At 34.9% G+C, this 504594-nt stretch overlaps 4 long non-coding RNA genes and 3 pseudogenes across 8 annotated transcripts, besides 4 other annotated features; 2 read left to right on the top strand and 5 right to left on the bottom strand.

The window, feature by feature from the left end:
* Positions 39710–40004: an enhancer, noted in NCBI's record as "tiled region #1694; HepG2 Activating non-DNase unmatched - State 24:Quies". NCBI's record gives its function as "activates a minimal TATA promoter and a strong SV40 promoter by Sharpr-MPRA in HepG2 cells {active_cell/tissue: HepG2}" and the evidence as "EXISTENCE:reporter gene assay evidence [ECO:0000049][PMID:27701403]".
* Positions 39710–40004: a silencer, noted in NCBI's record as "tiled region #1694; K562 Repressive DNase unmatched - State 13:Ctcf". NCBI's record gives its function as "represses a minimal TATA promoter and a strong SV40 promoter by Sharpr-MPRA in K562 cells {active_cell/tissue: K562}" and the evidence as "EXISTENCE:reporter gene assay evidence [ECO:0000049][PMID:27701403]".
* LOC105375146 (uncharacterized) lies at positions 76580–101996 on the bottom strand. 2 transcript variants are annotated; one of them, NR_187855.1, is made up of 5 exons: positions 101781–101996; positions 101523–101661; positions 81117–81208; positions 78507–78541; positions 76580–78134 (listed from the first exon to the last, which is right to left on the bottom strand). It is a non-coding gene; the product is annotated as an uncharacterized LOC105375146 (long non-coding RNA). The 2 variants fall into 2 exon arrangements; NR_187856.1 differs by lacking the exon at positions 78507–78541.
* Positions 101997–133389: 31393 nt separating this feature from the next.
* Positions 133390–305424, top strand: LOC105375147 (uncharacterized). Its single transcript, XR_927026.2, has 4 exons — positions 133390–133470; positions 196029–196156; positions 302883–302995; positions 305085–305424. It is a non-coding gene; the product is annotated as an uncharacterized LOC105375147 (long non-coding RNA).
* Positions 293433–441141, bottom strand: LOC105375148 (uncharacterized). Of its 3 annotated transcripts, NR_187873.1 has the most exons (9): positions 335470–336884; positions 332731–332806; positions 329939–329998; positions 327219–327260; positions 325463–325738; positions 321928–321992; positions 319644–319699; positions 302337–302390; positions 293433–293713 (listed from the first exon to the last, which is right to left on the bottom strand). It is a non-coding gene; the product is annotated as an uncharacterized LOC105375148 (long non-coding RNA). The 3 variants fall into 3 exon arrangements; NR_187874.1 differs by lacking the exon at positions 329939–329998; NR_187872.1 differs by lacking the exons at positions 325463–325738; positions 327219–327260; positions 329939–329998; positions 332731–332806; positions 335470–336884 and adding exons at positions 346037–346156; positions 440904–441141.
* Positions 295399–295599: a silencer, noted in NCBI's record as "peak6373 fragment used in MPRA reporter construct". NCBI's record gives its function as "represses an SCP1 promoter by STARR-seq MPRAs in K562 erythroleukemia cells {active_cell/tissue: K562}" and the evidence as "EXISTENCE:reporter gene assay evidence [ECO:0000049][PMID:32103011]".
* On the bottom strand, positions 334657–336873 carry CPAMD8P1 (CPAMD8 pseudogene 1; annotated as a pseudogene).
* On the top strand, positions 395758–423425 carry LOC105375145 (uncharacterized). Its single transcript, XR_927021.2, has 4 exons — positions 395758–395997; positions 396656–396737; positions 396840–396967; positions 422272–423425. It is a non-coding gene; the product is annotated as an uncharacterized LOC105375145 (long non-coding RNA).
* On the bottom strand, positions 427129–428676 carry PER3P1 (PER3 pseudogene 1; annotated as a pseudogene). The gene has a single exon (NR_002790.3). The product of NR_002790.3 is annotated as a PER3 pseudogene 1 (transcript).
* Positions 441680–441880: a silencer, noted in NCBI's record as "peak6371 fragment used in MPRA reporter construct". NCBI's record gives its function as "represses an SCP1 promoter by STARR-seq MPRAs in K562 erythroleukemia cells {active_cell/tissue: K562}" and the evidence as "EXISTENCE:reporter gene assay evidence [ECO:0000049][PMID:32103011]".
* On the bottom strand, positions 446760–448038 carry GAPDHP68 (glyceraldehyde 3 phosphate dehydrogenase pseudogene 68; annotated as a pseudogene).

Genomic DNA, 504594 nt, shown 5'->3' with positions numbered 1-504594 from the left:
AAACTCCTTGCTAGTTCTTGTTTGCTTAGCATTTATGGTCCCAAGACTGGATAAGGCCTTTGAAAGAAATTACTAGGAAGTTGAGGACACACATGATTTTCACAGCAGCAGCAATTCTCCCTTGTTTACAATACAGTTTTTAGTAACACAGATTTTTCTCTGTGTATTGTCTAATCTTTACTTCCTTCAATGAGCAGATTGACAGCCATAAAGTTACTCACAGTGAATAATGTTGGTCCTCCTCACTTCTTTACCAAGAGACTACATTCTGCAAACCGTGCAAAAGTAGGCAGTTTCTTGTTAATTCTTGTGCCTTTATCTTGGCTTATTATTTAGAACAAACTCGACCCAGGAAAGATTCTACCAATATCCCATATACTCTTTTTCTGTCATTCTAAAATAACATGTTGGGCTTCCTTCCCTGAGCATGACACCTACATTTGGAAAACAGTGTTCTGTTAGTGTTCTCTCTCAACATCTGTCTAAATGCAACATTACTTTTATTGAATTTGGCAGCCTTTCCTTGAATATTGCTATTTGGGATTATAGGTGTCTTAGAGGATAGAGTTCTCATTTCTGTTTTATTTTCTTTGCTATCCTAAGGAAATTTTTGGTGAAGGTGGCAACATGATATTTACTGGTGCCATAGTCTTTCTTATTTATTTATTTCAGATGAGTGTTTTTCAGGTCAGGGATCTGCTGAAGGCTGATTCCATTAATGGAGAGTAATTAATTAATTCATTGATTTCCCTAGAGGGGAAAACACTGCTGGGTAAGGATAAGTTGTAGGAACCTCTCAACCCTTTATGTATAAGAAGTAATTAAAACTCTTAAATAAAAACTTACACTTAATAGCAGTTCAATATAATGCCTACAGTTCAAACACTATTCTAATCTCTAGGGAATTATACTTTTTATAGAGAGTAAACTACTCAATTAATAGTACAAGTGAAAATTTGGAGTTAAGTTATTGTTTTAGGCAATTTAGAGAAGATAAAAATAACAAAGTTGTTTATTGAGCACTTACTATGTGCAATGAACTATTTTATGTTCTTTACAAAGGTGAATTTACATTCATCTTAACTTATGGGGTAGGAACGACAATTATCCTGAAATTACTGATTACAAAATTAATATTTAGTAAGGTTGTGTAACTTGTCAAAAGGAATATGTTTAAAAGTGGAAAAACAAAAGTTACAGTCAAATATTGCTAAAAACTGTATTGTAACAAAGACAAAAACAAAAATATAAATGTGTTAATTTACTCTTTCACCCATTTATATATCCAACAAATATATAATGGCACAGCAGTAAAACAAAATCAAAACAGTTTCAGTCCTTAATGAATTTATAGTTGAGTTGAGAAAATAAACATTGGTTAAACAATAGCTCTTATACATGAAAAGTAACAACTGTAATGACATTTGTAAAAGAAAAGTATATGGTCTGCTGAAGCATATAACAGAATCCAGTGCATTCTGGTAGGTTGTGGCTAATGTGAATAATTCTCCTTTGGAATGAAATGTGGAGGGTAAATATGGATTAGGTAAGTAAAGAAGTTGAAGATAAAATTCCAGTATGAGGAGCAGGAGAGCATGTGCAAAAGCCCTATTGTAGGAGCACGTCATCTGAGGAACTAAAAGTTAGCTTGTCTAGAACACAGGACAAGGAAAAGGCAATTGTGGCTGGTGTGGCCAGAGAGGCTGTAGTAATCAGATAGTAGTGTTTTGTGTTCCATATTAAGCATTTAGAATTTTGTCAGAAGAGCATGGAGGCTATTAATTTTTACATTTTTTAAATTTTAAAATATTTAGGGCCTGGTGGGGTGACTCACGCCTGTAATCCCAGCACTTTGGGAGGCCGAGGTGGGTGGATCACGAGGTCAGCAGTTTGAGACCAGCCTGACCAACTTGGTGAAACCTCGTCTCTACTAAAAATACAAAAAAATTAGCTGGGCATGGTCGTGGGCGCCTGTAATCCCAGCTACTTGGGAGGCTGAGGCAGGAGAATTGCTTGAAACCGGAAGGCAGAGGTTGCAGTGAGCCGAGATTGCACCACTGCACTCTAGCCTGGGCAATAAGAGCAAAACTCTGTCTCAAAAAAAAAAAAAAAAAAAAAAACAAAAAAACAAAAAAACATTTAATTGACCAATTAAAATTGTATATATCCAGAGGAAAAATTTAAAACATAGGATGAAATCTACAATTAACCTGATTACAATGTAAATAACTTTTTAAAGAAAGGAAGTGTTTGAACAATGTTTCATTATTCCATTGAGAGATTATAGTTTCTTGGCTTAGAAAAGAGAAAACTGGAGACATTGTTAAGATGTTAACTTAAAAAAACCTGATGATTGATGGGCTATATAGTATGATAAAAGAACGAGTTATTGATGATAACTATCAAATTTTTTGGCTGGGAAAATCTAAAGAAAGTTAGTGTCATTCAGTAAGCTAGAGAACACTAAAAGGAAGACCATTTTTCTTGTAGAAAATCAAGAGTAGATTTTGGACATAATGAGTATAAGGTATCTTTGAGATATCCAAAACGTGACTCAAGTTGGCTGTTTGATATGTAAGTCATTAACGCAAAGAATAGGTTTTAACAAGAGATACCTATATTGATGACCGTTGACACCATATTTGTAGATAAAGTATCAAGAGGGGAATTTTACAAAGAGAAGAAAAAAAAGCAAAGCACCATTTTTAAAAGCATTCCAACATTTATATATGGGAAAAAGAAGAAACCTGCAAGAAAGGACAAAACATATGACAGAGTTAAGAGAAGAACGGCCGGGCGCGGTGGTTCACGCCTGTAATCCCAGCACTTTGGGAGGCCGAGGCGGGCGGATCACGAGGTCAGGAGATCGAGACCATCCTGGCTAACACGGTGAAACCCCGTCTCTACTAAAAATACAAAAAATTAGCCGGGCGAGGTGGCGGGCGCCTGTAGTCCCAGCTACTCGGGAGGCTGAGGCAGGAGAATGGCGTGAACCCCAGGGGGCGGAGGCTGCAGTGAGCCGAGATTGCGCCACTGCACTCCAGCGTGGGCGACAGCGAGACTCCGTCTCAAAAAAAAAAAAAAAAAAAAAAAAAAAAAAGAGAAGAACAAGAATGTGTGGTGATACCAGAGAGAATGTTCAGCAATCTCTGATTTTGAGCATTAAAATTGTGGCAGTGAAACCTTTTCTTAACATTCTCTTTAAATATGGATTTCACGTTTCAAACTCACCACAGGCAACTCTTTATTTCTCTGCTTTGCTTTTTTTTTAAAAAAATCTAAAATGCTACTTAGTTTCTGTTATCTGTCTCCTTTCATCCTTAAGTTATGGTGTTCACTGCAGTAGCCCCTACATCTAGTTTAAGGCATGGCACATAGTATACCCTCCAGGAATCAATAAATAATGATGAGTAAATGAATGAATGTATGGACAGTAACAAACACCACTGAGAGGGCAAGCATATAATGCAAGGACTGACAGGTGTTAACTGAACTCAGGGTGGTAGCAGCAGTGGCCAGGCAGGAGTGGGTTGGAGAATGAGTGATAGGCAAGAAGGAAAAATCGTGAATACACACAACTGTTTTTACAAGTATTTCAATAGAGAAGAAGAAAAATAAATATGGCAGTAACTGGATAAGATGGGAACATTGGATAGAGGGAGAACTTTTTATTCTTTTAAAGTATTTTTGAAAATGGACAAAGTGTAGAACGTGTTTAAAATGCCACTGGGCAGACATGGTTGAGAGGGAGCAGTTGAATCCAAGGTAGGCAGTTGTACACAGAAAATACAGCTGAAGACCAATGAGAAGGGGTCATTAATAGATTCAGATTTTGGAGAAGGTTGATGAGATCTGAAGACTCCCAGGGAGGGAGTAGTCTTCCAAGGTGGAGGGTGCTTCTGTTCCTTCTATTGTGGAGGGAGAGGTGCAGACAAGTTGTTAAAGGGCTTGGAAGACAAGTTGATATTTTCGGTAGTAGAAGTTAGTGATTTCCTTGTGAGGTAGTAAACGAAGACTCTCTGGCATTAGGCATGTTCAAGGTGGAATATTTGGAAAGAATACTTAAAATAGAAGTTTCAAAATGTCACAGAGAGTTGAACAGAGAAATAAAATATTTTTTTGGCAGTGTGTAATGTGCATAAACAAAATAAAACAAAATACCATGGTTTGATATGTTTCCTTGATTGTTTTGGGTACACAATTTAAATAAGCTACTCTATCTCCAGCATTTCAACTGACATAACTTTCTCTGGAATTTGATCTGTCATCCTTCTAATTAGCAAAGCCCTGCAGCCGTGCTATAGAATGGCTTTGTAATATATCTTGAGCTTTAACAAGGAACTTTTTGATGTATTTCAATTATGATGTACAAAGTAACATCTTCTTAGTTAAAGAAGAAATTCCATTTTGAGGCTGTTTAAAGTGCTATTAAAGTTTATGGTTGAAAGCCTGTTAAGCCGAATCTGCCCTCTGTGTTTAGAGAAAGGGATATGGAGCACTTGGGCTGGAGGAGTGAGAAAAACAGCCATAAAATAATGCTGAGTACTACTGAGATTAGAGAGTGGAATTTAGTTATAAGGTCATGATTTCTAAGAGGGCAGATTATGTATCAGTAGATACTTAAGCATAGCTCTGTCTGCAGTGATTTTTTGATCATAAAAATCCAAAAAGAACAAAAAATTCCATTTGAAACTGAGAGAATTAAATTATGAAAATTAGATGTGATGAGTGCTCTCTGTTGTGGTAATCCTGGGAGTATACACAGGGGAAATCCCATTTTATATGTGTCTTGTAAAAAAAAACCTTACAGAAATGAAAATAAATTGGTATATGGTCCTCTTGAGAGACATACACAGGTACACACATATGTTAAATTCCCAAACAAAAATTGAGCCACAAATAATATATGTGTATCTAGCTTAAATGAAATAAATAACATGTCTTCTCTTTTCTCCAAATTAATTCTGCGTATTTCAAATAAAGTTTTAAATGAGTGCCCTGGCAGTGTGTATTTTTAGAGTTAAAGAATTACTAATGCAGACGAGATGATGTAGCTGATGATGCTCATGGTTTGATTTAAAAAATATTTGGATTGCTAGTAAGAGTGAACAAGAAAAAGAAAGATTTGTGTTACATACATAGGGAAAACTCTATATACAAAACACTAAAAACAGGTGCTCCTTACATACACACACATGCACACACACACACACCCACACATACATTATATATATATAAATATATAATATATACATACAAATAATATAAATGAATAGATATAAATATATATAAAAATATATATCACATGCATGAGTGCTCTTTACTGAATATAAGCACAAATTTATACTATCCAGTGTTACAAACACATTAATATATGCTGGTGCAAATTTTTCCTATTATCTAACGATTTACAGATTAGCACAATGCTAATATATTCTAACCAGTCTAAAGAGTTAATATGCCTAACATCATTTAGCCTCCAAAGAGTAACTGCTTATCAGTGAAATTTACATTCATTTAAAAAAAATCATGACTAATATAACTCTTGGTTTTTTCTGATAGCCTAAGAATATGTAGAATGCTTATAGTCTTCTAAAAAAATTGCATATTACTGTGATCAGTTTTTATCTCCCTTTAAACATACTTTTTTTTTTACTATTACTTGTATAAATTTTCTCAAATTTGGAGAAATATTAAAAAATTACACTAAGGATTCCTTGTTACCTCATACCTTAAGAAGAGTAATGAAAAACTCAGCCACATAAAGTATAGTATCTCTGATGTGCATGTCCTTGGGTACCAATATTAAATGTAAGGCTGTCATAGAAGGCAAAGTAATAGTTAAACTGTAAAAATTTGTACAAAGTTACTGTGCTATTCACAATTTATTGTATTTTTTAGTTTAACAGATTAAAATAAGGTAACAAAAGAAAACATTTGCTGTTGTTATATTAAAATATCTACTCCTTGAGAACTAGTTTTATGATTTATGTTCTCATGTGAGTTGTTATTGTTCACATTCTATTCATATTTTATCATATATATCCTCCAAATGATACAACAATAGCTACATAGGTTATAGAAGAAAGTCCTTCTTTTATTGAATGAGATTAATTTATTGCTATTGTGATAAGCACCCTTGGAAATTGATAATGGAGAATGGCTGCATGTGTACAAACTGTATTTCTGGATGTATAGAAGGTGATATATCAGGGACTACCACAATGTACATTTTTAAAACTTGTTTTAGAATATTCAACTCTTCAGAAAAAAAGAAAAAAATGACATGGTTGAAACTCATAAGATGTGCTAAGTATAAATACGCTGTTAGGTGTAGAGTACTGTATTACTCTGTTCTCACACTGCTAATAAAGACATACATGAGACTGGCTAATTTACAAAGAAAAAAGAGGTTTAATGGACTCATAGTTCCACATGGCTGGGGAGGCCTCACAATCATGGTGGAAAGCAAGACCTGTCTTCAATGGCAGCAGGCAAGAGAGATTGAGAGCCAAGTGAAATGGGAAACTCCTTATAAAACCATGAGATCTCTTGAGACTTATTCACTACCATGAGAACAGTATGTGGGAAACTGCACCCGATTCAATTATCTCCCACTGGGTCCCTCTCACAATATGTGGGAATTATGAGAGCTTCAATTCAGAATAAGATTTGGCACTTTGGGAGGCTGAGGCAGGTGGATCACGAGGTCAGGAGTTCAATACTAGCCTGGCCAACATGGTGCAACCCCATCTCTATTAAAAATATAAAAATTAGCTGGGTGTGGTAGCAGGTGCCTGTGGTCTCAGCTACTTGGGAGGCTGAGTCAGGAGAATCACTTGAACCCTGGAGGCGGAGGTGGCAGTGAGCTGAGATCACACCACTCCACTCCAGCATGGCGACAGAGCAAAACTCGGTCTCAAAAATAAATAAATAAAAAGATTTGGGTGGGGACAGAGCCAAGCGATATGATTCCAGCCCTGACCCCTCCCAAATCTCATATCCTCACATTTCACAACCAATCATGCTTTCCCAACAGTCCCCCAAAGTCTTAACTCATTTCAGCATTAACTCAAAAGTCCACAGTCCAAAGTCTCATCTGAAACAAATCCCTTCTGCCTATGAGCCTGTAAAATCAAAAGCAAGTTAATTACTTCCTAGATACAATGGGGGTACAGACATTGGGTAAGTACATCCATCCCAAATAAAAGAAATTGGCCAAAACACAGGGTCTACAGGCCCCATGCAAGTCCGAAATCCAGTGGGGCAGCCAAATATTAAAGCTCTGAAATGATCTCCTTTGACCCCATGTCTCACATCCAGGTCATGCTAATGCAGATGTGGGTTCCTATGGTCTTGAGCAGTTCCATTCCTGTTGGTTTGTAGGATACAGCCTCCATCCAGGCTGCTTTCCTGTGCTGGCATTGAGTGTCTGTAACTTTTCCAGTCACACGATGCAAGCTGTCGATGGACCTACCATTCTGGGATCCGGAGGACAGAGGCCCTCTTCTCACAGCTCCACTAGGCAGTGCCCCAGTGGGGACTCTATGTGGGGGCTTCAACCTCACATTTCTCTTCCACACTGCCCTAGTAGAGGTTCTCCATGAGAGGCCTGCCCCTGCAGAAAACTTCTGCCTGAACATCTAGGCATTTCCGTACATCCTCTGAAATCTAGGCAGAGGTTCCCAAACCTCAATTCTTGATTTCTGTGCACCCACAGACTCAACATCATATGGAAGCTGCGAAGGCTTGGGGCTTGCTCCCCTCTGAAGCCATGGCACAAGCTGTACCTTGGCCCCTTTACCCATGGCTACAGCAGCTGGGACACAGGGTACCAAGTCCCTAGGCTGCACACAGCAGAAGGGCTTTGGGCCTAGCCAACAAAACCATTTTTTCCCCCTAGGCCTCTGAGCCTGTGATGGGAAGGCCTGCTCCAAAGTTCTCTGGCATGCCTTGGAGACATTTTTCCCATTGTCTTGGCTATTAATATTTGGCTCCTCATTACTTAGGTAAGTTTCTTCAGCCAGCTTAAATTTCTCCTCAGAAAATAGGTTTTTCTTTTCTGTTGCATCATCAAGCTGCAAATTTTCTGAACTTTTAAGCTGTTTCCCTTTTAAAACTGATTGCCTTTAACAGCACTCAAGACAACTCTTGAATACTTTGCTGCTTAGAAATTCCTTCCACCACATACCCTAAATCATCTTCCTCAAGTTCAAAGTTTCACAAATGTCTAAGTCAGGGGCAAAATGCTGCCAGTCTCTTTGCAAAAACATAGCAAGAGTCACCTTTACTCCAGTTCCCAACAAGTTCCTCATCTCCATCTGAGACCACCTCAGCCTGGATTTCATTGTCCATATCATTATCAGCATTTTGGTCAAAGCCATTCAACAAGTCTCTAGGGAGTTCCAAACTTTCCCACATCTTCCTATCTTCTTCTGAGCCCTCCAGATGGTTTCAGCCTCTGCCTGTTACCTAGTTCCAAAGTGACTTCCACATTTTCGGGTATGTTTATAGCAGCACCCCACTCCCAGTACCAGTTTACTGTATTAGTCTGTTCTCATACTGCTAATAAAGATATACCTGAGATTGGGTAAGTTATAAAGAAAAAAAGTTTAATGGACTCACAGTTCCACATTGCAGGAGATGCCTCACAATCATGGTGGAAGGTGAAAGGCATGTCTTACATGGCAGGAGGCAAGAAAGAATGGGAGCCAAGTGAAAAGGGAAGTCCCTTACAAAACCATCAGATTTCATGAGACTTATTCACTACCATGAAAACTGCCCCCATGATTCAAGTATCTCCCACAGCACGTGGGAATTATGGGAGCTACAATTCAAGATGAGATATGGGTGGGGACACAGCCAAACTATATTAAGTTTGGGCATGTTAAACACTGGAGAAAGAGATGGAAGAAAATACATTTAATATTCATGACTAAATAAATAAATAAATATATATATATAGTATAACATATTTATGAGACATTATATATGAGGGATATATATGAGACATTAGAGACATTCAATATTCACAAGGCCTTAATTTGACCACTTACTGTGGCTACCAAGTGTAACTTCATATATCCTCTACCTCAAAGTGAAAATAAAACCCACAGCTCTTCAGCAAGCTAGAGCCATTGGTCAGACATTCTTGTTCTGTGTCACTCTGATAGAGCAAGTGTATGTCCTTGACTCAGGCAACCTTCTGTCTGTGAGCTCTTTTGCTCAGTCACAGTCTAGATCTTGTAACCACATTAATATGATGCTGCTCAGAGATAGGACATACAAATGAACATTGTACTAAAGATTCAGATAGTATGATCTTTCCATCACTTTTATCTTAAGTGTGCTAACCTTCCTTAGCTTCACCATTGTTTCCTAAACTGATTTAATACTCTGTGGGACTAGAGTACTTTAATTTGGTCTGTGAGCCCTTCTGTTTCATATACTAGTATTCAACAGTAATTTTTTAAAATTATACTTTAGGTTCTGGGATACATGTGCAGAACGTGCAGGTTTGTTACATAGGTATACATGTGTCATGGTGGTTTGCTGCACCCACCAACCCATCATCTACATTAGGTGTTTCTCCTAATGCTATCCCTACCCCAGCCCCCCACCCCGAGCAGCCCCCAGTGTGTGATGTTTCCCTCTGTGTGTCCATGTGTTCTCATTATTCAACTGCCACTTATGAATGATAACATGCAGTGTTTGGTTTTCTGTTCTTGTGTTAGTTTGCTGAGAATGATGGTTTCTAGCTTGATCCATATCCCTGCAAAGGACATGAACTCATCCTTTTATATGGCTGCGTAGTAGTCCATGGTGTATATGTGCCAATTTTCTTTATCCGGTCTATCATTGATGGGCATTTGGGTTGGTTCCAAGTCTTTGCTATTGTGAATAGTGCTGAAATAAATATTCGTGTGCATGTGTCTTTATAGTAGAATGATTTATAACCCTTTGGGTATATACCCAGTAATGGGATGGCTGGGTCAAATGGTATTTCTTGTTCTAGATCATTGAGGAATCACCACACTGTCTTCCACAATGATTGAACTAATTAACACTCCCACCAACAATGTAAAAGCATTCCTATTTCTCCACCACCTCTCCAGCATCTGTTGTTTCCTGACTTTTTAATGATCACCATTCTAACTGGCATGAGATGGTATCTCATTGTGGTTTTGATTTGCCTTTCTCTAATGACCAGTGATGATGAGCTCTTTTTCATATGTTTGTGGGCTGCATAAATCTCTTCTGTTGGGAAGTGTCTGCTCATATCCTTCACCCACTTTTTGATGTGGTTGTTTGTTTTTTTCTTGTAAATTTGTTTAAGTTCTTTGTAGATTCTGGATATTAGCCTTTTGTCAGATGGATAGATTGCAAAAATTTTCTCCCATTCTGTCAGTTGCCTGTCCTTTCTGATGATAGTTTCTTTTGCTGTGCAGAAGCTCTTGGTTTAATTAGATCCCAATTTACAATTTTGGCTTTTGTTGCCATTGCTTTTATTGTTTTGGTCATGAAGTACTTGCCCATGCCTATGTCCTGAATGGTATTGTCTAGGTTTTCCTCTAGGGTTTTTAAGGTTTTAGGTCTTATGTTTAAGTCTTTAATCCATCTTGAGTTAATTTTTTTATAAGGTGTAAAGAAGGTGTCCAGTTTCAGTTTTCTGAATATGGTTAGCCGGCTTTTTCAACTCCATTTACTGAGTAGGGAATCCTTTCCCCATTGCTTGTTTTTGTCAGGTTTGTCAAAGATCAGATGGTTGTAGATGTGTAGTGTTATTTCTGAGGCCTCTGTTCTGTTCCATTGGTCTATGTCTCTGTTTTGGTACCAGTACCATGCTGTTTTGGTTACTGTAGCATTGTAGTTTAGTTTGAAGTCAGGTAGCATGATGCCTCCAGCTCTGCTGTTTTTGCTTAGGATTGTCTTGGCTCTATGAGCTCTTTTGTGGCTCCATATGAAATTTAAAATATTTTTTGCTAATTCTGTGAAGATATTCAATGGTAGCTTGATGGGGATAGCATTGAATCATTGAATCTATAAATTACTTTGGGCAGTATGGCCATTTTCGTGATATTGATTTTTCCTATCCTTGAGCATGGAATGTTTTTCCATTTGTTTGTGTCCTCTCTTATTTCCTTGAGCAGTGGTTTGTAGTTCTCTTTGAAGAAGTCCTTCACATCTCTTGTAAGTTGTATTCCTAGGTATTTTATTCTGTTTCTAGCAATTGTGAATGGGAGTTCACTTATGATTTGGCTCTCTGTTTATCTGTTATTGGTGTATAGGAATGCTTGTAAGTTTTGCACATTGATTTTGTATCCTGAGATTTTGCTGAAGTTGTTTATCAGGTTAGGGAGATTTTGGGCTGAGATGATGGGGTTTTCTAGATATAGAATCATGTCATCTGCAAACAGAGACAATTTGACTCCCTCTCTTCCTATTTGAATATGCTTTATTTCTTCTTTTGCCTGATTGCCCTGACCAGAACTTCCAATACTATGTTGAATAGGAATGGTGAGAGAGGGCATCCTTGTCTTGTGTCAGTTTTCAAAGGGAACGCTTCCAGTTTTTGCCCATTCAGTATGATATTGGCTGTGGGTTTGTGATAAATAAATATCCTTATTTTGAGATACATTCCATCGGTATGTAGTTTATTGAGAGTTTTTAGCATGAAGGGGTGTTGAATTTTTATCAAAGGCCTTTTCTGCATCTATTGAGATAATCATGTGGTTTGTGTCATTGGTTCTGTTTATGTGGTGGATTACGTTTATTGATTTGTGTATGTTGAACCAGCCTTGCATCCCAGGAATGAAGCCAACTTGATCATGGTGTATAAGCTGTGCTGCTGGATTCAGTTTGCCGATATTTTATTGTGGATTTTGGCATCACTGTTCATCAGGGATACTGGCCTGAAATTTTCTTTTTTTGTTGTATCTCTGCCAGGTTTTGGTATCAGGATGATGCTTGCTGCATAAAATGAGTTAGGGAGGATTCCCTCTTTTTCTATTGTTTGGAATACTTTCAGAAGGAATGGTACCAGCTTTTCTTTGTACCTCTGGTAGAATTCATCTGTGAATCTGTCTGGTCCTGGACTTTTTTTGGTCAGTAGGCTGTTAATCACTGCCCCAATTTCAGAACTTGTTATTGGCCCATTGAGGGATTCGACTTCTTCCTGGTTTATTCTTGGGAGGGTGTATGTGTCCAGGAATTTATCCATTTCTTCTAGATTTTCTAGTTTATTTGCATAGAGGTATTTATAGTATTCTTTGATGGTACTTTGTATTTTTGTGGGATCAGTGGTGATTTCTTTATCATTTTTTATTGTGTCTATTTGATTCTTCTCTCTTCTTTATTAGTCTGGCTAGCAGTCTATGTATTTTGTTAATCTTTTCAAAAAACCAACTCCTGTATTCATTGATTTTTTTTTTTTGGGTGGTTTTTTCCTGTCTCTGTCTCCTTCAGTTCTGCTCTGATCTTTGTTATTTCTTGTCTTCTGCTAGTTTTTGAATTTGTTTGCTCTTGCTTTTCTAGTTCTTTTAATTGTGATTTAGGGTGTCGACTTTTGATCTTTCTCACTTTCTGATGTGGGCATTTAGTGCTATAAATTTCCCTGTAAACATTGCTTTAGTTGTTTCCCAGAGATTCTGGTATGTTGTGTCTTCGTTCTCATTGGTTTCAAAGAACTTACTTATTTCTGTCTTAATTTCGTTATTTACCCAGTAGTCATTCAGGTGCAGGTTGTTCAGCTTCCAAATAGTTGTGCAGTTTTGAATGAGTTTCTTAATCCAAAGTTCTAATTTGATTGCACTGTGGTCTCAGAGACTGTTTGTTATGATTTCCATTCTTTTGCATTTTGCTGAGGAGTGTTTTACTTCCAATTACGTGGTCAATTTTAGAATAAGTGTGATCTGGTGATGAGAGGAATGCATATTCTGTTGATTTGGGGTGGAGAGTTCTGTAGATGTCCATTTTGTCCAGAGCTGAGTTCAAGTCCTAAATATCCTTGTTAATTTTTTGTCTCATTGATCTGTCTAATATTGACAGTGGGGTGTTAAGTTCTCCCAGCATAATTGTGTGGGAGTTTAAGTTTCTTTGTACGTCTCTAAGAACTTGCTTTATGAATCTGGGTGCTCCTGTATTGAGCGCATATATATTTAGGATAGTTAGCTCTTCTTGTTGCATTGATCCCTTTACCATTATGTAATGCTCTTCTTTGTCTTTTTTGGTTGTTGGTTTAAAGTCTGTTTTATCAGAGACTAGGATTGCATCCCCTGCTCTTTTTTGCTTTCCATTTGCTTGGTAAATATTCCTCCATCCCTTTATTTTGAACCTATGTATGTCTTTGCACATGAGATGGGTCTCCTGAATACAGCACATTTATGAGTCTTGACTCTATCCAATGTGCCAGTTTCAACAGTAATTTTCGTGGTAGTACATTTGAAGCCTATCATTAAATCAAGTTAATTTCCCACACAACAGCCACCTATGTGAATGAAGCAGAGTCCATATCTCTAGAGACCTTACATTCATCCTTGAACACAGTTGAAGTTTTTAATTCACTCACCTTCAAAACTTTCCTGGTCATCAGAAATGATATCTTGCTACCCTTTATATGGCTAGTGGTGCTTTTCTAGGAGTTCACAAAAATATAATTTAATCAAAAAGCTTTTTAGTATCACAACATTTAGCAAGGTTACTTTTTCTTAAAAAAGAAAAATACCCCTGGGTATAGCCAAGGTGGCCTCTCTACTTTGCTAGAATGTAATATTTAAAAATGTATCTATCCTTGACTTGGATGGAGGTCTATGAACATCTGAAAATATGAAAAATAGTATTTTTTTCTTTGGAAGCCTGCTGGCCCAATTAGATCAACCTTCCCTATATGACACTTAAGGGAAGGAAAGGTGTCTTTAATTATCAAGTCCTCTTTTCTTTACTTATGGGACTCCTTGATGACACAATAACAAGAAGAGTTTTCTTTCAAGACTTCAGTGAAGCCCTATCACATATGAGCTGTGTCCTTGGGCAAATTATATAAAATTTTAATAATTCCTCCTTGAAAAAATTGCTAAAAATAGTAAATGGGATGTTTTATGTTGAATGTATTTATAAACTATAAATAATATGCAGTTATTATTATACTGTTCCATCAGACTGACTTTGATTAGTGGAAATGATGTTATTTTGTTGAGACCTATGGCAAGAAAACTATTGCTTTTCTCCTTGTGCTGTGCAAGATATTTCTTGATAGTTGATTAAAGCATTATGCCATTGGCCCAGTGTGGTGGCTCATACATGTAATCCCAGTGTTTTTAGAAGGTGGCATGTGAGGATCACTTGAGTCCAGGAGTTTGAATCCAGCCTGGGCAACACAGTGAGACCCCTTCTCTACAAAAAATTGGAAGATTATCTGAGCATAGTGGTTTGCACCTATCATTCCAGCTTCTTGGGAGGCTGAGGTGGGAAGATTGCTTGAGCCTAAGAGTTCAAGGTTACAGTGAGTTATGACTGCACCACTTCATTTCATCTTGCAACACAAGACTCCATCTCTTAAGAAAATAAACAAAAAACATTGACACCTATTGGTAAAGCAGAAAAATATGTATAGATCACTGATTTCCTCATTATACTGCTGTCCAAATGTGTTTGGAATGTTAGAGGGGTAATTAGCAGTGAAATATTCTCTACTTTTCTGTCACAACACATCAGAGCATATGCTTTTAAATACTCTTCATACTAAAAAAATTCTAGAATGCAAATTTCATGGCAGCAGTCTTAAACTCGGTATGCTTCTTGCATGTTACACGTCTATAATGTTGGGGCCCACACATGTTTTCTCTTTCCTTCACCACTTCCGTTTTGCTCCAACCCCTCCTTTCTTTATCTTTCCATATATTTGACATAAAAATTTGACATGGCCTAGGCTTTTAGCCACTTTAAACTCAATTGCAATTACTATCATTATGAAAAATTACTTGCCCCCTAAGGATTATGTAACAGGCTATTAGAGAAAGGAGATAAAAAAAATGCATTCTACATTTGTATCAGCTTGACTATGCTCAAGGCAAATCTCTGGTTGAATATTTTTGAGAACAGTTACCTCCTGACCTTTTGAATTTGATTTTCTTTTCCAAAAACTCAACTTAATAGTGTGGTGTGAAGTATTTTTGTATCTAATAATTTAGTAAGTAGAATTCAAGGACTTTATGTAGAATGATTAATATTCTTCTTTTAAGAAATATTCTTCATGGATTCAGCCTTCTCAACAGTGTCCCTTGCACACCAATATGATTAATTGATCCCACAGAATATAGGGAGGAAAATGGAAAATTATTGTTGGTGGACACTAATTTTATAATGTTGGGCTTTAAAATAACTCATCAAAATCACATATTCTTTAAGTCTTTTGATTTTGTTATCCAAAATTTGCATGCCTCTAAGATATCGCTGACCAGATAATGAGGAAGAAACAAATTCCAGCACCTTCTTATTTCACATGAAAAATGATTGGGACATTAGGTTTCATTCCCACAGTATAAAAAGCTTGAAAGTCACCACTCCTGTGCAAACAGCAAGAAAAAGTTGAGCAAGCTGAAAATCAACAACTTTTCTTGGACATATCAGAGAACTGAGGTTGTAGGGCAAACCACCATCCTTAAATCTGGGAAGATGGGGCAGAGAGTCACAGTTGAAATATGCTTACCTCTAACAGAAACTCTGCAGCCATAAACTAGCAGGAACAGTTAAATGGTAAGACCCGGTAACAGGCTGTTTCTCAAATGGAAAATAGTTATCTTCAGAGGATGACAGTGCTTTGCTCCAAAATTCTAAAGGTCTGCACTGTGATTCACCTATATGGCCCTGCCACTGGCCCCAAGCAGCATCCTATCTGCCACTGACACTTCAAGCACCATTGGATATGCTGAGTCATATGGCCCAGCACAGCCCTGTATTCTTTAGTTCTTTGACAGTGTCACTAATATCTGCAATCTCTCCAGATATACAGTATTACTTTTGTATTTAAAGAAAAATATGTTGCTTTTGAATTACTCTTCTAGTTACAAAGTAGTAGAACTATTCATTTTGATATTCTAATGTAAAATACTTGGTCCTATGCATTTATGAAAACTCATAGAACTTTGTAGCACAAAAATTGAGCCTTAATGTATGCAAATTAAAAAAGAAGATTAGAACTTTGGGAGGCTGAGGCGGGTGGATCACGAGGTCAGGTGTTTGAGACCAGCCTGACCAACATGCTGAAACCCCGTCTCTACTAAAAATACAAAAATTAGCCGGGCGTGGTGGCAAGTGCCTGTAATCCCAGCTACTCAGGAGGCTGAGTCAGGAGAATCGGTTGAACCTGGGAGAAGGAGGTTGCACGGAGCTGAGATTGTGCCATTGCACTCCAGCCTGGGTGACAGTGCAAGACTCTGTCTCAAAAAAAAAAAAAAAAAAAGATTAGGAGATTGAGAGTTCCAGGATGAAATGCAGAATGTGACAAATGTCACATTCTACATTTCTACAAACATAGAAAACCGTATCATTTATGGGTATGAAAGAAAAGGGACTGGCCTAAGTAACTTTGGAAATGAGTGGCATATATAAGACTAAAGACAAAAGAAACTGTGTATAAAGAGTATATTGTAGTTGATAAAGTTTTTTTCCCATGAGAGTACAGGCTAACAATTGTTATATTGCTATAAATGTATGCTAGAATTGAACAATTAAGTCAATCCATATTGTGAGCAAAGCTTTTGCCTTTTGGCGTTTGGAGTTGCAGATCATTACAGGTTGGAGGCTGAGGTGTTCCATCTGGTTATGGAATAGAGTTGGAAACATAAGACTGAACTCAAGTTTAACTTAATATAGGTACAGATAATTACATATAGAAATATTTATTGGTATGTATATATACACAGTCAAGTACTCTAGACATACACGTGTTTCCTTCCTTTGTCAGCTGAGAAAGCCTAAAAGCTACAGCACTCCAGTGATAATTAGCACATCCAGAGCTTAGTTCTTGGTTCATGGTACTGTTCTTCAATAAAGGAAACCAGAGATCCTTGGAGAAATGGCTGATTTAAGACTGTGGCAAGAAATATGCAATATGAGGCTAGATGATCTTATTGTGCTCATATATAGTTTAAACAAAACACTACCACCACGATGATGATAGTATATCAAAGTGACACAGAAGCTAACTGAAAGAGTTTCCAATGACCAATGTTGGAACAATTTGAACAGCAGAATAAAGTTATATCAGATTATAATCCAAGGCATAAAATAAAATATGGTTTGATATTTACATATATAAGTGGTTGCATAAACAATTATATAGGAGGAGAATAGACATATCTCTCAATCAGAATAATTCCAAATTGTTTATGTAGCTGACCATCCTTCAAAGTGCGATGGGTTAATTTCCCACTCCTTAAGTGTGGGAAACGTATAGTGACCTCTTTCCAAAGAATACAGTTTGGGGAGGGGAAATAAGATGAACTTTCCTGACAGCACAACCTCAGTCAAGCAACAAAGGTGAACATGAATAATGATGTGTAGTGTAAAATATTGATAGCATATTCCCTTGATATGAGGTAATGAAAATGGCACTTTACCTTTGTCATCTTCCTCCCCAAAACATAACCCCAGTATAACCATGAGAAAAACATCAGGCATTCCAAATTTAGGGACATTCTGTGGAATATTTTTTTAGTACTTCTACTCCTCAAAGCTGTCAAGCTCATCAAAAGCAAGGAAAGTCTGAGAAACAGTCACAGTCAAGAGGAGCCCAAGGGGACGTGATGGCTGAATATAACATGGTAACCTGGAAAGGATCCCAGAACAGAACAAAATTGTTAGGTAAACTCCAGGGAGAGTATAATAAAAATATTGACTTCAGGTAATAATAATGTGTCAATATTGACTCAATAATTGTAACACAATGTACCATATTAATATGAGATGATAGTGGAAGCTGGGTGTGGGGTATATGTGAACTCTCTGTACTACATTCACAATTTTCATATAAATTCATAATTTTTCTAAAATTAAAAATTACTTTAAAAGGAAAAACAATTTTTAGTACTTGAAAAATTATTTTGAGACTTTGGGGGGAGGAGGGAGTTAGTGATGGAAAAGACTGAATTAATTCCTGACAGATGTATTATATCTGTGTCTTAATTTATATGAGTAAATAATTTATATGAGTAATTTAATTTAACTTAATTTATGTAAGTAAATGAGTATATGTATACTCATATCAAATAATTTTTATTATTTATTATATATAGATGCATATATATATGCTTCACATGTTATCCTCTGGCACGGGGCATAAATATGATAACAGAACTAATCAAAGTTATTTGATTAGTTCAATATTTTGAACTAATTAAAATTATTTCCAGTGGACTCAATTGAATTGAACTATAGATGATATATATATTTTTCTTTTTATCATACTTTAAGTTCTGGGATACATGTGCAGAACGTGCAGGTTTGTTTCATAGGTATACACGTGCCTCGGTGGTTTGCTGCACCCATCAACCCGTCATCTACATTAGGTATTTCTCCTAATGCTATGCCTCCCCTAGACCCCCACCCCACAACAGGTCCTGATGTGTGATGTTCCCCTCCCTGTGTCCATGTGTTCTCATTGTTCAACTAAAAGTGCATGACTCGTAGGAAGTATGATTAACTTGTTTGATTCCTTTATTCCTTTATATGTGCCATCAAGCTTTTTTAATGGGAGGAAGTATTTTGTATAGATTATTCTGAGTTTAAGTCTTGATTCCAATGTTACTGGTCATAGGACCTTTGATAAGTTCTGTAATTTTTATGAGTCACAGATTTATCTATTGTAAAATTGTGCCTATTTTATGTTTGAGTGCTGCAGTGAGGACTGGAGATAGTGTATATAACAGCCCATTATAATGCTTGGTATAGTAGATGCTTAATACATGGGAAATTTTAATGTTTAATATTTAATATTAAAATTTCCCACATTATCATCCAACTGATTTTCATATGCTTTCCAGTTTTCCCTAGGGCTTATACTTTTATAATATTTTATTTTGAATTTCTTATTACAGTAATGAACAAGAGAGCCAGTATCCCCTTCTTCTTGAATCTTACCTTTTTAGTTGATAAAATAGACAATAAAAATAAGTGAATAAACTGGAGAATAGATTGAAAAGTGCTATACAGGGGGTGGCTAGGTAGCTATTATGGGTTGAGTATTTAGAGCAAGCCTTCCTGAAATTTAAATAACAACTAGGAGTCAGACATGCAAAAGAGAGAAGAGAAGAACTAGTCCACAAGTTCCATGTAGGAAATAAAGTTGGTGTGGCCAAGGAAAGAAGCTGGACCTCTATTTGTGAGTGGTTAAAAGGGAGAGGTGTTGGTGCAGAGGTAGCCTGGGCTTTTTAGACCAGACTAAAAAGCTTGAGGTTTTTTGTTGTTGTTGTTTTTGTTTGTTTTGCTTTACTTTTGATAAAATGAAATGCTGTTTGAGAATTTATACAGGGAAATTTTATGATAAGATTTATGTTTCTGAAATGATTATTTTGTCTGCTGTATGGTTAAGAATGCAAAAACCTTCAACTAAATTTTCACATTATATAACTCTACTTGGGGTCTTTGAAAATTTATGTTGGCTATTATGGAAGAGAGTCAGAGATTAGGGAGCAGACAGATTTAGAATTTCTATATAATCTATGCAAATGGAATTAATGTCCCATGTATTTATCTATACATATAAATATGCATATTCTTTTGGGAACCGAATACAAACTGTTTTATTCAATTTGTCAAAGTAGCTTCTGAAATTTTACTTGCTGTTAATATAAATGCTCAATTGCAAGTCTAAGTTATAATTCAGATGACATTTCTTGCATTCCAATGGAAACAGTTCATTATTATGATGATATTTGAAAATGCTATTAGTTTCTTTTTCTTGAAGCAAACAAATGTTCTTTTTACAGGTTTTAAATAATTTATAACTGTCTGGATATTACCTTCACCTCCTTCTCTTCTAACTTTTTTGTTAATGTAATTGAAAAGCTTAATTAGTGGGCATCATGTGGAATTCTAAATTTTAGCTTAAGTGGAAATTCTGTTAATTCTAGGTAGACTTGGTTAATACTCTGCAGAGTGTAACATGCAATGATTCACTTGGGGATCTTGTCAAATGTTGGTTGTGTTCAGTACTTCTGTGTTGGGGCCTGTGATTCTTCATTTCCACTAACTTTGTATGTGAAACCAAATATTCTGGTCCATGAACTAACTTTGAGTAGCAAAAGGCTAAGCTTTAGTACCAAAAAAAGTATCCTGGGCATATATTTGTTTATATATTTTTTAAATTATTTTTATTACTTAGAACTAATTCCTCAGTTCCAATCAAGACCAATGAAATTAGAATTTCTGGGTTTAAGGATGAGCATAAATATTTCTTAAAATGTTGCAGTTGACCCTAAGGTTTAGATAGTATTGAAAACCATAGTTTTGGAGCATGTCAGCTGTGAACCACACATACTTATAACATTACCTAGAGCTAAAATGATATAAGCAATAGGACTTACTGATACAGTTCTGGAAATGTGCAGAGAATTATAAAACAATCGGCTAATTTTAATCTTCCTTAATTTTGAGCAGAAACTGACAGAATAGCTATTGCACAAAATTATCCAGAGTTGCATGGCGGCTTTGTGATAATGGGGCCATTGATGAGGCAGACCATTAAATTCATTTTCACTCAAGACTAAAGCAAATATTTGAATGGAAGTTTCCAGAGGTGAAAAATGAATGCGCGAACCCATTCGTATTCATATATTGAGTTGAGTTAGTTCATTTTCTCTATAAATGGTATTTAGATAACATGTACTCAAATGACTACAAATAGAAATTATTGTTTAACAGTAAAAAAGTTCATTTTGGGAAACTTCTGAGGGTAAATGGAAAGTTATTTTAGAAATAAACACATTCTAATATAACGACTACTAATAATAACTATTTAGTGAGTATTCACTGTGTGCAGGGTTATATTATATGTGTAATAGTCTCCTCATTTTATATGAGGAGGCAGTTGAGATTCAGATAAATTAAATAACCTTTCCATGTCTGCACTGCTCGTATGTGGCAGAGATAATATTTAACTCATTTATCTGACTCCAGTGTGTGTATTTTCATGCATAGCTCATCACCTCTAGAGCTATTTGAAATGCTAACTAGTCAGTGTGTTCATTTATATGCATAATGCTCCTAGAGAATAAGTTAGAACACATAGGAAATACTTTAAAAATCACCATGAAGTATTTTTTTCAAAGTCATATATATGCCTGTGCGCACTACTAACTCTTTTCAATGACGCTTTTATTGTAGAAAGTATAAGCCTAGGTACCTACATAAGTATGGTTACACATTTTAGTCCTGGAATGCATTGAAGTTTGCTTTTTGCTTAGTGACTCTAAAAAATAGATACCTAGTTCCTTATTCTGTCAGTAATTCTAACTTCTACTCTCATATTTGACCCTGAAACTTTGCTTTAAAAGGTTGGTTTACCCATAGAGACAAAAGAGAACTTGTCTGTGGGCTGCCACCCAGATATGCCAAATATACACGTATATACATATATAGGTAATATATTATTTACAATTAAATTTTATGTCTATAATAAAATATTAAAGTAAATTATATATATTTTAACCATATTATATATATACAAGCACATATATAATTTTAAATATTTTACATAAGTGCTTTTATAAACATTTTATATAAATACATGCATAGCTTAATCATTTAAAATTATACATATATGTGTATATTTTTCTTTAAATATTTTATTACAAAAATGTTAATTATATAAAGAAGTAGCATTAATACTATAAGTATCCATGTATCTCACATCTAATTACGTAAATGGGCTACCCTCAACCAATTTTGTTTCATCTATAATTTTCTGTACTCTATTTATCTATCACTATACTCCTCAGAATATTTTAAAGAAAACCTCATCTGCACATATGTCTACAACTTACGAAGTTTTTAACACAATATCATTACAACAGCTTAAAAATGTAATGACAATTTTCAATATAATTGAATATCTATTGAATGTTCAGTAATAACCTTCCTTACTCTTTTTCTTTCCCTCCCCTCCCCTTTTTTCTCCCTTTCTCCTCCTCCTCCATCTTCTTCTGTTTCTCTTTCTCAATTTGATTATATGGATCCGGATTTTTAAAAAATAATCAAATCAAAGCATTATTATTAGGTTGCTATATTTTCTAAGTCCCTTTCGATTCATAGTTACCCATCCATCACCTGTTTTCTTTTCTTTTTTACATCCTTTGTTTTTGTTGCTAAACACACTGGAATATTTTTCCTATAAAGCTTCTTACAGCTTGGAGTTTTATAATTTTTAAATACATGCTATTCTTACACATTTTCCTTTGTCCCTTACATTTTCCGTAAGTTCCTAATTAGACCTGAAGGTTGATCAAATTTAGGGGAAACTTTTTTTCCCGAGACTACTTCTTAAAAAGATATGTAATATTTATCTATTTTTACATGATATTAAAATCTCTTGATGATAATTGTCTAGATGTAATAATTAATCAGAGGTCCCAAGATGGTGGCTTTTAAAATTTCTTATCCTTTATTGGCTGGAATACTTTTCTATAATTAAGATACTTCTCATTCTCAACTTATGTTATGTAAGTTATTCTCAACTTACTTTATGTAAGTCTAAAGTACAGTTTATATAGGAAAGATAAATTTTATTTACTAGTTTCCAAAGTAATGAGTTGATTTCCCATCACCATTCCAATTACCAATAAGGGCGTTTTTTTTTTCTTTAGCATTATGAATCCATAGAATTAAATATATTTGACTTCAATTTAGTACAGCCTACGATTGGAGCCTATTTTATTTGGCTTTTGAGCTTGCACACTCTCATCATAATCATACTGGTCATGATACCTTCTTTGCTTTCTTTCATGAAAAAATGTCTAGGCTACATTGGTGTACTGTTTTCAGGCCTTCTTAGGGAGCAGAGTTATCAGTTGTAAACACATTTTTAAAAGAAAAAATGCATCATAAGTCCATAGTGACATTTTAGAATCAAGGCTAATACCATGAAGTTTTAACCCTACATCACAGATTTCAGATGTTTCCTTTCTTCTAAGCTGAAAATATCACTTGTAAAGATCAATTTAAATGAATTTTATTTATCCCATAAATTCCCAAAATAGTTTCACAATAAAAGTAAGGTAAAAACTACCATCAATATTATTACTGAAAGTAGTTTCCAAATTAATATTTAATTTTTCTCTAGTGTATATCTCATTAGAGTTGTACAATCAAGTTACAGTATATTAGAGTCACTTAAAGTGACTGATCTTCGTGTAATATTGCCACCAATTGGATATACAATTAGTTTGTTTAATTTCCTTTTCAATTTATGGTGTTAAAATTTAAATTATGTAAAGTTCATGTTAGTAAAGTCAAATTTGCAAATCAAAGTATATTCTAATAAATCTAGCTTCTATTCCTGTCCCTTCCACTTGGTTTCTTCTAACTATATGCACATTTTTTTAAGTTTCATTTTATTTCCACATTATTTAGTATTTAGAAACATTTGTAGCCACACCCCTTTTCTTAGTAAGAAAAGGTTCGCTTCTATAAACAACATTGAAATTAGCTAGTAACCATGTCTTCCGCTACTCTCATCTCCTCACCATCTCATTGTAAAGATAGAGCAGAGTAATAAGAACATCTGTACACATTCTTTCAGGTTTGAATTAATTCATTCCACAAATACTTACAGAGCACTCCTATGTATAAAGCACATTGTTAAGGACCTGGAAAAAAAAGCTAAATAAGACTGAGATATTTTATTCCAGGTGCTTAGCAATGTGTTTTGTGTCCAGGAGTATTCTTTCTGAGGAATGTGTGCAGAACACATTTAAATAATTCTAACATTCACAAATCCTTTTTGAAAAAAATTTTAAAAGTAATAATCATAATAACAAACTACAATAGCTAAAATTTTTGCTATGCCAGTTTTTCTGATACTTTCACACAAATTACTTCATTTCACCTTGATTATTATTGTATAAACCAGGTTTTGGTTTACAAGAAAAGAAAAAAAAACTCTAGTTTCTAAAAAGAATTTCCTTAGGAAAAGTTTGTGTGAGAAGCTAATAGAGTTAATAGGAGGTTTAGAGATGATGTTTGAAAAAATAGGAAACAAGGGTATTCATGGGTTTAAGCAGTAAGAGTCAGAGTCATGATTATGTCCCTCTTCTTCCAGTGCTCATCTCCTGGCCCTCCTACATCCTCAATCCTCTCCACTGTGATGAATCTGGCCTCTAAATATCCTCTCTGCTTTGTTTTACACTCTCTAAAGTTCTGTGGTCAGCCTCTGATTTGTCACACTTTGGACATATGTTCCCTTCAGTTCATTCTCAAGTGAAGGAAGATAAAGATCTCTGTTCTTTTGGGTTAGATTGTGAGAGTGAGCAGAGAAAGGTATGGTCGTACTAAGACCATAGACTATGAAGAATTTGCATAGGAGTAAATCAAGATACCACTAGAAAAAATGGAAAAGGATACAGAAAAGTCAAAAAGTTTCAAATTGTTTCCAAGAATTAGAGGATCTATTTTGCAGATAAAGAAACTGAAGCATACAGAAATAAAGTAAATTGCTTAATGTGAGCAAACTAGGGAAGGCAGGAGCTAAATTTGAAACAAATATATACATATATTTGATTGCAAAGCCTGTGTTCTTACCGTATCTGTCACTTCCTTTATGTTTGATTAATTGAATTAAAAATATGTTTTATATTATGATTTTATTTAAATTTATTTTAGGGTAATTATATTTAATAAAATATATTCTTAAGTTAGCATTTTTTGAATATGATTTAAATCTAAATGTAGTTCATAAAATGACAATTATTGTAATTATTAGCATCACAATGCTGTGGGAAAGGGCTTTCAAATGCCACCAATTCACATAATCAAGTTTTTTATGTAATAAGCAAAATTAAAGATGGGCTTCCCGCACAGCAGAGCAGATTTCAAATCTTAGCTTTACCACCTACTACCTGTATGTCCTCATAGAAACTAATATAATTTTTTAAAAGATTATTGTCTTATCTATAAAATATTTAGAACCCAGGGATATATAACATATAAAATGAAAAATATTAACCTATATATAAAAGCCATAAAATATTATTTTAAGGAACATATGAATAACAGTTGTATTTCCCTTTCCTTTTGCAATTTTGTTAAAAGAAAAATGAAGAGTGACAATTTTTTGTGTGTGTACATATCCAAATAATAGCAGAATTATCACTTTACTTTTTTAAACATATCAGTTATGGCAAATTTATATCTCATTATTCTACTTGACACTTTGAGGAAGGTTGATATTAATGAAATAATATGTTCTTGAACTGGTTGAAAACAGGTGCTGAAATTCATAATGTTATGAAAGTCATGCAAATGAAAGGCAATCAAAAAACATTTTGTGTATTACATTTGACCCAAAGTTGTTTTTACCTATGTGGCAATTCTTAAAATGACCTCAAGAAATGGTCATGGATCTTTTAAACTCTTGGAATAGTTAAGACGACTTTCAAGTAAAGATAGAAAAGAAGGGCAAAAGTATCCATGACATGAAGCAGGAATAAGCATCCCACTGAAGATCCATGGACACTTGTCATCTCAGGCATTCTCGGGCTTCTTTGGTGAAAATGTTTACTAAAGCTTGCTTTCTATATTTATTAACCATTACTTATCATAAGGCAGTAAAAACAGAATGGCTCGATTTTCTAAGCTTCAATTTAGTCATTGAAGTAATAATAATAATAATAATAAAATCCTGACAAGTCTGGCATCATGATACATAAAACATTGAGCAGTCATCAGCCTCAAGGGAGACTGAATCTCACAAATCTGCAGTGACAAATTGTTTTATGAAAGTTTGCATCACTTCGTTCTAAAAGCAGAGACACCCTAGAGGCAAAATAGCTCTTACTGCTCCCTGAAAAGTCTCAATTTTGGACCTTATCCATTTGATGTAATCGTTTGGGGTTTTGAGATTTAGAGTGAACTGTGGAACTCTTGTTTTTCTTTGCCTGGAAAATTGACTAAATAGACATCTTGTTCAGGTGCCAGTAATGAACAGAGATTGGATTTTTGTATGAGGTAGACTGGTTTCTGAAGAAAAGTAATGGTGTTATTCCCCAAGATGGAGATGGTTGATATTGTTCTTGTCAGTGAAAGAATAACAGTAAATTCCAAGGACTAGTTCTTTTTGATGATCCGTCATTATCAACTTAGAAGTTGGGTCCCTGATTGATAGTGTATATCCTATTGTGCCTGTAAGAGAGAGATTTTTGCTTTTAAATCAGAAAGTTGTTAGAGATACTTTTTCTTTCCTTATATAATTGTAATATTTTAAAAAATATTCTTTACCTAAAAGCTGAGGATGTATAGATATAGATATATGCATACAGTGAAAAGCACCCATAATTGCATATTTTAGAAATAAAATGTTGCACTTTGGAGTATTTCCTTAACTTTTTTTCTATGCATATGTACTCAATTTTAGAAAAATGGGATCATTCTCCACTGTCACCTGTTTAATGTATTGTTGATAATTTATCTATATAGAGATTGATATAATAATTTTACTGGCTAATTTGTATTCTATAGTAAAGATGTGTCACACTTTACATTACAAAGACTTTATTGGTGAATATTTGGATTGCTTGTTTTTCACAATCACTAATGATAGCTATTTTAACATTCTAAAATAATAGCTATTTAACATGTTGTAATTGTGCTACAACATTACAATGGCTACAAATTTACTAGGCAATTGGAATTTTTCAGCTCCATTATAATCTTATGGGACAACTGTAGTGAGAATGTGCGTGTGTGTGTGTGTGTGTGTGTGCGCGCATATCCCATTGATTTTGTTTCTCTAGAGAGCAATGACTAACACATATTTTAACCCTGAGAGTAGGTCTAGAAAAACAGAATGGTAATAATAATTTTCTGAATTGATTCTGGGGTTTTTGAAATTGGCTCTCTAATCTGATTACAGTTAAAGACACTAAAGACTCTATTTCCAGTAGTAAAGAGAGCAGCAACATTCCATGGCATGATCTGGCGATAGAGATACACAAAATCTTTACTGGAGACTTCAGATTAGCAATTTATAAGAAGCAATGAGTTGAGAGACTATCTGTGTGATACTTGCAAATATTGTTTGGAAAACTAATGAATATAATTGAGGTTAGCTAGTTGCTTCTAATATCACTGGTCAAAATGGTACCAAAACAATGAGGTCAGAGATTCAAACTCATGGCCCAAGGGCTGCATAAATGATCAGTAACCTTTCATGTGTGCTCTAAAAGAAATGCTTATGTCCTGTAGACTCAGGAATTAGATTGCTAAAAATCAAGCATAGATTCTCGTCCTAGAACTGGCTGGATTATAATGCAAATTGAACTCCTAGCCTTGCAGAATGTTTACTGCTAAAATGAGGGCATTGTTTAGAAAAGAATGGAATCCTGTATGTTGAGATGAGGATGTGGGTGTAGACCATGATGAAGCTGACCACACTGAACTTCGAAATTCTGATCAGTCTTCTTTGCCAGTGTATGTGACCTCTCTATTCTAGGCAGAATTGCGTTCCTCGTTCTAGTGGAAGAGACTCTCTACCCCTAGCTGTGTAGCTCCTCTATTCTCAGTAGTTGCAGCCTCTTCACCTGAATTCTGAGAGAAATCATTCTGTATTGTGTGAGGAAGTTGTGGTGACCTCTTCTGAGGCAGTTTCCTTGGAAGGGAATGCTGATTCATTTCAGGATCCACCCGCACCACACTTCTTTATGTCTAGACCTATAACTAGACTCAAGTCCCAGTAGGGCCCCAGAGGTGAAGTACAAAGTGTGAGGAAGTGAGCTAAACACCAAAAAAACACTTGAGTTCTATAATTTATTTGCACAGACAGAAATCCAGTGAACATGTGTGGGAAGGGATGCTAGAGGAGTGAGGTAATGGTGAAAGAAGCATAAAGCTGAACCAAGCTGAATTTATTGATATGGGCCCACTAAGCAGAAATTCTGGATTTAATATTGCAGCTTGGGGAGTTAGAAAGGGCTCTCACAGTTTGGGTGGTTGACTGAAACATGGGTCAAAAGGTGGCCCACAGTGAGCAACTTATAGATGCCATGCCTTCCTTGGTTTAATGTAGAGCAAGCCATTTAATTCTTAGGGAGATTAGAATCTTAGAATGGATTTGTCATTGAAGACCTCACCCACACTGGTGAAGTCCAGAAGAGATAACTTTCACCAAAATTGTGAGAAATACATTGTGAGGGAGGACCCAGCATCCTTAAAAAGCTCTTTGATCACTGTTCTCTGTAGGACAAACCTCACAGTGGAAACTGCAGTTACCAAATTGGAAAACATAAATACAATGAGAGTAATTGGGTCTTGGGACACCAGGGGCCAAGTGTTGGCACTCAGCCTTCAAAGACAAAGTGGATATGGTCACCATAACAGACAGCAGAGATGAAGATGCAATCAGAACAGCCTGACTCACACAGACTAATCGTGTTGGCTACTTGGTCACAGTGTTTCTAAAAGTGAAATAGGAAGCCTACTAAATTCTTACTTGATTTGTATAGGGAGAAAAAATTATAGGAAACAAATCTGACCTGAATCAAAAACATAGAGTCACAGTTTGTCAATCAATTACTAGACTTGAGCTTGTTTATAGACCCAAAACCCCTTGAATAAAGGAGAGACTGGGTCCTCTTGAGGAAGAATCTGGGTACAATACCAAAAATTTATATTGTTAATCCTTCTCCCAGCTTCCTCCAAAGAGATTTACTGCCTTTTATCAGGATAACTCTATATTGGGCAAAAGGAAATAATCATACCTTTGGGAGATTACTGGGCACTGACTCTGAACTGATGCTTATTTCAGGAGACTCAAAATGTGACTGTGGTCCACTAGGCAAAGTAGAAGTTTTTGGAAGCCAGATGATCAATGGTATTTTAGCTCAGGGACATCTCATAGTAGGCCCAGTGCATCCCTAAGCCCATCCTGTGGTTATTTCCCCACTTCTGGAATGCATAATTGGAATGGAAATAGTAACTGGCACAATCCTCACACTGGTTTTTGACCTGTGGAGTAAGAGCTATTTTGGTGGGGAAGGTCAAGTAGAAAATACTACAACTGCCTTTACCTAGAAAAATAGTAAACCATAATAAACACAACATTCATGGAAGAATTTCAGAGATTATTACCACCATCAAGGATGTGAAAGATACTAGGATAATGATTTCTACTAAATCTCCACTCAGCTCTATTTGACTTGAGCAAAACCTAGATGGATCTTGGGGAATTACAGTAGAGTATCACAAGCTTAACTAGGTGGTAACTCCAACTACACCTGCTGTACCAACCGTGGTTTTATTGCTTGAGCAAATTAACACATCTTCTGGTACCTGGTATGCAGATATTGGTCTAGCAAATGCCTTTTTCTCCATCCTTGTCAATAAGGCCCACCAGAAACAGCTTTCTTTCAGCTAGCAAGGCCAGAGATACACCTTCACTGTACTGCCTTAGGGGTATATTAACTCTCCAGCCCTATTTATAATTTAGTTTGCAGGGATCTTAATCACCTTTTCCTTCCACAAGTGATCACACTGATCCATTACATTGATGACATTATGCTGATTGGACTTAGTGAACAAGAAATACCAACTACTCTAGACTTGGTAAGACGCTCACATGCCAAAGGGTGGGGAATAAATCTGACAAAAATTCACAATTTTTTAATGTCATTGAAATTTCTAGGAGTCCAATGGTGTGGGACATGTTGAAATATTCCTTCTAAGGTTAAAGGATAAGTTTCTATATCTGGACCCTTTTACAACAAAAAAGGTACAATGACTAGTAATTCCTTTTGGATTTTGGAGGTAACATATTTCTCATTCGGGTGTTACCCTAATCTATTTGCCAAATGACTCAAAAAGCTGCTAGATTTTTATGGGACCCAGAACAGGAGAAGGCTCTGCAACAGATCTAGACTGCTGTACAAGCTTCTCTGCTTCTTGGGCCATATGATCTGCAGATCCAATGGTGCTTGAAATGTCAGTGGCAGATAGGAATGCTCTTTGGAGACAATACCAGGCCCTTTTTTGTGAATAATAGCAAAGATCTTCAGAATTTTGGAGAAATACCTGGCCATTCTCCACAGAAAATGCCTCCCTTTGATAAATAGCTCCTGGCCTGCTACTGAGCAACAGTAGAGACTGAGCATTTAACCATGGGCCTCCAAGTTACCATGTGACCTGAACTGCCTATCATTAACTAGGTGTTATCTGACCCACTGAGCCATAAAGTGAGTGTACACAGCAGCACTGCATCATCAAACAGAAATGGTATATACATAATAAGGCTTGAACAGGTACAAGTATGTTACATGAAGAAGTGGCCCAAATACTCATAGTCCCCACTGCTGATATACAAGCCTTTCTCTCTCAGCTTGCATCTGTGGCCTCATGGGAAGTTTCCTATGCAGTTGACAGACAAATAGAAGCCTTGGGCCTGGTTTATAAATCTGCATAATATGCAGGCATCCCCTGAAAATGGACAGCTATAGTACTACAGTCCCTTCCTGGGACATCCTAAAGGATAGTGGTGAAGGGAACTCCTCCCAGTGAATATAAATTTAAGCAGTTCCCTTGTTACACACTTTACTTAGAAGGAGAAATATCCAGACTTATGATTATATGCAAATTCATGGACTGTGTTTAATTGTTTGGCTGGATGGTCAGGGCTTAGAAGGGATATAATAGAAAAACTGATGACAAAGAAAATTGGGAAACAAATTGGGGGACGAGGTAAGTAGATACATCTCTTTAAATGGAAAACAACATGAAGATATTTGTATCCCATGTGAATACTCACCAAAGGGTGATTTCAGATGAAGAGGATTTCAGTAATCAAGCAGATAGGATTACCTATTCTGTGGATACCAGACAGCATGTTTCCCCAGCTACTCCTGTCGTTGCCCGGTGTGTTCATGAACAAAGTGGCTATGGAAGCAGGAATAGAGATTATGCATGAGCTCAGCAACATTGACAGTCACGCACCAATGCCAAATTTCCTATGGTTACCTTTGAATGCACAACCTGTCAGCAATTGAGACCCCAGTATGGCGCCATTTTCTGGGGTATGATCAGCCTGCTCCCTGGTGGTAGGTTGATTATATCGGATTGCTTCCATCATGTAAGAGGCAATGTTTTCTTATTGAAATAGGCACTTACTCTGGACACAAATTTGCCTTCCCTGCACACAATGCTTCTGCTAAAACTACCACTCACAGACTTTCAGAATGCTGTATCCACTCTCATGATATTCCATACAGCATTACCTGATTACGGAGTTTACTTCACAGCAAAAGACTGTGGTAATGGTCTCTTCGCCATGGAATTCACTGTTTTTACCATGCACCCTCCCATCCCTCATCTTGAAGCAGCTGGTTTGATAGAACAGTGAAATGGCCTTTTGATGACCAGCTAGGTGGCTATCATTTGTCAGAATGGGACAGAGTTCTTCAGAAGACTGCATGCTTTCTGAACTATCATTCAATATTCGGTTCTGTTTCTCCGATATCCAAGATTCATGGGTCCAGGAATCAAGGCATGGTAATGGGAATGACACTACTCATTCACATTCAGTGACCTACTAGCAAAATTCTTGCTTCCTGTTCCTGTAACCTTAAGCTCTGCTGGCCAGAGGTCTTAGTTCTAGAGGCAGTAATTCTTCTACCAAGAGACACAACCAACAATGACTTCATTGAACTGGAAGTTAAGACTGCTGCCTAGCCACTTTGGGCTCCTCAAGCCTTGAATCAAGAGGTAAAGAAGGGAGTCACAGAGCTGGCTGAAGTGAGTAATTGATCCTGACAAAGGGAAATTAGACAATTACTCCACAATAAAGGTAAGGAAGAGTATATCTGGAATACAAGAGATTCATTAGGGTGTCTCTTACTATTACCGTGCCCTGTGATTAAGGTCAATGGAAAACTATAATAATCCAATCCAGGAAAAACTACTAATGCCCCAGAACCCTCAGGTATGAAGGTCTGGGTCATCCCACCAGGTAGAGAACCACTGCCAGTTGAGGTGCTTGCTGACGGCAAAAGAAATAAGTAGTAGGATAAGTAGTTATAAATACCAGCTATAAACACATGACTAGTTACAGAAACAAGGACTGTAACTGTCATGAGTATTTTCTTCTTAGTTTGTTATAAATACAGCTGTGTGTATCAAATTTATTTATTTTCTTTCCATTTTATTCCTTTATTATGTAATATAAGCTATATTGACTCTATATCACAGTATTTAAGTATTGTTAATTTTACATCATAGTATTTAAGTTATGGGATATCAAAGAGATGAATTAATAAAACTCAAAGACATTACCTCCTCTTTTGGGGAAAGAGATCATGTGTCTTCAGTTGTGTGCAGGACGGTTGTATCAAGTTAAGCAGACTTATGATTTATGATCTTGTTATTATCTTATTTGGAGAGTAACTATGGCTTAAGGAGATGTGTATGGGTGCCAAGTTAGCAAGGAGTAGACTTGTGCTGGTTAATTATATGCGTTAACTTATTGGGCCATATGATACTGAGATATCTGGTGAAACATTTCTGGTGTGTCCATGAGGGTGTTTATAGATGAGATTAGGATTTGAATCAGGGACATCGGTTTTCTCCTGCCCTTGACCTGAGATTTGCATTATCAGCTCCACTCATTATTACACCTCTGGACTTGAACTGAATGATACCACCTGCTTTCTTTGGTCTCCAGATTGCTGATTGTGGGACTTCTCAAACTTCAGAATCATGTAAGCCAATTCCTCATACTAAATCTCTTTACTCTACAGGTATAAATATACTCGTGTATGTATGTAAATCTTTCAGGAGAACACTTATTACTAACAGTAAGCAAATACACAACAAACCATTCTTAATCCTACTTCTCTCCCCATATGCAACCATATTTCCAAAAAAATTTCTGCAAAGAGTTTTCTGTTCTCCTTATTCCTCTCCTCCTCTCCTGACTCTTCGCCAATTAGTTAAACCTCTTGACAAGTTTTCAAAGGCCTATTTTGTTAGGTTTAATTTAATTTAAATTTATTTTATTTTATATGTAATATAGTGTATCCTATCTATTTTTTTCTCACAGGTTTTTGCTTGTCTTTTTAGTATTTTTTTGTTAAATAGACTGTTTAGATTTTGTTATGTTTAAATTAAATTAAACTTAATTTAATTTAAATTCTCAGTCCTGGCTTTACTTGAACAAATGGCAGACTTTGATATATTCAGTCCCACCCTTTCTTTTGGAATGCTTTATTTACTTCCCTTTCTTCCCACTTCACACCTTTACTTGTCTTTTCCCCAACTTTTAAAATTTACAGTGGCCCAGTGTTCAATTCTAGGTCCCCTCCTCTCTGCATAATTCAGATTCATATATTAACTATCTCCTGGAAAGAAAGGAGGAGACACTACTTGGGAATTTTGTTTGTTTCTTTGTTTGAGAAGGAGTCTCGCTCTGTCGCCCAGGCTGGAGTGCAGTGGCGTGATGGCGACTCACTGCAACCTCCACCTCCTGGGTTCAAGCCATTTTCCTGCCTCAGCCTCTCAAGTAGCAGGGATAGCAGGCACCTGGCACCACCCCCAGGTAATTTTTTGTATTTTTAGTAGAGATGGGTTTTCACCATGTTAGCCAGGATGGTCTCGATCTCCTGACCTCGTGATCTGCCCGCCTCGGCCTCCCAAAGTGCTGGGATTACAGGCGTGAGCCACTGCGCCTGGCCAATATTTGGGTATTTTACAGGCACCTCAAATTTAACAGATTCACAATTGAATTTCTGGTATTCTCCTATTAACCTTTTCCTGATATGAACTTTTCATCTCAGAAAATAGCAACTTCATATTGCCAGTTACTTAGGCTAACTCCAGAGCAAATTTGAACTCATCCTTGACACTTCCCTTTTGTCATACTCCACATGTAATATATTAGTTAATGCTATGACACAATCAACAGAATATACAAAGAATCTGGCTATGTATCAGAATTTCTGCTGCTACACCCTGATCTGTACCATTAGTATCTCTCACCTGGATCATTACTGTAGACTTCTATCTAGTCTCCCAATTTCTGCATTATTTTCCTGCACTCTATTCTTCACACAGCCAAAATGATCTTATCAAAATAGAAGTATATTTTTCATTCTTTTTTCTTGTTCTGTGACCTGTCTTAATATGTTCTTTTTCTCTATTGTAATTTGTTTTTATTAATTTACAGAAGTTCTTTATATAGTATATACGTATCTTTTTTCATATGTAGTATAGTGTTTCCTATATTTTATTTTTCCTATATTTTATATGTAATATAGTGTGTACTATCTTTTTTTTTCTCACAGGTTTTTGCTTGTCTTTGTTAAATAGACTATTCAGATTTTGTTATGTTTAAATTTATCATTTTTTACTGACTTATTCATTGAGGGACTTGCCTAAGAAATACTTGCTGTTCATGGAGATCATAAATATATTAACTTATATTTTCTTCTAATAATTTTTAAACAGTAATATTTCAAATTGGAGTTTTAAATAGAACTGGATCTGGAATTTAGTTTTTGAATATTTTGGTAGATAGGATGCCTTCAGCATATAAAAATTAAGTTACCACCATATCAGATACTGAATAGTTTACCCTTTCTTAACTGGTTTCTTATGCTGTATTTGACATACACTAAGTTCCCATATATGTATGTTTACAGGCACTCTTCCTTTGATTTACTTGTCTATTTCTGAGCTAATTTCAGACGTTTAAAATCAGTTGTTTAATGTTAGTCCAAAACCATCTCTTATTTTATTTTTAGGATTTGACTTGGCTAGTTTGAAATGTATTATGTATAGGAGTCAATTTGGGAAATACCGTGAAAAATTATATTGAAATTCAGATTGAAGGTCCCTTTAATTTGTATTTGAACCTGAGGCTTAATCAACATTTGTGACAGTGTGTCTTCTCATTCAGTAGCAGGGTATGTATTTCATTTTTTTGCCAAGTCTTTTTTGTTACAATATTTTATAATCCATAGTGATTTTGTACATTTTATCTTGAATTTATTCTGAGGCATTCTATAGATATTTAATCTTTGGTACTTTGGGTCAGTTTTATCATTTTTGAAGGAATCAAATTTCTTTATTTACTTTTTAACTTTTATTTTAGTTTCAGGGATACATGTGAAGATTTGTTATATAGGTAAACTCATGTTACAGGGGTTTGTTGTACACATTATTTTGTCACCCAGGTACTAACTCTAGTACCCAAAAGTTGTTTTTTCTGCTCCTCTCCAGCACCCCCCTGACAAGACCCCAATGTTTGCTGTTCCCTTTTTTGTGTCCATGAGTTCTCATCATTTAGTTCCCACTTATAAGTGAGAACATGTGGTATTTGGTTTCCTGTTTTTGTGTTAGTTTGCTAAGAATAATACCTTGCAGCTCCAGCCATATTCCTGCAAAGACATGATCTCATTCTTTTTTATGGCTGCATAATATTCCATGGTTCATATGTACCACATTTTCTTTATGCAGTCTATCACTGATGGACATTTGGGTTGATTCCATGTGTTTGCTGTTGTGAGTAAAGCTGCAATAAACATTTACATGCATGTGTCTTTAAGATAGAATGATTTATATTCCTCTGGGTATATACCTACTAATGAGATTGGTGTGTCCAATGGTAGTTCTGTTTTTGACTCTTTGAGGAATTGCCATACTGCTTTCCACAATGGTTGAACTAATTTACACTCCCACCAACAATGTATAAGTGTTCCCTTTTCTCCGCAACTCACCAGCATCTGTTATTTCTATGCAGAAGATTCAAATTGGATCCCTTCCTTAAACCATATAGAAAAATCAACTCAAGATGGATTAAAGACTTAAATGTAAAACCCAAAACTATAAAAATCCTGGAAGACAACCTAGGCAATACTATCCTGGACGTAGGAACAGGCACAGATTTCATGACTATGCCAAAAGCAGTTGCAACAAAAGCAAAAAATTGACAAATGGGACTTAATTAAACTAAAGAGCTTCTGCACAGGAAAATAAACTATCATCAGAGTGAACAATCTACAGAATGCTAGAAAACACTTGTAAACTATGCATCTGACAGAGGTCTAATATCCAGCATCCATAAGGAAGTTAAGCAAACTTACAAGAAAAAAACAAAACAAAGAAACAACCCCAGTGAAAAGTGGTCAAAGGACATGAACAGACTTTTTTCTAAAGAAGACATACATGCGGCCAACAAGGATATGAAAAAAGCTCAATATCACTGATCATTATATAAATGCAAATCACAACCACAGTGAGATGCCATCTAACACCAGTCAGAATGGCTATTATTAAAAAGGGTCCGTTCTATTTTTTAACATAACATTTATAATGGTTCTTGCTGGCGCAGAGGAAGCATTGATTTTTATGTAAACTTTTTTATTAAAGTATAACACATATAAATCCTTAAAATCATAATTGCACAGTTTATTACATTTTCACAAAATGAACACCCTAGCACCCACAGCAAGAAGTGGGTTATTACAAGAACCTCCAAAGTCCTCTTCTGCTCCCTTCCAATTACAGCTTTTCCTCTGCCCCAAATAACTACTATGTTGATTTCTAATCTATACATTAGTTTTGCCTGATTTTGAGATTTAAATAAATGGAATCACACTGTGTATTCTTTGTGTCTGTTTCTTTGGCTCAATTATTTAATAGTCATAAATGAAATGACTATGCATGTATATGTCTATTTCTGAACTTTCCTTAGTACGTTCATCTATCTTTAGGCTAACTCTGTGCTTGTTAATTTTTGTAGCTTCATAATAAGTTTTAAGATAGGGTAGGGTAGCTTCTGAACTTTTTCTTCTTCATCATTGTCTTGGTTATACCAGATACATTGCATTTTCATATACATTTTTTGTCACTGGATAGATAGCATAAGAATGTGCTAGGCTTTTGACTGGGATGGAATTAAATGTTTATGTCAAATTGTAAAAGTAAAAGTGAAATCTTAAAAATACTAGGTTTTCCAATTCATGAATATAGAATTACCCTTCATTTATCTTGTTTAATTTGTCTTACTCATGTTTAGTTATTTTCATTGTAGAGATGTTGGGCTTTTTTTGTTATATTTATTCGTAGATATTTGATGTTTTTTATTCTATTGTAAGTGGTATTTTTATTTCACCTGTCAGTTTTTTCTAGTTTATAAAAATAAAGTCACTTTCATATATGATATTTTAATTATTATTATAGTTATGAATGACTCAATGCTTTAGTTTTCCAAGATTATATTAAAAATGTAAATTCTGATATATTTGGCTTTTGAAAAGTAACTTGTTTCCAAAATAAACCTCAGAATGGTTACACTCCTAAAACTTTAAAAATGCTTGCCACATAATAGGTGATTTATAAATTATTGGTGAATGAATAATAATTCTTTTTACAACTATCAAGGATAACATAATTCATTAAATGATTCTTGAAAATAAATTCTGTGGGCTTACCGCACATATTTTGTGTAACGTTATGCTTCGTGAAACAGGCATGGTTTATTGCTTACAAATTATCCATTCTTCTCTTTTTCTTTAGTATCCATGTGCTGACTTTATTTGGAGTAGCAATGTGCATATCCCTAAGTAATAGATAATGCGTTGCTTACAACTGGAAAGGACTAAGTTCTGCACAATCAAATTTATGGTGATATCTGATGTCCTGTTAAAAGGAGTGAACTATTTCTGGGCCCTTCCTTCCCCTTCCACCATGCTTTTACTTTGAGCCTAGACTTGGTGTCCTGAGCTATACCAGTCTTTGTAACCAGAAGCCATTAAACATGAGGTGAGATGCTAGCATGCTTTTGGTGGCTAAGGGAAGTAGAAACAGATGAGGCTACTATGTCATCACTGAAAACCAGAAGGAATGCCAGCAACTGTGTATCTATGGATTTTTTCATATGTGAAGAAAAGAACCCCTCTTTGTTCAACTTTCAGTTAGTCAAGTATCTATTACTTGAAAATAAATACATTCTCAACTGATTTGCTTAGTTTGTTACCTATGTGGATAGTATGGAAACTATCTGACCAAATATAACACTTACAAATAAATTGATCCATAATACTGATAGAATCCAGAGATAACTTAATATGTAAAACTAAGTTAAATGGGAATAAACATTGAATGATGCAACATTAAAACTTAAATTGTAAATACAAATGTTCTCATTTTTAAAGATTTTCTAATAATATACAACTTATTCTATAAGGTTGAACGTGAGTTCTGTTCTTCTAAAGCTTCCTATAATAATCAAATCTTAATATTTTAAATATTAAAAAAATTTAATAACAATTATTATTGTAAATGTGTCACAGCTTGAGCTAACATAATCACTTTATGGTCCTCTTTTCCTGTGTATGTTCTACCTCTTCTTTCATATACAAATATGGCAAATAGCATGTACAAATGCCACCTCTTTTCTCTGTTGTTGCCATGGCAGACATTCCAAAATGATCATGGCACAATTTTTCTATAAACTCAGATATAGCCTATGTTCCTATACAACACAGATATCTAGGCAATTACGACCAATTCCTGAGAGTTGGAATGCTGAACATAACTTATTATCCATGACTATGCTCAAGTATAAACTCCAGAAAATTATAAAGTTTTTCAGTTTTATCTTTGTTTCTCAGATGCAATTTTTTCTCTTTTTGCATGTATCCAATTGATTGTTGGTAATGGATCAGCAGTGAAATAGCATTGCAAGGGCATCCCAACCTACAATACAGATGCTTTTGCAAGACCATGAATATATCAAAATTGCTAACACTTTAACAAAGCATATATGAAAATTTAGATAAATTGTGGTTCCCCAAATCACCTAATTTATGCTAGACTTGGAATATTAATATATTCTATGTCTCATGAATAGGTATTACTTTTCTAATCTATTACATATGCTGCTATACAGTTAGTCCAACTAAGTTTTTTTCTGATTTTTTTGTACACTCTGTACTTTACCATTTTTATGCATTTGTGCAAACTTTGTCTTCATCCTGGAATGCCTTATGTACAAATCATAGTCACCAGCCACACATCAGTTCACTTGTGCCATTTCTATATGGCTTTATGCAGCTCCTCAACAAAAATGACTCTACTTCCTATGTTTCAATGTCATTTTCTTAATATCATTATTTTAGTACACATTTTTTTCTTGACTGTCTTATGTTACTTGTATGTATCTTAATTATTTTAACTAGATTGTAAATATGCTAAGCATTCACATGCTGTCCACTCTTTATGTATGTCTCATATTATCAAGCATGATGTCTCTTGGGTACAATTGGATAGATATGTCATCTGGTGTATTAATTGCTATGCAGCAAATTATCCCAAAACTCAGGAGATTAAGATAAATATTATCTGACAATTTCTGTGAACCAGAATTCTGGGAGAGCCTTAGCTGAGTAGTTCTGACTCAAGGTCCCACATGAGGTGTATTGTGGCCACAGTTTTATCTGGAGAGTTGACTAGGGAAGGATCCACTTCCAAACTCACTTTTCTGGTTATTGACAGCGTCTGTTTTTTTCACTGGCTGTTAGCCAAGGACTTCAGTGCTTTGCCACAGTGGCCTCTTCTGGGAATGTTTGGAATGGAATATGGCTTCCCTCAGAGTGAACCATCAGAAAGCTGGGCCGGCAGTGGTAGGAGTGGGGAAGAAAGAGAGAGAGAGGGACCAAGACTGAAGCTACAGGCTTTTCATAATCAGATGTCAAAGGTGACATACTAACTACACAAAAGTTTGAATAGCAGAAAGCATGGATTATTGGGGACCATGCTAGAGGCTGGTTACCTTTCTTGAAAATTGTGATAGGTTCAATAATCATTTGTTTTGGTCCTACTACTTTCTAAAAAGGATAACCTATACTTTACAGTGTTTATCTTAAATATATTTGTGTCATAATAAAATAATGGCTGAAATATGTAAATATTAACAAATAAATTCATTTGGAAAAAATTGCAAAAAAAAATTATTAGGGCTTTTCACATTATCTCAGTCCCGTATCAGGAATGAGTTAATGTTTGACTCATCTGTGTGTGTGTGTGCGTGTGTGTGTGTGTGTGTGTGTGTGTGTGTGTTCACTACAATTTGAGGCTTATAAAACAGTAGTTGTCATTCCAAGAGATTATTATAGTAATACCGATTTCTATAGTAGTAATACAAAAATTCAAACATTTTTAATATCAAGAATAATATTAAAAAGTAATTAGAATGAATTTGTTATATGCTAAGTAAAAGCAAAAATCAATTAATTGTTTACTCCTAGCTGATACTGTACATACTACTTTATTCTTTCATATAGGGGGTTGTTTTTTCATTTATTTTTAAACAACTCCATAATATTCTTTATATATCAGTTAAGTACCTTTGTATTTAATGCAAGAAAAATTACCTTAACTTTGGGGTCTTGCTCTGTGCGTTAAATTACATTTGTAAGTGCTTCACTGAACAGTATTTTTCAAATATAATCCACATATAGTAATCGTGTTTAAAATATAATTTTTCATAGTTATGACCCATCTGCTCAATACTGATAAGAAGTTCAATAAAGCAGGCTGTAAAAATCAATGCTGTTAAATGTTTATTAATTATCTAACACATTGCTTAGCTTACTGAGCACATTTAACACCCCAATACATATTTCAAGGTACATATGGAAATTTTGCACTTAGGTTTAAAGATATATTTTAAGCATCCTTTCAGCTGCACTCTCTTAATCCAAATGTATAAGCAAGCACTTATTCCATTTAATCTGATCTTTCATTGAGGATACAATATCTCTGAAGGTAAGGCAGACAATTTCTATCTGGAGAAAAAAAATCTTAAAGCACATTTTACATTAAAAACCACTGAAGCATAATGGGCTAAGCTGCACATGGACCCAATTTCAACATCTGCCAAAATTATCAGTAAATTTAAGACTTGTTCTAATTTTCTCAGTCATTATTTTAAACTCCAGTAGTACCAGGACCTGATTTAATCAGTGAGTGAGGCATATAGCATTCAGGTCAAGTAGACACGCATACAAATATTTTTTGATTCCTTTCATTCTCATCCCTTGAAGGCCCTTTGTCACCAAGGGTAACAGTGCTTGGGTTCTAAAATTATTTCTCCTTCCAAACCATGCCATCATAAAGTGCTTTAAGATGGTAAGAAAACGAATGAAACTACTGAAGAACTAAATATGGAAACACAAAAGTAATTTATGTCCATCAGTAGCCTTATTTTTTTCATCTTTACCCCTTGATTTTTATTCCATTTCTTCCCCAGCCCCTGCATGTAACATAATGCCTTAGCATCTAATGTAATACCTAATATAATGGCTTAGCATGTAGTGACTTAAACTTAGTAGCAATCAAAACACATATTTGAAAAATGCATTGGCTTTATTGAAATATATGTTTACACTTCTAGTGTCCATCTCATGAGGTGAGAAACTCATCAGCTTCTGCTTAGTTTGTTGAAGTAGGTATGTTTTAACTTTATCATTATCTTTTTCTGTTAATATACTATGTAGCAATAACTTTGCACATGGTGATCTAAAAAAACTAGAGAAAATTTTAGTCACACAATACCTTTACAAGTCACAGGGTCTTAAGTTTTATAATTAGAGATGTAGCCCTTTGGATCTTGAAGCTTTTGAGATGTCTAAAAGTTTTGGCTGACCTGTTTTGATGTCCTAATCACCTCTGGTTTCCTGACCATTCTTCATACAGCTGTCAGGGTGATCTCTCTTTAATTTGCATATTTGATCATTTCTTTTCCAGTTTAAGACTCTTTGGTCACTCTTCCTTTGAAGAATAAAATTAAAACTCCATTGTAATATCCGCAACATTTTCATGTTCTTACCCCAACTTCTTTCGACATATTTACCTCCATGTACCTTATATTCTCTCCCCATTCATATATGTGTCCTCTGTCATCTGCCCTAAATTTCTTCTTTATTCATTGATGTCTTTAGAACTGGATCTAAGTGTCACAAATTCTGGCCAGTTGTGTAGAGGCTGCTCTTCTATTACTTTTCCACTGTAATCTGTCTCTATTGGTAAGATACGCTCATTGAACTATTCAGATTCCAAAATGGGTCTTTAGGAGCTTCTGAAGAAGTAGAGAAAGCTTCCAGGCCAATATATGGTTATACTCATCCATCTTCTCTGAAGTGTGCACACATTGGAATTTATTGATGTTATCTGATTAAATATTGGAGATCTTACATATCAAGTGGACATTATTTAAACTGTATTCATTTTTATCAGGGGCTTATTATCATCCTTCTTTTTGAAGAGAAGAGTATTAGTGTGGAATTAAAATTAATTGTCTTTCCAAACTAGGTAATTTGGAGAGGGTAGGAGCTAGTGCAGTATAAAATAAGTAAAACGAAGTAATAGAACTATCATTTGAATATTATAACATATTAGTTTATACAAAACATTAATTTTGTTTATATTTTATTTATAATATAGTGAACCACAACCATAATGCATTCTTTCTCTAATATAATTACTATAAAAAAACTTAAATTGGTAATAGAAGGCCAACTACTTGGGACAATATCCTACTGATGGATGAGTAGGAGATGATGATAAATGAATCTCATTCTGAATTCTGTCAACGAAATAAATCACTTATGTCATCAATGTTATTAATATATTAACATTCCACTCAATCGATATACCTCTGACTTGTCTTCTTGACTTTTACAGGGATGCCTGTTCATTTTATTCATATTTGTTTTGAGCTTTATAGGGCTGTAAAACTATTATTAATCGTGGTCACACTCTACATGGGAAAGTTCTTTAGCTGGCATCACTTGTTGGGGATTGGTCTTTGTTTTTTGACTGCATGGTCAGTCATCCTTGAGGTGATGAAAACATATCGTCTCTGCAAAATGGACACAGTTGCTGGAAAATATTTGCCACATTGAACAGTTTCTATTTCTTGATAGTGTGTCTGTAATATAGACATGGGAAATAGTTGGCTTACATAGCAGTAGAAATAGTCACATGTGAACAGTTGTTGTATGAAAGCAAAATGGAGGATACTGAAAGGTGGATGTTCCCTTCATAACCTACATCTGGAATGGAAACAGTTTTAAAGTGAGATAACATTTTGTTTAAACACTTATATTATGTAAATTAACTAATATACCAGATTCTAGAAATTTATGTAAGTTCAAAATGCAGAGTTTTAGGATTGCTTAAAAAAAGCTGTATTGAGGGTTTCATGCAGTACATTTTAGTGTTTCCTGTATAACCGATAGCAATAGGAATGTCAAATAATAAATATCAATCAAAACAATGATCTTAAGTTACCTAAAGGTAATGTTGATAATTTTCAGTCTTACACTTTAATTTTTAAACAAAATTTCCTACAATATTTAGTTAAAATTTTTGGTTTACATAGATGACAAACCAGGGAATGCTCTTACTTAGTATACACGATACTGTAATTTTATGTATGCATGTGTTTCTTTAGTCAGTCACTTGATAAATATTTATTCCACACTTAATATGTGCCAGGCACTTTGGATGCAACTGTACACAAGACAAAGTCACTGCATTTCACATTTTAGCAGGGGTAATTATAATTAACAAATAAATATATTTGTATATTCTCTATTTCATTAATTCTAAAATGTATTTTTTAACATGTTGATGTCTGGCTGCAGATGCATCTTATAGTCACTATTGACCAGGAAATAACAATAATGTGATTTTTATCAACTGACAGCTTGGTAAGATTGAGAAACCACTAACAACAAAACTTGCATAATGAGGGTCAACCACCTAGAAGAAAAGTTTAAAGAAAATAGTATAATTCCTTTAAAAAATTCTCCTCATCAACACTTCTAAGGACACTGCAGATGTCTTGTGTTGAAAAACACAGATGCTGATCATACTAAGTTGAAAATATAGTCAGAAATTGGATACTAAATGTGAAGAAGTTTTAAGTTTATCATCAATTTCTTTCAGTTGCAATTTCTTTTTATGAGTATGCACAAGAGTGATGTATGATTAAAATCTGAGTCTAAATTAGTTTCAAAGATCTCTTTCATTAAATATAAAATGGAATTTTGTATGATAAGAGAGAATTTTGTTAGTAAAATTGGCCGTACTTTTTCATTAGCGGTATTAGCTGTGTACTGATTTATAACAACATCAGGAATTACAGAGTTTCTTTGCTGGGCAGTTTCGGCTTGTGTTCTTTCATGAGATTGCAATCAAAATGTTTCCGGGTACTATAGTTATCTGAAAGCTTGACTGGAGTTAAATGATTTGCTTACTAGGTGGTTCACTTACATGGCTGGCAAGTTGGTGATGACTGTTGGCAGGAAGCCTCACTTCTTTCCTGCATGGGCCTCTGCATAGGCTTCATGAATATACCTGGTGGCTGACTTCCCTCAGAGGAAGCAACTCGAGAGGTTTGGACTCATTGCCAATTCTGCCAAATTCTATTAGTTAGTAGTCATCAAGACTGACCTGCATTCAAGAGGATTGAATTCGGGCTTACCTTTTGAAGGAAGGAGAGTAAGGATTTTTAAAATCTATTTTAAAACTACCATATAGTAAATAAATTAATGGGACTTCTTAGATATACTTGAGTTATAGCCTCATTGAAATATGTTAAGTGGCCGGGCATGGTGGCTTAGGCCTGTAATCTCAGCACTTTGAGAGGCCGAGGCGGGTGGATCACCTGAGGTCAGGAGTTCGAGACCAGCCGGACCAACATGGTGAAACCCCACCTCTGCCAAAAATACAAAAAATTAGCCAGGTGTGGTGGCGGGTGCCTGTAATACCAGCTACTTGGGAGGCTGAGGCAGGAGAATCACTGGAACTTGGGAAGTGGAAGTTGCAGTGAGCCGAGATCATGCCATTGCATTCCAGCCTGGGCAACAAGAGTGAAACTCCGTCTCAAACAATAAAAACAATTAAAAAAATTAAAAATTATAAAGAAATACAGTAGGTGTTAATAAATCAAACTGGCTAACAGGACAGAGAGTTACAGGGTTGTGCAATTTTAGAAATGGTCTTTTTTGAAGAGATGACATTTGAGCATAGTGAGACACTGAACAAAGTGATGATCTGTGTGAAGAGAGTTCTTAACACAGGAAAATGTCAGTGCAAAGCCCAGAAGCATCTGAGTCCCTCGGTGCACAGGAAACAACAACGAGGCCAGTAGAGCATCCTCATGTCTTTTTCTTTAGCCTGGTTTTAAAAATGGTAATAATTTTAATTAACAAATGATACAAACAAATATAGTTGTTTTTATTAACATAAAGTTAAGTGTTAATGGGAGTGATGAATCTTTCATTGGATTATTTGAGATTTTCCCTTATGACATTTTCTAATTGGTAAACGGTACTGATAAGAGCTTACTGTATTTTCTCCGGCTTTTCTGGGCACATACAATTTGAAGAATAAACAATAGTTTTACAGCACACAGTGGTGTAAGCTGTCGATAGGCACTTTTCCGTGTTTTGAAATAACTTCTTTGACCACTTTATGTGGTCAAGGATCACTTAGTGACCAAGGACCAACTTAAGTTCCTTCCTCAACTTCTGCCATATATGAATTGCTACATTGTTTTATTTATTTGTGTGAAAATTGTCTTTGTGATCTCTTTTATTCATCCAACTTAGTAGTAAATAAATGAAAATCTTTTCTCAATATCAACTTCATGCCTGGTGTGCAACAAATAGTAATTCCACAGTGAAAAGATATCTAGAACATTCATATGAAATTAGTGGTCTCTGACCAAGGGAAGGACCATGTTAGTCAATACAATAAGTGTCCCCTAAGCTCCCACAATAAAAGTGGCTGTGTCTGCTATTAAATATATGTTGGCAAGCTAATTTTCATAGCCTTCCAAGGTTATTTTCTTCCCTCAAAATCTGTGAAAGTAAAAAATTTAAACTATCCCAATTTCTATTACTATTTTCTCTTTCTCAGTTTCAAGACTCCCTTAGCATCAAGATCCAAAGTAAAATTTTTAATTACATGCATATCTTATCTATAGAGACAAATATTTATATATTTTCTTAACTCTGATTAATTGATAATTGATATGTAATAATGATGATTAACAAAGTAGACCAGTGATTTTTCAAATTATGTTTCCAAGACCAGCAGCATCAACAGCAGCAGTGAACTATTAGAAATGAAAATTATCGGGAGCCAGCCCAGACTCACTGAGTTAGAAGCTCTAGAAATGGGGCCCAGAAATCTGTATTTTAAGAAAACTTTCAGATGATTCTAATGTTTGTTAAAGTTTTAAACCCACTGAGAAAGACAACATTAGGCTTACTTTTTGCTGCTGACATTAATTCTAAGAAAAGATTCGAGGTAGCTTATCAACATTATTAAAGCTTGTAGTTGATTATGTCCAAATGACATTCAGTGTATATGAATACCAGGTCTCCATAAAAATCCAAAAAAGGAAAATAAGAAAACAAATTTATTCATTTGGAGGTTGACTCTCTTCATTCCAACTATCCTATCCCATTGCACAATGTTAAACATCATAGAAACTGAAAATGCTTCAGGTAAACCTAATGAGGGTTATTTCTGCACTGGTGGATTTGAGTGAAATATAAATCCAATCTGTCTTCAAAGAGATTTACATGTCTATAAGGCATCAACACAAAGAACAATTTATATAGACTTTTAATAAATCCTAACATCTTTTAACACTTATTTCCAAAAATTAAAAAAATGAGAGAAATTGAAAATGTTAATTTGCATATGCATTTTCTAATATACCCAAGGACACGTTTGCTAAAATTTCTAGTATTCATATCTTACTCAGACCAAGAAACTCTGTTGTTACTAGAAATTCTCCAGTGGGGGCAGTGGAGCAAAGGCTTTCAGGAACAATAAATTAAAGGTTAAGAAGCATAAACATTTGGCTTTAATTGGGTTGGGAAAAGTAAATGATGTTATCTAGAAATCTCACAACCTGATACTAGTGTTTTTTTGGAAGTCATTACTTCTATTTATCCAAATGTTTAGCAAAATAATCTGCTATTGGGACTGTGTTTCCTTTTAATTTATTTGGTAATTGTCAAGACTGGAAAGAATAGTTAACTTGTTGCCAATTTAAAGAAAATGAGTTGTCTTTCTAAAACATACTTTAGACTATGCTTTCCTAAACTTCCTAACAAATAATTAATGTTTCACTTCATAAAAATTCAATTAATAACAAAAACCTCTTTTAGGAAACATCAGAAAATTATTCCATTATTCTGTTCTTCTGTAAAAGAGATGCTACTTTAGCTATGTAAATTTCCATCCCTTGTCTGCTCTTACTTTCTATTAACTTTTATTGTTACATAAGTTCAATAGGTAAATATCACATATCCTTGGGGGAGAAAAATAAATAAATGCCTATACTCAAATCAGCTTACTATCCAATGTGGAACATAATAATAGTTGGACTTTAATTACAATGGATGAGAGAACTTTAGGGCACAATAACACAATAATCAAATGAAGTAGATGCTACATGGGACAGGGAAGGAAGTTTATGAGTGATAGTTAACATACGGAGACTACAGAAACTAGGGGAAATATATATTAGAGTGCTTCTTTTTTTTAACAATTCCAGGAAAAAAATGTCAAATTATTTTTATGTAGATATAAGAAGTTATAACTAGTTATTCTTTTGGTCAGGTTTTTATGCCTGGAGACTTTTAGTTATATCAAACAGTACAAGAAACAAAACAATTTTAAATAACTACAAATGTTTTAAATCTAATTGTGTATTTCCTGCTCTTTTGATTATAATTGATTAACATGGGAGCTTTTGTACATAGCTGTGAGATTTGCTAAATAATAGCATGTAATTACTTTTTTAATTAGAATAATACTGCCAGCATAGGTAAGTGGGTAAAGAAACATTACTTTCCTAGAAATATTAAAAATATCTGTAAGCATTCTACTTGCTCTAGAATGGACATTAAAGTAACCAAGTTGTTTGACTAATTTGCCATGTACAGTTGAGTTCTGTTGCAGGGCAGTATTAGCCTAAAACATTTTTTGACCAGAAAGAGTCATTGCTTCTCCTAATGAAAGATAGGTGAGAAGTTTTCTTGCCTTAGATATTTGGAGACACAGTTGGTATCTTTATTAAGGAAATAATTAGGATGGATAAAAATCACATATATGAAATTACCCCAAATTTAATATTTTTGAAGTTTTATATGTGAAATAATTATCTTTCTTCTCTTTACAAGTACCAATTAAAAATTAAAACATCTGAAAATATACATTAGTTTCCTTATTTTTCAAGGAATAGTAAATATACAATATAATATACCATACTTTTGAACTTTCAAATATGACACAAATGAAAACTTTTTGAACAGGATTTTTCTTATTTTATAAGACAATGGTCTCATTTAGGAAAAATTGTTATTTCTAATGAAAATACACATGTACTGAAACCTAGCAACTCAAAATTGCCAAGATACCAAATAAGATGCCTTAGCAAGATTACCGAACTTATTCTATAACTAATTACATGACATTGAATCAAAACTCACAACTAGGTGGATCATCAGTTTCTGTAGTTTGCATTTTGCTGTGATTTTTAAAAAACTGACATAATGTCTGAAGATCAAAGGACTATCAAATTCAGTTTTGGAGAGAGGTCTGTTTTTCTTTTCCAACTGGAATATCGAAATTAATTCTCATCATTGCTTGAATTGAAAAAAAATTAAAGTTTTAGGGAAGAACAAAAATTAGCTTAAGTCCATTTGTCAGTATGATTTTGAGTTCTCACTATGACAATCCTAACTTGTGAGACTGTGAATACCTCTTTAACAACAACAATAGTGATAACACCAACAGATATAAGATGTCTACAAGAGTAAATAATTACACATATCTTAAGTAGAACCACATTTTTAGAAGTATAAATATTCAAAGCAATATAATATTAAATATTATCATTTTCTGTTGTTTTATTTTACTTTTGTTTTATAATCAGCAGTAAGCTTAGTGTATGTCTGGTGTGAGGTACGTCACAAAATAGCCAATTCATTATCAGTTTGCATTAACAGAGTATTGTATTAATCCTGGAAAGTAGCAGAGAACAAAGACTCTGAATTCAAATGGCTCTACCATTAGTAGCTGTGTGACCTAGGGCAGGTTATATAACCTCTCTTAGTCACAAAGATTGGGATTAATAATATTATTTCATTAGTTTGTTGTATAGTTGCATGAAATAATGTGAGTAAATGTTTTACACAAAGTCTGGCACAAGAATTTTCTGAACTCCTAGATATAATAAAAATTACTATTTTCATTATGAAGGCGATAATTATTTGAGACTCTGTCTTATTCAGATTTCAACTGGAGAGATTATTTAACTCTTCACACACATACACACACGCACACACACATGCACCCATGTATATATCTGTATGTATTGAGAGATTTAAAAAATCCATAAATTAGGATCATAGGGAGAAATTCACTGGAAGATACTTAAAATGATTTTAAAATGTATAATTACTCAAAGATGCAGCCATAAAAAAGAATGAAAATTATGTCCTTTGCAGCAACCTGCATGCAGGTGGAGGCCATTTTCCTAATTGAATTAATATAGGAACAGAAAACCAAATACCACATGCTCTCACTGATAAATGGGAACTTAACTTTGGGTACATATAGACATAAAAATGAGAAAAACAGACAGTGGGGAATACTGTGGTGAGGGAAGAGGAGGAGGGTAAGGGCTAAAATACTACCTGTTGGGTACTGTGCTCAATACCTGGGTGATGGGATTATTTGTACCCCAAACTGCAGTGTAATGCAATATAACCGTGTATTATATTGCATCACATGGTCCCCCTTGTATTAGTCCATTCTCATGCTGCTATGAAGAAATACCCAAGCTGGGTAATTTATAAAGAAAAGAGGTTTAATTAACTCACAGTTCCACATGACTGGGGAGGCCTCACAAAACTTATGATCATGGCAGAAGTCACCTTTTCACAGGACAGCAGGAAAAGAATGAGTGTCAGCAGGGGAAATGCCAGATGCTTATTAAACCATCATATCTTGTGCAAACTCACTCACTATCATGAGAACAGCATGGGGGAACCAGCCCCATGATTCAGTTACCTCCCACTGAGTCCCTCCCATGACACAAGGGGATTATGGGGATTACAATTCAAGATGAGATTTGGGTGGGGACACACTATATCATTCTGCCCTTGGCCCCTCACAAATCTCATGTCCTTACATTTCAAAACACAATTGTGCCTTCCTGACAGTCTACCAAAGTCTTAACTCATTCCAACATTAAACCAAAAATCCAAGTTCAAAGTTTTGTCTGAGACAAGGCAAGTCCCTTCTGCCTATGAGCCTGTAAAATCAAAAGCAAGTTAGTTACTTCCTGGACACAATGGGGGTACAGGCATTGGATAAATACACCCATTCTAAATGGGAGAAATTGGCCAAAACAAAGGGGCGATGGGCCCCATGCAAGTCCAAAATCCAATAGAGCAATCATTAAACCTTAAAGTTCCAAAATGATTTCATTTGACTCAGTGTCTCACATCCAGGTCACGCTGATACAAGACTTGGGCTGGTAAGACCTTGGGCAGCTCTTCCCCTTTGGCTTTGCAGGGTACAACCCACCTCCTGGCTGATTTAATGAGTTGGCATTGAGTGTCTGCAGCTTTTCCAGGTGCATGATACAAGCTGTCGGTGGATCTACCATTCTGGGGCCTGGAGGACAGTGGCCCTCTTCTCACAGCTTCACTAGGCAGTGGCTTAGTGGGAACTCTGTGTAGAGGCTCCAATCCCACATTTTGCCTTCTCCATTGCCCTAGCAGAGGTTCTCCCTGAGGGCTCTGCCCTCGCAGCAAACTTCTGCTTGGACATCTAGGTTTATCCATACACCCTCTGAAATCTAGGCAGAGGTTCCCCAACCTCACTTCTTGACTTCTGTGCACCTGCAGGCCCAACACCCTGTGTAAGCCACCAAAGTTTGGGGCTTGCACCCTCTGAGGCAATGGCCTGAGCTGTACCTTGGCTCCTTTTAGCCATGGCCAAAGCTGAAGCAGCTGGGACGGAGGGCACCATGTTCTGAGGCTGCACAGACCAGGGAGGCCCTGACTCTGGCCCACAAAACCATTTTTCACTGCTAGGCCTCTGGGCCTGTGATGGGAGGGGCTGCCATAAAGGTGTCTGACATGCCCTGGAGACATTTTTTCCATTGTCTTGGTGATTAACATTCAGCTCCTTGTTACTTATGCAAATTTTTGCAGCAGGCTTAACTTTCTCTCCACAAAATGGGTTTTTCTTTCCTATCGCATTGTCAGGCTGCAAATTTTTCAAACTTTTATGATTTGTCACCTCTTGCATGCTTTGCTGCTTAGAAATATCTTCTGCCAGATACCCTAAATCATCTCTCTCAAGTTCTAAGTTCCGCAGATCTCTAGGGCAGGGGCAAAAAGCCACGAGTCTCTTTGGTAAAGCATAGGAAGAGTGACTTTTACTCCAGTTCTCAACAAATTTCTCATCTCCATCTGAGATCACCTCAGCCTGGACTTTATTGTTCAGAGCACTATCAGCATTTTGGTCAAAGGCATTCAACCAGTCTCTAAGAAGTTTCAAACTTTCCCACATATTTCTGTCTTCTTCTAACTCCTCCAAGCTGTTCCAGTCTCTGCCTATTACCCAGTTCCAATGTCGCTTCCACATTCTCAGGTATCTTGTAGTAATACTCTACTCCTGGCAGCAATTTACTATATTAGTTTATTCTCATGCTGCTATGAAGAAATACCTGAGACTGGGTAATTTATAAAGAAAAGAGGTTTGATTGACTCACAGTTCTGCATGGCTGGGGAGACCTCAGGAAACTCACAATCATGGTGGAAGACACCTCTTCACAGGGTGGCTGGAGAGAGAATGAGTGCTAGCAGGGGAAATGCCAGATGATCATAAAATCATCAGATCTCATGAGAACCCACTCACTGTCATGAGAACACTGTCATGGGGGTGGAAACCACCCCCATGATTCAATGATCTACAGCTAGGTCCCTCCCATGACCCATGGAGATTACGCAGGTTACTATTCAAGATGAGATTTGGTTGGGGACACAGCCAAACCATATCATCCTTGAATCTAAAATTTTTAAAAGGAATCATTCAAAGTTATAAAGGTATTTCATAAGAAATAATATTTCTATTTTCACAAAAATGTGTCCAGTCATAACCTAGAAAAGCCCTTGAAAAGCATTCCATAGAGATTCACATGCATCTTTTGTGAAATGTCATCAGATGGTCTTTAAGATCCCTTCCTGCTGAGATTGTACAATAACATGGTAGCTTTGACTAGAAAATAGATGACCTGCCCCATTTATATGTCCATCTCCCTTTGTGTTTTAGCCTCTCTCATTGCTTGTAACATTGAGACATTGAGACGATGCCTGATTTTGGCAACTGCCAACCTAGGAGTGAAATCTGGAACTAAGTAAGCATAAAGAAGAAAGTGATGATCAGTGACATATTCTTATCCCTGACTGATGGCTATCCCCCATCTTCTTGTGTTCACAAGTTTTGGATCCCTTGGGTTATAATGCGAGTTTCAGGATTTTTGTTTACATTAAAGAACACAGCCAAAGTGTGCATGACAATGCCAGTTTAGGGAAATTTAGCATCATCGATTATGCAATAATAAGCAATAGATAATGTGTTAGGATTACTAACTTTAAGCATTTGTTGTATTAATTTCTGTTGCCAAACTGAAGAAAAGTGGTTTGTGGTCTCTGGGTCTCAGTTTTCTTATGTGACATGAAATAAATTCTTCCATATAGGGTCTAAGTTTCTTTAAATCTCTAATATTCAATGAGTTCATGGTAAATTATGGGGATATAAAATCCATATTATATCAAAATTTTATATATGGTTTCCATTTACTCAAAATAACCAGGAAAGCAATAATACCAAACACTGAGTCTGCATTAATTCTAACCTATACATTATCAGTTTAATGACATGGTAATTTAGCTTTCATTTTCAGGTTTTCAATGTGGTCATTCTCAACAATGATGTTTCCAAGTATGTCTTCTGTCTTTTTAATATTTGAAGACAAATAGAAGGAATTTTTTATGGTCTTGGATATTTTGAAGTAAACCATGTAACTTAGCCATTATTTTCATATACAATAAAAGATAATAGGTATTTTTCTGACACTATTTCTGTATAATCTTATTAATTTCACTCTGTAATAAATGAAATAAAATATCTATATATTGCAATGGAACAAAGTGTTTCTCATTTTAAAATGTCTTTTAAATGTTCTTTTCTTTTTATAACAGCATTAACTCTTTTTATCATCCTAACACGCCAAGCCAATTATTCTAAAATATTGAAAGTAGGATATATATACATATATGTATATATTCTTTCTTTTTTAGATGCAATAAATGATTATATGATTATTTTAGAAAATTAAGAATGCATAGGAATCTAGAAATAAATATTAAGGGTATATTAACTGTAACTTATTGAGAAGGCTCTGTTGACCTCTTTGGATTTCTTCCACTGGAGAATATTAGATCAGGGCAGTGACATAATTTGATGTTAAGTAGATTCACTTTGGCTGTTATAGTACAATATAGGGCTAAGAGTGGAAGCAGGGAGGTCAGGTAGCAGGCTATTAAAGGAATATAGGAGAGAGAGTATATGTCTTGATAGGATGATAGTAGCAAAAGTAGACAGAAATGGTAGCTTATATTGGAGATATATTTTGAAGACAGAGTCAAAAGAATTTGATAATGGAATGCATATGGGATACAAAAAAGAAGGGAGATGAGAATTATAAACCTCAGCAAATGGGTGAACGGTGGAGCCGGATCCTGAGATGAAGAACACTAGAGAAGAGATTAATTAATCTTTACTTTGGACATAAGAAGTTTGAGATGGCTAGGCTGAGCATGGTGGCTCACGGCTGTAATCCCAGCACTTTGGGAGGCCAAGGTGGGCGGATCCCCAGAGGCCAGGAGTTCGAGACCAGCTTGTCCAACATGGCAAAACCCCGTCACTACTAAAAATACAAAAATTAGCCAGGTGTGGTGGTGCTCATCTGTAATCCCCGCTACTTGGGAGGCTGAGGCACGAGAATTGCTTGAACCTGGGAGTCAGAGTCTGCAATGAGCCGAGATTGTGCCACTGTACTCCAGCCTGGGTGACAGGGCAAGACGCCGTCTCAAGAAAAAAAAAAAAAAAAAGAAGTTTGAGATGCCTAATGAATGTACAAGTAAAGGTGTTCCTTTTTAGATAAACATTTGGAATGGAGGGGCCATGTGCAGGCTGGAGAGATAATTTTGGTGGTCTTCCATGTCTGGGTAAATTTAAAGCTATGAAAAGTATTGGCTTACTAGACAGTGAGTTTTGATAGAGAAACAAAGAGGTATGGAGGTTGCGGCTCTTCAACATCTAGAGGGAGAGGATTTGATGAAGAACGCCAAAGGAGAACACTGTAATGTAGAAGGAACACAGGGTGTAGTGTTCCAGAAGCCAAGTGAAGAAAGTATTCAACATGAGACTGCAGCTGTGACAAAGAAAACTGAAAAGCCAAGTTGCAATTCCCCTACTTCCAAGTTGGTTTTGAAACATAATTCCGAATGTTTGCAATAATAGTCCATCATTTATCTGCACAGTAGGTTAACCAATTCCGTGTAGCTGGATACTAGTTTTCATTTATTATTGCTTCTTTTGCCAATGACATGACAATAGCCTAATGTTTTTGACTGCAGAAATGAATTTTTCCATAGACAAAATATCAAATAAAATGTGTTAGAAACACAAGAAAAAGAGAAAAATAAAAATAAAATACAAAATAATGATTATATATAATATATATTTTTTAGTTTTGCCTTGATTTCAATTATTTCTCAATTGATTTCAATTATATTTTGTAGTTACACTAAGCCATCTATGATCACTAACATGTATAGAAACAAGAAATTTAATCTCTTAACAATGCATTGCTCTTGATTTCTCCCCAACTTTTAATTTTATATAAAGCATGAGATTTTAAAATTTGAATGTAGGTGTTTATATCTTCTATTTGGTTAAACCCTTGAATTTCTATATATACATTTCTGCATACAAAGTCTGCTCTATACATTTCCACTATGATGAAAACATAACTGATATTTTGTATAGATTTTAATACCTTTGCAAATAGTCATAATGACTAATTTCATCTAGTACAATTTCAGAGACAACTACATAAGTAGAAATAAATGAAGTAAGGGTTTATGTTACAAATATTGTACTTTTTTCCTTTCTTTTCTCTTATCTATCTACTTGTTTTCTTCTCTCTTTCCAATGCCACTTACATCCTACTCTTTATCTCCCTCCAAATCTGGAATTTTTGCTTTGTATTTCATCTACCACTTTTTTTCCTTCCAAGTTTTCTTTCACAATTCTTGTCATTGTGATAGGTGGCTTAAAGGATCTGAGCAGTGGCTGATGAAACCTATGAATGGGGTAGAAAACTGCCATAGCTTGGACAGGAGAATCTTCATTACTTCTAGGTGGTCTGAGGTATATGCCACCTAAGGGACCTTTGGAGTGACCAGAAGAGATACTCCTGGAAATGTAATTCACAGAATTGAGTGCTGTATAAATCTGCTCAACTCCAGTATTAATCCTTAAAGTTGCATAATTAAATTCAGGAAAACAATTGTGTAAGACTTTACCTGAAAGCTAAAAAATAATATAAACATGAGGGGAAAAGAGAAAAGCTTAAGTGACTTGAAAGGGAGAAGCACTCAAAATAAAACTAGTTTAGGTTAACTGCTACAAAAACACTTAGTGAGCAAAAGTAAAAGAAAAAAGTAAAGAAGGAACTAATGAAGGGAGGAAAGAAGGAGGAAAAAAGGAAAAAAGAAGCAAGAAAAAGGAACAAAGAAGGGGAAAGGAGGGAAGATACAAAGACATAATACCCTGAATTTGGTACCAAAAAAAAAAAAGTTTAAGATTTTAGCCATGGAAATGACAAAAAAGAAAAACATTTCTCAGTATAATTGATTTATCATTATTTCTAAGGCTGATTGTGGTATAGTAAACATTTTTTATAACTGAGATTATCTAGAGATAGTTATAAAAGACATTGTCACCTCTCATTTAGATTTACTGGTACAAGGAAAAACAACTGGATTTCTACCATTTCAGTGTAGCCTTTGCAAATACACAATTATGTTCTTTTTTTCTTCTCAAACCTGTAAAATTCTTAATATCCTAAAAGTGTTATATACATAAATTTTTAATCATTACAACATTAGTTGAATATACAGAATTTTGTTCCACTGAAAAGGCATCACATTGCAGAAATGCAGCATCACTTGGACCAGCTATTTCTGGAATGTACAGTTTTTAAATATGGAGAAAATAAAAAATAAGAGAACTGTAGCTGAAAACAAAGAGAGGTATTAAAAATATAAAATGATTTTTTAAAAAGATATATATTCTTACATTTGCATATGTATTAGATTTAAGTGTTTGAGTAGATATCAATAACTGGAACTACTCACAATTCTAATCATCTACAATAATGAAATATAAAAGAATAAGAATGCAAAAATATCACTCTAGAGAAGGAGAATTATCCATAGCTGATGAAAGAGAATTTTAACCTATTACTAAAAGAGAAAAATGTATGATAGAATGGTCATACAATCAAAGAAGAGTCTTCCACATATTCAGCAATATCTTTCTCACTGACTTTAATAGTGCAAACATGAACCAGCCAAATTTGAGAGTTGGGAAAGTAGAGAAGTGGGGTATTTTCCAGCTTCCATATTTTCTTTGCACTCAGGAATCCACATTTTATTTAGTCTGGATATTGGATTCACATGTTTTTTACTGTCATTATTTTTTTAAATGTGGAGATGTCTGTAAGTAATGGCCAAATATGCACAGGTCATCTTTTGAGTTGAAAATACACGTGGAATTTCAATGTATTCAGTGAGGCACAAGACTAAAGAATAATGCCAGGCTTTAAGAACAATTAGGTCATAAGAAGCAAATAATTGAGGCATATTTTTGGAACTGTTAACATGATCTTTCAAAGTTTTCCATGGCAATGTGAAAACACTGAAAAAAGGAGAAGACTACACCCTTAGCTCCCAGTTGTCATACAAACAATTTACATGGAGAAGGAAGGAAATGAAATGTTCTAAGAATGTGGCAGTAATGAATGCTTAGAATGGTTTATATTATTGAAAATTACAATTAGTAAAATAATATTTCTTTTTCTGCCTTAACATCTGACTGAAAATCTATTATGCTACATACTCTAAATCATAATCAAATATATTTAAATATCATGCTCATTGAGCTTCTATGGACAGATGTCCTTTTCTATGATGTTCTTTATAATTTAGTGCCCATTCAACTCCCCGTTCAATTGGTGCATAATCTTGTCTTATGGAATAAGCTACTAAGTATTCATAATCATCTTTCAAAATTTTGCTTTCCTAAACACATCTGAAATAATAATTGCTTCCATAGTTATATTGATTATTTATATAAGTTCGGAAAGCCATTTCTTTAAAGAAGGTGTCAGAGAAAATATGTAGTGTAGCATAGTATAAAATAAAATGCTACAGCTCATAACCCTATATTATTTAAAGCAAGAGTTTGCAAACAATGGTTCCGCAGGACAAATCTCTCCTGTAATCTGATTTTTTTGTAAATAAAGATTTATTGTTGGAACTCAGCCAGCCTCATTCATTGACTTAGTGTGTATGGCTTTTTTTTTTTTTTTTTTTTTTTTTTTTTTTTTTTTTTGACAGAGTCTTACTCTGTCACCTGGGCTGGAGTGCAGTGGCATGACCTTGGCTCGCTGCAACCTCTGCTTCCCAGGTTCAAGCAGTTCTCCGGCCTCAGCCTCCCAAGTAATTGGGGTCACAGGCACCCGCCATCACGCCCGGCTAATTTTTGTATTTTTAGTAGAGACAGGGTTTCACCATGTTAGTCAGGCTCGTCCCAAACTCCTGACCTCAAATAATCCACCCACCTCCGCCTCCCAAAGTACTGAGATTACAGGCATGAGCCACCAGGCTCGGCCTATGTCTACTTTTGGGCCACAACAACACAGTTGAGTAATTGTGACAGAATATAGTATCCTCAGAGCCTAAAATAGTTACTTTCTGGCCCTTTACAGAAAATATTTGCTAATTTAAAGCATTAAATACAAATAAGTTATAGGCTAAAGAATGAAAATGAGACTATATTTTCAGACATCTAAATGGTACATATTCCAGAATTCAAACACTAAATAAATTTGTGGTATATTTTTTTGTGAGTTATCAAAGCACCTTAAGGTTGTTAAACTGACCTTTTAGAATCGAAGTATCACATACAAGTAGTGAAATGCACAGGTTAAAATGAGCAGCTTCCCTGTAGTCCCAGCAGTTTGGGAGGCCGAGGTGGGCAGATCATGAGGTCAGGAGTTCAAGACCAGCCTGGCCAACATAGTGAAACCTCATCTCTACTAAAAATACAAAAAATTAGCTGGGATTGGTGGCGGGTGCCTGTAATCCCAGCTACTCGGGAGGCTGAGGCAGGAGAATCACTTGAACCTGGGAGGCAGAGGCTTACTAGCCGAGATTGTGTCCAGCCCGGACAACAATGCGAGACTCAGTCTAAAAAAAAAAAAAAAAAAAAGCAGCTTCATGTATGTTGAGGAATGCTTAACCCATACAACCCACACCTCTATGAAGTGTGGTCACCCCAGGTATTTCCCTGTGTTTTATTTCTACCAATCCCCACTTCCTACTTCCGGAGGCAATAATTTTATTAATAGTGATAGTGTTACCAAAACTTCAGGTCTAGGTCTTGTGGTTAATAGCACAGAAAGCCAGTCACTGAGGCCACAGGTATTGCTAGGGGAGAAGGCTTTACTCAGGTGCTGCAGTTGAGATGATAGGAGATCAGTCTCAAATCCATCTTCCTGACAGACTAACATTGGAGGTTTATATATCAGGGGAGGAATGTATCTATATGCCAGAAAATAGTAATTAGGAAGAGTCAACAAAATCATGAAATCATGAGAAATGAGACGCCTGGCTTCTCATTGTCTGGATGTGGGAATCTGGTGAGTTCCAGTTTCTTGATACTGTCTAGGAAGCCTGAGGGTCGGTTTCTTGAGAAAGGAACTTAGATAAGACAAATACAAGTTGCAAGCTTTAAGAGCAGATCAATTTCTATGTTTATTAAAAAAGACTATAAACATCAGTTCTATGGGACAATAGGGCCAGTCTCAATAGAGCCAATTCATCACCATAGCTTAGTTTGTCTGTACTTATAACTGAATTCACCAGGTATTATGCTAAAGTCAGAATCAGGTATTACATCTGACTTCTTTTGCTCTGCATAATATTTTTGGTACTCATCTATGTTGATTCCTTCCAAATGCCGAGGAGATTCCCCATTGTATATAACAGTTTATCTACTGATGGACATTTGGGTTGATTCCAGTTTAGGGATACTGTAAATAGAGCTGCAGTGAACATTCTTATAAAAGTCTTCTATGAATACACTTTTTATTTCTCTCAGGTAAATGTCTTGAGAAGAAATTGCTGGGTCTTGGAGTAGGCATGGATTTAAATTTATAAAAAGACTGCCAAAAAAGTTTTTCAACAGGGTTGTGCCATTTTACACTCCCACAGGACTGCACACCTGCTCCAGTTGCTTCACATCCCTGCCAACATTTGATATTGTGAATAATTTAAAAATAGAGCCATTCTAGTGAATGTGTAGTGAAATATTATTGCTATTTTAATTTGTAGTTGCAACTAATACTACTCAGCAAAATGTTTCAGGTGTTGATTGCCCATTTTATTATCTTCTTTTGCAAATTATCTCTTACAGTCTTTTGCCCAATTTTAACTAGAAGTTTGTCTTTTTATTAAGTATAAGCATTCTTTTTGTATTCTAGATACAAATCCTCTGTCAGATACTACAAACATATTTGCCTAAGCTGTGGTTTAGCTATTTATTAGCAGTGTTTCTAGTTTGTACAAGTTTTTAATTTTAATGAAGTACAATTAACAAATTTTTCATCTTATGGTTTTAAACATTTCTGTATTCTAAGAAATTTTTACTTACTCATCATGGTCATAACAAGATTTTCTTATTATTTTTTCTGGAAGGTTTATAGTTTTAACTCTTGTATCAGGTCTTTGATCCATGTTGAAATCTGTGTACAGTGTGAGTTAAGAGAAAGGGTGTTTGTGTGTGTGTGTGTGTGTTGTAGTTTTCAGCACCACTGAATTGCTTTGGTGTCTTTTTTTTAAAAAAAGACATATTCTTTATGTATTAAACCATTGATCTTAAACATTTTTTAATAATATAAGCACTCAAAGCTATGATTTGCCTCTAAGTATGATTTTGAATGTATCCCACAATTTTGGTTTTTATTTTTCAACTTTTACTTTAGGTTCAGTGACTACATGTGTAGGTTTGCTACACGGGTAAATTGTGTCACTGGGGTTTGGTATACAAATTATTTTATCACCCAAGTAGTGAGCATAGTACCCAATAGGTAGTTTTTTCAGTCTCATCCTCCTTCAACTCTCCACTCACATGTAGCCCTCAGTGTCTATTAGTCCCCTGAGATTAAAGTATGTTTCTGTAACTTACTAGTGTCTCTCTTGAAATAAAGTTAAACTACCTCACATATAATGTAATATTTATACTACCCATCTATCATACTATTTTTATTATAATATAATAATATAATATATTATAATTCTGCCTTTGCAGAAATGCCTCAATATAATTTCATTACTGTCTTAAGCAGTCCCTTGTCCTTTAATAAAGTTAAGATAAAATAAAACATATTCTGAAAAAAATCACATACTATTTCTAGTGATCCTCATTTATATAGATCAAAGTTACTATCTGGTATCACTTCACTCATGCCTGAAGAACCTTCTTTAAAATATAATACATACCTGATAATGGCAAATTTTTTAGTTTACATTCTAATAATCTTTGAATAAGTAGTGTCCATGTATTTGCAGAATAAAAGTTCACCCTGTACCTTCTTTTTAATAATTGTGTCCTGACAGTCGAGGCAGTATTAAAATATTCCTTTTCAATGTGGTACTGAGAAAGAAAATGACTTGGATAAGCTATGTTACAAATAATACTGTGGTTTGTTTAATAAAAGATCATTCTGCGTTTTCTTTTTATTGAACAATAGTAATCTAAAGCAAGGGAAATAAAGCATGAAAGATTAAAACAAGTTGACTATATGCAGACAGTATGATGGTCATTTAAAAAATATAGTCCTGTTGACTGTAGAGCTTTTGTTAAACATACCGTTTTCTTCTAGTATTTAATTGTTATCTTTTATAAGAAATAGTCATTTTTTGTGTTTTAGCTACATATAGAGAAAAACAATTTAACTTTCAGTTACTGATAGTTCTGAAAATTATGTTTCTATTTTATCATTTTTCTAAAGATATTTTTGAAGGTTTAATGATCATTGCATTTGCCATATGTAAATGAACAAACTTACACACAATTACTTTTAAAAAAAACCTAAGAATCTTGGTCTTGCAATGAATTTTTCAACTGCTTTACCCACCATGTTTATTAAAACTGTCAAACAAGGCACTCTATTTAAAGACATAGATGACTCACAAAGGCTAATGGTTAAAAATTTTTAGTCCTTGTTTAGTTATTATGTTATAAAATCTAGAACTACAAAAATAAACATTTACTTGTAGTCATAATAACTGCCAGGTTCTGCCATGGTGTCTAATCAAGTATGTAATTAACTAAAATAACAAGCTCACAAATATGTATTTGCAGCACAGTTTTTGCTGGTTAGAAGCTGTTAAAGTGCAAAGCCCCATGCTGTTGCAAATAGTATTAATATTAAATATCTTTTGGCACTTTTAACCTCTATTAAGGAAAATAAGTAAAATGCAAAAATATTAACACATTTGTGAAATTTCTCTTTCTACGAAAAAAATAGGTTTCTTTGTTCTTCCGCAGAAAATGTAGACATACTATTTTTAATAGTTTTCTTTCCTTCAGCCCCCCAGGAGTTTCAGATTATGGATATATTTAATAGATGGAACCAACCTAGAATTTCCTGATAGGCTGGATGAAGGCTGTGAAAGAAACAGACATTGGAAATGCTTCAAAGTTTCTTAAATGACCAGCTGGAAGGCTGGAATTGCTGTCAACTGAGAAAACGAATATAGTGGGTTGTGCATATTTGTGTGCGGAAGAGAGATGAAATGAGATCAAGCGGAGGGTTAAATTAGTAGTCTTGATGTGGAGAGCCTGAGTAAACAGTTAGATATACAAGTCCAAAATCTGGAGAGTTCTGGTTTGGAGATACAGATTTGAAGTTATTGGCACATACATGGCATTTAAAGAATAAGGCTTGAAGATATCACTAAAGGAAGGATCGCAGAAAAGAAGATAAACCGAAGAAAGACTATTGGAAGAAATTAGTGAGATAGGAGAAAAAACAAGGAAAATAGGACATCCTAGATGCCACCTGAACTAAGCGCATCCTAGATGCCACCTGAACTAAATGAGGAGGTAGTGAATAACACTGTCAAATGCTGTGATTTGTTAAGTTCCAAGAGGACTAAGAATTGACTATGTGGTTTATAAAAATAGGAGTAATTTGCTCCATGTGAAATTTATTCAATTTTGAAATTTTATTTTATTGTAGTAAGAACACTTAACATGAGATTTACCCTTTTTAATTTTTAAGTGTACAGTACAGTGTTTTGACTATAGATACAGTGTTTCACAGCAAATCTCTAGAACTTATTTATCTTACTTCTCTGGTGTATTGTACTTATCGATCAGTGTCTTCCTCCCCCCGCCCAACCCCTAGCAACCACCATACCATTGTTGCATTCTATAAATTTAATGAATTCAGATACTTCATATAAGTAGAGTCACGTAGTATTTGTCTTTGTGTGACTGGCTTATTTCACCTGGCATAATATCCTCGAGGTTCATTGTGGTGTTGCATATTGCAGAATTTCGTTTTTTAAGGCTTAGTAATATTATATTTTACATATTTACCACATTTTTATTAACCATTCATCTGCCCATGAACATTTAGGTTGTTTCCACATCTTGGCTGTTGTAAATAGTGCTGCAATGAGCAGGAGTATGCTAATGTTTCTTTGAGATCTTGATTTCAATTATTTTGGCTAAATATTCAGAAGTGAGATTACTGAATCATATTACATTTCTAATTTTATTTTTTTAAGAACCCCCATACTGGTTTCCATAATGAATGCATCATTTTGTAGTCCCACCAACAATGTCCAAGTGTTCGCATTTTCCACGTCTACACTGATACTTGTCTTATTATTTTTTATAATAGCCGTCCTGATTGGCGTGAGATGATATTTCATTATTACTTTGATTTGCATTTCTCTAATGATTACTAACATTAAACTTTTTTTCATATACCTGTTGGACAGCTGTATGTTTTCTTTAAAGAAATATTTATTCATTTCCTTTATTCATTTTTTATTTGAGTTATTAGTTCTTTTGTTACCAAATTGTAGAATTCTTTATGTATTTTAGAGATTAACCTCTTATTAGTTATATGGTTTGCAAACATTTTCTGACATTCCAGAAGTTGCTTTTTGTGCTATTGATTGCTATGCAGAAATGTTTTAGTTTAATATAGCCCTAATTATTTATTTATTTATTTGGTTGCCTGTGCTTTGGGTATTATATCAGTAAAACCTATCAAGACCGGTATCATGAAACTTTTTCTCTATGTTTTCTTTATTTTACAGTTTCAGATTTTACATTTGTATTTCTAATCTATTTTGAGTTGATTTTTTATATATAAAATGAGATAAGGGTTCTATTTCGTTATTTCCTATACAGATGTCTAGTTTTCCCAACACTATTTATTGTAGAGATAATTCTTCCCACATGGTGTGTTTTTGTGATCTTTGTTGACAATTACTTGACTGTATACTAATGGGTTTATATCTGGGTTCTCTATTCTTTTCCACTGATGTATTCCATCATTGTTCTTCTTTTTGTTTTTGCTTTGGCTAGGACTTCAAGCGCTATGTTGAATAAAAATGGCGGGTGAGCTTCTTTGCCTCATTTCTGGTTTTAGAGGAAAAAGCTTTTAGTTTTGCTGTATAGTTTGGATTATTGTAGCTTTGTACTACATTTTGAAATTAGAAAGTGTGATATCTCCTTTCTTTCTTCTCAAGCTTATTAGTTTTCTACTTCTGGAAGAAATTTCCTTTGGGATTTTGATAGGAATTGCAATGGATAGCTTTGGATACTTTGAACATTTTAACAATAGTAAGCCTTCTAATCCATGAACACATAATGTCTTTCTATTTGTGTGTGTATTTATTAATTCCTTTCATCAGTGTTTTGTAGTGTTCAGTATGGAAGTGTTTCACCTCCTTAGTTAGGTTTATTCCTGAGTATTTTACTCTTTTTGCTGTTACTGTAAATGTGACTGTTTTCCTAATTTACTTTTCAGATAGTTTTTTGCTAATGTGTAGAAACACAACTGATTTTTGCATGTTGACTCTAAACTCTGCAATTTTAGTGAATTAATTTATTAGTTCTTCAAATTTTTAATGGAGACATTTGGGTTTTCTATTTTTCTGTTTATAAGATCATGTCATTTTCAAACAAGGACAATTTTTCTTCTTCCTTTTTTATGCTTTTCTTACTCTGGCTGAGATTTCAAGTACTATGTTGAATAGAAGTGGTGGGAATACTTCTCATTTCTGATCTTAGAGGTAAAGCTTTCAGTTTCATCACTGAATGTAATGTTAAGCTGTGGACTTTTCAGATACAGTCTTTGTTATGTTGAAGTACTTTTCTCATATTTTGAGGTTTCATAGAGTTTTTATTTTGAAAGGGTGTTGAATTTTGTTAAATGTTTTCCTGCATCTATTGAGATGTTCACGTGATTTTTATCCTTCATTCTGTTAATATGGTGTATCATATTTATTGATTTGTATCTGTTGAACAATTCTTGAATCCCAGAGAAGAATCCCACTTGGTCATAGTGTATGATCATTTTAATTTCTGTTGGATTTGGTTTACTAACATATTCGTGAGGACTTTGTGTCTATATTTATCACAATACGGTGGACTGTAGTTTCATATCTTTGTCTAGCTGAAGTGTCAAGATAATGCTGGCCCCATAAAATTAATTTAGAAGTGCTCCTTCCTCTTCAGGTTTTTGGAAAAGTTTGAAAAATATTGCAGTGAAGTGTTTTTTAAGTGTTTGATAGAATTCACTAGAGAAACCATCTAGTCCTGGAATTTTCTTTGCTTCGGGAAGTTTTTGATTATTGTTTCAATCTCCATACTAGTAATAGATTGGTAGACTATAACTATAGATAGACTTTCTATTTCTTTATGATTTAGTATTGGTGAGTTGTGTGTTTATAGGAATTTGCCCATTTCTCCTAGGTTATCCAGTTTGTTGGGATATATTATTCATAGTAGTATCTTGTGATTCTCTGTATTGCTGGTGCATCAGTTGTAATGTCTCCACTTTGATTTCTAATTTATTTATTTATTTGAGTCTTTTATTTTTCTTGTTCTAGCTAAGGGTTTGCCAATATTGTGTATCTTTTTTAAGAAAACTCAGCGTCATTGATTTTTAAAATTGTTTTCTATGTTTCATTTCTTTTATTTAGAAAAGAAATAAAATTCCACTTGTTATTTTCTTTTGTTTCACTTTTTGTTGTTTCCTTTCTTCCTCTAACTTTGAGCTTACCTTTTTCTTCTTTTTATAGTTCCTTGGGGTATAAAGTCAGGTTGTTTACTTGAAACATATTTTTCATTTTAAGGTAGGGTTATCCCAATAAACTTCCTTCTTAGGACTGCTTTTGATGCATCCCATTAGTTTTGGTCTATTGTGTTCTCATTTTTATCTTCTTTTTTAGTTTTTGGTTTTAGTTGTTTCTCTTTTTTTTTAATTTTCTTTTTGATTTCTTCATGACAGTGATTGGTCAAGAAGATGTTGTTTACTTTCCAGATATTTGCGAATTTTCCAATCTTTCTTCTATGACTGATTTCTAGGTTTATTCTATTGTAGTGAGAAAAGATATTTTGTTAAATACTATTTTTTCCAAAGTTGTTAATACTTATTTTGTGACCTAACATGTAAGCTACTCTGGAGAATATTCTATGTGTTCTTGAGAAGGATGTGTATTTTGATGTTTTGAGTAGAATGTTCTGTGTAGTTTACTAGGTCCATTTGGTCTATAGTGTTGTTGAAGTTCTCTTTTTCCTCACTGATCTTCAGTCTGCATGTTCTGTCTATTACTGAAAGTGGTATTTTGAAGTTTTCTACTATTATTGTTGCTATAGTCTGAATGTTTCTGTTCCCTAAAATTCATGTTTAAAGCCTGGCCCTTAAGTAATATTATTAGGAGGCACTGTGTTTGAGAGGTGATTAGAATACAATGGCAGAGTTCTTATGAACTGAATCAGTGCCTTGTAAGAAGCCCCGAAGTGATCCTTTGCCTTTAACTACATGGGGCACAGCAAGAAGGTGCTTTCTATGAACCAGCAAGTAGGCCCTCACCAGACACCAAATCTGCTGATGCCTTGATTTTGAACTTTGATCCAGAACTTTGTGAAACTGGGTAAGCTACCCAGTTAATGGTATTCTCTTATGGCAGCCCAAACAGAGTAAGACAATTGTATTGCTCTATTTCTCCCTGAAGTTTTGTCAAGGTACCAACAAGTTTGGTGTCTGGTGAGTCCTACTTGAGTTAACCATTTCAAATGCATGCTACACACTCTGTACTCCTTCTCCTGCATTCTTTCTCATTTTCATTTTTTTTTTCAATTTTGGTAAGCCCAAGTCCTCACTATGGCCTACAAGGTCCTAGCAGGTCAGTTTCAACAGCCTAACTCTTTGTCTTTATAAGTTTATCTCCCATTATTTTTACCCTGTCTCTCAATAATCTAGCCACTGGCTGCCTTGTCCTTCCTTCACTACATCAGGCGCATTCTTGGCATTAGGAAATCTGTATCTATGTTTCCTGTTCAGAAATCTCTTCCCAAATAGCCATATGTCTAGTTCAATCAACTCTATTGAGTCTTTGTTCTATTGTTACATGTAATCTAGGCATCCCTCAACTATTCTTTTTAAAATTGAAACCTGCCCCTTTAAGCCCTGGCAATCCTGATTCCCTTTATATCGCTCTTTATTTTTCTATGGCTCTTAGTGCCTTCCAGAATGCTACAGAATTACCTTAATGTTTATCACCTTCCTCTGTGCTGAAGAGCTACTATTTGCAAAGATATTAGTTTTGTTTATTCACTTATCCAAACAATTAGTGTCTGGCATGCAGTAAATTATGTAGTAAATATTTTTTGGATGAATGAGTGAATGAACTAATATTTATCTGACAAACTCCCTCATGGAAACATAAACCAAAGTTTTCACTCTTGACCTCAAAGAGAAATAAATCCTTTTCATTCCTATTGATCTCTCAACTCTTCACCAAACCTAGAAGACACATTTTTTAGCATACTTTTTTTTTTTTTGCCAGAGTTATCATTAAAAAATGAAGCCTAAAACGTTCCATTCTGGTTTCAGCTTTTTACTTGATTCATTGACTGCAATAAACCACTAATTTGCCAAACTCCCATTTGTCTACATGATTTTAAAAAGTCAATAAGTTCTATATTTCCTTCAAATTTTATCACAAAATTAGTAAATTTCTGGTATAAAAATTGTATCAGTCTTGTTTGAATGTATATCCCATGTTATCAAGTATAACATTATGAATAATACATTTAAAAATACTTATTTCTATATGTGCAAACTTGTCTAATTTAAAAGATACACAGTTGATTTTTGCTTTCTATTTTTCACTTTTAAAACTGAATGTATACTTAAGATTTATAACTGGTCAAGCTTTTGCACAATGGATCTAAGTCAGTAAGAAGTAATGATACAGGAGAAAAAAGAAAGAAAAGGGATAAGAAGAAAGATAATGACGGCAGTGAAGGTAGAGAGGAAGCAATAAATGAAGGAAAAAAAATTAGCTACAAAACTAGGGATTGATTAAAGGAATTGGTGCCTGAAAGATACAGAATAATTCTTTTAAAAAAATCTTTAATTGAAATACAGTAGAATTTGCTCTTTTTGGTGTCTACTTTTTACACACACACTGATTCTTGTAACTAGTACCACAGACAAGTGGATCCTTAATATTTTTTGTAACAACATGAGGAAGTCTCTTACAATTAAAACATACATATAATAGGAGCTGCAGGAATATATTGGGTGTTACAGTTGCTCAAGTTCAAATAAAAATGGTTTCTATGTCAGAGTCATCTAAACTAGCACTTGAAATCTTAGAAACATAGATTAGTATCTTTTTAAATTATAAATATTTATATGTTACTTGAATAACTTTGTTACTTTTCAAGTGAATAAAATTCTTCTTACTTTGATAGACTTCTTTAGAGTCTTGGCACATGTTCTAAGCCTATTGGAAATGTGTTTAAGAAAATTTGGAAAAGTTCTATATTGCTTAGTAAAATAATGAAGCATTGCCTCATACTTTCAATTTTTATTTCTCTAAGCCTTTTTTATCTTCTGCCTCTAAGAATGCTCAGTTTTTAGGTCTCCATGCAGAGCTTCAATGTCACTTTCATGCTGATGATTTTTGTATATTCCCCTTCACTCACCCTAGCTAGACTTCTCTTCTTAATACAATATTCCTAGTTATTTATAGGATGTTTCTACATATGTGTTCTATTTGTATGTCATGTTTAACAAAAATCTGAAACTCATCATATCTCACTCAAACAAGCTCAAAATCTGAAAGCTTTATCCTAAGCCCTTTTATTTTCCCTTGCTTTTTATATCCAATGAGTTGTTAGGTCCTACAAGATTTATTTCTCCTGCGATTTTTAACTTCTATCCCATCTTTTCTATTTTTCAGGGCTACCACGCTGGTCAGATTTATGTAGGGTCTTATTTATACTAACTTCTTCCCCTCCTGGTTTTGTACCTTCAATTCAACCAATATATTATTGTCAAAATAATCTTTCTAAGGTATTCTTTATACTATAAGTTGTATTTAATTGTTTACTGTTGCCGATTGTATAAATTTTAAACTCCTTATCAGGTAATTAGAACTCTCTAGGTTCCCACCCAATGTATCTCTGGAATTTGGCAAAACAATATTAAAAATTTCTTTCTAGTCTACATTCCAGCATATTTAATGCTCAGAGTTCATTAGAGAAACACAAAACCCAACTTTTTTTCAATTTTACATTTTATAAATATAGAAAGCTCTCAACTTAAATTTGTAATTACCTCTTTTTTTATTTTCTGGAATAACTTACCTTCTTTATATTTTTCTAGCCAACAACATTCTTGATGAATTTCTTTATCCTTCTATTTTGTCACTTCCTAAATACAAAATAATGTGGTGACAGATTTTCTTTTTTTTTTTTTTTAAGAAACAGGGTCTCATGTGTTGCGTAGGCTGGAGTTCAGTGTTACAAACACAGCTCACTGTTCCTCACATTCCTGGGACCATAGGCTTCTGTCACCATGCCCAGCTAAGTTTTTAAAACATTTTTGTAGAGTTGGGGGGGGGGGGGTCTCAGTTTGTAGCCCAGTTTGGTCTTGAACTCCTAGGGTGGTGACAAGTTTAAACTCTGTAAAAGCATTAAAAGAAAAGCTTAAAAATGAAATGGATCATTGGAATTATTAAGCATGGGTTGGACTACTATTTGGCAGGTATCTATGAGAACTGAGGAAAGAAAGGTGGTTGAACAGACACATTTAAATTCCTTTTAACTCTAATATTTAGTGGTTCTAAAAATATACTTTTCAAGTGTTTTACCTTGTACCACTTTTCTTCAAATGGTCTGCATTCAATACTGGATACTTAATATTATTTGCCAAAAGATCTCCTTCTCCTCTTTTATTACCCTTGAAATCTTTCCTTTTTATTAACTTTATTCTATGGCTCTTCTTCCAAAGGTTTGACCATTCATGATCTAGTGACTACTGAGATGTTCCTAAAGCTAACTTCATTTTGAAGTAAAGAAATGTAAGATTTTTCTCAAATCCCATTGGTATATTGTCAAACCAAGACTATTTTCTAAAGAATTTTAAGCACTATTCTTCATCGTTTAAAAGCAAGTAGGAAAGTAGCATAAAACAGTTTGTGCATGCCTTTCAAATCATACCTCTGCCTGAAAGGTATGTAGAAGATTGCAGGAATAAAAACAGAGGCCTAAAATGGCATGTGGTAGGGCTGTCATAGCCTTCCCTGATTTTCCATTGAAATATATACTGAAACTCACACAGAAAAAATGGACAAAAAATGGACAAAACTACTGCTGTAATCTAAAGAGAATTTCTCCAAGACTAATGGAACTGAATTGAAAGAAACAATTGCATTTCAATGCATCTTGTCTTCTATGGGTCAGAATAAGCTCCTGCCTCCTTCTCTAAATCTGGTCTCTAGACTCTAGCTCAGAAGCATAAGTTACAAGAAGCATTACATGACTTGAGTTTTTCAAAATAACAAAGACATGATTCCCAGTCATCCATTTCTTCCAGCAATACTTCTCCCCCAACAACCATTCAAAAGCTGCATTTCCCAGAAACCAACTAAGCAAGATATGGAGGATGCTGATAATTAGGTATTGCGTACCACAGGTGTGTTTTCTAGAAATAGTTTTTTTTTTTTTGGACAGAAACATCATCTAGAGATCTCTTAGAGTAGTGCAGTGTTTTTCACATACTTTTCATACACTATGCATGCAGTAAAACAAATAGTAGGTAGAAAAGAAGATTTCAGGATAGACCTATAGAAATAATTAAATGAAATCTTACAAGAGTCTGAACATACGATTAAAATTCCTAACATAGCAGCCTGCTATTTGTTTTAGATGTGATAAAGGGATTGTCCAGGTTGACAGAGAAGAGACAAAAGGCTATCCAAACAAAGAGGCTACGTGATTAATATAGGTTTGGAAAGATCTCCTTCAAGGAGGACTAACATGCAATTGTATGGTGTGGGTGGCATTGCAATTAGAAAAATATGGATGCAAACCTCAGCTTTTCTACCCACATGTGTAACTGTTGAGTTATTTTAAAGATTATACAGCATTTGGCATTTATTTGGCATTTAAAAAATTGAGCTATTGTCATAATTACTATTATTCAAGAATAATTTAAAAAACAAACTATTACATATGACCTATGGAACAATTTTGCAAAAGCAAAGAGAGCATAGTTACTTAGAGAAAGAACAGATTGTCAGAAAATGGTTTAGTACAGAGACCATAATAAATTTTTTAAAAATGATTTGTCATACATAGTATGTGCCAATTAAATATGATTACTTATGAAAAAGGAACATTATGATATAAACATATATGGATCAGATTAAGAGAAATATGATTAGAAAGAAATGAATATGAGAGTTGAAAAAAATCATGACAAAATTTGAAATATAATACAAACATTAAATTATACATTTTTTTTTTTTTGAGATGGAGTTTCACTCTTTTTGCTCAGGCTGGAATGCAATGGCGCGATCTTGGCTCACTGCAACCTCCACTTCCCACGTTCAAGTGATTCTCCTGCCTAAGCCTCCTGAGTAGCTGCGGTTACAGGCACATGCCATCACGCCCAGCTAATTTTTGCATTTTTTTTAGTATAGACGGGGTTTTGCCATGTTGGCCAAGCTGGTCTCGAACTCCTGACCTCAGGTGATCCACCCGCCTTGGCCTCCCAAAATGCTGGGATTACAGGTGTGAGCCACCATGCCCAGCCTAAAGTATACATTAGAGACCACTAAAAAGATAACTTGAACTGAAGATAATAGAATAAGTGAAAGTTAAACTTTTACGTTTTGGAGAAAAAAAATTAAAAATTTAAATAATATAAAAAAAATTATCATTGTGAAGAACTGTTCCAAAAAGTCTTCTAATTTATTTAAGGAAGTAGATTGTATTATAATGAATTAACAGCATTCTCACCACTGGATGTTTAAAAGGATTGACGGTAGAATATGGGCAAGGAATTTCTTTTTTTTTTTTAATTTTCTTTTTTTTTATTATTATACTTTAAGTTTTAGGGTACATGTGCACATCGTGCAGGTTAGTTACATATGTATACATGTGCCATGCTGGTGCGCTGCACCCACTAACTCGTCATCTAGCATTAGGTATATCTCCCAATGCTATCCCTCCCCCCTACCCCCACCCCACAACAGTCCCCAGAGTGTCATGTTCCCCTTCCTGTGTCCATGTGATCTCATTGTTCAATTCCCACCTATGAGTGAGAATATGCAGTGTTTGGTTTTTTGTTCTTGCGATAGTTTACTGAGAATGATGATTTCCAGTTTCATCCATGTCCCTACAAAGGACATGAACTCATCATTTTTTATGGCTGCATAGTATTCCATGGTGTATATGTGCCACATTTTCTTAATCCAGTCTATCATTGTTGGACATTTGGGTTGGTTCCAAGTCTTTGCTATTGTGAATAATGCCACAATAAACATACGTGTGCATGTGTCTTTATAGCAGCATGATTTATAGTCCTTTGGGTATATACCCAGTAATGGGATGGCTGGGTCAAATGGTATTTCCAGTTCTAGATCCCTGAGGAATCGCCACACTGACTTCCACGATGGTTGAACTAGTTTACAGTAGGAATTTCTTCATCTTAGTTTTTCTAAAATTCCTCTTAGTAATATTCTATTGTTTTTGTAGAAGTCTTAAAAGCTTTTATTAGCTTGCTTTTTTATATTATTGTTTTGTAAATGGGCATCTTATATTATTTACCAATTGAACCTGTGTATATCAGTAGAAATGTTTGTATGTAGATATGTAATTGGTTTTTGATACTGTTCATGGTATTCTGATAGACTGACTTATTAATTTGGTATGCAACTGTGGTTCCTTTTGAATATTTAGATGTAATATCCTATCATCTAATAAAATAGCTTTTCCATGTCTTCCTTACTATTTTTAAAATTTATAATTTATGTGTATTTTATTAGTGCACTGGCTAGGACTTAAGCTACATTCTTAAATAGTGAGAAAGATGGTAAGAAGTGTCTTGTCCTGATTTCCAAGGGGAAGTTTTGAACATTTTACCATTAAATATAACGTGTGCTACACATTTTTATGGATTTCATGTATTAAATTTCAAAATTTCTTTTGTGTTTGTATTTTCTAAGAGATATTATAATGAATGATTTTTTAATTTGAGCAACACTATTTTAATGTATCTTTAGATTACCATTTTAATTATTTCCTTATATTTTATTAGAATTTACTTCATTTTTATTTTTAACCTCTTAATACACACACACACACACACACACACACATAAATACAGATAGATATATTAGAGACTGTTTTTTAAGTATGGCTTTCCCTGTCTTCCATAAGATTGATAGGTAATATTTTAAATATTATTAACTTCAACATAGTTATTAATATGCATTGTGATCCATTGTATCTCCTGAGTTATATAAATGTGTATAGCTTAATTTTCAAATATTTTATTTTTTCTAGTTAAATTTTCAGTATTTTTTTTAACCTCAATTGCATGGTAATCAGAGAACATACTCTCAGTTCAATTCCGAAACTTCGTATGTCAATATTCTGCAGTTCTTGTATGCAATGATATAGCACTTAATATACACACTATAATATCTTCATTAAGTTATATTTCTTATTAATGTTGCTTAGCTCTTCTAGTCAATTATTATTAACTTGTACCCTTTGTTCTATCAAAGAGAGATTTCCACTAACATTTAAAAATATAATTACAGAATCAGTTTTTTTCTATTTTTAGTTCTATAATCTTTTGTTTAATATATAGTAAGCTAATATTGATTTGTTGAAAACAAAATTAGAAGTATATATTTCTGTTACATTGAATCTTTTATCACTATGAAATTTTCCTCTCTTTCTTTAGGAATGCTCTTTATCTAAATGTTTCCTTTGTCTCATGTTAATACTGCCAGGTCAGTTTTATTTTAATTTGTCTTTATGTAGCATAACTTTTTTTGCATTATTTTATTATGTTTTCTGTATTTTAATTTTCTGTAAATAAAAAATAGAACTGTGATTTTAGGAAATCAAGTATAGCAACTTTGATTAGATTTTTATCCATTTATATTTAATGTAATTACTAATATAATTGGATTTAAATTTATTTTACTGAGATCTTTCTACTTTTCACCCTTGTTGTAGGTTTCTTTGTTTGCTCATTTCCTACTTTTAAAAAATGTTGTGTGTTTAACCTAAAAATTATCACATTAATCTTGACTTACCAAAGTCTAATGTTAGTTGGGGCCTTACCTTTTGTTAAGGACCTTTGAATCTTATTACCACATCATTAGTTATGTGCTACCATTGTGTTCATTAATATATTGTAAATGCCGGCAGGTGATAGAACATTTTTCTTTTCTTGCTCTTTATTTTCTTTTTTTTGCTTTTACGAAATGCAATTTTTGCACATTTTTCTTTCTTCCTATAGACTTCCCTTTAGTTTTTCCTTTTCTGTAGATTTTTCAGAGATATATTTTCTGTTTTCCTTGTCCATAAATGTACTTATCTTAATACTTAGCGAATATTTTTAATGGACATAGAATTCTAATTTAACAGCTATATTTTAGCACCTTAAAATGTCATTTCAAAAGGGTTTATCTTCTAGTCTCTATTGAACTGGTTAATAGCTTCTTAGTATTATTGACTTTTCTTTGAAGACAATCTTTAATTCTGTTGTTGCCTTTAAAATATTCTGCTTTAGTCCATTGGTTTTCAGAAATATTACTAGAATGCAATCTAAATATTACTAGAATGCATTCTAGTAATATTCTAAATATTTCTGGAATGCATTCTAGTAATATTCTAAATATTACTGGAATGCAGTTTAAATTTAAATTTAAAACATAAACAAAAGTTTTATGTTTACCTCTCTCATGTGTCTGGGGCATTGACAATCTAGAACCATCTTAATAGAATTTCAGGTATTAAGATAATTTGCAGTTGGGATAAAGTCTTGGGGAGGAGCAGTTAACTTCTAGTTTAGCCTTATTTTAAGGATATAGCCCTCTTGGGTCTCATACAAATTCACGTAATTTAATAAGGCCTCCCACATTTAAGTCGACATGTTCTTCCACCTTTGTTCCTTTAGCAGAGGAGGCTATAAATTAATGTGCTATGAATCTCTTAGGATAAGCAAACACCCCAAGGTTGAGTAAGTTCCAGATATCAAGCCCTTATCTCTGGATCTCTGTCTTCTCCTTGATCTGGGCCTAGCAATTATTTATTTTTACTCTTTTTTCTTAATAAAGAAAAGAAGTTTATTTAGTTCACATTTGTGCAGGTTGAGAAGTTCAAGAGCATGGCCCTGGCTTCTGGTGAGGGCTTTCCTGTTGCATCACAACATGGTGCAAAAAGTCAAAAGAGAGTGGACATGTGCAAAGAGGGGAAAACCTGAGGGACCGTCCTAGCTTTATAACAATCCACTCTCATGGGAATTAATCCATTTCTGCCAGAACTACTTCAGTCCTGGAGAGAAAGAACTCACTAACTACTGGGATAACAGCACCAAGCTGTCTTTTGCCTTCAAGAAGAATTTTTTCCTACAGTTTTCTAATTTTGTTCAGAAGGAGTGTTCTGAAATTTTGTAATCTGCAATTGTTGAAGGCACATATATTTGTCGATTACTAATTTAAAAAGAAATATTTATATAAAAAGAAATAATGTGTTTTCTCAAAGTCTTCATACTTTGATTTTATCTTAAAGAACCAACCAGTCTGTGGTCCAGGATTATTAAGCCATGGCTGCTCTAGCAATACCACTATTTTTATTTTATTCTACTGTATAAATGTTCAACATGGGATATCTGACACTCTATATACGCACAGATTGTCAGTTCTTTCCTGCATCCCTTTCTTGATCATCAGCTAGATTAGCGAATTAATGTATTATTTCAAATGTTCATGTCAGTTATGACTCATGTTTCAGTTTGTAATTTCATTAGCAAGCTCTTAATAGAAAGCCTCCTTTATGTGGTAAATTTAAAAAATAACTTATAGAATGTACTATAAAATAGAGAAGTAAAGTAATGATAAAATTCCATTAAGAAGCAAGATTTAAATAGGCTAGATATAGATCTTTTCTTTATTTATATCCTGCTATTTCAGTTCAATTTATTAGCAACTGATAGTAGCTGTCATTTATCACAATATAATATATAGTAGATATTTTCTGCACATTTTTCTCATTTTTTTTTCACTTAAAGTTAAGCCTTATTATTAGTTTGACTATAATAACACTTCAAAATCTAGAGAGGTGTACATGTTTTAAATCTTTTAAATTCTATCCATATTAAAAATCTACTTCCCAGGTAAGTGTAAACACCATTTTCTATCATTTACAGATAGAAAATGCCCTGTGATGTCATCACTCATCCAATTATAATAATCTTCTCCAATCTTATTGATCTTTCAGGAAGGCAGATGTCAGTATCATTGGTTAACCATCAGATATGATTTGTATTTGGACCATCTTCAAGTTGCATAAATTGTTCTTCAGAGAGAATACCTGTTATTTTAAATTTCATCCATTTAATATTATCAGTGCCAAAAAAAGAATACATTTCACAAGACGACATCACAAGACAGAGTAAAATGATTGACATTTTTCCCAGAGATATTCAAATTGTAACTGAAAAAGAAATATTTGAGCTAAATTTTGGAGATAATAATGGCAATAATACTAGTAGCTAATATTTATTGAATGGACATTTTGTTCCAGATATTATAAAACACATTTTACATATATGTGTATATAGGCATGTTTGTTTTAATGCTTGCAGGAGTAGGCATCATAATTATTGTACTTTTTGTTAATTCTGCAATGGGTCAGAGAAATTAAGTAATTTGGCAATGATGACACCACTAGTCAGACGTTAATTTGAACCACGCACAGTCTAAGTCTAGAACTTGTGTATTTAACAGTTGTGCTACAGTGTCTCCCATTATGAAAAATAAATAATTGAAGGAGGCTTAAGCTAAATAGTAGATTTTTTAGCACTGACAATTCTATTGAATTGGAGAAGATGGAACAGATATGAGAGATATTTTTGGTAAATATTGCTATTTTATGGTGACTACTTAGATAATGGGAGTGAAAAAAGAAAAGTATACATTTGGTTTGGAGACTGTGTAAGCACTGAATAATTTAACAGCTAGTGAACAATGCACCACTAACCTGCAGAGAACCATGGCCTATTGCCTCAGAGATATTCATATAAAGTTTTAGGGGTGTGTCTATAGGTTTATTTCTGAAATTTTTAATGCTTTGTGATATTATTTGAATAAAATACTAAAGGTAATAATAAACTTGTGTAAACATTATAGCCTGATCTTAGGTATGTTTTACTATTGTAAGAGATGAGTCTGGATCTTTAATTGAGTACGGTGGTACTGGAAATACAAAGGGAGTTAGCAGAAATAATTAGGGTTGGCAAGAACTTACCTGCCAAAAAGCAGGTTCAGCACAAGATGGCTATCTGGGGTGACCTTTATGTCCTCAGCCCTTATATCCTCAGTTCTTACCAGTCTGAGTAAGAATCAAATCAGGCTGATAAGCCTAATTTCATATTGACCATACCTGCCTATGCATCAACTCAGACTTCCTCAAATATCTAGACCCATTGTATACCAGTTCTTAGGGAATACCCTAGAGATACACCAAAATAAGTCTTTTTATATCTTCCTCTTTGGTCTTCTTATTGAAAGACAACTTCTTAGGTGGTGAAACTACTATCGTTTAAAACATTGAAACTGCTGTGAAACCATCTGAAAAATATAATAAAAAGTTAATGTCAAAAATGTAAAAGGAACATACAACTCAGTAAGAAAAAACCCAAATAACCCAATTTAAAATGGGAAAAAAGAATTAAATATTTATCAAAAGAAGACATACAATTGGCCAAAAAGTATATAAGAATGTGATCGACATCATTAATCATCAGGTAAATGCAAATTAAAACCACAATGAAATGTTACCTCACACTTGTTAGGATGGCTATTACCAAAAAGAGAAGCAATAGCAAGTGTTGGGGTGGGTTTGAGGAAAAGGGAACCCTGTACATGATTGGGAATGTAAATTGATACAGCTATGATTGAGAACAGTTTGGAGGTTCCTAAAAAAATTAAAAATAAAATTACCATGTGATCCAACAGTTCCATTTCTGAGTATACACCTAAAGGAAATAAAATCAGTACCTCAAAGAGATATCTGCACTCCCATCTGTATTGGAGCATTATTCATAACAGCTAAGATATAGAAGCAATATAAAATGTTATTCAGTTCTAAGAAAGGAGAGCCTACCATTTGCAATGATATGGATTAACCTGGAAAACATTATACAAAATAAGCAAGACACAGAAAATAAATACTGCATAATCTCACTTATATGCAGAATTTTAAAAAGTCAAATACAAAGAAGCAGCAAATAGTACAGTGATTACCAGGGGCAGGGAGATGAGGGAAATACAAAGATGTTAGTTAAAGGATACAAAGTTACAGTTAGGTAGGATGAATAAATCTAGAGACCTAATGTACAGCTCAATGACTATTAATAATACTGAATTGTGTACTGGAAATTTGCTAACAGAGTAGATTTCAGGTGGCCTCACCCCGCCCCCCCCCCCCCCACACACACACAAATGCAATAGGCTGTGGTATTTGAAATTCACCAGTGTTACAGTCTTTGAATAGCTCTTTTGCATAAACTTCTTTCACTTTAAACCACTCTAAGCAACAATTCATCTTTAAGATGCTCTGTCAGGCAAGCTACAGTTATATCTTTGTATGTAATGTTATAGAAAAATTTCTATAAAAAGTACTTCATAGTTTAAAAGTTTTAATGTTGTGACAATCTAATAATAGCCATTGGCTCTGGATCTGAGGTAAGCACCATTCTCAATTTATGACATATATGATGAGGGGGATTAAAAAAAAGGTGTACAAGTGAGACAAGCTGTGTCAGATCTAATGTGAGGTTCGAGGGTTTGATCGGTTTTTGTCACCTGTACAGAAAAGAATGTTTCAAAATGTTTTATAATTTATATTAGCATTATTTCATAATGATTTCCTATAAAGGACAGCAAATACATTTACAAATTCTGTTCCTCAGTTTAGATTAAAATGTTTTTAACGTTTTAAATATTACCTTTATATACTTAACTTTTAAATGTACTAAGTTTAGTAGATAATTAAGTTAAATTATATTAATCTTAATAGAATTTTGAATAACCGCACCACTGGAGACAATAAAAGTCCTCTTCCCTAACTACCCCTTATGCTCTGCCCCCAGCATCACTGCCCCCTGTGGACTAACGAAAGATAACCCTACATGATGTTCTTGACTCTGCAGTCTAGGACACTTCATCTGATGATTTAGATCCGGATGTTGTTGTATAAAAACTTCACAATTAGAACCTATTCTAATAGTATTTTAAAGTGGAAGATAACGTTAGAATTTTCAAAAAATGAGGCTAAATGTTTTTCTTAGCAACCAAACCCATATTTGGATGCAATAGATAATTCATCTTCAAAACCAGATTTGTTCTCCTGTTGACATATAAGAAACTAATTACTCAGAATAAATATAGAAAAATTATGTAAGTGAAATGAAAACATCCATATGTACTAAGGTAAAATAAATTTCTTATGCATGTGATTTTATTCATATGTCAAATTATATATGCTTTCTCAGAAACTGAAATGATGGGATGAAATGAGCGATTATTATAAAGTGATGATATGTATGTTCCTTGTTGACCAATAAGTTACTTGTTAATCTATACATCATAAGTTTATTGATTCTTAATTCAACTTGAAAACATACTATGGGCAAAAGTAGATGTACATCACTGGGAATAAAACTGAGAAAGATGTGATTACTGTCTCTCTTGACTTGCAGTCTTATTTTAAACACATTTCAAAAAGCACACAGTGGTATTTACCTAATTGCAATTTATATAAATTCCATGAACTGAAAATATGAGATGCTATGTAATCGGTAATGTGGGCTCTAACCTATTATTTTTAAATATTAACACAAAATATTGTATATATTATAACAATTTTCCATTTGCATATTGCCTATAAGTACTATATATTTCCAAACATTTCTGAATTATTTAATTTTGTTTTTATTGGGCATCCACTTTTGCAAGGGCCTTACTATTGCACATATTAATGTGCTTTTCCATTTGATACATGGACAACTCTGGTAAGCATTAAAAATATTATTCAATTATTGTATATTAAACAAGTGAGTTTTTAAAGACTAATTTTGGTGGGTTTACAGCTTTGCTATAATCTCTGACAAAAGAGATTTTATAATTAAAGTGCTGACACAATGAGTACTATAAAAGCATGAACAGCCTTGCTATAAAAATGCTTATGATTGCTTTGGCTTCCTTTGCAGAGCTTGTGCTACAGAACTGCTACAGTAGGAGCAGTTGTGGTTGCTGATAATAGCGTGCCGTACACAGGATTCTTATCTGCTCATCAGATGCTATTTTTACATTATGGTTGAAACTTTTTCCTCCTGCACTTAAAGTGGCATTCACTCTATATTTCCATTCTGGGATGATAGCTTATAATGAGCAATCTCAATTAAGCTGAACCTCAAGATGTCCAACTTTTCAATAAAGTAATAAATTAGACTTGATGGCAAGTGACTTTGACATGTACCATCACACCATATCAAACCAAAGGCATTTACAACACTTGTAATCCACTTGGAATTTGGATGGAAAACTTACCAATAGATTTTTCAGGAAATTCAAGAACTGTTGGAATTAAAGAGGTTAGGTGAAGTTTCTTCTACTGAAACTTGTTCCATTCTCCCTGTAACCTAATGAGAAAATAACAAGCACAGGCTTAAGTCTTCAGGGAGTAATGTGGCTTGAATATGAGAAGAACAGAAACAGTATAACCTGATAGTTGAGACTGAATTGAGAAAATGTAGCCTTGATTTCTAAAAGTCAAATAATTTTCACCTCAAAAACATTAGCAATACACAATTTGTTAACTTGATCACTCAGTTGTAAATTTAATAAACTAGAGGTGGCAGTGCTTATTGATTGGTTAATTTTAAGGGACTCTTTCTTTGATACAAACATTCACATTCGTCAATACTTCTCAGTTCTAGGACCCTTCTCCTTTTTTTTTTTCCAGATTGTATTTTTGTAATAGTCTTGAGTTCTCTGCAAAATGAATATGAGGATGTTGTGCATGTGTGGAAATAACATGACGTTATATATCAGCTTGAAAGTAGTCAAAGACAGAAAGTACAATGGGGACTGGAGACAGCAGTGAGTTTTTAAACAAGGCCGTTCATTGGAATTCTAGGCAAGGAAATTGTATCTGCCACCAGGCATTTACACCAGGCAAAATACCAGAAGATTATCTTCCTAAAAAAAACTTGATATGATAAGGGATTTAGAAGAATTAGGACAGTTAGTATTAGCACTGCACCTCAGAGTAAAGCCTTCTAATTTAGTATTTAGATAATTCCAGGGTAACAGGTGGCTACCTACCTACTCAGCCTAATGTAAACCCATCCACTCACCTATCTACAAGGCTCTACAAATATTCCTGTCCTCTCATTTTATGCTATTAATAAAAAATCAAATCACCAGATACTTGAGAAATGTACAAAGGAAAAGAAAAATTAGCCTACCACACAGGAAAACAGGCCCACAGAAAATTGAGCTGGTTTGGGAAATTATTAATAGAGTTTTAAGCATGTATGCATGTGTGCACATGAACATACACGGATATCCTCTCAGATTATCTGTGATATTTGATAAGATTATGCATTATATTATTTTTACATATGACTATTATATATGTATACTATATATTTATGTACATATGTATATATTATGCATGTACATAATACACATATATTAGTATATATATGCACACACCCACATATATATAATTTTTATATATATGTATGTGTGTGTATGTATATGTGTATATATATACATATACATACACATATATATGTATATATGATGTAAAACTCAGTAAAATGTTTGGAAGCTATATCCAAAGAAATGTTTTAGAATATATGATCAAAGTAGAGTCAGAAAATTTGGGGAAAAGTTATAATTTATAGAAATTTTTTTGTAGTACCAGATCTCAAGCTATTTGGTAAATATCTAAAACGAAAATAATTAAACCTATTTCTTAGCAGCTAGCAGAACAGGAATGAAAGAACAAGAGAAATAATTGCTTTTTTTATTTATTTGTATGCACATTTCATCAGTTAGCTCAGACATCTTTTCTATGGTTGTTAATTTCTCAGTATTAGCAGGGAAGTCTGACATAGATCTATTTAATTTATTGGTGATAAATTATTTATTAAAAACTCACTTTTTGGAATTGTTTTTATCATTTTATGCTCAGAACATTATGTACAAACAGACTTTATTCACCATAATGTTGATAGATTCTTTAATTACTTATCTGGAATAAGAGAGGCAGTCTTCGGCTGGGCGCGGTGGCTCACGCCTGTAATCCCAGTACTTTGGGAGGCTGAGATAGGCGGATCACGAGGTTAGAAGTTTGAGACCAGCCTGGCCAACATGGTGAAACCCTGTCTCTACTAATGATACAAAAATTAGCCAGGCATGATGGCACACGCCTCTAATCCCAGCTATTCGTGAGGCTGAGGCAGGAGAATCGCTTGAACGGGGAGGTGGAGGTTGCAGTGAGCTGAGATCAGGCCATTACACTCCAGCCTGGGCAACAGGGTGAGACCCCCATCTCAAAACAAACAAACAAACAAACAAACAAAAACGGAGAGGCAGTCTTCTAGATCATGTGTCAGCAAACTACAAACTACATCCATATACCAAATCCAGCCCGCTGCCTGTTTTTGTAAACAAAACTTTACAACACAGCATATCCGCTAATTTATGTATGGCGTATTGCTGCTTTTGTGCTACAGTGGCAGAGTTTAGTAGTTACAACAGATACCTCAGAGTCCGGAAAGCTGGAAATATGTATTATCTGGCTCTTTTCAGAAGAAGTTTGCCAATCTCTGATCTAGATTGTGGTTCTCAAAGTGTGGTTCCCAAACCAGCAACATTAGTATCAGCTGGGAACTTCTTAAAAATAAAAACTCTTGTGCCCCATGCAGAATTACTGTGTCAGAAATTTTGGAGGTAAAATCCAACAATCTGTTTAAAGTAGTCTTCTAGGTGATTCCAATGCACACTCAAACTTGATAATCACTGCTTAGGGTTAGTGTTGGTAAAATATGTCCTGTGGACTAAATCTGGCCCTTTTCATGTTCTTTGTAAGCTTTCATGCTAAAAATAGTTCTTACATGATTTTACTGGTTGAAAAAATTCAAGAAGAGAATAATGTTTTATGACTCTTCCAAATTGTATAACATTGAAATTTCAGTTGTGCATAAAGTTTTATCAGAACACAGCCACATTCATTTGCTTACATATTGTCTCTGACTCCCTTCACACTATAATGACAGAATTGAGTAGTTATAACAGATACCAAATGGCTCATGGAACTTTATATATTTGCTTATCTGGCACTCCATAACAAAAATTGCCACCTCCTGGCTTAAATCATAATCAAAGTGTATTTTATAGAACTGCTGAATTAGAAAAAAATACAGGACTTCAGAAATTAGAAATTTACACATTGAGGTGAAGTGCCTCCCCCAAGATCCTATCAAGCATCAGTGTGGACTCTAATCTGCAGGCACATCTGGGCAATGTCAAGCTGTCAGAAGCCAAGGCTCTGTTTTCATTAGGGCTCCTAGGCTCCTGAGAAGAACAGGGAAAGAACAAATTAGGTGGAGAAAAATAATAAGTAAACAAATGACCAGTAAATTTTAAACAGAGAATAACTGCAATATCAGCAGAAATTAAAACTCGTCACTTCTAACATGAGGTTCTAAAAAGTGAAAAGTGGTAACAGGTGTAAAATCGTGATCTTTACTCCACTTTCTTTTTGAAGCTTTCTTGCTTCTGTCAGGAGGCCACTGAAACACACTCCAAACCTATCTGAAATGTGTTTTTTACTGTTAGTAGGGTTATGCATAAAGAATTAATATTTTTAAAGGACATGGATTTTTAAAAGTCGAAAAGAAGGTAGAAACTAATAAATAAATGGTGTAAAATTTCCCCTAGCTTGCTAAATCCAAACTAACAAAACGTTCTAGTTAATAATTCAGAGCTCTTGAACTTAAATTCTTGAGAATTTCACATGCACCCATTGCTCATCTTGCACTTGCATGTAATGGTTGCTATGGGTGATCCAGAAATGAAACCATTCATGGCACTTAATTTAAAACTAAAACAGCTAGCAAGAATCTTTCCTCTCAGAGCATGTTGTCATAGAAGTAAATGAAAAGGTTGGGAGACTTTTCATTTGCTTCTGTGATAACATGAACTACTTGAACTAAGGAACATATTAATGTTTCCTCTGAAGCTTTCTATTATGTGTCAGGAGCCCCATTCCAGGATATCACACTGGAGGTGATGGAAAAAGACAGATGATAGAATGAAACGGTTGGTCCTAACACAAAATAATCAGGCATCTTTATATTTCCACTTTACATTATAAGAGGAAGCCTGATTAGATTCTGTGGTTTTACCTAAAAATAAACCTGGCTCAGGAGGAAGTTTTTTTTTCTATATGCAGTGGTTCTTATTATAAAAGAATTCCTTTTAAAGGCACAGGCAGATCTTCACAGGATACATATTATACTTCTCATATTAAAATCCAATAAACTCTAGAAGGGAGTTCTCACATATCATCTCATAAGTTTCAAATATAATAATAATAAAGTTTTTCTTAGAAATCTCCATTTGAGAGTCTTGAATATGACCTATCCCAAAAAAACTGTAAAAAATACAATTTTACTATTAAAAAATGCAAAACTTTATATTTAAAATTAGAATACAGACCTACTAACCACATCCTTTACACAGAGTCTGAAATAGAATCTAAAAATTATATTAAAGACTAGAAAGTAATTTTAGACTACACTTGCAAGTAGCCTCTAAATCAATGGTCTTTTGATTAATTGTGTTTTGGCTAGCTAAAAGGAAATAATGCATAAAAGAATACTATACTTTAAAGATTATAATAAAGAATTCTGCAGAAAGAAGATTAATACCCTGAATACTGGATAAATTTCACATTTGATGGCAGATTCATATAAGAAACAAAGCTATAAATGTACTAGACAAAAATATGTGTAAACACCTTAAAAATCATGGACCAAGGGAGCCTTTCCAATTATGGCTCAAAATTCAGAAGTCATAAAATTAAAGATTGAGAAATGCAACCAAATAAAAGATTTTTTAAAATATGCATAATCATAACAGCATAATGAAAACCAGAAAACAAATGCCTAACTCAAAAAGCATTCTTAATTTATATTTCAAAGAAGTTACCACTCTAAGATACAAAAGTCTTAAAAATTTATTAAAAATACATTCAATTGAAAGTACAAATAGACTAACAATAAAATAAACAGTGTAAAGAACAGATATAGAAAGGGCAAAAAATGACAGAATGCTCATTCTCTTATAATAAGAGAAATTAAAATGGAAATGTTGCAGATATTCTATTCCCTTTCTGATAAAATTGTCAAAAACTTCTAAGTTTGATTATATACCTTGTTGGTAAGAAAAATAGATAATCTTACCCAGCAAGCAGTGCTATAAATTGGTAAGACAACCTAGAACAGAGGTTTTGAATTAGAATGATTCTGTCCTCCCAGAGAAAATTTGGCAATATCTGTACATGTTTTTGATTGTCATAACTGTAGAGAGGGTTGCGACTGGCATCTAGTGGGTAAAGGCCAAGGATACTGCTCCATGCCCTACAATACATAGGATGGCTTCCATAAAAAATTATCTGGCCAATAATTAAAAAGTCGATAGTGTTGCTGTTAAGAAACTTTGCCCTAGATTTTAATTTTATAATATCGTTCAAACATTACATCACATATGTAGTACGTCTGTCACATCTAGGAATTTAACCTCCAGTGGCCAATAAATGCTATATATATATACACATATATATATTACACATATATATACATAGATATACACACATATATACACATATATACACATATATACACATATATATACACATATATATACATATATATATACACATATATATGTGTGTGTATATATATATATAAAACCACATATATATATATGGTTATTCAACAAAGCATGGTATAGTGCAGCAAAAAAAAAAAACTTGGTCAATAAGTATTAAAATATGATGCACCTATAAGCATGAGTAAAATGAATTGAGATGCTCAACATGTTTTATTAAACAACTATGTCTAAGTGAAAAATTGCTGGTAGTGATATACAATATGCTAACATTAATATTGGAAAAGAGGAAAATAAGCATTTATGTTCATATTTTTTATGGCTTTCTGTAATAAGAAAGCTCTGGGCTGGGCGTGGTGGCTCACGCCTGTAATCCCAGCACTGTGAAAGGCCAAGGTGAGCGGATCACTTGAAGTCAAGAATTGGAGACCAGCCTGGCCAACATGGTGAAACCCTGTCTCCACTAAAAATACAAATTTAGCTGGGCATGATGGCACGTTCCTGTAATCCTAGCTACTCGGGAGGCTGAGGCAGGAGAATCGCTTGAACCTGGGAGCCCAGATTGCGCCACTGCACTCCAACCTGGGCAACAAGAGCCAGACCCTGTCTCAAAAAAAAGAAAAAAGAAAAAAAAAAAGAAAGAAAAAGCTCTGGAAAGATTCAGACCACTGAAAGGAGAATGCTTGATTTCAGTTATACCACACATTCAGAACAGAAAACACTGTCACCTCTTTATGGTATGAGAGCAATGATCAATCATTTGCTGAAAAGAATAACTTAAAGGCAGAATATTGAAGGCAAATGTCTCTAAAGAACCTTTAATAAGTGGAAAAAAAACTAATAAGAAGAATAAATAACAAATGAAGAAACACATCAGATTTTTTACTGTGTTGTCAGTCTAAACAGATCAAACTTATTTTTGTGTGTTTTTTTAAAACATACTGTGGCAATGCCCAGTGGCTGTTCCATACATCTTCATTAGGGAACTGATTTTGCCAGGACAGCTGAGAAGGGAAACTCAAAATGCTATCTTGGATAACTCTAGGACATCCAAATAATGGGGGGAAAGGACAACTATGAATAATTCTACAAGATAAGAATGAAATTTTAAGTCAATGGATCTGTGAAAATTGGCAATTAAAGTACAGGCAAATCTTGTAATAGTAATTATTTTTAATATTAGCCACAATCGGTGAGAAAATAACAGACAGTGATTTTCTTCACAGTTCCAACTTCCAAGATACACTGCTATGTGGTGTTTCTTCCAAGCTTTAATAAGAAATATGATGATAAATGGCCCCTGCTAATGTTTTTAAGGCAGCCAAAATTAGAAGATAGAGTTTTTGTTAATAATTGTGTATTAGACAGAAGGAATCTTGGAGCATGCAGAGAATGACAAAGAGCTACTGTTGGTTTTAAAAGATACTGTCTAAATGACTTTTAAAAAAAAGAAACCTTGTCTTCATTATCGTCAGAACTGTAAAAGTTAATTTTCTTTCTATTCTGTTTACTTCTCCCCTAAATAAGCTGCCATGTACCTATATTTTCAGTTGCCTACTGTATCAAAATATTTACTATTTTTTTTAAAAAAAATCTACTGATGGAGACAACATGTATTTATTGTAGTAATTAAAACTTTGAGACAATAAAGTAAAAATGATGAGACATGTTAGTTGTCAAGCTATTAAGTGATAATGTGATGAAATAACTCTTTTTATAACAGGTTATATTGATATCTAGCAACGACTCTAATTGAAAAGTAATGTCATCTTAACAATTACACATGTTCTCATGAATAGACCAAATATATATTCAGTTGCAATATCTCTTAAAGGAGAGATGTTTTTGGTCCTTAATAGAGCATGTGTATTATAATATTATTAATTATTTTAAAATACTGCCAGCATCCTCTTAAATGCACTAACATGCAACTATAATCTGCTGTCTGTTTGATAGCTGAAACTAGCTTAAGTTTGAAAACTAACATTTCATTTCTTTAGATTTACTTGTAATTACTCCTGCCTAGATATTGTTCTTCCTGATTCTGTTGACAATTAAAGTACAGATGAATCTTGTAATTATTATTAACATCAGCCACAATCAGTGAGAAAATAACAGAGAGTGATCACCATAGAGGCTGTCTTTGAAACCAGGGAGAATAAGATAGTACCTCAAAGTAGACAGCCTGCAGCACATGCAGAGAGCTACTTTAAGCCACAAATCTCCATTACGTCTTTTACAAATGACAGTAGTAGCTACTCCTGAATCACCATATTACTAGAAATTGGAAAGAATGTTAAAATATTTACAAAAGCCAGGAAGATTTTCTTCTCAGGAATTATGCTACAATTCACCGAGGGTGTTAAATGTATTATTTATTTCTTCTTGGTATATTTATTGCTAGCAAAACTGGCCTACGGCCAGGATATTCCACAGGTCCTCTGTTGCTCCGGCATGCTGCCTGAGCTAGAAGTGTCTTTTTAAATATTGTTAGACAGTCTTGGTTCCCTCCGTGAAGTCTATAGACTAACACCAAGAAGCTGACATTTAACTAACAAATTTTCACTGAGATGAATGATTTGAGTCAAGTGGCATAAAATGACTTCAAAGTGCTCAGAAATTGAATCCAAGAATCAAACTATACTTAACAGCAGCCTTCTGGGTCTGCTTTATATCCATGTCAAAAGTTCAACTTCTCTTGTACGGGGGGACTTGAGACCAATGCTATGCATGATAATTTCTGTAGTCTTAATTATTCTATCAAATCTTAATGCAAATTAGAATTTTCAAGGACTAGAAAGCTCTAACATTATTAGGAGAACAAATAAATATACACACTACATACATTCTAGACACAATGCTGTATAGAATCTTGAGTCAGGTGCTTATTTATAATACTTAGTTACCGTGGTGATAGTATAATACCAAAGTTAAGGAATCAATTTATATTCTCTTAGTTTAGTCCCATTGACTTTTTAATTAAACTTCTGTTTTGAGATAATTGTAGATTCAATGCATGTAAGAAATAATAGAGAGAGATCCCATATACCCTGCACCCAGTCCTCCACAATGGTAAAATCTTGCATAACTGTAGTATAGGATGTTGGCCTTGATTCAATCCACCTATCAAACTCGAATTTCACTAGTTTTACATGCACTCTGTTCTGTACTGCCTACTACAGTCAATATAAAGAACTATTCTGTCCCCACAAGAATCTATTGTGCTGCCCCTTTATAACCACATCTATCTCCTTCCATCCACGCAATTCTCTAATACCTGGTGACCACTAATATTTTTCATCTATATAATTATTCACTTCAGGAATGTGCATAAATGGAAATGTAGAGTATATATAACCTTTTGGAACTGGCTTTTGGCTTTTGTTTTTTCTCAGCACAACTCTCTGAATATCTATCCAAGTTGTTGCAAGTACTAATAATTCCTTCTTTTCATTGTTAAGTAGTATTTCATGCTATAGATGTACTGGAAATTGTTTAACAATTTACCAGTTGGAGAACATTTTGATTTTTTTTTATTCTGTGCTATTAAAAATAGAATTGGTGTGAACACTTATGCACAGTTTGTTATGCAGACAAAATTTTTCATTTGTCTGGGATAAGTACTCAAGAATGCAGTTGCTAGGCCATATGGTAATTATGTGTTTAGGTTTATCAGAATTTGTCAAATTGATTTCCAGAGTGGGTGTATCATTATACATTCCTATCAGCAATATATAAATGATACAGCTTTTTTATGTCTTCTTCAGCATTTGGTGGTGTCACTTTTCTAAAAAAAAAAATTAGCCCTTCTGACAGGTGTGCAGTAATCTCATTGTAGCTTAAATTTGCATTTTTCTAATAGATTTTGTTGGCTTATTTCCATCTGTATGTCCTCTTCTATGAAATGACTATTCATGTGTTTTACCCTTATTTTCTAATTGAATTGTCTATAGGATTTTTGTTGTTGTCGAATGTGAGAATGCTAAACACTAGTTCTAGATACTCTTCCTTTATTGAATATGTGATATATTAGTCAATTTTCACACTGCTATAAAGAAATACCTGAGACTGGGTAATGTATAAACAAAAGAGTTTATAACTCACAGTTCTGCGTGGCTGGGAAGACCTCAGGAAATTACAATCATGGTGGAAAGTAAATAGGAAGCAAGGCACATTTTACATGGCAGCAGGTGTGAGAGAGCAAGAGAAAGAGAGCAAGCCAGCAGGGAACTGCCAAACACTTTTAAACCATCAGATCTCTGGGGAACTCACTCGCTATCATGAAAACAGCATGAGAGAAATTGCCCCCATGTTCCAATCACCTCCCACCAGGTCCCTCCATTGACATGTGGGAATTATTATTTGAGACGCAATTTGGGTGGAGACACAGAGTCAAACCATATCATTCCACCCGTGGATCCTCCCAAATCTCATGCCTTTTTCACATTTCAAAACCAATCATGACTTCCAAACAGTTCCCCAAAGTCTTAACTCATTCCAGCATTAACTCAAAAGTCCAAATCCAAATTCTCATCTGAGACAAGGGAAGTCCCTTCCACCTATAAGCCTGTAAAACCAAAAGCAAGTTAGTTACTTCCAAGATACAATGGGGGTACAGGCATTGGGTAGGTACTCCCATTTCAAATGGGAAAAATTGGCTGAAACAAAGGGGCACAGGGCCCATGCAAGTCTGAAACTCAGCAGAGCAGTCATTAAATCTTAAAGCTTCAAAATGATCTCCTTTGACTCCATGTCTTACATCCAGGGCACATTGATGAAAGGGGTGGGATCTCAAGGCCTTGGGCAGCTCTACCCCTGTGGATCTGTAGGGTGCAGCCCCCAAGGTTGCTTTCACAGACTGGCATTGAGTGCCTGTGGCTTTTCCAAGTATATGGTGCAAGCTGTCAGTGGATCTACCATTCTGGGGTCTGGAGAATTGTGGCCTTATTCTCTTAGCTCCATTAGGCAGTGCCCCAGTGAAGACTCTGTGGTGGGGCTCCAACCTCACATTTCCCTTCTGCACTGCCCTAGTAGAGGTCCTCCATGAGGGCTCCACCCCTGAAGCAGACTTCTTCTTGGACATCTGGACATTTCCTTACATCCTCTGAAATACAGGCATAGGCTCCAAAAGCTCAACTCTTATCTTCTGTGCACAGGCCCAACACCACATGTAAGCCACGAAGGTTTAGGGCTTGCACCCTCAGACTAATGTTCCAAGCTCTACCTTGTACCCCATTAGCTGTGGCTTGAGCTAGAGTGGCTGGGAGGCAGGGCACCATATCTTGAGGCTGCACAGAAGAGCAAGGGCCCTGGGCCTGGCCAACAAAACCATTTTTCCCTCTTAGCCTCTGGGCCTGTGATGGAAGGGGATGTTGTGAAGATCTCTGACATGCCCTGGAGACATTTTCCCCATTGTTTTGGCTATTAACATTTGCCTCCTCATTACTTATGCAAATTTCTGCAGCTGGCTTGAATTTCTCCCCAGAAAATAGGATTTTCATTTCTACGTGATGGTCAGGCTGCAAATTTTTCATACTTTTATTCTCTGCCTCCCTTTTAAATATAAGTTCCAGTTTCAGGTAATCTGTGAACACATGACTGAACACTTTTAGAATCAGCCAGGTTACATCTTGAATGCTTTGCTGCTTAAAAATTTCTTCTGCCAGATACCTTATATAATCTTTCTCAAGTTTAGACTTCCACAGATCTCTAGGGCAGGGGCAAAATGCCCCCAGTCTTTTTGCTAAAGCATAGCAAGAGTGATCTTTTCTCCAGTTCCCAATAAGTTACTCATTTCCATCTGAGACCACTTCAGCCTGGACTTCATTGTTCATATCACTATCAGCATTTTGGTCAAAACCATTCAATGAGTCTCTAGGAAGTTTCAAACATTCCCCCATCTTCCTATCTTCATCTGAGTCCTCCAAACTCTTCCAAACTCTGCCTGTTATCCAGTTTGAAAGTCACTTCCATATTTTTAGGTTTCTTTATAGCTCCACTCTTGGTACTGCTATGAAGTTTCACGTATTAGTTCATTTTTACACTGCTATAAAGAACTCTGAGATGGGGTAATTTATAAACAAAAAAGGCTTAATTGATTCACAGTTCCACATGGCTGGGAAGGCCCCAGAAAACTTACAATTATGGCGGAAGGGGAATGGGAAGCAAAGCAGGTCTTACATGGCAGCAAGAGAGAGAGAGACAGACAGACAGAGAGTGAAAGAGAATGCCAGGAAGAGGTGTCAAACACTTGAAACCATCAGATCTTGGGAGAGCTGACTTACTCTCATGAGAACAGCAGGGGGAAAACCACCCCCATGATCCAATAACCTCCCACCAGACCCCTTCCTCAGCCCATGAGGACTACAATTCAAGATGAGATTTGTGGGGAGACACAGAGCTAAACCACATCACATGACTTGCAAATACTTTCTCCTAATCAGTAGCTCACCTTTTTATCCTCTGCACAGAGAAAATATTTTCTTTACAGAGCAAAAGTTTTTAATTTTGATGAGGTCCAGTGTATCAATTTTTTATTGTATAGGGTATTCTTTTGGGGTCAAGTTTGAATGTTGTTAGAGCTAGATATGAAGATTTTCTCTTATAGTTTTTCTAAAAGTTTTGTAGTTTTATATGTAAGTTCATGAAATATTTTGAGTTAATGTTTGAATGTGGTGTGAGGTTTACTTCAATATTTGCTTTTATGCCTACTGCTCCATTTCCATTTAATGCTTCATTTCCATTTAATGAAATCAAATTTATGAATTGAATTCACTAAATTGATTTTAACTTTTTTGAAAAATCAGTTGGCAGTGTTTATAAGAGTCTATTTCAGGATGCTTTATTTTGTTCCATTATTCTATGTATCTGTTTTGCAACCAATATCACACTGTCTTGATTACTTACAAACTTAATAAGAGGTAGACTGGTTCCTCCTACATCACTCTCCTTGTGGAAGGTAGTTTTAGCTATTCTGGGGCCTGTACCTTTCCATAAATATTTTAGAATAAGATTTTCTATGTCTTAAAAAAAAACTTGTTGAGATTTTGATTGAAATCTTATTAATCTGCAGATCAGTGTTTCCTTTTATTTTGAGCGTACAGGCTTTGCTTACCTTTTTGCCTAATTTTAAGGCACCTTTTTCTGTTGGGTTAATAAGGTTTTTCTTTTGGGTTCTGTTGGGTCTTTTTAAGAATTACCTTAATTAGAAATTTAGGTAAGCACAAAAACTATTCTTACTGGGGAAAAATGAAATTTTTAAAAAATATATAGAAGATAAAACCCTGAAACAAAAATCTCATTGAGTAAAATAAATATTTTCAGCTAATTTTATAAATTATATTACAAATTGAAGGTCATATATTCATTAGCTCAGGCTGCCCTAAGAATATGCCATAGACTAGTGGCTTAAACAGTATAATTTTATTTTTTAACAGTACTGGAGATTGGAAGCCCAAGATTAAGGTGCCAGCATGACTGGTGTCGAGCGAGGGCTCTCCTATTAAGTTGCAGACAGTTGCGTTTTTGCTGTGTGCTTAGTGGCCTTTCTTGAGACACAGTGCTCATGGAGAGAGTGACTCTTCTTATAAGGACATCAAACCTATCAGATCAAAGCCCCATCTTTAGGACCTCATTTAACCTTGATTACTTTCTTAGAGGCCCCATCTCCAAATACAGCCACATACAAGGGTTAGGGCTTCAGCTTATGAAGGGAGAGGGTGCACAAAGATTCAGTCCGAATGAAGTAACCAAAGCTTCTGAAAATGTATAATCATTGTTATCAGTTTCATGGTGTGTGACAGGAGGTATCCTAAGTATTATAAGTAATGACTCTCCTAATCCCCTAGCTGCCTTTAAGATGTAGGGGCACTATTATTATACCCCTTTATAAAGTTAGGCCTGGTTAGTCTTTTTTTTTTTTTTTTTTGAGGTGGAGTCTTGCTCTGTCACCCAGGCAGATAGGTCACTGCAATCTCCGCCTGCCAGGTTCAAATGATTATCATGCCTCAGCTTCAGAGTAGCTGGAATTATAGGCATGAGTCACCATGCCCAGCTACTTTTTGTATTTTTTGTAGAGATGGGATTTCAACACATTGGCCAGGATGGTCTCAAAATTCTGACCTCAGGTGATCTGCCCGCCTTGGCCTCCTAAAGTGGTGGGATTACAGGCATGAGCCACCATGCCTGGTATGGATAGTCTGAATTAAGTAACTTGCTCAAGGCCACTCATATAAAGTTGGTAGAGTTTAGATTTGAATTCAGCTAATCTGTCTTCAGAGTCTGAGCTTTTAAATACTATAGCATTCCACCTCTCTGTAGCAAATTATTGGCAAGAGTGTGAAAGAAATGTTGGTTGTTACATGTACTTCAAATAATTCCTGAAAAAGAGTAAATGCTTTCAACAGAAGCGTGAAATAGGAAATATGGCAGAAGTCTTGTGATCTTTTCAGCCCACAGCAATTCTACATTTTAGTATCATTAATAAGGATGCAAAATGAGAAGGGAAACCTAGAGATGACCAGAGAGTCCATTTCTATAGGAGGAGATGAACCAAACAGACTCATTTTTCTTTTGTGGAGTTCAAAATAAACCAGTAAGTGGTAAACACACAATCTGAGTTGAACAAGAAATGAAAGCATGCCAAGGGCAACAAATCGATTTTTAATTTTTGTGTGTACAGCTTTCCTCTCCTTGGTGTCGCACTGTGATGAATGAGGTGAACAGCAGACCATCTGCAAATTACAAACCCTAGATAAATTATGAGCAGAGTAACAATGCATTAAAACCACAACTTTCTTTTCCAGTAACTGCTTTGGCCTTATTATATGGGATTTTCTGCCCAGAGACACAGAATCTGTGCCATTTAGAGGCTCCTATATGCACTTTAAACTTCAGCCTATATATATTGGTAAAGAGTTAAGTTTAGAGGCCATTTAAATGTGTTAACATTTTGCTACCTTTCCTTCTCCATTTAGCACAATAACCTTCTAACCAGCAAGAATTAGGGAGAGACTGAAGTTTCTTGTAAAATTTTTAAATAATGATTTTCCTTTAAAAAATCAAATATGTGATTGAATAACATTAAAATTATATTCCTCTCTAACATACATTTTAGTTAATTTATTACTTTTTTATTAATTATTTAGATTTTTGAATAACCAGAACACAAAACCTAAATTTATTATAAAGTATTTTACAGATAATTATTTTATTATTATAACTATCATATCATATTTTATAGGCATTTTCTTCCTTCCTTAGTTTTCTTTTTTTTAAAAAAAACTGGCTTACAGTACAGTTCCTCTCTCTACTCTTGGTAGAGCACCTGGCAAAATGCAGCGGAAATGCATTCAGAGAATCGCAGAAATTTAGATATGGAAATAACGGTATAGACCGTATAGTCTAACTTCCTCAGTATGCATGTATTTTTTTAAATAAGGGAAAAAGAAAAAGTGGAAATCTTCTCCTAGCTTACCCACTAGAGGCAGACTACATACATAATATTTTATCCATGCCATGAAAATCTATGCAGGGAAAAAATAAAACCAAAAAAAATGTAACTGTTTACTGACTTTGATAGGTGTCCATGATATATTCATAACTGACATTAAATAAATCAGCATAAAAAACAGTAAAATATGCTTTTAAAAAGTACAGAAAAATATAGGATAATGCAATTACTGTAAAAATAATTAAAATTAAAATAACTCTGTGTATATATTTATACTTCAAATGTGTATCAGTGTACACCACAAACGGCAGCATTTATTCCATGAGAAGGGCAATAGAAGGAAGAAATGAAGATACAATGTTGCTCTTTACTTAAAATTGTCCTGTGTCTACTACATATTAATCTGTAATTAATTTGAAGAACAAAACCTGGGAAAGCAGGGGGAAAAGGAGAGAAGAAAATCAAGATTAGGGAACATTAAAGCAGCTTTGTGACATGGAAAGAGAGAAGGAAAAGGGGATGTTGAGCTTCTAAATGAATAACAGTTGCCTGCCCTGCCATTCCTGTTCAGGTGGTACCCATGGAAAGCTCTGGAATAAATTTAGCTTGAGCTAGTTACACCCTGAGAAACTTCCAGTTTTATCTTCCACAGAACGTAGTGAAGCTGTCTAGTGGAAGTTCACTCCTTTGCTCTTTCATGAAATAAGCGAGAAGAGAAATGACATCAGTTTACCTCTGCTTAACATTTTTCTGTATAATTGGGTACCCCTCATAGGAATTCTAAGTCCCTATCCTGTACCCCTAAATTAGACTGATTCTTAAGGTTCTACAATTTCTCAACCTTTACTTCTTTCCATTCTAAATCCATTAGGTTAAGACCTGTGCAAATATACAATGAAATGTTGGTTTGGCAAGAATCAAAATGGATAATCTGCATCTTCTTTTCTTTTGTAGGTTTTTTAAAAATCTCATGGACGCTGGCTTTTACAAAACTTTTTTTGACAGTAGTGGAGAAGGAGTTTTGGTTCAGAATTTAAGCTGTAGATTATAGAGTAGACAACTGCTAATTACTAAGTTTATTTTCTAGGTTTACTCAGGATAAGATTGAATTCAAATTTCAGTGAACTCTTTGTTTTGGAGGTCTGCTAACAAGGGTCCACAGACCAAATCCAACTCATTCTATCACCTGCAAGCTGAGAATGGCTGACAAAATTCAAAAGAATAATAATACTTTGTGGCACATAAAAATTATGCAAACTACAAATATCAGTGCCCATAAATAAAGTTTTATTGGAACAGCAATGCTCATTCATTTACGTCTTTGGCTGCTTTCAAGCTACTGATATAACAGAAGAGTTGAGAAGTTGGGAAAGAAACAGTATAGACCACAAAGCCTAAAATAATTTCTGACTCTTTACAGAAAAAGTTATATATATATAACATAGATATTATATAATATATATTGTATAGTTTTATATATATATAACTGTTATGTATATATAACAGAGTTTGCAACTGTTATGTATATATAACAGCGTTTGTAACTGTTATGTATGTATAACAGAGTTTGCAACTGTTATGTATATATAACAGAGTTTGCAACTGTTATATATAACAGACACACACACACACACACATATATATAAACAGAGTTTACAACTTTTGAATACATATAACTATGTTATGTATATATAACAGACTGTTTTACCTCAATGGTACTTGAACATTTTTCTAACATTATTTCTTCTTTTCCATGCTTCATCCCTACTCCAAATAGAAATGTAATGACTGAGAAGGACTTTTATCTTCAAGGTTCAGAAACTCTGTCAGATGAGCAATTTCTCTGGACTACTAAACAAATGGTTGAACAATTATTACAAAATTTCAAGGCAAAAGAATACTCAGAAATGTGTTCCATTTTTCTGTCGCTTGTCAGAGTTTTTTTCCTTCAGCTGGGCATTGTCCAGTACATGCAGTTATAGACCAAGACTGATCCCTTTCCATCTGGCTGTAGGGCTCTCCCTCACTTTCACTAAGGTTTTTCCACTTGCTATTATTTTTTTCTAAGAAAAAATTCAATTCCAAATTATACTTACCCTTAATAGCAAAGACCATTCTCTATCATCATCAAAGACAGTTAATAAAAATGGACATCATAGTGACTCAGGCAGGAATGGTAACTCCCCACTCATCCTGTCCTAAGACATTTTTCTCTGTTCTTATTAGAGAAAAGCATTTCCCTCCCCAGACCTTTCTGCACCAGCCAGAAAGCAGTAACTGTGTTTGTTGGTGAGTTTAGAGGAGAACCTATATGTGTGGGCCTCAGCCTTTTGGATTCCCTGTCCACAAAGCCCACCTAGTTTATCTACTCTGCCATCATGCACTTTGCTTGAGTGGTTTCTATTGCTCTTGTAAACAATGCATAAAGTTGTCCAGGGGTGAAATTTTAGGGAGCTTGATTTAACTGTGGCATGTCAGCCACATTTATGCTTAGTAAAAATGATAATCTGATCTCCATTATTCTATCTCAGGTATTATATTTTCAGTTTGGTTTCAACCTTGGGAAGGGTAAAATGGGTCTTGGTAATTTTCTTCCCAGTCCCCAGAAACACATACATAAATATTTACTTATCACCTTATACTGTTTTTACACTCAGAAATCCACTGTCAAATATCATTTTCTACAGGAATCTTGAATTTCAAATGAATTTAATATCAAGTGTTGAAGATATAAAAGAGCTTCTAATGCATGGAGCATCCCCTCCTCCAGTTTCCTCTGTACTAGAAGAGTATTATGTATCAAGAAAAGTCAATTAAAAAAAACAAACTCATTGAGGATTCACTAGATGCAAGGCATTATGCTAGAAAATGCAGTAAACTAAAAATAAAAAATAAAATGAAACCCAAAACTAAAGTTGTGATACGAGACAATATAATAAGTGTCACAGTAAAGAATAAGATAGAACGCTATAGCATTTCAAAGGATAGTGAGGTTAGCCAAATCAGAATAGGTTTTATGTGTTGACTACTCGGATATATCGAACTAAAAGATTTTAATGGGAAGAGAATGCAGGGCGGGGAATTCTGAAAATGAAGAGCTGTATTGTAGAAAGAAGAATACACTTGAAAATATCTTCTCATATCTGTTCTTTTCTTACTGACAATCACAAATATTTTAGCTATGAAGTCTGGGCTTTTCAACAGAGTACACTCTGCTTCTTTGTTTTCTTTCCCCTACTTTTTTAAAGACAGGGTCTCACTCTGTTTGCCAGGTTGGAATGTAGTGGTGCAATCATGGCCCACTCACTGCAGCCTTAACTTCCTCGGCTCAAGTGATCCTCCCACCTCAGCCTCTTAAGTAGCTGGGATCACAGGCACCCCACACCATGCCCAGCTCATTTAAAAAAATTGTAGAGAATGGGTCGCTCTAGTTTGTCCAGCTACTCTTAAAACTCCTGGGCTCAAGTGATCCTCTCACTCGGCCTCTTAAAATGATGGGATCACAGGCGTGAGCCCCCATGCCCAGCCTGCTTCCTGATTCTTTATTCCTGTTTCCCTGAACAGGGTTTTCTATACAGTAGGAAGTCAAGTAGGATCATTTCCCTATTCCATCTGTCCTTCAGGATTGCCAAATTTGGCACAGATTAAGAGACTGTGATAGTGCCTGTCCCAATGATAGGACACGATGATGGTCATAAACAGGATATTTCACTGGGGGAGAAAAATTGAGCTACCAAACTGGATAATTAAGGGAAGCCGCTGAAACATTATCCTATAAAGTTCAGCATTTTTTTTTTTGCAGTGGGCTTGGCCTTATTAAATTGAAAATTGATGGAAACGAATGACTCTTAAAGCCTCCCTACAATCGGTGTGAGAAGCAATAGAAATCCAGGGTTTGCTGCCCTTTGGACTGGGAAAGATGGAATTCCCTGGTTCCTTGTCTTGTGTTTCGTTTCACTTCCCACATTGCCAGGAGGATCATCCTGTTTTCTCTAGTAAGAGGCAGGTCAGATAATCTTCTTTATGGTACACTGCGGGAGAGGCAAACCACTTTTTTAACACGTACTTTGATACTACATAACTGACAGTCCCTCAGTGTTCCTTTGGGGCTCCGACTCTTCAGAGGAACAGCCCACTAAATGCAAGCAAGTGTCAGATATTAACATTGAATTAAAACTGAAGGTAAAAATGGGGACACTGGCATAGTCCTGTCCATGAGCTTGACAGGAAATTTATTTTGCTGTAGCTGAAAAGTAATTAACCTCCACTGTGAGAGAATTCTATTACTAGTAGCTATTCTGCCATGCAAAGTGCACTACATGGAAATGTTACAGGCTATCAAGCAGAAACGGCAGATTTGTCTGCATTTTAAACTGAATTTCCATTACCCTATTCTCTTCTCTTCTGTATCTGTACTTCCACACCACCTTCTCTCTTGTTTTCACTGAAGCTGGAAATTGAGACACATATGAAACTTGAAAAAAGGTTTAAATCAAAAGAGTGCTTATAAGGATTTTGTAAGATGTATTCTTTTTTTCTAGTATTTGGCATTTTTAAACAAATAATGTCCTTTGATGTGCTGGAAAAAATGCAGCATTATGCAAAGATACTCAACCATGAATAATTTTATTATGATCATAGCAAAGAAAATCATAATTCAGTGAATTCTATTTATGTTTTCATCTTCAATGTTATATATACAGATATGCACATATACATATATACATAATCTTTATAAGGAATACGTTTGAGGAAATCTACATATTGTCATTTCTGCTATAATGCTTGTTTTGAAAACAAATTTGTTCCAAAGAAATTGATATATTAAGGAACAATTTGAGCATAATGCAAATTTCATGTGTGATTATGCCTGATTTTGTCAGCGAGAAACACCAAGAGAAGGCAGAAAGCTGCACATGGCTGGACTGAGCCCATCAGTAATACACAAAATGCACACAGGCACACAGTCAACTATCTCTCAGCTACCTCAGTTCATCACACATGTTATGAGCCACAAACACCCACATCTGGTGTTAGAACTTTCCTTCCAATTTCAGATAACCCCCTTCCACGACTCCACAATAACTTACATGTCACAACCCTTCCAAGAGCAGCCTCACCTCATTTCTAAGGTAAAGTTGCATATTTATTGAAGTATTTATGCATTCCTTACGCATTTAACTGTGCTACTATCTTCATTATATTACTACCAGTCTTTCATGTGTCACTGATGAAATTTCTGAGTGTTGTTCTCCTAACTTCTTTTCTCCCCTAAGCCGCTTGTTTTTTATTGCGTAATTTGGCATAGAAACACATATGCTGGATTACAGCAGAACTGACTACACTTCTCTTTTCCTTTTATTATTATGATTAATGTATGTGACTCTTGTTTCATCAATAATGAATGTTTCTGAGTTTGCTATGCATTTGTCACATAGGTACAACAATAGAGTAACAAATCATACTTTATTACACTAGAAAAGAAAGAAGATCTCTTCTCCTAGAAGGCAATTGCTAAGGAGAGGGAAACATAATTTTCGGTATTATTACTGATTTTCTGAAATAATAACAGTGGTCACCATTCATAGACACCTTACCTTGACTTGGAACAGTGCCGTGTCCTTCTTTGTGGATTCCCACACCAACATGGGCAATAGGGTAGGATTATCTTCTTTGTCTTACAAATGAGGAATCCAAGGCTAGAGAGCCCAAACAGCTTGTCCAGTGTTTCCTGAGCTATTCAGAATAGAACAGAAAACTTAGAAGAATTCCAAAGTGAAAACTCAATTCTGCTATCTCTAACATCTTTCTTATTAGCTTCAAATATATCCAAGGCTATTAGAATTTGCACTTACACATTATTGGTTTTAGTCTCCTTATTTATAAAATGAGAAAATGTAGGCTCAGGGGATCCATGCACCTTATCCTAGCTCCCCTGATCAGAACTAGAATTTAGAACCCAGGTCATCTACTCAAAGTTCGTTTCTCCTAGCCTGTTGCATTGTGTTTTAAAATGTCAGGGTGAAAAGATAATGAACTCCTGAGAGGATGTTTGGACTCATACCTACTATATGAAAATTCAGCTAATGAATTGTTTTCTTCCATTCTTAAGTAAAATAATCTACATATGTGTGAACTCCCTAAAATAAGGAGTGGAATGAGGAGCAGCTATGTCACATTTGTGCATTTCCAGAAAAAGAAATAACAAAATCCAGTTCCATATTTTTTCTTGGAACAACATCTAGATGTGGCGTATTTTATGGTAATCACTATTTATAACCTACTATTCTGGGAATTGAACTTTACAAACATGAAAGCCAACTTGTAAATTTTTTCTGACAGAGAATGACACTGAGCATTGGAAAGCAGAAAGTGTTGTACATTCTCTCTGGGATCTGTCACTGTTCATGATCATTAAAGAAGGCAGATGGGATAAACGAATTTCTGTTATTTGACCGTCACAGGGAAGTTGAGATGCAGAACAAAATCACCCCCCTTTTTTTTTTTTTTTGATCCTGAAATACCTAACTGGGCTGTCTGTTTTCACTCTAGGAAAATGCCATGAAGTGGTTGTGGTAGTGGTGGTTCAGTCTATTTTAGATACTAAAAAAGGAAAGCCTTTGCTGAAAATTACAGAGGATGTAAATTTTAAGAATTACAGGCTAATGGCTCCCTTCTTCTCCCCCTTTGCCCACGAGCCATGTGTGTGAATGACAGCTATGGATTGGCAGCATGCTGCCCTCCTTCTCAGGAAGAGATGGCTGATGGCATGTTGCAGGTATGAAATGACTTTGGTTTAATGGTGGGCTATGGGGTATTGGGATTTCTTTCTTTCTTTCTATTAAAGAAAGCAGCACTTTAAAGTTACAAGAAGCTCTAGGATTCAAGATTACTATTATTAATGATAAATGTCTAAATACTGTAGTAATAGAGGTTTTGAATTTGTAATACATTTGGGAAAGATTTCTACTTCTCTTTCCTTTAAAGAAGTTTTTGAGAAAGAATAATTAAAGTTTATAATCTACTATTGTGGAACTATTTAGAAGCCTTTTATTCTGCTTTTACAAATTCTTTTGTGTGAGAAAGAGAGAGGGAGGGAGAGAGAGAGAGAGAGATGATTTGAATTGTAATTGATCAATTTAATTGTCTCATGATTTAACACTCAGTCTTCTCCCCACCCGGCTTACAATCTGTAAAGTTTTTGCCAAGAGTTTAGTTCAAGGGCATATGGAATAAATAAAAAGTGGACTAGGATTCAAAAAAAAAAACTCTTATCAAAATAAGAATTTTTACCTATAGAATGAACTATTGACAAATATTTGAAATAAGTGGTTACTCTGCAAATGTTTATTTTTGTTGTTGTTGTTTGTTTGTTTTAACCTCGATTTGTAAATGATTTTTAGTCCTGAAAACTCCCAATTGACTCCAACTGTAATGTCCTGGGGGATCAATATGTGTGTAGTTAATTGTACACTGGGATTTTTGCCGAGATTAGCAACAGAGAGGGAAGGCCAGAGATCTAATTGGTTCTGGATCTAAAAGCTTCTATTTTACTCTTGAAGAACTAAGAGAAGAACTTTTCATTTTCTTTCAAAGGTTGCAGTGTCTCTCCCTAGTGAATAGATTTCAGATTTCAGAGAGAAATTTAAGATTATTTTTAATTTGTTAAAATCGCAGACAGAATGCAAGTCACTGATGACAAGTCACAAAGAGCAAATGTGAGGACATATGACATTTAAACTTTAAAACAGGAGCAACAGAAAGAGTTGGAAGGGAATAAAGAAGCCAATTCTCTTGAAGATTAACTCATGACCTCAGGCTTAGGTCTGGATGAAAACTGGAATAGAAGCAGTATATGCAGATGATGCGGACAGAGCTATGTAATAGCCATCTATATCAAATTTTAAAATAAAAACATAATTTTCAGGCAAAAAAAAATTATGCATTGGAATAGATAAGAAAACCATGAAGCAAATTTCTTTTCAACAAAGGTATATAGCAAGAGAAATAGATGGGAACTAATTATATAGGAAGATATCTAAGAAACAAATTTTTTAGGATAATTAGGATGAGTCTTTCTTTTCTTTCTTTTTTCTGTTTCCTTCTGGACTAAATGAAGAAAAGCAAGGGAGTCTTTTGTGAAAAATATTCAGGAAAAAGAAGAAAGATGGAAACTCACTTATGAACATCTGTTCTGCAAAGCCACCTGAAAAATAACTGGGTACTAACGTGGAATAAAATGTGCTCAGCGTGAAACTAACCATAAGTAATGTAGTAGCAGGGAGGCAGGAAGAGTGACATAAGGAACTGGCGCCCTATGGAGCATAACTTCTGACTGTCCGAATCCAAGTCACCCCCTCAGCTAATGGGAGGGGAAGTGGGGGCAGGCATTATCCAGGCAAATTGCCCGTGAAGTGGCACAAGTTGCAATTAAATCAAGATCTAGAGATGCAAAAGCCACATTAAAACAAATGAGATTACAAATTAAAGCTTAGGGGTTTTTTAACCCTTTATACAACAGATATGTTTATAACATTGAGATGGATTTTCTTTTAAAAAATGATTCCCCCTTTTAAATTAAAGGGATATTTTATTAATTATGAATATGCAATTTTGAAAATACAATGTAAAATTATGTATTATTCTTGGACTTCTCTTTTATATTAAATTCACGTATTTCTGAGATTATTTTCAACTATTGAAGAGTGTAATCAAATGTTTTAAATTTCCCACAATTCTAAAAATACTTGATTTTTGTATTGGGAATAAGATTATGCCTAAATTTTGCTATTACTCCCAAAAGACACATAATTGGAAAGCACTGATTTCCAAAGAAATTTCACAATCTCTTTTTATTCGAGACCATTTTAAAACATCTTTTGCATAGTTTCATCTTTTAAGGAAATAGGAAAGAAATGATAACTTAGTTACTTTCACAAACATAGTATCTTTTAAAACAAAAACGGCCGGGCGCCGTGGCTCACGCCTGTAATCCCAGCACTTTGGGAGGCGGAGGCAGGTGGATCATGAGATCAGGAGAGATCGAGACCATCCTGGCCAACATGGTGAAACCCTGTCTCTACTAAAAATACAAAAAATTAGCTGGGCATGGTGGCGGGCACCTGTAGTCCCAGCTATTCGGGAGGCTGAGGCAGGAGAATGGCGTGAACCCAGGAGGAGGAGCTTGCAGTGAGCCGAGATGGTGCCACTGCACTCCAGCCTGGGCGACAGAGCCAGACTCTGTCTCAAAAACAAAGCAAAACAAAACAAAAAACAAAAACAAACAAACAAAGACAGGAGAAGGTTAGGGCATCTAAAGTGGTGCATGAGAGATGTTCAAAACAGCAAGCTTTAATGTAAACTTGGAGACAATCTACATAATGCCCCTAAAAGAGAGACAAAAAGAAAAACAAACAAACAATTAAAGAATTTTGCACATAAGCAGAGATCATAGACAGGAAATAGAATACTCTTAGAAGATAAATTAGGAATACTTCATAACTATTATAGAAAATCAAAAGTTAAAATTTACTAAATCAATTTGATAGCAGGGGAAATATTTAGATTCTAACAATCAATTGTTTGTTTTTCTTTTCTTTTTTATCTTTTTGAGACGGAGTCTTGTTCTGTCGCCCATGCTGGAGTGCGGTTGTGCGATCTCGGCTCCATTCTCCTGCCTCAGCCTCCCGAGTAGCTGGGACTACAGAATTGTTTGTTTTTCAACAAATTTTTTTTAGTTCCTAGTATGTGTCAGGTAATATGTTATATACTGGAATAGAATAGTGTTCCACAAGGCAAAATTCATTTGCCTTCCCTTATGAATATTGAATCCATTAGGAAGATAGACACTAAACAGATTGTGTACCTACAACTATTTATGAAAATATATGGGAAATGCTACAAGGAAAAATGGAAGGCACAATGATAATATTTTTAGGGAGCACCTAACTGGTCCTGTAGCCCAGTTATGTTTATGCAGAGACATGAGAGGAGGCAAAAGACAATGTTACTGTATTCCACACAGCTGGACTAGCTACATCATTCTTTCAGTGCTGTTTACTTTAAACGTTTTATTTTAATTAATTATTATTATTATTTTTGGAGACAGGGTCTTGCTCTGTTGCCCAGGCTGGAGTGCAGTGGTACGATCTCAGATCACTGCAGCCTCCACCTACTGGGCTCAAATGATCCTCCCACATCAGCCCCCTAGTAGTTGGGACTACATGCCTGGCTAATTTTTGTATTTTTTGTAGAGATGGGGCTTTGCCATGTTGCACAGGCTGGTATTGAACTTCTAGACTCAAAGAATCCACCCACCTTGGCTTCCCAAGTGCTGGGATTGCGGGCATTAGCCACCATGCCTGGAAACCTTTCAAATCCATCCACCTTTTTCCTCTCCTATGGCTACTATCACATTAGTGCTTGACAAATGATTGGATATTGGGAGTGACGTGGACATGGAGAGATGAGCCAGGGGAAGTTTCAGAAGAAACGCCTTGATGAACACTGGGGCTAACCCTGTCAGATGGCATAGCCCAAGTTAATCATATTTGCAAAGGGGGTGCACCAGAGTCATCTTTTAGAGGCCTCTTTGGGTGACTTTCAAGATGGAAATATCAAAATTCAATTATAGTGATATTCAAAAAAGAAGAGGAAGGTGGGGGGACCTGTAGAAATCTCTCAGCTAATCATAGAGCCCAAAAGAGGCCACATTAGTAGCTCTTTACAACAGACACAAATGAACAGTGCCACAACATTTTAGAATATAAACTAATACATCCAACTTTTTTTAGATTAGAAAACAATTCAACTCTGCTAGATTAGAAACGGTGTTAGATGCAGTATGTTTGAAGAGAAAGAACATCAATAGGTTTTAGAGACAGGAACCCCTAAAGAGAATTCTCAATTATGTTACTTTCTAAGTATCTAAACTTAAAGTCTAACCTTAACCCAATAATTAAAGTTCTCTGAGCCTCGGTTTCCTCACCCATAAAATGAGGATAGTAATATTTATGTTCTAGGTTAGTTGTGTCAATTAATATCTATCAGAGTTCATGTACTCAATAAATGTTAATTTTCTTTGTCTTCCCCACTCAAAGCTGTTTATCAAAACTGGGTACGTAGAATTTGACTAGTGTGATTAAATATGTTAACATTCTCTTGTGGGTGATATTTGACCAGTGTCCTGCTAAAACAGATGATTCATTAAAATTACTCTCTTCAATATATTCAGATACCCCAAAGCCAAAGCAATTGTGCAGTGGTTCTGAAAAAGTTCTACAATTAAGAACAATACATAAAACAACTTGGAATAATTCTTTGTTCAGAAAACATTATGAATCAATATGATAAGCCTGGCATATGAAGAAGAAAAAGCTTTGATACTGAAAAGAATCATTAATGAAGGTACAATTTCAGCAAGATGGTAGAGTAGGAGGTCCCAGCATTGCTTTTTCCCACAAAGAACAAGAATTTGGTAGCTATTTATGAATGAAAATAACTCTGAAAGAGCTCAATGTTCACTTGAGAAAGAACAGCAACCACCCTTCTCCCTTTTCTTTCCCCAGAGCCATCCAACATGCTGCTGCTATGGGTGCTTTGGCCTAGGGACCCAGCATAGCCACTGTGCATGTGCATGCAAATGACCTGGGATTTCCCAGTGTAAGCTCTTGCCCCATTGCCATGCACCAATAGCTAACACCTGTATGTAGGCTCGTTCATGCCACTAACACCAGCCTCCATAGCTGCATGTGCAAAAGCAGCCAACTCTACCGCCTAATGTTTGCTGAAAGTCATAGCTGGTTCCTGTAGTTGAATGTGCATATACAACTCCAGTTCATGCCCTCAGAAACCTACAAACACATAGCTGGTCTGACCCCTGTTGCCAGCCTACAGTTGACTTTGCAATTGTGCACATGCATACTACCAGCCTCCAACAAAACTCACGCACCACAGTTTACTCCAGCCCCTGCCTCTAATTCTGTACCGTACCACCATGCACAAGGCTGCAGCTGGCACTCTGCTGCTACGCATGTGCTGTCAGCCAACATCTGCAGCAGAATGTGTACACACAAGTTCTGGCTCCCCTCACTTCCTGCCCCAGCACCTTGCTGCTGAACCCAAGTTGTTGCTAAGGACACTAAGAGCCCTTATGGCCACTGTGGACCTCCTACAGCCCTCACCACCAAGGATCACACAGTTGTTGACATCCCAGATTTCAGTTGTCTAACTCAATATGACACCATGTCCAGCTGGACCTGGAGTCACCACAGACCCACAAACTTGGCAACCTACACCACTAGATCTGTGGCCACAGTGTGCCCCAGAGTGACCCATTTCCCCTGGCACCAGATGAAGGCTTTTTATTACCAAAACTAATATATACTGCCTGGAAAATGTGACTACGTTTTTCAAATGAGCACCTTTTCAGGGTGACAAGTATCACAAAAAATCAGGGAAACATGACATCACTACAGGAAGAAAATAATTTTTCAATAACTGGCCTCAAAGAATTGGAGTTCCATAAATTGCCCGACAATTAGAAAGAATTGTTTAAAGAAGCTCAGTGAACTATAAGATTATCCAGAGTAAATTTTTTGATGAATTCTGGGAAAAAATACAGGAACAAACAAGAATGTCAACAAAGAGTTAGAATACAAAAGCACCCCAGAAAATTCAGAGCTACAGAATACAATGAGTAAAATAAATGCAAACAGAGAGCTTCAAGAACAGACTGTACTACGTAGAAGAAAGCATAAGTGAACTTGAAAACAAATCATTTTGTCAGAGGAGAAAAAAACAGGAAAAAATGACAAAGAATGAAAAAAGCCTACAGAATCTGTGGGATACCATTAAGCCATTAAGACAGCTAAGTTTTGCATACTAGGAGTTTCTGAAGAAGAGAGAGAAAAATAGAGACACGTGTAAAATGCTTTTTTAAAAGAAATAACGCCTTAAAAATTCCAAAGTCTGAGAAAAAATATGAATATCCAGATTCATGAAACTAAAAGATCTCCAATCAGATTCAATCCAAAGAAGAGTTCCCCAAGATACATTTTAATCAAACTGTCAAAAATCAAAGGCAAAGAAAATATTTTGTAAGCAACAATATTGAAAAAGCATATTACAGACAAGGGAACTTTGATACGGTTAAAGAAGTTTTCTCAGCAAAACTTTGCAGGACAGGAGAGACTGGAACTCAAAGAGTTGGAAAAAGCAACAAAAATTATTAAGAGTATTACAACAAACAAACTATTCTTTGAAGATGAAGGAGAGATAAAGACAGTAACAGATAAGCAAAAGCTGAGGGAGATCATCACCACTAGACTTGCCTTACAATAAATACTAAAGGGAGTTCTTTAAGCATAAACAAAAGGTGGAGAATTAGTAACATAAAACCATATGAAAGTTTAAATTCACTGGTACAGGTAAATATATAATCAACTTGAGTATACTCTACTGCTGTAGTAGTGGTGTGTAGATCACTGATAACTGATAACTAGTGTAAAAAGGTACTATAAATAACCACAGCCTACTCTTGTCGCTTGTACTTAACATTATACTGGAAGTACCAGCAGGAGTGATCAGACAAGAAAAGAAGAAAGGCATCAAAATTGGAAAAAAAGAAGTAAAATTATCCCTGTTTGTAGATCATATGATCTTTCACGTAGAAATTCTAAAGATCACACAAAAAATGTTAGAACTAATAAATGAACTCAGAAACACTGCAGGATACAAACTTAAAATACAACAATTATTTGCACTTCTTCACCTAAATAATAACTATCCAAAAAAAAATTAAGAAAGCAATCTCTTTTATAATAGCATCAAAAAGAGTAAAATATTTAACAGTACATTTAACTAAGGAGATAAAAAATTTGTACACTGCAATCTATAAAATACTGATAAAATGAAGAAGAAACAAATAAAATGATATTCAGTGCTCATGGACTGAACAAATTAATATTGTTGAAATGTTCATACTACCCAATGTAACTTATATATTTAGTTTAATACCTATCAAAATTGAAAGGACAGTTTTCACAGAAATAGAAAAAACATCTTAAAATTTGTATAATACCACAAAAGTTCCTGAATTGTCAGAGCAATCTTAAGACAAAGAATAAAACGAGAGGCACCACGCTTCCTGATTTCAAAAGATACTACGAAGCCATAGGAACCAAAATAGTATGTCTCTGGCATGAAAATGCCGACCAGTGGAACAGAATAAAGCCCAGAAATAATCCCAAGCATGTATGATCAACTAATTTTCAACAAGGGCACTATGAAAAAAAAAATGAGGAAAGAAGAATCTCTTAAATAACTGCTGAAGAGAAAACTGGTTATCCACATGCAAAAGAATGAAATTGGACCGTATGTGTAAAAATAAATTTAACATACATGACAGACCTAAACATGAGACACCTAGATGAAAATATAGGGCATATGCTTGACAACATTGATCTCAGCAATGATTTTTTATATGATCACCAAAGTACAAGCAACAAAAACAAAACTGAACAAGTAGACTACATTAAATTTAAAGGCTTTTGTACAGCAAAATTAACAATGAGCAAAACAAAAAAGCATCCCAGAGATTGAGTGAAAATATTTGTGAACCATATATCTAACAGAGTTACCTTCCAAAATATATAACAAACTCTCACAATTCAATTACAAAAAAACAAATGATTTAATTTTAAAATGGGCAAAGGAACTGACATTTTGTATGTTTTCATTTGAGAAATATCTATTCCTCAAGATTTACAAATGACAAACAGGTATTTAAAAAGGTGCTCAATTTCTGTTATCACAAGAGAAATGCAAATCAAAACAACAATGAAATATCACCTCAAATCTATTAGGATGACTATTATAAAAAAGAGAAGAGACAATAAGTGGTGGTGAGGTGGTGGAAAAATGGGGATGCTTGTACACTGTTGTTGGGTATGTAAGTTGATACAGTCATTATAGAAAATTGGGGGCTTCTTCAAAAATTAAATCTATAATTACCATGTGACCCAACAATTTCTCTTCTGTGTATAAATCCAAAGAAAATGAAATCAGTACCTTGTATTTGTGCATCTATGTTCATTGAGCCATTAATCCCCATAGCCAAGCTATGGAAAAACCTCAGTTTCTGCCACTAGATGAATGAATTAAAAAATAGTAATTTATTAAAAAATAAAATTTAGCCTTAAAAAAGGTGATTTTGCCATTTTCAACAGAATGGATAAATCTGGAAAACATTGTGCTAAGTGAAATAAGCAAGACACAGAAAGAAAACTAAAGCATGATCTCAATTATATGTAGAGTTTTAAATTAGTTAAATGTATATTATAGAAACAATCGTAAAATACTGATTTCTGGTGGTGGGAACATGGGGAAAATAGATATAAGTCAGAGTACCATGTTGCAATTATATAAAATGAATAAGTCTTATGTATTGGATGAGGACTACAGTTAATAATATTGTATTGTATACCAGAAATTTGCTAGAAAAGTAGATTTTACATGCTTCTACCATGGAAAAAATTATGTGAGATGATGGATATGTTTCTTGGCTTGACTCTAGTAATCATTCCACTATGTATATATATATTAAAACATCATGTTGTACATCTCAAATATATACAATTAGAATACATGTTTAAATAAGAAAAAGATAACATCTCAAATATATACGATTAGAATACATGTTTAAAGTAAGAAAAAGATATGGAATTTATTTTCAAACAAATATTCAGAATGAAACAGAAATTTTAAATTTTATATAACTTTTACTAATTTTTTAATATTCTACAATAAGTTATATTATTTATCATTTCATTTTCTAGGCATATAGCCACAGATAATATTTTAACTTAACCTAAATAAAAATATTAACTGGTAAAAATTACCTTTACTAAAGTAATCGAAAGATTTAAAAGTCTCTGTTGTTTGCCTGTTTTTTTATGACTTGATTCTCATGACCCTAGCATGATACAAAGTTATCTGAAATTTTCACCAGATAGATTTTTAAGAATTTTTCTGAAGGGATCAAAGTTTAACATATATAGCATTCTATAAAAGGTGTAAAGTGAACTTTGTTATCGATGTTAAATAATCATATATTGAGTAATATTGGCTTTTATCTGAAATCTAATGCTCAATAAAAATTTAGATTTCTGATAATAATTATTTTAAACAATAAGAATAATTACAGGCACAGTACTTCCACACTAAAATTCTCATAGAATATAATATTTTATGACTATAAATCAGCTAATTTTATTTGAAGCATTATATAGGAAAAAAAAGGCGATTGGACAAAATTAGTAAAGTTAGAACTTCTTGTTTATCTAATTTAATCCTTAGATTTTTCTGAGCTACAAGAACATGTTGTATTACCAGATCCTTGAAATTCACTTCAGAATCTTTGCCACAGAGATATCCTTTATTTAAGTTAAGCCAAGTGTCTTTAGTTAAATTAAGCTAAGTGTCTTAAATTAATTCACAGTCTACGTTTTTAAATTTTTGATATTTTTATTTTGTGAGCTGAGCCTTATATGTGTTGCTTTATCTTAGTGATTTTATATATGTCAGTCCACTTTTTTTTTTTACAGAAACACAAAATCTGTCCTTAATAATTTCCAAGTTTCTCAGTACAGAGAAATTACTTGTTAAGTTTCCTTTTTAAGCTTATATTTTCTGCTCTGAAGAAAAAAGAGAAACCAAAACTCTATAAAAACACTTTGAAAACATTTTGGAAGTTTCACAATGAGACCAAATTACACATTTCTGAATGAATATGAGAAACATTTACCCCACGTCTTTTTCCCTCTGTTTTAATTTTTTGTTTCTCTCTTCAGCTGCCATCCTTTTTACTGGAAAGTGCCTGTGGTTTTGTTTGTTTGTTTGTTTTGGTCATTTTGTCTCAGAGTACATTTGGTCATTGTGTATTCAGTCTCTTAGGTGACTTTTCTCTTCTTCCTCCTTCTTCCCTTCCTCCTCCTCCTCCTTCTCTTCTCCCCTCCTCCTCTTCCTCCTCCTCCCCCTCTTCCTCCCCCTCCCCCTCGTCCTCCCCGTTCCCTTCCTCCCCCTCCCCCTCCCCCTCCCCCTCCTCCTCCTCCCCCTCTTCCTTCTTCTTCTTCTTCTGCTTCTGCTTATTCTGCTGCTTCTTCTTCTTCTTCTTCTTCTTCTTCTTCTCCCTCTCCTTCTCTTTCTTTCTCCTTCTCCTCCCCCTCCTCCTTCTCCTCCTCCTCCTTGCTTCTTTTCTTCTCCTCCTCCTCCTTTTGTTGTGATACCATATATTATCTAAGCAATATGTTAAGATAACCCAGAGGAATTTTGTGCTGTCATATTTTAGGAACTAGAAATAATTTTAAACATCATTATGGATGCAGAGTAACTGCCCATATTTATGGGGTACATGTGATATTTATAGGTACAAAGCTACAGTATGTAATGACCAAATCAGGGTAATTTGGGGTATACGGGACCTCAAGCATTTATTATTTCTTTATATTAACAACATTTCACTCCTTTAGTTTTTTGAAATATGAAATGAATTATTGTTAACTGTAGTCTTCCTATTCTGTTTTTGAGCACTAGCTCTTATTCCTTTTATAACTGTACTTTTGTTCCCATTAACACTCCCCGCTTTTTTCCTCCCTCCCCACTACCCTTTCCAGCCTCTGGTAGCCATATTCTACTCTCTCCTTTCACATAAGAATGAGAATATGCAATATTTCTCTTTCTGTGTCTGGTTTATTTCAGTTAACATAATGTCCTCCAGTTCTATCCGTGTTGTTGCAAATTAGAGGATTTCATTCTATTTTTGTGACCGAATAATATTCCATTGTATGTATATCTATATATCTATATATCTATAGATATATAGATATATATATATCTATATATCTATAGATATATAGATATATATATATATCTACCACATTTTCTGTATCCATTCATTTGCTAATAAACACTTAGGTTAACTCCATATCTTGGCTATTATGAATAATCTTGTAATAAACATGAAAGTGCAGACATCCCTTCTATATACCGATTTTTTTTTTCTTTTGAATATATACCCTATAGGTGGGTTTACTGGATCATATATGGTAGTTCTGTTTTTAGATTTTTGAGAAACCTCTATACTATTCTCCGTAGTAGTTGCAGTAAAATATATTCCTACCAACTGCGTGTGAGGATTTCTTTTCCTCCACATGCTTGCCAGCATTTATTATTGCCTGTCTTTGCATGAAAGCCATCTTAGCCAGGATGATATTTTTATACAGGCATATCATGAATAATAATCGTATCAGGATAAATGGGATATCCATCCCCTCAAGTATTTATCATTTATTCATGTTAAAACATTCAAATTTTACTCTTTTATTTATTTTTAAACGTGCAATAAACTGTTGACTGTGTTAACTCTGTTCTGCTATGAAATATTAGATCTTATACGTCGTATCTAAGTACACTTTTGTACCCATTAACCATCCCCACTGATTCCGTCCCTTACTACCTTCTGGTAACTATCAGTCTACCTCTGTCTCCATGAGTTCAATTGTTTTATTTTGTAGATCCCACAAATGAATGAGAATATGTAAAGTTGTTCTTCCTGTGTCTGCCTTATTTCACTTAACATAATGTCTTCCAATTCCATTCATGTTGTTTCAAATGACAGGATTTCATTAATTTTATGACTGAATTTATGACTCCATTGTGTATATGTACCGCATTCCCTTTATCCAGTCATCTGTAGATGGACACTTAGGTTGCTTCCAAATCTTGGCTATTGTGAATCACGTAGAGAGAAAGTCAAAAAAGAAACATCAGACTTAATCTGTACATAGAAGAAATGGACCTAATAGATATTTATAGAACATTTCATCCAACAGCTACAGAGTACATGTTATTTTCTTCAGGTCATGGATGGAGTAGTCTCAAAGGCAGATCACACATTAGGACACAAAACAAGTCTCCATTTTTAAAAAATAATTATTTAAATCATATCAATTATTTTCCCCAACAACAAAGCAATAAAACTAGAATTCAATAACAGAGGCTTTGAAAACTGTACAAACACATAGATTTTAAACAATATTTTTTTCTGAATGACCACTGGGTCAATGAATAAATTAAGATGGAGGATGGGTGACAAAGGCACTCTTGTGGTCACTATAGCTGGCACTGCACAAGGTTGCACTTGAGGCCTTGCAGACCAACACAGTACTGGAGTTTGTACAAGACCTGTGTCCACTACTGCCTGGCTACCACTGATATTTATTCAAAGCCCAAGACCACTTTACTCAGCAGTGATGAATTCTTCCAGAACTATGTTTGTCCCGTCAGGGCAGTGGATTCCCTTCTGATCCAAGGTGGACCTAGAAATACCATCCAGGAGCAAAGACCTGAAATTTGGGGCTTCAGGAATCTGCTTGGTGCTTTATTTGACTGTGGCTGAGCTGGTACCCAAGTTATAAGACACAGTTTTCTTTACTCTTCCCTCTTCTTGCCCCCAGCAGAAGGAGTCTCTCCCAGAGTTACACTGTGTGGAATTGGGGGATAGGCGACACAGTTACTCCACTGGCTGCCACAACTGGTGTTGCATTGGGTAACCACCAAAGTCCACTGTCTCTGAGATGAGTGCAGCACCAGGGCTTGGCTTAGGATTGCATTCTTTGTGACCTGACTGCCATTCAAATTTATTCCAGTCCCCAGGTCATTTTCATCAGCTGGTGGTAAAGCCAGCTCAGACTTGGGTTCCTCCAGCTAAGGTGGGGAATTTCCCTCTGGCACAGGACTGGTCTAAATACTCCTTCCATGAGCATTGGCAGAACTCTACCCTCTGCAGTATTCCACTTTGACAGGGCAGCACTGAATCCCAATGCAAAGTTTCACACTCACTTCTGTCTCCCTCTCCAAAGCACACAGATTTTCTCTGTGCTGAGCTGCCTAAGGCTGGAAGAAGAGGGATACAGGCAATACAAGACTGTCCTTTCTACCTTCTGTAATTCCTTTTTCCTTGATATTATGTTGAAACCAGGTACTGTAATAGCTCACTTGATTTGGGTGGGGGGGGGCCTGTAAAGGTACTTGCTTTCATGGATTGTTTAATCTGTTGTTCCTACAGGAAGAAAATTGCTAAAGGGCTCTATTCTGCCCTCTTGTTCTATTCCTCCTCCTGCAGAAATTTTGTAAGCATCTAAGTCACTGGCCTTAAGTTTTCTTTAAAAAGTAGCATTTACAACTGTGTATGGTGGCTCAGGCCTGTAATCCCAGCACTTTGGGAGGCCGAGGCAGGCAGATCACCTGAGGTCAGGTGTTTGAGATCAGCCTGGCCAACATAGTGAAACCCCGTCTCTACTAAAGATACAAAAAATTAGCTAAGTGTGGTGGCAGGCACCTGTAATCCCAACTACTGAGGCTGTAATCCCAGCTACTGAGGCTGAGGTGGGAGAATCGCTTGAACCCAGGAGGCAGAGGTTGCAGTGAGTCAAGATCGTGCCAACGTACTCTAGCCTGGGTGACAAGAGCAAAACTCTGTCTCAAAAAATAAAAATACAGTTTTAAAAGTAGCATTTACATAGTTTAATAAGAGTTTTTTCATAAAAATTCGACATCCCAGCCTAATAACATTACAGGTAACCTTTTGTTCTGAAAAGAAGTACCTTGCAATGTCTCAACACTTAGATGAAGAAACACATTTTATCTAGATACTTTCTCCATAGAAGACCAAAGTTATTAATGGCTGAATGTTTTCCTTTTCATTCAGATATTTTGGGGTTTACACAAATAGTCAAAATCTTTCTTTTACTAGTTGAATTGTCATGTCAATACCAGCAGGAGTACACTTTGGTAGACTGTTCTTTTAAAATTGCTAAAATAGTTGATGGGCTATAAGAGGCTCATCATTAAGTCATGGATGAGTCACAAATGTCCTTTGTCCTCTCTGAGTCACCAGTCAATTATCATATTCACTTCTGCCCAATTGGGTGGGAGTCTAGGTTTTAGTTGGAACTAAGGATGCAGTGCCTACATCATAAGGCTCATTATTTGAGTGTGAAACACCTGCTGCAAGAGAATAAAAGGCCACCTTGTAACGGACCATTTAATAATTGAGTTAGGAACAAGCAAATGGTCTTTTGTTGATTCTTGATGTCGTCACTCATCTTTTGAAAGTGGCAGTGGGCACAATAAGAAGATAATTTCTTATTAGATGGAGAAGTATCAAATACAGTTTTTCAGTAGTTTTTTAGTAATTTTGTATTTTATCCGTAATACTTAAAACACAGGTCCTGTTCAGGCTTGGAATTCATGTTTTAATTTCTTGTATGGTTTATGAGTGGCAGTGCTGATTTGTAGAGATCCTCAATACTCAATGCAAGTGTTAGACTGAAGTAAAACAGTGAATCCTGATAGTGACCCATCAACAGCATTCAAAGGCATATAACCCAAGTTCACATCTCCCTGGGGAACCCTGAAGCTTCATTAAACAATTAGTATGCTTCTTTGAAATTCTCAGATGAAAAGGTAATTAATTACCTCTGTGGTCCAAGTACAATATAGTGGTTACACAGCTCTCCCTTTCTTTGAGCTATAATCTCTATCTAAAATTCTAGCTGACAACAGGCTCTGGCAGTAAGCAAAAGAGGTACTAGTGGCAAGCCAAAATTGAGAATCAGGTTTCAAGATGAATGGGGCTCAAATGGCTTTCAGAGTTAACTTGTTTTGAGCATGGTGCAATTACATCATTGCCCAACTGTGGCTCAGTCCTGAGCTAAAAAATCCTGTTATGTTGACATAGAACTCATTTTTACTAAGGAAAACTAGAAATAAGAGGGTTTGAATGCTGTGGAAGATTTAAAAAAGCACTTATTCTTCCAATCTGCACATTTAAAAAATTATTTCGATTAATGAAAATGAATGCAACAAAAACAAAATAAAACTTGGACTGTATTGGGAGAAGCCTCTTATTTACACCTTGGAGGGAATAAGCCTACTTGCTGAATTGTCAAGAACTTACAGAAAGTAGCTTATTCAGGTTCAGAAATTATATTTTATTAATGTTAGTCTTTAATTATGTTAGATTTCCTTTGCAAATATTTTCTTTCTAAAAATATAGATTTTGTCTGGCTATTAACGTAGTTGATTTATTTTTCTTGACAAAATTTCACATAATACAGTATACAGGTTGAGCATCCCTAATTAAAGAAAACCTGAAATCTGAAATGCACCCTGATCTGAAACTTTTTGAGTGCAAACATGATGCCACAAGTAGAAAAGCTCATACCTGATACATTTGTTTTCTGGTGGTTCAATGTACAAAAACTTTGTTTCATGCACAAAATTATTTATTTAAAATATTGTATAAAAGTGACTTCAGGCTATGTGTATAAGGTGAATATGAAATTATAAATGAATTCTGTTTAGAGTTGGGCCTCATCTTCAAGACATCTCAGTATGTACATGTAAATATTCTGAAAATGTACATGTAAAAATCTGAAAAAATCAGAAATATGAAACACTTCTTGTCCCAAATATTTTGGATAAAACGTGCTCAGCTTGTATTAGTATAACTTAAGGGCAGAGCCAGACCTTGTCCATCAAGATTGAGTTAAAAAATGGGCACAAAAATATAGATGGAGAGAATGAATAAGATCTAGTATTCAGTAGCACAGCAGGGCAACTATAGTTAACAATGATTCATTGTGTATTTCAAAAAACTAAAAGAGTGGAATTGAAATGTTTCTTACCCAAAGAAATGATAAATGCTTCAGGTAATGGATATCCCAATTATCCTGGTTTGATCATTCCGAATTTTGTGCCTATATTAAAGCATCACATGTACCCCATAAATATGAACAACTATTATGCATCCACAATAATTATAAAAACTCAGCACTTAATGCCTCTAAATTGACATATGTGACAAATTGACTGATGATATTAACACAGCTCAGGAAAGATTTCAAACAAATTTGTCTGTGAGTGTTTGTTGGCAGATGGCTGATTCGTAAAAGAAAAATAAGGACAAAGGAAGCCATATAAACCATTTTGCAATGGCCATAGAAGAACATGTTCATTCACAGCCTTGTGCCTTAAGGTCTTCCTCCCAGTTGCATTGCTCTGAGTGAGTGGGAAACACTAGGCTCCCAAAGCTAGCTGAGCTTGAGTAATTATATATTGAATCAGAGAGCTACTCTCTTTGGTCTGACAGTAACTTCAGTCTCACCAAGCCACCTCATAATAAATAGGGTTCCTGCTTGTCTTAGAAGGAGAATCCGCTAGTTACACTAACACAAATGTTCAATTTATTGACTATTGACATCTTTATTTCTCTTGTAATATATAAATTAACACCAGCTTTAAGCATTTGTTTCTTAGGAATTTTGTGAATGTGAATCAACCTCCACCCTGAAACACCAGCAAAATCAAGCATTAGGCTTGCAAGGCTGCCAGCAAGACTTTTGATAATGCTGAATTTTCTGCTGTTGCCTCTTCCTGGATGGCAGTGGTCTATAGTTATATACATTTCTCCCCACTTCCCCCATTAGAAATTGTGCAACAGCAAGAAAAAAATTCAAGAAAAATTTCCTGTAGATTTAGAGGAGGTTAAGATATTTCTAAATGTACATTTTTGTCATATTCATATATTAATTAAAAAACTTGAAAGTCCATGACTGGTAAAATTTTTTTTATAATTTAGCTGATGTGTACATTTAAACGGTGTCCACTTAAGGCTGTTGTGCAGCATTTGAGAATTATGTCAGTGAACTGACTAAATGTCCAAAATTCGAATCTCAGTTTCTGTTTGTTTCCCTCTTCATCTTCCAGGGAATTTTACACATTGTTCATTTGAGAAAGATAACTGGCAACAATAGCAGCAAGGCTGACAGTTAGTGTGGAGGGAGAAATTCAAAACATGTAAAAAAATTACATGATATTTTATTTAAAATTTTTATGTAATAATCATTTTCCCATGTCATTAAAATTATTTTAGACAGATTTATATAAACTGCATTTTTTTAGTATATGAATGTACCATATCTATTTCAATATTTCCCTTAGTTGGGAATGTTTTGCCCGTTTCTCACTCTTACTATTTTAATGAAGACTTAGTGGACGTATTTAAATATAAAAAACACACTTAAGGTGCAAAAGACAATTTTCTTAAAATATCTGAAATGTTTTTGTTTGGGAAAGAAAGCTGTTATCAAGTTTCTGGAAATGTTCACCAGATTAGAGGTTGTGTTCTATATTGTAGTCCATGATGTTAAATTTGACTTGGCTTACAGACCTTTCAGAAATAAATTCTGAGACTGCACTGTCCATCATAATCCCTCTTCCCATTTAAAGTGGGAGACTAGCAGTTACTCAAACAAGCAAGACACCTGTCAACACTTTGAGACTCACCTAGAAATCTGTTATATCCAGGAGTATTAAAACATTATGAAAATATATGTGGCTTTCTTTTCATGATTTTAGACAAGGACTACCATTCATTTCTCACTACTTGATGAAGAGAGTAGGTGAATTTGTATAAACATTCTTTGATGCTGAGTACAAACAACATTAAGGCGCTTTCACTGGAGTCAGATAAGTATAGTTCCAATTCTAATTCCTGAGATATTTGTTCATCTTTCTTTTAAGATGTGAAACATTCCTAGTTAAAGCTTATTTTGCCTTTCTTAGTAATCATAGTGCCTTTAATCTTGACTTTGTGTTTTAGGCTCTTTGCCAAGATGAATTTTCTGTCATTTTAAAAATTAGCATCTGGTGATAGTGAATGTCTATGTCTTTCAGAGATTATAGTGGACCAATATGTTATATGATAGTGTAAGGATTTTAAAAATTGTAAAATACTTAATATATACTTTTTATTTTATTTAGGGTATGCTGTATCTTGACATCAGGGAAAGAAAGCATGTACCCTTACACTTTGACTTGTAGTCCTCTTCTTCAAATTAGCATCTTAATAAAATATCTTTCACATTTTATATGTTGCTTTTTGACATCGAATCAAAAGCACTTTTCATTTAACTGTTTGGTTATTATCTTCCATAAGTCATTTCTCTCTCTCTCTCTCTCTCTCTCTCTCTCTATATATATATATATATATATATATAATTTTTGAAACCCAGAAAATATATAAAATATAGAATACTGAATATATAAAGCATATAAAAACATTTACTAGTTGACTTATAACACACAAGATTGAATATTTTCCATTAAGTGGAGATTTCTTCTGGTCATAATAATTTTCCTCACTTTAGCACTGCATTTAAAACCACAGATTCTGATACTAGCCAGCCTCAGTCTTATAAAGTAGAAATTGTATGACCTTAAATAAATTATACTTCTTGTACTACAGTTTCCTCATCTATAAAATATGGAGAATTATAATTACTTATGCAGCTATTAACATGATCACAAGGATATATAAATTAGTTAGCATGGTCTTAGACAAACAGATTCATTAAGAGAGCAAATATTTGCTATAATTACTGTAATATTTTCCAGGATTAGGCTTTATCAAAAATGAAAAAGGAAATATTTCATTCCCTTTTTAACTCTTAATATGTATAAATAGTTGTGATTAGGTGATCCAATGTATCAAATTATAATTATTATTACTGTTATTATTTTAGGCATATACAAATATTCTATGATTTTGTGTTATGATGCTGGAATGATATGTAAACATGTTTCAAATTAAAACATATTGTGGGTTTTCTTATTTTAAACTGGCATTTTAAAAATTACTTTAAAGCCTACCCCCAATTCTCTTCTCTAAATAGAATTGCCACGTAACAGATTCACTTACAGCTCTGGTTACCACTTAGAAACATGATTTGAATTGAGATTCCCCATGTCATTTACTAGCCTAACTCATGCCTCTCATAGAATTATATCAATCAATACTAATTGAGGGCTCAGAGTGTGCATGGCTCTGGATGAGCTATTTTAATTTAAAAGGTAGAAATGCATTAAATACCTGCAGCATTTAGCCTGAAGTAGTTTTTGATAATTAAACCTAATCAGAACAATTTCATTTATCTTTTTATGCATTTGGTCAAACTTGCTTAACGATTTATTCGTTCATTTGCTCCAAAAACTATTATTAGTGCTATTATGAGTCAAGCACTGTACTAATACCAGAGACTAGAAAGAAAATCTGATCACAACCTTTCTCTTTGGAGGCTCAAAATCTACTAGTAAATTAGTCAAGGAAACATATATTGATACCCATATGATAAGTGAGCAAAGTGCCTTTGGAACATGGAAGAAAGATCTTTCACTGCCTGAAAGAGCCAGTAAAAGCTTGCTAGATGAAGTACTTGAAGAAAAGTTAAATGACTTTATTTTGCTAGCAATAATTAATCCCATTAAAGAAATTTTTGTAAATGTAACTAAGCTAAGCAATTAAATTCAACTTTTAAGACCTTACCACTCAAACGTAATTATTGCCAACATATTAATGATTATACTTGTCAGTGAAAAAAAAAAATCTGTGTGTGTGTATGCACACCCATACCCACACAGACATACCCAGGTACACACACACACACACACACATATATATATATAAAATATATATATTTGTGGATATATATATACACATACATATATGTATACACACAAATACAGCCACAGAAACATACACCCAACTATATTTAGTATTTAATACTTCATATTCTTGCTTTATAATTTTTCTTGATCATATTTGCATGTAAAAATATCTACTTGATATGATTTTATAATGACTAGAATTCCATGATACAGATGTACCATAAATTATTTAACTGATCTTATTTTGTGGGACATTTAGATTTTTTTTCATTCTATCCTACTGTAATGATCAACCTTGCAGAATACATTTAGTACACTGCTTATTATTTTCATAAGATAAGTACTTAAAAATAGCCAAATAAAATAGTATGTGTATTTTAACCACAGTTAAGTATGGCCAGCTAGCCTATTAGACATGTAAGCCGGTTTTCAGTTTCACTACTAGCTTACAAGTTTCCAAACACATTCATTTTTCTTTTTAAACTTTTAAAACTTTGTAGAAAAGAGCTAAGGTTGTTTTAGTCTTTATTTCTTAATTACTATTGGAGAAAACAATTTACTTTTCTTTCTTTAAAACTTGCTTTTACAAATCTTAGTTTCTTTTTCTAAGGAAGTCTATTTCCCTATTGGTTTGTAAGGTCCTTCTGTGTATTAAAAGTCTAAGACTTTGCATGTACCAGAGAAGCACTGTGTATCAAATAAATTAAGGAGATATGGATTTTTTCACTGAATATCTATTCTGAAACTTTATGCTCTAAAGATGGACATAATGTTTTATATATCCACAAGATAGGAATGTTGTTAGGAGCATTTACCAAAACATATTTGATTATGGAAACCTTTATTTTTCCTATTAACAACCTCAACACTGAAGATACTGTATCCAAAGTATTGAGTACAATATATCTTTGTAACAAAGGTCAAAAATATCTCATTATATGTTAATTGTATGCTTATTATATGTTAATTAGCATGCTAAAAGACACTCCCTAACATGCCATGGCACTGTCATGCCATTACAGTTTACAAATGCTATGGCACCCTCTGGAAGTTACCCTATATGGTCTCAAATGTGGAGGAATCCTCAGTTCTGGGAAATCCCTTTCCTGGAAAACTCATGAATAATACACTCCTTGTTTGGCATATAATCAAGAAATAACTTGAGCATTGAGCAGTCCATGCCACTGCTCTGCCTATGGAGTTAGCCATTCTTTATTCCTTTACTTTCTTAACAAACTTGCTTTCACTTAAAAAAAGAAAGAAACAGCATAAGGAGTAGAGGAAGGAAAATGTGTGAAAACGAAGGAATTTTTTATCAAGATGCAAGATGCATGAACGGAGAGCTAATAGAAATAGTGTAGAGCTAGGTTTGGTCAGATGTGTATTTGAATCAAAATCAGTGTTCCCTGGGAAAGCAACAGGGTTCTACGTAAGGGATATACAATCAGAGAAAACGACAATAAAGAAAGAAAGAAAGAAAACCCATGCTGGTTTATGATGGCATCACAAGAATTTTAAATTATGTACATATGAATGTGTTCCATTGTAGTTTTTTCTTCTCTTAGAGAGTTTGCCTTTTATCGGAAAGAATCAACTAAACTTTAAGAACCTATTTGAGAAATCTCACTTTTAAATGATGTGGCATTAAATTATATTAATGGTTTGTAAGTACAGTAAGATTACTGGTATTATTAGTTAGATTTATCACAGGAACTTTAGATTCCTTTCACTGCATTTCACTGCATTATAAAATTTCCTTAAGCTGGATAAAGAACAAGGCAGAAACCATCTTCAGGATCAAGAAGCTTACACAGTAGCAGAACTGCCGTTTAAAGCTGTTATGAGTATATTTCATATAAGCAAACAGTTTCAAAACTGTTCAAATATTTATGATAAGATATTTGTTGCAATTGTCTCAAATATGAGGAAAATGTCTCTTTTTCCAAATAGCTTTGGTTAAGTGGTAGTTAGAATCTCTGAATCTTCATTGAAATTTTTCGCTGACAAGCAAATAATGTTGGCATCCTGACTTTCACTTTCCAAAAGCATACTCAATGTTGTCTACAGATAGAAAGCCAGGCATGAATTCTGGAATATTTAATCCTAATCTACTTTTATATATAATTCAAGTACTTCTGTGCAAGGGTAATCTTGACTGCTGGATTTACTGCAGGTGGGTTTGGAAGGGAACTAATTTGGGTCCAGGATTAGCTGGATATGTTAGAGAGAACAATTTGCTAGATTGCTGATTCTGATGTTAATAACCCAGATGTTAGTAAAAGCTGCCAGCTGGGAACACAATGACCAAATTCCCTGTGTATGTACTCTAATGATAATGAGTGAGTCATCTGACCACAACTAGCATTCTTGGCTTAACTATTAAGGTTATAATCTCATTGCCTCAGTTTAAGACAGAGTGTAGATATTTAACAATATGAATGCTGTTAAAAAATCCACTGTTTGCTATTTTTGTGCACTCAAAATATAATCTGCCTTTATGTTTTGATTGTTTCATCTTCATGATGAATTATGCCTAAATTATGCATACAAAGTCTAATTTTATTTCACTTCTACTCAGTATTGGAAAGTACAGAAATGTATAGTAATCTACAGACATCAGTCCACAACCGTACCCCTAACCAGCTCTTAAGAGCAATGCTTCAGGAAATCATTTGAATTAGACATAAAAGAGCCAACATTTGAAATGATAGTAAATATTCTCTCTCACCTTCGTTACATGGCTATAAGCAACTAGAAAAGTTAAGGATATAGTGAAACAAAGCTTCATCTTAAGTAAAAATGAAGATGAAACAAAGGTGACATTAATTTTTACATTAGCACTGTTTCCGTTTGTGGACGAATGAACCACATCAATGGGAATTTAGCTCAGCATGTTGGTCATTACGTACAACTGATTCAGTTCTACGGTATATAGTCTAAACGTGTGTCTCTGTCAGATGTGGCTGTTTTTATTTTTCATGGTTTGAGACAATGAGATCTATGGCTGCGGTGCCCCACATTTTTCTCCTAATGTTTTCCATCACATAGAAAAAGTCATCTGGGAAGATACTTGAAATTAAACTATTAACATCTGTGTATAATTCAAATCAGACATATAATAATAGATTTTTAAATTCTTTTTGTTGATAATGAAAGGCAAAGGGAATCTATGTAATTATATTATTTTTTTCAAACTTACTTAGAATTATGTGAATACTTTTTTCAATAGCCCACCTATATCCTTGTGAGTAAAATGTGAGGTAAACACTAAGGAGGTCACCAACTTCCCAAGTCTATTGACTTACATATGGATGAAAATAGAGAACATTTATAGTTAAGCATATTCTATAAACTCTCGCCTTTGTGCACAGCATGAAAACATTTCAGAGCTCCTCAGATTGATTAAGAGAAATGCCTCATTAAATAGCATAGAGCTCCATGCAGTATTATAAAAACAGCATGGACAGTGTTATAAAAAGTTATTTGTTAGATCAAGAAAAGAGAAATATCTGTGTAGAAACCAGAGAATTTCTGGGACCTAAAGACAGGATAGCAAAACTATTAAATTGAAGTGAATAAAATAATTTCTTTGTGCAAACACAGTATTTCAATATATAAACCAGTAATGAGTCGATGGGTGGTATAGAGTACAATATGGGAAATGTAATTATTCCTCTTGAATTTAAAGAAAATATTTAAAGCGTATTATGTTAAAATATGATGTTTACTCTGGGTTTTTGTTATCAAACTGAAGTTCCTTCCTGTTCTATTTTTTCTGAGATATTTTATTATTAATAATTAGTGATTTCCTGAATTCCTTAAAATAATTAAGTTGGTTTTCCCCTTTAATCTATTAAAACATTAATTACATTATTAAATTTTCTAAGCCCAAATAATATTTTCAGTTCAAAAATTAAATCTTATTTGGTCATATTATGTTTATGTATACATCCTGGATTTAATTTGATAGTATTTACTTGGTATTTCTGCAACTACGACACAAGTGAATTTGAGCTACATTACATTTTGCACACTAGCATTATTTTATTTTTGTGTTAAAATGAGCTGAACCTAATACATAGAGCTTAGAAGTCTTCAAATTCTGCTTTGATTCTGGACCATTTGTTGAACTTTTGGTATTGCTTACCTGTAAGTCTTTAAATTCTTGTGCTTTTTAAAAATGACTTTTAAAAAGAAAACATTGATTTTTGTAATTGTGTGTTTTATAATTATTCTTCAGCCAATTTGGCAAGGTTATTTTCCATATAATTTTCCTGGAAGTAATTTATTTCCATATTGTTATTCTTGATTCCATTAGGATATCTCAATCAGTATAGTTTCTATATTTAGATGCCATTTAAAATTCTAGCAATCTTTTTTTATACATTTATTTATTGCCTTTCAGAAACCAAGGAGGACAAAAGAAAGCAATGCATTTTTAAAGTGTTATAAGAAAATAACTGTCACCTGAGTTGCTTTTCTAGTTATAATATTCTTTAGAAATGAAAGAGAAGTAAAAATGTTCTCAAATTAAAAACAAGAAAATACTAGCCCTTATACTTGCTCTAAATTGTTAAAAAGTAGCTCTTAAATGAAAGAAAATATTAGAGTGAAACTTAGAACATCAGAAATAAAAGACATTCAAAAAAACTTGAATATCTGGCTAAATTTAAAAATATATTCTCTTCCAATTGAGTTATTTAAAATGTGTCTGTCAATTCAAAGCAAAATTTATGATTGGCTAAACAGTGTCCGTGTATATAGATGTAGTTTAGAAGAAAACTATAGCCTAAAGGAGGAGAGGGTAAAGTAAAATATAAGGTAGTAACATTTCACCATTAAAACTGAAGTAGTAAACTATTGATTATTAGTAAATTGTAAAACATTGAGAACTTTCTGTGTAGTTTCTAAAGCAATCACTAAAACAATATATTAAAATGGCATAGTTAAAATCACAATACATGTTTTAAAATAAAATATATAAAAAGTCATAATAATCCAAAAGTTTGAAAAAAAAGGGGAATAAATGGAAGAAAAAATACTAGAAGGAACAAAGAGAAAACAAGAAAACTGGTCGACCTAAATTTATGCATATCAAAAATTGCATTAAACGTAAATGGTCTAAGTGTAGCAATAAAAAGACAGAAATGGGAATGGGGCATGGAGCAGCTGTGTGCTCTACAGAAGAAACTCACTTTAACTATAATGGTATTGATATCCTAAATGTAAATTGATAAGAAAAGTTATATATTGCAAACACTAATAAAAAATAACTGAAATGGCTGTATTGATACCAGACAAATAGGCATCAGAGCAAAGAAATTAACAGAAATGAAGACAGACATTACATATGACAAAAGTATTAATTCATTGAGATGACACAACTATCCTAAATGTGTATGTACCTAACAACACAGCTTCAGAATACATGGAGCTAAAACAGATAATACTGAAAGAATAAATAAATAAAGCCAGAATTATAGTTGGAGACATTTCTAAGTAATAGAAAGAACTAGTAGAGAAAAAATCAACAACAATATAGAGGAATTTAAAATACCACCAAACAACATAGTATAATTGACATTTATAGAGCACTCCATACAGTCAAGGCAATAGCATATGAAAAGTTGCTATTGGTCAGTTAAAAATATTGGTCAGTTAAAAAACACATTTCAGCCTACTGGAGAAAACAAGTAGACTTAAGAAAAGTAGAAATATTTTTAACAAAATACAAAAAAATGCATTATATCAAAATTTGAGAGAGAGCTGAAGCAAAATGTAAAGTGAAGTTTAGAATATGAAATGTGTATATTGAAAGCAAGAAAAATCTCTAAATGGTAATCTAAACCTCTAAGAAATGTAGGAGTGAAAAGAGAAAATTAGACCCAAAGATGGTACAGGAAAAAATAATGAAGATTAGATGAGCAATTATTGAAATAGAAAATAAAGAAAAAATAGAATAAAGGCAAGTTTTACAAATGCCAAAATCAGACAAAAGTATAACAAGAAAGAAAACATAGGCATCAAAAAATATGGACACAAGCATTTTCAACAACATATTAAGTTCAACAATGCTTCAAAAAAGATAATGCAGCATGTCTCACCTGAGAATGCAAAGCTGCTAAACTGTTGAAAATCGCCTGATATACTTTACCATATATAACAAACTAAAGAAGAAAAAATTACATGATTATTATAACAGAAATAGAAAAGGGAAATACAATATCTCTTTATGAGAAAAGGTCTCAAACATTAGAAATAAAATGAAACTTTCTTAAACCCATAAAGGATCCTTACAAAAATGTCTAAAGATAATATAATATTTAATGATGAAAAACTGAATGACTTCTCCCAAGACTGATAAGAAAAAATGTCCACTTTTGCCTCTCCTATTCGATATTATACTATAACTGTATTTAGTGCAATAGGGAAACAAATGTGTACATGATATATAGATAGATAATGATTGCTATATAGTTAGATGATGATGAATATATAATCACATTCTGATAGAGATTGATAACCATATTTCCTCCATATTTGTTAAAAATTAAATTTATTAAAGATAAACTTTCAACAAAGGAAACTACAGGCTTATAAATCTCATTGATGATTTGTAAGTACTTATATAGATAGATGGATGGAGAGATAAACACTTAGAGAGAAATAAAATAATCTCAATTGTTAGCTATATTGATGGAATAAAAGCAAGAAACACATGATTATCTCAAACGGCGCAAAAAGGTATTTGAAAAATATTAGTACCCCCTCCTTATGAAAACACTAAGAAAACTGGAAATATAATTCAACTTATTCACCTAATAAAGTACATCTACAAACATCTAGATACTTTCTCCCTAGGATCAGGAACAAGATAAAAATATCCACTGTCACCATTTCTATTTTCTAGCCAGAAAATTTAGGCAATAAAATAAAATAAAATTGATATATACATTACAATGGAAATAACAAAATTATCCTTGTCTGCCAATGGCATCATGTTGTAAATAGAAAATCCTAAGGACTTAGAATTCTCTAAAATATATTAGAGCTAATAAACTGGTTCAGTAACGTGGCAGGATACAAGATCAATATACAAAAATTAATTGCAATCCATCTATTAACACAAGAATGGGGGGAGAGAGAGAGAGGTATTGGCTTATACAATTGTAAGCGTTGGCAAATCCAAAATCTGCAGGGCAGGGTGGCCAACTTCAGATTCTGGGAAAAGGTAATGGTGCAGTTCCATTATGAAGGCAGTTGGGGGCAGAATTCTTTCTTCTTTGGGAAACCTCAGGTTTTCCCTTAAGCCTTCAACTAATTGGATGAGGACCACATAAATTATGTATGGTAATCTCCTTGTTCTCAAAGATCATCCATGTAAATCTTTTTTTTTTTTTTTTTTTTTTTTTTTTTTTTTTTTTTGAGACAGAGTCTCACTCTGTCACCCAGGCTGGAGTGCAATGGTGTGGTCTCGCCTCACTGCAACCTCTGCCTCTCAGGTTCAAGCTATTCTCCCACCTCAGCCTCCTGAGTAGCTGGGACTACAGGCACGCACCACCACACTCAGCTAATTTTTGTATTTTTAGTAGAGACGGGGTTTCACTATGTTGGCCGGCTGGTCTTGAACTCCTGACCTTATGATACGGACACCTCGGCCTCCCAAAGTGCTGGGATTACAGGCGTGAGCCACTGCGCCCAGCCCATTGATGTAAATCTTAATATCATCTAAAAAATAGCTTCATAGAAATATTTAAATTAGTGTCTGGCCAAAAACTGGATTCCATGACCTAGCCAATTTAACAAAAAAATAATCATTACAATTAGCAATGGAAGTCCAAAATGAAATTAAGAAACCTATTGAATTTACAGTAGCACCAAAATAAAATAAAATTTTTAGAAATAAATTTAATAACAAATACAACACATACTCTGAAAATGATGAAACTTTACAGAAAAAATTAAATAAATGGAAAGATATTTCATAGATCAAAAGACTTAATGTTATTAAGATGATAATATTCTCCAAATTGATCTATGAATTCAACCCAACTCTTTCAGAAATGCAGTAAGCTTCTTGCAGAAATTGACCAGCTGATCCTAAGAATAGTTTTGAAATTCACGGAAACTAAATAGCCAAAATAATCTTGAAAAAGATGTTGGAGGACTGATACCCTGTAATTTTGAAACTGACTAGAAAGCAACAGTAATTGAGGCATATCAGTGGAATGTAACTGAAAATCAGAAATACACCTACACATCTATTGTCAGCTGATTTTCAGCAATGGTGCCAAGACCATTTCATGAATAAAAAATAGTTCTTTTGATACACGGTTCTAGGACAACTGGATAAACATATGGAAAACACTGAAATTAAACCTATGCATCACACTATATAAAGTTAATTCAAGATGTATCAAATACCTAAATGTAAAAGCAAAACTGTAGAAATCTTATAAAACAGCAGTAAATCTTTATTATTTTAAAGTTGAAAATAGAGTCTTATTTATGATACCACCACCACAAGCAACAAAAGAAAAAAATGATATAATTGGACTTCATAAAAATAAAAACATATTTGTTCAAAGGACACTATTAAGAAAGTGAACAAACAATCCACAAAATAGAAGAAAAAATTAAAAAATTATATACCTAACAAGGGACTTGCATCCCTAGAACATATAAGGAACTTTCACAACTCAAAAATAGCAGAAAATGACCCAATTAAAAATAGACAACCGAAATAAAAATATTTTAAAAGAAGTTGTACAGATAACCACTAAGCCCATGAAAAGATTCTCAGCATCATTAAATCATCAGGGAAATACAAATGAAAATCATATTGCAATGCTTTGTATCCACTTGAATTAATAGAATCAAAAAGATAATACCTAGTCTTGCTGAGAATGTGGAGAAATAAGAACCCCTCATACATTGCTTTCATGAATATAAAATGAGGCAGCTGCTTTGGAAAAGTCTGGAAGTTTCTCAAAAAGTTAAATATAGAGCTACTAATTTACACAGCAATTCCACTCCTAGGTGCAATTATATTCCACTTCAAGAAAAAAAATGATATATTCACACAAAAACTTGTACACAAATGTTTAGTGCAGGAATAATCATATTAGTTAAAAGATGCAATCAACCCATATATTAATGAACTAATAAATAGATAAATAAAATGCGAGATACCCATACAATGGAATATAATTTGACCTTAAAAGGAATGGAGTACTGATACATGCTACAACGTGAATAAACTTTAAAAACATTATGCTAAGCGGAAGAAGCCTGTCACAAAAGACTCGATCTTATAAGACTCCATTTATATGAGATGTCCGGAATAAGCAAATTTATAGAACTAGAACATAGATTGCTGGTTGCTTACGGATGAGAAAATACAGGATTGGGAGTGATGAGTAAAGGTTAAGGAGATTATTTGGAGGTCATGAAAATGTTTTCACATTGACTATGACAATGGTTGCTTAACTCTGTGAAGATTAACTAAAATATATTAAACTACACATCTTAAATGGGTGAACTGTATGCTATGCAAATTATATCTGAATAAAATTGTTACCAAAAAAGCTATTTAAAGAAAACATGATTGTCTTGATAGAAAATCCTGAGTAGTCTACATCAGCTAGATTCTCACTTAAAACTAATAAGTGAGTTGACGGTGTCTCGGTACACAAGGTTAATTTTATGGGTTGAGTTGTGTCCCCCTTAAAAATGTGTATGTTGAAGTCTTCACCCCCAGTACCTCAATATGTGGTCTTGTTTGGAAATAAGGCATAGAAGATATGAATTAACATGAGATCATGCCGGAATAGGATGGACTTCTCATCCTGTATCACTGATGTTCTTTTTTCAAAAAAGAAATTTTGGCACATACACAGGCGCACACACAGACAAAGAATATTATGTGAAGAGATTATGCTGATGCTTTTACAAGACAAGAAACAGCAAAATTACTATAATATCACCAGAAGCTAGAGAAGAGACACAGAACATATTTTGGTACTGGGAAGTGAGGTGCTGATAGATAAAAATACCCAAAAATGATGAAGTAACTTTGGAGTTGGGTAATGGGTAGAGACTGAAAAAGTTTTGAGGCACATGATAGAAAAAGCTTAGATTGGCTTAAAGAGACTGTTGGTAAAGTACTAACATTTGACATTAAAGGAGATTCTGGTGAATGCTCAGAAACAAAAGAGTGGAACTATATGAACAACCTCTCTCAGAGAATACATATATTATTATAAGCAGAATGGTTCTTGAAATATAAATGGTGCTTCTGGTGAAGTTTCATATAGAAATGAAGAACATATTGTACACTAATAAGAAAGGTAATCATTGTTATAAAGTGGCAGAGAACTCGAAAGAATTGTATTCTTGTTGATGGAAAGTAGAACTTTAACTGATCAACTTCAATATTTAACTGAGGAAATTTCTAAACAGATTATCAAAAGTGCAGCCTGGTCCTTCCTTTGGCCTATAAATGTGAGAAAAGAGATAAATTGAAGAGGTAATTGATAAGCAAAAGGAAAACAGAACTTGAAAATGTGGAAAACTTGTAGCCAGTCCATACTGCAAAATGTTAGAAAGCTTGCTGTGGACAGACCATCATGGGCACGGATGAACAATCAGTTGAAAAAGACATTAGTTATAGAATTTGTGGATCCAATCAACCATCTCAGCAGAAATATTGCAATTTTGAACTGAAAAGGACAGAGATGAAACAAAGGAAGGAAGATGAAATAAAGGATGAGATGAAATAAAACCCCAACTTATGGAATTTTATAGGCAGGAAATGGGTCAATGAAGATGTCTGGCTGTGGACATGTGCTATGCTTCAATAAAGGGAAAAACTGATGCTAAGGGTGGGGCCACTTCCTACGTTCTAAAGGGTGGGCTGCATATCAGGGCAGAGGGTAGGGTGGCCTCCTGAGTGGGCCAGAAAAAGAAAGCATCAAGGTAAGGGGATTATTATTATTTCTCAAGCCTTGAACTCTAGTGGAATTTCCTTGCTAGGTTTTAAATTTGTCTGGGATACATTATCCCTTTTTTTCCTTCAGAATTCTCCCCTTTGAAATGGAAACATCTATCCTATGACAATCCTACCATTGTATTTTTGGAAGCAAATAACCTTTCAGTTCCACTGACAAAGAGAAATTTTGTACCAGAATGAATACTCTCAGTTTCACCCACACTTAATTCAGATAATATTTGGATGAAATTTGGGATTTAGGGTTAATGCCATTAAGACTTCTAAGAGTGTTGGAATGGGGTGAATACATTTAGCATGTGAGAAAAGGTGAATTTTTGGGAGAAAAGGGTAAACTATTATGAATTGAGTTGTACACGCTCAAATTTTGTATGCTAAAGTCTTAGCTCCCAGTACACCAGACTGTGACCTTATTTGGAAAAAGGGTTCTTGCACATACAACTAGTTAGGATGAAGTTGTACCAGAGTATTAAACCTGTAGTGGTCCCCTAATCCAACATGAGTGAGGTCCCTACTAGAAGCAGAAACTTGGACATAGACACAGAGTTGCATAGAAGAAAGACAATATGAAGAGACACCGGGTGAACATGGCAATCTGTAAGCCAGGGAGGGAAGCCTGGAACAGATTCTTCTTTTATAGCCCTCAGAGGGAACTAACTCTGTAGAGAACTTGATTGTGAACTTCTAGTCTCCAAAACTGGAAGACAATAATTTTCTGACATTTTATCAAACCAGTTTGTGCTAATTTGTTAGGGCAGCCCTACTAAACTAATAAAATATATAAAAATCAATATAATTTCTATCTACTAGCAAGAAACTATTTGAAATTTAAATTAAATACACAGAACCATTTAAGTAGCACCAGTAAGATATAATGCTTATAAATCTAAATATGCATTTAGATATATGCCAGATGTGCATAGTGAAAATGACACAAGACTGATAAAAGAAATAAAAAAAGACCTGAATCAATAGATATTTTGTGTTCATGTATTTGAAGACTTAAGTTGCCAAATTCTCCTAAACTGATTCTAATTTCAATAATATCCCAATCAAATCATAGCAATTTTTGTAGATACTGACAAACTCATTTTCAAATTTGTTTGAAAAGGCAAAGTAATTATAAAAGAAAGACTTTTTAAAAAATTGATCAAATATGGAGGACACACACCACCTGATTTCAAAACTTAAGAAGCTAAAGTAATTTTTTAGTCTGGTTTTGGTAAAAGGGTACACACAGATGCAGCAGAATAGAATATCCATATACATGCCCACACAATGTGATCAATTAATTTTTGACAAAGATGCACAGGCAATTAGTTTGGAAAAAAAGATAATACTGTCAAAGAAGATGCTGGAAAATTTAATATCCATATGTAAAAATAAACCTTAATATATACCTCACATATTATGCAAAAACTATCTCAAAATGTATCATAGACCTAACTATAAAAGCTAAACTTTGAAGCTGTTATAAGAAAACATAGGAGAAAACATTTGGTAAAAAGTTTTTATATATGACTCTAAAATCATAATATGTTTTAAAAAAAGTTGACAAGTTGGACTTCAGCAAAATTAAAGTTAAAAGCCAAACCAGAGACTGAAGTAACATATTTGCAAATCACAATTTGACAAATGACTTTTATTAGAATATATAATAAATAACCCAATTTAATAAAAAGAAACTGAGGGTTTTAGGTTTTAGTCATTTCAACAACAACAAAAAAACAATTAGAGTGGAATTTTAAAAATTGAAAATACTAAATTATGGCACAGATGAGAAGCAACTGTAATTCTCATACACTGCTGATAGGAAGACTACTGGTACAACCACTCTAAAGAATAGTTATGCCATTTCATATGAAGTTAAATATACACTTACTGTATAATATGGCTATTTTACTTTTAGTGTTTTAGATTAAAAAATGAAAACTTATATACACAGAAACCTCTATGCAAAAGTTTGTAGCAGTTTTATTCACTGCCACCCCAAGATGGAAACAACACATATGTGCTTAAACTGGTCAGTGGCTAGAAAATCTGTGGCACATCCACACAGTGAAATGCTACTCAACTTTATAATCAAATGTTACAAATTATCGACACACACAAAACATCAGTGAATCTAAAATGAATTATGACAAATGAAACAAGTCACTCAGAATAATGCATATCATCTGACTCCATTTGTAGACATTTTGGAAAAAACAAAACTGTAGAAGAGAAAGCAGATTTGTGTTTTCTAAAGCTTAGAGGTGGAGAAAAGATTTGAATACAAATAACTAAAACTAAAGGAATTTATTTCGGATGATAGGACTGTCCTGAGTCTTGTTTGTTGTGATGTTTACATGACGCTGCATTTGTCAAATTCATAAAACTGTAGAATCAAAAGAGTGAGCTTTACTATATTAAATTAAAAACAGACAAAATAGTATTTGTCTTACAGTCTAAGTATTACCCTAGTCCAACAATAGATTCTCTGCAAAATTTAAGTATGCATTAGACAAAAAGCTTAAATTGCAAATATTGATATTCTATAGGTCTAATTCATTGACTAAAAATTTAACAAAATTTTAAACTAACAAATGAGAGTTCAAAATATGTCTAGCCTAAATATTCTAAAACACACTTTAAATTATTCTTGGGTTTGAAGAAGAAATCAGAAAGAAATTACCAAGTGCTTTGAGTGAAATGACAATGATAGTTCTAAATATTAAACCTGTGTGAAGAAGTCAAAGTAGCTTTCTGATAAATAAATTGAATTTTTTGAAATGATTGCAAATATTTGAACAAAAGCTTCTATCCAGAATTAGCCAAACTCAAACTCAAGGGTAAGGGTGCAGTCCTCTAGAATGCCAATTTTCCCCATGATTTTCACTCCAGCTGTAAGGAATTAAAGTCAAACAGAAAGTGAGAGGCAAGAGTCCATACAAGATTACCCTCACATCAGATGCCAAATGCAAATTCAGGGTTTCTCCAAATCACCCTCCGTTTTGATGATTCACTAAAAAGACTCACAGAACTTAGTGAAAGCTAATGTCACACCTACTGTAGAGGAGTGAAAGTACAAATTGTTTCTCACAAGGAATGAGTGCCACTCTTCAGTTTTTAAGCAGAGAAGGAACATGCTGGATCTGTATTTTGGACAGGTAACTGTGTCATACGTAGAGTTTGGACTGGGGAGGGAAGATGAAAGCAGGAAGACAAGTTGATTAGAGTCTGAACTAGTGGAGATAAAACAGGAATATTTGCTTGCTTACTTTTAAACATGTGATGGTATTTAAATGTAGTTTATCTGAGTTAATTTCTCTGCTTTTAAAATTAATTTTAGTTATCCTGCATTTTCCTATTAGCATAATTTGATCTAATTGCATGTTTAATGTAAATAGCTTTAATCACATAATTGGTATGTGTTAATGACATAATTTTACTGATGTAATAAAATCTTTAAAAGGCATGGGTAAACATAAGCCTATCACACAGCAGGGATGTGCTCCTTGAGGTCAGAGACTGTGGGAAATGGAAGGAAGCATATATTATCCAGTTCAACCCACTCATTTTAACAAGTGACATTTTACCAAATATTACAGAATGGTCATTTGTGTACCATCTGCTAAATCCATTAAAAAAATCTCAATACACAAAGTAGGATTAATTTGTTAAAAGATAAAAGGAACAAGGCCTTTAAGGAATGTACTAGGTGAGGAAGATTTGGGGATAAAGAATAGTTTGATGTATGGGAGGATTCTCAGCTCATTTAACTCATTCACTTATTTATTCATCTGAGATTTACCAGAAATCCAACTTTTCTAGGACTTTGTGCCCAGGTCTTGTTGACCACAGAATATTAGATCTGAAGCACTGTATTGCACTGCTTCTCATGAATAAGACCTCCTATGCAGTAATAAAAGTAGACATTGATGTGAATCATACAAAATAAAGTAGAATGTTCTATAATAGTATAGCAAAGCACTAAGTGTTATCATAAAGGAATGAATAATGAATGTTGCTTTTAGTAACTTAGGAAGACTTTGAAGAGGGAATGATAAATGAGTTTCATCTTAAATGAGGAGCAGGAATTTAACAGATAAAATAGAGGGCAAAGCCAATTCTGTCAGAAGTAGTAACTTTTTTAAAACATAAATTATTATTACAAAGCCTAGCATGCCTGCATGCTGCAAGGATTTGTGTGGAGAGCATTTAGTCTGAAGCTAGAATATAAAGGACAAAACTTGCCATACTGAAATTGAGTGCTGCTTATAGAAAATAAAAAATTGGTGAAGGCTTTTAAATCTAGAAAGTTATGTGATCAGAATTGTGTTTTAGAATGACAGTTCTGGGGAGAGCATGAGGGTGGCTTAAAGGCACAACATGAGTTACAAATCAGTAAGACTGAAGGTTTTAAAAAAATTGTTTAAACAGGTGGTTGTAGATGTATGGCATTATTTCTGAGGACTCTGTTCTGTTCCATTGGTCTATATATCTGTTTTGGTACCAGTACCATGCTGTTTTAGTTGCTGTAGCCTTGCAGTATAGTCTGAAGTCAGGTAGCGTGATGCTTCCAGCTCTGTTCTTTTTGCTTAGGATTGTCTTGGCTATATGAGCTCCTTTTTGGTTCCGTATAAAATTTAAAGTAGCTTTTTCTAATTCTGTGAAGAAAGTCAATAGTGGCTTAATGGGGATAGCATGGAATCTATAAATTACTTTGGGCAGTATGGCCATTTTCATGATATTGATTCTTCCTATCCATGAGCATGGAATGTTTTCCCATTTGTTTGTGTTCTCTCTTATTTCCTTGAGCAGTGATTTGTAGTTCTCCTTGAAGAGGTCCTTCACATCCCTTGTAGGCTGGATTCCTAGGTATTTTATTCTATTTGTAGCAATTGTGATGAGAGTTCACTCATAATTTGGCTGTTTGTCTGTTACTGGTGTATAGGAATGCTTGTGATTTTTGCACATTGATTTTGGATTCTGAGACTTTGCTGAAGTTGCTTATCAGCTCAAGGAGATTTTGGGCTGAGACAATGGGGTTTTCTAAATAGACAATCATGTCATCTGCAAACGGAGACGATTTGACTTCCTCTCTTCCTATTTGAAAACCTTTCATTTCTTTCTCCTGCTTATTGCCATGGCCAGAACTTCCAATACTATGTTAAATAGGAGTGGTGAGAGAGGACATCCTTGTCTTGTGCCAGTTTTCAAAGGGAATGATTCCAGCTTTTGCCTATTCAGTATGATAATGGCTGTGGGTTTGTCATAAACAGCTCTTATTCTTTTGAGATACGTCCATCAATACCTAGTTTATTGAGAGTTTTTAGCCTGAAGGGGTGTTGAATTTTATCGAAGGCCTTTCTGCGTCTATTGAGATAATCATGTGGTTTTTTTCATTGGTTCTGTTTATGTGATGGATTATGTTTATTGATTTGCATATGTTGAACCAGCCTTGCATCCCAGGGATGAAGCCAACTTGATTGTGTTGATTAAGCTTTTTGATGTGCTGCTGGATTTGGTTCGCCAGTTTTTAATGGAGGATTTTCTCATCGATGTTCGTCAACCTGACAAAAACAAGCAACTGGGAAAGGATTCCCTATTTAATAAATGGTGTTGGGAAAATTGGCTAGCCATATGCAGAAACCTGAAACTGGACCCCTTCCTAACATCTTATTCAAAAACTATCTCAAGATGGATTAAAGACTTAAAGTAAGACCTAAAACCATAAAAACCCTAGCAGAAAACCCAGGCAGTACCACTCAGGACATAGGCATGGGCAAAGACATCATGACTAAAACACCAATAGCAATGGTAAGAAAAGCCAAAATTGACAATTGGGATCTAATTAAACTAAAGAGTTTCTGCACAGCAAAAGAAACTACCATCAGAGTGAACAGGCAACCTACAAAATGGAAGAAAATTTTTGCAATCTATCCATCTGACAAAGGGCTAATATCCAGAATCTACAAAGAACTTAAACAAATTTACAAGACAAAAACAAACAACCTCATCAAAAAGGTGGGTGAAGGATTTGAACAGATGTTTCTCAAAAGAAGACATTTATGCACCCAACAAACATATGAAAACTCATCACTGGTTGTTAGAGAAATGCAAGTCAAAACCACAATGTTATACCATCTCACGCCAGTTAGAATGGTGATCATGAAAAAGTCAGGAAACAACAGGTGCTGGAGAGGATGTGGAGAAATAGGAATGCTTTTACACTGTTGGTGGGAGTGTAAATTAGTTCAACCATTGTGGAAGACAGTGTGGCGATTCCTCAAGGATCTAGAACCAGAAATACCATTTGACCCATCAATCTCATTACTGGGTATATACCCAAAGGATTATAAATCATTCTAATATAAAGACACATGTACATGTATGTTTATTGCAAAACTGTTCACAATAGCAAAAACTTGGAACCAACCCAAATGCCCATCAGTGATACATTGGATAAAGAAAATGTAGCACATACACACCATGGAACACTCAGCCATAAAAATGGATGAGTTCATGTCCTTTGCAGGGACATGGATGAAGCTTGAAACCATCATTCTCAGCAAACTAACACAGGAACAGAAAACCAAAGACTGAATGTTCTCACTCATAAGTGGGAGATGAACAATGAGAACACATGGACACAGGAATGGGAACATTACACACTGGGGCCTGTCAGGGGATGGGGGTCTAAGGGAGGGTTAGCATTAGGAAAAATACCTAATGTAGATGACAGGTTGATGGGTGCAGCAAATCACCACATCACATGTATATTTGTGTAACAAACCTGATGTTCTGCACATGTATCCAAGAACTTAAAGTATTTTTTTTTAAAAAAAGGAAAAACAATTGTTTAAACAAAAGATGGGTTGAACTATGGAGGTTGAAAAAAAATCAATATGTAAAATATGTGCATGTTCCAGTGATATTATAAATATCATAAATATAGAGGGAGATCAAATATAATACTAAAGATACATATAGAGATAACATTATGACTTACTAGAACAACAAGTGGGAAATAATCATGGGAAGATGCCGGAGAGAATCACTGTTAGACTGCATAGATGATAATATCAACAGCCATGCTAAGAAATAGGACAACAGGCTTAGGGGCAAAGACAGGGATTTCATCATACATCTGTTGAAAACATGAGATAACTAAGATTACATATTTATTCAGCCAGTATGATTATACTTCAGGCGTTTGCATAGCATTTTCACAATTTTTGTTAAATCTCACCATCAGTACTATAACTTGCTTAATATTTATCTTTAAATTGATTCACATTTTTACTTACATTTATTTTAAAAAGAAAACCTTCTACCTGTATCATTAATTAAAACAAACACCATCAATTGTCCCATATGAAAATAAATATTAAAATAATGCAATTAAACCATAAAGTGTAAAAAATTAATTATAAGCACAATTTTAAATGATTTTAGTAATTTATCCAAAATATTTTATGCCTGAAAATTTTTTTCTCAGTAAGAATAAAACCCTTTAAGGAGTGATATTTAACTTTGTCTTTCTTGGTTTAAAATGAAGATGAGGCTCTATGCTCACATAATAATTGTACTACTTCGTTCAGAAAGTCATGACACGGAGAAAATGTATCCATGGTAAGAAAGGGTGACATTATTAGTCAGATCGTAATTTCAGTTTTTACTAAGTACTGGGAACTCTTTGAACAGTCATGAAGGAGGCTAGAGGCAACCTGGTGCCTGTCTTCATTTTCTCCCCAGGAAAAGAGATTTCAAGAAACTTAATGAATTAAAAGATTTTCCTTTTTCTCCTCCACCATCCAGAGCTTTCAGGTTCTAGCAGACTCAGAAAGTAGCTCTGGGGCTAAGTCAAGGGCTTAAAGCATGAGTTGCCTTTGTGTTGCTTATGCTTAGTGCAACCTGAAGTGAGAGAAGTACATGGTGGTCACAGCTGTCTAAACCTTGATAACAAAGGGCACTCATTATTACATCGTAGCCCTGCCATGCAAAATCCTAACAGAATCAAGGTCACAGCTGAGGTACTAGAGGAAAAGAACCACAAGTCTGCAGATGCCTCAAGAGCCTCAGCTTAAGCCTAAAATCTTCTCCCGAATCACCAGTGATTTGGATTCCGCTTCTTAGGAAATACTGTAGTTAATAAAAGTGCAACTAGGACTAGGAGAACTGTGAAGACCTGAGCAATGTAGGCATCAGGTAGTAATTGGGATCATGGCAATGGATTGATAAAGATTTTGTATACATCTCAACATTGGACCTCTCTTGTCTCTGTGACTGAGGACCATGTATGTATGATCATGTTTAATCAGGCCAAATTTTTATTATAGCACTTATTTCATTATCTGCCATGTATCTAAATTGATTTACTATGAAAGAATTTCAGGTCTGCATACGTGTATGTGTTTATTTGTCCATGGATGGCAATTGTCATTGTTCAGCTAGAAATTAGGTCTATGAGGTAAAATGCAGGATTTGAGTCTGAGGATGAGTAGCAAGTATACATTTCTTTTTGGAATTGCAGTATTCAAATTAGTGTATCATATTTGTTTGTATTTATGTAAAATCACCTTATGCAAATATTTACCTGGACACTAGTTTTTCTTAATAATGAGGAATTTATATTGATCTCATGTAATCAAATATATTGAGAAATTTTTGAAATATAAAGAGGTGATCTTATAATTTTTTCCTTAAATTTGTCAATATGATAAATGCTAATGGGTTTTCTCATTTTGATTCCTGCCTTGTTTCTGAGATAAACTTGACTTGGGTTATCTTAAGGGGTTACCTTTAGAATGTCCTCTGGCTCTGATTTGCAAATATTTTATTTTTGCATAAATATGCATAATTTGTTTTTTCTCTTTTGTCATATTTATCAAGATTTGATATCAGTTTATAATTGCCCCGTACATTCTTTTATGTTGCAAGTGATTGAAATAGTTTAAATAGCGATGGCAATCTCTAAGTTTTGGATATTTGTTAGAATTCCTAGAAATTACCAGGAATTAGTCATTTTGGTGGTGGGCAGGCAGATCCCTTATCACTTTTTCTTTTGTCTTTTAGACATTTGGTCTCTATTGTAGTTTCCAATGAAGATGGAATTCCAAAAAGTTATCAAATTTATCAGGGCTTTCAAATTTATTTTCATAGTTTTGCACAAAGTAATTTCTTTTTTAAATCATTTTTTTGTTTTAATAGTTATTTTCCACTTTTTATTTCTTACTTTATATATTTGTGCTTTCTGTTTTCCAAAATGAGGTTACTTGAGGGTTTATTTGTAACTTTTTAAATGATTCGATAATTTATTTAATTATTATTTGGTCTATATTTTTCTTTTCTGTCATTATTTTCTTCTTTTTTCCTTATCTTTTGCTTTTTCTGCTTTTCCTTTACATTTGTGCTTAATTCATTATTTTATTTGTATTTAAGTTTTATTTATATATGTATTTAAGGTATAGAAAAATAAAATATGTATTTTATTCTTCCACACATGCACCCTTTATTTTGCTTTTATTTTTAACTCTGGATTTAAATATTGAATAGAAATGAAAAAAAAAACCAAGAATAAAATTAATTTAAAAGTTTGGAAAGAATCAGAGAAAAAGTGATAGAAGATAGGCCAGGGTGATCCAAAATGCTTCTAATTGCCTAAAAAGTAAAAAGAAAAGATGAATCTGAACCAAAATTTACGATTTATGATTGAAGACCACTTTGCTGATATTAAAGTGGACCTGATTCCTAAAAGACTTCACTATTTACCTGAGAAAACTGAGAGAAAATAATACTAAAGACAAAGCAGGAAAAAGTCACTTACAAAAGAAAACACAATCAAGTTGTGAACAGGCATGTTGACAGTAGCATATATTCAAGTCAAATTGGAACATCCAATTTAAGATAATGTGGATATTCTATTTAGAAAGGAAAACCAAGACTTTTCAGCAGTGAAACTCACAAAGAGAAGAAAACAATGATGCGAAAAAATTTGAACAGGGTAAAATTTGATACAATATAATTAAAATAAATCTTCAGATTAGAAATTAAATGACTTAGAGTATATAACTCAAATGAGGTAGAGAATAGTATACCTGTTGATATAATGTTGACTTTGGAAACATGTACATATCCATATTTTTAAAATTATATCACTACCATTAAGTTAAAAATGAAGAAAAGCTTTAAAATGAATAAAATATGGAAGCATGTATTTATTTTTATACCAAGTAAAGACACAAAAATGATTTCAAGTGACTTTTGGATAAAGCACTTTGAATGCATGGTGTTGATATATTTCAGGCTTAAAAAAAATCATTCCTCAGGACTTTTATTATTTTTCATAATTGTGAGATTTTAACTATTTTATGTGAATTCCAGGAAAGATCTGATCTATTGATATGTTAATGTTACTAGAATAATTCTCATTCAGTTTAAAAGAGACACAATTATAAAATGGAGAGGCTGGGCATGGTGGCTAAAGCCTGTAATCCCAGCACTTTTAGAGGCTGAGACAGTAGGATCACTTACTTGAGGCCAGTAATTCAAGACCAGCCTGTGCAACATAGGAAGACCCTGTCTCAAAAAAAAAAAACAAAAACAAACAAACAAACAAAAACAAAATTTAGCTAAGTGTGTTGGTATGCACATGTAGTCCTGGCTACTTGAGATAGGAGAATTGCTGGAGCCCAGGAGTTTGAGGCTGCAGTGAGTTATTATCATGTCATTGCACTCCAGTCTGAGTGATGGCCAGAACCTATCTCTAAAAGAAACAAAATTAGAAAACACAAATGGAAAAGAAATGGGAAACTCTTGTTATTAAATTAGGAACATGAAGATGTTCGTGTGAACTGTAACTTAAAATCGGAAGTATCAGTACTAATTAACATTTTTTTTTAGTATAGTCAATAAATAGGATTAGAAACAATATCCTTTCAGTATCAATGAGCAAATGTTCTGCCCAGATCTTCATTTTCCAATAGACTCTGTATGTCTAATTCATTTCCTGGTCTATGGTATAGTCTTATTAATAACTTTCAGATAATAAAAAATGATTCTGTCCCTTTAAACAAAAATCAGTCTTTTTAATACAGTAATGCCCAGTTCAATGTAATCATTAACAGTAACCTTCTAATTTTAATGCCCTTCCCCATTTGAGCTGGCCACAGGCAAAGGCAAAACTGAATAGATTATTCCGTCTCTTCAAATATTCTTATAGCCTACTTCTAGCTTCCTAATTGTAATCTCTGACATACTGATCATCTAATATTTTGGGGAAAAATAAGAGGCAGTGAGCCACGGAATTATTCTCATTTGACCTTCCAGTTGTAAACTGATGTTCACATGTGATTGTTGCATATGTGAATAAAATAACTTTCATTCTTGTGGAACTTTGTGATTTCCTTATGTACCACCCCCTAGTAGTCCATTTTCCCATCACCTCTAAACAACCAGGAGTAGATGTCCGCAGCATTTGGCTGCTGAGTTATCCTTTCTCTTCCAGATACCCTTCTTTGGAAGGACATAGGGCAACACAATCCTATTTCTTTTCCATGTGTGGTCATCATCTGACTCTCTGGTGTGCTGGTATGTGTTGTTTTAGATAGAATCTTGTCATTTAAATAAATGCCAAGTAATTATCACTTTTTTTTTCAAAAGAATTATATCTCTACCTATTTTTTGGCCTTTCCAGTCTAATTTGCAAGCTGAAACTGAACAGTCATCTAAAGGTTAAAACATCAGTTTTCAATCAACTTCTTTGTGAGTCAGTTCTAGAGGGTCTGGCATATCATTTTGAAATATGGGAGTAGGTAGTACTTAATGTCATGGGCTCTTAGACAAACTAAGCAAGAAAAAAATTTCACATAAATAGTCATACATTTTAATGTGTTCTACCATGAAATATATTATTGCACTTAAGCTAAGTAATATTTGCTATTTCAAGGTCTGATTTTTCACTCCGCCTCTTGGGAACTGATCTCTTGTACATTCGTATCATCATTTAGTAACAAGATTAAGTTGGGCTGGGCGCGGTGGCTCACGCCTGTAATCCCAGCACTTTGGGAGGCCGAGGCGGGCGGATCACGAAGTCAGGAGATCAAGAACATCCTGGCTAACACGGTGAAACCCCATCTCTACTAAAAGTACAAAAAATTAGCTGGGCATAGTGGCGGGCGCCTGTAGTCCCAGCTACTCCGGAGGCTGAGGCAGGAGAATAGCGCGAACCCGGGAGGCGGAGCTTGCAGTGAGCCGAGATCGCGCCACTGCACTCCAGCCTGGGCAACAGAGCGAGACTCCATCTCAAAAAACAAAACAAACAAAACAAACAAACAAACAAACAAAATTAAGTTGAAAAGCAGAAAACACATTTTTCACCCTTTTTACCAATGGCTATTTTGAGTTAATATCTCAGTAAATTAGTCATGAAGTCTTGATTAGTATGATGCCAAATAGAAATTACTTCTATAACTGAGGATTTGTCTTTATTACCAGAGGGAGAAGAGTGGGACTCTACTATTATTTCTTGATTTTGAGTTTTATCTCTGCTCTTATATACTTTATAGGTACCCAAGGCACTAGATTTGGAATAGCACCTTAGATTTCTAAGTAGTAATATAATTTCTTCTCCATAAACTTTCTATAGTTGCAGAATGCTTTTGGGCCCAAGGTAAGAAAATTTTATGTTGTTTTAGTGTTACCTTGTCCTTTCTTGTATCTGCTACTGATAGTGCTTGCCCCTTTAATAAGTTGCTAGGAAGAATAAGAGATGAGACTAGCACAAAATTTTGCAGGATGGCTATCAAAAATGCCATATTATAACTCCCTCCGTTGGTTCAGGGTTCAGTGGACAATATTTTACAGTACCCATTGTCATAGGAACATATGAATTACAAGTTGCTGTTCACAATCAAATTTCTGACTCTGCCTTTCCTACTTGAGTCTGACAGAAGAAAATTCTACAGTAGATTAGATTTGTGTTTACCAGAAAATCTGGTCAAATGAAGCTTAGAAAAGCTTTTTACTTTTGGATATCTACTTTAGCTACAAGGATATAAATATTACCAACATGAAGAGACTTAAACAGTAATCAAACTTCTATTCAATGACATATACGTACAAGTATTCGTAAAAGATATACTCTAATAATATTTCCCTTACACCAAGCCATCAATTATTTCTGACATCAATATCAAATATACTTAGGTTTTCTACCTAGATATTTAGACGTACCTAAGGAAATACAATTTATATTTCATGGCATAATCACGCATAAAACTACACATTAATATACAAAAGCACTGATGAATATTCCAAACAAAGAGTTCTTCTTTGTGAATGAATTAATTCAGCATTTATAGATGCTGGGAAAAACAAAATGAATAAGAACAAAGTTTTGTCAAGTAGAAGAAGACCCATATATGTCTAATATAATCCACTTCAAGCTGTGGAAATTGCAGTAATCATCGTATAAAGAAGATAATAGATATCCAGAAAAAGATATGTTAATATGAAAATAGGATTCATGAAGATTTTACAAAGAAGATAGATTTTAAGCAAAAATTGAACTTCTTTCCCGGTAAATAAGGTGCAATTTTTATTATAAACACAGGAAACAGTATGAAAATATGCTAAATAATTCAGAGAACAAGGACAAAAGAGAGTTAAAGGTGAAAGGTGACATGAAATATCATCAACATGGCCGGGCACAGTGGCTCACGCCTGTAATCTCACCACTTTGGGAGGCCAAGGCGGGCGGATCACGAGGTCAGGAGATCGAGACCATCCTGGCTAACACGGTGAAACCCCGTCTCTACTAAAAATACAAAAACAAGTAGCCGGGCATGGTGGTGGGTGCCTGTAATCCCAGCTACTTGGGAGGCTGAGGCAGGAGAATGGCGTGAACCTGGGAGGCAGAGCTTGCAGTGAGCCGAGATCGCACCACTACACTCCAGCCTGGGTGACACAGCGAGACTCCATCTCAAAAAATAAAAAAAAAATCATCAACGTAACTGATCATTATGAAAAGCAAATCAAAACCATAAAGAGATACCACTTTATACACATTAAGATGGTTATTATAAAAGACAAGTAAGCAATAAAGCAAAACAGCACATGAGTATTGGCCAGGATGTGGAGAAATTGAAATCCTTGTTCACTGCTTGTAAAAATGCAAATAGTACAGCTGCTATGAATGACAGCATGGCCCTTCCTCAAAAAATTAAAAATAGAATTGTAATATGATCTAGCAATTCCACTTTTGGGTGTCTACTAAAAAAATTAAAAACAATAATTTGAACAGATTTTCTTATGTTAGTCCTGTACAGCTGCCATAATGAAATACCATAGACTGGGTGGGTTAAACCAACAGCAATTTATTTCTCATAGTTCTAGAGGCTGGTAAGTCCAAGATTAAAGTGTTAGCCAGTTTCATTCCTGGTGATGTCTCTCTTCCTTGCTTGCACACTGCTGCATTCTCCCTGTGTGTTCAGATGTCTTTTCCTTTGTGCATTGAGAGAAAGACAAAAATCATTTAATCTCTTTCTCTTCCAAGGCCAAAAGTCCTATCAGATAAAGACCCCATCCTTTTGATCTTATTGAATCATAATTATATCCTAAAAACACTGTCTCCAAATACTGTCACATTGAAGGTTAAAGTTTCAAAATACACATTTTGTGGGTAAACAAGTCAGTCCATAGCCTTTGTATACTCAAATTCATAGCAGTACTATTTGCAATAGGTAAAATGTGGAAGCAATCTAAGTTTCTACCTTCAGATGAGTAGATAAACAAAATATATACAAAGAAACATTATTCAGCCTTAAAAAAAGGAAGAAAATTCTGAAACATACTACAGTGTGGACGAATCTTGAAGACAATAGGCTAAGTGAATAAGCCAGACACAAGGTTGATATATAGCATGATTACACTTATACAAGATACCTAGAATAGTCAAATTCATAGACTAAATCTACAGAATTTAGAATAATTTCTTACAGGGGCTGAGGGAGTGAGAATAGGGGGTTATTGTTTAATGAGAAAGGAATTTAAGTTTTTCATGATGAAAAGAATTATAGAGATGGATGGTGATGATTGTTGTAAAACTATGTGCATGTACTTAATGCCATTGAAAGTACAGTAAAAATGGTTAAAATAGGGAGAGGAGTCAGAGCATGAAGGCTGAATAGAAGCTTCCACCAACTGTCCTCCTTGAAGAAACACCAAATTGAACAACTATCCACACAAAAAATCAAAAAATATTTAGGTTCATAAGGACCAAAAAATCAGGTGAGTTATCACAGCACCTGGTTTTAACTTCATTTAACTGAGAGAGACACTGAAAAGGGTAGAAAAGATAGTCTTGAATTGCTGATGCAACTCCTTCCCCATCCCTCAGCAGTGGCCACATGGCACAGAGAGAGAATCTGTGTGCTTGAGGAAGGGAGAGTGTAGTGATTGTGGGACTTTGCATTGGAATTCCATGCTGACCTATAGCAGCAGAAAGCAACATTGAGAAGAACTCATCTGGTTCCTACAGTGGGGATATTTAGAACAGCCCTCGCCAGAGGGGAGTTGCCCATCCCAGCAGTCAGAACCTGAGTTTTGGCAAGTCTTTCCACTGTAGGCTAAAGTGTTCTGGTGTTCTAAATAAACTTGAAAGGCAGTCTAGGCCTCAAGAACTGCCATTCCTGGGAAAGCACTGGTGCTATGCTGTGTTCAGAGCCAGTGGACTTGGGAGGCAGGGAGGCATGCAACCCAATGAGACACAGCTGGGGCAGCCAAGGGAGTGCTTGCACCAGCCATCCCTCAACCTGAGGCATCACAGCTTGCAGCTTCAGGAGAGACTCCTTCCTTCTGCTTGAGGAGAGAGGAAGGAAGAGTAAAAAGGACTCTTTTCTTGAAACTTGGATACCAACTCAGCCACAGTGGTATAGAACACCAGGCAGAGTCCTAAGGTCCCCATTCCAGACTTTAGCCTCCAGACAACAATTCTAGACACACCCTGGACTAGAAGGGAATCTGCTGCATTAAAGGGAAGAACCCAGTCTTGGGATAATTGGGTCTAAATCCTGCTGACTAAAGAGCGCTTGGACCCTGAATAATCAGAAGTGGTGCCCAGGCAGCACTCATCATGGGCCCTGGGTGAGACTTGGGGACATGCTGGATTCAGGTGTGACCCAGTGCATTCTAGGCTGTGGAGGCTGTGGGGAGTGACTCCTTCTGCTTGAGTAAAGGATACAGGAGTGTAAAGGGGTCTTTGTCTTGCAGCTTAAGTACTAGGTTAGCCACAGTGGGGTAGAGCATCAAGCAGATTCTTGAGGTCCCCAGTTCAAGGACTTGGCTTTGGGATGGCTTTTCTGGACCTTCTCTGGGTGACAGGGGAGCCCGCTTCCCTGAAGGGAGAGTCTTAGGCCTGGTGGCATTCACCACAGTCTGACTGGAGAGCCCTTGGGCCTCAAATAAACATTGACAGTAGCCAGGCAGTACTGACTCTTGGCCTAGTTTGATGGTGGCCATGGGGAGAGACAACTTTGGTTGCAGAAAGGGGAGGCAAGAGTGGGAAGGTCTTTGCCTTGTGGCTTAGGTGCCAGCTCAGTAGCAGAAGAATAGAGTACCAGGTAGATCCCTAAAGTTGACTATAGGCCTTTGCTCCAAGATGGCATCTCGGGACTCACATGGGATTGGGAGGATCTCACCACTCTGAAGGGAAGGACACAAGCCTGGCTGGCTTCACCACCTGCTAATTGTAGTCCCCTAGGGCCTTGAATGAACATATGTGGTAGTGAAGTAGTAGTTACCACAGGCCTTGGATGAGATGCAATACTGTGCTAGCATCAGGTCTGACCCAGTGCATACACGGTGGTGGCCAAAGTGTGCTTATGTCACATATCCCCAAGCTTCAGGCAACTCAGCACAGAAATAAAGACTCCATTTGTTTGGGAGGAAAAAAAAAGAAGAAATACAACAAGAGTATCTGCCTGGTAATCCAGAGAATTCTTCTGGATCTTATTCAAGACCACAAAGACATAAGTCTGCAAGAGCCACAGCATTATCGGACTTCGGGTACCTTTTAATGCAGATATGGCACAATGACCAAAGACTTAGATCACATCATCCAAGTCCCTTCAAATGCATTGAAATCATTCCCAAGAAGGGTGGATACAAACAAGACTAGACTTTGAAGACTTCAATAAAGACCGAACTATTGAATGTGCAGACACCAAAGAACATCCACAAGCATCAGGACACAAGTAACTAATCATGAAGTGTCAGAGATATGTGAGCTTTCACACACAAAATTTAAAGCAGCTGTTTTGAGGAAACTCAATGAAATTTGGAACAATACATAGAAGGGATTCAGAATTCTATTCAATAAATTTAACAAAGAGCTTAAAATAATTGAAAAGAATCAAGCAGAAATTCTGGAGAAGAAAAATGCAATGACATACTGAAGAATACATCAAATTCTCTTAACAGAAGAATTAAGCAGAAGACAGGATTACTCAGCTTGAAGATAGGCTTTTAAAAATACAAAGAGACAAAAGAAAAATAATTTTAAAAAAGAAGCATGCCTACAAAATTTAGAAAAAAGCCTCAAAAAAGCAAATCTAAGAGTTATTGGCCTTAAAGGGGTGGTAGAGAATGAGATAGAGGTAGAAAGTTTATTCAAAGAGATAATAAAGAAGAACTTCCCAAACCTGGAGAAACATACTAATATTCAATTATAAGAAGGTTATGAAATACCAAACATATTTTGTCCAAAGAAGACTAACTCAAGACATTTGATACTCAAACTTCAAAAAGTCAAGGATAAACAAATGATTCTAAAAGCAGCAAGAAAAAAGAAACATAAGATACAGTGAAGTTCCAACATGTTTGGCAGCAAACTTCTCGGTGAAATACTTACAGGCTAGGAGAGAGTGACATAACATATTTAAAGAGTAGAAGAAAAAAACAAACACACAAACAAACAACTTGTATCCTACAATAGTGTATCCAGCAAAAATATCCTTCAAACAGGAAAGAGAAATACTTTTCCAGACAAAAACAAAAAAACAAAAAACAAAACAAAAAACCTGAGGCATTTTATCAACACCAGACCTTTCCTGAGAGAAATGCTAAAGGATGTTCTTTAATCTGAAAGAAAAAAAATTATTAGAAGAAATCACCTGAAGATATAAAACTTACTGGCAATAGTAAATAAATAGAAAAACGGAATATTAAAATATCATAATTTTGGTGTGTAAATTACTCATATATTGAGGAGAGAGACTAAAAGGTGAACCAACCAAAATAATAACTACAACAACTTTTCAAGACATGGACAGTACAATAAGATATAAATAGAAAAAATAAAAAGTTAAAAAGCAGGGAGACCATGTTAAAATGTAGAGTTTCTATTAGTTTACTATTTGCTTGTTTGTTTATGAAATTAGTGATAACTTGTCATCAGCTTAAAATAATGGGTTATAAGATATTATTTGCAAGCCTCATGGTAACCTGAATTAAAAATCATAGAACAGATACAAAAAAATATAAAAAGCAAGGCATTAAAACATACTACCACTGAAAATCAGCTTTACTAAAAGGAAGAAAGAAAAAAAGGAAAAGAAATAAAAGACTACAAAACAATCAGAAAACAGCAAATGGCAAGAGTCCATTACTTATTATTGATAAGTTCTTACTTCTCAATAATATTATTGAATGTAAAGAGACTAACCTCTCCATTCCAAAGAGACATAGAGTGGCTGAATGAAAAATGAAAAGGAAAGAAAAAAAGACCCAGTTATCTGTTGCCTAGTAAAAAAAAAAAAACTTCATTTGTAAAGACAAACATATACTGAAAATAAAGGGATGGAAAAATATATTTTATGCCAATGGAGACCAAAAAAGAGCAGAAGTAGCTATACTCACATAAGAAAAAATAGATTTCAAGACAACAATTATAAAAAGAGAAAAAAGGGTCACTAAAGATAAAAGGAACAATTCAACAAGAAATAAAACAATTTGAAATACATATGCACCCAACACTGGAACACCCAGTTACATAAACAAATATTATTAGAGCTAAAGAAAGAGATAGATCAAAATACAATAATGGTTGCAGACTTCAATACCCCACGTACAGCATTGAACAGACCTCCCAGATAGAAGATCAACAAAGAAACATCAGACTTAATTTTCATTATAGACCTAATGGACTTAATAGATCTCTACAGAACATTTCATCCAATGGCTGCAGAATACAAATTCTTTGGAGCCCATGGACTATTCTCAAGGATAGAATATAGGTTAGGTCATAAAACAAGCCTTAAAAATGTAAACAAATTGAGATTATATCAAGTATCTTCTCTAGCCACAATGGAATAAAACTAAAAATTAATAACAGGAATTTTGGAAACTGTACAAACAAATGGAAATTAAATGATATGCTCTGGAATGACCAGTGCGGTCAATAAATTAAAAAGGAATTAAAAACATTTAAAACAAATGATAATGAAAACATAACATACCAAAACCTCTGGGATATGATAAAACCAGTAATAAGAGGAAAGTTATAGCTGTGAGTGCTTACATTAAAAAAGTAGAAAAACTTCAAATAAACAACCTAATGATGCATTTTAGAGACCTAGGAAAGCAAGACCAAACCAAACCCAAAATTAGTAGAAAAAAGAAATAATAAAGAACAGAGCAGAAATAAATGAAATTGAACTTAAGAAAACAATACAAAAAATTGATGAAACAAAAAGTTGGCTTTCTGAAAAGATACACAAAATTGACAAAACTTTAACCTGACTGAGAAAGAAAGAGAGAAGACCCAGATAAGTAAAGTCATATGCATATGTATCTTCATCACAGCACTATTCACAATAGCAAAAAGTGGAATCAATGTAAATGCCCATCAATGGTGGAAAGAATACGAAATATGTGGTGCATGTACACCATGGAATGCTATGCAGTCATATAAAAGAGTGAGATTTTGTCCTTTGCAGCAACATAAATGGAACTGGAAGCCATTATCCTAAGTGAACTAACACAGGAACAGAAAACCAGATACCACATGTTCTTACGTATAAGTGGGAGCTAAACATTGAGTACACATGGACATGAAGAAGGAAACAATAGGCACTGGGGCCTGCTTTAAACTGGAGGGTGGGAGGAGGCAGGTAAGTGAAAAACTACCTATTGGGTACCGTGCTAATTACCTGATGATGAAATAATCTGTACACAAAACCACCACGTCATGCAATTTACCTATGTAACAAAACTTCACATGTACCCCTGAACCTAAAATAAAAGATAAAAATTGAATAAATAAATATAAACACTAAAAAAATCAGAGATGAAAAAGGATACATTACAATTGATAACCACAGAAATTCAAAAGATGATTACAGGCTACCAGAGGCAACCATATGCCAACAAATTGAAAAATTTAGAAGAAATAGACAAATTCCTAGACACATATAACCCACCAAGATTGAACCTGAAGAAATGTAAAACCGAAATAGACAACATGTAATGAGATAAAAGATATAATAAAAATCTCCCAGCAAAGAAAACTTTGAGACCTAATGGTTTCACTGCCAAATTTTACCGAACTATTAAATAAGAACTAATACCAATCCTATTCAAACTATTTTAAAAAATAAAGGAGGATGGAATACTTCCAAACTCATTCTATGAAGCCAGTATTAACCTGATACCAAAATTAGATAAAGACCCATGAAAAAAAACAAAGTTTTATGCCAGTATCTCTGATGAACATTGATTAAAAAATCCTCAACAATATGCTATCAAACTGAATTCAACAACAGACTAAAAAGTTCATTCATCATGACCAAGTGGCATTTATCCTTGGGATGCAAGAATGGCTCAACACATGTAAATCAATCAGTGAAATACATCATTTCAACAGAATGAAGCATAAAATCATATGATCATTTTAATTGATGCTGTAAAAGCATTTGATAAAATTCAACTTCCCTTCACGTCAAAAACTTGAAAAACTGGGTATACCTCAACATAATAAAAGCCAATATGAAAGACCCACAGCAGTATCACTACTGAATGGGGAAAAACTGAAAGCTTTTCCCCTAAGATCTGGAATATGACAAGGATGCCTACTTTCATCCCTGTTATTCAGCCTAGTACTGTAAGTTCTAGCTAGAACAATCAGACTAGAGAAAGAAATAAAGGACATCTATATTGGAAAAGAAGAAGTCAAATTATCCTCATTTGTACATAATATGAGAAACTGATGAACTTTACCAAAAACTATTATAACTGATAAACAAGTTCAGTAAAATTGCAGGATATAAAATCAATAATTATACAAAAATCAGTAGCATTTCTATATACCAACAGTGAACAATCAGGAAATGAAATAAAAAAGGAATTCCATTTGTAAAATCTATAAATATAAAATACAAAGAAATTAACCTAACTGAAGGAGTGAAAGATCTCTACAATAAAAGCTGTAAAACATCGATGAAATAAATTGAAGAGGACACATAAAAATGGAATAATAGTTCATGTTCAGATTGGAAAAATAAATATTGAGAAAATATCCATTGTACCCAAAGCAATCTACAGATTCAATGTGACAATACCAATCACTTTCTTCACAGAAATAGAAAAACAATTCTAAAAAAAAAAAGAAACCACAACACATCCAGAATAGCCAAAACTATCCTGAGCAAAAAGAACAAAACTGAAGGAAACGCATTACCTGATTTCAAATTATGCTAAACAACTATAGTGACCAAAACAGCATGATACTGGCATAAAAACAGACACATAGACCAATGGAACAGAATAGAGAGAACTCAGAAACAAATCCACATATCTATAGCAAACTCATTTTCTACAAATTTACCAAGAACATACAATGAGGGAAGAACAGTCTTTTCAATAAATGGTTCTGGGAAAACTGGAGATCTATATACAAAAGAATGAAACTAGACCCCTCTCTCTCATCATATACAAAAATCAAATCAAAGTCATTTAAAGACTTAAATCTAAGACCTCAAACTCTGAAACAACTGGAATAAAACATTGTAGAAACTCTACAGGACATTGGACTAGGCAAAGATATCTTAAGTAATATCCCACAAGCACAGGCAGCCAAAGAAAGATGGACAAATGGGATCACATCAAGTTAAAAAATGCTGCAGAATTTTACCAAACATTTAAAGAAGAACTAATACCAATCCTACTCAAACTATTTCAAAAAATAGAAGAGGAGGGAATTGTATCCTCTGCACAACAAAGGATACAATCAACAAAGTGAAGAGACAACCCACAGAATGGTAGAAAATATTTGCAAACTCCCCATCTGACAAGGGATTAATAACCAGAATATAAAAGGTGCTCAAACAACTTTAAGGAAAAAAAGTCTAATAATCTCATTAGAAAATGGGCAAAAGACCTGAATGGATATTTCTCAAAAGAAGACATACGCAAAAAACATAAACTCAAAAAAAAAAAAAAAAAAGGAAATCAGTATTTCAAAGAGATACTTGCACTTGTACATTTATTGCAGCTCTATTCACAATAGCCAAGATTTGGAAGCAGTTAAGAGTGTCCATCAACAGGCAAATATGTAAAGAAATTGTAGTAATATACACAATGGAGTACTATTTAGTTGTTTAAAAACAATGAGATCCTGTCATTGGCAACAACATTGATGGAGCTATGTTAAGTAAAATAAGCCAGGCACAGAAAGACAAACTTCACCTGTTCTTACCTATCTATGGAAGCTGAAAATTAAAACAATTGAACTCATAAAGATAGCAAAGTGAAGGTTACTAGAGGGTGAGAAAGGTAGTGGGGTGGGGAAATGAAGTAGGTATGGTTATTGGATACAAAAAATACATAGCATGAATAAGATCTAGTATTTGATAGCCGAATAGTGTGTCTATAGTTAACAATAATTTATTGTACATTTAAAGTAATGGAAAGAATATAATTGGATTGTTTGTAACCCAAAGAAAGGATAAATGCTTAAGGTGATGGATACCCCACTCTCCCTGATGTTATTATCACACATTATATGCCTGTGTCCAATTCTCAGGTACCTCATAAATCTGTGTACCTACTAAGTACTATGTACTTTGTACAAAAAATTAAAATTTTATAAAATGGTTTAAATGTTTAATTTTATGTTATGTATAGTTTACCACAATAAAGAAGTGAAAGATGGGCAGATGTAATACAAAGATAACTTCTAAATATTGGTCAGGCCAGATTAATGGTGGAAGGCCAAGGAAAGTGTAGCCTGATTTCCAGTTTTGACAAAAGAAAAGGTGAGACAGAGTAAACAGAATTGAAATATGCATGCATATGTGTTGAGGGTCGATTTTCCTAGAGGCAGTCAATAATGTGAAAGCTACTCTCAAAGATGGTTTTAAATTTCCTCCTTCCTTGTGGTTGCAGGCTATTTTTCTATGTGGGATAACCTTTGATAGAAAGGCCATTTAAGTTAAAAAATCTTCCGAGAATGATTTCAGCATTATCATAATATGTACTTGGAAATTTTCCATTTCATTTACGTCCCACACTATCTCCAACAAGTTTCTATTCATGCGTTTTTACCTTTCCCACACATACTTGGCGGTGAAAATTTAATTAAAACTACTTCACTCTGGTGGCAGAAGTGGTTTGTGGCTTATTCAACAGCCATTCTTTCTTCAAATGTGTTGAGATTGTAGGTTAGCAGCAATATGCACACCAAGATGTGCCCCTCTCCCAGCTTTAAGGGTAAGCCTTAACTGGGCTATGACATTATGGTTGGTTAATGCATCTTTGCCAGTGATTGATTTCAGGATGGATGTATGACCCAATTTCCACCAACGAGAATTAAAAAAAAAATGTCTGCTGGCGGATAACTTAGAAATATTTTCCTTTGTGCTAAAAAGTGAAGTAGGAGCAACAATCTCTTTTTACTCTTTTCTTCCCGTCTTTCGTGGCTGGTATGTGAGAATATGATTTCCAGAGTTGAGACAGACATGCTGCAACCATGAGAGAAGAAATTGTTAATACACTGAGGATTGGAGAGCAGAGAGATGATAAAAGAGGTAGTCATGTTAAAAATCACTAAATTGCTACTCTGGAATTGCCTAACTTTGGGCTTCTTGCAATGTGAGAAAATGAATATTCTTGTTGTCTAAGACAGTTTCATTTGAACATATTTTAATTTGATTATATCTTAACTGATAAGGTTTTTGATGTATTCATTTACTTATTTTGAAGGTGCAATCACTGTACTAAGAGAAATTTCTCCAAGGAAGAATAAAATAATGCATGTTTGTGGGCTCAGGTTGGTGGCAAAGTGCACGTAGTTACTCTAGATACTTTCAGTTAATAAATAAATATTAACAGATTAATTAGCCATCTGTAAAAGCAGTAAAAAAGGAGCAAGTCAATATTCACCTGTTTTTTGCCATTCTATCACCATTGTCTTTTCTAGATTGCACCTAATCTTGTCCGACGTTATGGGAAGTTGTCAATGTTTGAATTGATAGACACTTGAAAAAAGATGCTGGTTCTTCTAATTCATAGAACAGTTCATAGTTTGGTTTTTAAAAAATCCTTAATTAACCTTAATTTCAACTATACGAAGGAATTTCTGAAATTTATTGTTCAACCACTTAGTATTTTCTCAGGTCTTAAAAGCAGACATAATTTTCACTTACAATATTTTTTCCTCCTCAGAGAAAAGAATAAAGATGTATTATGGAGGCTGAAATTCTGTTAGTTTCCACCAGTGATTGCTATGTAGCTGCAAATAAGTGATTGCTCTTCAATAAACCAAGATGAGAATCTTAATCAATAATAAAATTTGTCAGGCGTGGCAGAATCCCAGATGCTTGCGTACTTTTTCTCATCCTTCTGCTTAAGCAAAATCATCTGGGAAATATGGTTTATTGTTTGTAGCATGAAAATATGTCTACATGCAGAGTTGTGAAAAAATAATGTGACAGAGATCTAATTTGCAGACTTGCATTCAATAACTGCCAAACAAATAAGACTTGGGGGGAAAAGCAGATACACAAAAATATCAGATCTAGGATTGGTTAGGATATTAAAAAATACCCCTGTTTGAAAATGACAGGAAAGGAAAAGCAGTCAGGTGATCTCCAACAGTTGAAAGGAAATAATGACCTGCTTCTGAAAGTGGAATAGGTTGGATAAGAACTTGAGCGGACCAGCCTAGCCAACATGATGAAACCCCATCTTTACTAAAAATAGAAAAATTAGCTGGGCATGATGGTGGGTGCCTGTAATCCCAGCTACTCGGGAGGCTGAGGCAGGTGAATTGCTTGAACCCGGGGCTTCAACCAGGGAGGCGGAGGTTGCAATGAGCCGAGATCGTGCCACTGCACTCCAGCCTGGGTGACAGAGCAAGAATCTGTCTCAAAAAAATAATAATAAATAGCATGAAGGGGTGTTGAATTTTATTGAAGGCCTTTTCTGTATCTATTGAGATAGTCATGTGGTTTTTGTCATTGGTTCTGTTTATGTGATGGATTACATTTATTGATTTGCTTATGTTGAAAGAGCCTGGCATCCCAGGGGTGAAGCCAACTTGATCGTGGTGGATAAGCTTTTTGATATGCTGCTGGATTCGGTTTGCCAGTATTTTATTGAGGATTTTTGCATTGATGTTCATCAGGGATATTGGCCTGAAATTTTCTTTTCTTTTCTTTTCCTTTTTTTTTTTTTTTTTTGTCGTTATTGTGTCTCTGCCAGGTTTCAGATGATGCTGGCCTCATAAAATGAGTTAGGGAGGATTCCCTCTTTTTCTAGTTTGGAAGAGTTTCAGAAGGAATGGTACCAGCTCCTCTTTGTATCTCTGGTAGAATCTGGCTGTGAATCCATCTGGTGCTGGACTTTTTTTGGTTGGTAGGACATTAATTACTGCCTCAATTTCAGAACTTGTTACTCGTTTATTCGGGGATTCGACTTCTTCCAGGCTTAGACTTGAGAGGGTGTATGAGTCCAGGAATTTATCCCTTTCTTCTAGACTTCCTAGTTTATTTGCGTAGAGGTGTTTTATTCTCTGATAGTAGTTTGTATTTCTGTGGGATCAGTGGTGATATCCCCTTTATAATTTTTTATTGTGTCTATTTGATTATTCTCTCTTTTCTTCTTTATTAGTCTGGTTAGGTATCAATGGAATATATCTCAAAATAGTAAGAACTATTTATGACAAACCCACAGCCAATATCATACTGAATGGGCAAAAACTGGAAGCATTCCCTTTGAAAACCGGCACAAGATAAGGATGCCCTCTCTCACCACTCCTATTCAACATAGTACTGGAAGTTCTGGCCAGGGCAATCAGGGAAGAGAAAGAAATAAAGGGTATTTAAGTAGGAAGAGAGGCAGTCAAATTGTCTCTGTTTGCAGATGACATGATTGTATATTTAGAAAACCCCATTGTCTCAGCCCCAAACCTCCTTAAGCTTATGAGCAACTTCAGCAAAGTCTCAGGATACAAAATCAATGTGCAAAAATCACAAGCATTCCTATACACCAACAACAGACAAACAGAGAGCCAAATCATGAGTGAACTCCCATTCACAATTGCTGCAAATAGAATAAAATACCTAGGAATCCAACTTACAGGGGATGGGAAGGACCTCTTTGAGGAGAACTACAAACCACTGCTCAGGGAAATAAGAGAGGACACAAGCAAATGGAAAAACATTCCATGCACATGGATAGGAAGAATAAATAACATGAAAATGGCCATACTGCCCAGAGTAATTTATAGATTCAATGCTATCTACATCAAGCTACCACTGACTTTCTTCAAGAATTGGAAAAAAAAATTATTTAAACTTCATATGGAACCAAAAAAGAGCCTGCATAGCAAAGACAATTCTGGGCAAGAAGAACAAAGCTGGAGGCATCACGCTACCTGACTTCAAACTATGCTACAAGCCTACAGTAACCAAAACAGCATGGTACTGGTACCAAAACAGATATATAGACCAATGGAACAGAACAGAGGCCTCAGAAATAACACCACACAGCTACAACATTAAATAGGGGAAAGATTCCCTATTTAATAAATGGTGCTGGGAAAACTGGCTAGCCATACGCAGAAAACTGAAACTAGACCCTCTCCTTACACCTTATACAAAAATCAACTCAAGATGGATCAAAGACTTAAACATAAGACCTAGAAACATAAAAATCATAGAAGAAAACCTGGTCAATACCATTCAGGACATAGGCATGGGCAAAGACTTCATGTCTAAAACACCAAAAGCAATGGCAACAAAAGCCAAAATTGACAAATGGGATCTAATTAAACTAAAGAGCTTCTGCACAGCAAAAGAAACTATCATCAGAGTGGACAGGCAACCAACAGAATGGGAGAAATTTTTTGCAGTCTACCCATCTGACAAAGGACTAATATCCAGAATCTACAAAGAACTTAAACAGATTTACAAGAAACAAACAAACAACCCCATCAAAAAATGGGCAAAGGATATGAACAAACACTTCTCAAAAGAAGACATTTATGCAGCCAACAGACATATGAAAAAATGCTCATCATCACCAGTCATCAGAGAAATGCAAATCAAACCCATGTTGAGATACCATCTCATGCCAGTTAGAATGGCAATCATTAAAAAGTCAGGAAACAACAGATGCTGGAGAGGTTGTGGAAAAATAGGAATGCTTTTACACTGTTGGTGGGAGTATAAATTAGTTCAACCATAGTGGAAGACAGTGTGGTGATTCCTCAACTATCTAGAACTAGAAATACAATTTGACCCAGCAATCCCATTACTGGGCATTTACCCAAAGGATTATAAATCATCCTACAATAAAGACACATGCACACGTATGTTTATTATGGCACTATTCACAATAGCTAAAGACTTGGAACTAACCTAAATGTCCATCAATGATAGACTGGATTAAGAAAATGTGGCACATATACACCATGGAATACTATGCAACCATAAAAACGGATGAGTTCATGTCCTCTGCAGGGACACGGATGAAGCTGGAAACCATCATTCTCAGTAAACTATCACAAGATCAGAAAAACAAACACTGCATGTCCTCACTCATAAGTGGGAGTTGAACAATGAGAACACATGGACATGGTGGGGGTGGGGAACATCACACACCAGGACCTGTCAAGAGGTGGGGGGGCTAGGGGAGGGATAACATTAGGAGAAATACCTAATGTAGGTTAATGGGTTGATGGGTGCAGGAAACCACCAGGGCACGTGTATACCTATTTAACAAAACTGCGTGTTTTGCACATGTAACCCAGAACTTAAAGTATAATAATAAAAAATAATATAAATAAATAAATAAAAAGAACTTGAGCAGAAACATTATTTTGTGATCTAATAGAGTAATTATATTGAACCAAAAGCAGCATATATTGACACAATAATTTGGATTGCCATCTCCTCCAACAGGTTGATAAAAATGTGTCAGTGGGTCTCAACAAGTAAAAAAAAAATAGAGGTTTTTATGTTTTTCATTCATATTAATTTCAGTAAAAGATAAAATTCAACTCATCTGAAAGTACTTTATTATTATTTTCCTTTTTGTACAAATTTATAAGGTGCATGCACAATTTTGTTACATGCATAGATAGTGTATGAGTCAGGAATTTTAGATTATCCATCACCCAGATAACTTACATTGTACCCATTCATAAATTTCTTATTATTCTTGCCTTTCCCATCCTCTCACCCATCCAAGTCTTTATTTTGTATCATTTCACTCTTTATGTTCATGTGAGCACGTTTTCAGTACCCACTTATGAGAGACAACATGTGATATTTGTGTTTCTCTGCCTGGTTTTTTTGATTAAGATATGGACCTCCAGTTACAACCTTGTTGTTTCAAAATATATGCCTTTATTTTTTATGGCTGTATAGTATTCCATTTTGTATATATACCACATTTTCTTTATCTGTTCATCTGTTAATGGACACTTAGGTTTATTCTGTACATTTGCTATTGTAAATAATGTTGTCTTAGACATATGAGTACAGGTGTTCTTTTGATATATTAATTTCTTTTCTTTTGGGTAGGTAGCCAGCAGTGGGATTGCTGGAGTGACGAGTAGTCCTATTTTTAGTTCTTTGAGAAATCACTATGTTTTCCATAGAGGCTATACTAATTTACATTATCACCAACAGGGTAAATGAGTTTCCTTCTTTCCAAACCCTGGTCAACATCTGTTATTTTTAATCTTCTTTATTTCAGCCATTCTGGCTGGGATAAGATAATATTTCATTTTGGTTTTGGTTTGCATTTCTCTGATGATTAATAATGTTAAGCATTTTTGTATACCTGTTGACCATTTGTATGTCTTATTTGAAGAAATTTCTATTCACGTTTTTTGCCCACTTTTTAATGGGATTATTAGTAATATTTTCATTATTGTTGAGGTATTTGAGTTTCTTGTTATTCATCTGTTGGATGAATAATTTGCAAATATTATCTCATATTCGAAAGGTTGTGTCTTCACTTTGTTGATTGTTTCTTTTGCTGTAAAGAAGTTTTTAAAGTTTTTAATTTAATTAAGTCCAATTAATATATTTTTGCTTTTGTTATCTGTGCTTTTGAAGCCTTACTCATAAATTATTTGCCTAGACCAATGTCCAGAAGAGTTTTCCCTAAGTTTTCTTAAGTATTTTTATAGTTTGGGGTCTTATGTTTTAAGTCTTTAATCAATCTTGAATTAATTCATGCTGAGTTGAGAGATATGAGTCAAGTTTTATTCTTCTGCATATGACAATTCAATTTTCCCAGCACCATTTATTGAAGAAGGTATCTTTCCCCAATAGGTGTTCTTGTTGGCTTCATCAGAGATCATTTTGCTGCATAATATGTGGCTTTCTTTCTCATTTCTCTATTGTGTTTGATTAGTCTATATGTTTGTTTTTATACCAGTATCATGCTGTTTTGGTTACTATAGTTTTGTAACATAATTTGAAGTCAGATAATGCGATCTCTCCAGCTTTTTTTTTTTTTTTTTTTTTTAAGCTCAGGTTGCTTTGGCAGCCTGGCCAATGTGTCAAAACCCTGTCTCTATTAAAAATACAAAAATTAGCTGTATGGACACCTGTAATCCCAGCTACTAGGTAGGCTGAGGCAGGAGGAGAATCACTTGAACCTGCAAGGCAGAGGTTGCAGTGACCAGAGATCACGCCATTGCACTCCAGCCTGGGTGACAAGAGCTAGACTCTGCCTCAAAAAAGAAAAAAAAAATTGCTTTGGCTATTCAGGTTTTTGTTTTTGGTTTCTTATTAATTTTAGGATTTTTTTTCTAATTCTGTGAAAAATGACTTTGGTATTTTGTCAGGGATTGCCCTGAATCTATAGATTTATTTGGGCAGCATGGCATCTTAATGATACTAATTCTTCCCATCCAAGAGCATGGGATATTTATTCATTTTTTTGTGCCCTCTTCAATTTCTTTCAACAGTGTTTCATAGCTTTCCTTAAAAATAAACTTTCACCTTCGTGGTTAAATATATGTCTAGGGTTTCTTTTCTTTTTTTTTTTTTGTAGCTATTGTAAGTGAAATTGCTTTCTTAATTTCTTTTTTACCTAAATTGTTATTGATGTGTAGAAATGTTACTTAATTTTGTTTTTTATTTCGTATCCTGCAACTTTACTTAATTCATTTATCAAATCTAAAAGTTTTTGGGTGGATTCTTTAGATTTTCCTACATGTAATATAACAACATCAGCAAATAGATAATTTGACTTCTTCTTTTCCAATTTAGATGGCTTTTATTTCTTTATCTTACCTGATTGCTTTTGCTAGGACTTCTAGAACTAGGTTCAATAGGAATGGTGAAAGTGGGCACCCTTATCTTCTAATAGTTCTTAGAAAAAATGCTTCCAGCTTTCCCCCATTCAGTATGTTAACTATGGTTTTGTCATGTATAGCCTTTATTATTTTGAGGTATGTCCCTTCATTGCCTATTGTCTTGAAGGTTTTATCATAACGGGATGTTGAATTTTATCACACGCTTTTTCTGCATCTATCGAGATGATTACATGATTTTTGTTCTTTATTCTGTATATGTGATATATCACATTTATTGATTTGAACATGTTGAGCCATCTTTGCATCCCTGGTATAAAACTCACTTGACCATGGTCTTATTATCTTTTTTAATTTAATTTTTAATTTCTAATTTTTGTAGGTACATAGTAGGTATATATATTTATGGATCACATATGATATTTTGATACAGCCATGCAATGTGTAATAACCACATTATGGAAAATAGGGGATTCATCCACTCAAGTACTTATCCTTTGTGTTGCAAAAAATCCAGTCAGGTGGTTTCTCTCCTTTGGGCTACAAAATCTCATTGCTCACATGGCTCAGCAGTCTGCTTTCTGAACCACTTCTGGTTCTGAGCTCTGCCGTATTCATGAATCATTCTTTGTTCAAGTAAACTCTGTTAAATTAAAAAAAAAAATCAACTGACACTATTTTAGTTATTTTAAAATGTACACTTAAATTATTATTGACTATTGTCACCCTGTTGTGCTATCAAAAGTAGGCATTATTTATTCTTTCTAGTTTTTGTACCCATTAACCATGCCTACTTTTATGCCATCCCCTACCACCACCATTACCAACCTGTAGTAATGATCCTTCTACTTTTTAACTCCATGAATTCAATGTTTTTAACTTTAGCACCCACAAATAAGTGAGAACAAGCAAACTTTGTCCTTCTGTGCCTGGTTTGTATCACTTAATGACCTCCAATTCCATCCATGTTGTTGTAAATGATAGGACCTCCTTCATTTATGGCTAAATAGTACTAATACTCCATTGCATGTAACTACCACATTTCCTTTTTCCATTCATCTGTTGATGGACACTTAGGTTGTTTACAAATCTTGGCTATTGTGAATAGTGCTGCAACAAACACGGGAGTGCAGAAATAACTTGGATATATTGATTTCCTTTCATTTGTGTATATACCCAGCTGTAGGATTGCTGGATCACCTGGCAGCTCAATTTTTAGTGTTTCGAGGAACCTCTGTACTGTTCTCAATAGAGTATACTGTACATTCCCACCAACAGTGTACAAGCATTCCTTTTTCTCCATATCTTATTGCCTCGTTTTTGGATATAAACCATTTAAATGGGGTGAGGTGATATCTCATTGTAGTTTTGATTTGTATTTATCTGATGATCAATGATGTTGAGCACCTTTCATAAGCTTGTTTGCCATTTGTGTGTCTGCTTTTGAAAAATGTCTATTCAAATCTTTTGTCCATTTTCTAATCAAATCATTACATTTATTGCTGTAGAGTTATTTGAGTACCTTATACATCTGGTTATTAATCCCTTATCCGATGGGGTGTTTGTGAGTAATGCCCATATTTTCTCTCATTCTTTTGGTTGTTTCTTCACTTTTTTGATTGTTTCCTTTGCTTTGCAAAATTTGTTTTTTTCTTTGAGACAGAGTTTTGCTCTTGTTGCCCAGGCTAGAGTGCATTGGCATGATCTTGGTTCACCGCAACCTCTGCCTCCCAGGTTCAAGCGATTCTCCTGCCTCAGCCTCCTGAGTAGCTGAGATTACAGGTGCCCACCACCATGCCTGGCTAATTTTTACTATTTTTAGTAGATATGAGATTTCACCATGTTGGCCAGGCTAGTCGCGAACCTCTGACTTCAGGTGATCCACCTGCTTCAGCCTCTGAAAGTGCTGGGATTACAAGCGTGATCCACCATGCCCAGCCAGATTTTTTTTTTTTATGTGATCTCGTTTGTCCATTTTTGCCTTGGTTGCCTGTCCTTGTGGAGTATTATTGAAGAAATTTTTGCCCAGTCCAATGTCCTGTAGAGTTTCCCCAATGTTTTATTCTATTTAATAGTAGTTTCATAGTTTGAGGTCGTAGATTTAAGTCTTTAAATCATTTTGATTTGATTTTTATATATGGTGAGTCTATTAGTTCCTTCCCTCACTGCTATAAAGAAATACCTGAGGTAAAGGAGAAGCAGAAGCAGACACTTCTTGCATGGCCTATGTGGGAGTAAGAGAGAGAGGGTGAGGGGAGGTGCCACACACTTTTAAACAACCAGATACCCTAAATCATCACTCTCAACTTCAAAGTCCCACAGATTCCTAGGGCAGGGGCACATTGCCTCCAGGTTCTTCACTAAAGCAAAACAAAGCGACCTTTGCTCTAGCTATCAATAAGCTCCTTTTCTCCATCTGAGACCTTATCAACCTGGACTTCATTGTCCATATCCCTATCAGCATTTTGGTCACAAACATTCAACAAGTCTCTAGGAAGTTCCAATTTTTCCTTCATGTGCCTTTTTTATTCTGAACCCTCCACACTCTTCCAACCTCTGCCCATTACCCAGTTACAATGTCACTTCCACATTTTCAGGTATATTTATAGCAATGCCCCAGTTCTTAGTACCAAGGGGATATGATGCTAAACCATTCATGAGAATTCCACCACCATGATCCAATCACCTTTCACTAGACCCCACCTCCAACAATGGGGATTCCAATTTGACACTGCATCTGGGTGGAGATACAAATCTAAACCATATCAGTGAGAGACTGGTCTAGTTTTATTCTTCTGCATATGTATACCCAGTTTTCCCACCACCATTATGAAAAAGACTGTGTTTTCCCCAGTGTATGTTCTTGGCACCTTTGTTGAAAATGAGTTTACTGTAGATGTGGAATTTATTTCTGGGTTCTCTATTCACATTGATCTATGTGTCTGTTTTTATGCCAGTTCCATGCTGTTTTGGTAACTATAGCTTTGTAATGTACTTTGAAGTCAGGTAATGTGCTTCCTCTAGTTTTGTTCTCTTTTCCTGGGATAGCTTTGGCTATTCTGATTCTTTTGTGGTTCCATATAAATTTTAGGATTTTTTTTTTCCTATTTCTGTGAAGAATATCATTGCTATTTTGATAGGGATTGCATTGAATCTGTAGACTGCTTTGGGCCATGTGTACGTCTTAACAATATTGATACTTGCAATCAATGAACATGGAATATTTTTCCATTTCTTGGTGTCCTCTTCAATTTCCTTCACCAGTGTTGTTTTTATTATAGAGGTCTTTCACTTATTTGGTTAATTCCTAGTTATTTAATTTTATTTGTGGCTATTGTAAAAGAGATTTCATTTTCAAAAATTTCTCTTTTAGATGGTTCACTGTCAGCATGTAGAAGTGCTACTCATTTTTATATATTGATTTTGTATCTTGCAATTTTACTCAATTTATTAGTTCTAATAGTTTATTGGTGAAGTCTAAGTTTTTTCAAAATGTAAGATCATATTATCTGCAAACAAGAATAATTTGGCTTCTTCTTTTCCAATTTGGATTTTTAAAATTTATTTCTCTTTTCTGATTGCTCTGGCTAGGACTTCCAGTACTATGTTGAATAACAGTGGTGAAAGTGGGCATCCTTGTCATGTTCCAGGTCTTAGAGGAAAGGCTTTCAGTTTTTCCCCATTTAATATTATACTTGCTGTGGGTCTCTTGCAAATGGCTTTTACTATGTAGAGGCATATTCTTTGTACATCCAGTTTATAGAAGGCTTTTATCATAAAGGGAAGTTGAATTTTATCAAAAGATTTTCATCATCAATTGAAATCATCGTATGGTTTTGTGCTTCATTCTGTTGATATGATGTATCACATTGATTAATTTGCATATATGGAAACATTATTGTATCCAAGGGATAAATCCCACTTGGTCATGATGAATGAACTTACTCAGATATTGTTCAATTAAGTTTGCTGGTGTTGTGTTGAGGACTTTTGCATCAATATTCATCAGAGATATTGGCCTGTAGTTTTCTTTTTTTGATGTGTCTTTGTCTGGTTTTGGTATCAGGGTAATACTGGCCTTATAGAATGAGATTGGAAGTATTCCCTTCTCTATTTTTTAGAATAGTTTGAGTAGGATGTTGATTCTTCATTAAATATTTGGTAAAATTCTTCAGTGAAGCTGTTAGGTCTTGGGCTTTTCTCTGCTAGGAGACTTTTTATTACAGCTTTAATCTCATTACTTGTTATTGGTATGCTCAGGTTTTGGATTTCTTCATGGTTCAAATTTGAAAGGTTGTATGTGTCTAGAAATTTGTTCATTTCTTCTAGATTTTCCACTGTATTGGCATACAGTTGTTCATACTAGCCACTAATGATCTTTTGAATTTCTGCCATATCCATGGTAGTGTCTTCTTTTTCATCTCTCATTTTATTTATTTGGATCTTCTTTCTTCTTTTCTCTGTTAGTCTGGCTAAAGGTGCATCAATTTTGTTTAATTTTTTTTTTTTAAAAACAAATTTTTGTTTAATCAATCTTTTGTATTTTTTAAAATTCAATTTTATTGACTACCGGTATGATTTTTATGATTTATTTTTTTCTACTATTTTGGGTTTGGTTTCATCTTGCTTTTCTAGCTTTTTAAAGATGGATTGTTAGGTTGTTTATTTGAAGTTTTTTTCTTTTTTGATGTAGTCACTAACTTTTGAATTTTTTTTTCTTTTTTAATGTAGGCATTAACTTCTCTCTTACTATTGCTCTTGCTGTATCCCACAGGTTTTTGTATGTTGTATTTCCTTATCATTTGTTTCAAGGGATTTTTCAATTTCCTCATTAATTTCTTCATTGACTCACTAGTCATTCAAGAGCATATTGTTTAATTTCCATGTGTTTTCATAGTTCCCAAAATTCCTTGTAATTAATTTCTAGTTTTATTCCATTGTGGTCGGAGAAGATGCTTGATATTATTTCATTTTTTTTTGAATGCTTTAAGACTTGTTTTGTGACCCAACATATGGTCTATCCTTGATAATAAACCATGTATTAAGAAAAAGAATGTGTATTCTGCAACCACTGGATGAAATTTTCTGTAGAGATCTATAAGGTCCGTTTGTTTTATAGCGCAGATTAGTTTTGATGTTAATTTGTTGATTTTCTGTGTAGGAGATCTATCTAGTGCTGAAAGTGAGGTGATTAAGTCTCTGGCTATTTTGGTATTTGGGTCTATCTCTCTTTAGCTCTAATAATATTTATTTTACACATCTGGCTCCTACAGTGATGGGTGCACATATATTTTAAATTCTTATATCCTTGTGCTGACCCCTTTATCATTATATAAAGGTAATATATTGTCTCTTGTTATAGTTTATGTCTTAAACTTTATTTTGTCTGATATGAATATAGGTACTTCTGCTCTGTTTTAGCTTCCATTGGAATTAAATATTATTTTTATCATTTTAATTTTAGTCTATATGTGTCTTTATAGTTGATTGTGTTTCTTGTAGGCAACAGATCATTGGGGCTTTGTTTCTTAATCCATTCAGTCACTTTGTCTTTTCATTGGAGAGTTTAGGTAATTTACTTTTGATATTATTTTGATAAGAAAGGAATTACTCTTGCCATTTTTGTTTTTTTTTTTAGATGGAGTCTTGCTCTGTCACCTAGGCTGGAGTGCAGTGATGCGACCTTGGCTCACTGCAAGCTCCACCTCCCAGCATTCTCCTGCCTCACCCTACCAAGTAGCTGGGACTACAGGCACCTGCCACCATGCCTGGCTAATTTTTTGTAATTTTAGTAAAGGCAGGGTTTCACCATGTTAGCCAGGATGGTCTCGATCTCCTGACCTCATGCTCTGCCCACCTTGGCCTCCCAAAGTGCTGGGATTACAGGTGTGAGCCACCACGCCTGGACTACTCTTGCCATTTGATTATCTGTTTTCTGGTTGTTCTATCTTCTTCTCTTTTGTTGTTTGTTTCTTTCCCGTCTTCTTTTTAGTGAAGGTAATTTTCTCTAGTAATGTGATTTCATTTCTTGCCTTTTATTTTTTGTGTATCTGTTCTATGTTTTTTGCTTTGAGGTTACCATGAGTCATGCAACGTCTATCTTATAACTATTATTTTAAGCTGATAACAACTTAACATCATAAGAACAGGCAAAAAACTAATAAAAAATCTCTATAACATCATTCACCCAATTTTTAACATTTGTTTTATTCTATTTCTATCTTATTGTCCTATCTATGTTTTGAAAAGTTGTACTTGTTTTTGAATGGTTCATCATTTAGTCTTTCTACTTAGGATTAGAGTAGCTTATACACCATAGTTACAATGTTATAATAGTCTGTATTTTTCTGTGTACTTACTATTATCAGTCAGTTTTGTACCTTCAGATGATTTCTTATTGCTCATTAATATCCTTTTTCTTTCTACATGAAGTATTCTCTTTAGCATTTCTTGTAGAGCAGTTCTGGTGTTCATAGAAACCCTCAGCTTTTGTTTGTCTTGGAAAGTCTTTATTTCTGTTTCATATTTGAAGGATAATGTTTTTCTCTTAATGTAAAACTATGTTTCTTCAGCACTTTAAATATGCCATTCCACTTTCTCCTGGCTTGGAAGGTTTCCACTGAAAAGTCTGCTGCCAGATGTATTGGAGCTCCATTGTATATTATTTGTTTCTTTTCTCTTGCTGCTTTTTGAATCCTTTCTTTGTTCCTGACCTTTGGGAGTTTGATTATTAAATACCTTGAGGTAGTCTTCTTTGGGTAAAATCTGCCTGGTGTTCTATTACCTTCCTGTACTTATATATTAATATCTTTCTCCAGGGTTGGGAAATTCTCTCTTATTATCTCTTTCTACCCCTATCTTTTTCTCTATATCCTCTTTCACACCAATAACTCTTAGATTTGCCCTTTTGAGGCTATTTTCTAGATTCCATAGGTATGTGTCATTATTTTTATTCTTTTCGATTTATGTCTGCTCAGACTGTGTATTTTCAAATAACCTGTCTTCAAGCTCACTAATTCAAGTCTGCAGGACAGGTGCAAAAATAATTGTGTTTTTGTTATCAAAAGTAGGTGTTAAAAGTAGTAGCAAAATATCACAATTACTTTTTCACCAACTTAATATTAAAAGACTCTGATGCATTCTTCAGTATGGCAATTGCATTTTTTTAGCTCCAGAATTTCTGCTTGATTATTTTTAATTATTTCAATCTCTTTGTTAAATTTACCTAATAGAATTCTGAAATTCCTTCTCTGTGTTTTCTTAAATTTCTTTGAGTTTCCTCAAAACAGCTATTTTGGATTCTCTGTTTGAAAGATCACATGTCTCTGTTTTTCCAAGATTAGTCCCTGGTGTCTTATTTAGTTCATTTGGTGACGTCATGTTTTCCTGATCATCTTGGTATTTGTAGATGTTCATCTGTGTCTGGCCATTGAAGATTTAGGTATCTATCGTAGTCTACACAGTCTAGGCTTATCTGCACCTGTCCTTCTTGGGAAAGGTTTTTATATATGTGAAGGGACTTGGGTGTCGTGATCTAAGCTGTGATCTAAGCTTTAGGGACACTCCAGGCCCAGTAATAATGTCATTAATGTCATTCTTGCAGACTTGTAGACATACCAACTTGATGTTTTTGGACAAAATCTGGAACAATTCTACGGATTACCAGACAGAGACTCTTGTTCTCTTCTCTTACACAAATGGAATATCTGTCTCTGTTCTGGGTCACCTGGAGGTGGGTGGCCACAGTTGTGACACAAGCACCCCTGTGACCACCACTGTTACTGTGCTGGGTCAGACCTGATGCCAGCACAGTACTGGGTCTCTCCCAAGGCCTTCTTTAACCAGTCACTGTCTAGGATCTATGTTTGCTTAAAGCCATGGGGCTCTACAATCAGCAGGAGACAAAACCAGCCAGGTTTGTTTCCTTCCCTGCAGGGCGGTAAGATCCCCCCAACCCCAGGCAGGTCCAGAGGTGCTGGCTGGAAGCCAGGGACTAGAGTCAAAAACCTTAGAAGTCTGCTGGGTGTCATACTATACTCTTGCTGAGCTGACACTCAAACCACAAGACACAATCCTTCCCACTCTTCTGTTACCCTTCCAATGGCAGAGGAGCTTCACTCAGTGGCCATTACCACCAGCTTATGGGAGTACTGCCAGGTTACTGATGAGGTGATGATGTTCCCTTAAGGCCCAAGGTCTTTTCAGTCAGTTTCTGGTGAATACTTCCTGGCTTGGGACTCACCCTTCAAGAGATTAGGCTCCTCTCTGCCCCAGGGCAGGTCCAGAAATGCCATCTAGGAATGAAGTCCTGATATTGGGGACCCGCAAGAGCCCACTTGGTACTCTAGCCCCCTTGTGGCCAAGCTGGTACCTTAGGTGCAAGGCAAAATCCCTTTTATTGTTCCCTCTTTTTTTTTTTTTCCTCAAGGAGAAAAAAAATCTCATCCCATAGCCAACACAGCTGCGAATGTGCTGAGTCTACGTTCAAGCCAACAAGTCTCAGTCCCACTCAAGGCCCTCAACATAGTACCAGGGTGTTGCCACTGGTAAGGCAGGGCCCATGGGCTCTTCAGTTAGCAGGTAATGAATTCTACCACGACTGGGTCTTTCCCTTCAAGGCAGCAGGTTCTCTTCAGTTCTAGAGTGTGTCTAGAAATGTTGTCTGTGACGTAGGGCCTGGAAAGAAAGCCTCATGACTCTCACCATTGCCCTATCCTTCTGTGACTGAGCTGGTTTTCAAGATGCAAGATACAGTCCTCCCCCTTCTTCCTTCTCCTCTTCTCAAGAGGAACAAAGGGATCTCTTCTGGAGCTGTGAGCAGTGCAGCCTGAATTTATGGGAGTGGTAATGTCAGCACTTTTTTAGCTGACCTGGCTGGTGTCTCAGTAGGTCATGTGCCCTCCCAGTCCTCTGGCTCTGGGCGCAGTTCAGCATTAGGACTTGCCTAGAAGTTGCAGTACTTGTGGCCTAGACTGCCTTTCAAGTTTATTTATAATCCTGGAGCACTTTTGCCCACAGTGGCAAGGCTTGCAGGAACTGAAGTTCCGACCTCTGGGATGGGTGATTCCACTCTGGCTAGGGCTGGTTTAAATGCTCCTTTTGTGGGCAGGTGTCAGCTGAGTTTGGTCCAGTTTTTCTTTCTGCTGTAACAGGGTAGCACTCTGTTTAATGCCTCACAATTTCTGCACTCTCCCTCTCCCTATGGCACAGAAATGCTCTCCATACCACACTGGCACTGCTGGGAGTTGGGGGAGGGGTGGCATTAGTAATTCTAAGACTGTTTTACCTGCCTCTCAGTGCCTCTTTTAGTGATATAAAGTTAAAACCAGGTATTTTGTAAGTGCTTATCTGATTTTTGGTTCTTATGAAGCTGCTTTTTTTGTAGTTGTTAAGTTCATGTCCTTGTCGGAGCAGATGATCAGTGGAGCCTTCTATTCTGCCATCTTTCTCGGCCTACCTTTTGATGAGAAGCACTTTATTATCCAGCAGTCTTATTAAGTTTATTTCTCTATTGGTTATATCTTTTCACAACATAGAACTTGTGTTTAAGTAACATTAAATTCCATTTGTTGGAGTATTACTCTGATATGTTCTTTTTAATTTTTTTTACATATATTTCTCATTTAATACTCAAATACTCAAACATTTCCTCAGATAAATATGTGTTTAAATGCTGTGGTAAGGAAATATAGTTTTTAAATTATTTTCTAAAGATTTTTAAATCTTTTCTTCTCTCCTTACCACACTACCTCGCACAGTGCTTTGTACATGTTGAAATTGGAAAATTTAAATTTGCCAGTTGCATGTTTTTTAAACTCATAAACATATAGCAAAATGTAGCTCCATGCAAGTTGTTTATTTAACCAGACTATTGCTTTAAAAGTTTTAAATATAAATAAATAAAAATTAATACATTTTGAAATTTTAAAATTTGTTAAGCACACAAATTTCATCTCCTACTATTTCAAGCTACACCCTTGAAGTCAAATTGTAGTTTTTGGAACTTGGCAACAAGTGTGAATGTCATTGACAGCTTTTAATAGCTTTTTTCTAAGATATCATTTCCTATATACTTGGTAGAGCAAAGTTAAGCATTCTGTACTGATAATCTTAAACTATTGCATTACAAGATTTCCAAAAAGAATCAAAAGTGAATCTACATATATAGTTCATGGCAATATTTTTATTTTCAAAAAGATCAATTTCTGCGTACAAAGTGAGTTTTATACCACATTAAACTTTTAGTACATTCATGAACCAAGCCTAATAGTATTGTTTGTCTTGTTTTTATTTTAGCAAACTATAATACTGATTTGTTTTATATAAGTGTTCTGTGAAATAACAGCTAAAATTATTTATCAATTTTTAACCTATGAAATAATATTAATTATCAATTTAAGCTGAAGTTTTACATTCATATTTATTGTATAATGTTGATGTCTTTCCAAACAATTTTTGTTAAGGGGATTTGAAATACATTCTTTATATTAGAGTATATTTGAGAGAACTGTATTTTAATTTAATCAAGAGTATAAATAAGAGCATCAAAGTGTAAAGGCATTAAAAAATACAAAGTGTGTGTTTTAATAAAGCCATTTATCTGTGTTGAATGTGTAGGGCTAAGGTTAAAAAATACCTTATAGCTTATTGGTCCTTGGGTTTTCCTTGGTAACATAGTTATAAACATGGATGGTTGGTTAAAATTGGAGAAAGGCAATATTAATTTTAAGAAGAGTTTTCTAACTTGCATTTGCAGTAAACCATTTCTTCATAGTGATCATAAACTTTATGCACTATCCATATAACATATAATCCCTGTTTTCATCAGCAATTATAAAATGTCATCTTTCAGGATGTGATAAACTCAGCAAGTTAAAATGCATGCAGTTCACTAAAACCTTAACTATAGCTTTAAGTAAAACATCCTATTTAATAGGTTAAAAATACATTAAAAAGGAAAAAAAAGCTACTAGATCTTTAATTTTTAATTTGCATTATTGCACAGTCAATACTCAGGAAACCTGTGAAAGCATTAGGACATGTTCTTTTGCCTTGTTGATATTATCTGACAAATACAAAATATAATGTTAAATATAAACAGAGTCTGAACAATATAGTATATCAGAACACGATATTAAAATGTATAGTATAAATATTTTATGATCTTCTTTTAAACTGTAAAAAGAGTCACCAAAGTATAATTTCTAATACAATGACAACTAGACCAGTGATAGCTATATAGTATGTCACATATCTGGCAAAGTTACTGTGAAGTTATAATAAGATGATAATTTTCAGATTTGTACCTGAACTATTAGTGCTTCCTTGAAAAACTCAACATCCTAAGGTGGTAGTTTTGTTTGATCATTTTAGAAGTGTCCCAATCAGATTAAATGACCTTGTATTTTCTTCATTCAGTACTTAATCAGTTTGTGTTATCATCAAGACCACAGATACCCATGAACATTTTTGAGGTTGAGACTTTTTATCAGATCTGTACAGAAGAGAGAGGTACACAGACTTTTTACACTTTTTGATTTGTAGTGATATGTTTTATAAATCTTTCTTATCATTTTAGATTTGCCTGAAGAGTTATAATCATATGCAAATATTCTGTGTATATTGTTTCCCCAGCCAGATATATTTATCACGCTTATCAAGCATAGAGAAGATTTGAGAAAGTTAGGAAGAAATCTGAAAATAAACTTTTAAAAACTTTAATTTATTTAACATATAACAAACATGTACTACAGTTCAAAATTATAATTTTTAATTTTTTTTGTAACAACATAAAAACCATCTAATTATAAAGGCAATTGCCTTTGCATTTTGGGAAAAAATTAGTTCTGATTTCTCAGAATCCTTCCCCTCCTGCTGTTATGCAAATAGTTCCTTAGCGGGAGTCATTGCCCAGTGAATATTATCATAAAGCATTAATGGTCTGATACAAAAATGTTCCATAGAATAGACCTATAATTTTAGAACCAGAAAAAACTTCTGAAATAATTTAGTTAAATCTCTTTATCTAACAAACAGAAAATGTAGAGTCCAGAAATATTAAATAATATACCACAACTAATTAGAGTCAGCCCAGGTTTAGAACTCAGGTCTCCTAATTTAGAGGTCAATACCTTTTTCATTAACATACAAATCTTCACTGGACAAATTATATTCGTTATTTACTTTTTCTCTCGGAAACCCCTGACTTTGTGTCAAGATTGATGTGGAAAAACTCAGCATGGTTTTATAACATGAATTGGCCTTTTAAATTAGTTTTCCAGAAACAACTCAGGATAGTTTGAGTACTATTGTAACAAGGAAAATAAAAGCCTGAAACTTAGAGATTGAAATTATAAATTAAAAGTCATCAGATTAGCCTCTCAGCCTTTATCATTGTGTAACATGCTCTTGGGCTTGGTAAATTTTTGTCTTACATGAAGTTTCCTTGAATACAATTTAACATCTAATTTGATGTTGCAGAATGCGGATACAGTTACTATGGTAGGAAATACACAGCAGTTGATAACACAGTAACATTTAAGGGTTTAAATCTGAAATTGAATGAAAGCGAGGCTGCCAAAGATCCGTTGATAAGCTCAACAGAGGAAGAAATGTGATTATCCTACCAACCAAAGCCTCCTGCTTTGAGGTGGATAAGTTTGTCCAACCTGTAAGAACAGCTTTGCTCAGTGATGCCGAGAGAAGCAAGCTGAGAATTACCAGCAGTCTCTTGAGTGGACATGGCTCACTAGTGCCTAATCCAAGGAGAAATGATTAGGCTGACTGCCCTGGTCAAGGCTGAGATTCAGAGGATTGCAGCCAAAGATAAGCTTGGGGAGAAGTGTTTAGGAGGAAGGAGCAGAAGTGGATTCCGCTCAGGTGTATAGGCAGCAGTTCAGGGCAAGATGAATCATTTTTCAGATTGTGCATATGGGAAAGAATGAGCCTAAGTAACATTTAGGAAATACAGACTATTGCCAGCGTTTCTAAAAGTAGAGATTTTCACCCATCTGGAATTTGCTTGATTACCCCTACTGAAATATGTTTCTCATAATATGAGTCTTAAGCCAGTCTGATCAGAAAAGAAGTAGGGTTCTCGAAGATTGAGGGCTGCCATTCTAGAGGTCTCATTTAGTTTACTCTAATAATCTCTGCTGAGGAATATCGATTTGCTGACATCTGAAGGAGGAAATATGTTATTTTCACTGCTTAACAGTTCTAAGATAAAATTTGAGTGAGGGAACTTACTCATGAATGCCTCCTGTTCATTCTGATTTAATCCAACAAACAGATATTGAGAAGCAACACTGCCAGGCCAGGGGCCGTGAGGACTACAGCCTGGAGGTGAAGTTAAGACAGGTGTAAGCCATCATTTGAAAAAAAAAATGTGACCTGCACATGAATTTTTATATAACATTCAAGATGAGTGGACCTTAATACAATTCTTCTCAACCTAATGGCATTTTTCTTTTTAGCCCCAACTTCCTATTTTTTATTGGCATGTCTGTATCATCTCTGAAATACAACCATTAAACATCCTAAATAGTCAGATCTGTCCTATTCCTAAATGTTATTTCATCTTGTATTTCCTACTGTGGGTGACATTTGACTCTATAAAATTGTGTATCTTCATCTGTTCCTTTCTCCCTCACTCACTCACTATTTTTGCTCTCCCTTTAACTCAAATTCTGCTCTTAAGGGCCATGGAATATTCCTTCCTAAATGGATCTGGGCCAGGATGATCATAACTTCTTCCAGTTAGAAAGGCCAAAGTATGGTGATTTCTCACTGCAGATGAATAAAATCAGTCCAATTTCCAAATGGTACATTGGCCATATTTTTATTTTTTAAGTCGCTAAGCCCTAAATGTAGCTGCCAATGATCAAGAATCATAGGGTTGAATTCATTAAAATAGAGCCAATAAAATGGACTTAAAATGTTTTACCTTCTTAACACTTCACAGATTTTGAAATGTGGCAATGTATACAGATTTATTTATCTCTATGAAAAATATTAATTTATCTCCGTCTTTAAACTTTGACTGCATTTGTTTCCAGAATACCCTTTCCTTAGTTTTGCAATTTCTTCATATTTAAGATTTTGATCAGTAACAATAAACATATCTAATTTCATGGTAAAGTTCTTTTGGTGAGAAGCAAAATCACAGTGAACACAGTTATCAAATTGCAGATTTAGGTTCTTAGGTATGAGAGGACCTATCATACAGAGAAGGAAGAGTACAAGTGATTCCATGACAAGAGAACCCACTGATTGTATCAGATTCTGCTCCACCTGTAAGCTCTAGGCTTGATAGTGTATTGGTATGCTTGCTGATGGCATAACTAGAGTGCCACTTTTGAGGCAATGCATATGGAGATGGACTACCATCCTTTAGGATGTACCATATGCACTGACTCAAAAGATTTTTATATGGAATTGTGTCTTAATAGGGAGAATATATAGGTGCAGAACAAAAAGCTTGAAGCAGGAGTGGCCCTACTTACTATTACTTCCAGTGATCCATTGTGGGGATTTGTATTAGTCTCCAAAGGAGACACACTCTCACCAGAGAACACAGCAAAAGCCCCATTGAATTATAAACTATGGCTGCCACCTGGACAAGTGGATCTTCTTATGTCCAGGGACCAGTAGGCAAAAGAAGGAATCAATGTCTTTGCAGGAAGAATTGACTCTGGCCATTAGGAAGAGGTAGAGATGTCATACAACCAGGAAAGAGAAGAATATGTGTGGAACCCAAGTGAATTACTTGGGTACCTCTTTGTACTCTTGTCCTATAGTGAATTAAATGTTCAGGTAAAGTAAACTTGCCTGATGAGGGCATGGTAACCAGGGGTTTAGTCTTCTCATGGATGTGGATCTCTCACATCACTAGGGTAAACTACTGAGCCCAGAAGAGATGATAGCTAAGAGTGAGGGAACTATGGAATGAATTGTTGAAGAGAGAGATGGTGATTTTTCAATTTTAGCTGATACTAACCACAGCAGCAATGCTAGAGTTTGTTCCACTAGTTTTCCTTTTCTAAGTTTCTCCTCACAAAAAGAAGCTCACCAGAATCCTGGGTGATCTGGTTCAGGGTGGATTGTGGTAGACATGCAGATGTGTTGTCCTGGCTCCCTCCCCTTAAAAAGGACTTGCTGCCAAACTATGGGGAGGGTAAGCAGAAGGCAGCTTCCACTCTCAGCTGTTGGTTGGAGTCTGCCTTAGCTTCAGGGAGCTGTTTTCCCAAAGTCGGCCCTTTCCTGTGGATCCTGGATCCAGTGACACAGTAAAGCAGAGATACAAAGCTACAGCCATTTGGCTTGATGGAGAGCTCTAGCTTCAGAGCTCCCCACTAGACAGCCAAAGATATGTTGCATCTCCTTCACTCATTTCTTCCTCTTCTCAATTCCAGGGCTTTGTCTTCCCAGGCATTGATATCAGATAAACATCTTTTACCCCAATCTCCATCTCCGCATTTTCTTCAGGAGAAGATAGCTTGTAACATTCTCCTTGTGCTAGTCATCCAAATTTTATAAAAGGAAATAATTGATAATTGATTCCTAATAATACCACATTTATCCCCTAAGGAGGAAATAATAGCTAGCTGAGACAAAAGTAATTAAGACTCTACTTTGCTTAGCAGGTATTATAAATACATAACCCGAGGAAAAGTAAGCCACCATTTCAGATACAACATTTGTGTTTGTTTAATTCATGTCTTAGTTTTCAGTTCTATAAGAAATAGTGTCATGAGTACAATACAGATGCTTCTTGACTTATGATGAGGTTAATAAATTATTAAATGTCTCAGGTAACTTACTGATGTTCTACTAAATATGCATCACTTTGTACCACTGTAAACTTGAAAAATCATAAATGGAAGCATCATAAGTCAGTGACCATCTGTAATTAATTTTTACTCTGAGGAACACCTTTAGAAACATAAAAGTCAGAAATTGTAGAATATTTTATGAGTGGTTAGAATAATTTTTATTGGTTGTAACTAGATTTGGAGCTATTAAAAATAGAAATCGCTTAAAGACTCTTCAGTGGCCACTCATCCTTTATAATTAATCTTACACAAGAGAAAATTTTTATTAACCTTAACTGGCTAATTAGTCACTTACCTACAGTTGGGATTTGTAACTACATGCTGATTTAATTAGAATGCCTTTTAAATGCCTTGATTTCTGTTAGCATCATTTTCTCATTTATACAAATGTATTTCTTGATAAAGATGAATTTTTATTTAGATACATTGATAGAGTCTACATCATCTTATTAGATTTCTTTCTCATATACATAGTAAAAGATTCACTGTAATATGGGTTAGTGATTAAAAATTAACAACTGTACCTCAAAATTAATTTCAGGGATAAATTAAGTTTTAAAGGTATAGGATTTGCTTTATATTATCCTTGTTTGTGTCAGGGCCACTATAATCTGAGAATTCCAGAAAACACAAATGTTTAAAAATATGTCTCCTAGTCTCCATTTTGTTGGAGAATATTATTTCATAACCATTTGTTTTCTCAAAATGTTTTCATCCATTAAAACACAAGGATTTTCCATTATTATTTCTTTAATAGTCACGGTTCAAATAATCTGCTCTAAATATGATTAAAAGTTAAACATTAGAATTTTAGTTCCAGATTTCAGTTGGCACATTTTATTTAACAGCATGCAAACATATACAAATTTAAGTTTGTAATAAAGAAAATTGTAGCAATGAGATATGTACTAGGATTCAGAAGAAAATGCATAGCATAAAGTTTACAAAACATAAACAAAGGTCATTTCTTTATTAAGAATAAAGAACATGTCAGTCTTTTGACATAAAAACAACAAAAATACTCTGGGTAAGAATTTTCTTGTTCCCTATGACACTGTAATTTATTTAAAGACATTTCCGTATTTTTCAAAGATGTTGACAGTGAATTGAAGTTATGATATTAAGAAATGTTTCCTGTTTTTCATATCAATCAGCATATGTTGCTTCTCCAAACAATTTTTGTTTGTTGCTTCAAATGTTAGAGCAAATGTAATAGTAAGTATAACATTGAATCTATGGTGGTTCATTGTACCTATATCTAATGAAAAATAAATTTTAAAAACACATTTAATTTGGACAAAGTTGTATTTTATAACCTTAAGAAAAAGAGGCATTCATAATGGCAAGATATCCTGTGTGAATAAATGAACAAATGAATGCATAAAAATAAAATTTCAATGTGTAATTTAAAAAATTCATAAATTAGTCTTGAAAAATATTGGTATATCTACAGCATAAGTTCTAAATGAAATCACCATTGACAGAATTGGGTAATTCTGTGGTGGGACTCCAAGTACATTAGAAGATGTTAAATAGCATCCTTGCCCTCTACAATCTACATGTCTATAACACTTTCCCAGTTATGAGAACCAAAGATGTCTCCAGACATTGCCAAATATCCCCAGGGAGAAGAGGACAGAAAATCCCCTACGGTTGATAAGCAGAGATCTATAGTAACTGACAAATGTATTTTAATATTTTATGCATAAATGTACCAATTATGATTTGATAGCTTAAATAAGCATTAGATTTAACATGTCAACCATTTCAGATATGGAGTAAATCATAGTCACACAATATAGCGCTGACTTTTGTACCAATAAGCAATTTCACCTTTCTGGTTGTAGTGAAGATGCTTGTAAAATATGCAATTGCTTTTTTTCTTAGATCTAGTCAGCTTCTGTCTTAGAGGCCCTTTTGAAATTGCCGTTTGTAGACATTTTCTTTAGATCCTTTACTTATTCATATTTTGAAAATAAGTTTTAAAATTTTCATTGGTTTTATATTTCCTTTTTGTGCCTTCCAGATCATCGGTAATGTGTGTTTATTTATGTATTCACTGTTACTATTTTTAATTGAATGATAGATCTACTAGAGAATTATTCCTTTGTTATTTTTTTCAAAATAAAGATTGAATGACTGAAACATCTATCATGTAGTTTGAATAATCATAGAACTTCTTTTACTTCATCTTCGCTTTTATTTAACAGAACGAAATAATATTTATTAAAATAGCATTTTATTTTAATTTTAGTAAACTTAGAGAAAACACAATAACAAACACCTATATGTCAGTTATCCAACTTTAAGAATTAATAACACATAGACAAACTTGATTCATTGATACTGTCATGCATTTCCCAAACTACCTCAATTATTTTGTCAGAATCCAGACATTTTATTACTTCTTCTGTAAATATTTTAGCATGGATATCTAAAATATTATCATACTTATAAACTAATGAATTGTCATTTTATCAGATATTCAGTAAGTGTTCAAATCTCCCTGATTGTCTCATAAGTTTAGTATTATTTATTCATTTCAGGATCCAAATAAACATGATTTCAGTTAATCTCTTAGAACTCTCTTCATTTATAAGTTCTATCTCTATCTTTATTTTTTCCTTAGAATTTATTTTTTAAGGAAAGCAGCGTATTTGTTCTATAGTTTCCCATAATCGGGATTTTGCTCACTGCATCCCCATACTACTGTTTCTCTGTTCTTCCGAAATAAATACTTTCAAGAGTATTGGGGAGGAACACTTTATAGCTGGTATTGTATATTTGCATTAGAAGATACATCCTTTCTGGAATGTCAGCAGCCATTAGTGTGGTTGCTAGTATTCATTAATTCATTATGCATCAGAAAACGCTAATATTCTAATTCAATCACTTCTTATATGTTGGAATACTTCTACAGAGCAACTTCTCCTGAACAGCTATTTGGTTACTTCGAGGTAGAATTTGTATAGAAAAGGTAGAATACATTTTTATTGTATGTACCCATTTTCAAAATAATGAGTTGCTTCTGTAGCATTCTCTACATGTAACCACCAAAACACATTATTTTCTTTAAAAATATAATGATGTCATGGATTGAAATATGCATAATATATTGCAATTCATTATCATCATCATTCTTATGGATGCTTACGCTCACCTCATCTCTACCTTTGCCCATCAGGAGCCACTTCACGTTGGCTTGTGTGTTCGTTTAACATAATCCTTGATAATGATAGTCTATGAGATCTCTATTTCTTTTTGCATATATGGTAAGATATTTCAGGCTCATCTCATATTTTTAGCTCCGAATCTAGAAGCTTACTGACCTCTTCGGGCTAAGTAAGCAACTTGTATGTTTGTTGAAAGAAAAAAACAAGGCATAGTGTTGATTAAAATTGTAGAAGAATAAACTTCCAGAAATTACATAATAAGAGCTAAATATCTTAGTAGCTTCACTGTGCAGAGATGTATAAATTCACTTTCTCCTCACTCATTAAAGATTTTACCTTCTCTACACTTTTATATTTTGTCTTCCTCCCTCCCTCCCTTTCTCTCTCCCTTCCTTCCTCCATTCCTTCCTTCCTTCGTCTCTTCCTTGCTCCCTCCCCTCTTTACTTTCTTCCCTTATTCAGAATTCCATCTAGGCTTTATTTATACATTACAAGATAATAATCTAAATTTACTTTAGTCCTCCAAATTTTCTAGTACCATTCATTGACTCTCTTTTTCTCACTATTGCTATGAAATTATATCTTAATAACATATAAAAGTTCTTTATTCTCATGTCAGTTTTGGAACTTTATATTCAATTTGATCAATTGATATTCCTTATCTGATACCATCCTTATCTTAATTTTTGAAAAAATATTTTAGTTGAATATCCAATACTACAGGTACTTTCTCATTGTTTTTGTTTTTATATATTTTATTATTTACCATTTCTCAATTTTTCCTCCAAGTAACATTTAACAGTTTTTGTTAGGTTAAAAATTGCTTTGGAACTTTAATAAATATTGGAAGTCAATTTAGAATAAAATTCAAGATGGCAACTGTAAATCACTTTAGGGATAATTAAAATCCAACAATTTGCAAGTCTTTATACATCAGCATGGTATATCTTTCCATTTATACAAATATTATTGGATGACTTAGAAAAGTATTATAATTTTCTGGTTCATTTTGAGAAAATATACATTTTCATTGCTAGTGAAGATTATAATTTATTTTCATTGTGCTTTCTAATTAGTTATTAGTATATTGAAACGCTATTTTGGCTGGGCATGGTGGCTGACGCCTGTAATCCCAACACTTTGGGAGGCTGAGGCAGGCGGATCATCTGAGGTCAGGAGTTCGAGACCAGCCTGACCAACGTGGTGAAACCCCTTCTCTACTAAAAAGACAAAAAATCAGTCAGGCATGGTGGCGCACACCTGTAATCCCGGCTACTAGGGAGGCTGAGACAGGAGAATCGCTTGAATCCAGGAGGCAGAGGTTGCAGTGAGCCGAGATCGTGCCATTGCACTCCAGCCTGGGCGACATAGCGAGACTCCATCTCAAAAAAAAAAAAAAAAAGAAAAGTTATTTTTTGTTATATTTATTTTGTAAACGACTACTGTACTTTTGGAAGAATTGTTTTCAGGATCACCCTTCCCTTAGTTTGAAAAGGACATATGGAAAGATTCATAAAATCCAGGCATAATGAAAAGATAGTAATTTTCTGATGCTTACTGAGTGTTCCGATATAATCAGATTAATAACCAACTAAACTTTTTTCCCAAGCTTGACCACAGCTCAAATAAAAAGACAGATGTCTTATGCTACTTGTATTGGTACTCTGATTTTATTTAGCTCTATATTCAACACTTTCAGAGGAGCAGTTGTTTGAAATACAATAGAGCAACTATCCATTGATTTCTAAACTGGCATTCATTCAACTATTAAATTAATAGGAATATGTTGTCAGCATGTCAGGATTCCCACTACATGGTCCATGCCTTAGTACTGAAAGAGACTTGTGACCCCAGGCAGATATGAAAGTAGGTTTACCATAATAGATCTCTCTGCCTTGTTTGACATGTAATACTAGTACATAATACACAAAGATTGGCAAGTATAAAGTTTCTAAAAATAGCTTTTAAAATATTTAATTTTCTGCGAAGTATAGACGTGCTGGAAAGCAAGGCAAATTGACTGCTAATATATTATACTTAACAATAAATCTTTTATTTGTAAATTAAAAAATGTATAAAGCTATGAGTGTAGCATATGTTTTCCAAATAATTTTCTCATACTTTGCCTCTTTGTTTTATGTACGTATGTATTTAAATTTTATCGTGTGTATTTAAGGTATGTAACATGATATAAGAAATACATATAGATAGTTAAAGGAGTTACTAACTATAGTGAAGCATACTAACATATTTATCATCTCACATAGTTACTCATTTTTTCTTTTTATAGAAAGAGCTACTGAAATCTATCCATCTGATAGGAATCCCAAACACAGTACTTTATTAACTATAGTTCTAATATTGTACGTTTGATCTCTAGACTTGTTCATCTTACGTATCTGCTACTTTGTAATCTTGAATCTACATCTCGCCCATTTTCCCGCCTCCATGCCCATTTTATCCTCTATTTTGTATATTTGAATTTTTTTAGATTCTACATGTAAATGAGATCATGCAATATTTTTCTTTCTGTGTCTGGCTTATTTCACTTAGCATAATGTCCTCTAGATTCCTTGCCTCTGAGACCTCAAGAATTCCATGTGACTAGACAGGGTAGACATAATATTAATCACTATTAATTATTCATTCAGCATATATTTATTGGATATTAATACATACTAGTTGCCATGCTCTAAACTGAACTCAAGGACTCAAGTCAGATAAGAGGCACAACTTTGCTCTTCAGAAGCTTACAATCCATTGAGAGAAATAGATAAGAAAATTTATGGTGATAACAGTGTGATAAATATTGTGAGAGGTAAGTATAGAAGAATGAGAAGATGTACCTTACCCAGAATGGAAGAGTGAGGATTCCTACTCAAAGAAATGATAGATAAGCCAAGTCTTGGCTGTTGAATAGAAAAGTCAAGTAAAGGATGAGAGAAAAAGAGGACAGCTAAGCAGTACATTTTCCTAGGAAAACAGTGTACTTATGAAAGGTTTTCACCAGGAAAATGATAGTATGACAAAATCATTTTAGACAGAATATACTCACTAATGTGTAGAAATTTTTCTGCAGCACACCAAGACGCCAACATGGCACATGTATACATATGTAACAAACCTGCACGTTGTGCACATGTACACTAGAACTTAAAGTATATATATATATAAAGAGAATCAAAAGAATATGAGCTTGTACTATAGCAGTAATTGGATATTCAAAGTCAGAAATGGATTGAAAAACATTGAAGAGATAGTAAGACTGTTTGCAGAACTAGAATGAGTGGTTGTGACCATGAGAAATTGTGATTTATTGCAGAGACTGTGCTATTTACTTAGAGATAGGTAATAGAAATCAGAGAGTAAAATTGGCAACAAGAGATGATGGGTAAAGTTGGTAAAATCAATACTGGGTGTACAAAATTTGGGCTCTGTTACTCTGAAAGTTTGTTGTCAAAAGCCTACCTACTGTCTGTAGGCAGTGTAAAGATTCCCTAAAATGTTCAGATCCTAATCCCCTAGAATCTGTCACTCTATTAAGTTAGATGGCAAAGAGAACCAAAGCTATAGATGGGATTCAGATTATGTATCACCTGACCTTAAAATAGGCAGGTTATCCTGATCCTGGGTTGTTATCCAGATGGGCCTAATTTAATCACTTAAGTCCTTAAAAGTAGTAGCGGAAGGCAGAAAGATGGATCTGAGAGATGCAATATGAGAAGGACTTGACTCCCCCTCACCTTCTTGCTAACTTTGAAGATGGAAGAAGGGGGTCACAAATGCCGGTAGCCGCTAGAAGCTGGGAAGAGCCTTCAGCTTACATGCAGCAAAAAATGGTAACCTTGGTCCTACAGCTGCAAGGTACTGAATTCTGCTAACAACCTGAAAGAGTACTAAAGATATTCTCTCCCCTAGAGCCTCCAGATAGGAACACAACCCTGCCAATACCTTTATCTTAGTCCAGTGAGACTCATGCCTACTAGGTTTTTTGATCTTCTGAATTGTAAAGTAATGAATTTGTTGTTTCAAGCCATTTTGTTTGTTGTCATTTGTTATGGAAGCATAGAAAATAAATGGACAAGAAAAGTTAACCAAAAAAAATCAGAATAAGATGTAATCACGTATACATTCACTCTCAGAACCACTTTCTTTTTGTATATGTACATATTTCATTTCAGCCATTGTCCATACACTTTTACCCATACACTTAAAATAATTTTCAGTCAAAAACTACTTATATTTTTGGAGAGGTACTTATTTTTTAGTATAAAATAAATAAGGTTCAATGGGAATGGTGTGGACCTTCCTGGAGATGCAATGTTGGCATGTGGGCAGTACAATCCCAGTGGCAGGACTGCCCAGAGAGCTTATCCAGGAAGATTTTTTTTTTGTTTGTCTCTTAGTTTTATTGGTTCATTTGTTTACGTAAGGCAATTTTTAGCAAAGAAAAGTTGGTGAATATTAACAAATATAAACAATAACTACCATGAAGTGATTACTTGTCATTTAGGAACTGGGCTATGCACTTTACATAAATAAGCTCATTTCTTCCCTCTAATATCAGATCTGGTCTTAGCCACTTTGGGGTCTGTTTTCCTTACAAGTATAGGAAAAAACCAAATTTAGAGCCGGGAAAGACATTTTTATTTGGTAAGTTTTATTTATTTATTTATTTATTATTATTATTTTACCACAATATTCTTGCATGTCCAGGGAGGATTTGAGGTGAAGTTACCCTGGATGGAATAATAATAACTCAGTTGAACCTCATTTGAGTCTAAGTTAGTCATAACTGTAGTGTGGTTCTGCACTGAAGTTCATTCTCATTGAAATGTTAACTTCAACTCTCTCCAGTTTGAGATTATTGGAGATAGAAAAGTCTTCTATGTATGTGTAATTATGGTAAATGATTATTGTAAATTGTGCCCATTTATTTTGAGTTGCAGCTTTAATATTAATGATAAACCTGTAACCTATTTTCACAAAACACTCATCTATTATTATTGTCAAAACTGCTCATTCCCTTTCAATGTTTCTGTCCTTCTGGCACTATGTTATTTTTCATCTCTTAAGTGATCTTGACAAACAGTAGGCAAGAAAAACACCTTCCAGATTCACTAAATTAAAAAAATTGGTTAGTTCCCTTTAATAATTGTGTTGTTCTGAATACATGTAATGATGAAAAATCCTCAGTTAAACATTTACTTTCCCAGGTGAACTATTCACTGTTACATTTTAAAAACAGGTACTATCTAAGCAAAATTGCAGATGGAAAATTTTTATCTGTTACAATGACTTCTTCATTAAATGGGACCTGTAAGAGTTTGTTCTTTTTTAAAAATATAAAATTTTAAAAAATGATCACTTTCGGAGCAAATAAAACAAGTACTAAAGGGGATATGTAGACAAACATTTTAAATGCAAGAGTCTGATATTTGGTAAAACAGAAAGTACTTCATTATCAGCAAAGTACGTGAATGTATCCTGAGTGCCTATAAATAGCAAAACAAATTATTGTGACCTGCTAAAACTAATGAATAAAATAAGAACATTGTAAAAATACAATATAGCAAGATAGAGCCAGGTTGCCAATATTCCAAGGCAATTGCCAGGGTCTCAAGGGCCTACGGATAGATTATTAGGGAATGCGTACTGAAAACAGGAGAAGGCACCCGACTGAAGATATCCTTATCTCCTCTTCCAGGTACATACGTTTTGCATTTTGGATTGTAATGGTTTTCTGAAACTTGAAAATCCAGGAATTACTGGTACATTTCTGCCTTTCCCACTTCACTGTTCACATGAAGCTATATTGCACAGAATTATTTATATCGAATGTTATGAGAGGTTAATAGGATGATATGTCAGAATAAAAGTGGGCTGAGGACAACTTGTGAAGTTGATTCCACACCTACAGGTACATTGAAATGACGTGAAAACCGTCATAAAAATTCTAATCCTTGGGCTTCACTGCTTACCTATTGAGTCTGAATAATATGAGCTGGTTCTTTGCAATATTTATACAATTTCCTAGGTGATTCCTATTTTTTACTCATTTTCTATTTATTTTTAGGCCACTTTAGATAAACGGCAAATGGTTCTTTTTTAGACTCTAAAGCAAGGAAGGGATATCAATAACTTCCTTCAGTAAGCTGTTTAAAAATTAACACCACTATATCTATGTATTCTAATGTGCATTTTTCATAAGAAATCTGAACTGATCTATTTTTCTGCCCTTTGTAGCTATGGAAAATAATTTACTACAATGCACCTTTTGGTGTCTTTCAAAGACTTATTTTAGGTCTACTGATTCTCCCAGACTAAAGCAGAAATGAAAACAAAAGGCAAACTAACTAGTTGAACCTTTCTATTAGGGTCTATTTTCCAAGCCATCTTTTTTACTCACTTTAGAATGTTACTCATAGAGCAAAAACACATACTGATTCTCTAGTTGAATAATTAAAATTTTTACATACACTTTTATATTTAATGTCTACATTCAGGCTTATTTCATATCTTTTAATAAGATTCAGAACAGGGCTCTATAGAGGTTATACCATGAATATCTAAACTGTTGAGCATTTTGTAGGAAGAAAAAAATAGCTGACTAAAAGAGACCCACTTGAGAAGCTTCTTCAGAAGTCATGAGGATGTGCCACACTGGAACTATTTTTAACTTTCTTGGCCTATGAATACCCCAAAATATCCTGACCTTGACGTATCACCAACATTTCATTAAAGAAACAGCATGTTAGTGAGCGGTGAAGCTGGCTGGGCTTCTGGGTCGGGTGGGGACTTGGAGAACTTTTCTGTCTAGCTAAAGGATTGTAAACACACCAATCAGCGCTCTGTATCTAGCTAAAGGTTTATAAACGCACCAATCAGCACTCTGTAAAAACGCACCAATCAGCACTCTGTAAAATGGACCAATCAGCGCTCTGTAAAATGGACCAGTCAGCAGGACATGAGCCAGGCCAAATAAGGGAATAAAAGCTGGCCACCGAGCCAGCAGCAGCAATCCGCTGGGGTCCCCTTCCACGCTGTGGAAGCGTTGTTCTTTCGCTCTTTGCAATAAATCTTGATGCTGCTCACTCTTTGGGTCTGCACTACCTTTATGAGCTGTAACACTCACCGGGAAGGTCTGCAGCTTCACTCCTGAAGTCAGCGAGAACATGAACCCACCGGGAGGAACGAGCCACCTTTAAGAGCTATAACACTCACTGCGAAGGTCTGTGGCTTCACTCCTAAAGTCAGCAAGACCACAAACCCACCAGAAGGAAGAAACTCCGGACACATCTGAACATCTGAAGGAACAAGCTCCGGACACACCATCTTTAAGAACTGTAACACTCACCAGAAGGGTCCACGACTTCATTCTTGAAGTCAGCGAGACCAAGAACCCACTGGAAGGAACCAATTCCAGATACATTAGGACCTCTGTCTAAATATGTAGAAAGAAATTTATGCTTCCAAAAGAAAAATGGGCTGGGCGCGGTGGCTCAAGCCTGTAATCCCAGGACTTTGGGAGGCCGAGGCGGGCAGATCACGAGGTCAGGAGATCCAGACCATCCTGGCTAACAGTGAAACCCCGTCTCTACTAAAAACAGAAAAAATTAGCCGGGCGTGGTGGCGGGCGCCTGTAGTCCCAGCTACTCAGGAGGCTGAGGCAGGAGAATGGCATGAACCTGGGAGGCGGAGCTTGCAGTGAGCCAAGATCGCACCACTGCACTCCAGCCTGGATGACAGAGCGAGACTCCGTCTCAAAAAGAAAAAAAAAAAGAAAAATGTATATGCACTGTTGGGAGGACACTGATTCAAGTTATCTGATTCAAGTCTTTCATTATCTCTTGAGTGATTTTTTTACTTTTTTAAGTTGTATGTCATTGACAGGCATGTAAATTCTATCCTGGCTGGTGGAGGTTCAGTTGTCTTCCTCCTACGAAGAGGAAAAACTACTTTTCTCTCATATGCATTTGCATTTTAATATTCCTGATCTATAATTGTTTCCATTTTCAGATTCTCTTTTGAACCATTGGTAACATCTGCCTGCTTCCCTCATGAGTTAAATACAATCTTTAACATATGTTCTTTTTATATGGGAGTTACAATTTAGCCTTTTTCTGAAAGTTCTCTCTTAACATACATTATCTAATGTGAATTGTGTATATTTTAAGTTTTACTGACACTAATTAGATAACTCGGTGTCAAATATCTGAAGGCTTCCATTGTCTAACTTTTAGAGGCCAACCTATAATAAATATATATTGCATATTTGATTTGCTTTGTAAAAGGACAAAAAGAAGCTTGAATTACAAATGGCACAAAGGGCATTTGTAATTAGGTTTTGATACAAGCAAATTAACTACTTGGGGATGTTATTTAGTCATGGAGTTCATTGGAATTATACTTTATTTTATGTCTACTCTTTGATCTCCTGTTTCTTGTCATGTCTCTTCAAAACGTTCACTCTGCCCCTCAAGCTCTGAACTTGAATGCCCCCTTTCATGCTTAGCAAAAAATTGCTTCTCTCTTCATAAAAAAAAAAATGCTGTTAGCTATAGTGTTTCTGATAATCGTAACAGGCTTAAATATAAGTATTATTCTTCAAATATAGATAAACAAGGGGAAATTGGGAGATGTTAACTTATTCAAAGCCTGCATGGATTCCACCACAGCTTCCATGGGCAAGAGGTTATACTAGCTGTGCAATTGTTTGCTACGGCTGCCGTAACAACCTGCCACAAACTGAGTTGCTTAAACAACAGAAATTGATTTTCTCATATTTCCAGAAACTGGAAACCAAAGAACTAGGTGTCGGCAGGTTCCCTTTCTCCTGATGCTTCTCTCCTTGGGTTGCAAGTGGCTGCCTTTCCACTGTGTCCTCATGGGGTCTTTTCTCTTGGTGATTCTCCAGTGTCTTCATATCCTTATGACAACAGTCAGATTGGATCAGAGCCCATCCTAATGGGCTCCTCTTAACTTAGTTACCTCTTTAAAGGTCCTGTCTTCTGAGGTACAGGGGTTAGAATCTCAGCATATAAATTTTGAGGGCAAATAATTCAGTCCATAGTACTCTGACTCTCCTATCCTATACCCCAGTTAAAAGCAATTAGGGTAGTCTTGTTTCTAACGGTAACACCCAAATGAAACTGCTCAGTTAGCTCTCAACAATAAAATTTTTATTTAATACTTTGTATTTTCAAAAAAATACATTTACAAAAGAGTTGAAATATAGTAGAGATGTCTCTTATACCTTATTCCCCACTTTCCTAAAGGTTGATATACCTATAGTATAATTACTAAAATAAATACTTAGTAATTTGGTAAATATTCTAATATTTGTTTGATAAATATTAAAAGAAATATTTGGAAATAGTATTACCATTGTCATAATACTATTAACTAATCTAAAGACTTTATTCAGATTTCATTCTTTTTCTCCCTAATGTTTCCTTCTTTTCCAGGATGCAAACCCCATGTCTTCAGTTTTCCTCTCCTTATAAAGACATCAGTATAGTCATATGTCACTTAATGACAGGGATACATTCTGAAAATTGCATCACGGAATGAACTTACACAAACCTAGATGGTATAGCCTCCTACACACCTAGGCTATAAGGCATAGCGTGTTGCTTCTAGGTTACAAACCTGTACAGCATGTTACTATACTGAATATTATAGGAAATTGTAACATAATTGTCAGTACTTGTGTATCTAAACATAAAAAAAGAAACAGTCAAAACATAGTATAAAAGATAAACATGGTACTCTTGTGGAGGGAACTTACCGTGAAAGGAGTTTGCAGAACTGGAAGCTGCTCTGAGTGAGTCAGTGTGTGAGTGGTGAGTGAATTAGAATGCCTAGGACACAGTTGTACACTACTGTAGACTTTATAAACACTACACACCAGCTTCACCACAAACACATGGTAATGCATTGCACTATGACTTTACGATGGCTAGGATGGCTCTAGGCAGTGGGAAATTTTCTGCTTTGTTATAATTTTATAGGCCCACCATTGCATATGCAGTCTGTTTTGGTTTGAAATGTTGTTAAGCACCATATGACTGTGATTGGATTTAATGTCTATCCTAAATCCAGGATCTCATATCAAGATACTTAATTATATCTGTTAAGACCCCATTTCAAATAATATCACATTCATAGGTACCTGGGGTTCGAAGATGGGAATAGTTTATGGGGGGATAAATCAACCTAGAGTTGCCATTGTTTGCTTTCTGGTTAATAAATACCTTGGGGGAGTCTTTTTGGGACTTTGTATCTTGTTTCTCCACAGACTTTTAACCCACTAATTTTAGTAGCCATCAACTTAATCTTCTCTGAGACAAATATTTCTATGGTGTTCTGTTGGTGATTTTCTGTTTCTTTCATTTTGCTTATAGTCATTAATCAGTATCCTTCTGCAATAAAATACTGTCTTTGCTTATTTATCTTTCTGTCATTCATCTACTTATATCTATCAATCAGCTATTTATTTATATCAGGATTGTGATTGCCTAATTTTATAAATGAAGATACAGAACACCCAGTTAGATTTTAATTTCAGCCAAGCAGCAAATAAATTTTAGTATAAGTATGTCCCATGTATATTTGAAATATACTTTCATACATTGTTTAGCTGCAATTAAAATTTGTGTGTCTTATATTTTAACTGGCAACTTCATTCAGAATAGACACATAGGTATATGTTTTACTTTATAGATTGTAATCCAATACAATCATTACTTATTTTGTTGTTTAGTTATTTCCAGTTTTGGCCAATGGGGGTTCTTTCAGATTGATTTCTACTATGCCTCCGTTATTTTGGATAACTTTTCTATTTTGGAAGCACCACAGAATGTTCTAGGCTCAACTTGTGTTTTCAGTGCTACAGCTCTGAAATCAACAGCTTCTTCAAAGGCTCTGAGCTCTTTTCATTGAAGAATGTTATTGCAGAACTAAGATCTGAGGTGGAGATGTGTTGTTTGCTATTGTGGTTTCTCTGTTGCCAGGCCCTCTCAGCAGTCAAAGCTTGAAAATATATCTAGAGAGAGAAAATTTTGACCTGTGCAGATACATACATATGGAGATTTATTTCTGAGCTGTCTATCTGTGTAGGCAGAAGAAAGGCCTCCTAAAGATGTCTACATCCTAATAACCAGACTTTTGTGAACATGTTACCATATGTGGCAAAAGAGACTTATGTGATATGTTAGGGATCTTGAGTGGGGAGGGATTATCTGGGTAGACCTAATGTAATCAAAAGGGTTTTTATAAATGAAGACAGGGGAAGGAAAGGTCAGAATTGAAGAGAAATTTGAATATGCTATGCTGATGGCTTTGAAAATGGGGGAAGGGAGCCACAAGCCAAGGAATGCAGACAGCCTTTGGAAGCTGAAACAGGCAAGCAAGTTAGATTTTCTCCTAGATCTTCTAAAAGAAAATGCAGCCCTGCAAACACCTTGATATTAACCCAGCCCTTTTGGACTTATGACCTTCAGAACTATAAAATAACAAATCATTGTTGTCATAACCTGCTACATTTATGCTAATTTCATATGGCAGTAATGGGAAACTGCTATACTATCTGTATCAATAATTTAAAACCATGAGATCGCACTGCTTCCTCCAATTTCAATCCAGCAACACAGAATTCATTCTTTTCTTCTGTCTTATTTGTAACCTCTTTCTTCAACAATGAGAAGGCTAGCTATCATTATCTACAGCATATTTATATGTTCAATTTAATATACATATAACTTAGTTCCATAATTTCTAACCCATACCTGTGTAAGAAGCACATTTGCTAATTACAGTACAGACTTGATGTGTAGTACATTTTATATTTTAGCTTTATAACCTGGAGTCAAATACTGCAAAGAAATTTCCCTTTACATTGAAAATTTGGCTGTTTGACACAAGAGGCCTAGCTTTCAGTCAGTCTCATCTTTCCTTCCTCAATAAGTTTAATCATTTTTAGCTTTTGATTGAAAGTGAGGGATGTGTGACTCTTCCTTTCATATGAACACTTAGAGGTCATGGTAGTTTTATTAATTGGCCTTATTTCAATATTTTTGTGGCTCAGGGACACAGAGACACAAAGTAAGCACATGTGGTTTTAAGAATGATGCCAATAGACTTTCTTGATCAGGGTTGTCAGAAATCTTCAATTTTGTTTTAAAAAAGAAATATCTGCCAAATACAATAAATTAACATAAAATAAAGCAAAATATAGCCTATACAGTTTGTACTGTGGGTTACGGCTGCAACATATGAATTCTGGGCAGGATACAATTCTGTTCATAAACATATCTCTGTGAACCTGGGCGTCTCAATGGTTAAATGACAGCAGAGCTCCCTTCAAATCCATGTTGAACTTGATGATGGGCAAAAAACAAACTCTTATGTTAGAAGTATTTTTAAAACATCTCATACACTGGACAGTTGATAAAGTTGCTGATAAACAATTTAAATGCTATTCTTGTAGAGTTTGCATGTCATTTGATAAACACTTATAATACAGCCCAGCAAAGAACACTAAGCAATGACAAAATTTATAATGGAAATGCACATTTCACAGTAAAAACCAGGTAATATCTGGAAATAAACTGTTTGCTCACTAATGAAGTGAAGCCTTAAAAATTAAAGAAAATTCAGAAGAAAGACGGTAAGGATGGTTGACACTTCATTGTCACTGATTACAGATGTAATGGTGAAGTTGAGATGATGATCAGAGTCTTACTTCAGACAAATCATGAGTCTCAGAGGAAGTGATGACAGAGATGTCTGTGGAAACTATTGAAGAGGAAGGCTTTGCTAAATCTTCATGGAGGTAATGGGCACTTAAGATAAAAACGTTGCAAAATGGGACTTTGACTTAATTCTCGTTAAGTGCAGTTATAAGCTTTTTATCTTGTGCTAAAACAATATCGAATTTTTTTTTAAGGAAAGCTCAGTGTCACACCGGATGCGACCCTGAGATGCCAGTCCTATGGCCAGCCACATCCACAATACAACAGCTTTTTGCTGATATTCAGTATGGTTTACAAAATGTGTGACCGTGGTACAGATGTACTTAAAATGTAGTAAGATTTACCCCAAATTTTGCTTAAAAATGGTGTATCGTGTTTTACAGAGATAAATATAAAATTTACCTCTATAAATAATGACTGAAAAACATTATAATAAAAGAAAAATGTATTATATGAAGTTTCAATATCGAAAGCCAGAAGACATTCTTTTTAGAAAACACTAGCTGGAAAGATCTTCCGATCTTCCTTGGGGTATGCCTTTATTCCCCTATTGTTGGATACTAAGCTTGTTTATATTATTTCATTATTTTCAGTAATATATCAGTGAATATATTTGAGGGGAGATTTTCCTATAATTTGAAGTATTTGTTTAATATTTCACTAGAATGGAATTATTGTGCTTTGTTAAAAAGCATTCTTAGTGTTTTTTTTTTTTTTCAAATAAGTTTAAATTTCTTTCCTGAAGCTTGTATAATGAGACATCCCGTAAGGCCTAGCAGGAAAAACTGCCAATTTCAAAATCATAAGCATTTTATACCATCCAAAAAATGTTTGGAATTTACCTTTTGGAGCTAAGGGCTTCTTTATACTGGGAAAATCACTTTATCAGGTTGTTTAATGAAACAGATTTAAAGTAAGTACCCTGTATTGTCCTTGGAAAAGTTAGAGGGGTTTGAAGGTAAACCAAATGGGCAATTTATAAATATGTTAAGTGTTGTGCTTCATGATAGAAATAGACGCAAATTTATGAAGTACTTAAGACTCTTTAGATTACATAAAACAAATTATGTTATTTTTGTTAATCTGAATTTGAGCTGTCCTATGCCAAAGAACTATTGCTTATTCTTACAAGATGTGCTACATACGGACAGAAGACTGTGAGAGGTACTGGACTACTGCAATGGGAGGTGGGTCAGTATGATGTTCTCTTCCCCCAACACAGAAGATATTACTAGGGCTAAATAGCATGTGTCTGAGACTGTAAATGTACACGTGTGATTTAACACTCTATTACTCGCACTCTTGAAAACTATACCTTCTGGCTATAGTAACTGTCCACTGTGGATCAAGGAGTCAGTTATTTCTTTTTGAGTAGAGACCAGGATTTATCCTAAAAATAATGAATATGTTTTCTGCCTACCAGCTTTGGGCAAAAATTAGATGGGTCCTGGATTAGGAAGGGTGGGAGTGGAGTATATTGGAGGGAAATAAAAGAGATTTATCCCTTCTTTGGGACTATTGGGTCAATTTTTCTAAAATCCAAGGCATTGAGTTATTTTAGAGCAGTGATTAATCAAATTAATTAAATAGGCATCCGAATCAGAGAAAGAATCTGCAAAACTCAGAACTTTCTTTTCACAACATAGAGTAAGGCATCTGTATAAGGTTTTGATGGTATCATTTTATACTAATATTAAAAGTGTATAAAGTGTTCATTTAGTTTGTCAGGTTGATTATTTTTATTAAAAAATAGAAAATAAAGCGCTGTCTATTCAACTTTAGAGTTTGAGTCTATTACTTAATGAGTTATTGTAAAAAAAATACACTCTATTTCTCACATGTAGAAAATTAAGAGTAGAATAATATTTGAAAACAATGAAAAATTAGAAGATTAATAAACTATGTCTTAAACATGTAGGGCTCAAAATTCAATTGAATGATCTCTGAGAACTTCTTTTTAAGTTACTCTATTTTAAAGACTACAGCTCACACAGTAGTCATCTGGCTCTTGGTTAATAGTGATTGTAAATGTATCTCCAGAGTCACATAATTCTAGTATTGCTATTTTAGAGTATGCAAAATGATGATTAATATTGAGGATAAAAACATTTCTGTATTGTATGATCTCATATAGTATCACTAACAGATATAGAAACTTAATATTCAATGAAAATCCAAAATGTTTTTGTCAATGCATTTCTTGATGAAGAAAGAAAATAATTTTCACTCTATACTATGATATATTTGTCTGAATGTCTGCTTTTGGAAACAAATAGAGTGAAATGACAAAATATTTAACAATGGGTTAAAACTTAGCCAAAAGATAGTGAATTTTTTTAAGTGAAGCCCTCTCCAGAGCAGGGATTCTCTGCAGTAACTAGAAGTGTTCCTGGATTTGATTCTACACAGCACCATCTTTAGAGTAATAGATCACTGAAGCACCTTTTCCTCATGATGTATATTACTCAAATGCATCATCAACCAGATCAGTGTTTCTAATGATTTATAAGTCCACTAAATCATTAGTGAGGTGCAGCAATGATATAATATTCAAAGATTGTTCCATATGAACAAGAAATATTCACTAACAAATTTTAGAATTTGCAAAACAAAATTAGACACAACAGGAAAAGAACAGTATGCTGAATACTAGTCTCATTTTTAAGAAAATATTGTGTTTGATTGTTTAGTGCTATGTAGTGTGTTATTAGTACAGCAATAGTTACTGACTAATATATTGTTTCCATTTTTATTGTCTTGGTTAATAAGCATATGATAATATTTTAAGGAATGACTATTTGAAATGATTAATAACAAATCTGAATGACTGTGTTATTTAAAAACCACAATAAAAATAATAGAGCTACAACTTCTAATGCTTCTACATCTAGAGAATGTTCATTATAAGCAGTCTTAGAGATCGGAAGTTATAATATTTTGGTGCAACATTTTTTTACATTGGAGAAAAAGCCAGTTTGATGGACTTTTAAGTCTCTTGGTCAGGGAATTCCAGTGTGGAAGCCAATGGGAAATAAAAATAGTTCCCTACTTCCCGAAAGTTGGAGCCAAAGCACTCAGAGCGAAGGCAGCAAGGGTTGCTGCTGCCAGAGTAAACTTGGCTAAAGGATTTCACAGAGCTTCCCAAAAATCTCTTTATAGGTCATCTGGGTAATCTACAAAAGCATACAAAACTACTCTTTCTTCTCAGTCCCTTTATGTCCCAAATAATCAGCTTCCTGAAATGGTGCGTGAGTTCTTACTCCCCAAACTGCACTGCAGATTCATAGACCTTTATAAAAGGTCTTTTACTAAATATTGCTCAACAAATTGATTAACTAAATAGCAAAATTGATCGATCTAGAGTTGTTTATTGACCTTTGTAATTTTCTATAAATGCTTACAATGTTTGTATAAATGTGTGCAAATGTTTATAAAAGTAGATAAAAAGACTTGGAAAAACTGAAAGTCAAAATGAAGACTATACAAAATAATCTTATGGCATTTTGTTGAGAAAAACACAGCTTGGCATATCTTCAAGTGAACAGTATTCTTTTTGACAGATTTTGTTGTTAGTTTTGAAAAGGGTCAAATGATACACTACATAGTGTAAAGAGGAAAGAAAATGGGTAATGTACATGACATGGGAAATCTGGATAAAGTTGTTGCTTTCTGCTATTGATAGTATTATTTATATTAATAGATTTTAAAAATAACATTTATTTTAGGTTCAAAGGTACATGTGCAGGTTTATTATATATGTAAATTGTGTTTCATGGGGGTTTTATGTACAGATTATTTCATCACCCAGATAATAAGCATAGTACCTATTAGGTAGAGTTTCAGTCCTCACACTCCACCCTCAAGCAGGCTCCAGTGTCTGTTGTTCCCTTCTTTTTGTCTATGTGGACTCAATGGTTAGCTCCCACATATAAATGAGAACATGTGCCATTTGGTTTCTGTTTCTGTGTTAGTTTGTTTAGCATAATGGCCTCCAGCTCCATCCATGTTGCTGCAAAGGACATGGTTTTGTTTTTAATGGCTGCATAGTATTCTATGGTGTGTATGTACCACATTGTCTTTATCTAGTCTACCATTGACAGGCATTTAGGTTGATTCCATGTCTTTGTTATTGTGAATAGTGATGCAATGAACATATACGTACGTGTTTCTTCATGGTAGAACAATTTATATTCCTTTGGGTATATGTGCAATAATGGGATTGCTGGGTTGAATGGAAGTGCTATTTTAACTTATTTGAGAAATCACTAAATTGCTTTCCACAATGGCTGAATATTAATAGATTTTTCAATGTTCTTTATAGTTATATGTAAACTGCAACAAATTGAAGTAACTGACTATCTTCTCTATGTTGAGCTGTAACTAGCATTATTAAATTTCATATTTATTAGGAAATTCAGTATTAATGATGCTATAATAGCAGTCTTAATGATGCTATGATAGAAATCACACATGGATTATAAAAGAAAGAAAATCTCTGAAATGGCCTCATAGAGAATGTGAGCTAAGTTCAGATATTTTAGATGCCTGCCAGAGGAACAGGATAGAATAATTTGAGCAAAATTTTAAAAAGCATAAAATAACCTATGTTTTGGCATTCCTAAAGTTTAGAGTGAGAGGAGGAGTAAAAAAAAAATAGTTAGGGGTTAAAAAGTGACCAGGCTATTAATACCCTTATATATTATCTACAGATGGAACGGAACTACTGAAGTTTGAAAAGAAAAAAATCCAATTTATTTTCTAAACTGTTAATTATTCTGGGAACATAATAATTGTATGTATTTATGGAATGTATGTGCTATCTTGATAAAAATCATACTGTGTAATGATCAAAACAGATTAATTAGGATATCCATCACCTCAAACGCTTATCACTTCTTTATCTTAAGAACATTCCAACTCCACTCTTTTAGTTCTTTTAGAATATACAATAAATTATTAAGTATAATTGTCCTATGGTGCTACTGAACACTAGATTTTATCCCTTCTGTCTAACTCTATTTCTGTATCTGTTAAGAATCTCTTCTTTATTTACCCCTCCCCACTACCCTTCCCAATATCTGGTAATCATCATTTACTCTCTACCTCCATGAGTTTATTTGTTTTTAGCACCCACATATGAGTGAGAACAGGCAATATTTGTCTTTCTATCCGTGTCTTATTTCACTTTACATAATGTCTTCTACTTCCATCTATATTGCTGCAAATGAAAGGATTTCATCCTTTATAGCTGAATAATAGTCCACTTTGTATATGTACACATTTTTAAATCCATTCTCCTATTAATGGACACTTAGATTCATTGTGTATCTTGGCTATTGTGAACAGTGCTGCAGTAACATAAGAGTACAACTATCTCTTCTATATCCTGATTTCCTTTCTTTTGGAAATATACCAGCAGAATTGCTGGATCACATATGGTTGACCTATTTTTAGTTTTCTGAGGAACTTCCATACTGTTCTTCATAGTGGCTGCACTGGTTTACATTCCCACCAGCAGTGTATAAATATTTCCCTTTCCCTACTTCCTTGCCAGCATCTGTTGCCTGTCTTTTTGATAAAAGCCACTTTAACTGGGGTGAAATCACGTCTCATATAGTTTTGATTTTTATGTCCTCTAAAGATTGATTTTGAGCATTTTTAATATAAATGTTGGCCATTTATATGTTTTCTTTTGAGAAATATCTATTCCAATATTTTTCTTATTTCTAATTGGGAAATTTGAAATTTGTTTTGTTTTTTGTATTGAGTTATTTGAGCTTCTTATATATTCTGGTTATTAATTCCTTGTCAGATGTGTAGTTTACAGATATTTTCTCCCTTGCTGTGGTTTATCTCTTCACTATGTTGATTGTTTTCTTTGCTGTGCAAAAGGCTTTTTGCTTGATGTGATCCCATTTGTCCATTTTTTCTTTGATTGCCTGTGATTTTGAGATCTTACTCAAGAAATCTTTGTCTAGAACAATGTTCTGAAGTTTTTTCCAAATGTTTTATTCTAGTAGTTTCATAGTTTTAGGTATTAAACTTAAATCTTTAATCCATTTTTATTTGATTTTTATGTATGGCAGGACAGATGAGTCTATTGTATTTTTCTGAATATGGATATCCAATCTTCCCAGTACCATTTATTGAAGAAAATGAACTTTTCTTAATGTATATTCTTGGCACCTTTGTCAAAAGTGAGTTGACTATAAATGTGCAGATTTATTTCTGAGTTCTCTATTCTGTTCCATTGCTCTATGTGTCTGTTTTTATGGCAGTACTATGCTGTTTTTGAGACTATAGCTTTGTAGTATAATTTGAATCAGATAATGTGATGTCTCCAGTTTTGTTCTGTTTGCTCAAGATTGCTTTGGTTTCTGGGTCTTTCGTGATTGCATTTAAATTTCAGGATATCGTTTCTATTTCTGTGAAGGATGTCACTGGTATTTTGATAGGGTTTGCATTATGAATATACATTCACAATGTATATTATTGTTTGGGGAACAATTGAACAATATAGATAAGTCCAAACCATAAACATGGAATATCTTTCCATTTTTTGGTGCCCTCTTTAATTTTTTTCATCAGTGTTTTATGGTTTTCATTGTAGGAATATTTTAGAAAGTTGTATAGGATGTCGGAAGGGTGGCAGAATTAACATTAGAAAGGCCAATTGGGGCCCTATACAGTTGGTTAAGTAAAAGATGATAATGCTCTGCTTTAACAAAGTAGCAATTAGTTTCTTATGTTGGACTTATGATTAAGGAAGTTAATGAAGTAGAAGTTTGAAGACTTGGGGCCTGTTTAGACATGTGGAGTTAAAGACAGGAAAGAATCTTAGGTGAAATATAGGTTTTGCATTTAGAATAGATGAGTTTTGCTGCTATTCACCAAGATAGGATGTGCAGGGGGAAGAACAACAAGAACAGAAAATAAGCTTACTTCTAGTTATATTTAGAGTTCCTTTGATATCCAAGAAGAGAGAAGTTCAGGAGGTTTGAGGATGACCTCAGATATAGTTAGAGATTTAAATGTCATTAAAGATGATAGCTGAATACATTTGCATAGATGGCATTGTTGTTGAGTTTATAGAAAGGAAAAGGGAGTTTATGACAGAATTCTAGGGACATCAAGACAAAGGAGATGGCCAGAGGGAGGAAAATGTCAAGAAATAAAACTAATAGGAAATATTTAAAAAATAAGATGTCCCAGAAATAGCAAAGGCAAGGTAGCTGATTTAGTTGACAGTTACCAAGAACTTGGCAATTAGAATCTCATTGGCACTTCCAGTTTCCACTGAAGGATGAAGAAAGATGGAAAATGTCGATCTCAAACTTAAAAGACAAAAGGCAGAAATCTTCAAGTTTGCAATTTTTCTGAATCCATCAGAAAGGTGAAGTCTCAAGGCAACCAACTAGACAAAAATCTGGAGACAAACAGGCACCTACAGAGAGGGGCGGGATGCACACACTTGGTTATGTGTGGCAAACACCAATAAGAAGAATTCAGCTACAGTAATTGACAAATTGATCGAGGTCAAGTATGGAGAGTATGAAGCGCCTAGGGATTGCAGATATAAAAGTTTTTAGTGCCCTGTTGTATGACTGTCCTCTATGAAACTCTTCAGAAGCTTATATGTAAGACAGAAAGGTCCTAAGAAAGCATCCCTCATGGTGCAGACCTGAGGGAGGGGAGCAGCTGCTGCAGAGGGGTCGTGAGACTGCTCAGACACTGCTTTCCTCTCCTCTCTTTGGAATAGAAATTTCAGACTGTAGGTGAAAGGGCCACCAAATTGCCACCCATACAGCACTGGCAAAAGAAAAAGAAACAACAGCAACAAAAAGCCTCTATCCTGAATGAGGGGCAGGAATGCCAGCTGGGCTCAGAGCTACAGTGACAAGAGGGGAAAGAATATTTGTGAAGGTCATATCCCTGAGACTGAGGGACAAATTATCTGCCTAAGATTTAATCAGAATTTCAGAGAACAGAACACTACCCCAATCAGCTTGCTAACAAGCATCAAGTATAAATAAGACTGTAATACTGATGAGGGAGCTTTAAGAAGCAAGCTGTCTCTGAGAAACAAGGTAAAAGATGTTCTAAATCTAAGCCTGGAACTGATATTGAGAAAGACCCTCCGCGCACCACCTCCTACCGTACACAACCCTACACACATGCTAATGTCAGTAAAATTTAGAGTCTTGCTGGGCGCGGTGGCTCACGCCTATAATCCCAGCACTTTGGGAGGCTGAGGTGGGAGAATCACGAGGTCAGCAGTTTGAGAACAGCCTGGCCAACATAGTGAAACCTCGTCTCTACTAAAAATACAAAAAATTAGCTGGATGTGGTGGTGGGTGCCTGTAATCCTAGCTACTTGGGAGGCTGAGGCAGAAGAATCACTTGAACCCGGGAGATGGAGGTTGTAGTGAGTCAAGATCGCGCCACTATACTCCAGCCCAGGTGATAGGGCGATACTCTGTCTCAAAAAAAAAAAAAAATTTAGAGTCCATAGCACACTGGGGATAATGGTAATGTTAATCAACCTCAAAACCAGCTTAAAACCTGATAAAATGAACACAACTCCACACCAAAAACCAATAGAAGGAAAAGTGTGCACAATTCCTTGCACAAATTATTTACTTCGGTCTCTACTATCTTAAACAGGTCATCTTTTATAAAAAAAAAAATCGCAAGACATATGAAATGACAAGAAAAAAACTCACTTCCAAATACAAAGCAATTAAGAGTGGATCAGACACAAATATGACATAGATTTTAGACTCATGGCAATTAAAATAATTATGATCAATATGCTGAGGGGTCCACTGGAAAGGTGGGCAACATGCAAGATCAGATGGGTAATTTCAGGAGAGCGATGGAAACTATGAGAAAGAATCATATGGAAATGACAGGAAATAAAAAGCATGGTAACATAGATAAAGAATGTTATCATGGGTTCATCAGTGGACTCAACACAACTAAGAATCAGTGAACTCAAACAGATTAATAGAAATTTTACAAGATGAAGTACAAAGGGACAGAAAAGTGAGATAAAAACAATACTAGGCATTCAAGAGTTTTGAGATAACATCAAGCAGTCTATTGTATATCTACTTGGAACCCCAGAAGAAGAGAGGGAGAAAATGTCAGAATAAATTTTAAAGAAAATAAGGGTTGAGAATTTCCCCAAAGCAATGACAAATAACAAACAATGGAAAAATGAAACTCAAAGATCACTAAGCAGAAGAAAAACTAAAACACACATGAGCATGCACATGGGCAAACACGTATACACACCCTAATATGTCATGCTCAACTTGCTGAACACAACAAAGAGAAAACTCTAAAGGTAGAGAAGAAAATAAATATTATGGGAAAAGGGAAAAGGATAAGAATTGCTATATAGTTCTTATCAGATACTAGCATACATCATTTTATTGTGCTTTGCCTTACTAAACTTTGCAGAAACTGCTTTTTTTCACGAATTAAGGGTTTGTGACAACCCTGGGTTGAACAAGTCTACAGGTAGTTTTTTTTTTTTTTAACAGCATGTGCTCACTTCGTGTCTTTGTGTCATGTTTTGGTAACTCTCATAATATTTAACATTTTTATATTATTATTATATCTGTAATAGTTGCCTGTGATCAGTAATCTTTGATGTTACTATTGTACTTGTTTTGGGTTACCACATAAGATGGCAAGCTTCATCAATAAATGTTGTATGTGCTCTGACTGCTCCACTGACTGGCGGTTTCCTGTCTTTCTCTTTCTGCTTGGGCCTCCCTATTCCTTGAGATACAACAGTATTGCAGTTGTGTCAATTAATAACCCTACAATGGCTTCTCAGTGTTCAAGCGGAAGAAAGAGTTGTAGTCTCTCACTTTCAATCAAAAGCTAAAAGTGATTAAGTGTTTTAAGGGAGGCATGTTGAAAGCAGAGATAGGCTGAAAGGTAGGCCTCTTAGGCTAGTTAGCTATGTTATGAATGCAATGGAAAGCTCTTGAAGGAAATTCAAAGTGCTACTCCAGTGAAGACATGAATAATAGGAATGTGAAACAGCCTTATTGCTGATATGAAAAAGTTTTAGTGTTTTGGATAGAAGATCAAAACCACAACATTCCCTTAAGCAAAAGCATAATCTAGAACAAAGCCTCTCTTTAAGTCTATGAAAGCTGAGAGAGGTGTGAAAGCTGCAGAAGAAAAGTTTAAAGCTAGTTGAGGTTGGTTCACAAAGTTTAAGGAAATAAACTATCTCTACAACATAAAAGTGCAAGGTGAAGTATACAGTACTGATGGAGAAGCCGCAGCAATGGAGAAGCTGCAGCAAGTTATCCATAATATCTAGCTAAGATAATTGATGAAAGTAGCTACACTCAATGACAGATTTTTACTGTAGACAAAACAGCCTTATATTGGAAGTGCTATGAAAGTGCCACCTAGGACTTTCATAGCTAAAGAGAAATCAATCCCTGGCTTCAAAGCTTCAAAGGACAGGAGGACTCTCTTGCTAGGGACTAAGGCAGCTGCTGACTTGAAGCTGAAACCAAGGCTTATTTACCATTTCTAAAGCCCTGGGACCATTAAGAGGTATGCTAAATCTACTCTGCCTGTGCTATATAAATGAGACAAGCCTGATGACAGCACATCGGTTTACAGCATAATTTAGTGGATATTTTAAGCCAAATTTTGAGACCTCCTGCTCAGGCAAAAAATGTTTCTTTCAAAATATTACTGCTCATTGAAAACGCCCCTGGTCACTCAAGAGCTCTGATGGACATGTACAAGGACATTAATGTTGCTATATCCCTGCAACACAACATCCAATCTGCAGCCCATGGATCAAGCAGTCATTTTGACTTTCAAGTCTCATTATTTATGCAATACATTTCAAAGACTATAGCTGCCATACACAGCGATTCATTTGATGGATGTGGGCAAAGTTAGCGAAAAATCTTCCGGGAAGAATTCACCATTCTATATGTGATTAAGAACATTCGTGATTCATGGGAGGATGTCAAAATAATGACAGTAACAGGAATTTTTAAGAAGGAATTTAACAGGAGTTTTTAATCCCAACCATCATGGATAACTTTGAAGCATTCAAGACTGCAGTGAAGGAATTCTGTGAGGATGTGATAGAAATAGCAAGAGAATTAGAATTTGAAATGGACCCTGAAGATGTTACAGGATTGCTGCAATCACATGATAAAACTTGAATGGATGAGAAATTGCTTCATCTAGATGACCAAAAAAAGTGACTTATTGAGATGGAACCTACTCTTGGAAAACATGTTGTGAATATTGTTGAAATGACAACAAAGCATTTAGACTGCTACATAAACTTGGTTAGTAAAGCAGCAAGCAGCAGGGTTTGAGAAGATTGATTCCAATTTTGAAAGAAGTTTTACTGTGGATATAATGCTATCAAATAGCATCACATGCTACAGAGAACTCTTTCATGAAGAGTCAATAGATGCAGCAAACATCATTATTGTCTAATTTTAAGAAATTGCCACAGCCACCTCAACCTTAGGCAACCACCTTCCTGATCAGTCAGCAGCCATCAACATGGAGGCAAGACCCTCTACTAGCAAAATCTTACAAAACTGAAGGCTCAGGTGATTGTTAGGGTTGGTTTGTTTGTTTTAGCAATAAAGTGTTTTCAGTGAAGATATGTACATTGCTGTTTTAGTTGTAATGCTATTACACACATTAAAACCATGGTAAAGTGAAAATATAATTTTTGTATGCACTGGAAAACAAACAAAAAAACTGGTTGACTCTGTTTATTCTGATATTCACTTCATTGTGGTGGCCTGGAACCAAACCCACAGTATCTCTGAGGTATGCCTCCATTTAGAGATAGATTATTTAGGGTGTTACTAATTTTAATTGTTGTCATAAGCATGAGACCCCAATCTAAAAGGATTCATTGCTTTATAAATACACTCAGAGGAAAGCCAGATGAGGACATTGAGAAGGCAACTACCTGCAAGTCAGAAAGAGAGCCCGTACCAAAACCTGAATCCCACAGGACCTTGACCTGGGACTTCCAGCTTCCAGAACTCAGAGACAAATGTTTCTGTTGTGTAAGCCATGCAGTCTGTGATATTTTGTTGTGGAAACCCTAGAATACTAATACAAATATCAACTCTAGACTGACGCTTCCAGTCACTACAACAATCAAAGGGAACTCTGGAGTGTACTATACTAGAAATGTACTCAACTTTTCCAGTGACTGCATTGCCTGGGACTAGTTACTTTTGCTCATCCAACTACAGTGGAACCTATAATGGCAGAAGAGTAGGCTATCAGTGAGAAACTTTCATGATGATCACTGTGGACAGGCATGACTCCCTACAATAATTAATAGTAATTAGTCCCATTATTTTGCCATTATTTTACAGATAACACTAATAGCAATGATATTTATAGAAAACATTTATTAAGCATTTACTGTATGGAAGATGATGTTCTAAGATTTTTCCATTAAATAGCTCATTTAATCCTCACAATAAGCACTTTTAGTAGCTACATTTACAGATTAAAAAAACAAAACTAAGACAGAGAAATAAATTATCCAATGCCATACAACTATTATATGGCAGAGTTGTGTACTCCTCCAAATTTGCACCCTTACTCTCTGATCTGTACCAGGTAGGAAACAAAACAACTAACAAAAAATACCTTTCCCTTAACTCCCTACCAAAAGCAATGATTTACACTGTTGTATCTTAAAGCACAAGGTAGAACTGTTAGTTCCTTTACTATTGTCCTTTAATCTGGTCCTTGAAACTTCATATAATTTGATATTTAGAAAATTAGATATAATTCACTTTTTGTTGCAGAGGCACTCAAGTTAAAAATTATGTGTATGCTTACATTCTTGGAGGGCATGAGCTATTACTGTTCTATATTTGGTTTTATATTCTTACATGCAAGTTTTCTAGATATAGGGTAAATACATGCTTCTTACCCTTGTTTCATATAACTTTAGTACATTGACTTATTTTCAGCACTCTCTTCTTCAATATAGCATGCGTTTTTGAAATTCACTAATTATTTTTCTTTCTTAAATGTTCCTTTTATTATAAAATTAATATCAACACTTCATGTAAATACTAAATATACAGTCAGTGTCACATATATTTTAAAATACATCGGAATAAGCATTGAAAAATGAATGAGTGTATTAGTTATTTGGTTTATACTAAGGGATGGAAATTGCTAAATTAGTAATGTATATTCAGGGTAGGTTAATAAGCATTTAGTCAAAAGACTACATTCCAGAAGTACCAGAGCAAGTGTTTTAATTCTCTTAATCCATAGAATATTGAAAGTTAAAAATGAACTTTCATTGATGAAACTAGTAGTACTCAAGATAGGTGGATTGGCTAAAATACTTTAAAAATAGCTTCTACTTTGTCGCTAATTTAAAATCAATGATTTAGAAAGCTATTCCACTCTCATCTTTGAGGATGAAACCCAGTGTTTATTAAGCAGAATCTAACAACTTCTTAAACAAAATAGATCCGTTTATAATGAAGAAGATGATGATGTCACATTGTTTTATTACAAATAATAAGTTTGTTTAAAATGTTCTTTAATGGACTACACGGTAAAAATCATGTGAACCACAGTTTCTAATCTGTTGCCATCTTTTCCTTAGCTATCTTTACTTTTAAGGGAAAAACATGTTACAGCCATTGCTAAGCTCCTACTCCCTCGTGCTTTGCCCCTCATTCCATTTTCAGACATAACCAACATTACAAAATTAATATATCATTTTTATGCAGATATAGTTATATTTTATACACATATAATTATATAGTTTTATATGTCATTTAATTTCATAAATAATATTATATATTTTATAATTGATTATTTTCTCTCATGTTTTTGCAGTAGCTCCATGTTGTTACACATAAAACTAGTTTATTCATTTTAACTATCATATTATATATATACCATATTGATTATACACCTTTCCCCTATATTTGAATAATTAACTTATTTTCATTACTTTCAAAGTTTTAAAAGTGTGAAGTGTTACAACGAACATCTTTGTTTATCTCCCTCCTTCTGTGGCACATGTTTATATGTAGAGTTTCTGGTTTTAGAAAATAATGCAACTCTAATTTGGCTAGTTATAGACAAATTGCTCTCCAAAAGCAGTTGCACTCACCTAAACTCACCTAAACTGGTAGCAATGTACCAGATCCTGTTTCCTCCCAATCTGGACAACATTTGGAATTATCAATCATTTAAACTTTTTTCAATCGAATGTGTGTGAAATGTATCTCACTGCTTTAATATGCATCTTCTTAATTACCAGTGATTCTGGTCCATATATTTTATCTGCATAGTCAAAATATAGTTAATATATGCACACACAAAGATATAGTAAATATCATATACAATTGTGTCTTTTTCATTTCACAGGTAAAGGATATATTTTCATGTTATTAAAAGCTTTTAAAATAAAATTTGATAATTTGATATAATGCACCCTATGTCTATAATCACTTTGCCACTTAGTTAACAATTACTTTATTATGGAATTTCTACATTCATTATGGCAAAAAAGGTTTTAATGTACAATTTCTGCTTCCATGAGGATGTATTAGATATATATTTCCCTATGTGTCCTGTTAAGTCCATCTAAAATCCTTGGATATTATGTATAAAACAAAATGAAGAATTCTTTAAAGGGAGGAAAGAAGAGGCAAGCTGTCTAGGGGCCATGACCCTGATGAATGATATGCTGGTGAGCTCCTGGATTTTCTTTTTGCCTCATATCTCCTAACCTGGAGCTGAAGTTTCTGGCAACTGGCAACCTGGAAACACACATAAGAGTAGACAAAGAACAACAACAACAAAAGCCTACTCTCTCTAGCTAAAGGACTAAGAACGGGGCAGCCTCACAAAATGAAGGCTTTTAGACAATAACCACTATATTCTAGATTGAAGTACCTAGACTTCCATTCACGCCAGTCTATAATGAGGCACCACAACCCATTGGCCAGTGTGGTGTCACAGAAGGCTGGGTAGAGAATAGGGACTTCCATCCCCTCTAGGTAATAATAAGACCCCATCCCGTGGTGCCAGTGGAGACCACACAGGCTGCCTAGGATTCCATCTCCACCCAGCAGTAACTAGGCACCTCTCCATTTCCTCACTAGGGTGGAGTCAGAAAACTTCATGGAGAGACTGGGCTTTCATCCCTGTCCAATAGAGGTCACCTCTGGAGCAATAGTAAAGCACTCCGGTCACTTCCCAGCGAGGAGGTATCACAGGAGATCTAGTGGGGAGTCAAAACCTCTCTTTCCCTCTGATGCTTTTAACATGTGTTATCATTAATCAGCACGTCCCTAAGAAATGTAAATGGTAATTGACAAATAGTTCTGGAACTATTATTCCACCAGTTGGTTCAAATGACAGAAGGGGTAGGGTGGCAGTGCAAGTGTTACAAATAATACCCATTTCACTTTCATGAGCTTTCTTGACTGACATGGTGACCTTGCCAGTTCAGGCAGTTTTCTTGTACACTGCATTGATGATACCCACAACAACTTATGTCTCATATTGTAAATAGTAAAATGAACCAGAGAATGATAGAGAATCCAGGAACCATATGAATGATGGAAGCTTCAGCAGATTTCAATAATCTGGGGCTAGTATCCTTAGAGCAACCTTTCCTTCAACTAAAAAATTAGCAAGTAATGTGACAATACAGCATGGCTGCATAGCAAGCATTGTGACAATCCCAGCATGGCTGCATAGCCACCACTGATTTAGCCTGGATGACTCAGAATAATCTCCCGAGCAGTGAAGCCAGATACTTTAATTAGTAGACCATCTTTTCTGTCACCAGCCACACTGCCATGGTGACCATCTTCAACAGACATACTCTTGACGTTAAATCCCCTATTGTAGCCAGTAAGAGCTACGTTGAATCAGTGCAGCATGGTGTCTGTGTTTCCCTCTCCTCTCCTCTCCTCTCCTCTCCTCCCCTCCCCTCCCCTCCCCTCCCTCCACTCCCCTCCCTTCCATGGTGTCTGTCTTCCCCTCCCCTCCCCTCCCCTCCCCTCCCCTCCCCTCTCCTCTCCTCTCCTCTCCTCTCCTCTCCTCTCCTCTCCTCACCTTTTCTTTTCTTCTTTCTCTTGCTGTGTTGCCCAGGCTGGAGTGCAGTGATACTATCACCCCACTGCAGCCTCGACCCCTTGGGCTCAGGTGATCCTCCCACATTAGCCTCCCAAGTAGCTGGCACTACAGGTGCTCACCACCATTCCTAGCTAATTTTTATATTTTGTAGAGACAGGGGCTGGGGTGGGGTGAGTGTGGTTTTGCCATGTTGCCTATGCTGGTCTTGAACTCCTGAACTCAAGGGTCCCCTCGCCCCAGCCAACCAAAGTGCTAAGATTACAGGCATGAGCAACCATGTCCGACCACATTGTGTATCTCAACAGACTTTATTTCAGTAACTTATTAAATAAAAATGGGCTTGCATTATTGATTATACTTGAATCTTTAAGTTAATTTATAAAATTAGACTTTATATATTTCACATATTTATATTTAATTTTTGTATTATATATTCTTTAATATTTTCATATATTTATCTGTCCTTTACACAAATTCACTATGTAAACGCTATCCACCTGATATTCGGGGTCTTATCAACTCAAGAAGCTCTAAAAATATTTTAAAGATTTTTATCTCTTGACAATATATTGGTAAATATTTCCTCCCTTTTTTGTTTGCCTTGTGATTCTGTTCATGTTTTGCTTTTAAGTAGGTATTTTTAATGCACAGAGATTTAAAAGGCCTATTTGGAAAATGATTTATCATGTCCTCTGTGATTTTTTTCCATCACTTTGACAGATAGGAAGTCCTCACCTATTCTGTGATAGGCAAATATTCAATTATATTTTATTTGAGACTTCTGCAGTTTTTTAAAAGATCTTATATTTTAATCCACCTAGAATTTATTTTTGCAGAAGTTAGAGATCTTGAATGATACGTTTTTCATGAGAGCTAGGCAATTAGTTCTTTGTTTCCTGACTCTGTTGTAAGGTCATATATTGTTTTCTAAATTATTGAAAACAGAAGGGTTAGTTTCTGCATTCACATTTTCTACTGCAGGTACGTACAAATGTAGATACTTTTACTAGTATCAAATTTTCATAATTTTTCTAGATGCATATGTACAGATACACGGTAGTATTTGTCCTCCTGTTTTCTCCCCAACAAAAGCTTTATTTTTAAAATTTTATTTACTTTTTTGTTTTACTTTTAAGAAGGCTACATAAACATCATAACATAATTTGACAGATTTTAATGTTTGTATACTCAATTTATCTAGCATACACAGCATGAGAATTAAATGCCTACTTAAGAAAAATAATTTCTCAAAATCTCATGAACACTGATCATTCAGGACAATAGAAGGTGAATTTCTGATAAATTGTTGAAGATCATCTACATATTCTAAATATTTATTTTAGTTAAGTAATTTAGAAAATTTATGTATTACCCAGAAAAATGATCATTTCACTGATTTTGAAATTTGTCTTGATCAAGTTTTACATAGTACTTTCTAAAATTTTTCATGCACACTTTATTCTCAAATTTATTTTGGATTTTTAATATGTACTTCTCTTTTTAATTAATTATCTTTATAAAAGTTTTGTCTGTGTTGTTAAATTTTTTCAAAATAATTAGTTTATGATTCAGTTTATCAGATCTCATTATCATGAGTTAATCTACTGAACACCCTAAGTTTAATATTTAATATTTTATTTATTAATCAATTCATATTTTATTGATAATGTGTAGTCAATGGTAATCAATGATAGTCACTTTGTAATCAATGTATATTTATATATAATTCACATATACTAATCTGTACAAATATGTAAAATATATAATCTTATTTCTAATTAAGCTGCACTTTGTATCTTATTTTAAAAAGCTGTTTATAAACTATTTACTATTTATATATTATAAATTATATACACATATAAATTAAATATTTCATCAAATTTATTAATTTGAATAAAGTCTAATGATTTTCCTCTTAGTATCAGTTGGATAAATGTCGTAATTTTTGATGCTCTGAGTTTAGTATACTTCCAAGGGTTTTAATATATTTTTTTGTGTACATAACTATCTCTTTGACATCACAGTTAATTGAGAATTTTTTTAAACATCCAATTAGTGTAATATTTTGTTTACTTCTTTTATTATTTTCTACTGCTAATACTTTGTGGTTTTGTAGATGTCTTCTTTTTCAAGAATTGGTGGTGGTTTCCTTAGTGGCATAGTATATTATACTTTTTTAAAAATATTCTAAGCCTTTTTGAAATTTTAAATACTCAGAATATGTATGCGTACGTATAAATATATATATACAAAAATTGAATTTTAATATATGAAGGAGTATTATATTAAATTATATTTTTATACTCTACTCATATTTACCGCTAAAGCAATAAGCATGTAAAAATAAGTTATGGAAACTATAAAGTCTACAAACCTTTTGAGAACTTGTCCATGTGAAAGGGTATTTTATAATATTTATATTGTGAGAAACAGAATCACATTCAAGAATTGTTAATATCGATAATTGTTTTCTTTTAAATTTTACATTATTAATGGTATGAATATCATCAATAAAATGAATTTCTTACTTTAATATAAGCCTTTAAAATTAATTTTTAAAAATAAATTTGTGCAATTCCAGTGCATGTGAATAAATATAATTCTTATACTGAAATGTGGGATTTCGTTTTGTTTGTAGGAGGGGTCCTATCACTTAACTTTTTAATTTTTTTTCCCAAATGCAGTAGTAGTTTGACTATTCAAAGAAGGACATTTCCCTTAATTTCCTTTTGGATTATCTAGCTCTCTGGGTTTAAATTTAAAGTTTAAAAGAACCATTTGATTTTAATAACTTTTATGTGTAGTGCTCCATTGAGTTTGGGCTTTAGCACATAGAACTACTTTTCCATAAGGTGATTTCTAGTAAATCCCTGTGTGTAAAAGCAAGATAAACACACATCACTGAGTTTGTTATTGCAATTAAATTATTGGATTTTTACATTTGAATATGTTTTGAGCATTGAAAAGCATGAAGAGACTGTTTTCTTATGTTGGTCATGGACACTTTTCTGACACTTAATAACTTGAAATAAGCCTGCCAATATTCTTAAATGTCTGAGAATATGAAAATGCTACATATTTAATATAGGAAAAACAAATTCAGTAAACCACTTCTGCTTAATAATAACCTGAATAAACTCTTCTACAGAATCTATTTTGTGAATCCAGCATTCTCATTTAGCATATTCTAATTTTGATTTTCCCATTAAAATATTTGCTATTTCACATACTTTGTTTTTAAAAGTTTCACTTATTTTGTTCAAACCAATGAACTAAATTTGCTCCTACTAGAATTTCCTTACTAATGACTCCCTGGTATGTTACTAAACATGACCTACATGTGCTCTGAGACAGGTATTCTTGGTCAATGTAGATTTTAGCATGACGTGTGTGCCTAAGTTATTTTATTTCTTCATGTATTTAGTCAATCACTCTCAATGTATTCACTTAGCCAAAGATTAACTTATATACTTATTCAGAAATAGTTATTCATTAATCAAACACTGATTTGTGTTAGACACCATGTTGGATGTGGAGGAATTATGAAGTTTAATTTCCCCTTGTACAATGACCATGAGGAGAGTGTAAATTTCTAAAATGATGCTGTCAGCATTTTCTCATGTGTCTTCCTCAAAACCTACATACAGCCTCCACTGCAGTCAGCACTTTGGATGAAACCAAATGCTTCATTGACTCTATTCTTACTGTAATTTGTTCAGAAAATGCGCATGCAGGGGTGTGTGTGTGTGTGTGTGTATGACGGGGGGGCGGTGATTGTAGGGAACATTTTGGTCACAGTATAGTTTTGAGTGGGTATAAAACCAGTGAATTTTCACTGACCTTAGAATTCTACCCTCCAAATGAATACAAAGAACAAATTATGGGTTCTCTATTTAAATGTTATTTAAGGATAGTAATATTATAAGAAATATATATTATATAAGAGATATAAGTATAAAAATATATTATATATAATTATATGTAATATAAAATATATAAGAAAAATTGGGAGACAGCTTCTATTTTTAAGGTTATAATTTCTGCTAGGTAGGCACTATGATAAGTACCCCTCAGAAAGGTTGCATGTAATAGGTGTTATACATATTACAAAAAATGAAACTACACACCATACTACATACAACTAATGTGGAATAATGTTGGTCTCAAAGCCTGTACCAGTTTTGGTAATGGAGAATCGTCATCTTTTTTTGTTTTTTTTTTTTTGTTTTTTTTTTGAGACGGAGTCTCTGTCTGTTGCTCAGGCTGGAGTGCAGTGGCACGATCTCTGCTCACTGCAAGCTCCGCCTCCCGGGTTCACACCATTCTCCTGCCTCAGCCTCCCAAGTAGCTGGGACTACAGGCGCTCGCCACTACGCCCAGCTAATTTTTTGTATTTTTTAGTAGAGACGGGGTTTCACAGTGTTAGCCAGGATGGTCTCCATCTCCTGACCTTGTGATCCACCCACCTTGGCCTCCCAAAGTGCTGGGATTACAGGCATGAGCCACTGCACCCAGCCTGTACAATCCTTTTTGTTTTTGTTAACTCAATTCCAGAGACACTTTAAATACCGAAACAATTTAGGTGATAATAAAATCCACAAAGAGACAAAAAGAGAAAAACTAGCGTTTGTCTATTTCGAGAATTAATTAAACTAGTCTGTTCTTATTCTTACATTTAATGGAGAGTTCGGCTGAGAATGATGTTGACATTGCACTAAAAGGAGACATAGGTTTTTAATATATTTCATAAGCTACTTTTTGTTATAATTATTATTCCAAATATAAGTACTCTCATTTATTAACTCTTTGAATTCTAAATTAAACAAATATTATATAGTGTCTTCTTCATGAGAGTGTCTGCACAAGTCACTCTGCTTAGACTTTAAGGAACTTAAAAGTCAATTAAATGGTTAATATCAGTGCCTGGATGGAGATTAAAAAAAAAAAAAAACTATGGAAAAAGGGAAGAGTAGTTACTTTGGTTTATAATGTTGATAATTTTTTTGAAAGTATCACATATTTTATAATACCAGAGCCTACTTACAAAGTTAAATAATTTAATGGTGATTTACAACTTGACATGTAACTTATATAACATGAAAAAAAATCTATGAGATAGAAATTAATGTGTTTTGTTGTTTTTTCAGGTTTTTTGTTTGTTTGTTTGTTTGTTTTGAGACAGGGTCTCATTCTGTCACCCAGGCTGGAGTGCAGTGGCACAAACATGGCTCACTGTAGCCTTGATGTCCTTGGCTCAAGTGTGCCTCCCACCTCAGCCTCCCAAGTAGCTGGGACAACAGGCATGTACCACCACACCTGGCTGCTTTGTGTATTTTTTTGGAAGAGATGGGCTTCGCCATAATGCCCAGGCTGGTCTCAAAGTCCTGGTCTCAAAAGATCCTCCTACCTCAGCTTCCCGAAGTTCTGGGACTGCAGGCGTGAGCCACCATGACTGACCTTCTATTTGGTTTTGAGGGTTTTTGTTTGTTTGTTTTGTGAGACAGAATCTCGCTCTGTCACCCAGTCTGGCATGCAGTGGCACGATCTCGGCTCACTGCAAACTCCACCTCCCAGGTTCAAATGATTCTCCTGTCTCAGCCTCCCTAGTATCTGGGATTACAGGCATGCACCGCCATGCCTGGATAATTTTTGTAGTTTTAGTAGAGACAAGGTTTCACCATGTTGGCCAGCCTGGTCTCGAACTCCTGACTTCATGTGATCCACCCAGCTTGGCCTCCCAAAGTGCTGGGATTACAGACATGAGCCACCACCTCCAGGCTGTTTTGTTGTTGTTGTTGTTGTTGTTGTTTAATTGTGCTTTAAGTTTTAGGGTACATGTGCACAACGTGCAGGTTTATTACATATGTATACATGTGCCATGTTGGTGTGCTGCACCCATTAACTCATCATTTAACATTAGGTATATCTCCTAATGCTATCCCTCCCCCCTCCCCCCACCCAGCAACAGGCCCTAGTGTGTAATGTTCCCCTTCCTGTGTCTGTGTGTTCTCATTGTTCAATTCCCACCTATGAGTGAGAACATGCATTGTTTGGTTTTCTGTCCTTGCGATAGTTTGCTGAGAATGATGGTTTCCAGCTTCATCCATGTCCCTACAAAGGACATGAACTCATCATTTTTTATGGCTGCATAGTATTCCATGGTGTATATGTGCCACATTTTCTTAATCTAGTCTATCATTGTTGGACATTTGGGTTGGTTCCAAGTCTTTGCTATTGTGAATAGTGCCACAATAAACATAGTGTGCATGTGTCTTTATAGCAGCATGTTTTATAATCTTTTGGGTATATACCCAGTAATGGGATGGCTGGGTCAAATGGTATTTCTAGTTGTAGATCCCTGAGGAATCGCCACACTGACTTCCACAATGGGTGAACTAGTTTACAGTCCCACCAACAGTGTAAAAGTGTTCCTATTTCTCCACATCCTCTCCAGCACCTGTTGTTTCCTGACTTTTTAGTGATTGCCATTCTAACTGGTGTGAGATGGTATCTCATTGTGGTTTTGATTTGCATTTCTCTGATGGCCAGTGATGATGAGCATTTTTTCATGTGTCTTTTGGCTGCATAAATGTCTTCTTTTGAGAAGTGTCTGTTCATATCCTTCGCCCACTTTTTGATGGGGTTGTTTGTTTTTTTCTTGTAAATTTGTTTGAGTTCTTTGTAGATTCTGGATATTAGCCCTTTGTCAGATGAGTAGATTGCGAAAATTTTCTCCCGTTTTGTAGGTTGCCTGTTCACTCTGATGGTAGTTTCTTTTGCTGTGCAGAAGCTCTTTAGTTTAATTAGATCCCATTTGTCAATTTTGGCTTTTGTTGCCATTGCTTTTGGTGTTTTAGACATGAAGTCCTTGCCCATGCCTATGTCCTGAATGGTATTGCCTAGGTTTTCTTCTAGGGTTTTTCTGGTTTTAGGTCTAACATTTAAGTCTTTAATCCATCTTGAATTAATTTTTGTATAAGGTGTAAGGAAGGGTTCCAGTTTCAGCTTTCTACTTTTTGAGAAAAGTGGTTTTAAGTGAAATCTTGAAAGAATAGGCATTGGAAAGACAACTATCAATTAATTAATATGTATTCAATTTCTACTATGATTTACATTATGTTAAGGATACCAGTCTACATAACTGAGAAAGCAAACATATTAGACTGCACAATCCCAGATACCTTAACTGGAAACTATTTGGAATATATATATATATATATATATATAAAATTTTATTTGTGCTAGTTATAAATAAGAAAATATACGGAAAATATCATAAAATTTTAGAAACACAAATGCAGAAAGTATGACATGGCTCTAGAATACAATGTTTTAGATGATAGGTATGTTAATTAAATTGATCTGATCACTAAATATTATGTGTACAAAATATCATTATGCTTCTCTGAATATGTAAAATTATTATTTGCCAATTAAAATTAAATTAAACTAAATTTTAAAAATAGAACCAGAAATTGAAAAAAACAAAACTGATACTATTGCCTCTTGTTTTCTAAGACTTCAGGATGTCTTTTTTTATTTTACTTTATTTTATTTCTTTCTAAAGACCATTCTTCCTTCTCTGGTGACCTCTAGCTTAATATTGATAAATTAGAATCTGTGTTCTAAATTCTAATTTAGAAGGAAAATATAATGGACATGGGTTAGATCAGGAAACCACTCATGGCTACTCATCAATGAGCTATGATTGGGGACAGGGTGAGGTTTATAGCATGTCTAGGGCTATCATTTCCTGGCCATAGGTGGACAAAGTTCTCTGAAAATGGATCATAAGTGGGGAAGTAGTCATGGATCCCCAGATTCAGAAAATATAATCATTTTTTTCTAAACTGTCCCAATTTCATAGTCTAATCATAATTTAGTTTGGATGGCACCTAAAATAATCATACTCATGAAAGCTAGGTTTTCTTTTTGTAGTGGCACCTGCTAAACTCAGTAAAATTTCTAAGCTTCTAAGATAGTTCGTGCTTTCTTTGAGAGGAGAAATAGTTTAATTGGGTGTGTGCAAGTAAAAAATAGTATAATAAGATTACAAAATAGCTGAGGGGTATAAAATATCAACGACTCTATTATGGTAATTCAAAACCTAGTGACCACAGTTGGAAGTAAACTGATATTTGGGCATTTTCTCACATGAGCTGTCAGCCACCTTAGGACATGCCATAAATCAATATGGTTATACACCTAGTGTCTTTCTTTTCTACTTTAATACATCTTGTAATCATTAGTGGTCATGTTGTGTTCTATTTGCACTTATCTAAAACCAAAACAAAACAAACTTTGATTTTCTGAGTTACAGCGTCAACAAGAAGTCCTCACATGATGTATGCTGGATCATCAGACCACCTCTAAACTCCCACAATCTAAAGCTTATGAGTCAGAATTTAAAGTTCAGTCATCAGTGTCCTCCTTAGCAATTAAGGGCCACTCAGACATTTGAGTTACAAAAATGGAAACTAAGAATCAATTTTCCATTTTCTCATCTTTTCTTTCAAAATTTAAATAATTTTATTCACTGCTAACTCCTGTAACTCTCTTTCTTGTCCTACACATCAAGGCTTGGGCATCCTCACAAACTGTTACTGTATCAGAGGTGAAAAAAAAAAAGAAAGAAAGAAAGCTCAATTCTTACTAAAGAATAAGAAGACTAGCAGCTGGAATCTTATTGTTCGTCAAAATGGTTTTATTTAAGTTCCTAACCTGCTTAAATTGGGAATAATTTGGTTGCAAAGAGCTGAAACCCACTGAGAGAAACTTAATAAAAAGGGGAATTATTATATAAACATAGGAGAATGTTGATGCATGCAAATGAAGGAAATATGGCTAAACTTTACAGCAATTGGGTATTAGAAAATTAACCTCTCTGTTGCCTTGTGTCCCTGCTTCCCTTCCTTCCAACAGCTCTGCTCCTCTATTCTCTCTACTTCTTTCTATTGCTTTCACATTCAGGCTCCTCCTTCATTCTCAGCTGTTTGTAAAAGTTTAATCACAGCCATCCCGAGGTGGTGAGCTGAGCCCACAAGATAAACTGAAAGTCTAGGTAGACACTGCAGAGCTAAATTATTTATTCTCAGTTTTTGTCCCAAATTTAAAAAAGTTTGTGTTATTAATCTAATTTGGGTCAGTATCCATAGCTGGTTCATGTAGACATGACTAGGTATGGGGGCAGAATGAGTACTGAAGTCTCCTCTTCCAGGACTTCAGACAAGTCAGATTCTCAAGGAAAATGCAATGTGATGGGAAATCATTTCCATTTCCAATATGTAACTTTCGCAGTTTTGAATGAAGTTTTAGAAAATGATTAACTGTCTGCTATATACTAGGCATCTATTTTAAGTTTTATTATGTTTATTTAACATCATTTGCACAAAAATATATGATAATGTGATAATTGAACACTTCCACCTATTGAAAGAAAAATATTGAGAATCAGATATTTTAAATAAATTCCTTAAGTGGAGCATGGTTATAGTGAATGAGGGAATAAAGTTAAATTAAAATGGACCATTTCTTGATTTTTTTTTCTTATACAAACTCAAATTTGTTGTACAATTTTTCTTCTCGTTTTTATAATTCTGGCTATATGCCATGTGTTACATACTGAATGTTTGTGTCCCTACAAATTTATATGTTGAAATCCAAACCCCTAAGTGATGGCAATAGGAGGTGAGGGTAATTAGGTTGTGAGGGTGGAGCTTTCATGAATGAGATTAGCACTCTTACAAGAAGAGACACTAGTGCTTTCTTCCTTTCTCTGTTTTCTGACATGTGAAGACACAATGAGAATACAGCCTTCTGTAAACCAGATGAGCTCTAACCAAACACTGAATCTGACAGCACCTTGACCTGAAATTTTCTAGGCTACAGAACTATGAAAAATAAATTTGTTTTCTTTAAACCACCTAGCCCAGGATATATTTGTTATAAGAGCCAGAACTAACTAAGACATCATGTCAAGGGACATTAATTATTTTTTTTCTTCTTCAGTAGTTTCTAAGATGTTTTTGTATTTTTTTCAAACATTTCTATAAAGTATTTGACATTGGCTGACATACTGGCCATTTCTTCTGCTTATTAGTTTCCACAGTTTTTTATATATATGTGATATATATATGATTATATATATTTTATACATGTATAAACATATAGATGCCTATATATCTATATATTAATATAAATATATAGATGCCTATATATTTTATATGTAAATGTAAACATATAAATATTATATGTATAACATGTATATACACACACATTTGTTTTCTTGGATCATTTGATTACTGAGCAAGTGATGAAAATAAAAGGTATATCCACTTTGTTTTGGTGCATCTCCTTATTGGTATCTGGAGAAAAGCTTTAACTTGGATTTTGATAAAGATATCAACAGTATTTGGCAACAAATATGGAGAATAACAGCACAGACTTTGAGGTTGGATAGGCATCTATGTATGATTCTGAAAAAGTTATTTAAACTCTTTAGGCTCTGAAATAGGGATATTAATATCTACCACATAGGATGGTTTTGAGAATAAAGTCAGAAAACTATGAACTGAAAAGAAATACATGATAAGTTGTAGTGATTATTAATAAAAAGGTGTGAATGTCATATGTTATATAGCCATTGCTGTGATGCACTATGCTTTTTGCCAATTCTTCACCAGGATATTATTACAGCACTAAGCCAGTACTGACAGGGGCAGTTTCTTGGTTTTACTTTTATTTGCTTTCCCTTTCTATCGTTCTTGTTTGTGATTTCAAATTGTTCTTTTGTTTCTGGTTCATGTTGTCTTTCATTTTACTGTCCAGGTTAATTCATACACTGCAGTGAGTTCTTGCCTTTTTCATATGTCATTTCTCAAAACTCTGGCCTAGTAAAGAATATTGTTCAATGTCTTTTTCAGATATATAAGTTTTATTATGTCATATTTCTCTTCCTGCATATAGTAATATAAATCCACATAAAATACAAAACGAACAAACAAATAAAAACACGAAGCACACCATTCCTAGCCACCTCCTTCAAATGGAAATGAACTCTGGTCTAGGCTACTATGAGGACATGCATACTATGAGTTTGAGTCTTTGATATTTGCTGTTCTTATTCACTGCACTGGCTGGAATCACTAATTCATCTCACAGCCTTGAGCCTTTGAGAGGCCCCCATTTTCCCTAGCCCTCCTGGACTCATGAACAAGACATAAACCAAGGTTGCTTTTCTCTTAATACAGCTGACATGGTTTAATGGTTTTCCAAAATGATGTCTCAGTGATGCTAAGGGAAAAAAAATGAAATAAAAAAGAATATAATACATTTAAAGAAATGGGTAAGTTTACATAGGGCAATTTTCTACTAATAAAAAGTTGAATTGCAATTTGACTAGGCTGTTTCAGCTCTCCAAGCATTCAGCCTCCATTTTTTTTCCCTCAAATTTGATTAGACAATTCTATCTTTAAATACCTGTTTTAAATCCTTATAAATTTCTCATTTCTTCCTTTCTTTGCCTTAGAAGGGATGGTTGGGGGTGGGTGTCCATTGGTAAACTGAAGGGAGGAAAAATATGCTTCGAAATTCTAAATCCTAAGTGGACAAGGATTTGGGACAATAAGAGAACAAAGAGTTTGGGACCTTGATAGAGAAAAGACTGCATCTTGCATACATTTTTGGGAATAGAAAAAAATGGCAAAGAGAGTCCTACTCATTTTCTTATACATGAATGAATGATTACTTTTCTAAACTGGTATTAATAAAAATAAATTTACCAATGTTGCATAAGTTTTCCTGTATGTTCTTTTGTATATTAATAGGTATTGCACAGGAGAAAATATCCATAATAAAAAAAGTTTGGAAATGCTGAATAATTTCCCGAAGTTTTAAAAACTCTATTCTGTAGTGTAAACATCCCAAAGAGTTACAGTAAGTGATATTTTCCAAAACAATTTGATGTGGAGACCCTGCTTTCGAGGAAACTCTTGGGAATATCCTTCACAAAACATACTTTGCAAAATACTGCCCAGGAATCACTTCTATGCTCACATTCAGAATGTCAGCTTCTGAGTCTTAACCAGGTTTTTCGTGGCTCAGCTACTGTGTGTCTTGAAACACATTATACTGAGCACCAGAAGATCATGCTGTGTCTCACCTTGTTTATTTTGTTGCATTTTCAATCATTTCCTCTCTAATGATTCTTTCTCCTATTATCAGTAAGCATACTCAGGTCTCCCTAAACAACTTCACCTTCATTTTAAAAAAAAAAAGGTAACAAAACCTTTTTCTTAACTCCATAGCAAACTTAAGACAGGGATTCTCAACCTAAGGTGATTTTTACCTCCCATAGGACATTTGGCAATTTGTGAAGAAATTTTGGGGTGTTACAATCCTACCTGGAGAAGGTGCTACTTGCATCATGTGGGCAGAGGCCAGGGATGTTGCTGAATATCCTGCAGCACACAGGACATCCTCCTACTGAAAACATTTATCCAGCCCAATATGTCAATAGGGCCAAGGTTGATAAACGCTGATTTTAAGGAATCATCACATCTTTTTTCTAAAGAACAAATGCCTTGAACTCATTGATTTAAACACACTCCACTCATATCTTTACCTGCTCCCTCTTTAAATCTTTGCAGTTTGATTCCCAACAAGTTTAGGAATCATAGTAGAAGGAGCATAGGCAGTGAAACCAAACAAATCTGTGGTCAAATCTCAGCCCTATTAGTTCTAGTCATGAGCAACTGAAAACATTTCCCTGGATGTCAGTTGCGCATGTAAAGTTGGGATAACTTTCTGGAAAGATTGTTTTGAGAAATATGGCCAATAATCAAGTCTAATCCATTTCTTGGAATATTTTTAAAGAACAAGAAAATTGTATTCAAAGTTATTATTCTCTTTCCACTGTCTTTTCAAATGTCATTGTTGATACATTAGTTGCCAAATCCTATAACACACTTGCAGACTTTATTCACTTATAACCTCTGTATATTTGCTTCTGATGAGCTCTCATTACTGTTGCTTTTTCTTTGTTAGATTTCTATTGGTACCATGACAAAGGACCACAAACTTCATGGCTTAAAACAATAAAAATATGTTGTCTCACTCCTTTGGAGGCCAGAAACCTAGAATGAGATCATTGGGTGTCAAGGTGTTAGCAGGGCTGTGTTCTTCCTGAAGATAGTTATAGAGATTCCACTCCCTCACCTTTTTCACATTGTAGTGACCACCTGCTTTCCTTGGTTTATGGTCCCCTTCCTCCAACTTCAAGACTTGAAAAGTCAGGCCAAGCCTTCTCATTCTGAGTCACTGTGACCTACTCTAGGCTTTCCCTTTCCACTTTGACGCACCCCGTGATTATATTGCACTGACTCGGATAATCCAGTATAATCTCTTTATCTTAAAATCAGCTGATTAGCAAATAATTTCATCTTTTACTTTAAATTCCTTTGCCATATAGGGCAACACAGTCACAGGTTCTGAGGATCAGGATCCAATATCTTTCAGAGGAGGGCATTATTTCATCTATCACATTCCTTTTCTTCCTCCCCATAGTCACAGCTTTAGTTATCACTTCTATGTGGGTGAACCCATTTCCTAACTTTTGGGACCTACTTCCCAGCTGGACAGCTCCACCTAGATGGTTCCTGAAACTCATAATGAAATTTCATCTTCAAAATAAAAGAGTCTTCCCCCCTCTAACATGTTTTTCTCTTAAAATGTCATTGCATTATGAAGCAATAAACCTCATGACATTTTTTTAATAAGCCTCCTGCTTTGTCATAAATGTTTGTTGACATTACTTGATATCCCTCACATATGTCGTCTCCTTTATTTTTTTATGCCAATCTCCCTGACTGAGGTCATTACTTCTAATTTGAACTAATAAAATTGCTTACTAACTGGTCACCTGAGCTTGTATTTACACAACTTCTATCCATTTTATGTATTGTAATCTAATCCCCAAAGACTCCCCACACTTAAAGAATTCTTATGAATTTACTTTGGCAGATAAGGCCCTCCACAACCTGGTTCAGACCCACATTGCCATCTTGTCTTCTGTTAGTTCTAAAAACATAGGTTCTCTCTAATGCTTAGAAATTCTCCTGTTTGTGGACGCGCTTTTACCCGTGCTAATATTTCCTCATTTAGTACTCTCTTTCTTCATACAACTCAAAATTAACATGTATTTGAAGTGTTACCTTTATTTCTTCAACCAAAATTATTGGGCTTCTGTCACATGCTAAGAAAAGTGTGCGATATATGATTTAAATATAAATATGACTCATTCAGCCATCAAAGAACTTACAGAACTAAGAAGAAATAACATGAATAACTAGTATCCTTGATACTAATAGCTATTTGTGAAAGAAAAGATACAGGTAAAGGACTTTGGAAGTCCAGAAAATAATGACTTGGGATATGTTCCATAAAAGTAATTTAAGTTGTGGCTTATGAAGCAGTAGAACATGGTCTACACAAATGTGTTGGGGGAGGATAAAGGAGACTATGATAGGTAAAAAGAAATAAATATGGAAAGCTACAGAAGCAAAGACTATCAAGGGATGAATGAAATAATAGAGTTTGCTTCTGTAGTGATTTTTTTAATCATATTTGTTTCAAATCCCTGATTACAAAATATTACAAATATTTTACCACTCTCTTTTTACTATCTTAAAATGAAATTCACACATAATGATATAATCTACTAACACATAATTTTTAAAAATCAATTTAATACCTAAATGGTAATAAATGCCAAAACCAAGATATTTAAAACAAGATAGCATACATTGCAATATGTAAAGGATACATGGCTACAGACACATCTGATATCTGGATACCTATAATTTAGTGTATTCTACTGGCCTCCCATTTTTCTTTAAACACTATGTCGTATCACGTCTAATATTATAAATATAAAAATTCACTTTATAGAATATAACATCCATTATACTTTTACTAATTTAAATGATAATCATATAAAAATATCAAACAGAGTTTTGATTTTTACACTCTGTATGATTATATTTGTAGCTCTTTTCAACTTTATTATTGTTAAAATGGTACATGGTATTTTGTTAATTTGATATGTGCACATAAGGCCAAACCCACACATAGAACATCAAATATGAAAAAAGATAACATATTTTAAACAAAATGCTATTGTTGATGCTTGCTTGCTGTCTGGCAGTGTAATAATTCCATATTTTCCCTGTGTCACTGTGGGTTGTTAGAAAGAGGCCGGGCATGCTTCTGTAATGCTGCAGTTACTAATTGGAAACACAGCAATACAGCTATTTATGGGACGACCAGTATTTCCAGTTTGGCAGGGACAGTTCCAGTTCATGTTCTTGTTCGGTTGTTCCATTCAATTTACCATTTGTCTGAATTATTTTACATTTTGAGTAAGGAATTGTTAAAATAATACAGAATGGTTATAATAGACCTATTCTTTTCTTCCATGTGTTTGCATGATCTTGCTTCTTAGGATTTCAAATACATGTACAGGGAAGTGAAATTCTCTCATGTGGTTAAATCTGAAACATGACAAGCAATAACTTCTTTCTCGTTTACTAATTTTTCCCAGGTGTAATAACTGGCACCCATTTCAAGGAAAATATAAAGAACACTTGCTAATAAAGCAAAGTGGTTGGTATAGGAATGGTTAGTGTGAGAACTCACTCACTCTCAGGAGAACAGCATGGGGGAAGTCTGCCCCCATGATTCAATCACCTCCCACCAGGCCCCTCCTCCAATTCGCCATGAAATTTGGGCAAAAACACAAATCCAAACCATATCACCTGTATTTTCACTATATCAAATGACTATTTAAAATTAACTTCGCTCAGTTATAAGTGAAAGTAGCTTTGTGTAACTAGGAAAAGTAAAGCCATAAGCAATAATATGTTGGTTACATTAATAGAACTTCATAAAAAGTTAAATGATACTAGTTTTAATCCAATGTCATCAGAAGCTTCAAATACAAAATTAGTCTTAATAATTCATTGTTTTTAAATCCAATTTATGAAACCAGACTGGTTTTGAAAGTTCACTCTTGAATGTTAAATATCAGACATTAGTGTGAATTCAGATAATAAATTCAATATTAAAGATTAACTTATTTATTTTGTAGTGCTCATAAGAAAATAACTTTCGTTGTCCTAGTAAAAGTAATTTTCGTAGTATAAAAACTTAAGGTTCACAAATTTTAACACATAATTCATATCAGATCCAAAAAGGTTGCATTAATACTTTTTATGGATCAAAGTAGAAGCTCATTGATAAATTGAAAATGTTTTTATATACACATTAAGAGTAACTGAACTATGAAAAATTTGAGTCAAGATTGACATTGAACACAAACAAAAAACAAAAGCCTCCTTAACCATGGAGGTATGAACTCTTTCTTTGCTGCTTATTATTAATTAGATTTTAGAAATATTTGAGCTGTCAAAGGATTGCTTTGTAAGTCACTCTAAAAATGATACTGAATCTTTTTTATAAATGAGCTATATGAATTTTGCTTCTCTTCAGTTCAAATTCAGTTAGAAATGCTTAATAAAAATAATAAATGAAACACAATAATCTAAAAACCTGCATAGTTTATAGTGAAATATAGTTATTTAAAACTAATTTGCATACAGGAAGAAACTGAAATTTAATCCCACAAGAGTAAGGTAGAAATGGAATAAACTCAATAATTAGCATTCAAACAGCATAAAAAATAATTTTTTGAGTGTTATAATTGTGTTTTAGAACAAATTGACTTGTGACAAATAGTAATAGCTTTTGATTTAGATAACATTTTTAATTGGTTAAAGTTATATTCTGTAATTGAATGAAATTTTAATAGGTCTTATATGTTGCAGCATCTACATTTGGCAAAACATTCAAAATAATGATAGAGACAAGGAATTTTTTAAAACTTTGTTTTATAAAAACACTTATTGAAGATGATATTTGGGATTTTAGCAAAAAAAGATCTTAGTAAAAATATTTGGCTGAAATATGTATGCATTTCTAGTAGGGATTAGAATTAAGAATATCCTCCAGAAACCCTCTGAGTGTACATCATACCTGAGCACCTATAAAGATAATATTTTCTCATTTGAACATACAGTCGGTCATGGAGCAAACTACATTAAAGGTATTAATAATTTTAATGCATTAAACCTAAAATGCAACTCTGAAAATAACTATAGGGAATTTTATTTTAAAAATTAAAAATAAGATCATTTTAAATTGGTTTCTTCTGAAAAATATACATGGTATTAGAAACAAACAAGAAACTGCCTGAAGTACATAAATACTTAATTTTATGTATGTAATTTTTGTCATTTAGACAATCAACTCATAATTTTTGGCATACAAGTAAATAGATATCATTATTCTTTTTAGAGATAATTTAATTTTGAATAGATATTTTATGGTCTTTCCAAGCAAATTAAATATATTTATGGCTAATAAATAATTACAATTAATAAATTAATTAAACTTAATAAAACTTAAAACATTTTCACACCCTGAAAAAATTTACACTAATTTTATTCTCAAAACTATCCCATTTTGAGAAAATAAATTTTGTGATCATTCTAGCAACAAAGGAAACTGCCACAGTTAGCTATTTCTAAGTGTGAATCACCATTCCCAGCTGTACTTTTTAAGAAAATGAGCAATATCATAAAAACAAAATATACCAAGGAATTACAAGAAGTGTTTAGAATTAATTTTTTAATGAAATCCATAAAGAAATAAAACCTCAAACTCTGATACAGTCCCACATTTCAACAAACTGCAGTCTCCCTGGAGTCCTACAGATACAGCTGAGAGAAATAACCCTGGTTTAATTGGAAGGTCTGAAGAATCCTGATTCATACCTTCTAATTCAGAAGTTGATCCTCCTTGGACTTTCATTATTTGCCTGAATTCCCTAGAAGCTATAAACATCAGAAAAGGGATGACAGCAAAGACTTGGATTACAATAATAGTTTTCAAAAATGTTTACAAAAATTTTAGGATTGAAAAGAAGATTATATCATATGTAAAGCTAACCTATTTTATCTTTTATGAATGCAGAAATTCTCGGCAGTTCAGAGACACCTGTGCCATCAAGATTCTATGAAGTTTATTTGAACTTTAATAAGTTGGGCTGGATACAACCCATTTGTTTAAAATGTTTAATAACTTATGCACTAATTGCTTATTTAAATCCACACTGACTGGCATGCTTTCTGTTACTTCTGATAAAATATAGATCACCCTGAGTATTTATGCAGAATTTTCATGTGAGTGACATTTATTATTAACACAAACTTAATTTGTTAGTGATATAAAATTTAAGAAATATCATCATGTATTCTACTAAAAGGATTAGCAGAGGTCATTAATCAAAGCAGTTCCTTTTGTTTTCAATTTTATGCCAGGTAAATGAATAAAGACAAAAAGAAAAGATTATTTGTTTAGTCTTCGGCTTTCATTAAAAAGACTTAATTTTTTAATGAACCAGATAATTTCAGAGCTTAAGCTGCTATGGTGAAGTCAGACATTTTAGAACACTTCCTTAACATTTTCATATTTTTCTGTCTCACCAAATTCATTCTTCTTAAAGGCTGTTTTGTGGATCTATTTTTAAGAAATATAAATTTTTAACTTACCTCGCTGTCCCTTTCAAGTTATAGAGAAGGGCATTAATTTAATGTGAAACAAATTGAAACTTAACTAATTTATTCTCAATAAACTAATAAAGGACAGATTCTGATCCATTAAAAATTTCTCAAACCATATTATGCAACCCGATTTTTTAGCTGTTTGGATCAGTCCTTTGCTGAATATAAGTTAGATCATTTATTATGACTCTGGGATTACAACTATAAATTAGTTGATTTATATGGCTTCACTTACCCTAAATTCCTCTCTGCCTCTCGTTTTCTGAATAACCATAGGCTAGATTTTCTCCCGTTAAATTTGAGTTTCCTAGTAATATCACTACTGCTTTCTTTGTTGATCCCTAGTAATAGTGGCAGGAAAACCCACCAACACAGAAACTACCAATCCTTATGTGCACAGCTGCTATTTGGGAATCTCTGAAATGGGGGAGCCTTTCTATATTCTGCCATGGTTGTAAAAAACAAGGTCCTATATTTGGGGACCAAATATTTTCTTTATTTTTAAAAACTTGACTTGTGACCAAGTCAAAAATGGGTTCAGAAACTTTGCTTTTGGAACTAGCAATCCAATACAAGTAATGCAGGAAAGAGTGCTCTCACTCTTATAAATACTCAGAAGAGTAGAGAATCATTTCAATTTCACTATAGGAATGATATGTATTCTGTCTAGTAATGTAGGAGAATGCGAAAAATAGAATAGAAAAAGAATAAACATTAAGACTAAAAAGTTAATTTTGTTAGAATAGAAAGTGATCTTATTTTAGATAACTGGCCTCTGTTTTGGGTACAGTGGACATGAATATATATAGAAGTGCTAGAAAAATAATCTGACATGGCATAAAAAAGGATGAATAAATATCACCTACCTTAAGACAGTTCAACTATTTCATTGTGTGATTTCTATTTCATTAATATTGTAGTTTTCTGTAAATTCATTCTTGTCATAGGCCTGGGGCTAGTAATCATTTTCATGTATAAATTGTTAGCTATTATTTTTACTTTTGTTTAATGCTGCTTAACATTGACTAGTCAGTTCATTTACAGATAATAATCTACTTTCAGAAAGCTAATATATGAGTTTCGAATCTATAAGTTTGAGGAAACAGACTATGAATTTATGAGGAACACTAACAAGGTAATATAGAACATTAACTCCTGTCTGAAAAATACAGCCCTGACATTTCCAGAGAAAAGGTGAGTTGAAGAGAGATCTTTAGTACTATTGTGTTGCCATTTCCATCAAGCCTATTAACAGGGCTATATGTTTCCTTAATTTAAAAAATACCTAGATATAAAATAGAACATCATCAAGAATATTGAAGACCTTTCCCTTATTCAAGGAACTGTGCTAAACACCTGAAGTACAAAGAGCTACGTAACTTATCCACAGCTCTCTACCAAGTAATTTAATTGCAGGATAGAACAATTGACTGATGATAAATCATGCAGCATGGCATATGGTCACTGCTGAATGATGACAGGGATTCTTGGTCACAGAGAGAAAAATGGTCCTTTACCTTGGGACAGTCATGGAAGATGTCACAGAAAAGGCAAACCTGAGCATATCTTCTTCATTGTTACCCAAAGTTCCCTATCTGTTCCAGAATCCTATCCTTAATTCCAGTCTACATTTAGAGCTCATGTCTTAGGATCTTGGCTGTGACAGTTTATCAGACCTTTTTTATGTTTGATATTGACATTGTTGAGTATTGGTCAGGTATTTTCTAGGATGTCCTTCATTGGAATTTGTGTGTTTTTCTTATAATTAGACTCAAGTAATGGGCTTTTGAGAGGAAGACCATTCCCATTACAACATATCAAGTGTATATACTATTAAGATGACTTATGTTGACCTTGATCACCTGGTTGAGGTATCATTTGCCAGGTTTCTCATATTGTGAAGTTATTCTTCTTTTTCCCCTTTTACAGACTGTATTCTTTGAAAGGAAGACACTTGTATGCAACTCACACTAAGGAGTGGGGAGTTGTACTCACTCTCCTTGAGGCTGGAGTGTTTACGTGAATTATTTGGATTATTCTGCATGTGAGATTTATCTCCTTACTCCTATTTAGTTACTGATTTAATTGTTTATTTATATCCTTATGAGCTCATAAATATTTATTTATGCTTTGGGCTATAATCTGATAATATTTTATATATTTTGTTGCTCAAATTGATTCAGCATTAGCCACCGGTAGCTCTTTAAGTTGGCTTCTGTGTCCCTTTGGGATGCCCTATAACTGAGGTACTGAGATGTTTTGTTTTGGTTTTTGTTTTTCCTGGACATTTTCCTTCTGACTTTTGATGTTCCAAGTCTTGATCCATTTCTCCAAGGAGATGTATTTCCAATTATGGCAAAATAGCATTAGAAACCAAGATCAAGTGCTGGATGTACTCATTGCTACTGAAATCTAGCTTTTTAAGAAGTAATTCTTACATGTATTTTCAAGTAAAATGAATTTCAATTTGCTTAATTTCTATATCTAGTTTTCTATAATTTCCTGTTGCTTCACTCATAGTAAGCATATTTTTCTTTATATCATTGAATATAGCATAATAATTTATGTGAAATATCTTTCCATAAATTCCTAACTCTGAGTCATTTTGTGATTCATTTGCATTGTCAGACTTTTTGTCTTGTAAAGAGGTCACATTTTTCTGGTTTTTTGTATGTTGAGTAATCTTGGATTTAATCCTGGGCATTGTAAATATTATATTGTGTAGATTTTGGATTCTTTTATATTATTCTAAAAACACTGAATCTTTTATAGGAGCAAGCAATTATTAATAATTTGGTCAGACTCAGAAAACACCATTTCTTGGGCAACAGCTCACATCTCAGGTAGGCTAATTTTCCCTTAGCTGAGTCTGTCTCACATAAGCATGATTCAAGAATCAGCCTAAGATTTGAGCAGTGTTTATCATGTGCGGCTCCTTCCACTGCTTTCATTTGCCTGTGGCTCTGGTTGACCTGAAATCTGCCCTCTATTCCATTAAGCTGAAAAATCTGTGGGCTTTCTATCAGAATTTTTGCTGTTCTATATAGTGCCACCTTTGGAATGCTTAAGGCAAAAAGCCATCAAAATGGAGCTCACTCATGTCATTCCCTTTTTATGGGTATCAACCCTTCTTCTAGAATTGACCTACTTTAGCTTTTACTACCCAATGCCCTCAATTTATTGTTATTCCACTCTTTTTCTAGTTAACATTTGTTACCTGCAGAAGAGATGACTCTGGTAGGAGCTTATTTAGCTACATTGGAAGGTGCTCCCTTTGACCATTTTAGATTCTTGTTTAAGTTCTTTAATGTTTGTTTTAGTTTGCTTTAGTTATGTTTGTTTAGTACCATCTAGATTATTTTCAATGACAAATTTGCTAAGCCATCATGTGGTTACAAATCTTGATATTGAGTCCCATTCTCTCCTCTGCTCAACACCAAGGTATTTGCCAGGCAATTTTCCTCACAATGGTTTAAGTTGAATTTATCTGTATTTCTACCATATATCATATGCATACTATTTCAAATCATAGCTTTCAGCAGTGGGGAGATTGAGTTTGTAGAAGGTACTTTCTATATATTTTCTAACTTGGACAGGTCTTGTAATTTTCTCCTATTCTTTATGCCCTCAGAGGCCCTGAAGCCAAAGTTCACATTTTACCTCTAGATGAATATTAGTTTCAGTGCTCTTTTTACTTCCAGTTTCCTGATTTTTCATATTTTGAATGTTACATATTACTCACTTCCTACATCACTGATGCTTAAACCGATAGAGTTTAACCAAATTTTTATTTGTTTATTCTAAAATGAATAGTCTGGGATCAGTCATGATACCTAATTGGCCATATTTCTGGAAAGAGAATACTCTTTGATTTCTGATTCCTGGTGCTTCAGCAAATTCTGCCCTTTGTAGTTTATTTGTTCCCCCATAGCAGACATATACATCCTGTTGTTATTAAAGATTACAATATGACTATAGTGAGAATATGACATTACTATGTATTAAATTATGATAACATGCAGTTGCCTCTGATAATAACTGGTAGGAGCTTAGATTTCTAACATCCTAAGATTACTACTAACACAATTATAAGTGATACCTAAAAATGATGTTTATCCTCTACACAAATAAACTAGAAAATCTAGAAGAAATGGATAAATTCCTGGACACATACATCCTCCCAAGACTAAACCAGGAGAAAGTCAAATCCATAAATAGACCAATAACAAGTTCTGATACTGAGGCAGTAATTAATAGCCTAGCAACCAAAAAAAGCCCAGGACCAGACGGATTCACAGCCTAATTCTACCAGAGGTACAAAGAGGAGCTGGTACCGTTCCTTCTGAAACTACTCCAAACAATAGAAAAAGAAGGACTCCTCCCTAACTCATTTTATGAGGCCAGCATCATACTGATACCAAAACTTGGCAGAGACACAACAAAAAAAGACAATTTCAGGCCAATATCCCTGATGAACATTGATGCAAAAATCCTCAGTAAAATATGGCAAACTGAATCCAGCAGCACATCAAAAAGCTTTTCCACACTGTCAAGTCGGCTTCATCCCTGGGATGCAAGGCTGGTTCAACATATGCAAATCAATAAACGTAATCCATCACAGCAACAAAACCAATGACAAAAACCTCATGATTATCTCAGTAAATGCAGAAAAGGCCTTTGACAAAATTCAACATCCTTCATGTTAAAAACTCTCAGCAAACTAAGTATTGATGAAACATATCTAAAAATAATAAGAGCTATTTATGACAAACCCATAACCAATGAATGTGCGAAAGCTGGAAGCATTCCCTTTGAAAACCAGCACAAGACAACACAGTATTGGCAGTTCTGTCCAGGGCAATCAGGCAAGAGAAAGAAATAAAGGATATTCAAATAGGAAGAGAGTAAGTCAAATTGTCTCTCTTTGCAGATGACATGATTTTTTTTTTTTTTGACAGATTCTTGCTCTGTAGCCCAGACTGGAGTGCAGTGGCATGATCTCGGCTCACTGCAACCTCCGCCTTCCAGGTTCAAGCAATTCTCCTGCCTCAGCCTTCTGAGTAGCTGGGACTATGGGACTACGGGTGCATGCTACCATGCCCAGCTAATTTTTGTATTTTTAGTAGAGACGGGGTTTCACCATGTTGGCCAGGATGGTCTCGATCTCTTGACCTCGTGATCTGCCCGCCTCAGCCTCCCAAAGTGCTGGGATTACAGGCATGAGCCACCTTGCCTGGCAGACATGACTGTATATTTAGAGAACCCCATCATCTCAGCCCCAAACTCCTTAAGCTGATAAGCAACTTCAGCAAAGTCTCAGGATACAAAATCAATGTGCAAAAATTACAAGCATTCCTATACACCAACAATAGACAAGCAGAGAGTCATCATGAATGAACTCCCATTCACAATTGCTACAAAGAGAATAAAATACTTTGGAATACAACTTACAAGGGACATGAAGGACTTCTTCAGGAGAACTACAAACCACTGCCCAAGGAAAAAAGAGAGGACACAAACAAATGGAAAAACATTCCATGCTCATGGATAGGAAGAATTAATATTGTGAAAATGGCCATGCTGCCCAAAGTAATTTATAGATTTAATGCTATTCCCATCAAGCTACCATGGACTTTTTTCACAGAAGTAGAGAAAACTACTTTAAATTTTACATGAAACCAAAAAAGAGCCCTTCTAGCAAAGACAATCCTAAGCAAAAAGAACAAAGCTGGAGGCATCATGCTACCTGACTTCAAACTATACTAAAAAGCTACAACATGGTACTGGTAGCAAAATGGATATATAGACCAATGGAACAGAACAGGGACCCCAGAAATAACACCATACATCTACAACCATCTGATCTTTGACAAACCTGACAAAAACAAGCAATGGGGAAAGGACTCCCTATTTAATAAGTGGTGCTGGGAAAACTGGCTAGCCATATGCAGAAAACAGAAACTGGACCCCTTCCTTATACTTTATACAAAAATTAACTCAAGATGGATTAAAGACTCAAATGTAAAACCCAAAACCATAAAAACCCTAGATAAAAACCTACGCAATACCATCCAGGGTATAGGCATGGGCAAAGACTTCATGACTAAAACACCAAAAGCAATTGCAACAAAAGCCAAAATTAACAAATGGGATCTAATTAACCTAAGGAGCTTCTGCACAGCAAAAGAAATTAGCATTGGAATGAACAGGCAACCTGCAGAAGGGGAGAAAATTTTTGCAATCTACCCATCTGACAAAGGTCTAATATCCTGAATATACAAGGAAGTTAAAGAAATTCATGGCCAGGCATGGTGGGTCATGCCTGTAATCCCAGCACTTTGGGAAGCTGAGGCGGGCAGATCACGAGGTCAGGAGTTCAAGACCAGCCTGGCCAACATGGCAAAACCCTGTCTCTACCAAAAATACAAAAATTAGCTGAGCATGGAGGTGCATACTTGTAATCCCAGCTACTCGGGAGGCTGAGGCAGGAAAATTGCTTAAACTGGGACCCGGGAGGCAGAGGTTGCAGTGAGCTGAGATGGTGCTACTGCACTCCAGCCTGGGCTACACAGTGAGACTCCATCTCAAAAAAAAAAAGAAAAAAGAAAAAAAAGAATTTACAAGAAAAATATAAACAACCGCATCAAAAGGTGGGCAAAGGTTATGAACAGACACGTCTCAAAAGAAGACATTTATGCAGCCAACAAACATATGTAAAAAACTCATCATCACTGGTCATTAGAGATGTGCAAATCAAAACCATAATATTATACCATCTCACGCCAGACAGAATAGTGATTATTTAAAAGTCAGGAAACAACAGATGCTGGAGAGGATGTGGAGAAATAGGAATGCTTTTACACTATTGGTGAGAGTGTAAATTAGTTCAACCATTGTGGAAGACAGTGTGGTGATTCCTCAAGGATCTAGAACCAGAAATACCATTTGACCCAGGAATCTCATTACTGAGTATATACCCTAACGATTAAAATCATTCTACTATAAAGACATGCACACCTATGTTTATTACAGCACTATTTCCAATAGCAAAGACTTGGAACCAACCCAAATGCCCATCAATGATAGACTGGATAAAGAAAATGTGGCACACATACACCGTGGAATACTACGCGTCATAAAAAAGGATGAATTCCTGTCCTTTGCAGGGACTTGGATGAAGCTGGAAGCCATCATTCTCAGCTAACTAACACAGGAATAGAAAACCAAACACTGCATATTCTCACTTATAAATGAGAGTTGAACAATGAGAACACATGGACACAGGGATGGGAACAACACACACTGGGGCCTGTTGGGGGTGAGGGATGAGGGGAGGGAGAGCCATTAGGACAAATATGTAATGCATGAGGGCCTTAAAACCTAGATGACGGGTTGATAGGTGCAGCAAACCACCATGGCACATGTATACTTATGTAAAATACCCTGCACATTCTGTACATGATCCTGGAATTTAAATAAAAGTAAAAAAATTAAAATTAAAAAAATGTAAATGAACAACAACCACAAAAAAAGTGTGTGGCCCTTGTGTCCTCAAAAAAAAAAATGAAAAAAGAAAAAGAAATTGTAACTAGTCAAGGCAATGAATACCTTAAATACTGTGACTAGGTTATTATACATTCTATGCATGTAACAAAGTATCACATGTACAAATATAAATGTAGAAATATTATGTATCAATAAAAATTTTAAAAATAAAAAAATCTTGTTTAGTCAATCAGAATAATACAAAGGAAAATCGGGCCTTGAGGCAAAAATTATATATTAAGATAAAGGGAAATTACAAATGAAGAGACATGATGCTATTTTAATATCAGAGAATAACCTGAAATGTGCCAGCTGGGTGTGTGATAGAAATGTTGAAAGTAGTTTTAAAATAGTTTGGATTAAATGTTTATATTTTTGGAAAATTTAGTAGAATCTGCAGCCTCTCATTTGTCAACAAACCAGTACTTTAAAATTACAACTATATTATGGGAAAGTAAAATTTGCATGAATTAAATACTTTATGTAATATACGTATTGACATATTTGTTCTTCTAGGAATATGCATGTTATGCTGTTGAAACAAGATTCATAGCAGTTGCTCAAAAGGATAGTTTATACTATCACAGGGAAAGAAACCATATTGAGAAAAGGAGGTATTTATAGGGTGAATGGCTTTTTATTGTGCTTTATTTTACAATCTTTTTATATCTTATATCTGAAAGATAAATTACTTTGTTCTAGCAATAATTTGTCTCTTAAAAGTAACCATATTTTATTAACCATAAACTATTAAATGATTAAATTGAGTAGCCCATAGTAAGTAGTATAAATGGTTGGGTGACCAGAAGTAAACTTTAAATCACCAGCCAAATACAGCAATGATTTTGGCAGCATTGGTGTTTTAAAACCAGAGGCATTTTCACTGAAAAGAGCTGCCATGATGCTCTGGAATAAACATGATCTCTTTTTGAAAATAGTATGAAATGCATAAGTAAGGCAGTTTTAAAGGTGATATTTTAAATTTAGGTGGTTAAAACATAGTAAAATTAGAATGAGAGACAAAATTTTAATACTCATTAATATAAAAATTCTGAAAAATGTTGAAATTACGTTGGATAAATAACATTATATCATGGAAGTAGATTCCGGATCACATGGGCAATACTTGTTCAGCATATTCAAGGTGAAGAATGATCTTCACCTGAACAAGTATCTTCACCTGAATATGCTCAACGAGTATTGCCCATTTGATCCAAATTTTTCAACTACCTGTTTGTCCAACCCATGTAAAGGAGGCATTTGTTTAGGAGCACCTGTTTTAGTACTGATGGCAGTGGCTGCTGCCATCACCCCACTTGCAGCAGGGAGGCACGCTAGGGCTGCACACTCCATGGAGTCAGTGGGAGCCCCGCCACTTCCGAGTTGGGGCAGGAACTCTCCAGGTGCGACTGCAGCCGTCCAAATCGCTGCTGCAGACCCAGGCCTCCTGCTCTACAGGCAGGAGCCCTACCCTAACTGCAGCTGTGGATCTGAGCCTCCCTGTACTCTTGACAGGGAGGCTGGGAACAGGCAGGATTTGCCTCCTGGGTGCGGCTGCAGCTACCAGACCCGCAGCTGCAGACCTGGGCCTCCTGCTTCACAGGCCAGGTAGGAAGGAACCGGGGACAAGCGGGAGCCCCACCCCTTCTGAGGTGGCAGGGTGGGAGCTCCCTGGGCACAGCTGTGGCTGCTCTCCCAGGCCTAGGACCTCTGGGTATCTCTGCAGCCTGCATCGTTGGGCTGGGAAGCCACCCCCACTCCCTTCCCTGCTGGCTCGATGATGTCTACTCGTCCGTTCCCGCTGCCTGGCCTCTCTTCTCTCTTTGCATCAGCTCCGGTCTGGGAGTGGGGTTGGGATCGAGCCCTGGGGCCATGAATGGCAGTGGGAGGCAGATAGATCCCTGGGTGGAAGGAGATGGGTCCTGGTCAGGCCCCACCTTCAGGCCAGGGAGGTCCTAAAGGCTGGGGGCCAGGCCAGTCCTTCCGACCAGAGTGGGGACTTGCAGTGCCTCTTCCGGGCCACCCATGCTTGCCCATGAACCAACTGACAGGCACTTCCTCCCCTCTGAGGTCCATAAAAGCCCAGGATCAGCCAGAGCAGAGGGTGGAGAGATGAAGGGAGATCAATTGCAGAGAGGAGCTACCCTCTCTGCTGAGAGTTTAGAGACCTGCAGAGATGTCCAATGACCTGCCTGTGGAGAGGAGTCATCCTCTCCAGGGCCTTTTCTCTGCTGAGAGCTGGAGATGATGGGATGACCTGCCAGCAGAGAGAAGCCACCCTCTCCAGGGCCTCCTTTCTGTCGAGAGCTAAACACTCAACAGGACCACCTGCCTACAGAGAGGAGTCTACTCTGAGCTGTTCTAACACTAAATAAATCTCTTCGCCTATCTTCACCCTTCGCTTGTCTGCGTACCTCAATACCTCATTCTTCCTGTATGCAGGACAAGAATTCCGGCAAAGGCGCCACTGGCCACAGAGGTTTCCAGGAAGAAAATTGACACCCCAAAGATCTCGTAACAGTACCCCACAGTGAGCTTTACAAGGAGACTTTTGATTTTTTTCTGTTTGAGCTGTTTCTGATTTACAATTACCAAAATGTGTTATTTTGACTCAGAACTCTCCATATAACTACCACCACAATAGTGCAGCAAAAAGAATACATGTCAACCTATTTTTAGTCAAGTTTATCTTCAAATATAATTAATTAAGTAATTATAATGCACATGTGACCCCTTACTTAGGCCATTGCCTTTCTAATCATGGTTTAAGTCCTATTTCTGACCTGCTCTTTTCCTTATTCACATCCCTTATGAGTTCTCAGTGATTGATTGTGGAGGTTTGCACTTTTTCTCTACATTATTTTCAGTATGAAGTTAGAACTAAAGGTGTATTACTACTAAACACACATTATGTTTCTTCTTCTACATATTTGTGCATATATGAGTTTATTGTTTCATTCCTATCTTTTCTTTCTTGTTCCATCTCACTTCCTTTTTTCTTCCTTTCTTCTTTTTATTCTTTCTTTTTTCCTTTCTTCCTGAATTTATGTATCCATTTAACACAATTTATGGCACCTACTCCATATCAAAAATATGTTAAAAGTAGGCATTTTGTTTTGAATATGGTAATATAGTTATTAACCTCACTGTTTATAGTCTACAATGCAACCAAATCAATTACAATGCAGTTTGCTAAGTGTGAAAATGGTAGGCAGTTCTAAGAGAGTATAAAAAGGGTACCCATGCCAGTGAACAGATGAGGATCAAAGATTTCTCAAAAAGTTAACATAGAATATGATTGGCTTAGATAAGCAAAGTTTGAAGACAAGAATATGAAAGGAAACTGGAGGAAATAGGCAATTTTGTTGCAAATTACATATATCACTAAAATTAAAATGGCAGGTTAAGAATGAGGATGGTGCTTTAGCGGGAACTATAATGTTATTGAAGGGAGTGGGAGATGGAGTCAGTTTAAGTCCTATGGATTTATATTCTTTTGGGGGTGTGCAAAGATGACATAGATCTGAAAAATAATTAGTTAGCCTCCTGGCTTCTAATTGAAAATGTTCAAACGGGGTTTCATAAATGAAAGCATTTCTGATGGGTTTATTTCAGGTCTGTTTTATTGTAATTCTGAGGGACTCATTCCAAATTGCCAGGAGATTTGATGAGCTAGTTCTTAGAATAAAAAATAGTTAGTATTGTCCAAAGCAGGATCCAAAAGTTAAGGCCACTCTGGAAGATTTTAGCTCTGGGATGAATTGATGCTTAGTCTTGTTTCTGCTGGATGGATGTCTGAGGCTCTCTATATTTTAATAAAATAGTTTCAAATTATTTTCCCAGCTCCATCAGGATTGATTTTATTTCAATGGGTTGGCAATAGATTATAAAATATCTTCCTTCTGTTTGTATAACTGAATGTTTTGTAAACTCTTAGTGTTAATTTACCAGTTATTACAAATCTTTCAGTTATCAAGTAAGTTATTACAAAAATCGTAATAAATTGTCTGTGAATTAAATGTAACAAGTTGTAAGAGTTTGTTGAGTATTGCATGTTTGTACCCTGCTGAAAAGTGAAGCTGCTCTAGAAACTATAATTCTTGGCAATGATGCAAAATTCGTAAGGATGCAAAATTCGTACTGATTATTGTGAGCCTGCTTCAGGAATGGCACTTTAGAGTCTTGGGTTCAGTTGTGGATTTTATTTGCTGTGTTCTTTCTATTTATTACACCTTCCGGTTTGTTTTCTTTATTATTATTAATTTATTTAGTTGTGAATTGTTTTGGTAACCTTATGTTATATAATAGAGTATATTTGCATATGTATTGTAATGCATGTTGCATTTTATAACAGTATTAAATTCTTTAGTTTTTCAAAATGTAATCTCTAAAATGCAGATAAATTGTATTTTACATAGGAATCACCCACACTATTATCACTGAAGCAAATAAGGTCATATTGCCATATTCTATCCTAACTTATGTGTTGCAGTGGCACATTAGTCGTAAGGTGTGATTGTAAGTCTGTGCTACTTAAATAATTTGCGATAATATAATTCTATGCAATTGAATTATTGGGTTATTATGAAGGTAATAAACGGCATATTATAACAATGTTTTTATTTTGTTTTTCTACAATTTTTCTATGGTTAATTTCTCATAAGTAATATAGTATATGTACATTTTACAACTCCCTTCTTTATGGATAATTTTTCTTATTCTGACACATTGTCCTTTCTATCTCTATTAGTCAGTATTCCTTCAGTTGAAAATTACACAAACTCTCTTCAGTCTGTCTCAAGCTAAAAGGATATTTGTCGGCTTATTTAGTTGAGATGCATCTTCGCAAAATGAAAGAAATAGAGAAATCAGATATCAGGGACTGAAAGGGTATTTCATTGTTACTAGTAGTCAATATCTCTAGCTCTTCCTAATCCCTGATCTTTTATGTTTGTTGATTCTCAACATGCAGCAGGAAACAGTCATTGACTCAGGTACAAACCCTTTGAATTTGTAATCCACAGATGGAAAGAGATTCTGTCTATAATTTGTAAAGTTGTGGAGAAGAACCATTAGCCTTTCTTGCACCATGTGGTCCTCTCTGTAACTGGGAGGATATGAGACCATGATTGACAGCTCCACAAGCACCACTGAGTTGGGAAGGAATTTCCAAAGGAAATAATTTGATACCAAATCATTTCTTTGTCTCAAATGATAAGTCCAACCCACCAAATATGAAGATTTGTTTCTTTAAAATTGTGCTTTGTGGTTACATGATCTATTGTAATTTAGAAGGATTTAAAGAGAAATTTATGTTTTCCTTTAGAAATAGTGTACAATAAGTACTGTTATTTTTTAAAAAATTCCAATATAAGGTGATTGAAGAGCTGAAGGGTGTGAGTTGCCTAATAAATACGAAAAAAATAAATATTATTTCTCCCAAAATATGTAGGAGGTTGTGATGGTTAATACTGAGTGTCAAGGATGGAGTTCTTTCATTGTTTGGGGGTTTTTGTAGTTGGCTGCTTAATATGATTAGACCCCCAAATGCTAAGGATTCTACTGCTGATAGTATGAAGAACACGCATAGTCCTTGGTGGAAACTGTTTAGAGAGTTATGCAAAATAAATGCTTTTGATACTCCTGATTAACCACTTGTGAGAGGCAAGAACTTTAATGTCTCTATACATAATACCTTTGACTATATGTGGAGAACTAAGGAACATAATGAAGTTGGTTGCTTGCTCCTAAGTTCACTGTAAAAGTAATGAAAGAAAATGATATACTCAGGGATTCTAACTTCTGGATTCCGAAGAAGATACTGAGCCTCAAATCTGCTAAGCTTTCCCTGAGTGAGTGTTATCTCCTGTAGAGAAAGAGCTGAAATTGTGGAAAATCAGACACAAGCGCTTATCATGCAAGTGGCTGACCATCAGTGAAAGGTGCATGCACAACCTCACCAGGTGTCCACTGTTAAAGTGAGGGCATTAATTGGCAAAGAATGGGACCCTGAAACTTAGAATGGGGATGTGTGGGAGAACCCTGATAAAGCTGGGGATACTGAGCTTGTAAACTCTGATGAAATTTCTTTCCCAGAAGAAACAGCTTCCCGATCCTCAGGATTGGCAACATCCCCTCCCAGCACACACTGCCATCAGCCTTTCCATGTTTGTCTGAGGAGATAAACCCTGCACTGCCTGAGGCAACAGTGATGGCCTCCCCTGAGGCAGTTGCCAGGCAAGATAATGTTGTTTCTCCTTAGGAGCCACCCACAACACCAACACCCCTGTTTATTTCTATGCCTATAACTAGACTAAAGTCCTGGTGGGCCCCTTGAGGTGAAGTTCAGTGTGTGACCCATGAGGAGGTGCACTGCACTTGAAAAGAGAACTGCTTGAGTTTTCTAATTTATATAAGCAGAAATCTGGAGAACAGGCGTGCGAAGTGATATTAAGAGTTTGGGATAATGGTGGAAAGAACATAGAGCTGGATCAGGCTGAATTTATTGATTTGGGCCCACTAAGCAGAGATTCTGCATTTAATCTTGGAGCCTGGGGAGTCAAAAAACGTTCTAATAGTTTATTTGCTTGGTTAGCTGAAATATGGATTAAAAGATGGCCCACTTGAGCCAGCTGGAAAATGCCTTATCTCCTTTGGTTTAATGTAGTGGAAGGGATCCAAAGGCTTAGGGAGATTGGGATGCTGGAGTGAATTAGTCATTTTAGACCTACTCATCCCAGATGGGAGGGTCCAGAAGATATACCCATGACCAATGCTTTGTGAAATAGGTTTGTGAGGGCAGCACCTGCATCTTTGAAGAGCCCTGTAATTGCTCTTCCCTGTATCTGAGATCTAATAGTGGGAACCACAGTCACTCAACTACAAAATTTAAATGCAATGGGAATACTTGGGTCCCAGGGCAGCAGGGGCCAAAGGCAGCACTAAATAGTCAAAGGCAAGGTTGGCATAGCTACTGTAATGGGCAGAAGAGGCAAAGCAGCAATCAGAATAGTCTGACCCATGTAGAGGTCTGGCATTTGCTAATTAATCACAGGTCCAGTAATCAAGGGATGGAAGTGGAAGTGGCACCACTCACCATCACCCCTAGCAAACCACTAGCAAAATTTTTGCTTCCTGTTCCCATGACTTTATGCTCTGCTGGCCTAGAGGTCTTAGTTCCAGAGGGAGGAATGCTGCCACCAGGAGACACAACAGTGATTCCATTAAACTGGAAGTTAAGATCCCTACCTGGACACTTTGGGCTCCTCTTACCTTTAAGAAAACAGGCTAATAAGGGAGTTACAGCGTTGGCTGGGGTGATTGATGCAAACTATCAAGATAAAATCAGTTTACTACTATACCATGGAGATAAGGAAGAGTATGTGTGGATACAGGAGATCCCTTGAGGTGTCTCTTAGTATTACCATGCCCTGTAGTTAAGGTCAATGGGAAACTACAACAGCCCAATCCAGGCAGGACTACAAATAGTCCAGACCCTTCAGGAATGAAGGAATGAAGGTTTGGGTCACTCCACCAAGAAAAAAACCATGACCTGCTGAGGTGCTTGCTGAAGGCAAAGGGAATACAGAATAGGTAGTAGAAGGTAGTTATCAATACCAGCTACAACCACGTGACCAGCTGCCGAAATGAGGACTGTAATTGTCATGAATATTTCCTCTTTGTTTGTTAAAAACATGTTTGTGCATGTGTACAGTTGTACTAAGAAAATATCTTCATTTTATTTCCTTTTTCCTTTATCATGTGACATAAGAATTATTGACTTCATATCAGCATTTAAGTATTGTTCACTTTATGTAATAGCATTTTGATTGGGGATTGGTGCATTTCCAGTTGTATGAAGGATAGTTGTATTATGTTAGGCATAAATATGACCATGTTATTGTCTTTATTTGAAGATTATGTACGATCTCAGGAGATGTGTATGAGTTCAAGTTGACAAGGGGTGGACTTGAGATGGTTAATACTGAGTGTGAACTTGATCGGATTGAAGGATGCAAAGTATTGATTCTGGGTGTGTCTGTGAGGGTGTTGCCAAAGGAGATTAACATTTGAGTCAGTGGGCTGGGAAAGGCAGACCCACCTTTAATATGGGTAGGCAAAACCTAATCAGCTGCCAGCACCTCCAGAATAAAAAGCAGGCAGAAGAAAGTGAAAAGACTAGACTGCTTTAGCCTCCTAGCTTACATCTTTCTCCGGTGCTGTATGCTTGCTTCCTGCCCTCGAACATCGGACTCCAAGTTCTTCAGCTTTGGGACTTGGACTGGCTTCCTTGCTCCTCAGCTTGCAGATGGCTTATTGTGGGACTTTGTGAGCATGTGAGTTAATACTCCTTAATAAACTCCCATCTATCTATCTGTCTGTCTATCTATCTATCTATCTATCTATCTATCTATCTATCTATCTATCTATGTATCTATCTCCTATTAGTTCTGTCCCTCTAGAGAACCCTGACTAATACAGAGGTTCAGTTACAGCGAGGGTTTAGTTTAGTTTGAATTAAATTTTATCAGTTTACATTTATCCACATTATCCAATTTATCTAGTACTTGTCCTATCTTTATCTTATATTTGGTTTCTCCTTAATATAAGTCACCTATTTAATATAAAGCAGTTAATGAAATGCCAAATCTATGTGTAATATTAAAGCATACTCCTTTTTTTGTGACATATGGCCCACATTTATCGCCATAGTTATATCTGAATTTACTGAACAATTCAGGAAAAACTTTAAAAAAATTACTGTTTTCATAAAATAGATTCAGAATTGGTTGCTAATATTACTTTCTGCAACTTATTCACAGACGATCTCCTCTAAAGTTCATCCTGTCCTCCCACTTATTCCTCTGTCCATAGGCCCACCTTCTTCAGAACGTCACTGTAAGAATCTCATTCAAATTCTCCCTTATCCCTCAAAGCTCATTTTGCTTCAAATTTGTTTCTCTTCACAAAACGGTGCATTCATCAGATAGAACTCATTCAATTTGGAAAAATATTTGGTGCCACAGAATGACAACTGCATCATATGCACACAAATAGGTGAGCACATGCACACCTAGGTACTTAGGAAAATTGATTATTAAAGACAGTACTCTACTGGAAACAGCCAGGCCATATATACCTTAATGCCTGCTCCTTTAGCTAACATTAAAATCAAGCAAAGAGAAGAGTCATGTTAATGATGAATAAATGCATTAATTAATTAATTGAGCTTTTATGTTACAGATTATTCTTTTAACTAGTCTTTTGTTTTAGGAGGGCAAAGGACACAGCAGGGATTTTTCATTCATCAAATTACATTTAGTTTAGACGGCTTTGTAATTCTCAGAAGGAGTAAATGGATAGTACCACAACAGATATTGGTCAATGGGAAATTAAGCTCAACACACCCAAAGTAAATTTTCCACTGTCTCTAATTCTGCTTTAGGACTCATACAACCCTAAAGAATACAACTATAAAATTATATTAATATATAAAATAAGGTCATTGAGACGAACATAAACAGTTTTAATTATATTTAACAAATAAGCCATTTCTTATCTTCCTCTCCAGAAAAATAGTACCAGCTACTGCAATATTTTAAGTAACTTACCACTGATTTCAGAGAGATGTTTATTAGCTTCCTTAGTAGCAAAGATATCATAGCATGTTCTTTTTTTCTACCTGGTCAAAAAAGAAATTGCCATGTATTTTTCTTTACCATACTTGTTTAAATTCATTTTACTGCTTCTATGTCAAGCATGAGTTGCTTAAAATTTGTATTTTGCTTTTTAAAAATCAACACATGTAGCAGCACAAAGGTTCCATAAAATATAAATATGTTGCCTTTATGCAGAAGTAAACCAGTTTGCGGCCAAATTCTGTAATACAATTTAAAAGCATATATACACATGTATAATGTGAAAACAAACACTGGTCCAATATTAAACCAAGAAGCAAACACCCTGCTTGCAAGCTGCTGGCAACTTCCTTTATAGAAATGAGAATAGGACATAGAATCCCCAGAAGAAATAAAATTCCAAGCTTCACCCCAAATTTTAGTGTAGTGCTTGCAGAAGCATTTAAGGAAAATATAGAATTCATTATTAAGTCTAGCATTTTAGAGCCCCAAATCAAATTGAAAGTAATTTGTTACATTGCAGGGCCCAAGAGAGCCTAGCCCATATGAAATACTTAACAGAAGTTCTCATTTTCCATTTATGTTGAGCAAACTAATAGTTAAGACAATGAAGGAAGGCAGAGAGCATAGTATATAAAATTGTTTTCTATAATTCTTAGGTCTGTGCTCCATACCAATGGTATTAATAAATGATTTTTTTTTTTTTTTGCTTTTTCATTTTTTTTATTTTTATGGATTTAGTGGTACAAGTGCAGTTGTGTTACATAGATATATTGTGTAGTGATGAAGTCTGAGGTTTTAGTGTACCCATAACCTGAATAGTGTACACTGCAAATTATTTTTAATAAAGAGCCCTAGTACATTGTAGAGAATTCGAAAAGGATAGGATTAAATATTTCCCCCTCTCCTCTTTCCCAAAGTTTTAGTTCCCTACACCAAAAAACAACTACTATTAGTGATTTCTTGTGTTTTCTTGTGTGTGTGTATTTATTTACATATATATGTATATATGAACATACATGTATAAATACACATATCTTTCAATGTTTTTCTTCATTGTATCAAATTGGAAGCATATAATACATATTGCAACGATTGGTTTTCTTCACTTAAAATATTTGGAGATTTTTTATGGCAGTGCATATAAAGTGACTTTCCTTTAGGCATTGTATTTCTTTATGTAAACATTCCATTAAAAATTTTTGTATTAATAGGCATTTTTATCCTATCTAAACTTTTGATATTATAAAAAAGCCCACCTGCAGTGATTTCACTTATACATATGTAATTACATTATATGTGAACATGCCAATATGACAGATTCCTAGAAGTTAAATTGAAGGGTAATGTAAGGGTATTTATCTATTTAATTTAATGTTTCAATGTTACAGCAATTTATTCCTACCAATAATATGTAACAATGCCCTGCACCCTTATCCACATGGTATATTATAAGGCTTTTTGATCTCCACCAATCCATTTTATAAAAATGGCATCTTATCATAGATTTAAGTTACATTCATTCATTATAAATACCTTCAAGCATATTTTCATTCACCTCAAATTGATATGTGATTAATAAAGTTATTATTTTGACTTCTAACACATAAATGATAAAATATCAGCACAGGTAGAATAATGATCAGTGTTGCATGAAGAGATGTCTCTATAGTTATTTTGTCTATGTGTGGAACCATGATCCGGAAGTTAGAGTTTTTGTCCACCCACCATCTTCCTTTGAGTCTTGCCTCTAGGAACTATGTGGAGCTGTGCTCAAAAGTATCCCCATTCATGAGGCTCCAGGTTAATTGGTTATAGATGCTGTTATCTCCCAGGAGCCACTGAGCATGCTCTTTGATCCACTTCTGCTCTTGAATAAGAGTTGACAGTTTTCATAATGATACTGACAGAAAGTTTGCCTTTGCTTAAAGAAATTTTTTTAGGGCAGTAGGAGTGATGAAAATTTCAAGCATGTGTTCACCACTTACTATGTGTCAGACATAACAGTAATGCAAACCTTTCAAATTCTTTTATTTGGATTTGTCAGCTGAAAGATTGGTATTCACAGTACCATCACCAAGTGATAAAAAAATGGAAAATTCAGTTAAACAGCTTTTTTGTTTCTATTTGACAGCACGCTTTTGGTATCACTTAGCGATGTCTGAGTTTCCCTGTTTAGTAATTAGGCAATGATAAGAGTAGAAATTGAACACATCAACCAGCCAGTCACAGGCATTGCAAACAATGGCCATTGTTCTCAGTACTGGAGGAGTGTCTGTGTCCCCTCCTCTTTCCTTGTGGGGAGGCCTGGGAATTCTAAAGGGAGGCTGACACCCAAGGTGAGAGGCAGTGGATGAGCTCAGGAAAGTAACATTTTCTCAAAAGTATCTCAATAATTTAAAAATGGGCTTGATATGTGCCCACTGAAAACAAATCCTACCCACTTTGGTTTTTGAGTAGGATTTTGGCATTCTAGCTCTCTAATCAAAGTCAGAATCTCTGAAGTTCTTTCTAACTTCCCTCAAATGCTTGAGAAATTTAATTCAGTCTCTGAATCCATCTATTGGGCTGCTAATACATGCATTAAGATGGAATTAACAGTACATATGAGTGAAGAACTTCGCATATGCACTGCTCTAAAGAAATATTTCATCAAATAGATAACTCATGGTAACGCATAGTCCCAACATGTCAAGGGGCCATTTTCTGCCTCCTCATTAATCACTTCACTAACACCAGATAGAGTTTAAAAAAAAAAATCTTTGACTGGGCATGGTGGCACTTTGAGAGGCCAAGGCAGGAGGATACCTTGAGCCCAGGAGTCTGTGACCAGCCTGGGCAACATAGTGAGACCTCTCTGCTAAAAATAACTTTAAAAAAATTCGCTGGGCATGGTGGTGCATGCCTGTAATCTTAGCTACTTTGGAGACTGAAGCGAGAGGATCACTTGAGCCCAGGCATTCAAGGTTGCAGTGAGCTATGATTGAACCACTGCACTTCAGTCTGGGCAACAGAGTGAGAACCTATCTCAAAAATAAATAAATAAATATAAAAATCTTAAGGATTGAAAACAAAAACCCAAAAATATATGTGGTAAAATAATACTGACAGGTAAGTATTTTTAAAATGATCCATATAAACAAGGTATTTGTTTCCATTTTTATACTCTCAAACTTACACAACAAATGTATGCTTAATTAATAATAAAGCAAGGGTAATGTGTGGTTGATAAAAGAAAAAAGTAGAAGAGAAATGTACATGACTCCCCTCACTGAGGCATCATCCACTTTTCTCCATAGTGTAGGGTCTAGATTATTCTGTAGCTGAATGAAGCATGATATGGTTTGGCTGTGTGTCCCCATCCAAATCTGATCTTCATTTGTAATCCCCACGTGTCAGGGGAGGGACCTGGTGGGAGGTGATTAGATAATGGGGGTGATTTCCCCCATGCTGTTTTGATATTTAGGGAGTTTTCACAAGAGCTGGTGGTTTTAAGTGTGGCACTTCCTAGCTCTTGCTCTCTCTTCTGCTGCCATGTAAGACGTGCCTTGTTTCCCCTTTGCCTTCCATCACAATTTTGAGTTTCTTGATGCGTCCCCAGCCATGCAGAACTGTGAATCAAACCTTCTTTCTTTATAAATTATCAGTTTCAGGTACTATCTTTATAGCAGGTTGATAATGGAATAATACAGAGCACTAATTTATTACTGTGTCAAGTAATTGGTGGATGCTGTCCTGGTTTCTGATTCATCACATTCTTAATGTTTTTTAAACACCTCAAACAGGTACATAGGATTTAATTCTTGTAATTTTATTTTATTTTTTTTGAGACAGTCTCACTCTTTCCCCCAGGCTGGAGTGAGGTGGCAGGATCTCGGCTCACTGCAAGCTCCGCCTTCCGGGTTCACACCATTCTCCTGCCTCAGCCTCCCGAGTAGCTGAGACTACAGGCGCCCGCCACTGTGCCCAGCTAATTTTTTGTATTTTTAGTAGAGACGGGGTTTCACCGTGGTCTCCTGACCACGTGATCCGCCCGCCTGGGCCTCTCAAAGTGCTGGGATTACAGGAGTGAGCCACCGCGCCCGGCCCTGTAATCTTTTAAAAATCTCAGTGAACTCCATAAAAATTCCTTTAGGTAAGAAAAGGAAAAAAATACAGAAATGTTGCTTAAAATTTTACGTTGTTATCTTTTAGCTGTTTTATTTCCTCATTCATCCTTTCTGCTATTTTCCCCCATATATTATTTTAATGTGTGACAGCAAGCATCACACATGGATTGTGGATATCTTCCAAAGCAGACTTTGTTTCACAGTTCAGTGAAGAAAGATGATAAATTATCAATTTGCCAAACAAGATGTTTATTAATTATAATTTTTAATTATAATATATTAAAATGCTGTGATGAAGTTATATGAATTCTCATTGATTACTTGAACATATTGATTGAATCAATACAATTATCGATTGCTTGCTATTAGAAGAACGTGTAAAATGAGTCAAACTCAGAATACCTTCAACAACTAACTTGAATGAAAGTAACAGGCTCGATCTATTGGCAACATTTTCTTTAGTGCATCTTCTACTCTATCCTGGCATATGGGACAAGTAAAGCTAATTACACCTAATAGTAGTTTTTCTACTCACCAAATGGCTATTACTCATTTTCTCCTCCAATTTAGAGGGACCGAATCTCTTTAAAAGCTAGTATAGGGAAGCTGGAGCACCTGAACTAATGATTCTGTGGACACAGTAAATCTGAATTCAAACTTCATTTTACTTTGTGTTGACTCTAGATCTAGTTCTCTAGATATCTTTCTTAGCTTCCCTTCTCTGGTTTCTCCCCTTAGCTATGAGCCTTAAGTTTGAGGAGAACCAAATCCTGCTCCATATTTGGTTTGAATAAAATTTTTGTTTGATTTAATGTCAGTTGCCATCATGGGGCTGTTTCTAGCTACTTCTTCCTCATTGCATTTGTATATTTTGATAGAGTTGCTGAGGTTTGTAGCATCTGGCTATACCATGTTGATCTCTCATTTGCTTTGTTTTTTTTTTTTCCGTTTTTTATTTATTTTTTATTTTTTTATTTTTTATTTTTTTATTATACTTTAAGTTTTAGGGTACATGTGCACATTGTGCAGGTTAGTTACGTATGTGTACATGTGCCGTGCTGGTGCGCTGCACCCACTAACTCGTCATCTAGCATTAGGTATATCTCCCAATGCTATCCCTCCCCCCTCCCCCCACCCCACCACAGTCCCCAGAGTGTGATATTCCCCTTCCTGTGTCCATATGATCTCATTGTTCAATTCCCACCTATGAGTGAGAATATGTGGTGTTTGGTTTTTTGTTCTTGCGATAGTTTACTGAGAATGATGATTTCCAATTTCATCCATGTCCCTACAAAGGACGTGAACTCATCATTTTTTACGGCTGCATAGTATTCCATGGTGTATATGTGCCACATTTAAAATCACAAGCATTCTTACACACCAACAACAGACAAACAGAGAGCCAAATCATGAGTGAACTCCCATTCACAATTGCTTCAAAGAGAATAAAATACCTAGGAATCCAACTTACAAGGGATGTGAAGGACCTCTTCAAGGAGAACTACAAACCACTGCTCAAAGAAATAAAAGAGGATACAAACAAATGGAAGAACATTCCATGCTCATGGGTAGGAAGAATCAATATTGTGAAAATGGCCATACTGCCCAAGGTAATTTACAGATTCAATGCCATCCCCATCAAGCTACCAATGACTTTCTTCACAGAATTGGAAAAAACTACTTTAAAGTTCATATGGAACCAAAAAAGAGCCCGCATCGCCAAGTCAATCCTAAGCCAAAAGAACAAAGCTGGAGGCATCACGCTACCTGACTTCAAACTATACTACAAGGCTACAGTAACCAAAACAGCATGGTACTGGTACCAAAACAGAGATATAGATCAATGGAACAGAACAGAGCCCTCAGAAATAACGCCGCATACCTACAACTATCTGATCTTTGACAAACCTGAGAAAAACAAGCAATGGGGAAAGGATTCCCTATTTAATAAATGGTGCTGGGAAAACTGGCTAGCCATATGTAGAAAGCTGAAACTGGATCCCTTCCTTACACCTTATACAAAAATCAATTCAAGATGGATTAAAGATTTAAACGTTAGACCTAAAACCATAAAAACCCTAGAAGAAAACCTAGGCATTACCATTCAGGACATAGGCATGGGCAAGGACTTCATGTCCAAAACACCAAAAGCAATGGCAACAAAAGACAAAATTGACAAATGGGATCTAATTAAAATAAAGAGCTTCTGCACAGCAAAAGAAACTACCATCAGAGTGAACAGGCAACCTACAAAATGGGAGAAAATTTTCGCAACCTACTCATCTGACAAAGGGCTAATATCCAGAATCTACAATGAACTCAAACAAATTTACAAGAAAAAAACAAACAATCCCATCAAAAAGTGGGCGAAGGACATGAACAGACACTTCTCAAAAGAAGACAGTTATGCAGCCAAAAAACACGTGAAAAAATGCTCATCATCACTGGCCATCAGAGAAATGCAAATCAAAACCACTATGAGATACCATCTCATTTGTTACCTACAATAATTGTGACTAAGTTAAAATGTTCCCCGTGAAGAAAACTTAATCTTTCACTGTTTGCCATGGTGACACAGCCCAACAAATAAAAATAAAATGTATGAAGTCACAAATAGAATGCTTGCAATACTGTCCTAGTTTTTGTTCACCTTCCTTCTTTATTTACATTAATAAATGTAGGTCTAAATTCTCCCTCCCAAAAGTCATAATCACCCTGCAATTTTAGACTTCAGCTCTATAGTGTTCATTCCCAAATGGTTGCCAAGTAAAACTCACCCCCATCCTTGTATTTCCCAATAATTATTAAATATTTCTTGAGAGACCTAACAGATACTTAAATTTAAATGCTTAGATCTAAATTCTACAGATTCCCTTTAAAACTATCTCAATTTTTCTGAATTTTCTATTATACAGTTAGAAAGAAGAGAAAAACAGAAAATAATGAATAAGAAGAAAGGTGATATGAATAGGAAAAAATGCTGAGACAGAATCTTAGGTAACACCAAAATTTTATAGACAATTCAGGAAACAACATATTTATGAAATAATTTGGTAATTGATAGACTGGTAGGATAATTATTGAGTGGCATCATGGAAGCCAGAAGCGAGAGTTACTTAATTTTAGTCTGTATCTCCACAAATGGTGGTGGGAGAGTTCTTAGAAAAACCCAGTCCATTTTTAAGTCAGACAATCCAGGTGGACTTGTATAAAAAGAAGCAAAATATTTTTCTATCTCAAACTGCTCTCATTCATTGTAGTTGATGAGACGGATTACAATGACAGTCAGAATGCTTATTTTCACTTATAGTCAGAACCAGTAGCCAAAGGAGTAAAGTACTGGGATTGCCCAACAAAAGTGCTATCAAATTATCATAGAGCATCACTGTATTAGGGCTAATACATAAGAGTGGAACACTTTTAGGCTGTGAAATATTTTAGTCACCTTGTTTCATCATTTGATGGCGCAAGCATTTACTTACTACTGCCATTTTAAAAAGTAAAATTGGTGAGGCATTTGCATAGCTTTCTTTTTTCTCTGTCCAACTTTCCTCATACTGCCCTATTCTTCCTGAATTGGATGTTCAATTAGGGAACAGTGGGAATTAAAGATCACTTGAGCTTTCAGTATTTGTTAGTACATGTGACGTTGGCAAGATTTCTGAGGATGGAGAGTTCCGATAATAAACAATCACAATATGACTACAAAGAACAGCTTAAGATTTAAGTGAAGCACTGCAAAACAACTAGAAATAACATTTGTGTGTGTACTGTTCATTTACAGCTTCATCTGTGCAGTGTCAGGGACAAACTAAGGTCCCAGCTGCCTTTATCCATTTAATAAATTGTGATAATTAATAGCTATTATTCATGCATTTCAGCCTTTTCACATTTAATAACAGTTCATTCCAATCAAAAATATAAAAACATGATCAGAGTGGAGTGTGCGTGGGTGTCACAATGCAAATAGTAGATTGGAAACCTGCTTATGTACTGTCATTTGATTTCTTTCCAGCAGAGTATATTTTTCATTACCTCTGGAAAATGAAATGGGAAGCATTTCTGTGTAATTTTAAGAAAGATTTGACTGGCATCATAGTCAATTGGCCTCTTTTAAAATTTTTCCTCCTGTTCATTTGTTCAGATATAATTAGAGATTCTTTGCAAAATTTCAATGTCAATCCTTATTAATCTCTAATTTCTAATCATAGGCATAAGGGGTTTAGAAACTGTATTTCACATTTTATGGCTTTGGAGAAAAAAACTGACATGCTACTGGTTCGGTAAATTCCTGAATGCATTCCTCTTCATGTTTCCCCCAGGAGACAGTGAGGATAAAATGGAGTTTGTGGGAAGTTGAAGCTGAGTTCCAGCTCTTAAAACAATTATGGCTAGATCTATTGGTGGGCGTGATAGTTCTTGGTTGTACAACTCCAGTGAGAAAGAAGATAAATGAGGCTACAGCACCTGCAAGACACAGAGGCAAGATTAGCCAAGAATTAAGAGCCTCTTCTGAGAGTCACAGACACCTCTGAAAAGCCTGGCAAGAGCTAAGTATGTGAGGGGGCAGCGAAGACTACAAGATGGGAAGGAAAAACAAATGTGCTATTTTTAGGTTGCTACTTGATGTGAAATCAAATACTGATAGTTAAGTTATAACATAAAAGGTCAATCAGGAATTCAGTGTACAAGTCTTAGCACTTACTATTGGACAATTATACATAATTTAATATCCCTAGAAGAGAAAAAAATTGGTAGTGGTTCAACAGCAAGATTTTATGCATGTACATTTATTGTGATCACTGGTTGCACTACTACAGTTTCAATAATTTTCTATGAACTTTAAGGGACATACCTTCTGTATGAGGATGATCTATGTACAAAGTATTTTGTAATCCTAATTTAAAAAATGACTTTTTTAAAGAGCAGCTTTTAGTTAACAACAAAACTGAGAAAAAAGTACAGAGAAATCCTATAGACACGTGTCCCTAAATATACATAGTCTCTATATTATCAATATCCCCAATCACAGTGGCAATTTTATTATAATTGATGAAGTTACATTGACACATTATTATTACCCAAAGTTTGTAGTTTACATTAGGCTTCACTCTTACTATTGTCCATTCCATGGGTTTTGACAAATGTAATAATGACATGCATCCACCATAATTTTCATTGATCTAAAAATTCTTTGCGCTTTGCCCTTTGACTTCTCCTTCTCCCCTAACCCCAGGCAACCATTGATCTTTTCACTGTTTCCATAATTTTGACTTTTCAAGAATGTCAGTAGTTACAATTATATAGTATGTAGCCTTTTTTAGATTGACTTCTTTCACTTAGTAATGCGAATTTAAGTTTCCTCCATGTCTTTTCATGGGTCAGTAGTTCATTTCTTTTTAGTGGTTAATGATATTTCATTATCTGGGTGTACTACTGTTTATTCATCGCCTACTGAAGGATATCTTAGTTGCTTCCAAGTTTTAACAAACTATGAATAAATATGGTCTAAACTCTCTGCAGGTTTTTGTTTGTAAATAAGTTTTAAACCTTTTAGGGTAAATATCAAGAAGTAAGATTACTGAACAATATGGTAAGAGTATTTTTAGTTTTGTAAGAAACTTCCAAACTGTCCTCAAAAATGGCTCCATCGTTTGCATTTCCATCAGCAGCAAGTGAGAATTCTTGTTGTTCCACACCCTCACCAGAATTTAGTGTTGTCAGTGTTCTGGATTTTAGCCATTCTAGTAGTAGTAGCTGATTGTCCTTTTAATTTGCAATTCCCTGATGGCATATAATGTTGAATATTTTTTCATATGCTTAATTTCCATCTGTATGTCTTCTTTGATGAGATGTTTATTCAGGTGTTTTTGCACTTTTTAAAATCAGGTTGCCTGTTTTCTTATCAAGTTTTAAACGTTCTTTATATATTTTAGATAATGGTTCTTTATAAGAGATGTCTTTTTCAACTACTTTCTCCGTCTGTGTCTTATCTTTTCATTCTCTTCAACATTGTCTTTTATAGAGAATAAGTGGGTCTTTTATTTTTTATTTGTTTTGTTTTGTTTTTCTGGAGATGAGGTCTGTGAATATTTGCAACAAACTCCTGGGGGATTGTGATGCACAATCAGGTTTGAGAACCAAGAAGAAGTTTCTAATTTAACTGAGGTCCATTTGATCAACTCTTTCTTTCATGGATAATGCCTTTGGTGTTGTATATAAAAAGTCATCGTCATACCCATGGTAATTGAGATTTTTCTCCTATGTTTTCCACTAGGAACTTTATAGCGTCATATTTTACTTTTAGGTCTATGATCTATTTTGAATTAATTTTTGTGAAGCATGTAGGGTTTGTGTCTAGATTCCATGTTTTTTTGCATATAAGTATCCAGTTTTTCCAGCACCATTTGTTGAAAAACCTATCTTTGTTCCATTGTTCTACCTGTGTTCCCTTGTCTCAGATCAGTGGATTTGATCTGAAGTGTAGAAATATTGAAATATTTATATGTCTATTGGTCTATTTGTCTATTCTTTTCCAATACCACACTGTCTTGGATACTGTTGCTTTGTAATAATTCTTGATGTTTGGTGGTGACAATCCTCAGACTTTATTGTCTTTCAGTATTGAGTAGGCCACTTGGGGTCTTTTGCCTCTTCATATAAACTTTAGAATCAATTTGTCAACATCCAACAAGTAACTTGCTAAAATTTTGTTTGCAATGGTATGAAATGTTTTTCATTTATTTAGCTCTTGTTTGATATGTTTTATCAGAATTTTATAGTTTCACTCCTACAGATCTTAGACATATTTTGTTGGATATATACCTAAGTATTTTAGTTTTTCAGTGCTAATGTAAATTATAATGTATTTTTAATTTCAAATTCCACTGGCTCATAGTTAGTATCTAGAAAATCCAATCCTAAAATTTTTGAAATCTGAATTTTATAAGATAAAACATTTATTTAATCAATTGTCTATATTATGTGTGAAAATGATCATGGTTACATACATATGGTTGCATGACAAATTATGTTTAATATAACACTCAGATAAATTTAAGGTACTCTTTCTATGAAAAGTCATTGTCATATGTATTATTATTAAAAATCAAATATTAATATTAAATGGCATCTATAAATATTATGTTAAATATTCCATTCTTATACTTCATTATTAATATCATGAAAATTTTTTTAAGTTCTGAATTTGTACAGTCTGGAGTTTGAGTCTGAGATTCACTACTTATTAACTATGTCTTCTGATTATCAACTTTATCATCTGGAGTTAAAAATGGATTATTACCTGTGGGTGGGATGTAAAGATTAAATAAGTTAAAGTATGTTAAAATCTTACAAATTTGCTTATAACATAAAAAGAGATGCAGAAAAACTAGCTGCTTTACCACCACCATTACTACCATCACTGTTACTACCACTACCGCTGCTCTAATGCTACTATTATATAGCCAAGTGTAATTTTAAAAAGCTCTGGAGGTAGAATCAGGACAACTAAAACTGCCCTAACTAGATGCGTAACTTCAGGTAAGTCAAAGAATTCTTAGCCTCCAGGATAAACTGGGTGACATAAAATTTTTTTTTCAGCCCTACAATTATATAAATATATATGAGAAATTATGATTATGCAATAATTAGAAAAAAGATTTATTGACATAAGAAGAAAATTATAGTGCAAAGAGTATGTTTGTTACTAAAATTTGAATTTCAATTAGTTATGTAGAGTGCAAAGAGAGATAAATAACTAATGACCTAAGAGGTTAGTTATTAATATACCTAAAAATTATAGAAAATACCTCAGAAACTTCCTTGAGTTGTCCTTCAATAACTATAAATTGTTTTCTATGATTTATTGTTGTTTATTATTTAGGCCTTTAATTATTTGACCTACCTCTCTCTTTAGGCTTGTCTAGACAACTTGTTTTTTTTTTTTTTTCCCCCAAAGGAAGCATGGCAATGCAGTCAGGTATTGTTTGTTTTTGAAGATAACATGGTGACAATTTTCAATTAAAGCACTAAAAATCTTAAATCTTCAACAACAGAAAAAGAGCTCCGTAAACTATAACATAATGACTTGACGAAACTCTATGCAAACATTTGGAGTTCTATTTACCAACTAGGCAGAACTTCATGTAAGAATAATCACTTCTGACCTGTTATGAGTTCATGTTAAGGGAAAACAAGGAGAATACAAAAGTTTGCAGGTTACACAAAATTACAAACATACATAGAAAAGAATATGCCCAGGAATATGGCAAATACTAATAGTATTTATGGTGGATTGTTGACTTTTTAGTGAGTATAATTTTTAATCACTAATTATTAACAAATTTACTTAATTAAATGTATTATTTTTCTGATAAAAAGTAAAATATTTTAAACTAGTCATCATGCTGTATATTGTCTCCAGTACTTTTTTGTCATATAACTAAAAGTTTGTACCCTTTCATTAATGTCTCCCTTTTCACTTTTTTAAAGATTCTACATGTGAAATCATGCAATATCTGCTATTGTGCATCTGGTTATTTCACTTAGTATAACGTCTTCAAGATTCATTCATGTTGTCAAAAAAGTCAGGGTTTTCTTCTTTTTAGGAATGAATCATATTCCATTGTGTGTTTGTGTGTATCCATGTCACATTTTTAAAATCTATTAATCTGTTGACAGGATGCAGACCACCCCCATATCTTAGCTATTGTAAATAATGCTGCAATGAACATGAGAGTGCAAATATCTCTTGGAGATGGTAATTTATTTCCTTTGGATATATTTCCAAAAGTGAGTTTGCTGGATCATGTGGTTATTTTATTTTTAAATTTTGGGGGAACCTGCATACTGTTTTCAATGATGGTTGTACAAATTATAATTCTTGCCAATAGAGCATGAGCATTCCCTTTGTTCCACATTCTTGCCAATGTTATTATCTCTTGTCTTTTGGAAAATAGCCATCTTAACATGTAAAGAGAAAGCTCATGATTTTGATTTGCATTTTCCCATGATTAGTGACGTTGAGCACATTTTTTATACCCATGTTTTCCATTTGCATGTCTTTTTTGGAAAAAGTCTGTTCAGATCCTTTCCCATTTTTTAATCGGATTATATATTTTTGCTATTTAGTTGTATGAGTTGCTTATATATTTTGGATAGTAACCTCTTATCAGATATATGGTTTACAAATATTTTCTAGCATTGCGTAGGTTGCTTTTTCCTTTGGTTGATGTTTCCTTGCTATGCAGGAACATTTTAGTTTGATGTACCCCACTTGTTTATTTTTGCTTTCATTGCCTGTGTTTTTGAAGGCCAAATCTGGAACAAAAATGCAGAGACCATTGTGAAGGACCTTTCCTCCTATATTTTTTGTAAGCGTTTAATAGTGTTAGGTCTTATGTAATTCCTCAATCCCTTTTGAATTGATTTTTATAAATGATGTAAGAGAAGGATTCACTGTCATTCTTTTGCATGTGGATATCTAGTTTTCAAAACACCATTTATTAAAAACACTAACCTTTTTCCCATTGAGTTTTCCTACTGTGTCAAAGATGAATTTATTATATATAAGTGAGTTTATTTATGGGTTCTCTCTTTTGTCCCATTGGTCTATGTATCTATTTTTATGCTAATGCCACATGGTTTTTATTACTATAATTTTGTTGTATATTTTGAAATCAGGGAGTATGAAGCCTCCACCTTTGTTCTTCCTGCTCAAAAATTGCTTTAGCTATTCCGGATTTTTTTGGGACTCTGTACACGTTTTAGGATTTTTAGTTAATTATAAAAGTATTATATATCTGAAATTTCCTAAAAAGAGTAGATCTCATGTGTGCTCACCACACACACACACACACACACACACACTCAAACACACACACATACACGATGGCAACTTATGTGAGGTGATGGCTATGTTAATTAGCTTAATTGTGGTAATTATTTCACAAAGTATACATATATCAAAACACCACATTTTATACCTCAAATATATATATTTTTGTCCTTCATACCTCAAGAAAGCTAGGAAAAATAAATGAAAAATTAAGCTTCAGTAATATTTAAAATAAAATCGATGGTGGTATATGTATAATATACAGATTTGTATATATATAGAAAATTCAAAATGTCTAATAGTTACACATTTAAAGAAAGTTTGCAAATCATGTCTCGTAAAACTGAGTGCCCATCCCTATTCCAGGTCCCAATGGTAGTGGGGAGAAGGAGGGACCCAATGAGTACTCTTTCAGGGAAGCACAACATCATTAAAGATGAAGAAGTTGCTACTCTGCATTACAAGGATATGAAATAAGCATTTAGTTTTTATAAAGTACAGATAGAGAGATCAAAAAACTCTTTGCAAATTTGAGTTTCTAATGGCGAATAAAAAATGAACCATTTAATCTACACAAAGCTTCATCTTGCCTGGGATTTATTCTCTAACAGAGGCAACAACTACAGTTTTCAAGACTTTTATTCCGTATTCCATTCTAGGAAAGAAGAAATGGAGTTCAAGCATTAACTATAGAAAGACTTGATTGAGCTGAGGCCCTGTATTTTGGTGTACATGATCTAGACAGATATTTAAGTTCTTAAGACTTTAGCATGTAAATTCTTTGTAAAAAGCAATATTTTGCAATTTAAAAACAATGCATCATTAGTCATTAGAAAAATGCAAATCAAAACGAAAATGAGATACTATTTAATACTGAATGGCTATGATCAAAAAGCCATAATAACAAATGTTGACGAGGATGTAGAAAAATTGGAACTAACACTGCTGGTGGGAATTTAAAATGGTACATTCAACTTTGGAATGCAGCTTTAGAAAAGCTTTGGAATGCCATTTAGAATGACAATTTCTCAAAAGGTTAAAAATAGAATTACCATATTACCTAAAAATTTCACTCCTGGATATATACCTGATATTTGAAAAGTTATGTCCACACTGAAAACTTCTACCTGAATCTTGATGACAGCATTATTCATAGGTGCCCAAAAGTGGAAACAACCCAAATGCCCATTAGCTGCCAAACGGCTAAACAAAAATGTAGTATATCCATACAATGAAGTATTATTCAGCAATAAAAGGTGTTAGATGCTGGATACTTGCTCCAATATGAATGGCCTTTGCAAACATCATGTTAAGCCAGTCACAAAAGACCACATATTGTTTGTTTCTATTTATATAAAATGTCAAGAATAGAAGAATCTATAGACAAAATGATTAGTGGTTCCAAAGGGCTAGGAGTTGAGGTGATTTTTTGGGGGTGGAAGGTAATAATATTTTAAAATTGAAGTGATAGTTGTGCAATCCTATGAATATACTAAACCACACTGAATTGTATTATTAATTTTTTTACCCTAAAATGTAGGTTTCTCTTATCCTTTTATTAAAATACAATATTTATACAGTAAAGTATAACTTGTTTAGTGTGCAGTCCTGTGAGTTACGGCAAATTCATAAAGTTGCATAACCACCATTACAATCAAGATATAGAACAATACCTACCTTGACATATAAAATTTCCCCCCTCGCTTTTTTTTTTTTTTTTTTGACAGAGTCTTGCTTTGTCACTCAGGCTGGAGTGCAGTGGTATGATGTCAGGTCACTGCAACCTTCACCTCTCGGGTTCAAGTGATTCTCCTGCCTCAGCCTCCAGAGTAGCTGGGATTACAGACACGTGCCACCATGCCCGGCTAATTTTTGTATTTTTAGTAGAGATGAGGTTTCACAATGTTGGCCAGGCTGGTCTTGAACTGCTGACCTCAAGTGATCCTCCTGCCTTAGCCTTTCAAAGTGCTTGGATTACAGGCATAAGCCACCATACCCAGGCCCCCATGTCCTTTTCAAGTCAACAAGTCAACAACACCTTCCTCCTCCGCACCCCTAGCAACCACTGGTCTTTGCGTTTTTGTTTTAAATCTCGTTAGTTTTATCTTTGCAAAAATGTCACATAAATCAAATAATGCACTTTCCAGCCTGCCTTCTTTCATGTAGCATAAGGAACTTGATGAGATCTATTTATGTTGTCGCATGTATCAATAGGTCATTCATTTGTTATTGATGAATATCATTCCATTGGATGGAAGTGTCTGAATTTGTATACATATTTTCCAGTTGAGGAACAGTTATTTCCAAGGTTGGCCAAATATTAATAAAGCAGATAAGAATTCACATATGGGTATTTGTATTAACATAAGCTTTCATTTCAGTTGAGTTAATGAATAGGACTGTGATTGTTGGGTCATATGGTAAATTTATGTAAACTTTTTTGTTGTTGTTGTTAACAGAGATTTGCTCTGTTGCCCAGGCTGGAGTGCAGTGGTACGATCTCAATTCACTGCACCCTCCACAGACATGCGCCACCACGCCTGGCTTATTTTGGTATTTTTTGAAGAGACAGGGTTTCATCATGTTGGCCAGGTTGGTCTCAAACTGCTGGCCTCAACTGATCCACTCGTCTTGGCCTTCCAAAGTGCTGAGAGTACAAGCTTGAGCCACCGTGACCAACCTATGTAAACCTTTGAAAGAAACTGCCAAACTGTCTTCCAAAGTAGCTGTGCCATTTTGCATTCAAACGATAGATCAAGCTTATTTGTTCAGCATCTTCCCTATAACTTGTCAGTAACGTCAGACTTTTACTTTTAAAAAATGTATATTTTGAAAAATACCAAAACCAACATATTTTTCCTTCATGTTAAACTCTTTTGTAAAAAATCATTTTTTTAATTGAAAAATCTACATGGATCACATAGCAATTTTATTTGGAGGTAAATAAATAAACAGACGTGGTGGCAGACGTTTGTAATCCCAGCTACTTGGGGGAGGCTGAGGCACAAGAGTCACTTGAACCTGGGAAGCGGAGGTTGAAGTGAGCCGAGATCGTGCCACTGTACTCCAGCTTGTGCGACAGAGCCAAACTCCGTTCAAAAAAAAAGAAAAAGGTTTACATAGATATACCATATGACCCAACAATCACAGTCCTAGACATTAACTCTTATGTTAAAAGAATTTTATTTAGAGATAAGTAAAATTTCTCAAAAAGTAGAATTTTCTTATTTAAAATAACAGAATTTTCCTTTCCTTTGCTCTGAACCACCTATTGAGCTGATCTAAAACCCATTAACTATAAAATTATTTCAGCTTCGTATCAATTAATAAAAGTATACATATACTTTTATATTAATATATATACTAATAAATATATATATGTTTTATTAGAAAATGTAGTAAGCAGACTTCTTCCAGCATTCCCTGAAACGAAACGGACTTTTTGCGTTTGCGCACCTTTTATCAGAAACTATCAAGGAGGCAAAGTTTTTTCAAAGTAAAACATAAACTCTCAGCCTCATGATAATTAGTGGTATATATTCAAGTTACACAAGGAACACAACACGCAGTTTATCCCCTGAGTCCTCCTTGGTCATGGAGCACATGAAGACCTCTGTGGCATTTACCACGCATTGACTCAGCACATTTTGATCCTGGTTTATCATGGCTTATGTAAAGTGCAGATGTAGAATTCTACTATGCTTATGAATTAGCTAGATGATTTTTAGTGCAAATCAAAATTGTTTTTATTATCGTTGACTGTAACTGCTTTGAACTAGAAAATATTTTCAATACTGGAAAAATTAGCTCTTTTCTTCTGAATGTTTTTTTTATTTTATTTATTTTATTATTATACTTTAAGTTTTAGGGTACATGTGCACAATGTACAGGTTTGTTACATATGTATACATGTGCCATGTTGGTGTGCTGCACCCATTAACTCGTCATTTAGCATTAGGTATATCTCCTAATGCTGTCCCTTCCCCCACCCCCCACCCCACAACAGTCCCCAGAGTGTGATCTTCCCCTTCCTGTAGTCCATGTGTTCTCCTTGTTCAATTCCCACCTATGAGTGAGAACATGCGATGTTTGGTCTTGTCTTTTAATTAATACAATTTGTATCTAAATATCTTGTTTATTTCTGCAATCATTTTAAATTTTATCTATTGAATATTTTAAGTAGAAAAAAGTTGTCAGTAAATTGTCTCAATATCTTCTGCCCCACACTTCCCTGTAATTGGAGAGAACCAGCAACAAAAATCCCAGTTTCCACAGCCTAACAAAAAGATCCATATTTATTTGTAATTTTGTTCAGCTTCTGTGCTTGAATCTGTATTGAAGAGAGAGGGAGAGAGAAATCTGAAAGAGAAAATATTTCTTATTTTTTAGATGCCTAGTACCAATAATTGCTCTGGAATTAAATTACAGAGAATGAGTCATAATATAAGTTAAGCCACCACAATGGCTCTCTAAGGGCTCTATCCACTAATAACATATGCTCATTCGTGTGCATTTTCAAGTGGCTTACCCAAAAGGATCTCATGACCCACCACTTCTTAGAAAATTATAGGTCAGTAATAGCCCTCACCCAAGGGGTTGCTTCCCATTTAATGTTATTACAGCCATGTTTGAGACATCACAAAAGGAGAGAAAGGATTAGTGAAGAAAGTAAAATAGAATGAGGGATGGCAAAATGGAGTAAATTGTTTTCCACTGTACATAAAATGGAGGAAGAGGAAGGACTGATTTAATCAATTCTTGAATTTACGCATGATAATATACAAACATTCAAAGTTTAAATGTATACTTGCTATGTTATAAACAAAAACAAATACAACAAAAAGGCGTTTATGTGAAAGCAACAGAACTATGTGTTTGGTCTATGATAATCATGTAAGAAAGCATCAGAATCAGAATATCTCTTCAGAATCTCATCTGATGGATACCTGAATCCAAACTGCAAATACGTACTTTTCTGCTTAGTGACTAGTTGAATGGCTTTCAAGATTGATGTGCCTTATTACTGAGTGGACAATCCTAAACCCAAAAGCACAAACAGGTGGTATTTTACTCTGCCCAAATTCAAAGCTAAGTATCAGTGTGAATCATTCTGTACTGCAGGCAGGAACACTGAGAGAGCATTTCTGTCCTCTGAATACCAAAGGTGATACTCAGGGAAAGCAGAGTTAAAGGTGAAGGCTTTACTGATAACATAGCATGTTGGATACATAAAGGGTGGGCAATACTTGAGAGTGAGTGCTTTTCAAGTAAAAACAAGAAAATGGGGAAAACAGTCAAAAAAAGAATAAATTATCAGAGAAGTGGCATGCATAGCAAAACACAAGTGTCAGACAAATGTCAAAAATATGTGGTGCTGATTGAGTCTGCCAGTGGTGAGAGATGGAGTTAACAATTACGTTGGGAACAGGTTATGTACAAAATTCTGTGTAATTATAATTAGTGTTCAGGGTATTTACTATCACTTCATTCCAATGCTTAAAACTGTTCAATGGTTCCCCCTGACTCATTTGGTTAATATGTTTTGAGTGAACATTATGGCAAGGTATAGTACTTGGTGCAGTGGTAAACAAAACAGAAGAACAGAAAGCTATGGTAATATATAAGAAAAAACTTCTAGTGAGGGTTTGAGAGGTCTATTAGATTCCTATTGATGCATAAAAATTACCCATATATTTAGCAGCTTAAATAAATTATAAATTATTTTCTCTTTTTTCAGGAGCTTGGACACATAATAACTGGGTTCTTTACTCGGGGTATCATAAGACAGAAATCAAGATGTTGGCTGGGGTTGCAGCCTCATTTGGAGTTCAGAGTCTGATAGGGTTAGGCTTTGTATCCCCACCCGAATCTCATCTTGAATTACAATCCCCATAATCCCCATGTGCCAAGGGAGAGACCAGGTGGAGGTAATTGAATCATGGGGGTAGTTTTCTCAAGCTGTTCTCCTGATAGTGAGTGAGTTCTCAGGAGACCTGATGGTTTTATAAGGGGCTCTTTCTCCTTTGCTTGCCACTTCTCCTTCCTGCTCCCTTATGGAGAAGGTGCCTTGCTTCCCGTTCGCTTTCTGCCGTGATTGTAAGTTTCCTGAGGCCTCCCAAGCCATACTAAATTGTGAATCAGTTAAATCTCTTTCCTTTATAAATTACTCAGTCTTGGGCAGTTTTTTATAGCAGCAGGAAAATGGGTTAACATGGGGCTCTTTTGCAAGCTTAATCAAAACTGCTGGCAGAATTCAGTTCTTAGTGATTGTATGACTGAGCTTTCCTGTGGTCGTCTGCAAAGACAGCTCACAATGTAACTGTTGGTTTCTTCTAGGCCAGCAGAGAGAGTTCTCTGATACTTCACCTTCTTTTAAATGTTACTCTGGCTAGGTCAAGCCCACCCAGGATAATATCCCTTTGAATTAACATAAAAACAGCTGATCAGTAACCTAATCTTGGAGTGATATTCAGTAATATTAGTAGGTCTTGCCCACACTCAAGGAATGGAGATTATATAGAATGTGGGTTATTGTGGATTATCTTTGGATTCATTATATCACTCTAAAATTTCCCTGAGGAGGTGATGTACTACTTGAGACCTAAAAGGTGGGTTGAAATAATGCAGGCAAAGAATGGCAGTAGGTTTACTGTAGCTTGGGAAACCAGTATGCATACATCTGGAGGTAGAAGAGAGCACAGAAAATCTAAAAAACTTGTAGAATCCCAGCTTAGTCTGGGGGAAGAAATATATATGATAAAAGAGTTTATAAGACCATGCATGCTGTAGCACCAATAATGCACCACCTGCTTCATTTATCACCACTTTCATGCTTGAACTCTGTACTTGAGCTACACTAAATTTCATTCTCTTCTTTCGTGGAGTCATATTAAATTTCCTTTAGTTCAAAGCACCATGCTCTCTCTTACCCCAGAGTTCCAGCGTGACTCTTTAGCAGAAGATTAACTAAACTGAAATAAGAAGGACGAACAGGAATTATCCTGATGAAATTATTGACACCAAACACAGGTTAAGTGCCTTGTTTTGTACTACCTTAGCAGACTATAATCCCACATACCATCACATACCACACTGCACTGAAATAGTCCATTTTTCTATTTTGTTTTCCCCTAACAAATGTAAGATCTGTATTCACTATTTGCTATGGTCTGTGTGCCCTTCCGGTTTCAGGTGTTGAAACTTAATCTCTATTATGGTGGTGTTAAGAGGTGGAGACTTTAGGAGGTGATTTTTCCATGAGGGCTCTGCTCTCATGAATAGATTAGTGCTTTACGAAGGGCTGGAGTGAACTAGGCTTTTTTTACTCTTCTGCTTTTCAGCCATGTGAGGACACAGTGTTTGAGTCACCATTTTGAAAGCAGAGAGATGGGGACCTCACCAGACAGGGAACCTGCTGGTGCCTTGATCTGGGACCTCTCAGGCTACAGAACTGTGAGAAACAAATTTCTGTTGTTTATAAATTAGTTAGTCTATGGTATTTTTTTATATCAGTACAGATGGACCAAGACATTATTATATCCTTGATATAATATATAATATATATTATTATATAATATATATTATATAAAATTATAATATATATTATTATATAATATATATTATATATAATTATAATATATATTATTATATAATATAGCATATATATTATATAATATAATAATAATATATAATATTATTATTATAATATAATATATTATGTATATTATAATTATATTATATCAACTAGCCTAATTTTAAATGAAGTAATAGATGCTGAATGAGGATTTTGATGATGACAACGAGGATAAGAACAAGGAGGATAAAAGAAATCAGTGCAATATTAAGAATCAACTTTTAGAAAATATCAAATTACTTAACATCAAACCATACCAATATTGTCTACTCACTGATAAACTGCAGTCAATTTCAGCAATAACTGAGTCAAAGCAAAGCTCAGTCGCAATACCTCTGGCCATCAAAAGCTGTTGATTTCATGTGTATAATGCTCTTTATGTTAAGAGCTGAAAGATTTACGTGAAGGGATAAATTCTAAAGCTGAAGGTCTGCTACACTTTGAATGTATTTAAATAAGCAAAGTGTTGTTTTAATTGGCTTGCACTTAACAAATATTGTGCATCAGTCTTTTATTAAAGCAGTTAGAAGGTTAGAATGCTGCTGAAGAGACATCCTTACCTTGAGGCTGTACATACACACAAGGAAGAATATATCATTGACTCACCTCCCGTCTCAGTAAGCTTCACTTTGGCCTCGACAGTCAATACATTGTAGTCAAGTTTCCATTCTTGGTAACGGTTTGACAACATTACACTGATTAAGTTAATAAAAGAACACTTTAAAAGTCTTCAAATAGAGATTGCTCCCCTATGAGAAATTATTATTCTTTTTTCCCCCTAAAGCTCTCAGAGTTAAAATAATTCCCAGTCGAAATGTTTTGTGATTAGGTTTAGAGACTATAATTGAGGGGGAAACTCAGAACCAATATCTGTCAGCCAGTGAGCACTTGTTCTGTGATCATGGCTAATGCAGTATATTCAAAGGCAAGTTTTAATGACAGTATGAGATAACACATCAATAGTAATTATTTTATACACTATAGAGTTGGATGTTGTTTTTCTAAATATTTCATGATCAAGAGTCATATGACCTCAGAAGTATACTTTTGTCACATAACACTGACATATCTACATAATAGATGAACTATTGGACATTGTAAAATATTTTTTATATTTTTAATTGTCTTAGTTTACTAGGGCCACCATAATAGAGTATCACAAACTGGATGTCTTTCAATGACAGAAATTTATTCTTTCACTCTCTGGAGGCTACTAGTACAAAATTAAGGTGTTGGTAGGGTTATGCTCCTTCTGAAGGCTGTAGGGAAGAACACTTCCTTGTGTCTTTCTAACTTCTCATGGATTTGGGTAGTCCTTGGCATTCATTGACTTATACCTGCATCATTCCAATCTCTATCTCTATTGTCACATGGTGTTTCTCCCATGTATGTCTTCACATGGCCTTCTATATGGATACCAGTCATTGGATTTAGGGCCCACCCTAATCCACTATGACTTCATCTTCAATAATAACATCTGCAAATACCCTACTTCCAAAGGAAGATTACATTCTGATGTTTCAGATGGACTACATTTTAGGGGAATACTATTCAACCCCACACCTTGTTGTGGATACTTTTATTTTTTCTTCATAGAGGCAGTGTAAATTTTAAATTTATTTAATATTTGCCCAAGATTTCAGCATTTCGTTATTTTTTTCTAAGTGGTATCCATTTCAATTTTATTTTCTTAATGTTCGTATTTAACTTGCATGTATTTAGTATTTAATATTTAATATGAAGAATTTATTGTGGTTATACAATAGCTTTATTGAATACAAATGTATAAAAATGTGCAATAGTAAATTTACCTCTTCTTTTTAAAAAAATTCTTCTATTCAGTTTAAATTCTTAATTTACAATCTAGATTCAGAATTTCAAAATAATATTAAATGATAATGGTGATGGTAGGCCTCCATAGTTAATCTGTGTCTCTTTCTTTTTACACACACACACACACACACACACACACACACACACACACACCCGATACATAACTTTGTGGCTCATTGAATGCCTTTCCAAAAATTACTAAGCTGACAATATAAGATTATAATTTGATTTTTCTCAGTTGATCCTGCTAGACTCTAGACTGTAAGCTTCATCAGGGCAGGATCATAATACTTGTTTCATTTAATAGTATTTCTAGTGCCTAGAATAATGCCTTCATGGAGAAAGCACACAACACAACAAACATTTGTAATCAATTAAGAACAGAGGTCACAATTTTACATATTAATAGTTTTCTTGATATTAAACAATTGTATTCCAATCTATTGTATAATAGTAAAATATTCTTTAAGTATATTATCAATTTTTACTTATTTAGAATTTTCCCATCTCTGGTTGTTAATTTCTTGTGTCTCTCATGTCAAGTTTTGATAAGTATTTTTAATGCTTCTTAGATTTTTCTATTTTTATTCCTTCTCTTTTCTTTGGAGATTTAAAATGGATACACTCTGTTTCTAATTTGATTAGTAACAAACTTGCAATTCCCAGAAATAGACACTAAACTTTCCTTCCAACTGAAAATCACTGGTGCCTATAGGGCATACAGAGAAGTAGAAATGGGGAATAACATGTTAGAGGGGAGAGAGACGTAACTGGCTTTAGCCAACTCAGAAAATAATATTGAAGCAGATCCCATTCCATTTTCATGTCATTGCTCTTTTATCACCAAGCCAGGCCCACGAGGAACAAGTGGCTCAAAGTTTTTCTTCCCTTCCTTTTTTGTAGCCATGCTGCTCTGGCTCATTTCAGAAACTTGTGCACTGTAACAAAGGATAATTTATCTCAAGATCCTGTAATGTTGAATCTTCAATCTCCAATGTCGAGATGTAGAGCGTGTTGAGTACCCCATGTGTATTTCAATGGGAAGATGGAAAATGTTAAATGATTGTTAAGCAGACTTTTATAATGTACTTAGATATTTGATATTAGAATGACACCTTAGGTAACATCTATGCTATTGTTTTATGTATGGTGTGATGAATTTGGGTACCAATAAATTTTGTTTTATTAGGAGAGAAAATATAGTTATATACATACATATCCCCCAAATCAGTTTTAGTTCAGTTATGTTATTTTAGAAATAAAGTATAAATCTGAAGAGTTCTTATATTACTTTACATGAATTTGCTATATAGAGATAAAATTTTTAAAAAATTGTTGAAATAGATTTATTTCTTCAATAGTTTCCTTTAGAGAACAATTTTCTGTCATATCATGGAGTATTACAAGATGACAAGGCCAACAATTGTGCTGGCCTGACATTTTATAATAATAGGAAATTAATATTCAGGATAATGTATATTCATTAAATGGCTATGTCTCTTGCAAATGATAGCAATGATATGGGACTAACGGGGCTAATTTCTAGTTTATTGTAAAATAGCTTTCACTTCTCCAGGCTGGAAATCTAAAGCATTTGAATAGCATTGTTTGCTATTCAGTTTTATGTTTAGCATCCTGTTAATGAGCTTATATAATAATATCCAGCAGTGGCCAAAAAAAATTTGGTGGATTTGATTTTTTTGAGGCATATCTGAAAAGTGGGAATTACATACTTACTAAAGACAAAAGACTTCCTTCATTCTCCAAGGAACATTAACTAGATCAGCATTTTCAAATCTCAACAAATGGTTATTAGATTGGATTGAATTAATCTCCTATACATTGCATAGTGGTTTGTCAACATATCCATATGGACATGTTAAAAAAATTGAAATTTTGGCAAAATCAGGCTCCCCACTTAGCTGTTTCTCAACAAGAGACAAATGTTACAGATGGGATTCATAATTACTTTCAAGGGGACACAGGATCATCTTAATGGCTACTAAAATTTGTGCTTTTACAACTCAAACTAATACCTGCAAATGTCATTTGCAATCTCTTCTGACCATATTTGGCAAACTAGAGTAATTTTAATACCAATCATTGCAATTTTGAAAATGCCGTTGCTGCATTGCATGCCTATTATTTTATTTCACTTATGTTTTAAAGACATAGCAGTTAGATTTACTCCAACAATGAAAATGAATTTTTATGCCATTTAAACTTAATAACAATTATTTGGCTATGAGTATTTAGTTTAGATATTTTTATGTGGATAATTTGATAATTGGTGGTAATTTTGTAAAGCAGTATCTTCTTCCATAAAAAGAAGGGAATTCCATTATTTCAATAGCATGGATGAACCTGGAGGACTGTTTTGAGAGTGCCCAGCTAAATTGGGTCACGGTACCAGAGAAGTTAGTGGCCCTAAAAGGAAATGCCATAAGAGGAAATGAAGGTGATATTGTTTGGATATTTGCCCCTTCCAAATCTCATGTTAGAAATGTCACTCCCAGTGTTAGAAGTGGATCTTATGTTTGGGTCATGGGGGTAGGTCCCTCTGGAATGGCTTGGTACCTTCCCTACAGCAATGAGTTCTTGTTCTGTTAGTTTACACAAGAGCTGGTTGTTATAAAGAGCCTGGTATTGGCCAGGCATGGTGGCTCACTCCAGCACTTTGGGAGGCTGAGGCACGCAGATCATGAGGTCAGGAGTTCGAGACCAGCCTGGCCAATATGGTGAAACCCCGTCTCTACTAAAAATACAAAAATTAGCCACGCATGGTGGCAAGCGCCTGTAGTCCCAGCTAGTCAAGAGGCTGAGGGCAGAAGAATTGCTTGAACCTGGGAGGCAGAGGTTGCAGTGAGCCAAGATTTTGCTACTTCACTCCAGCCTGGCGACAGGGCAAGATTCTGCCTCCAAAAAAAAAAAAAAAAAAAAAAAAAGAGCCTCGTATCTCTCTTGCTTGCTCTTTCACTGTGTGATATGCCAGCTTTCCCTCCATCTTCTGTTATGATTGTAAGCCTCCTGAGGCTTTCACCAGAAGCAGATGCTGGCATCATGCTTTCTGTACAGCCTGCAGAATCATGAGCTGAAATATAAAACTCTTTTCTTTATAAATTACCCAGTCTTGGGTATTCCTTTATAGCAACACAATGAACTAACACAGAAAATTGGTACTAAGGAGTGGAGCATTGCAATAAAGATACCTGAAAATGTGGAAGGGGCTTTGGAACTTGGTGACAGGAAGAAGTTGGAAGAATTTGCAGGACTTAGAAGACAGGAAGATGAGGGAAACTTTGGAACTTCTTAGAGACTGGTTAAATGGTTGTGACCAAAATGGAGATAGAAAATATGGACAGTGAAGGCCAGGCTGACAAGTCCTTAGATGGAAATGATGAAGTTATTGGGAAATGGAGCAAAGATCACCTGTGTCATGCCTTAGCAAAAAATTTGGCTGCATTGTGTCCATGTCCTAGGGATTTATGGAAGGCAAAACTTGAGTGATGATTTAGGATACCTGGCAGAAGAAATTTCTACGCAGCAAAGTGCTCAACAGTCTGCTAAGACAGTGCTGATGGGGAATGTGGGGTTGGATCCCCACATAGAGTCCCCACTGGGGCACTTCCTAGTGGAGCTGTGGGAAGAAGACCACCACCCTCCAGGGTCAATATTGGTTGAGCCACTAGCGGCATGCATCCTGGGCCTGGAAAAGCTGCAGGCACTCAATTCCCGCCTGTAAGAGTAGCCATAGGGACTGCACCCTGCAAAGCCACAGGGGCAGAGTTGCCCAATGCCTTGGGAGCCCACTCCTTGAACCAGTATGCTCTGGATGTGGGACATGGAGTCAAAGATGATGTTGGAGCTCTAAGGTTTAATGTATGCCCTGGTGGATTTTGGATATGTGTGGGGCCTGTTACCTTTTTCTTTTGGCCACTTTCTCCCTTTGGAATGTGAATGTTAACCCAATGCCTGTGCCATCATTGTACGTTGGAAGTAAATAACTTATTTTTGATCCTACAGGCTCATAGGTGGAAGGGACTTGCCTTGAATCTCGGATGAGACTTTGGTCTTTGGACTTTATGTCATAAAAAGTTAAGAATTTGGGGGACTGTTGGGAAGAGATTGTTGTATTTTGCAATGTTAGAAGGACGTGAGATTTGGGGAGCCAGGAGTACAATAATATGGTTTGGATATTTGTACCCTCCAAATCTCATGTTGAAATGTGACCTCCCCAGTGTTGCAGGTAGAGCCTAGTGAGAAGTGTTTGGTCATGAGGGTGGATCCCTCATGAATGGCTTGGTGCCCTCCCCACAGTAATGAGTTCTTACTCTGTTAGTTCACACAGGAGCTGGTTGTTTAAAAGAGTCTGGTGTCTCTCTCCTGCTCACTCTCTTGCCGTGTGATATGCCTGCTTTCCCTTTGTCTTCTGCCATGGCTGTAAGATTGTTGAGCCCTCACTAGAAGCACATGCTGGCAGTATAGCCTGAAGAATCATGAAATAGAACTTTATAAATTACCCAGTCTCAGGTATTCCTTTATAGAAACACAAACAGACTAACACAAAAGAGAGCTAAAAGTGAGTGTGTATAGTGAGCCTTTTAAGGAGTGCTTCTTTTACTTGGCAAACAGCCTAATATTTAGTTGTCTAACCTGTGACCAGGACCTCCCTCACATAGGCAAGGAGTTTATACTGGCAGATGCCCTTGTGACTCTAGTCTGACCCACGTCCATTCCCTCTGATGCTGGGGCAGCCTTTAATTCTTCAGATGGAAAGTGAAAATTTAATACACCACCTCAATAAAAAACAAGTTCAAAGAGTTTTTGTTTACAGATCCTGGGCAAGGAGGGCACAATGAGCTGGGAAGGCAGTGTTCAGTCCTCAGGTCAAGCAAGGAAGCAATGAAGAGTCAGACAAAGAAAGAGAGCGTGTGGCAACTGGAAGTATATAATATAAGGGAATAGGATGTGGGCCACTTAAACTGGAAAAGCTGGGAGTCCAGTCAATGAGGCAGGGGAGACTTCTCTAAGTTTTCATCTCTAGCCACCAGCTTGTGCCACTTGGGCATGGTATAGAACTGGAAACTGTATCAAGGGTCATTGAGTCCTGATTCTGGTACGAGAAAATAAAACTTGTAGTCAAAATGGATGCTGAGACAATATAAAATTATGAGAATTAACTACAAGGACATTGTGTTAATTCAAATAAGCAAGGCAGAGATAACTACCACAGGATCTTACTAATCTGTGAAATCTAAAGAAGTTGATCTCATACAAATAGAGAGTAGAATCAAGGTTACTGGGGCTGGGGTGCTTGGAGCAGAGGGTTGAGGAGATATTGGCCAAAGGATACAAAATTTCAGTTAAGAAGAATACATTCAATAGATCTACTGTGCAATACAGTAACTATAGTTAGTAATACAGTCTTGTGCCATGTTTTGGTCCGTTACAGACTACATATAGGATGATAGTATCATATGATTTAATAATGTATTTTTATTGTACCCTTTTAATGTTTACTTATGCTGAGATATGCAAATACTATTGTTCTACAATTGCCTACAGCATTCAGTACAGTAATATGCCATACAGGTTAGTAGCCTGGGAGCAATAGGTTATACCATACAACCCAAGTGTGTTGTAAGCTATACCATCTAGGTTTGTATAAGTAATTTCTGATGTTTGCACAGTGATGAAATTGCCTGAAACGCATTTCTCAGAATGTATCCCCATGGTTAAGTGACAAATGAGTGTATATTGTATTCTTGAAAAATGCTAAGGGATTGGACACGAAGTAATTTTTTGCCATAAAAATGATAACTATGTGAGATAATGCATATGAGAATTATCTAGGTTTAGTCATTCTGCAATGACTATATACTTCAAAACATCATGTCATACTAGGTGAATTTATCTGTCAATTTAAAACAAAAAAAAAATTGGAATTGCTGTATAACTTGGATTAGACCCAGAACTATAGTATAAGGAAGTTCTGACTCTGCCTGAAGGCATGCCTCATTGGGACCTGTGGGCAGAAGTAGGATTGCCAAACGCCTACACATGAGTCTTAATTAAGTGTCTTACTTAGAAAGTAACACCCTCTACCCAACTACTTTTTAAAGTATATAAAAATGTTCTTGATTTTGTAAGTGCAGCATACCTATTTTAGGTTTTCTTGTCAGGATTTACAATCATGTACTCCTTCAGCATTATCAAACACCTGATTGTGAAACATAGGGTTCATGGAGGATTGTCTGAAGGGCATGGTCCTCAGATATTCAGCTATGCCTACATGTCCTTAACCTAGAATCAATGATTTTTTATGATGTACATGTGTAGTTTTCAGACACACCCAAGTGTGAAAAGTAAAGTTTATAGAGGATTGCCTGAATGGCATGGTCTTCAGATTTTCAGCTATGCCTAGGTTTCTTTAACCTAGAATCAATGGTTTTTAGAATGTACTTGAGTAGGTTTCAGATGGCCCTTCAAGCCCCTGGATAGGGCTTGATACACTGATGAAAGCATGCATGCCAAATATTTTAAATATTTCAAGAAAAGAGTATATAACTTCAATTAGATTATCATTTGAAAGATTACTACATGTTATTCACCTGCTAACGCTTTTCAAATCTCTGTATCTATGGCCTAGATATTTCAAAAATCATTATTCGCTGTTCTGTAATCAAGTAATTGATGAAAAGAATAGGAACAGTTGAGTACTAAGATTAAAGACCAGTAGTTCCCTATATTCACAACAGAATCACTTGGGTGCTTTTTTTTAAAAGATACACCATCACATTGTGTCCTTTGCATATGGAATGAAAAAAGTATGGTGAAAACTGTTAACTGTATGTTTCAGAAAACGTTTCATGTTGTTCTTATGGACTAAGAAACATTGATTCATGCCATGAACCTAAGAACAAAATGGTACCTTGTCAATATTCAGAAAAGGGACAGCCAATAATATTATTTATATTATCATTTAGTGGTAGCCATCAAAACCCTTGATGTGCATATGATGACATTTATTAAACTTACTATGTTCTTTTGTAAGCTTCTTCTTGTTCATGTTAGTATAAACCCTTTTCATGAAGCCATGAAACCACATATTGAAAAGGCTATTTATATCTCTTCAACTCAATATAAATAGAAATGTAGACCAGAATTGGAAGCTATTAGTGACCCATTGTGCATATAAAGGTGCATCTTGTTTTTAATTTTATGGCATAAATTAGAGAACTGAATAATGGCTTCTATTAAAAATTATAGATAAAATAGAAACAGGTATATGTATGTCTGTAAATTTATACATATACTTATCTATATGGTTTTAGAACTTGGTTATATTTGTGAGATAATAGGAAAAGAAAATATCACTGTATTATCTTCTATATAAACTTACGCTCACGGGCACCTTCTATTAGAATGGCTTGTGTTTCATTCATTCCATAAAATACAGATTTTCCAACTCTGCCAATGAATCAGATTCTTTGGATGTGAAGTGTAAGAGTCTCCATGTCTAATAAGTACTTCAGATAAGTCTTCTTCTCACTCACATTTGAGTACCACTGTCCTGTTTGGCATGGAGTGTGTTAATTTTCTTGAAAGCCACATAGAATCAATGCAAGTATTTATGTCCTGATGGTTCTTAAAATCCTAATCAGAGCAATTATATTCCCTAAAAAATATCATATTTAGGTAGATACATAAAGAGGCCATTAAATTAAAACTGTGTTCTAAACTAATCTAAAGAACTAAATCATTTTATTGTTGACCACTCACTCATGCTAACATATTCTAAGCTTTATATGCTTGATATTTGAAAAGAAGACTATTTCAGCCAGGTGCAGTGGCTCACACCTGTAATCCCAGCACTTTGGGAGGCCGAGGTGGGCAGATCACCCTGAGGTCAGGAGTTCAAGACCAGCCTGGCCAACATGGCGAAATCCCATCTCTACTAAAAAATACAAAAATTAGCTGGGCATGGCGGCGCATGCCTGTAATCCCACCTACTTGGGAGGCTGAGGCAGGAGAATCGTTTGAACCCGGGAGGCAGAGGTTCCAGTGAGCTGAGACTGCACCACGGCACTCCAGCCTGGGTGACAGAGCAAGACTCCATCTCAAAAAAAAAAAAAAAAAAAGAAAAAAGACTTTTAAATTTTATTATAAACATTATCTATTGTAGGTTAAAAAACAATCAGCATTTATCAATAAAAAACATCATCTGGGTAGATCAAAGAGAGAGGTCAGTAAGGCAATTATTTAATATTAAAAGATATATACTAAGGCTCCTAAGACTCAATGTGTTCACTTGAGAGACTTGGGTTTTGGTGGCTGTTTTTTCTGCTATGAGTGAACTTGTGCAAATGAGTTTTGTATTTTTTATTAAAATGTAAAATTCAAAGTTGAGATTTTAACATTTGGATTCTTAGAAGTAGTATCATTTACATTCCAACTCAAAATTTCTATATGTTTTTCTATAAAATGAGAATAATAATTGTTTACAAATTATCTCTGGAAATGAACATAATTCATTTACAAACTAATTGCTTTTTAAAAACTTTTTCTTCTCAGAGATCCCCCATCTTTAAGAAAATAATTCATTTATTTTTAAAACTTTAAATTATTTCAAGAATAAACACCGTTTGTTATTATTCATTTTGTTTTGTTTGCATGCTTCCAAATGATATCTGCTCATTATAAGTTGTTTAAGCAATATAGAAAAATGCAAAGAAGAAAATAGCAACAAGAAATCACTAAAATTCTCTCCACCCCCAAATAAGTATTGTAACAGAAAAGTGTGTTCTGAGTAGACGTGGCCTGAGCACATGTTGATTAGTGCCTGGAGGGATTGTCTAAGATGTGATTTATTTGCAAGCTAAAATTAAGAGTGCCAGTTGGAGTTTTACTTGCTCTGTTGAGGGGAGATCACAACTGTAGATGAGCTGCCGAGGAGAGGTTTGTCTCTCTTGGAAATCAAGGGCAGAGCTCATAGGTCTGAGTAATCTGAGAGGGCAAGGCCTACTGAAGCCTGTCACTGAATAGGCCTTCAGATTTAGACAGGGAATCCAATTCTATTGATCCCAGTATGACTGGAGGATGTTACTATAGTGGATGAAATTTCTCTCAGTGTCTTTAACATAAACAAATTTACACTCCCACCAACAATGCAGCAGAGTTCCTGGGGCCAGATCCATACCAACCCCCGGTAATACAAAACTTGAAAACTTTGCTGCCCTGAAGGGTATAAATAATATCTTATTATAGTGAGATAGGCACTATAACGTATATATATATGTGTTAGAGCAATTTGCTTTTTCTAATTACTAGTGAAGTTCTATTTGAAGTGTTTCCCCTATAATCTACATATTTTGACTATTTTTCACTCTTTTTTTTAGTGAATGCTGACTTGAAAAAGGCAATAGACTATAAATAGGGCAGGCAAGTTTGACAGCTGTTCAACATCAAACCGAGTTCCATCATTCAGAGCAGACAAGCTAACAATACTGTTGAAATCAACAGTCAGGCAGTGTGCTGCTTATTTTAGGCTTGGACCTTGAGGTTCATTATGTGCTCTTTTCTTGCTTTTCTCTGTGCCTCAGGAAGCTGATGGCATGGTCTTGCATCAACTGACCTTTCCAGTTCTCTGCTTCTGTTTAGGATTTGCCAAAGAAATTCCCAAGGGCAGTTGGAAGATGGAAATACTTCTATCGCCTTGCTTTTGTAACCGTAGGTGAGGCAACAGTTTACAGTTTCTAGTATCTCTGTGTTTTCTCTGTCTTGGTGGATCCCTTAACCTCTTCCCAAACTTTATGAACCATCATTTCATTAAACCTTCTCTAAGAACCATTTTAAGTATATATCTATGTCCTGGTGGACTCTATCTGATAGAGGCAGGCATGACAGATTTCTTAAAACATATTTGGCAGAACTGTATTTCTGAATGATGCCAAAATCTGAAAAGTAATATATTCCTTATTGACAGAGGTCATTGGTAGAGCTACTGAAACTAAATTCAAAGGAAGAAAAAAAAACATGTCTTTATAAAGGATACCATTGTTGTCTTAAAGTTTTACAAGCCAGCACTATGTACTAGGGATCCAAGGTCTCCAAGTCGACTTATTTATAAGGGCAATCAGCAGAGCCTATGATTTTTTTCCTTGAACGTGGGCAATGGTCTATTTGATACATAGTGTACGGAGCACTTTTGCTACCACCTTTATATCTCAGGAATGATTTGGAATTACTCTGAATACAGGTTGCATAGGCTATGAAGTAGGAATTGTGAGGCTAGGCTCAAATGCAAAACTCCAAAATAGATGAGGTAAAATACTAAGCAACTACATTTGCTAATGGAGACTATCAACTACGCTGTATACCACAAAATGTACTGGAAAAAAAAGTGCTCACATTTTGCCACTTATAACTTTATGATAACCTTAGAAATTATGACTATATCTATTTTCCTTACAAGCAAACTGTGCCTGGGAAATTTACTTAATTTACAGTCATTCAGCAAGTGACAAAGTTAGGGTTTAAATTCAGTTCAGTCTGGTTTATTTAGTAACAGGTGCTGTGAAAAATTATGCTATTTTCCTCGAAATCAAAATAAAGTCCAAGGAAACAGCCTCCAACAGTCTTAACTTCTAAAATTTATTTCACAACTCTTTAATTCCCCTTTGCATTTTCAGTTTTGAGTAGAAGCTGTTTCAGTTATCTATCACTACCTAAGTAACTACCCTAAACTTTAATGGTTTTAAACAATTGTATTTTGCTCATGATTTCACGATTCAGGAAGTTGAGAAGGACTAGGCTGGGTGGTTAATGTCTGATCCATGTGATGTTGGCTGGGATAATTGGAGATGGAGGATGCACTTTCAAAATGACTTCTTTACTCTCATGTTTGACACCTCAGTGTTTCTTTTCCTCTCTCTGTATGGATCCTCACAAATCGTGGTCTCAGGGTATTCATGCTTATTACATGGTAGTCTCTAATAGATGAGGTATAAGGTATAAGCTGCCTGTGCTATTGAAGTTAGGCTAAGAACTGGCAAACTATTATTGCATTATTAACCAAAGCAGGTAAAAAACCAGTCCAGATTCATGAGAATAGAAAAGAGATTCTCTTTCTCAATAGGAGGAATGTCAAATAAGTTGTGGCCATCTTTAAACTGTTATCTTTCGTTTTTAACGTAAACTGAGCTTTTACTACATTCTTATCAGGTACAATGCTTCAAACTTTGAACTTTTGTTTCATTAAATTTTCTCAGCAGTCCTGTAAAGGGGTTATGAAAAAATAACAATTGGTTGAACATTAATGCTGACCTTAAATTACTGTTATGGCCCCACTAGTGTTTACAGCAAATATTTATTCTATTAACTATTAGTGTGCCTATTTTTAAATTGAGGAAGCTAAGGCTAAGCGGTGTCGAGTAACTTGACCCAAATTATACAGTTTGTAAGTGAAAGTGTTAGAAAGCATTTGATAGCAGTTCTGCCTGACTAGCACCATTGTATTTTCTAAGAATGCCCCATTACATTTTTGGAAAAATAATTCCATGAATATGCAATCTGCAAGGTCATTTTATTTTATTTTATTTTAATCTTTACTTGAGCTCTGACACATATACATTTTTCCTTTATTTTGTGTGTTATCATTTATTTTTGTGAATTAGAAAGTCCATTTTGTAGTTGTCAGTTCAGGCCCTGCAAGAAGCAACGCCAAGGCAATTTTAGATGTGCAAGATATTGGAGATCTATTAGGGAAAATGCCTGTGAAAGATAAAGAGGGAGAGGGCCAGAGTAGACATGGAGTGGCTTCAGAATATGATTCAGGTGTGCCCACTGTGAAAGAAAGAAACATAGAAAAAATTGGATATTACATTTCTTGTATCACAGTTCCAGTTACGAAAGTCAGCCAGCCTGGTGCAGAGTATTCAAGCAAGGGTTATCCACTGGAGGAGTCCCATGTCAGACAGGAATGGGCCAGCTCTAAGGTCCCTCTCCATGTTTAGGCATTGGCTAGAGACAGCCTAGGGTAAGCAGCCTTGTTGTGAGCACTGTGGTAGATCAAAAAGGAAGTAGCTGGAGACTGTCAGAAAGCTGCTCCCTGTAGTAGGTTCTCTTGCCCTCTGCAAGCCTCATGTGTTAGTTCGTTAGGGCTGCTATTGAGAGACAAGAGGCAAGAAAATTCCACGCATAAAAGGGTGGGTGCCTGGTGAAACCTCACCTTCAAACCAAAGTAGCCTGAAACCTGTGGCCCAAAGTGAGAACTTCTATTCCTGTTTGCTCATTCTCTCCCAATTGGTTCTTTCTGAATAATGCATTTTTACCAATCAAATGTTGCTTTTCCCAAAACTACCTATGGCCCACTCCACCCCTATCCTGCACCTATAAAGACACCAGACTCAGTCAGTAGAGTGGAGAGATGGCTTGACTTTGGAGAGAAGATGGCCAAACTTTGGGGAAGATGAGATGGCTTGAGTTCGGGGAAGGGACAGATGAACTTCAAGGAAAACTATCTGCCTTTCCCATTCCCTCTCCAGCTACCCTCTTCGCTGAGAGCCAGTCCACCATTCAATAAAATTCTTCACCTTCACCATCTTTCAAATGGCTGCGTGACCTCATTCTTCTTGGATGCTGGACAAGAGCTCGGGACCCACTGAGTGTGGATACCCAAAAAATGCTGTCACATCGGCCCTTTGCCCTTGATGGCAGAGGGAAACCGCCCAACAGGATGAGGCAAAGGGCCAACTGAGCTGTTAACACACAGCCGTCCACAGACAGCAGAACTAAAGGAGCATTGTAACACCCCCTCTGGGGTCTTGGGGTCTCAGGCATGCCCCTTATTTGAGCACCACCGCACGGAGCTTGCTTCTACCAGCGCCTGGAGTGTCTGGCCTGGTCCTGCACTCATTTGCTCATGGGCTCCCTCCTACAAGGGGTTGAGTGCAGCAGGCCCAGTAAACATTCATCCTTGTCACGAGTCCAACAAAAGGGCCAAGAAAAGTCCTACCTCACTATCTAGCAACAAAAATTTATTTTTCACAAATTTAGAGGCTAGAAAGGCTGCAATCAAGGTGCCAGCAGATTAGGTATCTGACAAGGACTGTTTTCCTCAAAACAGCACCTTCTCGCCATGTCCTTACATGGTAGAAAGGGTAAGGTGGCTTTCAGGGGCCTCTTTACAAGAGCACTGATCTCATTTTTGAGGGTTCAGACCTCATGACCTAATTATCTCCCAAAGGCTTCACCTCCTAAAACCATCACATTGGTGATCAGGTTTTAGCATGTGAAACGTCATGGCACTCCTACCTGTGAAAGGAGAGGGAGAATATGATGATGCTTTGGCTCATCACATGTCAATGTCAATTAAGACTTTGTGCCTAATTGTTCTGTAAATAGTCCTCTTTTCTCAATGTACAGTCACGAGGGTAAACAATGTCCCTAGGTCCCTTTGGGGAAAGGCTGGGAGGATCATTAAAATATATACTTGCTAAAATGTTGCAGGGTCCTTCCTCCTGGGCATCTGGTCACCTCTTCAGACTATGGGTTTCAAACTGAAAATTTAGATCTAGAATCTGAGGAAGGGACTGTGACTTTTAATCAAGCCTTTTCATTGTAGATGCTAAGCAGTGCCCTTGTTGGCCGACCATGGCTTTTGCCCAAGGGATGGTATAGCCTATAAATCCCCTTCATAACTCTCTGGGGATTGTTCCTCTAACCTTGCTAATATCTATCACTTTCATCCCCCTGATTTCTGGCAGTTAGGCACTGCCACCTCACCTATATTTTTCAAGGCCTCACTATGCTCATGGATATTAATGAGCCCATCTCTGCGTCCACCTCTCGTATGGTCAGGCCTAGCTGTAGTAATGCCAGTGTCTTTATACCTATGTATTCTTGATAGCTTTAAATCACTGGCAGGATTATGGCTCTCCCAGGGATTAAAATTCTTTGAGGGGCTTCTGATGTCACCTAATAAATACATTGTAGCATGATGGTATTTTTGAGCCTTTTTCTTCCTTTCACTATGTTCTCAGAAAAATGGAGGCATTGCTATTTCACTTATCATAGACTAGCATTTTCTGTAGGCTTCTTGGATGCATAGCAGCTAATTTGCCTGATCATCTATTCTTATATTCAGACCCCCTTAATCACAAAATCTCAAAATCCAATCAGAGGGCTTCTCTCTGTGCATGCTAGCTAATACTTATTGTGGCTTCAGAATGCAGCCTACTTTCTCCCTTACCAAGTCCAGCCTTTCCTCAGATGAATTAAATCCAGTTAACAGTCAAACCATCAGCACTGAAAGTGTGGACAGCTCCTTCAGGGGGAATTTAGTATCAGCAGTTGCACCTACCACCTAGTCAGCAATGCACCCATTCCCTGTGAAACAATACATCCATCCCCTCTCAGCAGCATACCTATTCCCTGGTCAACAGTGCACTCATCCACCTCGTCAGCAACGTACCCTTCCTCTTCCAGCAGTGCATCCATCCCCTATCAGCAGTTGACCCATATCCTCTCAGCAGGGCAACCATTCCCTGTCAGCAACACACCATCCATGGTCATTTGTTTACCCATTCCCTGTCAGAAGCACACCCATCCCCTCGACTTCAGTGCACCCATCCATCTGGTGAGCGATGCACTTATCCCCTTCCAGCAGTGCACCCATCCCACTTGCAGCAGTACCTCCATGCTCCCGGTTTGCAGTGCTACCATTCTTCTGATCAGCAGTGCACTCATTGTCTGTCAACAGTGTACCCAACATTTGTCAGCAGTGTACTCATCTTTTCTCAGTAGTGCACCCATCCCCATGTCAGCAGTGCACCCATCCCTTTGAAGCAGGGAACCCATCCATCTGGTCAGAAGTGAAACAACCCCCTGCCAGCTTTGTAGTCATCCTCTGTCAGCAATGGATCTCCTGAACAGAAGAGAAAGAGGAGTCAAACAATCAAGCTGAGTCTATGGGAATAGAGTCTTTTTTCTCTAGTTCAAATGCTGGGCAAGTATGAGCATGGGAGCTGCCTAATTTCACGGCACAAGAGAAAAATCACACATCCATGTCCTTCCACAGATAAGCCAATCACCTCCAGTTTAGATATGCCTAAAGTAGCTCAAGTTAGGATTCTGACTATGGCAAGTAATCAAGTTGATTAAAAGAGAGACTTTTAAAAACGTACTTAAATTTTAAAGAATTAACTAAAATCTCTGTGGATTGGGCTCTCCATCTATAAAACTCTATCTCCTAGGGTTGTTTTGAGGATGAAGTGAGTTTTTGCTGAAGGAAAATATTTTAACAGGGCCTGCATTATAAGTACTCAATACAGACTATCTATTATTGTTAGGTCCTGAGTATTTATTTATTATAATATCACAGATTTTGGAGATGAAAATAATACCATTATATATTTATTACATATATCATTTAATACAATTTTAAAAATTAAAGTACAGTTATGTAAATTTATGTCATTTGAGATAAAGAAGCAATAATGCTTTATTGCATTTTATTGTTATTTAAAGTATCTATGATAAATACCATTAATATAATAAAAAACCTCTTCAAATAATAGTGGCTCAATAAATATTTACTGAAACTATTCACAAGTCAGAATCTCAAAAATTAATGAGAAAAAACAGTCTTTATTGATCTATAAAATGTAGGAGGTATGTTTCAGTTTTTAAAAATATGGTGCAAGAAATGTTACATGAATGCAATCTTTGCATACATTTTATTACATAGGGTTATGAACTGATGTATAAGATGATAAACATAAATTGAACAGGTGCTTTTTTTCATCAATTATTATTTTGCTAATATTTTACATTAGAGGAACAAAAACACAATTCAAAACAAAATACTTTATACATCAGGTTCAAGATATTTATTATTTTCTTCTCTATATCTAAAGATAATTTGAAGTTCAAACTAATCTTAGTCTTTAAAAATACTTTACTTTAAAATAGAAAGCACCAGTTATGATTCCACATTTAACAGCATCGCCTACAAATACAGAGTCCTGACATCCAAGATAAATGAACAACAAATAGAAAGGGCTACAGAAAGGTTCAAATCCATTTGATGTGTGGACAGTTGTAAAGAATGTTGAGCTTTCTATTTTTATTTGTTTGGATCGATAGACTACAAATCAGCTTCTGGAAATATTCCTTAATGTGCCAATTAAGTAAAGAAAAACAAACCCTTTACTATATATATTTTTAGTTAATAATCATAAAAACACTCCAACACAATAATTTGTTGTAGAAAATAATAAAATGATCATACATCATTCCTAAAACTTTCTGTGGAAAGAAATAATGAAATAAGATATAATATACAAAACTTAAAATATAAAATTAGGTAAATTATTAAGGAAAAGTGTGGCAATAATGAGGATGTTTTGAGAAAGTGTCTTTTTCTTCTAAATAGTTCCACAAGGAACTCCCTCTCCCACCCACCCACCACACAGTCGCTAAGAGGCAATTGGAAACTTGTGGAAGTTTTTCAACACCACTTTATGCTAAAAACTCTCAATAAACTAGGTATTGATGGAACATATCTCAAAGTAATAAGAGCTAATTATGACAAACCCACAGCCAATATCACACTGAATGGGCAAAAGCTGGACGCATTCCCTTTGAAACGGGGCACAAAACAAAGATGCCCTTTCTCACCACTCCTATTCAACATAGTATTGGAAGTTCTGGCCAGGGCAATCAAGGCAAGAGAAAGAAATAAAGGGTATTCAAATAGGAAGACAGGAAGTCAAATTGTCTGTTTGCAGGTGACATGATTGTATATTTAGAGAACCCTATCGTCTCAGCCCCAAATATCCTTAGGCTGATAAGCAACTTCAGCAAAGTCTCAGGATACAAAATCAATGTGCAAAAATCACAAGCATTCCTATACACCAATAACAGACAAACAGAGAGCCAAATCATGAGTGAACTCCCATTCACAATTGCTACAAAGATAATTAAATACCTAGCAATCCAACTTACAAGGGATGTGAAGGATCCTTTCAAGGAGAACTACAAATCACTGCTCAAGGAAATAAGAGAGGACACAAACAAATGGAAAAACATTCCAAGCTCATGGATGAGAAGAATCAATATCGTGAAAATGGCCATAACACCCAAAGTAATTTATAGATTAAATGCTATCCTCATCAAGCTAACATTGACTTTCCTCACAGAATTAGAAAAAACTACTTTAAATTTCATATGGAACCAAAAAAGAGCCCACATAGCCAAGACAATCCTAAGCAGAAAGAACAAAGCGGAAGGCATCATGCTACCTGACTTCAAACTATACTACAAGGCTACAGTAACCAAAACATCATGGTACTGATACCAAAACAGATATATAGACCAATGGAACAGAACAGAGGCCTGAGAAATAACACCATACATCTACAACCATCTGATCTTTGACAAACCTGACAAAGATGGGGAAAGGATTCCCTATTTAATAAATGGTGGTGGGAAAAGTGGCTAGCCATATGCAGAAAACAGAAACTTGACCCCTTCCTTATACCTTACACCTTATAGAAAAATTAACTCAAGATGGAATAAGACTTAAATGTAAGACCTAGAACTATAAAAACTCTAGAAGAAAACCTAGGCAACACCTTTTAGGGCATACGCATGGGCAAAAACTTCATGACTAAAACAATAAAGCAATGGCAACAAAAGCCAAAATTGACAAATGGGATGTAATTAAAGAGCTTCTGCACAGCAAAAGAAACTGTCATCAGAGTGAACAGGCAACCCACAGAATGGGAGAAAATTTTGGCAATCTATCCATCTGACAAAGGGCTAATATCTAGAATCTACGAAGAACTCAAATAGATATACAAGAAAAAAAAAACATCAAAAGTGGGTGAAGGATATCAATAGATACTTCTCAAACGAAGTCATTTATGTGGCCAAACAAACCCACGAAAACTCATCATCATTGGTCATTAGAGAAATGCAAATCAAAACCACAGTGATATATCATCTCACACCAGTTAGAATGGCGATCATTAAAAAGTCAGGAAACAACAGATGCTGTAGAGGATGTGGAGAAATAGGAATGCTTTTACACTGTTGGTGGGACTGTAAATTAGTTCAACCATTGTGGAAGACAGGGTGGCAATTCCTCAAGGATCTAGAACCAGAAATACCATTTGACCCAGCAATCCCATCAATGGGTATATACCGAAAGGATTATAAATCATTCTACTAAAAGACACATGGACACATATGTTTATTGCAGCACTGTTCACAATAGCAAAGACTTGGAACCAACGCAAATGCCCATCAGTGAGAGACTGGGAAAAGAAAATGTGCATGGAATACTATGCAGTCATAAAAAAGGAGTTCATGTCCTTTGCAGGGACTTGGAGGAAGCTGGAAACCATCATTCTCAGCAAACTAATACAAGAACAGAAAACCAAACATCTCATGTTCTTGCTTATAAGTGGGAGTTGGACAGTGAGAACACATGGACACAGGGAGGGGAACATCACACACCAGGGCCTGTCAGGAGGTGAGGGGCTAGGGGAGGGATAGCCTCAGGAGAAATACCTAATATAGATGACAGGTTGATGGGTGCAGTAAACCACCATGGCACGTGTATACCTATGTAACAAAACTGCACGTTCTGCACATGTATCCCAGCACTTAAAGTTAAAAAAAAAAAAAGAAACTCCTGGAAGAAGTTTTTAATTGAATCATTTGTTTAGTGAAATAAGCCAAGCACAGACAGACAAATATTGCATGTTTTCACTCGTATGTAGGAGCTAAAAATGTGGATCTCATGAAGATTATAGATTGGTTGTTACCAGAGGCCAGGAAGGATGAGGAGAGGGGAAGGAAGAGAGAGGTTGATTAATAGGTAGAAGTACACCGTTAGATAGGAGAAATAAGACATAGTGTTTGGTAGATCAGCAGGGTGACTATAGTTTACAATAATTTGTTATGTATTTCAAAATAGCTGGAAGAGAATAATTCAAATGTTTCTAGAAGAAAAGGCAAATATTTAAAGTAATGGATATATAATTACACTGATTTGATCTTTGCAAATTAAGTGAATATATTAAATTATCACATGCACCCCTAAACTATGTATGTTATTATGTATGAAGAAACTGAATTTTATAATTTGTGGCATTGTTTTTAAAATTTTCACAGTACCTGATTCTGTAGGTTGGGTGTCTTCAAGTTAACCTACTTATTTGAGTGTTAAATTCAGAGGTTAAGTTCAAATATATTCAACATCCAAGCGTATACTCTTTGAAATTCCAAAAAGATATGAAAAACTAAAATTAATTAATTTGGAAATACATCTCTGTCTCCGTGTGTTCTCAACATGGACTACTGATGGTCATATGTGGAAGTTGAGCATTAAATGCCATCAATGAGGCTATTAGGATTTCAGGGTCAAGTGGCAGAATTATGCAAGGGTGAAAATGGGACTGTTTAGAGAAATGCAATACAAAAGGAATTAAAAGTGTTTTGATTCTAGCTTTAGAGATGTAAAATCAATGGCACCATTAACAAGAATGAAGAGTTGTGATTTCGCCAAGGTTAGAGCCAATAAAGGTTCAAGAACAAGCTTAAGATAAATGAGCTTAATCTCACTTTCCCCATTAGCCCTCATAACAACATGCTTCCCAAAGCCCCACTCCTCCCATCCATTACCCACCCCCACGCTACGTAAATAATAAAATATGTGCTTCGTGGACAAGCACATCTGCAAAACAAGTCCCTGAATCTCCAACTCAAATATGTTCCTGCTTGTAACTTTAACTCCCTCTTATAAAGAAACTTTGGAGGTAGCACTTTTTGGAAGAGAATGTTAAGATAATTTTTTGATGTGCTGAAGTTATTTTCAGAATCAGGACCAGTAATATTCCCCTGATGGAAATCCATGAGTGTGGAGAGTAGAAGAAAATTTGAAATGGGAATCGTGTTGGCTGACAGCTCATTTTAGAATATGATTTGAGAATGATAGCAAAATAATAACTTTTTTTTTTAGAAAAATACAAAAAGTAAGCAACACATTGATTTTGATTGGTTTCACTTAGGCTGTGTTTTTTCAGCTGACGAAACTAAATATCTCAAGGCTCCATAATGATGAAAGAGAGACAAAATGGATAACAAAAAGTGCACATTTATTTCAATATTACAGTAGTAAAACCCTGAGAAGGTGTGACGGAAGTGTCTTCCTTACATGGCAACTGCCTTCTGTCTGTTGCTGCGCCCCCTGACAATACACCCTCCTCTGTCTTTTTGAAGGCCACTCTTGATGTGTGTTTGTTTTTCTAGCAGCCTGAATACCCTCAAAAAGCTTTACTTCTGGGAAATATGATTTACGGTTGCAAGTCTTTGAGAATCCAACATTTCTAATATTGTAGAAATAGAACATTTCAAAGCAAGTTCGGCTGGCTTTTAATCTCCCCCAATGGTCTGTTACTTTTATGATTATTTAAATGGAACTCAATATTCCAAGCTCCCTTATTCTATATATCCTTTAAATCCTCAGCACCATTAATAAATAGTAAAATAACCTCCATTACAAACTATGGATGGAAACTTCAATATAAAAAAAACATGCTATGAATTAGCCGAAAGATGCCACAAAACTCATGTACTAAAATCCATGCATGTAACTCAAAGGAGAGCTTCTTTTATTCTTTATTTAATGTTACTTTGGACATGATTGTAAGTGTGTCCTAATGAATTCTAAGTACTAATCCATTTACTTCTCAATAAACCAACACAAATCCAACTCAAAGCTATCTGAATAAAACAAGAGAATATAGAATAAGTGTGAAAGTTTTTTCTATTGCAAGTAAATACACAGCTAATGTCATTATGACTTACCTAATATCTCAGCTTGTATTTGAAACAAAACGTGAGAAGGCTTTAGGTAGGCTACAGCCAGAAACATATTGTCAGCAGAACAAATTTAGAGTGGACAACTTGTTGGTGAGGGAAGATATAGAAAACTAGTATAACAATGTACACAACTGAAAATAGATACATTTTAAAAAGGTGGAATATGATTTATTTAGTATTTTACATAACTGCAAAACTCCTATGTATAACTGTATTACAGTGCAGTTTTTACGGTTGTTTATAGTGTTGACTCTAATCGTGCAGGGATTAAGTTACATCAAATATATACCATTTGAGAAAGCAGGGGAACATAGTTTCAAGAGGTTCTTTCTCAAATTTATTTCACATTCCCCCTACTCTTGGCGCTAGATGCCTTGGGCCTCCTGGGCCCGCTTTTCATGGTCTTCAATCCACTGTTTTCACTGTGCTTAAGTAAGTTTTCTCCTAACCTCAGTTGATGGCAGTGATGGATATATTTTTGTCAAAATAATTGGCTGCTTGAAAGAAAAAATTTCACTAACTAAAATTAACTGACTTGGAATACCTGCTCTTCTAGAAATGTCAGACAAAGGCCATGTTGCGGAGTAGGAGGCAAAAGACATGTTAGATGAATTTATTATGAGTTATTTTTCATTTCTTTCTAACTTTCAATAGCCAACTTCCAATGAAATTCATTAGCTTGACATAGTTCTCATTTATGTCATGTCTAATTTATACTAATAAACTAAACTGGAGAGGTAACAAATTTACTATTTCAAGCAAAATGAAGTAAACCTTAATTTAGTAATTGCTCCAGGGGAAAATATTTTTGCTCCAATGATCAGTTTAATTATCTCAGTTGTAACCCTTTCATTTATAGGATTTGCACTTTATCCTAACAGAATTGCCCAGAAATCTTAAAGAAAGTAAACCTCAAGTTTGCAAAAATTTCAGGAAGAGCAATATTTGTGATCCCTGTTATCAAGCAATTGTCTCAATACTGACACTTTTGTCTTTTGTAGACGAGGAATAAAAATGGAACAGATAGTTCACACTGCTTTTTTTATTAAAACCTTCAGTATTAAAATGTACAGTTACTTCTCATTTTTCTCAATGGCAAGTTTTTTAAGATACAGAATTCTATTTAATACCAGATACTTTTTTTAGGAGCAAGAGAAAATATCGGTGTAAAGTGAGAACAACAGTATAACAATCTGATTTTGTTGAGAGTTCATCAGGATGACTGGAAACACAGGTTGGGTCATTACTATGAGAGTTCTATGTCCACATGATGCCATCAAATCAAATTCTTTGTGGAAGTGTTTCTTTCTGTTGATATAAAGGGAAAGAGAAACAACCAAAATTTGAATCGCTGAAAACTTAATATACGTGTCAAATAAAAAAATCTAACTCAAAAAATTTGATTAAAAAACACTCCGGGTAAAATAAAGAAAGAAAGAAAGAACACTCCTGGTAATCTAGCTGTGTGTGTGTGTGTGTTTGTGTGTGTGTGTGTGTGTGTGTGTGTGTGTGTGATAAAAGCAATATTTTGAAGAGAAATTCACTATTTATAATGAATCTTTCTTCAGCCTAAACTATTCAGCTATAGAAGCAATGCAATGCAATACAATATAGCTATACAGTAACATCCTTTTTCTATAACTTGGGAACAAAAGTCACAAAAAATATTTTGTGTTTAGTTAGGACTTCCACACTGCAGAACCACTGGCATGTCAAGCTACTTCGTTTTTCCTGACAAAACCCCAGATGACCCCCACCATTTCTTCTTTTCCTGCTAGTCTGTTACTCACCTGTGCTTCCATTTTAGTACATGCAGACTGTTAAAATAAAATATTATAAACTAGATTACTTACAAACAACAGAAATTTCTCACAATTCTAGAGGCTGGGAAGTCCAAGATCAAGGCAGATTTGGTGTCTGGTTAGGGTCTGACTTTTGGCTCACGCAGGGCAACTTCTCTCACGTGGTGGAAAGGGCAACAAGCTCATTTGGGTTTCTTTAATAAGGGCATTAATCCCACTCCTGAGACCCCATCATCATGACACAACCACCTTCCCAAAATTTTACCTACTAATATTATCACCTTGGAAGGTAGGATTTCAACATATGAATTTAGAAAGGCACGAACATTCTGTACATAGCTGCTTCTGTACCTGGTGTCTTTAATCAGCAGCTGCTGCCCCCATGACCATTGATAGAGCAACTGATGCTAACTTTCTGTACTTCTGGCTACTTTTAATGATATTTCTGCTCCCATAGCCAATGTGCTATTCCATCTGGGGTTGAAGGAGAGGGCTACTAAGCCTATAAAGCTGGGGTTATTTTACTGTCAGGGTGGCCTTGGATTATTCCTGTTTCTTATGACTTTCTATTTAAAAGCATGGAAAGAATTTCTCCAATGATGAGTATGAGATTTGAAAGGCAACATCCCATGTTTTCACACAAAAGTACCTTTTCCTCTTCGACCAAGAATTGATGTTCTAGGACAGAATCCAGACAGCATTCCTCAATAAGAAAACCTTAATTTAAATTTAGAGAAATATTTGCTCTGTTAAATTATTTAGTCCCAGAGTATAGGAATCTGCTGGTCTTCTTTCAAATAGGCATAACATTCTGGCGCTTTCCTTACCTTGAAACAGCAATGTAACTTTACATTTTTTATCAGAACACTCCTGATCACCCCTCTTTGATAATTTTAAGATTTTTAAATTTTTTATATCATTCCTTTTCCATTGTAATATAAATCAGTTTGTTTCAATCAACAGGCATTCAAGTGATAAGAAAGAAGCAAGATTAGAGGCTGAATGGTTTTTTTTTTTTGTCTGTTAAGGCTGAAGGTCTCAGACTTCAATAATATTAAATAATTGTCTTGGGGGATCTTAATTGCCCAATCATTAGTGCTATTATTATTTTCCTAATTAATTAGGAAATGTTTTGGCAGTCAGATTTACTTTGCAGAGTTTTAGGAGTATTAGAGTGGCTTCCCAAATTTAGACGACAAGTTAGCAATGGAATGGAGACTGCCAACAGCTCTAATCTATCAGACTCAGCTGGTCCCTCGTTGTTTGGCCATGACTGTCATGGTGAAAGATGAACTCTCTTATACTTAGACTGTTAATATAAATGAGCTCTATTTCACGTTGAGATGTCTTGATTGAGAATTCCTGAGATGACTCAGGTCAATTTTCTGAGAGGTTACAACTAATTTAGAACTTACAAGTGAGTATAAATAGCTTAAGCTGACCGTTTTAATATGACATACTTTACTCTTGGGTTGAATTTCATTTGCTACCCTGAAACCAATTATTTTGTTTTTTGAAATCTTTCCAGATATCTTACAAAGTCCCAACTAACCAAAGCATAAATGTCTCTCCTAGTAACAGACGTTTTAGAGATATATTGAATTGCAGTGTGTAGTGCTGATCCCTTGGGCACCCCACTGGAAAATTGTGTCCTGAGAATTACCTAATTATTCCTTTTCTTTGCCTCCTATCTTTTAATCAGACTTTAAATTCTCTCTCTATGATTTCCTTGGTTTTATTAATGGGGCTGCAGGAAAAACTAAACCAAAATCCTCCTTTGCAAGTTTGAACAAATTAAACCAGTTTTTTCTTCATATGTAATTTATTTTTGATATTGTTTTTCTTTGTATGTTGATTTTTGTGTGGCAACTCACATTTTTAAAGACTCAAGATAGATTACAGAACTGAAAATTATTTTTCCCTGTTAACATTACTTTTCTGTAATTAAAAAATAATGTCCTTTTAAAAAGATTGCTTTACAATTATATATAATTTTTAATAATTTTATTATAAAATATATTAATAATTTTTATTGGGTTTTGTAAAAGAAAAATGACACTGGATAAGTTAGACAAGGAAGACTTTATTCGAGACTATTACAACCGATAAAGAAATTAAACTCGACTCTCTTGAAACAAAAGGTGGGAAGGTCTTAAGCACCTGCGTGAGCTAGTGGAAAAGTACTGTAGAGCATTGGAGAAGGGTTGGTCATTGTGATTAGGGTTGGTCCTCTGTGTTTGCTAATCAGCACTTGTTGAAGTTAGTTAGGCTCCTATCCTGTCACAGAGAAGGGAATAGGGGCTCTATCTTTTTTGATAATTTTATTATAAAAGGATGGCTCTCAGGTGAAAAGAAATCTCTGGTTTGTAAAATTGACAAGAAACTAGAAGATTTGCATCTCAAAGAGGCAGAGAAAGAACTTACAACTGCAAATTATCTAACGTAAATGCAGTAAGAAAAGGGAAGTCAGGGGCCTATTGCCAGGAAAAGGCTTTTCTAAACTTTAGTCAAGTTGAGAGGAATAACCAAGGTCATCTAGGTCAGTTCAATAATTACTAATAAAAATTATAAAATGAATTCAATATGACAAACAGTTCGTTAAATACCTGAATATTTTCAAATTAATATTTCAGTGTCAAAATATCAGGTTGCATTTTACTAATAGCTTTAAGTGTACCAATGCAGAATCTAATAATGAAGCTGAGCCCATAAAGAAGTATTAAAATTTTCTAAAATGTCTTTATATTTCAATGTATAAAAGTAAGAAAAATAATTAGTATTTTATATCAAGTCCATAAGTTAAAATTATTGACAAAGATAATTAACTTGTAACCTATTTATAAATGTGTTATCTTTAAATCTTGATTGAGTATCACGGCTTCTGATAAAATCTTAGGTTCTCTACTTTTATGCAATGTCATGACCCGTGAAGGGTCTGAGATTTTTTATGCTACCTACCTGCAAGCGAGTAAGTTAGCTTGCTATAGTTTTATGGATGTAGTGAAAGACAAGATTCCAGGACCATACACACAGGACTTTATTACCAATAGTGTGGCGGTCAGCACAAGCTTCATGTTCTCATCAGTTCTCTTGGCCTTCAAGTCCCATGGGGAGTGACATGTATATATACACATATATACCATATATGTATATAGATATGTATATATGTATATACAGTATATATACATGTATATATGTATACATATATAGTACATATGCATGTACATGTATATACATACGTACATGTATATATGCTATATATGTATTGTAGAGTATATAAATATATATAAAATATAAAAAAAATTAATATATTCATATATATACATTTTTATATTTCTACATATACATATATAATATATAAATGTAATAAGACATATATAATAAATAAAATATATATAATAAAATATACATATTTATATATTATATAATTATAAATTTATATATTTTATATATCATATATTTAGTCTATATATATATTTATATTTCAAATACAAATATATACAATCTTTGTATATATATGAAATATATAAAAAGTTGTATATATTGTATATATTTATAAATAAAATGTATAATCTTTTTATATATTTATCTATAAATGTATATAAATATATACATGTTTTATGTATATAAATATGTAAAATCTTTTTATATATTTTCTATATAAATATATAATTTACATATTTTATATATAAATATATACAATATTGATATACATTTTATATACAAATATATACATATATAAATATGTGCAAATATATACATATATGTATACATATATACTACATATGTATGCACTATATACATAGCGTATGTATATATACTATATATACATATGTATACATATATGCATGTATATATACATATATGCATGTATATATACATATACATGCATATATGTATATATTTATATGAGATGTATATGTATATATGTATACATATATACAATATATACATATATACTATATATGTATATATTGTATATATACACAACATATATGTATATATTGTATATATACAATATATAATATATACATATATGTATACACTATGTATAGTATATGTACATATACTATATATACTATGTACATATACTATATAGTATGCATATAGTATACATACTATATAGTATGCATATAGTATACATACTATATAGTATGCATATAGTATACATACTATATAGTATGCATATAGTATACATATACTATATATACATATATGTATATATGTATATATGTATATATACACATATATACATGTGTATCTATGTATACGTATATATGTATATTTACAGTATATATAGTGTATATATATACAATATATATGTATATATTGTATATACGCAATATATGTATATATTGTGTGTATATATGTATCTATTGTGTGTATATACATATATGTATCTATTGTGTGTATATACATATATGTATAAAATATGCATGTATATATACACTATATATACATGTATATATACACTATATATACATGTGTATATACACTATATATACATGTGTATATACACTATATATACATGTGTATATACACTATATATACATGTGTATATACACTATATATATACATGTATATACCTATACTATATGTATATACCTATACTATATAGTATATAACTATGCTACATATACATATATATACACTATATATAGTATATGCCTATACTACATATAGTATATATAGTATAGGCATGTACTATATATGTATATAATATACATATACAGTGCATATGTACATATACATGTACATACATATACATACATGTATATATACTACATACATACATATATACGCACATGTATGTATGAGTATACTACATACATGTACTATATACATAGTATATATACATATATATGGATATATGTATATGTATGTATGTGTACATATGTGCATACATATATATGGATATATGTATATGTATGTATACATATGTCCATACATATATCCAGATATCCATATGTATTTATATGTATGTGCATATGTATGTGTACATGTATGTATATATAGTACATACGTACATGTATGTGTACTATATATGTATATATACATACATATATAGCAGATATACATGCATGTACGTATGTATATATGTATATGTATCTACTATATATGTATACATATATACATGTATCTATACTATATATACATATATAGTTTACATATATACTATATACATGTATAGAGTATATGCATATATACTATATACATGTATAGAGTATATGCATATATACTATATACATACATGTACGTATGTACGATACATGTTCATATACACATATAAATACATATGGATATATGTATGTATATACTATGTATACATCCATGTACTATACATATACATAGATGTACATATATATGTATATAGTATAGATACATGTATGTATATAGTATAGATACATGTATTTATGTATATGTACATAAGTATGTATATATGTATATGTACATATGCACTACAGATGTATAGTATATACATATGGAGTACATATGGATACACGATATATAGTATATGTATACACTATATATAGCGTATACATGTATACATATATGTATAAATGTATAGTGTATACATATGTAGTATATATATACTGTACATATATGTATATATAGTATATATGTATACATGTATATATGTATATATTTATATATAAAATATGTAAATTGTATATATTTATATATGAAATATATAAAAAGATTGTACATATTTATATACATAAAACATGTATATATTTATATATATTTTATATAAAATATATAAAAAGATTATATATTTTATATAGAAATATATACAATATATATAACTTTTTATATATTTTATATATAAATATATAGAAAGATTGGATATATTTATATAAAATATAAAACGATTTTACATATTTATATATAAAATATATATTGTATATATTTATATTTAAAATATAAATATACATTTATATTGACTAAACATAGGATATATAAAATATAAATATATATAGTTTTTTATATATATTTTATTATATATGTCTTATTATATTTATATATTATATGTATATGTAGAAATATAAAAATATATTGTATATATAATATATAAATATATTAATTTTATATTTTATATATTTTATATGTAATATATATTATATACATTATATAGAAATATATATATTTTATACATTATATAGAAATATATATATTTTATGTATTATATAGAAATTTATATATTTGATATATTATATACAACTATCATATATAGTGTATATATTATATGGAACTATCATATATATTGTACATATTATATAGAACTATCATATATAGTATATATTATATAGAAATATATATAGTATATATTATATAGAAATATCATATATAGTATATATTATATAGAAATATATAGTATATATTATATAGAAATATCATATATTTTATATTTCTAAATAAAATATATATTATATATTTCTATATATATTATATATGGAAATATATAGAAGTATATATAACATAGATATAATATATAGATATAAATATATATAATATAGAAATATATAACTTATAGATATGTATAATCTATATATTTTACAATATATAATTATATATATTACAGAAATATATAATATATATTATATAGAAATATATAATATATATTATATAGAAATATATAATATATATTATATAGAAATATATAATATATAATATAAATATATATTATATAGAAATATATATTATATATGTTATATAGAAATATATATCATATATATTTATATATGTGTATAGTATAAATATATTTAGTGTATATATAGTATATATTATATACACTATATATACAATATATACATTATATACATATACATCTTACATATACATATATACATATTACATAATACATGTTCCATATACATACATATATTCCATATATAGTATATATACATATATACAATATATAATATATACTATATATGTAGTATATTATAACTATATAAAATATGTACTTTTTTTAACTTTAAGAAGTCAAAAGTCTATGAAATCAACAATAGGGTAAAGCACCCAAGCACGGACCAGATATCAGTATTTTTATAAAACTTACAGGTATATATAAGGTGAAGCAAAATTTGAGAGAACCCTTTCTAAGAGAAAACAAAACAAAAAAACAAAACACCTCATTATCTCTGTCTAAGGAGGCCTTAATATTACCCTCAGCATGGCTAAACTTTAGGCAGCCTTCTTTCTGATTCAAGAGTCTGACCTCCTTTTCCTTAGACTATTTACTTCATAAAACTTGTAAATGCTTTCTATGCCCTTTTCAGGTATAAATCGTTTTAAAAGCTTCTTGACAGTTTTACGACCCAACAGTGTCATTCTCAAGGACCTACTAGTGTAGCCATTTCTTTGAAACTTTAAAATGTAAATGCTAAAGGAGATACCACCTCTATCTTACAGTCTCTATGAGAGAGTAGGAATCTAAGGTGGACCCTTTGTTCCAAAGTGTGAAATTACATTCTGTCATGGAGGTAAGAGACAGCTTACTCTCTGTTGGGTAAGGCCTAAGATCTTCCTGCCCCAGCCCTTACAATCTGTTCTGCTTTTTGTTTAGTGGAGTTTTGACTGCATTTTTGTCTCTCTCCCCTATTGCATAGCCTTCAATAAAATCTTCCCTGCTTGTTTAACTTTGGTGCAATTTTTGCTTTGATTACTGTAAGAATGGGCATTAGCCAATGAAACTACTGTTTCCATACTAATTTACTGATCCTTTGCATAAAGCAGATAATAAGACCTACTTGCCCTGTAGGTTCTCAATCACAGAACATTTGAGAATCACCTGGGGGGGGACCTAAAAAAAACTCTGATATTAGACATTTCACAAAGTTATTCAGATTTCATTGTTAGTGGGTGGGATCTCACGGTGGGTAGTTTTATATTTCCCCAATTGATCATAATGTGTTCCTTGGATTGCAAAACAGTTAATTATTTTGTGCTGATGCATTAGTAAGACTGTCACAGAAAAGGAAGAATAAAAGATTCAGGAAAAACAGTTTGAAATGCAGACCTGAAATTGTGACCATTAAATACTTTTCTTTTGGATAGTAGTGTTATTATTGGATTCTATTTGTTACTAAAGGTTAGTTTTATAATTATTTTATCTAAGTTTTTACCTGGTGACGTAAGTACCACTGTAGCAGTCCGTTTCTTTTGAAGTGAGTAACAGTCTAAGAAAGAAATTGAGATGTAAAACAATAAATCGCCATTTATATCAACAATTTTAAGACCCTAATTGTCTATTTAAGAGACTAAAAAAATTGAAGTTTTGTGCATTTCTGAGGGGTTTGTTGATTACTCAAGGCTTAAACAGAGATACAAACATCATTATTTTTTATTTCTTTAGATATTATTAGTTAATAAAAGTTTTCTACAAATCACAGAAGAATTTCTATTTGTAGTTTCCAAATTACATAATAAAATTATAAATATTTTTCTGCAGAGAAAATTATACTCTGCTAAAGTGTATAGATTAAACCAGAATTTCTAAACAGTGATGGTATTGACATTTTAGGCCAGAAACTTCTATATTGTGGCAGGGGTGGTTTCGTAGATGCTGTCTTGTGCATTGTAGATGTTTAGCAGCATTCCTGGCTTCTACATACTCAATGCTTTTTTTTTTTTTTTTTTTTTTTTTTCAAAAAAATGAAATGTGATTGCAGAGAGTCCTTTCTATGGAGGAGACATTATGCTAGAATTTTCACACAGATTATTTTATTTAACTCCAAGAACTACTCCATGAAATAGGCATGATCATCACCTTCATTGTTTACAGGTAAGAAAACTAAAGTTCACAGTGGTTAAATTGCTTGTCCATAGTTGCATGTGTAGTAAGAGGGGCTAGAGAGTAGGAATTTCATATCATTTTGAGCTCTTGAGTTTGTAAGCATCGTTTTTCTTTAGAGTTATCTCCTGGTTTTCCATGATAGAAAGTCTTTCTTGGACTTTTTTTCTGGCGCAAGCATTCCTTCTCATACTTAAATTCTTCACAAATATCCTTGACTTTTCTATTAATTCTAAATTGCAGTCTATAGTCCCACAAAGTGTAAAAGTATGAAATGTTAAAATTCTTTGTTTAAAAGCATTCATTATTACTTACATTTCTAAATGAATGTAAGAAATGCAATAACTTAGCAAACAGAAAGTTCAATCAGATTTGCTCATGCAGGGGTCTTATGATATTTCAATGAAGATTGATGTCCATTCTATGGCTAAAGTGGCAGGACACAAAACATAATAGAATTGTGCAAATACAGAGAAAAAGTAATGCATTCCAAGCTATAAGAAAGTGCCTTCCTTGATTAGGTATGTTATCATACTGTGGTTCTGTTCCTGTTTATTCTTGCATTTGTTCAGAGTTATGCTTTTGAAAGAAATCAAAATATTTCACCCCAAAATATACTTATTTAACATATTTTGACATCGCTATTAAGAGGGCTTGTAAACAGAATGAGCCCTGCAAAGCTGTCTTTTGTGGGGGAGATTTGCATCTGTAGAAAATGTGCATCGATGTGGCCGGGTTTCTCTGAGGCCTTGCCTTGTGGAACCCTAACAAACATTAATTTCTGTAAGGGTTTAATGTAAGCCACATACTCTTCTGAGATTAGCATATTTTAGTACCACATTATCTCTTATACTAGTCATTGCAATGACAAGAAAATAAATAGAAAATTCAGGCCAAAAGCTATCTATCAAAAGTAATTTTTAAACTTCCACAGCAAAATTCCTACCTTTCAGGTATGTTTACAATGATGAAAAAACTATTTTCTAATTTTTAAAGTTGTATCCTTGATATAATGAGATAAAATGTGGATTTAAAACCAGTGATTAACAGTGTCTCCCCAATAACAAATAAAAGACAGCTTTCAAGATCTCAAAGAAACATTTACTACATCTTTTGAGGGTTGCTACCTGTGGGTTTCCACCTACGTAACAAAACCATCTTTGCTAGCCATGTCTCCTCTTTTTCCCTCCTGTAACCTGTTTTGCCACTATAACCTGTTTTGTCAGAGCCAAGCCTCATACATTCTGTAATCTCAGTATGGCATATATGCTTCTGAACCACACTTGAAGGTTGGGGTTATGTAATCACTCCGTGGTTCTTCCCCATATGCATGTTGATACATTTGTATGCCTTTGCTCCAATCAATCAGTCTTTTGTGAGTTGATTTTACAGCAAAATTTCAGAGGACAAACGGAAATGTTTCCATTGGTCCCTACACTTTAAATGTATACATTTTAAATTTATTACCAGTGACTATATACTTATATTTTAACAATGCTACTGCAAAGTAACAAAAATGTGAAATATTGAATGTATGGCTTAAGAGATCTACAATAAATGATTATGTGAAGTTTTGCTTTGTTTTGTATCTGTAGCTGCTTCTTGAATTACCTGTCATTTGTGATTCTTATTACCTTGCGTGTGTGTGTCAAAAAACATTTTCAACCTTAAAGCTGTGCGAGTTTGATCTACAGTTGTTTCTGATTCAGTCAACACTGAGCTTGAATATTAATTTTATGAATTTAGTTGCAAGAATAAAAGGTAGCTGGAGAGGCTGGGAGTTCAGGAGAATGCCTCAGTCTCCAGTGACTTTCACAGTAACACTAAATAAACCAAGAATCTAAGAAAACACCATGTACTTCATAGGCGGTTTCAGACTAGTTCACCGTACACTTGTTACTCAATGTTTGTTCTTAAGTATTTTTAGGTCTTTGGAGCTTTTTTAAGATGCAGAAACCTAGGTCCCATTCCAAAAATGCCACTCAAATTTTTTTTTAACCATGTCCTTGGGGATGAGACTTACTTACCATTTCTTACACCTACCAGAACACAACTCATAAGCCCTTCTTCCCATGTCTAGAGATTCTGGCTTCCCCACTGTAAGAACTGAAGATACTGCAGCTGAATTGATGTCATGAAAAGGCCTTCATTCAATTAGAGTGGGTATCTTGTGTGGTCTCTATTTAATAACTTCCACTTTTGTACATTTCAATTTCTGTACGTGCTCTGAGATAAACAGCCAGAGTCTTTAAGCAAGAGAGACAACAACTAAAAACAACAATGAAAACTTAGTTACAGCTACAGCGATATATAGGTCTTTATAAAAGTAGCAGTTCCATTGTGAAGGCGGTGATAAATGTAAAACCATAAATTCTGGAAATAGTCGTAGTAAATAGATAGAAACAAGAGTGGTTCACAGATAAGGATATGAAGCATACTCACTGTATTTTACCAAAAATGATGTTCCTATATTTTGTAGACCAGAGAGCCTTTTTAAAGGAAACAAATTCATAACCAAATACCATCTAGAATTACCTCTATTAATAAATTGTCAATGTAATATTTTAATTAAAACATATATCACGTATTTTCTTCTCTGTATAATTTTATAAAATATCTATGATAAGAAAGAAAATAATGGAATGCATTTTCTTTAACATATTATCCTACATTATACTCTTTCTAATCTCTAGAGACTTTTGCTCATTTTAAACACCTTTATATGCATGGCTCTCATGTTTTTCCAATGACATTTATAATTTACTGCATCATATTCTCTTTATTGAGTCTCTTGAACAATAGAAGTTGAAAGAAAGAAAGATAAATGCTCAGCATATTTGCTTATTTCCTATATATAACTAAAATATATTAGCATATTTATACCTAAATTGATACCAAGAAGTAACTAGGTAACATCAAAGAAGCCATGTAATTTATTTCATTAAAGTCATTTTTGATGTAGTAATCAAGGTTATGATTTCTCCAGTCCATTGGACTTGAAGTTTACTAAGTGTGGACATACAGTATAAATTATTTTACTTTTAATAAACTATAGTTTTAGCAAGGTAAAACTTGATAAAAATTTTACATAAAATATATTTTTACTTGTCACCAATAAATTATGATACTAATAGTACATGGGCTTAGACATTATCCATGTCACTCTATTATCAGTTTTTACTTATTCTAAATTAATAGGTGGAGACTTTTTTAAGGTTTTTTAAGGTTTATGATACTATATGTAGTTAATTTATTTTTAACATGTTCTTCGTCCTTATTATATTAGTTTGATAATTATCTTAAGCCCCTCAACTTTGTACAACACTTAAAATTTAAGGCATAGAGCAAATTAAAGAAATTGTATTGGTGTCAGGTCTCTATAAAGAACTTTCAAGGGGAGAAAATTTATTTGTGGAATACATTGTCTGAGGAAATCAAAGAATATTTTCAAAAATAATGAAGGCTCCAGAATTATTATTCTTTTTGCCTCTCAAACATAGAATAGAATAGAAAGTTATACAATAGAAAGTGAATAGAAGAGAGACTAAAGGGAAGGAAGAGTTGAAGGAAGGATCAAAAAGAGATGATAAGGCAAGAGGACAGATGAGAAAAGAGAACAAGATCATGGTCTCTGAATCTTCAACACTGAAGAACGGTGACCTTAAGCATGCTTCCTGTCCACTGTTAAGACTTAACCAAATATTGAGCCCACTCCTATCACTCTTGCCCTGCAGAAATCATAGATATATTTGGACGTAGCATACAGTAAAAGAAAGAAGCAACAAAAATTAACCTATACTCAGCAGTAAGGAAACTATACTTCCAGACAATCAGCACAACAAATCCAAGTTTGTTGATTGATGCATTTCTGTCAAATACAGAAAATAAAATCAGCAGCACAGCTTTCTCTTATAGGTGTACTCATTTCTGCAGTCTGTTACATTTTGTGCAGTGTCTTCTATACCATCTCTCCTCTTACGGGGTTAAACTACTTCATACCAATATGTAAGTGCTTTTGCACTAATAAAGAAATGAAATCTTGCTCTTTTTGTTCTTTGACTGTAGCGTTGGCTGTGGAAATTCTCATTCCAAGCCCCACTACAATGTTTGATTTAAAATTTATTTCTAAAGTAAATGTATTATATAATTTAATTTTCCTTACTTATTAAACATGAGAAATACTTTTGATACAAGGTGGGATAATTAATAATTTATGTCAATAGCCAGATACATGCATTTATTTTTATGCTGGAAAGTTCATCTCCACCATAGAACGGGAAGAGACCAGTTCTCTTTCCAATGTAGGGATGAAGAGACCCAGATTAAACTTTGGCTATACTTCCCTATCCTCACCTAAATATGGGGATAGCAACCAATATTTGAGGATTCTTCTGAAGGTAAAATTTAAAAAGATACAACATATTTAGAAGTGTCCTGACATATATTTGGTGCTAAACAGTTATTAATGCCTGTCTTTCTTATTAAAGAATGGCAGGAAAAACATCGATGATAAAATAAATTTCAACTGGAAAACCTAGAGAAAATAAGTAAGTTTCTATACAAATACAACTTGCCAAGACTGAATCAGAAATAAATAGAAAATCTGAACTGACCAACAACAACTAGAAAGATTTAATCAGTAATAAAATGTCTTCCAACAAAGAAAAGGCCAGGACTAGCTGGCATCACTGCTGAATTCCACCAAACATATGAAGAAGAACTAACAGCAATTATCCTACAACTTTTCCAAAAATTTTAACAGGAGGAAATTATTCCTAATGTATGCTACAAAGCCAGAATTATCCTAATATCAAAACCAGACAAAGACACAAGAACAAAAAGGGAACCTAACGGCCAATATCCTGATAAACATAGACACAAATATTTTTAACAAAATACCAGCAAACTGAATCCAACAGCACATCAAAAAGATAAGACACCATGATGAAGTGGGATGCAAACATAGTTCAACTTGTGCAAATCAATAAATACAATATATCACAACAGAATGAAGGACAAAAATTATATGATTATCTCAATAGATGCAGAAAAAAAGTTTGATAAAGTTTAAGAGCCTTTAATGATAAAAAATCTCCACAAACTTGGCATAGAAGGGACTTTCCTCAACATCATAAAGGCCATATATGACACAATCACAGCTAACATCAAAATAAATGGGGAAAAGCTGAAAGCCTTTCCTTTAAGAACTAGAACAAGAAAAAGATATCCACTTTTGTCACCATTCCTATTCAAAATAGTGCTGAAAGTTCCTGCCATGATAATCAGAGAAGAGGAAAAAAAGAGAAAGTAAATGAAAAAAAAATTCAAAAAGGAAAGGAGGAATTCAAATTGTCCCTCTTTGAAGATGACATGATCATATATTTAGAAAAACTTAAAGACTCCACTGAAAACCTCTTACATTTGATAAATAAATTCAGTGTCATTGCAGGATACAAAATCAACATACAAAAATCAGTTTTCTATAAGCCAATTAATATGATTTGGCTGTGTCCTCACCCAAATCTTACCTTGAATTGTAGTTCTCATAATCCCCATATGTTGTGGGAGGGACCTGGTGAGAGGTAATTAAATAATGGGGGAGGTTTTCCTCATGCTATTCCCGTGATAGTAAGTTCTCACAAGATTTGATGGCTTTATAAGGGAGCTTCCCCCTTCACATTCTTTTCTCTCCTGCTGTCACGTGAAGAAGGACATGTTTGCTTCCCCTTCCACCATGATTGTAAGTATTTTGAAACCTCCCCAGCTGGGCAGAACTGTGAGTCAATTAAACCTCTTTTCTTTATAAATTACCCAGTCTCAGGCAGTTCTTTATAGCAGCATGAGTACTGACTAATACACCAATAATGAAATAAATGAGAAAGAAAAAAAGGCATTCCCATTTATAATAGCTACAAAAAATTAAAATATTGTGGAACAAATTTAACCAAGGAGGTGAAAGACCTCTAAAAGGAAAAATGCAAAACGCTGATGAAAGAAATTAAAGAGAACAGAAAGAAATGGAAAGACATCTCATGCCCATGGATCAGAAGATTTAATATCATTCACATGACCACACAATCCAAATCAATCTACAGATTCAATGAAATCCCTATCAAAATATCTATGTCATTTTCACTGAAATAGAAAAAAAATTCTAAAATTTGTATGGAATTTAAAAAGAGCCTTAATAGCCAAAGCACTTTACCCTACCTGACTGCAAAATATATTACAAAGATATTGTAACCAAAATAGCATGGTATTAGTATAAAAACAGACATATAGATCAATTGAACAAAATAGTGAACCCAGAAATAAACCCATGTATTCCAAATCAACTGATTTTCAACAAATGCACCAAGAACATAGATTGGAAAAAGACACCTTCTAAAATGAATGCTATTGGAAAAACTGCATATTCATAAGCACAAGAATAAAATTAGATCCCATATCTCTCACAATATATAGAAATTAACTCAAAATCAACTAAAGATATAAATGTAAGACCTGAAACTATAAAATTCCTAAAAGAAAACATAGGGAAAAAACACCAGGACATCGGTCTAGGTAAATATTTTATGGCTAAGAACTCAAAAGCACAGCCAACTAAAACAAAAGTTGGACTATATTAAACTAAAACTCTTCTGTACAACAAAGGAAACATTAACAGAATAAAGACACAATCTGTTGAATATGAGAAAATATTTGGAAACTATTTATCCAACAAGGAACTAACATCCAGAATATACAAAGAATACAAGCAACTCAACAGCAAAAAAGCAAATCCATTAAAAAGTGGTCCAAAGGGATGAATTCGATATTTCTCAAAAGACCGATTGCCAACCGCTATATGAAAGAAAGTTCCACATTGCTAATCATCAGAGAAATGCAAATTAAAACCACAATGAAATATCATCTTATTCCAGTTAGCATGGCTATTATTTAAAAAGTTTAAACACAAACAACCAAAAAAAAAAAAAAAAAAAAAAACAATGCTGGTGAAGATGCAGAGAAAAAAAAATCTTAAACACTGTTGTTGGAAATGTAAATTAGTATAGACATTATGAAAAACAGCATGGAAGTTTCTCAAAACACAAAAAATTGAACTATCATATGGTCTAGCACTTCTGCTACTAGATATTTATTCAAAGTAGAGGAACTCAGTATGTCAAAATGATATTTTCACTCTAGTTTATTGCAGCAGTATTCACAATAGCCAAAATATGGCATCAACCTAAGTGTCCATCAACAGATAAATGAATAAAGACTATATGGTTTATATACCCATTGGAATACTACTTGGTCATAAAGAAGAATGAAATTCTGTCATTTGTAGCAACATGTATGGAACTAGAGCCCATGATGTTAAGTGAAATAAGCCAGGTACAGAAAGACGAATATTGCATGTTTTTACTCATATGTGGGAGCTAAGAAAGTTGATTTCATGAACGTAGAGAGCAGAATGATAGTTAACAGAGGCTGCAGAATGTATGTGTGTGTGTGGGTGTGTGTGATGAAGAGCTATTGGTTAATGGGCACAAGCATACTGTTGGATAAAAGGAATAAGTTTTAATGTTTGATAGCAGAGTAGAGTGACGAGAGTTAAAAACAATGTGTTGTATATTTCAAAATAGGTAGAAGGGAGGGCTTGAAATGTTCCCGACACATTGAAATTATAATTACTTGAGTACCTTAAATACCTTAAATATGCTGACTCAATCATTACACATTCTATGCATGTATCAAAATATTACGTGTATGCTCCCCTCACCAAAAGAGAAAGATAAATAGAAGAAAAAGAATTCAGCATAGTATCGTGGTACCTATATACACTTTACAAAAATCTTTTATCCACACAAGAAACAATTCTTTATATCAAATAGTCTTTTGCCTCACACATTCTTTTATAAAGGTGTATGTTTCACTCTTGCATTGAGCTCAAAGAGGAATTTTGTAGGAATTCTTGGTTTTAGTAGGAGGAAAATGCACTTTCCCATCAAGAAATATAAAAGTGCATTAAGTAGCACAACTGTCCTTTAAAATTTCAGAGGTTAAAAAGCCAAGGATGGTAAACATCTGAACTACAATTCTCTCTCCTGGAAGGTAGATTTTTACACCTTCTCTAGTGAGCCTTAAAAATAAGAATTTTTAAACCTAGAACACTCTGACCTTTTACATTAAACCCAATGGTCAAGCAATTTTTATAGATGCATTGGTTTTAATAATCATAAATCCATTAAACTCTTCAGGTATGTGCATGCACATTTAATGTGTCATTTCTCAAAGCAAAATATATTAATCATTTTAGGAAGACTGTTATAAAGGGAAGTTCACAACTAATTAAAATATGTTAATTATACAAATAAAGTTTTCATATAAATGTAGCCAGATATTAACATAATATCCCTACATTACCTAGCATTCTGTAGGGAACATTACTAATATAAAATGTTCCTATTTGCTCAATGAAAGTCTTATTAAATACATATTTCATTTTTGTAAGGGTTTAATGTAAGCCACATACTCTTTTGAGATTAGTATATTTTAGTACCACATTATCTCTTATACTAGTCATTGCAATGACAAGAAAATATATAGAAAATTCAGGCCAAAAGCTATCTATCAGAAGTAACTTTTAAAATTCCACAGCAAAAAAAACCCCTACCTTTTAGGTATGTTTACAATAACGAAAAAACTATTTTCTAACTTTTACAGTTGTATCCTTGATATAATGAGACAAAATGTGATTTAAAACCAGTGATTAACAGTACCTCCCCAATAACAAATAAAAGATAAGAAATAAAGAGGCTTATACTATAAACATGAATTTCAGACTTCCAACACGATGACTCCATAGAATACATTTGATTCACCCCCTCAGCTCCAGTGATAGGTAAAATAAAAATAGGAACAAGAAAAAATAAATAGGTTCAGAACATAAGAAATAAAATAAAACTACAAAATTGTGAGTGAGACTGAATCATGAAATCACTGCATTCTTAGCTTAAAAAAGGAAATAGATACCAGTGTTTTATTCATTCAAGGTAAGAGTTCAAAGGGATTTGACATTTGACAATAGGTCTCTGATTCACTTTTTGGAGTCAGATGCTGAGAATGGATCTCCTTACGTGTGAATAGATAATAATTAAAATAAACAATAAAAAGGAGCAAATCATCGAAAATACTATTTCCAACCATCATCATCAAGGTAGACTTATAAAAGCAGGAAGACACAGATAAAGCCATTCAACCTGAAATGATACCAAGCAATCCAGGAGTATTTTACCTGGATCTTTGATATTCTTGATTTAACCATGTCACAGGACCCCAAAAATACAACTTTAAAGCCTGTTTCTGACTGGAGAGTCTTGGGAGCAGACAACGGGCATCACAAAATGTTAGATGAAGAGGAGTAAAAGCAAAGAATTTAGAAGTGTGGAAACAATCCTCTAAACAGGTCTCTTTGTTAAAATTTTGAGATCCATGAGTTAAAAAATTGCTCACAAAGTCAGTAAAATCAATAACCAGAAAATGAATAAATTCCAGAAAAATAGCTTTGAGGAAATATGTGATAAAGACTTCAAAATATATGTTAAAATTGCTTAATGAGATAAGCAAAGGGCTATCTTCCCTTTACAAAAGACTGCACAATAGACAAAGTGAAACTAGAAAAGTAAGATATATAAGAAAATCAATTAGAAATATTGGGGAAAAATAACAACCAAAAACATTTAATAATAAAATTAACTCCGTAGTAAACACAAAGACTTAGTGACTGGGAAAAATTTACTTAGGAGATCACATAGTACGTACTTATGAATTAATTCCCAATTCAGCCATGGTTTGGGGGACTTCTTATTTATAGAAGAGCAAAGAAAAGTATATCTCACTTCTCAGAAGCCATTCAAACAAGAATAGAGTGATGTAAAATATTTAAAGTGTTCAGAGCACAAAAATTCCCCACTAATCTAGAATTCTGCACCCTGCAAAATTATCCCGCAAAAGGCAAGGAGAAAAAGAGACTTTATCACACAAACAAAAATGAAGGAATTTGGTACCAGTAGACACATCATGCAAGAAATGTTAACATAAGTTCTTTAGAGAGAAGAAAAATAATATAGGTCAGAAACGTGGATGCAATAAAGAAAGGAAGAACATTAGAGAGGGGATAAGTACAGGTAAAATAAAAACTTGTTTTTTACTCATTGTTATGTATGCTTATGTATAAGTAAAATGAATGACAGCAATGATACAAGAAATAGGAGGGAGGAATTATGATTATTTTGTTATTATAAAGTACTCTCATTCACATTAAGTGGTATAGTATTATTCAAAAGTGTACTTAGGTTACTTGTACATGTATATTGCAAACTCGGGCTACTAATTAAAATGTAAAAAAAGAACTATAACTTATCTGCTGAGAAAGGAGAGAAAATGTAACCATATAAATGCTTAATTAACACCACATAGGCAGAAAAAGGGTAGAATGAAAAATGGAGACAAAGAACAAGGACAAGAAAACTTCTTTTAAAGTAGCAAATACAGTAAATATTAATCCAACTATATCCATAGTCATTTAGAATATTAACAATCTAAATGCACCAATTAAAAGACCGAGGTTTTTCAGAATGGATCAAAAACTAAAACACAAACATACATTGTCTATAAGAAACCCACTTTAAGTATAAAGACACATATAATGACACTTATAAATTGAAAGTAAACAGATGGAGGAGAAAAACACACCATACTAACACTAATCAAAAGAAAGTGGGATAGCTATGTTGATTTCTGACAGAGCAGATTTCAAAGTGAGGAAAGTTATTAGGGATAAAGAGGGGCATTATACAATGATAAAATGATTAATTTTTCATGAAAAATAACATTTTTCATGTGTATACATCTGACAATAGAGCATCAAACTATTTAAATGATAGAACTGCATGGAGAAATAGATTAATTCAGTATCATAGTTGGAGACTTCAACATCCTTCTATCAGAAAGGGACAGATCCAGCAGGCAGAAAATTAAGGACATAGTTGAACTTAATAACACCATCAATCATCTGGATATAATGAACATCTATAATCTACTTCATTCAGTAACAGCAGAATATGCATTCTTCCCAGGCTCACTTGGAACATTCACCTAAACAGACCGCATTTGGGTAATAAGACACATCTTAATAATTTAAAAGAATAGAAATCAAACAATATTGGTTTTCAGACCACAATGAGATTGAATTAGAAATCAATACCAGAAAGACAACTGGAAAATCCCAAAATATCTAAAAATTATACAATATATACCTGTAAATAAATGAGTTAAACAAGAAATCTCAAAAGAAAATTTAAAATATTTTGAACTTAATAAAAATGAAAACACAACTTTTCAAAATTTGTGGGATGTAGCCAAACCAGTGCTTAGAGGAACATTTATAGCATTAAATAAGTAGATTAGAAAAGAAGAAAGATCTAAATCAGGAATCTACAATTTCACCTTTAGGAGACTAGCAGAAGAGTAAATGAAATCCAAAGTAAGCAGAAGAAAGGAAATAATAAAAAAGATTTCCATCAATGAAATTGAAAACAGGAAAGCAATAGAGAAAAATCAACAAAATTAAAAGCTAGTTATTTGAAAAATTGATAAAATTAATAAATCTCTTCACAAAGCCATGAAAAAAGGAGAACACAAATTATTAATATCAGAAATGAAGAAAGAACATCACTGCAGATCCCATGAACCTTAAAAGAGTAATGAAATAATACTATGACAAATAAATAGTTATAACAATTACTCTGACAGAGAAGGCGAGGAAGGATGGAATTAGGAGAAGAGCAGCAGCCAGAAACCTATATTTGGCAGAAAGAGTCCTATAGGAGATAGTCAGTTCATCCCTTGAACCCTTATGAGATGTTGTCTTGCATGCATTGCTGAAATAGGCCTATTTTTCTTTCTATACTGCTAACACTAAGAGAGCCAGCCAAGATGAGAGTAGAATAACTCAGCAGGAGTTTGAATTTGGACTCTGCCACTTTCTGCAGTGTAACCTTAATCCAAACTTCTGTTTTGTTTTGTTTTTGAGCTATATTTTTCTTTTTTTTATTATACTTTAAGTTTTAGGGTACATGTGCACAACGTGCAGGTTTGTTACATATGTATACATGTGCCATGTTGGTTGCTGCACCCATTAACTCGTCATTTACATTAGGTATATCTCCTAATGCTATCCCTCCGCCCTCCCCCCACCCCATGACAGGCCCCAGTGTGTGACGTTCCCCTTCCTGTGTCCAGGTGTTCTCATTGTTCAATTCCCACCTATGAGTGAGAACAGGCAGTGTTTGGTTTTCTGTCCTTGTGATAGTTTGCTGAGAATGATGGTTTCCAGCTTCATCCATGTCCCTACAAAGGACATGAACTCATCCTTTTTTATGGCTGCATAGTATTCCATGGTGTATATTGTGCCACATTTTCTTAATCCACTCTATCATTGATGGACATCTGGTTTGGTTCCAAGTCTTTGCTATTGTGAATAGTGCTACAATAAACATACGTGTGCATGTGCCTTTATAGCAACATGATTTATAGTCTTTTGGGTATATACCCAGTAATGGGATGGCTGGGTCAAATGGTATTTCTAGTTCTAGATCCTTGAGGAATCACCACACTGTCTTCCACAATGGTTGAACTAATTTACAGTCCCACCAACAGTGTAAAAGTGTTCCTATTTCTCCACAACCTCTCCAGCACCTGTTGTTTCCTGACCTTTTAATGATCGCCATTCTAACTGGTGTGAGATGGTATCTCATTGTGGTTTTGATTTGCATTTCTCTGATGGTCAGTGATGATGAGCATTTTTTCACGTGTCTGTTGGCCGCATAAATGTCTTCTTTTGAGAAGTGCCTGTTCATATCCTTCGCCCGCTTGTTGATGATGATGATGGGGTTGTTTGTTTTTTTCTTGTAAATTTGTTTGAGTTCCTTGTAGATTCTGGATATTAGCCCTTTGTCAGATGGGTAAGTTGCGAAAATTTTCTCCCATTTTGTAAGTTGCCTGTTCACTCTGATGGTAGTTTCTTTTGCTGTGCAGAAGCTCTTTAGTTTAAAATTAGATCCCATTTGTCAATTTTGGCTTTTGTTGCCATTGCTTTTGGTGTTTTAGACATGAAGTCCTTGCCCATGCCTATGTCCTGAATGGTATTGTCTAGCTTTTCTTCTAGGGTTTTTATGGTTTTAGGTCTAACATTTAAGTCTTTAATTAATTTTTGTATAAGGTGTAAGGAAGCGATCCAGTTTCAGCTTTCTACACATGGCTAGCCAGTTTTCCCAGCACCATTTATTAAATAGGGAATCCTTTCCCCATTTCTTGTTTTTGTCAGGTTTGTCAAAGATCAGATGGTTGTAGATGTGTGGTATTATTTCTGAGGGTTATGTTCTGTTCCATTGGTCTATATCTCTGTTTTGGTACCAGTACCATGCTGTTTTGGTTACTCTAGCCTTGTTGTATTGTTTGAACTCAGGTAGCATGATGCCTCCAGCTTTGTTCTTTTTGCTTAGGATTGTCTTGGCAATGTGGGCCCTTTTTTGGTTCCATATGAACTTTAAAGTAGTTTTTTCCAATTCTGTGAAGAAAGTCATTGGTAGCTTGATGGGAATGTCATTGAATCTATCAATTACCTTGGGCAGTATGGCCATTTTCACAATATTGATTCTTCCTATCCATGAGCTTGGAATGTTCTTCCATTTGTTTTTATCCTCTTTTATTTCATTGAGCAGTGGTTTGTAGTTCTTTAAATTGTGGTTTTATAATCAGTTGCATGTGGTTATTAGATAACTTGTATCATAGAAGTGATAAGATCAAATTAGAAAGAGATTACTTTTACAAAAGCATAGCTGGTATATAGTAAACTTCTCTGGATAAGCATGAACATTTGTCAGAAGTTTTCTTCACAACTTTTTCCATCTGAATCTAACATCAAAATCTATAAATGGGGAAGTCGTGTTCATTTTTGTGCATTATTTGTAACCATCTGAATGCAACGATATGGTTTGCTTTTACTTCTTATCCCAATGTTGCCCACACATATTGTGCTAAATACAAAGCAGTGGTGTAAGTTTGAAAATGTGGGGTTTTTTGGTATATAATAGAAAACCGCTAATTACTTTTTAGAACTAGTTTAGAGAATTAGCCAAGGAAAAGCATTAACATTTAACTGTTCTGCAACGTGTTAATGTTTTTTACTTTTAGTAGCAACACTCCTCAGATTTCTCTGTTGACAAAGCCACTTAGACTAACTTAAAATGGCCCTATGAAAATCCATCGCCTTTTCTTAAGATCCTTTCTTTTATATTTATTTACTATATTTTCTTAAGTGCACAACAAACTTATTAAGAATCTTCAATTCTTCCATTCTAAATGGAGTCAAAGGTGCTGGACTGGTCACAGTTTGGCTCAGGCCTCTTGGGAAACATCATTCATTAGTTCAAGAACAGAGGATACACAAGCCATCTTTAACTTCAAGAGGATGTCTTAGAAAAAAAAGTTATCCTTTGTTTTAATCACTTAAAGTTATTTTCTACTATTAAGGAGAGAGATATAAATAATTTTGTATTAACTTTATATAAAAATAGTTTTTAAAATATATTTTAAAATACTCAAAGGCTGAATTTTGTTGCAATGCTGCAGAAATGATACTTATAGTGAAGGATTAAATGCATCTATTAGCAAAATATCTGTGAGTAAAAAATATTACAAATAAAAAATCAGAAATTCTTAATTAACTATAAGCATAGAGCAGTATAATTTATAGTAAATATTTTTAAGAACTCACACCTAGCAGCACAAAAACACGGGACCTAGAAATGCACATTATTGTCCAACTTTGAATCACTGTCATTTTGTATTTCATACCCTGAGGAGATTTCAACATGAAATAAAAGATGACATAACATATAAAGTACTTTAGCTCTGGATACCATTATGAAACTGCCTAAACAGATAACTCCAAAACAAGCATAGTTATTACATAATTAAGTGATCATCACTTTTCTTTTCAAATTGTACAATGAAATGTCCTGTAAGAAGCGCTATATCCTAAATGTTGGACTATTCTAGCTAATCAGCAAATAATTATGCCCTGGCCTTTCGCCAAATTCATAAGTGTTCCATTGCTAATGTATTGCATATATGATGTACAGATTATTAAAGTATACTCTTATTATCCCTTCCTTTAAAACAGGCCTTGGGATACTTGATATGATAGTATATATTTGGTACATGCAGGATAAAGTCGTTTGAACACCTAATTAGGTAAAAAAGGTCAGCCAAAATATTAGTACTAAACAGTATTTGGGCAATTTGGCACCAAAAGAGAGATTGAAAAGAGCAAGTCAAACAAATGGGATCCAAATGGTGAGTTAAGATAGGCAGATACAGAGAAGTAATTTCTGGACTGTGAGCAGTTCAACACAGTTTAATATACACTGGGATTCTAGAAATTAATTGGCTAACTAAAGCAAATCAGAGCTGGGGGTAGAAATGATGACCAGTTTGGTAACTTAAACACTGCTTTTTGGCAAGTGCATAAAACTTTATTTTTTTGTGACTTTCTTCAGGAGAAAAATAAAAACAGTTTATGGAGTTGAAGCACAAAGGTAGGTAGATTGGATATACACAATCATTGCATATGGCAACAATGCTTATCAAAATATTTCTAGATTTTCTCTAATTTATGTTTATTGAAATATGACTTGTCATTGGTTGCAAAGCTACAAGAATTGGGAAAAATCAATTCTGTTAACAAATTGCTCTTAAAATTTAAATTATTGAATTCCATTTCCTTTCAGGTTTACTATTTTTACCATTGAAAATTATAGAAAAGTATATTGTTATAATTTGATATTATGTAATTTTCAATGAAAACAACTTGATAAACTCACTTCATTCACCCTAGCTAATAATGGGTCTATAGTATATATAAATCACAAACTTCTTTGTGAATTTCCTTTTTCTAGCCTCTACAAGGACATTCGTAGGTGTGCCAAAAAAAGCATTAAGCCACAGCACATCCTTGATAAATTTCACTAGCCCATCCTCTCTAAAATAAATGGAATTCAGGTTCCATTTATTGACATGAAGCAACACTACAACATGCTTTGAGTAATTTTTAGGTGTTATGTCAATTAGAAAGCTTATGGTCACTGATTATATAACTAGACGTTAACTAATTATAAAACCTTCCAATGGTAATTAAAACTCTATTATAATTAATGAAAAAATGTTAAAAGGAGTCAGTTATCTCAGCAATTGGAGTATTTTAGATAAATTAGCTCATTATACTTTTCACTAGCAGTCTAAAAAGGCTAAAAATAATCTTGTAGAAAGGTCTTATGTATTGTTTACAAATGAAAAGTGAACTAGAGAAATGAATCAAATATATGAGTAATTTAGTGCCCTTGTTCTTAAACTGTTTGAAATATTCACATATTTAGGATACTTTTCAAAATGTGTATACATTTATATACGTTTTAAATTTCATTTTCTGTATATACATGCAAACTTCTATTTGTTAATTTGATTTATATAAGTCAATATATATTTGGCTTAATCATGAAGCCTGTGCTTCCATTTACTTTTCACTTACCTGTAATTTCTCTCAGCCAGTCCCCAGGGCAACACCTTCTTTATGTGGGTAAAGTCCTTTAAAATGATATAGTTAAAAAAATTTAAAAATGACTCGGCAATAACAAAACCAAACCAATGCTCGTATAAGCACATATTTTATGAGACTGGCAGAAAGGCAACATTGACTCTGCCAGAGAAAAATTGCACAGAACCAACAAAAACAGTCAAGAAAGACTTTATTCAACACTATTGCAACAGGGGAGGGAGATTAAATTCAACTCCTTTGAAACAAAGGGCAAGAGACTTTTAAGCACTGGGGTGAGCTAGTGGAAATATACTGAAGGACACTGGAGGAAGGCTGATTAGTACGATTAGGCATTCTGTGCTTGCTAGTTGGCATTTATTGATGTTAAGCTCCTACCCTCCCATAGAGACTGGGGGATAAGGATCCTGTATTTCTTGATAATTTCATTTCAAAGAGATGCTCTGAGTTCTTTGAGAAAGACATTTCTATGTTGTAAAAATGGCAAGAAGATTTATATCTCAAAGGTGCAGGGAAACAATATATAGTTGCAATTTTTCTAAATTAAATGCTCTAGGAAAAGTGAGATAAAGGACCTATAGTCAGGAACAAATCTGTTTAAAATTTAGTTAAGCTGAAGGGAATGGCAAGACTTTTTTGGTCAACTCTGAATATTTCACAACCTTTTTGTAACTTAATATTTGAGTTTCTAACAACAGAAGAGAGCAAATTTCTTGCCTGGATGTGAACCAGCAAATTTCTGGCTAACTTACAAGCTTTATATATAAGTTTAATTTTTTTGACAATCACATAAGCATACAGGATTTCTGGGAGAAGAAAGCTGGCCTAATAAATTAACTATTATTTCAGAATGAATAATTAAACAAAAATTAACCAGAAAACATACATACACCCAGAGAGGTTTTTTTTCCTCTGTTTCTTATTTTTCCCTAGATTGGTACATGTTATAAAGAAAAATAATATTAGCATTTTCTGAAATAATACAAAATAGCAAATGGATCTTAACCTCTATAATGGTTTTCCTATCAATAAAGGTAAAGTGCAGAAAATAATCAAATTATAAAATAAATACTTCAGTGGAGAATCTGGGCCAGAATATTGTTGGCACAAATTAAGGGTGGTTTTCTTCTTCTAATATGTTTAATGTCTCTGTAATTGTTCAGTCCAATAGTTCACTTAGGATGCAATCTTTATGATGAAATATGAATGATCTTGTTTCTCATATCTTTATGTGTAAGTAGGGGTCTTTAACTGAGTGGCTTAATGTCTTTAATATTTTTTGATATTACCACGAAGAAATATTCAAAATAAGAATCAGCTTGGAAAACGCACTGTGAACCTTTCCAAGGTGGATAGTCACACAGGTAATCAATTTGATAATCAAAAATCAATTTGAAAGTCACAAATCAGACCTTTTTCCCTTAAATCAGGGCTATTCCCATTCTTTTACACTGATTTGTCCATTGATATAAAATGTGCTACTTAAATACAGCATCAGGAAATTATTTCTGAAATGAAATAATATGATCTGTACTCAAGCACAGCAAGAAAATATGATGGATATACTGTAACTACCTCTTGTGAAGGAAGGTCAGATGGAGAAATAAATGCAAAGTTGTTTGAAAAGAAAAACTACAGCAAAAAAAAAATGGCTAGCAACATTTCATTGGATGCTTCACCTAAGAACTCACAGTTTGACAGAAGAAATTGATACTTCGAAAACTCATAGCCATGTTTAAATTTAATTTTGTTGCCGAAGTTATTTGTTAAATTACAGTGAAGCTAAATGTTTAGATTTATGTCAGAATTTTTTTCTTTGCTATTGTAAAAACTGAAAATCAAAAAGAAAGTGAAATATACATTATTTCTCATGAGGGAACAGAATTATCTTGGCCATCATAATAAACAAGTTTTATTTTACACAACTTTTCTACTCTAAATATTTTAAATTGGCATTTTAGCTACTTTTAGTCCTTTCAATTAGAAAGTTATAGCCAAGTCTGTGATTCAGGTATGATTCAGTATTGGTATCCATCATAATGAAAAAAGAACGCTTTAGAATAATTCTTTAGAGGGTCCCTTTTAAAGGAAAGTTTATCCAGATAAAAACACATAGAAGATGACCAACACCAGATTGGAATGATTTAACACTTGGTGACTGAACTTGACCCCACCTTTCTCACTGAATCATCTGACTAAATGAGATATAAATGTTTTATTCAAATTAACTGTAGGTATCAGTGCAATTCAAAAATCTTACCTTATCTAAAATATCCAAGAGGACCAGAGTTGTAGTTTTTGCTCTAGCATGTCTTCCTCAAGCATCTTTATAAAAAACATTAACAAAGAATTCATAACATTATTTCCTTGAAGTTAAATCTGGAAATATAGTTGTAACAGTGATTTCCTAACTATGCCAAGTACTAGAATCACCTGAGAAATTTTTTAAATTATCAGTACCATCGTTATACTCAATACCAATTAAATCAGAATATCTGGGAGTGGAAGTGACTCATCAATTTTTTTAAACATCCCCAGGTGGATTAAATACGGAGTAAAGGATGGGAACAACTAGTTCTCCTTGAAGAGGTCCTTCACGTCCCTTGAAAGTTGGATTCCTAGGTATTTTATTCTCTTTGAAGCAATTGTGAACGGGAGTTCACACATGATTTGGCTCTCTGTTTGTCTGCTATTGGTGTATAAGAATGCTTGTGATTTTTGTACATTGATTTTGTATCCTGAGAATTTGCTGAAGTTGCTTATCAGCTTAAGGAGATTTGGGGCTGAGACAATGGGGTTTTCTAGATATACAATCATGTCATCTGCAAACAGGGACAATTTGACTTCCTCTTTTCCTAATTGAATACCCTTTATTTCCTTCTCCTGCCTAATTGCCCTGGCCAGAACTTCCAACACTATGTTGAATAGGAGTGGTGAGAGAGGGCATCCCTGTCTTGTGCCAGTTTTCAAAGGGAATGCTTCCAGTTTTTGCCCATTCAGTATGATATTGGCTGTGGGTTTGTCATAGATAGCTCTTATTATTTTGAGATACGTCCCATCAATACCTAATTTATTGAGAGTTTTTAGCATGAAGGGTTGTTGAATTTTGTCAAAGGGCTTTTCTGCATCTATTGAGATAATCATGTGGTTTTTGTCTTTGGTTCTGTTTATATGCTGGATTACATTTATTGATTTGCATATATTGAACTAGCCTTGCATCCCAGGGATGAAGCCCACTTGATCATGGTGGATAAGCTAATGGAAGACCATTCCATGCTCATGGGTAGGAAGAATCAATATCGTGAAAATGGCCATACTGCCCAAGGTAATTTATAGATTCAAAGCCATCCTTATCAAGCTACCAATGATTTTCTTCACAGAATTGGAAAAAACTACTTTAAAGTTCATATGGAACCAAAAAAGAGCCCGCATCGCCAAGTCAATCCTAAGCCAAAAGAACAAAGCTGGAGGCATCACGCTACCTGACTTCAAACTATACTACAAGGCTACAGTGACCAAAACAGCATGGTACTTGTACCAAAACAGAGATATAGATCAATGGAACAGAACAGAGCCCTCAGAAATAACACCGCATATCTACAACTATCTGATCTTTGACAAACCTGAGAAAAACAAGCAATGGGGAAAGGATTCCCTATTTAATAAATGGTGCTGGGAAAACTGGCTAGCCATATGTAGAAAGCTGAAACTGGATCCCTTCCTTACACCTTATACAAAAATTAATTCAAGATGGATTAAAGACTTAAACGTTAGACCTAAAATCATAAAAACCCTAGAAGAAAACCTAGGCATTACCATTCAGGACATAGGCATGGGCAAGGACTTCATGTCTAAAACACCAAAAGCAATGGCAACAAAAGCCAAAATTGACAAATGGGATCTAATTAAACTCAAGAGCTTCTGCACAGCAAAAGAAACTACCATCAGAGTAAACAGGCAACCTACAAAATGGGAGAAAATTTTCGCAACCTACTCATCTGACAAAGGGCTAATATCCAGAAGCTACAATGAACTCAAACAAATTTACAAGAAAAAAACAACCCCATCAAAAAGTGGGTGAAGGACATGAACAGACACTTCTCAAAAGAAGACAGTTATGCAGCCAAAAGACACGTGAAAAAATGCTCACCATCAGTGGCCATCAGAGAAATGCAAATCAAAACCACAATGAGATACCATCTCACACCAGTTAGAATGGCAATCATTAAAAAGTCAGGAAACAACAGGTGCTGGAGAGGATGTGGAGAAATAGGAACACTTTTACACTGTTGGTGGGACTGTAAACTAGTTCAACCATTGTGGAAGTCAGTGTGGCGATTCCTCAGGGATCTAGAACCAGAAATACCATTTGACCCAGCCATCCCATTACTGGGTATATACCCAAAAGACTATAAATCATGCTGCTATAAAGACACATGCACACGTATGTTTATTGCGGCACTATTCACGATAGCAAAGACTTGGAACCAACCCAAATGTCCAACAATGATAGACTGGATTAAGAAAATGTGGCACATATACACCATGGAATACTATGCAGCTATAAAAAATGATGAGTTCATGTCCTTTGTAGGGACATGGATGAAATTGGAAATCATCATTCTCAGTAAACTATTGCAAGGACAAAAAACCAAACACTGCATGTTCTCACTCATAGGTGGGAATTGAACAATGAGAACACATGGACACAGGAAGGGGAACATCACACTCTAGGGACTGTTGTGGGGTGGGGGGAGGGGGGAGGGATAGCATTAGGAGATATACCTAATGCTAAATGACAAGTTAATGGGTGCAGCACACCAGCATGGCACATGTATACATATGTAACTAACCTGCACATTGTGCACATGTACCCTAAAACTTAAAGTATAATAATAATAACATTAAAAAAAAAAGAACAAGTAAAGACTAACTTGAAAAATTAAAAAAAAAAAAAAGGATGGGAACAACTAAGTTAAAAGGTACCTCGCCTGACATCAGGAAAAAATAATAAAACTGCTAAACATCTAGTAAAAGACTGTATTTGGATGGCATAACAACCACATTTTTTGTAGCATTAAAATATAAGCCGAGTGACTAACGAATAAAGTTGCTTCTAAGGGCTTTAATGAAATAAATAAGATGGATTCAAAGTTCACTTTAACTTTGAGTTCTTGATAATTCATTTCATTTTGTCAATTTTTAGGCTAAAAACAGTGCCTAAAGGCTCTTTCATATTGGCTATGCAAAATTCCATTCAGAGTCTCCTCCAATCTGCTTTCCTTTTATGGTTAAAATCAGTCAGTAATAGCATGTTGAACTATATCATTTTGCTGTGATTTTTGTCTTGTTACATAAACCTCTCTTTAATAATATAGTGAATCTGATGCGAAGTTTGACAAATTAGAATACTGTTAGAAGAATTTAAAAATAATCAACATGATTAATTCACCATGTTTCAAAAGAGAAGACTGAAGATTCTGGTTTTCAGAATCTTGCATTTCAAAATTATTACCCATAAAAAGAGAATAACATTATCTGATTGGAATGTCAGAGAAAGCATTAATAAAAGGTGTAGTCCAAAATCAAGCATAAAGCTTAACACATTTTCTCTGGTAAATGAGAAACTTGATTGGCTGATGTATCCTAAATCACCAAACCTAAGATATCTTTCAATGTATTAAAATTTATTTTAAAGCCATGTATAAATGTCACTGTATAGTGTTTCAAGATTGTGTTTTTTTTTAATCAGTGTGTTTATCAGCATAGGTAAACTGCTAATGCTAATAACTCACCGGTTTACCAAAATACAGGATTATTTGTGGGGGCCTATCCAGTACAGGATGATAGTAGAGAGGAATGCTATGTTACTTTGCTCTGTCTTTAAGGCCTGCTTCTTTTCATCCATGGCTTCTCTATCTATACCAAGGGCTTGCTGTCTTCTGCTGGCTCCTCTGCTACCAGCTCGGAGATAAGGGAGAGAGTAAGTGTGGAGAACAGTGGAGAACTCTGATATGCAGCCATTTCCGAAATGTCAAGTTGGCTGACACCTTGTTCTTGACCTTCTTCACCTTCAGAATGATGAGAAATAAATTTGTTTAAGTCGCTCAATCTATAATATATCATAGCAGCCTGAGCAGACTAAGATAGTCATAAACCCTTCTGTCTGCTTTCTATTGGTTAGAATTCAGTCACATGACCTTGCTTCAAAAAGACTGGGAAATTAGTCTAACTTTTAAAAGACGAGAAATGTGGATTCTGTCCCTTTGATCAACAAATATCTTTTGTTCCATTTATTCTATCTATGGAACACCCAAAGCCTCTCTCCAAGGGATTCAACAGAAAGCCTAAGATCTCTAGGCAATATAACATATTGTTCGTTATTCTCTTTGATCTTGGCGGCTCTGCCCTGGAAGACATTTTTCTTCTGTTTTTAACTTATTGTCTCTGTCTTTTGTAAGGATTTTAATCCTGTATAACTTTTTCAGACTAGTTCCTATGGAAGCAAGCTTGAGTCCAAAGATTGTGTTACAGATGGAATAATAAAAGGCAATAAAATTCCCTAAAGTATTGGTAGGCTCTTAATCTATGCAGTCCAGAATATTCTCTTAGATAAATTTATTTCTTTGCTTTCTCACCTCTAAGTTTCTCTTTTTCAACTTAATGGCACACCTGGTGACTATCTAAAACTAATTGGATGTCATATCCATACCCTCAGTCTAAACATGTTCCAGGTCGGAGTTACTTTAAGTAGGAAATCTTACAAAAGGCTTTTATTTTTTATTTTTTTATTTTTTGTTTTTTTACAAAAGGCTTTTAAATCTCTCTTAAAAAATTGTTTGGAGTCCAGGTAAGTACTTCACAACCTGAATAAACCCAAGTTTCTGGGTTTTTTTTTTTTTTCCTATTCCTTTTCATTTAATGCTGCCTATTCTTTCCTAAATTTATCTTTTTAGGTAACACATTGCTCAGCATAGTAAATAACCATATCCAAAAGAGAATAACAGTTTTTAACCAACCTCATTTCTTAAAGGTAGATCCCAGTAGATACACTTTCTCTCTTCTACTGTTTAATTAAATATTTGACACTGAATAACACAGATATATAGGCGTCCATCCTGTTATATCTGTTCCTTCACCACCTACCTCCAGTCTGATAAACCAGTAATTACATGTTGGAAGTTTCAGTTGCAAAAGCAGCCTACTCAAACTGTTAATATCTTTATTAGACAAATTAAGTCACACTAACCATTGAAACAAACAACCTCAGAATGTTGAGAGTTTGTTCCTTTGTCATGCACTTCACCATCTACTGTGTGTTAGTGGTGGCAGGAAGAAATGGGGAGTTGGTTCTCTGTTCCATGTAGTCACTCAGGTACCCAGCCCCCTTCCATATTTTGATACTGTTATCATAAAGGCTCAGGGTCTTCCACTGGAGGCCTTACCTCAAACTGTCAGACAAGGAAAAGGAAAGGGAGAGAGGGGACTAGAAGAGGGGAACATCACTTTTGCTCACAGTCTCTTGTGTAGAATTCAGTCATATAGCTTTACCTAACTTCAAGAGGGTTGCACAATGATCTCCATTAGTGTTTCCTGGAAGAATAAGTGAAACACAAATATAGCTCAGCTGTATCATTCTCTCTCTCAATTATCATGTATTTCAAATGATTGTTTTATCTAAAGATAAAATAATATACAATTAGACCTATTTAATTTACTCACTAAAGCACCATGCATACAATTTATCTTGATTACCATTGGCCTGAACCTAGGTGTACCAGATAAAATACAGGATTCCCAGTTAAACCTGAATTTCAGATAAACAATAGATAGATAATTTTTAGTATATGCATTCTCCAAAATTGCGTGTGTCAAACTTATATGAAGAAATAATCATTGTTTATCCAGAATTTAAATTTTACTGAATACCTGTCTTTTTTTATTTGATTGTGTTGCTAAATCTGTCAATCCCAGCCAGAACACTTTCATTTTCATTATTAGTATTGTTAAGTATGCTCAAAGATGTCAATATGAATTATGGAAATTGTAAATATTATATGTTTTCCCTCAATTACCTTTAAACAAAAAAAAAAAACACTGCTTCAAGCCAAAAGGTATAGTCTTGACTATTATCTGCTACTTAAATCTAATTTATATATGCCTAGAATTGTTATTTTTAACTAGTCTTTAGTGTCATATGAGACTTGATGTTTTAATTAAATTTCAGTACAAACACCTTAAAATAATATTATGCTACTTTTATTTCAATATTTGTGTTCTGCTTTGTTAGGAGAAAAGTTGAAGCAAAGTGCAGATTATCAGGCTTAAGATAAATTAAGAAGCACTGGCACCTTCACTGATCTTCAAACTAAGAACTGCCCATAAAGTGGTGCTGCCGAGATTGGATTTCTCGTGCATGCTCCCTCAGTGATTTTTATATTTTAATAAGACTGTTCATTATAGTTAGCTCCTCATGTTGGAGCCATTAGATATTTGTGGGAAATAACATATCATTATCTCAGTTGCATTCTGAGCCATTTGGGATGCTTTTAAGTTAGAATGATTTTTTTCTTGTCTTAATTTTACACACACTAGTGCCTACATGCCTGTTCAGCTTATTTCTGTCTTCAGGTTCTTTGATCCTATTTTTCAACTTTATTGTGTTAAAGTGGCTGATGAACAGTGTCACTAACTGCTAGATAGGAGTAGCCTCAAATTCAGTTAATTCAAAAATGTACTGCCTTGAGAGAGGGGTTGATATTCTAAGTCCTTTATTTATTCCGTCTCTCTCTCTCACCTAAAATTCCATCAGGAAGCATTCACACACATCTCCGTATCTCTTCAAATTTAGCATTAGGGATCTAAGCATGGAAACAATGATTTTGACATTACATGACCGTAAGAACCAAGGATATTAAGAGGAATGCTTACAGCATATAAAGGCAAAAAGCAAACACAACATACACTCGACAATTAGTGAGCAATCAAACCAAACGCAGATCTAGTGCAACTGAGTAATTTTCAGCGTTGAAATGTGAACCTATAGAAGGTTCTAAGTTATATTTCTGATTTCCATGTAATAAAGTATATATTAAGTTTAGATTGGGATTTAGCAAAGCTATATAGTTATTCTTGTAACTATTCAAGTTTGGGATGGGGGGTGGATAAAGATTAACTATGCAGCAAAATCCTGTCTTCTCTCTTATTCATTATTTGTTCACCAAAAAGATCTATGATCTGAACTGTTTTAAATTTTTATTTGCTATCCCATCTGGTGTGGTGAGAACCCTCATAGAATCCAGAAGTTTTTAAACTCATACATGGTATTTTATTTCATATTCCTTCTTTATGTTTATTGTGAAGGGTAGCCTAGAATTGTTTATTCAGTAAATTAATATGTATTGCGCATATACTGTTTCCAAGTATTGAGCACTAGAAATGCATATATTAAATATAGAATTAATCTCTACCCCAAGGACTTCGCAAACAAGTACATATGTGCGTGTGTAATCATTCATTTTATTTATCACTAAATTGCCAGTGAGAGAAATTTTAGGATGTTGACTTCATACACAGTTAACATTCCCATCTTCCTCAAATTTAGATCTTGATGTAGGATTACTAAGTTCTGCAGTTGCCAAATACATTATACAACCAGAAAAACAATATTACTTTTTGAGATGAATATCATTTTATAATAATAGTCATTATGAAACTAAAAATGAAGAAAATGTCTTAATTCCAAAAGACTATCTTACAAGCAATATGTTTAGTTTTCCAATAATTGACTATATTCCTCTGATGTGGTTCATCTCACTATGGACGGTGAAAACTTTGTCATGGCTTTTGCAAAACAGTTTTATTTGGGAGCTAGTAAGAAATAAAATAGTCTGATATTTGATCTCTGTGTTTGGAGTTAAATTGTTATATGCCAATATTAAATGCAGCAAATACTTCATAGAGAAACAAAACCTTAATACAAATCTGTAGCCCTAACTATGGAAGAAGATAATGGGCCTAAACACAGATGAAGACTAGTTTCTGGAGGAAGAAATCAAGACAGAGAGTTATTTCAAAGAGATGGTCTATGGGGCTTTGGAAATTGATGTACTAGTCAGGTACGGAATCAGTATGGATCACACTTAGTTGGATGACATTTATGAAAAGTAGAAAAGAGCCCCAAACAATAACTTGTATAAACCTACATTCCATTTCTTTATTCTGCCTTATTTTTCTTCATTATATTTACTACTACCCACATTATTTGTTACCTTTATTTCACTCAAGAAATATTTATTGAAGCTCCTTAATGCTTGGCCCTGTTCTGGGACCTAGGATAAAATGAGAGAACAGAAAAAAAAAGTCTCTCCTCATGAAGCTTCCATTCTAGAGTTATGTTAGTCCCAACATAACAACAGGATATCTGTGGAAGCAGGGACCGTGGTTCTGTCTCAATCTGTTGTATATCACTACATTGGCAACCCAACCATTGCATACTACGTGCTCAATATTTTTTGTTGAATTAATAAATAGAGGGGGCCGGGCACGGTGGCTCACGCCTGTAATCCCAGCACTTTGGCAGGCCGAGTCAGGCGGATCATGAGGTCAGGAGATTGAGACCATCCTGGCTAATACGGTGAAACCCTGTCTCTACTAAGAATACAAAAAAATTGGCCAGGCACGGTGGCGGGCGCCTGTAGTCCCAGCTACTCGGGAGGCTGAGGCAGGAGAATGGCGTGAACCCGGGAGGCGGAGCTTGCAGCGAGAGGGGATCCCGCCACTGCACTCCAGCCTGGGTGACAGAGCGAGACAGAGCGAGACTCCGTCTCAAAATAAATGAATTAATGAATAAATGAATGAATAAATATATATATATAAATAGAGGGTTTTGGGTACATGGAGTAGGGGAGTGGATACTCAAGTATATTGAGAGTAGTTTACTTCTACCCCAGAGAACTGGAAGGCAAAGAGGCTAAGAAAACGATATCAAATATAATGGTAGCCCATGGAATATGTCAGAAATTCCAGCCATCTACTGCTGTTCTTTTTTGTGTTAAAAGAAATGATTTTTACCTGGGACTGTAAGTTCTAGTAATGAAAGCTGGTTAGGAAGAGCTATTGTTATCTTGTATCCCAGCTGTGCACTTAGACTGATGTTCCTATGAAAAGTGTCTATTTAAAAAATGAACATGTTTATCTTGTCTGCAGGACTATGGGAGTGAATTTACATCTAAAAACACACATTCCACTTCAAATAGCCTTTTTCAGAAAGGTCTGGGCCTAAGGTTTCTTACAAACAGAATCAGTTATTTTGGAAATATTCATCCTTCTTTACCTTGGCAAAGGTGACATTGATAAAGAGAATGAAAATGATAAATCCATAAACCCTGGTCTTTATGTGTAGGGGAAGAAAAGTGCTACAGAGAAAAGGATCACTACGATAAAATGGACAGAGATGAAAGGTGGCAAACTGATTTAAGTAAAAATTAATGGCAAAGATTTTAGAGGCAATTTAAAAATTCAGTTAACACAACTGTTTGAAGATTAAGAAGTGAGGAGACAGGGGATTCAAGTACACGGACGACTGATTATATGCCGGGCTCTATGCTAGCCATTCCACATGCACACACACATTTCACAGTCACTGAGGAGAATATAATTACTCCTCCAAAACAGTGATTAAAAAATGTGATACAGATCCTTACAATAACTTGCCTCAGGCCACATGTCTAATATGGGACAGGTAGAATTGCAATCCTGTGCAGTCAAATGACTCCTCAGCCCACATACACCATATCATATTTTGGTATGAATATAAAATATGGTTACACATCTCTGGGTCAAAGTAATTTATTGACACCTAATAAAAGGTTTCCAAGCCTGATGAAAATATTTTAAAATAAATCTTATACATAGGACTTCTATTTTCTTTGATCCTAATTTAGTAAGTCTAGAATCATTTGCAAGCCATGTGTGCAAAATATATGCAAGCCACCTCCCTAAAATTAATTAAGGCCTGTGTTTCAATCATTTTCAAAGATGTTTAAATCATCTTCTATTTTGCAAGTCAGGAGAAATTAGATTAACAAGAACTCTGCAGGACCCCAATCTATACTACTTGAAAAATTCTGAAATACTACCAGAAAAGGGGTGAAATACAGCTGGAGTGATTAAGATTAATATTCAGACACAATTCTCTGGCTGGCAAGTTGTTAAAACATTGAAGTAAAGGTCCAGAATGAATATAGAACTCCAATTCCGGAGAACTTTTCTAAACATACATTAATATGTGAGTGATAATTTTTGATGTTTTGTTTCACTAAATTATTTTTAACTTTGCCTTTTGCTTGTACTTCTATATTTAATCTACTACTGGAGACTTCACATTCTGTTTTATTAATGTTCCTATCTCTTCTCACTGCCATAACACTATGTCTAATACACTGACAAGCTGGCTAATTTCCTTTCTGGTTTCTGACCCTCGTCTCTCCATCTCCAGCTTTCTTCTCATTCTTTCCACATCACATAAGCATAAAATGGTTGCTCTGAAGTCTTGGTTTTTATCAAGTTACTCAACTGCTCTAAAAACTAATGGCTTCTCACTGCTTATAGCTATATTTGTGCAGGGCATTTGGTCAGAACAGAGAAAGCAAAAAAAGAAGTCAATGCCCAAATAACTGGGACAATGCTGGGTTAAGCAAGGCTGAAGGGGAATAGAAATTTTACTCTATGGATTCTCAGAACCTTTAAAAGGACAAAATATACAGTTATCTCTTTAGATTTTGCTGAGGGAGACTTCGTTCAAAAATACCTTCTGTATTTCCAAGAAGTAATGATGTTCCATGGGGCAACTTTGAAAAATGTTGGTTTATAAAATTTTATAATCTAGTATTCAAAATCTTACTTGTCCAGTTATACCCAACTAGACTCTGTTGATCCAATTTGTTCTTTACCATCTTGTCCTTTGAATACACTTGGTAATATCCCACTCCCTTATTCTGCATAAATAATTTAATCTGCCTAGAATGCTTATTCATTATCAATTCTGTCTTTAAATTCTTACCTTAATGCATTTTTCTTTATATAATCTCTCCAAACTGGTTCAGTTGTGCCATTCTCCTTCATAAACACTGCAGACACTTCATATATAAACATCGTAGTTATTTATGTGTTTACATCTGAGATATGTTAAATACCTTGATTTTATCAACCATGAATATTTTCTTTTTTTTATATTTATTTATTTATTTACTTAATTTCAATTTTTTGAGACAGAGTCTCGCTCTACCACCCAGGCTGGAGTGCAGTGGCGTGATCACTGTAACCTCCGCCTCCCAGTTCCAGAGCTTCTCCTGCCTTAGCCTCCCGAGTAGCTGGGATCACAGGCGCCCACCACCACACCCGGCTAATTTTTGTATTTTTAGTAGAGACGGGATTTCACCACGTTGGCCAGGCTGGTCTCGAACTCCTGACCTCAGGTGATCCACCTGTCTTGGCCTCCCAAAGTGCTGGGACTACAGGCGTGAGACACCACACCTGGCCAGAAATATTTTTTAAAGCTGAAATGAAAGGCACCCTCCAATGGGACACACATTTGAGTGGAGACCACCAGCACCCTAAGGTGTGACCCTGAAGGGCGAAGCATGCTCCCATCCCAATCCCTTTCTATCTATATCACATCATGACAACGTCCAGAGATGGGCACCTGATAGCATTAGCCCTTTGTTTTTTTTTTTTTTTTTTTTTTTTTTTTTTTTGAGACGGAGTCTCGCTCTGTCACCAGGCTGGAGTGCAGTGATGCGATCTCTGCTCACTGCAACCTCCACCTCCCGGGCTCAAGTGATTCTCCTGACCCAGCCTCCCAAGTAGCTGGGACTACAGGCAGGCACCACCACGCCCAGCTAATTATTGTGTTTTTAGTAGAGAGGGGGTTTCACCATGTTGGCCAGGATGGTCTCGATCTCTTGACCTTGTGATCCACCCACCTCAGCCTCCCAAAGTGCTGGGACTACAGGCGTGAGCCACCGCGCCCAGCCAGCATTAGCCCTTTTTTTTTTGAGACGGAGTCTCGCTCTGTCGCCCAGGCTGGAGTGCAGTGGCGCAATCTTGGCTCACTGCAAGCTCCGCCTCCCAGGTTCACGCCGTTCTCCTGCCTCAGCCTCCCGAGTAGCTGGGACTACAGGCGCCCCATTAGCCCTTTTTAAGACGGGTAAACTGGAGCTGGGCACAGTGGCTCATGCCTCCAATCCCAGCGACTAGGGAGGCTGAGGCAGGAGGATCACCTATGCAGTTCAGACCCCCTGCCACCTGGGAACACAGCCACCTCCTTCTGCTTGAAAGCTGCCAGACACACAACCAAGGTAACCAAAGCCGAGGCGGAGCTAAGAGCTACTGGCACCCACAGCTCCCAATGAGAAGGTTTTCCTCGCAGCAAAGCATGTCAATGTCATAACACATCCCATCACAAGTTCAAGTTACCCATTTGAACCTGACCATTGACATGCATAACATTCTGCTCTCCACGGCTTTGCAAATTGGAAGAATCTACTTGTGAGCTTTCACTGGGGAGAAATGAAAAAGAAAAGTTTGGAAGGCTGGGTGCAATGGCTCATGCCTGTAATCCCAACCCTTTGGGAAGCTGAAGGAGGAGGATTGCTTGAGGCCAGGAGTTTGACACCAGCCAGGGCCATGTAGTAAGACCCCATCTCTACAAAGAAATAAAGTAAAATAAAATTAGCCAGGTGTGGTGGCATGCACCTGCAGTTCCAGCTACTTGGGAGACTGAGGTGGGAGGATCACTTGAGCACAGGTGTTCGAGGCCGCAGTGAGCTACGATCACACCACTGCACTCCAGCCTGGGCCACAGAGCAAGACCCCATTTCGAAAAAAAGAAAGAAAAGCTTCCAATTCTGTTTCCAACCCATTTCTGAATCTCCAAGACTCTTATTTCTAGGCAAGAGGACCTTAGAAGGGGGCAGCGGGATCTGAGACCACCTCTCCTTACGGTGAAGGCAAACCCAGAGTCTTTGGTGATGCCCCAAGGCCACAGGAAGACGGAGGAGCGCCGGCGTCGTTGTGCCGTCAGCCCAGCCCACCAAAAAGGACCATCCTCCCTGGACACTCCAAAGGAATCAGAAACATCATAATCTTCCAGTTCCTGGAAAACCTGGGCAGGAGTCAGCCGGAACCCAGACCTGAGCAGGTAGACACTCTTATCAACTGCGGCGACGCACACACAGCTGCCCCTTGCAGCCCTGATCCGCAGGTCGACAACCTCCCCAGGTTGGGTCTCATTTGCTGAATACGTCACTGAAACCTGGTTTTCGAAGAAGGTCTCGACTGCAAACTGAAGGCTGTCGGCGACCCCTTCTCCATTCTCCCTGACATAGAAGACCAGCAGGCGACCAAGGGGGACCATGCTTGGGGTCACGGCCAGACGAAGAGAGGTCACACACACGTCGACCTCAGCTTCTGGGGCTGGTGGGGGCTCTGTCTCAGAAAGGTGTGTTAAACGAATCGGTTTCTCCAGGGCAGGGGCCGCCCGCTTGCTTCGCTGCTGGGTGATGTGGGCAGGCTGCTGGCCTGATAGCACAATATTGCCCCGTGCAGCCACCTCGTAGTACAGGGTAAAGTTGCAGGGACATGTGTACTTATCAGAAAAATAGGCTTCTTCCCCAACCTGCAGTGGGTGGGAGAGTGGCTGCAGCTGCAGGTAGCACTGGCTGGGGGAGTACCAGCTGCCAAGGGAGAGGTAGCTGGGCAGGTACTGAGCCCCCACGGGCTTCCCGTTCAGTGCCATCACCTTGGTCTCCAGCCACACGTGCTGGGCTGACGTGGGGATGGAAGGGATTTCAAACCCCACTAGTCCACCCTGGGACACAACTTCACTGGTGTAGATGTTATCCTTTGGTGTCAGCTCTGCCTTAATCTGGACCGTCACCCACTCAGCTGGGCTGCCATCGGGGTAGGATAGCTCCACCTTCCCCACGTAGGCCAGGCCCGGCTTGAACTGCTTCCTCGTGTCCTTGGAGTACCGGATGTCCACCAGCTGCCTCTGCACGGGGGTGGAGTCATCGAACGCGACCTGCTGGCTCCCGTCCACACTGGTCACCATGGCCCAGATGCTGACCCTGCCCCGGAAGTGCTCAGGGACGTCCGCTGGGATCATGTCCCTCACGCAGATGTCGAAGTCCCGGGAGCCGAGGATCTTGGATGTTCTGAGGACGGGGCGTCCCACCTCGTGGCTGTAGTACCCTACACCATTAACAGTCATGTTGATCGTTAAGGCACCAGCCACAGGTTTCCCAAAGGTATACCTGGCCCGCACAGTGCCTGTCTCACAGGCGTCCAGGTCTTGGATATACCGGGGCGGGTCAATCAGAAGCTCGAACTTGGGCAACACATACTTCTGAACTTCAAAAGACTTGTTGTACGCGTGGCCTTGCATTTCAACAAAAATGAACCATTCTCCCAACACAGGCTGGTCGGACAAGGGGAAGCTCATGTTGGTGATGCCGCAGCAGAACGGCTTCAAGTGTCTCCACTCTATCATCCGAGAGCCTCGGGGGTCCAGGATGTTGGCTTCCAGCTTCTCGTTGACAGGCCTCAGATTTGGAGAGACGGTGAAGATGCTTATGAGCACTCGGTGCTGGGGTCTGTACACAGGCTTGTCCGTCTGGATGAATACAGAAGCGCCCCGGCCGTCCACGGTCACCGAGGTCTGGTTGTGAAAGAGGAGCCCCTCCTCCGCCTGCCAGCCGCGGCCCCACACTTTCAGAAGCGCCTGGCCCCGGAGGCCCGTGGGCACCTTGAGTTTGATTGTCCCTTTATCCTGGGCCACCAGCTGAGCCTGGACCGTGACTTCCCTTGGAGAGTTAAAGATGGTCACGCTGATGACTTCCTCCACGCCCGCGCGAAAAACAGAGGGAGCTGCAATCAAGTAACCCGGGGCCTGAGGCTGTGCGGCGCGCAAGCCGTCCCGCGCCGACAGCAGCAGGAGCAGGAGCGGGAGCAACGGCCAGAGCAGGGCGCCGCTCATTTTTCGGCTCCTGGGGGGCGCCGCGCCTGGGGAGGGGGCCGGGCCAGGGCTGGGCCAGGGCCAGGGTCCGAGCGCGGCCGTCCTCGCGCCGCCGCCGGGGGCCCTTTGTTCGCAGTCCCCGCGCAGTGCGCCCGGCGCCATGCGCCCCGCTCCTCGCCCGGCCAAGCTGGGGCAGCCCCGGGCCAGCCCCCTCCCCGGACCCGCCTCGTCCAATAATATTTTCTATATTCCTTATAGTTCAGTATGTATTTTTGGCCTTCAATAACTGAAGGAAGTCAATTTCAACATATAAATTTATATCCAAAGCAAATTGTTATTATAATTGTTAGTATCAGATAAACAATATGATAATATTATGACATCATTCTAGTTAAAAAATAAGAGTATTAGTTATACCAATCAATGTTAGTTACAGAGCAAATATTTAAAAATGCTTCAAAAAAGTATCCAAGATTACTATCCCAGATTACATCCTGACAATTTTATTATGATATCTGAGATAATTTACACATACTATAGACATAGATTGTACAGAATTTGCCTACAGTGGTGGTGAATTTGGCCTAGCCAAAACAGCTTTTTCCTACATGCTAAGGAAAAGCAACTCTAGACATATGGGGTATGTATGCAAGTATTTTGCAAAAAATGTTTTATAAGGACAAAATATATACACATATACTGAAGACTAATAAGTATCACAAAATTTTTAAAATTAATAAAAGTATTTATATACCTAATATAGGTATACATAATATATGTAGTATTTAAAATATATAGATATATATATTCTAAAAATTATGTTTAAAAAGTTGGTATACAAGTTGTCTACAGTCTTATTTGCAGCTTGCTATGCAAAACAAATTTTATTAATGAAGCAGATCAACTGAAACAATTATTTGTAAATAACGTGCAATATTAACAACAAACCTGGAACAAAATTTTAGGATCCTTGAATTTTTATAATGAAGATATAATTTCTACATTTTCTTAATTGGGGCACACTGTGTTAACACTCTGTAAGGTAGTTTCTATCATTGACAAAGAACAGCAGATTTACAGAAAATCTGGAGAGCTGATGCAGGTGCGGTACACTGGTACTCAACCCCATTGTCAATTTGTTAAGTGCCATATGTTGACATGTTTGATTGTCAATGCCTTGCCTCCGTTGAAGTGAACAGAAATGACATTTAAAACTCCAAAGTAATATCTAAGTCTCTGTGTCTGTTTCTTTGTTATCATGCTCAATTTTGCTTAATCCTGCAAAATTTTCAGGTATCCATTTTGCTTTTCCATTTCATCTAAACATAATTAGTTTTCCACATCCATTTTGGCACATGATTCAGTAAGTACACATTCCAAGGCTGTATCACAAATCTCCCATAAGCCAGTGATTACAGTATCTCTAAAACATTTTGCCTATGTGACATTTATCTGTGATGTCTTCTATTTCTTATTTAACCAAATGGAAGCAGCTTGTCAAACACAAACAGCCCTATTTCTGAGATCTTTGCCCTTTCAAATAGCATCTCCAGACTCCTTTCCAATCTGTTCACACAGTAAAGGTCTCTTTTCATAATGTAGTTGTATCCCATAGGAGGCTTTTTAAAACTATGAACATACTCATTGGTGTAAGAGCTAGAATTTCATTTTCTTTTAATAATTGTCAAAGTGCTTCACAGATACATCTAATAAAAGAGATGCAGGAAATATATTGTTTGAATTTCAGATATCATGGCAAGGACAGAACTCTTACAATTAATCTGACCAACCTCAGTTTTCTCATCTATAAAATGGAAATATTAATATCTATATTACATGACTGAGTTCACTATTAAGATAATGCAGCTACAAAATCAGTGCTATTATTCCTTATATTATGGACAATGTAATGCAAATTATGTCTCATAGTAAAAACCTTATAAGAAATTGCTTTGTGTATTAGTTTGAATACAGAATTTATATAAAATAAGCACTTAGTAAATATGAATTCTGGTGGGGAGAATGGTTTTGATTAATCAACAAATATTTTATTGAACTCTTGTGGTACTCCAGGAACCATGCTAGGTGGTGAGTGTAAAATCATGGGAAAAAATCCACCCTGATGAAAATTATAGTGGAAGAGAAAGGCAAACAATAGTACACAAATAACTATGAGCTGCATATAAATGACAGCTAGTATATATTAAATATTCTCTAGAAGTGAAAAGCTATGCTAAGCATTTCAAATGCATTACCATATTTATGTTAGTGTTGTCAAATTTGAGCAAAAGGAGTTTACCCATTAATGCTGCATTTAAAGTTTTCATGCTTACAATAAAATAAAACTGTCTTTTTGTTTTAAATAAACCTGCAACAAGGCCACTTAGTGGACTAATGTCATTCACTTTGGCAATCACTAAAAATTATTGTCTGCAAGTGATATAAATATATTAGTACCATAGGTAAGTTCCTAAACTTACCTATGACCTCATGTCTATGTGTTTTGCATTATTAGCACTGCAGATCATGGATCAGATACCCTCATTATTCACTGATACCCATTTAAACCGAATAAATTACCCTTCTTTCATTAGGTAGTTTTGGTGAGAAACTGTAGTAAAAATAAATAGTAAAAAAACAAGCACTAACTTGGATTTATACTATTCCTACCCAAACTGACCATTACTCATCTAAGATCTACAACAGATCCCTTTCTGAGTGTACGAAGAAAAGGATCTTCCAAACACAGTAGAAAGAAAGTTCCTGGGAATCTAAGGATACTAGCCATGCTATAACACACATTTCAAAATTATCAAGTTTATTCGCAATACAGAAAGATAAGTTTGATTCTGTAAAGCAAGTCTGTGAAAAAATATATGTAAAAACAATGAAAAAAAGTAGAGTAAATCTACAGTCACGTGTACAGTCCATGGAATTAACCTTCATCTGAACTAAGAAGAAACTGGACGTTAAAAATTTTTTTTTCAAGAAATGGTGGCACGTGGGCTATACTTAAAACTTGGTTAACATAAGAGAGCCTTTGTCAGATGAGTAGGTTGCGAAAATTTTCTCCCATTCTGTAGGTTGCCTGTTCACTCTGATGGTAGTTTCTTTTGCTGTGCAGAAGCTCTTTAGTTTAATTAGATCCCATTTGTCAATTTTGGCTTTTGTTGACATTGCTTTTGGTGTTTTAGACATGAAGTCCTTGCCCATGCCTATGTCCTGAATGGTATTGACTAGCTTTTCTTCTAGGGTTTTTATGGTTTTAGGTCTAACATGTAAGTCTTTAATCCATCTTGAATTAATTTTTGTATAAGGTGTAAGGAAGCGATCCAGTTTCAGCTTTCTACATATGGCTAGCCAGTTTTCCCAGCACCATTTATTAAATAGGGAATCCTTTCCCCATTTCTTGTTTTTGTCAGGTTTGTCAAAGATCAGATGGTTGTAGATATGTGGCATTATTTCTGAGGGCTCTGTTCTGTTCCAATGATCTATATCTGTTTTGGTACCAGCACCATGCTGTTTTGGTTACTGTAGCCAGAATCTACAATGAACTCAAACAAATTTACAAGAAAAAAACAAACGACCCCATCAAAAAGTGGGCAAAGGACATGAACAGACACTTCTCAAAAGAAGACATTTATGCAGCCAAAAAACACATGAAAAAATGCTCATCATCACTGGCCATCAGAGTAATGCAAATCAAAACCACAATGAGATACCATCTCACACCAGTTAGAATGGCAATCATTAAACAGTCAGGAAACAACAGGTGCTGGAGAGGATGTGGAGAAATAGGAGCACTTTTACACTGTTGGTGGGACTGTAAACTAGTTCAACCATTGTGGAAGTCAGTGTGGCGATTCCTCAGGGATCTAGAACTAGAAATACCATTTGACCCAGCCATCCCATTCCTGGGTATATACCCAAAAGATTATAAATCATGCTGCTATAAAGACACATGCACACGTATGTTTACTGTGGCACTATTCACAATAGCAAAGACTTGGAACCAACCCAAATGTGCAACAACGATAGACTGGATTAAGACAATGTGGCACATATACACCATGGAATACTATGCAGCCATGAAAAATGAAGAGTTCATGTCCTTTGTAGGGACATGGATGAAACTGGAAACCATCATTCTCAGCAAACTATCGCAAGGAAGAAAAACGAAACACCACATGTTCTCACTCATAGGTGGGAATTGAACAATGTGAACACATGGTCACAGGAAGGGGAACATCACACACTGGGGCCTGTTGTGGGGTAGGGAGTGGGGGAAGGGATAGCATTTGGAGATATATCTAATGCTAAATGACGAGTTAATGGGTGCAGCACACCAACACGGCACATGTATAGATATGTAACAAACCTGCACATTGTGCACATGTACCCTAAAACTTAAAGTATAATAATAATAAAATAAAAATAAAATAAAATAAGAGAGCCTTATAAATCAGCTGTGCAGACTGAGTAAAGTCTTACTATATTAGCATCATTTAAAAGGTGCAGGTGAAAACTAAAAAGCATAATTTTATATAGTTCACCATTACAGATTCATTCTTTTGGTTTCCCAAATCTTCTTTTTAATAATTCTGAAAGGGGTGATGATGTCACTCGTAGTTTAGGAGACACTATTATCAATGTATTCCAAAAAATGACCAGAGGCACAGAATTTCTAAGATCAAGAAGAGAGAAGGAGACAGGGATTAAAGAGAAAAGAGGGAAGAAAGATAAGATTGGGGGCCTTCTGCATAACTGTTTTTTGTTTGTTTGTTTGTTTGTTTTTGTTGTTCGTTTGTTTTTTTGAGACAGAGTCTCGCTCTGTCACCCAGGCTGGAGTGCAGTGGCGCAATCCCCTCTCGCTGCAAGCTCCACCTCCCGGGATCACGCCATTCTCCTGCCTCAGCCTCCCGAGTAGCTGGGACTACAAGCGCCCGCCACCATGCCCCGCTAATTTTTTTATTTTTAGTAGAGACGCGGTTTCACAGTGTTAGCCAGAATGGTCTCGATCTCCTGACCTTGTGATCCGCCCGCCTCGGCCTCCCAAAGTGCTGGGATTACCGGCATGAGCCACCGCGCCTGGCCTACATAACTGTTCTTAAAGCCTATCATTTTCCTAAACTTTGGACACACACACACACACACACACTTACACATCTGTATTTCAATGGTGTTCAAATCCATTCACGTAGTTACTTTTTTAATGCTTGTTTGGCCATAGTAAGCCCTTTAAAGCTAGTTCTGGTATCATTTTAAACTAGCTTCACTGATATTTGAGCACTTCTTTGTTTTGTGAAACAACAAGATGTTCCAGGCTCATATTATACTTTCCAGGACTCAGATTTTGAATATGTCATTGCTCAAGATGCCCTGGTTCCTTTCACTGGAGACTGCCATTGAGAAAAAAATATTTGTGTGTTAGGTATGCTCATTACTCATAGAGTGTCATTGCTTCTGATCTCTTTCAATGGAGAATATGAAGAAATAGATACGTGCATATATACATGCATACATAGGTGGATAATGGATGACATGGACAGTTATATAATGATTTCATATTGATACTTCCACATCAATAACAATATCATAGTGTTCTTCACTTTCTTCATTACACATCTGTCTTTCTTCTCTGCAGGTTGAAACTCTGGTAACCATCAGTATCAATATATCTAACAATACTACTAAAATTCTGACACCCATTTTATTATTAAAAACAAAAAAAGCCTTGAAGATTTATTTGTAGTTGTTTTCTCTCTCTTTCTCTCTGTCTCTCATATAAAAAAAGAATACAATGTTCAAAAGTTACTTTAATTGAATCTTATTATCAGATGATTATTTTATCAATATGGCAAAAAATTTGTTTCTATTTGGGTTGAATATAAGTTTTGTTTTCATATATTTTTGATTTGATTCATTTATTAATAAATGATGTTTCAAAAGACCAAAGCATATTTTAAAAATACTCAAAAACGCCTTGCTCATGTTCTCATTTCCTTCTTCTAGCTCCCACCTATCCCTTGCAAGTTAGCATTTCACTTGGTTTCTTATTTTTTACATGAAAGTAAAAACACAAACACTTGTGTTCTTATTTTTTCTTCTTATACTAAACTTAATATTCACTTTTTTTACCTAAGCATAATGACAAAGCACCGGATCACATTTTGAAATTAGAACTACTTAAGAGATTTTAAAAATGGATTCTCACAGAGGGGTGAATTAATAACAGTAGTCTTTCTAGAAGAAACGCTTTTGGAGATGAGAAAATTTAAAGGCCTTTATCATGGAGAATAAACTTAAGTGTAGTAAGAAAGTGAAAAAAGGGTCAATCGATTTGACTTTTACTAGCATATTCAACATGTTTGGTAATCCCTTAATCCCCAACCACTGCCCAAGTCTCCTCTTTCTCTTGCTCCCTCTCCTTCTCAACTCCTCATTCTTTTCATCTTTCAAATTGTTTTTAATGGCTGAAGCCCAGCTAAGTAAGCTCAATCACTTTTGATCATCTGTTTTGGGTAAAACATCTCTCTCTTCTATGCACAAATTATATGCACTCATTGATGTATGACCTGTGCCTTTCAGCATTTACATATTATCTTTACGTTTTCAAGGAACTTTGCAATCACATGTAATGTTTACCTCCCAGTTCTTAGCAATATTAACCTCATTTTACAGTGGTGGTAACAGTCATTGAGCAGCTAAGTGACTTGACCATTCCTAAACTGTAACTCCCAGCATGCACGTCCCCAGCGTGTTGCTGAGCTCAGTGAGTCACTGCCCGAGTCTAGCCTTTATTTATTGTATCATCCCTGAGATGTGGGTAATAGTCACATGAACCTTCAAGGTGTAGTTAAAACACCCCATAAACTGACTTTTACTAGCCACTGTCTAAACCTTGACTTTCTCAAAGTTTTCTCCTTTTGGCTCTTATATGAGAAAACTATCAACAGTAATTCAAGTAAAAGTAAAATATGAAAGTAAAATGTTAAATCTAAGAAAGATATGCCTAATTGTCTTGAGATTTGTGTTAAGAACAAGCATTTAAAATATCTACCACCCTTTAGAAACATTCGAGTGAGCCTTATAAGTAGTTTATTTAGAAAACAGAGACTAGCCTGACCAATATGGAGAAACCCTGTCTCTACTAAAAAAATACAAAGTTAGCCAGGCGTGGAGGTGCGTACCTATAATCCCAGCTACTTGGGAGGCTGAGACTGGAGAATCGCTTGAACCTGGGAGGTGGAGGTTGCAGTGAGCAGAGATCGTGTCATTGCACTCCAGCCTGGGCAACAAGAGTGAAACTCTACCTCAAAAAAAAAAAAAAAAAAAAAAAAAAAAATGCAGCATTTACTCAAAGACCCATTATAGCCAAGGCCTAATCCAAGTAATTCCCTGGGCTGGAGAAACTGGACTTGGTTTTTAAGATGTCACCCATCCCTTTCAAATCAGAGTGAAATCAGAATTAAACTGATAAACTGAAGACAGCAGTGTTTATTTCATTTTGCTCAGGTTTTTAAACCTAATCCTAGATGCACACTTTTGTCTGTTGCACATTTTTATTTTCAGGCATTCTAGAAATTTCAGTCTTTGGTTTTGGAAGGAGAAAAAAGCACAGTGAAAACAAACTCATTTGACTGAATGAGTTTTCTTTTGTGACTAACTTAATGGCTTCCATTCCCAGAAGTTCCTAATGAATTATGAAGGTGTTTCTCTTAAGCATAATAGCATATTTTACTAAGGGAGACCTTATGTTCTATACACATCCCAGACATCAATTAAACCTTTGTGAACCTGGCTAGAAGTGACTACTGGGATCAAGTGAGGCAAGATATGAAGTGGCATTGTGAAGGGAGATTTTACTCTTTTCTCTTTTCTGAAGGCAACATCTATCATATTCTTTATTTTATTGTTTGATGCTTTGCTGACCCAGGGTTTAAGAATGTGTTTCTGCTCACCACCATTATACAGAAACCCAGAAGCTGAGTTCTGCTCTGTGAACAATGAGGCCTTTGTTTGCCAAAGCAGCATAGCCCAACACTTCAGAGCTTTTTAACCTTTTTCATATTGGTGATTACATTTGCAATTCATGCCAGTGGGATTATAGAGATTTTCTCTAAATCCCTGGTAGGCAAGAAAAAAACCTCTTAATTTTTCCTGAACTAGGATGACAAGCCAATTTTTCCTTCATTGTTTGTGGGTTTAAAAAATGAGCCTCATGACTAGGCATTATCCTGAAAAATCTCTGTAAATTAATAAACCTAATCTAGTCATGAGATATCTGCTCCAGTAAGGAAGAGATGCTGCATGCAGGCATATTCTTTCAGAAACTGCAGGCAGAAGGATACTTCTATTGGAGGAGAGAAAGAAGCAAAACTTCAAAATGATTTTTTTTTTTTTTTTTTTTTTTTTGAGACGGAGTCTCGCTCTGTCGCCCAGGTCGGACTGCGGACTGCAGTGGCGCAATCTCGGCTCACTGCAAGCTCCGCTTCCCGGGTTCACGCCATTCTCCTGCCTCAGCCTCCCGAGTAGCTGGGACTACAGGCGCCCGCCACTACGCCCGGCTAATTTTTTGTATTTTTAGTAGAGACGGGGTTTCACCTTGTTAGCCAGGATGGTCTCGATCTCCTGACCTCGTGATCCGCCCGCCTCGGCCTCCCAAAGTGCTGGGATTACAGGCGTGAGCCACCGCGCCCGGCCCAAAATGATTTTTACTAGGAATAATTGGCTCAGATACATAGTTACATATACAACGCAGAAAGAGACAGTGATGAAGGACTTTATAGTGTTCAGGGCAGATCACTTACACTGTTTTGGAAGTTCTCTTTGAGGAAAAATTATTACAAATTTATAAAAAGAAAAAAGCATGAAAGTAAAACATTTATTTTGTTTGAGAAAATGAATTCCAACAAATTAAAAAGCAAAAGCAAATAAAGTGGCAATATCACAAACATTACAACATTCAGAAAAATAATGTATTAATAGTATTAGTTAGCTGCCTGACATCTCTACATATTTTGGCTTCACAGCCTTTGTTTCTTCATATGTAGCAATTTTAAAATATTTTCTGTGGGGACACTAGAAAGTTAATTCAATCTAGCATGGTCGATTGAAAAAAAAAAGTGGTTAATAGTTTAGAAAACTTTCTTTTAGCTCCACAACTCTTTCCTGGTAATGACACATCTATAAATTCCTGTGCAGTGGCTTGTTTAGGCAATGATTCTTGCCCTAAGAAAAACTCTTGAAGGCTTCCATACTTTTGATTAAGTAGACATGGTTCCCAATGGCTCTTACAAAGGCTATGGGCCATTCCCTCCTGCTTTATTCTCCATGCCAATTCCATCCTTACCTTCACTGGGTTGATCCTCACAGGTCACTTCACATGGCACCTTGGCCCAGTCGTCCCTCTTGTTTTTATTCTTCTCCTTGGGATCAAAGTTGCTTGATCCCAACGATGTACCTTGAGGACCTATGGGGCAAATGTTTATTAGGGACAGGTTAGATATGGAAATCACCACTAGGGTACAGCAAGTGACACCTAGTGTGGGGCCGTGCTCTGTAGCTCTGGTTTTTGCTCCCCTCGCTTCCCCGAAGTCCCTGGAGTAGAGCATAAAAGCATCAGAAGAGGCCTGTCCAAGTGAAGGGCCCTGAAGCTTAACCTTCATTAGCTTCACAGCAAAGTATCCTATAGTAAAATTTCTGTTAACAATTTGAGATTTTAAATGTAGTCAAGTATTAAAACCTTTACTTCTTTTAACCCATAGCACATTAAACATTGTACTACTGGACTCATATCCCTTGCTGTTTGGTGGTCATTCCAATATAACACAAAATATGTTTCTTATCTGAGGCATTTTGACATAATGAACACTTTCTGGATAATTACTTTTTGAGAGTTATCCTTATAGCTGGTGTTGTTGTAATTATCAATGAAATCAGCAATGTGAACTGTGAGTCAAAAGTAATTTCCCAAGTAACTGGTAGGTTTTTGATCTGGGACTAAAATTTCTTGTAGTAAAGGGAAGAATAAAACAGTTTATCAATAATAAAGTAGAAAATAAATTACGAGGTAAACCAAAAGTCAAGTTAGCAAGAAATATGATTTTCCTGGGAGAATAGCTTTCATTTCTGCAAATATGTGAGATTAAAGGGAAAGCAACACTCACTGACTACTTGGAAGCAATGAAATTGTATTTTGTAGCTTGTCTTTATGTTCCTATAGGGTCTTTCTCTACCCTCCTCTATTCATCCCACTGTGAGAAAAAAATAAGTCATTCAATATAGAAGATTATTATTAGAGATACGTGGTAGTTGGTCTTCAACAAACTCCACCTCTTGGTATTCACACACTTGTTCAATCCGCTCCCATTTAGTGTGGGCTGGATCTGTGACTTGCCTCTAACTGATATAATATGGCAAAGATTATCTGATATTATTGTCAAGAATGGATTATACAGGATTCTGACCCCCATCTTGCTAGCAAACTCTCTCCTTTCTGTTTTTGATGAAACAAGCTGTCATTGTGTAAGGGGCTCTGTGGAGAGGCACACTGGGTAAATAACTGACAGCAGCTTTCAGGTTAGAGCCAGCAAAAACAGAAAGTCCTCAATCTGACAACCAGCAAAGAATTGAATTCTGCTACTATCCATGTTACCTTGGAAATTGATTCTTCCCCTGTCCACCTTTCAGAAGACACCTCAGCCTTGGCCAACACTTTGAATGCAGTTTTGTGGAAAACACTAAAAACAGAAAACCCAGCTAAGTTGAGCCCAAATTCCTTACCTATCAAAATTCTAAGATAATAAAGGTGTTTGTATGTGGTGTGTTTGTGTGTGGTGTGTGTGTGTGTGTGTGTGTGTGTGTGTAACTGCCAAGTTTATGGTAGTTAATAATATAGCAATAGTGATAAGTAATATAAAACATTAGAAGCCTTTGTAATATAAACACATTAAGTAAAATGAAATGTTAATATGGAGTCTTCTTTACTATTTAACTTTCCACACCATTATTTTGGTAACTTGAGTTAACATTCTTTTCTGAAGTTCTTGCTATCCAATTATTCTGACCTATTTTTGTCAGCCCTTATAAATTTCTATGTCAGCACTGTTCACTGTGTCTAGATCTGGCCATCTAACTCACCATTGTCCTCTTTGTTATCCATATGTGATCATACTGGGCACCACTCATGTTCAACATGGATATTCTAACCTCATTTCATTCATCTACAAAGATCGTTTCTGCACCCCCTAGAGTAGTCCTCTACATGGCTTCCTTTTGTCAACCAGAAACATATTAATTCAGAAGATAATATTAATGTAATTAAGAGTTAAAATTCTGGATTCAAACAGGCCTAGTGTTTAATCTTTGCTCTGACATTTTCTTATTACCTGCTATTTTGCAAATTATTTAAATACTTGAAACCTGTTATCCCCAACCATAACATGAGAACAATAAATATATGATTAGACTCTTAATAAAATTCTATAAGAATTTAATTTATTTATGGTTTAATGCATTTGCAATGTTATTTTCTGAGTTTAGTGTCTAATGGGAATATCCTCTCTTTCAATATCACTTAGCAAACTTGCTCTTCCATTCCTTTGCAACGAGTTCCTTGACTGCTTCCTATTTTTCAAATCCTTCAGCCTGCTCTTTTATTTTCTTTCCAATAGTTGGTCAACTATTACAACTGTGTTGTTACCAATAGTTTTAATTATCTAATGTTCTTAGCTTAATCGTAAGCCTTATATCAGGTCTCTTAAAATTGGCTGAAAAGATAATAAAACCATCCTGATTGGCACTTCTAAATATTTATGACTTTTAATCTCAGCTGAACCTTCAAAACTCTTTAATATACTCTCTCTTTTAAAAATGCATTAGTGCCAAAAGTAGAAATAATCTGAATACAATAAGAAAAAAATTAAAAATGTAACTGTGGTACAATGAATATTTTCTTACACAATAATGGAATTTGTTCTTGAATGCTGACATGTCATGCCCACCTATGACCCACCTTTTACCCTTTTTGCAGCTTAAAGTGTTATAAAAGGCAGTGACCCTGTAGTTTGGGGCTACTATGACCTGGCAGATTCATCATGCTAAAAAGGCAAATTGATGATCAAATTTGGAAATTGACTGTAAGAAACAGTGTGCTGGAGATATAGGAAAGAAGTGGCTCTACCATACAGACCCCTCATCACAGTCCTCACCTCACCCACTGCACTCATTTAACTGCCCAATGAACACTGGAGTTCAACGTTTTTCTGTGTTCTCCCTAGTATATGATTTTGGCTGTTCATTTCTCTTTAGGGAATTTTTAAAAGCTAAATAATAAATACAAAATGCCCCCTTCCAAAATAAAAGAGTTTAATTAAAACTTTTCTCAAATTTTTTTTTGTCGGTATGACCACTCTCTTGCTTTTGCCTCACACAATTTAGGCCCTGCCAGTCTTTAAAAGGAACATTCTAAAAGTACATCTGTTTTCCCTGGGATTTTCTATTATAACATAGCTTAGAATTCATGCAAATTTTTACTTAAAATTTGTGTTACTCAAGGTCACAAATTTCAAATTACAACTCATGGGAAGTGAGGCCTATACCCTTTGTGTGGAAAGTATTCCTCTTTCTGTACCTATCAGACTTCTACTTCATTCTATAAACTGATTTGAAGTGCTATGAACACTTTGGGTTTTCCCCTGTGGTTTCTGGTGCTTTGGGTTTCAGGCATGATACTTTCATAAAAACACAAATGTCAGCTGAACAAATATATATAAGAATGCCTGAATTCCGGGCACGATGCCTCATACCTGTAATTCCGGCACTTTGAGAGGCCGAGGTGGGTGGATGACAAGGTCAGGAATTCGAGACCAGCCTGGCCAACATAGTGAAACCCCTTCTCTATTAAAGATACAAAAAAATAGCCAGGCGTGGTGGCAGGTGCCTGTAGTCCCAGCTACTCGGGAGACTGAGGCAGGAGAATCGCTTGAACCCGGGAGGTGGAGCTTGCAGTGATCCGAGATGGCGCCACTGCACTCCAGCCTGGGCGACAGAGCGAGACTCCGTCTCAAAAAATAAATAAATAAATAAATAAATAAATAAATAAATAAATAAATAAAAAGGAATGCCTGAATTCTATCTCATTCAATTAAAGTGTACTCTTCAAGAAAATTTAATTTTAACCAACAAATTGCTGCCTAAGACCACATAGAAGCATCAGCTAAAATGGTGGTTAACAACACACATCCTGTGCGGGTGCCTGGGTTCGTTCACCAGCGCCATGACTTTGTGACCTAGGGCAGGTTATTTTTCCCTCGTTCTTCTGTTTCCTTAATGCAAAATGGGGATTACAGTAACATCTCCTTTATAAAGTAGGTTTTGAGATGAAATGAGCTAGTATTTTCAAAGTGCTTATATTCTGTGTACCTGGCACATATATAGTAAGTACTATACAAGTATTTGTTAAATAATTTTTTTAAGTTTTAAAATGTTGTATTCATGCCATCAATATTGAGAACACATTCAAGAACCAAAGTAAATTACATGGAAAATATAATTTCTTGTTTTTAAACTCTACAGTATCCAAATTAAAATCTCCATGTTATTCCTCTATGGAGATATGATCTTCCTCAAAAAAGAAACAGTTATATCGAAAATAGATTTTAATATCTCAAGAGACTAAAATCTAAGTTTTAAATAGGTAATGTTTTTAATTCATATTAATAAAAGCAAAATAATTTATACTCTTATTTAATTTTTGGTAATATATTAATTCTACATATAGTTAATTTTGGAATTAAACTCTCAAACTTAGATTTAACATCATGCTTACATCTATTTTCTTCTCATCAAAGAATAAATTATATTTCCCATTGGGATTTATCAACTTCTACTTCAGTTTCTAGGGGAAATAAGTAGAAAACAAATGACTAATAAGTAGACATAAATTATATTAAGTTGGTGCAAAAGTAATGACAAAAGCCGCAATTACTTCTGCACCAACCTAATACTATCAAATTAATTATTTATTTAAATATACTTTATTATGTTTGGGGTCAATATTAGTTTTGTTGTATGTTGCAATACTTGATTTTGATTATTCGATTCATTTCATTTTAGATAGGAATATATATTATTAAATTTCATTTGCATCAGATTTTTATATTTATTTATTTTTGTGAGTTTTATAACTTGCTAGTTACAACCTGAAAAAGAATAGAACATCTTTTAAATATATAATTTGTTCACAGATCAGTATAGATTTTTGAGCCTTGCCTATTGGATGAAGTGCTATCCAAATAGCCTTATCTGTTCTTTGGTGATTATTCTGAGCAAACTTTTTATTTTTCAGGTTATACTATGAAGAGGAGATGGGCTTTTTTTCTTGAAAAGTACTCCCAATCTGATATCTGTCTTGCAGGAAAAAAGCTGTTTTAAACCAAATCCATTGAGATCCAGTGATAAGATCCTCTTACGTGTCACTGGGGCTTGTTCTACAGAATGTAATATTAAAGGTTAGGTTTCATTCTGCTTGAGTGGAATTTCTTAACCAGGAAAACACAGGCAAAGACAGCCTGTGGAGATTTGACATGACAACCATTCTCATTTTATTGAAGTACAGCACGGACTGCAGATGTCCATTTATAGCGTATTTGAAAATCTTTAACATTCTTTGAAGCTTTTAAAAGTATATTTCTCAGGGGATTTTTTGTTGTTACAAGAAGCTTCTAACCATTTTTATGGCTGCAGGCATAATGGCACAATATCCTGTTTCCTGTTGCAGTGGGAAGTCATCAAATGCATCACAACTAAGTCTTAGTGATGATCAAAAGAAAACAGACAAATTCAGTCTTGTGATTTGCTGATGACTAGGTACTTCACTACAGACATAATTATTAGTTGAGAAAAATCTTATGTTTATAGAATGAATCACTTATTCCTCATTTTCATGATTATTACTGTGTTTAAACTTACATAGAGACTTTCCTTTTCAAAGATTCCACTTTCTACACATTGTGTGCAAAACACCTGAGTCGAGGAAAGTTGCAGTAGCAGTTTGCTTAGGTTGATTATTATTCGTCATCTTTAACCTCTTATATTATACAATGAAAGAGTTTTAAAACAACTCAACCTATTCTGTTGTTAAGAGGGTAAATAGATTTTTGAACCTTAATCATTATTCTACATACACTGACTTGGAAAATGGAAATAAAGCAAAAAATCAACTTATAAAAAGGCAATATTCTCTTTCTTCCTTGCAAAATAAAATTCTTAAAGGTTCTATACATTTGTTTTCCCAATAAAATTTCTGTTTAAGTTAGTTAAGAAAATAAGATCCCAAAACCATGATATTATTTTTGATTGCACATAATATAATGCAAGTAATTTGCCAAATGTTTTTCATGCATTGCCCAAAATGTTCACAACTGTCCTATAGTGTAGGCACTGCTATTATTGTCATTCCAAAAGGATTATCTGACGATGTAAAATACCTGAAAATACAATTTTTGTTCCTTACTGTTGCTGTGACCTGCAAAATAACAAAGGAAGTTACTTGAAGTCTCTCATCCTGAGATGTTTCCCAATAGTAAGTATAAGAAAAGACGTCTTGAAGTACAGAGCAATCATTACTGAGAGAATGGTTAAACAAATATTAATGAATTAGGCTTATCTTTGTTGCCCACTGTAAATGTAGGTACTGGAAATATAGCTGAGAGCAGATTAGAGGACTGCTTCTCATAATTTAGTGTGCACAAAAATTGGACGGCAAACTTATTAAAACACAGGTTCCTGGGTCCCACACAGAAATTCTGTTTCAGGAGATCTGGAGTGGAGCCGGGTGATCCTGACATTATTGGGCCCTGGACCACACTCTTAAGCGGTGCTGGCCAAACATCGCTGTTCTCCTGATGTCATTCTGGTGGACTCTTAAGAATTACTGTTACTACTTCATGATATGGCATATATTACCTTTACTTAATTCTCATAATGACCATATCATCATAAGACAGGGATTCACTTTTTGTCATTATTATAAATGAAGAAACTCTTTATTAAGGAAATATAGTAGCGTTCACTAATGCAAACAGCAGGAGGCTGAAGGGCCAGAGTTCAAATTTAATTTTTCTCTCAAACCAAAATTATGGCCATTGCATTATTTTCTGCCACATTTTATATTTCCTCAGACATTTTCATTTTGAGACCCAAAAGAAAACATTCTGCAGTTTTGAAATGCCCAACAAATGTTACTAGAGTCAAAGGGTTCAGGGGTTAAAAAATTTGTCACCATCTTATGACATGGTAAATCATCAAATGATTATAGGTAGTACACATATTTAAGGTTTAGGGATTTTTATTCTGTATTTGTGATTGTAATTCAATCTCATCTTTAACTTGAGATGTAAATGTGATTTGTAACTTTAAGTATCAATAGAAAGTTGCAGATTTTCAGGAATAAAAAAATAATCGCTATCATTCTCAATTGGAAAATAATTTGAAGTGTTTTCTTTGTAGTATGAGGGTCTCTGGGGCATGAACAGCTGCTTTTAATATTTTCTAACCCAATACCTATTATATTATGTGTGGAAAGTTCTATAAATGTTGACTGAGCAAGCAAATCAAATTAGAGCATATGAGCATCCCATGAACTGTAGCCTTCTCACAAATGTCCTTTGGTAGAAAGTATTTATCTAAAATTAACTCACCTTAATTTTACAATGATATTTATTTCAAACATATGTTGCTAGCATACTGCTTTCTTAATACAAGTTCTTTTTGCTTCTTTAAAAATCTGCTAGCTAACTCACAGGTAACGTAAGTATCATGAGGTGCAGCAGTTGCTAAAGCAAGTTCCTTTTTCATGAATAACAGAGTAAACAGGCTCATAAAACCCATATAAACTGCCACTTCTCAAATTTATGATTTCCCTGAGGCTGAGGCAACTAAAACTTGAGTTTTAAGGAAAAAATTGTCAGGCTTCTTTTTACTTGGTGTAAACTGACCTAACAGAAACTTTTTATTTTTTTTGGAGTGTTTTTTTGGGGATTTGTATGTGTTCCTGATGACTTTATATTGTTTTACAATGCTTTATCACATGAGGAAACTGAGGGTTTGCCCTTGGAAAAACCATTTTTCCAGCATCCTAAGCATCCATTGGTTCCTAAGTGTTTCTAAGTTAGAAATTAACGTTTCTTGTATTCCAATTCTATAACAACAGGATGATGATACCCTTTAAGCATGGATTGATCATTTCCTTAATTATTTTATGCTTCCTTAAAGTCTGAGGAAAATTTTATTGGTGGATTAGTTAAAAAATAAAAAAATATATAATGGTCCAATAAACTGAGCCAACCACTTAAAACATTTGAAATTTAAAATACATCTTTCCTAGTTTTAAACATTTAGTATTCATTGCCATCTTAATTTTTTCTTCTTCTCTAAGAAGAAATATAGAGGAGTCATCCTTAGATTTTAAAAGGTTTTGCCTGCTGTTGAACTACTTGGACTTCCAAATCATGGGCCCATTGCAAGAAAAAAAAAGTGATTACAGAAAATAATATGCTTGAAAGTCAAAGACAGGTAAGATTTTTCAAACCTATTTTTTCGTAATTAATTTTCTCTCTCTAGTAAGACAGCACCTATCCTAGTATTTTTTTCATTGCAGAATTCTAGTCACAATTGTAGCCCTTTATAGTTGTTATCTTTACAACTCAAACATAACCCTTCCAGAATATTAATCTACCCCTTTACCTGGTCTGAGAGATTATTTACTTAAAAGGATCATGTATGTATTATTTGAAAATATATTTATAACTTTTCATTATAGCTTGTTTAAAAATGCCAATGACATGGCATATTTTTCATAAATAACATTTAATCATGTTAGACATTTGTATTATGTTGACTGTCTTATAATTAATAATCATTAGATGCTTCGAGAAAATTCAGCACAATGAAAATAATATTAGGGATTATTTTTAAAAACTTGTGTTCCACTGTAGTATGTCATTACCAATTCATTTTCAAGTTAGTCCATTTGTCTTCCCTATTTTAAAGTGGTAATTTTAAGTCCCAGTAAGGGTTTGAAATAACTTATGTCTTTGTGACCCCTTATAAATATGCAAACAGATGATGATTTGCTGACCTGTCCTTCAGTGATTGCTGAGCTTCATTGTCCCAGACCAAGGCACTTAGTCCTGTTCAAGTACCTACTTTATCATCCATTAGATGCTTCGCCATCCTGGAGAGCTCATCTCCTAGGACCTATTGAATTCAGAGACAAAAATAGGTACTTTGGGTTTCATTTATATGCATGCCTTCAAAAACATTTTATTACCCCTTCAGTTCTGCCCTCCTAAATATTAGTTTATTCTTTGATTAGTTTCTTAGAGATTTTAGTGTATCTTTAATGAGGAAATCAATGAACAAACTAATGTTCATACCTGGAGTTTCAATGTTGTTTCTCTCTTTAAGCCAATTTCTCCCCAAATTTTCCTTCTGAATTAACTGGTTTATTATTTATATGTATAAGGATGGATGTACTTTGTGAAAGGATTGCTACCAGGTAGCTTGCACATTTCCTAAGCCACTGAAACTGTTCCTTTATTTGGTACCATGGTTTTGCTCCCTGGAAATAATGTCCTATTAAAAAGGCACTTGTCTGTACTTTCAGAATTCTATATTCAGGGTCAATCAATTATCCACTGGCTATGTTGATATGTTAACATTGCCATATCAAAAAGGGAGCAATTTTAATATTTCAGGCTGTTAATAGACATTTTAATTTTCAGCTATTATGAGGTAATATTTGCTTGACATTAACACCTCTCCCTACTTATAAGTTATTTGATGAGCAGCTATAGGCATTACCACTTGTGAATTCAAGAGCTTTCCAGAATAGAGGTTTACTTCTCTTGGAAGATAAGTAGCAATTTTTTAGAGATTTGTGTTAGCCATACATGTATGTGGTCGAGGTATGTTTGTATATGGAGATAGTTCACAAAAGAAAAGTTAAGGAATCATAATATATATTTTTGATTATTTTCTGAAAACACCTTCCATTCCTCTACTTAACAATAAACAGCATCCCGGTTTTCTTCTGATGAATTAACACTTCTCCATTTGGTATAGGTAAGGTGTGGAATCTGCCATCCCACTAAGAAATCTGGAGATTCCTTCTACTACATATTTATTTTCCACAGCTCAGTAACCAAGACTAAGTGACCTATCCATCAATGAGATTGTGATACAGAACTTTAAATCTTGAACTGGGTACTGCAAAGACAGAAGAAATAAATGGAATTAATTCATTCTAACTGGGTTACCCTAAATTGTCACTCAATTCATGTTACTAAGATCTTTGTGCTGATTTTCTATACTCTCTAAACCTATTTTGTATAGGCTTCTTTTTAAGCTTGGGAATACCCTATCCTGAATCTTTACATAAATTCACCCTTTCTTAGGTTTGACAGAGATGATATTTGACAGAGTTGATAGTTACAACCAGAGAACTCTAACATACACTTTGTAGCATTCTCAAGCATAATCTTATCTATTAGGAGTCATAGACAAGTAAAGCAAAGGGAAGTGAGCACTCACATTAACTCCTGTTAGAAACTACTTTCTAAAGAAAGATCTTGCTTACATTTTAATATAGGAAATTAAAAACTTGTTAATGATCAAAAGTTACATGGGCATAAAAGCCACTTTCTATGCAGCACAGTGCTTTGCATATCATAGGGGTCTAACAGAGGTTTTTTGAGTTTATAAAAGCTACTAATGTTTTTAAAAATTGAGAATTTATGGCTTTAATTGATTGAACTGGGGTTACTGACACAAAGAGTAACACCTCTGTTTCCAAACTACCTCAAATAAATTAACTATATGTCAAATGCTATTCTTGGAAAATACGAGTAGAATAGTAAATATTTGTGGGATTTGGAGTAAGCATTTGAATTTTCTGAATTTGATCACACCAACTAATGATGATAATAAGAAGGATTTACAGCCAGGCACGGTGGTTCACACTTATAATCCCAGCACTTTGGGAGGCTGAGGCGAGTGGATCACCCGAGGTCATGAGTTCAAGACCACCCTGGCCAAAATGGTGAAACCCCATCTCTACTAAAAATACAAAATTAGCCAGGTGTGGTGGTGGTCGCCTGTAATCCCAGCTACTTGGGAGGCTGAGGCAGGAGAATCGCTTGAACCTGGGAGGTGGAGGTTGCCGTGAGCTGAGATCGTGCCATTGCATTCCAGCTTGGGCAACAAGAGCGAAACTCTGTCTCAAAACAAAAAAAAAAGAAAAAGAAAAAAGGATTTACTCAATGTCTGCAAATAATGTTAAGTATAGTTATAGTGGAATATCTAGGGACAAGTTCTACAGAGAACAGTGTTTTGCCAGTGTGAAACAATTAGGATATTATTATTTTAAATATTTAATTAACTTTAGACTTCTCTCTCAATAAAAGTAAACAAACACCTCATAATGTAAACATTATCATAATTTAATTTTAATTAAAATAGATTAAAATCAGAAGTAATAAAAGAGAATTATCAAAAGTTACAAACTATTTTAAGAAATATTTGAAGAGTTTTTAAAGGATAGTAAATAAGAATACATTGTCAGCCCTCTGTCTGTGGGTTCTGCATCTGTGAATTCAACCAACAGCAAATCAAAAATATCCAGGAAAAAAACTGTGCCTGTACTGAACATGTACAGACTTTCTATGTGTCATTATTCCCTATGCAATATAGTATAACAACTATTTACGTAGCATTTCAATTGTAATAGGTATTATAAGAAATCTACTAATGGTTTAAAGTATATGGGAGGATATGCACAAGTTATATGCAAATGCTACACCATTTTATATCAAGGGACTGGAGCAAGATAGATTTTGGTATCTGCAGGATATGTTGGAACCCATTCCCCACACATACCAAGGGACGACTGTACTAATAAGAGAACAAGATCTATTAAAGACAGAATGACTTGCAGTATTGCAAATTTGTTGACACTTGGTCATATGTAAAAAAGGGTCTGCTTTTTGTCACATAACATTTTAGCTTTTAAGAATATTAGTTTAGGCAACTTGAAAGAAATAAACTGCATCTGCTTAATGGATTTGTTTTCTATTTATTTCATATTTGGGGTTCTACGGCACTAAAATGTAACTAAATTCATTTTCTAATTTCACCAAAGGATTTCAATACAGACTGGATGATATATTTATATATTTACCCTAGCAATCTCTGAAATGCATGCTTGCACTGCCTCGCATGGGGGTAGTAATTAGTTGCGTGGTAGGCAATGGCCAGGGCCACAGCTCACTGGGCAGCATAATGGTAATATCTTGTAGCTTTTCACTTTACATAAATGCTACATCCTTCCTCAGTAGATAGGCAAAGAGCAGCTCACTACTGAAAAGCAGGTCTCTAATTTTGTATACGTCAGTGAGAAAGAGAGAAAAATAAAGCTGTTACAAAAGACATTTAGCCACAGGCCTAATACATAAATAAATACGTGATTTAACATATATTGTTATATGGCTAATTTTGGCTTTCAAATTGATTCCAACTTGTGTAGGACAGCATCCTATACAGAGTGGATGCTCAATAAATAATGCAAATGACAATACACTACATCCAAATAGCACCAAATAGCTACTTATTCAATTTATTCAATAATTCTAGTGGACTCCTATGGGCAGACAGTATTATATGATGGCCTTAGTAACACTTGCCCTCTCTTATCTATTTTCAAGGAATGTTACTACAGTCAACTAATAGGGCAAGAAGAAATGTAGATGGTCAGTGGAAATTTTTGCCTTGTAAACTCTAGATCCTATGAGAATCATTTTGGTAAGCAGCAAGCACATGAATAGTTTTAGAGATAGTAAACAATAGAAGCAATTTGCTTTGATTATTCATAAAATGTCTCATTCATTCTCAAAGTATCATAAACCAAGCAATGGAAAGAGGAGGTAAACCCATTTTAGTTCAGCAGAATCATCCTAGCTCTATCCCAGATTACCCTAAACAAAGGGCTGAGAAGTGTTTACTGTAACCAATGTGCAAGCTACAAAGCGGTAAGGTTCTTTGACAGCTACCCAAGAAGAATGGAGTGGAAAGAAATGAGAAGGAGATGGGATTGTCAAAAGGCAACATGGAATATGGGTACATGTTTTCCATTTTACCTTAAGTAAAGGAAAAAATGAAAACAACAACACAGGACCTGTGGAAAATAACTTTTTTTAAAAAGAAAGATACCAAAAAGAAAGTACTTAGTAGAAGCAGCATAGGTAGATTTTATAGATTTTAAAATCTATAATATTACTTGATGCCTTTAATGGGCCTTAAGAAGAATCCCTTAGGAAATAAATGAAATAAGTAAGAAAATAACAGTCCAAAATGAAAGGACAAAAAATGACACACAAAGAAATGATCTCAAGAAGAGAGGACTGTGCAAACTAATCATATAAGATTGTAAAGTAAACAAAATGCAATCATATTTTTAAAACTTATATTAAAGACAGAAAAGTATAGGTTTGGAAACATGGAAAATTTAATCATTTACAGAAGAGATTAACTTGAATATGTGTCTTGGAAGCTAGGAAAAATTCAAATGAAAAGAATAAGGAACTGCATAATATACAAAGAAGACAGAAAATACAGATGATTAAATTAATTTTGATGTACCATTTGGTTGAATATTATGCAAATATTAAAATAATTTAAAAACAAGCATATTTATGTTAACATGTTAAACAGGCAGGGGATTATAAACTGTACATCTGTACATATATACAGTACATATGATGTATATAATACATATGATATATGATATATAATATACATAAAAATGAGAGCAAGTTAGTGGTTTATATATATTTGGGCATAAATATATAAAAACATATTTACACATAAATGGTTCAAGTGAAAAATAATAAATTACCTTGTATATACATGTTTATAATAATTATCTGTGATAGAGATTGATCTTCGTTCTCTAATTTATAATTTCCTATGCTCTCTGAAGGTTTCATAAAGCATGTAATATTTTTACAACTAGAAAGATTGCTTTTTTTAAATTTTTTATTCCCATAGGTTTTGGGGTAACAGGTGGTGTTTGGTTACATAAATAAGTTCTTTAGTGGTAATTTCTGATATCTTGGTGCATCCATCACCCGAGCAGTATACAATGTACCCAATGTGCAGTCTTTTATCCCTCACCCTCCTCCCACCCTGTCCCCCTGAGTCCCCAAAGTTCATTGTATTATTCTTATGCCTTTGTGTCCTCATAGCTTAGCTCCCGCTTATGAGTGAGAACATACAAAGTTTTGGTTTTCCATTTCTGAGTTACTTCACTTAAAATAAGCAGCTCCAATTCCATCCAGGTTGCTGCAAATGTCATTATTTCATTCCTTTTTAAGGCTGAGTAGTATTCCATTTTTTATATATAAATATATATATATACCATTCATTATATATATGCATTCCATTATATATATAATATATAATAGTAGTATTTGCATTCCATTATATATAATAATATGTAATAGTATTATTCCATTTCATATATATTATATATATAAAATACATATATAACAATTTTTTTTATTATTATACTTTAAGTTCTAGGATACATGTGCACAACGTGCAGGTTTGTTATATAGGTATACATGAGCCATGTTGGTTTGCTGCACCCATCAAGTGGACATTTACATTAGGTATATCTCCTAATGCTATCCCTCCCCAGCCCCCCACCCCACAACAGGCCCTGGTGTGTGATGTTACCCGCCCTGTGTTCATGTGTTCTCATTGTTCAACTCCCACCTATGAGTGAGAACATGTGGTGTTTGGTTTTCTGTCCTTGTGATAGTTTGCTGAGAATGATGGTTTCTAGCTTCATCCATGTCCCTGCAAAGGACAAGAACTCATCCTTTTTTATGGCTGCAGAGTATTCCATGGTGTATATGTGCCACATTTTCTTAATCCAGTCTATCATTGATGGACATTTGGGTTGGTTCCAAGTCTTTGCTATTGTGAATAGTGCCACAATAAACATACTTGTGCATGTGTCTTTATAGTAGCATGATTTATAATCCTTTAGGTATATACCCAGTAATGGGATTGCTGGGTCAAATGGTATTTCTATTTCTAGATCCTTGAGGAATCGCCACACTGTCTTCTACAATGGTTGAACTAATTTACACTCCCACAACCGTGTAAAAGTTTTCCTGTTTCTCCACATCCTCTCCAGCATCTGTTGTTTCCTGACTTTTTAATGATCGCCATTCTAACTGGCATGAGATGATATCTCATTGTGGTTTTGATTTGCATTTCTCTGACGACCAGTGATGATGAGCATTTTTTCATGTGTCTGTTGGCTGCATAAATGTCATGTTTTGAGAACTGTCTGTTCATATGCTTTGCCCACTTTTTGATGGGGTTGTTTTTGTCCTGAAAATGTAAGTTCTTTGTAGATTCTGGATTTTGGCTTTTCTTGCCATTGCTTTTGGTGTTTTAGTCATGAAGTCTTTGCCCATGCCTATATCCTGAATGGTATTGTCTAGCTTTTCTTCTAGGGCTTTTCTGGTTTTAGGTGTTACATTTAAGTCTTTAATCCATCTTGAATTAGTTTTTCTATAAGGTGTAAGGAAGGGATGCAGTTTCAGCTTTCTACATAGGGCTAGCCAGTTTTCCCAGCACCGTATATTAACTAGAGAATGCTTTCCCCATTTCTTGTTTTTGTCATGTTCGTCAAGGACCAGATGGTTGTAGATGTGTGGTGTTATTTCTGAGGCCTCTGTTTTGTTCCATTGGTCTATATATCTATATATCTGTTTTGGTACCAGTACCATGCTGTTTTGGTTACTGTAGGCTTGTAGTATAGTTTGAAGTCAGGTGGCGTGATGCCTCCAGCTTTTTTCTTTTTGTTTAGGATTGTCTTGGTTATGCAGGCTGTTTTTTGGTTCCATATAAACTTTAAAGTAGTTTTTTCCAATTCTGTGAAGTAAGTCTTTGGTAGCTTGATGGGGATGGCATTGAATCTATAAATTACCTTGGGCAGTATGGCCATTTTCACGATATTGATTCTTCCTATCCATGAGCATGGAATGTTCTTCCATTTGTTTGTGTCCTTCTTTATATGTTAATTATTTTCGTTATTCCATCTCAAAAAAAATATTTAGAGATATGGGGTCAAGCACCCGGAAAGCCCCCAAACAGAAACTATTAAAAGTGAATGTATCTAGGGAGTGGGAACTGGAGTAGGAAATGTGGGCACATGACTTACGTTTAGCATAAGCCTTCTTAGAGGTTGTCCTTTTGTCATTTTGATAAAACATATTTGAAAAGAAAGTGTATGCAGCAAGAGAATGTGAGCATTTGGACAAGAGTTTTAGTAGCATTATTCTTGAGTAACAGAGTAAAAATAAATTAATAAATTCCTTTTAATTCTGTAGCTAAGAAATCCACTGACTTCCCCAATTCATTCATGCGTTTTCTTTGGTTACCATCAAATTAAAATAGAATCTTATGTTAATCATGTTATATACTGTTGTGCTTTCCAATAAATACTGGGTGCCATAGAATATTTCCAAGCTAGAAATTCCCTTGCCTGGGATTTTGAGCCCAGGTCTTCTCACCTGGCCTCTTTCCTTCCTCATCTCCATATTAAGCACACATCATCATCCTTATTTGATGCAACTCATATTCTGATAATCCAATATTAATTGGCACTAGGTGTTTATCATACTCTCTTTTGTGTGGATTCTTTGCTAGGTGGCATTCCACCACTACTGCAATTCCAAGCACTTTGAGATGAGATCTTAAAGGACCCAACATCAATAGTCTTTTAATATAGTGGTTTTGCCAAAAGCTTTTGCAACCTGTTTAAAGTGAAAAATTTTCTACAATTTCACTAATTACCTGAGTTTAATTTAGCAACTTATTCAAAGAATGATGCCCAGATCGTACTCCAGAAGGGGAGTATAAATTATTGACAGATCACAGAATATCATTATGTACATATATGTAGTTTGTAGCTTCCTAGTTACTAATTATACTTTATTTAAAAACAGGGTTTGCCATTTATTGCTGATTACAATATACAAAAATAGCAATTATGCACATTAATGTCAGATTAATTTTTTGTTAATTATATTTAATTATAATACTATGCCCTGGTTTTCTGCACTCGGTCTTGTTTTATTTATTTATTTTTTTACTTGACTTGATTGTTTATTTGTGTAACATGTTCTGTTCCTGAATTTCAAAATTGTGGTCAGTGGTCATTTGATTTTAACTTTTTAAAAAAATTTTAACCAAAAAAAAGATAGAAGAAAGGGAATAACAAGTTTAGTGACTATTGTTGTCGTGTTTGAAAGTTTTCCTGACTATGCAAACCTTATCAGTCAAAGCTCAAGTATTCCCAAGTAGATTCTTCATTTCACATGGTTCACCTACATATGGTACCATTGCAGGACATTAGATTTTAGATGTGGGCAATGGGCCAGATCATGAAGACCCTTCTGTGACATAATAGCCATTTGGAAAGTGTAAATAACTACACGATCTGTAAGACTGAAGGCCCAGGATTTATGAGTGTATGAGTTTCCTGGTGCTATCATAACAAAGTACTATACACTGGGTGGCTTAAATAAAACAACAGAAATGTATTCTCTTACATTTCTAGGGACTTGAAGTCCAGAATTAAGGTGTCAGCAGGGCCATGCTGTCTATGAAGGCTTTGGAGGAGGATCCTTCCTCATTTCTCTCTAACTTTGGATGGTGGCTGTTATCCCTGTTGTTCCTTGGCTTGCAGTTATGCTACTACCATCCCTGCTTCTGTCCTGAGACAGCATTCTCCCTGCGCATCTGTATATTCCTTCTCCTCTGATAAGAACTCCAGTCACATTGGATTAGGGTGTACCTTAATCCAGCATGATACCTTCATTTGATTACATCTGCAAACTCTATTCCCAAATAACACTGCATTCATAGGTATGGGGTTTAAGACTTCAACTCATTTTTTTCGGGGACATAGTTCAATCCTTAACAGTTAGAAAATCATTCCCATAATCAAAGTAAGAAAAGATGAGCCAGCCATGGAAGTGACTGATATAGGTATTGATAGGAATGAATTTGAGAAATATTTATGTGCCAGAATTATCAGGAATTTGTAACATATTAAATGAGATCCATTTTTTCATCAGATTTTTACCAAGCTAGCAGGATGAATGCAATGAGGTTATTAACTAAGAATGGCAGTACAGGAAGAGAAGATGACTTGAGATTGAAAAAAAAAATAAAAATGAAGTTTTACTCATAACAAATTAAATTGGCAATATTCTCTCTACTCATGGAGCCAATTTATTAAAATATGTTGAGAAGAAAAATTTTTTAACACATAAAATTCTGTATCAGTCACAGATATTTTGGGGCCATCTCAGATTTCCTTGGCCTTCTCTACTTCCTCAGTGGGCTGAGATTCCACAACTGGGGCCAGTCAACCCTGAGAGTGTCAGACCTTCCTTTTTGGTCACTGTCATTAAACTGGGGTGACTAGCTGTATGTGCAGAGTTTATGGCTTCATTTACTACAATGGAATAAACTGTCACATCACAGAAAAGGTTATATCTGCTGTTGCTGAGAGGCAGAAAGGAACCTGATGACATCATCCAAAAGTACAGAATTCATTACCTATTGGGTGAACTTCCACCACTGTGAGAAAAGAAAAAGGGAATCAGGGAGATAAATTATTTTCCTCATCTTTCCTTGTTGATTACTGTCTCAAGTCATGATTTCCTCCTACAGCCTCTTAATAGAACTTCCCAGGTGTTGAGTAGGAATTCAACTTGATGAGGGACCCACTGTGTTTCTCCGTGGAATGAAAAGGGGCAAAAGTATGAGAAGGAAGATCAGTAAAAAAACAGTTGAGCCGGGTGCAGTGGCTCATGCCTGTAATCCCAGCACTTTGGAAGGCCGAAGTGAGCGGATCTCTTGAGGTCAGGAGTTCGAGACCACTCTGGTCAACATGGTGAAACCCCATCTCTACCAAAATACAAAAATTAGCTGGGCGTGGTGGCGTGAGCCTGTAATCCCAGCTACCAGAGAGGCTGAGGCAGGAGAATTGCTTCAGCCTGGGAGGCAGAGATTGCAGTGGGCCAAGATAGCACAACTACTCTGTATCCTGGGCGACAGAGTGAGACTCTTGTCTACAAAAATAAAAAAAAAAATGAGTAAATAAACAAAATAAAATAAACAGTTAAAATAGTCCAGGTGATAGATGATAATAGCTTAGGATAGAAGGGTGGCAGTGAAAGGAACTGTGAGAAAGGGGTACATATGGGATATGTGCTATAGGTAGAACTGACAAATTCTTTTTAATGGATTAGATGTTCAAGTTACAAACAATGATGACTTGAACAGCTGGGTGGTTACTGGATGCTAAATTCTGATGTAGATTAGGATGTAGTAAAGCAACCTGCTTTTTGTGTCTATGAATTTTCTATGTTAAAAACTACCACTAATTTTGTAGCTCAAACAACACACATTTATGAACCCACAGATTCTATGAGTCAGGAGTCTTACAGACAGCTTAACTAGGACCTCTGCAATACTGCAATCAAGGTCCTGGCTGGACTGCATTCTCATTTGGAGACTTTACTCAGAAAGAATCCATTTCCAAGCTTAATCAGATTGTTGACAGAATGTATTTCCTTGCGGCTGTGAGAGTAAGGACCATTGATTGTTTCCTGACTTCTGCTGTAGACCATGTGAGCTCCTAGAGATCTCCTAAAGTTACTAGAGGCTGCTTGTCATTCTTAGAATAATCTACAGTTCCTGGCTTTGGAGGATTTCCCAACATGATTGCTAACTTCAGCAATCCAGCAGAGAGAATATCTAGAGTAATTCTATTAAGATAAGAAGGATAAAGAAACACATCCAGTTATCTTTGCCATATTATTTTTGTTAGAAGTAAGTCACACGTCCTGTATACACTCAAAACTTGAACATCAGGAGATGGGGAATTTGGGGGATCGCCTTAGTGTCTGTCAACCACATTGCATATTAAACTCTTAAAACTAAACCATCAAATTGAATACATGGGTTTTTGAAAACAGTAGAAATGTTAAGACTGAAAATTTTAAAATATTCCAAATTAACCTCTTTATTTTTTCTAGAAGTAACTGAGGCATAAAGTACTTATTTTCACAAATTCTAACTACTAGTTAGCACCAACACTTGGTTTCAAATTAACTTTTCTTAACTTATAGCTCGGGAGGCTATGACCTTTAGAAAATTGCCTTTCAAGACCACAAAAGTACACTGATGTACAAAAATATTGGTATTCAACATCGCTAATACTTTCCTACTGATAGCATGTTTTCAGTGGCACGAAATAAGTAGCAGAATGTAAAACAGTACCTAAAATGTTGCCCAGTTATATAGCAAGGGAGCTGGATTTTAATTCTTAATTATTTTCAGCTAATTTTCCCACATCTTAAATTCTTTAAATGTTACCTTTACTTTCCTCATTTCTTGGAGATGGCCAGAAGAGGACCAAACAGATTGTGTTGTATGATAGTGCCTGAAGAACACCTAGAGAGAAATGGCCTACACAGTAGAGGAAGTGATGAGAGCATTATCCCATCTGGGATAGATTAAATTCAGGAAAGGAATTTAAGAGAGCCACATGTGGGCCAGAGAGTGAAGCAGGACAGAGAGATGTCCACTGTCTGATGCTAGCGTGGCTATTGTTGTCATACTGTTGCATCTAGGAGCATTGCTTAATATCAATTTGAAAATAATTAATAGATATTTAAAGAATCAAGCACTTGAAATTTTTTAAAATAATAAACTCTCAAATATTTTAAACATTATATCTTTAGTATTGGGGGAGATATTAGTTTTATTTGTCAGTGATGTTCAGAAATCATTTGAGAAGGAGGGTATGGTAATTTCACCTGATTCAGGAAACTCAGTTAACTGGTTTATTGCATATATCTAGGCATGAGTTGATTTGAGTTTGGATAAGTTTGGTAGTGGCAACAATGAAGATACAAGAATGAACACAACTGATATTTTACAGAATAACTGAGAAGATTTATGACACAGTAAAAGAGATAAATGAAATATTAAATAAAATATGAGTCTAAGGATTTGATTCCCTTGGTTAAATTATTGGGGCTGTCATTGACAGGAAAAGTTTTATATGTCTGATAGATATTATATATTATTTACATTTTCTATTACATGTTATCTGCCGTCTTTGACTATTCTTATAATAACAAAATATGTAAAGAGTCTTTTCAAGGAGTGACTTGATATATTGATATATAAAAAGGCTTATATTTGGTTCTTCTAGACAGAGCAGAAAGTATATGTGGGTAAAAATTGGTTGAAGCTGATACAGCCTTCACTGTTTCTATACATGTTTTATGTCTGTTTTTTCTGTTGCTAAAATAAAGTTACCATGGGAACTGAAATTCTGTACCACAGTTCTAAAGCACAGTCTGCAAGAATAAACTTTGTAAAAAAGAAAACCAAATCATCTCTGTGCTACAAATTATTTCAATATTTTGGTGCAAATATTAAAAATGAATATTTTTTCCTCAAGCAAATGAGTGGTAGATGATGATTTTCTATTTTCTGTATGAACAAAATGAAATCAATTATATATCACTACACTTGATGTTAGAGAATATATATTTTATTCAGGGTTTTATTCACTTTAGTTTACAATTCATATAGTCATTGTTTTATGTGTTTGAACACACTGCACTCTGAGTGGCATGGAGTGAAATGAGGGTTAGTAGTAACTTAATCCTGAAAGCATAGAAGACTTCAGACATGTTGATTACTGATTTCATGTTTAAGTATAATAAAACTTCCATATGTCAGGAACATTGACAACATTATAGTGTCTTTGATTACTTTAAAAATATTTTAGATAGATAATTAATTGTAAGTTTTAATTTGCTATACTTCAGGTGAATTAAACTCTCTCATCTAGAATAAATACTCAAAGGATTGTGAGTTAGCTTTGGTTCTAAACAGAACAAATCTAGAGAAATTCTATGAATTAGTACCTGTACCTCTATTTTCCACATGTAATAGAAGAATGACCTGAGGGACAGAGAGATTAAATTACTTATCCAAGATTGCAGAGATAGGGAGTTGTGAAGCTGGAATCTGAGCCTTGGTCATCTGGCTTCAGAGCCTTTGACTTTAATCACTAGAGAATATATAACCACTTTAATCCTGATCTAGTCTCAAGATTCTGTAATACATAGTTAACAAAAATAGGAGTGCATAGATGTATCATTGCTATGGTTTAAATGGAGTGAAAATATCTTCCATTTATACCCTAAATCAAATTCTAGCACTAACTCTTAGGAGTTGTTTGACTTTCAGAAAATTGCTTATTGCCTCTGGGACTTTTACAAATCTACAACACATGGATAGAAAGACAACTTGCAGTCAGCTACTGCAATGTTAAAATGTGATTTAAAAAAATGTAAAAAGAGTTAGTATACATTTACTTTAAGAATATTGACAATTGAAACTTACTATTTACCCAGCCTATGAAAAGATTCAGGTATCCAAAAGCAGATGTTGCCCTTTTAAGACCTAATGCAGTTAAGGTAGTGTAGTCCTTAAGTAGACTTAAGGTAAGTCCACTCTACCTTGGCAATATCTTAGTCCCTATCCTTCCCCTATCAAAAACTTATCTGTCGTGAGATACTTATTGTGAGATATTTGTCAAGATGGCTGACTCCAGACACCACTTCTCCTCATAAAAAGAACCAAAGTTACAGCTGAATAATCATAACTTGAATGAATGCCAAGGGGAGAGTACTGGAACTTAGCATGAAACTCACAGAAGGAAGCCAGGGCACGAAAAAGAAAGAAACAAAAAGCTGGCAGAGATTAGCTAGGAACCCCAAGGGACTTGGTATTTTGTTGAAAAGGTATGTCCGAGTGTTGTTGGCTGCCCTTGCTTCAGCGGCACACCACTGGTATCCCACCTGTTGAAGAGTGCCTCTGTTCTTGCAAACCCAAACACTGGTGTGGGCAGTGATTTGGAGACTTCTTGAGGGCATTACACCCGATTACCTGCATGAGCCAGGTCACTTACCCTCCCCCTAGACCCAAGCTGTGTGGTGGGTGCCCTACTTGGAGCACAGCCTTTGAGGGACTCTGTCTTGCCCAGGGAACCTCATCCCTTGTTTCTCCAAATCACTGGAGCCCCTGCAGATATTCCCCAGGACCAGCTTGGATTGCAGCCAACCACACAGGCCTTGCTGGACCCAAGAGAGGTGCAGGCTTCCCAGGGGTTTAACCTTCGGGGAATGGAGTGCTGCCCCTAAGGGAAGGAAGAGTGCAGTGCAGAAAGGGAGCACCCCTTGAACGACAACAACACAAAAGGGTATGCATGCTTTCTTATAGTTAAGAGTGCCTCACTTGTGGGCTGAGAGTGATGGCAGCACTTCTAGTGGAGACACAGGGGCTATGCTCAGCTCCACAAGGTAGAAGTATGATTCCATCTCAGTGGCCAGACAGCCCCAGTACTTGGGCACAGAATTGGACAGGGAGATTTCTCCTTCCCGCTTACCCAGTGCAGTGGACCCAGTTATGGCTACTCTCAGGAGACTGGTGCAGGTGCACCAGAGGATGGCCATTCTAGGGTTATTAGGGACATCTGTATACCAACTGGCAGTGTGCCCACTGGAGCCAACTTGCACAAAAGACTCCCCCTACACAGAGCAGCAGTGTTCCTGCAGCAGAGAGCAGGAGAGTAAAAAAGCTGTGTCTTTTGAGCTGAGGGAGAAGGTTCCTCACCAAAGACATTTTGGTGGTGAGCCACAGAGCAGGCATCATTCATGGCTCTTGGCTACATTGCAGCTTCAAGATAGAGCGTGATGTTTGTCTGATCTGATTGTCCCAAGCACCAGGACAGTGGTATGATGGGACAGTGGATCACATCCCTGCCTACCTAGACCATGGACTAGAAAAACTCACTTCTCCAGTGCAAAGACCTCAGCAAATTTCACCAGAAGCTCCTGCCACCACCTCTGTCTGGGTTGGTGGTTGTGCCCACCATTGTAATATCCAAGGGCAGACTTGGCAGTTCAGCTCTACCAAGTTTGTCACCCCCTCAAGGGCTGAGCAGGGAGCTCAAGTCACTCAAGTTTATTCCATGGACCAACCTGTTGCCTGCAGCAACAGAGAGTTTCTTCAGGTAAACAATGATCAAGCAATCACCCCTCTTTCCTGCAGCTTGAACTGCACTAGAGTGAATAAAACTCTCTTTTATTCTGTTTTACACCATCCTGGTGATGATGAAATCCCTTAGCATTTGCTTGTCTGGAAAGTTTTTCTCTCTTCTTTGCTTATGAAGCTTAGTTTGGCTGGCTATGAAATTCTGAGTTGAAAACTATTTTCTTTAAGAATGTTGAATATTGGCCCCCGCTCTCTTTCGGGTTGTAGGGTTTCTGCTGAGAGATCCACTGTTAGTCTAATGGGCTTCCCTTTGTAGGTGACCTGACCTTTCTCTCTGGCTGCCCTTAACATTTTTTTCCTTCATTTCAAGCTTGGAGAATCTGATGATTATGTGTCTTGGGGTTGATCTTCTTGTGGAATATCTTAGTGATGTTCTCTGTATTTCTTGAATTTGAATGTTGGCCTGTCTTGCTAGGGAAGTTCTCCTAGATGATATCCTGCAGTGTGTTTTCCAACTTGGTTCCATTCTCTCTGTGTGTTTCAGGTACTCCAATCAATCATAGGTTCAGTCTTTTAACATAGTCCCATATTTCTTGGAGGCTTTGTTCATTCCTTTTGATTCTTTTTTCTCTAATCTTGTCTGCATTCCTTATTTCAGCAAGGTGGTCTTCAAACTCTGATATCCTTTCTTCCAATTGATCCATTTGGCTATTGATACCTGTTTATGCTTCACGAAGTGATTGTGCTGTGTTTTTCAGCTCCATAAGGTCATTTATGTTCCTCTCTTAACTGGTTATTCTAGCTAGTAGCTCCTGTAACCTTTTATCAAGGTTCTTAACTTCTTTGCATTGGATTAGAACATGCCCTTTAGCTCAGTAGTTTGTTATTACCCACCTCCTGAAGACTACTTCTTTCAATTCATCCATCTCATCCTCCATCCAGTTCTGTGCCCTTGCTGGAGAGGCGTTGCGATCATTTGAAAGAGAAGAGGCATTCTGGCTTTTGGAATTTTTAGCGTTTTTTATGCTGGTTTTTCCTCATCTTCCTGGATTTATCTATCTTCGAACTCTGAGGCTGATGATCTTTGGATGGGGTTTTTGTGGGGGGATCTTTTTTGTTGATCTTGCCATTGTTATTGCCTTCTGTTTGTTAGTTTTTCTTCTAACAGTCAGGCCTCTTTTCTGCAGGTCTGCTGCAGTTTGCTGGAGGCCCACTCCAGACCCTGTTCACCGGGGTATCACCAGTGGAGACTGCAAAACAGCAAAGATTGCTGCCTGATCCTTCTCCTGGAAGCTTCTCCCTAGAGGGACACTGGCCTGATGCTAGCTGGAGCGCTCCTGTATTAGGTGTCTGTTGACCCCTGTTGGGAGATCTCTCCCAGTCAGGAGGCAAGGGGGTCAGGAATCCACTTGAGGAGGCAGTCTGTCCCTTAGCAGAGCTGGTGCACTGTGCTGGGAGAATCCCCCTTGTCAGGATCAGCCTCTCTCTTCAGAGCTGGCAGGCAGGAAAGATTAAGTATGCTGAACCTGCAACCACAGTCACCCCTCCCCCCAGGTGCTCTGTCCCAGGGAGATGAGAGTTTTGTCTGTAAGGCCCTGACTGGAGCTGCTGTATTTCCTGCAGAGATGCCCTGTCCAGTGAGGAGGAATCTAAAGAAGCAGTCTGGCCACAACCACTTTGCTGCGCTGTGGTGAATTCCGTGCACTCCAAACCTTCTAGTATCCTTAGCCCTGTCAAAGGAAAACTGCCTACTAAAGCCACAGTAAAATATACAGGAGCACTCCAGCTGGCATCAGGACAGTGTCCCTCTGGGAAGAAGCTTCCAGGAGAAGGATCAGGGAGCAATCATTGCTGTTCTGCAGTCTCCACTGGTGATACCCCGGTGAGTACACCCCGGCAAGCCACAGTAAAGGTGGTAACCCCTCCCCCCACCAAACTTGATCATCCCAGGCTGACTCCAGACTGCTGTGCTGGCAGTGAGAATTTCAAGCTAGTGGTTCTTATCTTGCTGGGCTCCATGGGAGTGGGACCCGCTGAGCAAGACTGCTTGGCTCCCTGGCTTCGGCCCCTATTCCAGGGAAGTGGACGATTCTCCCATTTCACTGGAGTTCCAGGTGCCACTGAAAAAACTCCTGCCGGTCAGTGCCTGCCCAAACAGCCACCAAGTTTTGTGCTTGAAACCCAGGGCCCTGGTGGTGTAGGCTCATGAAGGAATCTCCTGATCCACAAATTGCAAAAATCCATTGGTACTGTTGGTGGGAATGTAGATTGGTTTAATTATTGTGGAGGACAGTGTGGCAATTCCTCAGGGATGTAGAACCAGAAATAACATTTGACCCAGCAATCCAATTACTGGATATATGCCCAAAGGAATATAAATCATTCTACTATAAAGACACATGCAAACATATGTTTAATGCAGCACTATTTACAATAGCAAAGACATGGAACCAACCCAAATGCACATCAATGATAGACTAGATAAAGAAAATGTGGTACATATACACCAGGAATACTATGCAGCCATAAAAAAGAATGAGTTCATGACTTTTGCAGAGACATGGATGAAGCCGGAAGCCATCATTCTCAGCAAACTAACACAGGAACAGAAAACCAAACACCACATGTTCTCACTCATAAGTGGCAGTTGAACAATGAGAACACATGGACACAGGGAGGGGAACAACACACACCAGAGCCTGTCGGCAGGTGGTGGGCAAGGGGAGGGAGAGCATTAGGACATATGCCTAATGCATGCAGGGCTTAAAACCTAGATGACAGGTTGACAGGGACAGCAAACCACCATGGCAAGTGTATATCTATGTAACAAACCTGCACATTCTGCACATGTATCCCAGAACTTAAAATAAAAAACAAGGGCCAGGCGTGGTGGCTCATGCCTGTAATCCCAGCATTTTGGGAGGCCGAGGGGTGTGGATCATGAGGTCAGGAGATCAAGACCATCCTGGCTAACACAGTGAAACCCCGCCTCTACTGAAAATACAAAAAATTAGTCGGGCGTGGTGGCAGGCGCCTGTACTCCCAGCTACTCGGGAGGCTGAGGCAGGAGAATGGCGTGATCCTGGAAGGCAGAGCTTGCAGTGAGCCGCGATCAGGCCACTGCACTCCAGCCTGGGTGACAGAGTGAGATTCCGTCTCAAAAAAAAAAAAAAAAATTGCATCAGTGTTCTTCAGAAATAATGGCCTAAAATAAATAAATAAATAATAATACGGATTGGTTTAATGCATAGAAAAAATAAGATCCAACCATATGCTGCATACACGAAACCCACCTAACTGGTTGAAAGCAGTGCTAAGAAGGAATAGTATAGCACTAAACGCCTACATCAAAATGATAGTCAGATCACAAATTAACAAACTAATGTTGTATCTCAAGGAAGTAGAAACTAGAAAAATAACAAACCAAACCCAAGGCTAGCAGAAGAATATAAATACCAAAGATCAGTGTAGAAATAATAAATAGAGACAAAAAATTACAGAAGATCAACCAAATGAAAATGTAGTTCCTTAAAAAGATAAAATTGATGTATCACTAGATAGATCAATCAAGAAAAGAAGAGAGATGATTCCAATATGCACAATAAGAAATTAAAAAAGAGATATTACAGCCAATACCACAGAAATATGAAAGATCATCAAGAATACTATGAAGATCTCTATAGGCACAAGCTTAAAAACCTAAGGGAAATGAATACATTTCTAGAAACATACAATTTCCAAAGTTTGAGCCAGGAAGAAATAGAAATATTGAACTACCAATACCAAGTAATTAGATTGAATAAGTAATAAAAAAAATTCCCAACAAAAGCAGCCCAGGACCAGGTGTATTTACAGCTGAATTCTACCAGATGTACAAAGAACTGCTACCAATTCTTCTGAAACGGCTCCAAAAAAATCAAGGAAGAGGGAATCCTCCCCAACTCAGTCTACAAAGCCATATTACCCTGATGTCTAAGCCAGGCAATATTACATACAAAAAAGAATATTACAGACTAATATTTCTGATGAACATAGATGCAAAAGTCCTCAACGAAATACTAGCAAACTTAATCTAACAGCACATCAAAGAGATAATACACAATGATCCAGTTGGTTTTATTTAAGGGATGCAAGGATGGTTCAACAGACACAAAACAATAAATGCAATTCATCACTAAAACAGAATTAAAAACAAAAGCATATGATCACTTCAATAGATGCAGAAAAAGCATTTGATAAAATTGAGCATTTCTTTACGATAAAAAAGTAAACAAACCAGGCATCAAAGGAGTATACCTGAAAAAATAAAAGCCATGTATGATAAACTCATAGCCAACATCATACAAAATGGGGAAAATAAAGCATTCTCCCTGTGTTACTTCATTATTATGTCACTATAAAGAAATACCTGAGGCTGGGTAATTTATAAAGAAAAGAGATGTAATAGTCTCATGGTTCTGCAGGCTGTATAGGAGGCATGGTGCTGACATCTGCTTGGTTTCTTGTGAAGCCTCAGGGAGCTTTTATTCCTGGTGGAAGTTAAAGCACAAGCAGGTATATTATATGGTGAGAGAGGAAGCAAGAGAGAAAGAAAGGTCCCAGACTCCTTTAAATCACCAGATCTCACGTGAAGCAATTGCATAAGAACTCACATATCACCAAGGGGTTGGTTCTAAACCATTCAAGAGGGATCCACCCTATGAACCAGTTACCTTCCAACAGGCCTCTTCAACACTGGGAGTCACATTTTAACATGAGATTTAGAGAGGACAAATATCTAAACCCTATCACCTCCTAAGAACTGTAGCAAGACAAGGATGCTTACTTTCGTCAGTCTTATTCAACATGGTACTGAAAGTACCTTGCACCAGAGCAATCAGGCAGGAGAGCAAAATAAAAGACATCCGATTTGGAAAACAAGAAGTCAAATTATTTCTGTTTGCTGATGATGTAATCTTATATCTAGAAAACCCTAAATCCACCAAAAGACTACTAGATTTGATAAATGAATTCAGTAAATTTTCAAAATCAACATACAAAAATTCAGTTACATTTCTATACATCAATAAACAACCATGATAAGAACCAAATCAATAACTCAATTCCATATACAAAGCTACAAAATAAAATAAAATAAAATACCTATGAATACATTTTACCAAGGAGGCTAAAGGTCTTTACGAGGAAAATGACAAAACTGATGAAAGAAATAGTAGATGACACAAATTGAAAATGATCTCATAATAATGAATTGCTTATTGCTCAGTATTGTTAAAATGACCATACTGCTCAATGCAACCTGTAGACTCAATATAATTCTTATCAATATATACTGTTAATTTTCACAGAATTAGAAAAAATAATCCTAAAATCTGTATCCAAGCAAAAAAAAAAAAAAAAAAAAAAAAAAAAAAAAAAAAAAAAAGAGCCTGAATAGCCAAAGCAACTCTAAGCAAAACCAACAAAGCTACAGGCATCATATGACCTGACTCCAAATTATATTACCAGGCTTTCCTAACCAAAACAGCATGGTATTGGCATAAAAATAGGCACATACATCAATGGAACAGTATGGAGAACCTAGAAATATAGCTACAATCAACTGATCTTCAATAAAGTGGACAAAAACATACACTGAGGAAAGTACACTCTGTTCAATAAATGGTGGTGGGAAAACTGGCTAGCTGTATGCAAAAAAATTGAAACTGGACCCATAGCTCTCAACATATACAAAAATTAACTCAAGGTGGATTAAAGACCAAAGTGTATGACGTGAAACTATAAACATTCTAGAAGAAAATCTAGGAAAACATTTTTGGATACTTGTCTAGGCAAATAATTTATGCCTAAGACCTCAAAATCAAAGGCAACAAAAACAAAAATAAATAAATGGAATTTAATTAAACTAAAAAGCTTCTGCACAACAAAAAGAAATAATCAATAGAGTAAAAATACAATCTATAATATGGAAGAGAATATTTGCAAACTATGCATCCGACAATAGGCTAATATCCAGGATCTATAAGAAACTCAAACAACTCAAAAAGAAAAACAAAAATAACCCCATTAAAACATAGGCAAAGAACATGAACAGATTTTTTTCAAAAGAAGATATACAAATGGCCAGCAATGAAGGAAAACATGGTCAACATCAGTAATCATCAGAGCAATGCAAATTAAACCCATTATGACATACCATCTTACACCAGTCAGAGTGGATATTACTAAAAAGTCAAAACAACAGTTGTTGGGGAGGATGCAGAAAAAAGGAAATACTTATACACTGTTGGTGATCATGTAAATTAGTACAAACTTCTATGGGAAACAGTATGGAGATTTGTCAAAGAACTAAAAATAGAACTACTATTTGATCCAGCAATCACTACTGGGTATTTACCCTAAAGTAAAGAAATTATTATATCCAAAAGACACTTGCACTTGTATGTTTATTACAGCACAATTCATAATAGCAAAGGTCAAGAATCAACCTAAGGGTTCGTCAACAGATAATTGGATAAAAAATGTAGTGATGTAGTGTATATATTCACACATACCCACACACACATACATACACATATACATCATGGAATACAGCTTAGTAGAAATCATGTATTTTGCAGAAATATAGATGGAACTAGAGGCCATTATATTATGTGAAACAACTCAGAAATAGAAACTGAAATACCACTTGGTCTCACATAAAATTGGGAGCTAAAGAATGTGCACACATGGACATAGAGAGTGGAAAAATAGATGGTGGGCTGGTGGTGAGGTACAATGTATAGTATTTGAAAAATTGTTACACTCATAGCCCAGACCTTACCACTAAATGATTTATTCATGTAATAAAACTGCATTTGTACCCCCTAAATCTATTTTTAAAAATCAGGTTGCATCTAACAGTATTGGTAAACAAACAAACAAAAACAACTCACCTATTATGTATTCCATTTTCTATCAGCATGCTGCATGTTTGTTAAGAAATTTGACCAACAAATCCTCACTCGCTTTTTGAGGATGAAAACTTGATCAATATAAAACATGCTACATACTCAACAATCCTAAATTTCTAATCAATGAAGATAATCTGAATTCATTTTAACTGTGGTTATTTCAAATTTATGAAAATATATTAATTCAATTTGTCACTGATTAAATAGGTGTAAAGAACTTTCTACTTTGTTAGGCACTCCACCCAGCCACACTAGGTTTACGGCACTAAGGATCCAGTAGAAAACAGAGCTTACCTGTGTCATGCCAAGTAATGGCTCAAGCCATATAATGAAGGAGAATAATTCTATTTGTTAGTTTGGGAAAGGCTTACCTGAGCATTTTCCATTTAAACTAGACCTGAAATACGAGTAACAGTTGACAAGATAAAAGGTAGAGAAGATCTTTTCTGTAAAATATTTCAAAGGTATTTGCCTGAGACCAAAATGGCATAACTACAGGCAAAGACCTCTGCCACCCCTGATAACTTGGGATCATTTTGAAGTATATATCAGAAAATTTGGAAACATCTGCAAAATATCATATGTATTAACTACTTTGGATTTGCTATGTGTGAAGTAAAAGCTTTTCTTATGTAAAGAAAGGAGAAAAGTGGCCGGGCACAGTGGCTCACGCCTGTAATCCCAGCACTTTGGGAGGCCAAGGCGGGAGGATCACGAGGTCAGGAGATCGAGACCATCCTGGGTAACATGATGAAACCCCGTCCCTACTAAAAATACAAAAATTAGCTGGGTGGTATGGCTTGTGTTTGTAGCCCCAGCTACTTAGGAGGCTGAGGCAGGAGAATCGCTTGAACCCAGGAGGCGGAGGCTGCAGTGAGCTGAGATCATGCCACTGCACTCCAGCCTGGGTGACAGAGTGAGACTCGTCTCAAAAAAAAAAAAAAAAAAAAAAAGGAACAAAGTACAACACTTGGTGTAAGAATGAAAGTTAACATTTAGAGTCATTGATGGCATAGAAATTTTCACCTACTCAACCAATATTGAGCTTCCACATTTGTACTTTTGGCTTCCACATGTTATTAACCACATTTTAAGCTGGTTCCCAAAAATGCCTGTTCAAGAAGTGGTAACTATCCTGGCTAACTTTGGACTTCCCAACAAGCCAAGAAAATAAACTTCTAGAAATACAAGTAGAATTTCCCACAAAGGCCACTTCAACTTATTGTTCTTTTCCTATTCAAAGACATCTGAGCATCTGATGTGGCAAAGCGAAACTAAATTAAATTTAATATGTTCTCTTCTCATCTGGGTTTAAAATATTTGAATATATTTCCATCTCTGACAAAACATATCTCAAATTCTAATCATGGTCAGGCACACACTTCTTTAGAAATAAACAGAAAATCAGTAAATTATTACGTTGAATTCTGTTTTCTTTTGTGTTTTGCCTATTGTTAAAAAATCTACAATTGACATGTATTACCATTGCAGATGAACATAAATGTTATATTTCAAAAAACATTCCCCTTATTCTTTTAATAGATTTAATTCTTCTAATTAAAAATTTTAAATATACTAACAGTTTAAAAAAATTTCTTTCCTTTAAAAATAATTGAGTGGCTACTGGGTTTTTTCACATACAGTCCAGTCACCCCCAGGAGAGGATAATTTGGGAATGCCTGGACAATATGATTAAGTTTGCATACAACAGAATAACAAAAGGAACAATATAAGAGTGACTTACGAAAGACAGATGTTCATCTCTTTTTCACATAATAGGCACAAATAAATTTAATCATTTTCCTTATATAAATTGAATTTGGAATTAAGCAATCCAGGGCATGTATTACATATTTATCATCTTGATCCAAAATGATGGCTGGAGCACCAGCCATCATATCAAACTCCAAGGAAGAGGAAGGGAAAAAAGAATAGAGACACTGTTCTCTTTCTATAAGGATAATTCCTAGAAGTGTCCTATGCCACTTTCAGATACAATTTTACTGGCCATCCCTGACAACAACAGGGACTGGAAAATGTACTTTTGTTATAATACACTCAGTTGAAAATCAGGGTCCAAGACAGTAAGGAATATTAAAAATTAAGTAACACCAACAAGTGTGTCACTTTCTGCTTTATAAAGTCAGAGAGTTTAATACATTTTTCATGTATTTTTGTATATTAAGGCACTAAAATTAAAAGAACTAGCTTTTGCTAAAACCCCTCTACATGTCACACATTTTCATCTCTCTTAATATTTATATTGTCTTGTGAGAAACACAGCATTCTTTATTTACATATAACCGAACAGGTGAATGTAATTAATATCCAGTTTGCCTCTTCTGGAGACTGCAAGTTTAATCATGGTGGTATACTACTCCCTAACAAGATTTACTGTTGCTCCTGTTCTAGAATAGCTAAGAGCTGGCAAAGGATAACAGTGGAATAATGTTGACACATTCTTCTGTGCTTATCAGAAGAGTATGGATTTAGGAGCATTAAGAAGTCTCCTCATTTCCAGCTTCTTTTTTGGGTAGTGCTTATGAAAATAAAATACTCAAAAGCAAGCAAGACCCACCAGGAGCTAGGATTAGAAAATCATTGAGGACAACTTGTGAATTTTCATTACATTAATCAACCTAGTTGTAAAGAAGACCTCCTGCCAGAATAGTTTGTCTCAATTTGAGCTGAATAAGCTGGTTAAACTGTTACTTTAGTATAATGATCCCGAAAGTCTGAGCAAGCACAGCTGACTTTGTACTTAAGAGAACAGGCCTTTGTTAAGCTGTACTGTCCTATACATAAGATGAGTAAAATACAATTCTCACTCTTTGTGTTATCATACTGAGTCCAATCTTGGATTAATGCCTAACATATTTTATTTTATTTATTATTTTTTGAGACATAGTTTCACCTGTTGCCCAAGCTGGAGTACAGTGGCGTGATCTCAGCTCCCTGCAACCTCTGCCTCCTGGGTTCAAGTGATTCTTGTGCCTCAGCCACCTGAATAGCTGGGATGACAGGCATGTGCCACCATGCCCCGCTAATTTTGCTACTATTAGTAGAGACAGGGTTCCATCATGTTGGCCAGGCTGGTCTCGAACTCCTGACCTCAAGTGATCTGCCCACCTTGGCCTCCCAAAGTGCTAGGATTACAGGCGTGAGCCATTGCACCTGGCTAATGCCTATCATATTTTAGAAAAAAATCAAAATAAAAAGGAAAGAAGAAAATATTTTTATTTTGGGATCATACATGTATTAGTCCACTTTCAAGCTGCTGATAAAGACATACCTGAGATTAGGTAATTTACAAAAAAAAGAGGTTTAATGGAATCACAGTTCCACATGGTTTGGAAGGCCTCACAATCACGGTGGAAGGCAAAAGACAAATCTTACATGATGGCTGGGAAGACAGAAAAGAAAGGGGTTTCCCCTAATAAAACCATCAGCTCTTGTGAGACTTATTCACTACTACGAGAACAGTAATGGGGAAATTGCCCCCATGATTCAATTGTCTTCCACCGAGTCCCTCCCACAACACGTGGGGATTTTGGGAGCTACAATTCAAGATGAGATTTTGGTGGGAACACAGCCAAACCATATCAATGCATCAGAGTGTAGTCTATCCAAAGAGGCTTTTATTTCCTCTCTGCTCTTCCTTTAAGAGGGAATTCTCTTACATTCTTCACAATTGGTGTCCATCCCAACAGACAAGTGCCTGGTGGCACCTGAACACCTGAAGTAATAGCTTTTTCACTCTGACCTCTATTTTTCAATAACTAAGAAATAAAGTGAAAAATAAATGTCTAATCACCTCTTTCCCAAAGGGTAAAAATATGTTTCAATTAGAGCTGATTGCAAGTACCAATGAAATGGGAGAGTTCCCTGATTCCTTTTGCAGAATGTGCGACAGGGACGACTTTTTGGGTGCAAAAACAGAACTGCCTGTCCTCATTTAGGGCAGCAGGTCTTCAGGCTTGAGGGCGGGGCCTTTGCCAGGGAACCACCCTCTTCTACCCAAAATTTCCCTGTCTCCTGTCCATATCACCGATTCATACCTTTAAGCATGTATGGCCTATGAAAAAAATTGAGTGTTCACTTAGTACACTTCCTGTGTTTTCCATAACTACTTGTGTAACCAAATCAAGTAATAAGTTTATGTAAAACTTACATTTGTTAAAGTTCATAGGTATGTCTTTTACTTATATGTGACCTAAGGCAACTGCTTCTCAATATTAATTTTGCCCATGGTGTGAACATATCTTTTCCTAAGGCATCTATAGAGAATATAAGAAGCAGGCACAGTCCTCATCCTGGAGAAGATAAAAGGCTAATAGTACTATTTAAATGTAAGCATCAACACAACTCTAGAATAAAATAAGTGAGATATCTATACCCGTATCTACATCTATATCTATCTATCCATCCGTCTATCTAACCAGGGACAAATAGCTCCAACATTAAAACAAGCACAACCAATGGGAAACACTAACTAAAGACAGAAGAGTGAAGTGTTGGGGTTTATACTTGAGACTGACTGATTTCTAATTAATACTATGCTTGTATGTGGTTAGTACATGAGAACTACAGTGCTGAGTCATCTAATAATGATTGTCTGGCCTAACTGAAGATTTCTAAAACTTGACCTATTGTTACACTGATTGAATTGAAATTCAAACACACTGATTGAGTTGAAATACACTGACTACGTTCACCAGTGATATATTTTGTTCACAATAAATATGTCAATTCTTCCAAATTCATGCGCATTATTCCAAGAGCTCTTTTTAATGTGTATTACCAAGGACCTTTTGAAAGGAAGTGTATTTTACCTTGAACAGGACATTGAGAGATTACACATACCCAGCTACAGATGAAATATATTTTGAGGTGATCAGCAGGTGCTTGGTCTCATGTGAGATGATGTGCTTAATGGCTACAGAGACCACATGAGCTGTAAAACTTATTTAGGAATCCACTGTTTTTTCCTTTTTTTCTTAGACAATTCAGTTGCTCTGTAAGCATTCACGGAGAGCGCCTCAGGTAATTGCTTCAAATGACCAAAAGTTGTGGTCAGAACTGTTCTTAGAGTCTTTCTGATTCCCTGTACTTACAAACATGCTTAAGGGCACTTAATGAATAACCTTTTACTGATGTACCACCCTTTCATTACCACCTGGGCTTAGAAGCAAAAGCTATAAAGGTGAGAATTATTTTCTTATGGGTTCAGCCCAACCCTTCAATAGCAATGGCACTTTGTAGATGGCATCAATCAGTGGGAGGAAAATTATACCTTAGGTCATTTTAGGCAGAGTAGACCATAAAATGAAACACTATAAAATCTTTGGGTTTATAATAGCACTATGTCATAAATTCTCCCTGTGGAGAGACAGTACTGTTGCCTGCTTTACATTTGTAATGTATAGAGTGGAACAATGTGCTAAGAATATCCTAATTCAGGAATTATTCTTCCTATATTATTAAAAAATCACTTAAATGGTTGGGCACATGAATTTTGCATCTCATGGTGGGAGTCTTATAGAGAAAACACACATACAGTTCAAAAAGATTGAGCCTATTTAAAAATAAAAGCAAATTAATAAATGAACAAAAAATAAGGTTTCTCAATTTAGATAATCTAAATCATCTCTTTGTGAGGAAATAAGAAAACCATTGTGCTGGCTTAACAGTAGATATTCTTTCTCTATTTTCCTTCCATTTTTTTTCCTGCTGTTCCTTACTATGAAAGCTATTTTTTAAATTAACTAATGGAGGGATAGTTCTGTAACTGCTATGATTGGTCCATGGTTTGTCTTCACTGAAACTAATGTGGCAGGTTGGTCCTCAATGAGGCACTGTGGAGAGGCGGAGCCTAGTAGGGGGTGTTTGGGTTATGGGGGTGGGTCTCTCATGAATAGATTACTGCTGTCTCTCAAGAATGAGCACACGGGTTCTACCTCTCACAGATACGGTTCATTTCCTGTGAGAGTGGGTTTGTAGCCCTCATGTGTGCCTCTTTGTACATGCTCACTCACCTTTATGCTTTGTCATGTTGTGAAACAGCATGTGGCCCTTACCAGAGGTCAATGAGGTGCCAGCACCATGATTCTTGAACCTCTCAGTCTCCAGAATTATGAGCCATATAAACTTATTTTCTTTATAAATTACCCAGTATCAGAAGTTTTGTTACAGAAATACAAAATGGATTAAGATAGTTACCCAAGATAAATTACAAAGGGATTGTAAGACCTAACTATCAGGTAGTCATTTTAGGTAAAATATTTCAGAAGCCATCATCAAAGAGTTTGTGTGTGTGTTATTATTTTTAACTTTTATTTTAAATTCAGAATTACAAGTATAGGTTTGTTACATAGGTAAACTTCTGTCATAAGGGTTTGTTGTACAGATTATTTCATCACCCAGGTATTAAGCCTAGTGCCCATTAGTTATTTTTTTCTGATCCTCTCCCTCCACCCTCCACCCTCTGAAAGGCTCCAGTGTGTGTTGTTCCATTGTATGTGTCCATTCGTTCTCATCATTTAGTTCCCACTTATAAGTGAGAATATGTAGTATTTGATTGTGGATAAAGAAAATGTGGTATATATATACCATGGAATACTATGCAGTCATAAAAAAGAATGAGATCCTGTCCTTTGTGGGGACATGGAAGGAGCTGGAGGCCATTATCCTTAGCTAACAACCACAGGAACAGAAAAGTAATTATATTTTAAATGGACTAATGTTGGTCCTATCTAGTATGGGGAATTCTTAGTTTCCTGTTGTAAGTAATGTCTCTGACTCCTAGGTCGTTTTCTCTGAGCAATGACCTCTTCAAAGTCATGCCCCTCTGACTGATACGGCCATGGTTCTTTAACCTTGATAACCCAGAAAAGAAAACTTGGGTCATTTTTTTCTTTGTTCTTTCTTCAAATATCTTTCTTAGATAGGAGTCTATCCATCAAAATACCTCTTTTCTACCAGTGGTATTTAAATCCAGGGAAGTTTAGACAGAGTACGTGAAAGTCCCAACACCTAAGTGATTTATTTGTTCCTTCCTATAGTTGCACATACAATTCATAGTGCCTTGCCACATGTGGCTACTGAGTACATCAAAAAGTAACTTGCCAAATTTGAGATGTTCTATAAGTATACAGAAAATGTACAACATCTAATTAATAATTTATTATACTGATTACATATTAAAATGATAATTTTGACATATTGGATTAAATAAAATATATTATTACAAGTAATTTCATCTGTTTCCTTTTACTTTTAAAAATGTGGCTACTAGAATGTATAAATGGGAAGCATAATGCTGGCATATGCTGGGATTCTGGTGAAGACACAGGAAGCTTTCAATCATGGTGGAAGGTGAAGGTGGAACAGGCACATCACTTGTCAAAAGCAGAAGCAAGTGAGAAAGAGTTGGGGGAAGGGATGTGCCACACACTTTTAAATGACTAGATCTTGTGTGAACTCAGAGTGAGAGCTCACTTATCACCAAGGGGATGGCTACATGGTTCATAAGGGATCTGTCCCCATGATCCAAACACATATCAGGCCCCACATCCAGCATTGGATATTGGAATTCAACATGATATTTGGGCAGATACAAATATCCAAATTACTTAAGGGATACTCTTTATAAAGAGGAAACAAGACTGTTAATAAAAAATAGATTCAGGATCTTCTAGAGGACCTGTGCAAGAGAGGGAAGTGGATATTACACTTCATTTGATTCACTATTAATTTGTGTCTGGAAATAGCATTCACCTCTGAAATTCTGATTGTTTTTTTCTGGATTCGTAGGCATCTTTTTCCCAAGAAAGTCATCTGCAAAAATTTTCTCCTGATCCTCCACTTAACAGAGGCCTATGTTTTAATAATTATAGCAAATTGCCTTAAACTTCCACTGCCCATTTTCCCTATTTTCAGTTCCTTTTACTCTGCTGTCCAATCAAATACATTCTGTTCATCAAGTTTTTAATCACAAACTTTGGCTTTCAGACACCTACAACTATCTTGAATTGGAATTAATCAACAGGATTTTTGATAGTAAAGCAACTATCTCATTTATTTTCATCACAATTTTGATCACAATTTATAACAAATATATTAAAAGAACTATCTTAGTAATTATGTGACACTGAAAATATAAGAATATTCATTTTCAACAATTTTGAGAAAGATGTTTAGAGAAAAGCTTAGCCTCCACTTTCTAACTAAAAGTGCTAGACAGAATATAATATACATAAATGTAGTATTGTATGTGGGTGATGTGTGTTTGTAAGTGGATATATAGGTCAACTTAGGCGGCCATAAAAAACTAACATACTGTGTAGCTTAAACAATTGAATTTTATTTTCTCACCATTCTGGAAACTGTGAAGTTCAGAATTAAGATGTCAACAAAGTAGGTTTTTATTCTTAAGCCTCTTCTTTTGGCTTATAGATTGCCACCATCTCTCTGTATACTTACATGACCTCTTCTTTGTGGCTATATGGAAAGAGAAAGAGCTCTCTGGTGTCTCTCCTTATGAGGGCATTAATCCCACTATGAGGGTTCTATCTTCATGATTTCATTTTGTTAGAATAGGCAGATAGCCAGAAATGAGCAAATAGAAATCCTGGAGACTCTGACCACTGATAGTAAGTGCTGCCCACTGTCAGTCAGCAAAAAAGATGAATGGCTACACAGGCTACTTCTGGCCTTCTAACTGGGCTCCCGCTGGCCCTGAAGGGTAGCTATCAGGCACTAGCCAAGATAACTATGATAGGGACTTCCCCTGCAGATGAGCATGTGAACTCATCCTTGAAAAGGATAACTTTCATGGGCTGCTGTTGAGAGCATACACTGGTACAATGACTTCATACGCTGCTGTTGGACATGTACACTGGTACAACCACTTAGGAAAATAATTTCGGATAACTTGCTAAATTTCAATACATTATATATACCTTATAAGAAACACTTGAAAATTTGCACCAGAAGCTATTTTAAAATATTCAGGAAGCATTGTTAAGAGCAATATATGCATTAATCTTCAAATCCATTAAATATATTATTGCACTATATATATACATATATATATACATATGTATGTGTATATATGTATATATACTATTATATATTATGCAACAGTGAGAGTGTGAATAAGCAATAGATACAATGTTGAGATAAAATTACAGGAAAACACATACTTTTGGTCTAATTTATATAAAGCTCAAACCTAAAAAAAATTGAGCAAGATGTTTTTCAAACTTATACAAATTGTGGTAATCTATAAAATAGTTGGCTGCACATAAGAATCACCTGCGAGGCTTTTAAAAGCGCAGTACCTTGTACTCACCTGTGGCCAATTAAATCACAATATCAACAGATGGTATTCTGGGGTCTGTGTATTGTCTTGTAATTCTCATCTGGGTGATTTTAATATGCAGCCATATTTGGGAATCACCCTTAAAAAACAAACCAAGGCATCAGTAAAGAGGATGCTGTCTTGCTTAGGAAACTGTCTAGGTAATTCCACATAATTGGGTGGGACATGAAAAGCGTGAATATGTCAAAGAAGATTTGAGCATGTCAAGACATAAGAAAAGTAGTTTCTTAAGGAAGTGGTAAAAAGGCTCAGTCTCATACCTTCATCAGTATGACAGAAGTGATACAGCATGCATGGAAGCAGGAGCCAGGTGAAAGAACCTAAGAGATAAACCTCTGGCAATTCCTGTTCACTCGAGAGAGAGACTGAATTCTATAGAATGTGGAACTGCGATTCAGAATTAATTCATTAACATCAAGGGCCAGGCTGATATATACATTGTGTGTAATATTTTGCAAGTCTGGAAATTGACAAATACCCCTTAAAATAACACCAATTAATACTCCTCTAACTCTGACAAACTGCAGAGGTAAATTAAAGTTTATGAGAAATATTTTCAAACTCAGGAATCTAAGCCACAGAGTAAGGGAAACAGGAAGTTGGAGTCAATGTTAATATTTGCATACATATCCATTTTCCTGTATTAGATTTATTTCACTGATGTCCCTGGAAACGCCTATTAATCTTGCAAGACTGCTCGGTAATTACCACATAAAAAGCTTCTTTCTATTTTCCCATAGAGTTTAGTTTCTTTCTTCAGTTTGTCCTCAAAACATATTGTGTAATCATTTGTTTACATGTTTTCCTCTTCTACTAAACTGTTAGTAGCTCAAAGACAAAAAATACATAATTTTTATATTTGTATACCTGGTACGTATGTGGTTCTTCAAATAAGGTTGAATGAATTCATTAAATTCCATCAGTTCAAACATGTGAACTCAGTCTACAAGAAGCAAATATATTCAAACTCTTCAGAATTATAGCTAGCTCTCAACTACATTTGTTTGAATGCTTAAAATAGGAGAGAAATATTCAGAAAAATCTTTGCCATGATTTATTTATTTGTTTTTAGTTACCTTTTTGGTTATTTCCTGTCTCTCTTACAGACCTCTCTTCATAATTGGGAAAATAATGCGCTTTCCTCTTTCTTTAAGAAAATTATAATTGTCATCCATATTGTAAATGTAAGGTGCTTTTGCCATTTTCAAGGTATGATCATGTTGCACACATCTCTAGGTATCCAAATGGATCACCAGATCCAATTGGTGAAGTGGACTTGCCCCTAGTACATGCAGAATCCTGGAAAAATATTTCTTGCAGGGTTTCTATGTATATCAACACTTTGATTAAATATGTATTAAAAACATGTGGGCCTATTTGAGGCTTAGTGACTTACTGGTGAAGACTTAAAATAATGGTAGAGGAGAAGTATAGGTATTTGTTTATTCAGTCAGTTCATGTGATAATTCTTTGTAGTGTCCAGGTACAATTTCTCTATGTTGAGGTCCAGGAGCCACTTTTTCATGTCCTCTTCTTTCAAATATGTCATAACTAGTTAACTTCACATCTCCCATTTTGAAAAAGGTAGCAACACTATTATTACTCACAATGTCAGGCTCTCCACAACCTGTTTGTATTGAAACAATATAGATCTTCTTGCTACCACAGTTCCCTAATACCATTTATTTAGTGCTGGTTACATCATTACTCATGACTGCACCATCCATCATGCTGCCCAAAGAACTGGCTTCCAATGACTCTCTCAAAACATGTTACTGTACTGTTTTGACGATGACCAAAAATACAAGTCTGACCTAGAGTATTCAGGAAATTATCTGGTTAATTTGAGTACATAAAATTTGATAGCATAAAAATAGAATAATCCATCTTCCAACTATATCTTTCCTTGAATTTTTGAGGCTGTGATCACCATATTCTTAATATGTGAGATATTTTTATATATACTACCACCAGCTGGAAGGGGGTATAGGTAAGGCCTGTCTTAGTCAGTTTGGGTTTGCTAAAACAACTTTTCATAGACTGGGTAGTTTAAAATAAAAACATTTATTTCTCATAGTTCTCGAGGCTGGAAGTCTAATATCAGGGTGCCAGTATGGTTGTGTAATTGGTGAGTGCCCTTTTGCTGGTTTAGAGGGCTGTGTTCTTGATGTGTCCTCATGTGGCAAAAAGCAAAGAGAGCCTGATCTCTGACCTGTTTTTATAAGGCACTAATTAAAAGGGCATTCATCAGGCCTCCATGCCCATGGCCTATTTATTTCCCAAAGACTCCGCATCCAAATTCTATGACATTGAGGATTTGATTTCAACGTACGGCTTTTTTGGGAGACAAACACTCCGTCTATCACAGGATCTGTGGGTGGAGTGAGATTAGTGGTCCCATTCACACAAGAAACAGACTTCCCCTTTCTGTCATGGCTTAAGACTGACCCAGGAGAGCACAATGTCACCACATCACTTACAGGCAAGCAAAGACATTGCTTAAAAAGGTTCATTGGCATTATAGAACAATGAAGAAATAGAAGTGACAACCTGTGGAAGATTTGATCAAGATTTATTTTACCCTGTGATTTCTCTGCTGACGGATAGGTGCCAGTATTTGGTGAGTGGTCGGGGGAACACAGGAGTGATTATCACCTCAAATTGATATGCCACCACCAACGTGCCAGCCTGATTTCATATGGTCCCATTAGAGAAATGCCTAAGTAACTAAAGGGAATAATTCACGTGCCAGCCTGCCCTTCTAGAACCAGGACGCAAGGACCTGGACAGAGAACCCTGGAATGCTCTCATATTTGCAAATCCTGGGGCCCCTCAGGTCTTCTAGATGACCTCAGTTTTGATGGGGGTGGGGACGGAGAAACCCCATAATATAGAAACAGAGAGCAAGGCCATTGCAAGTCCCAGTGTGGGCTTGGGGTGCCCCAGCAAAGTAGTACAACCAGCCTAGATTTTCAGAGACACTGAAGCAGGATGTAGAAAGTTTTGAAGGTGACACTTCAGAGGGTAAGGACCACCTGAAGAGAGGGGTCTGTGTTTGTTGCCGATCTCAGAGCAGTATTGGCCGCAATTTTTACATCAGCTCCAATTTCCTCCTCATTACAACTTGTACCCCAATAGTCTCATCTTTCCACAATCCCTTGTCCTGTTGCAAATCATTTAAACTTCTCCTCTGCTCCCCCACCCTCCTTGCATACACACACATTCACTCATACCTTTCTTGTTCTCTCACATACTATTTCTAGAGATTCAGCCTCCTATTTCTGGCTTTCTACTGTTCATCCGTCCAAATTAAAAGAGAGGAAAAAGAAGCACACAAATTTCATATCTGCCTATACATGATTTGTTGGTCACTCAGAGAGGCAAACGACCAAGACAAAGAGAAAAAAGGCAATCGAACTGATTCTTATTCATACTAATTATAGGAAAAGAGAAAAAAATAAAGGATTTTTGACAGGCTTCTTTCTTCTTTTTGTTTATGTATGTGCGTGTTTGTTGGGAAGAGATAAGGCATGAAAGAAAAATAATATACAGGAAAAGAATTATAGAGTGTGAATAGTTAAAACCCCAGAGAAGTAATTTGTTAGAATTCATATATTTCTCTTATAAAACAGGAAACAAAAACTATTCCTTTAAAAATGTCTTTAGATTTAAAATTCCAAATATTTAAGTGAAAATACATATAATTTAATTGCATCCAAAAAACCATGATAGATAGGAAAATATAAATTATTAAATATTATCAGTAAATAAGTAGAAACATAATACGGACTCCTAAAATAAAGTTAAGCAGCAAAGGAACAAGGCAGCTGATAGTCAAGAGACAGCCAGAGTAAAGAAGCCTACTTTAACTTAATACATAAGAATTCCAATTTACAATTAGATTTAAAGATAGGAAACTCTCAGAGATTGCAGGGAACAGTCTTGATTTGATTCAGTTTTCTGCAATGAGATAGCTGACTAATGGCCACTGTAATCTGAATTAATTAACATCAATTTGTTTTTAATAAAAAGCTTCTGAAGCCCATTTTGATAATGAATACTGTCTAGAGAAAAATCAAACAGAGCTATCTGATACATGTGGAGCCACAGCTGTACATATTTGACCCCTATTTTGCACAGTTGCACCTCATTGATTTCTTCTGTTAAACTCCTGGACTGAACACTGAACAATGGTGGGAGGACTCATATATCTTCTAGAGAGACCGGGTCTATGAACTGTAACCCTGCAGTGGGGCCCAGAATATTTCTGCACCGCCAACATTGGCTGCCTGTCCCAATGACAGATAACCCAGATATTGTTCTTAAGAACAAATAACCTCAAACCTATGACCATGGAATCAGTCTTTTCGGACACAAACAGAAATAAAAGGCTTGAGACAAATCTGACATGTAATTGAGCTTCGAGTTAGTTGGCTTCAAATTTAAATCCACTCAAAGTGTGCTTATAACACAAGGAATTCCTGTATTGAAAGATAATTCAAAATAGAACAGGAAACTATTAGAGACACTGTCATGTATCTTTTCATGACTATGGAGTAAAATAGGCTACATGCATAAAGAAGAAGCTTATTTGTCAGTGTCTCCATTGAGATTTTCCCTAGACAGCAGAAAAAGTCATACATCTATTTATGTTAACTCACACTCAAAACGATTATAGTAATGATACAATTGAGCAATTTAAGTCAATTCTATCGCACTGCTTTTATAAAGAAGTTAGTGTTTCAATAACTGTGGGAAAACATCTTGCATACGTTTATCCAACTAGGATAGTAATAAAAAGACATAAGTTTCTTTATAGTTCTAGTTTTTTGTCCATTGCTTTCAATAAAGAGTGTAGTGGTGAAAATAAAATAAACCAAAAGAGTCAGAAGCCAAAGGCACTGACTTGGAAATTTAGAAATTAAAAGTATGAATTAGTGTGTTCATCATTAGGTGAATGATGTGTCCTTAGCTACTACGGAGTGCCTACCAAAAACTACAACTTGAGCTGGTAGCAGTGCCTCATGCCTATAAGCCCAGTACTTTGGGAGGCTGAGGTGGGAGAATCCTTTGCAGCCAGGAGTTTGAGATCAACCTAAGAAGTATACTGAGATGTCATCACTACAAAAAATAATTTAAAAAAAGATAGCTGGTCATGGTGGTGCATGCTCGTAGCACCGGTTACTTAGGAAGCTAGGGCAAGAGGATCACTTCAGACAAGGAATTCAAGGTGGCAGTGATCGCCCCTGCACCCTTTCCTGGGCAACAGAGCTACACCCTACCTCTAAACCAAAACCAAAACCAAACCCAAACCAAACAACACAAAACTCCTACGACTTGGTTTAGCAAAAAGCCATCTTAATACTTTATCGTCAATGCAAAAAATCAACCTCAGTTGTCTAGGAGACAGGTAGTCAGAGTTCCCCAGCTCTGCTCTCATTTTCTCACTGTTATGATGATTACATTATGAAGGTTGACACTGTCTATGATTCCTTTTATTTCTGCAATTTCTGATCTTTCATTTCAGAAAATTCCTGTTTATTATAATACAGTTTCTGCTAGCATAAGGAATTTTTAAATGTGTGTTTGTTTTTTTTTTTTAAGACGGAGTCTCACTCTGTTGCCAGGCTGGAGTGCAGTGGTGCATCTCGGCTCACTGCAATCTCTGCCTCCTGGGTTCAAGCGATTCCCCTGCCTCAGCCTCCCGAGTAGCTGGGACTACAGGTGTGCACCATCATGCCTGGCTAATTTTTTTGTGTTTTAGTAGAGACAGGGTTTTCAACATGTTGGCCAGGATGATCTCGATCTCCTGTATTTTTGTATTAGATCTTTTTTTTTTTTGAGATGGAGTCTCGCTGTGTCACCCAGGCTGGAGTGCAGTGGTGCAATCTCGGCTCACTGCAAGCTCCGCCTCCTGGGTTCACGCCATTCTCCTGCCTCAGCCTCCCGAGTGGCTGGGACTACAGGTGCCCGCCACCACACGTGGCTAATTTTTTGTATTTTTAGTAGAGATGGGGTTTCACCTTGTTAGCCAGGATGGTCTCCATCTCCTGACCTTGTGATCCCCCTGCCTCGGCCTCCCAAAGTGCTGGGATTACAGGCGTGAACCACCATGCCCGGCCTAACATTCATCTTTGAAGCTTAGTATAGTGCAAACATTTTGGAATGGTCTTAATCCTGGTTGCTGTCACTTCTATGAAGTTGAAATATCTTTTCAAAATTTTGGTCTCATCTCAAAATATTGGTGTATCTTTAGCAAATAAAAAGTGTTGGCATGCAATTGAAGTGTTATAATATTAAATTACTATTAACTACATTTTCAGAGGTAATTTTTTTCTATTAAAAACAAAGAAATACAGTTGACCCTTGAATAGCACAGGTTGAAATTGTGCAGACCTACTTATACGGGGATTTTTTTTTTTTTTAATAAACATGATACCAAGAGTGCCTGCCTCTTCTGCCTCCCCTTCCACCTCCTCCACCCATTGTGCTTGTGTGATCCCTGAGAGAACAAGCCCAACCTCCTCCTCCTCCTCCTCCTCAGCCTACTTAATGTGAAGAGGGCAAGGATTAACACCTTTGTGATGATACAACTCAACTTAGTTAATTGTGAATGTATTTTCCTTATAATTTTCTTAATAAAATTAATAAAATGAAGTATGAAAAAAGTACATAATACATACAACATACAAAATATTTGTTAACTGATTGTTTAAATTATCAGTATGTCTTCCAATCAACAGTAAGCTACTAGTAAAGATTTTGGGTAGTCAAAATTATACACAGATTTTCAACTGCATGGGGGTGGAGCTGAGGTGGCACTCTTAAGCCCTGCATTGTTCAGTGGAAAACTATGTGTCATATAAAACATTTCACAAAAAAATTGGGCTTTGTACGACCTACATTCTTGTCCCACTTCCCTCCTTGACTGTGTGAACTTGCGAAAATTAATGTGTCACAAAATCCTCAACAATCAAATGAAGAAAGCATTATTTATACTGTGGTGTTCAAAGGATCAAGTAAATATTTAAAAAATTCAAAATGTATTAAAAAGTATCCAACATAAGCAGAGAAATAAGCACTCATAGTTGATGAAAATATAATTTTTTTTAATTTATGAAGAGGATAAATTGGCAAAACATACCAAAAATGTAAAAAATATAGAATTCTACAAATAATTCCATCTCTAGGAATTTACTCTTAGGAAGAAAGTAAACATATATGTGTACTACTTATAATAAAATAATAAATATTAGTTAGAAAAATTTTCAAAAGCCCAATAATAAGGAATTGGCTAATTATAAATATTTGTCCACATATATATGACGAAATGCCATGTAGTCATTAGCAAACATGTGTTCAGAAAACATCATTAAAAAGATTAAGATAGGAAACATTAAACATTTATGGCACCACTTATATAAAATATCACTATCACTGACTGACCACTTCATATATCTCTAGTGATGTGTTAGCTCTTCACATTTATGAATTCATTTAACCCTTATGGCTCTATGAGGCAAAGATTTTATCCTTGTATTACAGATGAGAAAATCGTGGCATAAAAAGGTGATCGAATATTATCATATTTGTATAATGTATCACAAGGCTGAAATTTCAACTTTAATAGATCTGAGTCCAGAGTTCAAGACTAATCTCTGCTTTATTGTTGGTAATCTGACCCTGAGGTAAATATAGCACACAACACAGAGGTTATTTTGTTTATTGGGCCCTTATGGTATTTGCACACATTTTGGTTTTTATTTTAAATGGAATTTGTTGCCAGCATATTTAGGCATGAAAATTTAATTCCCTGTTTCTATTAAAAATTGAAAGATCTATGAACACTTGACCATTATTATGTGGCAACAGTGTCATAGGTATTAGCAGCAGCTTTTCTCTTTAAGTGGCACTTTAACTTCACAATTTGCCATAATTAGTCTTAGACATTCTTTGAGGTTCCATGCTTGGAATGTTTAGGCATTTGAGCTTGAGATCTCTCTCTTTCTCTCTCTATGATATTGATTTAAAAAGCAGAAAAATATACATACCAAAATAGGTGATAAAACCACGGAAGAATTTATGTTTTTTTAGCTCTTTTGCGTATGTGTGCACGTCTTCCAAGTTTTTTATAGTGAACATAAACTACTAAATAGAAGAAAGAATATATTACTTAAAGTATAAAGTTTCCAAAAATGGAAGAATGCATTTTATATGAAAGCGGCTTTGGGTACAATTTCGATTTCAGTTTCTTCCATAGTACAACCGTTCAACTTCCTGAATTAATCTTTCTAAATTACAGCTTTCAAAAAACCCCTTCTCTATAAAAATATTTCAGTCATGTCTAAGTTACCTTTGCAAACTTCTCTCTTAGGTCTTGTATAATACAACGATATATTGAACATAAATAGTGCTTTTTTCTATTTATTTATTTTGAGACAGAGTCTCGCTCTGTCACCCAGGCTGGAGTGCAGTGGCGCGATCTCAGCTCACTGCAACCTCCGCCTCCTGGGTTCAGGCAATTCTCGTGCCTCAGCCTCCCGAGTAGCTGGGATACAGGCACATGCTACCATGCCCGGCTAATTTTTGTATTTTTAGTAGAGATGGGTTTTCGCCATGTTGGCCAGGCTGATCTCAAAGTCCTGACCTCAAGTGATCTGCCCACCTCGGCCTCCCAAAGTGCTGGGATTACAGGCGTGAGCCAGGTGCCTGGCTGTTAATGCTTTCTTGTTTCTATCTCTTGTAACTTGATCCTGAGAGTTCCCCTGAGCTTATCTCAGAGTATGTTTTACACTTTATGTTAAATTATGCAGATATTGCTGATTACGATCCATGATTAAGATAAATATTCACTTTCTTCACTATTTTAATCTACCTATAGACATATATCTGGCTTCCTACTATGAACACTCATTTAATGGTTTAACAACCATTTAATACAATGTCTATGTGATATTTTACTTAATATATGAAATTTTCCATGTATATATAATTTACTGATTGAATGAATTTGTTAATGCTTCAAGAACAGAGCCTGTGACTTAGTTGCCCTTTACTGTACATCTCGGTTACAGAAAACAAGGGAGGAGTTCTCTTCTGCCTGTCTGTGGGTGCACTATGTGTGATGTCTGTAAAAAGAATTCTAATTAATTTGGCCCAAAGAAAGACAATCGCTTAGATCTAATATTTTTTAAAGGGAAGATAAAAGTTGTGGTACCTTTCAGTTTTCGTGATTTCAATCTTTGAGAAATAAAAAGAGCCCTAAAGACTCTTGGTAAAATGCAGGTGAGATGCAAGGTTTGCTAGTGTTTTGAGCTTACAAACTGAATTTGGGTTTTGAAGACAGTCTGTCTTGCCTGCTTCAAAACTGATTAGACCTGAGGACATATGGAACTAACCACACCCTTAACTAAGAAGGAAAAGTTTGGCCTCAGTTATCACACAATTAAAGCAACTTACCAAGTTTTACCTTAAAGTTAAAAATTGCGAGGAGTTACCATTATAACATGTAATTGAGACTACTGGAAATAGATTTACAATCAAGGTATGTAAAAACAGTAAAATGTGTGTGTGTGTGTTTGTAAAAGGTTATAAGAAGGCATGGGAATACTTTGGCCTAGGATTAAAGGATTGTTTTAATTTAAATTAGGAAAAGCTGAAAGTTCAAACAAGTGGAGGAAGCATTGCGGAAATTAATCTTGCAGAAGAGGTTCTTTGTGTGAACATATTGACCAAATTCAAAAAAGGGTATTATATGTTTTTTTTTCTGTAAATTGAGCATTGAAATAAAAGCATAACAAGCTTTTCCTAAGGCACTAATCTGCTCTTTGGCAAAATTTGTAAAAGGTTATAAAAGGTTTTTGCTTCTTAAATTTCTGAGTAATCATTTTGGCAAAATAAATAACTTACGGTAATCTGGAATTCTATTTTATAATATCAAGTGTTTAAAACCTCGAACATTTAACAGCCTTCCCAAAATCAAACTTCAGTTTCAAAATTGTCTTCCCTGGCACCTGGCTTTTTGAATACTTCAGAGGGCCTCTGAAGTGTCCAAAAAAGAGAGGTAAACAGGATTATTTGCCATGTTCAGGTACATGGGCTTGCCAAAATGATGTTCAGTCTTCTTTAGGTTGTATCTTAGTAAATAATGCTTATATATGTTCCAAAATTGCATGAGATTTCTAAAGTTCTAATGTCTAAGTATAAGCTGTCAATCATAATTAAGGTTGTTAATGCTAAGTTATTATAAACCACAGAGATAACCAAACTTGTTTGTCAATTGTGTTTCTAACTGTACTTGCCCTGAACATTTTGCTATTCACAGATAGTTGTTGTCTTGTTTTAATCATTTTCAAAGATGGTTTATAATGAGCTATAGAATTTTAACAAGTTCTCTCAAATGCAGGCTTTTGATAACTTCAGAGATGATAACATTGGAATAAAGGAAAATGTACAGGACTCATGAAGAGCTGAAATGTTCACAAATAGTAAGCAAAACAACAGTTAACTAAATGAACTGAACTCAGCAACCTGAATCAAACTTTTTGACTACTGTTTGGAATATTGCTAATCCATGCTTTGTTTTTCAGAGTCAAGGAAACTTATTTTTAAGTATTTATGGCCTTAAATAATTAAGTAAAGTATATGCTCTCATAATCAAGATTTGAAGCACGTTTGTTTCTCTCTGCCTGGTTCCTCTAGGATTTGGACCCTACCTGTGAGTATTCTTATGGCAATATAGTTGTTTTCATTAGTGCAATAAAAATCTATTTTTCTTTTGCAACAGGACACAATTGTAGAAAGTAGTTATTTTACCAAGACTTTGACTGGAAGGGTATGCTGCCCTTGACTTTAAGGAGTCAAGCTCTACTTACAGAGCTGATAAAATTCCCATGAGAGACTGGGCTCATGCCCTCATCTACACAGTCCCTGTACAGGGTTCCTGACCTGTGGTCAGTAAAGAATGTCACTTTCTAACAGGCCTAGGAGCTCCAAGTTTACCTTGGGATCTTAAGAGGAAAGAATCATCCAACTCACAGGTATTTGAGGATAAACCCATGGCTGGGCATAGCTTTAAAAGGCCTTCCTTATGGAACAGACATCCATCACAGCCAATCCGAAAGGCCTATGAAGAAATAATTATTCTTGCTGCACTGTATGCAAATAATCAGGCAAGTTTAAGACAAAAGTCTATTTTGCAAACCATTTAGTTCCATGATGATTTTTTTTTAACAAAAATGAGGACTGGAGAGAGAAAAATTATATTTCAAAACTTGTACATTTGTCATTAAATTCTAAACTCATTAGTTGTTTTTAAGTTTTCACCTATTTTAGCCTAACCCTGCTTGATCCTGTAAATCACCCAGCAATCCCTTGCTGAAGCTAAGAAAGAACAAGAGGAATGGGTGATGTAGAAATCTGGATCAATATTCTAGCTCTGAGCAATTATCCTGAAAATCCTGCCAGGCGATTGGAATAAACAGGATGCCGACGCCTCAGAGGTTTCCTTTTGGGAAAGTAAAACCAAGGGAGCTAGCCAAAGCACCCAAATCTTAGCAAGCATAACTATAGTGACCAGTTATCTGAATGCATCATGAAACATCCTCCCTTGTTGGAGGAGGACTCAGTTCCACAGTTTCACCTTAGCATTTGGCTTATGATAAGGAGTCCATGCAATCCCCCAGGAGACACATTTTTGTCTGTCCCAGACTCAATTCCAAGCTTTGGGTCAAAGCCCTAGGAAAAAAAACTGGATCTAAGGGATCCAGAGGCAGATGACAACAGAGTTTAAAAGGCACAGCGCAGGTAAGCATGGCTGATTCCTGCCAATTAAGCCAACCCCAAGCTTCCTGTTTCATGGATAAAGGCCATGTTAATATCCATGGCATAAATGAGGTCTAGGGAACTCCAAGGCTACTGACAGTAGGTGGGAGAGAGACATAGGTAAGAGTAGATAATTTCTGTTCTCTAGGCCTCTCTGCTTCATGGGTGAAAGATGCTTTGGCACTCATGGCAGGATGTACCAAGATCACCAGGACTCGGGGATGCAAGGATGGAAGGGGGGAAAGAGGACACTCTTCCCTTTCTTCCTCACTTACACCGAGTATCTGCTAGGAAGAGAAGGGAACATATCTGCTAGGAAGAGAAGGGAACCAGAGATGCCTGCTCCCCTCTTTCTAGATGGGTAGCCATTCATCTCTAGTCTGTACCCTTTTTAATGCATCCTGAACTCCTGGAACAGCTTTGCAAAAATATCCTCTTTCTTCTTCTCTCCTTCTCTGACCTCTCTTCACTGATAGGTACTTGTGTCTCCATACTACGGGACACTTCCCTCGGATGCATCTTCCAAACTGGAAAGAATTAATTTCCCAAACCTTAAACTGGTTGGCTTCAGACTGGGCTCAGGGGAAGGGAATCCAAAAGCCCAACATGCTGGCAAAAAGGTGAAATATTTTGCCAGTCAGGCTTTTAGCCTCCCTCTCCCTGTGGAAACTGGTAAAAGGCCTCAAAATTGTTGAGCTGTCCTTACCTCCTCCTTGTTTCATTTTGGTACATGTTTTCTAATAACCCGTTTTGTCTGTTCTCTGGTCCATCAAACTCCACACAGTCATGCAACTAGAACCTCTGACAATGACCCCTTCCGCTGGGAACCCTTAAATAGGCCTCTGAGGGAGCTCTGACTGCCATTTCCCCCAAACAGTGCCCCCTCTCAGCAGGAAGCAGTTATGATTAGTCTTCGTCCTTATCCTTAATCTAATGGTAATTAGATGTACTTCTTTTGAGGGGGGAATGAGACAGCCAGATGGGAGAGGGTCCCTGAAGAAACCTCAACCAGCCCGGACTCCACTGGGGTGGAGTCTCAAAAAGTTCATGACATTTGCAGCAGGGAGGGGCCTGGACCCTCCTCTTCCTGTGTGGAATCTGAGATTCAAATGGCCTTGCAGGAAGCCCTCTAGCAGGGACTCTGCTTGGCCAGAGTCCCTGTTTCCCCCTTTTCTTCCTTTTCACCCAGTAAAACCCTGCTTTGCTCACCCTTCAAACTGTCCGCGAGCCTAAATTTCCATGGCCATGGGACGGACAAGGACGCCGTCTTTGCTGAACTAAGGAAAAGTCCTGCGCCACCACACCTGGCTAATACTTATTTTTAAAATATGTCTAAAGGTTAACTCTAAAAAATTATACCTATTATTCATAGATCTAGTAGAAAACCAGAAGCACTTTTTTTTTTTTTTTGAGACAGAGTCTCTGGTGAGCTCTCTGTTCATTATTGCCTCCACCTCCCAAGTTCAAGCGATTCTCCTGCCTCAGCCTCCTAAGTAGCTGGGATTACATGTGCACACCCCCATGCTGGACTAATTTTTGTATTTTAAGTAGAGACAGGGTTTTACCATGTTAGCCAGGCTGGTCTGGAACCCCTGACCTCCAGTGATCTGCCCTCCTCCACTTCTCAAAGTGCTGAGATTACAGGCATGAGCCACTGCACCTGGCCCAGGAGCACATTTAAAGTGGGTGACTGAAGAGTTTAATTAAGGTATTAATTTCAGGCTAGGTATGGTGGCAAGAGGATGGGCTCAGTCCAGGAGTTGGAGGCTACAATCACTCCAGAGAACTGCGTTCACTCCACTCAGTCATGTGAGCTATAATCACGCCAGTGTACTCCAGCCTGGGCAACAGAGTGAGGCCCATGAACCCCTCCTGTGGTAAAAAACAAACAAAAACAACCAACCAACCAAACAAGCAAAAACAAAAAATGATATTACTTCCAGTGTTTTTAAAAGAGCTTACAGAAACTGATAAAGGGTGTTGGCAAATACCATCCCTTTCTATGTAGCTGCAGTAGTGAGAGACCAGTGACCCTAGGGCAAAGAGGACTGGGAGGTTTGCTTAATGAAAGTGTAATTGCATGAAGAGGACTGAATAAAAAAAAGCTTTGGCATTCAGTAGAAAAACCTAGCAAATCTTCGTTTTCCCTTATGGGCCAATCTGTGACTGGTGCCTCCTATTAGCACAACATAACTGGAAGCCAAAAGGCAAGGGAGCCAGTTGATGTGGCTTGCATAGGTCAGCTTCCTGGCATATGGAGCAGGATAGAGAGTGGAAGATGAGTCTGGAAAAACAAATGAAAAACATCCATATATATTATACAAAAATATCCAATAATATTATACTAATCGAGAGTCCAATTTACTAAAATCTAATTACTTTTAGTGTCAAGCCTAGTGAGTAAAAGAGGTAGTGAAATAGATTCTGCGTTGCAACAAAAGTGAGGAACTGAGGCAATTCCAGACCAGATCACATTTGACCAATGTAATTACTTTAACTGGTAATACACATTAATATGTTTAATAACTAATAGGCTTTATAAGTTGCATTGTCTTATTCACGTGTGTAATCAGTAGAGAATTTAAGTAATGTAGTTGATGTAATAGCAACTTCTTACATTGTTTTTAAGATGACTTAAATGGATATTTCCTTCAAACTCACTGAAAAGTTCTAACATCCAATATTCTAAATTTTAAAATGCATAGCGGCATTGTGTCTGTAAAACATTGCTAGGCAAAAGTTAAATCCATCAACCTCCAGAATTTTGAAAAGGAATGTTTTAAGCTAGATTGTCTAAGTAGGGTTATATATGACTTTTATTAAAAAGCCAATAATTAACTAGTTCACTAGTTCACTATTGGTCTAGCAGGCATAAATGCTCCCACCTCCACTATAGACAGCACAAGGAGAGTCCCAGATGTTTGTCTCCTAGTTGTAAACCAAGAATGCACTTGCTGATAGCACAAGAATGGAGAAAAACCCACAGCGCTAGTGTTGTCTTCTCAGGCATCCACAGATATGCAAGGCTAATTGGTAAATCAAAAGAACATATAATGTATTTCTGGGTAGAACCTACATAGCTGAAACGTAATCCTTGCTAAATTCAAAGCAAGAAGCAGGAAAGGGAATTTTATCCATTGTTATTTTACTACTGGTGGTCTAGGACTTGTATAAGCATGATCCGAGTCCATCGAGTCCATTAGGAAGAAAATCTCCTTTCCTTTATTACAAATATTTTTAAATACACCTAATTATCTTTCTTAAAACAGAAAAAAAAAATGATAGAATTTTTTTTGTCAATAAAACAGCATAGATTTTATGTGGGAAAGCACTGAAATATCCGATAAATGATACATTGGAATAAATGGGAAATATTAAGTTTTGTGTCTCATTACTTGTGAATTGATTATATTTTTGTTGCCTAGGTATACTTTTTAACCTTGAACTCACCCATTGATAAAACAGATGAAAGTTACAAATTAAATATTAGAGGAAAACAATATGATTTAAAAGCCCTTCCTAGACATCTTGTAGTGAGTGGGTTTTAAAAGGAGGCTTCTGGGATATAAAGTAAAAATGAATTTTGACAATTGATTTTTCCAATGCTTACTTCGTTTCAGCATTTCCCACTTTCCATACCCCAGTTTGTCATTGAAGCCTTTATATTCCAAGGACATTTCTGTAGAGCTAATAGGGCTCAGGACTCATGTTATTAAAACTCTGCTTGGTTTTACTTTTCACTATTGTAGTCTCTCCAGCTATGGCTGTCACTCATTAGAGCCCCAATGTGCTGCATAAGGCAATGCTTTGTAAACAAGGTACAGGGGGTCAAATGCTATGTTACCAGTGAGGAAAGCAAAGAGACAGCAGAAAATCAAAGAGATATACTGCAGGGAACAATATATGTGTCATAAAGTTTGGGGTTGTGTGGTGTTTAAATGAACTTGCTTAACATTCAAATCCCCAGAGTTTTTCACTTGGGGCATTTGCCAGTGAGACTATCGCTCATTGGCACATACTGCCTTCTCTAAAGCTTCCCCTTGTTTCCCACGAACCTAATAGTGCAGACCTAGAGCAAGGCATCCAACAAATCACAAAGCATGTCTGCATTCTGCTATGTATCAAAGTCTCTTAATATGCCAACAAAGTTCTCCAAGGTCAGGAAAGCAGTTTATCAACATTTTATATACCTTATAGCAGCAATAAATTTATTCCAGTGGAGGATCTATGAATATTTCAGATGCTCTATGAGAAAAATTCTATGTCTTTAGATAGTCTGTGTATCCCAGAATTTGGGCACAAGACACAGTCATTTTTCTCTTACCATGTTTTTATTGTTATTCAGTTCCAGTTAATGTAAAGCTATTCAGGTACTTTCTATAATATATGCTATTTAATAATATGATTTTTATTTAGAAATTAAACACTTTGATATTTTGTACATTAAATTTATTTTTTATTCATATTCTGAATATGTGCTGTATTAAACTTTTAGTTCAAGAAATAGGTTTCAAATGGTTTTCTCAAGCATCCCACAGAAAATTAATTTTCATATTTTGAGTTTTGCCTATTTGTTTTTTCCTCTTTATCACATTATAATTTATACTCAGAACAACTATAATACAGTCAGGTAAACATACATGTGCATTTGGCTTTAGAGCAGCATGATTTATAATCCTTTGGGTATATACCCAGTACTGGATGGCTGGGTCAAATGGTATTTCTAGTTCTAGATCCTTGAGGAATCGCCACACTGTATTCCACAATGGTTGAACTAGTTTACAGTCCCATCAACAGTGTAAAAGTGTTCCTGTTTCTCCACATCCTTTCCAGCACCTGTTGTTTCCGGACTTTTTAATGATCGCCATTCTAATTGGTGTGAGATGGTATCCCATTGTGGCTTTGATTTGCATTTCTCTGATGGCCAGTGATGATGAGCATTTTTTCATGTGTCTTTTGGCTGCATAAATGTCTTCTTTTGAGAAGTGTCTGTTCATAACCTTTGCCCACTTTTTGATGGGGTTGTTTGATTTTTTCTTGTAAATTTGTTTAAGTTCTTTGTAGATTCTGGATATTAGCCCTTTGTCAGATGGGTACATTGTAAATATTTTCTCCCATTCTGTAGGTTGCCTGTTCACTCTGATGGTAGTTTCTTTTGCTGTGCAGAAGCTCTTTAGTTTAATTAGATCCCATTTGTCAATTCTGGCTTTTGTTGCCATTGCTTTTGGTGTTTTAGACATGAAGTCCTTGCCCATGCCTATGTCCTGAATGGTAATGCCTAGGTTTTCTTCTAGGGTTTTTATGGTTTTAGTTCTAACATGTGAGTCTTTAATCCATCTTGAACTAATTTTTGTACAAGTAAGGAAGGGATCCAGTTTCAGCTTTCTACATATGGCTAGCCAGTTTTCCCAGCACCATTTATTAAATAGGGAATACTTTCCCCATTTCTTGTTTTTGTCAGGTTTGTCAAAGATCAGATGGTTGTAGATGTGTGGTATTATTTCTGAGGGCTCTGTTCTGTTCCAATAGTCTATATCTCTGTTTTGGTACCAGTACCATGCTGTTTTGGTTACTGTAGCCTTGTAGTATAGTTTGAAGTCAGGTAGCACAATGCCTCCAGCTTTGTTCTTTTGGCTTAGGATTGTCTTGGCAATGCTGGCTCCTTTTTGGTTCCATATGAACTTTAAAGTACTTTTTTTTCCAATTCTGTGAAGAAAGTCATTGGTAGCTTGCTGGGGATGGCATTCAATCTATAAATTACCTTGGGCAGTATGGTCATTTTAAAAGAGAATAAAATACCTAGGAATCCAACTTAGAAGGGATGTGAAGGACCTCTTCAGGTAGAACTACAAACCACTGCTCAACGAAATAAAAGAGGACACAAACAAATGGAAGAACATTCCATGCTCAGGGATAGGAAGAATCAATATCGTGGAAATTGTATTTCTTAAGTTGTTGGATCTCTATCTCATTCATCCTGTCTACCATAGGACATTAAAAATGAGTGAAAAGTATTAAAAATTATCTAAAACTCAGGTTGTAGTTGATCTACTGTCAAGAATAAAATATATATTTACCCAATAAATTTGTACAAAACAAACTCACTTGTGTAACTATTACCCTGTTCTTAAAACAGAACATTTCCAGCACACTGGAGTCTCCTTTTATGTCCTTCTTCCAATTATTATCCTTGTCTTCTCCAAAGTTAAACTGTCTTTTAAAACACTGTGTATCTTTTACCTGTTTTGGACTTTCATAAATAGAATATTGAAGTATGTATTCTTATCCATCTGGCTTCTTTCTATCAATATATTTATGTAGCTCTATTTTTAGTTGGTTTTACTGCTCTATCATATTCCATTAAATTAACATTTATTTATTGTTTGTAATGTTGATAAACATAGGTTGATTTTAGCTTCTATTGTAGATAATGCTGCTGGAAACATTTCTGTATGTGTTTCTTCAAGTACTTGTGCACATATTTCTGTGATGTATATATTAATAAATAGCGTAGAACTGCTAGGTCTTAAGGGCTACATATACTTAACCTGAAAGTCAAACATTTGTCTAAAATGATTAGAACAATTCATATTCTCATTGTTCCATGTCTTCACAGACATTTGTCTGTTAGCTATTTTGGTATAGCTGTAGTGCTATCTCATGTGGTTTCAATCTTCATTTCCTTGATTATAACAAGGTTGAGTATCTTTGTGTTTGCCATTTTGTTGTCCAATATTTTCTAGTACCTAGTCAAGTCTGTTGTGAAATTTTCTTTTTCCTTTTTTTAAACATTGATAGGTAGGTGTTTTTCATACCTTATGGATATAGGCATGTATTTCAAATATCTTCCCTTATTCTGAGTTGTCTTTTCACATTCTTTGTGATATATTTTGATGCCTAGATTGTATTAATTTTAGAGAAGTCCAATTCGATAATCTTTTTTTCATGAGAAGTATACTTTTCCTCAATACAAATCTTTTTATCCTATGGAAATGATGTTATTACATATTAGCATTACTCTTTCTCCTTCACATTCAGAACTGTGATCTACCTATAATATCAGATAAGGCAACATTTTTTAAAACATTTTTTATATATTTAGTAAAAGTTTTATTTTTCTATATTTAAGAGCCACTTTTTTGGTCATAGTTTTATGTTTGTCTGTTTCACCCTTTCTATTCCATTCTGTTGTTTACTTTGCCTATCCCCACAGCAATACTATACTTAATTATTAAAGCTTTATGATTCCTTATATTTTATAGAGCAAGTCTTCCTGCATTGTTCTTCCTCTTCCAGATTATGCCAGATATCAGCTAATTACCTCTCCGTTTCAAATTTGCCCCTCAGTACCTGCGATAATGAGTTGGATTGATGCATTTCAGTTTTGCAGTAAGCTCCATATTAAGCTTGGTCAGTAGAGGGCATGAGAGGGATTTAGGAAGAATAGTTTGATCTGGTGTACTTGCTCTTTTAAAACAAGTTTTCCAATTTTCCAGTCTGTGTCTTTTAATTGGAGCATTTAGCCCATTTACATTTAAGGTTAATATTGTTATGTGTGAATTTGATCTTGTCATCATGATGTTAGCTGGTTATTCTGCTCGTTAGTTGACGCAGTTTTTTCCTAGCATTGATGGTCTTTAAAATTTGGCATGTTTTTGCAGTGGCTGGTACTGGTTGTTCCTTTCCATGTTTAGTGCTTCCTTTAGGAGCTCCTGTAGGCAGGCCTGGTAGTGACAAAATCTCTCAGCATTTGTTTGTCTGTAAAGGATTTTATTTCTCCTTCACTTATGAAGCTTAGTTTGGCTGGATATGAAATTCTGGGTTGAAAATTCTTTTCTTTAAGAATGTTGAATATTGGCCCCCACTCTCTTCTGGCTTGTAGAGTTTCTGCCGAGAGATCAGCTGTTAGTCTGATGGGCTTCCCTTTGTGGGTAACCCGGCCTTTCTCTCTGGCTGCCCTTAACATTTTTTCCTTCATTTCAACTTTGGTGAATCTGACAATTACGTGTCTTGGAGTTGTTCTTCTCGAGGAGTATCTTTGTGGTGTTCTCTGTATTTCCTGAATTTGAATGCAAGGACTTCATGTCTAAAACACTGAAAGCAATGGCAACAAAAGCCAAAATTGACAAGTGGGATCTAATTAAACTAAAGAGCTTCTGCACAGCAAAAGAAACTACCATCAGAGTGAATAGGCAACCTACAGAATGGGAGAAAATTTTTGCAATCTACTCATCTGACAAAGGGCTAATATCCAGAATCTACAAAGAACTCACACAAATTTACAAGAAAAAAACAACCCCATCAACAAGTGGGCGAAGGATATGAACAGACACTTCTCAAAAGAAGACATTTATGCAGCCAACAGACACATGAAAAAATGCTCATCATCACTGGCCATCAGAGAAATGCAAATCAAAACCACAATGAGATACCATCTCACACCAGTTAGAATGGCACTCATTAAAAAGTCAGGAAACAACAGGTGCTGGAGAGGATGTGGAGAAATAGGAACACTTTTACACTGTTGGTGGGACTGTAAACTAGTTCAACCATTGTGGAAGTCGGTGTGGCAATTCCTCAGGGATCTAGAACTAGAAATACCATTTGACCCAGCCATCCCATTACTGGGTATATACCCAAAGGATTATAAATCATGCTGCTATAAAGACACATGCACACATATGTTTATTGCAGCACTGTTCTCAATAGTAAAGACTTGGAACCAAGCCAAATGTCCAACAATGATAGACTGGATTAAGAAAATGTGGCACATGGCCGGGCGCAGTGGCTCACGCCTGTAATCCCAGCACTTTGGGAGGCCGAGGCGGGTGGATCATGAGGTCAGGAGATCGAGACCATCCTGGCTAACAAGGTGAAACCCCGTCTCTACTAAAAATACAAAAAATTAGCCGGGCGCGGTGGCGGGCGCCTGTAGTCCCAGCTACTCGGGAGGCTGAGGCAGGAGAATGGCGTGAACCCGGGAAGCGGAGCTTGCAGTGAGCCGAGATTGCGCCACTGCAGTCCGCAGTCCGGCCTGGGCGACAGAGCGAGACTCCGTCTCAAAAAAAAAAAAAAAAAAAAAAAAAAGAAAATGTGGCACATATACACCATGGAATACCATGCAGCCATAAAAAAGGATGAGTTCATGTCCTTTGTAGGGACATGGATGAAACTGGAAACCATCATTCTCAGCAAACTATTGCAAGGACAAACAACCAAACACCACATGTTCTCACTCATAGGTGGGAATCGAACAATCAGAACACTTGGACACAGGAAGGGGAACATCACACACCAGGGCCTGTTGTGGGGTTGGGGGAGAGGAGAGGGATAGCATTAGGAGAGATACCTAACGTAAATGACGAGTTAATGGTGTAGCACACCAACATGGCACATGTTTACATATGTAACTAACCTGCACGTTGTGCACATGTACCCTAGAACTTAAAGTATAATATATATATATATAATTAAAAAAAAAAACTTTTCCTCTTTCTCCTGTGAGGCTGAAGCAGTTCATGTGAAGAACATGCAGTTGTGTACTGCCCCAGGCATGAGCTCAAAGGGGCCAATCCTTAAGCAAACTCTCCATCCCAGCCTGACCTTGCCGTGGCTTTCCTGACCTATATACCATGCGCTCCAAACCTCATGTCTCCCTGTTTGCACACAGACTCTTGACTTCCTCTGCACACATTCCCTTTAGGTTCCCGATGACTTCTGGGCACCCAACCGCCATACTTGGCTACCTACACTCCCTTGAGTTGTCTCCTGTAGAGCTGAGTGCAGTCACTGCATATTTTATATCTCATGCTGGCCTGCCAATGAGTGGGCTCACACATACTGAGCTCTCTGCATATTCTCACATCAGCCTTCTCCATGTGCACCTCAATACCCTCTACACTCCTGTCTGACAGCTTCAGTGTACATTTACTCCAGAGTGGACATAAGCTGTCCACTTATTGTGGATCAGCTCTGGCCTGGCACCCAGTGAACTTCTCTGCTATTCAATGAGCTATATAACCTATTTTCCATGGAGATACGAATGTAAGCCTTGAAGAGATTGCCCTTCTCTATTGTTCAGTCCTAGTGTATGCTAAAAACATATTTACCTGGTTAATTGCCCTGGCTAGAACCTCCCATACAGTGTTGAATAGAACTATCAAGCAGGGAAATCATGTCTTATTTCTTATCTTCGAAGGAAAGCTTTCAGTCTTTCATGATTATGTATAATATGACCAATGGGTTTTCCACAGATATTTGTCAGATGGAGGAAATTTCTTTCAATGTCTAGTTCATTGACTGTTTTATAATAAAAGGGCATTGAATTTTTTCTAAGGCTTTTAAATATCTATTGAGATGATTGTTTGGTGTTTGTTCATTATTCTACTAATGTGGCATATTAAACCGACTGATTTTTGTATGTTACAACATCATTGTATTCCTGAGATAAATCCCACTAGGTAATTGTGTCTTATCCTTCTTATATTGCTAGATTTAGTTTGTATTTTGTAGATGATCTCTGTATCTGTAATCATAGAAGATATTAATCTGTACATAGTGTTTTGGTTTTTTTCTCATTATGTCTTTTCCTGGTTCAAGTGTCATGGTAACATGGCCTCATAGAAAGAGTTCTACTTTCATTCTATTTTGGACAGATAACATAAGTTTTATGATTTATAAATTTTCAAATGTATACAGGAGTGACTTATGACTATGGTCTATTCTGGAGAACCATATGCAGTTGAGAAGAACATGTATTCTGTCATTGGATGTGATATTTCTATGGACGTCTGCCTTAATATTTTAGTGTTTTAAAAATCTGTTTTGATTTCTCTTTTACACGACTGATTTTGAGATGTGTGTGTGTGTGTTTGTGTGAACATGTACACATGCATATGTGAATTTTTTACCAGTCTTACCGTGGTAAGTTTCATCACAAGTATTTTACTTATATTTATATTTTCAAATAACCAAAATTTTTTCTACTTTGTTTTAAACTATATTTATTTTCATTTAAAAAAAAATCTGTTCTCAGTCCAGATGCAGTGCCTCAAACCTATAATCCAAGCACTTTGGGAGGCACAGGAAGGAGGATAGCTTGAGACCAAGAGTTTGAGAGCAACATAGGAAGACCCCCTTCTCTATAAAAATTAGCCTGGCGTGGTGGCCTGTGCCTGTATTCCTAGCTATTTAGGAGGCTGAAGCAGGAGGACTATTTGAGCACAGCCTGGGCAACACAATGAGATCTTGTCTTAAAAAAAAAAAATTTTATATATATATATATATATATATGCTTTCGTTTTTAGTATTTTGTTTCCTTTGGTTTGGGGGGGCTTAAGTTTCTACTTCCTTTCTTTCTAAGTACTTGAGTATGCTTAATGTACTGATCTTAAACCTCTTCTCAAATACATTTGTTTATGACTATGAATATCACTCCAAGTGCACGTTTATATTTCCCCAAATGTTTTATATGTAATATCTTTACTATTTACTCAACAAGTTTTTCTAATTGGCATTGTATCTACTACTTTAACCTAAATAGTTATTTAAACATGTATTTAGTAATTTAGAACTTATAGACATTTTTTAATGTTCATTTTGTTTGGATTTCTAGCTTATAACCAATTTGATCAGAGACCATCTTGTATGACAACAATTCTTTGAAATGTTGAATTATAATGTAGCACATCATTAGTTTATGTAAATCATTCTTGTGTACTTGAAAAAGATAGGCATCCTACATTTGTTGAGTATGGTAGTATATTTATATCGATTGAATAAATTTTGCTTAAGAGGTTGCCCAAATTTTCCATGTAATTATTGATTTTATTGTTGTCTGTGTTTGAATACTTACTGTTTTCCAATATAATGCTGTTATTTATCTGTCCTTTACATTCTGTCAACTTTTATTTTATACATTTTGAAGCTATATTTTAATTGCACATAGATTTGCAATCTTACTAGCGAAATACAAATTTTGTTAACTTTTTCATGATTAAATTTGGACTATGAATACTACCAACGTCATAAGGTTGTTGTCAGGATTAGATAAGTTAATATGCTTGAAGCTTTTTGGAGATTTCCAGGTGCATATTAAGTACTATATTTAGAATTCCTATATTTTCACACTCACAAAAATGTTTAAAAAATAAAGTTAAAAGTAAGCACTTCGAAAAATTTTCTCCCATTCTGTAGGGTGCCTGTTCACTTTGATGACAGTTTATTTTGCTGAGCAGAAGCTACTTAGTTTAATTAGATCTCATTTGTCAATTTTGGTTTTTGTTGCAATTGCTTTCAGTGTTTTAGTCATGAAGTCTTTGCCCGTGCCTATGTCCTGAATGGTATTGCCTAGGTGCCTAGGTTTTCTTCAAGGGTTGTTATGGCTTTAGGTTTTACATTTAAATCTTTTTTAATTTTTCTTTGAGATGGAGTCTTGCTCTGTCGCCCAGGCTGGAGTGCAGTGGCCCAATCTTGGCTCACTGCAAGCTCTGCCTCCCGGGTTCATGCCATTCTCCTGCCTCAGCCTCCCAAGTAGCTTGGGAATACAGGCGTCTGCCACCACGCCCAGCTAATTTTTTGTATTTTTAGTAGATACGGGGTTTCACCATGTTAGCCAGGATGGTCTCGATCTCCTGACCTATTGATCTGCCCACCTCAGCCTCCCAAAGTGCTGGGATTACAGGCATGAGCCACCGTGCTCGGCCTACATTTAGGTCTTTAATCCATCTTGATTTAATTTCTGTATAAGGTGTAACAAAGGGGTCCAGTTTCAGCTGTCTGCATATGGCTAGCCAGTTTTCCCAATACCATTTATTAAATAGGGAATCCTTTCGCCATTGCTTGTTTTTGTCAGGTTTGCTGAATATCAGATGGTTGTAGATTTGTGGTGTTATTTCTGAGGACTCTGTTCTGTTCCATTGGTCTATGTGTCTTATTTTCTACCAATACCATGCTGTTTTGATTACTGTAAACTTGTAGTATAGTTTGAAGTCAGGTAGCATGATGCCTCCAGCTTTCTTCTTTTTGCTTAGAATTGTCTTGGCTATAAGGACTCTTTTTTGGTTCTATATGAAATTTAAAGTAGTTTTTTCTAGTTCTGTGAAGAAAGTCAGTGGTAGCTTCATGGGAATGGCTTCGAATCTATAAACTACTTTGGGCAGTATGGCCATTTTCATGATATTGATTCTTCCTATCCATGAGTATGGAATGTTTTTCCATTTGTTTGTGTCCTCTCTTATTTCCTTGAGCAGTGGCTTGTCGTTCTCCTTGAAGAGGTCCTTCACATCCCTTCTAAGTTTTATTACTAGGTATTTTATTTTCTTTGTAGCAATTGTGAATGGGAATGCACTCATGATTCGGCTTGACCCAGCAATCCCATTACTGGGTATATACCCAAAGGATTATAAATCATTCTACTATAAAGAGACATGCATATGTATGTTTATTGCAGCACTATTTACAATAGCAAAGACTTAGAACAAACCCAAATGCCCATCAATGATAGACTGGATAAAGAAAATGTGACACATACACACCATGGAATATTATGCAGCCATAAAAGAGAATGAGCTCCTGTCCTTTGCAGGGACATGGATGAAGGTGGAAACCATCAGCCTCAGCAAACTAACACAGGAACAGAAAACCAAACACCACATGTTCTCACTCATAAGTGGGAGTTGAACAATGAGAACACATGGACACAGGGAGGGGAACATCACACACCGGGGCCTGTCGGCGGGTGGGGGCAAGTGGAGGGAAGAGCATTAGGACGAATACCTAACGCATGTGGAGTTTAAAACCTAGATGAAGGGTAGATAGGTGCAGCAAACCACCATGTCACATGTATACCTATGCAACAAACCTGCATGTTCAGCACATGTATCCCAGAGCTTAAGGTAAAATAAAAAAAAACAAATAAATAAATAAATAAGCACTTGGAAATGTTTTTAAATCACCAAATAATATTTAAGCAGATAAATCAAAATGAAGAAGTACAAGCACAGAGAAAAAAGAGCATAAAATTGACAGAAATAAGGCTAAGTATGTCAAAATGACATGAATATAATCAAATTATACTCCTCTGGCTATAAATGAAAAGAAAAAAATGGAGGTGAAAACATGTATAACATAGGCCTGTTGAGGCACTCACATCTGTAATCACAGCACTTTGGGAGGCCAAGGTTGGCGGATCGCTTGAGTCCAGGAGTTCAAGAACAGCCTGGGAAATATGGAAAGACCCTGTCTCTACAAAAAATCACAAAAATTTGCCAGGCATGGTGGCACACACCTGTAGTCCCGGCTACTGGGAGGCTAAGTTTGGAGGATTGCTTAAGCCCAAGAGGCACCCTGGAGCCTGAGAGGTGCCCTGGAGTGTGGGAGGCAAAGATTGCAGTGAGCTGAGATCACCATTCCACTCTAGCCTGGGTGACAGAGTGAGACCCTGTCTCAAAAATAAATAAATTAATTAAAGTAATATTAAAAAAAATATATATATATATATATATATATAAATGATGTCTAAAAAAGGTACTTCAAAATATTACCTGCAAAGTTTGTTTAGTTATTGACCAAACTGATTTTTCCTTCCTGAGAGTAGAGCAAAAGTATGTTTCCCAGCCTTCTTTATAGTTAGGTTTGACTACCATGCTACATTCTGGCCAATAGAATGAGAGTAGAAATGTTTGCCCTTTAAGATCAGGTGCGTAAAATCTTCTCAAGGGCACAGCACCATACCCTTTCCTCTTTCAGCCAGCTGATATCAGTGTCAGCAGAACCATGGTAGCCATATGGTGAAGACCATGAGGCAACAAGATGAAGAAATCCCGAGTTCCTGAATCACTGGTGTGAGAAGAGCTTCCCATTAATTAGGCAAACTAAATTTTACCTTTTCATACAAAATTAAAATAAAATTTTAATGTTTAAAGCCACTAAAATTTTAGGCTTTGTTTCAGGAACTATAATAGAATTATAGAAAAAGATTTGCCAGAAAATAACAATATAAAAACAAAACAAACAAATATGGTGTATTTATTTTATATAAAAAGCATAGAAGGAAAAAAATTTCATGGGCCATTTTATATTCATAACGTGTAAAATCCACAATGTGAACTGAAGTCATGAACCTTTACTGACTAAATAACAAAATTACTGTTTTGTTAATATATAAAACAAATCCCAATAGCAGAAATATAAAGAAAAATGTGAAAGTGAGATTATTACAGGATAATTTAACAACTCAATTGAAATTCTATTGAGCACGTAAAGGAGTATTAATCAAAATTGATTATATAATAAACTGCAAATAAAATCTCATTAAAATAGTAAATGTATGGATCCATTTGCTGACTATTATCCAGTACACATTGGAACATCAAGAACAAAACCTAATATTTATAAATTTATTAAAATACCTTCCTACATATTTATCAATAAAAGGTGAAATTAAGCCTATAATTACAGATTATTTTAAAAGCTTAAAAATATTTCATTAATTTTAGCACCTAATTATTGATAAAAATAAAAAAAGCAATCAAAGAGCATTTCTTTCATGTAATAAAAAGAAGGCATCTCAATCCAATAAGTGTGTGTAATGTTGGAAAGTAAAACAACACAATTTCAGAATTAAAAATGTGAAGTAGATAAATGCCATCATCAGTATCCCTAACTCATAAAACAGAAATAATAAACAATTAGAAATACAGAGAAAAAGATTTCATTATGTCTGCTAATATCTTTGCATATCTAGGTAGCATAAAAGAATCCATTAACTATTTTTAAAATTAATGACAGAAGAATAATGTTTCTAGAATGAATAAAGAAGCAGGAATCAACAGTTTTCCTATTTATTTGTAATTCTCGTAAGAAGATTTCTGTTGACAGTAGCAATGAAACAAATGAAAACCAACAAATAGGATTTTTGAAGAAAACTGAAGATGTGCTTAAAAATTTACACAAAGTTTGTAATGAGTATGCACTGATACCTTTTTCCTGGATGGATTAAATGTGTTTTTACCCACTTTACATTAATTTTTGATTTCAGAGAATTTTTTCTCAAAAAATATACATATTTTTTAATATTTAGAAAAGGCTACATTGGGTTAAATTAAAATAATTAAGAATGAGGAAAGTTTAAGTCTTGTTTTGAGAAGAAATGAAGGAGAATATACTTTCATAAATTCATGGTGGGATTATAATATGGTGCAAAATTTCTGAAGGCAATCTAGAAATATCTAATCAAAATCCTTAAAAATGCACATAAATTTTTCATCTAGTAAGTCTATTTCTATGAATATTCAGGGTCCTGTTTTTCATAGGGGAAAATTTCAAAACAAAGTGAAGCCCAAAATGTCAACAATAATTGTGTCATTAATTACATAAAAGTGTCATATTCTTCTCTGTAGCTTTAAATTCTCTACAATGACATTTTCTTCCTGTTGGGAAGATCAATATAATTAATTTTTTTAAAAATTTGTATTATGTAAAGCCACAAAATAGAGGTAATATATATTTGTCAGCACCTGCTAATAATGTTTATGTGTGATTATCTTGCTCAATCATTGTTGTGAGAAAAAACAAAAACAAAAAAAAAGGAAAAGCAAGCCAGTCTGAGGAAAAATACTTTCAATGAATAAACTGACAAAAGAAGAATATAAAGAATATTTAAATGAATTTAAAAAGTAAAAAAATGAACGTATAAATATAAACAGGTAAATAACATAAGCAATACATTCAAGAAAACTTTAAGAAGTCATGTTATTAAAATAATTTAAAAGATTTTCAATTTCATAAATCATGAAAATAAAAATTAAAGATAGAAGTCTATTTTATAATCATAAAATTGGCAAAAATTAAAAAAGTCTGACATCGGACATAAGAAAGAGTTTATAGCAGTGAGAACTCTCATACCTGGACAATGACAGGAAAAAAGATACAGTAATAGTAAAAGCATGTATCACTTTTATCCAAGTCTATCTCTTCTATCCAGGGAAAATGCAAGCCCATAAACATCTATTCAAGTATGTCACTGTACCTTCTTTTTATTTGAAATAGACCCACACTGAAAACTACCCAATGTCTATAAAGAATAGAATGAATAAACTGTTGTAGTCAACATATGGACTCTACAGATAATGTTGGGTAAAAACCAAGAATTGCAGAATATATGAATTATGAAGGCTCATATGCCATTTAAAAACATGCGATGCACTACTACATATTTACAAATCTGCATCTATGTCTATCTATCTATAATTTAGAGATGCATGAAATAAAAGTAATAAATGTTTTTAGGAATTATATAAAATGCCAAATAGGGTGGTGGTTACATTTTGGCAGAAAATGTAAAACTGGAATTAGAATTGAGGGAGTAAGATGAAATCGCCAACTGCAATTGCAATGTGTTATTCCTCTTATAAATGATCTGAAGCAAATACAGTAAAATGTTACAGTCTGAAAAATCTAGGTGTGACTTTCAATGTGTTAATTTTTTATTTTCTTTAATTTTCTAGCCTCTTTACTTTTTACAGAAAAACAAAGAAAAATAAAGGCAAAGTCCAGTTGAGCTCTCCTGGCCAGAATATGACAATATAATACTTAATCAGGTCATAGCATGGCTTCTAGAGACCAGCATAAAGTAAAATGACAGTGTTCTAACGGATTATAGAGAAATTTTAATTTATAGAATCTGTGTTGATAATCTGAGTATTAATGGTTGATATTACAAAAACATTTTATGAAGGGTTTCACTCAAGGAGGATTATTTATGAAAAGATTCCTGAAGCCATCCAACCACTCATCCAATCAGCTAGCCTTCTTTCTGTGCATTTTCTGAGGATCCACAATGGAAAGAAGGAATATAAATAGATCAAAAGAGAAGTAGTAACATAATAACTTATTTTAGCACAAACCCTCTTTTATTGGCTAAGTAATAATTATGAGGTTAATATTATCATTTTAGTACTTCTGTGTTTAAGGTGCTATAATAAACAATATGTATGCTTTATCATATTTATTCAAATAATTCTATGAAGCACATGTGAGTGTTATCTATGTTTTATAATTGGGGAAATCAGTTTAAAAATATTTAGAGTGTGCCTTAGGTTACAATGCTGCTAATAGATCTAAACAATACTCAAAACCAGAAAGTCTGACTGTAAAGTCAACTATTTTAATATACCATTGTATCTCAGCTTGAAGTAAGCTATATTTATGAGGGTAATGAGAAGAAATAAGAGAGTACTGTAGACTATTGCATGTGTGTGTCTCAGGACATATGGAAAATTTGCAAGCATTATGACTGAACTCTGATACTGAATGAGATTATTTGATCCTTTTATTGTTGTTATGACTTCATCATGTTTCAAATTCTGGGATCTTTACTTTTTATTATCTGATCAAATTATTATTACTGTAGACCAGAAGATAGAGATGGATCTCATCTGTTTTAACAGTATCATCTAGTTGACATAGGAAAGCCACAAACTATTCACGCTAGAGCTGAGAGGTAGGAGGAATAATGAGGATTCAGATCCAAGGTAAAATAAATGAAAATATTTCAGTGCCAAAATCCCCAAACATAGGACAATGTTTACCATTCTGATTAGACAATGTATCATTTCTTGAAAACTGACATCGAAAATGCTTTGCAAAACAATGACACAGAAACCAAAACCCAGAATTTATTTCAGTGATGTGTGTGGCAGCCTTCGACTTTATAGTTCCAATTTGCCTACTAACCTAATAACACAGAGCAAAGGGTAAGAAATTAGCAAAGTAAAATGGCTCATTAAGTACTCACAGAGTCCCTTGGCAGTGTTAAAATCTTGCTATTTACTGTGTCATTGCCAAATGTTGTTCCCTTATCAGTAAGGAGGGCCATAGAAAATAGATCCAGTGAAAAGGAATGTGTGGACAGTCTTGTGCCATTAACCTCAACCAGCATAATCAGTCCAGCACATAACTGTGGTGGACTATCAAAACCATAACATTCCTAACAGGATATATCGCTTTTCCACCTAGAGAAGGACAAAGTGATAAAAGCCTAAGCAACAAATAACATAACCCCTGATAAATTAATGCTCTTCTTTTTGAAAAATAAAGTAAAAAATAGTACGAACAATACTAAGGAAGATGCAGTTAGACCTTTGTGGACTATCAAAGAAAGTAAAATGACAGATTTTCTCAAATCACTTAACTTTACAAGTGGCAAAACGTCATTTGCTGAAGGGGATAAAAATACATTTGTGAGAGGAGAATAAAAGTATAAAGTGTGATTTGAGAAATATAACTTCCTGGAAGGCTAGATAATCTGGACCCATAACTTTGATATTTACTACAAAAACAGATATTTCCTGAAAATCTGTAAATATGATGATGATAATAAAGTTGCATTGTTTTAAAAAATGCTTTGCATTTTTCATTCTGAAAATAATTTTGGTAAATTTAACAAGATATTATTTGTTACATTACCCAAATTTGAAGAACCATAGGTGATACTCTACATGCCTTAGAAATATTAAGGAAGAAGAAACTAAGGCAGAGAGAGAGTAAGTAATTTGTCCAAAGTTACACAGTAACCAGTAAGGCAACCTGAATGCAAGTACCATATTTACTCTCATCTACTACTTTAGAGGTCAATAAAAGTTTTCTGTAAAGGGTCAGATAGTAACTATTTTCAACGTGCAAGTTTTAAAGTTCTCTGTTGCAACAAGTCAATGAGGCTGCTGTATTATGAATGCAGAAATAGACATTCATAAATGAAGAGTCATGGCTGTGTTCAAGTAAAATTTTATTTACAAAAATAGGTAATATGCCAGATGAACAGTGGTGTGAAGACCTGTGTACTACTTAGTGCTACTTCCTCAGAGTAATATTCAGAAAACATTGCTATTGTAATAATTATCAGAAAGTATTTCTAAGATTTGTATTATTCACATATATTACCTGACATCTGTTTTATTTATATTACTGTTGAGAGGCTGTCTGTATGTGTTTTTCTGGGACACGGATAGATGAAAGCTCTTAATATAGATCTGAATTTATATCTCTTAGGATCTTATCCTCTTTGATATCCAGCTCAAATTCCTATGCACATACAAACTCAGATCAATCAAATCTATGCTGGAGTGACAATCATAGGATTTAGATGTCATTTATATCCTTACTACTTTCTTTATTATTACTTTCCCACTAAAAATGGAACAGAATAAAACGACAGAACTACCATCCTTGTAGTAATTACAGATAATCTTGAAAATGCCTTACTGTAGTTTGAAATAACATGGAAATTTAAACAAGTAAATAAATGGTATTCAAACACAGCAAATGCACTCTTCTTTTCAATAACCTATTTTGAGTGGTATTCTTTCCTATCACTGTCAGAACAAGTATAATCACTTCAATGTGACTAGATTTATGTCAATTACTTACAAAGTATTGAGATAATCAGCAAATCCCTCAAACATTTCCTTAATATCAACTGCCATTTAATGGAAAATATTTTCTGTGAGATATAAAAAGGAATTTAGTATCCCCCTGGTTATGACAGGGGAACATTAAGATTTAGCTGCAGAATTTTAACAGGACTTTGCCAGGCAGTACTAGGAGAGTCATGGAATTGGTGTTCCTAATGCTTATATTGGTATCCTGTGGGTAGAAGAAAGAGTAAATGCCAACTCTTCTTTAGTGCGGTCTCCAGTAGCTCTAAGAGAGCCTTTGCCAGTTCAGTTTAGAGTCACTCAGCAATAGCAGAATTTCCGAAATGCTGTTTTTTTTTCTCATTTTTTCTTCATTTATAGAAGAGAAAAAGATGCTGCATAAAAAAGTTTCTGTTGTTATTGTTTTTAAGACAATGATATTCATTATGGAAATTTATTTATCTCCATCCAATAAATTAACTTTTTTGTGGGGGAGCTTTGTTGTTTACATACAGGCTGTGTAAGTAATTGGGTTAGTGGCATCTAAGTAATTATATATGTGTTAGCATTGATGACTGAAAGGACCTCTCTTAAATGGATTATTGAAAATAAAAGGCAAATCTATCGTCCTTGAATTTTATAAATGATTTTTAAATTACCATTTCATTCAAAAAATAATATATGTAAAGTACAGTCAGAATTATTAATAGTGATATTAATATAATAGTAAGATTAGTAAAACCTAACACATCATTGCCCACCTTTGCAATAGAATATGCCAACATACTTAAGTCCCTTTCTGAATGCATTTCTCTCTCTCCCCTTGCCAGAAACAACCACTCAGCTGAATATTCTTTTTATTACTCTCTTGTTTTTCTTCATAGTGGTGGCTATAGATCTTGACTACACATTGAAATTATCTTGGGGACTTCAAAAATACTGATGTCTAAGAGCCACCCTCAGTGCCTCTGATTTAATTGGTCTAGAGTACAGCCTTCAGATTCTGTGGTTAACTGATAGGATGACATTATTTTCCACACAAAGTCTTAGCTGATGAGAGCTTTGTGTAAAGAATAGACAAGCATTGTAAGACGCTCGACTTAGCTCTCCTCAGATTCCCTTATAAAAGAACTGATGCCAAGGCCATGATGCATTCACTACAAATCTCTTTCAAATAAAAACACATGAGCAATTTGGGTTCCTATTTTTCCTCTTTACCCTACTTTTCTCTTCCAAACTCCTCATTTTTTCTTGTGACTTAGTTGTTATTATGGAGCATTTGGGGAATAGGAAAGTTGATTGGAAGAAAAAGCTGCCTTTTGAAAAAGTAGCAGCAGCTGATAAGCTGCCAAGTAGGAGAAGAAAAGCATGCAGGATCTTGCAAGACATGTTCAAAGGACTGGATGGACTCATGTAGACAAAGAAAATCACTGAAGCAATGTCAATGTGCTGTTAAACCAAAAAGAATACACCTATAATTAACAAGATGGGCTTATTGTTGCAATGAGGGGGAACACTCACCATGGGGAAAGGTGATTATCTTGATAACCGATATTAGGAAAAAACTATAGTAGGATTGAGCTCTTGTCAGGCAATTTTGAGTATCTAGGGAAGGCAGAGTTCATTCTAGATTAGGTTCTGTCAGAAAGAGGGGGCAATTCCACAGTGGGGTATCTCAATAAATCTTATAGGTTAGGCAGACTAGAGGAGGGATACAGCTGTCATTGGTAAAGAAGCAGCAGTTACTCATTTTAGCTGGGTCAGGGATTGTGTAGTATATTGTGGCTTAAGTAGTGACCTTGTTTTGGGTTACTTTATAATGATCTCAAAATGACCTTATCTGGTGTTTATGCTCTCTAAAATTGTTTATATCCAAAAGGAAAAACATGTGGCTTCACTGTGAGTATCAGGCTAGTTCCTGGATGTCAGAGTTGTTTGTTTTAGTTTCATCACAAAAGTGATGAAATTATTGATTTAACTAAAATAATGTGGAGAATGGTTTTGATTAAGAAGAGACGGAACAAGGAGACCAGGCCAAAAAAAATTATTTTAACAGATATTAAAATCTCTTTGAGTGCAAAAGATATAGTTGTTTAACATTATACAGACTCTAATTTTAGAGTTTGCATGAGATACAATCAACATTTCAATGTGATGTATTAACAAGATCTTTCTTAATTTATTCACAGTATTGAAATAAAATTTTCATTAAATACTGGTGATGTCAAGAATTTACATATTCTGAGGAATTAAAATAGAAAGCTGACCTTTTGAAACTGGGTTATTAAATATTTGAAACTCGGTTATTAAATATTTTTTATTTAACTATGTTTCACACTCCAGCTAAGCGTCTTAAATAAAACATAGTTTATATGTATATTTATCTGAGAATGGTAAATGAAATGTTCACTTAATGCACTAGCAATTCAGCAGCATTGGGATATTTTAAGAAGTTCATTGTAAGAACCTAAGATATTTGAAAATAGGAAATAGGCCATTCAGTTTAATAGAGCTTCTTTTCATCAGGAATATTAAATGCATTTTTCACATGGCAAATTAAGTGTATTATTATACTGGGCCATTTTGATACCATCTCACTATTGTAAAATAAAAATGCCTGAATGTATTTCTTAGGTTGAAATAGTCAAACTTTACATTTTATGCTTAACAGAATTTGGAAACTTGATTGCCACAGTTCATTTATTACAGAAGATTTTTAGAGAGAACTAGTGACTCATACACTCTTAATACTCTTATGTCACCGAACCATTTAAATAAGTCCGATTCTATGCATTAGTAAAAACATTAAGTTTAATACATACAGTGAAATTCCTTAAGTGTGGGAGTGTAAGGATGAGTAAACATCAGTGAAGCCTGAATGCACCTCTTGAAACTTCCCTAAAACTCCATATATCGGCTATTAGTAGCTTTCTTAGTTAAATACAGCAAGTGAGAAACATCTTGAAATCAAACTAAGGATTTGTTCTTTTTTTCTTTTCATTACAAATTGGTGTCATATACATTTTAGAGAAAGTTACATATTTAAAAGAAAAGCATAACATAAAATATTTGGTGGTGTGTTAACATAAACCATTTTGTATATGTTTTTCCTTTTACATTCACATTCATCAACAATTTTAAATCCTGGATCTTTGTGCAATTTATCAAATAAAGAAATGCAGTGTTAACAAGGACAGAAAACCAAACACCGCATGTTCTTACTCATAGGTGGGAATTGAACAATGAGATCACTTGGACACAGGGTGGGGAATATCACACACCGGGGCCTGTCGGGGGGTGAGGGGCTGGGGGAGGGATAGCATTAGGAGCAATACCTAATATAAATGATGAGTTGATGGGTGCAGCAAGCCAACATGGCACATGTATACCTATGTATCAAACCCGCACGTTGTGCACATGTATCCTAGAACTTAAAGTATAATTTTAAAAAAAAAAAAGAAAGAAACGCAGTTTTAAGATGGCTTCTGAAAACAGGAAATTCATCTGCCACCTACAGAAATAACTCTTGTTAACTTGGTCACGTTTTTACCAAATTAAGTGGTAAGGTAAGTTAGATATTCAGTAAATTCTGACCTAATATGGGGCAAAAATAACAATAAAATATTTATTCTATTACATGCTATTTTATTTCCTTCTGATGCTTTGTTCATCCTCCTAACCACTGTCTCTCTGCCTCTCTCTGTCTCTATTTTTCTCAGTTTCTGTTACTTTATCTCTCAATCTCTCTTTCAATTTTTTTTTGTTTGTTTTTTCCCTCTTCCAGAAAATCCAGGAAAGAAATATAAAACCACCGATGGTCATCAGACCTGTAATGTGACTCTGAAACAAAACGCTGTAACAGTTTATGTGCAAGTGGAGAAATACACAGCTCAAATCTGGAGAGCCAGCTCTGGAGGCCATGCCAGAATGAAATATCAAGCAGAAACTGAATGGAGAAGAGAAAAATGCAGCCCTGTCTGAGCAAGAGGGGAATGCAGATAAATGCCACTCTCAGAGAGAAAGCAAAGGGGGAGATATGGACACCATGTCTGAGACCTGGAGGAATTGAAATGAAGGTTAAAGAGGCTTTGAAAGAGACCAGAGCTATCAGCCTGGGGAAAGCTTTGCTTCAGGAAAGTTAGTGGAAGCACAAAGCATGTCAAGAATTAAAACTATCTCCAAAATAATTATTCAGACAATGGATGCTAAAACCAATGAGTTAATAGGACAGTTATACAATCTCAAAGTGTCTCCCCATAAGTTACATATTAATTAGAAAGGAAAAAGTGCCTTTACAGTGGAGTGATCTGATAGCCACCACAGTAACCAAGTAATCAACATTTTCATGACAAATAATGGGACACAATTAGTGTGACATGATACTCTGGGAAGATATCACTTTTTTGGTATTCCTGCCAAAAATAGCTGACTTGAATCTAATCTTGGGAAAATAATTAATAGTTACAAACTGAGGAACATTCTCCAAAACATTTGGCCTGTTCTCCTAAAAAAGAAAGTCAGCTTAAGAAAGACAAAGAAACTGTGCATGATTAAAGAAAACTTAAAAGGCATAAAATAAATGCAGTTCATGATCCTGGACTGTATTGTGGATCAGAAAAAAAAATCGTACAAATTGTGAATGGAGGCATTGTAAAAATTTTAATATGAATTACATCAAATAATATGTTATTAAACTTAAACTTGAATTTAATAATTGTACAAAATTAGGGAATATGATTTCTTTGTTCTAAGTTTGAGAGATGTGAGGTTACAATGCCCACTAATTATTTCAGCTGGCTCATAAAAATTATAATAGTATTAACAATTTGTAAATTTAGGTAAAAGTGTATGCCGTTTCAATGTTTTAGTCTTATAAATTTTTGGATGGAATATTTTTAAAAATTAAAGTTAAGCTAAGCACAGTGGCTCACGCCTGTAATCCCAGCACTTTGGGAGGCCAAGGTGGGTGAATCAGCTAAGGTCAGGAATTTGAGACCTGCCTAGCCAATATGGTGAAACCCTGTCTCCACTAAAAACACAAAATAGGTAGATACATAATACAAATAGAAGACAGATAGATAATTGTTTATTTAACATTATTGTATTTGTTGCAATAACCAACCTTTTTACTTAAAAACCATTTAACAAAATATTTAAATTTAGGAATAAAATTAAAATCTTAAAACCCCAAAACAAAATTAAAAATCACCTTGCAAGCAGTTAAACTGAATGAAAACAATGAATAATGGGAAAAAATAGAAAAAAAAATATTTCTTCTAGGATCCAAAGGAAAATGTAAAAGATACATATGTTCAAATAAACATTGAAAACAATGGACACAAAGACTATAGTTAACTATAGTTATAGCCAACTAGTTGACTATATATACCTTTTTCAACCACTAGTAACCACTATTCTACTCTCTACTTCTACAAGATTAACTTTTTTAGCTTCCATATATGAGTGAGAGCATTTTATATTTCTTTGCCTGACTTATTCATGTAACATAATGTCCTCCAGGCTCACCCATATTGCCATGAATTACAGGATTTCATTCTTTTTATAGCCGAATACTATTCCATTAGATGTATATACCACATTTTCTTTATTCATTCATCCATTGATGGGCACTTAAATTGATTCTATATCTTTGCTACTGTCAATATGCTGCAATAAACACAGTAGCGCATATATCTCTTTGACATACTGATTTCCTTTCTTTCGGATACAAACCCAGCAGTGGGATTGCCCGGTCATATTTTTAGCTTTTTGAGGAAACTCCCTACTTTTTTTTTTTTAAATAATGGCTGTATTAATTTACACTTCTACCAACAGTGTATAAAAAGAGTCTCCTTTTATCTGCATCCTCGACAGCACTTGCTAATTTTTGCCTTTTTTGTAGCCATTCTAATTGGGATGAGATGATATCACATTTTGGTTTTGACTTGCATTTCTCTGATCATTAGTGATTAGTATTTTTTTTTCACAGACTTGGACATTTGTAAGTCTTCTTTTGAGAGTTTTCTATTCAGATCATTTGCTCTTTTTTAATTGGATTACTATTTTTTGACTGTTGAGTTTCTTTTATATCCTGGATATTAATTCCTTGTCTGATGAACACGTTACAAATATTTCTTCTGGTCTGCAGGTTGTCTTTTCATTATTGATTCTTTCCTTTGATGTGCAGAAGTTTTTTTTTATTTTGATATAATCTAATTTGTTTATTTTGACTTATGTTGCCTGGGCTTTTGAGATGTTAGCCATAAATTCTTGGCCAAAACCAGTGTCCCAGAGTATTTTCTCTATGTTTTCTTTTAGTAATTTCATAGTTTCGGGTCTTTAAGTCTTTAGTCCATTTGGGGCTGATTTTTTATATGGTGAGAGGTAGGAGTCTAGTTTCATTCTTCTACATATGGATATACAGTTTTTCCAGCACCATTTATTGAAAAGACCAATAAATGTTCTTGGCACCTTTGTCAAAAATCAGTTGGCTATAAATAGATTAATATGGGGCTTTTGTTCCATTGACCTATGTGTCTATTTTTATAATTATGCTGTTTTGGTTACTATAGCTTTGTAGAATATTTTGAACACAGATAATGTGATGCCTTCAGCTTTGTTTTCCTTCCTCAGGATTACTTTGACTATTTGGTGTCTTTTGTGGTTTGTACAAATTTTAGGATTGTATTTTTTCTATTTCTGTAAAGAATGCCACTGGTATTTTGATAGGGGTTGCATTGAATCTGTAGATCACTTTGAGTAGTGTGGTAATTTTAACAATATTTCCCCTTCCAATTTATGACATGAGATGTCTTTTCATTTTTGTGGGTGTCCCCTTCAGTTTCTTTCATCATTGTTTTATAGTTTCCTTGATGGACATTTTTCATCTCCTTTGTTAAATTTACTCCTAGGTATTTTATTTATTGGGTAGCCATTATACATGAAATTGCTTTCTTGAATTCTTTTTTCACCTAGTTCATTACTGGTATACAAAAATGCTACTAATTTTTGTATGTTGATTTTGTATACTGCAACATTACTGAATTCATCTATCCATTTTAAAAGTTTTTTTGGTGAAATCTAGCTTTTTCTCTATTTAAGGTCATGTTGGCACGGAGAGATAATTCAACTTTCTTCTTTTTAATTTGGATACTTTCTTTCTTTTTTTTGCCTAATTGCTATGGCTAGGACTTTCAGTTCTATGTTGAATGAGAGTGGCGAGAGTGAGCACCCTTGTCTTGTTCCAGTTCTTAGAAAAAAAAAACCTTCAGCTTTTCCTTGTATAGTGTAATGTTAATTGTTGCTTTGTCATATTTTGCTTTTATTTTGTTATATGCTGGAACTCCTGTTCTTAATCTTATCTATAAAATCCTTATATGAGATAAAAACATAAAATGTCACATAAATGAGGTATTAGTATGAATTTTTTTGGTCATATTTTGACTGGTTTTCACATAAACAATGGTAAAAAAAAAAAAAAATAGTCTCTCCACAAGACTTCTGAGCATGCTACCCTGAAAATAGCTCAGACAAATAAGATTCTATGCCACCTATCTTTGCCTCAGAAATATATTTCAGAAGCTAATAATTTTCAGAACCTGGAAATAGTCCTCAGGTATGCAATTTATATTCTTTATTAGGTAGTGTCATTTAGGACTCTTTGTTTTATCTTTGGTAAAAATAAATACTGGTGATTATATCTTTGATGACTTCTTGAGTACCCTTTAGCCTTCTAGTCTTAGGCTTTTAATTTTTTATCATGTATTTCCTTCTCCAGTTCTTTGCACATCATTGAAATATTTTTGGCAACAATAAACAATTAGCTCCACAATATCTACAAATACCAACAATAAAAGACTTACAATAACATCTTTGTTCACTAATGCTAGTGGATTTTTTAATGTCATAGTTTTTAATGCACTCAAGTAAAAATGAAAAACAAAAATTACTTGATTCAAATTCTAAGACTTAATAGAACCTTTAGCCTTAAATTACAGATTAGAGATGAAGACTGCCCAGAAAATAAGTGAATGAGAAAATACACCAACTCTTTTTTTAAAAAAACAAAGGATTTGGTCAGAAAAAACAAAAGAAGTGTAGATTGTTTTTATTTCTTTGTGTCTTTAGCAAATTAACATAACCTTCTCTGTTCAATGTGCAGCAGCTTCCCATGGTTCAATGAAAGTGGACAGTAAGAATCACACAACTGAAAAGAATAACGAGACACCATTTTATTTATTCCCCTCACTAGGTTTACTTTACCTAAATCTTCTCTAGAGTTTTCATAAAAGCCTTTGGCAGAAATACAAAATTCTTAGGAGAGCCATAGTACTTTATTAAATCTCCACCATGGTATTCATAAACAATTTTCATATATGCATACAGACTATTTACTGTCTGTTGTTTTCTAGTTCTCAAGTTAAAATGTAATTACCACCAGAAGTTAAGTTTACATTTTCCAGTTCTAGCTCTCCTGCTCTTTCTGGTGTTTTACACAGAATCCTAGTACATTAAGAAAATAAACTCTCAGAATGCAGTTAAAAGAAAACGCCAGTTATTATAAAAGTTTCCAATATAATTCTTTTTTTAACAGCTTTATTGGGGTATAGCTGATGTATGATAAACCATATCTTGTTAAAAAGCAACATTTGATAAATTGTTACGTATGCATCTAGGAAACATTACAATAATCACGATAAAGAACATATTTATCTTCCTCAGAGTTTCTTGGTGCCCCAGTAAAATCTCTCCCTTTGTAGTCTCCATTTGAATACAAAATGTAGTGAATGAATGTTCAAAGAGAAGGTGGCCTACAAACATCAAGCCTTTTTGGTATGTATCAACAAGGAATTATATCCTGTATGCAAATACATTAAGAATGATATTCCAACCAGATCTTGAGGACAGTCACCCAGCAAAGACACCACTATCTAAACTGCCACTCTATTAAAGAAAAACACACTTTGGAGTGTGTGTGGTGGTAAAAATTACTTTATCCACTAGTATTTGAGGAGCTCCATAGCCAGAGTGAATCTTCTTAACCAGTGTGAGACAGCAAGATTCAGATTCTGTTAGGATAAAGCTGTGTATATAGGGCTAAAGGAGAATAATGTAGATTAAGTAATAAGTAGCCTGCCCTTAACCATGGGGACTACATTTCAAGATGCCTGGTTGATGCCTGAAATCGAGGATAGTACCAAACCCTGTGTATGCTATGCATTAATTTTTTTTCTTCACAACTGCACAGATGAAGTTTGGTTCTTACAATGTAGATCTTAGCCAGCTTAGTATATATATATTTTCTTTCCTTATTAACAACTTAAAGGAAGCATTCTATGGCTTCTCTTTGGTATATCTAATTGTTAGCATTACTACTCTTGTGCTTTGGGTCCATTAAGAAATACAGTAAGAGTTTCTTGAACAAAATCACTGAAATACTGGGACAGGTGATAACCCTAAGTGACTAACAATCAGGGAGCACCTATAGAGCAGATACTCTGGGCAGAAGAAGGTGGGACTGCCCAACATTTCATCAGGTTACTCAGAACACTGTATACATTTACAACTTATGAATTATGTCTGGAATTTTCTATTTAATATTTTCTGACCACAGTTGACTGTAGGTAATTGAAACTGTAGAAAGCCAAACCACAGATAAGGTGGGACTACTGTATTATTTCTCTTCTTCTGTGTCTTTACCTCCATGGGTTATGAAAGAAAAAAAAAGAATTTCACTGAAGCATACGCATGCTGTGAAGATACTTTTGCAGGTATAGTTGCTCCAGAAAGAAAGCTGAGACTGGGTATTATGTGTATAGAACACTCTCATATATTAAAGGCACACATTTCAGCAAAGTGAGAGGACTCCAAGATATATATGTATGTACACACACATACACACACAAAATTTCAGGACTAACCTTCTAGACGGCAATAAAAAATTGCCACAAGAGTATCTGTGTTTTTGGAAGCATGTTCTGAATCAACAGTGTCTAGCAACTCAAGTTGAACATAGTTGTATGTGCTAGAGGTAGTGAGTTTTAACTGGAAAATCTCACTGTTTGCTTGCATGCTGTCCACACAGTGAAGGACATGGTTGAAGGCATAGAAAGAATATGGTTTACTATGTCTCCATGATGGAAAGTAGGTTTTCATATCCTTTACCATCCTCACAAGTTCTTCAGAAAGCTTTTTTTTTTTTTTAAATTGTGCTTTTTCCTTCTAGTGTACTTTAGTTATTTCCTTCAATTTCCTATAACTCCTCATTCTAAATTGTTGAGTCTCCACTACACTTTTCCGTGGCTGCTGCCACACTCTATGTTACTCTGCCATTTGTATTCTGGCTTCACAATACATCAGATTATTCCTGAAGGAACTCAATACCACTGGATTGTGGTCCATTATGTTATTAGGGTCATTTCTGCTGGAATCATTTTCACAAGATTTATTGTTTGGTATCTGTAGATCTTCAGATTAGACCATCCTTTCCTCTCCAGCCCTTGATTCTGTTGTCTGCTTCTTTTTTATTTTAGAATCATTCACTGAATCCATTTGGTCAATACTGTTTGATTAGGGAAAGTTATTAAGTCATCATACACTGACAATTAATTATCTACATTCTTGTCGATGTATTTCTTATTTCCTATATTTCCAGGAAATCTCTTAGAAATTTTTACTTATGGTAGATATAATCCGCTCTACCAGCAGACCATGAGATTAGCCAGTAAAGCTAGCTCTGTAGGCAAAATAGACCATGCTAATAATATATGCTATTGCAGTAAAATATGCTATTTCAATAGTTTCTCATGGATGATAATAGTGATTTGGACCAGGATTATAATTAAGTTGCTATGAAAAGTGTTTGGGTTATGGGTATATTTAGAAAATAAAACTGGCAGGATTGGATTTGGGGTATAAGGAAAAGTAAAGAGACAAAAAAATGACAAAAATTTTTAGCTTGAATACTATGCAGAATAAATTTACCATTTCAGAGATTTGCAGGTGGTAGGAAGAACAGGTTTGGCAGAGGAGATCAAGAGTTTCATTTTGGAGATTTAAGTTTCAGGTAGTTACAGGTCTTTGGATAATAAAGTATCACAGCTAATCCTCTTTTCTGAGTATTATTAAGATACAGTTTACCTGTCTATGAAGAAATTTCAAAGGTTATATGGAAAATATTGACAGTCACTACATTAAGTGTAATTATGTCGGAAGAATACCTTTTAGGGTGGTCCTGGCTGACTATTAGGTATCTATCCTTCAGTTTCTTTTTCTTCTTAGAAATTTAAACACAAATTAAACTTAATCAAATATAACATTTTAAAATCATTTAAATAAAATAACTAGAAAATTTTGTACATCTCTTTATTCATTTCAATATGAATATAGAAAGATAATTGAAATGATAGTCAAGAAATATCAGTAACATTTAGTAACCAAGGGCTGGAAATTGTGGTTGTACATTTATTTATTTATTTTTATGGAACTGATTTTTAAAAAACATTTCTATATTTTTTCCATTTTTTTATAATGAGAACATGTTACTTTTACAATACTATATATACTAAAATGTAAAGAAAAGAGTAACATTACTGGTATGCACTTTGAATAGAAGTTATGACTCCAGGGAGATATGATTGATCAAAAGAAAAGGATTGGATAATCACCAAACTTCCTCCATGCCTTCCCTCTTGGAGATACAACCTCTTTCCAGGAAACAAATGAGCACTAAGAATTGTCATATCTTTAAGGATTTAGAATTTTTAACATAATTTTAATAATCCTACCATTTGTCCACATTAAAAAATGTACCATATTAACAACAGATTAATCCACAACAAAGGATTAGAACCAAGGTAGAAGAGTCAACGAAATTAGAAAAATTATTTTTCAGAATAGAGATTTAAAAGAAGCAGCCAGTGAAGTGAGGGTAACATTGAGATTTTGATGTCCATGAAGAAAACGGTAATGAATTCAAAAAGAAAGTACTAAGTTTCTACTAGATTTGGTGGGCTGGTATTTTTCTTTCCAAACAAACAAGTCTCTTGGATAAAACATAAGAAGCAGACAAAAAATCGTAAGAAAGTGAAATACCTAAGTGCCAGAGGTAACAGAGACAGAATGGTGAGTGGTATTTGATAATTAGTGGCTCAACAAAGTACAAAGTCTACATACAGGCCTTAAAACTGGATGCTAAGGTTGAAATGTCCGTGCAATATTGGATGATGATCATCTGGCCTGTGAAACCCATGAGCTAAAACTGAGATTTCTGTGAAAAATTGGCAGCCACAAAGGGCTATTTGTTCAATATGCTAGGAAACACAGCATCCAGTAGCTCAGGAAAGTGATAAGTAAACTAAAAATCTGCTTGGGTCATGGGTAGATGAGCAGGACTGATTCCAGCCCATAATAGTTCCTTGCATGAATTGTGAAAAAAGTGTCTCTTTTTATGGATGATTGCCTTTTCACACCAGAATACATGGCTTGATTAATGCACAAGACTGAATTTCTGGCACTGGTATCCCCTCAGTTGGGTGCTCTTTTTCAATGTATGATCTACACAACTGTATGCTGTTTATACAGAAGCCTGAGCTATTTACAATAAAAACTATTCGATAATAGGTGAAAAACTGTAAGGTCACATTTAGACAAGGCAAAATTGATCTTTAGAGAAGACTCCAAAACCGAGGTCACCTAATTTCATAGAACATGATATGCCAGAGAATAAATTCACGTAGGAAATTGCAAAATACACAAGGAGAAAGAACCAACAGATGCAACGTTTGGGAGTATTTAAGCCCCAAGTACTACAGAATAAAATAATCTTAAGAGATTTAAAAATAAGTATATGGAACTGAAACTTTCAGAGCTAATAAAGAGATATTGAAGTTATAAGACAAACAAAAAGAAGTATGAGAAAAATGCAGTAATGTACCATCTATAAACAAGTAGTATAGCCATGGCGTGTGGAACAGATATGGTAAGTAGCCAGATTAATATTGTTATAAATAAAATAAGTGAATTGGAAGATAATCTAAAGAAATAGCTCAAAAGAGAGGCAGAAAATATCAAAGAGAAGGCAAGAGATACAGAAGATTAGGAAAATTTCAAGATTTATTTAATACTATTTTTAGAAAAGGAAAATGGATAAATAAATGAGGCAACACAGTTTTCAAAAACAAACTGAAAAAGAGACCAAAAGAAACTAGGAGCATTTACTTGGAAGATATTAATTATATTCACTGAGAAACTAGGTGTTGAAACCAGAGAACAGGAAAGACAAAGGAAAATCTTAAAATATATAAATTTTACTTTATGGTATAAAAGAGTTACCGATAGCAAGACTTTCAGCAGACTTTTCATCAGTAATACTTAGAGATCAGATGTAAAATAAATTATTACCATCCAAGTGTGAAATTTAAATATTTTCATTGTATACTTTCATACATAGCTAAGCTATCATTTAAGAATGCAGGTGAAAAAAGGATAAATTCCAAGCTGCAAAGCTTCCTTATCATTGGAAACATTAATTGTATGTTTACTTGTGACTCTCGAGAATATCTCTCTTTTTAGAGTGCTTTCCCATTTTGCATCAGGTATGCATTTGCATTCTGCTTCCTGTATTTTCCTCTTCCTCTATTCCTATGTATACCTTGTCACCAAACACCTTCCTTTCTAGTAATACTGTTGAGTGTGAGCTAGCTGTTTCTTCAAATATTGTTGCAGAATTGTGTGGAGAAGGAGACATGGGAAAGAGGAATGTTCTACTCTTCCATTCAACTATCAGTCTTGTATACTCCCTCAGCATGAAGTTATCATATACCTTCCATCAACCCCTTTTAATTTCAGGATCTCCATGATGTGCTCATTTTTCTCTCCCTTTTTCATTCTTCCATATCTGCAGTTTGTAAACCTTACGATAGTAACCAAAGAGAGCTAGTGAGCATGTTTTCGAAAACCTCACTAGCTGCTTTGCAGGGTGCAGTGGTGATCTGTTGCTCTTTTCTGGGTATAGTGGGGAGGACGCAGGGGGCATTTCCCAATTAGGGAGTGTCTTGCCATAATAGGGACATTTCAATGATGAGAGCTCTTTTTTTTTTTTTCAGTCCATATCTTTTCTGATTTTGAGGAGCTCCAAGCTCTGAGTTCGACTTCTTGTTTTATTCCACTTTCACTATTGGATATATATTCTTCTTGACTGGTGCTTTAGATTTTGATAATTTACTTTCTTCTGCTTTGACTATGGAGTTTGATTCTTTTCATTATATGTTTATTTTGTTGTATTCAATGATGCTCAAGGGGTGAAATACATTACAAATATCTGTCATCTTTATTCAAAGCCACCTTACTTACATTTTGAGGCTTTTTTTCATTTGTTTCATTTTTGTACCATAATTAATTTTTAAAGGACAATATTGTCTCAGTCATTAATTTTCAAATCATAAGAGTTGATAAACTTTAATAGTTAGGTGTTCAGTGCATACTGTGTGTCAGTCACTGTCCTAACTGCTTTATTTGACTATCTCATTTAATCCTTAGAGATTCTAATAGCATCATTGTTCACACCTGGAGAAATGTAAAGGTGATGCAGTAAATAGGCGGAAATCTCACAACTAACAGCTGAACTGTGATTTGAACCTTTGCAATGTTAATGCACAGATTACATTCAAATCACAATGCTGTATTCTCATTTGTATGACTCAAGGAAAAATATCTATAATTCTCTTAGTTTAAAAAGTCATTCTCAGATCTCAAAAGAAAATTCATTTAAATGGAATTTAATGTAAAATACTTAGGAGGACTAAGGTACTGGTATAGCAAAATCAAACTAGCCATCCACACAAGAATTTTATATCTCCTTGTGGTTATATCTCTCATTCCTTTAAACAACTTATTGTTAATGAGAATAGCTAGTAAAGTCAGAAATGAGTAGATCATCATTTATATTTAACATTCTGGATTTTAGAGAGAAAATCTCTGAAATGAATGTGCTGTTTACAAGAGTAGAAAAACTGTAACATAAAGTTGCTTTTAGGTAAGTGGAAAATGAATACAAGATTAAGCTATGTAAATACAACAATAAAAAATAAGGACTTTAAATTCTTTCTTATGACAGTAAAATCTCATGAAAATAAGATTTCATAAAGATTTGCAAATGGGCTCTGTTAAAACTTACCTTTAAACTATTTTTAAATGATAGGAATTGCTCAGCAAATTAACTTTTAAATAAGTTTGTAGGTGAAATGTCCAACTTATTGAATAGAGTATTTTCAAGTACAATAGCCTGTTTTAAAAAAAAATAGTACTCAGTTAATTTTCTGGTCATGATAGCTGCTGTGTCAGGACCCACTATGTACTTTTCTATCCTTTTGTTTCAATTCCTCTATGTATGTTTAATAAAATAAACAACATTGTCTCCTTAAAAATACATAATTTGAGGTTTCTATTAACTCTGAAATAAATAGTTACAAATATTTTATATTCTAAATGAGATTAATACACAATAATTCTTATCCCTGCAGGAGAATAGTCCCCATATTATGAAGATTTAATGGTATGGTTTGGCTCTGTCCCTACCCAAATCTCAGTTTGAATTGTAGTTCCCATAATCCCCATGTGTCATGGGAGGAATCTTGTGGGAGGTAATTGAATCACAGGAGTGGTCATCTGCATACTGTTCTCATGATAGTGAGTGTGTTCTCACGAGAACTGATGGTTTTCTAAGGGGCTTTTGCCCCACTTTGCTCTGCACTTCTCCTTGCTGCCGCCATCTGAAGAAGGATGTGTTTGCTTCCCCTTTCTCCACGATTGTAAGTTTCCTGATGCCTCCCCAGCCATGCTGAACTGTGAGTCAATTAAACCTCTTTTCTTTATAAATTACCCAGTATCAGGTATGTCTTTATTAGCAGCATGAGAATGTACTAATCCAAGGGTCAATTCTGTTATAATGAAGCATAACCTATAATCTGGTATCTATGCCTACATGTTTTCAATTGAGTTTAATATCCTATATATATTAGAAACAGGGGTCTGAGTATAGGTATTTCTTTAGGAAAATATAAATTAGACGAGAAGGAGGAAGACAAATTTGTAAATTTCTACGTGGTAGCGTGACACATACATTCGGGAACCAATAATCCAAACAGGGACTTCGATCTAGATATAAATCACTATGAGTCAGAACATTTGGATACTAGGTGCATTTGTGTCATTTATAAGGTATAAGACCTCGGGAAAATCACTTCATCCACTGAGTTTTAGCCTTAACATCTAATAAGATAATCAACTAAAAATGCATAATTTAACCTTCTATAATTTTAATTTATTACTTCTGAAAAAAATTGATTGAATTTTTTATAAACTAGGGAAGAAGAATCAGATAACTCAAGCTTTTATATTCAGAAAAGTTTGGGGCAACTACTGACTTTGATAGTCTGCAGCCTGCTTGACAGTGCAACTCATTCCCAGTCTCCACTTGATAAGCAAAATGCATGTAAGCTCATTCTGCTGTGTTAAGGTTTTTTTTTTTAAATCTGTCAAAGGACCACTTCATTACTAATGATTTGTGTCCCTAATAAAGTTTATTCATGCTTAGAATATTGCTATAATGTATTGACAAAGGATTTTATCACTGCCAGTGTGCTAATTGAAACTCTTTATACCACAGTTAAGTAAAACAAAATTGAATAAATCTAGCATAGTAATCTGACCAATAAAATTTCCCTTATATTGCTGGCCTTCAAATTCAGGCAATTAAAATGTAGCAGAAAGTTAGGAAATTATCTGTATAACACAGGAAATAAAGTTTTCAATGAATAATTTCATAACCATCACTGCTATTTTGGATGGAATGTATGGCTACTAACCAGGACTCATATACAAGTTATAATATAAAAAGTAGACATTTTAAGATTGTTAATTAAAATATTTCTAATGTATTCAGTCAGAAGAAGCATACATACATTTATTCAAGAAATGTGAATTAAGCGTTTATAGTCTGGAGGATATACTGATAAGCAAAAGGTACAAATTGTTTACTTTCATGGAGGTGATGATATAGTAAGGAGTAAATTATGTAAACAAATAATTAAAATATAGCATCATAAGGGCTGTGATAGGGGAGGATTTGCAGAAGCACAGCAAGCCCTCAATCTGATTTGATAAGAAAATAAGAACACAGAGAAGAGGTCAAGAAATAATTGACCTCTAAAGGGAAACCTTTGACAGTTAAATTCAAGAGGAAAGAGTGAAGAGAATGTTAAAAATAAAAGAGCATGTAGAAATGTCTAAGGAAGGCTTGATTCATTGAAGGACCTAAAAAAGAGGAAATGAGTTCTGATTTTAATAGATGGGGCTCAACTCGGAAGAGTTGAACTTGGGGAGGTAAACCTGAGCCAGAGTTAGATAAGTAGATATTTCTGTAATTGACATTTTTCAAATAAGGCAAGAGAAGATGTAAAGCTATTAAAGTAAGAAAGGTGAGCTCTAAATAATATAAGAGCTAAAATAAATGACTAACATTTTTTCTCTGACTGCATCAAAAAGTAACAGAGGAAGCTTATAATAAATAGCATCGGTGCAAGTAGTCCATTGAAATAAGGCCCAAAAGAATAAGAACAAGGAATGAGGCTGATTAAAAATTATTATACTCAAAACCAATAATTAGGAATTAGCCTGTGAGAAACTATTTCATTGGGACATGCAAATTAGTTTGCATTTCCCATCATTCAAGCAAAAAAGGGTAATATTACTTAATTACTTAATGAAGAGGGGAGAGATCCCCCTACCAGCATTTAATACTGAAAGGGATATAAATATATAAGAGAAGTTGAACAATTACATTTCAAAATATTGCCCATCTCCCATTAAGTGACCATTAGTACTTATCCTCATATAACTTGCAGGCTCATTTCCTCCACATTGAGCAGAATTCTAGGATTTACAAGTCACCAGTCACCACTCATTTAGTCCCACATACCTCTGAACATCAAATCTGTATCACCCTGCCACTTCCAATGTGCCCTCAAACTCCACACTCATTCTACTCTCAAATGCTTCTCTGAATTATTTTCTTTCGTTTCCTCTAGTTCAGTCACTCCATCCATATTTATGGAGTCCTCAGTATGGCCCAGAGGTAAATTTCTTTCCCTAATTCACTATCCCACTCTCTGAGATCACTATCTCAGTTCTCTTTCAAACTTTCATCATCCCTTTCCTTTTCTACTTTCAGATGATAATATTGCTTCTTGTATTATTTTGCTTGGCCAAAGGTAGCTTTCATTTGGAAGCCTCTTCTCTCGCGCTGGAGGCAGCTGTCGTTTTGCCTGGTGCTCACATAATTTTTGTGTGTGGGTGAGATCTGAGGGATGGAGAGCTTTCTGATGTCTCTTCTTATAATGATAGAAATTCTATTAGATCAAGGCCCCACTCTTATAATTTCATTTAACCTTGATTACATCCTTATATACTCTGTCTCCAAATATAGTCACATTGGAGGTTAGGGCTTCAACACATAAGTTTTGGGTGGGGTACACAATTTAGTACATAACACTTCTTATTTCACCAAGAAAATAGAAGACATCAGATGAGAACTGAATCATCTTTCCACTTGCAAATTTAACAACTATCTGCATATGTTCCCACACAGTCTTCCTCCCTTTCTGTTGCAGTGCATGGCTATGCCAAGGACAACTACTGCCCTGTGCACTTGATTCACTCATGCCCCCTACGTACATGCCTTTTGCTCAAGATTATGTCCCATTCCCATTCTCCATCGTCAGTATATTCTTATTGGGTAATTTCCATTAGAATATACAGCTACTATAACAGCCCCAAACTTAAACAGAATTCTCATCCATCTTACTTAATTCTTTAATTCAATCCATGGCCCTCACTTTAAACAGTTATCTTTAGAATTTACATTATCTGTTTATGAAAGCCTTTTTAAATATTTGGATCCACACTTTCCAAGCATTTTTTTTTTTTTTTTTTTTTTTTTTTAAAGACAGAGTCTTACTCTGTCGCCCAGGCTGGCGTGCAGTGGTGTGGTCTCAGCTCACTACAACCTCTGCCTCATGGGTTCAAGCGATCCTCGTGCCTCAGCCTCCCAAGTAGCTGGGACTACAGGTGTGTGCCACCAGGCCCAGCTAATTTTTGTATTTTTCACCGTGTTGGCCAGGCTGTTCTCTATCTCCTGACCTCAAGTGATCTGCCCACCTTGGCCTCCCAAAGTGCTGGGATTACAGGTGTAAGCCATCAAGCCCAGCCCTGAGCATGTTTCTTGATGGAGTGGTTATTCTTTCTTACGTATTTAGTTGCCTTCTCTTTTTTCAGACCTTTTTTCAGGTACTATTAATTACGTAGGGTTCCAAGAAACAGTCTTTAACACTCCCCTCTTTACTCCGTCTTCGCTCTGTCCATAAGTAGTATCATTGCTTTAAGTATCATTTCTTTTTTCTTTTTTGGGATGGAGTCTGGCTCTGTCGCCCAGGCTAGAGTGCAGTGGTGTGATCTCGGCTCACTGCCCTCCGCCTCCCAGGTTCAAGCAATTCTCTGCCTCACCCTCCCGAGTAGCTGGGATTACAGGCACCTGCCACCATGCACGGCTAATTTTTGTATTTTTAGTAGAGACAGGGTTTCACCATCTTGGCCAGGCTGGTCTTCAACTCTTAACCTCGTGATCCACCCAGCTAGGCCTCCCAAAGTGCTGGGATTAGAGATGTGAGCCACCACGCCTGGCCTTAAGTATCATTTTCATGCTAAGTCCCCAATTTATATTCCCAGACCTGATCTCACTCTTGACTCTAACTTATACATTCAGTTGCCTACTTGATATATTGTTGAACACCTGACAGATGCCATAAATTTTAATATTAAAGACATTACTCCTTTTAAACTCCCAGTTTAATTCCTTCTCGAATCTATTTCTTGTTCAACGTTACTGCATAAAATATACTGCTGAAGCCAAAAACATAGGAGTTGTTTATGATTTCTCAGTTCTTATCCCTGGAAAATTCTGTTAGCCATAATTTAAAAAAACTATCCTTAATCCTACCACTTGTCACTTGGTGACTACTGTCCAAGCCATATGGTTAAGTCCAAGACATAACCATCTTGTACCTGGACCATTATCTTACCCTCTAGCTTTCTGCTTTCAGGTTCTACTCATATCATAACAGACTTTTTAAAAAAGCATTTTATTATAAAATTACTATAAAAATATAAAAAATAAGAATACAAAATAAAAGAATGCCTCCTATACTCATTAGCTGCCTTACATTTCAGGAAAATTATATTTCCTTAAGATTTTTTAAGACATAGAACATTATAATTACAGTTAAGTTCCTGAAGGTGTATTTTCATCTTATTGCAATTTCCTCTGTTCCCTCCAGAATTAAAACTGGTCTGACACACTCTTAAATCTTTACATATATATTTATGTATTTATAATATATGAGTAATGTGTATGTTTTCAATTTTTATGTAAATTATGTTATGCTCTAAATACCCCCTGGCAATAATTTTTGGGCTTAAAAATATATTTTGAAGATGTATCCATTGTTTTATTTATAGTTCTCTCTCATTTTATCTACTTTACAATATTTCATTATATAAATATATCATATTTTATTTGTTCATTCTCATGTAGAAAGACATTGTTTTGTATATGTATTTTTGATATTTCAAAGTGTTGCAGTATACATTATAGTATGTTTTTTCTCATATGTAAACATTTAAAAAATCATCAAATCATTATTTAAAAATTGTAGTATCCATTTCCACTCCCACCATCACAGCATGAGATTTTCCTTTACTTCAAGTTCTTATCCATATATTTTATGACAACATGACATATGTATGACAGCATCCTATGGCTATCATATACATGTCATATTGTCATAAAATACATAGATGTGTTTTCTTTTTTAATCTTATATTTTTTAATGAATTATCATTTTGTAATCTTTGGTATTTATATTGACATTTAAATGAATTTTTATACATTCTCGATAGAAGTCTTTGTCATTTATTGTGAAATCCAGGATTTCTTTCTACTGATACCTACAACGAAATCTGCATGCATTTCAAACACACACAACGTTCCTCTTACTATTAGAATGATGATACATTTCTCATTTCCATTGTTCTTCAATCCTCTGAAACTTCCTATTCTTGTATGTAAGATCAAATTTCTTCTTCCCATAGAACTATTTTAGTATTTTTTATACAGTTTATCTTTTAGAGATGAGTTTTCTCATTTTTTGTTTTGGTCAGGGGACTTATTATTTCCATATTAGCTGGTTATAGAACTTTACACATTCTGTTTCATTAATCTCTGGTTTCTTACATTTCTGTTGAAGAAAACATTGTAAATGTTTTAGTGGGTCCTTTGAAGAATATGTGCCTTTTTTCTTCTGGCTGGTTATGATTTTTCTCTTTATTTTTACTTTTAGTATTTTTCTTATGATATGCCCAGGTTTGATAATCCTTGTATTTAGTCTTCTTGAGCTTAACTGCTTTGAAATCTGTAGTTTGATGTCTTTCATTCATTATGGAAAAATCTTTATTATATGTCTTCAAAAAATCGCCTGTATTCTGTTCTTTCAATCTTCCCTCTCTGTGTCTATTTGTATAATTCTAATTCATTCTGTATTTCTCATGTTGATTATTTCTCTGTGATTTATCCTGAATATCTTCTACTAATCTATTTTTCAGATCATGCATCATCTTTTTAGGTGTATCTAGTCTATTCTTGAACCCATTTGCATGCATTAAATCAGTTATTTTTCTCATTTCTAGAATTTGTAATTAATTATATTAATTATATAATTTTATAGATTCCAAATCTATAGTAAAATCTTTTATATTGATATGTTCTTCCTAATATATAAATCGTATTTCTTTTAAAGTTGGTGAATGATAATCTTCATAGCTATCACCTCTGAGTTTGTTTCTACCGTCATTTAAAAATTTTTTTATTCCAATTTTTTCTTTCTTTCATGTTCCAATTTTTTATTTAATTCTATACATTGTGTATGAAAAATTTTAGAGGGTTTAGAGTATGCTTCTTCCTTTAGAGAGTATTTTGTTTTGCTTCTGACAGTATTGTAATCAATCACCATGGATTAAGTTTATTCAAGGCTAAGTTTCAGTTTTTATTAGTCCTTATGTATTTTCAGTTCATTCTTATTCCTGGATATAGTCTTTCAGGCATCCCAACTAAAAACCTGCAATGTCTACTGGGGCAGTTCCACCTGAGTGTGCCTGCACTCCATTTGTGTGTGTGTGTGTGTGTGTGTGTTTTGCGGTCCTAGAACGCTGCTTAAGGCTCTGCTCAAGTTCTCCCTGCCAACAGCTTCCTATCACATATTGCTAGAAAACGCAATTAGGAGAAAGAGGGGCAGACATAAGACTTACCTTAGTGTGTTGCTATTATCTGTGGGCTCTGACTGAGAGGTGACAGCGTGCTGGCAGTCCTCACAGCCCTCGCTCGCTCTCGGCGCCTCCTCTGCCTGGGCTCCCACTTTGGCGGCACTTGAGGAGCCCTTCAGCCCGCCCCTGCACTGTGGGAGCCCTTTTCTGGGCTGGCCAAGGCCGGAGCTGGCTCCCTCAGCTTGCGGGGATGTGTGGAGAGAGAGCCGCGGGCGGGAACCAGGGCTGCGCGCGGCGCTCGCGGGCCAGCGTGAGTTCCGGGTGGGCGTGGGTTCGACAGGCCCCGCACTCGGAGCGGCCAACCCGCCCCGCCGGCCCCGCCGGCCCGGCAGTGAGGGGCTTAGCACCTGGGCCAGCAGCTGCTGTGCTCAATTTCTCGCCCGGCCTTAGCTGCCTCCCCGCAGGGCAGGGCTCGGGACCTGCAGCCCGCCATGCCTGAGCCTCCCCGCAACTCCGTGGGCTCCTGTGCGCAGGAGCCTCCCCGACGAACGCCGCCCCCTGCTCCAAGGCGCCCAGTCCCATCGACCACCCAAGGGCTGAGGAGTGTGGGCGCATGGCACGGGACTGGCAGGCAGCTCCACCTGCGGGCCGGTGCCGGATCCACTGAGTGAAGCCAGCTGGGCTCCTGAGTCTGGTGGGGACTTGGAGAACGTTTATGTCTAGCTAAGGGATTGTAAATACACCAATTGGCACTCTTTCTAGCTCAAGGTTTGTAAACACACCAATCAGCACCCTGTGTCTAGCTCAGGGTTTGTGAATGCACCAATCGACACTGTATATAGCTACTCTGGTGGGGACTTGGAAAAGCTTTGTGTTGACACTCTGTATCTAGCTAATCTAATGGGGATGTGAGAACCTTTGTGTCTAGCTCAGGGATTGTAAACACACCAGTCAGCGCCCTGTCAAAACAGACCACTGGGCTCTCTGTAAAGTGGACCAATCAGCAGGATGCGGGTGGGGCAAGATAAGAGAATAAAAGCAGGCTGCCCGAACCAGCAGTGGCAACCCGCTGGGGTCCCCTTCCACAGTGTGGAAGCTTTGTTCTTTCGCTCTTTGCAATAAATCTTGCTGCTGTTCTCTTTTTGGGTCCACACTGCCTTTATGAGCTGTAACACTCACAGCAAAGGTCTGCAGCTTCACTCCTGAAGCCAGAGAGACCATGAACCCACCGGGAGGAAGGAACAACTCCAGACCCGCCGCCTCAAGAGCTGTAACACTCACCGCCAAGGTCTACAGCTTCACTCCTGAGCCAGCGAGACCACGAACCCACCAGAAGGAAGAAACTCCAAACACATCCAAACATCAGAAGGAACAAACTCCGGACATGCCGCCTTTAAGGACTGTAACACACCGCGAGGGTCCGCGACTTCATTCTTGAAGTCAGTGAGACCAAGAACCCACCAATTCCGGACACATGACCTCCTCAAATCCCAGTTCCCAGGCATAAGCCTTACCTTAGTGTGTTGCTATTATCTGTGGGCTCTGAATTCCTCAAATCCCAGTTCCCTAGGTAGCTCTCCAAAGCAATGTCTTTTTCTAATTTATCCCGTGTCCTTTGTTTCTCAGGAGGACTGGTAGTCTGTCACAGTCATCCTGCATTGTGTCTTTTGACTTTATTTTTATGTTGTTTATTTTTTGGCAGATTTCCTCATAAATATATTTTGATTTATCAGCCTTCATTATTTGTTCTTTTGGTGTCCTGCTAAAAACATATTTTGTATCTCAAGATAGTCTCATTTATTTTCTTTTAAAGGTTTTAAATTTTTGACTAAAATTATCTTTTTACTGGCAAGAAATATTAGCAGTGATTTTTAAAAGAAGCTTTTTACCATGAAAGGAGGGATCTCGAACTTCATATGTATTGTGTTTTTAATCATATGCCTTATGCATTTATTATTGTATATTTCATATTGATATCTAAATAGGTACATGTGTTTATTTTTCTTGATTTTGAACAACTCTTGGAGGAGGAAGGAAATGTGATTATGAATGATGCAAAGCACAAAATCGCGAGAGTTCAAAAGCTTGCCATGAAGGTCAAGGATTTTTTCGACTCTTTTTTATGTTTTTTACTCACAGTTGAGAGACTGAGGGTATTTGAGAAAGTTATAATCCCAAAGAATGATACACATTTGCTTATACAACATACACACAAAAAATTAATAAAAATAAAAAGATCAATATTTATCTCTACAATATAAGAGATATGTATTTCTTTGGGGACTGATTTGGGGAGAAAATAAATAAAAAATAAAACCAAGAGGTGGCTTTAAGGATCGAAAAGTAGAAAGGATTGAAGAACAGTGGAAATGGGAAACAAATAATCACTTTAATAGAGATATTAGTAAGAAGAATGTTGTGCAGATTTAAAATGCATGCAGATTTCATTATAGAAAAAAAAAATTCCTATTTCATACAAGCTGTTGACAGCCAGGTTGTTCTGTCAAAGACAAACACAATCAGAAACTGAGAAAACATAAGAAATTGGTATTTGAAAAGAGAACTATTGTTTCAGCTTCAAAAGATCAAATTAAAAGATAACCTTTCGATTGTATAGTTAAAATAGAAACTATGGACAAGAAAAGAGGTAAATATGATCAGTAAATACACAAAGGCAAGTCTGGGGGCCCACTGTACAATCAAAATAAAGAAGACAAAATTGAAAATGAAGACAAAATGAAGAAGACAAAATTGCCATAACCCTGCTGAAACTGTATGTGTATGGGGAGAAGTTTCGATGCCAAAGCAAGCAGAGAACAAGTCTTTCAGCAATGAGAAAAGCGATCCGATCGGTGTTTTTCTGTTGTCTCTGTAGATTTTTTTTTTTTTAATGTATGGCTTGTTAATGACTAGTAAGGGTTAAACTTTATTTTGATTTTGTTCTTAACTTTTAAAGTGACTTTTTATTCATTTTTCCCGTTTTTAAAATGTGATGTTTAATTATTTCTTATTAATAGAAAAAGCTCTTAGTAAAGGTAACAAAAGGAATGGCAAAAGCCGCAATTACTTTTGCGCCAACCTAGTAAGAATATTGAACATCTTCCTGTTGTATTTACCATAAGCCATTTCCCAAATGGTTGTTACATATTTGTATATTTTTACAGACTGTATATTGGGTATGTTTATGCCATAAAATCTTCAGTCTTTGTATTTTCTTTAGTTATCATCATGTTTAGAAGTCCTTCAATTGGGAAAGGTAAGACAAATATTCTCACATATTGTCTTCAACTTGTTTTAATTCTTGCATCTTTCCATGAGTATTATTTATCTATTTATGTATAAAAAATACACCAAAACATAGCAACTTAAAAGCCACCAACATTGTCTCAGTTTCTGTGGGCAAGGAGTTCAGGCATAGGTTAGCTAGGTCCTCAAGCTATGAGCATCTCACAAGGCTGCCATCAAGGTGTCAGCCAGGGCTACTGTTGTCTTAAAACCTGATTTTGTTCATTCATTCATTCAGCAAATTTTTATTTAGCACCTACACTCTTAAATATATATATAATATATAATATAAATATACATTATATACATATTTGAAAAAGATGGATGTAGGCTTTCCCACATAAAATTCACCAAATTTTTCTGCTTATAGATCTGACAGTTCTTTTATAGATGACAGTTCTGCTTATAGATTAATCTGACAGTTCTTTTGACTTTACTTATTAAATATTTATAGCCAGTGCCAACCTTTTTTTCTCTTTAAAATGCTGATGGTTATTTTAGAACATTTACTTTCCCATGGGAAATTTAAATATTAATGTATGCCTCTTAAACTCACCAAAATTGAATTTTAATTAAAATTGATATCCATTTATAGCTTAATAGAGGGACAATATACATAGTTTGCACTATCAAGTAACATAGTAGATCTCTTCAATGAGCCAAATGTCTTTTATGTGTTTCAGTCAGATTTTTAGATATCTCTTTTTATACCACAAATATCTGGCAAATTTTATTTCTAATTATTTTAATGTCTTTTAATACAGGGTTGAGAATGTACACAGCAGTTTATATTACAAACTAATTATCCTAAGTATTCCAATAAGGATTCTTATATTCTTATGTTATTTTAATCAGCCTTCTTAGTAAATGTTAATATTTATAAATTCTAAGAGTTATTACAATGTTTATGTAGTCTTCAATCATATCAAATCCAAGAAACTATGATCTTGACACTATTTTTTCAATTATTACACGTTGCAATTTGTATTATCTTCTGAAGTATTGTCCTTTCCAGAACACACAGTATATTAAATGACACCACAGTTAGTATGCAGTCATGTGCTGTATAACATCATTTTGGTCACCAGTGGATCACAAATACAGTGGTGATACCATAAGATTATAATGGAGGTGAAAAATTTCTATCACTTAGTGGCATCATGGCATTATAACCATCATAACATCGTAGTGCCACATGTTACTCACATGTCTGTGGTGATGCTGGTGTAAACAAACCCACTGTGTTGCCAGTGGTATAAAAGTACAACACATACAATTGATGTGCAGCACGTAGTACTTGATAATGATAATAAAAGACTGTAACTGGCTTATGTATTTAGTACACTATACTTTTAATTGTGATTTTAGAGCATACTTTTAAAACTCATCTTAAAAGAAAATTAATGGTAGAATAGGCTTAGGCAGGTTCTTCAGGAGGTGTTCCAGAAGAAGGAATTGTTATCATAGATGACAGCTCCATGTGTGTTATTGCCCCTGATGACCTTGTAGTGGGACAAGATGCGGAGGTGGATAACAGTGATATTGATGATCCTGACCCTGTGCAGACCTAGGCCAATGTGTGTATTAGTGTCTTAGTTTTTAATTAAAAAGTTTAAAGTAAAAAAAGAAGAAAAAACTTATAGAATAAGCATATTAAGACAGAAAATATTTTTGTACATCTGTGAAATGAGTTTGTGTTTTAAACCAAGTGTTATTACAATAGAGTCAAAAAGTTAAAAAAAGTTTATAAAGTAGTTATAGTAAACTAAGATTAATTTATGATTGAAAAAAGAAAAATATTTTTTATATACTTGGTGTATCCTAATTGTACAGTGATAAATTCTATAGCAGTGTACAGGCTTTCACATTCATTCACCACTCACTGACTCACCCCGAGCAACTTCCAGTCCTGCAAACTCTATTCATGGTGAATGCCCTGTACAGGTGTACCATTTTTTATCTTTTATACTATATTTTGAGTGTGTCTTTTCCATATTTAGACACACACAAAACTGATCATTGTGTTATAATTGCCTACATAATTGAGCACAGTGACATGTTGTACAGGTTTTTACCCTAGAAGCTGTAGGCTGTACCATCTAGCCTAGGCTATACAATCTAGGTTTGTGTAAGTACACTCTGTAACTTTCTCAGAGTGACAAAATTGCCTAATGATGCATTGCTCAGAATGTATTCTCACCATTAGCAATTTGTGTTTCTAAAATTAACATGAATCCTTCTAGGTTATTATTATGACAAATGTTGTCCACTGAATTCTAATAGACAATTTAAAACAGCATTTTAAGAAGCTATTCATTCTTTCTAGTTTCTAAAAAATTATACTTAGAAATTGTTGAAAATTTTAGAATTTTTATATTATTAGATAATTATCCTTATTGTTATCAACAAAATATTTTCACATAATAAACTAATTTAAGATATTTAATCATTAAACAAGCTTCACACTTTAAAAGTAACCCCAATGTATAATGAAATGTGATTTTAGTATAGTCTTACATTAATTTATGACAGTGTGTTATTTTTAATTTTTGTTTCTTTATTTTAAATGAAATTGGCTATAATTTTATTTTCTTTTGTTTTTTTTTTTTTTTTAGGTGAGCTCAGGGGACTTTATTGATGGTAACCGACAAGGTGGGGCTCCTTAGGCCCCTCCCTCTTCAGGGGGTCTGCATGGAAATTGTGAGGAAGGGAGATTCTCATTGTGGTGGGGGACTGAGTGCAGCAGGGAGCTCCCCGGCAGCTGAAGGCCTCTCTCTTCCTCTTGCACTCTCGTTGGGGTTGGTGGTCTGGGGGGTCTTACTTCTTGGAGGCCATGTGGGTCATGAGGTTCACCACCCTGTTGCTGTAGCCAAATTCATTGTCATATCAGGAAATGAGCTTGACAAAGTGGTCGTTGAGGGCAATGCCAGCCCTAGAATCGAAGGTGGAAGAGTGAGTGTCGCTGTTAAAGTCGGGGGAGATGACTTGGTGCTCAGTGTAGCCCAGGATGCCCTTGAGGGAGCCCTCTGATGCCTGCTTCATCACCTACTTGATGTCATCATATTTGGCAGGTTTCTCCAGATGGCAAGTCAGGTCCACGACCGACACGTTGGCAGTGGGAACATGGAAGGCCATGCCAGTGAGCTTCCCATTCAGCTCAGGGATGACCTTGCCTACACCTTTGGTAGCTCCAGTAGATGCAGGGATGATGTTCTGATTAGCCCACAGCCATCATACCACAGTTTCCCAGAGGGGCCATCTACAGTCTTCTGGATGGCAGTGACGGCAAGGACTGTGGTCATGAGTCCTTCCACGATACCAAAGTTATCATGGATGACCTTGGCCAGAGGCATTAAGCAGTTGGTGGTACAGGATGCATTGCTGACAACCTCGAGGCTCTTATCCTACTTCTCATGGTTCATAACCACAACGAACATGGGGGCATCAGCAGAGGGGGCAGAGATGATGACCCTTTTGGCTCTCTCCTGCAGGTGAGCCCGAGCCTTCTCCATGGTGGTGAAGAAACTGGTGGCGTCCACTATGTACTCAGTACCAGCATCACCTCATTTGATTTTGGTGGGATCTCTATCCTGGAAGATGATGATGGTAATTCCATTGATGACAAGCTTCCCGTTCTCAGCCTTGATGCTGCCATGGCATTTGCCACGGGTAGAATCATACTGGAACATGTACACCATGTAGTAGAGGTCAATGAGGGAGTCATTGATGGCGACAGTATTCACTTTACCAGAGTTAAAAGCAGTGCTGATGACCAGGTGCCCAATATGGCCAAATCCATTGACTTGGGCCTTTACTTCCACCATAGTGTGTCAGGGATGCCAATGGCGCTGCACGAGAAGATGCAGCTGTCTGTCAAACTGGAGGAGCAGAGAGCCTATAATTTTCATGTTGAACTATTTTATGTTAATTTTATTGTTACGCTAGTATAAAATGTTAATTTAAAAAATACATATTTTTCTAGGCTTTGGAATGCTTAAGTATAATAAAAGTTATTTGGTTCTTTGACTTTTGAAAGAAAACACATTTTTTTGGAGGCTGTACTCTGATGCAGTTTTCAAGGTCTTCTGCATTTATGAGGGTATTCAGGTATTTCAATTCATAGGTCAGTTTTTTCATTTATATTTAACATGAAATCATCTATTTTTTCTAGGTTTTTAAATATATTAGCATATAGGCTTGAAGTTGATTACCTCATATTTTAAGTATCTTCTAAAAATTCTTGTTTATCTCTTCTTTTTCAATTGTTTTTCATTTAAAAACACTTTTCTTATTTCCAATATTATCTCTTTGCAGTTTTCTTTTTGACTTGACTACATTTACTAGGTACATGTGGATGATATTAGTATCTTCTAAGTAAATCTTAAATTTCTTTATAAAAAATAGTTAAGCTTCCATGTTTCTTATTTGATTACTTTCTAATAGAGTTTTAATTCCTACTTTTTGCTCTTTTGTTTTCTTTGGCACTATTTCTCTGATATCTTGAGTCAATCACTCCAGTAATCATAGCATAACTGTGAATATTCAAGGTATAACACATTTTGTACTAAGTACAATATTGGCTGAACACCATAAAATATAGTGTTTTTGTTGTAATTATTTTCTAAATGGACTATAATTGCAATTTCATTTCCTTTTAAACCCAATATTCAAGGAAATGTTCTGTATTATCCATTTTTTTAAATTTTAAGATGTTAATTTTTAGTATTATAGACTGGTGGTTGTAGAGTGTGACCTCTACAATTTCTACTTTTAAAATTTCTTTAGAATTTCTTTGTGGTCTGCAAAGTAATACAATTTTGTAAATGTTCTGCAGACACTGGGGATTAAAGAATATCCTCAGCTTATAGATTACTAATTTGAGTATATGGCTATAAAATCAAGAATGTAAATTATGTTATTCTGATTGTATAAATTAGTAGGCTTAAATATTTTTATATTCATGGCATAGCTTTACATGACAGAAAATTTGGCAGTACACTTAAATAAATAAGAGATTGGAATAACTATGAAACAAATCAGCCTTAAACTACAACTTTACCATTATATTTGAGCATATATCCCATATTTATACAAAAAGTGATTTTAGTTGATAAGATGTATTGAATGCATATATGTGTTGTCACAAATTGATGCTCTTTACATGCATATAATCCATGTATAACACACTTATTAGCTTTGTCTTTAAGATGAAAAAATGAGGCATAAAGCTTAAACATGGTGTTCTGTTAGTCTTAAAATAGTATAATGGTAATATTATTTGTAGTTTTTTCCTAAAATGGAAAGTTACTTAGATAAGAGATAATTGGGGAAAAATAAGTGATGTTATAAATTTTGCCAAGCTAAAAAGTGTGATTTCATTCATTCACTTTTGATACAACATTTATTGAGTGTTTATTATGAACCAGGCATTCATTGTATTAGGTCTTATAGAAATAAAATTCATTTAAAAGCATTTCCACTATCACTGACAATACAGAACACATAATAAAAGAGAAATTGTTGCTCTTATTTACTAAGTTTGTTGAGAAAGAAAATTGCAATTGAGAAGGCAGAAGTAGAACAACATAATTAATTCCCTCCCCTGCTCCACTCCTTTGTAAAAAATTAAACAAACTAAGTTCACCTCTCTCTGTCTTTCTGTCCTTCTCTCTCTCATACATACACATTCACCTTCTTGACTGCCTTTGAAGTAACTGTGTAATGGGCTATATGAAAATTGAAACACATTTTTTAAGAAATAGCAAATGTCAGTAGCTTCATACAGCTAAAGGTCAGTGAATGATATGCATCTCCTGGCTTGCCCTCTCATAACACTTTGCTATCAGGTGGTACAAAGTAACAATGTTCTATAAAATGTTTATTAGTAGTACGCACTCATTCATAAACCAGTTTTTGTAACTTTGGTGAATTACCCGGTCTCCTTTCAGAGACCTCAGAGAGCTGCACCCTAATGTTGATGCTGTGATCTTCTGAGGGCAGAATCAGCCAAAATGGACCAGGAAAGTCTTTCACAAAATGAGATGCATTGGACCAGGTAGCGATGTAGAGGACAAGATAATTTGATTCGATAATTTAAGTACTTCTCTGATGCTTCTGGGCTTGTTGAAATTTTATACCTTGATGCAAAGGTCGTGGTATCTGTACAGTCTCTATGGGTAGTCAAAGCTTTTGAACACCTCTCATTTTGCTAAAGAAATTATTTTTATCATTTGTATAAGAAAAACAAAACAAAGAACAAACAGGAAAATGAAACTACTCTGGTATACACAACAACAATGTTTGAAAAGTTCAATATAATAATGCTTGGGCTGTGGATTTCAAAGGGTCTTCAAATAATGAGTACCCCTAGGGTATGGATTAAAGTTGCCTTCTATACAAAATACCATGCTTATAAAGGCATGTGTTAAAGAAAATCATTGTATAAATGGGCTAACTGGAAGGAAAACAGGTTAATTAATTTCAAGACACTCTCTGCTTTTAGTTGGCTTCAATAGTTGTCCAAACAGTGTGATAGAAAAATGAGAAAAAATTTTCAGTGGTTCAAAGGATTATATCATCTATTTCAGTAAGAGAAACAGAGGAAATAACAAGCCTCTCTTTCTTCTTGATTAGCAACAATTTCTCAGATAGTCTGATATTTTTAGTAAGCCAGTTAGAAAAAAATGTTGAAACTCTAAGCTGTTCATGTTGAAATTTATACAATAGAAATACAAAATTAGAGATGAAAGTCAATGGCCGAAAAACAGCAACAATTCATCTGTACGGCCAAGTAAATCCAACAGAAACATGTCTCAACTCAACTTTCCTTTGGCTTTCGTCTTCCAAAATGCCCATGAACACTCCAAAGCCATTCTTCAAGCCGGGAAAGATGGTAGCAAGACATTCAAAGTGCAAAGGGAGAGTGGTTTTACATTATCATGGCTAAATATTTTGTTATTGTCATTCATTTTTTAGTTTTGAAATCTTATAAATGCATATAATCATGTAATCACATTGACATGGGCCTTCCTGGGGCCTTGGGAGGGGCTGATGTAACCGCCAAGTCCGAAATCTAAGGTTTATACTTTCATGGCAAATCTTTCTATGCCTGAATTTGAAAAGTGTTCATAATGGTCTCTAGCTATTAGTTTTGCTGTTTGTAGTCTGTGATAAAAAAAACTTTACTGCTGGTTGTTTAAATATTTTTATTATACACGGAAAAATATCTTTATGATAAAGAATTCTTTACTTATAGGTATTCATTTTACACACACTCACACACATACACACACATATGTATATATTCAAGAGTGAAGTTTCTTAAATGCATAGAGTATGAAGTAAGCATTTTTTTTCTTCTTAGTATCCACACTAGGCATTATGCAGTTTATATCCAGAGAGAATGAAATAAATATTGATGGAATAGCTTAATAGACAAAGTAGCTGGAAAGAAATTTTCTAAAGAAATTTCTGTAACATCCATAACAAGTTGTGATTTATAGTAGGTTTTTAATAGATTTTCTACTTTTATTGAACTCATTGGTTAAGTTTGCCTAACGTACATACTATTCACTCAGATAAGTATTTTCAGAATTGTTTTTGTAATTTTCTGAATAATGCTAGCTCCCTTTTTAAAATGACCTGAAAATGCTCTTATTTGAGTGATTCCCTTTTTCCCCCTTGTATATGCTAAGTATAGTTAAAAGAAATGGTTTCTATACTTTAAAGAAATGTTTTACAATATTTTAAAATTTTCATTTATGAAGTTGAATTAAACATACAAGAACATTTCTTACAGCTTAGGTTAGGATGCTGATGCTTCTCAGGAGTGACGAATTTTAGTTTGGGTTTCTCATTCCCTATTTTGTTTGGACTCAGCAGTGTAGTGGGTGAGATCTATTTAAAATAATTTTGGGAATGTAGTAGATTCGATTATTGGCCCCAATACTTCACCCTTTCATGCTTCCATACTTTTCCCTACAGTTCATCATAGCTTGCCTCTTGACTTTTTGTTCGACCATGTGTATTAGTTTTCTGGGGCTGCGGTAACACAATGCCATAAACTGGGTGACTTAAATGATAGATATTTACGTTCTTACAATTCCGGTGTCTGGAATTCTGAAATCAAAGTGGTGGCAAGATTGGTTCCTTCTGAGGGCTGTAAAGGAGAAACAGTTCCATCCTTCTCTCCTACTTTAACCAACTGAACCACAGCGATCTTGGAGATATGTGAGCAGAAACAAATGTTGCTTTCAGGTATTTAGTTTGAACATGTTTTGTGATTTGGCAATTATTAGCAATACTTAACTGATACAGTTAGTATCTAAATTGTTTTCCTACTAAGTTTATTAGCTGCCTTGATATCAAAAAATTTTATGCATTTTATTTCAATATGATGAATGCTACTTTTTCTATTGTACTATATATTTAAAGATTTTAATAAATAAAATTTGTAAAAATTAAAAGGAATAACAAGAAAAATATGGAGGAATACCTTTTTTCAGTTTTACTTATCTAAAACCTTTTTAAAGAGAAAGGAGATATGCTTATGATTTACTGAGTTCACAAATGTTTTATTTTGTTATAATCCTCTCACTTTCACCTGAATTATACATCTGTTCATCCTAAACAAAAGAGTAAATACCTAGATAGTAGATTTTTTGTTAGCTAAACTACCCCACTCATTTCTACTTGGCAGAATCTAGAATTCTGAAAAGTAGAGGAATGTAGAATATTTAAGAAGTTAAAACATGCTGTGGTAGGCTTGTTTGTCTTTCAGGGATAGAGATCTTAGAAGAGCTATGTGAAAAGCTAGCATTCAGATGGAATGGTTTTTCATCCCTGGACCAAGCTTGTCCTCTTGAGTCATCCTAGCTAGAATATTTGTGGACGTTTTTTACATGAATCTGTGGAAGAGAAAACATGAGTATTAACTATAAGTTAAGGTGTTAAACACAACTGCAATGGGTACTCACTCTGCTGAAAGGAAACAACTATAAAGTGATGCATTTTTATCCAAGGATTTGCTCCTCTCCATAGAGATGACTAGAGATAATATCAGTTCCGAATTCATGAAATCACAGATTAATTTAAGTTCAACATGCAAATGAGTATAAATGTAAATTATATTTGTAATATTACCTATGAAAATTTTTATCTATTTATTATTATCAGTTTCTGGTTTGAAAACTAAGAACATAGATAAATCAAAACCCATATTGTTTTTTTGTGTGTGTTTCAGTAGGGCTTCACATGGGCAAGTTCAACGAGCCCTTATAAAGTAGTTGAAAATTAATTATCTAATCCCTAACTCTCTCCATAGATATAAAGATATAACTGCCATTTGGACATCTTTGCATGTCTTAAATTTCATGTAAGTCTCATGACTAATTAAATTTAGCCTATTACAAAATACTTCATTTTCTTTTCCAAATTCTGTCTTCTTCATAGAAAAAATCAATACCATGGTTGACTTTCTATATTTCTTTGTCAGTTAATGGTATATGGTTTCACAGTAAATCATGTTTTCAAGCCAAAAACTTGCATTCAATCTCAAATCTTTCTTCTCTTTCCTATCCAATCTCAAGTATCTATTCTGTTTTACTGTTTTCTTATTTATCCAATTTCATTATTAATTTTGCATTATTCCTAAAATACACTGATTATCACTCCATTATTTTAAAATATTTTGACAATTCTTCCTTTCCTAGAATTAGACAAGTATCTTATATTTATCCAAATTTACGTACTTTCCCACTTCTGAAATTAGTGAACAATTAATGTGATTCCAGAAAATATTACTTGTGGTTTCCTGAACATAAGGTGTTTTTTCACTCACATATCTAATCTACTAGTATCAAAATTCAGCCATGCCCCTGCCCTGTGCTTTGCTATTTTTTTATTGAAGACAGCATCACTATCAGTCTTGGCTGTCTGGTAGCATCAAAAAATATTACATTCACTTCCAGTCTCCATAGCCAATGCAACTCCATTGTGTTAGTCTGTCTGAGTCAGGAGTTTTTGACCTCAACCATGTGCTATGCCCAGAACACATTCTTACCCAGAAAAATCTGGAGACACACCCAGGCTTACAAGTGAAAACAGGATGTGAGGTGTGCAGCTTTGTTTCTGGGTTCTCTATTCTGTTCCTTTGGTTCGTGTATCTGTTTTTGTACCATTAACATGCAATTTTGGTCACTGTAGCCTTATAATATAGTTTGAAAACTGGAAATATGATGCCCCTGGCTTTGTTCCTTTTGCTCTGCCTGGATTTGTGGATTTGTTTGGCTATTTGGGCCCTTTTATGGTTCTGTATGAATTATATATATACATATATATATATGTATATATATACACTATATATATACGTATATATGTACATATATACATATGTATATATGTATATATACGTATATATGTACATATATGTGTATATATACACTATATATACATATATATACACTATATATATACATATATATGTATATATATACACTATATATATATTTTAATTTTGTGAAAAGTGACATTGGTAGTTTATAGGAATAGCATTGAATCTGTAGAATGCTTTAGGCAGTATGGTCATTTTAACAATATTCTTTCAATCCATGCATGTGTAATGTTTTTCTACTTGCTTATATTACCTATGTTTTCTTTTACATGTTTTGTAATTCTTGTAAAGATTTTTAACCTCCTTGGTTAGATGTATTCCTAGGTATTTCAACCTTTCGTGGCTATTATAAATGGGACTGCATTCTTGATTTGGCTCTCAGCTTGAACATTATTGGAAGTGCCAGTAATTTTTGTCTGACAATTTTGTATCCTGAAACTTTACTGAAGTCATTTATCTGTTCTGGGAGCCTTTTGGAGGACTCTTTAGAGTTTTCTAGATATAGAACCATATTGTTAGTGAAGAGAGATAACTTGACTTCTTCTTCTCTGATTTGGATGTGTTTTATTTCTTTCTACCCTGTTTGCTCTAGCTAAGGCATCCAGGACTGTGTTAAATAGAAATGGTGAGAATAGACATCCTTGTCTTATTCTTGTTCTTAAGGGGAAATGCCTCCAGCTTTTATCCATTCAGTATGATGTTGGCTGTGTGTTTGTCATTATTTTGATGTATGTGCCTTTAATGCCTAAAGCCATCTGATCTTCAACAAAGTCAACAAAAATAAGCAATGCGGAAAGGACACCCTATTCAATATATCAGGCTGGAATCATTGGCTAGCCATATGCAGAAGAATGAAACTGGACCCCTACATTTCATCATATACAAAAATTCACTCAACTTGAATTAAACATTTAAATGTAAGACCTCATGTTATTAAAAAAGTCCTATAAGAAAGCCTAGGAAATATCATTTCAGACATTGGCCTTGACAAATAATTTATAATTCCTAAAAGGCAACTGCAACAACAACAACAAAAAATTAACAAGAGTGACCTAATTAAAGTGAAGCACTTTGACACAGCAAAAGAAACTATCAACAGAGTAAACAAACACCTACAGAATGGAAAAGAATATTTACAAACTATACATCCAACAAAAGCCTAATATCCAGAATCTATAAGGAGCTTAAACAATTGAACAAACAAAAAACAAATAACACCATAAAACAAATAACAATTGAACAAGCAAAAACCAAATAACTCCATTCTTGTCAAAGGGCAAGAACATACACTTCTCAAAAGAAGATATACAAGGGGCCAATGAACATATGAAAAAAATGCTTATCGTCACGAATCATCAGAGAAATGCAAATCTAAACCATAGTTACGTATTTTCTCACCCCAGGCAGAATCGCTGTTACTAAAAAGTCAAAAAATAACAGATACTGGCAAGATTGCAGAGAAAACACTTCTACATTGTTAATTTGAAGGTAAATTAGTTCACCCCCTGTGGAAAGTAGTTTGGAGATTTCTCAGTGACCTAAGAGTTGAACTATCATTGACCCATTGGTGGTTATATACCCAAAGGAAAAGGAATTGTTTTGCCAAAAGGCACATGCATTCATACGTTTATCACAACACTATTCACAATAGCAAAGACATGGAATAATGCCCATCAACAGTGGAACTGATAAAGAAAGTGTGCATACACACTATACTGTACAGCCATAAGAAAGAACAAAATCATCTCCTTTGCAGCAACATGGATACAGCCAGACGCCATTATTTTATGGGAACTAATGCAGGAATAGAAAACCAAATATGTCATGTTCTCATTTATAAGTGAGAGCTAAACATTGGGTACACAGGGACATAAAGATTACAACAATAGACACTGGGTATTACTAGGAGTGGGAGAAGGGAAAGGGCTGAAAAACTACCTATTGGGTACTATGCTTACTACCTGGGTGACAGGATCATTTGTACCTCACACCTTAATTTCACTCAATATACCCATGTAGCAAACCTACACATGTATCCCCTGAATCTAAAATAATAGTTGAAATTATTAAAGAAAAGGTAAAAAGAAAAATACACCCCTAGAAATAAATGGAAGCTTACTTTCTAAAAAAGATTCATCATTAACTCTTTCATGTTGGCTGTGTGTTTGTCATAGATGGCTATTATACTGATGTATGTTTTTAATGCCTACAACCATCTGATCTTCAACAAAGTCAACAAAAATAAGCAATGAGGAGAGGACACTCAGGAAATGAATAAGTTTGACAGAAAAAGAGAGTTCGTAAGCAAACACTGAGAACTTACTAGATGTTGCTTTCTCAAGTAGGCATCAATAGTCTCATAGAAATATAGAAATATACATGCCTAAGAAGTAAAGAGAAGCTTGCTTTCTGAGAAAGTCATTGTTAACTCTTCAATTACGTTAAATGGAAGAATTTATGGTATGAGATGCTTTTCTAAGCAAAAGTTTACAATACATTAAGAGAACATTTTTCTTTTTCCTTGGGCCCTCATTGGCTTATAGAAATATCCAGCTGTTAGAAGCCATCCTTCTCAGTAAACTAACACAGGAACAGAAAACCAAACCCCACATGTTCTCACTCATAAGCAGGGGTTGAAAAATGAGAACACATGGACACAAGGAGGGGAACATCACACACTGGAACCTGTCGGGGGTTCCGGGGGCAAGGGGAGGGAGAGCATTAGGACAAATACCTAATGCATTCGGGGATTAAAACCTAGATGACGGGTTGATAGGTGCAGCAAACCACCATGGCACGTGTATACCTATGCAACAAACCTGCACGTTCTGCACATGTATCCCAGAACTTAATAAAATAAAAATGGAAAAGGAAAAAAATTCAGCTGTACAGGACAAATGGAGTCATGCTTTCTTTCAAATGAATCATACACTCTTTTCTTTCATTGAATAAGAATTTCATACACAAACACAAAAAAGGAGTAAAAACAACCACCTCATAAGGGCTGTATCAATTTACATTCCTACCATCAGTGCACGTGGGTTTATTGTGAATATAGTTAATAATATCGTGTTGTTTACTTGAAATTTGGTAAGGGAGTAGATCTTAAGTGTTACCACACACACACACACACACACACAGGCACTCACACACACACCCCACAGTTGTAACTATGTGTACTTATAGATGTGCTCGTTAGTTTGTTTTTGGTAATTATTCACAATATGTATGTATATTAAAACATTACATAGTGCATTTTGAATATATAGAATTTTTATGTGTCAATTATACCTCACTAAAGCTAGGAAAAATTTAAATAAAATGAAATACAAGTCAAAATAAATAAATAACTAGAAACGTATCCCATCTTCAAAGTTAAAAACCAATTATAAATGGAAAAAACAAAACAAAGCAACACAGAAAACAACCACCTACCTTGCAGTGGGTGTCCTGATGGAGTGCCTTTTGTGTCCTTTAGTAAACCCCTATTTCAGTTAGGTTCATCTCAAACTTTAGAGATGTTTCAGTAACATAGACCTTCACAAGAGAATAGCAAGAGGTTTCTTACTTTTCTGAAAATTTGGTTACTCCTTCTTCTTCTTCTTCTTCTTCTTCTTCTTCTTTTTTTTTGAGACGGAGTCTCGCTCTGTCGTCCAGGCTGGAGTGCAGTGGCGCGATCTCAGCTCACTGCAAGCTCCGCCTCCCGGGTTCATGCCATTTTCCTGCCTCAGCCTCCCGAGTAGCTGGGACTACAGGCGGCCGCCACCACGCCCGGCTAATTTTTTTGTATTTTTTAGTAGAGACGAGGTTTCACCATGTTAGCCAGGATGGTCTGGATCTCCTGACCTCGTGATCCGCCCGCCTTGGCCTCCCAAAGTGCTGGGATTACAGGCGTGAGCTACCACGCCTGGCTGGTTACTCCTTCTTTTTAAAATTTAATGTGCAATAAAACACCATCAACCACTGGTCATTATCTGTTTATGTGAGCCAGCTTCTTTTGTCAATGTGTTTGCTTTTAATTTTCTGGAGTTATTCTCACAATTGTCTCCTATTTTAACCTTGAAGGTGAAGAGACAACCTCCAAGGAACAACAACAGGAACTGTTCTTTTTGTAACTATTTTTATTTCTTTGTTTCCATTGGTTTCTCATTAGTTTGAGGAGCTTTGAAAGGCATAGGAAAGCTCTATGTATATCCTAAATGTCAGTAGAGAGATCTTACATCTTATCTTAATGAATCAGGGGACATTTAAACACTTCACTCTTACCCAACTTAGCCACAGACAACATGGGAAAAGGGCAGTCACAAAATCATTGAAACCTAAGGCCGTGAAATCTATATTTTCATGAATATATTTAAGAAATAAGTAGAATTAAGGAAAAAAGATGGTGGGTAACAGCCATGACACAGACAATTTATTTTATGAGAAATACCCATGCTGAATATGCATTATTTAAAACATTAATCATATGTATAAATATACCAGAACAGAAAAGAAATGCTTAATTTTCTCCATTTGTCAGATATACTGATTTTTTTTGTACATTATAGCAAATTAAAAGTGTAAGTGCTTAATGAAGTCATTTTACAAAGCAAAGTTAGATGCACATGGCAATAAGTTTAGTTAAGTTTCAATCTCATAGAAGCTGATTTTTAAAACAAATCCTTTGGGCTACATTTTAATATATAGGCTCTAAGCCTGCCTGGCAAGATCACTACAAAATTTGATACAAATCAGCACATTCAAAAAATTAGGAAGTAAATAGCTTGGTTTTATATAGTTCAAGACATTATTTCATATCTTAAGCAAAAAAATAAAATAAAACAGCTGAGCTTAAAATTTGGCAGGCACTCAGTCCTTAATCTAGAATATTTACTATATTTAAAGCATAAATTAAATTTCTTGCATCTGGATACATTATAAGGAACTGGATGGAATCCTAATGTAACTTCTCTGGGAACAAATGAATTCCCCAACCAACTAAATCAGCCAAATGATTTTTTTATAGATTTATCTTTGTTAATAAGGCAAAACAAGCACTTTGCAAGTGTAGTATATTATTTGTTGCTACACAATTTTTTCCTACAACTTTTTACTCTTGCCCACACAGCACATGTGTAAGCATTGAAGGACCTACAGGAAAAGCTTCCTCTTTATCTTATAAATGACCTACTGGTATATGCACAGAAATAAATCTCAGCATCTGCCCTAGAACTTAGGACACCAACCTATCTCTCTGACAGATAACTTTTAACTTATTTACAAAGATAGATGAGAAAGTGAAGCAGGTATAGCAGAATAGAAAGTTCAAGGCCCTTGTTACACTAACTCGTTGAAACAAAGCAATATCTTCTCTATATCTCTTTACTTTTGGAAGGGAATTTGCTATTTTTTAAATTGATATTTTTTGTGCATGTAGTTATCCAATCGACACCCTTAGAGAGCCAAGAAATATTAAAATATCAATAATACCATTTTCATTCTGTATTAGTCAATTTTCATGCTGTTGATAAAGACATACCCAAGTCGGGATAATTTGTAAGGAAAAGAGGTTTAATGAGCTCACAGTTCCACGTGGCTGGGGGTGCCTCACTGTGGTGGCAGAAGGTGAAAGGGATGTCTTACTTGGTGGCGGAGAAGAAAGAATGAGAGTCAAGGGAAAGAGGAAACCCCTTATAAAATCATCAGATCTCATGAGACTTATTCACTACCATGAGAACAGTATGGGAAATACCTCTCCTATGATTCAATGATTTCCCATTGGGTCCCTCCCACAACACGTGGAAATTATGGGAGCTACAATTCAATATAATATTTGGGTGGGAACACAGCCAAATCATATCACATCCATTAGATTCATAAATAAAAATAAAATATTGTAAAAATAAAGATTATGATAAATGGCTACCTTTAAGCAGTGATTGTGGAAACGTACATAGTAGTCTTACTGTAGGGTAATTTAATAAATAAAACATGCTAGAATTTTATGTAGTATTTGCATATATGATTCCATATATTCTGTATCTTAGTAAAATAAATGTGAACATGTGCAACCATAGAACTGCTGTGATATCCATTGAGGGGAGATGTGTGTGTGTGTGTGTGTGTGTGTACATCGTGTGGAAAATTATATGTATGTATATATAGTATGTATATATATAATGGGGTACTTATATTTATCTATATATGAAATGGGGAAATTATAAACAATCTAAAAGCACAAACATATGGAATTGATTCAAAAAGTCATAAAACATAAATAACGAACTTTAAAATATGAAAGACAGCAGTTTTCCAAACTTCTTAGCTGCTGTATTCTCCCCACCCTATGAGACTGCATGTAGTGCTCAATTCTCTGTCTAAGGATGCCACTCGTTTTTCCCTAACGCAAAGGACACCCCATGAAGCATTTCCATGGAACCCAGGGGCGTGCTGAAACTCTATTGGCGAATCGCTGTTACAGAACACTATTTAGTAACTCTACATCTACTCAAAATATGTGGCTTTAACAAATTAAACACAAGTTACAAACAACAAAATCATGCACAGACAGTTCCCACCTTATGAGAGCTTGACTTATGCTTTTTTGACTTTATGATTATGCAAGTGATATGTATGTCTCAATACACAAGAATGTATTCAATAAATTACATAATATATTGAATATTTTATTATTAAATAGGATTTGTGTTATATGATTTTGCTGAAATGTAGGCTAATGTAAATGTTCTGGGCACATTTAAGGTAGGCTAAGCTAAGCTATGATGTTGGTAAGTCAGGTGTATTAAATACATTTTTGGCTTTGGATATTTTATACTTACAATGGGTTTATCAAGATATAACCTCATAATAAGTTGAGGACCATCTGTGTGTATGTATATCTTTAGAAAAAAAACTGAATCCTTATGCTAAAACAATTAATAGGAATTATTCCTGGGAGGTGACTTTTCTTTTGCAACCTTTGCAAGTTTTTGCATTCAATTTTTTCTCAACGGTCACCTTCTTGGTAGGCCTTCCTAGATTACCCTATTTATTGTTTTATTTATTTGTTATTGTTTCTTTTTTTCTTTTTCAACTTTTAGTTTATAATGAGGGTACATATGTTAAGTTCGTTACAAAGGTACATTATGTGATACTGAGTTTTGCGGTATGACTAAATCTGTCATCCAAGAAATGAGCATAGTACCCAGTAGGTAGCTTTGCAGCCCTTGGTCCATCCACTCCCACCTGCCCCCTCTAGTGGTCTCCAGTGTCCATTGTGCCCATCTTTATGTCCATGTGTACCCAATGTTTAGCTCCCACTTATATGTGACAACATGCCATATATTGTTTTCAGTTTCTGGTAATTTCACTTAAGATAATGGCCTCCAGCTGTATATATGTTACTGCAAATGACATGATTTCACTCTCTTTTATGGCAATATAGTATTCCATGGTATATATGTACCATATTTTCTTTGTCTAACCTGCCATTGATGGGCACCTGGGTTGATTCCATATTTAACATACAGGTGCATGTATCCTTTTGGTAGAATTATTTATTTGGGGTATAAAATCAGTAATGGCATTGCTGAGTTGAAGGGTAGTACAATCCTTAGTTCTTTGCAGTATCTCCAAACTGCTCTCCACAGTAGCAGTATTAATTTACATACCCACCAACAGTGTATGAGCGTACCCTTTTCTCTGCAGCCTTACCAACATCTTGTGACTTTTTTATAGTAGGCATTCTGACTAGTGTGAGATGATACATTATTGTAGTTTTCATTTGCATTTCTCTGATGATTAGTGATGATGAGCATTTTTTCATGTTTGTTGGCTACTTGTATGTCTTCTTTTGAGAAGTGTCTGTTCATATCTTTTGACCATGTTTTAATGGGATTACATGATTTTCTTTGTTGAATTAAGTTTCTTGTAGATTCTGGATACTAGACTTTTGTTAAATGTATAGTTTGCAATTTTTTTTCCCATTCTGTAGGTTATCTGTTCACTGTTTATAGTTTCTCTTGCTGTACAGAAGCTCTTTAATCTAATTAGGTCCTACTTATCAATTTTTGGGGTTTTTGTGCAATTCAGGTAAGCCTATTTAAAACTTCACCCACAGCCAATATTTCTGACCTATTTAATCTGCTCTACTTTCTTATTTTCCCCGTAACACCTAGCAAATATATATAAAATTTATATTTTATACAATAAGTAAATAATGATGTACTTATTGATTTTTTTAATATGTGTTGTTTTTCTCCACCATAGTAGAATGTAAACCCCATAAAGGAAGCAAAATATTTTCATCACTGATGTGTTTTGTATGCCCAGCAGTGCCTGATACATAGTAAGACATTAAATAATTAGTTAACAAAAGTTTATTTGTTCTTTATGAATATTCTTTAATATATTAATTTTATTTAAAATAACTTCTTTTCTTTCAATTATCTTTGTTTGGAATTCATAGAAAGTCCCTGGCTCTAGGAAATTCAAGGAAACTTGGTTATTTATGAAGCCATGACTTAATGGATAACATCTAAACATCATTACAGCATCACAGAATTGCTGCAGAGTTATTTATTTAGCTTATATAAAATAAATATACAACTTACAACACTTTCACTATAATTTGGCTTTAGGATGAAAATCATTATGAATCTTCTCCTAATTGTTTAGGAATTATGTAATAGAATAGTATAACTGTATGAGGAATAAAATGCTAGGCCATTGATCTCAAGATCATTATTAGGTAATATGAAGAATTCTTCCGCTATAATGAAAAAGAACACATGTTAAAAGTCAGCCATAGGGAAGTTATTATTTTTCATAGAGCGTCTATATGTCTAAATTTTCACATTACTGTTCTAAAGACACCGATCTGTTAGAATAGCATTGGCATTTATTCTAATTAATCATTATTTTAAGAAGACTGTGTGTAGAAAACTAACCATTTCAAATTGGGACAAATGACAAGAGACTGTCACGTCCACCTAAACAATAAGGAAATATTCAATAAGCATTTTTAAACCCATCAGAGCTGTAGATAAAAATAAAGTCGAAATGTACAAAATTCCAAAGTAGTACAATCCTTATCAGGTGAGAAAAGATGAATGGCCTTATATTTCCCTAGGAAAGCATGGTGGAAATAGAAATAAACCTGTCAGAGATATTACAGGAGTAAGGGGGGGAAATGCAAAAACGTTTATTTTGTTAAATTTTTAGTATGATACATTTTCAAACTTAAAGAAAAGCTGCAATAATAGTACAAATATTTCTGTCTCTCCTTAGATTGGTCTTTTGTTTATATTTTACCTCATTTGCTTTATCATCTACTCTCTCTCCTCCTGATCTATCAATCTATTTACATATATATTTTTCCTGAAACATTTCAGAGTAAGTTAGAGGCATTTACCTGAAATCATTCCGTGTGAATTTCTTAAGAATATGAACATTTCCTTAAATAACCACAGTCTAGTCAACAAAATTAGTATAATTATCAAAATCCAAATAGCCATTCTATAGTTAACCTTGATAAAATTATACTACCTAACCCACAGTACATATTCAGATTTTTGTCAGTATTCCTAATAATGTTCTTTGTAGTACTTTTCTTCCCTAGTCCATGTTATGCATTGCCTTTAATTTTCATGTCCCTTTATTCTTCTTTACTCCAGAATAGTTTCTCTGTCTTTTTGTGTGTATGTTCCTTGATGTTGACATTTTTTAAGAGTACAGGCCAGGTGTTTGTTTATTTGTTTTGCATAATATTTCTTTATTTGCCTTTGCTGATATTTCCTCATGATTAGACACCAATTAAGCAATTTGTTAGAATACATCACATCAGAAGGCACATGATATCACCTTGATTTAATAGTGGTTACGTCAGTATTGACCAATTAGTTACAAGCCATGTTTCTGAGAACCTGTAGACAAGAGTGACAGATTTTATTGTGATGAAATTCAGAAGCAGAGACCAAAGTCCTTCTTTTCCGCATTTGTTCTCCCTGGGTTTTCATCAAGAACACAACAGTACACAAGAAGTCAAGGCAGGGCTGGAAAGCAGATAAATTTCTCCAGAATCTAGTGATGCTTCGATTGTAGCCCTTTGGAAGGCAGGGGGACCTAAAATTGACTTTAAATAATCTGAAATAGGTAGTGAATTGACATTAGCTAAAGGTACAGCATAGCACACAACAAGATCTACTCTGGATGAATTTGTAGAAGTAAGGCCTTCACATTTAATACCTTATAAAAAGGGGTTATTATTTACTGAAAATAAATATTATCCACCAGCATCTGTTCAGTTCTTTCCAGCATAGAATACCAAAAATCTGAGATACACAAAGAAACAAAACAATGGAACTCCCAATAAAGTAAAACATTGAACATGAAGATTTAAAATAACTGTTAGGATTAGTTAATGTATACATGAGGAAAAGATGGACTTAATGTGGAAAAGATAGAGAATTTCATCAGAGAAACCAAAATCCTAAAAAAGAACTGAATGAAAACTTTAGTACTGAATCATATCATATCTAAAATAATAAATAGATTAGATGGATATATCAACAGACTAGATAAAGAAGAAAAAACCCAAAAGATTAATAAAATTTATGTAATCTGAACACAGAGAAAATATATTAAACTCAGCAGAACTTCAGAGACCTATGGTGAAATATTAAATATTCTAATGTACATGTATTTAGAATTCTAGAAGGAGATTTTTTGATGTGTATTATACCAACTTTATCAATTTTGCAAAATTATACAAAAGAACTCACTATCACGAGAACAACACAAGGGAAACTGCCCCCATAATTCAATCCCCTCCCATAAGGTCTCTCCTTCAACATCTGGGGATTACAATTCAAGATGAGATTTGGGTGGGGACACAAAGCCTAACCATATGATTCTGCCCCTGGTCCCTCCAAAATCTCATGTATTTTAGTATTTCAAAACCAATTGTGCCTTCCCGCCAGTCCCCCAAAGTCTTAGCTCACTTCAGCATTAACTCAAAAGTCCACAGTCCAATGTCTCATCTGAGACAAGGCAAGTCACTTCTGTCTATGAGCCTGTAAAATCCAAAGCAAGATAGTATTAAAAAATCAAGTTAGTTACTTCCGAGATACAATGGGGGTACAGGCATTGGGTAAATATTTCCATTCCAAATAAGATAAATTGGCGAAAACAAAGGGGCTACAGGTCCCATGCATGTCTGAAATCCAGTAGGGACAGTCATTACATCTTAAAGCTGATAAATAATCTCTTTTGATGCTAAGTCTCACTTCCAGGTCACACTGATGCAAGAGGTGAGCTCTCCATGGTCTTGCGCAGCCCCACCCCTGTGGCTTTGCAGGGTACAGCTCCTCTCCTGGCTGCTTCCATGGGCTAGCATTGAGTGTCTGTGACTTTTCCAGGTGCACCATGCAAGCTGCCAGTGTGTGGATCTACCATTCTGGGGTCTGAAGGACAGTGACTCTCTTCTCATAGCTCCACTAGGCAATGTCCCCGTGGAGACTGTTTGTGGGGGCTCCGAACCCACATTTCCCTTCCTCCTAAATCTCAATTGTTTTCGGTGTATCTGCACGCCCAGTACCACATGTAAGCTGCCACAGGGCTGGGGCTTGGACCTTCTGAAGCAACAGTCTGAGCTGTACCTTGGCCCCTTCTAACCACTGCTGGAACTAGAGCAGCTGGGATACAGGGCATTAAATCCCAAGGCTGCACAGTATAGAGCGGTCCTGGACTCAGCCCGTAAAACCATTTTTCCTTTCTAGCCCTCTGGGCATGTGATGGGAAGGGCTGCTATCAAGATCTCTGACATGCCCTAGACACATTTTCCCTATTGTTGTCTTGACAAGTGACATTATGCTCCTCATTACTTATGAAAATGTTTGCAGCATGCTTAAATTTCTCTCCAGAAAATGAGTTTTTCTTTTCTACCACATCATCAGGCTGCGCATTTTTCAAACTTTTATGCTCTACTTTCCTTTTAAACGTAAGTTCCAATTTCAGATCATCTCTCAAGTTCAAAGTTCCACAGATCTCTAGGGCAGGGGCAAAACGCCAGTAGTCTCTTTTCTTTTATTTATTTATTTATTTATTAATTATTATTATTATTTTTATTATACTCTAAGTTTTAGGGTACATGTGCACATTGTGCAGGTTAGTTACATATGTATACATGTGCCATGCTGGTGCGCTGCACCCACTAATGTGTCATCTAGCATTAGGTATATCTCCCAATGCTATCCCTCCCCCCTCCCCCGACCCCACCACAGTCCCCAGAGTGTGATATTCCCCTTCCTGTGTCCATGTGATCTCATTGTTCAATTCCCACCTATGAGTGAGAATATGCGGTGTTTGGTTTTTTGTTCTTGCGATAGTTTACTGAGAATGATGGTTTCCAATTTCATCCATGTCCCTACAAAGGATATGAACTCATCATTTTTTATGGCTGCATAGTATTCCATGGTGTATATGTGCCACATTTTCTTAATCCAGTCTATCATTGTTGGACATTTGGGTTGGTTCCAAGTCTTTGCTATTGTGAATAGTGCCGCAATAAACATACGTGTGCATGTGTCTTTATAGCAGCATGATTTATACTCATTTAGGTATATACCCAGTAATGGGATGGCTGGGTCAAATGGTATTTCTAGTTCTAGATCCCTGAGGAATCGCCACACTGACTTCCACAATGGTTGAACTAGTTTACAGTCCCACCAACAGTGTAAAAGTGTTCCTATTTCTCCGCATCCTCTCCAGCACCTGTTGTTTCCTGACTTTTTAATGATTGCCATTCTAACTGGTGTGAGATGATATCTCATAGTGGTTTTGATTTGCATTTCTCTGATGGCCAGTGATGATGAGCATTTCTTCATGTGTTTTTTGGCTGCATAAATGTCTTCTTTTGAGAAGTGTCTGTTCATGTCCTTCGCCCACTTTTTGATGGGGTTGTTTGTTTTTTTCTTGTAAATTTGTTTGAGTTCATTGTAGATTCTGGATATTAGCCCTTTAATAATGCCGCATATCTACAACTATCTGATCTTTGACAAACCTGAGAAAAACAAGCAATGGGGAAAGGATTCCCTATTTAATAAATGGTGCTGGGAAAACTGGCTAGCCATATGTAGAAAGCTGAAACTGGATCCCTTCCTTACACCTTATACAAAAATCAATTCAAGATGGATTAAAGATTTAAACGTTAAACCTAAAACCATAAAAACCCTAGAAGAAAACCTAGGCATTACCATTCAGGTCATAGGCGTGGGCAAGGACTTCATGTCCAAAACACCAAAAGCAATGGCAACAAAAGACAAAATTGACAAATGGGATCTAATTAAACTAAAGAGCTTCTGCACAGCAAAAGAAACTACCATCAGAGTGAACAGGCAACCTACAACATGGCAGTAGTCTCTTTTCTAAAGCAGAGCAAGACTGACCTTTGCTCTGGTTCTCAAGGAGTTCCTCGTATCCATCTGCAACCCCCTCAGCCTGGACTTCATTGGCCATATTACTATCAGCATTTTGGTCACAACCATTCAACAAGTTTCTAGGAAGTCCCAAACTTTCTCACATCTTCCTGTCTTCTTTTGAGCCCTCCAAACTGTTCCACCCTCTGCCCATTACCCAGATCCAAAGTTGCTTCCATATTTTTACATTTCTTTATAGCAATACCTCACTCTTGGTATCAATTTCCTGTATTATGAGGTTGTTGCAATAGTAATTGCAGTTTTTGCCATACTTTTAATTACTTTGCTGTTACTTTTAATGACAAAAACTGCAATTACTTTTGCATCAACATAAGAGTTTGATTTCACACTGCTGTAAAGAACTCCCTGAGACTGGGTAATTTATAAACCAAAAAAAAAAAAAGAAAAAAGAGAAAAAACTTTAATTGACTCACAGTTCTGCAGGTCTGGGAGGCCTCAGGAAACTTACAATCATGGCAGAAGTCACCTCTTCACAGGGTGACAGAAGAGAGAAGAAGAGAGCAAGAGAGAAACTACCAAACACTTACAAAACCATCAGATCTCATGAGAACTCACTATCAGGAGAAACAGCTTGGGGGAAACCATCCCTATGATCTAATCGCCGCCTATCAGGTCCCTCCCTCAACATCTGGGGATTACAATTCAAGATGAGATTTGAGTGGGAACACAAAGCCTAACTATATCAAACACCATGTAGTTCAGTGGTCTACAGAAATGTCATAAACCACAAGTATTCGGACTAGCAATAGACAAAATACATAGTTTCTTTTATATGGTTGCATCAACTGTAAATCATTCTTAATAAGGAGTCAAATATATTGGTTTTCTAAAATGAAGCAAGGAATTAAAATAAAATGTACAAAAGGATGTTCTATTTTCCTAAGTCATAAAATTATAAATCAGATTTTTTAACTTAAACTTCAGAAATGAGATAGTAAAGTGATTGGCCATAGCATACACTAGAGAAGATTTGATAGGAAGGGGAACATTTGGAAAAGAGAAAAATAAATCATACTTAACAGTAGTCAGTGATGATGGGAAATATTGCTGCAGAAATTGCTCATGATGAATAATGGATAATGATCCACAGGCCATATTGACAAATCATTGCTGAAAGCAAAGAAGAAAGAAAAATTCAATGTGTGGCAGTTAGTTTTACCTTAAAGCTTTATATACATATAAACATTTAGAGAGATCTCTGGAATATAAACAATGGGGACAAAGGCAAATAGCATTTAAAACCCAAGATGGAAGTCTCTACTAAAACTCAAGGTTTGATGCAACCCTCATATCCCTATTTCTCTGAATAGTGACACCTTCCCAGAATCATCTTTGATTACAATGAATGTGCTGATTATATGTGTCTCATTATGTAAGGCAATCTATCACTGTGGTAGCTAAAGAAATTACCTGTCAAAATTTTCTGCCTGAATTTTAGTGTTCAAATTATATCCTCTATATAATACTTGAATTCCCATTCATCTAAGATTATTTTAAAATAAAAGTGGTAGATATTTCCCCTATTTTCACAATTAAAGTAAGCATAGATTCTAATTGAAGTCATGGATGACAATAGCTATCTTAATACTTTAAATCAAATGATTATTAAGTATTAATTTGGAACACAAATATAATAGTGAAAAGACTTGACATCAAAGTGAAAGAGAACTTCTAATTAGCTACTGTGTTACTCTCAAATCTTTGCCATAACTGAGTTAGAATATGTTTCTGAAACTATGAATTCCTTAGTATCCTATAGTAAGATCAGTATATTATTGGGAACAATGTAATCAATAGGGCTAATTATTTGAACTTCTCCTTTTTTAACTTTTATTTTAGATTGTGTGTTACTGCTGCAAGTTTATTATATAGATAAATAGCATGTCACGGGGATTTGATGTACAGACTATTTTGTCACCCAGGTAATTAGCATATTATCCCATGGGTAGCTTATTGATCGTCACCCTCCTCCCACCCTCCACACTCAAGTAGGCTCAAGTGTCTGTTGTTCTGTTCCTTGTGTCCATATATACTCAATATTTAGCTCCCACTTATAAGTGAGAACATACCATTTTCGATTTTCTCTTCTTGTGTTAGTATGCTTAGGATAATAGCCTCCAGCTTCATCCACATTGCTGCAGAGGACATAATCTCATTCTTTTTAATAGATACTTAGTAGTCCATGGTGTATATCTATGACATTTTTTCTGCCAGTCTACCATGAATGGGCATTTAGGTTGATTTCATGTATTTGCTATTATGAATAGTGCTGCCATGAACATACATGTGCATGTGTTTTTACAGTAGAAAGATTTATATTCCTCTGAGTTCATACTCAATAATGAGTTGCTAGGTGGCATAGTAATTCTGGTTATTTGAGTATTCTCCAAACTGCTTTCCACAGTGAGGGAACTAATTTACATAACCACCAGGAGTACATAAGCATTCCCTTTACTCCACAAACTTGCCAAAAACTGCTGTTTTTTGACTTTTTAATAATAGCTATTCTAGCTGGTGTGAGCTAATATTTCACTGGGGCTTTGATTTCCATTTCTCTAATGAGCACTGATGTTGAGCATTTTTTTCATATAGTTGTTGGCTGTGTATATGTCTTCTTTTGAAAAATGTCTGTTTACATCCTTGGTCCACTTTTTAATGAAGTTGTTTGTTTTTTGCTTGTAAATTTGTTTAACTTCCTTAGAGATTCTGGACATGAGACCTTTGTTGGAAGCACAGTTTGCAAATATTTTCTCCCATTCTGAAAGTTGTCTGTTTACTCTGAAGATAGATGGTTTTGTGAAGCCGAATATCTTTACTTTAATTGGGTCCCATTTGTCAATTTTTATTTTAGTTGCAACAGCTCTTGGCATCTTGTCATGAAATCTTTGCACAGTCTTATGTCTGGGATAGCAGTTCTTAGGTTATCTTCCAGGGTTATTATATTGTTAGGTTTTACACTTAAGTCTTTAATCCATCTTGAATTGATTTTTATATATGGTGTAATATATAAAAGGAAGGGTTTTAGTTTCAGTCTTCTGCATATGGCTAGCCAGTTATCCCAGGACCACGTTTTTGAATAGGGAGTCCTTTCCCCATTGCTTGTTTGTGTCAATTTTGTCACAGATCAAATGGCTGTAGGTGTGCTGCATTACTTATGTTCTCTCTTTTCTTATCTATTGGTCTATGTGTCTGTTTTTGTACCAGTACCATGCTGTTTTGGTTATTATAGCCTTGTAGTATAGTTTGAAGTCAGGTAATGTAATGCTTCCATGTTTATTCTTTTTGCTTAGGATTGCCTTGGCTATGTGGGCTCCTTTTAGTTTCACACAAATTTTAAAATAGTTTTTTTCTAATTCTGTGAAGAATGTCACTTGTAGTTTGATAGGTATAACATTGAATCTGTAAATTGCTTTGGACGACATGGCCATTTTATCAATATTGATCTTCCAATCCATGAGCATGGCATGTTTTCTCATTTGTTTGTGTCATCTTTGATTTCTTTTAGCAGTGTTCTGTAATTCTTATTGTAGAGATCTTTCACCTCCTAGGTTAACTGTATTCCTAGGTATGTTATATTTTTGGCTACTGTGAATAGGATTTTGTTTGTGATTTTGCTCTCAGCTTAGATGTTGTTGGTGTATAGGAATGCTACTGATTTTTGAACATGGATTGTGTATACTGAAATTTCGCTAAAGTTGTTTATGAGATCAAGGAGTTTCTGGATACAGATTATTGGGTTTTTGAGGTATAGAATTACTCATACGTGGGAAATGAACAATGAGAATACATGGACACAGAGTGGGGAACATCACACACTGGGGCCTGTCTGGGGGCGGGGGGCTAGGGGAGGGATAGCATTAGGAGAAATACCTAATGTAGATGATGGGTTGATGGGTGTAGCAAACCACCATGGCACATGTATACCTATGTAACAAGCCTGTACATTCTGCACATGTACCCAAGAACTTAAAGTAATATAAAAAAAGAATTATATCATCTACAAAAATGAATAGTTTGACATTCTCTTTGAGGGTTTTTTGTATTTCTGTGGCATCAGTGATAACATCCCTTTTATCATTTCTAACTGTGTTTATTTGGTTCTTCTCTCTTTCTTCTTTATTAGTCTAGCTAGCAGTCAACTTATCTTATTGAGTCTTTCAATAAGCCAATTGCTGGATTGGTTGATCTTTTGTGTGCTTTTCTATCTTTGATCAATTTTTGATCTTTTGTATGTTTTTTGTTTCTCAATTACTTCTGTTTAGCTCTAATTTTAGTGATTTCTTACCTTCTGCTAGCTTTGGGATTGGTTTGCTTTTGTTTCTCTAGTTTCTTGTTGTAATGTTAGGTTGTTAATATATGATCTTTCCAATTTTTTGTTGTAGGCATTTAGTGCTGTAAACTTTCCTCTTAACACTTATTTAGCTGTGTCCCAGCTAAATTTAGCTGTGTCCCAGAGATTATGGTATGTTGTGTCTTTGTTCTCATTAGTTTCAAAAAATTTCTAGATTTCTGCTTTAATGTAATTATTTATCCAGATGTTATTCAGGAGCAGGTCGTTTCATTTCCATATAATTTTATGGTTTTGAGCAATTTTCTTAGCACTGATTTGTGTTTTTACTGCACTGTGGTCTGAGAGAGTGGTTGGTATGATTTCAGGTTTTTTTTTTTGTAATTTGATGAGGATCATTTTATGCCAGATTGTGTGGTCAATTTTAGAGTATGTGTCATGTGCACATGCAAAGAATATATATTCTGATTTTTTTTGGGTGTAGAGTTCTGTAGATGTCTATTACATCCATTTGTTCAACTGTTGAGTTTAGGTCCCAAATATCTGCTGTTTTTCTGTCTTGATAATCTGTATAATTCTGTCAGTGTGTTGAATTCTATCATTATTATTCTGTGCTTATCTAAGTCTCATCATAAGTCTCTAAGGACTTCATGAATCTGGGTACTCCTGTGTTGAGTGCATATATACTTAGGATAGTTAGGTCTTCTTGTTGAATTGAGGCTTTTCCAACTATTGAATGTCCTTCTTTGTTTTGATCTTTGTTGTTTTAAAGTCTATTTTGTATAAAATTAATACCAAATCCTGCTTTCCATTGTTTTCTGCTTACTTGGTAAATTTTTCTCCACCTTCTTACTTTGAGCCTGTGGGTGTCATTGCATGTGACATGGGTCTCTTGAAGATAGCATACAATTGATTCTTGCTTCTTTATCCAGCTTGCTACTCTGTGCCTTTTAACTATGGCATTTACCTCATTTACATTCAAGATTTGTATTGATATGTGCAGATTTTATCCTGTCATTATGTTGTGAGCTGTTTATTATTCTGACTAGTTTGCGTGGGTGCTTTATGGTGTCTCCATTCTATGTACTTAAGTGTGTTTTTGTACTAGCCAGCAACAGTCGTTCCTTTCCATATATCGCACTCTCTTCAGGACTTTTTATAAAGTAGTTCTGGTGGTAAAAAGTTCCTTTAGCATTTGGTATTCTGAAAAGAATTTTATTTCTCCTTTGTTTATGAAGCTTAGTTTGACTGGATATGAAATTTTTGGATGGAAAGTATTTTCTTTTATAATGCTGAATGTAAGCCCCCTATCTCTTCTGGTTTCTGGGTTTTTACTGGAAGATTTGCTATCAGCCTGTTATACTTCCCTTTGTACGTAACCTGCCTCTCCTCCCTAACTGCCTTTAACACTTTTTTCTTTCATTTTGACATTGGAGATTCTGACAACTATGTGTCTTGGGGATGATCTTCTTGTTAGTGTTTCACAGGGTTTTTTTTTTTTTTGCATTTCCTGAATTTGAATGTTGGTCACTCAAGATAAATTTTCATGGATGATAAACTGAAATATGTTTTCAAAGTTGCTTGCTTTCTCTCTCTCTCTTTCAGGGATGACAATGTGTCATAGATTTAGTCCCTTTACACAATCCTATATTTCTTGGAGGTTTTGTTCAATCTTCTTTAAATTTTTTCTTTATTTTTGCTAGACTGAGTTATTTTCGAGACCCATTCTTTGAGCTCTGAGATGCTTTCTTCAGTTTGTTCGATCCTGCTGTTAATATTTGTGATTGTACTCTGAAATTCTTGAAGTGAGTTTTTCACTTCTATAAGGTCAGTTTGGTTCTTACCTAAAACGGAAATTTTTTTCTTTTAATTTCTGTATTATTTTACTGTATACCTTAGAATTCTTGGATTGGGTTTCAACTTTTTCCTGAAGCTTGATGTTCTTCATTTTGTATCAATATTCTGAATCCTATTTCTATCATTTCAGCCATTTTAGCCTGGTTCCGAACTATTGCTGGGAAACTAGTGCAGTGACTTGGATATAAGAAGAAACTCTGGATTTTTGAGATGTCAGAGTTATTTAGCTGGTTTTTTATCACTTAGATTTAAATGAATGATTTGACTTTGCTGTAATCCAATTATTTTATGGTTAAGAATTAGCCAACAAGTTCCTGAATTTGTTGTTACAGAAGATTGGTTATTTCTAGGTCGAAAAGCTGTGGATCATAACCACAGTTTATTGATGCTTTTGTTCAATTTCTTTGTAAAAGTGATCTGAGTAAGACTCTTTGCCACTTCCAACTGATGATAGGAATTGGATGAATTTCACAGTTTTCACCTTACAGTGTTATGGAATCACATATTAATCTTCACACCAATAAACAAATAAAAAACTGAACTATTACATTATCAAATGAGCAAATTACCTCAGTGGGCTGTCTTAGGAGCTGGAATACTAAATTTTGTTGTCACTTGCAGTCATAAAGTTAATTGGTATAACCATTTAATTATATGAATTGAAGCAATACAGATATCAATCATCCTAAAATTAATCTATAAATTTAACACAATTGCAATCAAAATTCCAAGAGAATTTTGGTCCTGCTAAACTAATACTAAAACTTATATATAAAATAAAGTGCTTAAAATAGGTAAACAGATTTTAAATGAGAGCACAGAGAACTTATGTTACTTGATTTTAATTATAAATATAGATCAGAAGTCCAAAATCTATAGCCTGTTATCTAAATCCTACTGTGATTTCTTTTTGTACAGCTTAAGAGCTAACAATGGTTTTACATTTTAAATAATTATAAAAACAAAGGAGAATATGAAACAGAGATCATATGTGGCTCACAAAACATAAAATATTTATTGTGTGGCCCTTTACATAAAAAGTTTGCTGGCTCTTCATGTATGGTAGCAGTAATTGCAAGAGTGTGGTAATGACAAAGGACAAATAAGTAAATCAAAGGAACAAAATAAATGTCTAAAAATCAAACTAAACATATATAGTCACATTATCATTGACAATGTTATTTTGGTAACTCAGTGGAGCCAGGCATTTTTTTTCAAAAATGTTTCTTTAGTATCTAGATATCATATTTTAAACAAGGTCCATACCTCCTATCATCTGTTAAAATTCAGACTGACCTCATGTCACCCCATGGTTGAAAGCAAGCATGAAAAGGACTAAAAGAAGGTTACTGTGGCTGGAGAGGAGGGAAATGATATGAGAAGAGCATGTAGAGAAGAGAAAGGGACCAAAGCATGCACAGCTATTTTCAGCTATTTTGGACAGAATATTTAGGGAAAGCTTCTATTGATAAAGTGGCATTTGAACAGAAGCCAGAAAGACTCGAGAGGGTCAAGAGAAAGACTAAGAAAAGAGCAAAGGCCGTGAAGTTGGCTAAAGTTTGTTGTGTTATAGGAAACAAAAAGAATGATCAAAGGCGAAGAGTGGAGAAAAATTTGGAAAAGAATTAGTTCATGAATAGGCTGGCAAGTAATAGTAAGAACTTCAGATTTTATTTTAATGTGATTGCAAGCCAGTAGAAGGTGCTGAGCAGAGGAATACATAGTTTGATCTACATTTTAAAAAATGAATTTCTTTGCTATTCAGATACTAGACTGAATGGGGAACAACAGTAAAAACAAAACTAGTTAGAGGACAATTGTTATTTCCAGGTGTGAAATGGCAGGGACAGAGTACAAAGTACTTTAGTAATTACTTATTTAATTTAACAGACATCACAATTCTCTCTCTAAAATAGGTTGCCCAATTATTTATACTTTTCAGATGAGAAATTAAGGTTCTTCAAGGTCATGGAACTAGAAAATTACAGAGTTCGTATCAATAAATACCAACTTCCTATAAATAAACCCACCTTTCTATCCGATGAACATATGAACAAGACAAATATAAGGTAGTTTGTAGTTTCAACAGGGTAATTTCCTCAAAAATTCTGAATACAATTAAATAAAAAATAGAAATCAGAATAAAGAGTTGGATCTCTTATTGGACCCATTTGATTTTATACCATGTAATGCATTTTTAATCTGATTTGGGAATGTATCCTGGGGAAAACAAAATAAAATAAAGTATGTTTGAGGATATATATCTTCACATCTTCAAAATAAAACAGGTAAATAATGACAAAGTACCTAATTGTATTATGATTTTTTTAGGCAATGCTGTTCATCAGGAAGGCAAGAGAAACAGAAAGCATGTAACTTCTGCCAAGTTTGGTATTTGAATCCTTGCTGTCTGTTGAGACCACCAGTCCATCTAATAAGACGTGTTACTACAAAAAAAGAAAGCTTTGCTAATGGTATGACTGAATCAACTTTCCCTTCTCACAGCACCTGCTTTTATGATAACATTGATTTCCATGAGTCTTTTTATCAATTTCCCTTCCAAAGTCAACAATGAATATAGCAGCACCTCTTTCCCTTAAAGGAAGACAACTAAAAAAAAAAAAAACAAACAAAAAACAAAACAGTATTCTTCTGTTCTGTTGCTCAGAATGTTTATGTCATGTCTTTTCTTTCAGATTCCTGAATGAATGGTGGATGGTACCAATCCGTTATCATAAAATAAGGCGTAAGCAGAATGAATTTAATTTCATAAATTAAAAATTACATGTGTATGTGGGGGATATTATAGGGGTAATTTATTTTCATTTGATAACTAAGAAAATAGTGTATTAGGCTGGGCGCGGTGGCTCACGCCTGTAATCCTAGCACTTTGGGAGACCGAGGCAGGTGAATCACGAGGTCAGGGGTTCGAGACCAGCCTGGCCAACATGGTGAAACCCCCATCTCTACTAAAAATACAAAAAATTAGCCGGGCGTGGTGGTGGGTGCCTGTAATCCCAGCTACTCGGGAGGCTAAGGCAGGAGACTCTCTTGAACCCGGGAGGCAGAGATTGCAGTGAGCCGAGATCATGCCACTGCACTCCAACCCGGGCAACAGTGTGAGACTCCATCTCAAAAAAAAAAAGAAAAAAGAAAAAAGAAAATAGTGTATTAAATATGTTTTTTTTTTCATTTTCCTAATTACTTTCTATAATCTACAGTTACAGAAACTTAGAAATTAGGAAGATCCAGGCTGTAATCCATATCAGGATTTGGCATATTACATTCCTGGAGCCAAATTCAGTATGCTGCCTGTCTTTGTAAATAAAGATTTATTATAACCCAGCAACATCCATTTATTTACACAAGGTTAAGTTGTGTGGTAATGATAGAGGTCTTATGTCCTGCAAAACAAGTCTATATAGTAGACGTCTATAAAGTGGTCTATTTTATGGACATAGTGTTTACTAATTAATCTTTGACTTTAATTTAAATGTTACTTTGTCAATCTATCTGATTTACTGGCATCTCTAACTTGTCCCTCTTTCATAGCACCACTACCAAAATTATTCTGACATTCTGTTATTAAGTATGATCTACCTGTATATTAAAATATAAGCTTATAAGGTATATCAACAAAATTATTCTGAGTAGCAAAGGATTTATCATTCCTTTATCATTCTTTGAATGTTTGTCAAACATTTAAAGCTTGTTTAAAACATGCGTTGATTTATTAAGAAATAAACGCATGACTCACCTGTATACATTTGGCATAAAGGAAACTCTGGTGAACATGAAGAATGTTGGGTCTCTTGTTTTATTAACAATAGGTAACAGGAGGACATGCTAACCAATATGTTTTATATTTGAGCACAAAACAAGAAATAATATGCTTTTTTCAGTGGTAAGTGTGTTTGTATTTGTTGGTTTATAATAGTAGATTAATGCTTGTTGGTTATGTAGCATCAAAGAGGAAGACATTTCATGTTTAAATGTCTTCTGTGTAATTAAAAATCTGATGTGGTCTGATGTAATAGATCAGTTTTCCATCTATTGCTGTTGATTTAGGTTTTGGTTTTGGATCCCTTCATTTTACAAGGCAAGGCATGGCAAAAATTTTCTGTAAAAAAAGAGCCAGGAAGTAAATAGTTTAATCTCTTGAGCCACTTACACTATCTGTATTATATTCTTTCTTACTACCTTTCACAAGTGTAAAAAAAAAAATCTTTTATCTTTCAGACTTTACAAACATAAGCCCCAAGCCAGATTTGGCCCATCGACTGCGGTTTGCCAAATTTGTTTTTTATAAGCCAGCCTTGTTCTCAGCAAATACTTTGGAGAACAGGTTGGGTGAATGTATAGAAGCAGACAACCTGGTTTGCCAGAACTGACTCTTTAGCATTCTGAGTGTTCATCTTTTGCATTACTCTTTATATTGCCATACATTTCACAGCAACACTATGCCAGAGCTTCTGGAGGGAACTTCAAATAAGTGCCAACATCTGTATATACTTGACACATGACTATCTATGTCAGATGATTTCAGGAACATTCAGGTAGCTATTCCCAACATAATAACTTTAGAAATATATAATAGTCTGTCGATCTTTAATAAATGAATTTCATTAGTACCCAGCTTACTCCTTATGAAATGCAAAAATCTAGATGTTATAGCTGAAAAGTCTAATTTGGTTATTAATCCCTTGTCAGGTGGGTAGTTTGCAAATATTTTCTCCCATTCTGTGAATTGTCTCTTCACTTTGTTGATTTTATATGCATGTACTATGTACCCACAAAAATTAATATACGTAATATAAAAATAACACATCATGATATATTTCTACAATAGTAAAAAGTATTCCAACCTGAATCAACTTAACAAATTCAACAAGGCAAAAAGCTGAGAAAGGGTTTTGCACCGTGTCGTAAAATATTACATTTGTAAAAGAACATTTGGAGCACTGGAGTGGAGATCGTTATAATTGTAGAGATGCTCTCCTAACTGACATGTTATGAGATTGGGGGCTCCTAAGAACCATGAAAAGTTAATATGGACCCTCGTTATTTAAGCAGGAACATAGTCACAGGATAAGGAAGGAAGTAGGAGGAGAGAAAATAAAAGACAAATAGCGTAAGAGAAACAGCTTTGTTGAGTATGAACATGCATACGATTTCTGCAACTTTTTACTTTTCTATAAGATTATATTTTACATTTCATTTATTTTATTCCTCCACCTCTCCTTGAAGAGATGTATTTGGATAAAACAAAATACTCTAAAATTACCAGAGTCCTCTTTCAGGTATCCTATAAGCAAAACAAACAAACAAATTAAAAGATATAAATTTTTGAAGGATAAAAATTAAAGATGGTTGATCTATAGCAAAAATGGTGACATAGTTGAAATTTGTAGAATTTTGTCATGGAAAAAGTATTTTCCTACGTACTATATTCTGCTTTTCATCACTTGAACGTTATTTCATGCCCAAGTCTATTCTAACTTGAGTTCCGCATGTAGGGCTTTAAGGATATTTGAGGACACTATGAGGTCTTATTTTGTCACATATCACAAGCCTGAAAATGGTGCTAACAATGACATTAATAAAAATCATTTCAACATGTTTTATTTCCTCACCCTCTTTTTATAGTGAACGTTTCTCAAATTGACATGAGTTTTGTTATAAAGAGAAGTGAGAGTCAGGTGTTCAAGGCCAAAAGGAATGCTGCTTTGGACAGGCAAGAAGGGAATTGGTTTGACTTTGCTCCAAGCAGGCAATTAAAGGATGATGAATTAGAATCCCCTCAAAGCGGGAACCCTATTACTCTCAAACATGTCATGCACTCTGAAGTGTAAAATGCCTGATCATAAATAATAATGTCACTAATTGTGTAAAATAAGAAACCTGAAAACAAATACAACTTCTATACAAAAGTGGCATCAGTAATTGAAGAAAATGAACTTGTCTACCTGAAACTTTCTCACTGTGGGTGTGGGCACATAATTTTTACTCCTTGGATACTAAAATACAAGTTGAGGAACATGACAACGATACAGCAACAGTGTCTAGTGTTTAACCTAAAAATATGCAATAGACTCCAAATGTCATTTTCATCTGAGATATTAATCAAAAGCAACTTGTTGAAAAATCAAATCGACTGCACTGATATTTGAGTTATAACTCTTTGAAAGCCTAGTTCAAGTTCAAACAAGTAGGATATTCATATAACATATTATGAGATATGGCATCAGAATGGTTGTAACAGTAAATACACACACACATATATGTATATGCACACAGTATGTATCTATGTATAAACATACATATATATTACAGTATGCAAGCCATGAATATTGAGTAAATCAATAAATCAATGGATTAATGTTTATAATAGATACAGCTATTTAAAAAATTAGTGATTTATTCAATTTTCTAGAATTAATGAAAATATTTTATGTGGTATATCAGCCACATTTTAGTCAAGTGATAATGTGAACTTAATAAAAACATATTCATTAAATTCATAATTTATTCTTTTATCCACATAACACTTAATGTTAGTTCTTTACAAAATTAATGATGTCATATTCACAATTGAAATATTTTGAACTAACTACACTTGATAGTAATCAAAATCATTTCTGGAAAGTTTTCATGTACCAAATTAGAATGCTAGTAATTTTTTAAGTCATCATGCAATTATCCCCTAATTTATACATACACTATTTTAGTCAGTTTGTGCTGCTGTAACAAATTACTATAGAGTATGTGATTTAAACATGTATTTCTCTTAGTTCTGGAGATTAGAAAGTCCAAGACCAAGGTGCTTACAGATTCAGTGACTTCTAAGGACTTGCTTAGTGACATACAGATGGCCATCTTCTCATTGTATCCTCACATGGTGAAGAGCAGAGAGAGAGAGAGCAAGCTCTCAAGACTCTTCTTACAGCAGCACTAATCTTATTCATGAGGACTCCAATGTTCAGGACTTTGTACCTCCTAAACCTCTTAATACCATCACATACATTGTTAACATGTTAACGTTAACATTGGCAACATGTTAATGTTGGGGGACAAAAACATTCAGTCCGTAACACGCATTTACATATGCATAATATATATCAACACACATCACACAGATACATATATAACAATACATACAGACACACATTTCCAATAAGTCTGATTTGTGGATTCATCTTTTTACTTCAATTATGGACAAAGTTACAGCCATTTTGTCTTCAGTTGTCTGGAGACTCAGTTTTCTGAATTCTGAATATACATTTATTGGATCATTTCACTCTATCATCCACGTCTTAATTTATTATCTTTAATTTTCTATACTTCATTCTGGGTAAGGTTTCATACCTCTCTTCCATTTCACTGTCTCTTCAGCTGTGCTTATACTGCTGAATGGTACTGCCAATAAATTCATAATTTAAAATATATTTTAATTATCTAAATTCAATTGGTTGGGTTTTTAAAGTTTTACACACAAATGAACCTAAAAAATGAAGCTGCTAATCTTATTATGGCTACTATTTCTATTTTCATTATTTAATCAATCCATGCATGATTTTTATCAATTTTATCTATTACGTTCAATTTCTTGGGGCTTCAATTCTTATTGGTTATAAATGATGTTTTGTTTGTTTACATAATTCGTAATTAGCAAATAAATAAATAAAAGTACATGTGTAAAACTATATAGTACTTTAATATGACTGAAGTGCTCTAATAAAGTGTTTTGATATAGGTAAAGTGTTTCTGCAATTACTGCATTTGAAAGCTTGGATATTATCCATTTAGTTCATAAAAATTGAGAAATTCTGTAAATTAGTTTTAGTTAATAGTATTTGACGGTTAGGATTTTATGTTTTGTTTTGCAGTTTCCCTCCTAGATAATTAGAATGATTCATGTATTCTGGCAGAGTGTTCATTGTAACAGTACACATACACATACCCATACACAAAGAGAGAGTAATCTATTGGCAAAATACAGCTTCAGCTGTCCTTTGTTTGGTTTGTTTTTGCTTTTAGGCTTAAAAAGTAATTCAATTTTATGGGTTCATTTTTTAGGGCTTATTAAGAAGGACAAAAAATACTTTATAACTTTATTTTTACCATAAATATTATGTTGTCCCTTAGTATATATAACATTTTAACACATTAATGGTTTGTTTCATTCTGTCTCTCCTTATTGAAGTGCAAATATATTCAGAGAACATTGTATATTAAAAGTAATAATGATATAAATAAACTCAGGTAAGTTACTAACAGACTCTTATGTAGAAGACACAATCAATTAGTAGAATAACATTGAATTTTTCCTTTATAAGAAACCAAGTACATTTATCACAGATTCACTTAAGTAGAATTAGGTATGTGTTTTATCTCATTTTATATTCTAAACCATTTTTGTTATAGGATATAAGTGGTAGAAATGTGACAGTTATGCTAACTGAGGATGACAATAGGGTAAAGGACAAAGAAAAAGCCTTTTGTAATTTAATTTTAAAAGGTGCCATTATTTATTTTCAGTTGGCATTCAATTTTCAATACATTCACTTTAAAATGCATTACTGTTTAGTTTTGAATGTTATGGTAATTCTGGAATTGACTTAGCTTTTCTCAGAGTCAAAGATATGAGGCATATTAATGCACATGAGTTCCAGATGACAAATGGTGCTTGAAGTTTCCATGTCTACTAATTCATTTTTGATTATAACATGGATGTCTTCTGAAATATAAATGGCATTTGCCTAGCTAAACAGTCATCTGATTTGAACATACGATGTGATGCTTCACTGATGTTTGAACTTTGGAGTCATTTCAAATTCATTGATAACAGTGCGTATAAAGGCCATGTTCCCTGACTCAGAATGATATAAACTAAGGGACTGTATCATCTGCTTCTCAGGGACAGTGTTTCCTTTATCTATTTCATTTACAAAAAGTATTTGGAATTAATTTCTCACTAACCTTTGCAATAATAAAATATTTCACATTGCTTATATTTTCAAAACCGAAATTAAATGTCCCAGATTGTATTCTGTAAAGTGATCTCAACTACATTCACTTATTAGTTATTAGTTTTTTGACAAATAAGGGCAGGTTTTAATGTTTACTTGGAAAAAAAATCAGTAACAACAACTTAAAGATTTTAAAGTGGATTCAATTTATATCATTAACCATCTAAGTTAGCTTGAGACTGAGGGAAAAAATGGTAAAAATGACCACTATGTTTAATTTATTTTTATACTATAAATTATTTTAATGTATCTAAAAATTTCTGATACATTTTCAAAATAATTACTTTGTGTCCAATAAAATAAAAAAAGCTAAAACATTTGTTTCAAAGTTTTTCTTAATCATACTCTTTGAAGTTCTTATTTCATTCAAATTTTAAAATTTAATGTAATTTTCTTCTTGAGTGTTAGTATGATATAAAAAACCGTCACACTATGAATTCCCAAAAAGGCAGTCATGTGTCTAAAATAGGGCTGTGGTAGATGATCTCTTGAGAACTTTAAAATTAATAAAAGACCTACTGTTAATTAGCTTTTCATTATCTCCATGAATCTAAATAAACTATTTCTCCTTGAAATGATCTTTTGCATAAAGCCTCCAAATAATTGCTGAGTTACAATTGAATTTTAATAATGTATCTCTAAGATTCAAATTAACACTATTTTGTATTTAATAAATGTCTTCTTTGAGAAAGTTAATTTGAAGAAATACCAGTAAGACAGTTGACTATCACATATAGGGATTTGGCCTCACACATTTGTTTTGGGTGTAACTTTGTAATATTTCAAAACCATTTTAGCTTTGTGGACAGATTTTGTGCTTCTAAGCACAGTCATACAGAATATTCTTACATTTAGAAATTATATTTGAAATATAAAATCACACTTTAGTGACTGTGCTGAAATAGAACTTGAATTGCTAAATTTTATTGTATAAACCATTTGAGATATTTGTGTTAAAATCTTTTTCACGATTATTCTTATATTCAAGACTTTTTCTAACTTCTTGCAAAGCTGCTTCTTCATGTGAAAATATCTTTTAAAAGATAGGTTTAAAATACATACTTCAATCAAGTATGAATTAAAACAGGTTGGCAAATCTCATTAAAATGTTTATAAACAAGAATATGTGGATATGGCAAATTTTGATAAAGTCCTTGACAAATTGGCAGAAATGAAGGCTCTTAAACTTGAATGTTGCTATGCATTACTGTGGCAGACCAATATTTAATTATAATTTTATGTTTTTAAAAACTACATTAATTGAATTACAAATATTAATCTGTTATATTTTCATTTTTTGTATAGCGATGTTTTATTTTTTATTGACATTATTACATGTAAAGTAAAATATGAAAAAATTCACAATGTTTTTTTCCTGCCCATTATTATTTATTTTATTACATGAATATTTTTTAAAATACTTTTGTTCTATTGAAGAAGAAGCATTTAAAAATTATTCTCTACAGGAAAACATTCCCAGTACACCACTGTTAGGAATCGTATGAAACATCTGAGCAAGTATAAATGAAGAAATAATAATTTAGTAATTTACTTAAAATGAGTAAATCAAATGCCTGCTTGTCTTTTTTTATTTTATTTTTAATATTTTACATTACAAAGGCATTATAAGCCCTGTGTGGAGTATCCTTACTTAAAGTATTTGTAAGTGAAAGAAAAAGTGAGAGAAAGATGTATTATTTATTATTGTAACTTTTATAGCTTATTAGTTGCACATTTCTAAAAATCAACATTTACATTATTTCAACACCATTAATTTTAAGTCACTCCTACTTACCCCTGTTTAAGTGATAGTGAAATGAAAACAGTATCATGTAGTAAAGAGAAAGTATATTTTACAATTAGAAAGATGGCAATCCATATCCAGAGCTTAATTAAGTGGAAGAAGGTAAGTATACTGTCTGAATCCTAAAATGGAAATTGGTATTTTAATGTACAAGTTTGCTATGGAATTGTATACATAATGGAATTACAGCATACGAATAAATTTGAGTTCCTTTGTTTCATTTATCCAGTTATTTAAATTTAAATATGTATTTATTCAATCATGTTTCATTGTAATATACTTTATTAAAGGGACATAAATGAGGTATTAGCTTTGACTGTAGTTAAACCTTGAGGCAATTTTCTTAAGAAGTGAGAAGCAAAGGTATTTACCCATTATCAAAAATACCAACAACAGAGACAAATTTCTACATTACAGTACACAAAGCAAGGAAACTCTTATTTCTGGAAATGTGTGGTTTTCATACATATTTATGATTACACTTCTACAAAATAAAAAGTAATAATTAAAATTAGCTTCCAGATGTATCCTATTAAATCTAGATATAACAAAAGTCTGATAAAATAAGTATATTGCTACCTATTTGCTGTATTTTTTGAAAGTGCTAATAAGCTCTCTTGAGCAAGTACGGAACTCTCCAGGCATTGTTATAGACAATGAAATCTCACTAATGAAGAAGATACTATTGCAACAATAAAGAATATGCAATTTAATGAAAGAAACACTTTTTAAAAATCATAATTATCCGCTACAGGAAAATACAGTCTATAATTTCATTTGGTAACCTGTGGTCTAAGTCTAGTAACTTGATGGCAGTGATTAATGAGACAGAAAATGATTTTAACAGCTTACAGTATGAAATTTGCATCCAAAATAATTATTTGTATTTTTCAGTCAGATAAATACTTACCTACCAATCTTCAAAAAGAAAACCGTTTTTTATAAGAGCTGTCATGAATAAAATCAAGAGAAAGAGGAATATACTAATTATTGTTCCAGAAAAGAATTTTAAGGTTGAATAAGTAGCTATTTATAGCTATTGGGATTGCATCTCAAGGAGAATTCTGATTTGGAAATTTAAAACTAACTGATATTTTAACTATAGTATAGAAGAAGGAGTCACTAATGGACTTTTTCTGTGTATAGAATGAGATTTGATGTGACAACTCATGTTTTACTGTTTTGTTATATGTAAAAAGTATGAGATATTTGAAAATTGACATCACTTGTTAATAAAAAGGATGGCAGATAAGTTGACAATACAACCAATTTTATCAAAATAATTTTTGTACTAAGTAAGCTCAGTAAAAATCGAAGTCTATGATCTAATATTAAAAATTTTATCTCTGAATATAATTTCAGTTTGGAAGATTGGAAGATATGGTTTTACAAATACATTCCAAGCACATATTTTCTTGAAAACTAGACTATAGATTTATTGTAACTAACCCTACACTTCTTGTTTTATGAGTGGTTGCCAAAAAGTTGTTTTCCTTTAGGAAAATTTATTCCAAGCTCTGCAAGTTTCATATCTACTTTGCAATTAGTTTAATTTTCACTTGAAACACTCCAACTTTCTTCCTTTGTCACACAAAAATTATGAAATGTGGGCAATAAATACGTAGCTTTGTTTTTTGCAAGAAATGTCAGAATTCGAGATTTCCAAGCCACCTGTAAATAAGTAATTGCTTCTAAATTTGCTTTTATGTTTTTGATGTGAACATAAATAATATATGTTCACTCTGATGCTTTCTGGCAAATTCCCTTATTTTACATAATTTCACTAGTAAGTAATTATGTAATATAGTCCTGTATAAATCCTGATGTTAAAAGAAATATAATAATTATATAAGTCATTTCAGGAGGGCAAAACTAGAGAGCACACTATTTTTTGAAACTAGACTTAAAACAAATATGAATATACAAGTTTTAATGGGAAATAATACATTTACTGTATAATTTGGACTATATAATTTGGGCTAGTGTCTTGATTGAGAATTTTTGTGGTCTGAAGAATACTGCATTCTCTTTATTATCAAAGTTGACTCTCAGACTCTGAAAGACATACTTGTTTCTGCCTCTGCGGCATTTAAAGAAACCAGAGTTTATTTTTGAAGCCATTTGTAGAATGACTAGTCTATAAAAAAATTAAAGGTACAAACACATACTGATAATCATTGCCCTTTCTCTACTGTTTGACTCATATGTTATTTATTTATTTATGTTTTGATAACTTTTTACCCCTTAAAGAAGTGTGTAAAGGTAAACTGTTTTGTAGATGATATATTTTTAATGTTTTTTGTTCCTGCTGTTTCTGTTGCTGTTATTTTTCTTTCAGTGTTTAGCTAGCATTTTTTTTCTGTGTCTTCTGAAAAGAAAATCTCTATTTATAAAGGGAAGAACCAACCTCCAATTACATGTGTTTATGGAGATGCTGATTCTCTAGCTGCAGATGTGGGCATAAAACTCTTTCAGGGCACTTAGTTTTAATCCAAGCATTGGGTGAGAGTCATGCTTTTCTCTGGGATCAGTGGTTCTGAGAAGCAGGCAAGCCTAAAATTCTTGGTGCCTCAATATGGAGCTCATGTAAAGGCAACAAAGAAGATTAGAGAACTAGTAAAAGTAATGACAGGGAGAGGGAAAATGAGAGAGAGAGAAAAAAATAAAAAGAAAGAGAGACAAACATCTATTGACATTTCTGCTAAGCTTAACCTAATTTACTTGAATTTGAGTTTCTGGTTTCTATTACCTAAAACAATAGCAAATGGTTTGACATAGCTATTTCTTTTTTAACAATTTTCTTTTGTAGAGCTGGGGTCTTGCCATGTTAACCAGGCTGGTTTTGAACTCCTGGTGTCAAGTGTTCTTCCCGCCTCAGCCTCCCAAATTGTTGGGATTAGAGGCATGAACCAACACATCCAGCCAGCTATTTCTTAATAAGATTGCACCTTCTTATGTGTTTTGCCAGCAAAACAATCGATGTTATAAATTCACCTCCTAATTCCCTTGTCTGCATACACAGTAGGAATTTTTTAAAAAATCTTATCCAATTACAGTTTACTTCTTAAGCCGTGGAATGCAGTAATTAGTGGGGGATTGATTTTACCTAATCACTCCTAATCCTCACCTAATAAAAACAAAACCAAGCATGTCATTTCTAGTTTAGTCTGATCTGATATAAATTAAGCACGTGTTCATCATAGACTCAGATAACTGGTTTTTTCACATTAGATTCTGTATTGGCTTTATCGAATATTATTCAGTTGGAAAGTGATTTCCACACTGAATTTTTTTAGAGAAAATTTAATTTTAGACATGAATCTAATTTAATATGATAGTAACTCTTACATCTAGGCAGACTTTCTTTTATTGTGTGTCACTTTATTGTGTTTGGCAGATAGTGTGTTTTGTAAAAAATGAAAATTGGTAGCAACTCTAGATCAAGCAAGTCTATGACTGGCATTTTTTCAACTGTATGTGCAAGGTTTGTGTCTCTGTGTCACGTTTTGGTAATTCTCACAATATTTCAAACATTTCATTATTATTATATATAGTATGGTGATCTGTGGTCAATGACTTTGATGTTACTTTTGTAATTGTTTTGGGGCACCACAAATCATGCTTATCTAAGACTGTGAACGTAATGGGTAAATGCAGTGTGTGTTTTGATTTTTCCATTGACCAGTCATTCTTCTGTGTCTCTCCCTCTCCTCAGGGCTGTCTATTCCATGAGACATAATGATATTGAAATTAGGCCAGTTAATAACTCTACAATGTCCTCTAAGTGTTCAAGCTAAAAAAAAAAAAAGTACATCTCTCGCTTTAAATCAAAATCTAGAAATGATTAAACTCAAGGAGTAAAATAAGTCAAAAGCTGAGATAGAGTAAAACCTAAGCCTTGTGTGCCAGTTAGCTGAGTTGTGAATGCAAAGCAAAAGTTCTTGAAGGAAATTAAAAGTGCTACTCCAATTAACTTATGAAGGATAAGAAAGTGAAGCAGTCTTATTGGCTGATAGGGAGAAAGTGTGAGTGGTCTGGATAGGATATCACACCAGCCAAAACATTCCCTTAAGCTAAAGCCTAATCCACAACAAAGCCCTAACTCTCTCACTCTGTGAAGGCTGAGAGAGGTGACAAAGCTTCAGAAGATAAGTTTAAAGCTAGCAGAGGTTGTTTCATGACATTTAAGGAAAGAAGCTATGTCTGAACATCAAAGTGCAAAGTGAAGCACAAGTGCCATGGAGAAGCTGCAGGAACTATCCAGAAGATGTAGCTAAGATCATTGATGTGTCAAATAGTATTTCTAGTTCTATCTAGATCCTTGAGGAATCACCACACTGTCTTCCACAGTGGTTGAACTAGTTTACACTCCCACCAGCAGTGTAAAAATGTTCCTATTTCTCCACATCCTCTCCAGCACCTGTTGTTTCCTGACTTTTTAATGATCGCCATTCTAACTGGTGTGAGATGGTATCTCATTGTGGTTTTGATTTGCATTTCAATTATAAATCATGCTATTATAAAGACACATGCACACGTATGTTTATTGTGGCACTATTCACAATAGCAAAGTCTTGGAACCCCAACCCAAATGTCCAGCAATGATAGACTGGATTAAGAAAATGTGGCACATATACACCATGGAATACTATGCAGCCATAAAAAAGGATTAGTTCATGTCCTTTGTAGGGACATGGATGAAGCTGGAAACCATCATTCTCAGCAAACTATCACAAGGACAGAAAACCAAACACTGCATGTTCTCACTCATAGGTGGGAATTGAACAATGAGAACATTTGGACACAGGATGGGGAACATCACACACTGGGGCCTGTCATGGGGTGGGGAGAGGGCAGAAGGATAGCGTTAGGGGAGAGGGCGGAGGGATAGCATTAGGGGAAACACCTAATGTAAAGGACAAGTTAATGGGTGCAGCACACCAACATGGCACATGTATACGTATGTAACAAACCTGCACGTTGTGCACATGTACCCTAGAACTTAAAAAATAAAAAAAAAATCATTGATGAAGGTAGTTGCACTAAATAACTGATTTTCAATGTAAATGAAACAGCCTAATATTGGAAGGAGATGCCATCCTGGACTTTCATAGCTAAAGAAGAGAAGTTACTGCCTGACTTCAAAGCTTCAAAGGATAGGCTGACTCTCTCATTAGGGGTTAATGCAGCTGGTGACTTTAAATTGAAGCCAATTCTCATTTACCATTCTGAAAAACCTAGGGCTTTTAAGAATTATACTACATCTATTCTGCCTGTGCTCTATAAAACTGACAACACAGCCTAGACGATAGCACATCTTTTGACAGCATGGCTCACTGAATATTTTACGCCCACTGTAGAGACCAACTGTTCAGAGAAAAAAAAATACTTTCAAAATATTACTGTTCATTGACACTATACTTAGTCATCCAAGAGCTCTGATGGAGATGTACAAGGAGATCAATGCTGTTTTCATGCCTGCTAACACAGAATCCATTCTTTAGCCCATGGATTAAGGAGCAATTTTGACTCTCAAGTCTTATTATTTAAGAAATACATTTTGTAAGGCTATAGCGATCACAGATAGTTGATCCTCTGATGGTTATGGGCAAAGTACATTGAAAATTTTTTGGAAAGGATCCACCATTCTAGGTGCCATTAAGAACATTTGTGATTCATGGGAGCAGGGGAAAATAACAATATTAAGAGGAATTTGCAAGTTTGCAAAAAGTTGATTTCAGCCCTCCAGAATAACTTTGAAGGGCTCAAGACTTCAATGAAGAAAGTAATTACATATGTGGTAGAAACAGAAGGAGAATTAGATTTAGAAGTGGAGCCTGTAGAAATGACTAAATTATTGCAATCTCATGATAAAACTTGAATAGATGAGGATTTGTTTCCTATGAATGAGCAGAGAAAGTGGTTCTTGAGATGAAATCTACTTTTGGTGAAAATGTTATGAACGTGGTCAAAATAACAACATTGGACTTAGAATTTTACATAAACTTACTTGATAAAGCAGCAGCAGGGTTTGAGAGGACTGATTACAATTTTGAAGAGGTTCTACTATGGGCAAACTGCTATCAAGTACTACACATTCAACAGAGAAATCATTCATGAATTGAAGTCAATTAAGGTGGCAAACTTCATTGTTGTCTTGTTTTAAGAAAATGCCACAGCCACCACAGCCTTCACCAACCACCACCTGGATCAGTTAGCAGCCATCAACATTGAGGCAAGGCCCTTCACTAACAAAAAAAATTACAACTTGTTGAAGGATAAGATGAACATTAGCATTTGCTAGCAAAAAAAAAGTATTTTTAATTAAGGTATGTACATTTTTTAGACATAATGCTTTTGCACATATAATAGACAACAGTAGAGTGTAAATGTAACTTTTACATGTATTTTGGTTTTGGGAAACCAAAAAATGTATGTGGCTCACTTTATTGCACTATTTATTTTATTGCTGTGGTCTGGAGCTGAATCCACATTATTTCTAAGGTTTGCCTGTATTATCAGTGAAATAAAATATATACATACATGCAATACACATATGAGCATGCATGCACAAACCCACATATATTTCTGATCGTGTCAAAAAAAATGAATGGATAGAAATGTTCTCTTCAAATGAATGCCTAAAGAAATATAGACAGAAGGTATATGTAGGTAATGTAGACAATAGTCTATTAAATTAAATGTTTAATTATCTATTAAGTTCATTATTAGTGTGCCCCTAATCTCATAGCCAGAGTCAATTTCCTCTTTGTTTATATCAACTTGATATTTATTTGAGTTGTTAACCACTATTATAGTTATTTTCTCTTTTCATGCTTATGTCTCCTTTCAATCCTTGCTTTGGACAAGAAGCACAAATGACATTTTAGTTTTTGACCCAAGTTTTAAGAGTGTTCCACTCCCGCAATAAGTCAAGTAAATATTTTGAGACCTGTAATAACTAATTAATTACGTCCCTTATTTTCAATCATCATTGGATATTGTTGTTTATGAGAAATAATACTATGTTGTGTTAAGCCATGAGATGTGAGGTTTTCTTATTTTTGGAGCATGATTTGGTTCGCTCTAAAAAATGAATACTATATACTTTTTGCCACTGTATGTAATTCGACCTCTCTTATAGCACTTATCTAATCCTACTACACTATGATATCTGTATACATAGCTACCCTGTTAGATTTTAAATGCCTGAAGATCGAGCATAGAGCTTGGTATATAATATTTATGTTTGTTAAACGACTGAACAAATGAAACATTCTTATATCTTTCTAATAATAAAATACAAAGGAGTCAATAGAGAGTATAATTACATTTTCTGGTATCTCTTCTAGAAAAGAGAACATTTAACATATAGCACAAAATGTATAATATACATGGTGGTCACAAAACATGGTGCGTCGCAGTTAAAAGCAGGTCAGAGTCCTGGTGTTGTCTCCTCCTCTGCTGCTTCCTAGTTATGTGACCTTGTACATCAATATAATCTTTCTATCACTGAGTTTTCTTTTCTATAAAATGGGAATAAATATAATATGCCTCTCCCATAGTATTTGGGATAATTATATGAGTTAATAAATCGACATCATTTACTCTCAATAAATGAAGACAGTAAACTCACAATAAACTACCTTACATATGTGTGTATACACATACACAACAAATAAACTCCTTCCTTTTATACAAAGTATTCTTGGGCATATTTGTAAAATTCTATGAAATAATATATCAGTTATATAATTTTGCATGTTTTACATCTGAATGATTTTTTTTTTTTTTTGAGATGGAGTCTCACTCTGTCACCCAGGCTGGAGTGCAGTGGCGTGATCTCGTTTCACTGCAAGCTCCGCCTCCCGGGTTCAAGCAATTCTGTCTTAGCCTCCCAAGTAGCTGGGCTTACAGGTGCACACCACCACACGTGGCTAATTTTTTTGTATTTTTAGTAGAGATGGTGTTTCACCATGTTGGCCAGGCTGGTTTCAGTAGCAGTAATTAAGGTTTTTTAACTTTCTTCTGATTTTGTGATCTTCTGTTCATATTCTAATACTGATCATAGCCTAAGTATCAGGCATTTAATTATCATTAAAGAATCCTTACATCACTAGAGGAGCTAACATTTTCTTTACCTCAATACTTTTAAAATATTGTTTGCTCTTTTGTAAGATGCATTGCTATTTCTTAATTTATATAGTTTTTAACAGAATATTTTTGCGTGTTTAATTTAAAAATATATACTGTATACATGTTTTGTACATATATTGTGCATATATTAATAACTAGATCTAGATCTATATAGATATACAAATATATCTATATATCTATTCCTTTTCTACCTACCAATTTATTAAACTCCTATACATCTCTAAAGGACCAGCTTACGTTACTCATCCTTTTTGAAACCTCGTAAGTTCTGCGTCAGAAGATGATCAAGCCACCGTCTTAATTTCAAAGCATTTCAGTTCATTATATCTCTATTAGGTGAGAGTTACTGCTTTCTTTCTTTTATTGCTGTTGGTTGTTGATGAATATTTTCACCTATAGATTTCAAATTCCTTGGGCAGAACCTCCTGTAACATTTGAGGTACCCAGGGCATGAGAACATATAAAGGCACCAATACTATATATATAAATGTTAGACATCATGAATAAAGGTAACCATCTATTAAATAAAATATGCTCTAGTCTCCTAAGTAATGACTGTAGCTTTATAATTAACTAGAAAGCCAAATACAAAGTAACAATTATAGTGTTTCCTTGAATTCCATACCAGACTCCATAACATAGGACGGCTAGTTCCTGACCACAACATCATGGCCTGCCTCACTTCTCTCATTCCAACCTCCATCCAATACAATTATGAGCTTTGTATAATTGCATACAAATACCCTGACCCTCAAATGCAAGAAATGTCATCACTGTCAGCAAAAGACTGCTCAACTTTACCACCTCTAGGACCTAGAGGTATAACACAGTAATAGAGTAGTTTACCCTGAGACGGAGTGTCCTGAGACAGAAGCATGTGCAAGCCATAAAAGTGAGTTCAGGGACCCCATAGGGAGATTTAGAAGTCCAAATAACATGGCTTGTGTTGTAGAAGGTAGGACATGGTTTCTCATGATGGGCACATGCCCTGAAGAGGGAAGAGAAGGTTTTCTATAGCACTGGCCCCAGGACAGGGACCCCTTGTGCATGTATCTAAGAGCGTTAATATCCTTGGAATAGAACATATAATTCCTAATCTTCTATACATATTATCAGATTTGCATGCAGGCAACCTTAGTAAATATTTACTGAGTTAAATTTAAGTATATGATAGTATTTTGCCATATTTTTAATTCCTGCAATACATTTTATGCAATAATTGAAATGTTAAAATATCATTCTATTATATATACCAATGTTTTATTAAATATCCAAGCCAAAATTCTTCATTCTCTGAGAAAGAAATAATAAAATTATAAGGTAATTCAGATGAATAAATAACTTTTAAGATTTTACTCTTCTTGTAGTGTTATTATTTTGCATAGAATATATATTCTTATAGGGTAACATCTTTAGAAGAGGCCATACTTGTCAAATGGATGTGTCTTGCACCTCTGCATATTTTGCAAGCAGAGATGTGGGCTATCTTTTCCTGGACTATCTTTTCAAGAAAGTTTATATACCAAACAACCTTAGAAGATACAGTATCTCCCTCTGGAGCAAAGGGCAGATGTGCCGATTGCTCATATGATTCAGTTTCCTTAAACTCAAGGTTTTCTCCTATAATGCCACCCGTTGCATGTTCAAGTATCAGCTAGTCCTTCTCAGGTCACCCAGTGGGAATTGAATCTTGGAAACTGGTACAAAAATAATGTGTCTGCTCTGGGCATGTTACTTCTGTGATAAATAAACTACCCTTTGTCTTTTATCCAGGAGTCATATGTTGTCTGTCAACATTCATTGAACTGTGGTGACCTAACTTCTTAGCTTGCAAGTAGGGTAAAATCTCAGGTTTTTCACAGTTATTAATACATAGCAGATGACATACACATATTTGTCAAATGGCTACAGAAATTATTTTATTTGCACAATGATCTATTGTTTATGGCCATATATATTAACTTAAATATTTATTTGTTTTGCTTAGTTTGTTTCTGTTTATTTTTTCTTTTTGGATAATATAGTACAGATACAAATATTTTCATTTAATAAAAAGTAAAACTCATGGATAAAATAGGAAAACTTCCCTATGTTACATGAAAACTGAAGAATCTAGAAAGAGTCTTAGTCTCCAGATTCTTCCTATATAATGAAATATCTACAAAAAGTGCAGCAAAGTGCAGCATATTCTCCTGTCTCACTGACATGATCACTATAATTCAACAATAACTTGCATGTTAAGTACAATAAGAAAGCTAGAAGAAAAAATTTCACTCACAATTTTTATATCAAAAAGCATTAGGGTGTATCTATTTTCCATTAACTGTTGCAAAGAAGCACTTAGATGAAAAAACATTTAAGTTTTTTTTTCGGTGATCTCTCATGACATTATAGATAATGAAGTATTTTGTTTGCAAATACCCACACTCTGAAAATCATGTTACTGGCTACATTATGCAATTCAATTAGTTACTTTATTCTCTGCTGGACAGCATTAGTTTCTACTGAATGAGCTTTCATATGTGTCGGCATTTTCAAACACATGCTTTTATGAATGCATATTGAAATGCTTAACTAAAGTGTGCTACTTAATGCACATTTATTTGGAACCATGAGCATTAAAACTATATAAAATTATTAGAAGAACAGGAAAATTCACCTTAATTTAAATTAAAGAGATAATTTCAACATGCCGGCATATTAAATTCAGTGTAAGCACTAAAGATTTCAAATATTTCATATTTTTGTGATTTCAGCAGGCAGTATATATTTCAGTAAATTATGTTGATGCTTTCTCTTTCTGCTATGTGACACTGACCAACTAACATAATGTTCCTCTAGTGCCTAGTTTTGGAAGATACTTAGAGTTGGTGTTCAGTAAATGGCCCTTGATTGGCTGAAAAATAATATATCGTGCCTTTAAAATGTCAAGATACGAGGAAAAGTAAAACAATTGTGGTTTTGGTATTTAGCCTCCATAATGTATTTAGTTTTACATTGGTTACTGTGCAATTATCCTGGCACCAATTTCTCACACTCACTAGGGTTTGGCTCTGATTTCATTTTTCATTATGACCAACATCCCTTTGTATAATGCAGCAAACAGAGCATTATAAATCTGTAGAGCTGGTATTCTGTATTCTAAAATCAGTGGATGTAAATCTGATACCTTAACACTATTTATTGGTGCAAGCAATTCCATCTACCTTCTAGACTATAATCTTTCTCACTTGTTTCTACTTGTCTTGGCTGAGCTGTATGTAATGTGGCCTATTGACTAACTTTTGTTAGGTTGTCTTTGTCCTGGTCAACCCTGTCCCATTCCTTTCATCTCTCAGAGAATCTTAGCAAATATATATCGATTGTTTTTAAAACATATTTTCTAATTCAAGAGTGAGGCAGAAACCTCTGTATTTCCAAAACACCTTAAGAATGGGTGAAGTTTGATTTGAATAGAGTTCAGGTAATTTCTAGTTTCATGGCCTCAGCATCAACCCTAGTTCTTTAGTCACAGTATAAAAGGGGGTTGAAATGGCTAGAAGTGAGAATTTCTTTGAAGAGAGTAGTCACTGTTCTTCCTGATCCTTAAGGATTTGATCAGTAATAAGTTTCTTTCTCACCTTAAACCATGTCATAAGGGTCTAGGGATGAGGATAATTTGAATCCCCTTGAAGAGATAGGGAAACATTTGCTGGAACTGGGAGAATAAAGGTCATGTTAACTGATGCTGTAAAACCTCAAGGCTTGGGAGGGTCTGGCTTGAGTGATTTGCTTGATAACAATGAAGATAAAGTATGATGTGAATGGTTCTGTTTTGGAGGATATTTTGACAAAGGTATAAATTTATTGTGATTCAGATTTGAACTCACAAACAGATCCATAACACCCCCATTGTTAGGCAAGATTAGGGCCATGTTTTATGGTGTTACAGTTGGTGCCTTGCAAAGGGATTCTAACATGGAGTTTGCAAAATGTGTATCAAGGGATAGCAGTGTGTCTAAATAGAGGAAACTTAAGCTTATTGGTAATGAGCTCAGTGTTGCAGTCAATCATCACTTGTCTATGAGGCTTCATCTTCAACTAGGGGCTTGAAGATGGAATATCTGGTTATATTGGGGTCTCTAAGAAAGAGAAAATGAAAGAGAGAAAGAGAAAGACCTTTTGAGTGAGAGAGTCAGTGTTTGGACATTCTGCCAAGGAGGATACTAGCACTGGTTTATAGTAACATAAGCTGTAAGGTTTGATTCTTTACCTCTAACTCTCCCTTGCTCACCTCCAGGGACTCAGCTCTAAGAAAAAGAATTGCAATCACTACAAGAAAGATGTCTGTAGTCAGGAAAAGGTAGCAAACTGATGCCCCCCTTCCCTTCCCCACTGAAAGGTACAAGTTAGAATTTGACAGCAGATGAGGTGAGGTTGAGAATAAAGAGGGTTGAAGAGAGTGGAGATGTTTGAATGCTATCAACTGGTATACCTCAAATTAGCTTGGACCTTTTATTACCTGAAAAAGTAAGAGTACTTGCTAATACCCAGAAATTACAGGGAAAGAAAGCCGTGGGATTTGCTTAGGATTTTATTCAGGAGTAGGAAAGAACAAGACTTCAGAATGTGTTCAAAAAGAATATGTGAGAATAACAACAAAAAAGACTTTTTTTCACACCTATCTAAATTCAGTAAGTACGTTGGATCTACCATACACTATGTCCATTATAATTTCTATGAATTGCTTCTTTCTTCTAAAACTGATAATCCTCTTTCACTGATATGTGCTGAAAAAACAACAGCTTTTATTTCCTGAATAAACATAAATTAGTGTTTGAAGTGCACTGTTTAGCTCTCTAACCATTAACTCCATCAGATAATGGCTGAAGACACTAGAAGAAAAAAGTTTTAACGTATGTACTTGACACACTATCAACTGGAATTCTATATTACTTGGCCAGTCATGTTACAGATGAGTAATAGATTAATTAATTTTCTAAGAATAATACTGTGATCTCAAAAAATGTTATTTGTTCTATTAAAATGATATGAAACTATATACACAATTATACTAGCGGTGAGTGCCTTTTTGTATTATTTGAAGTTAGAAAATAAACATAATTTATGTGGTTTGCTGATTATATTTCCCAAACTCTAAGTCTGGAAATGTAATCAGACAAATAGTTTCCAGATACAAGAAAGTACCTAGATTGCCAAAACATTCTTACTGGTTTAATATTTCTGGTTTAATGCCTTTGGTCTAAAATGCTGACAAAGAGGCTATTAAAAATATGATGTGTACAGTGAACATATTTGAATTAAGTTGAGTAAATTACATTAAGCAGATGGCACCACACTGTCCATTAAAATCAAAACCTTAGCTTGCTTTTTTTTTGCTCCTGCCTTTCTGAGCTCTTTTTAATCTGAGTAATTTTTAGGTAAAACCTCCTCCATTAAATGTTCTATTAACCATTTTGTTTGTTTGCCTAATCTTGGCATTAAATCCTCTGCCATATTGCTAGATACAGAATATGTCCACCATGTTACTCATCCCAGATTTTGTAACATTAAGGGCGCAGATCAGTCTATGTAGTCATATCTCTAGTTCTTGTTAGTCCACAATTATTTGGCAGTTGAATTCATGCTATTTTAACTGGGTAGAAATGACTTATTTTTATTTGTGCTTATTTTCAAGTGCTGTTATACGGTATACATATGTTCTATTCCTGAATTACCGTATTCTAACTCACAAAAAGGAGACATTCAGTAATAGTTTAGGACACTAGATTAAGCTTTACCACAACTCTTAATTATGTTTTGAAATGACTCCAAATGATAGTTTTCATCTCATAATAAACCAAGCATTACAGTAAAAGAGGTGTGAAATAGCCATACAAACACTCCTAATACTGGTTCATTTTTCCGTTTACTCAGAACATCATTTACAAAAAAAGGGCAGGTTTTTTTTTTCCAGTTTAAAATAATTACTGAGTGAGTCTACCATCTGTATAATAAAATGGCAAAAATCAAAGATACTGAGAACAAAAATGCGTCTCTATATATCTATGCATTACAAAGCAGACAAACCTAATCTCAGCCAAGGAATGCACGACTAAGGGGTATAAGGTATTTTCATTGGTTACAAAGTGAGAATTTGGGAAAAGAAAAGAAAAAGCTTCAGAAGATAATGAAAACGCTTACTCTACAGTTATCTATAATCATACTAACAAATGGGCTATTCAAAGGTAACATTCTTTCATTTATTGGTTTTCCTCTTGACTATATTCACTAATTTCATCAGAGTTTCTTAAATGCCACCTTGTTTTACAATCTGGGTAATGAGGTAAATTGTCAATCATTTTTGTTTTTGAACAACTTGTTTATATCATATTTTTGTGCCTTGCTTAAGGAAACTCACTCAGTAAATACAGCACTTGAGTGATTTTTTTTCATGTCTTCAGGCTTGATACTTGAAAATTCAAACTTTAAAATGCAAGATTAATATTTGCTTTAGATTTAGATAGTTTTTGTAATCATATTAACAAAAATTCAAGTTACAGTTCGGATATTATTTATAGATCATTTTTAGGTTATGATTTCTTAATAATAAAAACAGTTAATCAATATTTCCTTTAAAATCATTTATTTTTAAAAACACCCAGGTACCTGTTAGAAGCGATGTGAGTTGTCTAACAAGGAATGCAGCTGAAACACAAGAAGATAAACATTTAAATATTTCCATAGAATAAGTTCAAACAACATAAAGTTACAATTAAAAAAAAAGACAATTCTAAAGAAACAAAACTATCATGAATAAAAATTATCTGAAAAAAAAACCTAAATATTTTATTATTATAGCTTTCCAATAATTCTTAAAATCAGGTAGCACTAGTCTTCCAATCTTATTGTTCTTTTTATTGTTTTGGCTATTCTAGGTCCTTTGAGTTTTTTCTACATAAAAAATCAGCTTCTTCTTAATGTCTAGGAAAATAAGTCTGATGCTATTTTGATTGGGAAAGCATTAAATCTTTAATAAAAAACTCAGCAGTGTAGAATATTCTGTATCAAGATGTCAAACATCTTGATACAGAATATTCTACTCCAATAGTATGATTATAGTTTCACTTATTAAATCTGCTTACATTTTTCTAGCACTATTTTGTACTTTTAGAGAATTGCTCTTGCACACTTATTATGGATAATTTTTAAATATATTTTAATTTCTGGTTACTCACTGCTAGTATTTACATCTATGATTTATTTTTGTTATTAACCTATTATCTTACAAACTTTAAAAACCCACTATTTCAAGTGGATTTTTAAAAAATACCTTACTAATCTTTTTTACAAAGACCAACTATGCCTTTTATAAAGATAGTTTTACATTTCCCTACCCAATATTCATGTTATTTATTTATTTATTTTTTTCATCTTACTGCAGTAGCTAAACCTCTAGTACAATGTTACTTACAACTGGTCAGAGCAGTTTTTTAATCATTTAGAAAAAGACCCAATTTTCTACCAATATGTATGATGTTTGCTTTAAGTGCTTATTGATTCCGTTCATCAGGTTCTGAAAACTGACATGCATTTTTATACTGCTGAGTTTTTTCATTTTTATTATTTTTTTAACGTAAAACAAATTTTTGATTTTGTTGAAGTAATTTTGGTGTGTCTGCTGAGATGATCATAAGGCTTTGGTATTAAGTTTGTAATACAATGACTTTCATTGATACATTTTAAACATTAAGAGAATGTTACATTCTTAATATAAACTCTACTTGATAATAAAATATTATATTTATATTCTGTGAAATTAAATTTTTTATGCTTTCAGAAATCACGATGGGCATTGGTCATTGGTTTTCTTGCAATAGCTTTGATATCAGGTTTTTATTGTCCTCATAGAACGAGTTGGAAAGTTCTTTTTTTCTCTCTTCTATGTTTTAGAAGAATTTTTGAACGGTTGATATTATTTCTTCTTTAAATGTCTGGGGAAATTATCTATTAGGCTATCTAAGCTTGAAGGTTGTTTTGTTCTTGTTTTGTTTTGTGGGGGAAGTTTTTAACTATAAATTCAACTGTAATAAATACTATATTAGTATGCTAATTGTTCTTGAGCAGAATTTGCCAGCTTGAGTCTTCCAAGGAATTAGCTCACTTCATTAAAATTGCAAATGTTGTTGTACAGATTTGATTATAATATTGTACTTTTAACATCTATAGAATTTGTAAATCCATGACTTTTCTCATAATTAATATGGATATTTTGGGTCTTCTCTATTGTTTCCCTTTATTAATCTAGCTAAAAACTTGACAGTGTCATTGATCTCAAAAAAATAGCTCTTGGTCAGGCATGGTGGTCATTGCCTGTAATCCTAGGACTTTGGGAGGCCAAGGCAGGAGGATTACTTGAGTCTAGGAGTTTGCAACCAGCCTGGGCAATACAGAGAGACCCCATATATATGAAAAAATTGTAAAAATTAACCGGCATTGTGTTACACGTTTGTTGTCCTAGCTACTTGGAAGGCTGAGGTGGGAGGATCCCTTGAGCCCAGAAGGTCAAGGCTGCATGGCTGACAGAGTGGAGGACGGTAAAATAATTAAATTAAATAAACAAATTTAAAACTCACCTCTTGATTTTATTCCTTTTTTACTATGCTTTTTTATTTTGTTGATTTCCACATTGATATTTACTATTTCTTTATTCTTTAGGTTTAAATTTTCTTGTCTTATAGTTTTTAAAGATGAAAATAAAGTTATCTGTTTGAAAGTTTATTTTTAATAAAATCATTTTGTTACTATTTCATCTCTAATTACTACATTAGCAAAATTGCACAAATTTCTACATGTCGTGTTTTCATTTTTATTATAAAAGTTATATTCTAATTACCATTTGATTTTTTCTTTGATCTGCGAGTTACTTAGAAGTGGTTTGTTTTCAAATTTTTGGATATTTTCCAAAGATCTTTCTGTGATTATCTAATTTAATTCCATTGTACTCCAAAATCACACTTTATATGATTCAAATCATTTTGAATTCACTGGTATTTATTTATTAATTTAACCTAAAATATAGTTTATCTTGGTAAATAGTCTATATTAACTGGAAAAAAATGTGTATCCGCTATTGTGGAGTAGAGTATTATATACAAGCTGAGTGGGTCAGTTTGGCTGATGATGTTATTCAAACCCTCTGTATTATTAATTTTCCATTTATTTGATGTATTAATCACTCAAATAGATAAAAAAGCTAATAAGATAATGAATAAAAATATAATCATTAAACAATAGTAAAAAATAGCTATTAAATAAAAAAAGAATAGTAACATGATTGAATTTAACCATATTAATAAACACATTGAATATAAAATGGTCTGAAGAATTTAACTAAAAGTCAGAGATTGTCAGATTGGATTAAAAAAGACTCTTTGGTATGCTGCCTACATGAGGTATACTTTAAATATAAATATACTTTAAATATAAAATATCAAAAAGAAGGATTAGTAAGATATAGATCATGTTGTTGTGGTTGCTTTAGGGTATCTGGCACACATTTTTAACTTATTACAATTTATCTTCAAGTAATATTAAACCACTTAATGAAGGTCATAAAAGTTTGAAAACATTATGTACTTATTAACATAACTCCAAAATATATTTTGGTGTAGACACATAATTTAAAACATGGCAGTGAAAGTAATGAATTAATTATTGATATACACATTGCGATGTCTAGATCTCAAAAACACATTTGAAAGAACAAGGATAAGTCACAGAAGAGTCTGTGTAATCTTATTTTATAATACAACTTGTTAAAAAAAGTAAAATAAAATGATATATTCTTAAATGATAAAGAAACACATGGTAAAGTTATTAAAAAATAGCAAAAGAATTATTAATAACAAATTTGGAATAATGGTTAACTGGGGGCCTGGAGAGCTGAGATACGGAGACATTCATTCATGGTATATAAAGACTTTAAAATATGAGGGACCTTCTATTTGAAGCTAAGCAATAAACAGATAATTTATTAATATTCTTTTATGTATAAAAGTCATGTATACATATACACACACATATATCTAGTACAGTATACTTTATAGCATAAAATCCATATACCAATATCTTTTTTCACACAATACCTTTGATCCTGTCAGTAGCAATTTTTTTCTGGTCCGGTTATACAGGTAGCCTCTTTCAATTAAAATAAAGAGGGGTGATGCACTAAATATTTATCTGGTGGGGTGATGGGTAAATGTGCCTGTTTTACTTAAAATCTGTCCTCTAGAATATCAACCTAAGAAAGATTCTGGCAAAAAGCTGTCATCAAAACACCAGAAACATGTGCATATTTTCCCCAAACATAATTCACAATATATAGCAGAATATTAGAAACGTTTGCCAACTCTTTAATAAAAATATTTTCAATCCTTGATCATTTCCAAAAGCTTTGTGTAATAGTTGAATCTTTGTATACTGTCGCCTGCCTTCCTGGAAACAACTTTCTTTTAAAATTGCATTTATGCTTCCAGACCAAACTCTTAGAAATGTATGCTTCTGTTTTCTGTGTCCAATCTTTTCCAGAATTCCTAGCCTTGCATTACACATTCCATTCATGAGTCTTTTAGGACATACTGCAGATTGTGGACAGGAAAAAACGATATACAGGGTGTATTAAGTGAAAACTGATTCTGGCATTAGAAAAATTTTTAAAAAAAGAGAAATTTTACTTTTCATATCTGACACGGCCCTGATAAATATTTGAGTCATGTATGCCTAAGAACAAATCACAACATCGATCAATAAATAAATGGATGTATAAATAGCTTACTAATGTCTGAAAAGAAAGGAAATTAACAACTCTGGTCATTTTGTTAGGTGCCAGATTCTGTGTTGTGTGCTAGACCTATGGTTTACTAGTCTTAGTCCCTTAAGGGAGATATTATTATCTACACTTGCATAGGAGAAATGTTACTGGTATAAAGATTAATTAACTTCACCATGTGCTCAACACTCAATACCTGGTGAGTACGGAGTTGAGCTTCAAACTCAGGTATGTCCGTCTTCCAAGACTGAGCCCCTCTTGTTAAATTATCTTATTAGAAGAGCTGAATAATCAAGTTCCAGGTGTACTTCCTCTTTGCTATCACGTAATTTTTCACTTAAAAACAATTGCTTTTTTCTTAATGATGAAATTATGTTAGTCCTAATACTTGCTTATGACCTAACACACAGTGATTTGATTAGACTCAGGTGAGCAAAAATGAAAAAAAAATTACTTGCAAACAGATGTATTCAAATCTTGGCTTTGTTGTTTTTAAAAATGTTTTACAATAGCATTTCTAGCACAAAAATTAATATGTGACCTGTAGCAGGTGCTTTGCAGCCTCTGATGAATTAATTAACCCATGTACTAGAAACAAACTTGAATGTCTGTTTGTATAGGTAAAATGTAGCAAAGTA

This window comes from Homo sapiens, chromosome 7 (genome assembly GCF_000001405.40).
Source record: "Homo sapiens chromosome 7, GRCh38.p14 Primary Assembly".
Taxonomy (NCBI): Eukaryota; Metazoa; Chordata; class Mammalia; order Primates; family Hominidae; genus Homo; species Homo sapiens.
Note: the sequence above shows the minus strand (reverse complement) of the source record. Positions and strands in the feature narration are given on the sequence as shown.